The 576,716-nt window shown below is 45.3% G+C and overlaps 1 protein-coding gene across 3 annotated transcripts; it reads left to right on the top strand.

Annotated features, from left to right (window-relative positions):
• The first annotated feature begins 194,826 nt into the window (after positions 1-194,826).
• On the top strand, positions 194,827-498,916 carry SH3RF1 (SH3 domain containing ring finger 1). Of its 3 annotated transcripts, none has more exons than XM_085641812.1 (12): positions 194,827-195,043; positions 205,862-206,347; positions 365,057-365,332; positions 387,614-387,709; positions 437,671-437,973; positions 450,872-450,982; positions 472,558-472,709; positions 476,418-476,588; positions 478,027-478,298; positions 479,462-479,790; positions 484,413-484,747; positions 494,275-494,776. In XM_085641812.1, exons 2-12 carry the CDS (start codon positions 205,934-205,936, stop codon positions 494,441-494,443), a joined length of 2,628 nt encoding a protein of 875 aa, XP_085497938.1. In that variant the 5' UTR covers positions 194,827-195,043; positions 205,862-205,933; the 3' UTR covers positions 494,444-494,776. The 3 variants fall into 3 exon arrangements, with proteins under 3 accessions (XP_085497938.1, XP_085497937.1, XP_085497939.1); XM_085641811.1 differs by having other exon boundaries at positions 479,459-479,790; XM_085641813.1 differs by lacking the exon at positions 450,872-450,982 and having other exon boundaries at positions 479,459-479,790; positions 494,275-498,916.
• The last annotated feature ends 77,800 nt before the right edge of the window (positions 498,917-576,716 follow it).

The following is a 576,716-nucleotide window of genomic DNA, read 5'->3' as shown; positions in this document are numbered from 1 at the left end:
CCTGAACCCTTCAGGGGGTCCCCTTCATCCCAAGGCCAGTGAGTAGCTGTGAGATATGGGTGGCTCAAAGCCCCGTCATCACATTCTGCAGGGGGACCCCATCATTTAATGTTATGCCACTGGGAATGATATGGCTCCATCTGGGTCTAGGGGATCCCACGACAAAAGTCTGCTGACCCTATTCCAGTCCTGAGATAGGTGCACTGTTGTTGCATTCTCTGTTTATTAGGACGACTGTGTCCCTTTAAGTTTCTTGTATTCTGTCACATGCCTTTACATGCGACATGTTTTGTTTCCAAAGGAGTTCTACATTCCACAACTGGAAGGCTGTTGGGTTAGGAAAAGTTGTTGGGCTTTATTACTGTTGGACCTGGAAGATGCTTGTACAAATTGAACGTGTTGCCAAATAAACTCTTCAACTTGATTTATGAATGGACATTACTATTTAATATTGGCGACGAGCGGAAACAACCCCTCGGCAACACGGAGTAAGAGTGGTGTGTTGAATCCACCCATATGGGACATTTGCAACCTGCGGAAATTATACATCCTAGGTATGTTGAAAATTCTCAGCTTTTAAACTAATGTACTTTGATAGTACCAGCGGCTGTTTGCGCTACCAGTGCCCTGATTGCACCTGCGGCTGTTCGTTTCGTAAGATTGTGCGGGCAGACTACTCGGATAATTCCGTAATCACATACAAATATTTTGTTGATTCGGGATGAGTATTTTTTTTTTGTGTGCAACTTTGTTTGATCGTATACTATCAGCGGTGTGATGTTGACCGGCATCAAGGTGGAGTTTGAACTGGTGTTTCAACCGCGACTTAACAAGTTGCCTCAGCTTTGCGAAGGAAGCTTTATTTCTTATCCGGTGTTCTGGACAACGGATGGTTGTCGTACTTTGCTACAAGTGTGTATGTAACAGTACCCATTTCAAACGTGTGTATGGAGATCAGTTTATGGAACAATATTTAAAAAAAAATACCTTTCAATAATTCCACTCAGCATTCGGGAATCCTTCTCCGACAATCTCCATTATGCAGTCATCGGATATACGCAACCACGTTTCTACGCGTGACCTCACACGCAGCACCGCCATCTTGTGTTGCCATGGTTTGTAGTATGCCGAACGAAAACTCAGAATCGGCAAAGCTGTCAATCGGCATTGTATAACATTATTCAGTATGTTTCAATACCAGGCAACCATTACAAGAAATAGAGTTAATATTCTTTAACAAACTTTATTTGTTTTGCAACCAAATACCTGATTTAAAAAGAAATATATAACAACAACGTTTCATCATATGTGAATACTCTAAGGATTGGAGAATTAAAAACTTTCAATACAATTGAATCTCATCAGCACAAAATAAAAAAATAAAAGGAGGAAATACATAAAAATAATTATTCACGACAAATTTTATTGCATATTGTCACTACTTAAATCTTAATTTAACATTCAACATGCAATTTGACCCACCTGCAAAATTCCTGCAAGTAAAAGGTGATCCACCAATGCCATGGCCCAGATGGAAGAAAGAATTCTTAAATTATATGAAGGCTATTGATGGCGAAAGAATGGGTTCGGAAAGAAAAAAAAGTATTTTATTACATTGTCTTGGCTCAGAGGGACAAGTTATTTTTAGATCCCTTCCCCAAATTACCACACCAAGCGCAGGAAGAAGCAGTGACTCAATGAATGTTTATACTGAAGCTTTAGCAAGGTCAGAGAAGAGATTCAAACCTAATGTTAGCATTGCTCTTAATCGTTTCAAATTCTACACCAGAAAACAAAAGGATGATGAATCTTTTGACGGTTTTTTAACTTCTTTAAGATCGTTAAGCGTTCATTGTAATTTTGGCACCATGTCAGATGAAATGATACGTGATCAAATAATTGTCCATGTCAAATGTAAAAAAATCCAAGATAAACTATGGGTCATGGGTGATCCAAATTTAAGTGAAACCATTGCCACAGCTAAAGCTCAAGAACAATCGGATTTATGGATGGACGCAATCAAGAAGTACATGGAAAAAAAATCTTCGGATGAAGAAATCTGTACTATCGGACACAAGTATACACCAAAACAAGAGTTTACACAATCGGTGGGAAGATCAAATTTTAATAGGTCAAAGCAATTTCTCCACCAAAAGTCAAATGAAGGATTCAATAACCAGGGAATGTGTTACAGATGTGGAAATAAGTCTCATTATGCTTCCTTTCCAGGTTGTCCAGCTTTGAAGAGGGTGTGTAACATATGCAACAGAATTGGACATTTTAGCAATATGTGCAGAGATAATCGCACACAGCTTCAGAAGCGTGGTGCTGTTTCATATTTGTTAGAAGAAAACTCAAGCACTATCAGTAATGTTAATTGTGAAATGGACAAGGGTTTTGTGGTATCTATAGTAGATAATTTTACTCAAGTACATCTTAAATCGCCAAAATGCACTTTTCAAGTATGTGGAATTGATTTGTTGCTTATGGTTGACTCGGGGTCTCCATGGACCATTATCTCACATGAATATTTTGTTGACACCTTAGCGGATTGTATTTCATTAGACAGCTTGGAAAAACCTGATATTGTGGCTGAAAGTTTTTGTGGTACTAGAATTGACATGATAGGATTCATTCCCGTACAATTGCAGTTCAAATACTGAGAGGCAGATATCAAACTGTATATTTCTCAGAAGGGAGTTAATGTTTTAGGCTGGTTGGATCATTGGAAGTTGGGCATCATCTTAAACTCCCGATCCAAGGAACCAGTATCCTTATGTGAGGATTTTCTTATGAACACTGTCTCTGTCGTAAACATGCCTTTTATTAATGAATCTATAGATACCGAAAAAGCAGACAAACTTATTAAAAGTTTTAGTACTGTCTTTAGTGACAATTTAGGTAAACTCAAAAATTTCTCACACAGGATTTTATTGAAAACTAACCATACGCCAGTTGTGCAGAAACTCAGAAGTGTCCCTATCAACATTAGAGATGAACTTAAAACTATGTTAGAGGATCTATTAAAAGAGGGCATTATTGAACCAATAGAGTCCTCAGAATGGGTATCTCCCATAGTTTTAGTAAGAAAACCGGATAAAAAATTGAGAGTGTGTGTTGACTTAAGAGCGTTAAACTCTAATATAATCATTGATTGTCATCCCTTGCCGAACATAAACGAGCTAGTGTCACTTTTTGATGGGGCACAAATATTTTCTACTCTCGACCTCAGATCAGCATACCACCAAATTGAACTCACCAAAGATTCTAGACAATACACAGCATTTATCACGCCACAAGGTTTATTTCAGTACACTCGCATGCCATTCGGACTTGCATCTGCCGCATCGGTGTTCCAAAGAATAATGTTTCACATCTTTAGGGATGTTGATAATTATGTAAAATGCTTTCAAGGTGATATTTTAGGTTTTTCCAAAAATACTGCTGAACATGAAAAACATCTGCAAGATGTATGTAGAAGGTTAGAACAAAATGGCTTAACCCTCAAAGCACACAAATGCAATTTGTTCAAAAAATCTGTTGAGTATTTGGGACATACTCTTTCTGGTAGTGGTGTTGTTCCGAAAAGATCTAATATAGAAGCTATTTCCAAGGCTCCTGCGCCAGAGAACAAAGACCAACTGCTATCATTCGCTGGCATGTGTGAATATTACAGCAAGTTTGTTGTTAATTTTGCCACAAAAATGGAACCTTTAAGGAAACTTCTAAGAAAAGATGTTAAATACGAATGGAGTGATGCACAACAAAGTTCTTTTGAAGCAATTAAACATGATATCATAAATGCTCCCACTCTTAAACCTTTCCGCATTAACAGAGAGTGTATCATCACGGTTGACGCCAGCCTGTATGGGCTGGGTGGCGTTCTCTCACAAAAAGAGGTTAATATTGAATGGAACGTTGCTTTCGCTTCAAGAACCCTTAATGAATCTGAACGCAAATATGCTGTTATAGAAAAGGAACTATTAGCATGTGTTTGGGCTATAGAACATTTCAGATTATAGGTGTGGGGTTCTAAGTTTACTCTTAGGACAGACCCCAAGCCTTGGGTCAACATTTTATCGGTGGGAGGAGGTTGGAATTCTACGGCCAGAATTTCTAGACTGACGTCAAAATTACAAGAATACAACTTTATCACTGTATATGTACCTGGTAAGAAAAATGTGACAGCTGATTGTTTATCACGGTTACCCTGCGATCAGAACACAGTTAGTGTTATTAATGAATATGACATTGTGCTGACCATTGAAGATGTTCTTCAAGAAAAATTTCAAGAGGTAACCGAGAGCCTTTGGCATGAATGTGAGGTAAAAGATAGTAAGTAGTTAGTACTAAAAGATTACATACAAAATATGGCTGGTCTAAAAAAGACAGGATAAAGTCAGAACTGTTACCATTTTACAATGTTTTAGAAGAGCTAGAGTTAGAAAGTGACTTCATTTTTAAATCAGGAAAGTGTATTCCCCCAGAAGGCATGCATTAAGTCATTTTACGTATTGCACATAGAACCCATCCAAGCATATCCTCTATGAAACGCTTAGTAAGAACATATTTTTGGTGGCCAGGAATTGACAAATTTATTGACAAAACTGTTAGAGACTGTCCTGAGTGTGTCTCAAGTGAGAGGATGCTTAAAGTGCACACTCCACCACTTAAGATAGTTAAATGGCCATCCGAACTATGGGAAAAGATTGCATTTGATATTTCTGGCCCTTTTCACATGCTACCAGAATCCTCAAGGTATGCGTTAGTGATCATTGACTATCACTCTAAATGGCCTGAAGTTAAGTTTGTCCCAAAAGCTACCACTAATGCAGTCATTAATTTCTTTAAAGACATTTTTACCAGAGAAGGTTGCCCATCATATTTAGTCACAGATAATGGAGTTCAATTGACTTCTTCAGAAATGGCTGATTTCCTCAAAGGATGTAATATCGTACACAGGTTCACTTCATTGTATGAACCACACGAAAATGGTCAGGTAGAACGTTTCAATCGAGTACTAAAGAATTTTGTTGTTGACTCTGTAAAATTTGGTGCAAATTGGGTAAGTGCGTTAAGAGAACGTTTGTGGACTTACCACATAACACCTCATACCACCACTGAAGTGAGTCCTTTTAGACTCTTCAAAGGAAGAAATCCTGCATCACAAGTGTTACTGTGGTGGTTGAGAGAAAAGTCCCATCATTTTATATCTAATAACGAGAATATAAGTGATGTTGCTAAACGTGTGGAAGGCAAACAAGTCAAAACCAAAAATTGGTATGATAATAAATGGAAAACAAGATCACAATTTTTTCAAGTAGGAGATTGGATTAAGATTCTTAAACCAGGCTTGATAAGTAAAGGTGCCAACAAGTTCAGTGAGCCAATTCAAATCAAAAGAGTTTTTTTTTACCAATAGTGTAATGACACAAGATGGAAAAAAATTGGAATATGAAAAGGTTGCCTAAGTGTCCCATACTTAACCCTACAAAAGAAAATCAATATGTTATTGATGCCAATGTTCACAAACATGATTCTGATACCAATCTTAACAAATATGATTCGGTTGCTCACAGAGTTAAAGATTCTAGACGTATTATTAACATACACAAAAGATATGCAAATTTCATGTAACAATATTATTATGATTATATGCTGTATATCTTTCTTGTTGTACTTTTCTATTTCTGCTTCTTTATTTGTATTTCTTTTGTTTAATAAGGGAGATGTGTTGCATTCTCTGTTTATTAGGACGACTGTGTCCCTTTAAGTTTCTTGTATTCTGTCACATGCCTTTGCATCCAACATGTTTTGTTTCCAAAGGAGTTCTACATTCCACAACTGGAAGGCTGTTGGGTTAGGAAAAGTTGTTGGGCTTTATTTCTGTTGGACCTGGAAGATGCTTGTGCTGATTGCTATTCTTAGGACAGGCAAGATGGCGGCCGCTTGAGACCGCAGTGCAGTGAGCTCCGGCCGGTGCTCGTAGCAAAGCTTTCACAGGCTGCTATGTGAAGAATTCAAGTCTAGGCTGCGATTACGTTAAGGACGTGAAGAATGCTGCATGAGGAATCAGCTGACAGGAACGGAATACCGAGTACGAGCCGGGTCTCGATATTGGCTTCAGCAATTGGCCTATCTATAGTCCGGTATCTATGCAGCATTAGTGAGAATTATAAGATCTATTACCAACCTTACCAGAGTGACGCGGGAGCTCAGCAGCGGCAGCGTAGCAGGATGGCTCCGAAAAATGCCTCAAAGAATACAGCTACTGCAACCATGAAGCAAAAAGAGGCGAGAGCGACCAGGCTGGCCACTCGAGATACAGTAGAGGCACCAGTCACGGGAGCATCAGAGAGGATTCCACCTAAGGCTTTGAGTGCGAGCGGCACCACCCGGAACAGCGGTCAGACTGCCTCCTCTGTGATTGAGCTCCTGCGCGGGACCCCGGCTCGTCCTCTTCCGGGTCGAGGTGAGCAGTGTAAGCCTCATACTCGGTACGCGCTGGAGGCTGTCACAGCAAGCGCTGCAGTTACGGAAACTGACAACAGTGCTAATGGAATTTCTTCTGCTGAAGTTAGACGGAGCCACACACATATACAGACGGTGAGAGGAGGGGAAGATCCCAGGGGCCCTGCGGGGGGGGTCAATGACGAGACACAAGCTCCCGCTAAGACTGTAATGAACGGGAAAACTGACAGTAGTCTTCATTCAGCACTAACCTCTGAGCCCGGGAGCAATGTTGGTCTAACACCCCTCCCCACTCAAACAAATAGCCTAGGAGGCCGGCAATTGAACCAGGCTCTATTATCCTTATCGAGGGATCTACAATCTGTGCAGCTCGGGGCTGAAAATCCGAGTGAAAATCCGAGCGAGGCTGATACAGATACAGATAAAGATAGAGACAAGGACAAGGACAAGGATAAGGAGCCTAGCAATTTTTACTCTTTCTCTGATGAGTTGGGATGGTCAACCGATACTGCCTCTAATCTATCTGAGTCCAGTGATGAAGGGATTAATATTAATAAGGTTAGAACTGCTCAGAAACTGGGACTTAAACACAGGAAAAGCCACCACGATTCGATAGACTTGGCTTGGGATTATACCCCTATTAGTAATCTTCCCCCCCCCCAGGGACAACTTCGATACAATCGCAGGGACCTATCTCGGACCTCAATCAGCAACAGGAGCAAGGTACCACTCAGGACACAACTGCACCAACGTTAGAAACGATTTTGTTAGCTATAGCTGCGCATAGGGAAGAGACCTCTCATGATGGTCGTAGGGCCCAAGCAGAGCTACGTAAGGTGCAGGGCGTGGTCCGTAAGCTATCAAAGAAAATTGGCTCCTTCAATGATCGTATGACTGAGATGGAGTCAAGATTACTGGTTAACGAAACGGAAACTGCGCTAAATCACGAGAAGACTGAGGCGCACGATAATGAACTCTCAGATATGATGTGGAAACTCGAGGACATGGAAAATCGCCAACGGCAAAGCAACCTACGAGTCCTGGAAATTCCGGAAGGAGTTGAAAGGGGGGACATCCGTTCTTTCATGGTAAAATTGTTTCAGGATTCCCTCCCAGAATTGTCAGCCTGGAAGTGGGATATTGAGGTACAACGTGCCCATCGGGTACCCCTTACTATGAGAAGTATGCCCAAACCTGGAGCATATCCAAGGGCAGTATTGGTATACTTTGGTAATTTTCTGCTAAGACAGGCGATATGGGAGAAAGCTAGACCTGAGGCAAAAAAAACTAACGGCGACATAACTTATTTTGTACATCCAGATTTCTGTCTTTTCCTGGGGACAGCGGTCTATAGGATAATTTTAACAACCCGCTGGAAGGACACAGATCCCCCCAACTTCCAGGTCTGGCTAGCTAGGCTGCTGGCTATGTATAACCAGGAGAAGGCTATTTTTGCATGTAAAGGTAAAAAGGCAAGAGCCCTAGGCAATATGATTTGGAAACCGATTAAAACTTGGAGGAATAATAATAGAAATGTATGACTGCAATATGCCTAGTTATAGTTTCAGTGGTCCTTCGGATTGTTTGTTTGTTTTTCTTTTCAACTGTAGTTATTGTACATTTAACCTGCTATATATGACCAATGTCTAACTCAAATTTCCACTTCTGCAATTAACTTCAATCTTTATTCATATAACAGGAAAGTATACGGAATGTAATTTTTGTAACGGCTGCAATAAAAAAAATATATAAAAAAAAAAAGGAAGATGCTTGTGCAAATTGAACGTGTTGCCAAATAAACTCTTCAACTTGATATATGAATGGACATTACTATTTAATAACTGTGTTCTCATGTCACAAGACCTCCTATAGTTGAAGAAGTTACAGTGTCCAGCTATAATATTATTAATATTTTTTTTAAATGTAAAAAGCTTCACTTCCAAGAGTATTTATCTCTGGCAGCTGTCATTTGGGTAGGTAGTGGCCCTAGTGCAAGAAAGAAAATGGTTTCCCTATTTGAACTTCTCAAATACCGCAATGATCAGAGTTCAGAGGCCGCCTCTGGCCTCCATGCCTAGGTGCCACTGGACCTGCTGCACCTTGGCATCTCTTGTCTTCTACTTACCAGGGTACCTGTGCTACCCACATCCTAACATCGCTAGCCTCCTCCCAAATATCCAATCTCTCTAAAATAGATCACTGCTTTAGTCTATATCCTACAGGTCAATATTCAAACATTTGGGGGGTGTTACAACCCACACATAGTGTTGCCATATAGCCGATTTCATACAGGCCTAACTGAAATATGAATGTCCCTGCCAGCACAAAAATGTGTAAAATCACCTAAGGCCAGTATTTTTTTGCCTTTCATAATTAAAACAGTAAATATGAGATAAATGAGTTTACAGTTACACATATGACCTGATTGATAATTAAAGTAAACAAAATCAGAAAGTGAATGTTTTAAATGAAAACAAACAATTGTACATTAAGTTCTATTTATAGATCAGGTCCAAACCTTTTGCAGTATTTCAAAAAATGAACAAATTTTCAGTATTCTTGTGCGGGAAAAGTGTCAGCATGTCCCACACACCCCCACGCATCTATGCCCCCACAACATGTTCTTACCTTCTTTGAACTATACAATCAGACTTTGACTCACAGCACAATCCAATAAAACAGTAACTGCAGGACTCAGGAAAGGTGCAAGGCTGTGGCAGGCTTAACTTCTGTCCACAGGGTCTGGTGAGCAAGGATGAGACCCAGACAGCAACAGGCAGGACTGGCTTTTGGCATGTGGGAGCTGGGCCCAGGGCCAGGGTGCCAATCTTCAGAGAGGCAAAAAGAACTGTGCATAAAGGTCCTACAAACAGCAACGCAGCCAACCTTGGCTCCTATAATTACATTTGAATTGCTTTAAATCAGTCATAACATGCTGCAATCAATGCTTTTTCATAACCTATCAACCCGCTTACCTTGTACTCCCATCTACCTCTCACCTCCTGCCGCCACACATCAACACCCCTCTCCTCTTCCCAACAAACAACTTGGAACACATCTGAGGGAGTTAAGTTGTGAGGGATTAAGGTGAGCTGGGGAGGTGGGAAAATGTGTGTTCTGAGGCAAGTTGCTGCTTTACTGTAGTCGGCCAAGGATTGACCTGCTACCTCAATTTATTTATCAGCAGCAGCGAGGGCGGCACATTTCTTTTTGCTCAGGGTGCTATTGGAGCAAGGTCCGGACCTGGTAGAAGGCACAGCAGTATGGTGTCCCCCCAACAGCAGTAAAAGTTGCTCTGGAGTAAGAAAAAAGACCCGCTGGAAATCCAAATCCTACGCGAAGAGAGGTAAGAGATTGTTCCCCTCGCCATACTCCTAATGTACCTGCAATAGTAGGTGCAGACTAAGCCAACTTCTCTAAAAGGAGATGTGATGGGGTGTCCTTCGAGACACGCAATCAGATCACGCATCACGAATCACGCATCTCAGGTTCCAGTAAACAGGAATTGGGACAACACTACAATGCTTGGCTGACAACACAGAGAAAGCTAGAGGAATTTAACAGACTGCTTTTGCCTTGGCTTTAGGCTGTGACTGAGAGGGCCAACGGTCATATTTGGGTGGGCCTAGCTCACCCTGCCCACCCGCTAGAACCAGGCCTGGTTCTAGGTTGAGTTACTTAGGATTTGCATAGTGCAGTGTTCGCCCTTGACCCTGGTCTTTTGCGCTGCTCCCACCTGACCCGGCCTGAGTTGCTGATAGTTCAGTCAACTTGGTGACGACTTACTAGTCCCCAGGCTCCAAGGCACTCCTAGGCTCAAGCCCTGCTGCCGCTGATTACTATTGTTGACAGTTGGTGTCTGCCCTCGCATTTTGTGTTTGCCTGGGTCCTTTTAAATTTTTACTTATTCTGTGCCAATTTCTTGTTTTTTTGTGTTTGCCTTATTCCTATTTTATTTTGCCTCTTATTCTGGGCCATTTTGTTCTTTTTTTGCTTGTTCTGGTTTCTGGTTGCTAGTTGAAGGTTTTGTGTTGGCACCCACCCTGCTCACTATCACCGTGTTTCCCACTCCTGATTCCCACTGCCTTTCTGCCTTCTCGCCTCTCTGCTACCTCCTCCCACCTCCGATGACTACTTATGGAGGCAACCGCTCATTTAAAATCTCTGCACTGGCTCTCAGTGAAAAATAGGGTTGATTTTAAGTCCCTTGTGCTGGCCTTTAAGGCGCTCCATAACAGCGGGGCTCAGTACATCAGAAATAAAATTATACCCTATACACCAGCCAGGACTTTGAGGTCATCTACCCAACATTTGCTGTCGGTGCCTAAATTCTTGCGGGCTAGGAAGGGGGGACGTTCTTTCCAGGTAGCTGGAAGACTGTGGATTGGTCTGCCTCCTTCTCTCAGACAAGAACAAGAGCTTCTTAGTTTTAGGTGCCAACTTAAGACCTGGCTGTTCCATCAGTAATGGGGACTTTGCAGGATGAGGTTGCACACTGTTTTCTGTCAAGGGGGACCTTTTAGCACCGGGACACTCCATGGAGTAGCCGTGCGCTTTATAAATACCCCATAAAATTAACATTAACATTAACTGCGCAGCTGCAGAGCTGGCTAGCCAAAGGTGCCCCAAAGGCAAGCCCGTCTGTGCCCATCCGTACCTGGGCCGTGTCATGCCAGAACCCCAGGCTCTCCTGCCACCCATCGTAAACCCCCTCCCAGCTCTGGCCCCCAAAAACAACAACAACAATTGCTGCATTACCTCGCCAAGACACACTGAAGGACCCTTTGCCTGCCATCACTGCCGGTTCACCTGCAACCTCAAAACCCCCACAGCGCCTACACAGCTGAGCTCCAACCCTTCGGATCAGCTCCAGGATTGCTGCTCAGCGCTCGATCCCTCGGCTAGAACACTACCGAGATTTGGGCCACCATCAATGCCTCTAGCCCCGATGTGATGTTGTGACACCGTCCTCAGCACCCAAACTCGCTACCGCAAAAAGCTATGGCTTCAAAACGATATACAGAGACTGCTTCAACAAACACGGTGGAGGCCTCGCCATCATCCCCAAGGAGACCCTAAAATGCACCAACACCGAAGACAAAATCTTGTCAATCATGGAACACCTCAACTTTCAAATCTGATTTGACGCAAATAGTACAGTCAGAGGAACCCTTGCCTACAGACCCCTGGGCTCCCTCCCCGGCTTCTGCGGCACCATCCCAGAACTCGTTTCTCCCCTGGCCATCAACATCAAGCACTACATCTTCCTCGCAGCCTAAACTTCCACCTTGACGGCACCCACTCCGCCAACCTCCTGGAAAGCATGAGCAACATCAGACTCATGCCACTGGTTACCAGTCCCACACAATGCGCAGCACACACCCTGCACCCAATCTTTACAGCCAGCGAAAGAATAAAATTCAGCCAAACCACCGAACTCCCCTGGACTGACCACAGCAACGTCCACTTCACCATCGCAGTCTCACCACGACCTAACCCCCACCCCTGCCCACCACAGATAGAACAAAATCACACCACCAGACCCCACCTCACCAACAACATTGAGCTAGCGGTCCAAAACGTCTCCGACTGCATAACCAACTGTGCCAAAACAATAGCACCAATGAAAACGGCCAGCACCAGCACATCCAGCAAACATGCTAGCTGGTTCACTCCCAAACTCCAGGCCTTCAAATGTGATTGCAAGCGACTGGAGCATCGGTGGTGCACCAACAGGAACCCCTCAGACCTCACCACGTTCAAACCTGTCCTCCATAAATAACACCACTGTCTCAAGGAAATCAAAAAGGACGCCCTAACCACCCGCATCGAGGCCAGCGCCAACCACACAAAAGAACTCTTCAGCATCGTCAGAGAATTCTTCTGCCCGTCACCGAGACCACAATTCGTCTTACCAAGCCCTCTGTGACTGCTTAGTGGACTTCTTCCACAACAAAATAGCAGACATCTACAACAACTTCAGCCCACAACCAACTGGCCTCGGGCCCCTCCTAACAAACACTGACAACTCCTGCAACCACCTCACCGATTTGACACCACTCCAATCACCTCAACGATCATGACCTCCATCCACTCTGGAGCACTAACTGACCCCTGTCCCACCAAGTCTTCAACCTAGGACAGAAGGAAATCATCAGAGCACTCACCAACATCCTCAACTCATCCATCTCCACAGCTACCTTCCCTTACACCTGGAAAAACACAGAAGTAAAACCCTCCTGAAGAAATCCTCTCCCTACCCCAGCATGCTCAAGGACTACCGCCCCATCTCGCTACTCCCCTTTCCTGCCAAAGCCATCAATCGCCAGCTCACTGATCACGTGGAAGTAAACAACCTACTCGACACCACCCAGTCCGGCTCCTGCTCCAACCACAGCACGGAGGCTGCCTTGATTGCTGCAACCGACAACATCAGATACATCCTTGGCCATGACGAGACAACAGCCCTGATCCTCCTCGACTTCTCAGTGGCCTTCGACTCCATATCCCACCACACCCTCATCACCAGACTCCACCACATCGGCATTAGGGGAAACGCCCTCAAGTGGATTAACTCCTTCCTCACAGGACGCACGCAGAATATCTGCCTACCGCCCTTCACCTCTGAACCCAAGAGCATCATCTGCATTGTCCACCAATGATCCTCCAGCAGCCCCACCCTCTTCAGCGCTTACATGACTCCATTGGCTGACATTGCCCACACCCACGGATTCACCATTATCTCATACGATGACGACATCCAATTCCTCTTCTCTCTCATGGAAGACACTGCCACCACCTGATTCAACTTTTAGAACACCGTGACCAACATCACCAACTGGATGATATCCAACTGCCTGAAGCTGAACACAGACAAGACGGAAGTGCTCATCTTCGGAAAGAACACCTCCCCATGGGACTACATATGGTGTCCTACTGCACCTGGACCCTAGGCTACCCCCACCGACCACGCCCACCACCTAGGCATCATTCTGGACAGCGATCTCTCGATAAAGCACCAAGTTAATGCAATGGCCTCCTCCTGTTTCCACACCCTCCGCATGCTTCAGAAGATTTTCAGGTGGATCCCCGTCAGCACCAGGAATACAGTGACTCAAGCCCTCATCACCAGCCGACTAGAATATGGTAATGCACTCTACACCAGAGCCACCACTCACCTCCTTAAGCGACTACAGACCATACAGTATGCCTCGTGCTCAACTTCCCCAAAGGGACCAGCATCACCCCCACCTCAAAAGCCTCCTCTGGCTCCCCATCCAGAAGAGATGCAAGTTCAAGCTACTGTCTCACGCCTACAGGGCCCTGAACAACGCCAGATCCTCCTACATAAGCCACTGCCTAACCTTCCCCTAGCCGACCAGAAAACTCGGATCCACAGTCCTCTCCCTCGCACACACCCCCTGCATTCAGAGTAGCTGCACTGGAGGTTGTACTTTCTCCTACCTCACTGCGAAGTCCTGGAACAACCTTCCACTCCACCTCCAAACATTCCCTTCGCTCTCCAACTTCAGGAAGGGGCTCAAGACCTGGTTCTCCGACTAAGGCTCATCACTCCTCAGCGCCTGGATACCCTCTGGGGTGTTAAGCTGTGCTTTATAAATACCGATTGATTGATTGATTGCCAATTATTTTGCCCTACTGACAGTTTGTGCAGACATCATGCTGCACTTGTAATTAATTCAGGAAGTTCTCCATGGGTGGATTTTGTTCATGATCTACATTGGTGTAGGTGGCTGTTTTGTAAGATTTAGGTTGTACCCCACTGAGATTTTCCGTAAGAGTTGGGTGGGTCTTGTGACCTTCCAACTTAACCCGTGGAAATGTAGACAATGTAGTGAGTTGCCTGTGCTTGATGATTTGTAGTAGGTGGTTTCGGACCGGTTCGCCACCTAACCTGTGTCAGATAGTGCAGTGTTGTGCGGAAGGGGCAATTAATCTTATGCCCTTCCATTTGTCCTTGTTTTTGTGTGTCAGAGTCTCTCTTGTGCACTGTTTGTGGACCTTCTGTTTATTATCCGGTGGGTGTTGTTCCTAACGTAGTTTCAATATGCAGACAGTCTTGACAGCACATAGCGGCTGAAGAGTAAATATACAGGTACAATCTAAGAAATCGGTGAAAACTCATGCTATATGTACATTAATGAGTCTATAGTAATGTCAACATTATTCAATAACATGCACTCAATATTACCTTATTTCCAATATTCCTCAATGTACAGAAAGCACACCATTCAAAAGGTTTTGAAAGATCTCTATGTACTGATATCACAAGTTGTCTTCAGCCTCTGTGCTTCAGGCTCTTTTTCCATGTGTGCACATCTAAGAGTGCAGAGATGATTATCTCATTCATAGGGAGAAAGTCTGCAATAGACAATCTTCTTTTTTTCCGCAACATACCATGAAGGTGTCAACTACTCTGCCGAGCTTACCACTAATAACACACTCATTCTGCCTTTTGTAGATTTTTGCTGTGCTTGGAAATTGAGGCAAAGTATAACATTTGCATGAAATTTCACTCATTTCCACAAATCTGCAATAAATATCCCAAGATTTTAGAAATCTGATGGGGATATCCAAAATTTACAAAGTCTGCAAAAAGTGAAGAAATAAGCCTTCTTCACAAAAAATGCCAGGGCACAGGTTCGGACACACCGAAACACTCATTGAGGAACCAAGCAACATAGAAAAATCCACCGCCAGCAGCTGCACAAAGGAATTGTTGCTACTTCCGCTATCTTCCTCTTCAGTCTTTACTTTAACAGGAGACATTACTCCAGTGCTTGATTTGAGTTGGAGTTTGCACGTGGGGCCTACCAGCACTCACTTATGGGGACTGACACTTTGTTGGGCTTAACAGATTTTGATCCAGAGCAAGATAGAGAAATACAAAAAAGGGGTGAAGGAGGAAATAAAGAAAGAAAAACAGTCACAACGAAAAAGCAGTGAATGAAAAAAACCTGTAAGATTGAGATAAAGATGCAGGGGGTGTCTAGTGGTGGATTAAAGAGACCAGGTATTCGGTTCCTGACCTTCGAAAGTGCCAGCTGCGAGCTTTTGAGAGAAACTTTGGGCCCTGACACTTATTCTTTTACAAAGTAGGCACTGAATCACTCTCAGGTAAAAGTCTACTTCTTTATGCTTTTAAAGGTAACACAAATTCCCAGTCGCTCCCTTTGACATGAAAACAGTTAGAGCACAGACACTCAGCGATGTACGATAAATAACCAGACAATCCGTTCAAACCCTTGCGACGGTGGATCTGAGCACCGGCATGAGGGTATTTTTAACCTCATCTAATATCCCATTACATAGAATGTTAATACAATGAGTGGGTGTGGTTAGCCTTGAGGTCCTTAGAGCTCCAATTAACCTACATATGTACATCTTAATCTACATATGCACAGTAACTTTGCTGTTTCTGATATAATGTCAATCTGACAGCGAAGCTCTGCAGCACTATAGGATATCTCGGCCATCGGAAAGGACTTGCACATATGTTTTTAAGAAAACATGTTAATAGACATGGTAAAGAGCTGAGTTTGAAGGCTCCGTGGACTTCATTTCAATAGAACTTCATTTCAATAGAACTGTTTGAGATGGTGGGGAAAAATACCAACATTGAATAGATTATTCGATGATCAGCAAATAAATTGATATGTTTCTTGAGTGAGTGCAAATATTAGATTGGCTGTTAAAATGTTGACAATAAAGAAGCAACAAAAAGGACACCTATTTGCAGGCATTTCTTTACGCCCGAAGCATGTTCTCCTATAAATGTTATTTTCATGGGTGGTAGGAGAACGGGTACCTCCCTGTTAGACCAGGGCTTTGTTGTCGTTGTCTCCCCTGACCTTTATGACTGCTGACCTCATGTTTTGACCTTGTTTTGCTAGCCTTAGTACTTAGGCGCGTTTGGCACTGCGGTACAGTGTCAAAGCGCTGTGCTTATCATGTACATACTGCGGAGCAGTGTAAATATGACTGGCTGATTTGAGTTAACTGTAAGTCCCTTGTCATAGGGTAAGACCTATTGCAGGGGCATATATCTCCGAATGTGATTCCGTGAGACTGCCGTACTGGTTGGCCATCCACAGAGGTTGCTTATTGATGGTGCCACAATTTTGCCCTGGTGGGGCCTGTGTGCACTGGTTACTGTCACGCAAGTTGAAATTTACAAAGCTGTGTGCCAATGTTCTATATGTCTCCTGCTATGTTGGAGTTCTCCCTGGTGAGGGGGGTGCAGTGTTGGGCAGAGGTTGGGCAGGTGTGTGTGTTAGCTGCAAGAGTCGTGAATGACACTGGGTCGTGTGTTAGGTACAATGGGGCCTGCTTTTCACCTTGGATTAGCATGAGGGGATGTAGGGAAAGGCTGTCTAGCGTTATTTCCAATAGGCAGAATAGGTGTTTGGTATTGATGAGTTTGTAATGGCGAATCCTCTCCGGTATTGGAAGTGGGTCCGACATTAAGGTGATGGAAATGCCACTTTTGGAAAAGTGGGCATTTTGATGTGCGTGGCCCTATGTGCCTGGTGCCTGTCTCCTAATTCACAACTGGGTATTAGGGGGATAGCCACATCTGTGCATTCCTAATAGAGGGCGATAAACTAGGGGTTCACAGGAAACTGCAGACCTCTGACTCTGAGGGGCCTCTCTGGGATGGTTATGTGGGGATGGAATTGGGACCTGCATTCCAAGGAGCAGGATCTTGGTCCCACTAAAAGTTGTTATCAAACTTCACGGGGTAGGATGGCAAACAGAACAACATTTAGAGAGGGCCTGTGAATTTCAGAGGTGGCCTTCTGAACTGATCATATCTTCAAACCCATATTGGGCATAGCTACCTGGGCTTCGGCCTCTGAAAGTAGAGGTTCTTTGGGATTTGGAGCCATACTACGCTGGTTCGATACTGGGATATTGACATGAGAATCAATAGAAACTTTATTTTTTTAAAACCATCAAAGCATACAAGATTGACATGAGGAATCATTAGGGCAGGAGGGACTGCAACTGGACTATCTGCAGACTTGTGGTGGCTTGGAACTTGCAGTGCTCCAAGAAGAGGACTATCCCTTGGTGGATTTTGTCTGGACGTGGCTGGCCTGTCACTAGCGCCAACTGTTGTCGGCCTGGGTCTCGAAGTACTCTCCAAGGGCCAGTGAGCTGGCCTCCTGTCTACGAGATCCCAGGGACGCAAAGGATCTCACTGTCTTCATGAGATCAAAAGGACCGCACTGGGTGCGGCAGACATAGGTGGAAGTGATCATGGTTGGGACAAGGACCGTCCTGACATATGCCATCACCTCACCATGCAAGAGGAGTGTGTGTGCAAAGATCAGCAACCATCTGGGGTGCCAGAACGTGAGGAGTTCAAGGAGTGCGGGGGAAGCTTGCAGAGTCCAAGAGACCCATGCTTGCAACAAAGGGGACTTGTGCTCGCTTGCATTCCGCACGCCACAGGGTGCTTTGGTTTGGAAAACATTGTGACGAGACTGTAGGGGTTTCGTAGGCACCTGCAGCTGACTGCCAGGATTCTACGGCAGGTTACACCTTCGCTTAAGTGGATACATTTCTCTAGACGGGGAGAGCGCCGGCTTCCTGGGTCACAACCTTTTCTCTATGGGGGATAGCGATCCCGCCCTCGGGCAGAGGCCGTCGGGCGCCTGAAGGTCTAATCCGGATGGGCGAAAATTAGTAACAGTTTCTTTCCATACTAAGTGGTTCCGACTGTCTAGTCAACAGGGTGCCTGCAGGGGCAAGGTGTATTTTTGGCTGGTAGAGTTGAAAGACTGAGGGGCTGGGTCACGAGGCATAGTCAGAGACTAGTGAATGTTTGACCTTCCTGCAATGGGAAGTCCAACAATTGTATATAAATGTAAAGTGTATATACAATGTATGTTTCGTTGTGATTCCAATATAGAAGTTTGACAATTGCGTGTAACTGTAAAGTGTATAAACAATGTGGGGCTTATTTCAAAGCCCCTTGCGCCACCGGTGCGTCACTTTTTGTGACACACCGGTGGCGCAACCTGCTGCACCATTATTATAATCACACGTAAAGCCACCCTGCATGGCTTTTCGAGTCCTTGTAAATATGGCCCCTTTACATGCAACACTTTGCGTGAAAGGGGTGTGCCATGGGTGTTACTGTGGGTGTTCCCACGCAACACCGATGGTTTCTGCCACATTTCCAGATTTATGAGAACCTGGAAATGCATCAGGATGCTACGCCTCCACAGGGGAGGTGTAGGGAGAATCAACGAGGAGAAATGTTTTCATTTCTCCTCGTTTTTTTCCTCTTTCTATGGGTGCTGCATTCTGCAGCACACATAAAATGAGGAAATCACCTCTTGTGAATGTTTATGTGCATGAAGGTTTCCCTTCCTGCGCATAAACAATCATTAAAAGAAAATTATGTTTCTTCAACTTCTATGTTTGCTGCATTAAGCAGCACAAATAGAAGTTTCAAAACGCCAAGGTATCCCTTCCTGCACATAAACAATCATTCCCCTCAACGCAGGCACCCATGCACTATGGTGCAAGGGTGCCTGTGTCGGCACATGGCAGCAAATTGTGCGCCAGCACAGAGGAAAGCAAAGGGATCCGTCATATCGTTGTAAATATTAGGCATCCCTGTGATTTGGAATTAACGCAATGTGGCGAAGCCAAATGGCTTGCGTCACCGTGCTGCGTTAATTCTTTGTAAATGATTGCCTGTGTAAATGGGGCCCTATATCTAGTTTTGATTTCAGTGCAAGTGTGTAATACAAAGGCAAGTGTTTTTATACATATGGTGTGTAGTCTTTTTGTGGTGAACGGAGTGTGTTGCGAGGGGGGGGTGTTGTACCAACGTTTTACACCTGAGCCCTGACGATAAGCCTGACTGCTCTGTGCCAAGCTACCAGAGGGTGAGTGCAGGCTGTCGGTCAAGTGTATTGTACTCTTCCTATTTGGAAAGGTGTGTTCTGACTTCCTTCGATACGTCTTAGCTAGCCCCAAACTGCTGGGTCTAACATTTTCTATGTCTATTTTGTAGCTTAGATTTTTTTTGCGGCTCTTCTATACGCATATGCTTGCAATATTAATATTCTCCACATATTGTTGCTGGGGTCGCCATATCCAGAATAACAATAACACGCCCTACATGTATTTGACCTGACGCAAGCTGTCCTTTCTTGGAAGGCCCGAACCCAGCCCCAGTTCCCATCGCCTGGTATTCTTCACAGAGCACGTCGTTTTTTGAGCTTCTCGTGCATAAACATGTTGCTCATTCCTCTTCTCCCAAACGTGCATTTTTCAGCAGACGGCATTCTGCATTCCCACTGAACCAGAACCCCTTTGTTTTCTCTGAACAGACCATTGCATCTGAATTCAAAGCACCGCCGCGGATGCATTTTGTGGTGGCTCCAAAGGAAATGAGTCACTCCATAGACACGGCTCAGCCTCAGTGCCAAGGTAAGAGGCTCGGCCTTCAAGGGTGAATGTCATTCGGCCATTTTGAATGCCGGCCCTGATTCGAACCCATGATTGACCTTCTACATCCCAGGTGTCAATGGCTATAGCATGAATTATGCACCAGTCTGCGGGCTAGTAGCAGGCAGTGTTAATGCAGCAACCTGCCCATTATGTGATTGTGTGTTTTCGTATAACATGGTTGTTGCTTACCGCCCGCAGGGGGTTTCTGGCCAAAGGAGGTGATTTATGTTGCTGGAGTCGGTGTTGGTGGACCCAAGGCGGCAGCTGGAAGACCCGAGCCATGTTTTCAGTAGTTTTTAAAGGGTTTCACTTTCTTTGGCGTTTGCACAGTTGCCCTAAGGCAACAAAAGGATTGCAGACATCTATAAAAAGGGGAACATGCTGCAAAGAGGACAGTTGTGTTTCTTAAGAATTATTTTTGTCAAGGATCAGATGCTACAACAAAGTATGTAGCGCACCCACATAACACTAGGTAAGTGGCATACATTGCAGATGCATTCGAGCACACAGATGCATGCCTGGCACTTACAAAACACATACAGTGCACGCCCCAAAGAAGGGCCCTTATTAGAAGGCGCTAGTATTATTATAATATTGTACTCACTTTATCAACCTTGGAAATGTGAAAGCTGAGTCGGTCTGGAGTCAAACCCGCTGCCTTAAGGTTGTAGCTACAGCTCCTACCTTTAGCAAATGAACCATATACTAACGAGGTTAATCAGACCCCCCAGAATATTGCGGCAATGATTAGAACATTTTGCGACACAAATATGGAAATTTAGCGGCACAAATATGGAAATTTAGTGGCATTTTGCGGTACTTTATTGTACTCATAATCATTCATTTTCAGCCTGAAATCAATGGAAACTGTTTTAGCAGAGTATTCCACTTTGAAATAGGCATGTTTAAAGTTTCTGCAGCTCTACGGAAGCACAGCTCCAGTCCTAACCTTGGGAGCTGTAGTTCTCCCTGGGATGTTCTAACACCCATGTATGCACCCCTGCCGGGGCACTGCTGCCTCCCGGTTCCGTGAGGCAGGGCACCTATTCCTCAGGCACCCTAGGGCACAGGATTGTAGTGACTGATCTAAATTATGTAGAAAGACTGCATAGGGAGGCCTACTCCTGCTTACCTGGTCCAGTCCTCAGAAGTTGACTTGAGCATACACCTAACACCCTGGTACTTTTCCTTGTGCATAATACACAGAGGCATCCTAAAACCTAAGAGGAAGTTGTCAGCGTGAAGCAGAATACCAAGTTGCAATCAATTGCACCTGCTGGGTCTTTTACAGTAATCCTAAAGGAACACACCAGCTATCACTCAGGACTGGCTGTATTCATCAAGATATGAGAATATTGTGACACCATACAATTGAAGATGAGCAACAACAGGAGCTAGTACCTTGCTGAAGATCCTGGGAGATGTTGCCAGACCAAAGGCAGGACTTGAAATTGGAAATGTTGGTTCCTTACAGCAAACCACAGAAATTGTTGATTGGAAGGTTGAATCCAGATGAGACAGTATGCGTCTTGAAGCTCAAATGTCACCAGGAAATCGTTCTCACCATTAAGGGGGTGATTTCCTAGAGAAAAATAAGCTTGAATATGTCCACTGAGATTTAATTGGTCAGGGTCCTCAGGTTCAAAATAGGCAAAATAGGATAGAATAGAATCCTTTTCCTCTCTGAAGCAAAGGCACAGGTATGAGTTGCTTCTTCTCTAGAAGAGCTTGAACCCCTATCCTTCCTAAAATCATGGAACACAATTCTCCCACTTCTGCCCCAAAATCTCCCACCTAAATGTGCACCCATCCATCCTTTAGTCCCACAGCTTCATCTCTAGCCGACCTGCATTGGCAAATAGTTTATTCTGAATGAAAAAGACATTTTCAACAACTGTGAAAGTGAGGTAGGACCCTAGAGATCAAATTGTCAGTAATAAGAGCAATGAATCAGGTAGCGCAGGTGCTGCACTTGCGAACACAGTGGAGTTACAAGCGAGTCACACTTTGCACAGAAGGGAGAGCCGCCTGCCGCTGAGATGTGTGCGGGCTGCTGCAGTCGATCTTTGGCTATGACTCTGCCTTTCATTATTTCAATTGTTAAATGCAGCTCCACAAAGATGAATGACTGACGTGAGCACTATACTGAAAGCACACTGTTAGTTGTGATGATTTCTGTAAGGCAGCGATACAAAAGCACATGGGGTGAGCCCAGGGCCTCTACTCACTAGGTTGGTGTTTAGTCCCACCCAGGTCACAACAGCCGAACGGGTTTGCACTCTCAGGTCCTGTGTCAGGAGCCCCCCTTTATCAATGCCCCCACTCACAGGTGAAAGTCTTGCCGGGGCCATAAACTGCCCTGACACCTCTAATCCATAAGGCTTGTTCAATTACTCACCACCTAAAATTAACTAGTACGGCAGTTCAGCATCACGTAGTGACGTGTGCGCCGACAGCTAATCGCGTCACCATTTGGTTTGCTGTTGAGACCTTTTTGTTTAGGCCAAAAACATAAATATTGCTGTCAACGGGCTCCTCGGCTGATTTTGTGATTATTTAGCAAATAGCGAAAGGCTCGAGGGTCTGACTGCCACTCTCCAACAGCGCACATCATCTCTCCATAGCCTCTCTCTGACATACATTTTTTTAAAGTGCAACTTATAGTTCACTCACACTCAGTTCTGTGATTAGATTAGTACAAGTTCTTTGCAGCAGGCACACCAACCTTCCACGCTACCTTATGATGAGTCAAAACTGCCACTAGATAAAATGCTGATCTCTCATCAGTAGGAACATTAATCAGCAGAATTATCTTGACATTTTTATTGCTGCCTGAAAAACTGCTGAACGCACAAGGAAGTTCACGCGCTTTTAAACCATTAGTTATTTGAAAACACAGTGCCCCCCATCAAAGTCACTGCAAGTGCCTGCAGCACCAGTCGCACTGCCCTAAAGCCACTCTGCGGACGCAGCCTATATATCTATTTTAGGACCACCAGTCACACTACACAAGGTCACGTTCAGGTTTTTTTCGGCACTGGGAGAGTGATTTACACAAAAACACAGATGTTGAGCCCAAGCTGCGACTCAAACCTGGTTCCCCGGTTTCAAACTCGGCAGCTCTGGCTGTTAGGCCACAGCCTTTTGCATATTGGATAAGACAGGGATGTCGAGGGAGTAAAACACAGCTCAAGCAAATTGGGATTGCAGGCTATACTATATGTGGAAAATCTATTATGTCGACAACACTTTCTCCAAGTCTTGAACTAACCCAGCTCAAAGCTAAATCAAGAAATGTACTGAATAAAGAAAAGCGCACTGTTAGTCAAATATCTCCATTGTATCTATCAGATTTAATCGACCCTTACACGCTATCTGAAAACAAATGTGAGCCCTGTCTTTATCCTTGGACACTATAAACATAAAAAGCCCATAACCAGTACTCATCTATAATGTCTGCGCCAGAGAAAAGGCTTATATTTCAACTCAAGGAAAACTGAATGTTCAGTTTACCACTCTAGATCTATGCCCAATGTCGGAGGAGTCCCAAAAAACTGAGGACAGTTACGTATTGCCATTCAGTAATGAGCTCAGTCGCTATAATGTTTGTGACTTGCCCAACATGCATCACAAATTTTCATCTATGAATGAAGATGTAGGCGTGAAGCAGAACGGAGAGTCGATTATAGCCAATCATCGGAGTGATGCACTCAGATATAATGTCATACATTTAGACACAAACATAAGCAAAATTAAAGACTTTGACTTAACAATGGTAATTACCACAGATGTGTCTACAACCAATACAAATAAAGATGTGATTAATCTGGTTACAATAACAAACAAGATGCTTACAGGACAACTAACAAAATGGATGGCAATGCATCACCAGCCTGGTGGCCTATCAAGGGAGCCCAAAAAGTAATAAGTAAGCCAGACCCTGAATTAGAATCAGTTAAAATATCTAAAAAGAACAAGTAACGTTGGAAAAAACGAAACAAAAAAGAATATTAAAAGCCGAAGCTTACAGCTGCCAGAGGGACAAAAAGTATATTAAATATTTGAAAAGACCAGTACAGTTAAGCCACCAAATTTTCCAACTAATGAGAGGCCAAGTCTGAAACAGAATGACTTACAAGTGTCCCCCTAGACATTACATAAAACGTTGACTGAAAACTCTGATTCGAAAACATCGCACACTCAAAAAAAAAAGGTAGAAGTTCTACCTGTGGAGTTAATTCAAGACTTGTCAAATATGCAATTTAAGAGTTAAAGCCTCGTTAATTTTGCAGAGAAAGATAAACCCTCATTTACATTATGCTCATCCAGTAGCCTGTTTACTTCATGCGACAAAAAACACATGACCTTTGACTTCTTCTGATTACTGTTAATTTGAGGGTCAGGAAGCAAGTTTCTTTAGTTGGCAAATTGCCATGCGGCGAATGTGAGAGAATAAAAAATGAGCTAGCATTCGCGCCAAGAATTTTCAATTCTATTAAGGACAGTACCGGAGGCTTCGTATTATGCTAGTTTAACGCTGATCAAAACCTACAGAGGATATATCATCCACCGGTTTATAATAAAACTGCTTAAATGTAGACTCAGAAGACCAATCTGCAGTAGAACCCAACATGAACGTCTTAGAGGCCATGGCGCCTCGAAAAGAGTGCGCCCCAAACACCTGAGTATTAATACCTGCTTCCTGCATAACAGATTTTAACCATCTGGCTATAGTAGCCGCAGTAACAGGTCTGTAAGGTTTCTGTAAGGCAATTATTAATTGCACCACACCGGCAGGCCAAATAGACCTGGTACATTCTTCGTAAGCCTTGAGACATTGAACTACACAGAGCTTGGTATTACCAGGAAAAGCATGATATTCCACATTAAGTGACATAGTTTTAGTCCTGAAAGTGATGTTAAAAGAAACTCCTTCAGCAGTAAATACTCTACCTGTAATATCTAGAGCTTTAACATCCGACGAATGTCTACATGCCGACAGACATAACAGCATGGCCAATTTGGATGAGAGTTGTTTCCTTGTCAACATATCATTGCTTGGCCATTGATTGAACAAGGAAAGACATCCCACAAGGAAGAATACTTCGGCTTGGGCGGATTAGCTACTCTAATACCTTTCAAGAGTTTACAAATTAGTGGATGCATCCCTATTGGTTTGCCCTCAAGCTGAGAATGACCTGCTGAAATGGCTGAACGGAAATTGTTGATGGAACGATATGCCAAACCCTCAGGAGCCTTTTTGGACAAAAAATGTAAAACATAGGGTAAGTCTGCCCCCACGTGATCCACGTGTTGTTCCATGCACCAACGAACCCAACACCTCCAGGCTGAAAAATACCTTTTCTTGGTTGAGGGGGCCCAAGCTTGGTTGATAAAATCTGAAAATCCTGGCATTTGCCAACGTTGTCGGAAAGTCTCTAGGCCATCAGGGACAACTGCCCCGATATTACCATCGGGTGCATCTCTACATGAGGGCACTGGAGCATCGTTGAGGACCACGGAATAATCCTGGGGCAGTCGCAGCTCGCCTCCAATAGTATCGTGAACCAAGATTGCGACTTCCACAGGGGAGTCACCGGGGTCACCTCCGCCCTCTGGCGCATTATCTGTGTGAACACTCGGGGAACCAGAATGATGGGGGGGAAGCATAATTCAGTTTCTGGGTCCAATCCTGTGAGAAAGCATCCGTCTCCAGCGCCAACGGATCAGGCCTCCAGCTGAAAAACGTGGTCATTTGACGGTTCAGTCTGGAGGCAAACAAGTCGATCTCGCAATGTCCCCAGATCGCCTGCAGCCACTGCACTATCTGGGGTTGGAGTTGCCAATCGCTGTAATCCTTGAGATGTCGGGAGTTCCAGTCTGCCACTACATTTGACTGGCCTGGGATGTACTCGGCCATGACCGAGATCTGATGACTCAGGCAATAATGCCAAAAGTCCTTCGCAATTTCTATTAGCATGGAGGACCTCGTGCCTCCCAGCTTGTTGATGTATTGAACCGCTGAGATGTTGTCCATCCGCAGAAGGATGCAACATGAGACTTGTTTGGGTGACAGAGTCCTGATCGCAAACGACCCTGCAAGTAGTTCTAGGCAATTGATATGGAGATCTAGTTCGCGTAGGGACCAACGCCCTCCTGTGGAAATATTTCCGCAGCGAGCTCCCAGCCCCAACAGATGCCGAAAATGGCCCTGCCGTTCCATGCCTCTACGTGGGCAAGCCACCACTGTATCTCCTCCCATACCTCCTGGGAAAGAGGTACTAGATCTGTGTAAGAGAGGCCTTTCTGCAGGTGCTGAATTTTTAGCCTCTGAAGGGCACGATAATGGAGGGGCCCTGGAAAAATCGCTTGAATGGAGGACGCCAGAAGGCCCACTATCCTGGCAATCACTCTGTGGGAGACCATCTGTTTGAATAACAGGGAGCACAACTCCTTTTTGATATTCCGAAGTTTGGAACGAGGAAGACTCAACTGGGCCGTATGAGAATTTATGACGAAGCCCAGGAAATCGTTCGTTTGGGTAGGACACAGAACCGACTTGGGCTCGTTGATCACGAACCCCAGGTTTTGTAAGGTAGCAATGGTCATGCGTAAATGCTGAACTGCCAAAATTGGAGCTTGCACCATGATAAGAATGTCGTCTAGGTAAACTATCATGCAAACCCCCTGTTCCCTGAGATACGCTATCACTGGCTTCATCACCTTGGTGAAGCATCACGGTGCCGAGGAAAGTCCGAAAGGAAGGACCAAATATTAGTACCATCGGTTCCGCCATTGGAATTGGAGGAATCGGCGATGGGGAGGATAGATGGGAATAGACAGATATGCGTCTTTCAGGTCCAGACGGACCAGCCAGTCCCCTTGTTTTAGGAGATCCGCCAAAAGATGGATGCCCTCCATCTTGAAGTGCTTGTAGGTTATGAAATGATTAAAATCCTTTAAATTGAGTACCAACCTGTAACCTCTGCCTTTCTTCTGCACCAGAAACATATTGCTGCAGAAACGCGAGGGCCCTCCTCGCAATACGCTATCACGTGTTTCTGCAGCAATTTTTAGAGTTCGGAATCTATAAAATCGCACTCTAGTTGGGAATAAGAAATCTGTCTGGGTTGCCTGTCCTGATAAGGAGTCTGAAAGAAATCGAGATGAAAACCCTGAATTGTCTGCAATATCCAAGCATCCTGAAATATTTGAACCCAATTGTGATAGAAAAACTGAGTACGCCCCCCCCAGAGGTAGTATGGATTTGTCTGGAGCACTTACCGGAAGAATCAGGGTTTTGGAAGCCTCCACGATACGATCTTCTGTTGAAGCGCCTCTTGTTGAAGCTCTGTCTGGTGGGGTAAAACGTTCCTCCGCGGGTGGAGTCCCACTCTCCTCTGCCTTGACCGAAGTCTCCTCTCTGAGGACCTTGGGCAAACTGGCAGCCAAACGAGCATCCTCGGCCTCGTCCGGCCCTGTTGAACACACCAGCCTGAAAGACTCTTTTAATGCCTGATTGCACCTTGTCAAGAGTCGTGAAGGTGCCCACATACTTGGCTACGTCTTTGACGAACCGGTCCCCGAACAGGTTCCCGTCAGCCAGAGGACCAGGTTCTGCTGCAGCCAACTCCGTGAGATTGGAGTCCATGCGCATGAGGATTGATTTGCGCCGCTCAGTGGAGATGGCACAGTTAGCATTACCTAAGAGACATATGGCCCGCTATGTTCATCCCGCCAGGACATGTGGATCCACTGCAGTCCCAGATTCCTGTGCTTCTAAAGCCATTTCCAGGATCTTAGCAAGAGGGCCGACCACATCTAAGAGCTTATCCTGGCACCCACGCCAGGCGCGATCGATACCCTTCTTGGGGTCTTTTGCGAACTTTGTTGAGAAGGTCAAGAGGCTGGAGTCTATATCTGGGGTTTCGGCCACCTTATCAGAGATATCTGGTCTAGAACACTCCAAGCGGAGTCTATTGCGCACCTCTTTGTCGAAACTTTTACGAAGGTTTTCGTGCAAATATACCGCAACCTCAGGGGCAGGTAACCAATCTGACGACCTGGGGTGAACTATATCAGTTGGGTTATATGTAAAGGTAGTGGGAATAGCTTGAGGTGTTTCTACATTCTTTGATTTCTTCGTTCTCTTCTTAGGAGGGCACTCGTCCGGGGCGTCAGTTCCCGTAGTATCCGGGTCTGTGTCAGTGTCTGGAGCCTTAGATTTGTTGGTGTCGGGGGGGGGAGTGAAGAGTATGTGGAAGAATGAGGCCAGGGTTTAGGCTGGGGAACCTCCGAGGGAGGAAGTGCCAGAGCAGTGAAACCATGACGTTTCATGAATTTCTCAATCTGTTTTGTTATCGGTTTCAATGCAGGAGCTAGCGCCTGCTGCACAGTTCCCGGAACTGGTTTCTCAAGGGCCTTGTTGACCGACTCCTGGACAAAGGCGTTCAGGGCCTCAACAATGTTGTCCTCAATGGAAGGGTTTGCCACTTCCTCTTCATATAAGGTATGATCCTCTTCATAATGGACCCAATCCTCCATCGTGGGACCAAATTTGTATATATATTTGCTCATAAGGCAAAAGGACAGAGAGGAGTAAAGAGGGGAGCCAACCCACAGCACAGAAATCAGAATAAAAAGGTACCTAGCTCCTCAGCATAAGCTATAGCACAGTTCTTGCAGCCCCCAGGGCATAAATGGAGCCAAAAGAGCAATATTCTATACAGGAGGTGTGCTCCCTCCAGGCCCAGATCGTTTTTGCAGCCAGCCAGGTGTAGAGTTGTTGCTCAGTAGAAGATCAGGTTAGAATGAGCAAAAAACGAAAGAAAAACGGGCAGTAGCGACGTGCGTAGCCCAAATCCCACTAAAAGTAGCCCAATTGGGCTACGCACTTCGAAACCTAAAAGAAATCGAAAGAGGAAGGCTCCTAGCGCACTCGGCTGATGTGGGGAGCCTCCGCTCCTGTAAATAAATAAATAAACTCACTGCCGTAGGCGGAGCGGTACCGATATGCAGCAGGGAAATGAGAAATCTGTCAAAGCGCCCGCAGCACTAAATATCGTCCCGCTAAGCAGGAAACTCAAACCTGCTGCTCCCTGTGCCAGGAACACACCGGCATGAGCGCGCACTTCCCGATGACAGCGGGAGCGCCGCGGCTCATCGGGAGACCGAGCGCGAGGCTCGCGCTGCCAAAGGCAACGAAAATCACTACGCACACAATGCAGTTAAAGCAAACAAAGCATACCAAGCGCGATAGTCGCGCACAAGCAATATTAAAGCGGCACGAGCTTAATCAGAATAATATTTGCATATCGTAATCATTAGATATAAAAGAACATATAGTACACTTAACTGCCTGCGTGAGCAGCAAAGAAAGAGGATGATTGATGGTGGCTCTTATGAGGCATTACAGGATGTGATGTGTTACATGTGCATCATGGGAAATGTAGTTTATTTACATAATACAAAGTTTTTCATTGGCTGCTGTGAGTGGCAATAAATGGAAAGAGAAGCATAATACGAAGCCTCCAGTCCTGTAATAGAATTACTGAAGCAATTTAAAAAAGATGTTCGGAATGTGAAACTCCGGGTCTGACAAAACCAGCTTAAGGATGTAACAGATGTATTACAAATTTTTGTTTGAGACAGACAGTCTCTCGGGCTCGATGTCAGGAGCCCCCCCTTTATGCACCCACTCACAGGTGAAAGTCTCACCAGAGCCAGGAGCTCTCCTGAGTCCCGACCCCTCGAATCCACAAGGCTTCTTGATTTACTCACCACCTGTAAATTAGAAAGTACTGCTGTACGGCATCATGTAGTGACGTGTGCTCGGACAGCCAATCAGATGCCACCATTTTGCGAAGGCCTATATTCTGTGGCCAAAAACTGAAATATCACGATGATAGAGCTCCTCAGCTGAATTCGCGATTATTTTGCGAATCGCGAAATCACGAAGTGCTGGAGGGTCTGCTTAATACTGCCCTCTGTGCCTTTTTTTTTTTTTTTTACAAAAATGCAGATTTTTCGTGGAACATTATCAGGAAAACGTACATTTTATCACAAGACGGAGTTTTCACTTTCTTGTCAGTTTTGAGCTTGATTATCCTAGAAAGGGAAGATAGAGTAACATGGTGTGAAGAAGCCATGCAGAAAAGAGGGGAAAAACTGTTCTCTTTAGCCAGTCCTGCATGACTAACACTCACCAACAATAAGCATTATGGAATAACCCAATGATCTCTGCTTGGGTTTTGGTACATATTGTGGCATCATTCACTCGATTGCCCCATTAAAATATAATGTGGTCCCTACTGTAGGTTCTCTGGACTAGGCAACTGATTTTATGATATCCGAGAGCCTGCCTCCAACTAAACAGACATTGCAACTTCGTCTGATAAACCCCATCTGCCACAACTTTGCACAATAGCCGTGGAGACTAAATGTCACAGATGTACTGGTGATTTATCACTGTAATTAACTACCATAATGAATTTAGGTTTGTGTGAAAAGCCAGGTTAAAATAGAGGGAGACGTGGTTATGATATTTATCATAATTGGAGCATTTCAGTGCTTATTAGGGGACTCCACAGTTTTTTTTATAACAAATGTATTTTGTTCTCCTTAGCACAGACCCATAGTATCCTCTTTACAAATATTTTTCATCTAATTTATTTTTTTAATGATGGCATATGCCCAGCACCATGCCTGCTCTACTTGCCGCACATAGCCTTTGGCCATGTTGAGCCAAAGTACATTTAAAAAACAAAACACAGCCTTTGACCATACACATCAGGCTCAGGTATAGAGTTTGACCTTCAGCCATGCCCTGTGCCCAGCCATTATACCCCCAGAACCCACTGTGCACGGTCATTGCTGTGTGTAGTGAGGTTTTTGTGCAGAGTGTGGTTGTGCCCATGCCATGCGCCCAGCTCCGATGCCTCAAGACTAGCCGTGCTTCAAGCTCAGGATGCAAGGTGTGGCCTGTGCAACAAAGTACGACCAGGCCACATGCCCACAAAAAACACTGGTCTAACAGGTCATAAACAGATGCCGAACTTCATACTCAGTGGGCTTTGGGCACAGAATGTGTCCTCTGCCACCCCTGCTAGTGGACCTTTGGTCCATACGTCTTGCCCCTAGATCCCAATAATGATAGTCTCTGGGAGCAAATACCAGCTGCACGACCTTTAACTGAATAGTCCTTGTGGGTAGTAATTCAATAGTGAGTTTTTCCATAATTCGAAAACAGCTTTTTGGATCTTGAACCATCTGAGTCAAATTAATTTGTTTCCCCTTTGGAATAAAATATATTTTCCCTCTTGGGACATGTCCTGAAACACCTCCCCACACCCGCTCCACCCACCACCATCTTGCCTCTACAATGGCCCTCGAGATTTGTTTCCACCGCGGGAACTGTTCTTGATTTGCTCACATTTAAAATCAGAGATTCTCAAACTGTTCTTAAGGGGTTCATTTTAGAGACAGTTTAACCTATGTTTGTGAACACGGTCCATGAAACTAAATATGAATTTGATAGAACGGCTTGGAAATTTTGTCTGGCCACCATTCCTCAATGTGAAGGGTTTGTGCATTATGAGCAGAGGTTGCAGGACAACGCATAGCAGAAAATGTCAACTCTAAAGACTACTGGTGAAACCCTGGGGGGAAATGAGGGACTTCTAGGCAGGTGGACCCAGAATTACTGATTTCCCTGTTAAGTTTTCATTTTTTATGGAACGTTAAGGTACAATTTGTAATCTCTGATAATTCCTCATCACCTGAGGTACCAGCGCCCTAGCATCGGTTTCTCTTGGATGTGGAAAAACCACCACCAAATCCTGGGCATTCGTCGTCAGTCCTACGCTTCCTCCTGAAATAACTGCTACTTTGTGAACACTGTCTATGATGTAACCCAGCACTTGTGTGAGTAGTTATAACATTTTCATGATAAAAAGGATTTTTTCTTTCTGTTCAGTAAATTGCATTTAAGTACTTCCAAATGTACTTCCTTCAGACCATTGTTTGGATATTTACACAATCTGAGCCAGATTGTCTATTTTGCAGCACTGTACAGCTGAGGGGTGACTACTTAACTTTTGCTAAGTGTAGGGTATGTGTTACCCATCTTGTCTGGGGGTTTGATTGCTTCATCCCTTTTCAACTTGAAACAATAATACTTTGCTAAAATATGATAGTAAATATATGGCATGTGCGGCAAATTCATTTTACTGTAGAAAAAGGTGCGGCCGTGGAATAAACTTTTATAATGGCCATGTGTTGTGGCTTCTTGCTATCTCATGCATTTGCCCCACAGTCTTGATTTTCCCTGCTGCTCAGCCAGTGAGTGAGGTTATTGGATGGTTAGATTAGATTAGATTAGGAGTTTATAAAGGGCCTGGTTACTCCAGATGGAGTGTCCCACGCAAAGAATTGTTCCTCATCTTCAGTAGACAAAGACGACACCACCGCAACATGAAGTGGTCAAGGATTGCCTGAAAAAACAAGTTTTTAGCTTCCTACGGAACAGCACTTCTGAGGTCTGCATCCTAAGATCAAGCGGCAGCCGATTCCGCATTTTTGCTGCAAGAAAACTAAAAGATCTTCCTACCAAACGTGCTCTTTGAACTTTCGGGATGGTCAACCTTGCAGTTCCAGAAGACCTAAGACTCCTATTAGGCCTATAACGTTTAATCAAAGGGAACAGGTATCTAGGGCCTTTCTCCTTTAAGATTCTATGGCAGAAACATAGAGCTTTAAAAGTCACTCTGTCCTGTACAGGGAGCCAGTGAAGTTCTACAAGAGCCGCCCCTAAAGGGGAACGTCTTGGAATTTTAAGTAACAGACGGGCTGCGGTATGCTGTACCCTCTGCAGCATTCTCATTCTGCCTTTGGTAGCTCCAAGATACAGAACAGTGCAGTAATCCAAGCGGGAAACAATCACTGCCTGGATGATGTTTTTTCTAGCTGCCTGTGGTAACAAATCTAGGATTTTACGCAGCATCTTCAAGATGCCGAAACATTGCACTTAGAGGCATACCCTGCCCCAAAACTGAGTTGGGACCTGCACTCAAAACCAATGTATGCAGGTGTAGAGAAACAATGTGTTATGTGTGGTTTCTCTTGGAATCGAAATCTTGTTATTCACTGCCATGACTTAACAGTGAGAATCAAATGTTCCACTGTTGTGACGTCACTAGGAGAAGCACTTGCTCCTTGGTGTTCCTTTGTCTCGCTCAGGTCGCCAGAGACCCGAGCGAGATAGCAAAATGGTGAGTTGTGGGTACCTGCCTTTCACCACCTCTCCCAGTGGCGTAACGAATGTTGAAGGGCCCCCCCTGAAGGTACACAGAGGGGCCCCCACTCCGGATTTAATCCAGAGCTCTCAGGCCTAAGTACAGTGGTGAGGGGGCCCCCTGCAGTTCGGGGCCTCCCCCCACACTGCGTGGGCTGTGGAGGCCTCTGTTACGCCCCTGACCTCTCCTGCTTCTCCACAGATCAGAGGGAGGCAGGTGAATGCAAACAGCATGCTGTTCATGCCAATGGCCATCATTTCTTCTCAGTGTGGGTTTCTGCAGACCTGTGCTGGTAGAAGGAAAGAAGCTGTGCTTTCCGGTGGCTTTCAGAGACCCGCAGGCAGCACAGTGCCGGCTCTTTGCCCTCAGTGTGAGAGCAGGGAGCATGGCTTTGCCTCCTAACCCAAAGATATGAAAATACCTAGCCTCTCTGGTGGTGGGGTGGGTGGCAGGAGGCCAAGTATTTGTTTTTTAGACGTAGGTGGGAGGAGGCTAAATGTTGAGGGTCGTGCGAGTAAGTAGCAGGAGGTCAGATATTTCTTTCATTTTGGGTGAGGAGATAAATGTAGAAGGTGGTGGGGTCTGTAGGCCAGATATCTTTTTACTATTTGGCAGAGGCGGGTAATATCCAGGTTGCTAGTACGGGTGGGAGACAGAAGGCCAGGCATTGTTTTTCAATTTGGGTGGGGAAGGTGTTATGGTTGTACTCGGGTGTCCCTGCGAGGACACCGTATGTTGCAAGTTCCTTCTTGTGTTCCTGCGAGGACACCGTACCGCCACCGACTGTCCTCAGCTGTCAGTTGGGACTTGACAGTTGATGACTCGCGGAGCGGCTGCCTTCCTTGCGCTCCGCCTCATGCGGAGCCTGTGTTGGTGAATATAATAAAGGACACATGTTCTCTTTATCTCCGCGTCATGGAGAGTTCTTTACAGAAGGACTCAATGTAGAGGGAGGCATAAGGGGGGCAGGGGTAGGGAAACCCATGATCTATGGTTCCCTCATTACTCCTCTGGTCGCGCATTGACTTGGAAAGCAGGGAGCAGAAGGTTTTGTTGGCATACATGATATACAATTATAGATGGGTAAGAAGTGAATAATACAGATGTTTCTCACCACAGGGTTCTGAGTGACACTATAGACAACTGTAGTTTCACTCTCATTGTCTATTTGATGTCACTCAGAACCCAGCGCTGAAAAGCTTCCCTGTGATTCACTGGCACCTATCTAATATTATTGGTCACGGAGAATGCAAACAAATGACCTGAGGGCTCTCCTGGTTGAGAACTGATGATGGAAGAACGCCTTGTGGCTAGTGGCCAGATGCTGCTGGAGTGCGGAAACTGGATGTAGGGCAAGGGAGAACTGAAACACAACATTTATCTGTTTGAGCAAATTGAATTCAAATGATAGTTCATGTTAGATGCTACATTTCTACGGTGAGCTTCAAAGGTGTTCATACAAACTGTGAGTCTGCAATCAATCACATGGAAATTGTGTATTTTGCACTTCGGAAAATCAAGGCCACTAATGTTGTGACTCTTTTGAGCTGTGCTTCTCAAAACACCGGCACACTTTTTCATAATGTGTCATGCACATGGCAAGAAAAAGACAGACAAGGCTCACTCCCTTTAAAATATAGAGGCTGTGATTCACTAACATTGCTGTCATTTATGCTTCAAGGAGTAAGCCAGGAGTATTCCTCGCTTCCTTCTGAAATTCATGAGACAGATAGGAGTGCTACACGAGTTAGTTGCACTTACTCATACATTAATCTTTGAGAATTGGACCCTGAATCATGTAGAGTTGCCCGTTTGCCCTTCACATGATAAAACACCTCTGCAGAAAATCTTAGAACCCCACGCATAACTTTAAAATGGTAACACAAATTCCAATTTACTAATAAACGGGTCTCTTAGGCAAAATCTCAAAGTCCAGTTCAAACAGGTGATCAGGGCTGAATGTTACTTGTGCCAAGGCTCACCACCTCAACCTGCTACTACATCCACAATTAAAGTATGCATTTTATTTAACCCCTACTTCAACACCATTATATTGATTGTATATGTTTATTGACTCTAATCCTAAAAATATCCCTTATTAATCATGATCCAAAACTTAAACCTACTCCTAAATCTGCCTCCTACTCTAAATCTTGTCAAGCCAAACTCTGAAACTAACGCTATCCTTATCTTTAAGGTTAATCCTAACTCTATGACCAAGTCTAAAATTAGTCGAAAGCCTAACTACTGCTTACACTAACCTCTAAATGTACACTTCTATGTATGTTATTCATTGAAGTGGTATTCTCGGGTGGGGGTATTTTCAATGAAGTGCTGGCCTGACGTAGAGTAATCCTGGTGATGATGGTAAAAATCAACGGAAATTTATAAGGCACACCTGTTGTTCAAAAAGGTGTCCTGGCGCGATTATGGCCAGCAGATTTTCAACGTTCACCTCCCTACAAAGTTAGAACAACGTTTTTAGTTGCTTACAAAAATGAAAATAAGGCAGATAATTCAGACTGAACACAAAGAGTGCAGTGTAGAGCAGTGTTCCAGTGCTTAGAAGCCAGACACACACCTTAACAATGTAGCTTAGATTTCTATGGACATTATTCAAGAAATCAACTGGACTCCTGTTACACTTTATAGCAGTATAACAACAGACACATTACAGCCTAAACTATAGAGCAGAGAAAAATGTAGATTTATAATAATAATAATATTCAAAAGTCTGTCTCTGAAATCAGATTTGTAGAATGAACAAAAGTGAGCTGGAAAAAAAATGAAACCGTGTTTTGTATCGCTGCTACACACCTAAAAAAAAGCAAAAACCTTAAAGGTGGGCCTTTCTTTAGGTAAATGTTTACACTGGACAGGAATGTGAGTGCAGGGGTTGAAATAAACATGGCGGCAGGAAGCAGTCTCGCGATGGTTCCACACACAGAAGCCTCTGTTTGGAAAGAGGTTTCATGGGGATGTATTTAATAGCACTCCAGGTGCAGCCTCGCCCGGGTTCATGCGGCTGTGGTGGAGCCATAGGCCCCACAACATCATTCAGTTAAATGGTGCATTTACGGTTATAGCAGACAGAGTTGTGTGCGGGAGGTCAGGAATATCGGACAGCAGAGGTCTGACTAAAGCACAGATGCAGCCTCTGCACCCGGGAGTCAAGTTGCACCGGACTTCCACTCCTAAATCACATGGCAACATGCATTACCTTCCACCACGACCACCTAACCCGAGCATCGAGCTCTGTGTTTCTTGAAGACCTCAGCGTGTGTACACAATATCCCTCTCAGATTAAATAAAATTGGATGGTAATGAAAGAAACGGTATTTAAATCACTGCAAACAGGATATAAGCAGGCACAGCAGGTAATGTTACCGTTTCATGGACCCCTGGCCCTGGGGTAACACGCGGGGAGCTCTGGCATAGCCGACAGGGCTCGTGAGAGAGCTGTGGATTCCGCTATATATGGGGTCTATCTCCAGAAAAGAGGAGGTTGTCCAGACTGGATGCGCCTTCACTGTTTTCAATGTTCATCATTTTAATCTGGCAAGAGGGTGGAATTTCACTTGAACATGACCTTAAAGTGAGAGCTCAGCCTGAGTTGCTATAAGGTGATAAGTGGGGCAGTGTCTACTGTGTTCACCTTGGTAGGGGTTGCTCTTCTCCTTTTACCCACACTATCATTCTTTCTCTGGCTCCTATTTGTGGAATCCAGTGCCAAGAGCTAGGCAATGGAATAGTGGTTGATCAATCTTCCAAGATTAATAGCCACAGGTCAGCACCATCTTGATGGAAGGGGAGTGGACCCATGGTTTTGTAACGTATGATATACCACTATTTCCTTGTTCTGTCTCCTTACAAGTGCTATTCTTGATTCTTATTCAAAGCTCTCATAAACGTCTCCACTTCCCCCAATAACTCAGGGTCAACATGGCACTATGTTCATGTGCCTGCCTGGCTGCTTGAAAAGATACTCACTGAACGCCTTTCTTCAAAAACGTACTGGATTGTTTTGCAGAACGTGATAGTGCTCACCAGCCTATTTGAGAGCTTGTTATCCATTTGCAGGTCTTTCTATTCCGTGACCAGGTATCATCTCACACTCGTGGATGACCACCTTAGCTCTCACCAATTCTATTAGTGGATATGTGGGAAAATATGTCCTCTACCTAAAAGGTACTAAACATCAGGTAACGAGGAGAAATCAACCCTCATCATTTGTCATGGTTTTTAACCACACAAGAATTCAGATGGCGTAAGGCCTTTCGTTCACACTGGCAGCCTGACAGAAAACGTATGACTCCTTCATAGATTGGGCCAAGCTCTCAATCCCTGGAAACCTTACTTCCTGCGAGGGCACAGGGTAAAAAAAATAGTGACACAGACTCAGCCCAACAGTCACAGAACACAGAGCCGGCCTTGTGTATCAAGGCGTAAGCAGGGCCATGAGCTAAGTGCCTGCATTTTACTGGGTTTGACTGTTGGAATACAATTACGAATTGTATAGAACCATAAACAGAGTTCGCAAAAATCCCAATTTAATTTAGTTTTCTACCTAAATGAACATGTCCCCACCTTTCGTAACATTTAGCAGCCTTCTTAGTTTTCAGCTTCACCCTAGCTATTGTGGGGGTACCCCGAAATTCTAAACACCCAAAATTCTATCTCAACCAAAATGCCCCTAATCACCTGCTCGGAGACAGTGTTAACCCTCAATTTCATGAGGAAAAGTGACCCCATGTTATGTCATCTCCCAATGCATCAAAAATCAGAAATACAATATATTACATAAATGGGCCCACTCAATAACTGGATTCTAGATCAACAGGAAAGTAAAAGGGTTTTATTAGAAAATTTAAATGTAGTACAGAGTCAAAGCAATGAAGGCTCTCAATGGCAGGGCAAAACAAAGAAATGCAAAAATCAGAAATTATTTTAATTCCCAAGCGGCCTGCAAAATCAGAAGAATAACAGCAAGCATCCCTACCAACACTGGAAGTCTTCTGGATGAAGGGTTTTTCTACATCATTTTCAAATATGAAATTACAAAAGCTGCAGAATCACTGTGGTGTGAGCAAGTGTATCATTTCATTAGCAAAACAGAGCACATGAAAAATAAACATCATATTGCCTTATCATCCAAGCCCTATCCCATTCATGAGTAATTATTCAGACCCTCTATGTTAATGTTGCCTGGAGATACTAGAACAAACTAGATACATGAACAATAATCTGTCACATGAATGAATAGGGCATAGTGAACCCACAGATGGACATTGAAACTATAGTTTCAGGTAGTGACTGAGCCGGGAAGGTTAATCGAGAGCAGAATAAACAATGACAGTGGAAATAAAGCAGTACTTCTCAGCTTGACTGTGCATTCAGAATTTGCGAGGAGAGACATAGGAAAAGGGGGAAGAGCATGAGAGACAGGGGTGACTTTTCATCTTGGAAAATATGTTATTTATACCTAATTGTGCTGTAGTTAACAATTGGAGCAGCATAATGTTACCTCCACCCTTACACGTCATACATGTGGAATATATATGTACACTTAGCACCCTACATTCTGTGTATTTAACTTTATTTTAATGACAAGTGAAGAATTCAAATGCATTACTGAATTTCATTCACTGAGGAACTAAAGATTCATAAATGTGAGCACATTAATGTTTAGCCTAAGCATGAAGAAGTGTAGTTCTTATACATATTTACACCTATGTTTCAAGTTATGTTGCATTTATTTTGAAGTGCATTACATAATGTAAGCATGAACCTATTTACATTTATATTGCTGAATTTATTTTGAAGTTATACATTCACATATAACCATGTAATCAAAGTGCACATTTTAGTGTTTAACAAAGCTAATTTAACTACTTCTGAATTTGAAATGCATTTGGTTGCCTTGCATGTTCTCCCCTCTGCAGATGTGGTTCCAAGGCTTCATTGGCTAGAGAAAGGAGTACTATGTATTAGTGATAGTGAGGCCTGAGAAGAAAATCTTGGCAGAGACATGAAGGGTTAATAAGCTAAAGAAGGTTTCTATTTACTGCATATTAGTGATGGTGTACTACCCAAGTACGTGTGAATGTCCAGGTTTCGTGTTATGAGAAAATCTGGAGAAGTTGCCTCTGCACACGTGAAGTGCAATTCTATTGGCTCCTGAAAAAGTGGTGTCAGGATCGAATGAAGAGAATGTATCTGTGTGTTTAATTAGTCTATACACTGTTAGAGTTTAGTGCAGATCTCTTTAGACTTTGAGAGTTACAGACCTCTTTGCTTGCCCTATTCTTGAATGTGTATAGCTATATTACGAAACACTTGTCCCCTTCTAGAGGTTTTCTACTGGAATCCTCACTATGCTGACACTTACCTGCTTATCCGTCCTATTTCTTAACTTTCTTTGAGATTTTCCAATTGAACCATTCCCAATCTAACTTAGAACCCTGTTTAGATGACTTTAAGACTTTTGCCATTTGTACTTATGTGGCTGTGCGTTTCACATATTGATGCTATTGCACTGGACTTACTTTGTCGACTAACGCCTCCTTTTGAGTTATGTATCTAAATGATGCTTCATTTGCATTGATTTGAATTGACTACTAATTTGTAATAAAACTACTTGACTTTTGTTACTGATTCTTGGTCCTTATTGAGTGGCCAAATGGCTTATACCAATTTGAATTGTTTTGTTGAATGCTAACTCTCTTTACTCCTCAGTCAACCACAAAGGTCTGCCGAATGAAATTTGTAACCGCGTGTCAATGCACCATCATGGTGGTAGCAGAGGATGGTTAGTTGTAAAGAGAGTTAGAATATCCCATTCTGAATTGGCCTAAACCCAGTCCGAGTTCCTAAAGCTCATGTCTTCTGTCAGCCGATTCGTGGCTCTCCAGCAGTTCAGGGGACACTTGTAACCGCAGAGGAGGGAGTATTAATAGGGTTGTGTGTTGCTATTGCTTATCTCTAGCTTGCCGTGTTATGTGGAGATTGTGTTGCATGATACGGTAATGTTTTGAGTTGTCATGTGAGTGTAGCGCTTGGTGTAAAGAAGTTAAAGTTGTTATCAGGCTTGATATAGCCTGAGATCCTGGAATGATATTAAAAAGTGTAGAAGACTCTATATTGTAATTGTCTGCTAAGTTTTGTGGTGCTTGTTGTGAGACGTTGCCAACAGCACAACTGAGATTTATAAATATTTATCTTTGTGTGAGAGTCAGGTGGGGTGGATCCTAGTGCACAAGGAGAACCTGTATCAGTCCGGGTGATTCTCACTAGTTGAGGTGAATCTGAGCATGTCAGAAAGTGTTGCTCTGAACCATTTCTTGTATGATTGAATACTATAAAGTTCTTTAGTGGAGCAGACAAAGTTGTTTGTTGAAGCTGCTTTGTGCTTTGTTTTGCATGCTTAGTGCTGGAAAAGTGCGTTTGTGAAAATTGTAAAGGAAGGTGAACTGCTGGGAGGAGTGAGGTTGACATCACTGTGTGTCACGCTGGGATTGGTTGGTTACTGTTGAGCCGCGCTGATAATGGTTGTCTATGTCATAGAGTGACGCGCTGTTATTGGTTGTTGACGCTGAGAGAGAACTGTGGGTAGAGAAATGTATTTCCCAGTTTGAGGCAAAAATGTTTATACAATTGTTGATCTTTTTGTTGAAAAATGAAATTCTTTAAGGTCGTGCGAGATCTGTTCAGAGGAGATGTGAGAGTACCTATTCGAGAAGGGGGAGGAAGCACCACCTGAAGGTACGCCGGGTCATTATATGACTATAAATGTGGGCCTTCACGAATGTATGGGGCTTAACCAATGGCATAAGATCATTGGGAAACAAGGTGCATTGCTGTTTCCACAATGCGGCACATTTAATTTGTGAATCATTGAAAATATGAGAAGGATACTATATGAAATGAAGCAACCTACTAAATCCGCACAGTACGAAGCACTTAGGGAGTTAGACTGTACTCTATATTGACAAGTGAAGAAACAGAGAAAGGAAAGGAAGAGAAGAAGAAAAAAAAGGGTAAAAAGACAGAAAATGTGCAGAGTGAGGACGAAGCCTGTAACAGCAATTCTTGTGACGATCTTTTGAGCACGTTTTTGTCAGAGCATCCACCTCCATACAATGAGGCCGAATTAGAGGGAATGAGTGGTTCAGGTACCAGTGGAAACTCAGGAGTAGCTACCACACCACTGAACACAAATCCTAATTAGATTGGAGAGAGGTAAGGTAGTAATACTCCCATTAGCCCTAATGTTTTGAATGCCCCAGACGCATTTACTGTCCCAGTTACTATTGGGCCGATAGTTTATCTGTATAAGCCTGGATCCACAGGACACACAACACATAATTTGGGAGTTCCTACTGGAATGGGTGCCACAGGCTCCTATGGACCCGAGAGTGGGAGGATATACTCTAGTTCCTTTAGTCCTGACTCAAGTGAGTACCCCTTTATATTTAAATATCTTTATTTGCATTTTCTGTTATACTCAAGTACATTAGCCACAGGATACTTTGTACATCTTGAAGTTCAAAATTTGGTTGTATCTGTTACATTTTACAGCATATGACATATTACTAGGCAACTCTCAATTATTTGAGGCACTGGAACCAGATGTAAAGGGAGGATGAAAAAACAATGATATAGTAGTATATGACATTGGCACATCATCTCCTGACATATGGAAGGTGCCTAGCAGCTAATTCGCTGCAGGGTTCACAAATCTTTTTTTGCTATTATTATGAGGATATTGACGATGCATTGCTAACAGACAAGAAAAATTCAAATCAACAACTCAACACATCAGGACAGATCATTGCAAGTCTGACAAGCCCGTCATAAAAATCCCAACCACTCCCATCAGTAGCCCCCCAGCTAGAGCCAACATGTTGATGATGTTTACATGTCTGTACCTTGGGCCCTGCCCTGACTGCACCACCGGGTCAACAGTGCTGGGCTCTTGGTTTTTGGTGCCTAGGAAATGTATTACTCATGACTCATCCTCATCCCGTATCATAGGATACCTGCCCATATGCGTGCAGTAGTAGTGACAAAGACAGAGGTATACATTAATTGCAAGATTTAAGTAGTTAGGTTGTCAACAAACACATTGTGTCCTATTATACTTGCGTGAACGTGGCTGTTGTTCATGTGTTTAGGGTAACCAAAGATTCAGTGTCCAACTATATGATGTCATCTGCCGTGTGAGGTGTGACCCTCGGCAGATCACCAGAGTCCTTCGAGTAGGAAGCCACATCAACTGACTCCACATTGCTCACTCGGTCCGGCAAGCTTTCCTCCGACATCGAGTCGCTGAGGTGACTCCTGATTTCAGTTGCTGCCTGCAGCGCACTGCGCCGATCCTGTATCATTTGTTCCAGGTTGAGTCCGCAGCATATAGATGGCACTTGCTGCTTGCGTCATTTTCCCTTGCGTGACCCTGATCCAGTACATAGATGTGATCTCCCAGGCGCGCCCCTGTCTTGGTTTGTGTTCCCTGCGTTCGTAGAATCCAGCCAGTCCCTCGCAGCAATGGGGGTGTCAAAGAAATGTGTCTTGTCTTTCACCACTACTCGCAGGCATGCAGGGAACAATAGTGAATATTTAATGTCAAGGTTAAGGAGTCGCCATTATACTTCCAGAAAAGAATGTCGCTGTTTTGTACCGTTGCTGTATAGAAGAGCATTACATGACTATTTGCCACCTGTATTGCTTGCAGGTTCCTTGTCTCTTGTAAGATCATGTCTTAGTCTTTGTATTGTAGTACTTGGTACAGTAGAGGTCTGGGCTCTTTCCCGGAGTGGGGGGTCATGCTGAGACCCTGTGTGCTCTTTCTAGCGCACCTTCTGGTAACAATCCTTGTATCCAGCTTTGGTCATAGGTGGCAGCGTTCCTCACCCTCTGGCAGACCTATTACATGCACATTATTTAGTCTGGACTGACCTTCGGAGTCCTCCGCCCTGTGCTCAAGGACTTTCACCCAGGCAAACAGCTCTTTCAGGAACTTTACGGCTTCCTGCGCCTTGGGAGATAACTCATCTATGGCAACCTCCAGTTTATGAGTTTTGTCTGCCTGCTTCTGGTCGTCTGCGTGCAAGAGGTTCAGGTCACTGACTACTTTGTCGATCTTATTCTCAAGTGAGGTGCAGGTTTGCTCCATAGTGTTCCCCATTTTTCTACTGCGGCCAAGACTGCGTCTAATTTGCTCGACATGGGGTCTGCGGACATCTCCATGCGTTTTGTCCGGCTGGGATCGAGGCGGAAACGATTTGCCAGCACTCTCTCCAGCACCGGAGCAAAGTCGGCCCATGTCTGACATGGGCTATTTGGGAGTAGGGTGATGAATTAGTGTATCTGCAAGCGTTTCTGTGGCCCTGTAATGCACAGCCCTGCATTGCCACTACAAAGGCGTTGTGCGTTCTCATTAGTTGTAAATCACAGTGGCAAACTCTGCACTATAGGGTGGCAGGGCCTGTCCGATCAACAGTTCTTTATCCTTCGCCACTCCAGATATGTCCCTTCATGCCGTAGTTCGTGAGATCGACCAGTGGCTCTTTCTTTCGTAGCGCTGTTTCTGCGTTCCCCCTTTTATTTGGTTGTCGAGGGGTGCTGCTCGTGTGTGCTGCCACGTTACAGTAGAGAGGGTGGTTTACCGCTGTGCCACAGCCCTTCTTGGCAATCTGCTTCGATCGGCTCGGCCCTTGCAGCGTGTCTGTAGTAAGGGCGTGGCACAGCTCTAATCCGTGGCTCCCCTACGTGATATGCTGGCATAAGTCTCCAGCTACCCCCGGCCCGTCCGTTCTGGCCTTTTAGTGACTCCCGCTATTCAAGGTGATTCTGATCGTCTGTGGTCAGCGAGATTACGTCACACAGCTCTCGTCAGCTTCTTCCTGCCGCCTCGGCAAGGAGAAGCTGTTGAGAGCTGTGTGTATTTGCTGTGTTGTCTTGCTGTGGTGGGGGCCAGCCAGATGGACACCTGCGCGGGTGGTGGTACTTTTCGCAGCGTGGCCTACTATGCCTCAAGCGGGGCTTTGGACTTGCCTGATCTGAACGGGACTCTCCTCCCTGTGTCAAATAATCTCGCCGCTCAGGGGTGGGTCTAGTCCATTTCGTCCAGCGGGGTTACGCCATGCTGCATGCTACAGCTCTCCTCCATTGTCCCCAATTCGGTTGCTCCTTACCTCCACAACCATGCTCGTCCTCATTTGGGTGCTGCGGATGTACCGGGGGGTTACCGGGCCATTGGTTCTTCTGTTCCTCCGCTGCTCAACTGGGCCTGCCGTGTGTCGTGTGAAGCCCCGGACTCGCATAGTCCGCAAGCCACGCCTCCTGACCTAGCGGCCCACCGCGGGCTGATCTGGGCCGATTATGTTCGTTGCATGCAGGATTTCAGTTTTCTTCGTGTTGCAGGATACTCCCTGCCTCTTTGAGGCCACTTCTACGCCTCTGGTTCCACTATAAACAGGATAAATTTGCAGATCATGGGGGTTCGATGGCAGTGCTCTAACAAGTCATGTCCGCCATCTTCGCCCGCGTAGCCACGCCCGCCCTCAAGTGAGTACTCCTTTTGGTGCAAATGCAGATCCCATCATGAACCTAACAGGATGCACCCCTACTGGCAGCTTTGCTCAAAGGTCACCAAATTCTGACATGTCTATTTGGACTTCACCTCCGAGTGTTAACCACAGTACTCCCAGAGAAGGGATAACGTTGAATGCCCGTGTAGCGCAGATGGGTGGTAGAGCTCTATCATTTGATAATTGGCTTATGGGTTTAGTTGAAACCTCAAGAGAAAATGCAAGTTCAGGACCAAGCAAAGAGGTCATTCAATCCCTAGTGAGGGAAAGTGTAGTGGATGTGGCGAAGTTTAAGCTAGAACTAGACAAAATGATAATTGGAAGCCTTGATTTGTCCAAATTAGATAGTTACGAAGAGAGTGAACTTGTGCAGTACATGTGTAAAGATGTTACCAGATGTGCAGGACAGGCCCATGAAAGGTTATCAGAATTAGCTCAGAAGTATGAGGTCAATTTGACTAGGACGAGTATTTTTTTCAGAAGAGTTACTGTGTGTGCTTTGATGAGGATGACATAACTAGCATGACAACTTCAGCAATTAGACTGCAGATTAAGCAACTAATTAGTAGCATACAAAAATGGAGTGAGCTAGATAAATGGGAAGGTAGATGCGTGAAAAGGAAGGAAGAAAAGAAACCTAGAGGAGAGCTACCTCTGTCCACAGTGGAGGGAGAAGGCGTTACTGCATTTCCGTTAAGGGAAGTGCCTGGTAGAAGTGATATCCATGTACCTTGGAGTAGAAGTGATCTTGTGCCTTTTAGAAATGATGGTCCCAAATTGAGAGAGAAGCCAGTGGAATGGTATACCAAAGTTGTACGATTTGTGAAGATTTCAAAGGTCCTGTGGGTGAATTTGAATATCTTCTTTGATATTGTGGTACCAAGTGATTTGTGGACAGAATATGAGGTGGCTACAGAATGGCCAGCGAAAGAGACTGCAGAAAATGAAGAGACAGGTGATCCGTCACCGTTGGTGATGAAAAAGTACCAACAAAGGATGAATATTTTGAAAGTGAAAATACCAGCTAAAGAGAATCCTGGAAAATGCTTGTTATTGTCTGCAATCCATAGTGTATGTCTCTAAATGCTAATTCCTGCAGCCCTCAAAATTTACAGGATGGCCTAAGTGCCCAAGGAATCAGTGCATGCTTATTATGAGAGATTGTTACAGGTGTTTAAACAGTACAGTATGATGGAAACTCTAGAGCCGAAGGATATGGGAAACTTTGTGTTTCAGCTTGTGACAGAATTGAGACATGAGGTTGGCTCAATGATTTAACAGCATTTGATTTGTTGGCAGGATGAAACAGTAGATTACTTTTGAGTTACGCAAAATGCTGTAGTGATGAAATAGAGAGGAAGCAGAAGCAGTTGAAATAGAAAATGACAGTGGCACAGATGAGAACCACATAAAGGGGAAACCCAAGCCAACCTTTTGTATGAAAGGTTGATTCTATGCATGGAGTGTATCAGCAGGGAGATCTTATGAGTCAATGTGGAAATGGGTTACCTCAACAGGGTAGAGGTCGTCTTGTTCCAATTTACCCGAGTACTGGGATTGATTTTTTTTTAAAACAGATTTTATTGAGTTTTCCATAATTGCCCTTGTACATCAACAATGCAGTGCATAATGTTAGTGACTGTATTCGTACACGTCCGGTTCTATAATACCAAAATGTATAACTATTACTACCTCCCTCCCTCCCTCCCCCCTTTGAGTCGCAGCCACTTCTTAGATCTAGTCTCAATGGTGTATGTTTATGTAATGGAGCACTTCCATGGTCGTCCTCTCTATTGCTTAGTAGTCTATGCTGGGGGGGTGTGTTCGGAGGCACTTTTGGTCTTTACAATGTCTGGGCCGGTGCGCCTCTTCCTGCTTCCGGAGAGGGGACCCGCAAGGGGTTGACCCCCTCCGTTTCTCAGTCGTCCCCCCGTAGCATGTCAACCAGTCACCCCCATGCCCTTGCCTTGTCAAGTGTGCCTATACCTCGTCTTGCTTCTAGTAGGAGGGTTCTCCCTTCTGAGCTGGCCCATTTTTCAAATTCCTTTTTCCATGCCCCTATCCTTGGCCCTCTAGGTGACTTCCAATTTCTAATGATCTCTTGCTTAGCCAGAACATAGATAAGATCCTGGAATTTCCCCGTCACTTTTGTCTTGGCTGTGTGCGGGAACCAACCCAGCAAGCAGTGTCCGGGGTTTTGTGGGATCTCCTTCTCTGTGATGGTTGCTAATTTATTTATGACCTCCTTCCAGAATGCATTCAGGGTGGGGCAGTCCCACAACATGTGCATTATATGTGCTTCTCTTTCCCCACATCTGCGGCAGGCTGCCGCTTCATTCTGAAAATATCTTTTAATTTGCGCCGGGGTACGGTATGCCCTGTACAGAACATAGTAATTTATTTGTTTAAACCGTGCATTTCTGGAGACCTTTGGGGTCCTCTCCACTATGATCCCCCAGTCTACTTCAGGGATTGATTTTCCCAGGTCCTCCACCCATTGTAGGTGCAGTCACTCCAGAGGTTTTTGAACATCACATCGTATCGCCCCATAGAGGCAAGAGACCATTTTAAGCCTGCCTGCCGATAGCCCTACATAACGACAACAGTCCAATGCTCGTGGTTCTGCACGCCCACGCTCCAGTGCTTTCTCACTGCAATGGTGAGTGCTCTGTATAGTAGGAAATGCCAGCGGTGGAGGTCAAATCCAGTCTGGAGATCATTAAAAGGAAGCATTTCAGCATCTCGGAAGAGGTCCCCCATTTCTTTCACTCCTGCCTCTGTGGTAAATATTTCTCCTTTACCGGGACTGAATTTGGTACAGAAACATTATAAAATAGCTCAGTAAAATGAGAGGCAGAATCCGTGATATTAGAGTTTCGGAATGGGCTTTATTCCAATAAGCGATTATAATCGGATGCCTCAAGTTCCATCACCACGGGGGTTCAGGAAGTGAAGTACATACTTTATTGACAAGCAGTAACTTTTATAATACATACATTATAATGAAGTGAATACAGTAGGCGTAACAATTGATAAGGACATTGACGTTTGGTTTGCGTAGCCGAAAATGGGTGTAATAATGAGTAAAAAGGAACATGATTGGTTGTGATGTCATGTATAGGTGGATCTATAAGATAATACTTGGCATGGATGCGCGCGCAGCAGTATGACGTGTAATTTGACGTGTAACTAGGGGGTGACGGGGACTTGACATTTAGCTCTATATGTGGAGACGAGAAGTCTGGGAGGTCAAGTCAACCTAATCCCAAATCATATCTAACATCCTATGTTTAAAGAACTATGTTATCCAAAAAGGAGGACTCTCGGACAGAATCTATTCTATACTGACTGTGCGTGTACAAGCGTCTAAGTGTCTACACTGAATGCGAGGGGGTAGGAATATTCCATGGTAACAAGGCTATGAATTACTTGCATGAGGACAGAGAAGATGGGTCTTTTTGCTTGGTAACTGGAAGAATGTTTACTTAAACTACTAGGCAGGAATGCATCGGCTGAGGGGGAAGCAGATAATTCGAAGGTGAAATACAGTTCTTGGCAGAGAGTAAGCTGATGTCAGGCTTCGCGAGCCGCGCAGAGAATGAGACAAAGTTCATGGTCACAGATGCAGGCTCGGGCTGGAGTTTTTAGAGGCAGAAGGCAAGAAGAGTTTGATGACAGAATCAGGGCCTACTTGCCTGGACTGAAAAGTGGCATAAGTGAACCATATAAAGCCGGTGGCCTTTCATATTTAAGAATGGAATATCCGGCCTATTCATGGCAGATCTGGCAGAGGACATGTTGACGGTGGACACGCATGTGTTTGCGTCATCAATACTGGAACTGGAGGGACCATACATGTACTTGCGACATGCACATAGAACCGTTGGGGTCCAAGATAGGGGACATAACTGACCAGGAAAATCCATATTTCCACATTCCCTCCTTGTCCCCTACTTGCCCTTCAAGAGATATCAATCTTCATCAATCCATTGATCTGTTCATATAGCATCATTTGTTCTTCTTTCTTCTTCCGGGATCTCGAATGAAAATCTTGATGTGGGATACACGATGTGGCACACAGACCACAAATCGCTGGTCCACATTGTAGACATAGACAGCAACTGAATAGTATGAGAAGGCCAATACCTAGGAAGGATAGAACTCTCCATCCCCAGGCTGATACCGCATTCCAAAACCAACTGGACCAAGTCCAAGTGCCTGGGTTCTGGTGTATCTGGCTTACAATCTTATGAAGGCGAGTGATGGCTTTATATACAGATGGCGAATTTTCTGGTATGAATACGCAACAGCTTGATCCGATGACCCTACAAGCTCCGCCCCTATCAGCCAGGATGACGTCAAGGACAAGACGATTTTGAAGCACAACAATCCGCATAGCAGACTGCTCTTCCGTTAAATTGCCTAAGGCGGAAATAGTCTCATTCACTACTGCTTCAAGGGTTCTAGTTAATCTACGTATCAGCTTACTATTAGTAACAGTACCTATATAGGGAAAGACGCCTTTATTAAAATCTACATACTTGTCCCATGCCGTCTCAGTGTAATCGACAATGGGGAGATCTCTCCGTTTTCTGTTGTGTACTAAATGAATATTTCTGTAATAATCAGGAGGAGCTAGGAAAACAGGTGGCAAAAGGAATGCAATGTAGCAGGTACCATCCCAATCTAGGGGTAGACGCATATATGCAGTCTGACCATATAGGAAGTAGGAGTGGCGAGAAGCTCTGAATGAAGATTTGCCTTGGTCACTGAATTCTACGGTAGTAGTGCATTGACTGTGGCCCATATGTATGGAACCAACCTTTCTTACACATAATTCACCTTTTGCTGGGAATACTGACATGGTGGGTAAGACAAGCTCAACTTCGGATACGACATTTAGAATCATGAGATTAGGTGTAAAATTACCTAATCCATATACTTCATTTTCTAGATCAGTTCCTGTTCTTTTGGGGCGACCCTCCTTGTCAGGGTAACAGACTTTGAATAAAACTAGGTTCAGGTTTCCCCATATCCAATGGTCTTGGTAAACTGCTGTGTCTGAGTCTATGGAATTAATTAAACTAAACCATGCTCCACAGGAGCCATTATGTGTAAATGGATGTGGAAAAAAAGGCAGGACTCCTTCATAATTCTGGTAGGGAGGGAGTCGGCCACACACCCAACAATTGGTGGCGTTACTAGTCTGATGGGAATGATGTAACATACTAATGAAAGTGTTATTGCGCAGCGCAAGTCTATAAGACAATTCATGCGGAGGTAAGTCACTAAAAGAATGTTCAGCAGCAACATTATAAACATGTCTAGAAATAGGGTAATATATGTGCAACAACATACTTGTAATAATTATTAAAAGACTCAATAAAAACAAAATTAATAATGTCACTATGCAGTGGCTACGCAGTGATTTACAATACGCCTGTCGTTTCAACATTTTTCGGGTATTTTCTCTACTCAGGTCCAAGGGATACATGTCAGAGACAATTCAACCGCTTCACCTTGGAGAGGACTTAAACAATCAAATTGCTCGACTTGGTGGGCCTAAGCTTTAGTTTGTAATTTTCAGATTTGCTCGGTTCAACAAAAGGAAGCTTTGTATCAGTCTGTGAGGGAGTGCAGGGCACAATGTCTATATCCGAAGATAGTCCATGAAATTTCTTGATGTGGCTTGAATGAATCCAGCCCTTGCGGCCCTCGATCTTCACGGCTGTTCTTGTGGTCAACAGGACCAACTTGGGTGCTTTCCACCTGGGCTCCAGTTGAGTCTTTCGGTCGAAATTTCTCACAAAGACAAGATCCCCCGGAACCACGTCATGGGGTTTCACCTCAGTGTTGTCGGGAAAGGCTGCAGCTACCTGTGAACGAGAAGATTGTAGTGCAGACATCAAGGAAGCCAAGTAATCTGTCAGCATATTACAGTCAATATCAGTTATTTTGCGTGGTATAGGCGTCCCCCACATATTCGGTGGTCTACCGAAGATCACCTCATACGGGGATAGCCCTGTTCTAGAGTGTGCTACCATTCTCATGTAAAAAAGTGCAACTGGTAATGCTACTATCCAGTCGACCCCTTTCTCTCTGCATATTTTGGACAGTCTGATTTTCAGTGTCTGATTATTTCTTTCTACAAGACCTGCTGCCTCGGGATGTCGGACACAGTGGAATTTCCACTGATATCCTAACAGAAGTGAAACGTGTTTCATTAATTCGGATGAGAACGGCTGGCCGTTATCTGAGTAGACAACACGTGGTAAACCGTATCGTGGGAAGAATTCTCGAACCAACTGTTTGGCAGTAGTCGGGGCAGTGTAATCTGAAACCGGGTACGCCTCTGTCCAACGGGACAGAGCGCAGACAACTACGAGAACATATTTGAATCCTCGACATCGTTCCATCTGGATATAATCCATCTGTAGGACTTCAAAAGGGTGATCAGGAGGATGAAATCCACCCTGTTCTACGGGAACACTTTTTCCTGGGTTGAACTGGCAACAGATCATACAGGTACGGACCTTTTGTTTTGCTGCTGCTCGTAAATGTTTATTGAACCAAATGTGTTGAATGCTGTCTAGCATAGCTTTTTCTCCTAGATGTGCCGGACTATGTATAGTGTTAATTACGACTTGGACCATTGAATCAGGAAGGAACCATACAGACCTTTCCTTCATCATCCATCCTTGGTCCGTTTGGATCCCTCCTAACTCGGTCCATTTCTTTATTTCGTCTGGTGTAGCATGTGTCTGTATGTCAATTACGTCAAGAGTAGGATCTTTAACGGTCATACAATGTGTCGGTGTCGGGACTATTGTCTTTGTCATGTCGGGGGTCTGAGTTTGAGCAGTCAGTTTAGCTGTTCTGTCGGCTAGATCATTGCCCTGGGAAATGATATCAGTAACCTTCGTATGGGCCTTACATTTCATAATTGATATTTCAGTGGGTAGATGTATTGCATCTAATAATGCGTGAATGAGGGGTCCGTGCTGAATGTGGGCACCGTGGGAAGTTAAATAACCTCTCTCTCGCCACAGCACGCCGAAGTCATGTACAACTCCGAATGCATAACGTGAATCAGTGTATATGTTGACTTTTTTATTCGTGGCTTGAATACAGGCTTGCGTCAGAGCGATGAGCTCTGCGGCTTGAGCTGACAAAGTATTTATACGATTAGTTTCAATGACTTCAGTATCTGTTGTGACTGCATAAGCGGCTACTAACTCTCCTGTACTTGTTCTCATGCATGAACCATCGACATAAAATGTCAAGTCTGGATCTGACAATGGAACATCGGTCAAGTCTTGTCTGGGTTTTGTCGTTACAGTAATAACTTCAATACAGTCATGGGCTAGTGGGTCTGTTCCGGTTACTGGCAAAAGTGTGGCCGGATTCAATGTGTTACAGCGTCTTATTTCTATATGTGGCTGAAACAATGTAAGTTCATATCCTGTAAGTCGCGCTATAGTCAAGTGTTGTGTTTGCGTTCTATTTACAAGAACCTCTACTGCGTGGGGTACTTGAACTGTCAATGGATGTCCTAACACTATGGCATCGCTTTGTCTGATTGCTAAAGCTGTCGCTGCTACTGATTTCAGGCACGCAGGCAGAGCCTGAGCTACGGGATCTAATGTACTAGAGAAATAGGCACATGGTTTGTGTGCTCCTGCTTGTTCCTGTGTGAGTACTGACAAGGCAGTACCTTCGCGTTCTGTAACAAAGAGTGTAAACTGTTTTTTGTAACATGGCGTTGCTAAAACGGGTGCTTGACATAAAGCTTTCTTTAGGCTTTCAAAAGCTTGTGTGTGTTCCTGAGTCCAAGGGAGAACAGTCGATGTGGCTGCCTCCTGTGTTGTCAATTGAATGAGTGGTTTTGCTAGAAATGCATACTGAGGGATCCACTGCCTACAATATGAAGTGAGGCCTATGAAAGCCCGTACCTCCTTTTGTGTCTTGGGTATTGGCATGTTAGCTATTAACTGAATACGGTCGGGTGTAAGCTGCCTTCCCTCCTTGTCCAGCGAGTGTCCAAGATAAACAACTTGCTGGACACAGAATTGCAGCTTAGAAGGGGACACCTTGTGCCCTTTTTCGGCCAGAAATTGTAAAACTGTCAGTGATGCTTTCTCACATTCAGGTTCGCTTCTTGCGGTAATCAGCAGATCATCGACATATTGAAGCAAAGCAGTGTTGACTGGCATGTGGATACTGTCAAGTTCTCGTTTCAGTGCTTGGCTATAGATGCTGGGGCTTTCTGTAAATCCTTGAGGTGCGCGTGTGAATTTAAAGCTGCGCCCATTTAAACTAAATCCGAACAAATATTGGCTTTCCTGATCTATTGGGACGCTGAAAAAGGCGTTTTTGAGATCAATTACAGTAAAGAATGTCGCTTCGGAATCAATGGCTGTCAGTAATGACGAGATATCTGGGACCACAGGAAATTGTGGCACAATGCATTTGTTTAATTCGCGCAGATCAATAACCAATCGATATACTGGCGGCGCTGTAGGATCTGTTCATTTAAGAATCGGTATTATCGGTGAATTACATATATTGGAGTCTGTTTCCACAACTACTCCTTGGGCAATGAGCTCGTCAATGATTTGTAGTAAAGCCACTACAGCATCTGGTGGTAACTTGTATTGTCGCATTCGTGGTAGCACCACTCCTGCCTTTAATGTGACTCGATATGGTGTAATATTCATGCAACCAACATCAGTAGGGCCTTGTGCCCATAGACGTGTAGGTAAAGTCTGCAGTCGGGGATCCATGTCTCTAGATACATAGTGACCTTTAAAATCACGTAAAAACAATCTTACTCCTTCCGGAGAACAACATATTATAGCTCCTAGAGCTTTCAACGTTTTTATTCCTAACAAGTTTTCTGGACATGATTTAGTAAGCAGTAAATCTGTAGTTCGGGTCAGAGGTCCTATCGTAAGTGGCAAAGGCTGTGACACTTCATTAACAATAGGTTTTCCTGAAAAACCAAGGGAAATATTCTGTGAGCCTGAGAGGGGTGCCCCTGGAACTTCACTACGTTTTATAGTTGTTCGACTTGCCCCTGTATCGAGTAAAAATTTTCTATCTTGACCTAATAATTTACTATGTACATAAGGTCCTTCTTGATCTACAGGAATCTCGATAAGGGGTAAGTCAACTTCCCTCTCTAGGCTTGTTCATGCGTAACGCTGATACTCGGGATATTCATACTGTGCGGTCTGATACATTTGTCGAGTTGTTGTCTGTGTGGCAGCAGCAGGCAACGGTGGTGCAGCTGGCACAAACTGTATTGGCTGTTGTGAGGCTGGCATGGCCTGGGCATGCTGCATAGCTCCTTGTTCATTCTGATCTTGTCTTAGTGGCCGTGATCTTTCTTGTGTTTTACCTATGGCGATATTATGTTTTAAAACTGGACAATCGTGTACGTAATGGCCTGGCTTTTTACAATAATTGCATGTCCCCTTTACAGGTCCTGCTGAATCGGAATGTGTCATACCCTTTTTATGTCCTTCAGCTGGAACTGTCTGGGAAACTAGCATTTTCATTTTTGTGTCTTTCATGCGTCTGTGTTCATGTTCTTGTTCCTCTTTAATTCTATTGTGGTGGTACTGTAACATTTGTAACATTTGTGTTGGAGTGTTACCTTGCCAGGTACTCTCGAATTTTAATACTCTATTCTTTACTGGGGGCAGAGCATTTTCTACTAATTTTGTTACAAACAGATGTGGGTATGATTCGCTACTTGCTTTTATGCCACTATTTATACCAAAACATTTTTCAAAACGGGCATAGTAATCACTAGTGTCTTCGTCTTGCTTCTGTTTACAGGCTGAAATTGTACCCCAATCTTCCTTATGTGGTAAATAAAATATCACGCTGTCATAATTTTTCAGATATCAATAAGATCATGCATAAAGCAAGAGGCTGAGTCTGTGGTATCAGATTCATAAAGGGCTTTATTCCAATAACTCGAGTCAAAGGGAGAATATTTCCATCACCAAAAAAGGATCTGGACGGGGCTGAAAAGTATTCTCAATATTCTCTTTTTCGTAGTTAATAAACGTGGCAGTACCTGTACTAGTAGTCCTGGTAATGCCTTAGTTTTGTCCCCAAGCCCCGAACCTGGACCTCGGGCCCTTTCTTCTGCTTCTAATGCTGACCATTCTATCTTTTGATCACCTACCTCCCACTCTTTTTCCTTGAGTTTCTCATAAATGCCAGCAGGCATCAACACCTTTAATATTGTCATAATGTCGGGGTAGGTATATTCTCCCATGAGTAACATGTCTTTAATTTCTCGGTGAAACCCCGCTGGGTCCTTGTCATGACTGGGTACTACTTTCTTCATTTCTAACAATTCTATTTTCGATATAGGCGTATATACAAATACGCGTTTAAACTCGTTGTCCTCACCCTTTATTGGGTGCACTTCTCGTAAGGGATTCTGTCTATCTATGTGATACGTAGTCCTTTCCTTGACAGACAATGGAACATGTTCTGAACATACAAAAAGAATATACTGCTTTCTTGATTCTAGAATTTCTTTAATTAATTCAGTACCTGGACCTCTCCATTTATTCATAAGTAATTCAGTCAGTATGTCAGGCAAGGGACCAGGGTCCGAATGCTGACTCCGATATAGTATAATGAGTTGTTGAATCATATAAATCCCAGCTAACCTTTGTTCATCTGGGGTAAGATTCAAAAATGTGCGTACTACTGTATCATCACTATATTTTCCGGGACTGTCCACCCAATGGACAGCTGCCCTGGCTAAATCTTGTTCATCCATAGAATCGAGGAAATGATAACCCCTTCGTTCTTGTAGTAGTTTGTCGGCGGTTTGGAACGAATGCTCGTTAGACCTTATGTTAATTATAGGTATTTGAAAATTTCTGTTATTATCTGGACATATCGGATGTATTGAGTCAGTGTGATATCTAGTCTTACTCCTATTACAAGATCTTCCTCTACCTACATAGGCTATGGTGTCCGACTGTCCTGTGGGCAGTCCTGACCCTTCTTCCTCGTTTTGTTCGAACTCGTCTACCTCTAATCGCTCTTCGTGTAGGCGTTCTATTTCTTTACGGATCTTTCGGCACATGGCTATTATACAGTTTTGTTTATCATGTCTCCCTTCCGATATATTCTGGCTCCATCTTGTAAGAATTTTCATGGCTTCCGGGTCTACCCCCGGTCGGTCTTGATTTCTGATCACACAGTTTATGAGGAAACGTAACAGTTCCCCCTGTATCTCTACTTTCTGGTATTCCATAGCTCTGTAAATACATTCTGGATCTCGCCCTGTTTGGACAAAATGATATATATTATCTAGATGCGCAGTCATTCCTGGTAACTTTGCTAAATACACTGCGGCTCGTCTGATACGCAATGATGCTAGGGTCATTTCGTCCTCCTTTCCAGGCACCGGGTCATATCTACAGTCTATAAGAAGTTCCTTAAGCGTACGGGTACTAAGGAGTTTGGGTGTACGTGAATGCGCTGACTCTTGAAAAGTAAGTTTATTTATTCTGGGTGGCGTAGAAAAGACATTGGTAGCTCCTCCCGCGGCCCCATCTGGGGCGTCGGGTGTAAAAGGACTCGTCGAACGTGACACAGCAACTACAGGTGTGGACACAGCCATAGAAGTAGCTGTAGGAGCGGATACAGAAACAGATGTGCTTGCCGGAACTTGTGACTCGATTTGTTGCTGTAGGGATACGGGTACTGGATCTTGGCGTTGAACCTCCCTGGTATGCGGTCTATGTAGGGCAGAGTTAGCATACTCGGGAGCTGCGTCATCTAAATATGAGGAAAGAAAAACATCTTCTGCGGTTCTAGGATGCCCCTTAGGATGTACCTTTATTGGGAACAATGGGGTTGGCAAGTCTTTTGGTGTCTCTGGAGTAGCCTTAGGTAATCCTTCGGCCAGGAGAGGATACATACCATTCATAAGGGCATTTCTTTGTCTGTCTACTTGTTCTGATTTTACTCGGATACCTTCCTCAATTAATAGATTCTCTCGAACTTTATTGGAATTCTCTTTACTCTTCTCCTCCTGTCTACGTGCTTTTTCTGTTCGTCTATGTGATTCTTTACGCCATAATTCAACGGCGTCTTTCTGTGACTGTCTGACTTTTCTTTTCCATAACTCTTCCTCGACTTTCACGATGCACTCTGCATCCCAGGTCCCCGCTGTGGGCCACCTTTGACTTTCTGGTAATCCCTTGGTATAGTCTACCCATAAATCAAGAAATAATATAGCGTCTAAGCCATGTTTGTGATACATAAAGTGCCCCGGAGTGTCCCTAGGAGGAATAGGGACGGCTTCTTCGAGAACCCCTTTTCTGGTAGTGATCTGTCTTAATTTCGAAAAGAGCGGCATATTGAGAACTGACCTTATACTTGATTTTGACCTGATACTTGAATTTGAACAGACTTAATACAATAAACACGATAATGAACAGTCATTCATACCACGATATTCAGAACATACTTAAACACTTTAAACATTTAACATTAAACCATTAACTGAAACAACAATGATGATCGTCTGCATAACTAATCACCAAGCTTAATTCTCGACAATAACTAGACAATAACTAGACACTTCGGAATACTTCGGAATACTTGATATACTGCTAAACAGTACAGATACACTGCTAAAACAGTGCAGACCGGATTTGTGTACCCAAACCCGTCTTGACCGGCACAACCTATGTGCACGTCAGAAATGCCTCCCCAGCAATGGTACTCACCGGGTAGCTTCGGAAACGGAAGGCCTCAGTAACTTGAACTTGAACCGGACCGGACTCGACTCGACTCGACTCGTCGGACACTGGGCTTGACTTCGGACTGGTGGGTCTCTGTATACCTCGGATCTTGCTCTCTCAGCTAGGCTCTGGTCGGGATACTTCGCACTTCTCACCGCCTCGTCTGGGTGTTGATTGCAGTCTCAGTCGCCCCCGCTTGACCGGAGGGAGATACAGGAAATCCTGCTGGTACGCGTTATTGTCCGTCCAGCTGTGGCAGGAGACCGGGCCTGCAACACACCGCCGGCGCGTGAGATGAGAAAGTGTCCCTGTTCGGGCGCCATCATGTGGTAAATATTTCTCCTTTACCGGGACTGAATTTGGTACAGAAACATTATAAAATAGCTCAGTAAAATGAGAGGCAGAATCCGTGATATTAGAGTTTCGGAATGGGCTTTATTCCAATAAGCGATTATAATCGGATGCCTCAAGTTCCATCACCACGGGGGTTCAGGAAGTGAAGTACATACTTTATTGACAAGCAGTAACTTTTATAATACATACATTATAATGAAGTGAATACAGTAGGCGTAACAATTGATAAGGACATTGACGTTTGGTTTGCGTAGCCGAAAATGGGTGTAATAATGAGTAAAAAGGAACATGATTGGTTGTGATGTCATGTATAGGTGGATCTATAAGATAATACTTGGCATGGATGCGCGCGCAGCAGTATGACGTGTAATTTGACGTGTAACTAGGGGGTGACGGGGACTTGACATTTAGCTCTATATGTGGAGACGAGAAGTCTGGGAGGTCAAGTCAACCTAATCCCAAATCATATCTAACATCCTATGTTTAAAGAACTATGTTATCCAAAAAGGAGGACTCTCGGACAGAATCTATTCTATACTGACTGTGCGTGTACAAGCGTCTAAGTGTCTACACTGAATGCGAGGGGGTAGGAATATTCCATGGTAACAAGGCTATGAATTACTTGCATGAGGACAGAGAAGATGGGTCTTTTTGCTTGGTAACTGGAAGAATATTTACTTAAACTACTAGGCAGGAATGCATCGGCTGAGGGGGAAGCAGATAATTCGAAGGTGAAATACAGTTCTTGGCAGAGAGTAAGCTGATGTCAGGCTTCGCGAGCCGCGCAGAGAATGAGACAAAGTTCATGGTCACAGATGCAGGCTCGGGCTGGAGTTTTTAGAGGCAGAAGGCAAGAAGAGTTTGATGACAGAATCAGGGCCTACTTGCCTGGACTGAAAAGTGGCATAAGTGAACCATATAAAGCCGGTGGCCTTTCATATTTAAGAATGGAATATCCGGCCTATTCATGGCGGATCTGGCAGAGGACATGTTGACGGTGGACACGCATGTGTTTGCGTCATCAATACTGGAACTGGAGGGACCATACATGTACTTGCGACATGCACATAGAACCGTTGGGGTCCAAGATAGGGGACATAACTGACCAGGAAAATCCATATTTCCACACCTCCTCCCAATCCTCTAGGCCCGTTCAGTTCCCCCATGTGGCAGTTGCCGGAGCAGAGCCATAGGCAGGTCGGGAGAATATGGGGCTTTGCAGTTAATTTGTTTCAAGTATCTGGTCCAGCATCTAATCACTACCTTGGTTTCTTTTGTGTCACACTCCGACATCTTCTGTATGCGCAGCAGTATTTTCGTAAGATCCGAGTACGTCAGGTGAATGGGGGTAGCGTTTTATCGGAGTTTCTCCTGGCCGCCAGCCATTGGATCAGCCAGTTAAGCTGCCCCACTATGTAATATGCTTCAAAGTCCAACACTGCTAGGCCGCCCGTCACTGTGGAGCACTGCATCACGGCCAATGCCACTCGCCTGTGGCCTGTTCCCCATACAAACGTTATAATCAGCGAGTTCAAGTCCCTGAACATCACACAGGGGATCCATACCGGGAGTGTCCCGAAAAAATATAGCAGGCGTCACAGTGCAACCATCTTCAGAAGGGCCACTCTGCCAGCAACTGAGAGTGGTAAAGTGTTCCAAAACTCCAAAGCAGAGTGAAGGGAGCGTATTGCTCTACCTACATTGCCCTCCAGGAGCTCTGCAGATCCATGGTATATTTTCACCCCTAAGTATGCCCGAGTACTGGGATTGATGTGGCCACTTTTAAGAGAACGAATCCTTGTCATTATTGCAATAAGTTAGGGCATTGAAAGCAAGAATGTTGTCTTAATCCCAATAACATAGCCAATGACCAGTAGGTTCACAATTCAGGAATAACCGAGCCCCAGAATAATAACCCTGTATAGTCGCAGAATGTGCAGAGGCCAAGAATGCAAAGCTTTTATGTGCCACAAGTTCCAATAATTGAGGTTCCACAAGCCCTGATGACGCAGCAGAATGTGAATGGTCCCTGATTTAACTCAAATCCAGTCCCAAATTTGAATTTAAATTCTTTCCAGAATCAGGGCGCACTCCAACAATTTTATTTGTTTTAAGTGTTAAAGAACTAGGACTAGTCGGAATGTCAGTGCCTGAGGGGGAGCAGGATTGCATGCTTGGCGCAGTCTTAGAGGTACACTAAAGTGGTCCATTCGTAGATGGTGAAGTGAATGGCTACCAGTATCATTCCTGATTGTTACATGTGCTACCCACTCTACTGTTAGAACAGTGGATGTTTCAAACCTACCCCTCTCGGAAAAATCATTCAAGTTGTAGGAGTTGCAAACCAGCAGATGACAAGCTGTTGTAATCTGCTTGTTAAGTAATGCATCCTCCCTGCCCTTGTTCTATGCCTTGCTGCTCAGCCAATTTGATATCATTAGAATGTTATGAATGTTTGTACTTGAAGGGAATTCAGTTGGAGATGATGGGCTAAGCAGCAAGGAGGCTGCTCCTGGTGGGGCGTATATTGGAACATACGTTACAACTTACTAAGCTGTAACTTGATGAATAAACCACCAACTACAAGAGCTGTCTACGAGACTTCTTTGATTGCTACACAAGCCCAGTGACAAAGGAAGTACCTGTTAAGATAGGGTCCTTTGAGGAGAATCACCGGTTTGTGGTGTGTAATTCGAGTCCCCTAAGACTACTAAGTCGAGACCTGTTGTGACAAACTGAATTTCACCATTTATTGCACCCCAAAGGGTGTGGAGTTTCAAACCCATGATGAAGATGTTGCCTTTAAATTGGCAAAGCATGGTCCAGATATTGGATTGTTCCCCTTGATGACAAATGATGATTTGCCCTCAGATTTAAAAGACTCTGTGAAGCTAGAGGTCTGGGACTTTCCAGGAAAGAACATAGATCTGATCAAAGGAGTTGAACCTGTAAGTATGAATGTAAAGCCAAACATTGAGTACCCAAGAACCCCACAGTATAATCTGACCCCTGAAACAATTGCTGGCATTTTTCCACTCATTGACTCAATGATACAGTAAGGCATTTTGAAGGCGATAATGGCAAGTCTATGTAACTCACCCATTATGGTGTTGCAGAAGCCTAGCGGTAAGTACTGCATTGTCCAAGACCTGAGAAATATTTATACCATTGTTGTTCAATGTTGTCCCATGGTACTGCATCCAGCTGTGATTTCAATCCAAATTCCATGTGAGGCTGAGTGGTTCGCTGTCATCGATTTGTGCCACGCTTTCTTTTCCATACCGTTGCATGAGAACAGCCAGTTCCACTTCGCCTTTCAGTTTCAGAAACGTGTTTTAGCTAACCCTGGGCGTAGTGGGCGTAGTGGGGCTACGCGGAGGGCCACGGAGTTGCGAACAAATTCCGTGGCCCCCCGTGTAGCCCACTACGCCTCCAGGCCCCATTATTAACAAGTTATTATACTACTTAAAACAAGTAAATTAAACCACTTACCTATCCTGCGGCACCCCCGGGCTGCCCTCCTCCTCTTCCTCGCCGTCTCTCCAAATCCATGGGGAAACGGCACATGTGCGCGCGCGCATACGCATTTCTCACACAAATTTTAGTCCAGTATATCAATGACCTATTGGACGCACACGAATACACAGGAGGCTTGTACACAAGACACTATTGCCCTGTTGAACCACTTAGCTGAGAATGGTAAAAAGGGTCGTCTCCAAGTAAGTTACAGTATTGTCTTAAGCGGTGGTACTCATAGTACTTCCCGCGGGCCGCCAGCGGCCCAATAGGCCTTCATTAGCGGCCCGGTGACCTTGCCATGCCATTTTTACATTACCAGTGAGGCCGACAGTAAACACAGAAGATGACCGCAGCAGCATACGAAGTGAATACGTATTAAATACGTATTCACTATGTATGCTACTGCAGCCATCTTCTGTGTTTACTACCGGCCCCTACAACCTCACACATGGCACAGTCGGAAAGCTTCCTAAAAGGCCCTTTAAAAGTGAGCTCTAAGCGTTTTTACAGCTGACTTTTAAAGGGCATTTTAGGAAGCTTCCTCTGTTTCGTGTTGCCAAAGACGTCCTCTTCCACGTCCTCTTGCCTCGCAGCTTTTATTCCACCCACAGAGACAGAAACACACATAGAGACACACACACAGACCCAGAGACACACACACAGGCACAGACACACAAGCACACACAGGCACACAGAGACAGACACACACACACAGACACAGAGAGACACACACACACAGAGATACACACACACACATACACACAAAGACAGAGACTGAAACAGAGAGACACAGAGACAGAGAGACACATAGACAGAGAGACACACAGAGGCAGAGAGACACAAAGACAGAGAGACACACAGAGGCAGAGAGACACAAAGAGAGAGAGAGAGAGAGAGAGACACAGAGACACACACACACAGAGACACACACACAGAGTACACACAGACAGAGATACAGAGACAGAGACACACAGACAGACACACAGAGACAGACACACAAAGACAGACACACAGAGACACACAGAGAGACAGAGACAGACACACAGAGACAGAGACACACATAGACAGACACAGGGACAGAGAGACACACACACAGAGATACACACACAGAGACAGACACACACACAGACGCACACACAGAGACAGACATGCAGTGAGTTCTTAAGGATTTTGCGCTCTCGTTTCAGTTTTGTGCTAGTCCTGTGTCCCGTTTTACAAGACTGCTTACCCGAAAATAATTCATTTTATTTAGTGGAGTGAACAGAATTAATACCAAGTACCAAATGATATGTAAAACTAAGAACTAATGTGAGAATAACTGTGACCAGTTTGAAACTTTCTTCATAATATTTTACTTGCTCATTTTGTAAAAGGGTGCACTTTTTCCTGCAGAAAATGTACTGCTTCCCATTCATTGTCATACTGGGTCAGTGTTTTTTTCCCCAGTTCTGGACCATGCCTCTGTATCTTTGCTGTGTAATTGTTTTAATTCCATCCCATACCTATGCCAGATGAAGACATAAAATGCATATATCTTGCCTGCAAGAGAGTAACTCTAGCATTGGTCCATTAAGAGGTTTGACCCAGTATGTGATATGTGCTGAGGGGAGACATGTTCCACCTCGTACCCAGATTAAAGGCTATCCACAATAGAAAGAGTGTATCAAGACTGGGAACTTCTGTTTCATTACACTACTCAGAGAAAACAAACATATTAGATCCTCTCATCTCAAAGAGTTCAACACCCATCTGTCAATAAGGAATCTGCAATGAAACACTGCTGAATAACAACTGCATGTTTAGCATTTTGTGTGAGGGGCATGTTGTAGATTACTTGCTAGCTTTTCTCTACTGCTCAGCTCTGTTGGGGTTGGAATGTTGTATGACATCATGGAATGCCTGGGTGTCTCTCCAGAGGAGTTTGGCAGTTGGTGTACTCAGGCTGAGCTGAATGGAGCTTGCTCCTGGTGGGGCTATCCTTGTACCATCTATCTTCCTTCTGTAACCCTGACCACCTGTGATAGAACTAAGCTACCATTAAAGAAGTATCTTACATGAACTGATGGACTCCCGTACTTCTTTATAACATTTTGGCGACGATCTTAAGGACTGACGTGTGCACTAAGGAGTAAGGACTTCTAGGAACTAAGGAATCGAAAGAAAGAACTAAGGAGTTTAAGGACTTTCAAGATGTCAATTGAAACGCAAAGGTAACGCCCTGGTCAGCCCCACCAGTGTCCTGTACCACCTGGACAGCCTGCAGCCTGGGCGTTTGTATTCACATCACTCTGGAACCTGCTGTCATCAGTGAACAGTCTCTCTCAACAAGCCTGCTGTGTTTTCTGCCCTTCCCACTAACGTCTTACCTCATCAGCTGAGAGCGGGGGTGTATTTTAGGGAAGAGAAGCACTGTGGTGACTACCTTCATTGTGATTCGATTTAAATCTAGCCCATCTATGCTGGACTGCCTTAAACGCTTGGACTGATCGTTTCTTGTGAGGAAGTTGGTGTGTGAGGCGATGGTGTAACAAGCGCTTTAGTCAGTGGAAGTAAGCTGATAAAATGAGCACGTCATACGAAGAGCGCGACTCAAGCAACTCATTCACTTCTGCTTACCGGGTGTGCTGTCTTGCCGTGGCAGTTATTTCGATTGGAGCTCTGCTGTCTTCGACCTCCAATCCTATTCTGGTGACATCATCGAATGTTCACTGGTAGTAGCAGAACTCCTTGCCACTCCGTAAGTTCTGCATTTGACTGTCCTACGTGTTTCTGTGTCGTCAGACGTGTGGGCGTTACTTACGCATTCACGCCTACTACGTCTTCTGCGGCCATTTTGACGTTGCCATGGCTACATTCCTGTAACTGCGCGTTACTCTATGATCGTAACAACGATCTCATCACTTCATGCTGTCGCGTCTTGCTTGTGGATCCCGGTGCTCGTTGGAAGCACGTATTAAGCAATTCTGTGTTCGTTGCGCTGGTTTTTCCTGGCGATTGCAGCAACGGTTTGTGACTTGCGGTGGTGAACGTCCTGTACAGCAAGCGGATGACGAAGCACATCGAGTCAACATGGAATGGAACTCTTGGCTCTGTATGGAACTGTCTATCTGTCGAGGTGTCGGGTGAGAGATCGCTCACCAGAGTATATGGTTTTTCCGTTTATTGGAATACTTGTCACATTAATGCATGTCAGTGTTTTTACAGTCTTGTTTTTTTGGGGGTATATAACAGTTGTATGGCGCTCTCTGTTCAGTTTACATGTGCTGTGTGTACCCATTTTTGGGGAGGTCTTGGGGGCGTTGTACTCAGTCATGAGCAGTTTGAGGGAGCAGTCCGTGCTCAAATTCAAGTGTTGTTTTTGGTGATGTATACTCTGCGATGTACCCTGGTACAAGGGTATTGTACCTGGCAATGGGGAGGTCAGTTGGTATGCTGTTGTACCAAATGTAGGGGAGGTGGTAGTTTTCCTTTAACTGGGTGTCTACCTTGTGGTGTCAGTTCCCAGGGTGATTGTCCTGTGGTGTACCCTACCTAAGGGATATTGTGTGTTCTGAAGTGTTTGTTTTGTAGTGTTCCTGTCTCTGTGTCTCTGTGGGCAGGTCGTGGGGGTAATCTATGCCTCTAATTTAGTTTTCAGTGTCCCAGGGTGAGTACCTTGCGTACCCTTCTAGGTGTAAACTAGTTAGGGGATGTGGTTTAGGTTGCGTTCGTAGGTAGTCAATGCCTTTAAGTTGTTGTCTTTGTACTTAGAGTGTACCCATTCCTTTGGGGAGGTTGTGGGGGCAATTTTTGGCCTCTGATTGTGTTTTCGGTGTTCCAGGGTTAGTACCCTGCGTTCCCTTCTAGGTGTAAACTAGTTAGGGGATGTGGTTTAGGTTGCGTTCGTAGGTAGTCAATGCCTTTAAGTTGTTGTCTTTGTACTTCGAGTGTACCCATTCCTTTGGGGAGGTTGTGGGGGTAGGCAATGCCTCTATTTTGTTTTTGTGTTTTTGTGTTTAACTCATTGTGTACCCATTATTTGGGGAGGTTTTGGGGGTAGTCAATGCCTCTATTTTAGTTTTCTAGTTTTCTTTGGTCTGTGTACCCTATGGTGTACCCTATTTAGGGGAGGTTGTTTTTTTTCAAGGGTTAGTACTCTGTGTTTTTGGCGTGCTTGACTAATTTTCAGCGCTATCAATGGGTCTTCTTTTCTAGTTGACACTGTGTTCCAGTCGAAGTCCGCCTCCATGGAACTCGTGGCCAAGGGTTTCATGTTTGGAGGACTTTGAGTGTGTAGTTTTGTGTTTAGGTCTCTTTGTTACTACTGGTGGATCTTAAGAGTCAGCATGCCTTCTGGTCTAATTCTTGTTGTTGTTTTTGGAGATGTTGTTTTCTTCCAAGGGTATTTACATCCACCTGGTTACAGGGTGTTTTCCCTGGGTGTACCCACTTTTGGGGAGATTGGGTGGGTGTTCGTTTTTTCTAGTTGCATTGTCTTTCATCTGTGCTTTGCATTATTTTCCCTAAGGGAGGGGGATGGGGCGTGTAGTGATGTTGTTTGAGATCTTTAACATATGTCTGTTCATGCTCTCGTTTTGTGATACCTCGTGCATTACTCCCAAGGTTAGGTGCACTTTATTGCTGCATCTTCTTGCCTAGGTTTATGGGGTATCTTACTTTACTTCTTTTGTTCCCTAAGGGAAGAGGATGTGTTGTAGATTACTTGCTAGCTTTTCTCTACTGCTCAGCTCTGTTGGGGTTGGAATGTTGTATGACATCATGGAATGCCTGGGTGTCTCTCCAGAGGAGTTTGGCAGTTGGTGTACTCAGGCTGAGCTGAATGGAGCTTGCTCCTGGTGGGGCTATCCTTGTACCATCTATCTTCCTTCTGTTACCCTGACCACCTGTGATGGAACTAAGCTACCATTAAAGAAGTATCTTACATGAACTGATGGACTCCCGTACTTCTTTATAACAGGGCACATAGCTGTCAAGTTCATCACACTAAAGCTTAAGGCTAGAGAGGCATAATGGAACATCTCTGTGTCAAACTGAACACTCTTACAATGACAGTGTGATGGATTCTATATTTAATATCCTTTCACATGTCTCCTGTCAACAGGCATGTTTTCACCTCCCAGTAAACACAAGGAAAGGAAATAATGGATCAATGGCTTCTAGAACTTGTAATATAAGTTTTTGCAGTGTGAATCTTTTCTGGATTCACATGCTGTGGATTATTCCACCATTAGGTGGCTGGGTCCGGAATTCTCCAATATAGTAGTAATCCTTCTTCTCTTCTCCTCAACATATTCTAAGAAGGAAGAAATACTGACTATCACTGTCAAAATTATAAACTTAGATGAGCAAACATCTAAAATGCAATCTTCAATACAGTCATCCACTTCATCATAGAAGCTGCTGGCATGTGACGTTCTTTGGCGTGACGTGGCGGCGACAAGATGGCTGCATGCTGGGGCGGCTCTGCCATCCAAGTCCACTCATCCGCGTGCAATCCCATCCACAGCGGCCCACCCATGGATATATGCCGCGGAATTGGACTGAGAACACTGTTGTGATCATCCTGGTCCCAGGAGCAGAGTGCGGGCAGCCCCCCTGAGCCTGTGGATCACGACCGACACCGTAGACCTGGAGGCGCATCACAACTTCAAGATGGCGGCTGGCATAGTTGACAAAGCTGCTGAGGACCTGTGAGAGCACGGGCAGTCCCCAGCCAGTGGTGAGGACAGACCGTGACCCCCCCCTGACGGTACCGGTAGCAGTTGGTGCTGAATAGTGAAGGCACCTGGCGAGAGCTCCGTTGCTGCAGCCAACGTGGGCCAGGATTGCAGGAGCCTCCGTCCGCTTGTGGGGCCCGGTCCCAAAAAGGAGCCATGGCGGAGCTGCCGGACCTGTTCATGAAAGCGTAGGGGAGCAGTGAGCCCCCCCCCCTCCTCCTAACCGGAGTTGTGCGTGTGATCCTGGCTGTGGGCGTAGCTACAGCTGAGGGCACTAGAGGAGCTGTGGCTGGGGCAGGCAAACTCTGCGAGGAGCTTGGACTGCCTGGGGGCCTTCACCTGCTGTGCGGCGTAGAGTGTGGTGGCCTAGCACTATTTGTGGCCCGCTGTACGTGCTGGTGATAAATTGCTGCAAGGGCTGCTATCTGTCGTGACGCAGCTGACTGGGCCTGTGGGTGCTGAAGACTGCCTCCGCCCCCCGTCGGTCATAACTGGGTGATAGCTGGGTGTGCGACCTGGTGGGGAGAGGGCATCAACACTGTTCCTAGGGGCCACGTGAACGTGGTGAAGATGGTGCACATAACAGACTACACGGAATGCTCTTGGTGATGGGGGAGTTTGGAGCTGTTCTTTGGTTTGCATTTTCTGTTGTCTGTTGATCTGGGGGCCGCCATTTTGTGCCAAGGTTGTTGTGACTGTTACTCTGGGCCCACCATCTTGTTGGCCTCGACTGATTCCTGGATCACTACTTGCCGCCAGTCCAGGCCTTTGGTCGCCTGCCTGTCCATTGCCCCTGGATGGCCCCCTCTGGGATGCTCTCTCCCCCTCAGACATTAATGGCCACTAACGAGGCTCCCTTATTTTCACCCCCACCTTGAGGTCACCCAAATTACCGAGATGACCCAACGCGGTGATTGAATTTGGAACTGGACTTAGTAACTATTGTGACCCCACCTGGGTTTGGGTCCGCTTACTCTAATCTTTTTTGGGCTCCTAAGAGGTACTTGTCTTTCACTGCCGATCTAGCAGAACTGATCTGCTTCCCATTCCCCTGTTTCTACTCCCCTCCCCATTTCCATCCATCCTCTATTGGGGACTTGTCCTTATATGTTTGTCTTTGCAACTGTAACTAAATATAACTATGCAAAACTGTTATTCTTGTTATCCCTGATCTCGTAGACCTGAGCAACATGGCTGATGCCCGGTGGAGCTGCTACACAGCGATAGAGGAGATCGGCCCTGGTTTTCCCCTTCAGCCGTCACCTACCCAGCCGGTCATTGGGCATGGTTCTCCTTGTCTCCCCGCTGTGTGTCCTTACTACTGTAACATTGTTTTTGTCTGTGTTTTTACTATGCTCTTGTAACGAATGTAATTTGTATTATGTAACTCAATGTTCCTCATGTAAAGCGCTCTGATACCTCCGGCTCTAGCCAGCGCTATATAAACTCAAATAAATTTAAAAAAAACAATAAAAATGCACACAGAGACAGAGACGCACACTCAGACAGACGTACAGAGACCCACACACAGAGACAGACGCACACACAGAGACACACACACACAGACAGAGACGCACACACAGAGACGCACACACAGACACGCACACACACAGAGACACACACACACAGAGACAGAGGCACACACAGAGACAGAGACACACAGACAGAGAGACAGAGACAGAGATACACAGATAGAGACACAGAGACAGAGACACATAGGCAGAGACACACAGACAGAGAAAGACAGAGACACACAGACAGAGACACACAGAAAGAGATAGACGAAGACACACAGACAGACAGAGACAGACACACACAGACAGACAGACAGACATGTGTGTATATGTTGTGTCTGGTGGCTCAGTGGACTAATGCATCCGCTGCAGGGGCTTTTGTTCAACCTCATGGTCACAGTTTTTGTTTACTCTAGCCCTGCCCCCCACTGGCCCCGCCCCCACAGGTGCAGCCCTCGGCCACAAACACACAGAGACAGAGACGCACACAGAGATACACACACAGACAGAGACGGACACAGACAGAGACGGACACACACACAGACAGACACACACACAGAGTACACACAGGCAGAGATACAGTGACAGAGACATACAGACAGACACACAGAGACTCTCAGAGAGACAGAGACAGACACACAGAGACAGAGATACACATAGACAGACACAGAGACAGAGAGTCTCACACACACAGAGATACACACACACATATAGACACACACACAGACGAACACACAGAGACAGACATGCACACAGAGACAGAGACGCACACACAGACAGATGCACAGAGACCCACACACAGAGACTGACGCACACACAGAGACAGAGATGCACACACAGAGATAGAGACACGCACACAGAAACACGCACACACTCAGAGACACGCACGCACACACACACACACACACAGAGCCACAGAGAGAGACGCACACACAGAGACAGACGCACACACAGAGACAGAGACACACAGAGACAGAGACAGACAGACAGAGACACACAGACAGAGATACACAGCTAGAGACACACAGACAGAGACACACAGGCAGAGACACACAGACAGAGAGAGACAGAGACACACAGACAGAGACACACAGACAAAGATAGATGAAGACACACAGACAGAGACACACAGACAGACAGAGACACACAGACAGACAGAGACAGACACACACACACACAGAGACAGACAGACAGACATGTGTGTGTATGTTGTGTCTAGTGGCTCAGTGGACTAATGCATCCGCTGCATGGGCTTGTGTTCAACCTCATGGTCACATTTTTTTTACTCTAGCCCCGCCCCCACTGACCTCGCCCCCACAGGTGTGGCCCTCGGCCACAAACCACACTCTAAGGGGCAAATTTACAAGCCTCATGCGCCACATTTACGCCTCTGTTGCATAACTTCTGTGACGCAGGGGCGGCATAAACCATGCGCCACATTTCGCCTTATTTACAACGTGACACATCTAGGGAGATGCGTCACGTTGTAAAGCCCTGCGCCACATGAAACCTGCGTTAGGTTTCATGTGGGCGTTCCGGCGCAGGGTGGGCGTCCTGTCGCAGGAACGCCTCGTAAAAGTGACGCAGTGAAATCTACAAGATTTCACTGAGTCACTTTTACGTCCATGCTACGTCAAAACACTGTGCCTACTTGAAGCAGGCGTAAGGAGTGATGCAGCATGTTAGGCATAGGGCGACCCTGAGCATTGCTGGAGCTGTGTTGTGCTTGCGACACTTCTCCAGCAATACACCGCCCTTAGGCCACAGGATGCGACACGCATCGCCCTATCCTTGCGCCACGGTGAGCCGCATTGTAAATGTGACGTACTTGTGAAGGTGCAGGGAGGGAATTGCGTGTCGCATCTTTTCTGGCGCATCCCTGCTGATTTGCAGAGATGCGCCAGAACTCGTAAATCTGCCCCTAAATTTGGCCCCCCGAGAGAAAGTTTGTGAGTACCCATGGTCTAGAGGAAGTCTTGTAACTAGGACATCACATTGAGAAGGGAACGAGGAAGGTGTCACAAGAAAGAATCTCGGCAATTCTGAAAATTAATCTGCCAACTACTCAGAAAGAAGCCAGGATGTCAACAGTGGATTCCCAATTTTTCCCTAGTGGACAAGCCTTTACAGAGGCTGACACACAAGGATGTGTCTGATCCAGTACCTTGGGATAACAACTGTTTGTTTGCCTTCCTAGAGCTGAGAGATAATCTCTATCGTGCCCCGGCACTGGGAACGCCTGATTACAATGAAGTGTTTTTGCTTTTTTGCAGTGAGAGGAAGGGCTACCCAGTTACATGGCAATAGTCGAAGACCCATTGCCTACTTTTCTGCTAACCTTGATCCCTTAGCTGCAGCGCTGCCTGGATGCCTTAAAGCTGTGGCAGCCACCATTGTCAGCATTGAACGGTATAAAAGTATTGTAATGGGTCATCCCTTGACTGTCTTCGTGCCCCACTCATCAGAAATATTGTTGACCCATACCTGCTCCCAATACCTTACCAACAGCCGCTTGGTAATGTGACATTAAAGTGTTGTGCCACTTTAAATCCTGCAACCTTGCTGCCCTTGCCTGAGAATGAAAATGATTATAGCGAAGTAGAGCACGACTGTCTCAATGTTACTGAACTGTGCACCAAGCCGAGACCAGACATCCAAGATAAGCTACTGCCTGATTCCTATTTTGTGCTATTTGTTGATGGGTCTTGTCTACGAGACAATGCAGGAAATTTGAGAGCTGCTTACGCAGTTTGCAGTTTGCGCCCTTTCATGCGTAATTGAAGCTTCCTGGCTTCAAGGAGTAACATCCACAAAAGTGGCTGAACTGATCGTTCTTACTAGGGTGTGCTGTGTTTCTGTACAGTTGAAAGTGACGAATTTTACAGATAGTACGGCTTTGGTGTTGTTCACGATATCAGACAGTTATGGTCTCGGAGGGTTTCATGACCTGTTAAGGTTGCCCCATCTTAGATGCTGAAGATGTAAAAAGGCTGCTTGAAGAACTACAGCTGCCTGCCCAGATTGTGGTTGTGCAATGCTCTGCACACCGTAGTGGAGATGATTATGTGACAGTCGGTAACAGATACGCTGATGAAGTTGTATGTTACTACGCCCATCGTGCTTGTACAGTTAACGAACAGTACTGCAATTAATCAGCAGATGAGATCAATTACAACCTTTTATTAATCACAGCTCATACATGGGAGGAGGTTAAGAGATTAAAGGAAAAAGTGGCAGAGGCAGAACAGAAAAGTTGGGGCAGAGATATTTGGGTTTGTGCACTTGGAAGACCTGCATTGCCAGATAGTCTGTTGCCCCCAATGACTAGACATTACCATGGTCCTGCTCACATAGGGAGTGTTGCCATGACAGCTTGTTTCAGCAAATATGGTTTAATGCCAGTAACAAAAGGAGATCAGGAGGTCCATTCAACAGGATGCAGTTGGACTTTATCGAGGGGCCAGTGTGCAATAGGCTGAGATACTTCCTGGTGACTGTGTGCATCTTTTCACATTGGGTTGAAGCTTACCCGACCAGAAGAAATGACAGTCTCACAGTAACAAAGTTGTTGACGAAGTTAACACCTATGGTCAGGTTCCAACCTTTTCTAGAGTCAGCACGGGGAACTCATTTTAATAATGAGGTCCTGAGAAAGTTGAGCGCAGCGTTGCAAGTGGAGCAAAGACTACATTGCAGTTATCGTCCTGAGGCTTCAGGAATTGTTGAACAAGTGAATGGCACTCTGAAATCCAGACTATCCAAAGTGTGTTTATTCAACGTTTTTGAAATGGCCTGCTGCTTTGCCCCTTGTATTGATGAGACTTTACTGTATTCCTGATTGGCGGACATGATTGTCTCCTCATGAGATAATCATGGGCAGAGCGATGAGATTGCCAGCTGTACCTGCAAATGAGCTAGTGAACATTACAGATGACATGATTCTTGATTACTGCCAAGGACTGTCTGACGTGGTGTGTTCTGTGTCTCATCAGGTTGGAGTCGCCACCGCCTGCCACATCAGGAGCAGTGCCATGACGTCAGTTCCTGAGACTGTGTTCTGGTGAAGAAATATGTTAGGAAAACATGCTTGGAACCCCGTTGGATGGTCCCTGCCAAGTCACTACTGTCAAGTGCGGAGGTCTCCCCAACTGGGTGCATGCCGCCTCAACACTAGTCGTACCCACTTAATGATGTGACAGCACCTCTCCCAGAAGTATCTGTTGTAACTGAGAGATATCAGGTGAAGGTTAGATAAGCTGTGATGGACCAACAAGAGCTTGAAACAGCACGTGTTTGGTCTGAGGGGGGTCTTGATGAGTCAACAGTCGAAGCTGAGGCAGGAGGGTCTCATCCTGTGGTGCTGACTGAGCCAGGTTCAGACCTTGACGAAGGACCTAGTGCCGAGGTAACGTGAGTGAGAACTAAAGAACGTTGGCAAGCAGGCAAGAGAGAGAAAGAGTGAATTTGTCTGAGGAGCGTGTGCTGCCAACAATTCCAGAGGATAATGAGGACTCTGACCTGAGTGACTTTGAAGGCAAATGGCTTGCACTCAGGAGATCAAAGAGAGCTATAGTACCCTGTTGAAGGAACTCTTCAGATGAATGAACATACGTTGCAACAGGTGACTGAGAGAAAGAGTTTTGGGACATGAGAATCAAAGTGTGAATCCAGCTGAACCTTTGTGAATATATACTTGTGGCTGAACTATGTTTTGACTTTACATTGCCACGCTTGATTTCTAGACTGAATTTCGAAATGTGCTTTTGAATAGAAATAATTTAAATAGACTTTGTTAAAAGAACTAAGAAAAGTACTGAGGCTCGAGTCTGCTGAAGGAGCGTAAGGTTGTCACTTAGAAGAACACAGAGTAGGATTAAGGAAGATTCACAAAGACTTGGTAAATATTTGATTACACAAAATTTGAACTTTGTTTTGCGTTTGAAAAGGTGGAAACTGACAGAGAAGATTCTGTTGCTGTTATTTTTCACCCAACTGTGATTTTAGAAAAGTTATGGAACCTAATAACAACAATAATAGGTGTAGGTACATAATAGCAGGTGTGTTAATAGCTGTAGTTTTAGTACTGACTATGTGGCTTGTTGGGTTATACTTACCCATGTGCCCAAGTTTTACAGAGATTAGATCTAGAGTCACCGCTAATACCCTGAGATCGACTGACGGTAGTTTGCATTCACTGAATGAGAGGGATTTTCATCCAGATTTATCTACATGAGATCTTTCTTCAAATGTGTATTGTAAATTGCTTTATTAGTACATTTATACTATGGATGGCAGGGATTGCTATGTGTGCACGTAATTACCTGCATCATCGGAAGAGGGTGTCATTTACCATCATATTCATTTGACTTATGTTTTTACTTGTGGCCTGTTAATGAGTCGTTTGTATGGACAAGGTCATTTTTAGTATTACTTTTCTAATTATGATTTAATATTTTCAGAAGTTCCCATACTTGAGCATTTGAATGAAATGAATGAAATCAAAGATAGATTTGTAGAGCACTCTACTATCCGAAGGTGTCTAGGCGCTGTGATCCAGAAGGTGTAACACAGAAGGAGCAACACATAAGACCTAAGAGAAGGAGGAGTAATACAGAAGACCCAAAAGAAAAATGCAAGAACAGATTAGGCAGAGCCCATTTGGTGAATAGCCAGGTTTTTAAAGCTCTACGAAAAGCAAGTAAGTTGGATTTTTTCCTCAGCTCCAGCAGCATGGAGTTCTACAGTCTGGCAGTTTCAACTGCGAAACTTCTGCCACCCCAGGTTGCTTTTTTAGTTTTAACTCTTTTTTATTATTATTATTAGCAGTTTCATTGTACATACATTTATAGCTCTGCCATCTAATGCACTGCAGACAAGTACGCCTAAGAAGAATTACGGTACATACAGCCCTAGCATGACCCGCTTTATCCATCTACTGATGCTGTGGCGTGTGAGTCCGTGCATATGCTTCGATGGGCTTCAAACTAACTTGAGGAGGTTGAAACTTATCCCCATAACATTTGAACAATGAAACCTCCCCCTTCCCTCCCCAACCCCTCACCCCCACTGGCATGCAGAATTCCTCTGTCCCCTGTGGCGCACTTGGGCAGAGAGTGAGCACGAAACTTTTACTGTGTCTCAGAAGCGCTTTCCGTGGCTGTTAGACGTAGGAGGTGAAGGCACCTTGGACATGTGATCTCATTGAATTCGGTGGACAGCAGGGTCAGCAGTGGCTTCCAGACCTCCCCAAAAACGAGCCCGGAACCAGTGAGTGTGGCCTGTATGCGTTCCATCCCTAAAGTGTACCACAATTTATGGAGCCAACCCATATGAGTGGGTACTATTTGTGTGCCTCAATGCGTTCAAATGTTTTGGAGCGCTGCCCCCAGTGCCAGGCCCATCTGCTTTCCTTTGTGGAACTTCAATGGGAGTGTGAGGGGGTTGGGCAACCCCAGTACCACATAAGCTGGGAATCTTGGAATCTATGTCTCAAATTGCCCATCGATCTCGTCCAGGATTTGAGGCCAATAATTAGAAAGGGCATACCCACAACAGGTGTAGCAGTATACCCTCCCCCCCGCATCCCCGCCAACAAGTAGGGCTACGGTCCGGATTCCCTTGATTGAGGCGCACTGGCGTCAGGTATCAATACGTTGCTATTTTGAAGGCGTTTTCCTTACCAGCGGTGTTTCTTGCTGTGTGTTTGGCCCTGTAATAAATGCCTTTTTTGAGAGGTGCCTCCCTAGCTCCTTCGCCCATCACCTCTGACTGGGGGTAAACTCATCAGGGGCCGGCGTGCTTAGCATATCGTAGAGCTCTGAAATACATTTTTTGTCCGATGTCTTTGTGATCAGCCATTTTCGTACTTTGTTATCCTTCTGCTTACATGGGGGAGTATGTCAGGGTGTAGCAGCCAGTGTCCCATCTGCATGTAGTGATATCTTTCTGCCTCGGGTAATGCGTATTCCTGCCTCAATAGCGTAAAGAAAAGGATCCCATCTAAGTCAAACAGCTGCCCCACAGCCTTGCATGGCGTATCCCGCCAAGCTTTAAATTCTGTGACCGCCATTCCCAGGGAGAACTCCCTATTCTCCAACAGAGGCATCAGCGGAGAGGGAAATGATGTGAGTTTTTTTCGTCCTGGCCACCGCCTCCCATGCATCCATCACCGCCCTCGTAATCAGGGATCCCTGCAATCTTGGGGCCTATCTGCTTTTTTCAGAAAGGGTACCTTCCACATAGATATTTGGCCCAGTGCCCTATCCTGGAATAGCCACCGCTTCTCTGATTCCTCCCGGCTCCATTCCACTAGGTACTGCATTTGAGTAGCTCTATGGTACTCCTCCACATTGCTTTTTTGACCTTTGGAATAACAAGTTTGGCAGAGGAAGCTGATCTTAAAGATCTTTTCGGCACATACCATTGGAAGTACTGCCTAAGGAATTCAGAGCTGTCATAGTGTAATTCTTTAAAAGCAATGCATAAAGATGTGAACTCCACCCGTTTTTTGACCGGGAGCCACCAGAGTGCTGGAAGAACATGAGAAACCAATTGGTGCTTGGGGATCTCCAGAAGCAACTGTGCCACCACATTTTGAATAATCTGCAGTTTATGTAAAGATTTGTTCTGATGATTGACCAATAGCGCACTGCAGTAATCAATTTTAGAGAAGATGAGTGCTGTGATTACTGATTTACGTACATCTGAAGGTATAAATGGAAAGATTTTTCTGAGAGTCTTGAACATCAGGAAGCAGGTGGAGTAAATGGAATGTACATTCCCTTCGAAGGAGAGTTTGTTGTCAAATTGGACTCCCACATTTTTTACTTTGGTGACCGAGGTCGGGAGTACCCCTAGTTCCTGAAGCCACCACTTGGGGAACCAGAAAGATGTTTGCCTACCACATAACAAGGCCTCGGTTTTATCGGAGTTAAGTTTTAAACACTTGCTTGTCATTCACCTTCCTACCTTTTGTATGTAGTCATGGAGGCACGAGCAGTCTTATCAGGCTTCTCTGTCACCGACACCACAATTTGAGTGTCGTCAGCATATGAAACCACTGCAAATCCGATGGTTCTGATCAATTTAGTCAGGGGTGGGTAACTTACAAATTGAAGAGTGTAGGACTCAGGGTCGAGCCCAGAGGGACCCCACATGGCAAGGAGAAAGAGGAGGATTTGCTCCCTATCAGAAAGAAAAGACTGGAGGAGCTCAAGAGCCTTGCCCCTAATGCTTAATTAAAAAAATGTGATCGATAAGAAGGTTGTGATTTACCATGTCGAATGCTGCTGAAAGGTCTAATAAAATCAAGGCAGCGTTTCCTCCAGGGTCAAGAGTTTTTCAAATTTGTTCTGAGGCAGACATCAAGGCTTGCTCTGTGCTAGCCAAATTGTGTGTAATCCAACAGCTCATTTTTCTGAATAAAAAATAAGAGCTCTTCGTTCATGGCCTTTTCAACCATTTTTGCGGGAAAGAGAAGACGAGAGATGGGCCTGTAGCTGTAGAGGCAGAATTGAGGCCATCTTCCACTATTTTTGAGAATAGCCCGAGGAGAACATTCTGTTAAAAATTGCCATGAGATGTTCTGGAACAATGTCAGGGGCTAAGTGGAGAACTCTGGGGGGACAATGGTCCAGGGGAGAGCCAGATTTAATTTGGCTAAATAGTGTAACAGCCTGCTCCTCTGAAGAGAGGTAAAAGACAGAAGTAGATGAGCTCCATCTGGAGAGTTCTCCTGGGATGCAGCGGCACTATTTGTCCATTCCTGGCATCAGTAAGAGTCACGGTGTTCCCAACCACGTCCACTCACGTGGATGTGAGCTTAGATATAGCACCACAAGGTGATTATTTTGAAATTTATTATAGATGGCTTCAACCTTATTTTGAAAAAAAGTAGCTAGCCTATCCCAAAAAGGTTGGTCGGCCATAATATGTTTTGCTTCCAGAAGCATGCTGAGTTTCACCACTGTGATAAAGAGCTCTTTATGAATGTTTAGGGAGGATTTTATTTTATTAATAAAGTAGCTACACTTAGCATTGCGCAACATATCCTTATATGTCTGACTGACCGTCTTGAGGATATTTTGTCACACAGATTGTATTTAGAGCACCATTTTCTTTCAAGCCTTCTACATAATTGTTTGTAAGTTCTCAGGTTCTCATCAAACCATGGTTCAGAGGGAGATAATCTGTTATTGTTATGATTTTTTAGAGGGGCGAGAACCTTAATTCTAGAGACGATCCATTGATGGTAGGATTCAGTTTCAGCATCTAGGTCAGCATTTATCTCAGGCAAAGATCGAGCGAGATGTGTGGAGCAGTGGTGGCTACTATTTACTTGGGGTGGCAGAGCGAGGGGATGGGGGGAGTTCTACATGAAAAAAAACCTTACCTATAGACTGGCCGCCCGGCCGGCCAGAGCCGCTTGGTCTGCTTGCCGCCTCCCACTCCTGGAAGCAGGAGCTGGAAGCACCCAGACTCCTGACTCCCCTTGCCAATCACAGTGCTGCAATGCACTGAAATGTGTTACATTGAAGGTAATATTGGGTGCAATATTTTAACTACTAGCATCCATGTTATGTAGTGTTCTAGGGCAGTGGTTCTCAACCTTTTGACTACTAGGAACCCCCACGTAATCATTATTGGAATCCAATGACCTACCCACTGAGTCATTCTGAAAGCCGGGGAACCTGGCTTAAGTAATTTGAACTGCAAAACAATACACAAAAAATACAGACAAATGCAGTCCTAACACAAATACACAAATGATGACACATTTTATTTTATTTACAAACACATATAAACAAAATAAAACAATTATTTTATTTCAATAGGAAGTTTGGAGTTTTTCTAAATTCAATCATGGTCACTCATCGTCCATACTATATTCTGGTGGATGCACCTGCACCGATCCCACAAATCAATCTGAGGATACTAATTTAATTTTTAGCCTCCAATTTAACATTTCATCACATTTACAGTAGGTTTTAAAATGCTCAACTGTACATTTTGCTACTTTATTTATATACCCTTTATTAATTTGTTAGTATTATTTAATTTTCTAAGTAGTTGCGGACCACAGGTTTGGAACTACTGTTCAAGGGCAAGGCGTGATTATTCCTGTTTGCATGTCACCGCCCTAAGATGCTGCCCACTACTCCTGTTTCTGCATGGGCCGGAGATCCTTAGTTGCCCAAACTCCACTGGACTGGCCCATTACATTTATTAGGTGGAACTGGCGGACCAAAGATGCGTCAGGGTTGACTCAAGGAAAGGCAAATTACGTGGGTATTCTCCAAGACTTGTTTCCATTAAAAACAGCTATGCATACAAGTACAGTACATTTCATAATGTGTATGTGTCTCTCGAAGAAGTATTTCCGAAACCCTGGAAAGAGATGCAACATAGTTGTGATTCTTTCAAAGCCATAATGCCATGTTGAAATAGCTACAGCTATGAGGAACGTGTCCGTCATGTGAACCTGAAAATGTGATAGAAACAATGATGCCAAAGACGAATCAATACTTTTCACCCGTTTTGAGTAACATTTAAGTAGTTAAGGTTTTATTGCAATCTACTTTAAACAAAAGCCCTTCCACCTGTCTGTAAAGTAGAGATGAATGCACTGTCTGGGCAACACTGTTGTTACAGCAATTAACAGCTGGAGGCGACCAGCCAACTTCCACAAAGTGTCAAGTGTATTATTACCACCATGTTGAGGAATTGTAATAACTTTTGATTCGCTTGAGCTGGAAATATTTTTTTGTTAAAATTCGCAGCAGGTGATGGACTATGTTGCAAGTGTGGCAATTTCTTATATGCATGGATAAGCCCGCAGTTGCATAACTGTGGCTTTCCATTGGCCCTGCCTTGGAGGCACCTTGTCAAACTCATGCAGCTCCATCAGTAATCCGGGGGACACACAGCCCTCCTTAGACTGACTGTCCCTAGGGAAGGCCAGTTACGCAAGGCTCCTGATATCTCTCAAGGCACCTACCTGTGCAAACCCCCTGATATCCTACCGACTTCTTACTACACATGGCACATTTACAGAATGCAATATTTTTGCTTATCACACCACCACTATCTAAAGCAGAATCATAAAGTATGAGAGTCAATACATGGAGGGAGGCTGACAGATAGGAGGTATTTGAACGACAAGAACCCTAATGACGAGTCTCAAAACCAGAGTAACATTTATAAGTGCCTGTCCTGTCAATATTGCAACAAAACCAAGGCATAGTTCAACTTAAGAACAATTTGCTGACCTGTGAAAACACCACAGATGCATGATGGAAAAATCTTAATATGTAATAGTGAAAGTGCAAAACATTTGTATATGATTTACAGGAAAGGCAGATGATTAACAAATAACGAAGAGCAGTAAGAGTCACTAGAGGTTAGTGTTAGTGATTTTTATGTGTTATATTTTTGTGTATCATTAACAACATGCAAATGTATTTTTTACACTTCATAACACATGTATACACTGATGCGGTACTGTTGCTTTCAAAACAAATTCTCTTTGATGTGGAGAAGAGTGTTTTCCTGATATGTGGCATGGCGCGTTGACACGCGGTTACAATTTTCATTCGACAGACCTTTGTGGTTGAGTGAGGAGTAAAGGGAGTTAACATTCAACAAAACAATTCAAATTCGTGTAACCCATTTGGCCACACAATAAGGACCAAGAATCGGTAAGAAAGTCAAGTAGGTTTATTTCAAATTAGTAGTCAATTCAAATCAATGCAAATTAAGCATTGTTTAGATAAAGAACTCAAAAGGAGGAGTTAGTTGACAAAGTAAATAAAGTTCAATAGCATCAATATGTGACACGCACAGCCACATAAGTGCAAATGGCAAAAGTCTTAAACTCATCTAAACAGGGCTCTAAGTTGGATTGGGGATGTTTCAATTGGAAAAAGTCAAAACAAATTAAGAAATAGTACTGTGAAGTAGGAAGATGTCAGCATTGTGAGGATTTCAGTACAAAACCTCTAAAAAGGAGATAGGTGTTTAGCATATAGCTTTGCACTTTCAAGAATAGGGAAAGCAGAGAGGTCTATAACTCTCAAAGTCTAAAGGGATGTGCTCCAAACTCTAACAGGATATACATTCATTAAAAATCACAGATACATTCTCGTCATTCCATCCTAACACCACCCTTCCAGGAACTAATAGAATTGCACTTCACAAGCACAGTGACAACATCCCCAGATTTTCCTATCCCACGAAACCTGGACATTCACACAACCTTGGGTAATACAATATAATAGAAATCTTCTTTAGCTTAATAGCTCTTCATGTGTCTGCCAAGATTTTCTTCTCAGGCCTTGCTATCGCTGATACATAGTACTCCTTTATCTAGCTAATGAAGCCTTGGAACCGCATCTGCAGAGGAGAAAACATGCAAGGCAATCAAATGCATTTAAAATTCAGGCCTAGTTAAATTAGCTTTATTAAACACTAATATGAGCACTTCGATTACATGAATATATGTGCATATACAACTTTAAAATAATTGCAGAAATATAAACGTAAATAAGTTAATGCTTACATTATGTAATACACTTCCAAATAAATGCAACATAACTTGAAACAGGAGTAAATCACGCCTGCAACCTCGGCATCATCCTGGACAGCGAACTCTCCATGAAACGTCAGTTAAACAATGTCTCCTCAGCCTGCTTCCACACTCTCTGCATGCTCTGCAAAGTCTTCAAGTGGCTCCCCATCAGCACTAGAAAAACGGTGCCGCAGGCCCTCATCACAAGCCGGCTGAGATACAGCTACAGCAACACACTCTACGTAGGCGCCACCACCAAACTCATGAAAAGACTCCAGATGATCCAGAAAGCAGCAGCCAACCTGATCCTCAACCTACCCAAGAGGACCCACATCACCCAACACCTAAAGTACATCCACTGGCTCCCTATCCACAAGAGATGCCAACTCAAGCTTCTGGCCCACACCTACAAGATCCTTCATGACCAATGACCCGCTTACATGAACCACTGCCTGAATTTCCAGTGTCCTCCTAGGAACCTCCATTCCGTTAATTTCTCCCTTGCACAGATACCAAGCATCCGCCATTGCCGCTCCGGAGAACGCTCCTTCTCCCACCTCCCTTCCAAGTACCGAAATGCCCTCACCTCCGCATTCCACCCTCGCTGGCCCACTTCAAGAAGGGACTCAAGACCTGGCTCTTTGACTGATACCGACAGCACAGCACCTGGATACTCTCTCAAGTGATAAGACACGCTATATAAATACCGCTTGATTGATTGATTAATGAACATGTATAAGAAACACATTTGTGTTTTGGCTAAAGATTGATGTGCACACATTTATAAATCTCTAGTTTCTACGATGAATGCAAGTCAGTAATACATTTGAATACTTCACTTGTCATTAATAAAGTTAAGCACACAGAATATATGGTGCTAAGTGCACGTATATATATTGCACTTCTGTGACATGTAAAGGTGGAGCTAAAATTACGCTTCTCCAATCCCTCCTCTCACGGCGAATCTAGCTATCACAATCAAGAAACAAATCCCATCTGATGGACCAATCAAAAGCTCATAGGTTTCATACATTTTCGTCTGAACTTCTCCAGATGTTTCATGCCATCAAGGTATCTCACTGACTCTCCTCTAACTCTACATCTGCTGCCTTTCTTTTCACTCCTTTGTTTGTTTGTATTCTCTTGTATCCCTTAAAGGTCAACCAGTAATATTGCATAAAGAGCAATTATCACAAGGGGCTTTGAGATGGATTCCACTAATCCACTTCCACAGATTTCGAAACCATCTACCTTTTGAGGCAAATCCATTTCCAATTGCTTTCCAAGCATCTGTTGCTTCTAACTCCTTCAAATCTCCCTTCAGATCAGTGTTTTCAGCAAACGTTTTCAAATCTTTACCCTCGTCAGGGATTTAAGTACAACATTGTTGGATTTTTAGCATCCGACAATCTCCGCCCTCTTTCGCAAGAAGATGTGTAAAGCAAGATGGTTCTGCAAAACCATGGACCTTACAGCAACCTATTCGATATCCACAACTAATAAAACTCCTGCTGTACTGGTGGACAGTTTATCCACTATGGTGGACAACATTCTAATCTTGTTGTCATTAAAAATCACACCCACAGATGGAATCATTGCATCAAAAATATCTCCTACTATTTCTCCAGCACTACCTCCTCTTTTGGGTCCAGGCTTTTGTCCCCACACAGGATCGTCAACTTGGTCCACATGATAAATTTTGGGAAACCTATACCTAAATAACAGTTAACATACCATCCTTTGAGCAACCTAAAATATTCATGTGCTCACAAACATATTAAACTCCAGGAATAACAGGATCTTTACCTGCCAATAATGACTCCCAATGATCTTTAGCTTCGAAGATGTGTTCACATTCACTCCTTTCCACAAATGTTGTCAGCTGTAGACTTTTCTCTAAATATGCAAAATTTCCCTTTGTAATTCCAATCTAAACTCAATGCTGCTCGATTTCCTGCTACCCGATGCTCAATTTATTCTCTAGTCCACTGATATCCAATTTTAACTGTCTTTGATTGAGATTCCATCCCTCTCCTTCTGTCCTCAACTGAATTTATAAAATTCTTCTCTACATCTGTTTAGATACAAGTCAAATTGTTTCAATGTGCATAAACAGAGTCTAGTGTTGTGGTACGGTTAAAAAATCCTTTAGTTCTCTTTAAATTTTTTGCCTTTTGGGAGGTGCCTGGCTCTCGTAGGACCATATTGAAATGATGGCTATACTTGGCTCTGTTCCTATCTTTCGGACAGACGGCAGGCAGTATCTCTGCCTCCGTATCAACCAGATTTTCTGTCTAATAATCATGGTGTCCCTCAGGGCTCTTCAATCAGCCCGGTACTGTTTAATGTTTACATGCGACCGTTAGTTAAAATCATCAAATCTAGTAACATTATGGCAGTTAACTATGCTGATGATACGCAATTGATCATCTACCTGGAAGGTGACCAGGCGGACTCTCTAACTACCTTCCACAACTGTATGTTGGAAATGACGTCTTGGCTAAAAAACAATGCCCTGCAGTTTAACAGTGCCAAAACTGAGATCCTTCATTGCTCAGTGGGCAAAGTGCCTCTAGCCTTACCCCCTAATTTCTGGCCTCTTCCCTTGGACTCTCCCCCGATCCGGTGAAGACTGTGCGTAATTTGGGGGTTTGTTTCAATGAGAAGTTGAGTCTAGAATCGCATGTCAACAAAGTGGCCTCGAACTGCCACATGATTATGAGAGGCTTATGTAGAATCCTACCATTGCTTCCTCTTTATGTTAGAGGAACAGTGGTTCGTTGTACTATTCTTAGCCGCTTAGATTATTGTAATGCTCTGCTGCTCGAGTCCCCAGGGTATTTGATCCGGCGACTTCAACGTATCCAGGCAGCCGCCGCAAAGCTTGCCCTTCTGAAACCGCGCCGATCCTCTAGCACTAAGGCACTGTCCGAGCTTCACTGGCTCCCTGTGCAACAGAGAATTTTGTTTAAATCTTTGTGCGTAGTTTTTAAAGCTCTTCATGGCTTTGGCCCTAGACCGCTGCAAAATCTATTTAGCTGGTATGTTCCTGCGCGCTGCTTGGGCTCTTCTTCAGCTTGGCTGGCTAAGATTCCTAAGACGAAGAGGTCCACTTTGGGGGGTCGTGCTTTTGGCACTGCGGCTGCCCGTTTGTGGAACAGTTCCCTAGAGTATAACCCCCTAGCCTCTTTTTCTTCACTTTGTCACTAGCGCCAGGATGCCCGTAGGGTTGCAGCGCGCTTTATAAATACTTATACATTACATTACATTAAATGATTTTATGGGTTTATATTTCACATATTTGAGTTTGTATTAGCTTGTGTTACCAGTAGCTGACTCTGCACAAGAGAGCTTGAGCAGGTCAGCGGGGGTTGCTGATCCTTGTTGAAATTTTATTTTGCCCTCACTTTAAACTACAAAACTCTTCTGAACGCAATGAAAAGTGCTTCCAGCATACCCCCATCATGCCTTCTGTTGCTGTTGCCGGGGTACAAATCAGGATCTACAGCATGTCTGTGCAGCACACATATGCACTGGGCATGCCACTGGTGGGTCGAAGGAGCCCCAAAGGCAAGCCCAACATGCCCCCAGATGCCGTGGTACAAAACAGGATGAACATCTTGTCCGCCCAGATCCCAGTAGAAGCCTTCTCCTTACAGCATTTCCGTCAACTTGATTTCCTTGTATTGCACTAGTGTACTGTTTTGGTTGGTGCCTGGCTCCAATAGCGCCATGTTGGAATGGTGGCTACACTTGGTTTTTAATTGATTTTATGGGTTTATATTTCACATATTTGAGTTCATATTAACTTGCGTTACCAGTAGCTGACTCTGTACAAGGGAGCTTGTGCAGGTCAGCAGGGGTTGCTGGACTCTTGTTGAAATTTTATTTTGCCCTCACTTTAAAGTACAAAAATCTTCCGAACGCACTGAACAGTGCTTCCGGCATACCACCATCATGCCTTCTGTTGCCAGGGTACAAATCAGGATCAACAGCATGTCCGTGCAGTAGACGTATGCACTGGGCATGCCGCTGGTGTGCCAAAGGAGCCCCAAAGGCAAGCCCGTCTGCACCCGGACACACTCAGTGCCTGCCCCTCTGCCGGTTTTGTTTCCGAGCAGGCGGTCCACCGTAAGTACTCTGGGGAGGAAATACTCCCTCTGATTTTTTGGACTCTTTGACACACTTGAGACTTACCTTACCTTACTTAGCTAGTGAAGGCTCCACGCATTCGGGTGGCCACCCACTAGACGAGGTCTTCTCAGACAACCCTTATATTCAGGTTACCACTGTTCTCCCACTCACTTGGTCAGACCATAGTGCAGTGATGTTCCAATCAAACTTGGAATAAAACCTCCCAAAAGATCCCCCTTTGATTGCCAATTCCAAGGGCTGACTCTGGCACAGAATCACCCCAGACCTATTCTCCGCACCAGTGGTGGCTCCTCTGCTAAGGCGGAGGAGCGTCACCCCACTGCTCTGTGAGCAGTAGTTAAAGAAAACTAAAATGATAATAACTAGAGTTATTATCATTTCAGTTTCCATTTCCTGGGGCGGGCGGGGCTGCCAGAGCAGGGCAGGGGAGGAGGGGTTTGCCCACTCCAAGGTGCGCAATGGTGCTTTGACCGCCCCTCTCCTGATTGGTGTGAGCACCGTGGATCGGCACTCAGGCAGGGAATGGGAGCCTGGGCCATGTTCTGCCCTGAGGGCTTCAATCCACTCCATATTTACTATGGATGCCAGCAAATACCAGTATAATGCCATTTTTCTGGGTTCGGGTGAGCTTCCTAGTTTTGCAAGTGGACCCGTAAAATATTCCCGTGTAATGCCACACAGTTTTTGGAGTGTTTTACAATGACCGGGATAGTTCCGTAATGTACCACATTACGATACATAAACTTTTTTCTGCCAATTTAAAACCCCAATGAGCCTCACAAGAATTATTGTGGCAACGCCGCGTTGTCAACACCCCAAGGCCAGCATTAATTGATTCTCTAGACCATGGGTACTCACAAACTTTTTCTACGGAACCAAAATTACAGTCTGGCTTGTGGCCGAGGGCCACACAGATTGGCCTGTCTACTCTTTTCAGCATTATTTCTCTCACTCTCCTCATAAGCTATCAAACTGCCTACCCTCTAATTGTGCCCTAATACTTCATCCTATGGCTAACCTTGCATTGCAATGCACCACTCTGCGCCTACCCTCCCATTGTGCCCTATTGCGTCACTCACCGCCTACCCACTCATTGTGCCTGTGTACGTTCACTCTATTGATATGACAGTCCTGTGTCCTTCCTGCAGCTCTATTCTACACCTTCACGCCACTGCTTCCCTTCACTCTGCTGCTAGCTCATAGCTGTTGCTTCCCTTATTGTGTCTTATCCCTAACTATTTCCTTGCCCATGTCCCTGACTTAGCACTCACCTTCCATATATATCGCTCAATGTAGTCCTTATATGTAAAGCAGCCCATTCTGCCTGTCCTTATCTGCTCCTGCCCCCTCACACCCCTCATAACCAGCAATACCCTTACTCTGCGCTCATATTTCACATTGCTCCTATTCACTTGCTCTCTTCTGTTAACCCCTAACCCTCTCCATACCTCCTCACTGCGCTTCTCATTCTGCTTTTATGCTTTACTTATATGGAGTCTGACATTACCTACGTTTTCCTTTCTCTCCCCCTTACCTCCACCATCTCATTCTGCTTCTGCCCATTCATCTCTTTGTACACACTGTCCCCTGTCCCCTCAGCTCTGACTCTACCTAATGAGTGCCAAAACCAATAACTATTTGCTGTTCAATTCCACCTGTAAACTTTTCCGAGCACCACTTTTGTCAACAGTGAGGCTCACGTAGGTACCTCATGTAAAGCCATAAAACAAAAGGCTAGTCGCAGCCCAGGGATTGACATTAGGATGCTGCTGGATCCTCGATTTATTTATTTTGTTTACACTACGTGCGGGCGTTGAGAGCCTGAGCAAGGAAAGGTCGGGCTTGGCTGAAACCTAACCCGGGGGCCATAAAAACATACATTTAATTACAGAGAGCACCAATTGAGACATTAAAGAGGCCACACTGTGAGCAGCATGCACAGGCAGCACAGAAAATGCTCTCAAAGGCAGTGTGAGCAAGTGACGTCAGAGAGGCAGGTGAGGGTGGGGGGCTCCGGGTGAGAAAATGGTGTTGAGTCCGTGCCTGCTGTTATTCATGGGGGCCGCATGGAGTGACCTGGCGGGCCGCAAGTGGCCCGCGGGCCGTACTTTGAGTACCGCCTCTCTAGACTCAGCAGGGCCCCCCTGCTGGGTCAGATGACGGACCTGCTGTCTTCATCAGAGCGAGGACAGCATCTAGCGGCTGTTCGCTTAACGTAGCGCGTGCACGTTTCAGGCCACAGAGTCAGTATTTAACGTGTACGCGTTCAGTGCTGCATTTGCAAGTCAGTCAATCTTTTCAGCACTTCTCCAGGAGCCCAGGGGCCCATCATCGTCAGCTTTTCCACCGCGTGCACTGGTAGACTAAGGGTACAATTCTATGCCCATTAATTCTGCTCTCATTTTTGGTTCCAAACACCTGAATTACTAAAAGTCACTTTTAAATTACCCGTAGGTGCCCCCCGGTCCTGATGAAGACCCTACTGAAAGGACCACGATTTCCTACATACAACCTTGGGGTTGAAACTTCGACGGTTTTATTTTGTTTGCCATATATTGATGAAAGTGATAGATTCACTGTATCTTTTTTAAATATCATGGTTTTGTAAAAAGGTTAGCCTTGGATAAGGCTGGATAGGCCATTTATGATTTGGATGTACATATTGCTCACTGCCCTCCCTCTCGCACCAACCTTCACTTTCGCACATTGCTGCACTTTTCCTCCCCCTTCCTTCCTGAAGCACCTCTTCACGATTTTACAGACAAATGTGCTGTTTTTGAACATGAAAAATACATGTTCAACATGAATAAATGTGTTTAACATCATAAGACATTGATTGTAATTTATTTAAAGGTGATGTTGATTTTTATGTTATAGTTTGTTCTCACTGGGACCACTCCCTTCTTGTACCTCATGAAAACGAGAGCACCTTTGCCATTGTGCCTGCGCCGCATTACAGTTGTGGGTGCAAGGGCAAAGCAGCGATCAGGAGGCAAACTGATTGTTCGCCACATAGAGGTGGCACACAGTTTGTACACCCCCGAAGGCATCACTTGGGATGAGTGTATGGGGTTTCAAGGACACCCCTAGCATCCTCCTGCAGTCTGGTGCAGTCACTCACTACAGTCCCCTGCGGGGGGGATCCCTGCTACCCCTTTTAAACGAGGCTCAGTGCTACCTGCAGTGAAAGGAAGACCATCAGCTTCAAACAGCCAGTCCACCTTTCACTGTCCCCAGTGCAGGCCAGAGTTCATGCCAGCGTTGGGAAAAGCACACTTAATATAAGATGGCGCAGCATCCTGGTCTGCACCAGGTGCACCCAGTCAAGATTGCACCGTGGCGCGTGCATGGAAAAAGCATCCAACCTGCATTACGAGCACTGGTACACAGAGATATCATGAACATTATTCAATATTATGTGGAGGTCTGAGTTCCAGTAGTCCCTTATTTTATTTTTTCCTTTGTATTTCGAGCTGAGGAATCAGTCTCCTCGCAAACATTCCTGTTTTCTACTCACGGGTCCTAGCAAGCCTTATTCCATAAGGAATTCTCAGCTACTAGTTGAAAGGGAAGTTCAGATGCCACCTCCAGATGCTCCTTCGGGTCTCTTATACTGTGCAAATATATCTTTCAATCACTGCCATGGCTGGTTACTCGAAGGTTGATGGCCCCTGTTAGTCTGGCCTTCCTCCAGAACATCAAGTATTATGAAGCGATACCTGTCGCATTAGTTCGGGTACAGCTTTAAGTAAACTCTGAGACGGCTACACACTGGCTCCACTTTGGCTACTGGTTACCCAATAAGGTTCTGTTGAAACACTCTATCTGTTTATCATCCTAAGGATGGTAAGACGGCGCACCTATTTTCCTTAATCTCTATCAAACCGAATAATTTCTTGATCAGTTTACTTTCAATATCTGTACTGACCCCAGTTCAGCCTTGCTGGCAAATATTGAAGGCCTTTGCAGGGTTCATGTTTGCTCCACACCTGGAGACAATGTGCCTACAATATTTTATATTGGAGAAGTAGAACCGCGATAGTCGTTCTAATGCTTCATCGAGTAGTTGAGAACTATCAGTAACCTCTCCTAACGGTCTTTGAGGGTTTTTCTGGAGAAGGTGAGGACGTCACTGAGATACATTTATTTATTTAAAAAGTCTTATAGAGCGCGAACATGACCCTTGCGGGTATCAGAGCGCTGTACATAGAATCAAAGTACAAAAGACAATGGTCCTAGACCTATGATTAACAACCATGGCAATAGGCCCTTACTCAGTTATATCATTCACTTAGATAAGAGCTAAAAGAGAGGTAAATTGGGTAGCTCACAATATCAAATCCAATATTTCAACATAAGAAGACAACATCCAAATTCAAAATCACCATACATTTATTTTACACATTCTTAACAGTTGACCTTTATAGTATATCAAGGTTGCTCCAGAGGGAACGTGCATGTAGCAAGGGTGCTGAAGGGTGAGTGAGTGAAAGAAAGGGTACAGAACGTAGTGACATAAAGAATTTAAATAAATACACATGGGGACCGGTTGTCAATCACCGTCCAATGGAGCCTGGTCACGTTACAAAGTATGCAAAATCAATTATGCATTTAGAAATAAGACTAGAAACCAATTCATAGTGTAGCACGCGAGGGAATTGCGTGTCCCAGGCGAATAAACTGGGGGCGTCGACGTTTCGACCCGTCTGGGTGGCCTTAAGGGTAGTTTAAGCCTTGGCTGTGCGGGTCTTCATCAGGACAGGAGGGGCAACCTGGATGAGTGCTAGACTTAATCGTGTGCCCGTTATTAATCAGGGAGCAGGATTCCTTTAATGGAAAGCATGAATAAGCTCAGTACATTCGAGGTCAGTAAAGTAATACCACACGTAGTAAACAATCCGGACCAGGTAGTGGGCCCCGATGTTCAATTTCACAAAAGATTTTCAGTAACTTTCAGCAACACAATCATAAAGTGAGTAGTCACAACACAGTAAAAACAATGACAAGTCTGAAATCGGCCCTGCCAGTATAAATCCGGAAAGGCCCTGGTGTAAAATAGCAATTTACCCACCAATCATAATAAAAATATACCACAATAAGTTGGGATAAATGTCAAATCAGTCAACACAGGCACTTGGGACAAAAAAAAAAAGGACAGGTGCTGAAGTTAATGTTCACTCAGGAAAAGCCAATTGGCCTGTTTCTTGAAGGCAGCAGCGGAAGGATTGACTCTAATCTCAGTAGGAAGCGCGTTCCAAATTCTAGTAGCAAGGTCGGCGAAAGGACGTTTGTACTACTTTTCTTTTTGAATTTGGGATGTTTCAAGAGTAGAGTGAACGTACTTCTTAAGTTCAGACCTGAACCCGAAAGAACAAGCTTGTTCGCCAGATAGGCCAGAGTGTTGTAGTGCAAGACTTTAAGCGTGAGGCAAGCTATTTTAAAATGAATTCTCGCTTCAAAAGACAGCCAGTTAAGCTGAAACAGGTCAAGTGTAATGCGATCGTGTTTTTTTGAGCCAGTGATGAGCCTGGTCGATGCGTCAAGCGTGGTTCTGAGAGGGGCCAAGCTCGCTTTAGGAAGCCCCGCAAGGGTCACCAGACCATATTCAAGTTGTGAGATCACCAGGGATTGTACTGCAGGCTATATGTCTTCAGGCAGAAGGAAAGTCTTAACTTTCTTAAGGATGTTAAGATGAAAGTTGGCACCCCTAATAGTGGCACTGGTGTGAGCTTGCATATTCAGGAATTTGTCCAAGTTAATGCCTAACGATTTAGCTGAATCAACTGCGTGAGGGGTGGAGTTAAGGGCTGTGAGTTGTTTTAGCCAGTCAAGAGTAGGAGCAGAGTGCTTGTGGGGGGCAATCAGCAGGAATTCCGTTTTGAGGGTGTTCAACAAAAGATGGTTCTGTGCTAGCCATTGTTGAGTTTACGAGAGAGCGTCATTTAGAATTTTTATGTCATCTAGAGAGGAGATCTTCAAGTAAAGTTGTGTGTCATCCGCGTACATGTGGTAGTGGATGTTAGCATGGTTCAGAATGACAATAAGAGGTTCCATAAAAAGGTTGAAGAGCGTAGGATAGAGTGCGGATGCTTGCGGAACTCCAATCCTGACCGAGGTACTGGATGCAAGGGACTGGTTGAGGTTAATCCTTTGTGTGCGGTTATGTAAGAAAGAGGTAAACCACTTTAGGACCGGTCCTGTGAGATCCATTCTAAGTTGAAGAAGATTAATCAAGTTTTCATGTTTGATGGTGTCGAATGCAGAAGAGAGGTCCAGAAGGATCAAAAGATAAGAGACATTTTGATCAAGGGATTTCAGAGCGTCCTCCACAATGTGAGTTAATGCAGTTTCAGTACTATGCCCTGCTCTGAAACCAGATTGAAAGAGGTCAAGTAGTTGAAATTTCTCTATATGGTTGCAGAGCTGCTTGTGGACGCATTTCTCGAGCAGTTTGGCAAGGGTCATGATGCTGGTGAAAGGTCGGAAATTGTTGAGATCAGATTAATCTGAGTTGGGCTTCTTAGGGATGCGAGTGACTTGCCCCATTTTGAGGCAGTCAGGGATGCTCCCCTGCAGGAGAGATTCATTAATGATCTTCGACCAAAGAGGTAGAATGGCTGAGTTAAGATCTTTAAAGAATTTAGCAGGTACTGGATCACTGAAGTGGTTGGCCGGTTTTAGAGTTGCCATAACATGTAGTAGTTCTGTGAGATCTGGCAGGATGAAGGAATTCCAAGAAGCGTCATTTTTGGGAGAGCAACCAAGAAGTAAAGAGACTGCCGAGGGCACCACAAGCTCAGCTGATGATGTGGGTAGATTAGAGGCAGCACCATGGGAGTGACAGGTTGCAGCTCCAGTTCAATTTTCCTAGTTTAATCAGAGAAGTGCACTGTGAAGTCCTTCCCGCTAGGAAACGGAGTCGAGAAAGACAGATTGAGGTTGGAAGAGTGATTTGCTTGACTTTTGATAATTTCAAATAGCATCTTGGGTTTGTTTTTAGCGCCATCCAAATGCGCTCTGAAATGGTCAGATTTAGCAATGCAGATTTTTTTGTTGTAGGCGCTTCTCATTTTCCTTAGCTGAAAAAGTCTAGTGGTGGAAAGCTCGTTTCTCCAGAGCCTCTTTGATAGCCTAAGTTTACGGCGCTCGTCATAAAGGGATCAATTAAACCAAGGTTTGGATGGTTTGAGAGGAATCTTTTAAGTTGTTTTGGTGCAATGGTGTCAAAGATATTAGCCACAGTGCTAATGTGGTGATCAGAGAGATCATCAAGGTTGCTCATGTTCGGGGGAGGCTGAAGTCTATTCAAAGTGATGGAAGTAAGAGCATGTATGTTGACGTCTCTCATGTCACGAGACCATTGTTTAGCTTTAATAGGTTGTCCCTTTCTGCGAGTGGTCTTTTCCAGTATGTGGAAGGCAATTTGGTGATGATCCGACCAGTCACAAGGTAGGATGTCAACCGGTTGAATAATATTATCTCTAGTAATAATGAGGTCGAGGGTGCCCCCTTTGTTGTGGGTAGGTCTCTCACAACTCTGCGAGAAGTTGAGATCGGAGAGGAAAGTCTTAAAGGCGCTGACTAAAGGATCATTGGCGTTATTCCAATGGAGGTTGAAGTCTACAAGGAAGATATGGTATGGTTGATCCAAACACGAGCTAATGACCTCCATGATTTGTTCTATGAAGGGCAAATTGTCACCTTGAGGATGGTAAATCATGTGAAGCACACAAACTATCTTGCCTTTATTCCAGATTTCTGTCACTAGAAGCTCACAAGAAGATAGCGAAGCATCCAGAGATTGTTTTATAGTTAGGCTGGAGCGATGAATGTAAGCAATGCCACTTCCTAATATCCCCCGACGATCACCTCGGATAATGGCATAATCAGGCGGAACTAAGATATCGAGAACAGGGGAGGAGGTATCATTGAGTCAGGTTTCTGTGAGAATCAATAAGTCCAAATCTTGTGCTAGGATGAGTGCAGAAATGTCAGCAGCATGTTTCACTGTCGATCTGCAGTTGAGCAGCATCGCATTAATGTGAGGTGAGGTGTTAATCTCTTCACGATGAGCGGTAGTCATTTGGAGTAGGTTTTTATTAACCGATCTGAAGTTGACCCTGGGTTCCCTGTCAGGGTCCGGGGAAATAGCGGGGATGTCAATAGCGGAGTTAGAGAAGGCAGCAAACCCCATGCCCCTGTACGAGTGTGCAAGGGTATCCTCCGCCGACAGCTAAGGCTGAAACCTACAAGGTCTGGAGTGATGGTTAGGAAGAGGCTTAGAAGTCCAACTGGAAGTAAGTGTGGATCGAGAGAAGGATTGATTGTCCCCCGTCTCTGCAGACTCCAGATGGTTTGCGTTGCACGTTCCCATGAGGAGGGTGTATATTCCATACCCTCTCAATCTTCCTTGAGAACTGTAGTAGAGACTGCATGATTTTTTTGACAGCCAGGAGATCAAGCTTGAGGTTAGCGAACTTCTCTTCAAGGTAAGGCCCATTGAAGCACTTCTCAGCCTCCCCAGAAAAAGACGAAGGGAAGGATCCCGAAGTGCGTAGGGAATTGAAGGGTAGCTTAAGTCCCTTACCACAATTACAAGGGGAGATAGAGTTCCGCTTGCATGTTGTTTTGTCATCAGCCAAGGCTAGATTATCAACAGGAATTGGAGTAAGATATGATGCGAGAGGGAGCTGCGCCAGCCCCAGGGAGGGCATGGGGGCAGGTACGTTGGTTTCACAACAGGCAATAGTGCAGGAGGCAGATGCGGGTGTGAAAGGGTTCCTCTGAGAAGGACTAGGGCCAGCCTCTAGGTCCAGCGCCCTTGAGGTGGGAGTGACTGAAACTGGGGGTAGATTAACAGGGATATGAAAGTTGGACGTGTCAGGGTGCGATGCACCACCCTCATATTGATGGAGCGGACAGATGGGACAGAGGGTAAGGCAGGTGACGCGAAATTGGACATCAGGATGGGGGGAGGAGCCGAGATCCTGGGAGCGGTCCATAGGTTGGAGGCCCTTGGAACGGTGCTACCAGCGCCACAGGAAGGAATAGCTGGTATGTCAGAGATGCATGCTAAGTGTATCCTCTGAGTTGTTGGAGAGAGCAGAGCTGTACACAGGTAGAAGAGTGAGCTCGGAACGGGGGAAGAAGAGGCATAAGGTACAGAAGGTGCCAATATAGTGGGTAGACCAATAGGTAGGGCTCGGGATAAAGAAGTGAAGGGAGTAGAGGCATGCGGTGCAGGGGGTGAAGATATAGGGGGAAATTGTTATGTTGGCTAGAAGCCGAAGTCAAGTTGTTAAGTGTGCTTTTGATCCTTATAAAGATGCTGTCAAAGCATTTGAGATTCCTGTCAGTAGCTTGAAAAAGGATGTTCCCATTATTGTTTAAGGAGATGGTCAAATCTGCCTTAAGGGCAGGGGAGGGTAGTGTGGTTAAGCGAAAACCATGCAGAGTTTTGGTAAGTAGCTTGGTTCTCAGCATAGACGTACATACATCAACAGTTCCAGAATTTTTTAATAGTAGACTTTGTTCTCCATGTGTATCGGAAATGTTGCCAGTACTCCGTATATGCTTAGGGGAATACAGTAGGCCAATTGGCAGCTGAAAGCTTTTTCAACCGAGTTTCTTTGTCCATGGGGATCTGGTATCAGCTGCTCAGCAGACCTGGTATTGAAAACTAGCTGCCTCCAGGCAGCCTGCCATGTAAGGAAACCACATGAGGCATAGTTGGCTGGTCAAGATTGTCCTGCTGTTCAAGATGCAATAGTGAATACACAGTCTGGCCTCCTTGTTTTTCTTTTGGGCTACTATAATCAGTGAAGCATATTGGGACTCCAAAATGACCCGCACTGTATTGAAATCTTCCAGGTGCTCTTTCCGATCCTCCAGGCCTGATGTGACCAACAGTCTCCGCAGATGTGGATCAAACTTTTTTCATAAGTCAGATGTAATGATGGTGCCGGGACCTCTCTGAAGTGCCATACACTAGTTGATAAATTAGCCTTCTGCGCAATCTTGCAACACAGGCTTTCCTTTGCAGAGTCTGGCAATAGGAAATTATCAAATGTAATTTGCTCCTGAAAGATAGCTGTTGCTGAGCCACTATGGATACCGGTGCATTAGGCAGCATTAAAAGGTACCTGGTAAGGATGAGGTTGGTTCTAGTACAGTGATGGACTGCTGCCTACTGTCTCCGGTGAACAGGGGGTCTCTGTACCAGGACACCTCCCGGAAGTGTATCCAATTCTAGGGCTTCCATCAAAAAGGTCCACTTGCATCACAGAATCTTGTCCCTTGATCATCTTGCACACCCCAGGAGGAATGGCGGCACGCTGTCCATCAGGTGGGATGATTTGGCCAAATGCAGTACGTCTTCGCCGACTTCAAGTGAAAGTGAATTCTGAAAGTGAGCTCTGGAAAGTACAGACCTTGACAAAAAGTTGCCATGCTTCTCATTAAGACCTACAGTTTTGAACTGTCATGACCTGATAGCACCAGGATCTCTCGGAAAACGGATATACCAACATGCTAGGATTCCGTGTACCCAGTGGTCACCAGGAAACGGTGTCGACAGAATCTGCTCCTCTTTAATCTCAGGTAATAGTCTGGTCTCACTCAGTCCATCGTACATTACATTGTACGTTTTAAAGGATGTAACTGCTGTGTCTGTCCTTCCACTCAGCCTAGAATGTTGGCTGACAGTGGGCACTGCATGACTAAAAAGGTGTACATGAGAAATACCCCTTTTCTGCTAACACCAAGCCATGTGCTAGGGCCCATGTATCCACAAAAATATGTTAACAGCTGCGTGGTGTATGTCATTGGTGCTGTTAGCTCTAGTGGGCTGTAGTGGCTGTCAGGCACTTGGTAATTTTCCCTGAAACCAGGAAATGACTGGAATGGATTGTATTAAACCTTAAACATGACACGGAATTGCAATAACTGCTTGCAGAAGCAGAATGGGCAACAGACTCTTGCCCGATTTGTGTGCAACATAGAGAAAACAAAATAATAAGGGACAACTCAAGGTCATAATCTTATTTTTAAAATAGGTAAACGTGCAAATGAGATCTATGCGTAAGTACTTAATTTATACATTAGTTTAAAAAATTGAGTTTTGTTGCATTTGATCCCGTCTGCATTCATAGATCGTGAATACAGACAGCTTTTAGCTGGCTATTGTCTTAAGAGCTACTGAGGGCAATAGCAATACAAGGAGCTTCTTCTTCCTTTCTTCTTTAGCACTTCATTGGAGCGCATATGTTTAGTTGCTCTCTGTGTGCTGCGCCCCCCTTCACACTCACACTTCTGGGCTATCTGTGGTCTTTGTCTGTTGCTTTCCTATCCACTTTAATGTTTGTTTGTTTTTGTTGCTCCCCCTCACCTGTTTACTCACCGCTGCCACCCATCTGTGTCTTGGTGGCTCTCCCATTCCCTGCTCCTCCATTGCTCGTCTGCCCCTCCCTGACCTGCTCGGTTTTGATTTAATATTTTCCCTTACTTGTTCACTGCACCTCACCCCTGCATGCTTGGCGTCCCCTTGCTATTCTTCCCTACACTGTCTCGCTCCATGGTGACTTCTGCAAATGGCCTCACAGATGCCGGCACAGACATGGCCAGCATTGGCATAGCACTACACGCAGTCACCTTGAGAGCGCAGAACTGTAAAAAACAACTGCCTCTATATTTTATATATGGCTGCTGAATGGTACCATCACATTGCACCATTGTAACTCTTGGAACTACAGAAAATAATGTTTTCTCATTTTATTCTCTTCCTTTAGCATTGCTGGCCACTGGTATTGGCTTTGCCCATGCTGGAGCACTATACAACCATCCAGCCTCGGGAAAGCCAATAGCAGAGGCCATAATTCATTAGCAAAGGGAGGTCTTTAGACTTTGCCAACGCTTGTGAATTCAGTCGCCAAGACGTGTGCCGGTGTTTTTAATAGTCGTCAAAGAAACTCGACATCCTAGGGCAGAGCTTAGAGCTGCCCAACCCTTTCTGTTAATCTTCCTTCACTGATGCGTCTCTCCTTTGTGGGGTCATTTCCAATTCTCATTAGCCAAGAAGGGAAACTATTTTGCAAGATAGCCTCTTTCAGAAATACCATAGAAGTCCTACGACACCGACAATTTGATGGTATTTAGACAAAATTTCAGAAACACGAACATTGTGGGAAGGATTATCATGTCAAAAATATCAAGGACAAGAATATCCTGTAGGTCACTTTCTATTGGTAAGTAAAGTTTTACTCTGTATAACTCCACATATATGTACATTGATGATATATGTATCATAAAGGTACGTAGAGCTGGAGTCAAGAATAGCAAAGGTATACTTTTCTATTTGCACTTACCATCTCAATATTCTTGTCCTAATATTTTTGACACAATGTTCTATCCACACGATATTTGTGTTTCTGATATTCTGTCACTGATCCCAATTTGATCATATGAACAACAGGGAGGTCTCTTGTCCAGGAAGGATCAGAGCAGACATTCTTGCTGAGCAGACAACTCATCAGTTTGATTGTAAGAGTCGCACAGAAACTCTCCAGATTTGAAGTCATGTCACTTTGCCTCAGACACGTTAGTCAGGATAAATTCCATAATAGTGAGAACGCTACAGCAATCAAGTAGCCAGTTTTTCCAATCATTTTTAAAGCCTGTGTACTCTTCACTTTGAAACAATGAGGAGCTCTCTTGCACCACAGCATTAAAATGTGCACAGACTGCTTTCTAAAAGAAGATTATTGATAGGTATGCCCCTGTAGGCTGTGTACTCAGGTTCAGGAGGAAAGCTGCCAGAAGTCTTATGAGCAGCTCGTAAACAATTCTGCTCTGCTATTGCACGACTTGTGTCCTACCCTGTGCCCTAGCATCTAGAGGCCCCTGTGTACAGCTTTTAAGAGTTGATAGCCACAGTGAGCAGACCCTGAACAGATCTCAAGCCAAGTGCTGAGTGAAAAAGCCTACCAGCACCTTGAAGCTTAGTTTCCAGGCACAGTCGTTGATTGTATTGCATTGTAAGTGCATTTATATATCGCTTACTACCCCTGACGAGGCGTCAAAGCACTTTTTTGGCGAGTAGCACGCTACTCCGGAACCCATAAAGGATTAGTGGTGAATTAGCATAGTGAAATATGAAAGTGATTTGAGTGATGGATATGTTAGTCAGTTATTTGGATTGAGAAGGACAGTGGAGGGATAGAAGAGGGAAAAAGGTTTGCATTTATATAGTGCTTGCTACCCTTGACGAGGCGACAAAGCGCTTTTTCGGCGAGTAGCACGCTACTTCAGAACCCATAAAGGATTAGCGGTGAATTAGTTTAGTGAAAATATGAAAGCAATTTGAGTGGTGGACATGTTAGTCAGTTATTTGGATTGCGAAGGATAGTGGAAGGATAGAGAAGGGAAAAAGGTTTGCATTTATATAGTGTTTGCTACCCCTGATGGGGTGTTGAAGTGCTTTTTAGGAAAGTAGCACGCTACTCTGGAACCCATACTGTGTTAGTGGTACATTAGTAAAGTGAAATATGATGGGTACAGGAGGAGCTGATCCAGTGTGTGATGTGGGACTTGGTCCTCGATCTACGAGTTCTGAAGATTCTGCTCTAAGTAAATGGATTTCCAAGACTGAAACACCGCGTTACCCAAGCTTTGGTGAGAAAACACCACCAGAAAAACGATGGCACCGTTACGTACAGACAGAAGAAACGGGGCAGGCAGGTCCTTTGAGTATGTTTATGTAGTCTCAAGTAGACAGGCAGACCAAGGCCATAAAGCACACTCGTCCAGCATTGAGATGTTGTTGTGTTTGGTTCCTTGTTAACCCTGAGCTTCCTTCAACAGACGCAGGGCTAAAGCACAGAACACTGGCAACGTCACAGTATCGACAGGAGCACGAGGTCTAGACCAGCACTAGAGCAACCACAGGAAACTACACACCCTCCCTCTTTTCAACAGACTAAAGGACCTCCGTTCACAAACCAATCAGGACAGGATAACAAAATAGGCACGCTCTACAGACACCCCGAAACATATCACCCACCCCAAATGGCAGTTTAAGTATACTCACCGTCCACAAATAGAATCGGAAATGCAAACTGTGAAAATGGACCAATGTGACACAGTCTGCAACAAAACACAATGTGGTCGCTGAGTAGCAGCTCCCTGTCCATGGAATAAATAACATGTATCCTTGGGAAGCTGACCATATTCCACTAAACAGCCTGGTGAAAGGCGCACGACTTCCGTAAAATGGCCAGGTCTGACGTCACGGTCACAACAAATGAATCACCATCCTGAGATTGTAAATCGACCACCTTTCCCACCACTCAGGCCTCATGGTAGACGCTGCCCTTTGCCGTTGCGAGTTCGCACACCATGACCCCTACGCAGCATGGAACATATAGAATTGTGCCCTGTGGTGACAACACATCGCACTACCTGAGCAGAGTGGAAACCCAGCATTACCAAGTGGCACACAAACTCAGGGGCAAGGATCTCACGCTTTAAAATCAACAGGCATACACTAGTAAAAACACCTGCCCCTCAAAGTGCCACCAAACACACACTGACATAACATCACAGAGTGACACAACATTTCATCCACTGCCAAAGCCTGCACTGCAGATAATACCCCGCACTCCTCGAGGGAATAAACCAGCAGGTATGAGGCACAACACAAGAGAATACATGTTACATATAATAGGAACCAAGTCACAAAATATAGAGCTACACGAACCTACACGACTGGCGCTGCTGTAGGCATAAGGTGAATTATTTTCCAAACTCGAGCTCTCAGACTGCCACGCAGAAATCTCAGTAAAAGACTTAGAAGCACAGATACCTTAAAGCAGGAAAACATATGTAACACAAGGTGCTCAGAACAGAACACAGCTAGTTCCCTTCTGATGCGCTCTTCCAAGAACAATAATGTATACCAAGAAAGCTTGCAACGTCTGTATTTTGTTCTTTGAACAACACGAACAGAATACGTCAGCAGAATAAACAATTTACTTTTTAAATCCCTACAGTAGAAGAGTGCGTGTAATCCGCGTAAAAGGCTCGTCTATTTTCCTACAGGTCTGCCCACGCAGAGCAAGGTGGGCCACCTTGAACTCAGCCATGAAGATCTCTCCGTTGTCAGGCACCAGTGGAGTCCCACACCATCTGGGCTAAAAATAGAGCAAGGCATTGCGAATCAATCAATCAATCAATCAATCAATCAATCAATCAAAGTAAGCTTTATTCGATTGTAAAAAAACATTCATAAAAGCACCAGTGGAGTCCCACACCATCTGGGCTAAAAATAGAGCAAGGCATTGCGAATCAATCAATCAATCAATCAATCAATCAATCAATCAAAGTAAGCTTTATTCGATTGTAAGAAAACAATCATAAAAGCACCAGTGGAGTCCCACACCCTCTGGGCTAAAAATAGAGCAAGGCATTGCGAATCAAAATGCATCCAGCCGGTTCATCGCCCTTTTCTGCCTGCCAACCAGCATAGCGCCAGCAGGAGGCAAAAATCCCCCCCCCCCCCCCACAATAGCATGCATGTTCTTACGCATAAATAAAACACACCACACAAATGTTTGTTTGGGTAAGAAACTGCTGCAGGTTTATTACATACACCGTTATGTAATATGGTGGGTTATCTTACGGGCGATCCAAGGGCACGCAACCAACTGGGCCGCCTGCCCGCCTGATAAGCCAAGCAGCACTGGGGCGAACCCCGTCTGTGCTGCCCCTTCGATGATCCTCTTCCCGGATCACGGTCCATTATTACTCACGCCCCTTTCAGGGCGGAGCGTAGCAAGGCATGCCCCCGGTTGTTCAGGCCCACAACCGCCCGAAGGACTAACGGGGCGCCGACACGGTTTTCCAGGAACCTCCCATGAGGCTCCTGTGCTCTGGTTCTGGCACCCCCTATGGTGCCGCGCAGAGGTATCCTTCGGCACCCATTTGCTTCCAGATCGCCCTGTAACTCCGCCTACAACGAAAAAAGAACAACATTACAACATTTTAAGCCTCCCCGCTGCTTCCACGCCGGGTGAGCGGTAGGGTGGGAGACGGCATGTACAGGGCGCGAAAGAGGAAGGTAAGGGGGAGTGGGAGGCCTATATACCCCCCCGTTCCTCGCGCCCCGGAAGTAACGCGCCCTGCGAGCCGCAGCCACTGGCTGCAGAGAGGGGGGACTCCTCCCCGAGGGGTCCCCTAGTAGAAGGGGGTGGTCTGGTGCCTGGCTGGCACTAGAGGCCCGCCCTTCTAGGGCACCCTGCGGGCGCCAGGGCAGCTGCATAGCGCCAGCAGGAAGCAACAGTCCTCACCCCCCCACAATAGTATGCATGTTCTTACGCATAAATAAAACACACCACACAAATGTTTGTTTGGGTGAGAAACTGCTGCAGGTTTATTACATACACCGTTATGTAATATGGTGGGTTATCTGACAGGCGATCCAAGGGCAGGCAACCAACTGGGCCGCCTGCCCGCCTGATGAGTCAAGCAGCACTGAGGCGAACCCCGTCTGTGCTGCCCCTTCGGGGATCCTCTTCCCGGATCACGGTCCATTATTACTCACGCCCCTTTCAGGGCGGAGCGTAGCAAGGCAAGCTCCCGTTTGTTCAGGCACACAACCGCCCGAAGGACTAACGGGGCGCCAACAAGGTTTTCCAGGAACCTCCCATGAGGCTCCTGGGCTGTGGCACCCCCTATGGTGCCGCGCAGAGGTACCCTTCGGTACCCATTTGCTTCCAGATCGCCCTGTAACTCCGCCACAGCTCTGGAGGCGGCCACCGTCGCCGCCAGGGCCCCCACCAAAATAGCTATAGTCTTGCCCGCTAGATCATCTGTCTAGGGCCTCCTGCAAATCTAGATGGAAGAACATCCCTACAGGATATCAATGCCCCATCTATCTCCCAATAGCCCTAGCTGTTCGCTTGGGTCAGCTAGTGTCTGATGAAACAAACGCCCTATGCCTGTAAAGTTGTGCCAAGCACTAAACCTTCACACCGCAAAGTTCCACTGCGTCACCTGACTCAGCCCCATCCAACAAAGGGCAGGACAGTTTCAGGCACCCTGGCTCACGATGCCCACCTATTTGCTGATCACACTGGATGCCGCCCTTCTGGCACCATGTGTGACTGGACATATGTGTCTCCGATCTCTGGGGCAGCACTCACTTGTTAGAGGACCGTTCCTACCGCAGTAGCCAGCTAGGCTATTAGGGCGGGAAGGATTATACTTAACCTAGGCACCGTCCCTTTACTCACTATATCAATGCGCACATGGGGTCCCTAACAGCGTATGAACATTGCGCACGGCTGCACCTCAGCGCAGCCCTGCATCCCCTATTCTTTATGGGAATTTCGACCGCTCAGTTCCCTCTGGGAAGTCCACTAGGCATTCCTGCTTAGAGAATCTGCTGCTTCGATACTGGGCGTACTGTCTGTAATCCAGTGCCTAACCTTAGATGAGGTAGATGCCACCCACCGCCTAGGTCATGGGGATCTAAAGGAGCACACCATATCCCCCGGGCGTACCTCTAAGTGGGACTGGCTCCACCCAGCTGTAACGCCAGAGACACGCCTCTTAAACCTCTTTACTCGTTATGCACTTGGCACCCTTGTTGTTGCAGCTTTGTGTATTAGTAAAGCGCGCATGCCCATGGAGCACGATGACTCTGCTAGCCAGTGTATGGACCCACTCGCTGATACTTATCTATCCTAACTGGCCTTACTTGGATTGAAGAGATGCTGGATGCTACCCCAGGACTGAAGACTTAATGCGCCAACCCACTTTGACCCCAGAACTTGGGGACAACCCCAGCGGTAACCCTGTCTTACATGGTACATCTACCCCAGCGCTCGACTATCAATGAGATAGGGACTCCAATCCCAAGAGATGCCCCTTCTATTGTCTGGCTCCAGCCCGCAGACTAACCCAGGGGGGCAGACAAGTCTGCGGAACCAGGGTGGATGTATAGGCTGTTGGGTTGTCATACAAAGCCTGTATAGCTCGTAAGAATTGCCCCCCGAAGCCCAGCTTAGATAGGACACACCAGAGGTAGTCCCAGCCCACTTAAAAGCCTTCTCGGCATCTAATAGGATCATGCCGAGTGGGGTGGATTCTGTCTCTGCTACATCAAATGCCGTGATAGCCATATTTACGTGAGCTGTTGTGTCCCTCCCTATTATAAACCCGTGTTGTTGGGGGTTAACGATTAAAGGCAGGAAGGGAGACAGTCTTATAGCTAGTATTTTAGCGAATATTTTAGCATCGGTATTGATCAATGATATAGGTCGATATGACCCTCTCTCCTCTTTTGGTTTATTCTTCTTTGGAAAAAATATTATTTTTGCCCTATTCCATGATTTTGGTGCCTTTCCATTGCGCCCAACTGATTGTATAACCTCCAGTAGCAAAGGCCCCAATTCGACTATGCAAATTTTGTAAATCTCCAAAGGGATTGTATCCTCCCCTGCAGCCTTCCCTGCTGGTAATAGTTCTATTGCCTGATGTAGTTCGGCTCCTGTGATAATGTCTGACATCGATTCTTGCATAGTGTTAGACTCTGGATTGGTTAGAAATTTATCAACATAATCCTGGATTGCTTCCAGTTTGGGAGTGTTTTCTGGAGTATATAATGTGCTATAGTAGTCCGCGAATTGTTCTACTATTTCTATCTGTTGGTTGAAAATTTTACCATCACTGCCCCGGATGCTTGTGATCCGTGTATGGGCTCTATCCTCAGCAACCTTATAAGCGAGAATTTTGCCAATCTTATCTCCGCTTTCATATTGTGAGAACTTGTATTTATGAATGTTTGCGCTGCTCTTTTGGATGAATTTCTTTTTAGCCTCATTTTTGAGTGAGCAAAGTTTGAGGCTGATCTCTGTAGTCCTATACATCTTATGGGGGTCTGTCATCCAAAGAGTTTTCAATTCTAAGAGGCACTCGCCAGGGCTGCCCTCTCTCGCCTCTTCTATTTGCCCTCTCACTGGAACCATTCCTGCACGCTCTCCAGTTACAAACCCAAATCGTTCCTTTCAGGTCTGGCAACCAAACACTAAAAATAACTGCATATGCCGACGATATCGCGGTCTACTCACAGGACATTGTGGCAGCACTCCAAGGCATAGTTACTGAGGCCGAAAAATTTGGGATTGTTTCCGGCTATAGGCTCAACTTACAGAAGACCCAAATCATAACCAACTATACTCCCGCTGTCCCAGTTCCGGAGATCTGCAAAAATGCCACTTACTTAGGTGTTAAGTTAACGGCCAAAATCCAAGAAATTAACAACATTAATTACAATGAACTAGTTAAATCTACCATCTCACTATTAAAAAAATGGCACAGACTACCACTGAATATCATCGGCAGAATCAACCTAATCAAGATGAAGGTATTACCCAAATTCATGTACCTATTTCGCTCTATTCCGTTGGCCCTAAACAATCTGTTTTTTAAACAACTAGACGGAGCATTCAGTAGCTTTATATGGGGCTATAAAAAATCGAGGAGGTCACTGAATTCTTTGAAAAACAACATAAACGTGGGAGGGCTTAATTTTCCCGATTTTAAATTATATTTTTGGTCTGCTTTTGTTTTCCGCTTTCGTTCGTTATTAAACCAAGGTGGAACACTCTTTTTTCACTCCTTTATGCTAAAGCAAGACGCTAACCAGTTCTTATTACGAGTGAACGACCCCAACTACTTTAAAAGAGTAAAATTCAAGACCGCAAGAGATATTGCAAAGATATGGGCTAACATTCTTATTTTTTGTAAAACTACTTTCTACCACTCAAAACTATTGTTGTGGGGGAACCCGGGTCTCCCGGCAATTTTCAATGAACATAGTGCTCAAAGCTGGTCAAGACGGGGCATTAGGCTTTTAGGGGACCTATATGGCACGCAAGGCTTTCTGGACTTTAACACACTTAAACTGCTTTATGGCCTCTAGGAATCTATGAGATATAAGCACAGACAGATACACGACTACCTGGTGAACAAAAAACGAATATCCGAGACTACAGACTCCGATATCTGGACCCACTTCCACTCCTCAACAATCAAATCAGCAATAAGTAATACTTATAGCTTTCTAACCAACTTCAAACAAAATGATTGCTCTAAATTAGCCGCCAAATGGAGCAGGGTCTTAGACACAAATGTCACTTCGAAAGATATAGAACGCTCCCTATCTAATATTAACAGCAGTGTTCACTCTTCCAGCCTGAGGCTACAGCAATTTAGAACGACTTGCATGCTATATTATACACCAGAAATCATCTCCAGGTGGTCCCCCAACAACGCTACGAACGACCATACCAAATGCCCTAAATGTTCGGCCCACGCAGCTGACTTGGCACACATGCTGTTCTCTTGTCCCACTCTTAAGGATTACTGGTCAGACATCCGTAAAGTTCTTGAAATTAGGTCAATCCAGCTCCCCTCATTCTCTGCCTCCTTCGTCTTATTAGATATCAATCCCACCCCTTTCTCTCAGGGTGCTCTGGCTTCAATCCTCATGTCTTGTGCTAAACTAACTCTTGCCAGAGCCTGGATCTGCCCTGACCCACCATCGGTGTGGGATTGGTGGACATTAGTAATCGAGATCTACTCAATGGAGGCCTCATTAGCTAATCTTAGGGGGACTCGCTCCTTGATGAAATTTGAAAAGAATTGGGGTGAATTCATGGAATAGTGTTGCTCTTTCTCTGAGTTTAATCTCGCTTACTTGTCTGGACTTTTTTATTTATTTATTTTTTTTTTATTTTTTTTTTTTCTCATACTTTCTTATATTTTCTTTTTCCTCCCTCTTTGTGAACAAACATATGTATTATTGTACGTTTTACTCACCAGCCTGTTCAATAAAAAATTTAAAAAAAAAAAAAAAAGGAACCAGGGTGGAAAGGTGAGTGCAATTACCTGCCCTTTCCTGAATTTTGGGACACCAAAATGTTGAAAAAACCCTGTCGCCAATTGGCACTAACGCAGAGTTTACCAAACCTTTCCGCGCCACAGCACACTTGTTAGCTGACAACTACCACCACCCGCCTGCTGCCCTGGTTGACGCGCGGGTGAATATGTCTACTGGAGCTACCAGATACCGGCCCTTGGCTTGCAGGGGACTGCCCACCCAGTGTACATGGTACCTGATTCTATATGGTACTTGCAGGTGTACCCCATGAAGGCCCTCGTAGCCAATTGCACAATGCAGTCATTATTTTGTAAGTGCCTCTCTCTGAGTTGAAATTTCCTGAGTAAGTGTAAAATTATAATTTCCCACCATTGGGCAGGAAACCGGTGGCAAAGGCAGACTGTTAATTTGTGGCTTCTGACATTGCCGCTGTGTAACTACTATAAAACCACAGTACACCTACAACACGCCAGTACCATTGGCTTTAACAATGCTTGTTAGTTGCATGAGGTAACTGAAGCCACAATTCCGGCTTTGCTGCGTAGCATATTGAACATACCTCCATTCAGAACTGGTGGGACTGTCACCTTAACGTGTTGAACAAGCATGAATAGTCTCCCTACGATGAGTAGTGAGCTTACCCGCATTTGGGACCATTCCGCTAATCAACTTCCGCAACAGCCAGACAGGTCACCAGCCTGTGAGCCAGGTACCGAAAGCGGGAGCCCTATGTAAACGGAAAAGCGGCGCACAATCCCAGAGTTGGAGACAAAATTAGCCTCGTTGTACTGCGAAAGGGGCACATGTGGAGACAAAATAACTATTCTTAGCAAAACAGAGCTTGTTCGAATCTATTGGCTAAATAGGGGCAAAAGATGCACCATGATATTATCACTGACCAAGTCTGTGATGTCCTCTTCGCTACCTCTTGCATATTTCTCATAATTCACCATATATGACTGACACCGCACTCTCAGCCTGTGCTTTGTGTGATCTAGGCCCACTTTGGTGTGACCAGAGCCCCGTGAAGTCTGCATCATGCATGGACTGGCCCGAGGGCCACTTCCCCAAAATTCGGCCACAAACCAGTGACCCCCATGATATCGCAATCCTGACATACACCCAGGAAGGCAAACAGGCGACTCTTTTAAAGGTGAAAGAATGTGCAAATGCCATCCTTGCCACCCGCCATAATACTACGTTAGAACACCACCTTGATATAATTCCAACAAACGGACAGCCGGACACAGCCGTGCCACATCCAAGAAGAGCCCGCTGCGGTGCAAAGCCCCCTGAGGGGAGAAGTACAGTTCCTGCCTACTTCAAAACCAACAAAACTAAAGAGAAGGTGGACCTCACTGGAGCGCCTCACCTTGTCCACACTGACATGCACGAGCGCTAGTATAGGGCAGGGAAACAATGACCAGCTGGGTGGACACTCGCTACACCGGTTGGGTCGATTGCCCAGACAAAACTGATATTGAAACAATTGAAACCTACATGGTCCACGATTAGCTCGGGTGACATGAGACGGTCTTGAACAAGGACCAGTGGACAGCGAGTCACTCGATAGTCAGTTAAGTATTGATGGATTTGAGACAAAGGCACCATCCAAAACTGAAACAAAGTTGGCGAGAATCATTCTATCGAGAAAAGCATTGAAAGAATCGCTCCTCAAAGTCAAAGGACATAACTAACCGCTTAGGTCTACCTTGCTGGGAAGGAAGGAACGATGCCCGTTATCGGAATTGGTGAATGAAGACATTATTCATTCATGTACAGCCAAATTGTGAGAGACTGCCCCCCAGTAGTCGTCCCGCTTAGTGGCATCCTGGCAGTACAAATTGGTTTAGAGCACCAATAATTAACCCCAAACTAATATACTGATTTGCCCCACTCAGGGCACCCTGTCCGGTAACCACCAAGGCAGACGTACCGCAATGTCAACTGAAGGCAGAGCAAAACACATTTTCTGACCTTGGGCTGATCGCGGCGACACATACATAGTGACGCCCGGTGTTGCGCAAAACTAGAATCTGCATACGCGCGTGCGCTACATAACGCAAGGCAGTTCTAAGGAACAGTTCTAAGGAACACCTAACAATTGTGCCAATTGACTCCTGTCAGGCGGCTGCTTCCTTTTGCACCACACCGTGCTCCTGCCGTGCTGCCAATCATAGTAACACCACAACTACTAACCTGGGTACTCGCGCAAACGTGAACATCCCGCCTATTTCAAGCCCTCAAAACTAAAAGGATGGCTTGGGCAGCTGGCAACAGATATTTTATGCCAATTGCGTTAATCCATGCCTATAGGGTCATCTCTACAATAGACGGACATCGCCAACTCATTGCAGACTGTCCCAAGCGCCAGTGACCAATTAAGTCACCTGCAGTGCACCAGTACCCACTTGGTCAAATTACACAGTGTTAGCTTCAATCGCGTACCCTAAACCTGTGTCTCCTCGAGGAGTTTCTACTCGCAAAGCTGAAGACATGAGACAATCGACACCTTTAGGGGTACCAGAGCATGTTGTAAATGATCCCTTAATAACCTTCTTGAATGCTTTAAACCTATGATGCATAAGGATGCTTTGACCACCTTTTGAATTGCCCACATTTCTGAATGGTTCCTTGATTATGTGTTATCCACCCACCGGTTAGCCAACTCTGTGTTCTTGCAAGGAACACAGTCCCTTATCAAATTGGCGCCAACTAAGAACTAGTTTCTTTTTATTCTTCTCAACCTGTGGGAGCAAAACTAATATCAATGGTCGCACTACCGACCCTCAGCGCTCCGATTAACGACCCCGGTATGCCTATCTGCAAAGCTTCACCATGCGCTGCTTGGGCCAAGAGGGTAGGCGTCAAGGTAAATGGGTCTGTGTCACAGTGTAACATTCAAAAGACTATGAGACCCCTGTCCCTTGCTGTGTGTAACACCCACTTAAACAATCTTCCTCCTGGCTTGGCTTCATGCAGGCACTAGGGTGCACCTACTCGAGCACCTTGTTGCCCTTTCGCTGGTAATCCTCTGCGTGGTCGAAAGTAAAGCAAGCCACGGAGGAACTGGCAAGGGGGTTGGGCATAAGAGGACGATGTCTTACAAGAACCCATCCCTCCGTCTAGCATCGCAACCCCAAAATGCGCGGAAGTCTTTAAGATTAACGGACTGCGTGCAGACCTAGACATAACGGCACATTGTTTATAACAGACATACACCTATGGATGGTTATCGTCACCCAGCTCAAAGGTACCCATTCCCGACCTGGAGGATGAACGGCTGCGTGGCTCGGCGGGGATCCAACCCTGCACAAGGCCTGGGACGCACACGTGCAATTGTTCTTGCTCCGCAGACCACCCCCCTCTTCATGGATGCTGTGGACGCCACCATACGCCCGATACAGACATCTTGCCGGCAGCACAGGCGGTGAGTGTCCAGTACAGCGCAGCACAAAGCAGCGGTGATTAACTTCCCAACACAAATATTGGCTTCCGGTCATGTTACACCTTTATGACAATGAGCAGGCCTATTCACCAGTTACTAGGGGATACCTGCAATGTGCAAATTCTCCCAGGCTCACCGCGGAAACACCGACACTGCTCATTCAACCGGACAGCGAGGGACCGGTATATAGACCAAGCCGCATATATTGGAGCACTCTACATGGGCAACGGTTGCTGGTAGGCAGCAATGCACTACTACCCTGAAATACGCTGGGAGCAGAAAAAGTGTGACTAAAAACACCCCTGCACAGTGCTGGGATATGATAACTAAACGTCAAAAGCCCCTCGGATGCCAGTAACCGCAAAACCTACACTCCTCTGTACGAGGGATGGGGGGGTGGCTTAACCCGTGCCAGCAAAGTTCTTTGCATAGCATGGTGTGTCGCCCCTGACTAGTATGTTGCTGTTTCCGCACCTGCCTTCCAGGTATATGACACAGTCAGAACATCATACCAGCAACATGTCAGGGTTCTTGGCTTTGTACAGGTTGTTAGCCTAAGGTAAATAGGCAGCACTATGTTTTGTATATAATGTTGAAATGCTTTCAATTAAAGCCGCTGACACCATAACAATGTTGCTACTCCTGAGTTTTAAACAGAGAGGGGATATCCACAGACTGGCCTTACATTGGCTATGGAAGATTACTCTGCGGGGGGGAATAGATCCCTCCCTGCTCTGGGACACCAGATAAAATGCTCTCTCTCGATGTATATATTATGTGCAGCCCCGGGTTAAGTGGGATGAAGACGCGGGGGGGGGGTTCATGAGGGGGCATGGCCAATGTACTTGATGGCGTGACATAAAACATGTAAGATAAGAATCTGTGCTTAGCTGTAGTGTGCCGCCCGACTTGTATATGGCTGTTTCTTACACTGCGTCCCGCTATATGATATCACAAGGAACATCATACCTACAACAAGTCAGGACCGTTGGCTTTGTCAATGGTCACTAGTTGCATGAGATAAATTAGCACGTATCTTCGCTTGTGCCAAAACCTTTGTTCACACCATAACCCTGTGTGTGTGATTCTTTTCCTGATAAGTAGCAGTGGGAGCTTCGCAGGAAGAGATGAGAACAGTCGATCCCACCGCAGCTGTGAGTGACCCTGATACGCCCTCCGTGACTCCTCCCGACGTCAGACACTCCGCAGAGCGCACACCCTTTGATGTCTAGTCCTCCGAGTAAGAGGGACACCGCCCGAGGCCGCCTCCACTCTATGCTGATGCAAGGCTTCCTGGAAACAGGGTAGCCCTTTCCCAACGCGGGCCCCACCAGGAGGTAGGAGCACAGGTTCCGGGGAGGCCCACGTCCGGCTCACCCGAAATACCGCAACGGAGAGCAGGGCGAGCCACTGATGCGACAGTGTCTACTCGCCCTCCCCAAAGTGCATTTGCTATGTGCGTGACATGGTGCCCCACACGTAACATGTCTAACATATGGCCCAAGACCCTGCACCGCAGCCTCTTGGAAATGAACAGCCTAAATAGACTTCCTTGCCGTACCTGAAAATCTGACAATGGGGCCCTTGACGCTTTAACCTAGAGCACCGCAAGCGGCCACCAAACAGTGTTACCAGGGGCGAACCCGGGCCGCAGTAATGTGGGAAGAGGCTCTACCCGAGTTACCCTGTAACTGCGCATCATAGACACTCCGTTGCTGTGCCCTGTGTCCGCCTAATGCAGGCCCTGTTTTTCCCAAAATTAACACCCATCTGCCGTGACATTGCCTCACCGCAACACTTTGAGGCCTGCCGGGGTCAAACCCGCAACCCTGGTGATGTCACCTGAAACCGGCACCCTTTCTAAAAAAGCTGAGCTGCCCCTGGGCGGAATTCTGGATTTCAGCAGTGAAGTATCCCAATGAGCTTCTGCTTTGACTTCACCCGAACATGGCCCGGCGACGGGCAGGGGGTAGCGCTCCCCGGGGGGGGGGGGGCGAGGGGGGAAGGGTGGGCTGCAGAGGCTGGATGCGTGGGGATTGAGCGATTAGCCCCAGGGTGTGGACGCGACCCCGAGTGTTGAAATCGGGGCCTCAGCCAAGCGACGCGTGCGCTCTACCACGGAGTTACATTCCCGCTGGAAACGCATTCTGGCTGACGGACCGCATCCTATTAAACAGCTGAAGGGGGGGGTGGTGACACTCGCTGCTTATCCCCCCCTACCCCTGCATCACCGAGCTGAGCGGCGCCTCGCTGCCCTCGCTGGCTCCCCTTCAGGCACACACCGGGGCCGGGCCAGGCCAGCGCCGAGCGGCGTGGCGGGGACCTGGTCAAGGATGAAAATGCTTGCAATCATTAATGCGCTTTAAAAGTATTTACATAAGTACCGACTTCAGAACCGCCGCCGGGATATGAACCTGTGTGAAACAGGGGCCCCTACACTTGACGCATCAGTGCACTAAGCCACTGGACCCGACGAACTGCCGATCTCCTGTTTACTAAACAGGCACTTTCCAACTAAGCCACAGCGCCTCCTGCGAAGACTGCCTGTGCCCCCCAGGAGCTGATCGACCCCCCCTATGACGGGCCGCCGCCTAGGCAATGGCCGGGCTAAGCAGCCCTGCCTAAGGGATTGGGGGGAGGGGTGCTAACACACTCACCGGGTATAGCTCCTGGAGGTCTGGGGCACACCTAACAGCAAGACGGCGTGTCCCGCGGGGCACCTATCACGGCGTGTCCAGGGTGCGAAAGAGGAAGGTACGGGGAGGCATATATACCCCCCCATTCCTCGCGCCCCGGAAGTGACGCGCCCTGTGCGCCACAGCCACTGGCTGCAGAGAGGGGGGACTCCTCCCCGAGGGGTCCCCTAGTAGAAGGGGGTGGGCTGGTGCCTAGCTGGCACTAGAGGCCCGCCCTTCTAGGGCGCCCTGCGGGCGCCAGGGCAGCCGCAGGACTGCGAGAGTCCAGACCTGCAAACCAAACTGAGGCTTGGAACACAGGCTCAGGCCGGAAACAGCAGTCCCGTTTCAAATCCTGCAGCAACGTGACTGGGGCGAATCTTGGTCCCTCTGCACGATCAACCCAAGAGGACCAGGAGAAGAAGGTCAAAGAGATCACACTCAAGGGCACGGAGTAATCGCTTTAATTCACACACTTCCAATGAGTGAAACAATGCCGCCGCAGTTTGCACGTCACTGGCTACTTGCACGTTGGAAAGCACAAAGATCACTCAGCTGAACAGTGAAGAGGCCACAGGACATCCATCTCCTCACCTAGCACATGACCTCCCAAAGCACATGAACCCAGTTAAACACAGTGGAATTTTCACGAAATTGCGAAACACAATGCCACAGAATCCCTGTGTGCTCTCACTGCCCCCCTCAGCAGACTAGCTCACTGCCCAGCTGTACCAGATGAAGGATTCGGGGCAGTGGCTGATCTAATGTCCACAAGTTCAGCTGCTGTTAGGGTGCACCCGGGTCAGAACTAGCCACTACCTTGTTTGCTAGCCTTTTCTTCTCGTGCTGGTATTTGTACCTCGTATTCCCCCTTCACCTCATTCAGGGCACAAGTCCTAAAAAAGAAGTGGGGGGTGGCTAACCTAATTAATCAGTATGCAAGTGGCATCATGACGCGTGACATCACGGTCCGTGACATTGCGGCTCGTGAGGCTCATGACATCACAGCGCGTGACATCACATGAAGTGGCATCACAAGAAGTGACATCAGATTTTAAGTCCTTACATATACGTTTAGCAGGTCTATCATGAGTACATTTGAGCACATTTTGAGTATACTTGCAAACCCTCCTGATTTAGGCAGAAGATTCACACTTTTGTAAGCTTCACATAAACCAATGTTGCCTTTTGTCAGCGTAAAGCTTCCTCTACCTATAGTGCTTTAAAAGAAAAATATAGTGATATTTAAATTATTGCAATGTCTCCTCAGGGGTAGTATGTGCTATATAAATGATATTTATTTTGTGAAAATACTAGGAAAGATCAACACATCTGACGTTCTTACAGTGCATGCATATCTCCTAAACGGAGCCTGAACAAAGTGAAAAGCTGCCTCTCTTAATTATGTGTGAAGTGCTAACAAGGTGTGAGCCTTTGTTTCCCCATCAGCTGCATTTGCTTCTAGGTGTAAGGCTCCTGACTGCTGCCAGCCAGGAGACTCCAACAAAAGGAGGCCTGATGACCCCTCAAACTCGGCCTTTGTTATGGGCCCAGCAGGAGCAAGAAATAAGAGAGAACCCTCCCCACCTGCATGCGCTGCTGAATGTGTCCCGGTGTTTGAAAATTACACTGGGGCAAATTCAGCATCTTTTTCAGTGGGGCCCAACTTCTTGGCAGGGTGGACGGAGTCCACTCTGTGATAAAAGTGGGTGGACGCCGTCCACCCGCGTGTATCCTGACTCATGCCCTGACCTTCTTCAGCTACATCTCTGTTAGGCCGACCCACTTTCAGTTCACTTATGTACCAAACCATGGCAAAACCAATATGACTCGCCTTTGGGACCTATTGGCTTTGCAAATGCTTTTAGCCACACTGCACCAAGGCTAATAGGAAGGAAAAAATGCCTACAAAGCCAGTTGTGTCATTTTGCAGGCGTGCTCACCAAGCCTATGCGTGCCTACAAAATGACCGTTTTTTTCTTTTTGTTTACCGATGTGATGGGTGACAGAAGCAACGCGTAGGGAAAAGGTGGTGGGAAGCAAAGGGGACAAAGCAACGCGGAGAGGCGTGGAACAAAAGAAAGAGAACAATCTGGAGTTAAAGAACACAGGCAAACAGCTCGAATGTATAAAAGTGAAAGCGTGCAAGAGGTCATGGTTGTGAAAAATTAAATATTTCTAATGTTATGAAAAGAAATATGGTGACAGAAGTGAGAAAACACAGAGAATGGAGGAAAAGCATGCACTCTTATAGAGTGCTTTTAGAAAATAAAAATAACGTTCCCAAAAAGGCAGACCCTTGTGGAAGGATAAAAGGAGCCAATCAGAGAGATGGTAAGCAGGCAGTTCTCAATGGGAGGGACAAAGGCAAGATGGACGGGCTAAAACAAAATAAAACTAGTGAAAAGAAGGCAATAAAGTAAGAGTGACAAAACAAAACACCAAATTGCTTTCCATGTCAGCTATTGTCATGTTCCCAATAAGTCTTTCGCAAACATGCAACATCTGACAGACTTCAACCTAAAAGTAAATCCAGATACAGGTAGGCAGAAGACTGGAGTAAGCCAGTACATGTGAAACTTTACAAAAACTCTCAAACTTTTCAAGCTCAATCTGAGGAGTGAGACAAATCCAGACTAACAGACCTAGGAAAGCGCAATCTTTTGTTATACCTGCTGTTCAGCCAGTGTGACTGCGGTGTGGAATGTTGGTGTGGGATGATGCTGTGTAATGTTGGATGAGTGAGGGAGTCAGTTGGAGGATGGGCTGTGAAAAATAGATGAAAACATTGCAAGCATTATGCATAACTGAATAAGCAACATAATTATTGCAACGAACCATGAATGCAACAACAGCAAATAATCATAATACAAACGCCTTCTCCCTTTCTACCCAGAACAGAACAAACACACTCTACCACACCACTAATCCTCAAACAGACCCCAAAGTGCCACAAACATGCCAGCTGGCCAGGCTGACATAAAGACAGCAAGAAGGGAAATGACCACAAGAGCGCGATGGTGAATCACCTATAGCAAAGGAACAAAAACAACAGGAAAGATGAAATACCTAAACTGGTAAACCACCTTGGCTTAAATAACGCTCCTCTCCCTAATCCGTAGTAGGGTGGAACAACACTTCACACACATATATTTTGGCTTCAACCCTGCCCTTCACCCTAACCTATAGTAAGGGTGGAACAACACAATCCAAAAGTTATTTGGCTTCAACCTTGCCCTTCACCATAACCCGTAGAAAGGTTGCAAAGAAATACTTAGCATACGTCCTTTGGCTTCAACCCTGCCATTTACCCTAACCTGTAGTAAGGGTGGAACAACACTTACTAACAACACTTACATAAGTCATTTGGCTTCAACCCTGCCTTTCACCCTTACCCCGTAGGTAGGGTGGAACAACAACATCAACTTTGCCCTCCTACCCATAGTAAGGGTGGAACAAAAAAAAAATAAACACCACGCACCTGCACAATTCAACACAAGTCATTTGGCTTAGCTATGCCCTTCACCCTTAACCATAGTAAGGGTGGAACTAAACCTCAACCACACGCACTCTTAAAGAGCAAAAGAAACTAACCCTAAAAAGCGAGAAACTTATCCACTGCCACAACACCAGCCGTAAAACAGGGCACAGTCACACACCCACTCTGCAAAACCATACACAAGAAAGGATGGCACAAAACCCCTATGGCAATTGAAAACCCTTGGACACAGAAGAAACTCTCATGCCAACACCATGGCACACTAAAGCACAATGTTGTTGCGATTCTCATTATTTTTTTTACCCACTCATGCCCCTTGAAATTGAAGAATAGAGGTTTGTTGAATACAACATATTTTAGCGACAATTTTAAAGAAGAACCTACGTGTGCAAATGGATTCAAAGAAGCAACCATGGAAACAAAGGGCCCGATTCACAGAACTAACTTAAGACAAAATCCTAAACTTACTACCATTTTCGTATTCACAGAAGGCACTAACTCATTTTGGTATTCACAGAAGACATTTACTCACTTCGGTATTCACAGAAGTTAGGAGTCCTAACTTTAGGACTCCTAAATGCCTTCTGTGAATACCGAAATCTTAAAATTAGGATTTTTCTCAGTTTAGGATTCCTAAAATTAGGACTCCTAACTTTACTACTACTAAACTGAGAAAAATCCTAATTTTAAGGCTTTCGGTATTCACAGAAGGCATTTAGGAGTCCTAAAGTTAGGAGTCCTAACTTTACTACTACTAAATTGAGAAAAATCCAAATTTTAAGACTTTCGGTATTCACAGAAGGCATTTAGGAGTCCTAAAGTTAGGAGTCCTAACTATACTACTACTAAACTGAGAAAAATCCTAATTTTAAGACTTTCGGTATTCACAGAAGGCATTTAGGAGTCCTAAAGTTAGGACTCCTAACTTCTGTGAATACCGAAATGAGTAAGTGCCTTCTGTGAATACCAAAATGGTAGTAAGTTTAGGATTTTGTCTTAAGTTAGTTCTGTGAATCGGGCCCAAAATCTTTAAGAAATTAGAGCCTGATGAAATGATTGAATGAAGAACTTTAAAAAGGAAACTTAAAAAGACTAAAGGTACAGAGAAACACAGAAAGCCCTGAAGCTCCACCAGTGACCTTTAGACCGGTCGACACAGCCAGAGCTTCTTCATTTGATTACTCTGAACTTTTCTAGCTACTGGTTCCTTTGAATGCCATCAGAGTTTAATGGATGGACATTCCCTCTGATTTCAAGTAGAATTCTCTCCCGGAGTATTGGCTTGTGGAGGGGCCTACAGAGACAAATCAGCAGTTAATTTGCCAGCAGTGAGGTGACTTGTTCTACTTACGGTGCTGACATGCAGTTTAAGATTATTCTGTCAGCGCTCTGTTTGAGGAGAGCGGCAGCTGACAAGAGGATTGTGCCCTAGACAGGGGACCATCAAAAGGGAAGGAGACACAGTGGCCCATTATGTCTTGCATGAGGTATGCGCCAGGCTTACCATTTTCAAAATGCTCACGAGGATGCTGTGGTTGCTGTGGAGTCACCACGAGGGAAGCAAGTGGAGGTCCAGCGAGGCGCAAGCCTATGTTTGCCAATGGAATGAACATCCTCACCTGGTCATTGGCGTCACGCGGACTTCCTGCGAGGAGTTCGGCGGCGTCAAAGCTGGCATCCTGGAGCCACCCGGCTCTCCTAGCATACCTGTGCTGCCTTTACGTCTTCCATCTGCAGCGTTTGCTCCGAGAGTGTATTTTCGGCTGCAGCGTTTGCTCCGTGTTGTGGGGCAGCAACGAACAATTGATAACAGAAAAAGTTGTCGACAATATACTGATTTTGCAATCCATGCGTGGTGAAGGTAGAATTTCAGCTATCTGTTCTTGTGCACGAGAGAAACTGCGTCAGTGTCTATTTTGGGTGTGAGATCTAGAAATAATCCCGGAATGGATCGGAGTAGCTCTGTAGCAATAATCATAAGGAGAGCACAACTTTGCGAGAAACTGTTTATGGCAAAAATTACGGTGACAACTGTTTTTATTTATTTATTGTTTTCTGGCGAGGCAGAGATATTTTCCAAGTTGTGAGCTTCACTTTCCCTTGGAATAATTAAAGTACGGGGACTATGCTGTGCTTCGGGTGAGAGGTCGCTCACCAATGTTTTGTGATTTTTATTTTTGTGCCGCATATGGTCATTTTGGTGTGCTTTCTAATGTTTTCCCATATTGAGAACTTTTTTTTAAAAACATCTATTTATTAACAAAATAAAGCTTTCCATTTAAAGAGATAATACACATGACAGTGGGTCAGCCGAGCAGTGATAGTACAGCATATAGCAGAGGTTATACCCTTAGGCCAGTAATAGTCCGAGACTCTTCCAGTGGACCCCCAACCCCTCCCCGTGCCCCTACAACCATATCCCTCAATCAGTCAATCAGTCAATAAATCCCCCTGGAAAGCCATCCATGCCTTCCAGATCTTTTCCCATTTGCGTGGGCATCCTCTGCCCTGGTACACCACATGTTCAGCTCGTTGACACCAATCAAGATCCCTTTCCCATCCTTCAATTGAGGGAACCTCTGCGGCCCCCCACAGTCTAGCTACATTTTGTTTGGCCACCACTCCCGCCAGCGCTAGCCAAATAGTAGGCCATTTGGGCCACACTACCTTCCCTGTCACTCCCAGGAGAAACCATCTGGCGTCCAACGGGACCTCGAGCCCACCACTTCAGACATAACCCACGAGATGGCTTCCCAATATCTCTGTATCAATGGGCACGCCCACAGGATGTGAAAGAACATCCCTGTCTCATTGCAACCCCTCATGTATTTGTCCGATCCACAAAACCCAATTCGATACTGCACAGTTCTGGGGGCATAGGAACAATGCAGAATCCGGAGCTGAACCAGGCAAAACTGTGCCCCGACTGCTATCTCTCTGGGGCTCTGCAGGGCCTCCGCCCAGTCGTCATCTTCAAGGAGCCCGATATCAGATTCCCAGACCTCTCGTAACGGTCCTAATGGATTGGGCGTGTTATTAATTAACTTTTTATATGTAAGTAAGATGGCCTTGTCCACCATGGGATGAAGTAGGAGTCTATATTCTAGTGGAGAGTACTCCGGCACTCGCTCCCCCTCCTTTAGATGGCAATGTAGGGCATGCCTGACCTGCAAATATTTCAAAAATTCCCCCGCGCCCATCTACTATTCCGTTTGCATGGTAGAGAAGTCAAGCATCTTCCCCTGCTTCCAAACATCCCCCAGCAGATCTATACCAATGGAACTCCACCCACGAAAGCCCTTCAGGCGTGCAGTCTCCAACAAAAAATCCCATTCCCACAGTGGGGTTTGTTCCGTGAGCCTAGCTTCCCACCCCATCATCTTCGTTGCCTTCCGCCATGCCGCCAACACTGTTTCCGTGTGATTTGGGAGAACCGAGTTGCCCCTCCTCTTCCTGTACAGGGCCGCAAGATAGGTGCCCTTCCCCATGGCCATACGATCTACCCGATATGCAGGTTCTTCAGTGGGGGAGAAGACCCATCCATTAATATTAACCAGTTGCGTTGCCCAGTAATATTTCCTGCGGTCCGGCCATATTGAACATTTTTACGTGCATTTATAACTTCATGATGCGATGTGTTTGTTATAGTCTTTTGACAGGGTTTTCTATGTTAGTGCTTAGTGTGCTGTTATGAATGATGTGCGGTACTTCATTATGTGCTGTGTTATGTATGATGTAAGGATGTATGGATGAATTGAGCGTGACAGGGGCATGGGAGATACAGATTATATGTGCTCCTCTGGGTTTGTCATTTTATTTGTTTTGTTCTCCTCTTAAAATAAGAACATTAAGATTATTAGTGATGTGTCCTTGGGATCACAATGAGGTGTTAGTCACTCGTTTTGTTTTGGTGTTTGTTGCTGTATTTTGATGACTGTAAGAGGAGAAGTCATTCAGGTCTACCACTATTACGTGGGTGTGGGATGGTGTAGAAATATCACCAACTGTTGGAGTTTGTTCGCGATTACTTTATTAGTAGAAGTCATTTAGGTTTACCACGCTTATGTGGTTGTGGGATTGTACAGTAATATTACCCACCATTAGAGTTTGTTTGAGATGACTTTGAGATTTTAGTGTTTTTCCACCCCTACTATGGGTTAGGGTGAAGGGCAGGGTTGAAGCCAAATGACTTATGTGAAGTGATGTTCCACCCTTACTACAGGTTAGGGAGAAGGGCAGAGTTGAAGCCAAAATATATGTGTGTGAAGTGTTGTTCCACCATACTGCGGGTTAGGGTGAGGGGTGTTATTTAAGTCAAGGTGGTTCACCAGTTTAGGTGGGTAATCTTTCCTGTTCTTTTTGTTCTTTTGCTATAGGCGATCCACTACTGCACCCAGTGGTTGGTTCCCTGTTTCGCTGTTTTTTTATGTCAGCCTGGCCAGCTGGCATGTTTTTGGCATTTTTGGGGTCTCTTCGAGGATGAGTGGGATGTGGTAGAGTGTGTATGTTGAGTTCTAAGTAGAAAGGGAGAAGGGTTATTATCATTTTTTACATTTGTTACATTCATGATCCGTTGCAATTATTGTGTTGCTTATTCAGTTATGCATAATTCTTGCAATGTTTTCACCTGTTTTTCACATACACTTTTATAGTGTGTTTCGTGTCCTCTTGAGCATAATGCATGCAATGTTTTCCATCAGTTATCTTCATGCATCTGTATTGCTTCTCATTGTTTTTTGGTAAACACCATGCAAGATTCTAATGTTATTCTGTGAAAAGCAGGGAGATGTGTTATACCTGCTGCCCAGCCAGTGTGACTGTGGTGTGGAGTGTTGGTGTCTGATGATGCTGTGGAATGTTGGATTAGTGAGGGAGTCAGTTGGGGGATGGGCTGAGCAGTAGGAAGGCTGCTACTGGTGGGGCTCTTCATAACATCTTTCTTAAATGAACCTATTCATCTAATCTACCTCGAACTGGACATCTTCTTTGTACACCTTCTTCCCAACATTTCTAGATGCTTCTGGCACCTCAAGTGTTGTCACCTGGTTCATGATCTACAACTAATGCTCCCACAAATTAGTCAGCATTGTGGAGCCCTTGTTTAGTTGACTGCTTGGGCAAACACTGATGTCAGCGCAATGAGGGTAACATCTGAGGGGTGGATTTAATAAAAAGAAGTGCAATGTAGTGCAGCACTCAAAGTTCTGCACTGCACTGGCTAGGGAGGGAGGAAAGCCCAGAACAAATCTACTAAGATAAGGTGCTCTTGCTTTCAGTCCCTGTGCTGGTGAACAAACAGACAAACTTTTTCACCACAGAACAAAAGTGTCTGTGTGATGTCTAGCATTAAATGGAAGAGTAATAACCTACCAGTACAAAATAACATGCTTAGATATACATTAAAACTTTTCACACACTAAATGTGTGCTGTACAGTATGGCACCCATGCAATGTGTGGAAAGTGAGCAGAAACAAAAGCATGTCTCCTTGTTAGTGCCTACGTCGAGGTGGTGATATTTTTTGGTACAAAGCCCTGTCTACTATTATTGGTAGATAAAGCTTTGAGTCAAAAACCTTCAGTGGCAGAGTGAGAACGCCCATGTACAAATCACGGGCCACCCCCTTGACACAAAGAAGCGCAAATAACTATACTTTCCGGTGCAAAAACGTTTCAAACTTGAAAACTTAGTTCTTTATCAACACTTTGCACCAGTTTGCATCACTTTTTGTGACTTTTTTGCACCACTAGAGCGTTAATAAATCTGCCCGAGTCTTAAATCGTGCGTTGACTATACATCTAGCAGTCACATTTTAAATTACATGCAGCCTTTGGGCTGGACATTTTATAATGCTGGAGAAAAGGGCATTCTTGTAGTCTGGGTTCACTTCCATGCTTTGCTGCACAGAAGTAGCAAGATGTTTTTGACATATAAAGGGAGCCATTTGTTCCAACAGCTTAGGATAGAAGTGTGATGCCAGAGAGAAGGATATTCAGGTAGTGAACTCAGGAATGCAGGAGAAATATAGGTGAATATATTCTACACCCTCCAACAGAGAGCTCAAGCTCTCATAATTAACTTGTGTGTTATCGACACAGCTGTGCAATTTTAAATCAAACTGATACACATTTTCAAACAAAGTTTGGACAAACACATTAAACATGTCTTGCCATGTTTTTAGTAACTTTTGATTCGTTTGAGATAGAAAAGCTTTTTTTTTTTTTTTAATCAGCCAATGATGGACTATGTGCCCAGTGCAGTACATCCAGAAATATGCAGAAAAACATTGGCCGCAGACTCACATACTTTCAGTGGGCTTGACTAGAAATGACCTCTTCACCACAATCCAATCACAGTAAGAGATTGCTAAAGCAGATTTTTCAGAGGACGTATGGCTGCCACACATATGCAAACACACAAAAGCTGATAGCAGGAATGTTTGCAAATTGTTTAACCACTGCCATCATTCTACGAAGCATTCCAACCCACTGTTCTTTTGCCAACCATGCCACCTCAGTTTGGACTGAGCTATATGCAAATCAGTCTTGAGCCTCCTCCAATATTTCCATCTGGCACTGGTAACTGATTAGGAAACTTAAAAAATAGCATGCGTTCCTTTGGTGTTAGTATATGTAGATTACAAGGTTTTTGGAAAAGGCCATTGTCAGATTGGACACCCAGGCACCTAGGAATTCACCCGGGAGGTCATACCTGTAAGTACCTCTTGCTACAGCCGCTGCCCATGACTAGGGCAAACACTGAGACACGCCCATTCACGTTCTCCAGGCAGGTTCCACAGGAAATGGGCATACTGTGCACGTGTTTAGAGGCCTCTCTATGAGCAGCTGGGAAATGCAGGTAGCAAAGCACAGGAGCTGTGCTGCTCAGTCCTGGTCCAAGAAACTACATGGTCAGAGAGCTTGTAATGTCCCTGGGGTTTGATCTCTGATTCAGTGTGTCCCCTGCAATGTCTCCAAGCCCTGGGTTTCAGCAGCTTGCACTCTGCCTGTCAGCCTCAGTGGTGTAACGCAAAATGATGGGGGCCCCCTGTAGAATATGAAGATATGCCCCTGAGCCTCTCATATCTCACAGATGTTTATTGGCCTGGGGCTGGGGGCCCTCAAAAGGTGGGGGCTGAATGGTTGGAGGTCCTCTTGCACTGCAGGGGCCTGCGCTCACCTCTGCCTCAGTGTATACAGATATGATAGTGTCTGTTAAGTTCAACACTGGAGAAGAGCAGGGGAAAGAGAGAGTGGCATAACGGTATGGGATGCATTCATATAGACTTGCTTACTATTGTATCATACAGCAATTCTTATCACTATTGTTACAGCAATAATTATGCCTTGCATACTGAGTCAGGTTACCACATTCTCTACCAATATGTCAAACACTTTTGCCAAGCCAGTTACCACATTTCCCCTAATACAGTGCCATACAGTGGTTATGTCAGTTTAATGGGGTCAGCCAGTGTAAAGGAAACAAGCATTGTCAAAGCCAATGATATTGACTTTGGAAATGTGTTTTAGCCCTGTGGATGCTATTCAGCAAGGCTAAAAGTTAGTGCCATGGAATGGAGTGGGGTGGGGTGGAGTAGGGTGGGGTGGTGGTGGGTAGATTAGAGTGGGGTAAATTGGGTAGCTTGGAATGGAGTAGATTGGGGTGGATTGGGGTAGAGTGGACTTTGGTTAATTGTACTAAAGTGGAGTAGATTGGGGTAGAGTGGGGTAGATTGGGGTAGAGTGTAGTGGAGTGGAGAAGGCAAGATTGAAGCAGGGTAGAGTGAGGCAGATTGGAGTGGGTGGGGCAGATTAGGGTAGAGTGGGGTAGTTTGGAGTGGGGTGGAGCAGAGAGTGGTAGATGATTGTAGTGGGGAAGATTGTAGTGAGGAAGTGGGTAGATTGGGGTGGAGTGGGGGTAGATTCGAATGGATGGGGTAGACTGGAGTGGAGTGGGGTACGCTGAAGTGGAGTGGGAAAGACTGGAGGGGAGAGGGGTGGAACGGAATGGGGTAGATTGGAGTGGGGTAGACTGGGGTGGGGTGGAGTAGGGTAGATTGGAGAGAGATAGAGTGGGGTAGAGTGGGTCGAAGTGGGGTTGATTGGGGCAGAGTGGGTTGGAATGGTGTGGAATGGGGTAAAGTGGAGTGGAGTGGGGTAGAATGGAGTGGGAAAGATTGTAGTGGGGGAGTGGGGTAGATTGGGGTAGAGTGGAGTGGGGGTAGATTGGAATGGAGTGGGGCAGCCTGTAGTGGAGTGGGGTAGGCTGAAGTGAAGTGGGGTAGACTGGAGGGGAGTCGGGTGGAACGGAGTGGGGTAGATTGGAGTGGAGTGTGGTAGACTGGGTTAGGGTGGAGTAGGGTAGATTGGAGAGGGGTAGAGTGGGGCAGAGTGGGTTGGAATGGTGTGGAATGAGGTAGAATAGGGTAAACTGGGGTGGAGTGGAGTGGGGTAGACTGGAGTATGGTAGCATGGGGTAGATTGGTGTGGAGGGAGGTAGACTCCGGTGGGGATTTCCAATAAAGAACATGTATTGGTGTCTACACGGCTTTGACTTTGAGGAGACAAACCGCTTTGTAAAAAAATAAATGGCCGCATGAATTGAACGGTCTGGGCCATAGCGTGTAGGAGGATTACATTCCCTCGAAGGCCTGATTGGACTGGAATGAAGTTAAGTTGACCGGCCATCTTGTACAGTGTGAAAACTGTGGCTAAGAGAGCTCATTGGACCATTTGTGGACCTCTGGCAGATATAAATATTGAGGATGCATATGATTGGGGTCTTTAACAGTTTGAAAGATGCCTTAGCAAGGGATTTAGAAATATACGCATTGGTGTTATGTATTTTATGAACTTTTTTGTAGGAGATTATATAGTTTGTCCTGAAGAACGTGGCTTAAAACTGCGAAAGTTACACGTCAACGTATTTGACTTACTGAATCGGTTAAAATCCTCTGCTATAATATATGGTGACTTCTACAGCATGTCAAGTATCATGGATAATGCTCTGAACAGAATGGTTTAATGTATTTAATGAAATTTGTTGTTGGAGATTATATGTTTTGTCCTGAAGAAAGTGGCTACAAACTGCAAAAGTCCACCGAAACACGTTAACGTATTTGACTTACTGAATCTGTTAAAATACCCCGATAAAATAGATGATGACTTCTACAGCATATCATGTATAGCGGGTAATGCTCTGAACATATTGGTATTATTGTAATAGACAATTGCTTGTTGTCTTATGTGTCTCTCCGTTTGTTCATTTATATTAATTCTTATTGTTTGCCTTTTTGCATATATATTCTGTTGTTAACGTTTTTTATGTTTTAATAAGCTTTAGTCAACATTTAGGTCATAAAAGCCCATAAAAGAAGAAAGCATACACATAAAATGCATACCCATCATAGTTTTAAAAATACAATCTCGTATGAGAGCTGAAGCATCGCAGCATACGAGAATGGGCTAGCGTGAGAGTAATAAACACAGTCAAAATCATAGTCCCCATGTGAATTCGAAGCAAATTGAATAAACAATAACACCTAAAACCTATCAAAGGGCAGGGAAAAAACTCTAGAACATGGTACATTGCTTTGGAGATGAATCACACCAGATTAAACATTAAATTAAAATACAATTCGTCAGTGTACAACATTTTAGAAAATCAGTACTGTTTTGTAAAAACATGATATGTGAGTAGACTTATTCATGCAGACCTGGCTTTAATAACCAATCTTGACCCCAAAAACGTCACAATAGCACAAGCATAAGTAGTGCTTGGGTCAGATCTGAGGATCCTCAATGTAGGCCAGCTACTGTTGGTCCCCAGTAGCCTACAGAGATGTTTCATCCTTTCTGACGAGGTGTAGTATATCCTGGATAAGCAAAGAACACATGGCCAGTTATTTCTATACAGGTCTTGCAGGTCAGACACAAAAGACCACAATTGGGACCCATTTGCTGGTGAATGTTTTTAGAGGAAGGGTGCCAACCCGGAGTTGGAAATATATAATTTACTGTCCAGGGGGATAGTGATGACATCCCAGTAGAACTCCAAGAAACTACAGAATTTAAAATTTAAAAACATTCCAGTTAGAGATGAATTAACAACTGATAGAGCCTCCGATTGTCTAACCCAAAGCCAATAATGTTCTTTTAAGATCTCTGCTGTCAGGGATGAAGCAGATAAAGGATTAGCCCATAAAGATCTTAGACTGATCAATATAAAAAAAAAAGGGATTTAATGAAGCTATGGGATATTATGAAATGTGTCCGCCTCTAGAAAATCCATTAATACCAGTCTGTATTGAACCAGTTCAGGTTGGGACCAAAGCCTTCTCCAGAACAACAATGGACGACTTCTGGATTTATCTGTAACTGAGTTCCTACCCATATCAAGCATTAATGGAAGCAGTGGAGTACTAACTGGAAGACGAGCCAGACTTCACAGAAATTTGTTTTCAGAGCTTGTGAGGGAGAATATATTAGCAAAACCCCACAGTTCAGAATCATACAACTCAGAACCTACTGCTTTGGCATCAAAGATATGTAAAGCTAGGGCGATGGGTTTGCTCTTTGATTATGGCACCAGCAATCTTTTTATGTTTGAGGGTCGACAGGTCCACCTGGGATTTCCATGCAAAGGTTGAGGATAGAGTCACCCCCAGAAAGGCAAAACATCTACCCTGTCTAAAAGAGTGCCCCCCCAACTCTAGTCTGCCCTTGAACAACTTGTATTTCTGGAAATCATAAACTTAGTCTTTGCCGAGTTGATCTCAATTCCCCAGGTATTACAAAAGTCTTCAAAGCAGAATAACGCTCCGGTAGCCCACTGGGTGTCTTGGAAATCAGCAAAGTGTTGTCCACAAACAACAGAATAGGTATTTTGTTGCCAGCCAAGATTGGGGCGTTAGTGCGAAGATGGGGACCAGTTCGCAGCCTTGACAGACTCCTTTAAAGATGGTGAACCGTTCAGTCCATTCTCCCTTTTTCCCCCAGTGAACCTGTGCATAATTGTCTTCATGCATACGAATAAGAACGATCAAAAGGTCTATAGGCATGCCCATATCAGAAAGGACCTACCACGGTTTCTTGAGAGGGACTAGGTCAAAGGCCGATTTGAGCTTCGCAAAGGCAATGTACAAGCTGCCTTTGCCGATCTCAAAAGTCTTCCAATACAGTAGAAGAAACCGAAAGACCTGGTCCATGGTGCTTACCCTCCTGCGGTATACAGCCTGAAAAGGTGACAAAACATTGTTGTCATTGATCCAGTCCTAAATTCTGCCCAAAAGGAGACACACAAATGTACACAGTCAATTAAACTGATTGGCCTGTAATTGCATGGTGAAAATGTATCTCCTTTCTTATGTATCAGGATAACTTCAGCTCCCTTCCAGGATTCTGGAATGGGAGCACCACTTGGTACCCGGACCAGTTCTCCATGTCCTGTAAGAAGACATCTGCTGGTATACAGTGCGTGTCTGGGGCCCTGCCTCTGGTTGCCATTTCCAAGGCAAAAGTAACATCTGCCAATTTGAAAGAGAGCTCTGATGGAGCAATAGGCTCATCTATACAAAGGCCAGTCGTTGCATCTTCTGCTAAAGGAGTAAGATTAGATGGAGAGTATAAAGCTGTAATGTATTCAACCCAAGCAGAAGGAGCTACAAAGGTATGTGGAGTGAGTGAGTGGCCCTCTCTTTTCCATTTAACTAGGGCACAGAATTTGGCTGAATCTGTGGTGAAAGAAGCCAATCTCAGGTCCTGCCACCTCCCCATTCCCTTTTGCGCAGAGCTGGGCCAGTTTGTAAGTCTTGACTAGATGAATTTAGGAGGTGTCCATAGAACTCAGTGCTTAGCCCAGCTGCCGATGAAAGCGCCTGCACTCGCTTTTATATCAAGTTTTTAACTCCGCTTCGGCGTTTCCGTGGGTTGCTAATTGGGATGGTAAAGTAAGTTAGAATTTTCTTGAAGAATTTGTTGTGAATATCAACTATTGCTTTGGTCCCCTGCACTAAGGGTACTTACGTACATCTCTGCTAAGCATGATTACAAGTCAGAATTGATTGCGGTCAGATGGTCGAGGATCTCGATTAACTGCAACCATTTAATACGAAGTGTGTTGTTAGAGGGATTAATATCCCTGGTACAAGCTGCAGTTCGGTACTGATTTGCCATCTTGGGACAGAGCAGTTTCATAGTGAGGCACAACGAATTGTGATCGCTTTCGACCCTAGTCTTGACAACCATGCCACTAAGGCATGGCCATAGATGGAGATTGATTATGATATATTCAATTTGGCTTGAGTGAAACGAGTTATTGGAAGTACTGACCCCCTTCCTAGCAGATTCAGTTCTTCCATTTGCGGATCTCACCCTGTATTCTAATGAAAGTGATTTTAGCTAAAGGGCAGCTTCAGTCCATTTGTGTATCGGGGGTAGATCAAGCTGCGGTATACCTCAAATCTCGTCCTCATCCACACCCAGGGGAACATCATCAATGTCCAGGGGCTCAAAAGTAGTACTGAAATCCGCTGCTTTAATTAAATATGATTCCCCTCGATATTTCTCCATGGATTCCTCCAGGATGGAAATAGTTTCCTCCCTCAAACCTCGCTTGACCCCTCTGGCATACACATTGTAGATATCAATACAGTTTGAGTTACCTGACTTAATTCGAATCGCTAGTATGTCAGGGCAATCAATTTGAAGTTGTGTGATATTAAGGTCCAGATCTAATCGGATCCATAAAGTTAGACCTCCCGCTGGTCACCCTGCAGAGCCACATATGGCGGGAGTCGAAAAATTAAGATGCCCTACTTTAAAAACTGGTTCCAGGGCCAAGGTTTCCTGTAACAGACAGATGTCATTCAGCTCCATGAAATCGTTCCAGTCTGGGAACATGACTTTCGAATTTATGCTGGCCACGTTCCGCAAGATAATGGAGACCAAATCCATAGTCTGAGGAGCAGAGGAAAGAGGATAAGTAACCCCTATTGTACTAGCCTCACAATTCGACAATGACAGAGATGGAAGTCCATCAAGATGGCCAGTAGGGCAAATGAGAGGGAAAAAATCCTGTGGAGAAAGGGAAGGGTTAAGCAATAGATTGATTAGTCATTCTCTGCTCGCTTTTATCCAATTGGTGGGGTCCAGCTAATGAGGGAAAGTTTATAGCAGGCATTAGCTGTCAATCCACTTCCTGCATAGGAGATTCTCTTACATAGTGAGTGGAGATAATGTGCCAATCTTTAAAATAATTCTGCTCCTTTCGCCTATACTTAAAGCTAATATTTGTGTCAAACAGGGTATATGCCCATAAGTCGAATGCCACTAGTTCGTCCACTAGGTGTCTTGTGGGGATGATCAACTCAATAGTATCCTAGTTGGAGCCAATTTGCGGCTGACTGATGGCGCCCAGAATATCCTCTTTTATTAACGAGCGACAGCCTCTCACAATTCCGAATCCACTGAGGATTTATTTATAAAGCGAGTCCTCACCTTGGTTATTTTGAATTTGCCTACGTTTGGGAAGTTAGTCATGAAGATTCAACATCTACCGTATGGAGCTGGAGTGCCCATCTTCAAGCTAATATTTGGAAGCTAAGCTAGGGGGTTGGATTTATGGCCAACCATGTGCCTAGGTTCAGATAAAGTGTAGATAGGTCATGTGGGCCATTCTTTCAAAGCCAACTTGGAAGTGCCCCGCTCCCCAGTCCTTTTTGCCATCTCCTGAGGTTTGGGTACCGGCCTATGTTTATTTATATAAAATGGGTGGCCAGGCTCAAGAGATTTAGTGTCCTTATTCCGAGGCACCCTCTCTGGGCTGGATTTGGTGCACGTATCTTTAGCAGTAGTGATGTATTTATCAGTGATTAGTTGATTTAGAAAAGTAAATAGATGAGATTCCAGGAATTTAATACCCCCCACCTCATTTTTGAGTTCTATAATTTGCAGTACTAGGGGAGCTAGATCACCCACAGCAGCTGGAATAGTCGGTTTGACTTGGCTTAGCCCTCCATGTGGCGGGTGCTGTGGGGCAATCTGTGTCTGCACGTCAAGTGGGGAAATCTGTTACTACACGGGATCGAGTATGTATGTGTATGTGTGACCGTTTTCAGCATACTCAAACCATGGTTAATTCTGTTTTGGGATATCTTGGGTTGTGCGAGTTTCCTTAACTTGTGTTTCCATAGGTTGACCCTTTTTTGTTTATGTTGCATCGAATTTTCTAGGAACTATTGTATTACAGTGTTTTTAACCTGTATGGTGGTCCTTTGATCACCAGAGTATTGTGTATATTGATATTGATATCATATGAAATTTTAACTAGTGTTTGCGAAACACATTATTAAAAGCTTGGAGCCCTCTTTATGTCGTTGGTGTACTGGTTTATCTGAAGACGGTTAGGTGTGTATGATTTGCCTATTGAGGGTGTTAACACTGTTTGGAAAGTATAGATGTGGAATACGCTGTTTTCCCAAGGGGAGATTGGATTTTTTTGTAGAATAACAATGCTCCTTCCCCTTGTAGTGTGGTGCCCTCTCTCTTTTTCTATTGGCTAAGCCAGTTACCACATTGCCCCTACTACGTACAGTGCCATGCAGTGGCTAAGCCAGTTTAATAGGGCCCTCTAGTGTAAAGGAAATTAGCACTGGCAAAGTCAATAGCTCGCACCTATGCGAAAGCTATTGGCTTTGGAAATGTGTTTTAGCCATGTTGTACACCAGTGTGGCTGCTATTCAGCAAGGCTAAAAGTTAGTGGCCTGGAATGGAGTGGAGAGGGGTGGAGTGGAGTAGGGTTTGGAGCAGGTGGGTAGTTTGCAGTGGGGTAAATTGAGTAGACTGGTGTGGAGTAGATTGGGGTAAACTGGAGTGGGGTAGGTTGGGGTAGAGTGGACTTGGGTAGATTCTACTAGAGTGGAGTGGGATAGATTTGGGTACAGTGGGGTAGATTGGGATGGACTGGAGTGGAATGGGGAAGATTGGAGCAGGGTAGAGTGAGGCAGATTGGAATTGATTGGGGCAAGTTAGGGTAGAGTGGGGTAGATTGGAGTGGGAAAGACTGGAGTGGGAGAGTGGGGTAGACTGGGGTGGAGTTGGGTACTTTGGGATAGAGTAGAGTGGGGTAGATTGGAGTGGAGTGGGGTAGATTGGCGTGGAGTGGGGTAAAGTGTGGTAGATTAGAGTGCAGTAGATTGGAGTGGGGTAGAGTAGAGTGGGGCAGAATGGAGTGGAGTGGGGTATATTGGGGTAGAGCGGAGTGGGGTAGGTTGTAGTTGTGTGGGGTAGATCGGGGTGGAGTGAGGTAGATTGGGGTAGAATGGAGTGGAGTGGGATAGTTTGGAGTGAGGAAGATTGAAGTGGAGAGGATAGATTGGGGTGGAGTGGGGTAGATTGTGTGGAATGGAGTAGAGTGGGTGAGGAAGATTGGAGTGGAGTGTTGTAGATTGGAGTGGAGTGGGGTAGAGTGTGGTAGAGTGGAGTGTAGTAGATTTGAGTGGGATAGAGTGGAGTAAGGCAGAATGGAGTGGGGTGGATTGGGATAGAGTGGAGTGGGGTAGGTTGTAGTTGTGTGGGCTAGAGTGTGGTAGATTGGAGTGGAGTCTGGTAGATTGGAGTGGGGTGGGGTGGAGTGGAGTGGGGTAGACTGGAATAGAGTGGAGGTGGGTAGAGTGGAGTGGGTAAGACTGGGGTAGATTGGAGTGGAGTAGGGTAGACTGGAGTGGAGTGGGGTAGATTGGAATGGAGTAGAGGGGGGGCATGGCTTAAGCACTGATGAGGACGGTTGCATGAGCTGAGAGCTCCGCGCCGACCCCGTGATTTCTCCTGTGCAGACGCCGGTTCATTGACCCGGCAGCCTCGGAGGGGGCCCCCCCTTGGCAGCGGGGACCCACAGGGTGTGTGGACCGAGAGCTGGCTGTCCCATGCCGAGATCGGCGACGGCGGAGGAGACGGCCGCGGACTCGGAGAGCACCCAAAATGGCGGCGGGGCAGCTGCGTAGCGGAGGACGCGATGCTCGGAGACGGTTGCCGAGGGGTCCCACTTGCAGCGCAGCCCGCTGATGACCGACAGCGGAGCCTGGAGTCACTAGCGGCGGTGAGAGGCGGGGCTGCGGCGACAAAAGAAATCACCGGGGAAGTTGTTTGCAGCGCCCCTGAGCCTGAAGATGAGGCGGCCGCCCCCCGCCGGTGGAGTTCTTGGAGGAGGTAGCAGGAGAAGAGAGCGGCCGGCCGGTGGAGGCCGAATCAGGGTCTATGCTGGGAGCGGCCCGGATCGTTGAAGTAAATGCGGGAAGTCACTTGTTGTCTTGGCACAGTAGAGAACATCTCAGGGGATACAGCAGAGAAGTTCCGGGGAAACATACGGAAATACATTGATGCATGGCCTGATGAGATGCGCTACTGGAAAGGTGGACAACTGTGGCCAATAGTTCAGTGCATCAGGATTTATGTTCCCACTGCTGAAGTCCTGAAGACCAGAGCGGTGCTGGCTGATCGTTGCGCCGATTAAATATGTGAAAGACAAACTTGGTGACTGGAGGAAGCAGCCGAACTGCCAGAGCGCGAGCGGACGCAGCAACATTGGCGGCATAAGGAGGCGACCCTGGCAGGGCTGCTGCTTGGTGCGGGGGTGCCTAGCTGACTGAGACACTTGGCTCCCGAGTGCCCCCCTGGGAGGTGGCTTTCTCGGATGGGTGTTTTCTGAGGTCCGTGACGTACACAGTAAGACCTGGAATATTTGCTGGGTGACCGGACTGGGGGCCCATGGGGTGTCGGCTGAGCGGTGAAGTGCACTCGGGGCCCCATAACTGCACGTAAAGTGAGTGCGTGGATGCAGCTGGTGGACGCTGCTCCAGCGCCGGGACGAGCTTGCTGCCATTGAAGGGGCCCCCCGGCGGCCCACGCACATTGGAGAGGAATGGGGATATCGCCACGCAGTGGTGATATCGGAGACCGCACTTGGGAGCGGTGCCGGCCCGGTGTATAGTTTCCACGGGGAGAGGAGTGGATGCGGCCACCTGCGTCGATGGATGGGCATAGGTGAGTAGCCCCGACAGCGAAATTTACTGACGAAGAGAACTAACCTGGGTGGAGCTGACGGACAGGAGGTGCGGCTTTTCCCCATTGACAGCGGAATAGCTGCAATTGAGGGCCCGAACGTTGCCTGTGAGAGGCCCATGTACTTTGCTGTGCCCTGGGGATGGCGGGGAGGCCTGGGGCGGCACTGTGGTGCCTTGATGATGGGACTGGTGGGACTGGTTGCCTGTCTGGAGGTGTAACCGCCGCTCTACAACCAAGGAAAACCGGGACATCATAGTGTAGACCTGAAGCAGTACGGGCTGTTTTGGACATCAAGGTATCCACGACATCGACAGCCACACGACCATGGGGAAACCACGTAGCAGGCAAGGAGGAACGCAACCGGAACCAAACAGCGACGGGGGAGCAGAGAGTGCAGGGAACGGCAGAGTCGTCCTCAGAGGGGATGATGCAGCAACAGGTGGATCAGATTCTCAGAGCGATCACTGACACGAAGGAGGGTCTGCAGCAGGACATTGCTCAAGTGTCGCTGGGGTTGGGACTCCTGCGGGCGGATCATGCGAAGTTGGTGGATAGGGTGAAGCAGACTGAGACTACCTTGGAAGCTCTGGAGCCATCGCAGAAAGCACTAGATGTTCAAATGGGGGATGTTATGTGTCGGATCCAAGCACTAGAGAAGAGGGCCGAGGATGCCGAAGGACGCAATAGACGGAACAACGTACGAGTGGTGGGCCTGCCGGAGGGTATCGAAGTTGAAAGCATGCTGGATTATCTGGAGAACTGGTTCCGTAGCGAAGTAGCCCCAGAGGGCTTAACTCCGTTCTACACGTTGGAACGGGCACACAGAGTGCCTGCCCGCCCGTTGGCGCCTGGGAGGCCCCCCAGGCCTGTAGTGGCCCGCCTGCTCCACTATAAAGATAGAGACTTATTGCTGAACAAGGCGCGTACATCGGGCCCCTATAGGGTGGACAATAGCAATGTCACGCTATTTCCGGATTATACCCTTGAGGTACAGCGACATCGGGCCTCGTTCCTGGCAGTTAAGAAGGACCTCCGAGAGGAGGGCATCCAATACTCTCAGATGTTCCCGGCGCGGCTGCGCATATCGTTGGAAGGCAAAACAATCTTTCATAATGATCCCGGCGATGCATGGAGTTGGCTGGAGTCCTACCGGGCAGGAGCGGGTACGGCAGGACGCACTGGAGGACGGGGGGGCGGTTCCGCCCCGACCGCGTCGCTAGCGGCGCCCTGGGAGATGGCGCGGCGGAGCGCAGGGGCCCAATACCACTCAAACGGAGAAAGAAAGACTGGCGGTTCTGCAAGCTGTGACGGAGCTGTCCCAGGCGAGTGACACTGCAATGCTGAGACCGACAGACTCTGAGAGGGGATCGGATGGTTCGGACACTGATGGAACTGATGTGGGGAGTGTGACTATGCCGCATATAACTCCCGGAACGGCGGATGAGATCGTGGACGCTTGATTTGTTGTTCTATGTCATAAGAGGGGCCAGTTGACATGGGTGGGGTTCGCTTTGTGAGGGGGCGTGGGGGAGGGCGAGCTGGGTTGTGGGGCCTGCAGGGCTGTCTGCGATAGTGTGGGTCCTCGTCTGTTGGGGGGGGGCGTGTCTGAGGGGGAGGAATGTCCTTATAATGGGATTAGGTGCAGGGGGTTCGATGAAGCACCAAGTCTGATCTTCTTGGTGTTGGGCCTCTCCCCCTAGGCTCGCTATTAGAGAGACACTCTGGTAGTTACCATAGGGCTGTTGGGGAGACTGTTTGGATGGGTACTAGTTGTTTGGAGCCTGTCCTGAGATGGGAAAGTTGGGGGTTGTGGGGTTTGTTGGGGGATTGGTTGGGGGGGTTTACATCACCGGTGCACCAAACTGAAGGAGGTAATCGCAACACAAGTACAAATTACATTATGGTGTCTGCACCTGAACTGAAATGTATAACGTGGAACGTACGGGGGATGCACACGATGACAAGACGCCATAAAATTCACGCCTATTTGGTACGTAGAGGGGCGCAAATAGCTTTTCTCCAAGAAACCCATATAGACAGAGTTGAGGGCCGGCCCCTGCAGCGTCGTTGGAGAGGGCAGCTTTTCTTTACAACATATTCTGCTTATGCCAGGGGAGCACTGATTTGGGTGAGAGCCGGGGTTCCTTTTCAGCCAACCCAGCAGCTGGTGGACCCGTACGGGAGATATGTGGCGGTCATGGGTAGATTGGATGGGAGGGATGTGACACTGTGCAGTGTGTATGCCCCCAACGTGGAACAGAAGTCCTTTTTTGCTACATTAGCGGGGAAACTGGCACCTTATTTAACAAGTTCGGTGCTATTAGGGGGTGATTTTAACTCCGTCCTGGATGCTGAGCTGGACAGATCGCACCCCCCATTGCCCCAAGCACCTGCCCATAAGCTATCAAAACTTAGGTGGGATTGGCAAGCTGTATGGGGATTGATAGATACATGGCGGGCTCAACACGTGGGTGAACGGGATTATTCTTATTATTCTCCCCTCCATGACTTGCACGTACGGTTGGATGCGGTGTTGTGCTCTCTGGATGTGCACGTATTGGTGCGAAGTAGTGAGTATCTGGCGAAGACGATTTCAGATCATAACCCCCTGTTATTGACGGTGGGCTGGTCTCGAGAGCGGCCTGTTGTCCCCACCTGGCGGTTGCGTCCTCAGGCCTTGGAGGACCCAGTGTTTCGAGCTGAGATTCAGGAGGGAATAGAGCGTTACTTTATTGAGAATGGGGGGACAGCTTCGACTCTGGGACTGGAATGGGATGCATTCAAAGTGGTAATACGGGGAATATGCATTGCTAAAAGAACAGGGATATGGAAAGCGCTGTTGCATGATCTAGAAAAGGGGGAACAACGGTTGCGACGGGCAGAGAAAGCTTGCCCGGAGAACCCTGGATTGCAGGACGAGGTTATGGCGGCAAGGGAGGAGGTGGCTTCGCAGGTGGAACGCTTACGCTGCTTTGATTATAAGGAATACCTGGTACGGGCACATGTGGAGAGGGATAGGATGGGCTCCCTCCTGGCGTGGTTGGCGAACCCGGCCCCGCGGGGTACACCGATTCTAGCGTTGACTACCTAGGCGGGGAGGATGGAGTATACTCAGCGAGGGATTAATGGGATGTTCCTAGCATATTATGCAGAGCTTTATGAAAGCAAAATACAGGGCATGACTGATGGGCTGACTGAGTTTTTAGCTGACGTACGATTGCCACGCCTTGAGGAAGACCAAGCGGTGCAGCTAGGGCAGGAGATCACGGAAGGTGAAATACGCAGCGTAATAAAACATATGGCGCGCAGGAAAACCCCGGGGTCAGATGGGTTACCCATAGAATTCTACTCGGTTTATGCAGATGCGTTGATCCCTAAACTCCGGGCGGTATATCGCGAAGCCAAGGAAGTGGCCACTTACCGGGTTCTGCTCGGGAGGCTATTATTATCCCGCTGTTAAAACCAGGGAAAGACTCTCTGTCTCTATCGGGGTATCGCCCGTTATCAATGCTGACGGCAAATTATAAGATTCTAAGTAGGATCCTAGCATCCCGGCTGCTTCCTCATATGACGTACTTGGTCCATGGAGACCAGGATGGCTTTATCCCGAAGAGAACCACTGCCACCAATGTGCGGAGGTTGTTACGAATCCTGGGAGAGCGTCACGCTAATACACCGGACGCGGCGGTTCTCTCCGTAGATATTGAAAAGGCGTTTGACAGTTTGGAGTGGCCGTACTTGTCTCGCGTCCTTCACGCATATGGTCTAGGGGAATCTTTTGTTGAATGGACGGAGTTGTTATATAGGTCTGCGACGGCGCGTGTGCGCACGGGCGTGACGATCTCAGCGACTTGCCCGATTGGACGGGGCACGAGGCAAGGATGTCCGCTCTCCCCATTGTTATTTGCTCTGGCTATCGAGCCTTTAGCGTCCCACGCCCGATTGGGGACTTACTATACGGGCTTATGTCTGCGGGGGGACATACAGTTCATCTCCCTGTATGCAGATGATTTATTGTTGTTCTTAGGGAATGTGACAACGGACTTGGATGGCGCGAGACGCTTGCTCCGTGTGTTTGGTCGCTTTTCGGGCTTGAGGGTGAACTGGGCGAAGACATGCTTATTCCCAGTGACCCAGACTGCAACGGAACCTACCCAGCTGCAGGAGGCTGTGGTTCCGTAAATTCTGAACCCGTGTGTTTATATCATGGTTCCGTTACAATTTTGGTATCTGCATATCGTAAATAGCGAGTTTGGTATGTACGAGTGTTTTCATCACGCTTCCCCGATGAATTTGCTGCATATTAGTAAACCTCGTCAATAAACACACGGGTTCCATCTTGTGCACGGCATCCATTTTGTTTGCATCGCCCTCACTGTAGGCAGCCTGACTCTGTAGGACACGTCCACCCCCCCCAGTTTGGCCTTGCGCTGACTCATGACCTGGCGAAAGCTGACGCTATTGCCTGAGGCGAAAACTTGCCAAACCAGTACCTGCCCTCGAGTTAAGCGAGGTTTTGATCAAAGGCCAGTGTTGTATAAACTTATATGACCCGCACCCACCTGCCCAACCTTACTTTCTATCTCTTTCCTCCGTTTCTGTTCCTTCCTTTATGACCTGTTTATGGTGGGGAGGTGACCATTTGTTTGTTATGAGTGGACGGTCTCTTCAAAGGAGGATGTTAGGCTGGTCCGGTTTCAACCCCAGAAGAACGTACGTTTTAGCCAGAGGCCGGACACATGGGATTGTCATCAATAATAAAGTATTGTTTTGGGTACATGGGGTGCGACCAACTGCACTTTAAAGAATGTTTGCCTGAAGCATGATTTTGGGTATAAAAAGGAGCGACCTGCTTTGTATTATTGAGCAGTCTCCTCGCAACCTACTTGTGTGGTACTTGTTGGACCTCTGCTACTGGCTGCAGCCAATAAACCGATCTTTGATGCCATCTAGAAGAATCCCGTGTTTCTGTTATATTGGTAATCCAGGCAGGAGAACCCGAGAGCTTAGAGCGTTGTTCCCTGGCGCTGCCGGACTATAAAAAGTTTGGTCTCTCAGTTGGCGCCCGAACGTGCGGCGATATCAGCGGTACCGGTCCAAGCTTGAAGATCGTGTGGGGCTTCGTAAGAAAATTCCGGAGGAAGAGATCTCCCACTTCATCGATCCCTGTATGTCGCAAAAGTGGTCCGAAGGTCTTTTTCTGCGAGGTTCCCTCTTCCAGACGGCTACGAAGGACTGCTGCCCTGACTGTCGCCCTGCCTTGGACCCATTCATAATTCTTTGGACGGCGAAACACTAGACGGGTGATCTTCAGATGACGTCATCGATCATAAATAAATTGAGTTAAGTATAAAGTGGGTCGCACCCAGTCCTTAGTTCTTTGGTCCCTTGGTTTAAATACCTTGGTTTGTATTTGGTCTGGTTCTTTGGTACCTTGGTTTAAACACCTTGGTTTGCCTGGTTTGCATTGGTCCTTTGCATATTGGTTTGGTCTTTGGTAACTTGGTCTTTGGTAACTTAGTTTGGGTCCTTAGTTTTATTTGGCAATTGCAATTTCCAAAAACCGAGGGTCTCGTACATTTACGAGTATATCGGTAAAGATAAGCCTTCGAAGTTTGAAACTGGGTTAGTGAGCACGATGCCTAGCCGCAGTATTTTTGGTAATTTGGTCTTTTGTTGCAACAGGGATTCCCGGTTGGAGGACTCGTGTCCGATACCTCCAGTTGGAACTCCAACGTATGAGCTCTACTCGAAGCATGGCGTGGGTCCAATCACGTATAATGAAATATGGGTCCGCTACACCAAGAAAGATGGTGTTTTGCGATGGCCCCAAAATGGAAGCTTTGAAACAGAAGTCTTAGATAATTTAGAAGTAAAGTTATTTAAGAAAAAGGCTAGACCCGCAATGTTTGACTCTTTCCGCCTATGGCGTAAAGAAGCCCGACAACGCGAGATTAAACAAGCGAAGAAAGATAGAAAAGTAAATGGCATATCTATTATGCAAGCTGCTAGGCAATTTAAAAATGATGTAGAGGATAAGGCTCTTGAGGTGTCTGAACGACAGCATAATATGGCAACCGATAGATGCTATCCAGTATTAACACCTCTGTTGGAAAAAGTAGCGGAAGATTCTGAAAAGGATCCATTAATGTCTTATTTGTTAAAGTCTCCTCCCCCTTACGCACATGGTGCTACTGCACCAATGTTGCCACAGGTTGCTCCTCCGCAATTGCATGTTCCCGTTCCTGCTCCCCAGTTTGTCCAAGTTCCTCCGGCACCTCCTCAGCCCGGATTACCTATTGCACCTGTACCTACTTTACCTGTGCCTGTCCTGCCTCCCACTACTTTGCCGAACTTTTTCTCTCCTGTCCTTATGACTGACTCTCCTTCTGTTCGTCGGCGAGTAGCTGACACTGTCGCTAATTTTCTGACTCCTTTGTTTAGTTCGTTAACTACGAACGCCGTTTCTGACAGTCGACAGAGACGTAGTCAGCTCCCTAATTTTCAGGAGCGAGAAGTGTTGGATTTGTTAGCTCGTAGGTGGATTTCTAAACCGGCCAAATATAGTCCGCAGGTGGTATTGGATACGTTTCTGCAGTGGGACGAGCCTACGCAAAGATATGTGTTTGAAATTATGTGTGCTTTCCTTAAAGAAGATTGGGATAGTGATGAGTTAGATACAGTCCCCGAGGAGTTGTCTGAGCTACGGAGCAAGTTTTCTAAAGGTGTGATTGTGGGTTCTGAAGTTAAAAATGCGGTAGTAATACTTCTTTCGTATAGGTCTGCTCTGCCGCCGAGAACTTTGTTTAAACCTGATCATTCAGTTGGGATGAAAGCTAGGCAGTATCCTATGAGAGAGGTTCCTCCAGTTTGGCGAGAGGGAGATGCAAATGCTAATCCTCCTGTTTTACCACACTTCCAGCGCGTATGGATACATGTCCCATGGAAACGATCGGAAGTATTGACTCTTAAGCAGACTTTACCTGATCCCCGCAAGAATCCTGCAGGGTATTATAAAGAGCTATCGCAGACAGTAGAAGCCTGCGTACTGAACTTGGCTGATGTTGATATGCTGTTTGGCAATGTAGTACCACAGCCTATTTGGGCAAAAATTCGGCATGAAAATCATGTAGCAGAACTGGGTGATACGTGGGACAACATTGCTTTAGCGGATGGTAGACAAGTGGGCGGTGCGAAGCCAGAACAGTTAGTGACGGATTTGCCAGGTAGGATAATTACTCTCATGAAAACTCTAATGCCCGCGCTGAAGGTTAATTGGGATAAGTTAGCTGCCTGCAAACAGAAGAAGGATGAAAGTGTCTCTGATTTCTTCACGAGGTTTGAAGAAACTTTCATAGACCATAGTGGTCAAGATATGAGCTCTGAGGGTGGTCAACGGTTATTTGTAGACAAATTCGTTTTCAACTTACTTCCTGAATTGAGCCATAAGTTAAAAGATTCCGAGAGTTCTTGGGCAGTTTCATCTACAGCTCAAATATTGGCTACAGCTCAATATTATGAGAATAGAGACAAGGAGGAGAAAGATAAGGTAGAGAAAAAGACGAAAGATCTGAAAACTAAAGTCCTGTTACAACAAGCGTATCCACCCCGTTCAAACCAGCCTGAAGTACAGCAACGCCCTGCGTATCAACAGCAGCCCCAGTATCAGCGAATGCCACCCAGGTTTGATTATTACCATCAAACACAGCCCTTAGGTTTGAATCAGTGTGCGTATTGCAGAGAAGAGGGCCATTATAAAGGTGAGTGCCCTGCTTTACGGCAACGTATGAATGGTGCTTTTGTTCCAAGGGGACGTGGTAATTCTCAGCAGATAGCTAGGGGTAGAGGACGTGGTGCCCCTGTTCAGAATGAGCGCTCTTCTCAACCACAACAGTCACAGAACTATTTTGATCGACAGAATGTGCAAGATGGTAGATCTCAGCAGTACTATGCTGACGATTATCATGTCGATAATGAGAAAGTAGAATATGCAGATTGTTAGGACAGCCATAGACAAAGAGAGGGAGTAGTGTCGGTTCCAGTAGACCAAAAAGGGCCCTATGTCTCTGTAGTTACATTAGGTGTGACAGAGCCCTTTCTTCTGGATACTGGTGCGGCTAAGAGTTCTATCATGCACTCTAAACTTCCTGGCGCACCTTTGTCTGGCTTAACTAATGTCTCGGTGGGATTTTCTGGCGCCCCGGTTCATAATCCAGTGTCTAGTCCTTTGTCTCTTTCCATTGGGCCTTATGAATTGGAAGCTCCTCTGATCTTAACGACAGGTTGCGGCGAAAATTTGTTGGGTCTAGACTTGTTGAAAAGATTATATGCGACCCTGCATTGTTCTCCCTCAGGAGTACATCTTACCTTGGGACGGAGAGTGGTTTCTCCAATGTATGTGTCAAAAGATAAGCTTCCACTGGAATTGCGCTGTCTCCCTGATTCTCTTTGGGCTGATGGTCCTAATGATGTGGGTCTCCTTGAGATCCCACCATATGTTGTGACTTTGAAAACAAATGTTAAACTACCACGCATTCCTCAGTATAAGATTTCGAGTGATGGTGAGCGAGCACTTTTGGCGATCATTTATGATCTGATCGAGAAGGGTGTGATTGAGGAAACTAGGGGTAATGTATGCAACAGTCCAGTTTTACCGATTATGAAACGTACAGATTCTTCTCAGCCACCCGTGTACCGCTTTGTGATAGATCTTCGCGAAGTCAACAAAATTGTCATCCCACAGTTTCCTGTGGTACCGGACATAACTGCCTTACTGACGTTGATTCCTGCCTCAGCATCCTGGTTTTCGGTTATTGACTTAAAGAATGCCTTCTTTAGCATCCCGATCGCTGAAGAAAGCAGAGATATCTTTGGCTTCTCATTAGGTGGGCGTAGTTTCAGATTTCGACGCGCTCCCCAAGGTTATTGTGAGAGTCCCTCAATCTATAGTCAGGCTCTAAAAATGCAGCTTGATACTCTTGTGTTGCCGGCTGGTGCTGCTCTCATTCAGTACGTAGATGATCTTCTTGTGGCAGCTGAAAATGAGGAAATATGTAAAACAGCTACGATTTCTTTGCTCCGCCATTTATCTGACTACAACCATAAAGTATCACCTTCGAAACTACAGTATTGTTGTCAAGAGGTGACCTACTTAGGTCATCTCTTATCAAAGGAGGGAAGGAAGTTGACCCCAGAAAGAATTAGAGCGATTGCACAAATGACTGTACCAAGTACACAGAGAGAAGTGCGTGCGTTTTTAGGTATTACGTCATACTGTCGCCAGTGGATCCCCAATTTTTCTTTGTTAGCAAAACCTTTGTTGGCTCTGACATGCAAAAATACACCCAATACTCTTCCTTGGTCTGACGAGTGTCAGAAAAGTTTTTCGGAGTTACGTACTGCACTCTGTTCGGCTCCTGTGTTGGGTACACCCGACTACAGTAAGCCCTTCACATTGTTCGTTCACGAGAGAGAAGGTTGTGCATTGTCGGTTTTGACACAGTTATTTGGTGACAAACAACGTCCATGTGCGTATTTCTCGTCAACTTTAGATCCGGTAGCTAGAGCATTGCCGAGTTGTTTGAGAGCTACAGCAGCAGCTGCAGTCTCTATTCGACAATCTGCTGGTTTGGTGATGGACAATGACCTGCTGGTATTGGTTCCACATGCAGTGGATACCTTGATGAACAGAACTAAAACACAACACCTCACGAGTGCGAGATTGTCAGGGTATGAGTTGACACTATTAGCTAGTCACATACACATAAAAAGGTGCAATGTGCTGAATCCCGCAACACTGTTGCCGGTTTCCATGAATGCGAATGAGGTAGAGCATGATTGTTTTCTGAGGACGGAAGAAGAAACAAAAGGAAGAGTGGATTTACAGAATACCGCTTTTTCAGATCCGGATGGTACATTATGGGTGGATGGATCTTGCTATAAGTTGCCGAATGGTGATACGACTGCTGCGTATGCGGTGACGACGTTGAGCACGATTGTTGAAACAGCACGAGTGAATCACAACTCCGCACAAGCTGCAGAACTGATTGCATTGACAAGAGCGTGTGTTTTGTCTGAGGGAAAGAGAGTGAATGTGTATACTGATAGTCAGTATGCATTTGGTGTGGCGCACAGTTTTGGACGTCTGTGGAGAGAAAGGGGATTCCTGACGTCCCATGGCACAAAGATTCAGCATGGACAGTTGGTGAATGAGCTTCTGGAAGCACTTACATTGCCGAAGCAAGTTGCGATTGTGAAATGCAGCGCGCACCAAAAGATTACAGATGACGTTGGTCGTGGGAATGCGTTCGCGGATGAAGTTGCGAAAGAAACAGCGAGAAACATGATGAGTCGAATGTATGTTGCGAGTAATGCGAGATGGATGAGTGAAGCCGGAATGTGTGAAGATACGATTGAAAGTGTGAAACAGATTCAAGCTGAAGCTACTGAGAGTGAGAAGAACGTATGGAAAGAAAGCACGGGTAAATTGGATTCGACTGGATGTTGGATTGATTTGTCCGAGCATCAGAGATGGATGTTGCCAAACGCGTATGTACATGCAGTAGTAACGATGGCACACGGTTTGTCGCACATCAGTGTAAAAGGGATTTGCAAGGTGCTAGCTCCAGTGTGGAAGAATTCTGGAATTTCTAAGTGTGCAGAGAATGTGGTGAAGAATTGTATGGTGTGCTTGATGCACAATCCTGGTAAGGGAACTCCGACTCCTGCAGGTCACTTTGCTCCCCCTACATGCCCCTTTGAGGTCCTACAGCTAGACTTCATTCACATGGAAAGACGCAACAACTTGAAATACGTCCTTGTCGTAGTTTGCGCCTTTTCAAAATGGGTAGAAGCTTATCCGTTAAAGGATAACACTGCTTTGTCCACTGCCAAAATCCTGCTCAAAGAATTTTTTCCCAGGTATGGGTTGCCAAAGATTGTGTGGAGTGATAATGGAAGTGAGTTCGTGGGTGAGGTAATGAAGAAAGTGTGTGCTGGTCTGGGGATCAGGCAGAAATTCCATAGTGCAAATCACCCCCAATCAGCGGGGCTTGTTGAGTGCTATAATGGCACTCTGAAGCTAAAACTGGCTAAAATTCAAGCGAGTACTGGATTATCATGGCCAGACGCGCTGCCCTTGGCGCTTTTGTCCATAAGGACGACCGCACATTCAAGAGTTGGGCTTAGCCCATACGAGGTAGTTTTTGGTCGTCCTGCCAATATTTGGGGTGTCCCGAGACCTAAACAATTCAGTAGCATAGAACATCCAATGTTGATTGACTATTTATTTGATTTGACTACTAAATTGCGAATCATTCATCAGCAGGTTGTTGAGAGCTTACCTAAGGCATCCGAAGATCCCGGCCACAAGTTGCAGCCAGGCGACCTAGTCTTGGTCAAAAATTTTCAGAGGACCGAAAATCTACAACCTCGCTGGCTTGGCCCGTATATGGTCCTTTTGTCCACCCGCACTGCAGTCCGGCTCAAGGAGAAAAAAAACTGGGTACACGCTGCCCATACAAAGCGAGTACCACTCCCTTTACCTTTTGATTCCTGGGTTCGAGAGGGTGTGGGGAATTCCGAATCCGAAACCATCCCTCAGTTTATTCCTTTTTCTGATGCCCAATTTGAAGGACATGAATCTGTGACCATTTCAGACACTACTGAACAATCTGGAACATTGCCGTCACCTACGGACTCTGGAACATTGCCAATACTCACAGACCCGAACACTCCTGCTACTGAACTTTTTCCGGACCATACTCGACCTGGAAGAAGCAGATATAACCTACGTCCCCGAACTCTCATGAACTGATTTTTTTAATGATTTTTGTGTACATTTCTCCCAACCAAGAAACTTGCTTGTTTTTTGTTTTCCCTTTTTCCGAACCGCCACCCGGGTTCAGCCGGAGGGTCGCGGTGCAAAGACTCAGGAGTACAGGCTCCTTGACACAAGGTCAGGGGTTCTATTGGTCTTAAGGGCGTTCCTTGAGCTAGTAGGCGTAGTCCTGAGCACAGAAGACCCAACCGCCGCGGACGGCTCGTTAGAGGGTGGAGTTTCTTGGTTTGATGGGATTAGCTGATAAAATGTTTTTAGTAAGAGTTTTCTAGTTAAAAGTACCCTATTGACACTCAGTATTTCGATAATTTTGGTGGGTGGGATTGTCCTCCTTTTTCAGCTCCTATCCACACCTACCCCACAACCTACGTCTACTCCTTTGTTTTCCACTGTTTCTATACACTCTTTTCACCCCTTGCCTGAACATGAACAAACTAGAAGACTGGAATTCACAAACAACTCGTTCATCCAATTGCTTCACCAACACCAATTAATAGTCAACACCACTAATTGTTGGGTGTGTGGGTTGATGCCACATACAATGGGAAAGGGTATCCCCTACTTAGTCCTACCTTTTAGTCAGAACGGGTCATCATGGGCTTTTCAGACGATGTTCCTTTTTGCTTTGGAAGTCTATCCCCCGCGTCCCCCGCGTTCGGTGAAACATAACTCGAATCTAGCCTTGGTGAAGGGAATTGCGAACATGAGCAGAGATGTGAATGCCTATATGTCTATTCCCAGGGACGAGTTATCAGCTTACACTGGGTGGAACGCAACTGGATACCGCATTAGTCTGGGTGGGAAACAGCGTAAGAGATCGTCTCCGATTTGGGTCGTACCCCACCGAGGTCATTTTTGTCTGCAAGGAAATGGTACGAATCCGAGGGCTCAGCTAGGGAAGAGTGTTTGCACTCAGACGTACATTTTTCCGTCGCAGTCTTCCCCATCATTTTTGGCCACTAAGGGTACGTACTTTGTATGCCATAATCAGGCTTATACATGGCTGCCCCCAGATTTTTCGGGCATTTGCTTTGTTGCCTATCTGTTGCCCCCTACGTATACCGCTTCCGCTGACTATCACAAGACGAGAGTTGTGAGAGGTGTCTTCAATAAGGAGGACACCGCGGGTCAAGAAGCAGGGGATTTCTTTAAGGGATTCCTGCCGTACTGGGGACCCATGGTAAATAGTAGGCATTTGAGACAACTAACCCGAGTGGTTGAGTCCACCGTGAACGAAACTGCTGGTGCCCTTAGTAATTTGACAGCTGAGCTTCAAGCGGATCGCCTCATGACATTACAAAACCGTATGGTTTTAGATGTTCTACTTGCTGACCGAGGGGGAGTATGTAAAGTGATCCAATCGAGCTGCTGTGTCTTCATACCCGACAATGCTCCAACAGTGTACAAGGCCATTTCCAGGTTACATAAGATCTCCGAGTCTATACATATGGCCGAAGGAGATTGGTCGTTAACTGATTGGTTCTGGGGACTGTTGTCCACGTGGGGATGGAGAATTCTGACGATCAGTGGTATGGCTCTAGCAATCCTTTTCACTTGTTGCCTCTGTGTGCAGTGTGGTCCTGCCTTGTGTAGCCTTTGCGCTACGGTATGCGTGCGCAGTCCGCCTGTTTCACGGGAGGAACAGAGAGGTAGGATGATGCTTCCGCAACATACTGATGATCTGATGAAGATTGATATTGACTCAGATTCAGAATGGGTTATTGCCTAAGTGAGGGCAAAAGGAGGGTCTGTGGTTCCGTAAATTCTGAACCCGTGTGTTTATATCATGGTTCCGTTACAATTTTGGTATCTGCATATCGTAAATAGCGAGTTTGGTATGTACGAGTGTTTTCATCACGCTTCCCCGATGAATTTGCTGCATATTAGTAAACCTCGTCAATAAACACACGGGTTCCATCTTGTGCACGGCATCCATTTTGTTTGCATCGCCCTCACTGTAGGCAGCCTGACTCTGTAGGACACGTCCACCCCCCCCAGTTTGGCCTTGCGCTGACTCATGACCTGGCGAAAGCTGACGCTATTGCCTGAGGCGAAAACTTGCCAAACCAGTACCTGCCCTCGAGTTAAGCGAGGTTTTGATCAAAGGCCAGTGTTGTATAAACTTATATGACCCGCACCCACCTGCCCAACCTTACTTTCTATCTCTTTCCTCCGTTTCTGTTCCTTCCTTTATGACCTGTTTATGGTGGGGAGGTGACCATTTGTTTGTTATGAGTGGACGGTCTCTTCAAAGGAGGATGTTAGGCTGGTCCGGTTTCAACCCCAGAAGAACGTACGTTTTAGCCAGAGGCCGGACACATGGGATTGTCATCAATAATAAAGTATTGTTTTGGGTACATGGGGTGCGACCAACTGCACTTTAAAGAATGTTTGCCTGAAGCATGATTTTGGGTATAAAAAGGAGCGACCTGCTTTGTATTATTGAGCAGTCTCCTCGCAACCTACTTGTGTGGTACTTGTTGGACCTCTGCTACTGGCTGCAGCCAATAAACCGATCTTTGATGCCATCTAGAAGAATCCCGTGTTTCTGTTATATTGGTAATCCAGGCAGGAGAACCCGAGAGCTTAGAGCGTTGTTCCCTGGCGCTGCCGGACTATAAAAAGTTTGGTCTCTCAAGGCCCGTTGGGAGCCTAGATGCCTATCTTATCTTGGTACCAATATATATCACACCCCGACGATATATTGGAGGGAAATATTGGTCGGGCTATCCGTGGCCTCAGGAGTAGCATGGCATTTTGGAGTACGCTGTCTGTGGCAGGGCGGGTAGCGCTCCTAAAGATGGTTGCACTGCCGCATTTATTATACTATTTTCGGACTTTGCCGATCTGGATCCCAGGCTCTGTGTTTAAGCAGCTCCGCTCTCTGACATGCGGGTTCCTTTGGGGGACAGGTAGGAGAGGAGTGGCAATGGCCACACTGATTAGGCCACGAGCGGATGGGGGCATGGCAGTGCCAGATTTTGAGTGGTATTACTTAGCAGCACAGCTGCAGTGGCTCACGCAGGCTGTGGCAAGGGAGTTCCGAGGTCCGGAGGGCCCGGTGGGTCGTTGGGTCCCACGCTATATATTGTCTTTCATAGTGCTACAACAGAAGATGCGACTGGAACCGCTTACAACCGAGGAACGGACAATGAGGCTATGCTGGAACCGGAGCCAGCGCAGGGCTGGGTTTGATCGCCCGTATGCCCCGGAGATACCACTGGGGATGTGCACAGCCTTCCCGCACGGAGGGGACTGGACAGCACTGGCATATTGGGAGGATCTGGGGACACAGGTGCTGGGGGACCTGTACGAGAACGAGACTCTGTTGTCTTTCCAAGACCTGCGAAATAGGTATGATCTTCCGAGAGGGGACTACTTGTTACATTCGGCGCTGGTTGCCGCAATCCAACGCTATTGGAAGACGGGATTATCGGAACCCCAAACCTCAATGGCATGCCAATACGTGGTAATGGCTGCGGGGACTTTTAAGACCATAACGTGCCTTTACCGATGAATGCTGACTGAGAACTTGGACCCGTTGGGAACGCTGCAGGGGAAATGGGAGGTGGATCTAGGTAAGGAAATCCCTGAGAAAACGTGGGCTCAATTAATTAAGAGGGCATGGAAGTGTATGAGAAATGCCCGGTTTCAATTAATTCAGTTTTATGTCTAGCATAGAGCGTATCTAACACCTGCAAAAGATTAATCAGTATTTCGCGGAGACGGCGGCTCAGTGTCCGTGATGTGCTCTGGAGGGAGCGGATTTCCTACATATGCTGTAGGGATGCACAATGCTGGGAACTTATTGGGAGGAGGTTTTGGACATTTTGAATACGGCTACGGATAGATCAGTGGCATTGGAGCCGGCCGCTTGTCTAATACATTGATTCCCACATAACGCCAGAACGAAAGTGACTAGCAAGTTTAGAGGCCTGGGGCTGGTATTGGCCAAACGAGAGATCACAAGGCGTTGGAAAGCGCGACAGGGGCCTAAGGTGGGGAGATGGCGGGTGGAAATGATTAAATGGGCGCAGAGTGAGGGAATCCTCCGATTACAGTAAGCCTCACGTATGAATAAAGACACAGTGTATGAGACAGCAAGGGCATGGAAAGCATTGGTTGCAGCACTACAGGCACCAGATATAGATTCAGAAGAGGGCTCACTAGAAGGTGAATGAAGGAGCCCAACTCCCACACTTACATAGAGTGTCCAACTAGCCGCAGGTTACTAGCGACCGTTATTGTGGGGGGGATCAAAGTGTCTGAAACAGCACTGCTTCTATACATTGATGCTGTTGAGATGCCCCAAGGAGGATGTGTAAATGCTTATGCAGTATATATTTGAAGGTGCACCGGTGACCGGGGTAGATGGGAGGGGTGTGGGGATAGGGAGAGACGCAGCAGACATCATAATGTGTTGCATATAACAATATGTTCTGAATAATGTCCCTGTTGTTCGAACCTGAAAAGCTAATAAACAGATTTGAAAAAAAAAAATAGAAAAAAAAATTGGAATGGAGTAGAGTTTAGCTGGGGCCAATAGGCTACATCTCCTGTACCTAAGTGCATATAAATATAGGGGGCCTGAAAGTGCTTTTGGGGGAAACATATGAGAATGAGTACTTAGGCATAGGTTTTAAGAAAAAATGCAGTAGTTGCTGCGCTGCAGAAAACTGAAACACTTTATAGAGGCACATGCTTTGTATGTGCAGAGAAGAGGTGAAATACATATGAGACTGAAGACACTGGATTTAAGGAGAAATGGGTTGACTGCAGCGCTGACCAAAACTGAGGCACTTTAAAAAGCCACATACTTTGGGGTATATTCACAAGAACGTGTGATAACTACCGCAAGAGTAGCATAGCGCAACTCTCAACATCATAGCCCATTGTGGGAAAATAACCCTGTGTCAACGTGGAATTCACAACAAGGCGGTACCATGCGATAGTCTGCCTAAACTGCGGACAATGTCCGAGATACAACCACCTCGATGGAGATAAAAACACAAACCACAACACAAACAAACCTGTAATGGGCTAAAGCGCGATGAGGAAATCAGCGATAAGCAGCGCCAGGCCTGCAACACACACCTGGCAGGCGGGAAAAATGACCATAAAAGTATAAAAAACACCCAAACACAAACTGACCAACACCCAAGCACCATAGAGGCAGCCAGAGCAGGCACAGAGGACGAGCGCATCCCCACAAGCACCCCGGACGACCAGCCCAGGACCTCGGGGACAGGGTAGGACAAGGACAAGAAGAAGAGGAAGACGAAGTTCAGTCCGCAGACGAACAGGATCATAGTCACGGAGGTGATGGAACACCATCAACAACTGTTCGCCACCTCCAACGTGTCATTGGGCACCAAAACTGGAATATGGCGGGAAATCGTGGACAAGGTGAATGCCGTCGGAGAGCACAAGAGGACAATGGACGAGGTCAAGAGGCGATGGAATGACATCAAGTGGAAGACCAAGGAGAAACTAGCAGCCAACCAGAAGGCAGCAATGCAGACTGGAGGTGGGGGCCCAGCGCCACAGCTCGTGCTGGATGACATGGAGGAGCTGGTGTCGACAGTCATCAATGTGGATACTGTGGCCGGAGTCGGGGGACCGGACACTGCTTGACAGGACACAACACAACTGAAACAGGGTGAGTGACCACCAGGTACTAGGGGGACGGGTGGAGATGGCCACGATGGCACACATGCACAATCAAGCAGAGCACAGTGCACACCCTCAATGACTCTGGGTCATTGCCCAGATCTATAGACTGTCACAATGTACAATGCCATGCTGTCTGAATGTCAACATGTACCATGTGGCTACATACATGTGGACACATTGCAATACACCATGTCCCCTTCACATTGCAGGGACACCATCAACACCCCCTGCAGAGCAGTCCCAACCACTCTTCACTGATGACGAGGAGGACAACCCCAGCATCGACGCACAAGCCATCCTAGACATCATTGACATCCTCCGTGACTCACCTCCAGGATCAGGGCTGACCAGCTGCATCGAGGAGACCTCACCCACCACCCAAACCACCCAGCAGGAGGCACCCACGGCCCCGGCAGTCTCCCAAGACCCCCAGGGACAACACACGGCCTTCCAACGCCATGTGCTGGAGGCCTAGAGGGAGACGGCTGAGCAGGTGCGGGTGGGGTTCGACCACATGGCCACCAAACTGGACGCCATCCATGGGTGTCTAGGCCCGCTCCATGGTCTCCAACGAGCCCTGACTGACATCGCTGGAGTCCTTACGTGGAGAGAAGAACACCTGTTCGCTCAGAGGGGCACCAGAGATACCAGCCGTGAGCTGGCACACATGCGGAGGCTCATGGAGGACATGGTGCGGATGGAGGCGGAAAGGATGGCAGCCACCGCACATCGTGAAATGGAGCTGGGATCTACCATGCTCTGCAGATCATCATCATGGCATTGCTGCCACAAGGCGTGGCGCAGATGAATGCTGCTGCCCCCACACCATCCACATCTCCGCCCCCTTGTGTGCCATTGCCTCACAGTGCGGCAGACGTATCCACTCCGGCACCTGATGTGTAAGTGGCACATAGTGCCTCAGCCGGTACTGCAACACCCACAGGTGGGGCAGAGCACACATCTGGGGACAAGGACGTGGATGGGTTTGTGCTCAGGAGGCACTAGCATTAATTTCCGCCACCTGGCCTGTTTCGGCTTGGTGCCGCACATGGCCTCATGACCTTCCACTGACCCTCAATGCACTCCGATGCACTCACCTTGGACAGCGACATGATCTGCCATATCCTGTTTGATGACCAATGACACGGCGACCAGGCTGCGGACTGTACCCTTCCTCTTCCGCAGTACTTGTCATCCCTCGGATGGACTCTGGCTGGCCCTCCACGGGCCCATATTGTGTAGTGTGCTCGGCATTGCCCTGTACCGCTCCAGCTGTAGAACTGCACTGGATGTGCAATAAACATCCAGTGACACACAGCTGTGTCATGTCTTTCATCATTCATGTATGAATGTGTGGATGAATGTAGGGACAGTGACTTGCCTTTCGTCAATGATGCTCATCCTGTGGGATGCCAGTCAGAGGGTGCAACATTGCATATTGTGTACCGGGTCCCGTGAACACTACAACAGGGACACACGCATCAGTGACTTCCATGTCCGGACATGGACTGAACCTCGCCAAGAGCCCACGAGTCATTGTTGCAAGCCCTGTGCTCGTCCGGCATACGGCAGGCCAGACCACTCCACTTACGCTCCGAGGGGGGGACCTCATTGCTACCCGTCGCAGGCGTACTCGCTGGTGGTGTGCAGGTCACTGGTCTAGTTGTCAGCATGTCACAGCCACTCCCTGAGGGCAGATTTTCACACACACCGCACCCATCTGGCACAGGTGTCACAGGCCATGTGACTCCGCCAACATAAGGGGCCGACGACGTCACATTTCCCTCTGCCAGTGGTGGCTGGGTGATGGACACTCCACGGTTCTCAATCATAAAGGGCCCATGAGTTATTGCGCACAGGGTTAAAGGCACCCGAGGCCTTGCAGCCGTCACGGGCCTACCACTACGTGGTGCTGACTGGGGTTGCACAGAGTTAGTGGCACCCGGGGCATTGCGGCCGGCACTGGCACCCCACCACGGGACGGTGACTTTGGGTGCACTGAGTTAGTGGCACCTTAAGCTGCTGAGCGTGTGTGCAGCCTGCGATGATGCCCTGTCCCAGCAGTCTGGACAGCTCAGGTTTTGTGTGCCCTGGTGGACCGCAGTGTAGGCCAGAGCCAGCGGGCAGCGTGAGCCTACCGCCACGTGGTGTCGCTTCTGGGATCCCAGAGTTAGTGGCACCCATTGGGCTGAGCGGGTGTGCAGCCTGTGATGATGCCGGGTGCATTGGTATGTCCTATGCCATGGAGTAATCAAGACCCAGCACCAAACATGAGACCTGGTGGCCTGCGGAGCGGGGCTGCATGGTGTGGAGGGTGCCATGTCCGCGGGCCCCGGGCTTGTGGCTTGCAGCGGCACGTGGTGGGACCTCCTGTCTGCACGCCGGTGGTGGAAGGTGAGCAGTGAGGCCTAGGTGTGCATGGGCGGGCATGCTCCGATGGGCGGCGGGAGGGGCTGGGGTGCCTCTGCCTGGGTGTGCATGGGCGGGCATGCTCCGATGGGCGGTGGGAGGAGCTGGGGTGCCTCTGCCTGGGTGTGCATGGGCAGGCAGGCGATGTTGTCTTGTGCAATTGTGTGTACTGTGCCAATCATGTATCTTGACTCTGTTTCAGATGACGGCTTTGTCTCAGATGTGTGACCTGGTGTACTGCTATACATACCGGCAAGTGGTTGGAGACACACCGGTGGCAGCAGGTGAGCAGTGTGGCCTGGGTGCGCAGGGGCGACACTCTCTCTCTCTCTCCCCCTCTCTTCTTCTCTCTCTCTCTCTCCCCCTCTCTTCTTCGCTCTCTCTCTCGCGCAGGACACAACTTCTCATCATGATTTTTGTCTTGCAGGCTGTGACCTACGGATTGTCCTAAGGGGAGCCGCCATGTGTCTTCATTTCATTTCAGTGTTTCATTTGTTGCTTCGAAAGTGAATGTGTGATGCTCATTTTTGTGACGACACATGCATGTCACCAGTTGTGATTGTGCGACATCAAGCGGATTATTTTGTACACGTTTAGGTGTAGCTGATGTGGCATGTCTTTGGTTGGGGGTGGTGCTGGGGAGGGGGTTCCTGGGGGTGGTAGCGCGGGTGTTGTTGCCCTTTCTGCCCTCTGGGCTGCATGTTCAGTTGCCCGGGTGCATCTGTAGTTCTTCAGGTGTAGCTCTGGGCTGTGCTCCCTTTTGTGGTGCAGGGTGTGGTCCAACTTTGCACCAGGTCAGAGAAGGTGTTATTTTTTTGCTGCTAACGCGCCTTATCCCGTTTTGTGTTCTTATCGCAGTTCTGGCTGGTCGTTGTGAATGTTGTGGAGTGGTCACGGCTTTTGGCACGGGTACGCCTACTCTGCATCTCATTAGCAATAATTCCGGGGGTCATTTGTGGCGATTTTTTTTTGCGGCTGCTTTTGCGTGTAAACTGTTGCTATGGGCTGTTAACACCAGCATGTGATTGGGGCAATAAGTTTATCGCAACTTTGGCTGTGATAAAGTGCGGTTAACTCTGCGATAGATTCTTGTGAATATCTCCCTTTGACTTGTCTGGTAGAACTATGGGAGTACGGTTTCAGATTAGAGTATGCTTCAAACTGACACATACTATGAATGTGCAGAGAAGAGGAGCAGCCTACAAACGCATTCCGTCACACAGACCGTGCCATTTGTTTGCTGCTATTAAAGCAAGTGCCAAACTGTAAAACAAAGTCAAATACTGCTTAAATAGCCCTGTGCCATTTGTTTAGTGCTGTAAAAGTAAGTGCTGAATTCCAAAACAATTTAACAAGAAACAAAACTGTAGGACAGAAGTTAAAAGCAACCCATGGTGTAGCATGGAAGTAGAAATGATAGAAAGAAAAATGAAAAAAAGTATCCTGTATCACAGCGTGAGCAGAGGAAGAACAGCAGGACACTAATCAAATTAAACCAATTAGTACATGGTCCATGCTCCGGAAAAATTAAAGGAGGTGACGTGAGGCATATGGTGGCCAATTAAGAGGCAGCTAAAAAGCATCACAATTAAGTCAGCAAATGGTAAGTAGTGGGTGGGCTCAAAGCCCTTCGATGTGTACAATACCCCTTGCAGCAACAGGCCAAGTGTGCTGTTAGGCAAGACCTAAAAATAAAATCAGGTCTCTTTGCTGAGTCCTGCACCTCTAAAAACCAGCAACAATATGCATTCTAGAATGTTACTTTATTTGATTAATGCAGCTGGGGTTTTAAGGCCCTTTGTGACATAACTCACCACATGAAGCCTTTAACTGACCTGGCGCTGGGTCTTTACATATTGAGGAAAAAAACTGAAAATTGTTTCTGCATTGTTGGAGTATTAGGGGAAGACATTAAAACTGGCTTAGCAGTGGCATATTCCAAAATTGGTAGAATGGAGAGCCTGGTTTAGCAACATTGATGTATGTACTGTCGAAAATCTGGATACAACCACATTTTTCCCTAATATGAAACACGCCATTATTAAGCTATTTTACACATTTCCATCCATTGTGGAAATCACCATTGCTAAGACAGCTTTACTGACCTGGCATTTGTGCTTCATATTTTGCGGCAACGTTTATACACTGACTTTGCAAGGTGGGCTATTCATACTGGGGTCATGTATCGTGTCTGCATCTGTGAATTAATAGATATTTGCACATTGTGAGGTCTGTTAGAGCAGTGGTTCTTCACCTGTGCTTCGGGGACCCCTAGGTTCCCGTGAAGGCTACTCAGGGAGCCTACGACTGCTTAGAAAATGTACTAATATCACAGAATAATAAAGTGTGTATAAAAATTGAATTGAAGGCTCAAATCAAGTTAGTATCCTGTGATTGATTTGTGGGAGCAGAGCAAGTGCATCAAACAGGTACAGTATGGACGATGAGCAGCCTCAATTGAATTTAGAGAAGCTCCAACCTTCCCATTAAATTTTGGACATTTTTTAATATTTCTCATTCCCAGCTGCGGTAATATTTTACCCAGAACCGCATCGTAGCGTTTACCGATATTTTGAAACATTGTTTCATAATCAAGAAGAATACATCTGTTAAGAACTTTTAAAACAATATAAAAACACACATAAAAACAATAATGTCATTAAAAATCCATAAATCCAATCAAGAGGCTGGAATCACAAGGGGGCATTCGCAATCTGAATGTGTGTGGATGTTAACGCTTTGCTTCTAATTATTCATGGTGCATACAAGAATTTGGAGACAGCCACCGCCACAATCGAGGTTGTATCACTTTTGCATAGTCTGTATGCCTCCCTCCCCTTTCGTAATTTCCAGTAATTACCATGCTCTGTAGTCTGTAGGATTGGTAATCCCGGGCGTGGTACTCCCTATTCGGTATTATCACCAGGTCCAGCAGCCGGAAGAGAGTGGGCTCCCTCGCTAAGTGTGGGTCTTGTAAACAAACATTTTTGGCCAGCGCTGTTTTTGGTTCCCAGTCGGTCCGGCCCTCGGCGGGGGTGGAAGCGGGGCGAGCACACAAAGCCCATTTGTATTAATGTGAATTTTCAGACAGACACAACGGGCATTGTTTGAGCTTTGAATTAAAGGCGACTTTCTTCCCACAGTTATTGTTGTGCAGCAGCCAGCATGTTTTTGCTGTGGACTTTATGTATCTGGTTTCGTGTGGTTCGAAATAACATGCTTCACTCAAGCAGCCCGTAAAGCCGATGTTTTTCTGCCCTGTCGCTCATTACAAGGCTGTGCTTGTAAGAGCACGCACGGTGCAGCACACCAACACGTTATCACTTTGGAAATATGTGAAAGGACGCCTAGGGCGAGCCTCCGTGATGTCTCTCGTCTCATCAAGCTCGTGTTTATTTTCATTGCTCACAGTGGTGGGAGCATGGATGTTCTTTCGGAGCAGGGGCATGTCTGGATCGGACGGCGTGCCTCCCTCCCGTTCTTCTGTCTCGAGACATAAAGCCAACGCGTGTGTCTTTCCTATAATACATATTTTCGTTTACTGTTACCTTAAAAGAGTTTCTTCAAAGCAGACGAGGAAAAATGCCATTTCAATTGCTACCCGCTAAAAGTGCAAGAAATCCTGAGTTTTGAAACAGTGACTTGGTAACATCACAACACATTAACTTAATGATGGCATGGACTTGGCTCAGCCGATAACCCAATGTGGCCTCCAACAGGAAGACATACTTTTGGCATTTCCTACCTTTACAGAAATATTTGCAACGCCATTTTGATAAGTCAATCTACTGCATAATAAAATGTGAATTTATTTGCATTTATTCTTATAGTGCCTACACAATCACAGAGGTAGCCAAGATCTTCACATAGTAGCTTGACTAAAAATATTTTTGAGAAATGAGCTTTAATAGGAGAGTTTATACGTTTTACCGTAAAGTCTGTAATAAGCAAGCCCTGTAGATGTGCAAGAGGAGGAAGCTCTACATTCCTATGAAGAGGAAGGCTTGCTTCTCAGTTTGTGCTTTCCATTCCAATATCCATTCTTCTTAGGTCTTTTACTACTTGTGTTCATGAACCTTTTGCTAATATGAGGTTCTCTGATAACCTATAGAGAAAACGTTCCAATGCTCCCCCTTCTTTGAGATTCGAGGTACGCCATATGTCGTGAAGGCAGAAAGCATATTTGAAATAATGTGCATTTGAAAGGTGACATGGCAGAGAGCGGGAGGCTGAAAAGGAATGTGCTACCTCCATCCATATTAGGAAACATTATGGCTTGTACCAGCGGTTGAAGTGCATTGAAAAAAAGTATGGGAACAGTGATTCTGCATGCAATGGGGCGTCAGTGAGCGTGGGGGTGCAGACAAAGGTGTGGCAGAAAAACAAAATATTCTGTATTATTTTTGGTCTTTCACCGTCAGTTAGCTATATATAAAATAAAGCAAAGCTTAAATGAAAAACATAAAAAAAGATGCAATTCTGTGGGAAATGCACTACAGTACATTATGAAACCACTTTTAGTTAATGCACTGAAGAGGTCTGTGTGTAACCAGAGAGCCACAGAATTACATTTTGGTTGGTGCAGTGGAGAATAGTGACTTGTGTATTTTTAGTGCTATGAGGTCACAACCTGTGACAGATAGCACTGTGAATATGAGTCATTATTTTAAACATGATTTGCACACGGTATAAGATAAACTGCTATAAATTGCGGAAAAAGGTTTAAAATAAAAAGGTGTTTCCAAAATATAGATTTTATTAAAACCAAGACTGTACGTAAATATTTTTTTTTTACAAAACCTATCCCTTCAACACCTTGTCAGGGGTAGTAAGCGCTAGATAAATACAATTAAAAGCATGTACTTGAAAGCTCAGTTAACTCTTTGTACTACCACTCAAAAATAAAACTTTGTCATCACAAAGCCAGTACCGGCTCCCAAGCATCCTTTAAATCTGCATATTACCCTCTACATCTGCAGAATTCACTTGCTGCACTCATTTGCATTTCTTCCAGGCAAGCAGAACCCGTGACAAGTAGGCTTGTTTCTTGTTTAGCTCTCTCCCTGGCTTCGGTTTCACAGCACAGGAGACTCCTTAAATGACACTTCATCTGAAGCATTTAAAATATTGGAAATCACCATCCCGGGAGGGTTCTCTTTTAACAAAAAGCAAGGGAATGATTTTTCATAAATCAAAAAAGTAAGGGCACTTTTGCCAATACGAGGTTCTACTCTGATAACCTATAGAGAAAACGTTTCAAGGCTCCCCCTTCTTTGAGATTCGGGATATGGAGTTACAACAGCTCGTAAGTACAAGCTAGATCATTTGTTGCACCAAGGCAAATGACGCACACGTGCTCATGTGCAGGGGTGGGGTTGAATTCCACCACAATGCGAAAACAGTTACATTTCTCTTATGACGTCCAGGAAACAAATCACATGGGGTGCTATTTTTCAACCAACTCCTAATCAACGGGTACAGTCTTCCTTTTTACAAGTGAGAACCTCATTTTTTGCTAGGTTTGTGTAAACAATTTAAAAAAAGAACACCAGTTTGAAACAATGAACATCCTGTGAGTACAAAGGGAGACTACACGCAATTAAATAAAAGTCTGGTATGGTATCAAAAATGCAAATCCAGAAAGTTGGACCTGTAGACCACGTATGCATGAAGAGATTAGAAGAAATGGACAGAAAAGATGGGTCGAGAAATTCTTACCTGACCTCATATTCTTTGTTTCTACAATTTTTTTATGAGCATCTGCATCCCAGTAGAGTAGCTTCAGGGCACTGAGACCAGATGGACCAACATGAGACCTTACGAGTCAACTGACAAAGCATACCTGTAACAAAACATCTTGGAAGTGTATGTAATGGCAAGCAAAGAAATACAAAAGAATAAAAATTAGAGACCAGAGTCACAAGCACTTGAGCATAAGACTTTACAATTGAAGGATTGTATCCGAAAAAGGAAACGTTACAGGAGTATACACATGCATTAAACCTCAGATACAGTTATATTAAAGGTTGATGATGACTGTCGGACCAATCAAATCTGCTGATAGCCACCTTAAGTATAAACAATTACATTATATTTTTCCACATTTACCCTTGCTTCACCCAATTATTTTTGAAGCGGTGAAGGTGTCTAGGAACATGCCGATCTGGCATCATGAAGGAGCACAATTTATACACTCTCTCGTTATGGACAAGCCTGCTTGTCATTCTGACTCTTCTGTAAGGTATTGTAAATTACAAATAAATCATGTATTTCTGGCAGCTTTCATTCCCATCTACTCAACTCTAAAGGATGATTCATGTGGACTTACTTTTAATTTTATGTATTTATTAATATGGCACACGCAACAAACGTAGAGCGGCGGAATTATCACGGACTGAGCACAGCAAGGAGAGTTAATCAGATAAACGAAAAACATTGTCTGGACTTTTTGGTCCTCAACTAGCATTAGGAATGTGCAGATATCCATGAGAGATCATTCCTGAAACGTGGATTAGTACTTACCATTCACCGTTCTCTCAACCCTTACATCACGTTTTGAGAACCATGTGCAGGCAGTGATCAGCTGACCAATGTGTATGTGCATGACCATCTTTTCAAGTAGACCAAAGCTATATTCTTGTTAGGATTCAGGCATCATATGCAGTAATCAAGACTACCTGTCCCAGAATACTAAGTCAGAGAGGCGGGTTGTGTGCTGACCCATACTACCCTGGGGCTGGTCAGGTGATTAGGGAGGGTATTTAGCTCCCCGTGACCTGACCTCAGGTGCTTGGCTTTGCTCGAGGGAACCCTGCCTTGTAACTTTGGATTCCTGCTTTTCGTGTCCCTTTTGGTACAGTGGATCGTTCCATACGCTGTCTGTACCTTGGTATTGGACGAACGCTAGGAAGCGCTGTTTTTGACAGTATTTTTTGCCTCCCTTTCTGATGTCTTGGACGATCGGCGGATTTCACAGCTGAAGTATATTCAGCAGCGCGAGGTCGCGCTACGCTTTGTACGGCTTGGCTTCATCGCTGGCTCCGCTCCCTGCACGCATCGCGTGAAGCCGTTCCTGCTGCACGGAGACGTTCCTGGATTGCTCCTTGTTGCTTCACCTCCTAACCCGCTGCAGAGAGTCGTGAGGAAGCGTTGCTGACTCGTTATTCTGCCCCTCAGCTCTTCCCAAAGCCCCCAACCTTCGTAAATCTAATTCTTCCGACCTGACACCTGGTGCGCATAATTTAGTTCGCACTGTATGTTCGAGCTTTGACTGGCTGCAACCGTCCTTCCTCCTCCTTTTTTCCGTGGAGAGAAAGTGACTTCACAAGAACCAATCTACAAAAGTCAGTAAGGAACTTGTTTTTCTTTTTTATGAGTGGAGATAGAAACCAATTGTTACGTTTTGGATATTTGGAACCAGTGTGCTCTTTGGAAACTACAGACTGATAAAAGAGACTTTCCTTGTAAAACTATAAAACTCTCAAATGTTGTATTGACCAGCAGCTTAAGACTTATTAAGCTCACCTTTATTTTCAACCACTCGTTTTGCTTTGAGATCGCAGAAGAGACGGGCCAGTGCCACAGGGTCCCGAATAATTTTATAAGCCTACTACCTGTAATAAGAACAGGTGGGTATGGAACAACACACAACTTATAGGGTATAAGAGGGAGGTGGATGTAGTTGAACTAGACTGATTATATAGCTATCATTTGGTCTAACTGATTTCTTGTCCTTTTGCAGAAGAATTGCTGTTCCCTCTTCTATCTGGACTACCTCCTGTTGACTGCCTTGTGGGGCTTGTAGCTGCTCCTCTCTGGTCTCTTCAGAATATTTGCCTTGCTCAAGTGTGTTCTCTGATGACACTGAGTAGGTGGTATTCTTGAGAAAGGGAGAGGTTTTCTCTGCGCTCCCGGGGAAAGGTCATTTCTGCTTGGGAAGCCAACCCGCACCCGACAATTCTTCAGTTATTTATAGATTACGCAAAGAGGTTGAGCTCTACATCTTGTGCAGTGGAGTTTGCCTCACAGAGGTTTTGGTGAAGGGCTTGGATGTGGACCAGGCTCTGTGGCCAGCCAGTTTTGGATGAGAACCCTCCCCTCTCTTTAAAAAAAAAAACGGAAAACGGTTGGGACTTAGTACACCTAATTCCAAAACGCCCCATTAAACAAACTAACAAAAACCAAAGGATTCAAAATACAGGAATCAAAGCAGCGGTAGTCTCTACAAGGGCCACATAGCAATAAAAGAACAATTGAAGAAGGCCCCTCTTGTTAAAACTACACCTTCATTGCGTTCTTTTTTCAAGATACAAGATAATCCAACATCAGTATCAGAAATTTTGTCCTCTACAGAAACTTCCCTAGCCATATCATCTTCCCTTCTGTCCTCAATGGAGTCTCCTAACAAGTATCAAATACTTTTGTTAAATGAGCAAGAGGCAGACAGAGCTTGCCCTACAGTAACGCAGGTAGCTCAGCCTCCCCAGACAGAGAGTCATACATCCTCGCCAATCTCAGACTCTGGTAACCCCTCACCAGTACTAGATAAAGATTATTCTACGAGCCATGGTATGGGGGGTGATATTGGAGGTTTGGTGGCAACACTACTAAATGAGATGAAAATAGGCTTTGCTAAGTCAGAAAAGAACCAACAGAAAATTCAGGCTACTTGTGAAACACTAGAGGGCAAATTTAATGCACTTCTGGAAAGGGTAGAGACTGTAGAGACGGCCCTGGAACAAATTAAGGAGGAAGTGAGACTCTGCCAAAGTAGCAACGAAAAAGCCTCGGTCTCCGAGAAAGAGCTACGTGACAAAATTGAGATCCTGGAAAACAACTCGAGGAGGAACAACCTTCGAATAATGAATGTTCCAGAAGCTCAAGAAGGGCAAGATATAAGGTCCTTTGTAATAGACCTCTTGAAGCAATTTGTTCCCGAAATGGATGGAAAAGATCTAGATAGCGACATCCAGAGGGCCCATAGAGAACCATTTAGATTGAATAAGGATAGAAAAAACCCACTAAGGATTTTAGTTAACTTTAAATCCTACACACTAAAAGAACGTATTCTGAATAAAGCTCTTATCCCTGGAGTCCTGGCCAAGGATGGTTATAGCTATAAAATTCGCTCTGATATCTCCAAGGCTACGTCCGATAGGCAATGGGCTTTAGGGAAATTTATGCAAGATATAAGGGCAGAAGGTGCCACGGTGCAAATGAAATTTCCAGCACTTCTCCGCATAATGTGGCGTAATAAAACATATAACATACGAGATCCACAGGAGGTGGAATTGTTTCTGGAACGCATGAGATCCAATAGAAACACATAGCTTAATGAGCCAAATTGTAAATAAGGCCTCGGTTGCGGTTCTCAAACAGGGCAACTAGGATTGCCCATGACAATGGGAAGGGTTCTCCAGGGAGGGCACAGATTTTTTTTTTTTTTTTTCACTTAAATTATTCTTTGGTGGGGAGCATAGGGGAGAAAAGAAAAAAAAATACTTGTCCGATATGTAAAATGTACTGCAATCAGGATTAAAATGAATCTAGTAGAAAGGTAATCTAATGTTTGAGTTAAAGATATTAACATGGAATGTGAATGGTCTAAGAACGAAGGGTCGGAGACAAAAGATTTTTGAGTATCTTAAGTAGGCACCCCTAGATATAATTATTTTACAGGAAACCCACCTTCTCAGGGAAGAATGGCTCGAGTGCACAAAGAATGAAAATTGGATTGGAGAAACAGTCTGCACAACCCAGTCGTGTAATATTAAGGGTGTTTCAATTATTTTATGTAAATCTCCACATTGCACACTGGTTACGCAGAAGGCAGACACAAAAGGTAGATGGGCCATAGCCAATATTAAATTTCAAGACTGCGCACTTTCTATAGTGGGTTACTATGGCCCTAACACGGACGACCCCGAGCCTTTGTCCTCCTTGTATGCTCAGATGATAATGCTACGCACACCTATTGTTTTGGGAGGAGACTTCAACATCCTTTTAGACCCAAAAATGGATAGACACCCCCCTAGTAAAATTTATAACTTACCTAAGATGCGGCAATGTTTGTCCACACTTATGGAAGATCTGAGCTTAATCGACATATGGAGAACCAGGGGTCATGAAACAAATAAATATACTTATAAGAACTATAAATATGGACATACCTCCAGAATAGATTTTTTTCTGGTCGATAAAGCATTAAGCAACAGAATTAACCTAGTGCGACATAATCCGGCACATCTATCAGATCACTCTTCAGTTCAAATAAACATAGGTTGTGGGCTACTTAAGAGTGAAAAGAGGTGGTCACTAGACCGATCTCTTTTACTTGATCCAAAGGTTATTGACAGCTTGAAAATAACAACAGAAAATTATTTTAAGGATAATAGTGGGGGAGAAGTCTCAGATATAACAGTGTGGGAGGCTTATAAAGCTGTTATTAGAGGGACAATAGTCAGCATAGCAGCGGGTAAAAACAAAATTAAGAACTCTGAAATCAGGAGGTTGGAATCAGACTTATTAGAACTACAAATACAAATAGACGGCTCCACATCGGAAGAAGTTAAAAAAAAACTAATAAATGAGAGTTTGGCAAAGAAACAAGAACTGTCACTTTTTTTTAGAGACAAGGATAAGAGAAAGATGGCAAGCTAGCTCTCTAGCTAATTATGAATGGGGAGAGAACTGTGGGAGGCTCTTAGCTTGGAAGCTCAAGTCTGATTCCAATAGGAATAAGATAAGCGCCATCCGCAAAGAAATAGCACTCAGCTGATGGAGGATAAAATAGGCATAGAAGAGGCTTTTGAGTCCTTTTTCCAGTCACTGTATGGGGAGGACTTGATTCCTCGGCAGATATCAATTGAAGCTTATCTGAATAAATCTCTAACCCCCAAACTTGATAGTGTTTCCTGTTGTACTCTGAACGATCAGATCACTCAGAAAGAGGTACTAGATATATTGAATAATCTTAAAAGAAATAAAGCGGCAGGCCCAGACGCTCTTCCAAATGAATTCTATATCGTTTTAAAAGATCTATTAGCCCTGTATTGACAAATCTATTCAATACCATCTTTCTCGAGGAGTATCCAATTCCTAAATCTTGGAACGAAGCCACGATTAGCTTGATCTTAAAACCAGGAAAAGATCCTACTTATTGTGAGTCGTATAGGCCAATCTCGCTTCTGAACTCCGACTATAAAGTGTACAGTCAGATACTGGCCAAAAGACTTGGTTCCCTCTCTAACAAATTAATACATGAAGACCAAAAGGGGTTTATTAGAGGAAGACACTTACATGACCTAACGCACCAGCTGATAGGAGCAATTGATACAGCAACCCACGAGAAGGTATCTTTAGCAATATTTACCTATGATGCAGCTAAGGCCTTTGACCGAGTTAACTGGTTGTCTCTACACCAAGTTATCACATACTACAATCTAGGTCAACACTTTGCTAAGGCGATTGTAAACATCTATACTGCCCCGTCTGGGAAAATATTGGTAAATGGTGCCACAGCTAACAGTGTTCAAATTAGGAGGGGCACTAGACAGGGGTGTCCCCTTTCCCCTTTACTCTTTACTCTTTAACTTATATATAGAGCCCCTGACCAACATGATTCGAGCCTCTAACGATCTTTCCTCCTTTAGTTTTAACAATTGGGAGAAGAAAGTGGCACTATTTGCCGATGACCTGATGGTCTATTCAAATAAGTTAACAGAGACATCTATCATCATTAACGATATGTTGACAAAATTTGGGGAGATCTCTGGGTACCAAATAAACCAACACAAAACAGAGATCATGCAGTGGAATCTACCTCCTTCCCAATACGATTCTAAGAGGGAAATCCGATATCTAGGGATACAAATTCGAGAAAATATTGATGAAATTGCTCAAGGGAACTTGCTGCTAAAAATCAGAGAAATGAGGAGACTTTTTAAATCATGGTCATGTTTATCTTTATCCTTCATAGGGAGAGTCAATATAATAAAAATGACTATCTTGCCCAAGTTTACTTTTGTTTTCAATGCGATCCCCCTGGAGTTCAACACACTTCAAATAAAGAAGGTCCAAAGCGAGCTAAACTCCTTTATTTGGGCATCAAACACATCTAGGATAGCCTGGAGAAACCTGAGCCAAAAAAAATATCGAGGTGGGATAGCTAGTCCAGACCTCTTAATGTATTATAGGTCCTTCCACTTTAAAAACATAAGACATCTCTTTTTAGATTATGCCTCATACCCTCTCTATTGGAAAGCAATAACCAACCATACTAACTGCTTGTACAAATTCGGTCATCCTAGATTCTTCAAAAAAATAAAATTAAAGGTATTGCGAGCAGCATGCAAACTTTGGTCCGACATAAGGAAAATTTGGAACTACCCATATTATAGTTCACAAGCCCCGATATGGAATTCACCCGGTACTCCGGAATGTTTGCAAGACTCTTTAGCTCTTCCCTTGAAAAGATCTGGAATAATAGTATGGGGGGATCTCTTAGAAAATGGTATTCTAAAACCATGGGAAGATTTGGTGATGCTAACTATGAATGGAATCTCGAGGTTCAAATTTTACCAATTGACTAACTGGGTTAAATCGCAAGTCATCGGACCAGAGGACTCTATAATTGTAGGGGATGATCTTCATAAAGCCCCGGGAAAGAAAGAAGTCGCGAAGTGGTATTGGTCCCTGGTAGAGAAGAAAAAATCAGATTACGATTTACCGGATTATAAATGGAAGAAGATCTTTCCGGCTGAAGACCTACAACAGGCCTGGCAAGTATCTTATACGTACTTGTGGTATACTACTATTTCTGCACCATTGAGGAAAAATCATTTGTTCACCCTACATAGGTCGTACTGGACCCCAGGGAAGCTTTCCAAAATGAGTATCCAGACAGAGAAAAAATGTCCAAAATGCGGTGAGAAAGAAGCAAATGATATCCATATGTTTTACTCTTGCCCTCAACTTGGTCAGTTCTGGAATGAAGTAGGCAAGCTTATTGGTAAATGCTTAAACCTGGCCTTTAAGGTAAGACCTTTCTCTGTTATATTTGGTATTTTGGGTATCCTAGACTGTGGTGAAATTAATTTGACAAAAAATCTGAAACATCTTTTATTTGTACTTATATTGATAGCAAGACGTGAAATTTGTTTAAAGTGGATACTTCCTGTTCCTCCACTGATTCACGCATGGGTGGGGTCGGTACACAAATATAGGTCTTTGGATAAATCTAGAGGAGTATGCAAACGTACCAAACATTGGGGTCTATGGGACAGTTTTACATGGTAGGGTAGGAAGGGCTGTCCAATGATTTAACACCGCGATCAAAACCGTTGGCTCATAGATGCAGGAATCAAAATCTTTGATCTATGGAATCGGTGGTATTGAAGCATGGCCTCTAACTCTACTCCAAGGGCGCCTAAACTTAAGAGGACCTGATTGCACTTCATTTAGCAAGATCGCATAACTGAGGACAAAAAAGAAAAAAAGCAAAGCCACTACATATATCTACATATCCACTAAGTACTGTATACACACTATCTTATATGCCTTTAGGCTGTTGGTACATGGGGTCAGGGAGACACATTCTACATAAGGAACTTTTGCCCCATTGTTAAAGAAACTCGGCTGGTCAATCTTGGAGCCTTAATCCCAATATATTGAATATGTCTTAAAAACATTTGTCTAAAAAACGAAAGCTTGCATTAGAGACTCAATGGGCTGTATAGCTACATTTTAAAGTATGCAGTTTGAGTCCGACAATAACATCCATGTGAGTTTCGAAACAGAATCTCTTTGTACAAATATTCTCCAAGAATAAGCCCTAGCAGTAGTGGAAGACATTTTAAATAGAAGAGAGGCCCCGGATGAGGTACCCTCTGATTTCAACATTCTATTAAGACACCCTGTGCTTAAAGAAAAAAAACTTTTTGTTCAAGTCTGATTTCTATTTTCAAATTAAAGGGGTGGCAATGGGGTGTCGTTTTGTCTCAGAAATAGTGAACATTTTAATGTTCTATTTTGAGGATAGGTGGATTGATAACCAAGACAACCCATACAAGAATTACATCAAACATAGATATATCTATGATGTGGTAGCCATTGAGAAAGGCTCATATGAATCCCTGAGCAGTTCCCATGTATGGTTGAACCATCGCTCCCCTAATAAGCACAAAATCAATGTTTTAGACCTAAAGATCAAAAACAACAAAGGCTACTTGTCGGTAGGTCTGTATACAAAACCAACTGACAAAACACACTTTGTTACACTTTTTAAGTACTCACATTCGTACCCTGAAGGAGAATTTGCCATATGGCAAATTCCTTCACATAAGAAGAACTTGTACTCAAAAGGAGGAATTCTTAGAGAAGCAGAGACTTAGTGTGACAAACTTATGCAAAGAGGGTACCTGAGAAAAGTGTTGAAGGCTACGCTAAAACGGGCATGGTACACTTCCAGTGAGACCTTACTGGAGCCAAAGAAAAAAGACAATACCACCCCACTAACGTGTAATGACTTACAGCCTGTGAGCCAATAAAACAAAAAAAACATCAAATACAAATGGATATTACTACACAAACTCAACCTACCTGAACCCCTCTTTGCTTTCAGAAAATGAAAAAACATTCACCAATTGTTGGTAAGAGAAGCCAGGTGCCCTAACACACAACAATCTTCTATGTTAGATCTACCCCCTGTACAAGGCACTTTAAATGTGGCATTTGTAGTGTCTGTAAACAGACAAAAAACATGAAAGAAATGTCAGTTAATGGGAATGTGATAATACCAGTGTTTAATTTGAGCCAGAGGTTGACATGGAGGGCAGGGCACTTATTTTTGGGGACCAGCATTTAATTTTTCCGTATCAGATATTTACCGAGTGCGAGAGAGGGAAAACTTATAGATCGAAAAGACGGAGGAAGAATAAGATGGCAAAATTGTCACAAACACAAAGAAGGAACCTGAAAGTCTGAGAGAAAGGGGCTTGGAGTGTCTGGTAGTGGATTTAAGAATGCCAGCCTTGGTATCTGATGCACCGACGTTTATTTGCACCTGCTACCTGCTTCTGCGAAGAACTTCCGATACTTTCATTCACAAATTAAGCACTGGATGAAATACACAACATTTACAAACAGTAACATGAGAAATGATGTCTTCTGTATTACCTGTCTGTATAGTTTACATTATATAGGTCTCACGACACAAGAAGTGAAAAAGAGGATTGCGTAACATAAATCTGGAATACGGTGAAGAACAGATGGGACAACACTTGTAGCACACTACAGAGAAAAACAGGAACACAGTGTGGAGGATATCTTTTGAACTGTTTTTGCTGCAATCACTCTAGACACTAGAGGAGTCTTGGTTGAATCTTGTCTTTCACGATGTGAAGCTAAATTCATTGAAAGATTTGGTACTGTGGACATGGCCTTAATGATCATGATGAACTATTCATACTAATGAATAGATGACCTAAGAGCAAGTACCTCCTTACAGCCCTGCTAGACTTATGTTAATAGAACGTTTAAGGCCAAACTTGGATGACTGACAAATTAGATGAGGGGTAGCAATACTTCAGTTTGAGATAGCAGCTCTGTGGGAATATATTGTCTCTGCTTTAACAAAGTTTTGAAAGCTATTTTCTAACAATGGGCTGGAAAAGACTTCGTAATAAATGCACTGAAGAAATCCGAGCTTTTAAATATATACTCTTACACCACATGCTTCTAGGTCCAAATTGAATTATTTTGTTCTTAAATGGTTTCAAGTTTGATGACCAAACATCACTGGCCACGCTGTTCGTAAGGATATGTTCTGTATGCAATATATGTTTAGATGTGTTAATATGTTAAGAGTTCGACTTACTGTATATACACACACGTGCCCAAATGACGCTGTCTACGGTACTGAGAGTCCAAGCTCCCATGGTATGAGAACCTTTCCAAGATGGCGCAATAATCTGCCCAGGTAGCTGGGCATCTACTAAATCCTGTCTTTGAACTCCTTTGACCTGTCACGTAATGACGTAGACAGTGTTCTATTCTAATTAAAATGGCACCGCATTCACTGAGTAGCACACACCACGGACACAGTGGCAACCATACGCACCGGCTACAAAGTTTTTGGTGAGAGAGTTATGTTTGCTTTGCCTTATCCCTGCAGACCAGTGTACCACTTTTTAAATTATGCGGGAACTCTTACTCAATTCTATGTCAGGACCAGACGCTCCGACTATGCTTCTCTCTCTTTACTGTACAAATTAACAGCAGCCAATAACAATATAAAGAAAACACGACACATCCCATGAACCTCTCGTCCATTGATAGTCACATGCTCCAATCACCGACAACCCAGTCCTTTAAGTACAGGCACCTCCATTTTGTTATCCTCTTTCTTTGCAGTTTCACAGCCAGTTAACAGCCCTTTATATCTGTTTCTATTATATTGCTAATGTATATACTGTTCTATGTGATGCAGCTTCTTAGCGAACTCCGTTTGTTCTGTTGTATGCTGGGCGCACGCCTCCCTTGTTGCTAGGGATGCGCCTCCCATTCCTGATATTGCGCATTACTGTTGCGCTTTATTACTTGAATTGACTGACTTTTTCTCCTCGGGGCAGCGCTTCTGTCTCCTGAGCTGACGATTTCCTTAGTAGGCTCTTATTTAGTGTAGCAGGTCGCAGCCGTCGCTTTCCGTCAGTTGGAGTCCCATTTCCAGCACTCCCCGGCTGTGGGAACACAGGGTATGTGTGAGGCCGCCGCGCTTCATTCAAACACGGTGGCAAGGTTTTTTCAACAGTTTCTAGCCAGCGCATCTTCCTGCAAGTGGGCTACAACTGTTTTTGGCCTTCCTTTGTGCTGGTATCTGCTACCTTCATGCCCTGGTGCATCTGAGTGTGCCCAGGGTCGTAAACTTTGTATTGGCCTTGCCTAGAGTGCTCTGCAGGCGTCTCCCTCCACACCTTATCATTATTGCTATTTCGCCTGCTGGGGTTTATGCACTCCCCCTTACTGTATCCCCGGATACCCTGATTTATGGTGCTTATGCTGTTGTTTGGCCTCTTATGGGTCAATAAGAGCCTTTTGATGAAGTGTAGGGCTGTCTCCAACTTTAAAGACTCTCGAAGAAGATGACGTCTGTCCTGTGGCCAGCGACTTCAGAATCCTGAGGAAGCCTGCCTGCTCTTCAACAAGGACGAGATCTTCCAAGGACAGCGGCCCTGTCTAGAAGAATCCAACTCCAAGGACTCTGGATCCAACTGGAACCATGACTCCTGCCCACTCTGCAACAAACGCCCACGGCCCGAGTCTGAGTGGCTCACCTGTCCAGTGAAATCTTCCCAGCGATCCTGACCTCAAATCCAGTGTTGGCTGACCTCTCCTGAGCTCCACAATGACACCAGCAGCCTGAATCCAGAGGTTGCCCCTGACCGTGACTAGCTCAAGTAAGAAGACTACGGCGTCTAAAGGCACCACTGCACCTGAAGCCCCTGTGCCTGGGTGAGCTGAATTGATGGTGCCCCTATGACCCCCTACATCTCTAATTACCTCTGCTGTCATTGTTTTCCGTCCTGCAACCTCCGGTGCGACGCCCGCAGCCTGTTTGTCGAAAGCAGAATCCTCATTGAAAAGCATTTGGCGCCTGATGCCGAATTTGCACCCTGCACCCGGCCGCCCCTGTGCAGCTGGTGGTGTATATTTGGTACTGCTTTGGGACCCCCAGTGCTTGTCCTAACCCCCAAAGCTTGGCCCCTGCAACCGATTATACTTACCTACAAGCAGAGTGGTTTTGAGCACCCCCAGTCTTCATTGAAACGTGTTGGGCCGAACTCCGATTTTGAACTCTGCATCCAGCCTCTCCTGTGCCGCTGGTGGTGCAGTTTTTATACTCACCTGACCCTTGCCCCTTGCTGACCTTTGGTCACGAAGACTGAAACTGTAAGTGTGATACTTACCTATATAACCAAAAGCTTATTTTTCTAAAATTGGTGTTGATCTCCTTTTTGAGTCATGTCCATTATTGGCCAATGTTGTGCAATAAAAGACCTACGCTCACCTGTGTTAGGCCTAAGGCTGCTCGCCCACACTACCACTAATAGAGCACTCTGGGTTTTACATTGAGCCCTGTACACTTTTGAGGAATCCCTGAACTCTATGCACTGTATAACCACCTAGTGGCATACCATAAACAGAGCCAGCTTCCTACATTGGTGGTGCAGCAGTGGGGTACAAGACTTTGACATTTATTGTACCACTTGATTAATAATTGATTCCACAAGAGGCAATCAAAATTGTCTTTAGTTAAAAAAAATTATCAATTTTGAACTTTTTTTCCAAATGTATTAAAAATAGTGTTAGGGACTTAGCTGTTGTTTACAGAATTGTAAATAAATACCTACTGTAAATGTAAAGTAGTAAGGTTTTGAAACCCTTAGAGTTTTTGCTAATCCCTAAAAAACCCGAACTATATTAAAAACCATCAGCCTGGCCCCGTACGAACTTCTGAAAGTTACCCAACTTAAGAATTTGTGCAAAGCATGGAACATTGCCATAGACCCCAGACCCACAAAAAAACATCTTCGGCAGATGCTCGCAAAAAATGACAAGGCCATGGAAAATAAAACTTCCCCCAGCACGAAAGATCAGGATAAGGCCCAAGAAGTAAAGGAAGGGGACTCTGAGTCCATCACTACCCCCTCATATAGTAACATCACTGGGAGTGGCCCCAGTAGTATCACAGATGCGGTAGAAACTGAAGATAAAGATCTTCAGAAACTGGAGAAGATCCTTAGCGGCTAAACTCCTGGCCATAGAAAAAGAAAGCGCTGAGTTGGGCCTAGGACCCATCTCTGGTGGCAGCAAAATAATAACTAGAGAGGTAGACTTTGTTGACTCCAAATCCCCCAAGGGATTGTCCTTAAATTCTTCGAGGGTGATGATATCACTAAGTCGTTCATTGCATTCGAGAGAGCCTGCTGTGGTAGACAGGGCTACTGGAAGCTGTGGAGCGCTATCCTGTGGGAAATGTTCTCTGGGAAGTGCAGGGATAGACTCCTGACACTCTATGAGAAAGATGCTACATCCTATTACCTTATGAAGGGTTCCCTGATTGAGGACTTTAGATTCAGCACTGAGGAGCATATGATCAGATCCAGGGGGGCTAAGAAAACCCAAAGCCAAACCTGAGTGGATGTTGTAGATATCTCAGTGAAAACACTAGGAGGTTGGTTAGATGGTAACAATGTAAATGATTTTGAAGGGTTGTATAATTTGATTATGAAGGAGCACCTTTTGAGTATGAATGAAATTACTTTACTCGGCTTCTATCATTATAAAAAGCCATAAAAGCAGTCATATAAAAATACATCACATATTTATACAGATATATACTAATATAGCAACTATTTCATAAAAAACATTTAAAAAGATAAAATTAAGTTAAAAGAAAGGAACTGCTATGAAACTGAAAGGGGATCTGTAATATTTACTTTCTGTAGGGTAAGAAGAGGTCAAGTCCCCCAATCTATAGTCGTGTAGTTTTTATAGATTCAATCGATGACGAAAGATACATTTCAGGAACTCCACTATTGACCTTGCTATCCATTCCTCATCCAGTTGCTGTAAAGCCAATAATACTGGACAACACCTTCTAATTCCCATGAGTCTTAAAAACGGTATTAGCCATTTTTTCCTATATACCCTATAGAATTGGCAAAAGAAAACTGTATGAATTGTTGCCTGTTTGGAGATATTATCACAAGGACAACAAGGCAAGACCTTATCCCAGTTGTTATTTGTTGGGAAGGCTACCAAACGATGGAACAAATTCAGCCTAAATCTAACCAAAAGAAATCTTTCAAAGGTGGTAAAATCATAGGTTAGATATGGCTGAATATTAGAAGTGGTTTGGAGGGCCATACTTTGTTGTACAGTTAATTTTGACCCTTCATTAGCAATCCGTAGTTCTTCAAGATGGCTAAGAGACTCCTTTTTCAGTGTTTTTCTGGATATCGCTATAATTGAGGTTGGAACTAGGTAGTTCTTTTCCATACCTAGATCAGTTAAAAAGGATCTTATGTAAGTTAACCATCGAATCTTAGTTACAGAATCCAGCTCCATGCAGTCTCGGATTATTAATTGTGTAAAGGTATTCTTATCCGATGACCATATACGGTGCCAGAGTAAAAGAGGTTGGATTCTGGCTAAATCTGAAATGTAGGGGATGCCCAATTCCAAGTGGCATACGAAAGTCGATGCACTCGTAGGGAGGGATAGAAGGCATTTCAGGAAGGCATTCTCAATCACTTGGAGTGAATTTGTTTCTACATAACCCCACAGTCCAGCCCCATATGTGCTACAGATTGACATTTAGCTATATATATTTTTAAAAGTTCCACAGGAGGTCTCTTACCCAATTTTTGGGCAAAATTAACAATGGCCTTTGTAGTTCGTACGAGCTGAAGCTTTCTAGATTCAATTGCTGGTTTCCATTGTAATTTGCGATCAATAATAATTCCCAAATAGGGATATTGGGCTGTAGTGGCAAGTTTCTCTTGATTCATATACATTTCCTTCTTCATTTTTTTACTGGGACCAGAAGACATAACAAAGGTTTTTTTAATATTTATTCGTAAATCTAAAGTGCCCATAAAATCAGAGTATCTATTCAGTGCCCTTTGTAACTCGATCGGGGTTCTGGCCAATATCACCGCTTCATCAGTGTAGAGTAAGGCCGGAATCTGACGATCTTTTACACGTGGGAGGTCCTGACTCCCCTTCAACATAGCTCTCTCCAAGCCGTTAGTATAGAGCGTAAAAAGAAAGGGGGCCAGGACACACCCCTGTCTCACTCCTCTCTCCACACTGAATGAGGCGGTTAGTTCTCCATTAACCCCAAACCTTACCCTAGCTGAGGCATTAGAATACAGTTCACGTAAAAAGTTTAATAGTGCTGTGACTACTCCCATGTCCCGTAATGTGGACCATAATTTCGAGTGACTGAAGCAATCGAAGGCCGCAGACAAGTCCACGTACACCATGTAGACATTGCCTCCTTTAGCAGATATGTATTTTTCCAGCAATAATGACAGGTTTAAGGCCTGATCAACTGTCCCTAGCCCCTCCCGGAACCCGAACTGAATATCCGATAGAATTTGGGCATCCTCGGCCCAGTCCTGGAGGCGTTCTAGGATAATCCTCCCCGCCATTTTGCCCACCGAATCTAATAATGAAATTGGTCGGTAGCATGTGACATCTTGACGATCTCCTTTCTTAAAGATGGGGATCATGATTGATTTAGACCATGAACCTAATAATCCCACCCCACATGCCGCATTAAGGACTCTTGTCAGGATTGGGGCCCAGAGTTCTAAATTTGATTTAAATAAGTCTATAGGTACCCCATCCGGGCCCGGGGCCTTTCCATTTTTGCTAGCTTTTAGTGCTAATATCACTTCTTCCATGGTTATATCAATATTTAGGGGATAAGATGTTCCTTAAGGTGTTAAGACTGCAAGATCTTGAGTATCCCCTTCCTTGGAGTTATTTGCAAAGATCTTTGAAAAGTGCTCTACCCAGGCCCCCGCATCAATTGCCACCTCAATAGTTGGAGAGTCCTTAGAGTTGCAGAAAAAAGGAGATTTGACTATGGTCCAGAAAGCAGAACTATTATTATTTTTAATGCTTTTCTGGAGCTGCACCCATAGATCCGACTTAAGTTCAGTTTTTCTATCTTTTAAGGCTGAATTATATTCTCTCCTCAAAATTATTATTTCCTGGGGGGCCCTGTCTGTTTTTTGCAAAGCTTTTTTAAGTTTGGAATGCGCAACCGTGCATCTGTGGTTGAACCAACCTAGTTTTTTCGAATGAGTTATTTTTTTTTATTTCACAAACAGAGTGTTGTTAGTTGCTTTCAGGATCTCCCCAAAGTGGGCCAAAAGTTCAAGTTCCGTGGTGTGCAAATCTAACCACTTTACAATGTCATAAGAGACCTCTTTCATTATTCTACTTCGAATTTCTACCGGATCCACCTTTTCCCATTTCAGGGAATATCCGTTAAGCTTATCCAAGTAAAGAGAGTTTTGTCTCAATGTGCTAGATAAAGTTTGGATTCGGTATTCATATAGTGGGAAAAATTTTATGGTCAGGGCACAGTGGTCACTTATTACGGTGATATGCGTATCAAATTCCTTCGCCCGATTACCCACCGAATTCGAAATTAAAAGAAAGTCAATAATAGAGTGACTTTCTCTACCTATAAAAGTCGGATCCGGCCAATCGGTTTCAGGATTCCTTCTGTTGGTAATTACGAGATCCATATCGATTAGTATTTCATTTAAGATAGGACCTACGCCAGTATGCGAGAAATGGAGGATTGGCTCCTCTTGTTCGTCTCTTAACCCACACAATAACCCTTTATTTATTTTACACAGATGTAAATTAAAATCACCTCCCCAGATGATGGTTGCACCCATATAGGATGCTTTGGTCAACGTTGTTAAATGAAAGGAGATCTGTCGGAGAACTACCCGTAATTCATGCTCCTTTAAGTTGTTATAAAAATTAGCCAGGAGAACCAGTTCCCCTTTAGCAAAACGAATGCTCAATATTTGAAAATGGACATCAAGAATGACCGGAGTAATTTGAACATTTCCTAGCAAGTTGGTAATATAGATGATTAAACCGCCCTTTGCTCTGCCGGAGGACGTAGAGACGGCGGATGAAAAGTAGGTTTTATAACCTACAAGATGTATTACGTCGGTAGTCCATGTCTCCTGTAGGCAGATAATATTTGAATGTTCAAAAAGTGTTGGACCCTGACCATTTTCAATTTTAGGGGATAAACCTGCTATGTTCCAAAAAAGCAATGTTATTGGTGATCCTAGTTTGTGCAAAATTGTCTCCGACTGAGTTTTAAACTGTTTTGATGTTAAAGCTTCCATTGGTCTAGATGAGATGGAATTATTTCCTAGGATATTAGGTGTTATCAATTCTATTAAATCTAGACTTTTGTGGGGGAATTCAGGACAGACTATCAAGTCTTTCAAAGGTGTTAATAATAATATTGGGTGATTGCTGCCCAACTGAACTATAGAACTTTTATCGTTATTATGTAAGCATGTTCCTATTTTTTGCGATAGTAGTTTTTCGTCCTGAATTTCCCCGTGGACCTGGGTGGAACGTCAATCCACAGCTTCCAGTCCCGAAAGCGCGGAGTATCGATTCGAGATAGGCAGACTATAGCTAGGTAGTTCTCTGCTGCTGCCAAGTCGGGGACAGACTCTATGGAAATTGGACAGCATGGATTGAGGATAAAAATAAGTTAAATCAAAGTGAAAATTACATCTCCTCCATTCTCCCTCGGCCAATCACCCATGTGTCTAACCACATTTCTATCTCCAAAATTAATAATAATGAGATCGCCTCTTATATCTTTGGGTCTGTGTCCCAACCACCATAGTCTCCTAACATTAAGAATTTCGCCATCAATATGGGCCGGCAAGGGTCTATTACAGCCTAACCAATGGATCACTTTGTTCTTAAGTTCCTGCTGTCCCTCAATCCTTGATCCATTTAATTCCGGTACCCCTGTAAGTACTACCACGTAAGGAGCCGCTTCCGGGGGGAGATCTATTATTTGTTGTTTACCCCTTATCATGTCGTTAGTTGGAAGAGGTCTACTCATAAGTTTATATTGTTTCTCCTGTTCAATGAGAATCTTATCTTTACCCGTCTCTCGATCTTCACTAGGTCTAATACTAGGCTCATTATGAATCCGGGGAGTCGTTGGGAGAGCTTCGCTCCCTACTAGAGAATGTTGAATTGGTAATTTGTCGCCCGATCGTTCTTGGGGAGGTTTAGGGTCTGTTGTTTTTGGGTCTGTGACTTGAGTAAAAGCCCTGGTCACTTCTGTGTTGGTTTTAATAATTTGTTCCATGGACTCAAGTTGAACAGACATTCTTTTTACTCTCTCTAAAAGGGGCAGTATCAATGATTTCACTAGTAATTCCATCGAGCCTATTAGTTCTTTCAAAGATTTAGGCGATGTTAGGGAACTATCTATAGTGATATTCTCTGTTCTTTGTTTAGAGGTAGCTAAAGAGGTATTTTTCCTCTTAGGTACTTTAACGGGCCGCCCAACCTGAGTGATCCCATTTTTATTCTTTTTGTTTTTCTGTACAGAAAGCACCCGGGTTTTATGGGACATTGGACCATTAGGGTCATCTATAGATATGATTGAAACCGGATCAACACTAATAGCTTCAAGTGATGAACTAGAATGCAAATCTTCTACGTTCCCTTTGTTTGGAGTGATTGGATCTTGTGACTCCATAGGAGTACTGAAGTCATGTATTTGGTCTATTTTATTTCTTTTATTGGGGGGTGGTGTAATGGCCCTTTGAATATTACCCAGTGAGGAGTGTTTCTTATAAAGAGGTTCGGAAGACAGACGTTGTTCTGTAATGGCTATTTCGTGCTCCAGAGCTGATGCTGCTCTAGTTATAAAAAGATCCAAGGTCCCCCTCACTGAACCGCCCACCGTTGATTTTCTGGACTTAGTAATACGTGCGGTCATGATCCCCGATCACAATGATAGTAGTAACACAGAAGTAAAGTCAGAGTTTTAGTATATTGCAGTACAAGATGATGATAACAATAGCTATACATGAACAAAGTGTCCAGTCATATGTAGATCACCTGTGAACAGGGACAACGGAAACACTCACGGAGGGTCAGGTTCACGTACAGCCTCCCAACGAGATAGGTAGGGGGATGATTTAGTGGAGTGGCCCAGCCCAGCGATGGCCCGCCCTTTGCCCGGGGGATAGAGTTGTTTTTAAAGCGCCTCCAGGCGCGGGTGGTGGTATGACAGCTTCCGGTACTGGGGAGCCAGGGAGCCTGGGAGTTGTAGTCTCCCTCCACACAGCGGCCGCGGGGATACCAGACGCGGCGGCGGGAGGGAGAGACGGGCAGCGACAGGGATGTCACGATGAAGGGATTCAACAGGTAGGCACAAGGTTCACGCTTTAGGCGAAGAGACTTGCCCGCGCCCGCTCCACCGGGGATAGAGTTGCTTTTAAAGCGCCTCCAGGCGCGGGTGGTGGTATGACAGCTTCCGGTACTGGGGAGCCAGGGAGCCTGGGAGTTGTAGTCTCCCTCCACACAGCGGCCGCGGGGATACCAGATGCGGCGGCGGGAGGGAGAGACGGGCAGCGACAGGGACGTTACGATGAAGGGATTCAACAGGTAGGCACAAGGTTCACGCTTTAGGCCAAGAGGCTTGCCACCTTTTGAGTAATTGTCACCAAGAGAACATACATCAATTCCTGGTAGACCTAGGTCCACTTTCTCCTCAAGAATTGGGAAAGAAGGCAGACAACTGGGTCAAGCCAAGGGAGACAAAGACTACCACTGGTGGGAAGACCAAAAGAAAGATGGTAAAAAGCCCACACCCTCAAGGGAAACAGGGTAACCCTAAAAATAACAGAGTCTTCTACAGGCCCCCTCAAAACCTTCTCTGTTGGTGGGCTCAAAGTCTCTTCACAGTCTAAGGGTGGGTACCAGGGAAAGAACTGGGATCCAATGATGGCTTTGTGTCACAACTGTCAGGCACTAGGACACCAAACTGGAGACCCTAGCTATAAAAATAAGAAAAATCTTCTTCGGCCTCAAACGCAGATGGAGACCATGTTCAGAAGATCTGTTTGCCTCCCGTCTCAATTGGCATATTCCTCAGTTTTTCAGTTGGTGCCCAAAATCCAGAGCGGACAGTGATGGATGCTTTTCTACAGGACTGGTCACTCCATCTAGGTTATGCATTTCCTCGTTCAGTATGAACCCCAGAGTATTGTCTCAGGTGGGTCAGAAAGCGGAGATCATACGGGTAACTTCACTCTGAGAGCACAGACATGGTTCCCTTTGGCTCTGGAGTTGTCTTGCGACCTGCCACTCTTTATTCTGTTTCGCCGGAACCTGTTGCTGGACCCAGTGGGGAATTACCATTCGCTGATTCTCTCGAAACAACTCAGGTTGGTAGCCTGGAAAGTTTCCTGGGTAGATGGCAGGTGATAGGCATTTCTCAGCAAGCTGATTAATCAGGCATGGGCTTCAGGCACCCACAAATGTAAGGCTTCAGCATGGCATCGATGGGTTCATTGGTGTGACAAACAGAATACCAATCCCAATGGTATAGATGTCTGACTAGTGATTAACTTCCTGTCTTCCTTGGCGCTTTCAGGCCTAGCTTATAGGATCATTAATAATTATAGGTCTACCATTTCCACAAGGCATCTCCAAGTAGAAGGTAAACCTGTCGGGGAGCATCTAGTAGTGTGCAAGCTCATAAGAGCTATATGCCTGTGTAAGCCCCCTCAAGCCAGATATTCATCACTATGGGATGTTAATGTTTTCAATTTCCTAGACAGATGGCCAAAGAACAAGTATCTTTCACACAAACAGATGTCCACCCAACTTACTATGTTGCTGTGTTTGATATCTTACAAGAGAGGGTCTGATTTCTGATCTCTTAATCTCTCTGGCAGGGTTTTCCCCCTGTAAGGGTTTATCATTTCCATTTTCAGAATGACTAAATCGAATACTAAGATGTTATTATATCCGGCATTTCCCAATAATGCTAAGTTGTGTGTTGTACAATGCCTTAGAGCTTACGAAGCTGCAACCAGTAAATTTCGGTGGATCCGGGTGGGCAAGTGCTTATTGCCTTGCAAAAACCTTTCAACCCCAAGTCGGCTGCTAGTTTAGGCAGATGGATGCACTGGCTTTTATTTGAGGCTGGTATTGACATTTCCATTTTTGGTACTCATTCAGCCCGAGAGGCTATGGCCACTAAGTCATTTGCATTAGGTTTACGCTTAGAAGATATTCTGAAGCCAGTGGATTGGTCCTCGGAGTCAACCTTTAAGTCTTTCTATTTTAAGCCTATTGTGGATATAGCATCAGTGGTGGTGTCACAGCTTTAATCAAGTATAATCGGAGCATCGGTCCTGACAGAGAATAAAAATATTCTAGCTGACGTGATAAGAATTGTCAATTCTATTAAGGACATGGAGGAGAGGATTATCCCATCCTGATTTCTTGTGAACTATTCTTGTGTATTATTCAGACATGTATGGTATAAGTACTTTTCTAATATAGTTCTTGAGTTTATACATCTGAGATTATATTTGGATTTTCCCGCCCTGTATGTGATGTTTCTAAGCTTCTATTATTTCATGGGATGGATTGTATGGCTTTACTTTTCTGATATTACGGGAAACTATTAAAAAGGCACCTGAAGTGGAATGATTGCTACGAGAGGTAAATCGACAAGGCGTTTCCGGGCCTGTGTGAAGACTGCCTCGCTCCTCGTCGAGAGTGAAGAAGACTTCCTTAGAGTTGTTGCAGTTTCAATCTCTCCAGTTGAGTGGGTTAGAGTATTCCTCCTCGTGGCTTAGATGTAATTTGGCTCCATGATTTTTTTCTTGCCCATACAATTTCAGTTTCATTTGCAAAGAAAGAGGATTACAAAATGGAGGTGCATGTCCTTAAAGCACTGGGTTGTTGGTGATTGGAGCATGTGACTACTAATAGACTAGAGGTTCATGGGAGGTGTAGTTTTTTCTTTATATTTTTGTTATTGGCTGCTGTTAATTCATGCAGTAAAGAGAGAGAAGCATAATCCTCGCCTCCACGTCCTTAATAGAATTGAAAATTCTTATTGCGTAAGCTAGAAAAAATGTATCCTCCTACTTTTAAACATTCCGGCTGATTGTGACTACTGTGGATGTTTTTGACAAACCACTGATGGAAGACTTGTGCTTCTTCTGTTTTTCCAGTAAAGGTAATACACGCTCTATCAATATATTTTCAAAAGACTTTCATGGTTAGTGACCAAGGGGCATATTATCAAGCCAGGCGATAAAATGATCGCCGCATTAGCGGCAGAAAACTGCCGCTAAAACGGCGATAATGGGCTTGATAAAATGCTCTATGGAATTCCAATTGAAGCCCATGTTAGACGTCCTTCACATGTAACATGGGCTTCAATTGGAATTCCATAGAGCATATTATTAAGCCCATTATCGCCGTTTTAGCGGCAGTTTTCTGCTGCTAAAGCGGCGATAATTTTATCGCCTGGCTTGATAATATGCCCCCAAATGTACAATGAAGTGCTCTCTCTTACTCCATTGTGTAGACAAAAGACTGACAATATGCTCCCCTGAAAAACTCATCCAGCAAGTTCTTTCCCGATCAGTGTGTTGATCTTTTACTGTGTAGCTGTAGCAATTTCACTGCAATGATAGCAGTATTGCAATTATATTGCCTATGAAAAATTCTTTACCTACTGGCCCGACAGTTAAAATGCTAGAAACCAGTGCAATGGGGTCGGCAGAGTGGCTTTAACAATGGGACAAAAGTTCCTTAAGTAGAATTTGTTTCCCTGACCCGACTGCCCAACAGCCTAAAGATATATGAGACAGGGTGTATACAGTACTATGGCTGGTGGATCTGTAGATATATGTAATGACATGCTTTGCTGTTCCCCTTGAACGACAAACACACATTTCTGCAATATATTTGAAAGCCTATATGAGAGTTCATTAAGTGTAATTGTATATGTATAGGTTTGTTTTAAGGTAATTTTCCTCTGTCCGCAATAAGTCATTGGGATACGTCCTGAGGAGGCCCCACCGAATGGGGTAAAACGCATCGACCAATATGCAGTGAGGAGATCCCTATTCCATAGACTTCTGGAACTTTCGGATCAATTCCATTTGAGCATTTGGGACTGAGAAGTGACAGAATGCCCCCTGCCTCTGTTTTTGGCCAACCTTTTGGACTCAATGAACTTCGTCAGGGTGACCGTCGAACTTTGAAACCGACAAGGAGACACCCCAATTGTGAAATCTGTTACAGGGATCGATAATGAATTATATATAATGCAAGGTGGAATGAAGGAAAAACACATTTTTTTTTTTTTTTTTTTTTTTTTTTTTTTTTATTCCTCATACTGCAATGTAGTGTATCTGGAGTTATCAGGGACCCAATTCTCTATTTTCTGAGACAGCCCAGTTGTTCGAATTTCGGGGAGATTCATTCTGTGGGTTCTGCAGAGTAGGGTCCCCTTTCGTCCGTACCACTTTAATTACGCACTGGGGGAGCTGACCATTCAAGTCATTCACACAAGCATTATGCTTGTGGTTTTATTGCCATTGCATAATCATTGGAATTAGGTGTATCCATACTTAATAACGTAGAAACATACGATTAGTTTGCGAATTGGGAATCTTCCCATATTTCCCAATACTCATACCTTTTATTGGGTTTCCCTTTCCTATCCCATTTATTTATTCTGTTAATTGAGGCCACCCATTCCAAGTGTGTAGGGGGGACTGGTCTTATCCATTTTAAGCAGAGTTCCCTTCGTGCAAGCAAAATCATAATAAACAAAAGATTCTCTTCCTTCTTATTTAATGTTATTTCCATATCATGTCTACTGACCCCAAAAATAACAAGATCTATACTTACTTTAACTGGTCTTCTTAGTACCAAATCTATGGTTTTACTCACTTCCTGCCAGACTCGTTCGATGTGAGGACATAACCAGAACATGTGCACATCATCTGCTCTTGGTAGAGCACATTTGGGGCATAACTTCGTAGCAGATCCTCCAAAACTAGAAAGACGCTTCGGGGTCCAGTATGCTCTGTGAGAAGTAAAGAGATGATTTCTCCTTAAGGTAGCAGACTTCACAATGGACCAGCAAATGCTCATTGATACTTGCCACAAGTTTTGGAGATCCAGCGCCGGCAGATCTTTCCCCCAGATCACATCAGGAATCAGAAAATCCTCCTCTCCTGCTTTTACGAATGCCCAGTACCATGTTGCTATTTCTTTTTTCTTCGGGGGATTCTTTATCATGATTGTTTCCATAGTCCTATTTCTGGTAGATTTCTCCTTCAGTGTTTTTGCCCAGCTGGTAAGTTGATAGTATTTGAATTTTGAAAGGGCTACACTCGGATTCGTGAGCAAGGTTCCCCAGTCTATTATGCTATTACCAACCAATAACTGGCCCCAGACTTTAAATCCTAAGGATTTAAGAGGTATAGCCAAGCTGTCTTTAAGGCATTCAGGTGTTCCTGGGGAGTCCCATATGGGCGCGAACTCACTGTAATATGGAATATTTAGAGTGCACCTGATTTGATACCATAACTTGGCTGCTGCTCTCAGAGTCTTCAGTTTCAACTTTTTGAAGTATTTTGGGTGACCAAATTTGAATAGAAAGTGGCCAGTGTTTCTAGTCATCACTTTAAGGTGTTCTGGATACAAATCATAGTTGTTTAGTAGGACCCTAATGTGTTTGAATGGGAAGGCTCTGTAATATTCCACTAAGTCTGGACTGGCAATTCCACCTTCTGCTTTTCTTCTTTGTAGTTTGCTCCAGGCTATACGTGTACTTTTAGCCATCCAGATGAAGCTCGCTATTTCTCCTTGTATTTTTTTTTAATGTTTCCCTCTTAAATTCCAGTGGTATTGCGCTAAATAAGAATGTGTATTTTGGGAGAATAGACATCTTGATTATGTTGGATCTACCTCAAAAAGTTAAGGGAAGACATCCCCATGCTTTCAGTAGTTTTTTCACGTCGGCTGTTACTCTGTCCATATTTATTTCAGGTATTTTGTCTAGATTCTTAATCAGGTCTATCCCCAAGTACCTGATTTTCTCCCTGGTGTAGATATTAACTACCTGGGAATTCCAACTCATTATTTCCGTTTTTAGTTGGTTAGTTTGGTAACCTGAAACCCTGCCAAAATTTCTTAAGGTGTCCTCAATAGCTTGGGCAGAACTTGCATAGTCACTCGTAAAAATCATGACATCATCTGCATATAGGGCTATTTTTTTTTTCCAGGTCTGGAATATAAATGGTATTATTTCCGTGTGATCTCTGAGCCTGTTTGCCAGGGGCTCAATATATAAGTTAAAAAGGAGGGGAGACAGGGGGCATCCCTGGCGGGTCCCTCTACATATGTGGATATTTTCTGTTAACTTCCCATTAATTAGGACCTTAGCTTTTGGTTCTCGATACATTTCTTTAATAGCACCCTGAAAATTTTCTCCCAAATTATATTTTGTTAAAGTTGCGTTCAAGAAGGCCCAGTTTACTCTATCGAATGCCTTGGCCGCATCTAGTGTTATTATTGTCAGAGGTATTTTTTCAGTTATTGCTATATCTATTGTCCCGATAAGCTCCTGCGTAAGATCTTGTAAGTGCCTACCCCTTATAAAGCCTTTCTGATCTTCTTTTATCAATTTTCCTACTATATTTCCAAGCCTCTTAGCTAAACTTTGTGTATAGATCTTGTAATCACAATTTAATAAGCTTATGGGGCGGTAAGATTCGCATTTAACTGGATTTTTACCAGGTTTTAACAGGATACTTATCGTAGCATCATTCCAGGAATCAGGGAGTCTCGCCTTCTCAAGATAAATTGTATTTAATACATTTGTAAGTGGGGGTACTATAATCTCACTAAGTCTGCTATATAATTCATTGGGGAGAGCGTCTGGGCCTGCTGCTTTACCTCTCTTCAAGCCTTTCATTACTACTTCAACCTCCTCTATAGTAATTGGGGCGTTCAAATCGTCTTTTTCCGGGTTTGTTAACTCAGGAAGTTCCAAGTTAATTAGGTATTCTTCTAAGGCCTCTTTCGTTGGAGCGGTGTCTTCAGAATATAAGGAGGAGAAGAATTCTACAAATTCTTTCATTATTACCCCTTCTTCTGAACAGGGGTCAGTGCCGTCTTGAGGTAAAATATTGAGTATTTTATTTCTACTGATGTCGGTCTTCGTTTGCCAAGCTAACAGCTTACTACAGCCCTCCCCATATTCGTAGTGAGCGAGCTTACTTACTTCCCATCTCTCTCTAACCTTGCTTTCTAAGATTCCTGTTAGACTTTCCTCGTATACCGCTTTGTCTGCTTGCAGCTTCTTTTTCTTTTCCGGGTTTACCTCGGCTTCTATTAATAACTCTAAATCTCTAATATTAGTTTCCAATCTACTGATATCTTGTTTTGATGATTTTGTTTTGTAAGCAGCCAGACTGAGTATTACCCCCCTAATAACCGCCTTGTATGCATCCCATGTGGTTTGAGGAGATACTCCTTCTTTATTATTCTCAAAAAAAACCTATGACTCTTTTTTTAGAGTTTCAACGATATGCGCATCATTAAAAATGGTCCGATCTACCGTCCATCTAGTGGTAGTTTGTCCCCTCCCCAAGTAAGTTTTGAGTAGGACGGCAGAGTGATCTGAAAGTAAAGCCGGTAAGTGCTCGGCCTTAATAATTTTGCACACTATCGTTTTTTCCACCAAGAAGAAGTCAATTCTGGACTGAAGACCCAATCTTTTGTTTTTGAGGGTGAAGGGGTAGTTTTTGTCTCCTTTCTCCCTCCAAATATCCACCAATCCCAGGTCCTTTCTATAGATTCCCAACCATTCCCTCATTTTTGGAAGATTAATATATTTCATTGGGGGTAGGCGATCTATTTTGGGGTCCGGAATTAAATTGAAGTCTCCTCCTAAGACCACTGGAGATACAGACGATAATAAAAAAGTGTATACATTTTGTAACGAAGTAGGATCATCTAGATTCGGCCCATAATACCCGGCTATCGTGTACGGAAAGTTGTTGATTCTGACCATAGCAATTGCCCATCTGCCTTTTTTATCTACTTCAAATCTCTCTATTCTAGCTTTTACTGACTTTTTAAAGAGTATAGCCACCCCTTTTACAACACACTCCTGATCTGTGCAAACATAACAGTCTACCCAACTCGTTTTTTTTATTATATCCTCCCATTCCTTCTTTAATAGGTGTGTTTCTTGTAATATTATAATCTCACTGTCAGTCATCCTTAAATATTCCAAAATTCGACGCCTTCTGCTTGGTATCCTTAACCCATTTACATTCCAAGATAGAATATTAATATTTCTTCCAGACATTTCTTCTTCTCTCTCCTAATCTTGCAAGCTGCTTAGCCCTGTCTTCTCTTAGCTGGCCTTGATAGGTCTTAATAACTCCCATTGCTTTTTCTGTTGTTTTTTTCGCATTCTGAGGATATTTTTTCAATTGTTTCCCTAATTTGCTCCCCACCTTTGTACATTTTTTTTTACTTTTATATTTTTTGAAAAATAAAAAACCCACCCTGGGGAAGCCTCCCTCTTTATTTCTTTGGGGTATATTGATAGCCCCTTCTGAGCTCCATGACTGCTCATTTTCCCTTTTTTTTTTCCTTTTTCCCAGTTTAGTTTATGTGGACTCTTCTTATATATATATATTTTTTTTTTTTGAATTGTGTGGATTGTGTTGATTGTGTAGATTGTGTAAGTTTCGCTTTTATATTTTAAATTGACTATTCAGAAACACAAACTCTAAACAAAATCACCAAGAGCTAAGTCAACAGTCCTACTCTCCTACTGCTTTAGACTCCAGTAGAAAGCCCTATTAACTCCTTGCTTGATCTTTCATTTGCTCAAGGAAAAGTGCAACTTCTGCGGGATCTCTTATGTTATGCATTTTATTTCGCCACATTATTCTGAGACTGGCCGGGAATTTCATCTGTACTGAGGCTCCTAAACTTTTTAGTTCCTGCATATACTGCCCGAGTTCCCATTGTCTATCTTGAGTTGATTTCGCGATGTCCGATCTAATCCTGAAGGACCATTCATCTTTGTTGTGGGAACCTTTTTTTAATGCTTCACTCAGGATTCTTTCTTTAATATTATATGTTTTAAAATTTACTAAGATTTTTCTTGGGCTTTTCCTCTCTTTGTTTCTGCCAAAGGGGTCGCGGTGAACTCTTTGAATGTCCTCATCTAGTCCTAATTCTTTTGTCCATGGAAATTGTTCCTCGAGCAACTGGATTATGAATTTCTTGACGTCTACCCCTTCTTTTCCACATTTAATATACGTAAGTTGTTTTTCCTTGCCTGATTTTCCAAGGATTCCAATTTTTCATTTGTACTTCTTTTACTCTCTTTTAGCGCTCTTAAGTCTTTTTCATTTTGTTCAACTTTTTTAGAGAGCCCTTCAACAGTTGCTTCGACTTCAGTAACCCGATCATTCAATGCGATCATCTTAGTGTCTAAGGCCTCACATACCTCCCGGATTTTGCTCTGATTCATCTCTGATATTGCAAATTTTGCTCTCATTTCCTCCAGCATTTTTTCCAGGAACTGATCCGTTGGACTTAAACCTGAGGTTGAGGTTTGTATATGGTCCCCCGGAACTCTATCCTCACCAGGGTGTGGGTTCGGTTGATCGTCTGCTGGGGTCAAATGGTGGCCCACCAGCTCATCTACCGTTGACTTAGGCTGAGCTGGCTGAGCTGGCTGAGCTGACATGACTGAAATAGGGAGGGCAGTCGCTACTTTAGACAACGATAAGAAAGAATCGGGTGTCAATGAAGCAATGGTTTTGGGATGAGACCCGGTTGATACAGAAGCAGAAGGAGCAGAAGCCAAGGGAGTTTTCTCAGCAGAAGAGGAAGTCGAGAGGGAGATAGTTTTCATAGAGCTGGTCCCTTTTACTAAGTTCTTTTGACTTTGTTCTTGGATATTAAAGAAGGATCTGAGAGAGGGGGTCACTCGAGGGGGGGTACAATGCTTCCACACCTCCCTGATTCTTTTCGGGTTCTTCCTTTCGTATAGAGACTATTTGAGTCCAGCTTACCCTGTTTTTTTGAGCTTCTCTTTGTACTACAAGGGGCAATACGTAGTTTGGGGCCTACTGGGTCTACTGGGATTGCATTTTGAAAGAACTCCCTATTCCTTAAACAGTAAGTGGACCTACCTTTCTCCTGCTCAGTGTTTGTTATTTCTCCATTAGCTTGTGTTTTAGATTGAGCCTCTTCTATTTGAGTCAAAACGCTCGGACCTCCAGTACTCGTTAATTTTGGACAGCTTATCCCCCCACCCTCACTTCCTGTGCTTTCAATAGCGCTGGACCTTGACATCCAGAGTGGGACTCTAACGATTCTCAAAGAATTGGCAGTACTTTTCTTCCCACGCTCATTCAAAATCAAGAAAGTCCCTTCTGGAACTTCAGTTTGAGGATAATCCTCTCTGTTTTCTAATGTTTCTCGTTCCAGTGTATTCTGTACAGTGTCCTAACTCCCCTGAACACCACTCTGCCCAAGGATCAGCTTTCCCTGATGTACACAGACCATATGTCGCCTTGTCCACGTTTCCAGGTGCTGTCTGCACTCAGGAGGAAAGCTTTGCAGCTGCAGCTGTCCCCTGGCTATACTCAGCGTCCCGCACCCTGCCTTACCTTCCGCTGTTTCAACTGTTCTGTCTCTTCCCCCGCTGCCCCGGAACAGAAAGGACACTCTGCTCGCGGCTCGCCGAACAGCTTTGCGAGCTTTACGAGCAGCGCCCCACACCCCTGTGAACGGGGAAACCAATGCCTCTCCTACCTTACTCGTCGGAGTACAGGGTACTGAACATTCGGAGTTGAGCATAAACATTGAAGTCTTCCAACTTCCGAGTTTTCCGGAGAGGTGCGGGAGTCCTCTGAAGGCTCGCTATGCTTGCGGGAAAATCTCCGTATGTATGTCGGGCGTCTACTGCCTCCGGTGAGTTCTATACGATTTTAAGCGGTAGCCATGGTCTCCTATGCTCGGAATCCTATTTCCGCAACTTCTAATACGGGAAAAGAAAAAATAGCCGTTTTGCTGGTATTATACCAGAGCAGTCACTTGGAGCTCCCGACCTGGCGTCCTAGCCGGCCGCCATCTTCCCCCTACCTCCCAGGAAAAACACATTATGTGAAATAAATATGTCATTAATGTATATTGGGTTTGTTTGCATACTCGTATTCATCTTTGAATGTGTGAAGCTGTTATTCCTGTAAATGATCTCTGTAGCGAACCTCTTTTTCTTTTGTGATTCTGAAGCCCAGGTCTGTATAGGGCAATTAGCCCCCTCCCTTTCTTTAACCTTGCCACTTTTGTTCACAGCAGGCAATAGACCAGAACATTGCCTCTAGAGCAAAACCGGTAGTGTTTGGGAGGTTAGGGGATGAGCATAGCCCTCAGAACACTTACACAGCAGGTCATTACAAGTTCAAAACTGCCACAATTTTCAAATTCAGGCCCCATCTGATTTGCTAATGGGGCAGTGGCGTAGCCAGTGTGCTGAGGACCATAGTGCATGAAAGGAAATAGCACCCTGGCAGCTGTTTGAACTATGAAAAAGAGCAATAATCAAGGTCCCCAGCTCTCACTGCACCAATGAAAGCTATGCTCCTGTAATGGGGGCTGTAATGTCATGTAAATAAAGAATGACTGAAGTCATTTGCTTCCTGATGGACTCCGTAGACCTGTGACGTAGGTGTTGGAGTGTAATGAAATGAATGCAGGTTTAGAACGTGGAGTTCTTGTTCACACGCTGAAGAATAAAGACGTGCATACCAACTCTCTGTGTGGCGTAGTCATTGGTGAGTGCATAGGATGCTACAACTTGCGAAGAGTAGGGGATAAGTAACCTGTAGATCAACAATGCTTTTCCAGAGAGTTTGCCGAGGTCCAACAAACTGCTTGTGCGTGCCATGTGTGCCACAGTCGAAGTGTAGCATCAAAGCGGGCACTAGTGGAGTCTCAGGGCAATGCCAGCCTTTGCAAATCTTTCAAGGATAAAAAAAGCATTGTTGGAAAATGGATACATTTATTTATTTATTTATTTATTTTGAAAGTTTTATAGAGCGCGAACAAGATCCTTGCAGATTTCAGAGCTCTTTACAAAACAACCAGCTGAAAGTAGAACAAACAAAAGTATGCAAGTAACAATCATATAAAACCATAATTTGTGCAAATATAGTAGGAGGATTAAAGCATGGTGAGGTATATTGTAACATTATCTAAAGAAATCAGGTCTGAGTAGATTTTTCCATGAGAAACGCTTTAACTTCTTTTTTTAAAGAGGCGGTGGAGGCATTCAGTCTGGTTTCAGGGGGAAGAGTGTTCCATATTTTGGGCGCCATCCCTGAGAAGGATCGTTTATAAGTTTTCTTTTTGTTGAACCCTTGTGGTTTCAGTAAAAGGTTTTGAGTAAAAGGTTTTTAGCACTCATAGAAGACCTTAGACCACCAGAGATTGTCAGTTTCTGCGCGAGGTAGCTGGGAGAGCTGTGATGTAAGGCTTTATGAGTCATGCACGCAACTTTTAGGTGGATTCTAGCTTCAAATGGTAGCCAATTCAAGGTTTTTAAGTCTGGGGTAATGTGTGCGCTTCTTTTCGAGCCAGTGATGAGTCTTGCTGCATCGTTGATAGACGCTCTTAAGGGCGCTGTTGCAGCTTTTGGGAGGCCACATAAGGAGACGCTTCCGTAATCCACACAAGGGATAACTAGAGCTTAAACTGCCGACTTGAAGTCCTCGACTAAAAACTAAGGCATATACATGGGCGGCGTCTACACCTTTAAAAAGTCAAGGTTCCTTTGTAGCCACGATGAAACACAAGAAAACTGTGGTACGCATGCGTATTCTTGTAATTTCTGGCATGGTTTCAAGTGACTGTTTGCTCAGTTTCAATACCGCTGTTGAAATGGGACTGATATCAGTGAACTACAATATGAATGCTCATCATGAAATAGTAAGTAATTTTCATTCATTATTTCATGGGTCAGGAAAGCTCAAGATTATGAAAGTACAGTTACATATAAATGAGAATGTCCATCCTGTTGACCAAAGACATAGACAAATTGCATTTCACTTGCAACAAGCTGTTGAAAGGGAACTTAATTCATTGCTCAAACACAATATCATTGAATGCTTCAATGGTTCAACACCATGGGTTTCTCCCATCGTAGTAGTACCTAAAAGGGACAGTGAAGGAACTGTACGCCTTTGCGTTGACATGTGTCAGGCCAACAAGGCAACTGAGAGAGAACGACAACCAGATCCGCACATTGTGGATATGATAACTCAATTGAATGGTGAAAAGTTTTTCTCTCGACTCGACTTAAACAAAGGATATCACCAGTAATGAAACTTGAAGAAAATTGCAAGTACATAACCTTTTCCTCACACATTTGTCTGCTTCACTATAAATGACTACGTTTTGGTATATCCTCTGCTGCAGAACTTTTCCAAGATGTCATTCGACATATCATACAACCTGTTGTGAATGCATTCAACTATAGTAAAGACATACTGGTTGTCTGAGCTACTCAGAAAGAGCATGGCAAAGCTCTCATTCAGGTATGTTGTTTGCTAAATGATGCTGGATTAACTTTGAATGCAGACAAATATGAGTTTCATAAGACCAGTTTGAAATTCTTAGGCCTCATCTGTTATGATCTGGGTGTGAAACCTGATCCAGCTAAAGTGTAAGTGCTATCTACTGCTAACCTGCCACAGGACATTTCCATTTTACGTTTATTCATTGGGATGGCCACTTACTGTTCTTGATACATACAAGACTTTACCACAGTCAGTGCGCCATTTCGAGAACTGATGAAAAAGAATGTTGTGGTTCACTGGTCATGCGAGTGCAAGGAGAGTTTCAAGAGAATCAAGCAAGCCATCAAAAATGCCACTGAAATTGCCTACTTTGATCTCAAACTTCCTACTGAGAATGTAGTTGAAGCTAGCCCTGTTGGGTTAGGTGCAATCCTTGCACAGCACAATGGACAGCCGAATGCTTGGAGGCATATTGTGGCATATGCCAGTAAAAGCTTGTCACAAACTTAACATGCTTTTTCACAACCTGAGCCAGAAAGCTTGGCAGTGGTGTGGGCTTGTGAATATTTCCATGTGTTCTTATGTGGGAAACCTTTCACAGTAGTGACCGATCATAAAGCACAACTGACATTTGGCAATTCGAAAGCCAGGATGCCTCCTTGTTTTGAAAGTTGGGGTTTGAGATTACAGGAATACAACTACACCATCGCTCACCGTCCAGAGAAGGATCAAAATCCTGCTGATTATTTTTCAAGAGTGTCCAATACTATGTCCTGGTACCCCACCTAGGACAGCTAAAGCCTTCATAAATTTCAGTGTAAAATTGAGCACACCAGCTGCCATGTCATTAGAACAAATTGTCACTGCCACAAGCCAAGACAGTGACATGCTGAGGTTGAAAGACATTATTGTTCACCAATCGTGTAACCAGCACTCTCGACCTCTCAGCAGTGACAGGGAATTCTTAAAATTCAGAAATGTCAGAGATGAACTGTCTGTGACTCAGGAAGGCTTCATCTTGCGAGGTACCCGGATTGTCATTCTGGAGAGTTTATGACAACAAATTATTGAAGAGGCCCATGAGGGACATAGAGGAATAATTGCCACAAAGAGAGCTCTTCGAGACAGAGTCTGGTTTCCTCATCTTGATGAAAGGGTTGAAAGAGAGTTGAAGGGCAGTCACTTAGCAACTGTCTCTCACCTCACGTTACTCAGCACCCTTAAAACATGTTAGAAATGCCTAACCAAGCTTGGGAGAGAATTGCTGTTGATTTATTTGGCCCTCTTGAGAATGGACATCATCTAATGGTCGTAGTTGAGGAGTACTGACATTTTCCATTGGTAGAAGGTCTTTCATCCATCACTCATGAAAATGTTACTGAAAGATTAGATGGCATCTTTGTGACATGGATCGTCCCTGGGATCTTGAAATCTGACAATGGCCCACCCTTCAATGGTCGAGAGTTCAGAGACTTTCTTAGTCATCTCAATGTAAACCATCAGAAAACTACTCCTATTTGGCCCCAGGGCAATAGCCTGGTAGAAAGATTCATGAGTACTCTAAAGAAAGCTGTGCACCGTGCTGCATTAGAGAAGCTCGTCCTTTTGAATACCACTTTTCAAGCTTACCGATCAGCCACTCACTCAACTACAGGGGAAAGCCCTGCAGCTTTAAATTTCGGGTAAGCCTTGACGACTAAGTTACCCCCAATGGTCCTATCTCAGATCAACGACTGAGAAAGATATTTACACAGAGGATTCTGGTCGCAAAGGAAAAATGAAAAACTATGCTGACAAGCGATGTCATGTGAAAGATGTCACTTTCAAGAAAGAGGATTGAGTTCTAGAGCGACAATCCAGAGTGTGAAAATCTGATGCCCCTTTCGAGGCTGAGCACTTTACTTTCATAACCACCAAAGGACACATGGTGACTGCACAACGTCCTGGGAAGTCCCTTATTGGAGAGTCTTCTCACTTTAGACATGTGGCTCTTCACTCACCAAACATCAATGTCACTGTAGAGACTGGGTCTGAACAGACAGTGGATGATCCTTTGACTACTATTGTCTCCACCTCCCCTTTACAAATCACTGAAACTTCGACTGCCAACTCCCGGTTTCCGATTACCCGATCAGGCCATGTGATTCAAGCAGTGGTGGCCCCGCATTATTCGCGGGTGGGTGTAGCCCTGCAGTGGGGTGGTGTGGGGGGTGCGTGGGAAGGCTGGGGGCGGCTAAAAAATTATAATAAAAGCAACACTTACCTTGCTGCTCTGGTCCTGCGTCTCTGCTCCGCTGTCCTGGTCAGACTGAGGCACAGGAAGCACAGAAAAGGCTCCCCTGATCAATCACAAAACTGTAATGCAACATTGTGATTGGTAAGCAACCAGGCTCCCCTGACCAATCATTGTGATTCGTTTGGAGCGTCCTGGTTCGACCCTCAACCAGGGAATTGGGGCCTGGGCTTGTTCTTCACGCAGGCTATATGCAGCCTGCATGGAGAACGGGGAAAGTGCACATCACCGGTTTGGGCGGCCCAAGAGGGCTGACCAGTCATTGCGCACTTAAAAGTGGGCAAACCACTCCTCCCCTGCCCTGCTCCGAGAGCAGAGCAGCCCCGCCCGCCCACCCATGCGCAAAGCAGCAGGAAACATAAAATAATAACTCAAAGTTATCATTTTATGTTTCCTTTACTTTGCAGTGCACTGCTTAAAAGCAGGGGGGCGACGCTCCTGTATCCAAGCGCCACGAAGGCTCATTGAAGAAAAGTGTATATGTATTTGTAATTATTTATTCATCTATTTACTTATCTAGTTATTTATTTTTTAAGTTGTAACTTTGTATTTAACAAAGGGGGATGCAGTGTTGTGTAAATAAAGAATGACGGAACTCTTTTGGTTCTGTAGACCTGAGACATATGCATTGGAGGGTAATAAAGTGAATGCAGGTTTAGAACGTTGAGTTCTTGCTTACACACTGAAGAGTAAAGACGTGTTTATAGCTACTTTCCCTGTGTGGTGTAGTCATTGGCGAATGCCGGGCTGGGTAGGACGCTACAGGGTCCGCTTTTATTTCGGGTTCCCAGGCTTATTTTCTGTCCGACTTCTGCTGCCTGGTTCTGTAGGTGTCTGCTACCAAAAGACATAATCTTAAAATAAAACGATGGGCGTAATGTGGTGGAAAGGGGGGCTCACAGTTAGAAACACTGGAGCGCTCCGATCATTGTTCCTTTTCGTCTCCAGAGTGATTGGTATATAGCGTTTTTATATTAAAATGATGTCGAAAAATATTAAATTTTATTTGGGGATAGGCTGAAGAACTACTTACAAGTTAGGAAAGAAAATGCGCGGCTAATGTGATGCGAAACGAAGGTGTATGTCTGTCCAGACCCCAGCTCCACGCACCGCACAGCAGTGCAGTGTGTACGTGCGGAGCACCGGCTACGCGCGCGGACTGCGGACCGGCCTGTTTGTGTTGCATCTTCAGAAAGGCACAGCAGCGGGCGCAGCCCCTCCCCCTGCCCGGGCTGCCAGGGGCCCGCCCCCGTGACGTCACGGCTGCCTGCCCGGGCTGTCCCTGCACTGGGAAGAGAGCAGAGGCTGAGAGTGGGGATCCCGGTGCCCGCAGCACTGGCCGTGCTGGGAGATACCCCGTGCTGTGGTTGTTGTAGAAGCAACACACAGCCCGCAGATAGGAGAGAGAGGGCCCTCCAGCGGAGTGGCGACACTTTCAGAGTCGGGCTGGACATACCGCCGGCTCTCCCTGCAGCAGGACACGGGGGAGCCGCAGATGCCGGTAAGTGCTGCGCTTGCTTCCTGTCTCGGAGGCCCTGGGCTCACTGCGTTGTGTGATAGGGTGAGACTCCCTGCATGGCTCCGGAGTGGGAGAGGAGCAGGGGCCACATCTGAAAGGAAGGGCGGGCAATTCCTGCTGGGGAGAATTAGGGACCCCCGGTGGATAGTGTGGATCCGCACCACTCCCCCTGCCTCCTCGGGGACTCTTGCTCGGGAAGAATGGAGCCCTCTTCTGGGGGTTACTATGGAAACCCATTTATTAATGCACGTCCTCGCCTCCCATGCCATCAGTGTCCAGTGTGTGGCATGGATTGCAAGGCTGTCTGCTTTGTGAATGTGCTCTGTTCGCGGATATGAAAGGGACAGGGGTGCGGTGTCTCTTACACGTGATGTGCCTTACAGCAGCTTCTGGCGTAACACCACACGGACGTGTGTACTAGGGACCCTAAATGTGTCTGTGCACCCATTCAAAATATACCATCTTGAAGGAGAGAAGGGGGGGGGGGGGTGAGCAGAGGGTGCTTCTGATCTGGAGTTTGTTTCCTGTGCAGGGAAATCAAAATAAATATTTTAATTGACCAGGAAATCATTCACTGTTGCCACCTTGTGTATTGTATCAATGGCAATCACTGTTTGTTGTAAGTAAGCATATCATCCATATGTATTATACGCCGTTATTCGTGGTATATAATATAACGATAGCAAATGATGAGACATTTATTGCTCGCGTGTTAAAGCCAGTCCCTCATCGTCTACATGCCACCTCCCTGTGTCCGCTACCCCCCCACCCTCAACCAGGAGCGGGGTGTGCACACCGTAAACCTTGCCTACGGCAGTGAAGTTATTCAACTTTCCAAGGTAGCGGTTCTGGAAGCTGGAGGCTTGTATGCGTTCACGGACAAACGAACATTGATAAATATATATTTTAGCTTTCTTCCTTACTGGATGAGCAGTGTATTATGTCATAATACAGCATCTCTTGCCATACAACTCTCAAAGGGCATCTAAGCGCTAAACAGCGGTCCAGCTACACTGGCTGATGCCCAGCTACATTTTGCAGATGGTGATGGACTGATGGTCAGCGAACACCTTACCTTCATGGCGCATCCTATTGACACGGCTCACTGTATACAGAGCAGAAATGCACCACCAGACAGTCGATCGTGCTGGGGGTGAACCATCTCTGCGCGGACCCCTTTCCTCCGATACCCCTCGCTATCAGAACCCCGATATCTAGCAGAGATCCAGCTCTTGGTGCTTTTAACCGCTGTTTCTTGCCCCCCAGCGTTCGCCGTTTGCTTTTTCTGAGTGCTTACATTCATAAAGCCGCCGAGAGTATCTGCACACCACATCATTAGCCGTGATTGGCTGCAGTGTGTTTACAGCGCGAGGTGAATGGGATCTCTGATTCTCGACAGCTCATTCAGTGAAGTCCTTCTTCTGTGCAGACTGTTGAGGTGTGAGAGGGAGCTTCTCTTCCACTGCTTACTTTTGTGGCACTGCTTTACATCCATGGGGCACTTCACCCTGGATAAGCTACTTTCCGAATTGTTAGGATCTCTGTATGTTAATGATGGTTTTATCTGCTTGGTGTATACTGACCGTTTTATATGCAGGGTTAGCAATATGTCTCTGCTAATTGAATGCACCAGTGTTGGCTTTTAAAATGCTAATATGTTCTGTAATCACAAAGAGGTTTTACTGTATTAGCACCTACATACTTATCAAGCACACGTGCACTGTGATTATCGCCATGCTTTCTTGGGTTATGCCCATCCTCCTAAGTCTCTGTTTATTGTGCCTGCTTGTGAGGCTTGGTCCTGCCAACTGCACGCTCTCCTTTCCTGGTGCCCACTCAGCACTTTCCCTTGTAGAAGCCCACGCCATGCTATCCCTTACTGTCACTCTCCCTTGGCGGTGCCAACCCAAGCTCATACTTCCAACGTGCCTACCCCATGGCCTCCTGTGCCGGTCATCCTCTCTCTGTGTTTTGGCTACCCTATGATCTCGGATGGTCATGGGCGAGCCATGTTCTTTTGCTCCTGGCTGCTCGATTCTTTCCCTTGGTTTGCTTCTACCAACCTTTCCTTCACCTATAGTGGTTGATAAGCACATGCTTCCATTGTTGTGCACATATCGCTCTCCTCTGAGGTCATGTAAGAGTTAGAAGTATTGCAGCTAATTTGAAGTCGCCTCAGCAGAAGAGCAGAACAGACTTGGCTACTTTCTGCACACAAAAATCACTGGAAGGTGGTTTATGATACCAGGTGTGCCGTAAGGACCTGGCGGGCTCCGTAGTTTTGTGGTGTAACGAAGGTACGCATGTGCCCTGCAAGGCGTGTAGGATAGCATCAATACAAATACCTTTGGAGAGAATGCTTCTTTGGGATATAGACCTGGATGGTTGCATCTCTGACAGGAGCTGGAAGGTGGTATTGTTGAGGGCTTGGATCTGATGAGAAGAATAAAGGGGTGTGTAGTTCACGAGAATTAACGTCAGTCTTGCTGTATAATCCCTGCAAGCCGTGAGGAGTGGTTGGTCCTTTTCCCAGAAAGTGTTTCTTTTCCTTTAATCAGGGCTCTGTTCATGCTCCTTATGCAATTAACTTCTGCGTGTGTTTCATGGTAAAGCATTGAGCTGGATCCTGGAGTGGTCAGCTAAGTTGTGGGGCTTGTCACTGTCTACATCATGCACATATGGGTCCGTGAAGGCTAAAATAATAACAAAAAGTTCTAAGTATCGGGAACACCATTCTCAATAGTAGAAGTAGGCCCATGCAGGAACACTAGGTGAATGGTGCACGCTCCTGGTGGTCTGCTTTCCCACACTCTCCAAGACTCATGCTTATCCGGTGAGCATGCGTACCCCACACAGTCTCAAATGGTCATTATTACCATCCCTCTTTTTAGGTCATGCTTAACTGAAGACAACTTGTGCCCTGTGGTGCACACTCCTGGTGTTACGCTTTTCCGCTCTCTCCCACAGGCTCTCAAGGCCACCTGTACCACATGCTCTTCTTTGGACTAGGTTAGCGTGTTGAAGATAACAGCTTGTGGTTTCAGATAATGTCTCTCAACCTCCTCCACATTTTACCAGATAGTATAGTTCTTCCTGGCTCATTGAAGCACACCGTGGCTTAGTCACTGCACATCTTAGTTTTGCGTAGTGCAAGACAGGTTGCCTTGTGGTCACATCAAAGCACAACCTGTTCGCTCCCAGCAGTACTGCTGAAGGCATACTTCCTTGCGTTCCCTCCACCATCTGAGCTATCTAACCCTGAACAGCCCATTGTAATTTTGTGGAAGCTTGAATTTTGGAAAGAGGTTCACACAAGTTTTTGTATAACTTCTTTTCCACGGGGTTACCCCCACAGTTCCATATATTACTCCTTTGCATATTACTTGGTTATCTGTGTACTGTTTAAAGAACCTTTGTTTGTGTCAGGATCTTGGATTTGAACCAGTTTAAAGATGATAGCTCCCCTTCACTTATTTTCTGTTTTCTGACTTTCCATGGGTATGTCTTGAACGTTTTTTAGGTGTAAAAGTAGATCACATTCTTTTACCCTCAGATCTGAAGATCCCACCTCCTCTTCTAGAACCATTCTAAATCATTAAAGCATTAATTTTGTGATAATTTCCGAAACCAGATAGAATTTAAAAAAAAGTACATTTTAAATGCTCGGTTGTTGTATTGAAGTTAAAGTTCGCTGAGCTTTTCTCGCCGAAGCCATGAGGCTTCAGCTCTACAGCAGGCTGAAAATTAGACGCCAGTAAATCTTAAAAATAGAGTGAGCTGTGGTTAAAATAAAGTTAATTACTACGGTTAAGTACCGTCTTCGAGCTGAGTAGTTCATTAAATCAGAACAATGTGGTAACTGATGACTAGCTCTGTGTTTCTCCCCCAGTCTGTGTTCAGCAGATGAAACATTTGAAATACCCAGTTGTTAGTTACAGGTTCTTCAAATTGATGGTTATTACAACCAACAGAAATAGGTTTGTGCCATGCAGGTGCACACACGGTGGGGTTTCCCCTCGCACGTGTGTGCCTGGCCACTTCAACTAGTGTCATTCAACAAAGTAGCTACCGTTCTTTAGGGGCGTAGCTAACATTACTTCCGCTGGCACACTGTGAGAGAGAGAAAACGTTGTTTATTTTAGACCATAGTATTTAAACAATACATAAAACACATTTAGGGATCCGAATATTGGTGACAGTATGAATTCAATGATAAATAAATCAACATGCATTTTAAAAAAGTAACACCCTCAGGCAATCATAGTTCATTTAACACAATTTAGTCTAAATCCATAAAATTCTCATTAGTGGAAGGTCACTAAAAACATTTAAGATCAATGCCCCTCCTTTAATTTCTCCCTTACAAAGTCTTTTGTTGCTTTCAAAAATGTTCCCAATGCGATTGTGATGTCTAGAGATGGCATATCCGTAAGTAGACAAACTGCTTGGGTGCGTGAACTAACCTTGTATTTAAAAAATATTGGACGTAAAATCAGTTTCCGTATGGCTAAAATCAATGTGCAATCAAGCAATATGTGCAAAATGTCATTTCTTATTCCTAGCCCACATTTACAAATACCAACCGATTGGATCAATGCTGCCTTTATTTTTTTCTTCCGTCTTCCAAGGATTAATACCAACACGGACCCTTAGAATTTCGTATCTTAACCCTTTATTGGGCAGAGTATCCAAATATGGGAACCAAGCTTCATTTTCCCATGAGCTTTTTAACCACTGGACCGATTTTTTTTGCACTCATATAATCTAGGTCCTGCGATCTTGAGTATGACAGCCCTTGGTCTCTGGCACACTGGCACCAGGGTTATCTAAATGCAAGGGATACCAATGACCCTGGTAAGGAGAGGTAATGATGACCGTGCCAGATGAAGATAAAATCTTGGGCAGCGTTAATTTGCTGGCAGCAAAAGGACAATACTCGATTTGTTTCCCAATCAGTGAATAAAACCTCTTTAGTACAAAATAAATTACTGTATTACAGAAAACCATTATCGACATAAAATTAATCAAACATTTCATCAATAATTTATCAGAAAGAGATAACCCTATACTTCTCATTAATATACACACAGACACACTCCAAAATGATTAGAATGCTTTTAAGTCTGTACTCTGAAGATTCCCAACTTCTAAATCCCCTTATACATATATCAAGTTAAAACGTGGCAACACACATTTTGATGGGTTTCAAAAGCCTTGTACCGCCTTCATGAGGGCACAAGCACAACATAACTGCAATTGGTACAGGAAAAAGGCTCCAAATCTTTAGGTGAAGTTTGAAAAAAAAAATCTATTTAGTACACTTAATCTCTTCCATAGACGTAAATTATATTGTGCTCAGTCACCCCAACGTGTACTATATTATCGTTGTATCCTTGAATATTAAGACATGGGTAGCTTTTCTTAGATACATACACAAATGTCTTCGAAGAGGTCCCCCAGCTATTTATGATGTATTACTGTTCCGGATATTGAATCAATCATTTTGTGCTGTAGTGTGATTGTGGGGAGGAAGTGTCCTACCGATACAGGAAAGAACGTATGTTGTATATGCCGAATTTAGTGGTGACCCCGGAGAGCCTACCTAGTGGCACTATGGCTGTTGGGGGGGTCCTAGTCTGAACCCCAGATATGGTGGTCTTCCACTATCTGACAAGGAGATGGGCCATTTTCTTTACTTACATTAAGACCGATGGCACCCTTGATGCATCACTGACCAAGGCAATAGGGAGTTTAGTGCGCCCACTGTTGCCTACTGGCTCTCAGGTGCACCCACTGCTGCTTGATGTCTTTCCGGTGCACCCATTGCTCCCTGCCGGCTCTCTGATGCACCCATTGCTCCCTGCCGGCTCTCTGATGCACCCATTGCTCCCTGCCGGCTCTCTGATGCACCCATTGCTCCCTGCCGGCTCTCTGATGCACCCATTGCTCCCTGCCGGCTCTCTGATGCACCCATTGCTCCCTGCCGGCTCTCTGGTGCACCCATTGCTCCCTGCCGGCTCTCTGGTGCACCCATTGCTCCCTGCCAGCTCTCTGGTGCACCCACTGCTATCTGTCGGCTCTCGGGTGTACCCGTTGCTGTCTGCCAGCTCTCGTGTGTACCCGCTGCTATCTGTCGGCTCTCGGGTGTACCCGTTGCTGTCTGCCAGCTCTCGTGTGTACCCGCTGCTCTCTGCCGGCTCTCGGGTGCACCCACTGCTGTCTGCCGGCTCAAGGGTGGACCCACTGCTGCCTGCTGGCTCTCCGGTGCGTCCACTGTCGCCTGCCGGCTCTCAGTTGTGCCCACTGCTGCCTGACGGCTCTCAGTTGTGCCCACTGCTGCCTGACGGCTCTCAGTTGAGCCCACTGCTGCCTGTCGGCTCTCAGTTGCGCCCACTGCTGCCTGCCGACTCTTAAGTTGCGCCCACTGCTGCCTTCCGACTCTTAAGTTGCACCCACTGCTGCTTGCCGGCTCTCAGTTGCGCCCACTGCTGCCTGCCGGCTCTCATGGTGCAGCTGTGGCTTATGGAGCCTGTAACAGAGGCATTTGGCACTTAGATGCAGTTGCTGCCATGAATATGTATGGAACTGCACGTATTTTGCTTTGCAGTCTGAGTAAATCTCCATGTGGACTCAATACTTTATAAGGTGCTTGTTCTTTTTTCATGTCAGCGAGGGCACGATGGCTACTTTCCTTAGTAAAAACACCAAGGGCAACCGCTCCAGATTCTAATGCCAGCCTCATAAAGCGCAGACAGTGCTTCAGAAGCATGGGCCAGTTGTGACTTAGTATTTATTCTGTGTGAACATTGAAATATCACAAAGGCAATTCAGTTTAGAGTAAGCATGCATTTGGTAAAGCCCAGCTATTGAAAAAAGCTTTTGTCTTGAATGTCTGCCTTGTTCTTGTTCATTTACTACTATCTTCAAAATGTATCAGGCACGCAGGTGGTGTAAGAGGCAACAGTGCGTATGAGGTACTGTTCAAAACTGCCACAGATGCAGAAACAGTGTGTACCTGCTAATGTATCCAATTTTTAGTGGACTGTTATGTGCTCGTTTTAAGTTTAATACTGAATCGATCGCATAAACTGCGTGGTGCAATAACACATTTTCTCTGTTTGTTTTGCACCAGTAAACAGGACAAAATAGGCCAGAATATATTTAAATGATTTTAGGTCTATTTTCTAGAATGTTTGCATTGTTTTTGCGGTCCGTTTCACCGACAGCAAAGTTTAATCGTAAAATCAATTTGCGATAGAGCTTTGTGTGCTAGCCTTGCAATCAATATGCACAGCCCTAAAATCAGGTGCAATAAAGACTAGGTCCCGTTTTTAGGCATTGTCTGCGACAGCACATGCACTGCTTCCTCGTGTGCTCTCGCTTGTGAGATTATTGTGTACTTGGGGCATGCAGCCCGCCCATTGCTTACCATTCGTTCACTTCTTTGTCACTCTTCTTTGGTGACTTCTAAATGGCCAGCGCTGGCATAGCATCACTTCCTCTTCGTTTTCTGTAGCATGAACCAAGCACAGATTGACTCGACTTAATTAGTGGCCGTCTGCTGTTGCCTTGAGATTCAGGTACCATTTTTTCTCCCCCCCTCTGACCCCTCCTTGTTTTTCCATGTTTGCACCCCCATGCACTCCCTCCTTCTCTGTTGCCCCCTTTTCCTCCAGCCAGCGGTAAAAAAAAAAAAAAAACACTGCCCAAGTCATAGCGCTTTTTGTTTCAGCCATTTTGTGCAGCTGCTGCTGTGCAACATGGCTGAAGGTTACAATAAAAACGCTGTGAGGATGGGCGTTGCTGCATCATAGTGCTTTTAAAAAAATAACTTCAAGGCATGTTGCACAACAGCTGCTGTACAACATGGCTGAAAGGTAAAAACAAAAACCCAATGACCAGGCCAGCATTGATTGCATCATAATTCTTTTAATTTTCTTTACTTTCACCCATGTTGGACAGAGGCTGCGCTGCCATGCGTTATGGCTAAGAAAACACTAGGAAAACCAATAGGTCTCCCTTTCGGGAGACCTATTGGCTTTGCCAGTGCTTATTAAGCCTGCAACAGGGTCTAAAGGAGGTCCAAAATATTGTATCATTTTGTTTTTTTCATTTTACGTGTTAGCCAGTTCCATTTGCATTAATTTTGCTCCACCCGTTTAGGTACATTGATCTCCTGTTCTTAGAGAGTACTTTATTTTGTCCTTTAAATCGGAGCAGTCTGTCTGCGAAGCACAATTACCACCGTTGCACGTTTTATGCACTCTTTAGGCAGTTTCTATTTGGGAAGGGTCATGTAAATGGTTTTTCAAAAATCCACTGCCTCTGTGCTTGACCTTTGTATAGATTAGGCTTTTTATCATGCATGGAGAATGTTAACCCCTCCTTCAGGCTTTTCCTGACCACTTCCCGACCCGAGTGAGAGCTGGAGGTCGCCCAGAAGCTGTGGGTCGAACAGAAACTTTAGTGTCTTATCTGGATGATGTATGTGGTCTGGTTGAGGTCATTGAACATTACGCTTCCTCTTAGAGAATGTAAAATTGAATTCAAAGTTAGCAAAAACCTAATATTTTCACGGCCAGTTCCTAAATCACATGATTCAACATGACTTATTTTTACCAAGGACCTGTTTCATTATCTGCAAAATGTATGTCTCGTATTCTGGTAAATGTGTCCTTTAAATATAGACAAGTACATTAGCAGTTTTGCCCTTCTCGTGATATGATCCTGTCTCGGAGTGAATGGATCTGTAAATATTTCAGTGAGTTTTCCCATAAAAGGTCCAAGGAAGACTTCAGCGCTTGTCAGAGAAAATGCTCTTCTAGTAGCTGATAAGGCACGCCGTTGAGGCCTAACCTCAAGCATTGATACCATGGAAGACTAGTAACAAAGGAAAGACCTTAAATATCATGCCCTTGGATCAGCCAATTGCTCACCGTTTGGCCTAAAAGACAGGGTGCCATATGTTTTGATGTGCAAGTAGGGAAGGTCTCCAGAATCTGCCACTGGTATAGGGTGCGCCTATAGAGGATCCTTGTAATTCCAGGATCAGTGCTATATACGCTGTGCTAGGGCTGCTCTTTTGCCATGATGGAGCACTAAAAAAAAACTCCATAAACGAACATTTGCACTTTCAATGGCAACAAATGCATACATTTAGAATGCCGTTTTGTTGATGACCCATGGCAGACTCTTGCAAAGCACCATAATTGTCATCTTCAAATTAGAACAGGCTCTGATTACAAAGGTAGTAGTTGAAGGCCATCAGCAGCACACTTAAGAAATTGCACCATGCCAACCCTCATCGCTAAGAAATATTACTTGTATCAAATAGTAAACAGTGGTGTCGTGGTGATAAAGATCATCATATCGCACAGTAGAGGCCATGTCTGTCTACGTCACTTTCTGCCTCTGAAAAGAAGGGACAATATACTCTAATTTGATTGTGTACCATGCATTCTGCTACTTTGTTCACATGCTTAACATATGGTCAATTGTTGACTCCTTACCAAAGATATCATTAGGTTTGTCGCTCTACATCAAAGGATCTGCTTTAAAGTCCATGGAGATGCACTTGCACTCTACCAAATGTTTGGGAGTACCTTGGGTTCCCTTTGCAGTTTATGGTGGCAGTGCTGTAGTGGCCCATGATGTGCAGTGGACGCTCATATCTATAGCACCACTGAAGGGGTTGCTACTTTACTATGTGAGGTGCAGCTTGACTCTTCGGTCTTCGTTGGGGTGAGGTTTTACAAACCGTACATGGGTAAAGTTGTACATTAGACTGGCAAAGCTATTTAACCTTCAGAACTTGGCACATGTAATCTGGGCCCTGGTCGCCCTAAATCACAGTGGCTTGCAAAAGAAGAAGGACACAATCTCCCGCCTTCTGCATCTGGGACCAGGAGTGGGCCTCTGTCATCCGGACTCCATACATCCACCCTGGACTCCTCGTCTTGTGCTGGATGGTCAGACAACTACGCAAAGGAGCACGAGTTGATAGAGAACAGAAATGTAGAACAGCAAGGAGTGCCACCGGCCTTTTTGTTGTGTATGCTAACAGAGAATTGTATATCACTGCATTGCCGTTAGTACGGCAGGGGTGCCTTTGTGCCCAGATCTCGAGGATCATGTCACAGTTTGAAGTCTGTCTTCTATTTCAGAATGTGCGTCAGCTCCTGGAAATGTGTACATTGCATATCTACCACTGGAATGTCCTCTAGGGAATAGTGACAACTTCGCAGAAGAAAATGTTGACCCAGAAGCACTAACGTTCATTACTCTGGTGGAGAAATAACTGGGCGTTGACCTGGTTTCCTAATGCCCGTTCGCTTCTGAAAGCAAGACACTTTTTCGTTTCGTTTCTCCTAATAAACTGACGATCCAGCTTGAGTACAAAAGCGTGGCAGTGCACGTCATCATTCTAGTTTGCAATGTTTTTATTACTTGGTTGCACTGCTATAGGAATGTTGTACATTACTGTCTGATAAGAAGAACATTCCAGCCTTCCTCTAGCTTCGAAATGATTATTTTAAAAATTAGTAAAGGCGAATATTGCTGAAGTATACAGCCTTGGTTAGGCATGTTCCAGCCACTGTTTGTCCCTTATATCAGGCGTCTTTTGGGCAATAGGATATAAGAGTTAATGTGAGACACATATATTGGTTATGTAGATATGAAATCAGCTATTGATGTTTGGTAAATGTTTTTGACAATAAAACTCAATGATAGTGGCACCAACAAGTTTGAAATGCAAGAATTGCTAATCGTCTCCTTTTTCCTTTGTTTTCTGACACTTAGCACCAAAGCCAATGAGGCATGGACATAACCTGATCACTTTCATCCAATAAGAACTGCTGCGATTGTTCACAAATGCTTATTTCTGCGCAAAACTCCCTCGAGAGGAAGATGGACGAGTCCGCGTTGTTGGATCTCTTGGAGTGCCCAGTTTGCCTGGAGCGCCTCGACGCAGCCGCCAAAGTCCTGCCCTGCCAGCACACATTTTGCAAGCGATGCTTGCTGGGCATCGTGAGCTCGCGCAATGAGCTACGCTGCCCTGAGTGCAGAACCTTAGTTGATTGTGGCGTGGATGATCTTCCCAGCAACATCCTGCTGGTCCGGCTGCTGGACGGCATCAAGCAGAGGCCGAGGAAGGCTGGCAACGGAGGTAATGGCACCAACTCACTAAGGACCCTTGGTGGTACCGCAGCAAGCTGTGGCGGAAAAGATCTCCAGTGTCCTCAAGGAGGACAGCCAAGAGTGCAAGCATGGAGTCCTCCCGTCAGGGTATGTACCTAGTAGAGTTAATTTGCATATTTTGAGGTATAAGTACCCAGTAAAGCCTATTTGCATGTTTTGAGGTACAAGCAGGCGATTTTAAAGTGGGGGAGGATATTGTTTCCAGGGTTTTATAGGGTGTGGGCGGCCTACCGTTCTAGGGCATATGCTCTTTTATCATGCAGTGCCTTTTTTGCTCCCTTTCCCTGATGTTTTGTTGTGCTGCTACTGTCCGTGTGCTCAAGCTGTTGGCACTCCATTAACACATGTGAGCAAACCGCTTTCTAATTGAACGCCTGTGTCTCAGCTGCCCGCTGCCCACATGGGTTTCATTTTGCTTTTCTTGACTTTGCAAAATGTGCCTCACAAGTTAATTAAACAGTTTCCATCTCAGCAAAGATGAAATCGTGGACCTTTTTAGCTGCTTGTTGTGATCTGGTGCTTCATGCGGCTGCAGTATTATGTGCACAGTGGTGACCTAGCAGATCACTGTGATTGTTGATTGAGTGGGGCTAGGGTTGTTGGGTTGCTGTGCTATTAGTTTTAGTGGCACACTTAGGATGTGCCAGTAGTTGTGGTGAACACAAATTTACATCATAGTCCTGTTTTCCTTTGTTTGAGGTTAGTAATAACGTTGTTCCGCATCTGGACGAATACCGCTGTATATGAAAGGAATCTCTGAGGTTTCTGCTCTGTAGTATTCTGGTTTCTTCTTGTTAGTTAATAGACCATGCGGTCCAAAATCCGAGTCCCCTACTCTCAATACTGTCCCTCCAATGGGACCTTTGTTGTTCAAGTCACTTTAAAACACTCATGAACATCGAGTTAGATTAAGGGAGTGCAGCATGACAAACTGAAATCTAGAACCCTTTTCAGTTTCTCACCACCTCTGTCTGGTGATTTCTGACAAGGGGCTGGGAGGGGGACACACAAAAATGCCATTCCTGGGAACCAGGCCACACTTTATGAAACCTGAAGAGGATAAGCATTGGCTGACAAAAAGCAGAATTTGGTTGGAAATTGAGTGACCGAAGACCTTGGTATGACTAGACGGGCTGAGCGCCTGGGTGAGGGTGGTTCTCACTGAGATGGAGTGGTAACATCTAAGATTAACTAGACTAGTTTGATTAAGTTGGAGTTAAACTCATAATTCATAGACAGGAGGGAGGTGAGGCGGCGTAAGAGACCAAAACAGGTTGTAGAAAATGGTCCTGAAGCACTTGGATGACACAATGTATTTTCCACTGGGACAAAAAGCACAACGCGGTTGGTATTTACACTGCTTTCCACGCTCTTTTAAGAATAAATCGAGCCCATGGATGTCAGTCCTCTATCAGAAATAGAAGATTGGACAGTATGCTTTCACAATTGGCTAATTTGTAGATGGCAGACATGGTGCAATCTGCGTCCCTTATTTTTAACGTGCATGAAAGGCCTTGTCCTGTAAGGGCATAGTCAAGTTGATGAGGCCAACCTGCCGCATCAGTACATGGTGCTGTTCTTGCCGCCGTTTGGTGGGTTTGGAGCACTGCTGTTGGCAGTTACTGCCCCCCGCAAACCCCACCACACCCCTGACTTGTGCTAGACCACGACAGTAAATAAGGAGGTAAGCAAGCGTGTGTACTGTGAGTGTAGGTGTTGACTTTTAGCACAAGAGGGAAACGGGAAAGCATGAATACAGAACAGGAGTAGTGGGTAGAGTTGTACTGTAAACTTCTCTTGGGGAGGGGTGAGCTATGGGAGTTTTAGGAGCAGTGCTGTTTGGGTCAGAGTAGATTGACTAGGCTACGTGATTACTACAGTACATCATTTTATGGTGGCCAGAAACATAATGTAGCGCAGTTGGTGTCAAAGTCTCAAGCTGATTATCTGTGTATGTGTTCACTGAGTCTAAGCTGCTTTCAACGTACCACTCATCCTTGAAACGGTAGAAATACATTGATTTGTTTGTTTGTGTAGAATTATCAATTGGATTCAATGCTTACATTTTATTATGTGTGCGACCAAATACTATATGAAGATATCGGGATTGCAGTGCAATCATCATTTCAGCTAAAAATCCGTACACACATGAACAAGATGAGATATTTATAACTAGAAGTGTTATAAAAATAAATCGGCGTTGTAAATAAAGACCAACTTTCTTGCTGTGGAGTACCTTCCTAGACAGAAAATTCTTTTTTAGAATTATAAACCTTTTTTCTTCTTTCATGTGCGAAGGACTTTGTTAGTAACTTGTACAGTGCTGCTATTAATATAGAAAATGTCAGCGGGGGGTTGGATTAAAAGACTATGGAGGTTGTGAATGAATGAAGTCCGCTTTTGTCCGGTTTGGGTGGTGATGCAGCTTCAGCTGTGTTAGATTTCACTGCCCCGCTTACCTTTAGCATCAAGACAATTCATTAGCTGGACCCGCGTTAATCCTTCAGTCTGCCTGTTTTTTGTGGCTGATAGATCTGCCCGCGTCACACTGCCATTGTTCCGGAAGGCTGTGCGCGAGTCACGGGAGGCAGGTATTGTATTGTTACTGTGGTGACTAGACGCTGTAAGTAAACACTATGCCAACAAATACCGTTGAATACTTTGTTGTGCATACTGCGCAGAGTGAATATTTATACTACCAGGCTTGGGGTTCAGAATGCTTTTGGCTGGAGACTGTTTTTGCGGTGGAATTGTAATTGTCTACCTGCAATTATTTCTTATAGGTCCCATGGCATTCGCGAAACCCACGTCCAGTTCTTGTTATCAAGTAGACTCCACACCACAGATCTGTTACAGTACTGATATATGAATCTGTGCAGTTGTGCTGTAACCACAGCTAAATCTCCAGTTTACATATTTACAATAAATCATCTTAATTTTGTTCAATGGTTTGTTATCGTATGTATGGTAATGATAATATTATTCCTTTATGGGTTCCTTGAGTGTCTGTGTCTTCCTGCGGAATTCAGAGCACTTTACAGCGCTGTTGACACAACCCGCGTACATAGTGAGCTACCCTTAAGAAATTTCAACCAGTGTGGTGTTGTTTTGACATTAGTAAACTTCGCCATTTGGCTTTCAACGCCTGTTTTTTGGCATTCAACCCATTACCCATGTTTAAGAATTCTCTTGATTGATATCTTGTAAACAACTTTTTTTTCTCCTTTTTATTTTTTCAGAAAGGGTTTTGGGTCTGAACATTTTTTTGAGCTCTGCACAAGACAATGTAGAATCAGGTGCACATACTATTTGCACCCAGTTTTGCATATCACACTTATTACTTTAACTGATCCAAATTCTCCGAGTACTTGCATTTTGCAACCCCAATTCTTCCGGTTTCATAGCTGTGCATTACTGGTGAGTTGGTGCTCAAAATTGGACAAAAAATAGTTGCACGCGTTATTCCCCATTGCACTGGGGGAAACAACGCGTAATATGGTACAAACGCCTACTGATAAAATGCGTACATATCCTTCAGGCATTTCAGCACTGAGAATGGGGCCGTAGGCTTTTAAAAAAAAATATTTTTTTTTTTACTTGAACAGTGCTTGTATCCCGCCCCATCTCCATGTATCTCCCTGTACAACGTTTTTTGTTGAAATGCTTTGAGATGTGCGACTAAGTTGTTTTCCCTTCACTGGATGTCCATCTTTCCTCAGCAGACGTGATGGGGCGGTTTCTGCTTTGCTGTGCACCCATAGGCCCCAGTCTTGAGTGGGTCCCAGTGAACGCTGCTACTCACCCGTCCCCTTCTTATGACTGTAGGACAGTACCCTCAAGGCCGCCTTTATTTAGAGTGCAGGTTCGCCCGTACTAACGGAGCCCCTGACGACACCGGAAAATGTATTCTGAGATGTGGCGATGCACCCGGACCTCTTCCGGGTCACCGGGTGCCCAATATCAACGCCCTGAGTACATGCCGAAAGCAAACAAACGTAGCCCTCCGTATGCCTTTTAAAAACCGTTTAAGACTTGAAAAACCAGAGCGAAAGAGCTTGCTTAGCAGAGGGGATTGATTTATCGAAATAAAGCAGAAAGTCCTGCGTTATCTTCTGATCCTGCCTGCGGGCCAGATTAGATTTTACTTCGAGATTTCAGGTGCGCCTTTAATGAAGCCGGCGCAGACATAGCTGCTGGCTACGTGGAGCAATTGCCTTCGTCTTCTGGATGACACTGTGAAATTACCTGCGGAAGGAATGCATTGTGTCCGGAGACAGCAGCTCCCGTTTTAAGCGCCCCCCACCACCCCCAACAAATCACTTTTGTGCCTTTTCAGTAAATCGTCTGCAGTTTTAATTTCCTCTGAGACTGTCGGTGACTCACGCCTGCTACTTTAAACCCCTACTGTTTGTAGGAAGCCACAATGCTGGACGCAGCCGGGGCAGGAAGCTGTAGTTCACCAGTTTCGGTGAGACTCATCGATCCCTACGCGTCTCGATCAGAATCATTCAGATTATTTTTAAAACATGGCCTGATCTGGCAGAATCAAGACACCCCTCTTGAATTTGTGTCTTTAGGCAGCGTGCGTGTGTTGCGTAGTTTCAGCAGATCAACTTTGCCACTGCTTTTTAAAGTCACTGCTACCACAAAGTATCCTCATGCTTTGCAGCAAGATGTGCCCGTCTCTTGGTTTAGGTCGACTCCTATTTGGTTTACTTACTGGACCCCTGTGCTGATCTACAAATCAGTTTCTGGTGGATAGAGAGAGCGTAGTCGCCTCAGCTAGACACAAACCAACTGGTTATGTTCGAAGGGTAACTAACTTAAGGCCATCATATGCAGAATTGGCACGCCCTTCTTTATATACGTCCTTAAATAGCCTTCTTGGCAAGTTTAGCTCCTCCCGCCCTGACTGTGGCTTGTCTGACTAGGCTACCTGCATGGTGCAAAGAATACAGACAGCAGTGTTGGCCGGTGGAACAAAGAGGACATTCTCAAGCTCTCTGATCCTGGCACCTATTCATCAGCCGCTGGTTGATGTGCATAAGTGTACAAAGTCTACTAACTTCCTTAATTTAACTAGTAACTCAGTGCCATCCTTTGGGGGCCGAGGAGCCACACTTAGTGGCAAAGACTGCTTAGTAGAGCTCTCTACTTTAAGCTCTGTGGGAAACGAAGCACCACTTATTCTTTTGGGCTAAGTTTAAGACTTCACTGTTTCCCATGCTCACTAAGATGCTTCTAAGCACTTTAGACTATATCGTATCTCACACAGCCTGACCAGTGGTCCAAGCACCCTATGCACAATATTAACCTAACACTTACCAACAACTACTAGCCCAGCGTCACAACTGGCATGAACTGTACACTGTAAGCATTTTCTCTCATCCAATTGTACTTGGTAGCCTTATGCTTAATTGTAGTAAATTGCTGTGAAGTGATCAGAGTTGCCTGTTTAGCGCTACATAACACAACAGAAATAAAGAAATAAAACTTACATTTGAGCCAATGCAAATCAGCAGAAAATTGCATTTGTTTTCAGTTCCGACCCCCCCCCCCCTCCCCCCCCAAAAAGAATGGCAGACTTTGTTCTAATACGATTGTGCTGCAAATTAAGGTATAGCTGTGTGACATCAAAAGCTGCTGCCAAAGAACACACATTTTGCTTCTGTGAGCAGATTCCAAGTCTTCACAAAGATTTAGTCCCAATATCTTATAAGTACTAGATAGATGACATGTGACCAGGGCCGGACTGGGAACCAAAGCCGGCCCTGGCAAACTGCTCCGCTGGACCCCCCTGGAAGGGAGGGGGGGTGCAGCCGAGCTGTTTGCTAGGGCCGGTTTCGGCCGATTTTGTTACAGTGGGCCGAGATTGCCGACCCCCGGTAACAAAAACGGCCCCTGGGGTCCAAAACCAGCCCCCACCCTGGCGGCCCACTGGGGAAACGCCCGGTGCCCGCTACGGCCAATCTGGCTCTGCATGTGACGTCACATTGTTTATCAGCCTCTGTCAATGTTTTGAGCAGTTGTCAATGTGTAAGCTTCTTGCATGCCATTGACTAATTTTCAGTCATCACTATCACATCCTCCCTGCTCTTGAAACCCACTCCTTATGTTGTTTGCTCATTTCCCCTCACCTTCTCTGTAGCATCGTTCTTCAGTGATGTTCTCTGTTCAGCATCTTCTGGTAGGGTCTTCCATCCTTTTTTGAGGTATATTTTATGAATGCTAGTGACGCCTTACTAATAGCAGTGTATAAAACATATGAGCCTCTTTGCTTGATGGTCACCCGTCGCTCTAGTGCTGTTCCTCTGAATGCTCACGTGCTCGGTTTGATTCGTGAGGAAGTGTGACAGGCTCTATTGCAATCCCTCCTATTCCCTGTTTACATTTGTAAGGCTTTTCCCCATGTACTAGTGGGCTAAACCATGTACCATTTTGTTTGCCTGTTCTGGTTTGTCTGCCTTCTGTCTATATCCTGCCAGACATTTGGCATCTTGTCCCAGGTGTGGCTGTTACGGTGAGACATTACTGACATTGTCGGGTGTAGCGCAGTAAACCTATCTTCCATTTCTGCTGGCAGTAATCCAGTGCACCTACCCCCATCCTCTTTTATGTACTAACAGTGCTTAATTTGTGTCCGTAGGTGTAGGTAGAGGGACCGGCTCTCATTTTTTAGCTCTGGTCCTTATTGTTTACCACTAGACTTTGACTCGGAGAAAGAGTTAACGTTCAGAAGCGACTGAATGATAGGAAATCTGTAGCAGAGGAAGAAAGCAGGAAGAAAATCATCATGCAAGATTGAGATAAAGACACTGTATAAGCTGGAGCTCAAAAAGAGCCTTCGCATTGGACATCCCTAGCTTTTGGCAGCACACTCCAGTAATATAACTTTGGGCCCGTGCACTTAAAAAAACATTTTAAGTATTATATGTCGACAAAATCATAGCAATGCCATGTTTCCATTTGATTGGCCTTCAAAATCCCAATGTCCTCGTAAATATGTCACCCATTGTGTACTGTTCATTTTATTGACTATACCATAATGAAATGGCTCTTCACTTAGACGATTTCGTTTAGGTTGCTGCATCCCAGACCACTCTTTTGCTTTTTTGCAGTTATTCATTTTTTCAACCCCTCCGATGTGTCAGTTCTGTGACAGATGTTCATTACATCTGTGAATGGCCACGCTTTAGCTACCAGCTCCTTCCACATTGACATGAATGCATCGAAAAGCGTTGATCTGTGCACTAGGGTCTGTAGCACATTATGTGTCACCTTGATTTCCTCAAATTAAGCTCTTTAATCATTTCTACTATCAATTGGGCAGTTCTTAGGCTGCTGGCGAAGATTTCTTACAACCTAATTGCTGCTACGCCTGTCTGCAGTATGGGCTAGCTTCAAAGGCCTCACTGAAATCTCACGAGCTGGATGTATTGCTAAGCCATGATCTGGTCCCACTTGCGGTAATCGGTCACTTTGGTTTTATGCTTTGTTGGGGTCCGTCAACGATAAAAGAAATAAGGCCTTCTGTCAGAATTCTTATGTAAGTCGTTGGAAGTTTCTGCCTCCTAATTGTTAGTTTTATCTGTGATCTTCTTTTTATTGGGGTGAACAGAATCCTTTTGACAAATATGCCTTGAAGTTTAGCTTGGTCCTCAGCTACATACGTATCTGAGGAAATTACCTTAACGAAGATGCTTTAAACAATCTAAGATTGTTCTGGCAGCCTAAACACATCTCCTTCATGAGACCCTCTGTAGCCATTGATTCCCAATACGCAGACATCTGTCCTAATTCAGGATCACAGAAAGAATGGGCCGAGATGGGAATGTTAGCATTTGTTTCATCCTTTTTGCACGTTTTGTGTTGAGAAGCATTTTATATTGTTGTAGAAAAATGCATTCTTCCCTGTCATCAATCAATCAATCAATCAAAGACATTTATAGAGCGCACTACCTACCCGTAGGGTCTCAAGGCGCTGGGGGGGGGGGGGGGGGGTGCTGCTACTGCTCGAACAGCCAGGTCTTGAGCTTCTTCCTGAAGGAGAGGTGGTCTTGGGTCAGGCGCAGGTCGGCCGGGAGGGAGTTCCAGGTCTTGGCGGCCAGGTAGGAGAAGGACCTTCCTCCTGTAGTGGCTCTGCGGATGCGTGGGACGGCGGCGAGGGCGTGGCTGGCAGATCGGAGGTGGCGTTTGGGAGCGTAGAAGTTGATGCGGTTGTTGAGGTAGCTCGGGCCTTGATCGTGGAGAGCTTTGTGTGCGTGGGTAAGGAGGCGGAAGGTGATTCTCTTGTTGACCGGGAGCCAGTGCAGGTCTCTTAGGTGTCCGGAGATGTGGCTGTGTCGTGGGATGTCGAGGATGAGTCTGGCTGAGGCGTTCTGGATGCGCTGGAGTCTCTTCTGGATCTTGGCGGTGGTTCCGGCGTAGAGTGCGTTGCCATAGTCCACAGTCGGCTGGTGACGAGGGCCTGGGTGACGGTCTTCCTGGTCTCTGTGGGGATCCACCAGAATGTCATGTATATGTGCCGGGGTGGCTGACTTATGTGTGTACCTGGCTCCAGCTGCTTGGTTTCGATTGCATGGTGTGCGTTGCGCTGGCGGCTTGTCTTGCATTATCTGTGGCAAGCGCTTTATTGGGTGCGTGCAGTCAGTGGCCTCCTGAGGCCCTCAGTGCAGCATTGCAAACACACTGTTGTTAGGGTGTGTGCTGAGGAAACCTATCAAATCCAGTGAAATCGAGAAGTGGAAGGGAGGCCTGAGATCAAAAGCTTGCAATCAATCTGTTGAGCGAGTGATAGAGAAAATTGATTTGCACACCCTTTAAGGGAACAGAATGCAGGCTGCACTTAATAAGCCATTTATCAAACTCAATGGCTTCTGCAGACATCCATACATTCATCAGGGCAGCACAAGCGCGACTGGTGAGATTTTCCATCACCTGCCTGCGCAGAAGCTTCAAGAAAGCTCCTCGAAGCCGAATGTTGGACATTTAAAAAAAAATGGCTAAGATATACGTAAATGGAATTTTATTTTTTTGATGACCTGCCCCTTGTTCTAAAAACCAATCACAGGTCCTAATCCACTAGCTGCGCATAAAGCGAGACCGTCGAGCAGTTGTTTTTCATTGTTCTGTCAGTTGTTCCTCACCACAGTGAGGAGATTGCTGCCCATGTGACTGCCTCATGTTGCTGCGGGAGGCTCTGCGAACATTTTATGCAGGCCTTCAATACGACGCGCTTCTCACGTATGACATCACTTAGGGATGCAAGACGCATACTTTTCATTTCCAGAGTTAGAAAATTCGTTGGAAGGGATGCTGTGGGGAGGAGGACATACCACCTGGCTTGCCGAAGATGAAAGCTTTGAGCACTTCCTCTTAAATCTGTAACTAATGCCCGGATCTTCTGAAGACCTGGGCTGTGTTTTAGATCAGGGCTCCAGCTTCGTTCCCAGATTGTGCTGCGTAAAACAGGAAGATCAAAAAGTTTTGGAATGATGCAAAGCAGAGCACCTTCGCGTTCACCCTCCTTTAATTCTCTCCTTGCACTTCCTTCTTGGGATGCAGTGCATGGCCTTCAAAGGGACGAGGTGGTGAAGGCTGGGGCAATGCAACAATAAAGGAAACGGGGGAGCTTGAGGCTTAACACACAGTGCTACAGAATGTTGTGAAAGCCACTGGGTTTGGAGCACAACCTCCTACAAATTCCCCGGCCCTGGGTGAACCCTGAAAGGAGGGGTGTGCTAGGACCTGTGTCGCTCCTCTGAGGAAATGATGAATTACAAATGCACTAATCAGTTTATTGTTCTTTCTGGGGGTTTTTTTATAATAGGAAAGTGGAAAATGTATTGAGCCAGAGCATTATTGTAAATAAGGTACCCTTACAGGGAGTGTTTTAAAGAGTAAGTGTGAACCGGATTCTAGTTGACCCATTCTTTCCCCTCGCAGCTAAACCTCTTAGACCCTTTGATGTCATGTCTGTCATTAACTCGCCTCAGCATAATATACATCGGAAGTGCCATGAGCTTTCTTTCCTTCATGCCATAGGTTTATGTTGAGCTTCATAGCCACATGCAGGTGATTAATTTCAGTCATTACTCTGCTTTCTGATCTAATCTGGATGAACAGCCGAAAGGAACCCACTGGATAATGCACATTGTTAGGCTCCGGTATCATGAGGTATACATGTGTGCGCCACCAACCACTGACCTGCCTTCTTGCCTTTTGCATGGTCTGATCCTCTGCTACATATCAGGATTGCGAGCCCTGCAGACAGATCCAGATTTGGGTCCCTGGAACATACTTTAACATGAAGATCTTTGCAAACCTGACAAACATTGCTGCATTAAAGGATCTGGCACTAAATGTTTAGCTTCCAGGCACTACAGCTTTACATCTGGTGTCGTCTGGCTCATATGGAATGGATGGAGCCTCCTTGTTATAGGATACCTGCATTTGCATAGTTGTGAAATACTGTAGAATGCGTCCATGCAGGAGAGTTTTTAATTCTTCTCTGCTCTTGCCATTCTTGAGAGACTGTCCATGTTTGAGGGGATTCAAACAGCAGGCCCAGCAAGAAGGACTCCAGGCATTCACTCTCCATTGCAGGATTACCCGTGAGATTAGCTTCCTAGCAAGTCCCTGCTTGATGTACGGTGTAGCTTACCTCTTATGTGATTCCTTCCTTAGCTAGTCCCGGATTTGTGGGGCCAGCCTCACAGTTTAGGTTCAGGCACCTGACCATACATCTGACCTTTTGATTGGATATGGGGCCTGCATTAGCCCAACAGGTTTCAGCACCTCTAAGTGACTGACACATTTTAAGGACTGGTCCCACCGTGATGGAAATGAGGCACCATCTAAAAATGTTAGCATCCTTGATTAAACCGCGGAGAAGAGCGCAGTAATAAATGTCACTAAACTGTACATTTAATTAAGCCACAAACCGAGGTGTATCCATATTTCACTTACTCTGTTTTGTTTTCAGAATAGGAAGGAAATTGTAGGACCGAAGAGCAATAAAGAAACAACTCAATTGACCGTCGGTGTCCAACGGCGCCAGCCCTGGGCCTGAATTGTAGTCTATCCAAGGGACATGTAAATGAGGCTTGTTTGTAATCATTGTATGTAGATTTTTCCATTTGTATATCCTGAAAATCTGGCATGGGCAATCCCTCGAGGATTCCCCTGCAGTAGATTGATTGAGTGAGGGATAATTAAGTCCATCAGTCACAGATGTCGGAGCAGTTCAGATGTGGTCCAGTCCCACAGGGGTGATTGTGGACGCCTCTCAATCTGTAGATAGGTCCATACATCAGTGTCGTGATTAAAAGTCACCATCGTCCAGCTGATGCTGCTCAGAACAGGCACACGTTGAGTGTCGCCTCTTTGGAGCAGGTGTTTAGAGTTTTGCTGTTGCCTGTAGCAGTGAATATTTGAATCTTTTATGAAATATAATGGCTCCCAAGAAAGTGTGTGTGTTGAAAATCTCACCGCACAGCCATCTTCCTGGAAGCCCCACTAAAGCTGGGGAAAAGATGCGAGATTTGGATTGTGGTCCTTGGTGCGTTGGAGTGTATGGAACAGCAGACCTTCCAAAATCTTACAATGTTAACAGGGTGGGGTGGTTGAGTGCATGCGTTGTGGTCCACCAACACCTGAGGGGCCTGCTCTCCGCTCCCCTTCCAGGTAAAGGCGCCCTCTGCTAACTACTGGCCCATTTCCATTATAACTGTGAAAGAAACATGCATATTCTTTTTCCATAGCAGTTTAATTCTTTTAACAATATTCTAGTTTCTAATGTTTAATTCCTAGTTGTAGGAAAGTGGGTTAATATGTAGTGAGGCTGGTTAGGCTTCGCAGTGCAATAATCTCACGTTACCCCAAGTAGGTCCTTGGAGTTACACTAACAAATTCCTAGCTCAGTCCTGGTAGTGTGGCAGAAAGCTGTCAGGCTTTACTAGAGGAACATGTGTTAAGCATTTCAGAATACCAACATCGAGGATAAGTAATTGACATGACTCAAGAGAAATCCGACACCAAGTTATAAAAATAAAGCAGATTTTTATATAGTTTTAGGCTCCAAAAACGAACACAATTTGATACTGATATAACCAGAATGGTGGATTTTTAAAGAAAAAATAATCTGGGCATTTCACTCCTGGAAAACATTTATGTTGCGGTCAATAAAAAAATGTATAGTGACAAATGGTCACTTGCAGGTCGAGTTACGTGGAAATCACTGGAGGATAAGGTGAGGCGGGGACCAAGACCAGGGTCGGGCAGTCAGTTGAATTTTACTTGGCTGACAGGGCCCGGTGCAGAGTTGTACTGGCTATCCTTGGTGTTGAAGACGGGAGCCGCGGGTGCTGATTTTACTGCTTAGAAGGTGCTGGTGAGGAAGGGGGTGCAAACTCTCGATAACGGAGCCACAAAGGCGTCGGGTTGAAGATGCTGCTGGGTGCCCTTGAGGCACAGCGTCGAATAAAGGTAGTGGTAATCTGGCTGGCCACCAAGTCTTGGTAACAGCAAGTTCACCCCTTGATCGCTTCGATGTCCTGGAGTCCGGGTGAAAACGGTAGTCACCTGAAACTTGCTGGAGGTCAGGTTCCCCACAATGCACTAGACCATTTACTTTTGGGTGATTTTCCTCAGCGGACTCGATGGCCAGTGATCCTTTGGATCCGGGTGGGGTTCTTGCCTGCAGCCTGCATGGGACTTAGTACCTCTAGTCCGCAGGGACATGTTAAGGATTTTCAGGGCCTCCTGTTCAGAACAGCTGAATTTATGTTCCAATTTCAGCTCTTTCATGTCCTCTTTGGACAGCTTACTGACCGTGTTCAGGCACACTTGTCCAAATTCAAACTGTGTTTACATCTCATATTCAGGAATAGTGATGTGTGTTTTTAATATTGTATTTGTAACAGCAGTAGCTCAGTAATATTTCTGCAAATAATCGCTGTGACACCCATGTATAAGGCTCCTGTTTTGATCTAAAAGAAACTTTTTTTTTATGTACGTGGCATAACACTAACACACATTTCTCTGCAAAATGTCTGTTACAGACTCTCACATATCATCCACATTAAAAATAAATTAAAGGAAAATGGCACTTCAAACAATCTAAGAATTATTAAAGGTCATCACAGCAGAACAGAGCTGGCTCTACCTGCCCCCTCCCCCCCCTCCTGAAAGGCTGGGGCCCTGGGCTAGAGCCCACTTTGCCCATGCCCTAAAATGTCTCTGCTAGTCCAAGAGAGTTCTTGGTTGCCTTTAACTTGCAGAGGGGCTCCTCTTTATTTTGGAACCAGTCTCTGGTCCAGGATGAGTCTTGGTCGTGCAATTACAGGTTGTTTGCCACATTTGCAGTATTTTGTGCCTTTTCTGTGTGCAGGTCCTGAGGTGGCAGACTCTTGTCTTTTGTTTATCCTTTTGTTGCAAGTTGATCAAATCTGAAGTTCTGGTGCCAGAGAAACCCTTTAAATCCTATATTTAGGGGGTCCAGGAGTGAGGGAGCTAGTAGCAATGGGCTACTAGCTACCGTGGCTAGTGCGTCCCTGAGGTTCTTTGGGGGGGAGGGGGGCATGTGACACCTTTACGCAGATAACTCTTTTATGCCACTTTAAAAAAAAATGGCAGACCACTGCTTCTGCTGTCCAGAACAGTTAGCTCACCCTAACGAGTGTAGTTAGCCTTCCAGGGGTTATACGCCTTCTGGCTACCTAATTGACCCACCCGCCTGGGTTGCAAAGGTGCCTGGGGTAGGGTTATGGCATTTTCTTCTTTTGGGAGGAAACCTAGAGATGGTGGGAGCATTGAAGCTCACTCCCTTGATATGCCATTTTACTAGCCATCCTGTCAGGGTGGGGGGTGATACCTCCTACCCAGGCAGGTCTTGTTTCTGACTCCTGGGAACATTCACACCTCCTGACAGCTGAGGTGCCCGCCCAAGTTATCCTGTGGCCCCCTTGAGCATTTCTAGTATCCCCTACTATACTACTCTACTATACTACTATAGGGGCATATAGGCTTGCACTTATATGTCCACACCTTTTAATATATTGCACCCTGCCTTCTTGGCTCAGGAGGCCTACCTTAGGGATGATTGGCACTTCCCACTCACAGAGAGGGCAAAGTCGAGTTGGAGCAGTTTGCACTGCTCATTCAGTCTGCAATGGCAGGACTGCTGTCATCTTTTAACTTGGCTCACTCAGGGTGGCACAATCAGTGCTGCAGGCCCCGGTAACCCCTTTAATTCCCATGCCCTGGGTACCACTGGTACCACTTAACAGGGACTAATAAGTGGCTTAATTTCCTTGCTAATTGGGGTTACCAATTCACATGCATCATATTTTAGGACGTGAGCACTGGCACTTGTGCCTGGTTAGCAGGTTCCAGTGCACTCTTCCGAGTAAAAAATCCTCAGCATTGGAGAAAAACGTATGGGGGTGATCATACAAAAAGGGCACTTTCCTACACTAGTCAGCAAGAAGGATGCTATCTTTAGCGTGTGAAGTCGGCCTCCTTGACTTGACCTGGCCTTGGAGCTTACATGTGCAAGTGTCTGCAGAATTATGGTTAAGAAAACAGTGATATCTCAGTTTGTATGTAGGTGTTGAGAGCTGTGGGAACTTTGACTTGCCCAAGTCATTTCAGTATATCCACGTAACCTTACTCATGCTCCCATGTTTGTAATTATACATCTTGGATGTCCTTGAATTGGCCTCTGGAGCTAATTCCTGTGTGTCTATAGTTCCAACTTAGTCAATTGTGTGACATCTAATTATTTTTAATATTGTGCAAGATTTAAAGTCAAGCTAATCAAAGGTTTGTGAGTGGCACATGTCCACAGACTGGTAATGGCTGCATCACAGTGTGAGTGCAAAATAGGAGTCTCCCTACCCAAGGCCTCAAACAGCCAAAAATGACAACTCAAGCATCACATTCTGTCCTTTTCACATAGAACACTGATTCCCCAGGGCACGAGTTGGCTATTGTTGAACATATTCTAAAATATCATAGCACAATACTGTATGCTTTTTTAGGTATATTTGTGCATGCGCAAGCAGGTTTAACCCCCGGTGCTCCTTGATGCTTGCTTCAGTGTGAAATATACTTTTTTGCACGCAGAGATTTTTTTACACTTCATTGTAAAATGCCCTTTCAAAATAGAATGTATTCTCGTTCTGAGCTGCCCAAGTCATTCAATGCAAGGGTTTAATATTATTTGAAAACAAGTGTTGCTTCTGCTGTTTTTGTGCTCGTTGAATCCCCGGACCATGAATGTAGACAAAGAGCACCTATAAGTGCCTGATACAAACAATTGACAAAGTTTATTTTCAGTGCAGTCATTAAGAGAGTTTGGAACAGTAGTGGCCGGCAGGTTGACTGGGTGGCGAGGAGGAAGTGGGGAGACACACATAAAAAAACACTTTTCTGCTCACCGCACTGCGCTTCTCCAGTCACAGGCTCTGAGTGCCCTGCGGCCAATCCTGACGCTGCTTTCATGCTGCTAAAAGCAGCATCGGCATTGGCCTGAGTGCTGATGATTTACGCCCCCACACAGACTGGGGGCCTGTGCCTGCCCTCTCCGACTCCGCAGTGCAGCTGGGGCTGTAGAGCGCTGTGAAGGGAGTGCCCTACACTCCTCCTGCAGCCTGGCTGCGCCCCCAAGCCCTGGCTCGGAGAGAACAATAAAACGATAATAAATCAAGAGTTTATTATCCTTGTATTTTCCGATGGTTTGGAAGGTGGCGGGACGTCATTGCAGCATGGGACAATGCCCAAAGCCACTTCACTGGTTCACAGATCGTTCCAAACAATGCAAAACAATTTCCGTAACTGCTTGACCAAAAACCTCTTTTGTTTTGTGGGTCTTTTATGTTCAAGTCTGCAGTGGCCCACTGGTGCATCTGGCGTTGTCTGTAGTGATTTATTTGAGGTGAACGCTGCTCGCCCATCTTCGTTTCACACCCCTTGTAAAGTTATTCTGTTTTTTAGTGACTGTAGCCTGGATGTATAAAAGTTGTCTTTAATCAAAAAAGGTTTTATGTGTGGTATTATGAAAAGTACCTATCATTACGATGCAAATTTACAGATTAGGTGAATTGTAATCGGCCATTGATAGATCTATTTATTGATTTTTGCTATCCATAACATCACTGAAAGATAGTTTTTTTTGTCCATGTCTCTGTGGCTAGTGTGGAGCATGATCGTCCCTTGTGCATGTTAATGATTTCGGATCAGAGGTTGTTTTGTGCACACCAATGCACGACACAGGTCTAACAAACTTTGTACAAAGAGATGATCCAAGTGAAGTATAGATGGAGCACAAGCCGTAGAAAAAACGGTTCTTTGCGCAGAAGATGGGGAAATTTTACAGATAAAGCCAAGAGTGAGCATAAAGTTTCATAACTGGATTTGGCCTGGGACTACCATAATCCTTCAGTCTATGACATCGCTTTATTACGAACAGGCCATTTCTGGTTTGCCTGTCACAACTTGGGGACAAGGGACTGTGCTCTCTGTTTTATAAGGTGTCCCATGCTTATAAGCCCACTTACGTCAATACTTTCCCTTTGCTTCTCGTTCCAGCTTTCCCTAACTCTATTTCTTTCTGACACGCCCTCACTGCCCTATTTCTCTAGTTTGTGGTTTCGTTCTTTCTGCCCAATGCCTGACCCCATTCATCTAGCTTCTTATTCTCTTTCCCACTAGCCTTCCCTTTGTTAGTTTCCCACTTCAACCCACTTGCTCTAGTTTCTCCACCATTAGGTGTGCTCCTACTTCTGTCTCTCAATAGCCTCCCATATTATCGATTTAGTCTCTCTTCCTCTAATTCTCTAGATTCAGCTACTTTCTCTCTCTAATGTCCCCATGGTACTCTCTAGCTTCCTCCCCTCCCCGTCTAGATTCTACTCTCCTAGCTCCTTAGCTGCCCTTACTAATAACTTTATTTTCTTCTCCTCGTGTCCTCCTTCGTCCCCATCTTTCTGCTACGTTCTCCTATGTCTTTAAAGTTTCCTGCTCCTTTCCTTACTAGCTTCGCATCATCATTTTTCCTCTTCTGTTCCGTATTCTCCTATGGGCCTTTTCCATTCCCATTTCGTTATTTTCAGGTTCGCTGTCTTTCCCTCTAGCTCCTCTCTTGATTTGTTACCCATCTTTTTTTTTCCTCTTTACCCATCCCTCCTCTCTTAAGCAACTTTTCCTTTTTCCCTTCGTATTTCTTCTCCTTCTTTCTTGGGTCTGTTATCTTCCTCCGTTTCTGGCACCCGCTAAGCTCTGCAGATGCAGTTTCTGGCTTCCACAGGCAGCACTTACCAGAGGCCCTGTCCCTCGAGACCCTGCAGAGCACAGGCCCCAGCATGGGCAGCAGCCGTACATCTAGGCCAGGCTTCAGATTCGGATTTCATTAATGTGGCACCATTTCCAGAGGTGTGAGGATTTCCCCTCTTAGCGGCACAGGCGTTTTTCGGTGTATCCTGGTCCTAGAGTGGGGCACAGAGGGGCGATGGAAGGCTCCGGAAGTAAATTTAATAATCCAGGGAGTGACCATTCTTAGCATCCTTGTTCCTGCAGCTGCCCCATGTGTATGGCTTCTGTGCGCATGTACTACGTCACTGCAGTGTTTGTCAGAGGTGCCCATCACATCTTTTGTTGAAGGCGGTCTCTTGCTCATGGCGGGGAGTTCTCTTGGTTGGGATACTTCAAGCTTATTTATTCAGTAAAACACAAGGTCTTGGCTATAGCCAGACCGAAAAATGGCACATTAAATGGGAGACTTCGACTGCCAGAGGCTTGAAAAGCCTTTGAGATGACCATGGCTCTATTCCTTGCTGCCAACTAAAAACAGGCGAGTTGTTTGGCAGAGCTAATTTGTGTGGAGATGGCTAACGTGTCATCCTTCATGTTTTTCTTGTTTCAATGAAGGGAGAATATGTAAAAACCATGTTGTTCCATTAGTGCCCTTTTCAGGATAGCAGTCCGCCTTGGGTTCAGTGTGTTATTGTGGTATATATGCATATAGGGGAGAGGAGTTGGCCTTACAGCTAGAGCGGTCGACCTCCACGCTGGGGAACCGGGTTCGAGTCTCGGCAGGGACGCTCCACATCCTGTGGTTCTGGGAAAATCTCCCTGTGCCTAACAAAAAATGAATGTGTCTGTCTGTAACACAACTGGTGCTCATGTAAAGCGCTCCTATTTCTTCGGGTCAAGTTCGATATATACAGCTCCGGGGAAAAAAGATGTGCGTCCTCTGTGTTTGTTAATTTAATGCTGGGCCACGGCGATGTTTTGGAGCAACTTCCTCATTAAACCACATCATGCACCAATGACTAACGCACAAACTCGACATCTTATATGTCTTTAACATGAAATATTAATCATTTGAAGTGCTTGACTGGTGTGACTAAGTCTTTTTGGGATTCAACCTTGTTAATACGGGTGTATTTCGGCGGTGTGTTTTGTTACAGTGTCACACTCACCAGAGGCGTCTCCACTGCCGTGCACCGCGGCTGTGGGGAGCTGTGTTATGAGGTGCTCATGATAAACCAGGGGCGAACTGGTTAAGCGCCTTGCTCTCTGTCCCCACCAGGGACATCTTCAAGGATATTGGGGGCCCTGGGCCAAACGTGTTTTGGAGGGCCCCTGTTTGGAATAGCTTAGAATTTATGATCCACTTTTATCTTTTTCATACCCTCTTTGGCCAGGTCATTGATGGTGCACATACACACTCGTCCAGCTTCCTAATGTGTTTACAGCTAATATTCAGGGATTGTGACGTTTGTTTTCAATATTGTAACACAGCATCATCTCACTAACATTACTGCAAATAATCTGTGTGACACCCTCCCATTTTTCATATGTGAGGTCCTGTTTTTATCTAAAAGAAACCTTTTTTTTAATGGAGGTTGCATGAAAAATAAACACAATTGTCTGCAAACTGTCTGTAATAGATTCTCACACATCACCCACATAAAAAAACAGGAAAACGGTATTTAAAAGCACCTGTTTAAGAATTATTCAAGTCCATCAGGGCAAGACTCTCCACAGAACCGAGCTGGCTCCATCAGTGGCCCCATGAAGGCTAGGGGCCTGGGCCAAAGCCCACTTTGCCCATGCCTTAAAACGTCTCTGTTCCGCACAGTAACCAATCTCTCGTGCTGAACTTGTGCTTGTGGTCTTTTAATGAGCGTTAGCGCCCTACTCTGAGAGGAAACCTTAGAGGTGGGCTCCACTGACACCTTTAAGCAACACAAGGTGAGGGTGTGAGTGTCTGAGTCCCGAGATGCCCTGTTGACCCCTGCGTGCATGGCTCCCTCGGTGCCTCTGACAGGGCCTGACTCATGCCGTGCAGCGCATTACTGACTGGACAAAGCACTACTTTAGTTGGAGAACTCCACTGCCTGCCAAAATCAGCCACACACGAATCTATTTTTATTCATGGGAGTCACTAGTTTCTTTTCTAATGTCGATACTACTAAAGGAAAAGTACCCTGCAGGCGAAGAACTGGTATGATTTTCGTGCACTGACACCACACGCCATTTCTCGTTGTATAAAAAAAGGCCACTTTATTAAGACTGGTTTGTAAAATCATTTAATCATGAATTACATAGTGCATTGTAAAAACCAACACTTCGCTAATGCATTACATTTCAGTTGATCCCCCTGCACCTAAAAAATTCTCCCAATTTGATGAACATTGCATCAACAAACCCCCCCCCCCCCCCATAGTGCTCCACCTCTTTCCTTTCTTTCTCCACTCACTGCCTTGTCCTTGCATTCCCCAATCTCTATCCATCAGACCAGTGGCGGCTCCTCGAGGGAGAGCTGCGGGTCGGTGAGGCGGGGCAGGGCATGGGAGGGGGCAGGGTGTGGGGTAGTAAACTCTGGAATGTGGCCCACCGGAGATGTGTATATAAATAAACAAATAAAACAAATTACATTGTGTGCAGCATCACCGATTTGACACTTTTGGGGAAAATAATCTGTTTTCACAGGTTTTCTGAACCACATGAAAGTTTGGTTTGGCCCTTCAGTGTGGGTTCAAAGTGTTCCAAGTATTTGCGTCTGTGGTTCTGCCATTTGAAGGTGTGTTGGATGAGGAGATGGCTACTTGTGGAGCAATACTTCCTGGTTGTTTAATGGTGGGCGGTGGTGCTAAATATTGCAAATACTTTGAGATTTTCGCCCTCTCAGCTTGTTGACAATGCAGAGCACCTTAAGCTTTAACCCTGTCTTTATCAGGAGCTAGTGAAGTGTTTACAGAGCTGGTTTTATGTGGTCACGCTTACAAAAGTTCATGCCCACAGTAGTTAAGACGCCTCTTACCTGTACGCAGTGGTCTGTCAGGTGACAAGACAGAGCTGTGTAAATGCAAAAGTGTTGCATTGTAACTGCTTTGACTAGCACATTAACTTTAGCGATAAATAAGAGCTTGGTATCAAAAATATCTGTCACTGTCCTTAATTTGGTGAATTATTTGTGTGTTCCAAGGAGCATGGGATGGGGGTGAATTTTAAAGCAGTGAAGTCATTAGTAGCGGCCATCACCAGGATTTCTTCGCTGGCTTCATTCATGCAGCTCTCTAGCCTCAAGTTGAAGGCGCGGTCCATGAATACTCTGATAATGTTCTAATCCTCTGGGTTGCGCTCCAGCTTGAAGTGGATTTGGTTATTCTACACATGCATTTGAAACTTCACTTGACATTGCTCAATTAGCTACTCCTGTGGACGTACATTGAAGAATGAATTTAAGAAAGGTCACCCCCTCGAGTACTATTTGTGACGATGGTTCTATTGAGACGATTCTTATTTTCTGAGTGTGACAAAAAATAAAGGATTGGAATCCCGCCAAGACATTTCTAGACATTTCTTCATCCTTCAGGAGGATTCTGTGGTCCAAGGTGATCCAGGCTTCAGAGAAGTTGAGGGAAATTAAAACACTTTTTTGTTTCTGCCTTTAGAGCGCTTATCTGCTTTTAGGTAAGGCAGACTTTTCACCACTTATGGGTCTGAATCCCTACTGTTGAACATGAAGCAGGTGGTTGTGTTCCTTCTGTCCTTGGAGTTGTCTCATAATTTCAATTCCCATGATTTTGATGGTGCATGGTATGCTAGAGATAGGGCGATAGTTTGCAAAAATCTTTGGGTTTTTTAAATTGTTTTGTCAGGAGTTTGGCGTTGATTGCATCTTTAAGATGGTGAGCAACAACTCTCTTTGGATGAGAAATGTTAATTTACCATGTCAATGTTCTCTCTGATAAGCAGAGGGAGGAAGGGTTTGATGCAAAGAGCAGTGACGTGTCTGTTGGAAAGGTGTCTTACAAGTCAATATAAGCAAATACTTCAACAGCAGACTAAGGAACTTGTTTTCATACAAAATTGACTTGCACCCTTTGTGCTTCAGAGTGTGGGTAGTTCGTTTCAACTCTTCTAGCTCCTCATTGAATATCCTGGAGGATTTGAAGTCAGTCTTTTGTTTTCTTGATTAGGGTCAGTGGCTTAATGTACCTCCATCAGAGATCTCTCTGTAATACATTTCACAGGATCAATATCTGCGTCTGAGTTAGATAAAACTGAATGCTCCTTTAGATGAGTAAATGTAAAGCAGTGCTTAGGCGTCTAAACGCTGAAGGTATGCTGCATTAAAAAACGCCCTGCTAACTTCAGTGGCTTGTTTTAGGATTTTTTTGATTTGCTGGGGCCACAAGGCTGCGTAGAGTTTTATGTGTGTGTATATGTATATATATACATATTAATTTTTTTCTGACATGTAATCTCTATATAGGAGTGCAGAGAAAAGAATGCTTATGCATGCATTGTGAGGATGGCCAACTAGCCACATGTTTACTAACCAGCGTTTTCAGATTACTGTGCCTACATCTGAAGCTTTCAAAGGAATCGCTCAACGTGGTGACCCTTTTTCCTCCCTTTGTAAAGGAAATCACCTGTGTTCTGGATCACTAAATTAATTTCTCACGGGTGAGGTCACCTTGCTCTGCAAAGGCATGAGTGTTCCTTTGTTCCCCATAAATTTGGTGTTTCTGAACCGTTCCCTGCTCGCGTCTCTCCCCAGCGCGTGGAGAGAGAGACTCAAAGAGCTACCTGCCCATTTAAAAGGTTCTGAAGGACTGAAGCCAAATACGCAGGCTTTGTGAGGCATGGATTGACAAACAGTGCCCTTATGTCCCTCAGACGGTGTCTGGCGGACAAAGGCGCCATTCTCCCCTACAGGACTTTCAAGTCGTGCAGTGATGGGAGTGCGGCCTGCAGTAGTGTCTGCCGAGCTCTGTAGGAAATATTTTGCTCGAGGACAGCTTTTACTGTCGACATAATGTTTTATGTAGCGCTTCATATCACTTTTCCTAGCGCTGTAAATATAGGACATTATTATAAAAGGTTATCTATCTCGGAAGGGTTTGAAATGGTCACCTGCAGACTAGCATGTTTCGCCAGTGAGTGTTCAACCAGCTGAGCCATTCAGCCGATTCACTGTGCTTTCTTTTATTTTGGTATTTAATGTACCGCTGCCACTCTGCCTTGCTGCTGCTTCAGAGCGCACAAAAACACTTTTTGCATAAAGGCCAAATGCACCAGTGTCCAGATCATGTTCTGAGGCCATGAGGAGCAGACAGTCGCTAAAAATGAGAGAGACAGACAATGATACCATACCACTAAGGAAAACAAGCTATGTTTAGCTACGGATTAGTGTGTCCAATCACTAAAGTTGGCAAATTCATTCAGAGCAAACAGGAAAATAGAGCAGTCCCAGGATGATATTTTATTTCTTACCAAAATGGTTTGACAACAAGACACAGCCTTCTTAGGTTATCATCACTCTGTCTGTTCTGGCGTGTCAGAGGCATGTCTAATCTTGGGAAAAGAGACCAGGCGTGGTCCCAGGAAGTGTGAGCTTAGACCAGTCATCCCCAAGCCTCGACATCTGTGCAGGCTCTGAGACACAGATTTCGGCCCAGCTTTCCACACTTCAAAAGGGAAGCCAGACCAGCATGGTAAGAGATGACAGCCCTGTGCAAAACCCTGGCTCCTGGCACATGCAGCGGGTAACAAAAATGCTCCAAAAAACAAGCATAGTCGCAAAGGTTCTTATCACCGACAGTAGGAATTACAGACTGGTCCAGCACACAGTCCATTAACCTTGCATCATGTGCCACTACCTTTTACAAACGTCTTCCGTAACCAGTTCGGGTACAAGAAGAACCTATGGCATTAGACGGTTTCTTACATGTCCATCAGCATGCATTATTTATGTGATTCAGTGCCAATACCTAAGCTGTAGGTCAAACCAAGAATAACCTTCCTACACGATTCAGTAATCACAAATCGGCAATAATTAATAAGAAACTTGACCAGCATGTAGACATTCATTTTAACCATTTGCTATCGAAATTGGTGATCTTCCTTCTGGAACATGTTTTAAAGAAGAACTACTGGACTTTAGATAAAAACATTCGGATGATGTGTTTAAAATCATTTTTCCCAGATGGGCTGAACATCAGTGACCGTACCACCTAAATACTACCTATCTCGAGATATCTCACTGCTTTGATTCCACGTTCCAAATAAAATCTTCACTGATGATGCGTTTTGAAAATCGTGCAATGTTGGCTGTCCAAACAATCCGGGCAATTAATCACAGAGCGAATAATCTTTTACTACCTGAGGAAAGCAGAAGCAGAAAGGATGTAGTGGAAATATATTTTAGGTCGTTGGTGGGTCCATTTGTTTAAGTCACTTCTTTCTTGGATATTTAATTTCCTTTGACTCACTGCATGGTTTTGCTGAACTGATCTTTTTTTTTTTTTTTTTTTTTGAAACCGTTTATTACAAAGTTCAAAGAATATACAAAGATGGGCCTACAACCTTCAGGCCGGCCGCTAGCAAACAAGAGGAGCATATGATACACACAGTAGAACGCATGCTGCGGCAAAGGGAAACGTACAGGAGTTAGCAGCGTTGATGGCCACACCATCCGGACCCCACATAACGGTTTCTTTTTAACATAAATAACAACAAAAAATCAAACCACAAGGCAACCCACAATCGAAAACAGCAGCATGTGCTCCCCTAGAAGGGGGACCCTACCAATCCATAGGAGTATCAAGGGGGGGAGAAGGTCAGGACAGGGACTGGGTGGACTCAGTGCCCGGTACCGGAGAGCTAAACCGGCTAAGGGGACGGGGCAGGCGATGGATCGGGCAATAACGGCGGGGCACAGATTCCCCCGCGGTAGGCGTTCCAGGGGCCCCATACTTTCACCCATGTCCCAGGCTTACCTCTCGCTACATACACCACCTTTTCCCGAAACATGCACCAGTCCATATTTTCCTTCCAGGCCGAAACAGTCGGGGACCTCTGGGAACCCCACAGTTGAGCAATATCTCGCTTGGCCACCATATATCCCAGAGTCACCCACCACGTCTGTGGCGCCGAGTAGTCGGTTGGTTCCCACACGTGCAACAGGCATCTCCTCGCTTCGGTCAGTAGCGACACACGCGTAACCACCCGCAGGACCTCATGCACACCACGCCAGAATCGCTCCACTTCTGGGCATTCCCACAAAATATGAAGAAAGGTCCCCAAAGAACCACACCCACGCTTACACAACCCGTCCACAGCATAGCCCATACGCAATAGCCTTGGCCCCGTTATGTAGACCCTATGGAGTATCTTGAGCTGGACGAAGCGAAGGCGGGCCGGTATGGCCACCTCTTTCGGGGAGGCCACCGCAGAGACCCAGTCCTCGTCGTCCAGCTCCAATCCATCGGCAACCCAAGCCTCACGAAGATTAGTCGGCAATCCCGAGCGGTCATTAATCAGTTTTTTATAGATTAATGAGATCGTGCTTTCCGGTACATGTCCATCCAGCACTCTATCCTCCAGAGGGGAGTACTCCGGCTGAACTGATCTTTTGATCAGAACATTCTGCATATAGTTAAAGAGGAACACATCTTGTGAAAGAAGCAAGGGATGAACAATCAATATCTGTGCCATTTATTAAAATATATATATATATTTTTAAAGTGGCCCGCTGCGCAATTTTGTCAAGGGCCCTGATGAAAGCTCTTCACTGGGTGGGGCCTAGATTAACTTCTGTAGGCAGAGATGATGAAAAGGGGAGAGAGTTTGTTACGAAGGCAAGCCATTACATCTTTGAACAAAAAGCATCTACATAATTTCATGCATGGTACATTTACATTAGTATATTGTTCCAAAGAGGAAAACGCGCACCTAGGACCAAATTCTAATCATTCTAAGTTATGTCTAATATGCTGTTAAAATGCTGTAGATGTGTTAGTATGCATAATTGTCTGCTTTTCATATGTAGCTGGCCTTTTTTTTGTGTGATGAGCTGTGTGACAATTCCACACAGAATCTGCTTTAAAGTGCCTAATTCCTGCACCAGGACCAAGTGTAGCTGCTGTAGAAGAAGTGAGATGTACAACCTGACAGCATATTTTTAACTTTTACTGAAATGAGTTTGCACATCACCTACAACAAAAACATTGACCCATGTGCAGATTGAGCGTAATACTTGGTACCAAACATTAACCATTGCAATACACACATAGTGCTCCTACAACTTTGCACCTTTTCTGGTTCTCAATGCTTCACTTGCATGCCCAACGATTGACAAGGCTCTGGTTCACAGTATGGTGACATTCACTCTGTCTCACCTCACTTCTCCAAGCAGTTTTGCACTTTTATAGATTCACGTTAGAGGCTTGCTCAGTGACCCTAAATAGTAGGCTGACTGATTGTGCTCACAGTGCAACTGCAAAGCAATTCTTCACCAGTCTCACACAGCAGCAATACCTCTCGGGTGTTGCAGACAGTAGGGCTACCCTGCTTTGGTTACAGGCAGCAGAGCCTTGCCACATACAGCTTAGCTAGCCCTGATGATCACTCCTGTTTGAGTATCTGCATTCCTATATGTTCTGTTTGTGTTCCTATCCGCCTGTCTCCATTCATCCAATCAATTCTGGGGAGCCTGGCCTTTCGAACCTCAAGGAGAAGGACTATGATGGGAGAGGTGAACCGGGAACAGGAGTCCTTGTAGAAAAATAACTTAAAAGTCGACACTTGGTGAATACAAACAACATAAAAAAGCGTTGTTGGGATTTGGAGAACACAGTGCTAGGGAGACAGAGTTACAAGGGACATAGGCCCTTCACACAATGGAGTGACATTGGACTGGGAAACATCTTGTACTGCAACACAGGGTTATTACACCCAAGAACAACAGAAACAGTGCAGTCTACTGATAAACCTATTTGAGCTAGAAGTCGACAGCAAAATAAGAACATATGGCACTATTTGTCCATTAAAACTTCGATCAGTAACAGTGCACCCCAGATGGAGAAATAGAAAATTCACAAACATTTCAATGTATAGACTCTGACACGCAACTAACTAGGCCTTTTGGAAGGACACAAGATGCATGGATATAGGTTAGGTGTAGTGTCTCAAGACCCCCGAACTTCGGGGCCAGACACTATGCAGTGACAGTCCTCTACACACTCATCAGTCACACAGGTTGGATCGGAAGGTTACTGATTACAGATTACCTCAATTAAGAAAACACACACCCACCAAACCAGCCGCCCACTTCACTGTGGTTGTGGAATATGACTCCTCAATGGGCAACCTCTGCTAGATGAGTCACAACTGCAGGTTGATGTTTGCAAAAAGCACCAAGAGGCCAAGTAATTGGTAAGATACTGTGCTTTACATATCCCCAGTAATATACGGATGATGATACGGAAACAGAATGACAACACTCTTTCAGCAAGGTCAGTGGACAGGATTTAAACTCTTTACTATAGGGGGTGTGCTCCACTCTGTTCCTATTTAACCTCTGTTCATTTGCTGCCCCTGGTCCCTTTTGAGCACCGCATGTGTTGTCCTTATTCCTATGTCTTCCGTAGCAGTTTCTAGCAACCCGTTTATGTAAGTACTGCTAGCTGTAGCTTTGCCAATATGCAGTGGGTTGTACCATATTTCTACTTGTAAAGTTGTACAACTGCAATAGTTTCACTGATCTAGATATATCTGAGAATTTGTTTTGTAAAACCAGTATATCTGTTCTTTTTATTGCAAAGCTATGGTGTTCATTGATTTTAGTCCATGCGATAAGCTGCTTCCATTCAGAATGGCCTAATTTCCCATCTATAGGGGTTTCGTTTTATCCTTCTGTTTTCAACAAATGTGCTGTGAGAAGTTGGCCTGGTATATGCTGTTCACTAGTTCTAGTGACCACCTTGTACCATGCCAAGCAACCCTTATGGTGTGGTTGTAAGTCAACCTTTTTGGACTAGCTGCCCTAGTGGTAGCGTAGGCTAAGCAGTCTTTGAGGCTAAACTCGTGAAGCGTGTTAAGCAAGCTGTTTTACCAATAGTAACCCCCTTTTATACCAATGAAAGGACACCACACAGATATATATTCAAAATATATATGTATTTATTTATCAAAGTAACCCCTAGTCTCTTTATGAGCACAGGAGCACAAATCGTCAAACAAGATTATCACAGAATACACAGAAGTTGCACTTTATATGGATAGGCCCTGGTGGCCACTCAAACCATATACTAAAATAGTGGTATAAGTACCACGAACAGAAAAGGGAAAAGGCCTAGGGCCTCTAGAATCGCTGGGCCTACAAGGAGCTAACGTCAGTTAGTGACCAGGAGGTCCACGGGTGGCGTGTGCAGAGCAAATAGTCACACGCGGGCTCCCATAGGTTTCAATGGGTGCGTAAAAAGTACAAAGTTACTGCAAAAGGAATCTTCCGGATGACCTAGGAACTTAAGACTTGGAACACAGGCACTAGAGATGTATTACTACACTTGGGCACAGGTGTGCCAGCTTTACCTCACCCACGGGAAGCGGGTGCATAGGCCTCGAAGTGCGTCGGGTTTCTTCTATCTGTTCCGTGGAGCTTGAAGACAAAGATGCTGCAGGCGGTCGGTCCGGGAGAGATGCAGTGGATCCAAGGGTGGATCGGAGATGTTGAAGACCTGTAAGCAGAGGGGACAGTGTTCACAGTCACTAGCCAGTGACCAGCGTGGCACCAGGTGGGTACCAGGCGATGTCGGGTGCAAACAGGAAGGAAGGTGTAGCTTGACTCTGCAGCCACGTGGTCCCTGAAGGTCGACGACGTCCAGGAGTCGAGTCACGAGCTGTCCCACGCAGGCTCTCGCTGTCGGCGGTGTCGGCGACTTGATCGAAGCAAACAAGCCTTGGCAAAAGCAATTGTTGTAGGCAAGGAGTTTAAGCTGATGGTTCTGACCAGCAAGGTCAGAGGAACTGCTCCTTTGGAGGGGAGCAAGGGCCAGTCTGGAGCAACCAGACCAGCGGTGTTTGTCGTAGATTTCGTCGCCAAGATGGCCACTAGCCAGCGGGCCAGCAACCGGTTAGGCGCGTCGAGTGGCAAAATGCAGAAGGGCCCCACGCAGATCGTGGAGATGCTGGAGGGTTCACCTTTGGTGCAGATGCTGCTCGAGGGTTGGGCTTCTCAGGACCCAAAGCACAACTTGGAGGGAGCCTCGGTTGTTGCACTGGTCAGCTTGTCGTGGTCGTTTCAAGATGGCTGGCTCCACGTGTCTCGGTGCCTCCACGGGTCTCCTCTTTGCAGGGACTGTGGATCGGGCGGTGAGAGGTCTGGAGGTCCAGGTCTTGTCAGTCTCTGGGCTCGGGCTCCGGCGGGAGGCGGCGGCAAAGCAGACGTTGATTCGCTGGATGGTGCTTGCGTTAGCAAGGTGGTCACTCCCTGACCACAGGGGAGATTGGCTTCAGTCCTCTGTGCGGCAGAGCGTCGAAGTTCCCGTCTTCTTCTTAGTTTCAAGTTGATTCCAGGATGTCTGAAGTCTTAGGACACAGCTCCTACCTTTATTCGGATTCTAGGGGCCGGACTACCTGCTAGGTCCCTCCCTATGGGTGGGACCAGGAAGGGGGGTGGTTACACCCCCAATCCTTTGTCCAGCTCGCCCCAGGCCCGGGACTGGTGTGCCCCAGGACCGGTTTGAACTGGCATATGCACCGAGGCTCCTTGTGAGCCACAGGCATGTCTGGTTTCTTTCAAGCCCTACCTGACCAATACACAAAATCCTGTCTGGGGTGGTGCTCGCACCTCCCCTGGCAGGAAACCCTTTGTCCACACCTCCCAAGCTGGAAGGACTCCCAGCAGCAGGAGGGCAGACTTGTGTCTGTGGTGGCAGCATCCATTTTGTGGAGCTGAGGCTATGTCTGATTTTACCCGGGTTTCAGGTACTGTACATGTCGTGTCCCTCTAGAAGGGTGGAATGCTAACCCCGTCGCCAGAATTGGCGAGGGGTTAGTATTCCAATTCGTATGACACCTTACTCGACATGTTTTGATAAAGCCAAACCAAAGATAGCATTTAACCGCGAGGTTCATAATGCACTTAAGAGTATATGGTATGACGATATCTGGAAACAGTAGAAGGAAGTTGTTCCGACCACTGCAGACAGGCTCAGCTCATGCCAGAGCACCATCTCACATGGAACCAAGCACTCTGCCTTCAGGATTGTTAAGGCCTGCTATAGGAGTGACTTATAGGTTACCAGGTGTCCCATTTAAGGTTAGGTATAGGTATACTACACCTAAGTAAGAGGTGATTACACCAACTTACCCCAGCTGAGTGATCAGCCAGTTGTGTCAGATTGTTAGGCCAAGCCTGGGGTGGCATAATACATGCTTCAGCCCCTGGCAGGCCTTGGGTACACCAATGCCCTGGGTACCTAGTGTACACTGGTACAGGGGCTGACAGGGTGATCCAACCAATTGGGTATGTACCTAGGGTACATGGAGTCCATTTTACAGAGAGAGCAGATAGCCTGAGAGCCTGAATGGCAGGATCTCAGGCCAACTAAGTCGAAAAACCAGCTAGACACTAGGCAAAAATTTGGGGGTAACCATAGTCAGATATCCACCTTCCTACACAACCCCCCCCCAAACGAAGGGAGATAAGGCTGACCTTGACCAGGTAAGCCTATATTGCCCAAGTGGCCATATAAGGAGGAACCAGCACTGGCATGGTTACCCCCTGTCTCATGGTCCACTAAGCAATCCCTCACCCTAAGGGTATCAGAGGGTCTCCACCATAGGGAATCTCTACCTGTGGTGTGTCTTGGCAAAGTAAAAGGCTGGTGTTGAGATGGAGTACTGAAGTGAGTGTCCTCAAAGTGAGGCCTCAGCTTCCTCCAATCATCCTCCACCATGGATGCCTTTCTTTCTTTAACTGAGTTGCACTGTGCTCTCAGGGTCAGCCTCTGGCTACCTAAAGCTGGAGGCTGGGTCCCTTTTGTGGGCTTACTGGAGGGACAGGTCAGGTTTGGGGCCCTAAGGTCCCATGTTTGCCTGTGCCCAACAGAATCCCCCTGGGGGAGGTCCCTAACTACCTGTAAAGGAGATCCCTCAGGAATGTTTTTACCCATCACCTGACTAGGGCTACTAGCCAGGCAATCCTCATTCTTTTGATGGGGGGGTTCTTGTGGACAGGGGCCCTCTGGGGGTCCACTGGCCTCCCTGACCTCTGCAGCCCTGGGCTGACTGAGGCAGGGTAGAGAGAGGCAGGCTACCTGCACCAGACTGGATCCCACCTTGGAAGGGGCCACTGACATCAGAGGCTCTGCCAGGCCAGGCCTGGCTACCTCTGGGGCAGTTCCTTCACAAGGGGTGAGGTCAGATCCCTGAGGAGGCTGACCTTTTCCTAATGTCTGGGGAGAGGGAGACTTTTCTTCCTCCCCACTACTCTCAGTTTGTGTGGAGTGATCCATTGTTTCAGGCTTCACTACACCTATGTCAGTCTGAGTATAGGCTGAGACCATTACAGCCTTGCCAACCTTTTCAGGGGGGCACTCAGTTTGTGTTTGAGCTGTGACTGTCACAGCTCTGCCAGTCCCTACAGGGAAGTCTGTCTGTGCCTGGGCTGTGGCTACCACTGCCCTTCCAACCTTTTCAGGGAGGAAATCTATTTGGACAGGGGTTGTGAATGGCACAACCCCCCTACCCTTTTGTGAAAGGCCTACCATTTTAGAATGGGTGTCTTGTTCAACTCCAGCCCAAGCTGAGAGTTCTAAGTCATTCCCCAGTAAGCAGTCTACAGGCAAGGTTGGGGACACTGCTACCCTTTTAGGGCCAGTGACCCCTCCCCAGCTGAGACATACCTCTGCCATGGGATGACTGTTCTGTTTGCCATCAATGTTAGTCACCTGGTAGGAGAAACCGGGCAAAAGCTGCTCAGAGGGAACTAGCCAATGGGCCACCATTGTGATGCTAGCCCCAGTGTCTCTGTAGGCCTCAGCTTTTGTACCATTGATGTAGGGCTCCTGTCTGTACCTACCCAAAGTGTTGGGACAGGCAGTGAAGTTGGCAAACCCCATGCCACCATCACAGACAAGAGTGGTTGCTGTAGGGGAATTGGCTAAGCCAGGGTCCCCCTGTGTTCCCCAAGTAAACCCACCCAGATTTCTGGGGGCACTCCCACCACCTGGGGGATTACTGCTGACAGTAATAGGTGGTGTGACAGGAGTAATTGGAGGAACAGTTTTGTTTTTAGCCCTTGGGCAACCGCTGTCAGTTTTCCAATGCCCAGGAGTTTTACACTCATGGCAGTAGGGCTTTTTAGCTGTGGTAGAGGAGGGAGCTTGGGACCCACCACCCTGTGTGGAGTTTTGGGGCCCTGAGGAAGGTTTCTCTTTTTCTTTATCCCCACCCTTCTCTTGAGGCTTGGTGGTATCTTTCTTTTGGTCACCACCCTGGTTTTTAGGCCTGATCCTGGTCCTGACCCATTTATCTGCCCTCTTTCCCAATTCTTGGGGAGAGGTCAAATCTGAGTCTACCAGGTGTTGATGGAGAAGCTGGTTTTGACAATTACTTAAAATCTGCTCTCTCATCATCAAATTGTACAATCCTGTATAATCAGACACCTTACTTCCCAGCAACCAACCCTCCAAAGCCTTAGTGGCACATTCCACATATTCAGACCAGTCCTGAGTCTGTGTCTTCTGGGTGTCTCTGAACATTAACCTGTACTGTTCAGTGGTTAAGCCTAACCCATCAACTAGGACACTCTTCAGGACTCTGTAATTTCTGACATCCTCTTCTCTAACAGTGAGGAGTCTATCTCTGCCTCTCCCCTCAAAGGAGAGCCATAAGATTGCTGCCCACTGGTCTTCAGGAACCTGCTGCACTTTGCAGGCTCTCTCAAGAGCAGTCATCCATTTGTGGATGTCATCCCCACTTTTGTAGGGGGGCACAATCTTGGACAGGTTCCTATTGTCAAAGACCCTATCTTTGTCCCTAGGGACATTGCTGCCACCAGTGGGTATAGACCCACTCTCTCTATGCTGCCTAGCCTTGCTCAGTTTTTCTTCCATCAGGGCTACTTCTAGCTCCTGCTTCCTGATCCTCAGCTGGGCTTCCTGCATTCTGGCCTCATGTTCCCTCCTCTGAGGGGTGGTCAGTCTCCTTCTGGAGTGACCTTGAGAGCCTCTAGAGCCATGGGAAGCATTGGAGTCACCTGAGCGATTCCTTTGCCTTCCAAGCCCTGTGTTAAGTCCACTGGGGAGATCCAATGGGGTGAACCCACTGTCAGTCCCCAATAGCCTTAGTTTAGCTGGGCCAAGTATAACACTTGGCACTGGGCTAGTTCTCCCTTCATCCCCACTCACATCTGTATCCCCATCACTTTCTTCCTCTGTGGTAGGCATCCCATCTAAGGGGTGACTATTGAAAGGGGGTACCTCTGTGGCATCTTCAGAAGGGGGGCCTCCTGTTCCTGACCCTAAGGGGGCTAACTGGGAAGCTTTCCTGAGTTCTCTCTGATTCTCATCATTTTGTAAGAGTTCTCTGAGCTCAGCAGAGGTAGGGTTCTTGGGCTGTTTAAGGCCTCTAAGAGTTGCCAAATGCCTGAGCTCATTCTGGTTAAGGGTAGCAAAGCTGGATGGTGCCCTCTGGGGGTCACTCTCAACAGAGATGGGTACAGTGGACCCCTCTGCCCCGGCCATTGCTCTTAAGTGTGGGTGGATGTGTTGCAATCTACCTACACTTGGGTTTACCTACTAAACCTATCTAGTAGTTGTAGTCAGGGTGTGCTACTCCCTTTGCTCCACAACAACTAAGTTCAGTAGAACTTATGTATATCTAATCTTGTTTTATATGTACCTACAGGTACCTATGTGATCTTTCAATTGGTAACCAAGAGATTACAATGGTAAAACACAGCAAGCTCAAATCCCACCGCTGCTCACCAATGTGAGAAGTTGGCCTGGTATATGCTGTTCACTAGTTCTAGTGACCACCTTGTACCATGCCAAGCAACCCTTATGGTGTGGTTGTAAGTCAACCTTTTTGGACTAGCTGCCCTAGTGGTAGCGTAGGCTAAGCAGTCTTTGAGGCTAAACTCGTGAAGCGTGTTAAGCAAGCTGTTTTACCAATAGTAACCCCCTTTTATACCAATGAAAGGACACCACACAGATATATATTCAAAATATATATGTATTTATTTATCAAAGTAACCCCTAGTCTCTTTATGAGCACAGGAGCACAAATCGTCAAACAAGATTATCACAGAATACACAGAAGTTGCACTTTATATGGATAGGCCCTGGTGGCCACTCAAACCATATACTAAAATAGTGGTATAAGTACCACGAACAGAAAAGGGAAAAGGCCTAGGGCCTCTAGAATCGCTGGGCCTACAAGGAGCTAACGTCAGTTAGTGACCAGGAGGTCCACGGGTGGCGTGTGCAGAGCAAATAGTCACACGCGGGCTCCCATAGGTTTCAATGGGTGCGTAAAAAGTACAAAGTTACTGCAAAAGGAATCTTCCGGATGACCTAGGAACTTAAGACTTGGAACACAGGCACTAGAGATGTATTACTACACTTGGGCACAGGTGTGCCAGCTTTACCTCACCCACGGGAAGCGGGTGCATAGGCCTCGAAGTGCGTCGGGTTTCTTCTATCTGTTCCGTGGAGCTTGAAGACAAAGATGCTGCAGGCGGTCGGTCCGGGAGAGATGCAGTGGATCCAAGGGTGGATCGGAGATGTTGAAGACCTGTAAGCAGAGGGGACAGTGTTCACAGTCACTAGCCAGTGACCAGCGTGGCACCAGGTGGGTACCAGGCGATGTCGGGTGCAAACAGGAAGGAAGGTGTAGCTTGACTCTGCAGCCACGTGGTCCCTGAAGGTCGACGACGTCCAGGAGTCGAGTCACGAGCTGTCCCACGCAGGCTCTCGCTGTCGGCGGTGTCGGCGACTTGATCGAAGCAAACAAGCCTTGGCAAAAGCAATTGTTGTAGGCAAGGAGTTTAAGCTGATGGTTCTGACCAGCAAGGTCAGAGGAACTGCTCCTTTGGAGGGGAGCAAGGGCCAGTCTGGAGCAACCAGACCAGCGGTGTTTGTCGTAGATTTCGTCGCCAAGATGGCCACTAGCCAGCGGGCCAGCAACCGGTTAGGCGCGTCGAGTGGCAAAATGCAGAAGGGCCCCACGCAGATCGTGGAGATGCTGGAGGGTTCACCTTTGGTGCAGATGCTGCTCGAGGGTTGGGCTTCTCAGGACCCAAAGCACAACTTGGAGGGAGCCTCGGTTGTTGCACTGGTCAGCTTGTCGTGGTCGTTTCAAGATGGCTGGCTCCACGTGTCTCGGTGCCTCCACGGGTCTCCTCTTTGCAGGGACTGTGGATCGGGCGGTGAGAGGTCTGGAGGTCCAGGTCTTGTCAGTCTCTGGGCTCGGGCTCCGGCGGGAGGCGGCGGCAAAGCAGACGTTGATTCGCTGGATGGTGCTTGCGTTAGCAAGGTGGTCACTCCCTGACCACAGGGGAGATTGGCTTCAGTCCTCTGTGCGGCAGAGCGTCGAAGTTCCCGTCTTCTTCTTAGTTTCAAGTTGATTCCAGGATGTCTGAAGTCTTAGGACACAGCTCCTACCTTTATTCGGATTCTAGGGGCCGGACTACCTGCTAGGTCCCTCCCTATGGGTGGGACCAGGAAGGGGGGTGGTTACACCCCCAATCCTTTGTCCAGCTCGCCCCAGGCCCGGGACTGGTGTGCCCCAGGACCGGTTTGAACTGGCATATGCACCGAGGCTCCTTGTGAGCCACAGGCATGTCTGGTTTCTTTCAAGCCCTACCTGACCAATACACAAAATCCTGTCTGGGGTGGTGCTCGCACCTCCCCTGGCAGGAAACCCTTTGTCCACACCTCCCAAGCTGGAAGGACTCCCAGCAGCAGGAGGGCAGACTTGTGTCTGTGGTGGCAGCATCCATTTTGTGGAGCTGAGGCTATGTCTGATTTTACCCGGGTTTCAGGTACTGTACATGTCGTGTCCCTCTAGAAGGGTGGAATGCTAACCCCGTCGCCAGAATTGGCGAGGGGTTAGTATTCCAATTCGTATGACACCTTACTCGACATGTTTTGATAAAGCCAAACCAAAGATAGCATTTAACCGCGAGGTTCATAATGCACTTAAGAGTATATGGTATGACGATATCTGGAAACAGTAGAAGGAAGTTGTTCCGACCACTGCAGACAGGCTCAGCTCATGCCAGAGCACCATCTCACATGGAACCAAGCACTCTGCCTTCAGGATTGTTAAGGCCTGCTATAGGAGTGACTTATAGGTTACCAGGTGTCCCATTTAAGGTTAGGTATAGGTATACTACACCTAAGTAAGAGGTGATTACACCAACTTACCCCAGCTGAGTGATCAGCCAGTTGTGTCAGATTGTTAGGCCAAGCCTGGGGTGGCATAATACATGCTTCAGCCCCTGGCAGGCCTTGGGTACACCAATGCCCTGGGTACCTAGTGTACACTGGTACAGGGGCTGACAGGGTGATCCAACCAATTGGGTATGTACCTAGGGTACATGGAGTCCATTTTACAGAGAGAGCAGATAGCCTGAGAGCCTGAATGGCAGGATCTCAGGCCAACTAAGTCGAAAAACCAGCTAGACACTAGGCAAAAATTTGGGGGTAACCATAGTCAGATATCCACCTTCCTACATGTGCAGTTCTTTAGCAGTCTGCATCATGAAGGGCAAACACCGTTCATCTTCAATGTTCAACTCCCTAAGGTTCCTGTAATGAACATTTCATTTTGTGGGAATATTTAACTGTGAGATGTGTCTAGGTCCTTGGATCAGAGCCTGGATAAGCTTTATGCCAGACCTCTCAACTCACATGGTGACACCATGTGTCATGATAACATAACGTGTATTTGTAAAGCACACGTTCACCCGTGGGCATCTTGATGCTAAATAACAGATGTTTATTGTTACCCAACTCAATGGTACTCATTTTATCAACCTCAGAATGATGGAAGCCTGGGTGGCCCCCCTGGGATATGAATCTGTGACCGTGAGATCAAACACAGACCCCTACAGTGGACGCTTTAGTCCACTAAGCCACCAGACGATATCAGCTCCTATCACACAGCCACCCGGTGAGAGACCGTATCACATGGTGTACACACAATTATCTGGGAAAACCCTGCAGAGAGTAGGTTTCCACCTAATCGTTTAGAGGTTCTGCTCAGCAAATGCCCTTTATGGGTTGGGAAACTTCCCCAGGACATCAGTGGCAGCCTCAGAAGCTTTGTTTTTGGGTGTTAGGGGTCCCTTTAAGGTCCCACCCCCTCCTCTCTCAGTGAATATGTTTGGTAAGTTGTCAGGTCTGCCATATGAACATGGAGCCTTGGGCAACGCCCATAGGAGAACCAGTGCCGTAAACTCGAGCGTCAGGTGCATGTGTGTTCAGAACTCACAAAACCCATCGATGCCTGTAACTGTTTAACATTACACTGTATTTCCTAAACTTTTTGCATGACTTGAGCAAGCATACCTGTTCCTTGTCGGAGTTGTTCCGGCTGCGATGCAACAACAAAGACCAACAGCCGTTAGAAACATCAAGTGAGACCAACTAAACAGCACAGCCAAAGAAACCGAACTAGCTCAGGAACGAAATTTACTAACTTCAGTAAATGCTCTCAGAAAGTTGCTTTGTTTTTTCGAGTGAAAATGGAAAAAACCTAAGGACAGTGGACATGGTCGTAGCAGTCACTGTTTTTTTAGTTTTATATAGCGTGAACTAGACCCAGGACATCGGGTATCAGAGCGCTTTACATGAGCACCAGTTTTGTTACAGATGTACACATTTATTTTTGTTAGGCACAGGGAGATTAGGTGATATGTCCAGAATCACAAGATGTTGAGCGTCATTGCCGAGACTCGAACCCCATTCCCCAGCTTCGAGGTCGACCACTGTAGCCGTAAGGCTACATCCTCTTCCCTTGGATTGCTTATTCAGGACGTTGAGTGTTTTGCCATATCCCTGCCAAAGGTAACTGTGCAGGTCTATCTACTTTTGGGCCTGTGTTTCCTCAAAACTGGCTCTTTCTCCCGTCCAAACGTATTTAACCCACAGGAGGTGGCAAGAATTTAGATTTTTATCACAATTTACTTACGTGCCAGCAATCATGGCAGGATGTTCAGGCAGAGCTTAATAAATTTGCACTTTTTTTTTTTTTTTTTTTTGAAAATTTTATTGAACAATAAATCAATTACAAGAATGGGCCTACAACCACCGGGGCCGGCCGCTAGATTCGGGAAGGATCATACAGAGGTTAAGGCAGTAGTCGACTCCCGGGGTCCAGCCCCGTACATGACTCCGGAAAGTCCTAGGGAAGCAGGATACATAGGTTTAACATAATAAATTTGCACTTTTATTTTAATTTAGTGTGCATGTTTTTTTTTTTTTTTTAAGAGTCTGGCTGATAACCTGCACAGTACAGTGACCAGTTGATGTGTTTTGGCTTCTCTACTCACGTTAACTTTGGAGATGAATCCAGAACACACATTTTTTGGGCTTTTGTTTAAAAATGTGGACCACAATTCTGCAAAAATATGAAAAATGGCACTTCTCTGTCCAGTTTCACACCTTGGGTTGACACGCTGTTTTAAATTCCAAATTAAGCGAGCCCGCTCGTTATAGGGCATACAGTTAACTAAGAAGCTGCAATCTAGTATTTTCAGGAATAGCTGTTTCTCTTTGGCAGACCACTTGGGTACCCCAAAATAACTTGCTGAACTAGAGTGAGGCCGGTTCCACTCTGCATCCCTGCCTTCTTAAAGAGACGCCCTGGAATAATTTAACCAAAAGGACGTGCCCATAGGCCTATCCATGTTGAATCCTTCAGGCGAGATTGGCCATGTGGCACTGACTAGGTGGGATGTTGTGTTGCTAATTAACGCCCTTGTTCCTCCACGTGATTGCGATCAAAAAACTATTTATTTTTGCTTTTGGGCCTAATTGTATTGGGTCTGTGTGAAGCGTCAGTCATACTTTAAGTAACCAATCTGTACCCCGTTTAGTATTTCTCCAAGACCTGCAGAGTGCAGATGCCAATATAAAGAGGGGGCTTCAGTGCAGGAGAGACACGAGCCATGGAAGCTATGATGTGACTTGTGGATTAACCTAATTTCTGATTAGTTCAGCCGAGGGCCTTCTTAGAATGATATCAGCCTTCAGATCAGGGCAGATACTATCAGGTACTCAGTATCTGCACTTCTGTAACTTGTAAGTGATAGTACTGTAACCTGTCAGCACTGCTCCAATGCTTTTAATGGGACTGTACCGGCACTTCTCAGCAAGAAGCAGATACCCTGGGTCAAGGAATACCTGCACTTGTACATTTCCTTTTCAAGCACGCTCCCAGGCACAGTTTCATGCGTTTTACCTAATGCAATAGTTATTGGCATTGGTGGGTATAATCTCTCCGTTGTAAAACCCTTGATTGAATTTAATGTTTGTTTTATTATTTGGTGATCCTGCCTGGCGCTGTGGGAAGGCAGTACCGAGAACTAATAATAAAAAAGGTAATAGGTAGAATGCTTGAATCAAATGCAGCCACTGGCAATATCTGTGAGCTGCAGTCCAGCCCACCATGGGTTTACTCACTTAACCATATATGCAAATCGGCTTTGACCTTGCCCAGTAGTAAGCCCCCAGGCTGAATTTCTGGACAACGAGTTACCCCCTAATAGTTCAAATAAAACACCCCTCCGAGTACCAGCGTCTCAAACGCGAGAAGTTGCGTCGGATGCGTTGACGTAAAATGGCTCCCGCTGGCCATGTGTAAAGAAATGATTTACAGGTATGCAGGAGACTAGACTGGCTCGGGAAGTGCGAATGGTTAATGTACAGCTGATAAGACGGGGCCCCTCAACACAACTGCGAGCTCACAACGTCCGAGTGGAGTTGTCATCGCCAGCATTCCCGCGCGCAATCTTGGCGCGCTCCATCTTCTGAGGTGTATTACCTCTGAGGTCTAACCTGCTGGTTCTCAAGCCCTCCCCCTCCCCCACCGAGTGAGTGAAGTCTCGTTTGAATATGAATGTCTTTCCTTTGAGCCACGATTAATAACGAGCCTGGCGCTCCGGCGCCCTTCCTTCCATCTGATTTGTTTTACCTCGTCCCGATCAAGCCCCTGTTTGAAGGAGACACCCGAGGCGCTCTCGTGCAGAATAAATAATTCCATTTTCCCTTTTCTCTCCAAGCCTTTACCTTTTGAACCTCAAAAGTCATTTGTAATTCAGCTACAGAATGCCTCCTTGATTTCACAGCGACGGCCGTGAATGTTTAATACGCTTCTGATTGAAGCTGCTGCTGGCTGGCCCTTCCATTTTTCTCAAGCTTGACCCAGCCCCACCTTGCAGGGCACCTTAAAAAAAAAAATCTGTGAAAAATCATTGTTTTATTCTTCCCTGAACTTGTAATGTCCAACATCTACTTTAAGGAGTCTATACAATCTAATACATTGTTGCAGGATTCTTTTTTTTGTAGAACACAGAATGTTAGTTGCATTATTTCCCCCCCCCCCCCATAGTGTTTTTACCCTGGTGTGGATCTTCCAGTGTGGCGTTCTGTTGTTCATCCGTGTGTCTGTTGAGCCTCATATTCCATTTTCCCTCGCTGTGGCTCCTTTCCCTGGAGGACCTTCCTAAGTTTTATTTTTAAGAGTTGAAATGAAATTAAATGAAAAATTATATTTATATAGCGCATAGACTACCCGGAGGCCTCGCAGCGCTTTAATTGATCACTGTGGCGGGCCGCAGGGTGAGACTAGCACGTTTTTGCGAACAGGTGGGTTTTCAAAGCTTTCCTAAAAGCCAGCCGGTTATTATTTTCTCTGAGGGCTAAGGGGAGGGAGTTCCAAAGTCTCGCAGCAGTATGGGAGAAGGAACGGCCGCCCCAACGGGCTTTGTTGATTTTAGAAGTGGTAACTAGGTGCAGTGATCCGGAGCGAAGGGCTCTGGATGGAGCGTAGGGCACAACTAAGGGGGACAGGATGGCAGGGCCTGTTCGATGGAAAGATTTGTGCACAATGCACATAGCCTTAAACTGTGCTCTAGCAGCCATAGGGAGCCAGTGCAATTCTTTTAGAGCTTTCTTGGCTGACTGCCAGCGGGGGATGTTGAATAATAATCGGGCGGCGCAGTTTTGCGTGACTTGGAGCCTGTTGGTCACTGAAGCCGGGGCACCTAGGTATAGTGTGTTTCCATAGTCCAGGCGGGAGAGTATCAGGGCCTGAACCATGATTCTCCTCGCCTGGAAAGGAAGCAGAGGGAGGACTTTGCGGAGCATTTTCATTAGCCCGACACACGTGGAGGCAGTTTTGGTAGCCTGGACCGAGAAGTCCAGCACTTTATCGAGCCAGATTCCCAGACTCTTTATCTGCGGTTTGGGAGCGAGGCAGGTGGGCCAAATTGATGTCAAAATGGTCGGAGGAGGGTTGCCCAGTAGCATAATCTCTGTCTTCTCCCCGTTAAGTTTGAGACAGGAAGATTGCATCCACTTAGCAACGGCCTCTAGACAGAGGCCCAGGGTATTGGACGACTCCTCAGTGTGGTCCAGAGAGACCACCAACTGGGTGTCGTCCGCGTAGGTGACAATACGCACGCCAAAGGGCTGGACTATCTCCGCTAGAGGTCGCATATAGACATTAAAAAGTGTTGGGCTCAGGGAGGAGCCCTGGGGAACCCCACATCTAAGTGGTTGCTTAGGAGAGACTGCTTTGCCCTCAAACACCTGAAAGAAGCGCTCGTCCAGGAAGGAGGTCAGCCATTCCAGGGCCGCGCCCGACACGCCCATGCCTTTCAGGCGATGTAGTAGTGTGGCATGGTTGACACTGTCGAACGCGGCACTGAGGTCGAGTAATATGATGGCTGCTTTTCCTCCCCGGTCCAGCACCAATCTAGTTTCTTCCGTCACTGCTAGGAGAGCAGTTTCAGTTCCATGCTGCGGGCGGAAACCCGTCTGAGAGGCACATAGCAGACTATTTGATTCTAAGTAGTCCACTAAGATATTATTGATGTGCCTTTCGAGCAGTTTGCTCATCCAGGGAAGTAGGGAAATGGGGCGGAAATTGGCCAAGTTGTTCTGGTCCAAGGTGGGCTTTTTCAAAAGGGCCCTAACCATCGCACATTTCCATGGTACTGGGACGGAGTTAGAGGAGATGGAAGCATTAAGGACATCCAGGATGACAGGGCGGATGATATCCATCACCTTATTGAGAGTTTGCGGGGGTGCTGGGTCATTGGGGGATCCCGAGGTGACTTTAAGAAGCATTCTGTCTAGAGTGTCGGAATCTAGGAGGGGGAATTTATCCAGTGAGCTGGGGGCTAAGAAGTCGGAATCTGTGGTGGTGGTGTGGTCCATGTCACCACTGCCAGTGGAAAATGAAGAGTAAATGGCCTGGATCTTCTGGGAGAAGAAAGTGGCTAAATTATTACAACGGGTTTGCGCGCCGTCAGGTGACAGACGCTCGGGGGGAGGGGGAGAAATTAAAGATTTGGCTATTTTAAAGATTTCTTTGGGGGAGTTTGCAGCTAGGTTGATTTTGGCTTCATAGAAATGGGCTTGTGCAGATTGTGCTTCATAGTCCTGAGAGCCGGGGAGTACCAGGGGGCAACTTTGGCTCTGTTTATTAAGTGCAAAGATTGCTCTGGTAGTACTAGGTCAAGTTGTTAATGCAGTTTTTGTATGGGATTCAAGGCAAAGTAACACCATTTCCTTCTTTGATATCCGTTTTTGGCATATATCTTTGCAAATCGTATTTTCTTTGTAAAACTAATTCTAAGTGTTTCTAAGTGATTTCGTTTTATTAACTGTGCTATAGTGTTTTGCAGTCTGTATTTCTAAGCTCTTGTCCCTGTTATCTATGTTCAGTCTGCGCGTTCCTGTGCGCGTTCATTTTTGTCTTTTGTATCTTCTAATCCTATTCCTTTATCTTTCTTTCATCTTACCAGGTTTCTTTCCCCTTTGTTGATCGTCCCCCTTCTCCATTCTCATAGATGACTGGGAAGCTGATGTCATACGTGACACGTTGAATCAGTACTGGCTTTTTAGGCACTAGTTCATGGTATGCTGAGACTTAAAGGCCCATACTTAATAAAGGCAAAAGTGAAATCTATAGTCGTGGAATGCAAAGTGCTTCTTGTCTTAAATCTTACCGCGACTGAAGGTGCTATGCACCACAAAGGGTCCATTTAGAAGCTGTATATTGCTTTTTCCTCTTGATCTGCTGTTCGCTCCTGGACCCAAAATCATTCATTGTGATCTGCTCTGTAGTACATTGGATTTAGTTGCATCTGAATCTGCAGGCAAGTGTTTATTTTAGATCATGCACTAGCAACCTACATTAGAGCTACTACCAATTGGTGGATGAAGCTCTTCACGAGTGCTCTTAAAGAACTGGTATTTCATTATCGAAGCGAAAACGCGTTGCTTATCAATCGTGATACTGCAGGTTTAATAAAAGTGGAGTATTGGCTTTGTAGGAACAAAGAAGTTGTTATGAACCCAGAAATTTCTCTTAGACCTGTAGTTGTCTTATGACAATGTCCTCGGTCTTTAAGCGTTCTGAGATTTGGTGCAGCCTGAAATCTGGAGCACATTGTCCCCAGTACCACAACTTTAGACTTGAAACTCTACTAAGAGAGCCTGCAAAGCCATATGGGATTTGATAAAAGACAATGGTGGGCTTTAAAATACAAGTGCGAAAGGTTTGGAATCCATTTTGCACTTTATGCTTCTTTGCACTAAGCTATTATGTCCCTACTAGCTCCACTTGCACATGTTATAGGATCACCAAGCATCAGTCTATTTCTTGGCTTCATATATTTGGCTGGCATGGTTTGAGTGGAAGAGCAGCAATTGATACCTTACAAATAACTGCCCTACATTAGAATGACTTGTTTTATGAAACTCGCACTTTGCAATGGCAGTTTTTTGAGACATTTGGTGCATGATCTATCTATCTATCTATCTATCTATCTATCTATCTATCTATCTATCTATCTATCTATCTATCTATCTATCTATCTACACACATGTATATATGTGCATATATATATATGTGTGTGTGTGTGTTTTATATGTATACATATATGTATACATATACTGAATTATAGCAAGGGTATTGTATTTGTTGCCATGTTTATTTTGATCAGAAAGCTAACTTTTTGATGTTAACCAATTTTTATTTGCTAAAGTGTTGATCTAAACTTTTAGTGATTTAACGGTGAATATTCATTGTTATTGCTATTCTGAGAAAATTAAGATATTAGGATTATGATTATTATGATCAATATTACTAGCATTTGTGCTTGCACTTGATCACAGTACCTGTCATGAGCACTTTGATGGCTTCCTTGTCTGCAGTCTTATGCAGCTCATAATAGACATCATTATTGTCCATGATTTTGCTCTCTTTTCTTCGTGCACTTCCGGCTGGAAAATATGCCAATTCAAACTTTTGACCAACGCCTACAAAGCCCTCCATGACCTAGGACCCGCCTACATGAACCACCACCTGAATTACCATCTACCTCCCAGGAACCTCTGCTCCGCTCACCTCCCCTTGCACAGATATCACTCATCCGCCGCTGCCGCACCAGAGGAGGCTCCTTCTCCCAAATCGCCGTCATGTCCTAGAACACCCTTCACCTCCGTACTTCATCCTCATTGACTTCTGGAAGGGAAGACTTGGCTCTTCGACTGATACCCGCAGCACAATGCCTGGATACCCCCTCGGGTGATAAGCTGCGCTCTATAAGTATTGCTTGCTTGATTGATTCTTTAGCTGTCCCTTGGTCACAGGATGTTTTTCCTCCTTCTGTGGCCTTCCTGTGTCTCCTTTTAGTGCACAGTTCTTAATGGCTGCTCTGAATTGAAAAATCCTCTTTGGTAGGAAGAAAGACGCAGTATTTACATTTTGTTGTTTTTGTTGCACACATCCTTCGTTGACACAAATCCTTATGAGAGAGATGACAGGCTACCCTCATTTCTTCTGCTTCTTCAACCATTAAACAAAACCGCGGCAAATTCTAGTCTGAGAAAATTGCTGGCAAATATTTAGCTTGTGTTACAAAATTGCCCATTACTAGAGACCGAAATAATCCAAGCACGAAGGAAGGTATGTGAATCTAGATGGAATAAAACACCCCTTCCTGCTTGTAATCTTCTAGCATTCTCTACACTTCAGTGGTATTCCCTTGTGTTTGAAGTCTCTTCAACTCTATCCAATTCACTTTCGCCTGGGAGAATGAAATGGTCAAAACAAATGTGGTTCTTAGTTGCCGTTGTTTGTGTTAATAAAAAAGCTTTGTTATTTTGTGCCTAAACATCAAAACCTAAGGTGGTTTTACCTTTGTTTTTGAGCGAATCAAGTTTCAGCTTTAACACATGAGGTGGTTCGTATAGCGTAGAATCGTATTCCTGTTTCACTGTGTGTATTTTCCTGGAGTCTGGTTGTGACCACTCTTCCTGAGTGGTCAGAAAGCTAATTTGAACGCTTGTTCCTCTTGTAAGACCTACCGACTGGTGGGCTCAACCCAACCATGAGCCATGAACTTCCCTTTCATGTACAGATACCACTCATCCGCCGCTGCCGCACCGGAGCTTCTGAACAAGAGGCAACCCTTCCAAGCACTTGTGGAAAACAGCATTCCCTATCTATGGGATGATGTAGTGATCATGTTGTTGTAGGTTGTGCATCAGGGTTATTGAACTAGCAAGTGGGAGTAGTAAAGGTGGAAACCTTCTGTTCCCTCGAGAATATAGGTAGGCCAGGGCATTTTTTCTGTCTATGAAGTATTTCTCTACTAGAGAATTCTTATAAGTAAAGTAATGCAAAACATTGCCAAAACTGCTGCATAATGTGTTCTGGTGCCCCTGAGATTCCTCCACCCTGCCTCTGAACCTGAGCTCTATCAAGTGCTGAGACCAACGTTATAGCTTTAAAGACCTGTGAGGTGAGCTGTTGTCCTCCAGCTAAGTTCTGTAAGGCACAACTAATGTGTCCACAAACAGCATCTCAGAAAATGTCAATACGGGCTGTGATTAACAAGGGTAGCAATAGTAGGCAAATCCCAAAGGAGGTTAAATAAGCCTGGCCTTATGGAGCACACAACATTGGGCCCGCCGAGGGTAAGGACACTCAGTGACAATGCAATTTAAAAAAATCTCGGCTGGGCTGGGTGGTTGGAAAGCCCACAAAACATTCTTTACTCTTTGATTGGTTGGGGGTGGCTGCGAGGCTAGTGAGTGAGATGCAGGGGTGGTAGGTGACAAGTTTTTAAGCTGGTCTGGTTGAGAGAATTTCCCTTTGCTTTCCTGCCTGACACTCTACAGCTGACCTCTCGATCCCTCATTGCTGTTGTTTGTTTCTCCTGCCCTCCATTCTCCATCGTCTATTTCTGACAAAGTGGTGAAATGTTTTCTTAAGAAGTTATCATTTTCAGCTCTTATTTGAGAGATTTTATTAACGTGTTTTGGTTTTTGTTGTACTTTGAGGGGGTAGACTCATGGTTCTCCCCAAAGCTGGTAGACCGCATGTCATCAGACGTCAAAGTCTGGTGAATTCTGAATTTAGCTTACATTTCACCCCATGGAAGGGCATTGATACTGCAGTGATCAGGGGATCGGTGTGGGTGGTTGCTACAGCAACAGTGCCTTGTGCTTTTACGGTGAGTTTTGGCATTGGTCTTGGCAAGTGGTGGATGGTTCTCGCGGGAGGGGAGTATGTGATGTCCTTTTTGTTCAGTGCTATCTCCCTAAGGGTGCCATGGGGTGGGGTGGGGTGGAGGTCCCAGGATAGAATACCAGTAGGGATTCCTAAACATTTGTTGATTTTCAAAGGCCGGCTAGGTGGTCAACCTTAACTCAAGGAAACTTTTTTTCTGGTAAGGTGACCAGATGTCTAGTTCTCGTCTAATATTTGATGTATGAATATGTAGCACTTGTGGGATTTTTGTTTTTAACTGTGTTTTATTAATCTGATATGCAAATAAATATGGCCTGACACTTTGACTCTAATATCCAAGAGCAGTGAGTCTGGGCTCGGTTTTTGGGATAATGGTAAAAATCTGACTGATCGGTCCTGTTTTGGGGTTTTCCCCACACGGTCTTGGTGAGGGTCCCCCGCCTGATGCATGTCACAACAGAGGTTTACCGAGTGGGCCACAAGACCTAATGCCCAAAGTCTTCAGTTTTTTCCCGCTTTCTCAAACACCACTGGGAAATTATTTATAGTTAGGCACTTAAGAAGACAGCAAGAATCATTTGACTTTGTGACAGTGTATTGCCTGTGATACATTCAGGATTGCAAACCAGGACGAGAGGTCAAGCACGTCTTTTCCTTAAGAGAGGGAGCGTGAAGCATTGAGATTCGCCCTTTGGAACTGGACTTTGAGCCAAGTGGCATTTTGCTGCAGGCTAGATTTTTTTGCTGACTGTAGTCCTGGCAAACACCAACTTTTGCTTCGTGTTTGGTTTCCCTACTTAATTTTTTTTCTAAATGGGAAAGAGTAAGAAATATAACTTTTAAAACTTTTGGCCATCTAGGCTCACTCCATTTTAAGGGGAGTGGAAAGGTATTTTGGGGTTTATTTGCGATGGAGGTTTAATAATGGTTGACAAGGGTCTTTTTCAGGCCAATATGAGTCCTGTGAGAAACCAGGCTCCACAAGGAGGTCAGTGGAGTTGGTTGTGATTGAAGACAGACCGCCCATGCAGCAGGAATGTAAATGTAAATGTAAAGATATTTATATAGCGCAAATCACCAACCGGTCTCTAAGCGCTTGCTTAGGGAACCCGTCCTGGTATCCCCCTGTGAGATAACCCAGCAGGGCATCCACAAGGTGAAAGCCAGGCATCCCGCCGCGAGGGGCCATTGTGGAGATTAAGCAAGCTATTGCCCAGAGTCGCAGAGTGTGAACCCATGAATCGAGTATGCACTGAAGCGAGAATTATCGAGTCCATGAACAATTTATGGACTCAAGACCCAGCCGAGCCGGGAATTGAACCCTGGTCCCGGGCTGACCTCTGCTTCCAGGTCTGCCTACTCTAACCAGTGAGCCACACTTCTCCACCAAGGTAAAGTAAGCGGAATACCTCCCAATGTAGTGGAGGAAGAACTCACTGAATCCACACAAGCTTTCTTAGAGGGGCACATTTTTGATTAAGTTCCCGAAAAGCTGCAGTAATGACTTCCCATTAATTTATAATGAAGGTAAATTGATCCATGGCTGGCTTGTGAGTCGTGCTGTGTGTTTGAAGGCACACTTGCACAGACAAGATAAGCATCCGCTCACTGATAACCATTATAAAATATTAATATAATATTTTTTGTCAGAGCTCTTTAGTTGTAGCTGTATTTACATGGGCTGTTCTGTAATAGATAGCCTAGTCGCTTTATTGTAGCTTGAAATTTTTACCAAACCACCTGAAAAATTCACTCATCCAGAGGTTTATTTTCCTGAGAGTTTAAGCAAGATTCATTTAATCAAATCGGAAAAATAGCAAGATCTTATTTTTTGAGAAAAAATATCCGTATTCAGTTACATGCCCAGGATGATGTGACGTGAGTGGTTGAAACTACCATTCGAGGTTGACTACTTTTCACATCCATTATGGTCTTCTTTTTTTCTGGAAAATTATGTTGTAGTTATTTAACAGACCAGGAATGTCCAGCATTTGTCCATGAAGGATGGAAATGAGCAGAATTTTCTGCTCCTTGCCCGGGGTACTTTTGCATTTAATGAGTCCAAATGGTGATCAGGTAAATTGTTCATAGTTATTCGAAAGCTGGACTCATCCCACCAAAACTAGAACTGTTAATTATAATTAAGGCTCCCAGTTTTCTGTTTTTACTGATTTTTACAGATAAATACAGACAGAAAAAGTATGTTTTCTCTCTGTATTTATTTTTTAAATGGAAAAATAGAGAAAATTGGGCTTTGTGTGAGTGACTTCCATACTGTCTTTCATCAATTGCAGGGCAACAGCTGAGCAGATAGATGACACCAGGAGTTAAAAAACAGGATGAGATTTCCATAAATAACAGCATATGTCGACATTTGTTTGTAGTATAATGCTTATATTTACCTGTGGGTGTAATGTCATGTAATATTTGGCTGCTTAATTTGCTGAAACATGACAGGTGTCAAAGAATAAGTGCACGTTTATTAGTTAAATAAATGTGGAAATATGCCATTTTACAACTTCATTTATTGACAGAACACAAAATAAATATGGATAAATACAGGCAGAAATGTTACAAAAATAAATATCATAAAACCAGAAGCCCTAATTATAATTGCTCTTCTAGGCACAGTGTTACTACCTATGTTATATGAAGATGTTAGAATTCCCCTCAATGACTTTACAGGATCCTGGCTTTGAATCTTTCATGCAAGTGTGCCATCATCAAAGAGTGCCGTCATAGGATATTGATATTGGTATGTGATATTCACTCAAGAGCTTGACTTTTTTCAAGCTTGACTTGGGCATACTTAGCGACTGTGCATGCCATGTTGCCAAACTGAATTAATAGCCCTGTGGTATGTCATCAAAGATTAGAAGGTTTGTCGGTGAAAGGTACCTACCCCATATTATACAAGATGTGCGTATGCTGACATATCTCACAGAAGCTCTATTGACTGAGGTCCTGACAGTTCATGATAAATCTGGAGGAATTCACTCAAAAACAATTACAATTATTTGAACGGTACTCAGATTTACTACATTGGGAGGTATTCCGCTTACTTTACCTTAATTATCCTGCTGAATATTAGAGTCGATAGTGCGTTTTCTGTTAATTTATCTAGGAGACTATAGTAACTAGCGAGTACTTTACAATGTCACTAGCAGGCGTTTGTAATTTATTTTCTTTATCTGGTGCTTAATAATAAAAGGTTACTGAAAATATCTAGTTTTTATGGCAGATGTTATTCCATGTTCTGGTTTTGCGCTAAGCTTTCCTTGGCTTTTGTAACTTTAATATTATATCATAATATACTATTCTTTTGATGTGTGTGTTTGTATTAAGATGCACCCTGTCTGATTTCGAAAGGATGTTTGGACAGTGAATTAAATGCTACGATTTCAATACAAATTTAAACGGATTTAAGCATATCCATGGCATGCGCTTACCTAGAATCAACAGGCTTTTTAGGTATCATAAATTAGGTAGTGTGCGAAGACAAGGAGTTACATGTTTGTGCTTTGAGTTGGCTCAAATATAAACATGAAATGATTTAAATTGAACATGCTGATGCCATGAGTTAGCTTTAATTTATTTGCATATTCTATATTAGCTAATATGCTTTATGCATTTAATGAATTATACACATTTTATATTGATGACAATGTAGGCCGTTCATGCAGTACAAGAGGTGATTTCAATGTTCAACCGGAGCTTAAATCATATGTGTTATTCCCAGCTCTGTTACTAACTTTCTTGACATCAGATGAAAGTGTGAGTTGACTATGTTGGCCCCTTAGCAATGTCTCATGCTACATGCTGTTCCAAACCTTTGCATGGCACTTGGTCCTAAGCATTCTTTGTTGTTGCTGTAGTTAGCAGGACTGAGTTCAGGGAGATGAGCAGGACAGAGAGGATCTTGGAACAAAGAATGTCAGAAGCCTTACCTGCCCCTGAGATGCAGAATGATATGGTCCCTTCATTCATCTCATGACCTCTCCATCCGCAGCAAGGCGGAAGACAGTCACTAACAAATCTTTATTCAACCTAAAATGTTCACCTCAAGGAGGGAGGATCATTCAACTTCAAGCAGAGATTGAGGAGTTTTTTTCTTACATGGAAGTTCTTTCAGTGTTGTGAGCCAACATCGCTGCCTAAATTACACGATGCGTGGTAAGAAGATTCTCACTTTTAATTACAATGCTGAGCGGTATCCATTGGAAAGGGGGAGAACCAAGGCGAACTACTTATGAGACAAAGTGCTTCTGAACCCGAGGTTGAACAAACTGTACTTCACACGGAAATAGATTTCAATTGCTGGAAGAAGACCAAATTGCTTTCTGCCGTTCTCCCCCAAAGGGAGGTGGCGTAAAATTTCATTTGCGAATCGCCTGGGTTTAAACAGAATCATAAGTGATGAGCAGCTAAGGCTGCTGGAAAAGCTAGAACCCACACTAACTAAAGCCGAATAGCTTTTGAGGACGATCATCATTCAAAAGTCCACTTCAGTGAACAGGACCGAGCAGCAGTAACTCCACAGTTGTTGCCCTCCCTCTCGTGGTATGGTGTCCAATGGGAGCAGCCGGGTTTCCTTTCCCCATTTATGTTGTGTGGAAAATTGTTTGATTTAGGCAACAGACCACAAATAGTGTACCTGAGGAGGCTATACAAGAAATATGGTGTATCTGCACCTCACCTGAAGTCTCAGAAACATTAGTACACACATGATCCAGTTTTAGGTCGATCAGACTGAATATTTATTAGCAAAATATTATTTTTAAATTAGCATTCTAAGCCTTGCCTAATTTGTAAAGGAATAAGTGCCAGGGCCCAAAGCTTTACTCGGAAGCCGCGGCCGGTGCTATTAAATGTCAGTAAGTGGCACTGAATACCAAGGCTGTGTAGTCTTGATTTCACTTAATGCCTCATTAATCCACCACCAGGCCCTCCATGTCTCTTTGTATCATCCCTGTTTCCTACTGTTTTTCTGTCATTTTCTTCCGCCTTATTTTCCCCAGTCTGTCTTCCTTTTTTTTCTCCCTTACTGTGGGCCAAAGTCTTATGAGAGAAAAATAAGCGCTGGTCCCTAGGAATAAGTGCTGGCTGGCCCCACCTGCATCCACCTGCTAAAGTTAAACACCGCTTCAGACATCCTTTGATCTTGGAAGGGCGAGTTATTATATTACGGTCTAGTGAGCCCAAAGAAAAGGGCGCAAATCGTGCTTTGAGGTACTTGGGCAGTGAGGAGGGAGAGGAAGATGAAGGGTGAACCAGACAACTCTTCTGCAGACTGCCATACTCCATTGTGAACATAAAACACATTGGGACATTGTGACTGGCGCTGCTTAAACACCCTTTTTCATCTTCACAGCGGCTTCCACTCCGGTAAATGAAATCTGTGAGTCAAGAGAGTCCCCTGCCAGGCACGTGGGCTCCAGTGCTTTGTCTCCTCAAATATTATAGAGTCACAAAGTGCTGCATGCGTTTAGTCGGTGAATCTTCCTCCACATTTCCCTGGACTTGCACAAAGTTAGATTTCTCGAAATATGCCCAGCACGTCAATTTAATATGTATCTTGAATCATCTTGTCCCAGGAATGCGTGGGTATCAGGGTGTGTGCTGGCATAACATGATAGTGAATTTTTTAAAAATATAAATACAATTTTTTTGTACTCATTTTTTTTATTAGTAATGAAAAACATACACCATGTGCGAATGTTCTAATTTGATAATAAGACCTACTTATTTATATCAAAATATAAAAGTTTTAAAACTATTTGTTGAGCAGAATTGCATCGGGCGGTCTCCTGCATCTGTATGTGATTCATATTAATATTATGGCAGACTGAACACAAATATAGTCCACCAATGCCGAAGCGCAGGTCTAAATTCCACCCTAAATCTTGTTTTTGTTGCACAGTACTATAATGTGGCCTCAAGGAGAAAGGCTTGAGAAAATATAAAACATTACTTTCACAAACAGAAAATCCTCTTTTTTCCCCTTCCCTCCACCATAATGCTTCAAGATGTGCGCCATCTCTTGTTGGTAAAAACTGCCTGAAACGTTTATTTGCTGCTGTGAGTGTAACTGTTGTGTTACAGCAAGTGTAGGTAGGCTGTGCAGTACATGGCCAACAATCCACTACCTGGGTGACCAAGACAGGTGTTCTGGAGAAGCACACCAGTAACCCTGCAGAAGAACCACTTTCCAGTATTGAAACAGTGGGTGAGATCTGTGAAAATATTGATTATATTTTTGTGCACATTAATGGGCAGGTGTACAAAGGATACAGATGTACTGGTTCACCGACTTGGGCACAACCATTCTGCTTTCGGTACTCGGAGGGAGGGTAGAGCGGGTGTCTTGTAAGAAGAAAAAAGCTAATATGCGGCTGACATGGCATATTTTACTAAGAGCTCAGTCCCTTCTTCAGACCTGCTTCCTGAACAGGAATGTTAATATGATTGGAAAGTTCCACAACTCTCTATCCGCTCGGCTGGATTTCTGCAACCCCCTGGGATGCTGTCTAAAAATATGAAAGCCATAGACTGAATGAGCCGTGTCTTCTCACAAATCCTCGGTTTGGGTGATGGGAGACTTTCGTAAAGGGAATCAAGGAGCGACTAGCTGCCAGGATCTTGAGCTTGCTGAAGCCACAGGGCAAGGTAAAAAGACAGCGGCTTCGATTTTCATGGCTAACTATTACTCGTGGGCATCAGCTGCAGCCAGTGTGCCTTTCACTTGGTGATTTAGTCGACCAAGTGGGCGGAGTGCCTTGATGTTTAGGATTAGGAATCTATAGGTGGCGAATGTTAATGTATATTGTGTAAAGTAGCTTTTCTTTCCCTATAGGTTATAAGGTATTCCCCCACATGTCCAGCGCATCGTTCCCCCTCCTGTGTGCAGACCTGTGAAAGAGAACGTGCGAGTGTTGGTGTTATGGGCCCCACTAATGAATGAGTTAGTGTGACGGTGGGTCTGCGACGCAGGGAGGATAACTGTGCTCTTTCTTTCTTTTATTTCCCCCGGCTTTTGCGCTGGATCAACACAATGACAGTTCTTGACTGGTTGTACCAGGTGAAGGAAGCATGCGTCAAGAAGAGGTTACTGGTTTTCTTCTTCCACGTAGCAAAAGTTTTCCCTTTTTCAACGGTCTTGTCCGATTGAGAAAGAAACACTTGTCGAATCGATCCATTTAGGCCCCTCCTGCTCTCCTCTCAAACCGTCCCGCTTCATTAATTCTTGGGATTCCCTTGCACTTGGGATGTGAGGTTTGATTTTAAAGGTTCAATCAAACGATTTGCTTTACTCTTCTATCACTAGGTCTTAACGACAAGTTCACACACACTGAGCTCTGCACTGATGTCCACGCTCACTCAGCCTAGCTGGATCCTCTGCCTTTCTTGTGTTCACTCTTTCATGAAGCGCCCTTGATCTACTGTTGGCTGGATTGGCCACGCCTCCTCATATGCTAACAGTGCCTCTGTCGCTTTGCAGAATGGCTCGCTGAGCGTCCCCATTGCGTTTAGTGTAAAGCTTGCCTGTGCGGTTGGACCAGCGTGACCAGCAGCTAAGGAAAGTATCTCAAACAAGTTGCTTTCCATTTTTCACTTGGCTACAGTTTCGGAACTGTCTACTGAATGTGTGCTTTTTGTACTCTTAAAGCGAGCACATTGTTTATCTCTAATTTCAGAGGCCATGGGTCAGCCGGACATAATTGTGGTGGGCAGGAAACAATAAGACTGCCAAGACTAGTGAACAGATCTTGTGTCTGTAAGAAATATCCTTCTGAAAAAATGCTGTACATCAGCAGGAACTCCTCCTGCACCCAACCTTTGGGCTGGGAGAATTGTGGAGACTGGAGTTCACAAGTGTCACATATCCCTTATTTACTCAGTCTTAGCACACAATGAGTGGGTATGAGGAGCATCCCAGAGATACTGAGTTGTGAAAGAGTGCGTCCTTGTTGGGGAGTGTAACATCCCTGTAAGTATTTCTTCTCCTTTTAGTGGTGGCTAGCAACATCGATGTGAATATCAATGCACTTGTTTTCACATCTATCAGCATTATATTGCTAGTGGAATGAAAATACGAGTCCTTCAAGCGGAAGATCCCCCTCGGAAAAAGACCCTCGGCGATCTCCCAAAGCCAGTATCAAAAGTAAGGACTTCAAGTATCATTTTTGATTCCAAACTGACTTTCATAGATCAGACCAACCAACTGTCGTCTTTGTGCTTATCCATTTTAAAAACATTGAAGAAGATCTTTGTGCTTATTCCCTATGTCCTGCAGAAAACAGTTACAACCTCTCTGTTTCTATCGAGGCTGGGCTACTGCAATGCCTTTTACATCGGGACGCAACAAGGCATTTTTAAAAAACTGCTGAGACTTCAGAACGCAGCAGTCTACCTCTTTAGTAACATCGGGAAGCATGAACCAGTTTCGAAAGCTTTGGAGGAGCTACACTGGCTCCCTGTCAACAAGAGAGTAGATTTAAAAGCGCTTTGTGCAGCACACAAAGCCCTTAATCATACAGGCCCTGACTCTGTCAAGAAACAATTCACCAGGTAACACCCTAATAGATATCTTCGATCAGCACTCTCAAAGAAAGTATTGGTCCCTAAAATATCCAAAGCTTCCTGGGGAGGCAGAAGTTTTGTTCACGCTACCTCCCAGCTCTGGAACCAAATGCCGTTGCATTTGAGAAGTCAATCCAATCTACTGATATGTAGAAAGCATCTAAAAACGTTTTTTTCAGTCTTTCTCTCTAGGTTTTAGTCATGGGTCATCTCCGCTTTTAGGCAGAAGCACATCGTCAAGACACCCCTTGGCATGCATTGCACTTTATAAAAAAAAAGGTAATCAAATCAATGATTGTCACTTTCAGAATTCAGAAACTGGTGCATTGATAACACAAGCTTTAATTACCCTGGCCAAAACCGATCCTAGACCCAAGGTGACCTGGAGGTGGACGTAAACTATGATTAATGCTTTCATTTGGAGACCCGGAGCCGGCACTTATTTTTTCTGCTTATCTTTGTTTGGTAGGAGGTCTATGTGAGAGGTAATTTCTGACCAGTTAGAGTGAAGGTAGTAGGTCAAATAGACCTCAAAAGCAGCTTGTGTTGGGCAAAACTCAAGGATACCGACCTTCCTGTGCGCCGCATTTACATCCCTGTTCTGTTAGAACCTAACTTAACAGTTCGAGCTCAACTGCCCCTTTCACTGCTGGTTTAAAACCTATGTATTTATGGTGGACCTTGGCTTCGAAGTTGCACAGAACAAATAGGTGATATATAATGGAATGCACCGAAAGTAATAAAGTGGTTAAGATTGATTGATTAAAGTATTTCTACCCATCACATTTGCACCGTCTTCCACATCCAAGGCCTAGAAATTCTTAACTGTCTAAAAGCAGTGTTTTTGTCCCAGCATGTCCCGCATTGTTGAATGCCTTCACAGAGTAAAAATCTCATCCTTTAGCTAGAACCTTTCCTATCCCAATTTGTAAAAGTAAGCACTGGTAAAGTGTTTGCATCCATTGAGATGTATGATACTGGCAAGACGGTGGAGGAGAATTATATAAACTATTGTAATAATATTACCCTGGTATTAGGACATGATTCTACATGGAAACGCGGGAGTGTTCTTGGATGGAGACTGTAAGAATGTTTTACTCTCTAACCACTCTCAACTAGAAAAAAAAATACAGGGGGCATGGTATTGCATGTCTTTGGCTTCTGATACCCCAAAATGCACCGACATTTCTTATCCCCCTGTGTGTGGTGAAGCACAATGGTAAGTTTGCTAAAAAGACGCTACTGTAAAAATCAACAACATTTCAGCTAATTTTCATGGTGAGCTGGGTGAACAAATATTTATGTGGTAAATAGGGCATTCTGGACTCAGTTGTTGTTTGATGGTCATTTTGTTAACTTCGTCCTCCTTGTATCATGTTTCTTTTAATATTTTTAGTACTGGTTACCCTTGCTGACTATGTTCATATCATCACTAGACCGCCCTCTTCCGTAATCGCTGTGATTCGCTCACCATATGCCGTTTCAAAGGAAATCTCCCTTTCAACTTCTAGCCTTCACCACAAACATCTTAAAGGTCTTCATATTCTTCACTGGTCTTACCCCTAAATGGATCCTAAAATCAGGCCATAGTTTATCAACAGAAGTAAATATCTGTTTTCGAGGCAAGATGTGGAAGAAAACTCTACATAGCTGTATCGTGCAGAGCCAAATGCGAAAAGAACATAGATTTTAGGTGATATTTTGGTGGGTAGCAGCTTATTTCTTGTTTATGCATGTTCCTCATTTTATGAATTACTACTTAATATGTTAACAAAACAGATTTCTTCATCCCGCAGTGATACGGCTATGTCATAAATTGTCTATTTTTTGCAGACCCAAGATTATTGCTGACATCCATTTTTTTAATACATTAGTTTTTAGTACACCACAAACCAATTTTTTCTATATTGTTATGAGATATTTTTAAACTGCAATTTGTTTTTTTGCTTCGCTAAACCGATGTATTTACATACTTAACACCAAAGTTTTGAAAGAACTGCTTGGTACTTTTCGCTGTGTCAATTTGTTTAGTTTTGTCAATGGCAGTGACTCGTTTTTTTGGAGCCCGACAGTTTCTCTTGGTGGCTGTGCCCCTCTAGGTGAACTAGACTGTTTAATATAAACGTGTTTTTCCATTGTTCACAAGCATTGTTTTATATAAACAAAATTAGAGCCTCATTTGTTAGTCAGTTAATCTTTTCTTTGCACAAGGTCAAGGCTAGAGTTACAGCTCAAAGGTCCCTAGGATCGATCAGTGTTTTCCTATTGATTATGTTGTACGCTAGTTTTTTCTTCACTCGAACGAGTCGCGACTTCAAAGGGTAGGATATCCGTACGCAGTTTCCGTATTCTGAAAAGGTGACTAATGAAATGAGGCTGTTTCTGTCATTTGCGACCCATCTTGCACCACTGTGCGTGAAGAATGTGCGAGGGAGTCTTAAGATGCTCAAGGCAATCTGTGCTAAGCTGGCTGAGGCTGCGGGCAAAGCTACAAATCTATCTGGGTAAGAAGCAGATCATGGAGCTGTTAAGAGCTTTATCCAACAGCACGGGAGCAAATAAGGTTTTACGCAGAGCAGCACAGCTGCAATAGTAGGGGATTATAAGGTCAATTTGTGAGGAGCCGTGGGCTAAGGGATCAGACCCTTGTCGTTACTCATGATTCAGAGCACGTGGTCATATCTCTTTAGTTTGTGACTGACACTAGTTCTGCGCTCTTGTGTACCGCTTTGTCCAGTGGCCATACTTGTGTGCAGGTGTGTCTAGCGTGTACTGGCGGTGCTTGTGTATGTACGCTCTAACCACAAAAGACTGCGCAGATTGGACTGCTAGGCCATGATTCATCTAAATTGAACACAGGCAAGCTTAGATGTGCCCCATGCCTTCTTGGCAGGACACCCCCCCCCCCCTCCCCCACCTGGGAATACATGTGGTACCTAGTGATGCTGGAATGCTTCAGTTAGTGCTCCCAATTACCAAACATCGCTGCCAAAGTTGGTTTCAATCCTGACTTCTTGGCATCACCAAATTGTGCGCTGTTGCCTTTAGGCAGGATTTACCAAACTTGTTTTGCACGGCTGCAGTCACCTAGGTGCATGAAAAGTATCATCCGTGGGTGCAAATAGCAGATTCTAATTTACGGGAGAAGCAGGCGGCGATCATCGGGAGGTTGGTGCAGACTCAAAGTCATAACATTGTGGCCATTTGTTGACTGTTGTTTTTCAGGCTGGAAATATAGGGAAGGGATTCCTCCGCGTGGAAAAAAGTATTTTCCAGGATGATAATAGAAAGAGCCCTACTATTATACAAGTGTATTTTCCTCCTATGAAAAATCCTCAAGGTTCCAGTTAGGCATGCACACAGAAATGTAGATTTAGGTCGTACACCTTTGCATAGTATTTAATCTCTAAAAAGTAAAATCTACAGAAAATGTGGTTGCAAGTGAGGCGGTGACTAGTAAATATAGTCTTTCTTTATGAATCGGCTCCAGTATGCCTCCGATTCCTTATGTGCCAAAAATGATAGCGCCCAGAGACAGTGCAAGTTTTCAGTGTGCTATCTGGACGATTGAATGAATTCATTCGTGATGAAAGCTCGGTGGGTTAAGACAATCCTTGCAGATCTCTGTCCCGCACGTTTTGTATCGCAGCAGGTTGAGTTAACACGTCTGAAAGTTCAGTCTATCCTATCATTGTGTCTTGTGTTTTTTTTCTGCAGCACTTAAGCCACCTTTAATGTTTCGAAACTTTTGAAAGAAATTGTTTTATTCAGTCTACTGCCAGGGCTCGGATCTCTGCAGGAGCCAATCTCTGAAAGGTCAGGGGGTGGGGGACGTGTTCAGATGCTCTTAGTGCCTCCTGCGGTGGGCTAATGCATGCTTTCACTAGAAAGGACTACTTTAAAGACATGCAGCTTGCTGAAACTGACAGTACAACCACAACATGCCAATGATCGTGGCCTGAGGCGGGTTTCTTTAACTTGACGTGCCCTTTTTCCTGATGTCTAAGTCGTAGCACGTGTGCGGTGTGCCGTATGTAGAACACTGCAGATCGGGCTGCAATGTGTTCACCCATACTACTGCAAGCCAGTATTCTAACGCTAGAATAATCTGATGGGGGATCCGCGTAAATTGATTGGCGTGCAATCCAATGTAAGTGTATGCCAGAATCTAAGTCGCGCCATTGGAAATGAAGTCTGTAGTTTACAACATGATTTAGTTGAACGTGACATAATTGGGAACGATTATGTTGTAGACTGTAGAATTTGTTTCCAGCGATACTCCTACTGTACTTTAGAGCATTAGAATGTTGTGAGCTCCATTGAAGACAATGGAGTGACTCGAGGCTAGTAATGGCTGGTATATGGATGGAAATGTACTGGTCAGATGTCTTGGCGCACAACTTATGCCAAAACCATAAGTCAAGAGTCTTGGCTTCTGGCTCGATGATGAGCTTTCCTTGACAATCCTAGCAAAAAAAATAGCAGCAACTTGCTTTGGTCTACTTAGAACATTGACAAAGCTTTTGAGATGGGTACCTGAACCATCACGCAGAATTGTGATGGAAGGTCTAGTCGTTTCGTGCCTGGACTATGGAAACTCCCCTTATTTAGGAAGTTCCAAGATTGTCGCCAAAAGATTACAGGTGATCCAAAATGCTCCTGCCTGCATACCTTTTATAATCCCCAAATTTCACTCTGTCACTGCGGCTCTGGCAAGCCTACACTGGTTACCTGTGACTAAAAGAATACAGTTCAAGGCTCTATGCCTAGCCCACCGAGCCCTGTATAAAAAGGGCCCAGTGTTAATCCAGGGGCTTCTCACTCCTTACAACACCACAAGAACACTGGGCTGCACCAACCAGCAGTTAGTTGCTGTGTTCAGAATAACAGCCAGAAGTGGGGGAAGTTATTTTGCGTTAATGACCCCCAAGCTTTGGAACACACTCCCCTAGCATATTAGGAAAACAGAGTCTGAACTCAAATTCAGGAAATTGCTAAAAACTTGTCTTTTCAATTAACTATTCATTCAGCCTTATCTGTTGCTGACTTAGCACTGGGAGGCACTTTTGGGTAGCTATGCTCTTTGCAAAACCTTATGAATGGAATGGAAGCCCTCTGCTACAGCATTCCAATGTTTGTCTTTCTGTTTCTCCTCTTTTAATTTAGAACATTCTACCCTCAGTGGGTGGAATGCTCTAAAACCTTATAGCCCTTCTGCCTTTGGCTACACCGGTTGTTGAAGGCCCTCTATTTCATTTTGGTCTCTAACAAGCAGTATAGACCTCCGCAGCGGGCTGCAAGGCTATATGACACTGTAGTGCCTCTCATTGTCCTTTCATTAAAATGTCACTGTGAATCATAAACAGCTAGCATCATAGGCAACTTGCATTCTGACATAAACTTGCATTGGACAGAATGCCAATCAATTTCTGGCCGACCCCCCCATCAGATTATTGATGTGTAGGGAATGACTGTTTCGACAGCTATTCCAACTGCATTTTTAGGTAGCAAGAGCTAATGGTGGTAGAGCACTGCACACTTCTTTGATGCTCAGTGTTTACATAGACAACCCACAGCTTTTGGTCAATCTGATCCTTTAAACTTAATAAGGAAGAGGTTGGACTAGAGGACCTTTCTCTGCCCATCAGAATTTCCCATCGCTCCCAAACAGTGCTAGGAATGGTTAGGACCATCCTGTCTGAGGGGTCGGCACCTAAGATACCCCGACCCCCTGTACCTCAGTTCAGAGCCCCCTCTTGCGCAGTTACAGCTGGGTATGCGCCAGGCAAGCCTGGCTTCTTTAGTCATTACAAAAAAAATTGCAAAATTGCCTAAACCTGCGTACTACTGTTATCCTCTGTTTCAGTCCTGACTCTAATGCTGTGACTGCTTGACAACTCTCCTTGAACTGTGTCTGTGTGGTGCCTGCAACCCTAAACCTGCTCTGACACAGCGATCCTGTGCAGGGAACGATTATGTGGCATTCAAAATCTGCAAGAAACGCTGCCTTCCAATCAGGGCTGTGAGCTGTTCTCCAGTTTTTGAGCATATGTGAGCTGTAATTGTTCCCAGCTGTCTCACTTGCATAGGAGTCGATAAAAAGCCACGGCTCTTGGTGTTTGCTGCGCCAACGTTCTGCTGAAGTCATTTGTTCTGGGGTGTTGGAGGCTTCTGTTAGTGTCACCTGTGTAACCTCCGCAGTTAATACATTACTGAACGACGACTGGTCTTTGTTTGCTGATGATTTCATTAGAGTAATTTATAGGCCGGCCAGGAGTTCCCAGGGAGGGAGGGTGTTTTAGCCATCCAAGGCTGCAGGAGCGCGCGGTTCACCTCCGAATGTGTGAGGGTTTCATTCTCGGCTTTCTTGAATGAATTACCTCGTTATTGAGTTTAAATGAAGGCGCTTCCATAAACGCCTTTTTTAACGAACCCAAATATTTCAACCTAATCGTTTGAAACTGTTTATATTAGCGAACTGATTCTAATAGTCAGCTTGGAGAAAGAGAAAAACTCGTTCTGGCATAAACAAAAATTCTCCTCCCACCTATCCATCCGCTCACTTGATCTTCAGGTAACATTTTCTTAAGTTGCCTGTGGTCCAGGGAAGGAGAAACTGCTGAGCCTCTTCTGAGGAGCATGGCTGCCAAGTGATTCTTGTTGCTGATTAGGAGGAACCCCTCAAGATCACTAGATATCGCCCCAGAGCTTGGTTGACACCTAAAGATGCCGGGGGCTTCTGGTGCGGGGCTGGGGAGAGCGCATCGCTTGGAATCTCACCTGTGAAGGCGCTTTGTCCTCTAGTGCCATTAAGGAACACCCTCGAGCTAGGCTACATCTGGCAAACCAGACGGATGTCTCTGTAACTGTCATACATGTCTGCTGGTTAGCCAGGCTATCCTGGATATATGCAAATAGGTTTGCAGGTTTTTTTTAGGGTGCACACTCCCCATCCGGAGTGTGAAAACACGTGTCCTCTCACGTCGTGCCTTTGTCTCTACTTTTAAAGTGCATTTGAAAATCCTCAAAACCATATTTACTTTCCAGTGTTGAACATATGCTCGCTTAGAAAACCCTCAAACCATACTTACTTTCTGGTGTAAAACCTCTAAAAGGATTACACAGTTGGGTACTCTTTGTAGGAATTTCTAGTGCACATGGGTGCTTCCGTCATACCCGCATTTGCATGAACTGGTGGTTATTCTGAGCAGGGCGAGCTTGAGCCCGCTACTCTTGAAGGGCACTCTCTGGTCCCCCTAGAGACCAATCATGGGCCATCTCAATATCTGCTCACCGTCCTTCCATTAGATGATGACCAACTGTCTGGGATAAACCCTCATGATTGGAGCACTAAGACCGCGATAGCGTTGCATGAAGCGTTATAGAAGAGCCTTTTAAATAATTCACTGTCGGTGGTTCAGTCTCCCAGATTGAAGGACAACGAGGCAGTATTCAACCGGCCCATATGCACCTGCTAATGATTGAATAGGTGGGTTGTGTCATCTGTGTTGATGAACCTTGGGCTCACTTTTGGTGCAACATGTCTTCCAGTTCCTGTACCTTTTTTGTGCATTTAGTAATGTTTGATAATTAAATCAAACTGATAAGAATACCACCTTTTACTTTCAATACGTAGTGTGTGCAGATCTTGTGCAAAGGAAGCTTTATATGCACCTGATTTTCAAGAGAACTTTGAAAACAGAGGCTACAGATGTAATTTGTCTCTGCCCATGAAAAATACATTTTTATAAAAAGAAACCGACATTGCATTAAACTTAGTAACTGGAGCAGTTAATCACTAAACGTGTAGCAATTAGTTGAATTGATGTTGCTGATCAGTCTTCTTTACACATGGTATCTCCTATGTTTTTAATTCCACTGAAATTGCTTTATTTGCACGCTTCATAGCTATCTGCCCATCGTGTTGTAGTGAACACATTAAGTGTCTGAATAGAATTATTATTTGTTCTCTGATAGTGAGGGTGGCATATTTTGCAAAGGCTGTGTGGAATATTTAAGGCAATCTCTAATAAATGTACTTGTTTCATTGCTTTGTGTCATCAAACCTGGCTCTACAAAAGTCAACCTGAAACAACAATTAATTTGCATTGAGATGCAAGAAGGCATCAATATAGGAACATTACACCATGTGTCGACAGACAATAATTTAGGCACAACTGATGCAGTGCCCATCACAGGAGCACCGCCACGCCCGCACGCGAACCACTAGCGGCATATTTACTAAGCCCAATCAAGTGATGCTTGGCATATTTACATTGGGTTTAATTTACCATTACAGATAAAGATCAGTTGCAGATTATACACCCCCAGCCCTCCCTCTGCTCCCTGCCCGCAGTTACATTAAGTCAATTGAATCAAGATTTGACTTGTGTAACTAACATGTCCGCATAATGTCAACAAACGGTTAGTTCATTTGCCAAAATGTGAACTTGTATTTTTCCAATGAGGTTTTTAACTCGTGAAGCCTATTCATTTCTTTTGAGTCACATTTGCCCTTGATGTAGACTCTTCCTTTGGTAAGTAGAGATCTCACCAGCAATCATGACATTTTCTGGTCCAGTTGCGGAGAGAACTGGGTCTTGAGAATGCTTGCAAATCTTACGCCGCTCTGAGAGGAAACAGCTGTTGGATCCCCAGTGCAGCCCATCTGGAAGGCATGATGTTTTGTTCCTCGCATTCAATTATTTTATGTTAAGTGAGTTTACGCAGACGGAAATCTCTCTGGTTGGGGTGAAAGGGTGCTTGGTGTTCAAAGTCATCTCGGAGAGTCTGATGCTAAAATCTGCAAAAAATAAATATCTTGGAAGAAGAACACAGGGTCCCGGATCAAAGAAAGCCCCTGTATAACGTCTCTCCTGATGCCATGCCCGCTTGTAAATTGTGTAATGTGCAGGTCCACCTAATGTGGTTTTACTTGTTCGATGGATAGTCCAAAGTCTCCGGTATTGGTGCGCGGTCCCTTCCTCCAATCCACTGGCGCAAAGTTATTTTTTCATTGAGGCGAGTTGGACATTAGAAAGGAAGGTCTCACTTACAAAGTCATTAACTGTTCCAACCTCCTTGTGGTTTAGCTGGAAATGACGGCCATTAATACGTGTTTGAAAGATATTTTCACCACAAAGTTGCACCTACCTACCTCTCCTTGTTTGTGGCACGGCATGCTTTTATTCCCGCTGCAGAAACAAACCGCATCCCACAATCGCAACAATGTGATAGTTTTGTACTTATGACTAGTGTGCTACTAACAGCGGTGCTTCCAGTATCACCTCAGTGTAATCACATTATCACCTAGCGCCTGCTGGAAGCTGCTCACTTCACTCCTGTTAATAGCGAGAAAACTGCTGTGGAAAAAGCTGTCGCTGTAAATGATTTGATAGGCTGTCAGACATACTGTAGTGCATGGTGCCAACTCGGTACTGCCCTCGTTCCCCCGCCCTTAGAGGTTGAAAAGGATGAGGATCACGACTACACCCACAGACCCGTCAGATGTTCCTGGAACTTGCATCTCTATTCTGTGTCAAGCAGCAGCATCTTCATCACCCACTGGCATACCTGGACAGGCTTGCCTTGGGCCAAGTAATAAGTGTTCTAGCACCATCAGTAGAAAATACCCACAAACTTCAAGACATGTTTCCGACACTTTGTATTCTGAACGATCACCACAATTTTATCCGTTTAGCTTGCAGAGGATATGAGTGTGCCGTTCTTCTGGAACTCTGTTATTTGAAAGAACTCCAGACATTTCAGTATGAAAGATCACAAGAACGCAATAAGCGTGGTTCCCCAGAACCTCTAGCAAGAAAGATCTCAAAATGATTGCCAGTTTGACAGAACCTTTATGTGCTGAACAGGCCTCTGTAGCATATTCCATGAGAACGGCTCTCAAAACTTTGTCGCATTAAAGTTTCTCCAGATTTTTAATCTGTGGGGAAAAAGCAATACTATTTTATGTTGCTTTTTCCGGACCTCAGTTGTTTACCCAAAGTGACAGTCACCCAATTCCATTTACTCAATGTGACTAAGTATTAGAACTGTATTAATTTTTTTGGTTTGTATGTGTAAGAGGCAGGTCTCTAACATTAAATATTTCCTACTCTGCTTCCTCCAGTGCTTTAAATGGGCCGGTACTCACCGGTACTGAGTACCGGCACTTCTGAATTTTCTGGCCCTCAGTACCGGCACTTCTCATTAGCCAGGGAGAGTACCGGTACCCTAATAGATGGCAATGCAGGCTCCGGTTGTTTATCTCCTCTAGCACAGGGTAGATACCGCTCTGCTTCTCATAAGCTTGTAAGCGCGCCAAGCCGCTGGCAGAGTTCCTGCTGCAGATTCCAGCAGCGCCCATATGAATGGCCTGAGGCTGCAGGGGTCTAAGAGGGCTTGCCTTGAGTCACGCTGTGATTAACAGTGCAGGGTCTAGACATACCCTCAGGTGCCCAACGACTATTCGGCTGAAAGTGCTTTAGCCTCACACCCCCGCCCCTCTCCATCAGGTGTGTAAATGGGTTGGGACAGTCAGTAAGTAATCCAGTCTTATTTAGGATATTGATTGCACTGGCCGTTCTAAAGCGAGTGACAGCCCAACAAAATCCTCTGTCTTCGCCAAAGCCGTTTATTTCTTCATCTTTTTGTTCAGGACAGGAACTGCTTCTCTTTGTGGAAGGAAGGAGTAGGGATGCCTGTAAAGAAGTGAGGTGGCAGGTTAAGTTAGGATTGCCACTTATTTTCAGATAAAAATACTAGATATTTGAGTTTTGAAATCTTGAATCATCTTAGAAATGGTATTTTAACACACATTTCTTAAAAGTCATAAATCTAGTGCATTTCTTAACTTTAATTTTCCAGACGGCAAATTTAGGGGACGAGTACAGCATAGAGGGGAGCATTTTGGGATGGGAGTCTGTTGCTGCAGCTTTTCGATACTTGACCGCTGGTGCTGAGTCAAGACATGAAAGAAAGACTTAACCATCGCTCCTGGGACCCCTTCCAGGCAATTGTGAATGAGGGCCGTATGGGGGGGCATGCCCTCCTTCCCCACAGCCACAAAGTGACAAACATGTTACTTTACCAACTTGTCCAAGAAAATCAGGAAGTGCCAAACGCTTAAGTAATGTTGGCAATGAACTTTGTGGTTCAGCGGGAGCCGAGCCTACTATTCACCCCACTTCTCCAGCCATGGGTTTTTAACAGTGCATCCCACATACTCTACCAAAGGTTGGGTGCAATCTTCCATCACATAAATAGGCTTGAAATTTTGAAGGTAATCACCACATCTCATGCTTGAACCTGCGATGAGGCGGGACTACATCCATGCAGGTTACATTAATCGATTCTAGACAAAACCTGAAAATCTTAGGATCTCCTCCCTAGGCGTCTAATGCACAGTTTGATAGTCAAGGCTACCCACAAGCAGGCTACAATTCATCTTTCGAGGACAGAATCTGAGAATATTAGGCTAACCATCACATCACATGATATGACCAGAAGTGCAAACTGAGGATGTCTTGAGGAACAGCTAGCCAAAACTACTTACATGCAGGTTACACTAATAATTTCCAAAACAAATCCTGCAAATGTTAGATTCTCGCCTGGTGAAAGAGTGCACAGTTGGCAAAATAAACATGCACACAGGTTGCATTGATCTTTTTCTAGAACAAAACTCCCCCCTTTCATGCCCCTAGGTTCAAACTCAAGGAGTGAAGAAGAGCTACCCAAAGCGACATACTTACAGTTACACTAATGTTTTCTAGTCTAATCATGACAATTTTGGATTAAAATCCTATCCCTAGCCCAGGCTTCAATGACGCACAGCTAACAAAGTTGAGGGTTGTATGCTGTGCTTGCAACAAATCTGTTCATGTAGCTTCAGAACATAGTTACTTAATAATAACTTGTGTGTGTGTGTGCCTGTTTTTCTGTGAGAGAAAACGGAGAGAATCAGGACACTCGGTAGATTTTAGAGGGAATGTGCAGTGTGTGTGTGTGTGTACGCTTTGAGAGTATATAATATTGTGCCCAACAAATAACAGAATGGCATTAAGAACAGCAAATATTACAAAACGAGGAACTGTTCACAAATCATCCTTTTTGAGTTTCATTTTGTGTAATGAGTTAACCTGTTTCGTTTACATAAACATATTTTTCATGTGTTTTTCATAGTTGCTGCAACTGATATAGAAGTAATTATGTATGATAATATGTTGCCCTAAGCGCTAAGCCCCGCCCCTAGCCACGCCTCTAGCTCATATTAATGAGTACCTGCACTTATTTTTTCTCATTTAAAGCACTGGCTTCCTCCATATGCAAAATGCGAAGGACAGAACTAACAGAAGGAGGTTATCTCGGATGTCTTTCAGGGAGTTAGGCTGGCACAGATACCGCTTTCTGCTAAAACAAGACATGCTTCTCTGCAGGCAGTCCAACCTCAACGCAAGTTAGAACAAAAAACACACAAGCTGTCATTCGCTGTCCCACGGAGCCCATATGTTAGACTTGCTGGTTAAAGAAGCATCTTTCTTCTCGGATGCCTCTGCCCCAATGCTTTTGAAAAAATGTTCTTGCCAGCAGACTACAATGTAGAGCACCACCAGAGACCCAAGACGTCACTAACCTGCAACCAGTCTAATGCTAAGATATCTTTTTTAGGATCTCAATTGAGGCACGTCTCTGGTGAAATATTAAATAAATCCCTTGGCCAGCAAGAAAATTTCAGGGATTTGCCCAAATTCCAAAACAAATAAATACGAACGAGGAGTGAATTTTAGACTTTTTATTGTTTGAAATGATCTAACTGCAGAACTTAGGTTGACCATTGTTTTGCTCAATTAAATGTTTAGAATGTATGCAAATGTGTACTAATTGCAAGACAGTGATGCGGGGCACACATCCTAGCTTGTCTTTAGCAGAAGCACATGAAATAAGGACACTACATACTGCCCGAGCATCTATCTTTTTCCAGCTATTGTGCCATCATCTCATGTAAGAAACCACTGAGATCTAGGTATAGCCAAAATTATTTCTCTACCTCTTAAACGTGCGTGCGACTCTTTTATTTGCCTTCTTCCCCAGCATGGATTCTAATTGAAAGCAGGTTATCTCCTCTATTTTGATTGTTGTCTTCCCTTCCACCCACAATTCAAGTAAAGTAAAAAATAAATAAAACTTGAAGTGAGGTCCATTTTGAATCTGATTTCACTTTTTACTAAGCTTTTCATTCTTTCTTTTGAATTATACAGCCAAAGCTCATATGTTAGATATGGGGGTCTCTAGTTGGCAAGGGTTTGCACCTCTGTACAAATAGGGACCCTTCTTCCTAGTCAGGATAAGGGAGTTACACTCCTTAAAAAAAAAAAAACCCTGCTCACCCCCTTTGTAGCTTGGCACGAGCAGTCGGGCTTATCTTAGAGGCAGTGTGTAAAGCATTTGCACATAACCAACAGTAATACAGTGTAAGCACTACAAAAGGATACCACACCAGTTTAGAAAAATATCCAATATTTTTATATACTTAAGACAAGACAAAAAACGATAAAAAAATGCACAATACAGAACTTAAAAATCTTTAGTTATCACAATATGCTTGAAAAACAGTCCCTTGATGTCAATAGCTCTGTCCGGGGCTATCACTGCGTCGTGAGCAAACAAATCCAAACAGTTCTGGCTGACCGCGGCGTCGCGGGCCAGCTACGGTGTTGGGAAGACTCGCAAACAGTACCTTTTAGAAATGCAGGGCGTTGGCGACCTGTCGATGAGCTCCTGAAAGCACGACGTCCGCAGGCGTCGGTTCCGGGGGTCAGTGAAGGAGTCGTCGAGGCCCTCGAAGTCACACACGTTGCAGATTGAACTCCTCTCTGTTGAAGTCAGGAGCGATGGCGTCAGCAGGTGCGAAGTGCAGCGGTGCGACGTGCAGTGCCCTCAGGTCGCGGTGCGAGCAGCGGCATCAGATGGCATCGTCAGTGAGACCAGTGTCGCGGTACGAAGTGAGTGCGGTGCTCGTTGCGGTGCTAGCAGCATCGTCGTCGTTGCTGAAGCGCTGTCGTCTGACGAACTGGAGTCGATGGCGCCAGCGTCAGTAGGCCAAGGCTGTGTGCGGGATGAGGGTCGTGCGTCGTTTAACTTTACGAGCGGTGCCCTTTAACCACGGTGCAAGCAGCGGCGTAGATATCTGGGATACCAAGGCGTCGTCGTGAATCGAGGCGGTGTGGAGTGCGGTGTCCGCAGTTCACGGTGCGAGCAGCAGCTCTATTGCGGCATCAGCAGACGTCGTCAGTGAGACCAGGGTCGCGTTGCGGCGTTGCAGCAGTGCCCTCTGCGGTGCCGTCAGGATGCGGAGTCGGCAGCATCGTCGCCGATGTCGTCGGGTTGCTTTTTCTTCTGTTGCAGCACAAAACACACAGTTCCCAGTGCTGAGGGCAGAATAGCTTGAAGTCTTTGCTGTTCCTGAGACTTCTTGAACAGGGGGCAAGCTCTACCTCAAGCTCTTGGAGAAACTCACAAAAGTAGATTGCAGAAAGTTCAGTCCAGTCCTTTCACTTCCCAAGAAAGAAGCAGGCACTGCCGGCCAACACAACAAAGCACACAGCAAAGTGGTAGTTCCTCCTCACAGCTTCTCCAGCACTTCTTGTCAGTGTTCTTGGTCCAAAAGAGTTCTAAAGTTCATGGGTCTGGGCCCCAATATTTATATCCCAAATTCCTTTGATCTTTTAGGTAGAGAGTGTCTGGGTCAGCCAGAACTAGCTCTGCCTTCTCTGGGGTGGCTTCCTGGCAGGAGGTGGAGACAGCATTGTTAGAGGCAGACCAGGCCCATTCAGGTGCAAGGAAATATCCTCCCCTACTCTAAATGCAGCCCAGGTCTATTCAGCCCTTTCCTGACCCACCTATACTATCCTGAGCTACTCCTGCTCCCCAGCCCTTGTCATCCGAAACCCAGACAGTCAATCCACAAACGCAATAAAGGCACACTAGATGGTTAGGCAAGAAAATACCTACTTTCTAAAAGTGGTATTTTCAAACACAGAATGTAAAAATCACCTTCACTAAAATATGCATCTTTAGATTCTAAGTTCAGGCATACTAAACTTTATTTTCCTACCTAGTTCCCATGGCCAGTTATGTTTATAAGATCTTATAAACAAACTCCCCATTCTGCCCTATGGGGAACAAGTAGCCTTGCAATAGTGAAAAACGAAATTGGCAGTAGTTCACTATCAGGACATGCCACACACACCAGGGCATGTCCTACTTTTCACATACACTGCACCCTGCCCACAGGGGTACCTTGGGCCTAGCTTAGGGGTGACTGACATGTAAGAAAAGGGAAGGTTAGGGCCTGGCAAGGGGGTGCACTTGCCAAGTCGACATGACAGTACTAGACTGCACACAGGCTCTGCAATGGCAGGTCGGAGTTGCATTTATGGGCTGTTTGGGTGGGTGGCACAATCCAGTGCTGCAGCCCACCAACAGCATTTGATTTACAGGCCTTGGCACACACAGTGCACTTTACTAGGGACTGACACATAAATCATGGAAACACTAATCCACAACACATTTTACCACAGGAGCACTTGCACTTTACTACTGATCAGCAGTGAGAAAAGTGCGCAGAAACACTAACCCTGCACAAACAGTGTCAAAACCGGGAGGTCGGAAAGCAAAAACTCAGGGGAAACACGCCAAAAGATGCCAAATCTAACACAATAATAGCCAGAAGGTTGTTTACTGCTATCCTAAATCACTGTTGTCAGATCAGTAAATTCATTAGCACTAAAAAACGATGTCACTCTATTTCTACCAAAAATCTTTCTTCCCAGACAGGAAAACAGCTAAATGGACTTTGACAACTGTTAATGGACCTTAAAAAACATACGGGTGACATAGTTATGAGGCAAATGTTAGTTGCTAGGCAGCAGTGTGGCAAACCATCTGAAACAACTTTACCCAAATGCTCCCCTGCTTTCTCCTCCTAAGCAGTTGCCCAGAGTGCCACCTAGGGCCGTTATACACTAAATCCGCATTTTCATTGTTTGCACCAGGCGCACCTTTTAAAAAGTGCACCCGGCGCAAACAATGAAAATGCGGTGGCCCCAAGGCAGCCGTGAACTCGCATTGCCCTGGGGGCAGCGCACTCCTGTGAAAAACAGAGCGGCTGCTTTGAAGTTGCTCCGTGTTTTTACAGTGCAAGCGGCAACCCGCCTGCACTTTGAAAAGGGATTAGAGATCCCCTTGCAGGCGGGTGCAGTCGCTGACTGCACCTGCCTGCAAGGAGATGTGTGTGGGGGGGTCCATTGGACCCCTTTTTACCCTTTCAGAGGGCTGCTCTCAGAATCTGCACTGAAAAGGTGGTGCACTGTCAGTCTGCCTCCTGAGAACTTATTTGCCTCTGTGCTCACATCTGTAATACGGTACGGGCGCGGAGGCTAAGGGATTCCATCATTTGCATGGGGCACGCCCCCATGCAAATGAGAGAACACCCCCTGAAGATATCGCTGGTGCTTTACGTGCACCATCGGTATTACAGAAGGGGCCGGACAAGTGTCTGCGCCCCCTTCTGTAATACCAAAGTGCCCCTAGGTCATGCAGAGTGGCGCAAACACCCGTTGCACCCCAGGGGTACTTTGTGTAATACGCCCCCGTAAGACTAACATGTATACTATAAGCTTTTGGTCGCCAATCCATTCCCACTTTAATACCTTCACATAAAGGACGATTAGTTGAATGTAGATCAGTCTTGCATCATCGTTTCATTGTTAGCAGATGGTTGTGATCCAGCTATGGTTGCAGGAAGCGATGATTGTTCCCACTTGATCTAACCCCCTCTCTTTCCCGAGGCATGTGTAAAGAATGAGCTAATGTGAAGCCATACAGCAGCTCCAGACACTGCTTGATGCAGATGGTGCCCTGGACTCTTTTCAAGTGGACTCGCTGTCCAACTCACTGACCTGGTTAGACCGTGTGCTGTGTGTTGGTGTTAGCCGCCGAGATGTAGGGGATATTGGCCTCCAGGAAAAGTTAGTGTTATGTGACAGAATGTGCAACATACATTCATTTTGATTTGCTAACTATTGCAGTAAAAGGTTGAGGAACATATGTGTGACTTGTCACCCGGATGAGGTTGAGCTGGCTAGTCGAGAGTCCTAAAGTTGAAAACTAAGCGTGGACACGAAGTTGGGTATGACAAATTGTATACTACACTTTAGTTCTCAGCCAAAGTTCGTTATGTATTTAAAATGTATACACATGGCGTACATTCAGTTTTTGGCTTTAGTTGGAGAACCATGAAGGGCAGCGTTCGTGTGAGTCAACTCTTAGATTACCAAGATTTCCTTGCCTCCTCAACTCTCAATTAACGAAGACGTTCTGCTTTTCATTGAAGTATGGTAACATTGCCACGAGAACCTTGGCACATTTTTGTCTCAGTAAAGACTTGGTTTGCAGATGCATTCGTGAATGGCATGCATGTAGGGCCTTTATTCTCATTCTTGTTGATATGCTTTGTGCTGAAGTTGATTCTGCTTGTATTGTTTTAATTTTCTCACTCGTTCTTTCTTGTGGTCTTACTCCCCTCCCTCAGGACTAGTCAGTGGTGAGGAGTTCTGCTTTTGGGTCGGAGCCAACTGTTTGAGAACCAGAGCAGCATATTTGTACCCCCAGTGGCCGAATAAGATGTTTGTTGTGGGATTTTCTTGCATCTTAAGTGCAAACAGCTGGCGCGCCTGTGTGTACAGTTTTGGATGCATGTATCTGTTTGCTTAGGTTTTATCAAGTGAAACATATGGAGGTCGGTTGTCTTCCATGGGAAAGTTTATCACAATCGTGGGCTAGTTTTTCAAAATGTGAACCAAGTTGCTGGGAACTCTGGCGTGACTTAAATTTGGTGCATGCAAAGTACAGGCAATGGCAGTCTCTGTACTGCACCTCCAAGACCATCGACCGTAAATTACATGATCTGCAAAATAATAATGTAGTATTCTTAAAACAGTAACTACACCAGGCTTTCACATTGAAAGCACTGCCAAAACAGTCTTTTTTGGTTCTAATTCAACTTAGTGGTACTTATTTTATTAAAGGATGAAAAGCCAAGAGGAGACTCCAGATTTATGCTTGTGACTTATGGTTTGTACACATCTCAACAGCTGGTGCTTGATCCACTAAGTTCATATTCAGACGTTAGTAGGTTGCAGATAAAATAACACTGAGCTATCGCATGTACGACGTGAGAGCTTTTGAAGTGATCTTACCTTTTTGTGGTGGATCTTCAGCGTGTGATTCCCCATCAGTGTCCTTTTTTTAACTGAGTCAGCCCTGGAGATCCTGCCACCTTGAGCTTTTATCTAAAGCCTGTCATTTATGCCGGCACTTGCTACGAGTCGGCAGCGTTGAACCAGGACTCATGCCTGGCTTCGCATAATAGATTGAAACTACCCAGCACACCGAGGAAATCACTTAATGCCAACAGATCTCCCACGCCAGCAGCAAGACCACGGCTGATTGCAGCACTTCGGATTGGTTGCTCCCCGTGAATTTCGATGACCGTCTAAATCACGATTGACTCAGTGATTTATTTAGGGCTGTCATCTTCTACTCCCCCACACTTGTCCTGATGAAGACCCACCTTGACTTCTTAACTAAGCATTGATTGGGTTGAAACGTCGACGCTCTTGTATGGTCCAGATTTATCAAGTCTCTGGGTACAAATGATTGAATAACTTGTACAAGCAGTCATTGTATCTGTCGTATTATTCTGGCCCTACTCATTTTCTTTCCTTGTATATACTATATTTGTAACCACCCTGTACATATTATATGCACTATGTTCTGCCACTGAGCACAAATGTCACTTTAGTACACATCACTGTAGACTTCACCTTGTCTTGACAGCCTTGTTTACAAACTTGCGAGTATATATAAATGCATTAATTTATATAAAAATACCAGAATACTCACCAATTTGCGTCAGTGTTCTTTGCTATGTGTTCCATTGTTTCTAAATATTGCGGATAACATTAATGAATTTTGTATAGTAATACTCAAAGAAATAGTTCTTCTAAAAGAAATAGTGCGTACACCCGACAGAACCATTGTTTTTGTTTGTATATCTATACCCAGGTTCTGAGGGACACAGGGCCACCCCATTGTTGTTTAACTTTACCTTGACAGTGGCGGCTGGCACAGATTGGGGGTGGCAGGCGTAGGGCTGGGGGGGTAAGAGAGATGGGGTAAAGATTTTTTTTTTTCCTCCTCGCCACGTCTCTCCCGGCACAGGAACAGAGCACCCAGGCTCCCCTAAGGCAATCACAATGCTGCAATGCAGTGTTGTGATTGGTCTGAGTGCTGTGGTTCAGTGCTCAGGCAGGGACTGGGAGCCTGGGAATGTTCTCCACCCAGGCTGTAATGCAGCCTGGGTGGAGAACATGCAAACATGCAAAGTGCGCATGACTATTTGGCCGGCCTAAGACAGCTGGCCAAACATTCATGCGCCCTTATATAGTGCTACCACTCCTTCCCCTGCTCTGAGAGCAGAGCGGCCCCGTCTGCAAAGCTGCCGCAGCAGGAACAGATAGAAATTATAATAACGGGTTATTAGCATTTTTTCCCCTTTATTCACACGGCTGCAAAGCCGTGGGGTGACACTCCACTGCTTTAGTGGAAGAGCCGCCACTGCACCTTGGACTCAATAGGCTAGCTATATACCATCTTTGCACCTTGAAGTAATGACCTGTTTAAGGTATGCAATAAGACAATGGGGTCTTGTTTGTACGTTACATTATGGGCCTATTACGATGCCACCATCTTGGAAACCGGACTGACCGACCGACCTCCGGTTGGCGGTCCTGACCGCTTTATTATTATGCGACTGCACATGGTGCGGTCTTATCTGACATTTCCCTACAGAAGAATGTGTTACAGCACTAAACCGGCCATAGTACATGCTCGCATAGCGAAATGTGAGGTGCTGGTAATCCCTTTGCCCCGTGGCAGGCAACTCAACCAGAGGCTGCAAAGGAAAGGGGGGCCTTCTAGGGGCCCCCAAACACTCTTTCCGACAGAGTTTCCATGTTGGAAAGGCTGGCATGGAAACCCTGCCGGAAACCGTGCATTGTAATCCGGATGACGTAAACCGCCGCCCATTTGGATTACGGACCAGTTCCGACTGGCGAACGGGCTCCTTGAGCCCGTCTGAAGCAGCTGTAATGACCCAGCCGGTTTCAATTCTGTCTGGCTCAATCAAAATCAGCCGGTTGGAATTGAACCGACGATGTCGGTCATAAGGCCTCTGACTTCAGGTCGGAGGCGGCGGCCTTATGACTGACATTGTAATAAGCCCCTAAATATTTTAGAATGTCATCTTTGCGGCTTGATTACTCGTCACTTGAATAGCACTTTCTAAACCCCAGAAGGCAGCCAACCAGCGCCTTTTCTTTTAGTACACTTCTGTGCTTTAAATTCTCTATGTAAATTAGTTCTCCCCTCCCTTGTCATTGCAAACAGTTGTCTGTGACCATCTCCTGATCAAGCTGTCCGTTCTCTAGACTGACCACTGATAATGCATCACAACCATCTTTTCCCAAAACTGTTACATAGCCTCATTGTGCCCTCTGTAAATACTGTTTTTTCTGCTAGGGAGTTCCCAGGTGAGGCATACATTTCTTCAAACTAGATTTCAAACATTTTTTCTTCTTTCTGTGACCTCTGGGCGATACAAGGTCCTGCTGGACTGGCAGAGTTTCAAAGTCCTGATCCGATTTTGTACAGGACTAGAACTCCTGTGTCAGCTACTTATACGCACCTGCCTCAACAGCGTAGTATTTTCACTCACTGGAATGTGCACGATTGAAAAGAGAAAGTTGTCGGGCCAAACATATTAGCTTTCCTGCTATTCACCCCACAAAGTTAGAAGATCCCGAGTATAGCTCATCCTTAAATATGTCAGCTGATGTGGTTGTGCGCCCATTAAAGCCACCAAGGGAAGGATCATTTCTCAGGTTTAAAATGTTCTATGCACCTGCTCCACAAGTGAAAAAACAAGGTTGAAAAACGAAGCGCGCATATATTCACATGATACCTAAATGCAATTTATCGGCCTTTCTATTCAGGGAACAAAAAAACCTCACTTAAACCCATGTTTAAAACTACAAATAACCCAAAGACAAAATGTCATCACCGTAACACGTGCTCCTCAGATCCGGAATTTCTTTCAGTGACCCAACAATGCAACGACACTTACATGGTTGCATCCATCGCTAGTGGTGCTGTACTTTCACACTTTTTATTAGCAGTATCCACAGTTCCTTACTTTAGATTAAAGAAATGTAGCCATTTTGGAGGGAAACAGTAGGAAATGTAATGCATTAGATTTTATGACCTAGTTCATAAAGAAAAAAAGTGTTGCTGATCTTTCACCTCTTGAGCGCCTATATTTTTGGCCTTCATGATTTGGTCAAAAGCACTACGAACAGTATTAGGAAGGGCCAGCCGAAACATCTGCTCTACCATTGATTCGAGAGAGGTGAAAGCGCAAACCAGAGAGTGATGGGAAAAGAGTGAAACAAAAAAACCCTATAAGAATGAACATAAATAGACTTACGATGGCCAATGTAGGGCACAGCCCAGGATTTTTGTGTTAACGCAATAATGCTGAACATTCAGGGAAGGTGAGATATTTGTACACCAATTATACAAGCTGCAAGAGTACAATTCAGAAACCTCTATGAGGAGGTCGCATGATCCACAGCCACAGGATGGGGGAGCAGTAGATGCTGGACAGTGCAGCTTACGCCACATCCTGGCAGGTCGGGGAAATGGACATCGGCAGACTTATCTTCTCTCAAGACATTAAATGTCACAAGAACGTTTGTCCAACCATCCCAACTGTGATCAATCTAATAACGCTTGGATGATTACCCTCCAATGACTTGATTAAACATGAACCTCTTCTCATGCGTGTGCTTCGTTGATCAGATCATTATGTGATGGAAACCCTGTGGAAACAGAACCATTTCTGAAGGTCCTGGGGTTCTTTCCATGCGAGTAACTGAGTTTCAGTTGCTCTGTGAGTAATCTAAAATAGCTGGTGGAACTCTAAACTGCAATCAGGTGTGCAGGTCACAAGCACCTGGAAAACTATGAGCCAGAAAAGAAAGGAACCTTATCAAACTTTCTATTAGCATTACAGCCAGAGACCACATCGAACTAAAACTGGCTCTGAGGGCGTCTGTTCTCTTGTAATGTGAAAGAAGAAAAAATCCTAGTCAATCACAAACATTCTCCCACAGAGGCCATGGGTGGCTTTACTTCTCCAGGACTCCTATGCTTGCCCACTCGAGGTTCTTCTGTGGTTTACCTCAGTTTGTATCCACCACTGTTTATCAAATTAGCTTTCCTATGTAATCTAATATAAAATCAGGATTTCTGCTTGATCCCTTCCCTAATTAGATTCTTCAGTGACTGGACCCAAAGGTGGCTCATGTTCTGTCTTTCCCGATTAATCCTTGCTTGCCCTCAGGAGCAGTACCATTGGACCATAAAGGGGTGGTACCTGTCTTTTATGGAAGGAGCATGACTAGGACCCACTCATGACACTCATTTTTGTTTAGTATCTCTTCTGCGGACTATGGTTAAGGAGTCGATTTGGATGTTGCCACCATCAAATTCTTCTTCTGCAATGGTGCTCTGGGACTGGATATGCTTGTGGTCTAGGCTCAGTGCTAAGCAGACTGAAATCAGTCAGGATGTGCAGTACAGACCTCTGGGGGGGGACTGGTGGGTGGGTGGAGGGGCGGTCTTCCAGGCCTTCGATTTCATCGCTTAAGTATGGGAAAACATTCTATATTGTAGACTTCAAAGCTAATGATGACCTTTGCGTACCCAGGTTAAATTGAGCCCCAATCCTGTTTTGCCACTTTTGATGCCTTAGGAAAATCCTAGATGTAATTTTGATACTAAATATATATTTGCTCTTTTAGCTATCCTAGTTTCTCGCCTTGTGGCTTTCAAAGTATGGGGTGGTAATTTTCAGCTTATTCAGAATGCAGCTGCCTACTTTACTGTGTTTTTCAATGATGTCATCAATTATGTTATTTGAGATGTCATCAGTGATGTCATAAATGATGTCATAGAATATGTCATGAGTGATGTAATATGTGAGGTCATAAACGGTGCATGGCGGGGGCACAAGTTATAGTTGGCTATGCTAACTGCAACTGATGAATTTTTCGTTTTTTTTTTTTTTTTTTTAGTTCAAAATGTTAATGTCACTCAATCTTTATTTTTTCCTGCGGATGTTTTTTTTTTTTAACAAAAGTAATATTTTATTACTATACGTAAAGTTCCCCCCCCCCCCACACCGCTGCCAGGCCCTGCAGTAACCACCCCCCCACAGGTAGCCAACCCCACACTACATACAGCCTTTGGCAGGGCACAGCAGGACACTGGCCTGTGGCCAGGCCCTGTGGCCAACCCACCCAGAGCCAGCACCGTTGCTTACTACTAACATACAGGGGGCAGGGCCAAACAGGTGGGGTTTGTAGGTGATTGGCACCTTTGCATACACAGCAATAATTAAAAGGGAGAAACGTGGACTCCGCTCTCGGGCTAGGAGACGTCAAGAAAGAACCAACTCATCTTGGACAGTCACTACAGAAGAAATTGCATTCCAATAAATCAAATATGCATTCACTTTAATCAAGGATTTCAGATCATTTTTTAATATGCAATTGTATAGAGAACACACTGTCCATCAGCTTGGAAAATGTTGGGAGCACCTTTGTATACTACTAACTTGGAAGGGGTGGGGCCTAACCGGCGGAGCTTATATGTGATTTGGCGCCTTTGTATACTCTGCAGCAATTAAAAGGGAGAAACGTGGACTGTTTTAAAAAAAGGAAACAATTTTATATAAAGGGGGAGGGACCCCCCCCCCCCCCGAGCCTCATAAGGCCCTGGGGACCCCAGGGCCATAAGTATTTTAAAGGAGCCTATTGTGGCCCCGGGGACCAAATCCCCTGGGACCTTAGGGGCTGTAGGGTGAGCCCCAGTAGCCCCAGCCGGCTGCCCACATCCTGCAGGAGCCGGCATTGCTCCTGCCCGCAAGGAGCAGATATTAATGCTGCTCCCACCATCTGAGACCAATATCAGATCAAAAGTTTGCTCCCAGCTGGTAGGAGCATTTTTAAAGTTCTGGTCAGCTGGGAGCAGATTTTGCATTTGCTCTGGTTTGGCAGGAGCTTCAAAAATGCTCCCACCAGGCCTTAACAAATGGAAGCTTCCATGCCCATCCCAGTGTGGCAGGGAAACTGCTGTGTCCAACGGTCCCTGGAGCCAATAAAGGCTGTGCGCCGCCCACCCCATATTTGATGAATCTGGCCATGGGAGATGGGGTCCCCAGGGACTGAAAACGGTTCGGGGTAGGGGAGGAGTCGTCGATTGCTCCCCTCCCCACATTAATGAATTGGGCCCCGGGGGATGGGGTGCCTGGGCCAAATATGGCTCGGAGAGGAGGGACCACACACCTCCTTCCCTATGCCACTGCAGGCTGCCATCTTTTTTTCCTGATCCCAGAGAAATCCCATCGGATCGCGGCAAAAATGATAGATTTTTTTTGTGTGGGGGGGGTATTTGGTCCCAGGGGGGCAGGGTGTCCCTACACTGCCCACTTATTTCACTTTTTATTTTTAACTTCAGGACAAGGGACTAACTCCTTGAGTCCTGCAATGGCTGCCAGCAACAATTTTCAAATCTTGCTGTCAGCCAATCAGAGCTCTTGCTCCGGTGGGAGCGAGATGGGCCAAGAGGATAAAAGCTCCCTGGGACAATCGGAGCGCTCTAATTTTAAACTGCCACTCCCTCCAGCCTCTCTCTCGAGCCTCTCCGGACCCAACAGTCTAGATAAACAATTATATTTTAACCTTAATTTCTGTTAAACTATGGAACGGTTTTAACACCAAATCACAACAAGGACCATCTGTGGTGGACCGAGATCTAGCTTCCTGACAATCTTGGTGTAATTCCATTCACCAGTTTTTGCTGTAACCCTATTGAAATAAGTCTGTTGAAAATGCATGGAGAGTTTGCATTTTGGCACCCCCTTTTTTTTTCTTGCCCCCCGCTTCACAGAATACCCCAAAAGTTTTCATGCACAAACTAGGAAAAAAAGAGCATTTTTTTGAAAAGTTTTATGGCGATTCGTCAAACGGTGTCAAAGTTATTAGCAACACAAAAAACAAATTTCCTATGGAAACACTGACCTAACTATTACTACACAGTGGTGACTGCCACTGGGTAATATGTATCTGGATCTGTGTATGTGTTCAGAATAATCGCTTCCGTGTTTGCAAGTAGATTAAATCCTTACTCTTTTGGGATATATTTACTGACTCAGCTGCCTTTGTACTGGTTAAACAGAGGTACTAAATTAAAACAGACTGCAAGACTCTATTAACTAGTTCCAAGATTCAATTCGAATCAAAGGGGATTTTTTCCCATTACAGTTCAATTAATGTTCAAAGCCCATTTGGCAGCGACCAGACTCAGTAGAAATAATTTACACTTGGTCAACGGTAATTTGCATAAGGCAAATTTTAGGTTCTAGCTCAACCAGTTTGATTGCTTTCTGTATTTGTCAAAACCATTCTCTGCCCCAGGACCCATCTTAATGTGATAGATTGGAGTACCAGGTTGCTGTCCTTGGGTGCCAGACTGTAGAAATGATTGGCCAGTGCTCCTGATGAACTCTTACACTTGTAGAAGGATTTTAAGACTATCTGACTCCCTAGCGCATGGGTAATCGCAAACATTTTCCCAAGGGCCAAAAAGTTTGGTCTTTGGTGTGACTGAGGGCTGCATTCATGCCATCAAGGTGGATGTCCGGAGAGAGGTGGGGCTCTTGGGTTAGGGAGGTGGTAAGGTGGGTGTACAGGAAGCAAAGCATATACATCTAATGGTTGAATTGCACAATGTGAAACCAGAAAACCTGAGATTAATCCTCACTTTACCAAATTGTGTGATGCTAGACAATTGTTTTATTTAACTTTCCCTCCTTTTTCTACAGTATCAAATATGAGAGGATCCCGAAATACATGACTTTATGATGTGCACTATACAAAATCATCTCCTGTGTTTGATTTAAGACACTATATTTGTGTTCATGTATAATAGAAACCCAGGCCACCCAAAGTGTGCACGTAACAACTGACCTGCCTCTTAGTTCACTATTGGCATTGCTGTCAGGGTGGGGGTTAAGAATGAATGTTTCTAAATTCATGTTTAAAAACTATCTCCCCCCAAAAAATCTCAATGCACTGACATCCTCTGACATACTAAGGTGAAACAGTTCTGCATGTCAATGAAATACACTTTTAGAATTTTGAAGGCACTTTATCATATTTTTACATTTTTTCTGCAACATGTCTTTAAAAATGAAGGTGTTTCAAAAGTTGAGCGGTGCTGGGCACCCTACAGTCTTCCTTTCTTTAACTTCAATTAACGTTTAAATGAAAGTTTACCTGTCGATTTAACATATTTTTAATGTTAGTACTGAGTCGAGTAAACAGCAGACCAGTGCTGCTGTTGACCATGGGGCCGCATGTAAAGGTTAGGACGGCCGCATGTGGCTCCAGGGCCGTAGTTTAAGTATCACTACCCTAGTGTAACTTTTAGTGAGAACCCTATCATTCATTTTCCTCCAATTGTTTCACTGCTTTGCTCATTGACGAGCACAAGCGGACTTGTAGGTTTCTCCTTTGGTCACCTGTTCTATCTGCACATCCTGGCCATCGTAACAATTGCATGTCAATAGATCTGCTCATTATGTCTGAACTGACTTGCATGCTCATATCAGAGTAGTTGAACAGTTTTTTCTACTCGAAAATAAAAAAATATTGTACCAGTGACCATGCCATGTATAGACGGACTTTGATATATTACCTTAGTAACTCTATTGTTATGATTACTTTTATATCCAGGATGGTTTATTGTAAGTCAGACATATTATATCCAGTCACAGTTGTGAAGTGTCTGATAGCTACTGTTTGTAAAGGTTTACATGCCTGTGGAAAATCCCATTACAAACCCATCTCAATGCATTTAGACCGCTACCCTCTCAAACAAAAGATTTGTGCTGCTGTATTCCGGGAGATGCCTAACTGGAAGTTCCCTTTGATGCAGAGGGAGGTGAAGAGGAGAGCCACCCCAACACCTTTGGCATCAGTGTAATTTAACAATGGTGTCCCCAGCAGCTCCTCTTCCTTGTTGTACCCTGAGCGAATGTGTGCTGGCTGAGGCTACCCTTTGTTTGGATGAACAAGGACAGTTGTGTAAGGATGGGCTGCCATGATTTCTGTGGAAGGTAATTTAATTTGCTGGGCCACCGAATGATTGATGTGGTGGTAGAGGAACATTTTTCAAAACCCTGTCCTCATATGATGGTGACCATGGTATGACTTCTTGTCCGTTTGGTCTTATGTTTATGGAAGCTTTGTGTGTCCTAAATTAGACTTCGGTGAAAACATGGTGATTTGGGTAATCTGGAACCCAAGCGACCTTCAGTAGCCGGCTCCTTGGCACCTCCACCAGTAATAGTGACACGCTTGCAACAATTGGACTCTTTCTTCTGGTTGAACAGCCCAGCCCCCATATTCTCCAGAAAAGCTTTCCCTCTAGATTGAAAATGTAACACTACTACACATTTTCTGCAGTGTGCCTGACACCCATGCGTCATAAGTTGCACGTTGTTAATGTTTTAGATATGGTGTTGGCATTGCCTAATAGGAAATGTCCAATGCCAATAGTGTCTAGCTTAGTCAAGGTATAGGAAAGTTAGTCTCTGTCTGTGAAAATAGGAACTTTTGTTATTTTTTTTCAATCTGAAGATCCCCATTTTTACCATCTGTTAGTGAGTATACATGATCTTGCATATCTTTATGTTGTAGTTACCTATGTCCAGTTTCTGTAAGTTGACCAGACGTTTCTGCTCAAACCAACTCCCACGAGACACTGACCATGTTGACCTAAGAAAACAGGAAATTATGCAAGTTACAGGTAGTCCAATATTTTGGGTCTATGTGAGGTTATTTATGCCTATGTAATAAAAACTACACGCAAGCCTAGTAATATCCTGCCTTTTGTGTGCTTGTGATGAGCAATGTTTTTTTTTAAATAATGAGGATATTGTGCTGGCACGCATGTTCAAAATGATTGAGTAATGGTGACTGATGTCTCGTAACGTGGATGCTTCCCGATACATCCCAACATTTAGATACAGCTAAGAGAGAGAATTTTAGAGGAAAAAAAAACAATGGACTTCAATTTTCCTTTTGATTGGAATTGGACTGGCTGTCGTTTTAAGAGGGGAAATCTTAAATAGCAACACCGTGCAAAGTGGAACTGGAGCCTCCTGCACGAATTGTGAGCTTTTGCATATATGTTCCCTGGGCCCATCCCCTGAAACCTTTTTTAGCCCTACAATAAAACTCCACCTCAAAAGAAGACTGGTGCTTTAATCCAAAAGTCATCTTTATAGGAACACACTTCTTAGTAATTCAAGTTATGTGTATTTGTAAAGCTCCCTATCTCCCGTGAGGGTATCCTGGCGCTGAGGGGTGTGCCTGCATTGCCCTACCTGTGGTAGGTTGGTAAATTGAAAAGCCAGGTCCTCGGCTTCTTGCAGAGTTCAGGAATAGCGGAGGCTCTGCTGTGGAGTGGGATGTCTTTCCACGCTTTAGGAGCGCTGTAAGAGAATGTCCGCCCTCCTTATCTTATCTGGTTCTGTATATTGCTTCTTGAAACAATTTTACAAGTACCAATAAATAAGTATTAAAGGGAAAAAAAGACTCACACAGCCAAATTGGCGTATCTGATTAGGACCAGAACAGACATACTTAATTGTTACCCTGAATATTGTACTTAAATATATTGTTGCGTAATAGTCCAAAGAAGGAAGTTGGCATTCAGACTTCCAATTCTTCTCTGACGTATTCGAACGCGGCCTGGCGCAGTGCATGGCGGCTTATGTTCTGCGCTTGGCCTGTTGGCTTTCGAATGAAGTGTTAACACAAGTTTCTGTTGTGATCGCCAGTTTCTGTTTAAGTGGCAGGGTACTCGTCGCGTGATCCCTCAGATGTCACCTTCCTTTATCTTTTTACACTCTCCCTGTCGCCCTGCCCTCTCCCTGTGGAAATTACCTTTCCCCTGTAATGAACCCATCTGCTCATCTCCGCCTGTGGCGAGAATGTAACACCTTAGGTGATTGTTGCTGAGGGGCGAGCACCTGCTGCCGCTGCTGACATCCCTTCCTTGCCCAGGGGTCACTCTTGCTTTATTGACTTTATTTCCAACTCCCCCATACTCCGGAGAGCCTTTCTGTGCAGTGCGTTTGTCACATTCTGCCATATCTTTCCCGCAGGCCGTCTTGTCATCATTCTCGAGACATGGCGCGCGGGGCAGAGCACGTCAGCAGCCCGCCGCTCCTGTCAGTGCCCGCAGCGGTGCTGCGCGCGAGGCCGGTGTTTTATTCATGGCGCACAGCAGTCTGGTGCGGAGCGAGCCTTGTTTTGTTTTCCAGTGCTCAACTGTTGAGGGGGCAACGTGTTGCTGTGATGTAAACAAATCTGTGCCTGGGCTGCTCATATTCTTTTGTTTGAAGCAATTTATGGATTATCAGATTTCATGTACTCTTGCTTCCTCCCTGGAATCAAGGTGGTTAGGCGGGAAGATGGGGACAGTTTGGTGCCCAGAAGACACTATTATCTTTTTTTCTATATTTATGCCAATTTACATCACATGGGTTTCTAGATAATGGAATATATATGCCCAGCGGAGCATACCTGGACTGGAATATAAAACCATTCCTGGCCAAAAGGCTCAAACCAGCCCCACCCTGAAGGAGAATGGGACTGGAATAGGGCCATGGCCCAGGGTCTGGTTGGGCTGCCCTGCTCTTGAAGCAGCCCCCAACTCTAAGCCTACAGGGGAACTAAGCCTACGGGGGAGCCAGTCTGGCCACGCAGGGTAGAGCACAAGGCAAATAGTACTGATTAAAAAAAATATATATATCCTATTGTCAGGGGTAGACCCCATCTTTTACCAATAACCAGTTCCAAAATGTAACTGAAATCAAGTAAAATCCTAAAGCACACCTAATTAGGGGCAAGTCTCGGCCTCTACAAAAGTTGACTAGAAATGATTTAAGTCTGTTTATTAAAATATCCGTCGGAGAAAGGAGGGGCCAGGAGCTAACTTCATGATTTAGCCATGGGTAAAAGAAACTGGAACTTTGATTATTGGTGGCAGATGGGTACTCCATGAACAGAGCTGCTCTAGTCTCTTTTCTGTATCGATGTGAGGAGAAATGTTCCTTATTTTGGGTGCATAGTTTGAGAAGGCTTATCTTCTGGTCTTCATGGTTTTTCGTTTCTTTATTTTTGACAATGTCATGGCTGTGTGTTTTACACTCCTCTCCAGAGAGGATTAGTGTTTGTCCTTGGTAGGTTAGTGTGTTGGTTGTTTCTGCCTTGTAGTTAAGGCAGAAGGTCGTGTTAATTATTCGGGCCTGCAGGAGCAGCTGTCAGTTAGAGTTAGGGTCATAGTGTAGTTGTGTTTTGGAAGCCTTTTCAGTCAAGTAGTGGCATGTAGGAAGCTTCAATGATGCCGCTGAATAGTCAGGCATGCTGACTTGTTGACACAATCCAGGTGTTGTATGACGTTTCTGTAGAAGAATATATATCCGAACCCTCTCCCAAATTCTACTTTCTGGGTCCAGTAGGAGCCATTGGTAACTGGTCAACTGGCCTAAAGCGTGTTTTTTTTTTAAATTGAAATATGTGTTCTACTGGTTTCTTTCCCACTGTTAGCCATCATTTGTTTAGCCTCCTTGCTCACATATGTATTGAGCTAGTGAACTTGTGTCCCCTGACGATCTTCTAGCTTTCAGAGTTTGGTTGCTGCTGTCTGGTCCCTGAGACATCCTTGGGTACCTTGTGTAACTGGTGCAGCGGTGGGTGTAGAAGTGGTACCCAGGGTGACTGACAAGGTGAGCAAGAAGAGAAGAAAACAACGTGCTGTCGAATTTTATCTAAATAGGGTACATCTTGGGTATTACAGGATGCAACATGAGATATCATACAAGAACTATTTTTAATTCTAAAAGAGGGAAACTTGGCTGTAAAAATCCGTTCACTCAGAGTTAGAGTAGGACTCACTAACTGTGGGAGAACAACTTCAGCCTTAGGCTAGATCTCGCCCTACACCCGCTCTTTGCAGTGCTTCTTCTTATAGAAAATGCCCGCATGTTTGTGATCACTCGAGTTGAGATGTCACCAGAGATTACTGAATAGTAGATGAAGAATTAGAGCTCAGAGAATTATGAAGGCGAGAGGTTCTACAACACAAGGGTTTCTTTTCAAATGTAATGATTGACATAGAGTCTCGGGTTGACAGGAGTATTTTTGGCAATAAAGAAAGGTTTGTGCACATAATAGATGCATTTTAACACCGTTGACCATCTTTCTTTAAATCCAGTGCAACATTCTTCTCTTTGCCCTGAACTTTTGGTTTTCATTACCCTATACCCATATAATGCTTTTTACATTATTGCAACGTCATGGCCCACCAAACGGCCTCTCACGGGATGCCTTTTGCCAGCCACTCCTGGATGCTGGGTCTTTTTAGGCCTTGCCTAAGCAGAGCATGAGCTGTCTGTTGCAAGATATTTTGTTACCTTATAATGGGCTTGGACTGTGTCCATTGTTTACCATTGCTTGGCCTCACTGTCACTCTCGATTATTGCTTCTTATTTGATGGTTTCTGAGGACTTTACTTCCCCGCTGTGAGTTTGTCTTCCCCTCGAGCATGGACATATTACTGTGTCCTTACATTGCTCATTTGTATTGAAGCTGCCTTTTTGTTTTAGTTAAGCTCTCGATGAGAGTGGTGTGTGTTTCCACCTGTCTCCCATGTCTTCCACCACAATGTCTGTGCTTTTATACCCCCATGCCTCTGCGTTGCTCTATTTTGCTTTGTTCTTTGTCTTCCTATGCTCACCCCACCCCCGCCCACAGTCTTCTAAGTTGCTCTATACTGCGTGCGACATGGATAAAACACGTTGGCAAAACCAATGGGTCCCAAAGGCTTTGACTTTGCAAGTGCTTGTTTTGCATAATGATATGACATGGTGTGAAGAGCAGTCTGGATCCCCATTGCAGCACTGCTTCCCCTCAAATAATATGCTTAATGCTAATGCAAACACTATACCCACATGGCAATGTTTGCTACATTTACCCCCAGGTACCAATAGAAGAGATGCAAATCAGCTATGAATTTAGCTTAAAAAGTAACAAAGGGTAAAACAATTTAAAAATATAAAGAAAAAAAAAACATATTACTTTTGCGACTAACTTCCTCGTTCCTCTGCATGTTTTCCTGTAGCTGCCTTTGGCAAGCAGCACTCATAACCAGCCCCCCAATCTTGCAGGCACGTTGAGATGCTAATGCTGCATGTTTGGTGTTAGATCTTTCTTTAAGTGTTCCACTGTATTTGATAGTAGTCCGGGTTAATGCTGCGGTGAATAAAAAAAAAATGGATGAAAGCGCTCACTGCACTATTCAGTCGGTCAAGTGAACATCGTTGTGGGAGTTTCGATCTGAAGTGGAAAATGCAAAGGACTGTGGGAGGAGGGATGTAAAAGATAACGTGAAATGTTTATCCAACTGCTCTGTACCTCATTTAGCAAACCTGGATGTCAATCAGTACTGTCGTATTGAAAACTGCAGTGTGATCTTTTCTCGTTGGACCCATTCACGAGTGCAATGCAGCCTTTTTACCAGATCAGTTTGATGTCCAATTCAGTCAGAACTCTACTCCAGTCTACGCAGTGGCGGCTGCTAATTAACATGGGTGGCGGGGGGGTAAAATAAAAACACTTACTTGCAGACTGGCACCTCTCGGTCCACTTCGGTTCCTCATTCGACTCCAAGAGCAGGAACCAGGAATCACACAGACTCCCAGACTCTCCTAGCCAATCACGATGCTGCCTTACAGCAGCCTTGTGATTGGTCTGATGGCCGTAGTTTGGCGCTCGGAGAGGCCATGGGAGGCTGTGCATGTTCTCCACCCTGTGTGTGCATTATAGCCAGTGGAGAACATGCAAAGTGCGCATGACTGTTTGGCCGGCCCAAGACTTCAGGCAAAACTGTAATGCGCACTTATAGTGTGCCCGCCACTCCTCCCTGCTATGGCCAGCCTAGCCCCGCCCCAAAGTATAAAATGATAACATTGCGTTATAATGGTCTTATTTTTCCATTTTAAACTTCTCATAGAGCAGTGGTGCGACGCTTCTCCTCCTAAGCAGAGGGGCCGCACAGAGTCTACGTCACAGACGAGCCGGGGAAAAGCCTCCCTCACAGCATGGATCACTGCCTGGCACTGCTGCTGCTTCTGAAGAAGCCTGGTGCTGCATTTAAGCTGGTTACATACAGATAAGTTGTGCCTTGCTAGCGGGCATGTGACTAGCACAATTGTCACACAGCTCCATCAGATGACAAACCTAAGTTAACTAGATCGCTTAGGAAAAACGAGGACTGGTCTTGAATGCAACCAGAAAACAAACACCGTAGTGCTTTCAGGCTGGCCAACACATCTGCAAACAGTCACTATTTAAACCCATTATATGTACATTTGTCACATACATATTTAATGTGGCTGTCATGAAAACAGTGAATTCGACTATCTAATCGAGGAAAGCTGCCATTAGATGTATATTCAGCACTGGAAATTCTAATCCTTTTGAATGAATTAACTACTAAAGCACTCACACGTCACAGTTCCTGAACTTGAATCTTTTAGAGCTGGTCATTGTGTCAAAAATCTGTCTCCCCCCCGCCCCCCCATTCCCCCTTTAGGTGAAAGTCTGAGAGGGAGCCTCCATCCCGTTTCAGACATCTCATGCTTCAAAAAAAGTAGGCACACTCTTACCAGGATCCCCACTCCGAACCCCCGCAAAAACCCATCCTCCAAAACCTAAGCAAGTCATGTGGAAGGGTGAGCAGCTGAGCTGCATGGAGTGACTCACCTCCCTCTAGTCCCACTCAGGTGGTTGCTGTTTTTGCAGCCAGTTTGCCAATTAGCAGTGGAGTTAACTGTGGATAATACGAAAGAGGTGTCTGGCGGAGGAGAGTGATAAGAAGCACACAGAAAATATTGTTGTCCAGAAGCGAAGAGAACATGAACTTGTGAAGTCATGACTTGTTAGCTTTGCTACTACTGTTACCACAGCTACTAATGCTACTGCTGACATTACTACTGCTCTGCTTGCAACCACTGCTCTTGAACTGTTACTGCTGCTACAATCGGTACTCCTTTGAGTACTGCTTCTGCAGCAACTATTACTTTTACTACAACTATTACTTCTCTGGTGGTTACTACTAATACTGTATTTGCAACGGCTGCTCCTGCAACTAGTCCTACTACTACAACTGTTACCCCTTTGGTTACTGCTATCCTGCAACTATTACTTTTATTACTTTACCTGCTACTACTGCTGCTATCAGTAGTGTGTTTGCAAGAACTACTCCTGCAACTATTACGACTACCACTACTATAGCTTTTATTTTTACTTCTGCTTCTACTACAACTATTACTTTTGCTTCAACGTTTACTTCTCCTGCTACTACAACTGATATATAACTGCCTTTAGTATTACTGTTATTACTACTAGAGGTCTCCGGGCACCGTGGCATGCAGGGAGCTGATTAGGATCACATGGTCAGAGGTTCAAATCGTGGTGGGTCCACTCAGCCTTTCATCCTTCAGAAGTCAACAAAATAATCACGGTGGCATTGGGTAACGATAAACATCTGTTATCTGTCAATTGTACAAGACATCCCCTTAGGGTGAACGTGCACTCTATTAATACATATGTTATATGGCTGTAATTACTGGATATATGACTGCTGTTACGGAAACTGCTAGTTTTGCTGCCACCACTACGACCCCAACTTCTTCTGCTAAAACTGCTGCCAGTATAATACTTCACTCTGGGATCACAGGCATGGGAGGCAATGTTTACACGCAACCCTAAAATAATGACATGGTAGCAGGTTCCCTATGTTACCTACACTATGCTACTGCAAATGAAAAATGTTTAAAAAGACATGCTAACTTAGTGTGCAATTGCACCTTCTGCATCTTCTGCTAAAGAGAAAACATGTTCTTAAATTGTGTTGTTTATTGTTCTAAATTATTCCAGATAGTTCTTCATTATATGTTTGGCAGATGTTGGTGCAGTCGTAGCAAGGGGGCTGGAATCTCAGATTCCAACTGGTATCCTTGTTTAAAAATGTGGGCGTCACCAGATTTGCCTTGGAGATGGGGAATAACCACTTAAACACCTGGTAATACCGGATTCTCGCCCAGCAGCGCATTTGTGGGGTGGGGGAGTGGTCGTAGGTGGTGGACTCTGGGCCACAGCCAGTGGCTAGTCTCTGTCTCATACAAATATGTGCTTCTTGGGCGGGGGTGGGGTTTATGGGAAAGGCCTGGGCCTGATTGGTGGAGCGATGTATGCTTCCTCTGTGGTGCCTCAGGGTTCGAGCTACCCGCAGCCCCTCCCCCCCGACCATAAAAATGGTTTGCCGAGTGTGCATCCATATGTAGTGAAACTGGGCTAATTGTTTCTGGGCCTGATATTTGTGGACCTGTTAATTACAGCAGTAGAAACAACTGACTACTCAAAAAGACCCAGACCAGTATCCACCCCTCATTATGAAGTCAAAGTGTCTGTGCAAAAAGCATTTGTTTCACTGGAATGGCAGGCTTATTTAACTTTTTGAATCACAAAAACACCATACTTGAGATTTTGCGTGGCATTAATCTCACTGTGTACACTTGTCCTGACTTCTCACTGAATGGATAGCTATTTCCTTTGCCCAGTCAGCCAAGAACAGAGCAGAAGTGGCAGGGGAAAGAGAGGCAGTAATGGCCTGGAATGTGCTCTAGCAGGATGAATGAGATTCCTAGAGGAAGCAAGTAGGTGGCGGGTCAAAGGTCATTCAAACTCTGGACAGGGGCAGCTATTGTCTGTGGAGCACGAAAGGGGGCCCAGTGCAAATGCTTATTTTACTTCTCAGTCGCACATGCTACAAGGTTTCAGGATTGCAGTTTAATGTTTTACGGCTTTTTCAATCGAATCCATCACTGTAGTGTACGTACGTGTTCCCACGAGAGCTACGTGCGTGTAGGTAACGTCCGTCAAGATGGCCGCGGCTCCTGTTCTCTTGTTTGTATTTTACAGTGTTCCCTACTGATACATGTCTTTTAAGAAAGCTCTGCTACAGCCTTGTACGGTGCAGACGCGAAGAAATACCACTAAAGGAGTAGGACTGTGCGGTCGGAGCTTTAGAATTTATTTTTTAGGTCTGGCTTGACAGTGCACACTTCTTTTTTTTCAATTTTTAAAATACACAAACAGTGGGCTTTGGCTCCATCAAGTGGAGTCCTCTCTCGCATCATGCATTTGGATACTTTGTGTATCTTTCTTCCTTTTTGCAATGCATGAGGGACTCTTAAGTCTTACTCCGGCAGGTTTTTTTTTGTTGTGCATATTTTTCTTTTCTTCGCCAATGCTTATTTTTATGTTCTACCTTTTACAGTAGTGCTGAACGACTCCAGTATGGCTTGATGTGAGATGAATTGTTGTTTCTATGTTAGATGTCTGAATTCATTGTCTTTGGTCTAGACGGAATACTCCTCAAGAAGCACAAAGTGAAAGAGCGGCATCGTTGAGGTCAGAGAGCTACAAAGTAGTGGTGGGATATTTGTAAGGTAATCGGCCTTCCTTACCTCCCTACTCTGTTTTTCCGACTAAGAATGATTGACGGCACTTGGTGAGATAGACACTGTGTTTGACTGATTGTGGTGATGGCTGTTGATTCGAATTTCAAATATTCACAGCATGGCGTCACTTGTAAGTGAGCAGTACCTGCTGGTACAATGATTTTAGCCATCAGTACTGTACCTTCCTACTTGTTTCCGTTTTTTAGTAGTAGCTGATTTATTGTGAGGTTTGCCTCGGTCTGAGATAAATCGTTACTCACTGTGCTTCTTTCACTTACTATTGGTGGGTCAGTTTCTCTTGATACTTGCCCCCAACATTGTTTTGTGGGGTCATTTCCACTCTTTACTTTCAGCCCTGTTTTTTGGTTTCTGGTGGAAATCTTCGCTGTCGCAACACTGTAGAACAGCACTAGTTCTCATGATGTACGGCGATATCTATGGTTGTTGTTTATTGGCAGGATTGTGTGACTAATGTAGTCAGTCTTTTTTTATTTGATGTTATTTGGAGAAACCTAAATTGTATTTTTGAAACTTATGACTATGACCTGTGATTTTAGTAAAAGAATGGTTCCCTGCCTAAATACACCCTGCGGTCCTACATGCAAATATGTATCAACAGCATGCCAGACCGATGCAGCCACTGTGCTGGACCACAACTCCTGGGTTCCAAGGCGTCTAACTTACTTTATTAATGACATTTTATTTTTGCTTTAGGTTATAAATAGAAAAACATATCCTCTTTGAAAATTGATAATGATTATCTATGAGGTACATGTCAGCCCATTTGTAATTTCTTAAAGATTTCGCTTCAGCATCAAGGCACATACTAAAGGTGTAGTTACACAAATCCTGAGTGAAGAATGCCCCCTGATTGGCTTCATCTTCATGATCGGGATTTTGACACAATCCAGCCAGTGTGGCTTGTAATGCAACCTTGCTTGCCAATGGTGGCCTTGGCTCAAGGATATTGGTCCATCGTGGCCATGTTTCTCCGTGTTTGGTGAATTGTTAGCCACCTACAAATGCTATGACCTGAAGTTCACGAGATTGGCAGACATTTTCTGCTATCCTCTAGAGTTTGGTAAAGTGAGTACCATAAATTGGACAAGAGTAGCATCTGTTATGCATATAATGCAGAGAAAAATCTGAAGTTGACCATGAAACACTATATAGAAAACAAACTTGTGCAAGTTGACATGGATTCGCAGTCATGACAATAGAAAGATTACTCACTACTTGCATGTTTCCTTTGTGTGGTATGGAACACACATGGAAAATCTTAAGTGCAATGCACTTTAGTCTTCCCTATATTCATCTGTGCACCATACTGGAATCCAGGGTGAACATCCCCGATAAAGGGGAGCACAAGGGAGAATGAGGTGTCCGATCACCCTGGGAATGTATCTTTCTTGCTGCAACATCAGCCCTACTGAAGCAAATGTCACTGAGACTGAGCAAGTTCACGCAGTCACTTACCTTTGTTGTCTGGCTCCAACACAAATGTTTCCAGTGATGGTTTACATCCAGCTGGATCTCATCCAATCAGATGTGGGCCGTGTGTGCACAACGTGTTCTTATAATTCATCATATGGTGAACTTGGCTTCAGTCCCCAAAAGACTGGAGACGGAACAGATAAAAAGCAAAAATGTATGGAAACACCTGCAAGAAGGTAAATGGATTGAACAGGCTCCAGCATGGTGCTACTATAAATAAAACCTGCCCGGCAATGGAAGGGCCAGGTTTGAGAAATGTTGGTGTACCTCATTTAACGCAGAGGACTTGCAGCTGCTTATCAAGTTGAACTTTCTGTACCATGCCACGTTGCAGGTGCATAAGCTTCTGATGGAGTGCAGTGTGTCTCCGAGGCATACTTGCAGGCTGCATGCGATTTCTTCTTACTTGGTGTGTGACAAAAAATGTGAAAATAGATTTGCTCATGATTGAAACCTTTTAAGGGCTGTGGACACCTGAGCAAAGTAGAGTAAGACTCGACCCAGACTAGCCAGGAAAGGCTAGCATTGTGTGATTGATCTCTGTGAAATGTGGGGCATGGGCACCCAGATCAACTGTACCACGTTCATGGCACTGTCGCTCTCTCTCTCTCTCTCGCATGTTTGACCTGAGAAGGATTATGGGTAGCGACGAATGATAAAGTGGGTGTGATTAAGCACTGCTATGCAGTAGCATCAACCATAAATGCAAAGCTACTTTATATGAACCAGTGGCAAAGCTCCGTGCATAAATTCGTAGAACAGAACAAGAATTCTTTAAACTAATGCTAAAATGTATTCCATAAGAGGAATTTTCAGTGAGAAAAGAGAAATAAACTTTCTGCATGGTATGTTAGTATGACTAAAAGGTCAGAAATCCCTTGTTGTTTCTACTAGCTGTCCCATTCTTCTATTCTGGTTTTTCCTTTGGAGTCCATCTATATTTTTGTTTTTGTTTTGCTGGGTGGGTTCTAACTTAAGGTGTCATTTGTACACAAATCCAGTGCTTCAAGTTTAGAGCCATAGGTGGCTACTGGGAATAGAGGACCGTTAACCTATTCATATGCCATTTGTTCTTGACTGAATGCCAAGCTATCCTCCTTCCAGCCTCATTGGTGAAGGTTACTGTCAGGTCACTGTGAGTTCCAATTTGAGGGTATTACGTGACTTTGTTAAAGGATTAAAGGCCACATGTATGACCATTTCATTTTGCAACTCGCAAGTTGCGATTTCTTGCAACTCACAATTAACACGTCACAAAATGAAATGTACAATAGTGAATCAGACACCGTTTGCAATTCCCGAATTTGTCACAAGGGACATGCCTTATTAGTATTCATGAGGCAGGTCGCACTTTGTGAGCCATTGGGAATGGCCGGCACTCACAGGGATGGTGGCATGCTGGGGTCAGCTGACTACCATGTTTGTGACTGGTTTTTCAATAAAGCAATTTTTTAAATGTAGCTTGTTTTCCTTGCAGGAAAACGAGATTTAAAAAAGAAAAATGAAACGTTTCAGTAACATTTTTTAAAAACGTTTTTGCTGCCAATCACAAAGGGGAAAGGGTCCCCTTCCCATTTGCGGCTGCCTTACTACCTACAATTGTTTTGTGACCGCATTTTGGTTGCAAAACAATTGTGTTTTTCCCTGCAACTCGTTATTCGGAATGGACGCCCTGGGCCTATCCTTTCCAATGAGCGACTTGCAACCCCTATTTTGTGAGTAAGTAACAGGTTACTGACTCGCAAAATAGGTGTGATACATGCTACAGGCCGTTTTAGCAGTCACAAACAGCCGGATTCACTGTTTACGACTGCAAAAAATGGTCGTACACGTGGCCCTAAATACAGGGAGTCCCCTTGTAAATGCCCAATACCCATTGTTGTAAGAGTCCTAACAACGTGGAAAAGAGATGTGCAGAATATGGACAATGTGTGTGCATTCATTGGGAGGCGCTATGAATACTACTGAAAGAAGGGACTTGAAGTAGTAGTAGATATTTGGTGAAAACAGGAGTATGTAAATTGGAATACTAGTAAAGAAGAGGTGTGTATTCTGGTAATAGGAAAATGGAATGGAGTTGGAACCAGTAGTCCATGAACTGAAGGGATAGAAAAGCAGATCACTGGATGTTTAATAGAGTTAATGGAGGTTCAAAAGTAAATCACTGAAGTAGAATTAAAACCATAGGTGGGTAGGTCAATGGTTTAGGTAGGGGTGGAGGGTAAGAAGCTACTAGTCAGAAACTGTTAACAGATAGATGCTAGTCTTTTACTGAACAGGAGTAAGAACGAAGTTCAGGTTTTGGTGATGTGTCTTTATCGTTGTTTTCGTTGACCACTCCATGTTGCTGCAGTCAGGTGGACATTTTCCGAAACAACTGCTCTACCAAATGATGACTACGCTAACTTTGTGCACACAAATGTAACAGAACATAAGGAGTGCCCTTGTACTCATCCTAACACATGCTTGGAGGCCCTATCGAACCCTGCTACTGCTCTTAACAAAGGACAATGTGGTGCAGGGGGTCCCATTGGACCTGCGTTTTCAGAAATGGAGTATGCCTGTCTGGTGGTGATCTAGTTTTCGGGAAACTAAATTAATCACGTACATCACCCCTATTATGATCCAACATAACTTCTAAAATTAGAATTAGTACCAAGGTGTTCCTGTGATTGGTCATTTCTATCTGCTCTCGATCAAAATGAACTGGATTTTGGTGCTGGCGTCTGCTAGGCTGAGCTTCCATAAATCTTTGGAGTGACCCATTTGCAATGCACGGGAGGCCCAGTTGCATCGGCATATCTAGTGCATTTAATATCCCGAGCTCTGATGAAGGAATTAGGACCGAATAGCATCCCAGTACGGCTTTGGAAACATGCTTTGTGCTGCTGACATGCCATGACTGCCCAGACTTGCACAGAGGCTGTATTTTATTTTGTGATGAAAATGTAGTTTTGTAAGAAGGTGTTCGATTCCTGAAAAAAAATAACTTGGATTTGCTGGGAGTGCGTTGTTCAACCTGAGCTGATTTTTTTGGGTTGCATTCAAAAATGTAATTAAGAATTTGCATGTTATTCTCTTTGGTTACCTTCAAATTGATTCTGTGGAATTGTGGGTCTGCTCTGTGTACCTCTTGCCTATGGATCCAGTTGACTCAAATAGATATTCCACTTGCGGCCTGTTTCAACTTAGTTTAGACATGTGTGAATCTTCTGAATAAGTCCACTGTGAGAGAGTAGCCTTGAAATGGTAGACTATGCACCATGGGTTGTCCGCTTTAGATCGGCTGATCGTGAGGATGGAGATGAGCGCCCCCTTGCATGTCTAAGTGGAAGGCACCCTGTATCTACCGGAGCCATCATCCTAGGCAACAACAGCAGTAAAGAGTTCCTGGTCACAGTTGTGGTTTGGAGCTCTCTGTGTACAAGGTTGAAGTCCACTTCTCATGAGGCGTCCCCTCTTACTCTTGTTCTGAATATACCTATGGCATGTAAATGATTGTTACTGGAGAGGTTTAAATCTAAGCGTGGAAGACAAAGCGGATCAGAGATCGAGAGACCTGTTGTGCTGTCCTTACCTCTATGCAGCGCCATTATTATTTTTTGAGGTCCCGGCCTGGCGGAAGTAGTGCATGCGGTGCTCTGCCATGCAGAGGCCTTTTGGAATCGATATGATTCCAGCGCGCACGCGGGAAGACAAACGAGACAGAAGATGTGCACGCGGGGATTTGATGCTTTACTGGTGGCGTGATACACTGGGGACTTTTTTTTTCCCCCGCCACTAAAGGCAGTCCCCGCATGTACATCTTCTGTCCGCTGTGTTTTAAACTGAAGCCCGGTATACCCCCTTTTGTTGGCGCTCTGAAAGCGCCTCCTCACCGCCTGAGTGTTACATGAAAGCAAAACATATTACACGTTATTTTCACCCATTGTGAGCCGGGTGTCTCTCTCGATCTTGAACGAGTAACTGAGCAAAAACATTTTTAAACAAATGGCAAGTTAATGAGCTTAGCATTTTCTCTGCCACTGAGTAAATAAAATGTGCAAAAGGTCATTCATATTCATGTTTTTCTAGGCACGGGGAGATTAGTGATATGCCCAGAATCACAGGGTGTTGAACTGACGCCGAGACACGGCCACGATTTATGTACCACAAGTCATGGCCCATTAACCGTGGTAGTACAACTTGGTTTGTTTAGTTTGCAGCAGTTAATTTATTATGAAAATAACAAGTAAACCTACTCATTAATAGAAAAGTACAGCAGTAAGTGTGAAGTAATTGTAATTATTATTAAATGCGTCTACAACTACCCAAATAATTTTTTTAAAAGACCACAAAGTGGCAGCATCGTGTATAAAATTGAACATTGTTTTTTGTGGTTGATGTATTATTGCCTTGACAATGAGAAGAAAAAAAACAATTCCGCGGTTTCAAAATGTTAGAGCTGCTGGCGCTGTGATTAGGTTTTTTGGTAATGTAAGCTTTCCCATGGTCGCAACCCACGGGTTTAAATGCTGTACAATGAGGCAAACAAATAGCTTCATCTTACCGTGCATAATAAATGTAACCACGTGGTGCCCGTGTAAAGTGCCCTGCGGCGCTTGGCCAAGTTTGCGCTGTATAAAAACGAAATTTTTTTTTACAAATTAAACAATTTGGTAGGAGCAGCGCCATCCGTGTTTACGAGTTCCAGCAGTTGTCTTAACCTTTGGTAAAACTCCAGCAAGCCAGAGGAAACCAGCAGACACCTGGAGGACGGAGAGGGCAGGTCCTAAGGAGGGGGCACGAAACAGAGCGTTGTAGAAAAAAGACAAACTTCGCGTCCGGGGAGGGGCATAACGCGGGGCGCTGCAGCCCCTGTGGTGCGGGTGTACCTTCCAGGAACCTCCGTTCAGCCTAAAATCTACATATTTATCAACGGTCTGTGACCGAAAACGGGTACGTTTTTTGGGAGGTTTCAAAAAGAGTAATTACGATAATAGTGATGCTGGAACTCGCCTTTGACCTTTGTGCAACTGACCTCTGACCTATGTGCTTTTCAGTGTTGTGTAACCATCAGTGCTTTAAATGGGCATGTACTGAGTACCTGCGCGTTTTCCATCTGAAAGGAAGAGTATCTGCACTACCCTGCAGGAGTGCCGTACTTTTTTTTTTTTTTATAATTCTTTGTATTGAACATCAAAGAAAAAAAGGTCATGTAATACAAGTGATCATTTTCAAATTCCATGGCACAGTAGTATTATGTATTATATTAGCATACATTACTACGATGTCACATTCCGTTGGCTTCAGGGCATTAATGGTTCGTCAAGGGGGGGGACCAACGGGGGCTCACACACATTTCCACGATACACATTCCATTTAGTCCAGAGCATTATCCATTTTCGGGGACAGCCACGGGCCACAAACACTGTTTTCTCCCGTGACATACACCAATCCAAGTCCTCTCTCCAGGCATTGAATGTCGGTGGCGGTGCTGCTCCCCAGAGTCTAGCTATAGTTCGCTTGGCTACCATCTGCCCAAGTGTCACCCAGATTTTGCCCTTTGCATTCAAGTCTGTGGGCTCCCAGATATTTAGGAGACATCTTTTAGCCTCAAGTCGAAGAGCAACCCCCCAAACTGGGCTCATACACTCATGTACTTTTTTCCAGTAGTTTTGGATTAGTGGACATTCCCAGAGTATGTGTAGGAAGGTCCTCTCCAGGCCACATTGCCTCTTACACATCCCATCTTCACTCCTGTCCATTAGTACTAGTTGCCGTCCAGAGAGGTAAACCCGGTGTAGAATCTTTAATTGGATCAATCTTAGTTTCGCTGAGATGGCGACTTCCTTAGGGGAAGAGAGTGCTTCTTGCCATTCCTCATCGTCTATTTCTAGACCGTCCCTCCCCCATTTCTCCCACAGTGCCAGTAAAGGATCTGTAGTGTGATGTATACGTTTTTTATATGAAAGGGATATGCCTCATTCTGGCAGGTATCCGTCAAGTAGCTTATCCTCAAGAGGGGAGGACTCTGGAAGCGATGACCCAGCTGGGATGTTTGCCAGAAGGGAGTGTCTGACTTGTGCGTATCTAAAGTTTTCAGAGTCTGCCAGCTCGTGTGTCTGCTGTAGTGAAGTAAAGGATACCACTCCATGCGGTCCCCAGAGGTCTCCTATACGGGAGATACCTATGAGGTCCCACTTGTCGAATCCCTTAGTCCGCCCCAATATGCCCAGACGCTCAGAGTCCCAGAGTGGAGTTGCGAGTGTGAGTCTGTTGGCCCAACCCAAGCTACGGCTGACCACATGCCAAAGTTGTACCGAGTGTCTGGTAGGCCCTGTGAGGGGAAATTTGGTTGGTTTAGAGTAAAGGGCCCTCGTAAAGTCTCCACCCGGGAGAATCCACTTATCCATACAATAGGTGGGGTCATCCCCATTGCTGTGCGTACATTGGTTTATAGCGGATAGGTGTGCTTCCCAGTAGTACTTTCTAATATCGGGAGGGCAATACCCCCACCGTACCAACCAAGAGTTCGTTTTTTGAGCGCCATGCGTGGTTTCCCGTCCCATAAAAGGGCCCTTTGTGTGGCTTCAATGTCTTTAAAAAATGCATGTGGGACTGGGTCAGGGTAGTTCTGGAGGGCATAGAGGAAACGTGGCAGTGCCATCATTTAAAAAAGTGCTGCCCGTCCTAGGAGGGACGGAGGAGTGTTTTCCAGGTGTTAGTGTCACGTCTGAACCTCTACAAGGGCGGGAGGAGGTTCCGCTCATAGCGGGTCTTGGTATCTGTGGTAATAAATATACCAAGGTAGTTAAATCCTTCTGTGACTATCTGAATGGGGCAGTCCTTTGGCATGGAAGGGGGACTTCCATGTAGGACATATAACAACGATTTGCTCCAGTTAATTTTATAGCCAGAGTTCCTTCCGAAACTGGTGAATATGTCTAGAACCACCCTTAGTGACTTTTGAGGGGAAGCCAGGTAAAGAAGGATGTCGTCTGCGTATAAGGAGATCCGGTCCTCCCACCCTTCTGCCCATTTAAGTCCCAGGATAGAAGGATCCCTTCATATCCAGGCCGCAAGCGGCTCAAGGGATAGCGTGAAGAGCAGTGGCGAGAGTGGAGGGTGCAGTACTTTTAACAGGAGAGTACTTGCACTTCTCAGTAGGGACCAGGCATCTGAGGACGAGTACCTGCACTTCTCTACTTCCACTTAAGGCATTGGTAGCCATGACAATAGAACGCACACCTCTCTCCAAACGGGGCGGATGGACGTGGCTAAATAATTCTCAGTAAGATTAAGCTCAGTGGGCTAACGTTCCTGCTGCCAGTCTAATGAATTCAGATGAACGGAGTCAAGTCACAGAGTGGGGCTATTTGGTGAGTAGGAGGCCTGGAGTTATCTGTGTAGCATGCAGTCACCCAGAACCATACTTTTTGCTTCTACCCCTCCTCACACTGGCCGGGATCGGATCACCCCATTCCTTAAAAATGCAATAGGTCTCGCCTTTTATTAAGTTAAGGCCATTAACTTTGCTATACAATACCATTAGCAAAGCAAATGGCTTTAACTTAATAAAAGGCGAGACCTATTGCATTTTCAATACTTGTTCTTTTTTCAGCCTGTTATCCCGGAGTGTAGGGTGAGCTGAACCACTGGAAGAAGTCCTCACTTGACTCAGTTTGCATGTGGCTTTTAGGCAGCCACTATCAGCTGATTCTTGGACAGATTTTCTTCTGGGTGTGTTTGAATCTGAGTGAATGTGCTGTGAAGCTGCTCTAACCTGGTGATGCCAAGCCTGACCGGCAGGTACATGTGATGTCATATTTAGGATGCTTGTCAGAGTCTGCCGTGGGAGTGTAATTCTGACAGCTGAACGAGACATGTGAAGTGGGTGCAGGGGTGCTACACCCCTGCCGGACACAAAGAATAGGCCCAGACTGTAGCCTTTGTTTAAAATCCGATCCAACGCAAAGTGGTGGAAGCTAAAAAAGCAAAGACTGGCTCAAGCTAGATACTTTTTCTAATAAAACAAGCCTTTTCCAAAGTCGAAAGGTACTACAAACCTGCATCTTCACAAAGTCGACTCCTGTGGAAGTACTATTGTTGTGCTGCTACTACTGATGTGGGTTTTAATTACATTTTACAGTGTAACAAATTGATTTTTACCAACTCTTGTTGCATGTAAACCAATATATATTTCAGTACAAGTCTTTTTTACCCCCCTAATTCTGATGGCATGAGTTCTCTTTTTGGGGTGACTGCCGGTTGTTCTACGCCTCACTTGTTGATTTCTAGCTCGCGGACACGGGATGCATGACTTACATGAGAGCCAGGAGTAAAGTTATAGCTTTGTTACCCAGCGAGCTTACTCCTACAAGACCCAAGAACTCCGCTATCGGTTACAGTGAAATGTAAAGATAGATTATTTTTCTTTTTGTTTGCAAAAGGTCTAGTTTATTAGTGGTAACATCAATGTATTTGAGGTCACTGGAATGTAAGGCAGTGGTCAGTTGTGTGAGCTTCCTCACCATTGTGGGTTGCGCCGTTGTTCTGCTCTAATGCCGCTTCCCCAGCCTTTCATCTCTAATGAACAACCCACACATTTGCAGAAAATGTGTACTGCTTGAATACGCTTGGACATGGGTGTTAAGAGCCTAAAACGTGACCTTGTGTTGACCTTTGAAATAGGACTGCTCTGCCGTAAGCATGCCAGGTCTAGCGACTGCCCCCATTGTTGCCAGTTTGCATAAGCAGGCACATTTAACCTTTAGAGTGAAAGGGGCCTGCGCCGCCTTATAAATGTGAATCTGATGGGAATCATTGTGTGGGGTCGTGCTCCAGGAAGTGTTTGATGCGTTTATGTATGCAGCTAAAGAACATCTTCTCACTCAGGCCTAGCTAGGGAGATTTCTGACAGTAAGAAACTTTGATGCAACTGGACCTGTGGTTGGCTTTGATTTTGGCCTGATGACGACGTTGACTAGAGTCGACCATCTTCATATGATTGAACCGAACAGTGGCTCTAATTTTATTACACAGTCAACACAGAAAGGGAATAAATATCAATGTCATAATATACAGCTTTGACTGCGAGTTATTACACTGATTGTTTAATATTCGGTGATCATCTATTCATTCCACAGTTACCCAATTTTAAACCTTGTTATAATGTGCGCGAGTGCTTACTCTACAAGCTTGTCTAGCCTTTGGCACTGATTGGGGGGCGTCTTCCGCAAATTGAAAACTTTGTCTCTATTTGGCAACCACCCCATCCCCATGTACAAGGAGGCCAGTGAACGAGACCAAGAGTAAACAAGCATTGGCAAAGCCAATCAATCTGACCATTGGGGCCTATTGGCTTTTTCAGTGGATTTTTAGCAAAGCTGCACAGCATTCCCAATGCACCATGGCTAACGAATGAGGAAAAAAAGCCTTTGACGTAGCCGACCACGTTTTTTTATTGTTGCACACACCACGTATGTGCATGCATATAAAATAACACAGCTGATTTTTTAGGTCTCGCCTGAGCCAGCGCATGCGCTGCACGGCGAGACATTTAGTAAACGGGGGTTTTAACCTCATGGATGCTCAGGCCGGCACCCGGCTGTCATGAGTCACGTCCGATCGTTGCCGCTCCGCCCACGCGCGGCTACTTCCCCCACCTGTGTGGGCGAATTAATTGGTGGGCGGAGTTCGGACGGCTCCCGGCCGTCATGAGCACACGCCCACCGTGATTTATGACGGCCGGGAGCCGTTCTGGGTACCTGAGCACCACGCCCAGCCCTGCCCCCCTCGCACCGCGGCTGAATTTGCTGCGCGGCGAAGGGGTTAAAAGTGTGACCGCACGCTTTTTGTTGGCTTTCTACCTGTGTTCACGTGCACAGGCACGAGCAGAGGTGCCATATGGCTTTCCTCTCACTCGGCCAAGCGCGCGTGCCTCGCTTCAATGCCCCTTCCCCACCACAGAGCGCGTCTCGCAGCTTGTTTTTTTTTTTTTTTTTAACTTTGAGGCGTGCGTGCGGCCAATGCTTGTTTCTGTTTCTAATGTGTGAAAACGTCTTGCCTTTTACGTTTTGGTTGAGCTTTATTGTATGGTAACCTGGTGATTTACTAATGTCTCTTATGTGGCTAGTGAATAAAATACCTTCAGGAAGCATTGCTTTGCTGAGCGCTAACAGAACTTCCCTGTGTTTTTGTGGCTCCCCAACTTTGAACCTTGGCAGCAGCTGGCAGGCAACTGACAATAAAATCTAAATCACGTGGAACTAAAACAGTGCTGTTTGGAAAGCCTACAATAACGCACCGTTCATGGGCTTATTCGCCTGTGCCCAAGTCAAAGCTGCTCGCCTGCTCTTTGGAGCAGCAGCAAATTATTGAAGTATTGCTTAATTGCTCTAACTTCAAAGCTGTGAGCTCGCGGATTGTTTTGACCTGGCTATGTTCTATCCACCAGTATCCTAATTTAGGGGGGGGGAGGGTGTTTTTTGAAATAAAATATATTTTAGGATTGCCCGCAAAAAAGGCAGGTATACATTTGTGCTGGCTTTTTTGAAGAACGTTGTTTAATGCAGACTGACTTTGTCTGAAGAAATGTTAATATTAGCCAATCAAAATAGTTCTCCCTCTTGCATATTATTTCTTATCAGTGTTCACTGTTTTGATATATTGGGAACTGTATTTTAATTTTGGAGCTCCAACCCTCTAAGCACTTCAATTTCTTTCTTTCATTGCTACACAGTTTGCTATTATACTTGATTCATACACGTGGTGGCACATTATCATCTGTTCACTCTCAAGCATATCCTTCAGTCATTACTACACAAGTGGAACGCGGGACAATGCTTCAGCTTTTTTCCTCACTCATGATCTCGATCTCTCACCCTGGATTGACCTTTCTTTATTTTTTAATTTCCTTATCCGCTTGGCATCACCGAGGTTTATAGGATCTTTTGCTACTATTTCTGTCTTAGATATACAGTCAATCACGGTGGCGGGTTCACTTCACTTTTCATCAGTCAGAAAATTCTATTTAGTGAAGATGGAGAAAAGGAAATTTTGCCTGTCCAAAATACTTTTAAAAAATCAATTGATTTTGATAGGTGGTTTTTTTCAGCATAATAATTAGCCCAATTTAGCAGGCAAGTGTAAATAAATACCCAAGAGCAGAGTGAAATCAGGTCAGAAAGATAGTGGAAAAGTGGAGTAGCATATTGACATGTTCTAAATGCACACAGTAACAAGCATTGGCAATGCCAATAGGTCTCGCCTTTGGGACCTTATAAGTATTTAGACATGCAACAGTTTATGTTGTTGCACTAAGGATATTATGCTGCATAACTAAATACTTATAAGGTCCCAAAAGCAAGACCTATTGGCTATGCCAATGCTTGTTACTTTTATTTACAGATCAGAGTTGGATAAGAAACTTAAAAGGAAAAAAAATGCTAAATAGTTTTTTTAAGTGGGTGGGGAAAGAAACTGGGCAGAAGCAACACAGAGAGCATAGTGAGTGGCAGCATCAACATGGCGAGCATAAATGGGGGAAAAGCAACTTGATGAGAGAGCAACATGGAGTTGGTGAGGAGAAGGATGCGGGGGCTAGAAGCAGTGGGAGACCAGTACTTAATGGAGTCAGCTCGAAAATACATGCACTCTCGAATGCCTAAACAAAAAGAAAAAATAGTGCTTGGAAAGCGAGCAGTGGAAGGACCCAAGTAATGCGCTCATGCATTCAGGGGGATAAACACAAGAAGAGGAAAGAAAGCTCCCACATTCTGAAATATAAGAAACCAGCAAATAAGGGTGACAAGCCAACAAATGGTAAGCAATGTGTGGGACTTTAGAGCACTATAGTCTAAGAATACGTTTGCAGCAGACAGTGCATGCAATGTCTAGTAAGTGAGACCTAAAAACGACCTTGCCCCACAACAGTAACCCCTGGTTCAGGCGACAATGTACATGAAATTATGAGCACTACTTTCATTTCACAGTTGAGTAAATTGAACAATGATATAACTCAATAGCAAGCTTTCTGTCAAATTAAAACTCTGCGGCGTCATGCAAGAGTAAACATTGCTTTGCAATTGTACATGGCCTCCAACTGCCCACTTGCCTGGAAGGTCACCTTCAACCCGCCCTGGCGTTCTAGCCTACAGTACGTTGCAAGCAGGGTCTTATAGCTTTACATCTTCAGTTCTTTCTCTTTCTCGCTTTTGCTCTAAAAATGTATACTCTCGGTTTCTGTGACGTGAGCAGCATAGCAACCACTTGGAGGGGAGTTGGTAAGTTCTTGGGGTTTAGAAATGCAGTAAGACAGATAAAGTATTTTGGACAAAGAAGTCTGTGGATGTCCGATGGTAGGTTGAAGGAGTGTTAGGATCAGCCGTGTGCTAAGCAAATGTACACCACAGCAGATTTAAAGCATAAGGAGTAGAAACCATGCTTGAGTGAATGGTTAAAAAGGCAGGGTAAGCAGAGAGATTTATAAATGAAAGCAAAGTTTGATGGTTTGAGGGCTGAAGGACTCAGCATGATGGGTTGTCAGGTTGGAGATTTATGAGGGATGCAGAAATTAATACAGAGAGTGCGGCTGGAGGGGAGGCAGTCACAGCTGTTAGAGGTGGACCGTGGGGGAGTCAGTAGTGTATTAAGGGTTTGTCTGTTATGAATTTTGGAAGAGAGGTAAGAAGCAAAGTCTGCTGCAGAGAGTGAGGAAGGATTGGTTCCATGTGGTGGAGAAACTAAGCTGTTTGTATTCTGTGACAGTTTTTTAGGGTGTAGTAGAGTGAGACGACAAAAATATGGATCTCCTGGTCACTGCATGCACATTGCTGTTGGCTACATAGGAAGGCCTGGAGAAGTGGACCCTCTTGACTTGTGCCTAGTTGGTATTACAGAAAATGTCGAAGTGGAGAGGTGAGACAATCGGTGGAAGGAGATATTAACTGATTGTGCCCCAAGAAAGCAAAATAACCAACTTTATTTTCTTTAAGTTGGTGCTATGCAGCTTTCAACCAAAATACCTCCACATAAAAAACAGAAGAAAATTGGATTTACTTCCCCTCATACATCACGGATAATATTACTTATCTAGTTGTGGAGTAGTTTGGCTCACTGGTTAGAGGCAGCAGACCCGGAAGCAGAGGACGGCCCGGGACCAGGGTTCAATTCCCAACTTGATAATTCTCGCCTCGGTGCCTACTCTAACCAGGGATCACACTCGGCAACTCTGGGCATTAGCTTGCCTCATCTCCACAACGGCCCCCCACATTCGCCGGGATGCCTGGTTTCACCTTGGAGATACCCATGAGGGACCATCTCACAGGGATAGCCAGGACGGGTTCCCCAGCTGTCTACAGCGCCACGACGCCTCGGCAGCAGTGCGCTTTACAAAAAACACATACATACATATAATATAGGCCTTCTATCCAAAGTACTTAAAGTAGAGGTTTTTAAATCCAATTACTATTACTCAATCAAAATTGATGCACGTTTTATTGGCCTCAGAAGGATAAAAAGCTAAGTCGCCCATGCTACGGTTCAAACCTAATGTCTGCAGGTCGCAACCAGTGTTTAGACTTTTCACAGCTGTCAGCTGGCCAGGACCTGTGACTTCTCAGCCGGTCCTGTTTTTGCACTCTACACTCGGGCTCGTATTTTCAATTAGAGTTATAAGCCTAAGAAGTCCAGCATGCATAGAACTTTGCCTGAAAGGCTGAGTGTGTTTTTTTTAAATGTCACCAGAATCCAGAGACCATATTGCAAATGTTACTTGGTCTGTATTTTTCATAATACATAGTATCCTAATACATGCTTATTTCTGGAGCAGTTAGCTTGAAAATCTAATTTTTTCAGCAATGGGAACGTTTATTGAAACAATAAATGTAACAACTGTCTTCTCTCTTTTCCTGCCTCTATTTAAAAGAAATGAAGAATGTAGAGATTTAGAGAAAAAATGCTCCGTGAAAAGAAAAAATTCTTTGTAGAAGCGAGACATTGTTCTCTGATAGACGCATCTAATGATCAAAACTGATTGCAATGTTCAGATAGAACATACAGGTGTTTAACATCCATGAACAGAATGTTAATCAAGTAACGGAAAAGTTCTGTAAAGTTGGTTTGGGGCCGCCATTATGATATCCTCTATTAAAGCGGAAATCTTTTGAAAAATAAATCTATTTGAATGTAGACCTTTCTTCTGGTCCCTTAGGGGTTAATTCATGGTCTCAGTCACTCAAAAGTTCTGCACTATATTCCTGGTGGCATAGCAATTGTTTTGGGACTATGGGAGTGTTGACATCAGCCACTCAAAAATACCCATACAACATCAGCATTAGCACCACAACACCATTATAGTACAACTCAACAACATGCAAATACAACACAACTTCAAAACAGTACACAAAATAAAACCACACACCGCTGCACACTGAACAACACCTTAGCGGAACATATAGACAGAGCAGTACAACATAGCAAAATAGCACACCACACCACACCATCACATCAATACAAATGCAAAACCACAAAAAAAGCACCAACACCCACGCCAGCTTAACAATGCAACAATATAATAACTAGACAACACAAACAATATATCAAACCAACACAATTACACAAAATGCAAACACAACAAAATAACACATCTCAACACAAATCACATAACCTCACAACTGCTGAGCAGCAGCAACATAACATCAACACAACAAATCTAACACTACCACAGTATTACTTAACAAAAACAGTAGAAGGAAAAATACAAGACTACTACACATTAGCACAATAACAACAGAACGACACAACCACATCTAACGAAAAAATACAACAGGAGAACACATTTGTACACCACAGCACAAGAGACACCACATAACACAAAAGATTTCACAACAGCAAAACAGCGCAGTAGCTAAAAGCAGAAATACATCAAAACCACAACACAACAAAAAGCCATCCACCTTCACCACCTCTTGACTTGCTTACAGTGTGCGTTTACTATTCTATACTACTGTACACATTCTCTAGAGTATAAGCCTTTTGATATGAAAAATGTACATTGTGGGGCTTCATATATGACACATATGCAGTTTTGGATTCATAGTGTACACCTGTGGACCCCCGTGGAGGTCACAGTGCTCACATAGCTGTGGGCGCACCCTATACAAAGGCTGTGTGACCTCGCGGAGGGTCTGTAAATGTACACTGCGTCCCTCTCCTGCAGTCACTATGCCCTGTATATATGAGATGCCCCATGTGTCGCGTGTGCAGTGCACCCCTTTGCAGGACTTGGAAAATGTTGGCCTCAGAAACCACTCCGGTTTCTATAGGGGTGCTAGGATTGTGCTGATAATAGGGTGCACTGGTCCGTGAAATGGGGGCATGATTGTAGCTTGGTGGGGGCGCATAGCCAGGGACCCCGCAGACTCACGGGCGTCTGCGGTCTGGACGGATTTTTGCTCATCAGCAGCACCGTTAAAACAGACCTGCTGCTAAAAGAACCTTTATAAACCCGGTAAATAAAGCTCGTTTTTGAAACGCTGTCATAAACACGTTCCTGCGGGGATCCGGAATCAGTGAAATATTTACGTCTTTGAAATTAGCCCTATAAATATTGCCTGGAGCCAGCACGGAGCTGATTCCAGGGGAAGTGCTAGAATGCATTTCCTTACCAAAAACCTCATTTTATAGCACACAGATGATGCAAGCACGGCCCTGCGGGACAGAGGAGTATTCTGAATGCAAGATGCTGAATAATAATTCTAAAACAAGGGTTCGCGGCCTGGTGTGTGCGGAACACGTCGCTGCCCCCAGCCCCCATCCTCAGCGTACGCTGTAGGCTTGCAAGGCCTCGAACAGGCCCTTCTCATGCCTGTGCTGGGCCTGCAGCCTGACAGCCCCATTGCCTGGTTAGCCTGGCCGCCTCCTTTCAGGAGGCATAGAGGTCCATTTAGGAGGAGCAGCATTCAACTGAAGCCTGAGTGTTTTCAAGAATGGAGGCTGTATCCCTCGCAGGCTGAAAACATGAGCATCTTTAGAAGATGAAGCTGCTGGTGGCAGTCTTACTTATTAGCTGTTACACGCCTCACCTCTTTCAGAGCATCTGGTTTCGGCATAAAAAGAACATCATTCAGAGTTCCATATTTTCCTGATTGCCCTAAAATGTTATTTGAATCTCGAAACATGTTGCGCTTGTATCCCCTGATCATTCCTGAATGGTGGAAAAATATTTTGGTCCTAAGCTGAACCATTTGCAGCAGTTAGTGGAGCAGGGCGGAAGAAGTTTCACAGAAATGCCTGTGACTACATTGTTAAGCTTTAAGATTTGACAAGTAGGTGCCCGGTGTGTTAGCTTCCATGTGACATGAGAAGAAATCCTTAAATCTATGTTTCCCTTCCACCGGGAACTGTACTTTTATTTATTGCCCTCTGGATTTGCATCCTCCAGTTGTAAGACAATTTATTCTTCATAAAAGGTATTAGAAAAATAAAGGCACTGCGCATGCCCGCTGCAGCTTGAGTGGGAGTGTCCGGATTTTGATTTTGCCACTCTGCAGTCTTCTCTTTTCCAGCCATCAATGAAGTAGAACGTCTCCTGGACACCCCGGCTCCTTGATGGTTGCTGTGGCCCAGTAATTCAGAAAAATAGGCTTCTATACCCACTTACCCCATAATAGCACTCTATCCCATCCTCAGCGCTGTGAGTAAACGCATCCTCGCTGGGTCTCTGGAGATGAACAACTTGATCCTCACGAGGCATATTGAGGCCAGAAAGTGACTTGACGCAGCGCTTTAAAACTGTTCAGTACATTGTCACTGTTGTTGCCTTCCCGTCTGTTTCTGGTCTGAATCTGTCTTTGTTTTCTAGGCGTGTCGCTTATGAGTTGAAGCTATTGGCTGTAAGTCCTGTGCTGATTGAACTACACGCAAGCATTTCTGAATCAACCATTTCCCAGCCCATTTATGAGCTCACTGCATTTTAAGGTTATGTAAATGGAGGTTACTGCTCGTTCTGGGGACTGAGCCGAATCCATGTGCTGTGCAGATAGGTTTTAGGGAAATTACGGCTGCCACGGCGGCAGCGAATCAGGTCTGCCCTTAATGTTGGACTTTCTTAAGATGGTTGCCTATGAAGATGCCTCTGTCCTGATGCTATGGAATTTCTGCGGCTTTCAACACCTTCATTCATTGCATCTTAGTAAGCAACCTCATAAAAGCGGTATCACGGCATAGCATTGTCTGAGTCATTATTTTCTGACTGACTGAGAGCAGGCCATGCTCTTGTTCCTGTCACTTCTAGCTTCTGTCCCATTGGTGGCTTTATGCTGAAGTCCTCGCTGTTGCTCACTTACTTATGTGAAGCATTACCTGATCCCACGGGCTTCGCATTAAGTTGTGCGTCAGTTACGTCCAGATCTTCTTGGTATTTAAGGAAGACATGGGGTGCTCTCACACACATCCCTGAGAAGACAAATAAGTATAACACAAAAATGTATAAAAACAAATAGATGGCGAAATGGTTAAATTAAATTAAGCTCAGCCCCTGGTAATTCTGGGCCTCACACACACATTCTAATAGTGCGTGGTGGAAATAAGCTATTGGTTGGGGATTCGTTGGCTGAAGCTGAAAACGAACACGATGGAGATCACAACGGTGTGGATGTATTGCCTTCCATCGATCACCGACTTTCAGTGAGAGAGGTCTAGGCTATTGTACTACCTACTCACGGCATTTAAAAATGCAGTTGTTAAGAGACCTACGACTAGCCCTTTCTTAAGCTAGCCTGTTAGAATGGGATCCTCTGCTCCATTCTTTCACCTTCGATGTTGTATAGGATTATTCCATGTTCTAGGCTTACAGCCCAGGTACAGCAGTAATAGCAACAAGCATTTGCAATGCAATAGGTCTTGCTTTTGTGAGATTTTGAGCTATTGGCATTGTAAATGACAATGCCTTTTATGTATGTGTTTAAAAACCTGCAATAATAATAAGTCATTGTCATTTACAATACCAATAGGTCAAAGTTTCTAAAATGTGAGACCTTTTGCATTGCAAATGCTTGCTAGTTTTATAACTTGTCTAGTTTCTGACACCTTTTGATTTTATCATAGTGAGACTGCCCAATGAAACTAATGGTAGTACTTCCATCTTAAATGAGAATTGTTGCTCAGACAAACTTTTCAAGTCAAGGGCATGTGCTTAAGGGCTTGTGTCCCTAAACTTAAAAAAAGAGACACCCACTGGTATTTGTCTGCTGATATGTGGTTGCGGCATGTCATTGTGCAAATGTAAGTACTGTCCTGTTTGTCACTTGTACTGATCATGAGAATGCGTCAAAGAGCCGAGGTATTTGTCCGGTTGGAGGGGGTTTGCCCTTCGCAGCCTTGTAAACATCGCAACAAATATTTAAAAAAGGCGGCCACCCTCTTCACTGTATCATTATAGTGCGCTAAAATGACATGTCAAATTCGGTGTGCTGTTGGAGATGTATTTTGCATAAACAACAGCCTTTATTAAAGGTCTTCCTGATCGACGACTCTCCAGCAAAAGCACCTATTGCAGTTTATTAATTACCGTTTTCAAGCCAGTTCCTTATGCATACATGTACACTGACCGCTGTGCATGCATTCAAGTACGGAGTTAGCTGTGCAGCTGAGACAATGGCAAGACAACTAACCAGATGCAACTATTTCCAAACATCTTCTAACATACGTTGCTTAAAGGAAGCTTTATTTGACCTGTGTTGCACATTTAAAGAGTGCTCACGAAAAAAATTGTTTTTGAAGTATGGTGAAAGTGTAACGCGCCTTTGTCTATGACAGTACTACGAAAACACAAGGAGATGATGAAACTTTTCACACACTCACCCCCAGTCACAGATCTGGATTGAATCCATCATCATTCTGTAGCTCACTTCGCCACCCCAGTTAAGACACAGCTATATGCAAATCAGTCTTGACCATGTGCCTCATGTGAACAGTCCAGCCTGAACTGCCAAGCCATGTCTTCCCTGGACTGGAAACAAGCATCCAGGGACTTGTTTCGGGTAACACCCCTCATTAGCCAGGCTAGCTTGAATCTAGTGGCAAAGCAAGCAAGGGACCCTCGTCTGGGCATTATTTGCATATGGGTGAGTCCAAACTGGGGGGGTGGTGTGCGCAAAAGAATTGTGGATTTAACCCCGATCCTTGTGACTGGGGGTGAATGTTTGCATTGTCCAGCATTCCATCCATCAATTGTTTCTTTTACATATGTCTCCCTAAGTGGGAAGGGTATGCCCAGACGTGGGTTCACTGCTCACCACACCACTGGATTCAAACTAGTCTAGCTGATGAAGGGTGATGCCCTGAAACTGGTCCCAGGATGCTTGTTTCCTGTCCAGGGACTACCTGGCTTGGTAGTTCGGGCTGGACTGTTCCCACAAGGAACAGGGTCAAGAGTGATTTACATATGACTGGGTCCAAACTGGGGTGGTGTGGTGAGCAAAAGAATGATGGATTTAACCCAGATCCTTGTGACAGGGGGTGAGTGTTTGCATTGTCCAGCATTCCATCCATCAATTGTTTCTTTTGCATATGACCGAACTACACCTAGCAGTGCAGAAGGGCCGTTTGTTAAAGTAATATACAGTTTCCTAAAAAGCAACTGTCTTGAGAGAAGAAACAGCGAGAAACTTAAACATACCCTCGCTGTTCTTCAAGTTGCAAATAGGAAACTGCTGGAGTCCTTGGTCTCGGGCGGTGGTGCAGACGCTCTGAGGGGCAATAGACCAAGTTGGACCAGCCTCCAGTAACAGTTCACATGCAGAGTCCCCCGTGCCCCATGGAGAAGAAAACAAAAGCGGGCGGCAGCCATAGTAAAGTGAAAGTGCACCGTGCATAAATAAACATGCGTCATGCATGTATGGAAAGATGAATCTCTGCACCGGCTTGCACGAGTGCCATGGTAAAATAAAGCATGGCACCCGTCTTCATAAAACGTATGCGTGACAGCCCATGAAGCAGGTGGTATGGTATTAAAATAAACAAGAAAGGCATGCTACCATTGTGATAGTATAAGCGGGCACTGAGCTGAAACATTGAGCACTGCGCCCGGGGGCAGGACGGGGGTGACGGGTTGTGAACCATGGGCGCCATTGTTAAAAGTGTGCACCAGTGTTATTGATAAAGTGTGGTATGTGTTTTGGGTTTAACCCCTTCAGTGCGGCACGGATTACCGCGCTGTGCTGAAGAGTTCTTGCGCGGGTGGGGCCGTGACGGAGCGGTTCAGTCATGGGCACAGCGCGACCGACGCGCATGACGGAACTGCTCCGTCACAAGCATCGAAAGGGTTAAAAAAAAAAAAATTCTTAAAAGGCAGGCGCCGTGTTAAATATAAAGCACTTTATGAAAGAAAAAAAAATGTTTTAGCTTCACCGTTATGTTTTAGCCCTCCAATTATGTCGCTTCTTTTACATGTTAGAAGCTGTAAAACATAAGGTGTGTCCGCTGGTATAATAATAAACAAGCGGTTGCGGGAAACACTGTCCTGCCTACAACAGCTGGTAGGAGAAATTAGTTTAAGCAAATAGTGCTCACCAACTAGATAAAGCAGACCGTGTAACAACACCAGTAAAAAGTCCAGTCCTCGTGGGAGGTTACAATTGCAGACAAAGCGGTACTAAGGATGGACTACTTAGCCTATTTACAAATGAAAAGCAACAATTTTGCAAAGACAGTAACAGGAGCCAATTGAATAGATAGGGCAGATGAGTTGGCCTAATGGCTAGGGCGGTCGACCTCGAATCTGGGGAACTGGGTTCGAGTCTCGGCAATGACGCTGAACATCCTGTGATTCTGGGCAAATCACTTAATCTCCCAGTGCCTAACAAAAATGAATGTGTCCTAATGTAACGCAACTGGTGCTATGTAAAGCGCTCCGATACCCGATTCGGTCTAGTTCGTGCTATATAAAACTCTATAGATTAAAAAATAAATAAATGCATAAATAAAATAAAATGGGTGTGAAATGGGCGGAGCTTCTATGCCTAACCCTAATACAGCATGCTTTGCAACAGTGCATGCGCTGCCCAGGCTTGACCTAAAAATGAGCCCCCACTTCAAGGAACTCGTGTTTGGTCTTGGCACCTGTTCTTTAAAGCAGCCTATTTTATTTTGGTCTAAAGAGAATCTGTTGATATTCCTCAAAGTACTTTAATCCAGGATTCAGGGCCTTAATCTGATTCATAGTCCCTAGATACGTGTTAGGACAGTTGACTTTGATCTCTAGCACCAATAGCTGCTGTTGTTGTGAAGTAAGGGACTTAGTCGCAGCTCCTTACTTATACTTGGTGGAGGGTGGGGGGCACAGTCAATTTGCATTTTGATACGTGACTGCGTCTCTGCATTAATCTTGCAACACTAGTGTCTCAAGTATCTGGTCTTTGGGGGGTGGGGTAAAGGGGGAGCTGGTGCAGTAATTCAGTTATTTCTCTGCCCCAGAACCATGGCATGGTCTTTTTCGAAGCAACCAGCAACTGAACCATCGGCTGCACCAGCTCAAAAAGCACAAATATGTAGAAATGCACTCTTGCAGTTAGCATCTGCCTGGTTGAGCTGAGGGATATATAACATATTAATGTGCATTTTCATTTTTGTAAACAGATTTTTATTGGTTTTTCAAGGAGACAACATAGGAAAAAGAGCCCAGAGGGCAGAATAGATGAGCAAGCGGTGCAATTAAAGTCCAGTGCAGGTATCCCCCCGCACATTTAAGGTCCTTTTTCCCCCCTCTCTTTATGTGCATATTCATGTATTTAACAGATTTTCAGATGTGTAGGCACCAAAATGGCAGCAGCGAGGGGGGAGTGGTCTCCTACAGGTAAACTGCGGTCAATGTGCCCTGTTCTCCCTCTGATGGAAAGTCTGTGTGATCCACTCAAATCCTAAAGATGCATAAAGCCTTCTCGAGTTAGCTGGTTTTGCCTCAGTTTCATACTCAATCTTAGGTAAGGAAAGCAACACTTATATAATTAAGAGATGATAATTTTGCAGTTATTTCCCCAATTGTTTATGCAATGAGATATGTTATCACTGTGCTTTGCACCTTTTAAGTATTCTGCACACAAGTAAGATAGCATTGAGCAGGAGTAACCTGCGCAACAGGACAAAAATGCTGTTCCATCTCAAATGCAAACTATTGTGTATGTATACATTGTGCTGTGTACTGAGATCAAAGGCAGTGTTACTCTTCAAAGTTGCACAGTTCAAAAGGGGACTGTAGCCAGGAGCCCAAGAAGTTGAGTACTGACTTTCTTAAGCGCTGCCCTTCGATGTTAGTTATTTCATACTGCTTCTTACCCTTATTGCAAGTACCCTTTGTAACCCACAGTGCAAATAGTGGTTTTAGACATCCGTGTCATTGCCCATAATCGTAGATAAATCTCGAATCTCTTGTAGTCCGAGTGACACCAGTGCCAACCCTTCAGTATGCAGTAGCGCCAGTGTCAATCAGTGGTGGCGCCTTATGGCCCATCAGTACTCTTACCTGCAGTATACTTGATTGATGGTAACTCCAGTACCCATAAGCGCCAGTACCCCAGAAAACATTAATTTCAGTATTCACATGGACAATGAGGGCACCAGAGTGCACAAGTGCCCTGACTGCATATACCTGCAGTAGCTCTTGTGAGCCTAAGTTCCAATCCCACAGTGACGATCAGTGCCAACACTGCCACGTGACAAGCAGCCTCCCGGTAGACATGGTGGAGCACTGAATAGCCGCAGGCAGGAACGAAGGTAACACTCAGCACTGTGTAAAGAGGAGATGGGAAATGGGCAAACTGGATGAGTCCAGTGTAACTCGCCACAGCCTGTCTGTCTTTGTTTTCTGGGTTTATGTCTAAGTTTATATTGGCGCCAGTACCACCGCTGACCATCCACGCCAGTTCCAAGGAGTCCAGGTGCCACAGTTGCTGTTAATCGATGTTTGGTGTTGAGAAGCCGTTACGGCAGAAAACATTTAAGTCAGTGGAAGAGTACATGTTGCTGTGGTATGGTGTTGATTTACTTTGGGCTTTTGAATGGCAAATGCCACCTAAAATGTCTGTTTTTGTCAAACCACGCTTATGACTACATGAAACGGTAGGATTAATAAGTGGGGTATTTTATGCGAGTGCCACGTAATGTGACCGAAGGCAGTTTAAAGTTGAGCTGGTATTTTATTCTTTTTATCTTGGCCTTCAGGCGGTAGTAAATCAACGTATGTCCAACTTTGCACTGTCTCCCTTTCTTTCCAGGACCTAACAGGCATCTTAAAAATAAACACACCCCTCAGATGCATGAAATCACCCTCGGTCTTACTGACGTGCGCCTGTCAGTTCCACCCCTGACCTGTAAACGGGAGCACAAGAGGATGCTCAGCACAGACCACTGACACCGGCTTTTTGTGAAAAAGGGCGCTTTATTGAAACAGGTGCACATTACATATAAACTCTTTGAAAACTTGTTTTTGTTCTACTTGCATAGATCCAGTTTGTGGTCTACAAAAGGTGTGGGCCTTGTGGTAAAATATGAATACTTATGCGACTCAAACCTCAGGCATTCTACACAGTTAGGAAATCTGAATACTGTCCTTGTAGAGAAACAGCTGTTAAAGGATACCTTCTGGAGCGTTCTGTCCCAGGTGGCATTGATGACCGCATGGCTGGTCTGGCTTGGATTCTGTACCCTGGCACTGGAGTGAGGAGTTGTGCCTTCCAGGAATCTTGCCGTTTCCTGGACCACCGGAGTGAGTGGTTATGGGACCACTGGAGTGAGCATCTATACCTTCCATGGATCTCTTTATTCCCTGGATCACCGGGTGAGCAGTTATGCCATCCTTTGATTCCAGCGTTAACTAAACAACCAGAGTGAATGGTTATGCCTTCCTGGGATCCTTCTGTTCCTTGGACCACTGGAGTGAGCAGTTATGCCTTCCTTGGATCCCGGCGTTAACTGGACCACCACAGTGAGCGGTTATGCCCTCCTAGGATCCTTCTGTTCCTTGGACCACTGGAGGGAGCAGTTATGCCTTCCTTGGATCCCGGCGTTAACTGGACCACCAGAGTGAGCGGTTATGCCTTCCTAGGATCCTTCTGTTCCTTGGACCACTGGAGGGAGCAGTTATGCCTTCCTTGGATCCCGGTGTTAACTGGACCACCAGAGTGAATGGTTATGCCTTCCTGGGATCCTTCTGTTCCTTGGACCACTGGAGTGAGCAGTTATGCCTTCCTTGGATCCCGGCGTTAACTGGACCACCAGAGTGAGCGGTTATGCCTTCCTGGGATCCTTCTGTTCCTTGGACCACTGGAAGGAGCAGTTATGCCTTCCTGGGATCCTGCTGATCTTTGGACCACCGGAGTGAGCGAATATGACTTCCAGGATTCCTGCCATTCCCTGACCCAACAGAATGGGCAGATATGCCTTCCTGGGAAATCCCTTGTTTCCCTGGATTTTTACTTATTATCTATGAACGGAGAGAGTAGGGTGAGAGAGCGTGGGCTTTCTGGTTATGCTTCCGATTGCTCCTGATGCTATCTCGTCCAAGCACACTCAAAGTAAAGTAAGGACAGAATCGTATTTGTTATAATTACCGCACCATGTCGGTGGAGATTTGCCAAGTCCAGGATGCCACGGGCAAAAGCTTTACTGTGCAGCAGAGCAGCGGGGGCTCTGTGAGCTGACGGCTGTCGGGTCAGGGTGAAGAAAGGCAAGGGAAAAACGCTGTTTCTGAAGCTGCTTTTACTGTTCCTCTGTTCTAGTTCACCGCAGTCCAGTAGGACCAGGCTTCTGAGGCTCTTTGATGGCAGCAGGTCCCTGTTCACCACCTGTCTGTCAAGCGGCTTCAGTGAAATGGAAGAGGTATTGAACCACAGAAGACTTTGAGCAAGGGAGCAGCGACATAAAACAATTTAGTAAGCTAGCATGAGCATATTTTTACTGAGAAATGTTCATTTCCCTGGTGACTTTTTCCACTTTAGCTCGTTTAACGTTATTTTATTTTATTCGGCTTAGTTCTCAATCTTGAATGTGTTCCTGCTCCGAGTACACATACATGGAGTGTACTTTGACCTCTCTGGTGGCCAGGAACACTGTCCGTTGACATAGGGCAGGTTCCCTGGGCAGAGAGGCAAGACTGCGACAGCTACGAGGCAGTGGCTACATTTTTGGCTGTTCTGGAGGCCAGATTAGAACCTTGACCGTGGCATCTTGCACCAGTCCGTTTATTGCTCTTATACCATGGAAGCCTTATTTGTCGAAAGCGAGATTACCTGGACGCAGCCAAAAGTGTTTTTTTAAGAACTGAACTAAAACTCGATATTTACATTACAGGGGCCACAGAAGTATGTCATCTGGGCAGGCTGCGGTTCAGGAGGGAATCTGTCCAATATTGCAAATGTTTTATCAGTGCAAACAGAGCGCACGAGTTTTAATGATGCCAGCTTACAAAATAATCAGCAAGAGAGATACTGGAAAAGTGTCTTTTAAAATGCAATGGGGGCTCAAGCTCAACCTTAAAGTAGTGGATCACATTGATCAACCTGAGAAAAAATGAATAAACAAGGCTCTTTACTAGACTCCTGGACCGTTATGTCCATCAGTTGGGCCAGTTGTCTCTGAAAGATTTCAACAAGACCGACACGGGGCTACATGATTCCTGTGTGGTATTTTTTAAATAGCCACTTCTTTGAGTTGATCCACCTGCCCGTGAACCTCAAACTGAATTTATTAAAAAAAGAAATAAATTCAATTAAAAAACTATTTATTTCGGCCTTTAAGGCCATAAAAGCACAAAGAAAAGAATACAGCACAGTTTATACATATAAATCTTACAAAGATAAAGTGCGCTTGCATTGCAGTATTTCAAAAAGAATTCTGAATATGGATATAAAAGAGATACTACTTAGAAATAGACATTTTATAACATTTAAAAAGGGAGTTAAAAATTATTAATAGGTTTTATTTACAATAAAAAGCTTAAATTATCCGATGGATCCAGTTTTTAATATGGAGAAACGTACACACCACATAGAGAAGAGAATAGAAAAGAAAGAAATAAAGTAGGCACCGCAGATGGTTGTGTCAATACAAAACTTACCTGTTCATCGGAAAAGGGAAGTAACGATGAGTAAGGCTACAAGTGGCATGGTACACAGGACCATAATATGACCTTTGGCCTGGCCACTCACCTTCCCTAATTGGTAGTTGGCATGTCCAGGGTCTAGAGAACTCTTTGAACTGCCACCACCTCTCTGTATCATGCTCCTTCATCCCTGCTGACCAAATGTGAATCTGTACTACTGATAAGCCACAAGCGGCCTTCTGAACTTTTCGATTTGCCAGTTTTTTTCATAAAAGGGCTTCTGGCGGCTCTACCGCTAAGCGCTTTCTCTGGCGTGTTGGGATCAGCTTGCCTGCCAGCCCAATGCATTTCAATTAACAGGACAAATTAGTGTGTGCTCCGAAGCTAATGCTTTCGCCAAGTTCCCGATCGTTAATTAGCAAGACCGCTTTGAGTCGTTTACGCCAGATTGTCAATATGTGTTCCAATCGGAAAAACCTGTGGCTACCAGTCTTCATGCCAAGAGACAACTCCTGATTAATCCAGCAATGACCATTAACTATCGCTTGGTTCGATATATTTTTCTTCTTTAGATGGAAGATTATTACTTAAATCATGCATGAACCGGTCATTTTGAAATCCGTGCTTCTGCTTTGCTGTCTCTTGCTCTATGCTACTTTTGTTGATGTTCTCTTTGTCTCCAAAAATGCATTACACATCTTGGATCTGCCTAAGAATAGGGAAGATGGGATGTTCTTCCGCGTTTCCACTTCCAGTTAGAAGATCAGTCTTTTTCAATGTTAATGCACGGATCTCTGCTGATGAATGATCACTTGATCACTGCCTAAAAATCCCCATTCCACCAGTTTACTGGAAGTTCCTGTGTCCAGTGATGTGTGACTGTGTATAAAGAGCATGGTCAAGGGGCGGGGGGTGCAAGGAGGGTGATCCAGAGTAAAGGGGTGAGCTTGTTTGAGCTCTTGAGCATAACTGTGCCTCAGATTTCCTGGCTCAATCCCCCAGCAGTTATCAGTGGAAACAAGAAGGGATGAAGGGAGAAGGAACTGATGGTAACTGTGTCCCACTACTTTTCTGTTCGTACTCCTGACGAGCTCTTGGTTTGTACAACTGTGCTCAAAGATCTGATTCTTTTTTGGAAAGGCAAAATGTGTATTCTTTGTATAATTGTATGTGATATCTGCTAAGGGCCTAATTGTTAACCTTGGGCTTTCATCACTGTTAAATGTTATATGTTTCAATCAAAGAAGACTAATGTTGAACAAACCAGGTGACTCTGTTCCTCTTCCTCCTCCACCCTTCTATCACTACCTCACCCTTTGGCAGCTGCAGGCTCATTCCTGCTCTTCCTCACATGCGCCTCTACCGCCTCTCCAGCAGATGATTACTGCCCCCTCCATCGCCACTCTCAATACCGCTGCAGATTTGGTTGTGCTTTGACCTCTGGTCAACTGAATGCAGTTCATAAGTTTTTGGTTGTTTGCACTCTTGCTGTTTTGAATAAAGTTTGTTTGCTTGCACTCCTGGGGCTGTATTACACATTATCATTGTTTGCGCCTGGCGCACCTTTCAAAAACTGCGCCGGGCACAAACAATGATAACGCACCCCATTATGGTGTATGCACTGCCTCCAGGGCAGCTGCGACCTCACGCTGCCCTGGGGGCAGCACATTCATGTGAAAACATGGAGCAGCTGCTCCGTGTTTTCGCAGTGCAGTCGGCGCCCGCTGCACTTTCAAAGGTGATTAGAGATCCCCTTGCAGGTGGGTGCAGTCCATGAGACTCCCTTTACCCCTGCAGAGGGCTGCTCCCAGGGGGCGCACTGAAAGTGCGCCACTTTTTAAATGGCACACTGTCAGTGCACCTCCTGAGGGCTTCTTTGACTCTGCGCCCGCATCTGTAATATGGCGCGAGTGCAGAGTCAAAGGAATCCCCTCATTGGCATAGGGCACGCCCCTACGCAAATGAGGGAACACCTCCTGAAGGTAGCCCTGGCGCTTTAAATGCGCCAGCACTATTGGTATTATAGAAGTGGACGCGCAAGCGTCTGCACCCCCTTCTACAATACCAAAGTGCCCCGGGGACGCGCAAAGCGGGTGCAAATGCCCCTTGCGCCCCCGGTGCACCTTCTGTAATACGGCCCCTAGTGTTTTAGATTATGTTTGGTGGTTTGCACTCCTGGGGCTTTGGATACGGTTTGGTTGCTTGAACCCCTGGTGTTTTAGATTCGGTTTGGGTGCCTGCACCCCTGGTGTTTTAGATTTGGTCTGGTTGCTTTCACTCCTGGTGTTTTGAATAAGGTTTCGTGGTTTGCACTCCTGGTGTTATGAAAAGCTAAGCGTGCAAGTTTGTAGGGTGTGCAGGGGAACATCAGTCCATTTCGTTGCAGCACTGATTCTAGGCCTACACTAGGGCTTTTACAATGTGCAGGCTTCATTATGAAAGCCACGGGGGGGGGGGGGTGGGGGGGAGCAAAAGCAAGCCATCCAGTCGTGAATTCCACAGTGTGTCTCAACCGAAGTGTGACCAGGGCAAGTCTGAGCGTGCTCACTCAATAAATATGCCCGCAGACTTGAGCACTCTATCGTGAGCCTCCCCGCAATCTTTGATGTATGTTTTATGGGGCATTTTTCCACCAAAAAATAAAGAGTCTTGGATCAGAATCACAAGCGGTAAAGTGTATCCACGTATCTGAACATAAATAAATAGCTTTCGCAGGCACTGCAACTACCCGTGAAACCCTCCTTTCACAGATGTACTTGAATGTTTTATCTACTGGGACAATTATAAAATCTGAAAAGCCCGCTTCATCATACACATCTGCAAGGCTTTTTTCCTGTACATTACTAGCAAGAGAGGCCTCGTTTTTCCTCTCTTCAAGTGCCGGCTAAAACGAGCATATATTTATGAAAAAGATGGATCGCATGTATAGAATTTGTCCCTCTGGTGTTTGTGTTGGCTGTCTGGCCGTATTGCAGTTGCTAAAATGTGGGTTGCCTGCGTAATTCCATTCAGAAAAAAAACCGGCCTACAAGCCCTACTTTGATGGACTGTTTCCTTAGCGACACGGTTGCCAAAAAAAATGCAAGAAAAGAGCATGTGTTCAACACTGCCTGCTGAAAGCTTGAAGCTCAGAGGAAATATTGATAGAGAGAGCTCTGAAAACGATTGCCTTGCCACTCGAAGGCAGCGCGGCACAACGCTTTGTGGAACGGGTTATGGCATGCCTTTGCGCTTTACAGTGAAAGTACAGGCCTCAGGTTTGGGTAGGATGACCACTTCCGGTGCGCTCTTATTTATTAAAATGTCATTGGTGGCTCAAATTCCTGACCTGGACATACATACGTGCATAAATGCATACAGACAGACAGAATCGATATATCGAACGATCGATCGATCTATCTATCAGACTCACATGTACTCCTCGCCAATTAACAACTTAGATTTTCCTATCCAGTAACGTGCTATTTCTTCACCAAAAAGTGTTTTAGGGCCTCGTCGGAGATAGCAAGCACTTTGTAAATACAATTAGAATATATATATATATTCACTGAAAAAACCATGGGTTTCACACATGTTATAGTTAGCTGGACATTTCACTCGTAAAAAAACATTGAAATTCCCCCGTTATATAGTTCAGCTAAATATAACTCGCGCGACCGCAATCCACTGCTGATGACATCACATATTACATCACTCATGACCTGGTCAGTGACACCACTCATGACATCACTGATGACATCTCAAATGACATCACTGATGACATCATCCAGTGAATGTGTCTTTCTGAAAAATTAATATTTTTTATATATGTATATCTAAAGGTTAATGGAAGAATTAATGGGTAAATAAGTGTCTAAATGGATGTTTTTTTTTGTAAAATTAATTGTATAACTGACTTATTAACAGTATCTTAGTGAATACAGTTTTGTAATATGTGACATCATCAGCAGTGGATTGCGGTCGCGCGAGTTATATTTAGCTGAACTAACTATAACGGGGGAATTTCAATGGTTTTTTACGAGTGAAATGTCCAGCTAAATATAACATGTGTGAAACCTATGGTTTTTTCAGTGAATTTGCAAGGTTTTTAAAATGCTAATTCCTAACTATAACGTGTGCGAAACCTATGGATTTTTAAGTGAATTTGCAAGGTTTTTTAAATGCTAATTTCTAACTGTAACGTGTGTCAAACCTATGTTTTTTTTAGTGAATTTGTAAGGTTTTTTTAATGCTAATTTATGTATGTATTATTATATTTTTTATATATTTATTTTACAATAAACTACCTATGTATATAGTTATAGATTGACTGTATCCTGTAATATGGAATGGCTCGTTGAAAATGTTTTTTTTTTTTTTTTAAGGGTTTTTCACCGTGCGCGCACCCCGCGATTTTTTTTGAAAAAAAAAATAAAATGTTTTTTTCACACTTCGGGGTCCTTCAGGGACCGGGTAGGGGGTCAGGAACTCTCTACCCTGCCCCCTTTTTACGTTCTCCACCTTTGTTTTTCACTGCTACACACAAAATGGCGTCCGACACTTCCTGATTTCGACCGATTCGAATGTTGACTGACATCTAACCACCAATCAGAATTACGCTCGCGCACGGCACCGTGCGCGCACGGTGCGCGCATATAGATATTTATGTACTTTTAACTGCAATTTTCTCAGAAACTACTGAACAGATTGACACCATATATGCAAAAGGCACATCCCTGACCTGAGGACTACCTCTTTGCCAAATTTCAAGTAATTCTGTTCAGCCGTACCTTCGACTAAAGGTCCTATGGGAAAATGCATGGGGAAAACGCGTTTTGGGACCCCCCTTTTTTCTCAGCCCCCGCTTGACGAATCACCCCGAGACTTTCAGGGTAGGAGCTGAGCGGAGCGCCCCATTAGTTTTGAAAATTTCGCGAGGATTTGTAAACTGGCACCAAAGTTATTCAAAATAGAATTTTCAGATTTCCTATGGGAACTCGGTCCTAACTATAACTATCTACTGGCGAACGCCAGTAGATAATCTAGTATGGAATTGTGGTATTGAGTTGGACTTTGCAACAGAGAGGCCTTCCCCACATCTTCTTAGGAACATCTTGTTGATGTGTTTAATTGGGATGACATAAATATAATCTGTTCTCTTGAGTTTTCTTCAACTGAACAGGTGTGTAAACACTTCTAAAGTAATGTTAATGCAGACGGTGGGATATGGGCTGACATGAATGACTGGAGAGGTTACAGTTGCCATTTTCTTAACAGCTGGAGCTTTTCTTGAACCAGCAACAAACCCCCAGGTTACCAGTGTTTCTCTGCCCTCCTGGCTGCAAATGATACTGCCCCTCAGGCTCTGGTGTTTCTCTGCCCTCCTGGCTGCAAATGATACGGCCCCTCAGGCTCTGGTGTTTCTCTGCCCCCCACAGGCTGCAGAAGATTCTGCCTATCAGGCTTCAGTGTTTCTCTGCCCCACAGGCTTCAAATGATTCTGCCCCTCAGGCTCCAGTGTTTCCCTCCCTGCAAGCTGCAAATGATTCTGCCCCTCAGGCTCCGGTGTTTCCCTACCTGCAAGCGATTCTGCCCCTCAGGCTCCGGTGTTTCTCCGCCTCCCACAGGCTTCAAATGATTCTGCCCCTCAGGCTCCAGTGTTTCCCTGCCCCCACAGGCTGCAAATTATTCTGCCCCTCAGGCTCCAGTGTTTCCCTCCCTGCAAGCTGCAAATGATTCTGCCCCTCAGGCTCTGGTGTTTCTCCGCCTCCCACAGGCTGTAAATGATTCTGCCACTCCGGCTCCAGTGTTTCTCTGCCCCACAGGCTTCAAATGATTCTGCCCCTCAGGCTCCAGTGTTTCCCTGCCCCCACAGGCTGCAAATGATTCTGCCCCACAGGCTCCAGTGTTTCCCTGCCTCCCACAGGCTGCAAATGATCCTGCCCCTCAGGCTCCAGTGTTTCTCTGCCCCACAGGCTTCAAATGATTCTGCCCCTCAGGCTTCAGTGTTTCCCTCCCTGCAAGGTGCAAATGATTCTGCCCATCAGGCTCCAGTGTTTCTCTGCCCCCCGCCCCCCGGCTTCAAATGATTCTGCCCCTCAGGCTCCAGTGTTTCTCTGCCCCCCCCCCCCCGGCTGTAAATGATTCTGCCCATCAGGCTCCAGTGTTTCTCTGCCCCCCTGACTGCAAATGATTCTGCCCCTCAGACTCCGGTGTTTCTCCGCCTCCCACAGGCTGCAGATGATTCTGCCCATCAGGCTCCAGTGTTTCTCTACCCCCCCCTGGCTGCAAATGATTCTGCCCCTCAGACTCCAGTGTTTCTCTGCACCCCCGGCTGCAAATGATTCTGCTCATCAGGCTCCAGTGTTTCTCTGCCCCCCCCAGCTGCAAATCAATCAATCAATCAATCAAGACATTTGTAAAGCGCGCTACTCACCCAGAGGGTCTCAAGGCGCTAGGGGGAGGGGGTCCGCTACTGCTCGAACAGCCAGGTCTGGAGTTACTTCCTGAAGGAGAGGTGGTCTTGGCTCAGGCGGAGGAGGATGGGGAGGGAGTTCCAAGTCTTGGCTGCCAGGTAGGAGAAGGATCTTCCTTTCATGGTCGCTCTTCGGATGCGTGGAACGGCGGCGAGGGCGTGGCTGGTCGATCGTAGCTGGCGGGTGGGAGTGTAGAAGGTCAGGCGGTTGTTGAGGTACCTGGGGCCCAGGTCGTGGAGGGCCTTGTGGGTGAGGAGTCGGAACGTGATTCTCTTGCTGACGGGGAGCCAGTGCAGGTCTCTCAGGTGTCCGGAGATGTGGCTGTGTCGGGGGATGTCAAGGATGAGTCGTGCGGAGGCGTTCTGGATGCGTTGGAGTCTTTTCTGTAGTTTGGCTGTAGTTCCGGTGTAGAGGGTGTTTCCGTAGTCCGGTCGGCTGGTGACGAGAGCCTGGGTGACCGTCTTTCTGGTTTCGGTGGGGATCCATCGGAAGATCTTTCGGAGCATGCGTAGGATGTTGAAACATGATGATGAGACGGCGTTGACTTGTCTGGTCATCGAGAGGGAGGAGTCCAGGATGAAGCCCAGGTTGCGTGCGTGGTCCGTAGGTTTGGGTGCGCTGCCCAGGGCGGGGGGCCACCGGGAGTCGTCCCAGGCGGAGGGTGATGATCCCAGGATGAGGACTTCTGTCTTGTCTGAGTTCAGTTTCAGGCGGCTGTTCATCATCCACTCGGCTACGTCTTTCATCCCTTCGTGTAGGTTGGTTCTGGCGGTGGCTGGGTCGTTGGTGAGGGAGAGGATCAGCTGAGTGTCGTCGGCGTAGGAGATGATGTTGAGGTTGTGTTGGCGTGAGATGGCTGCGAGGGGGCTCATGTAGACGTTGAAGAGGGTGGGGCTGAGTGAGGATCCTTGCGGAACGCTGCAGATGACTTCGGTGGCCTCGGATCTGAACGGGGGGAGGCGGACTCTCTGGGTTCTTCCGGCGAGGAACGAGATGATCCAATCTAGTGCCTTCTCTTGGATTCCGATGTTTCTGAGGCGCTGTACTAGGGTGCGGTGGCAGACAGTATCGAACGCTGCGGAGAGGTCCAGGAGGATGAGGGCCGCTGTTTCCCCGTTGTCGAGCAGGGCTCGGATGTCGTCAGTGGCTGCGATGAGGGCGGTCTCGGTGCTGTGGTTGGCTCGGAAGCCGGACTGCGAGTGGTCGAGGGATCCGTTTATCTCGAGGAAGGCGGCAAGCTGTCTGTTGACGGTCTTCTCGATGACTTTGGCAGGAAAAGGGCGGAGCGAGATGGGGCGGTAGTTCTTGAGGTGGGAGGGGTCTGCTGATGGCTTCTTCAGGAGGGCGCTGAGTTCGGCCGGCTTCCAGCTCTCCGGGAAGGTGGCGGTGTTGAAGGAGCAGTTGATGGTGTCCCGGAGTTGGGGTGCGATGACGGAGTCGGCCTTGTTGAAGACTTGGTGGGGGCATGGGTCGGTTGGTGATCCGGAGTGGATGGTGTTCATCGTGTGGATGGTGTCTTTGGTGCTGACCGGGGTCCAGGCGCGGAGTGTGGTGGTGGGGGTCGTCGGTTCGGTGGTTGGGTGCGTGGTCTGTGCGCCGAAGCTGTTGTGTATCTCGGCGATCTTGCGGTGAAAGAACGAGGCGAGTAAGTCGCAGAGGTCTTGTGAGGGAGTGATGTCGTTGTTTCCGGCGCTGGGGTTGGAGAGCTCTTTGACGATGCTGAAGAGTTCCTTGCTGTTGTGTGCGTTGTTGTCTAGTCATTCCTTGAATGCTGTCCTCTTGGTGGTGTGGATCAGCTGGTGGTGTTTGTGGGAGGCGTGCTTGAGGGCGGTCATGTTGTCTGTAGTCGGGTTTTTTCGCCAGGCTTTCTCGAAGCCACTGCAGTTCTTCTTGGAGTTCTTGAGGTCGTCGTTGAACCAGGTGGCTTTCTTGCTGCCGGGCCTGCTGGGATGGATTTTCAGAGGTGCGAGGTAGTCAGCGCAGTTGGTGATCCACTGTGTGAGGTTGTTGGCTGCTTGGTTGGGGTCCGTTGAGCTGGCGGGGGGGTTCTGGCTCAGTGATGTGGTGAGCTGGTCGGTGGTGATCTTATTCCAGCTCCTTCGGGGAGCCTGTTGCGGGTGGTGGTGAGTCGTGGTTCTTCTGAAGCTGAAGTGGACGCAGCTGTGGTCTGTCCAGTGGAGTCCGGTGGCATGGCTGAAGGAGATGTACTTGCTGGAGGAGAAGACTGGATCAAGCGTGTGTCCGGCGTAGTGGGTGGGGGAGTTCACCAGTTGCTTGAGTCCGAGGTTGGCGAGGTTGTCCAGCAGGGTGGTGGTGGTGTTGTCGTTGTTGTTCTCCAGGTGGAAGTTGAGGTCCCCTAGGAGGATGTAGTCAGGGGAGGGCGTGAGGGCGGATGATTCTGCCCCTCAGACTCCGGTGTTTCTCCACCTCCCACAGGCTGCAGATGATTCTGCCAATCAGGCTCCAGTGTTTCTCTGCCCCCACAGGCTGCAAATGATTCTGCCCCACAGGCTCCAGTGTTTCTCCGCCTCCCACAGGCTGCAGATGATTCTGCCCCTCAGGCTCCAAATGATTCTGCCCCTCAGGCTCTAAATGATTCTTCCCCTCAGGCTCTAAATGATTCTGCCCCTCAGGCTCCAGTGTTTCTCTGCCCCCCACAGGCTGCCAGTGCTTGTTTGCTCTACAGGCGGCGCTGTTTCTCTGCTCCCTCTAGATGAGTATGTTTCTGCCGCTTAGGTTCCAATTGTTTTGTGATCCCACATGCTCCTAGTCTCTCTTGGCCCCCCACAGACAGCAAATGTTTCTGACCCTCTGTCTGTTGCTCCCCATGGACTGGATTTCTTTAAACCCTCACTGGGATGTGACCTGCCAGGTTTTAAGTATAAAAGGTGCCACACAGGGTGCGCATGCGTGTACCCACTCCCGCGGTTACACAGCTACGCTTCTGTAGCTTTCGAGGCTTTTTAAACATAGAAGTATTTCATCACAGTTCAGGCAACCTAGACCATTTATTGTTGATGCCCAGTATTTTTTTTACGAATGTAGCGTGAGCGAAACCTAGTAGGGATTTAGCTATCCCTACTACAGAAAAAGAGCAATTTATTATTTTGAGACGACCTTTTTTTTCCTCTTTTGAAAATGAGGAATGAGGCTGTAAAAAACCCGTTGTAACAACGAACAAAGGTTTTCAGGTTCTCTAGTTTACCATGAAATCCCAACCCAGTACGTCGCAGGCGCCGCTCTCCGTTTGCTATGAAGATTAATGCGCGTGCAGCGCGGGCTCGAAGGCGGGCTCCGGAGGGCGCGAGCGCGCAGCCCCTAGCCCTGCTGGGGTAATGAGGCCTTTGCCCAGAAGCTTTATTGCTGCCGAGTGAGATGAGTGTGCTACTTGGCAGATCAAAGCCCCGGAGAAATGCTCCCATCATGACTTGTACGAAGATTTACATTTTAATCGCTACTGCTACCCCGGTCTGGCCTCCTAATATATTCGATTTAACAGCTAGAAGTGCCTTTTGCATTTGTTTCTTTTTTTGTCAGCGTTTATCATTTGGCTTTATGGAAAATTATTGTTTGTTTTTTCTGTGATGCAAAGGCGATCCTGAGGAATGGCAGAGCAGCACAGTAACCAGCATATGAACCAAACTTTTCACTAAAACTAGCACAGCAATTATGATGTACAGATTAGGACATTGGAACTTTAGGGTGTAACTGAAGTTTTTAGGTAAGAGGAAGAGGTATGATGCTTATAATACAGTGAGGAAGGAAGGAAGAAGGGGCGGGGTGTAGTGCATTGGAGGGAGGCTTTGAGGTAAATATAGCAAAAAGAATATTAAATATTTCTAAATATGGCAGGTTTGTTTCTGAAATTGGCCATCTGATTACACTGGAACTCTCCAGCGTGCGAGTGTTGACTTTGTTTGGGTGCGTAATCTGCATACTCAAATTCATCTCATTTGCATAAAGAGCAGCATGATGAGTTGGCCAAGAGCACATCATGCACCAGTAGGTGCTTAGAGTTGGTGCTGGGAGTGAGCCACTGTTAATGGCTATATGAACAACTTCTTATGCGCAGGAACTTCTAGGCAAATGTTAGGCCGCAGGTGAATGAATAGAAGAGCCTATTGGTTATTAATGGTTATTTAGGCAATTAATTAGATAAATAGCCAAATAAGAGGTTTTTAAACACATTCGAGGGAGGCAGTGACATTACACGGCTTTCCAAGGTGAATTGTTCCAGCACAACCTTCATTAACAGCGTTGCTCTTACCACGCAGATGATGGTGTAGTTTTGTCATTCTTAACACTATTGACGTCCAAGGTATCTAATTAATAATTTTCCACTATTTGCCCAGTGGTCTGACAAGGGACTCCTGTAAGGCTTTTAAATGAGGCTTGAGTTTCTGGTATCCCTACACCATATGTTCTTTCTTTTTCACACCTTGATATTTGAGCCCATTGACATTTTCCGCTTGCATGAACTTGGTAAGTAAATATCAACCAATATCGGCATGGCTTCCTTCCTGCCTGTGCTGTGTGTGGTAAATTGAGATCTTTTGAATTTCATTTTCATAAGTAAGTAGAAATTTGCAGATATTTATTTGGATGTAATTGGAAACCCTAATATTTTGGACATTACAATAACCGGTATCTCAGACAGGCTTCAGTGTAAATGTATGCAATTTAACTAAAACTCTACTAGGACAAACAGCCCAAGAATTCACTTGTGCCTCAAAATATGTCCTTGATGGAGACCTCTGTGGCACCTGAAAGTCTTGTCACCAGTTTCACAGAGTCTCAGCTCACCTCTGATATGTTAAGTTCTTGGGTCATACCATGCAGTCACTGGCTGCAACAGAGTTGGTGACGGGCTCTTGTGCCCGCCCCCAAGCAATGGACCTGCATGGGAGCAGTAAGGGGCAGGGTGATGAATGAATGCACAAGATTATTGGAAATTCTTAATAGAGGGACGGGCCTAGGAGCTGGTAGAATAATAGGGGATTCTGAGCACAGGTAATTGCTTAATGGGCTGACCAAACGTTACATTACAACCACACTAATCACAACCATCTTAATCATCAACCGGCTTAGTAGGGGATGGAGAAATGGAACCACTCCCATTGATCACTCCGATTCTTCAGCCACAGGCTTCCTATCCATGACAGGTCTGCTAATGCAAACAGTAGGAAAGTCCATCTCTGGGCCCATCCTTCGCCTCCCAATTGACACGACCTAATCCCACATACCATGTGGCAACATCCGTGGCTAAAAATCTAATAGCCAGTGTCACAGTAAGACCGTGAGAAGAGGAGATGCAAGGCAGACTCGAGAAAGTGGGTTGGAGTTTTGCAACAATACAACCTGTGCAGTTCTTTAGTACAGAAACTTAAGAATTTTTTGTTTTTCACTCGAAAGCATTATTGGTGCCATGATAAGCAGGGGCGAGCAGGTGGCTGGGCTCAGCATTGTTGCAGCGGAAACAAAAGCTTGGTGGTTATAAAGTTTTCTGAGTTGGCACAGTTGTAATTAAGAAATGGGACAAGGGTTGAAAAAGGTAGTTTAAAACGAGTGTTTATTTGAATCCCACTCAAGATGGTAGCTTTGGCCAACAAGCTAAAATGTCCGGTAAATAATTCACGTTTGATTTCCACAATACTTGGAAAAAAACACTTTAATACAGAAGTTTAGCAGAGCTAACACTCCTATTTGCACGCACCATACCCCTGCTCTCTCATACTTGTCTTCTCTCTCGCCCTATTTTTCTTTCAACTCTCTCTTGTGTTATCACTTCTCCAAAGTCTTTCTATACGTCCAGTTTGCTTAAAAAAAATTGATATAATATCTCTCACCGTTCTCCTTCCCAGAGTGAACTTGAATGTAGTATAGAGTTAGGGCTATTAATAGGTGCTCCTCTTTCTCGCCAGGTTGGCAATGTTAAATCATAAAATTGCTCAATATACGTTTTGTACAGGACTGTGTTTTATGGTGGCGTAGATCAATGAGCCAATTCAAGTCTTTGCCGCAGGTAAGAAAGAGCTTGATGGAGGGCTGAAGTACAATAGTCGCAGCCGGCACAATGTTGTATTATTTAATAGGGGGGTTAACAAGATCTCCGGAAGGGGACATCAGTACTGTGCTTCTAGATACATATGTGAGCACAGACGTTGACCAAAGTCTTTTTCACTACTGCAGACAATTATGTTTTAAGTTCTTATTAATTCATGAGCACTTGCAGTCTCTCCACGACTCACAGTTGTGCAATGCAGTTTTTACTTTTTCACATAAGGAAGCTGTGGAGGGAGGGTGCAACGAGGGGATAGTCCAATCAATTTAATTCAGGACTCTGCGTATTCATGCAGGCTGCAACGTCATCTAGTTTTTCTTTCTTTCTGCTGTTTGTGATCACCCTAGTTCTGATTGATGTGGGTTTCATTATTACCAGGTTAGCACTAACTGTTGAGATGGGCAACAGACTCGAGACCCTTTCTTAAACATGCCAATCATAGTTATTAGAATAGCTTGGAATTTGAAAATGTTTCAATGACCTGATCTTTAAAATGCACATCTAAAAACTTTGATCTCTCAAATCTGAATACCATTTGTCAAAAATTGGTTCTTCATTTTCCTTTGAACAAGAGCAGCCCAACCTATTTTTACAAAATAAAACTAGTTCTATATGCTGACCTGCATGCTTCAAAAAACCCTTGACCAAGATGTGCCATTTGGCGGGTGTTCCATTATTACCTAAGCTCACAGTTAGTTATTTAACAATTTAGGATGCCTTTTCTACATTTGAAGTAGTGTCTCACCTTTGCAGAATCTCACACAGGCCAATGTAGTAATAAAACAATATTCACATTTTTTAAACTCATTTTAAAGGATTTTGTGTAACTAGCAAGCAAGACTACCTTTGATAGAATTACTATAGTTCAGCAGTTTAGTAAATAATAAATTGACATTTAAACTGAATGTGCAGTTTAAGGATACAGTACAAAAACACCGCCTGGTACCCTACTTTAGGGTCCTATAGACACACAACTCAACAAAATGGTTCCTTGTCAATTCACGAGGATCTTGAGGTACAGATGCCAATGTGGATAAAACCCTGAGTATCTGGATATATTCTTTGCATGCAAACTAGATAATTGGCAGTATTTCTGCTAGTTTGGAGATGCTCATCCGACCACTGAGGTATTTGCAAGCCTATTGGTTTGAAATTGATCTAATTTTTTGTCAGGGAAGCTCAGCAAACACTTGGTGTATTCAGAGGATAGGGTGGCATGGCTTCCATTATTCCCAATTTTGCTTGTGGAAGACCGATTCTGTGTCTGTGCTACCACATGACCAAGCAGCAGACCAGTGCCATATGGATGGCATTGTTCAGCCTAGTTCTCTGCTGATGGTTGAATCGGAACATCAAGGAGGCCTGTATTTGTCCCCAACTGCACAGGTTTAGGTTACAAACTAGAACATTTGTTTTGGTGGCTCTCAGGATCACATTCAGCCAGTATCCTTTCATATCCCAATGACCGTGGTTGCTATCAAAATGCTCAAACTTAGGTTATCCTTTTGACCTGTAATATGACATTCTTGTTCCTGGGGAATGAGATGGTACTTATGAGGATGAGTAATCCCACTGTGTAATAAAGATATTACGGAGCAGATGTCAGGTCTCAGACCTCATATAGGTGGCGGGGACTCGCAGGACCTTTCTTCTACCTTCTTGCTTACCTTGTACGGTTAAGAAGCATTTAGTTGAGACACTCATTATGCAAACTCCTGGCTATTAAGGGGGCCATCAGGCAAATGATGTCAAAATAGATCTCAAAACCCAAACAGACGTCACCAAGCAAAGCAACATTCTACAGTGTATATTATTAGGGATTGTTATGCAGAACCAAATAAAGAGAACTGGTTTGTCTCTCTTCACTGAACGGACCCTTTATGTCTGGATGATAAACCTTGTCTAGTGTGGCTATATTGTTTCTCTAAGTAGGGAACAAGCAAACAAATGAGCTTCTAGTGAGTGCTACAGCAGTGAAGTCCAAAATGCGATGAGGTTCCAGTATGCCTGATCCTAGCAGATGCCGGTCACCATTTCTTTGGTGTAGGACAAATGACATACCTAAATGTATGCAAAAGTGTTCAACGTCTTACGGCCTGAGATTGTGTCTCCTAAAGTGTTAAGTTTCCTTCCATGTGCAATAAAATAGCTTGAGTGAACATTAGGATGCATGAAAACATCATATACTACCTGTTGTTTTACAAAGGCAAGTGTTTGTAGCCTAGTGGCCCTCTCTTTAACCACAAAGTGGATTAATAATCATAGGTTTCACATATTTCAATATTTACGTGTCCACTAGCCATATATTTTACCAAAAGAATATCTGGGAAACTGCAAAATCCCAAACGCACAAATCCAATGTGTTCATTCATAGATGCAATACTGTTGTGCTTTTTTTGTCATTTTGTTATAAACTTTACTCTTTATTTGGTCACCAAAAAGATCCGAATATAATATATAATTCAGTTGATATTGATCATACAGTAATGCTGGTAAATTAATTTCAGCCCGACAGTCTATTTTCCAGGTTTGGATACATTTAATTTTTTGACAATTTGTATTCATTTTGAAAAAACTATTTCGTAATACCATTTGGGATACTAACTAAAGCATGTGCTGTTAACATGAGAGGATCAGTTGCCCTCACTGCACTCTACCCCCAATCCACATTACAAGAGCCAGTATATATGCTGTGCTGTTTTTGATTGTAAACAGGTATTTTTAAATATCAAGCCGTAAGTGGCCCATCTGGTACTCTCCAATTCCAATACGTTCTTTTGCAGGCTCCGTGGTTAGCAGTTTTTAAGGTGGCCATTTGTCTGGGGTATATGTTAATTCTTCTGTTGCTTCATTCAAGTAGATTATCAAATAATCTGTGGTGACTTGTGTTAGAATTGGGGGTCTCTAGTTGGCAGGTTGTACCCTGTCCAAGTAGGGACCCTTCTTCCTAGTCAGGCTAAGGGGATACACTATTGAAGTAACCCTTGCTCACCCCCTAGGTAGCTTGGCACAGGCTGTTGGGCTTATCTCAGAGGCAGTGTGTAAAGCTTTACCTTAAGCTCCTGTAGAAATTCAAACAAAGAAGTTGCAGAAAGTTCAGTCCAGTCCTTTCTCTGCCCAAGACAGAAGCAGCCACTGCAGGCCAACACAGCAAAGCACGCAGCAAAGTGGTAGTTCCTCTTCACAGCCTCCCTAGCTCTTTTTCTTGGTTGGTTTCTGAGTCCAATACAGTACTAAAATCCTGGGATCTGGGCCCCAATATTTTTACCACATTTTCCTTGTTCTCTTGTGGCAGAGAGTGTCTGTGCTCAGTCCAAACCAGCTCTGTCCTCTCTGGCCCAGCTTCCTGGCAGAAGGTGGAGACAGCATTGTCCTAGGCAGACCAGGCCTATTCAGGTGCAAGGATATCTCCTCCCACTACCAAAAATGCAGCCCAGGTCTATTCAGCCTAGCCCTGACTCATCCATGAGAGGCAGGACACTCCTCAATCCCCCCCCAGTAGCTGTCTGAAGTGAATGCACATCCCCAGACTCTGTCACTCCAAAGCCAGACAGTCAATCCACAACCCAGCAGAGGCACACAGGATGGCTAAGCAAAAAAATACCCACTTTATAAAAGTGGTATTTTCAAAAACACAACATAAAAACCATCTTTACTAAAAGATACACTTTTACATTTGAATTCAGGCATACTGAACCCCATTTCTCCATCTTGTCCGAATGGGAAGTTATAATTGTAAGATGTTACAAAGTGGCTCTCATCCTTTCCTATGGTACAAATAGCCTTTCAAATAGTGAAAAATGAAGTACACTGTATTTCACTATCAGGACATGTCACACACCAGTACATGTCCTACCTGTCACCTACACTATACCCTACCCATGGTGGTACCTTGGGACTACCTGAGTGGTGCTTTACATGTAAGAAAAGGGAAATTTAGGGCCTGGCGGGTGGGTGAAATTGCCAGGTCGACATGGCAGTCACAACTGCATCCAGGCAGGCCTGAGAACCCTTTGAAGGGCTGCTTGTGTGGGTGGCACAACCAATATTGCAGGCCCACTAGCAGCATTTGATTTACAGGCCCTGGGCACACACAGTGCCCTGTACTATGGACTTAAAAGCAAATCAAAGAAGCCAGTCATGGAAACACTAATCCATAAACACAACTTACATGGAGAGCATATGCACTTTAGCACTGAATAGCAGTGATAAAGTGCCCATAGCTCTAAAACCAACAAAAGAGGGTCAAAAACTGGAGGCCAAAACGCAAAAAGTATGGGGCTAACCCCACTAAAAGAGTAAAGTCTAACCACTTCTCTTCTCGTTTTAATCAGTGCTGTCCACTCAGGTTGGACCCCTTTGTTAGGTCAAGCCTGTTAGACAGTACATGGGCGGTCTGTTGCGAGACATATTGTTGGTTCATCAAGAACTTACAGAGGCTTGAAGCCCGCCCATTGCTTATAATTGGTTCACTTTCCTGTCACTACTTTGCCTGCTTCTTTTTTGAGTCCCAGCTTGCCAATTTTATGTTTGTCACTCCATTTGAGCATAGCTTTTTTAACATCTCTTTTGATTGGCTGGCTTTTGTGCTTCCACTGCTTGCTTTTGAAACACTGTTTTTAGGTCTTGCCTGCGTGCAGCGCATGCTCTGCTCGCCTTGGCGAGATCTATTGTCGTTGATTTTCTGTCCGGTTTCTTTGGATGTGGGGTTGGTGACCGCCCTGTCTCCCTTAGACCCCGCCCACTCGCCTAGCGTTGCAGCGCATGCTACGTCTGTTGTGTATTTGCCTCACGCTCGAGCCCACATTCTCTGAGAGGCTTGCTGTCTCTTCCTCGCCCGCTTTTACTTTCACAAAGGCAGCACTTCGCACGTTAACATTAGCGGCCGCGCACCATGTTCTGATCAGCTAAAAATGTGCCTGATAACATCGTGTTTGGGCCCAACCGATGCCTGCTTGTCCAGCTGCGGCCTTTATCGACCTGGGCATTTCTCACATATCTGTCGCACATTCTTGGCTGCAGGTCAAGAGGAAAAGGCAGCGTGAAATAAAAGAGGGGGTGCCTTTTTAGGGGCAATCGAGGGGGTTGTTTCTAGTGCGAGAAATGACTGGAGGAAGTACGGAGAACGCTTACATGTAAAATGTTTATGAATGTAGTCTGCTATGAAGTAACCAGAACACCACACCCCGTATAAATACTTTACATGTTTTCTTGTTGTGGAAATGCATTGTATAACTCAAGAAAGTAGTCTGTTCCATAAATCGACGCAAAACTGAGTTTCCAAATTTGGAAATTCGACAATCAACTGCCACTCTACACTAGGAACGCACAAACTGTGTATATAAAGACACACACATACCTCTTTCTGTGTGTGTATATATATTATATTATGTGGACTTAATTTGTGTCCCCTAGTTTGCCTAAATATGCGTTCACGGCTGTGACACAAAGTGGACGTATAAAGTAACTCGCCTCCCGTGGCAATATTCAACCCAATAACACTGGCAGTAATGAATTAGTGCCAAGCCGCCACTCTCCGCACTTCTAATGTGCCAACGTCACACAGGCCTCGGAGTTCCTGCCACTGGGGGGAGGGGGATGGGGGGGCAGCTAGCTCGTTACGAGAAAGGTTCCAAAGCGCCTAGCAGCAGGCATCTGTTCACTGGCACGTCACTGCACGCATGCAGTATGCTCGTGGTGTGCCCTGATCTGACAAAATGAATTAATTGAGGCCCAGTGAATTATTTCTACCCCCTTTGTTCACCCCTTACCTCCCCCCCCCAACGATAAAAGATATCAGAACAGATGCAATGTAGTCACTGCAGTGCATGCTCTGGTGGAAGCTTCGGGAGACAGCATGATGATAGAGAGCCGAGCAAAAAACCATGGGGTCTGACTTGACTCGAAGAGCCGTATAACACGAGCCGAGCCATCGACATCTCTGGGAAGTAGTTGGTTCAACAATTGGCATGTAAAAAATGAGAAATACTCTTCACACTCCAAAAGGTGCATTTCTGAAATATGGAAATGCTTCAGTGCATTATATTGTACCACTCCATTAACTGGCATTTATTCAAAGTGAAATTTCTAAACACGAAATTAAACATTCATCCAACTAAGTCAGCTGCCATTTGCAGCCTGTGTCTGGCGAGGCTGCTATTCGCGATGGTGCCACAGTGTAAGCTACAGTCCATGTGCCAGAGAGGTTTTTGTACAGCACACATTCTGATGTGAGGTATTTCAATGATGAAGCAAAAGGGGTCAGTGAAATAAAGGAACTGCCTAGGAGCACACATTTTGGTCGAGCAGGGAGGCCGGGATCATCCCACGTTTCCTTGTTTTTCATTGAGCAGTTCAACTACCAGATAAGCATCCCTTCCATTTTAGATCAAAGATTCTTCGAAGACGTGGCACTGCCATAAACAAAAAGACATATTACCTGTTGAATCAAGTCGCGTAAGGAGTATGTCTAGAAAAAAACACGTTTACCTTTCCTCAATAAAGAGCCTCCTTTCAGGAAAAGCCCAACACCCTTCGTGATATACATTAACAGAGGCCCTGGAGAGGCCACAAGTTACAGGTCTTCATATGGAACAAGTGTAGTGCAGAGCTCTGAGAGCCCACACCAACGCAGCATTTGCATTTTTCATTAGTTGTGGAGCCACGTTTCCCACGGGCTGAATATCAAGGCTCAGTAGAGTGTTGTGAAGTGCTCTAGTGGGAAATATTCATGATTTTTCACATTATCGTTTCTTGGAATAAAAAGCCCCCCCCTCTTGGGGTCAGAATGTTAAAAAAAATCGCTGCCATAACACCCCTCTCCCACTTGCACGATCTTAACTATCAGCGGACCTACAAAACGGTTAAAGGGGCAGCTCTGAGCCGCACATGTTCAGTTGCAGTAAAAGGCAGTGAGGGAGCTTGGCGACTGAAGCCTCGTGAAAGCTCGACTTGTTTTGACTCGAGGTTCCAATTAGACCTCGAGCTGAGTCAGAGCCAGGCACGTGTCAGTGGTTCAGTGGCCCGCCCACATCTACATCGGAGTGAAAGTGAATCGACAAGGTTGTAGCATCTCCACTTGAAAGAGTGAAGAGTAAAGTTCTTACTAGAAAGAGCTCTAACGTCTAGAGACCTTTGGGTGCTTTATAAATATACAAACACTAAAATCTGTGTGCAAAGTGCATACCACAGCTGTCAATCATGGTTCGATCACTTGAGTAGAGAGCAAGTTGTAGGAATACGAGTAACTTGCAGGTTATACAAGCTATTCACAGCAGCACAGATCAGAAGGTTAGAGCACCTGCCGCAGTTCTGTATGTAGCCTACTGGTCACAGATTTGAAGCGGGTACACCACAGTAAGCCCCTCTGTCCTCTTGCAGGTTTCAAAACACATAAATAAAAGTCATTGTCATTTACAATACCAATAGCTCTGACTCTCGCAAATGTGAGACCATTTGCATTGCAAATGCATTTTTCTTTTGGGTTGAATACTCCATGGGAGGCATGTTTTTCCAGCTGTCTCCCTTGAGTACTTCTTTCCTCCTGCACTCCTTGTTGCTGTCTCTTGCCTGTGTGCTTCTCTCCACCCCGATGTTTTGCACACCCTCTTTTACATTCCCCTGTTGCTTTCTCACCTGTGTGCTTCTCCTCTGCCCACTCCACATGGCTCTTTTGCTTGTTGCTTCTCCTCCCAAACCCCACACTCTGCCATGCACCCACCTCTCGCGCGCCTGTTGTTTCTACTCTGTGTGGTTTGTGGTACTTCCCCTCACTCTCCTTCTCTCTCACCCGGGGCTGCATCTTCCCACTCCTGCCCTCCGTGTTGCTTCCATTCCCCCCTTGCTGTCTACCCCGGCCCTTCTGGCCCTCGACCTCCATGTTGCTCCCCCAGCCCCCAACCAAAAAAACGTTTTTTTGCTACAATTTTTTTTCTATTTGCTGATCCAAATCATTAAACTTTAAGTAATTGCTTGTGCTATTTTGTAGGTGCGCATATGCGTGGTGAAAGTGCGTAGAAACTTTTGTGATATATTGATAGAGTTCTTCTTCAGTCATGGTTCACGCCGCGTGCCGGTTGCCAGGTTCTACAACTGCAGATGTGTCTGCAGCGTTTGTCTCAGCACCATCTGATCATGCATTCCCTGGCCTGATGGGTTGTGTGGCTCTCAACCCGAGGTATGTTTCTGCAGATGCACAGAAGGAAACTAGATGTTTCTGCATATTGAGGCCTAGACTCACCACCCGTTGGTCCAGTGTTCATAGGAGCTAGGGGCGTCTCAGAGAATGTATCTACACCCCTACCTCGCCACCGAAGACATAGATACAGCCATTATCATCTGACTTTGGCTACCTTCCTGCTAGATCATATTTTATTATTAGCTGGAGCTTTGATGTTTTCAGTTTGTGTTTTATGGCAAAATGGAATATCCAAATTAAGACATTGTCTGTTTGTCATATTTCCAACTACTGGTTGTTGTCGTGCGAGCTACAATCACTGTTAAGATTGAAGTGCTTTCTTTTTTATTTTAGTTATTCCTTGTTTGTTTGCTAAAATGACAAATGGGCGCTTTGTTCCGACTGTCATGCCAAGTTGTTTTCCATTTCAGTTTTGTTCCAGCCTGCTACGAGTCCCAGACATATGTGTATGGTCCGGCTGTGCGGAGTAACAGCTGGTTCCTCTGTGATTTATGTTATTTATTAATTCATGTTGGCGTGTAATATAGCCTTCTCATAGTATAATAATGTTGTCTTTTATACTTTGCAGATTTTAGAGGAGTCATTATTATTTTATTGATGCTCCCCAGATGTCTTTTTTGGACCGCTTACTATTTATGATTTCATCCCCTTTGGTAGTAGTAATTAATTATGCAAGTGCGAGATCATTTTCGTGACCTGCCTAAAATATCTCCCAGTGCCTTCAACAAAGGATTTGCTGCATGAAGTAAAGCTCGAGCCCTTCTGTTATTAAAATTAAGATGCACCTGGAAATATTAATTGAAATGGATCCTGGCATTTGTGCCTTGCAGTGATCTTTCTTGTTTCACAGACAGCCCTCCTCTGTTGGAGAGGATTCTACTTATAGATATTTGTGTTAGGATGGAATATTTCTAATTCATATTATGGAATTCTTGTGCCAACAGGTGCTTATTCCAAAGAGGGGTGTGAGAATTCAAAATAGATCATACCGTTGCAAGATATTTGCAATGCCAGATAAATCATTTGTTTCCCTTTTCTTTTCGTTCATTTTATATTCTGAATTGGTCTGGAAGTATTTAATAGCTGTCAGCAGGGCTGGAAATGTATTTCAGAGGGTATCTGTTGAAATCATCAGTTCATAAACTTGTATGTTTTTGTGAGTCTGCAGCTGAGGAATATATTGTAAAAGTCTTCCTTCTCCTGACATAAGACGTTTACCAGTGGGCCTGTGTATGGACGGTGTGCTTGTAGCAGGCATCCTTGTCGAGTCCGCTTCACATCAGCGCTGCCTCTCCTGAAGAGTGCAAGAAGATCACATCTTGACTTGTCCTTGCTCACATAGCGAGTCAATACTTTTCAGAGGTCCAGTGGGTAAATATGTATTGTTTTGCGAGTATTGTAGATTGTTTGGTACCTCCTTTTGGTGAATCCAGAGCATCTAAGTCTTGAGGAAAAAGTCAAGTGGGGTGTTAGTGTCCGATCGCAGAGAAGACACGTTGTTGAATGTTCTTTAGTTGCGACTCCTTTCCAGTTTGGACATCAGTTTTCAATAAGTTTGAAATATTATATGTTTTTTTCTGAACTCCTCATGACTTGCTTTGGGTCTCAGGTTTGGGTTCAGGACATTCTGCAACCTTCAACCTAGGGTCCTGGACTCGAGCATCTGCTTTGGTGTATCTGCTGTTTGGAGGCGATGGTGTGCAGTCATTAAGCACACAATTCCTGATGGCTGTATGTGCAGGGCTAGAGAGTGTTAACATGTTGGGCCTTTCTCCCTGCAGGCTTTGTAGACACTGCTTGGGACCATGAACTTGATCTTGTGCCTTCCAGGAGCCAGTGGAACACCTATAGAGCTGGTTTTATGTCATTACCTTTTCGAAGTTTTAGGCACATTCTGGATACCTTGGTTTGCAAGCTACAGAACCTGTCCGTAAATGTCCTTGGTAGTCTGTGTACATGACATTGCAGAACTTTAAGTGTGCAGTTCCTATCAAGAGAAGAAGGATGAGACACCAGATCACGGAATCTGATTGCTCAGGAGCAATGGCCCTCACACACCCAAATGGGTAGGTGTCATGCTTCATCATAGGGCACCTCCTCATCGGTCCGGCTATCTTTGCTTGAGACCTTTTTGATTATGATACTGTATGTGAAGTGTGAATGGCGATGCCCTGGATGTGAATCAGTTTAGATTGGTGTAATATGTGAGTTAAAATTACCTTAGGGGTACCAAGACTTAATTTTAATATACCACCCCCCACCGTTAAGGTTAAAAGCAACAATTAACTGGATCTAAAAATAATGGTCTAGTCCAGTTTATAAAACCTTTTTGTAAGGAGGTCATTTACAGTCACTATTGATCTAGTCAATTCTTCTGGATCCGGACCCTAATCTACACATTATTGGGTGGGGAATTCTTATGTGGGAATGTTACTTTAGGCTTTAGACCCTTAATATATTAATATATTAAGAATAAGCTATTATAACAAAAGCTGTATAATCTTTTGCAGTTTCATACTGACGAATAATTCTGCGGTACTTCTATGCACTGCACTGTGAAGGACATCCATGTAACCCTCTCCTCTTACCCTCAGGGCCTCATTGAGTTCATGGTTGCCAGGTTATACCTGTTTCCAGTATGCCAGCTGTTGGTTGGCGTTCCTCTGAGGATGTTGGCTGCTTTCAATGTCAGGCCAGGAGCCAAGGTGTAAATGAGCACACATTTGTGTGCAGTTTGCAGTGCGCTTCTTTCCGACCCATCAGCTGTGTTCATCATCTGCTGAAAGTGGGAACAATGACCATTCCGAGGCCTTGAGAAAAGAGAGGCAGGTTGCTGCATGGTGGTAGATAGCTTTGCTAAGAGCCAAAGATGTGCTAAAGAAACAATTGCTGGTGCATTGCAAGTCAGAGCAGTTTCTTTTCCAAGTCCCTTCGATGATGGCCGAATGTGTAGTACAAGGTGGGTGAGATGGTGCACATAACTGCCAAATTGTTCGTGGGTAAAGCAAGGAGCGCTTCTATGGAAGTAAATACTCGGGTATGCGCATTTGAAATATCTGGCAACAACACTTATTTATTTTACTATAACTTCAAAGAGGGAGAAAGACAGGTGAGCCTAGTTTATATGTGAATTAAAAATTGAGTGCATCTGCACACGCTTTGTGTGCCCTGGTGTGCTGGCCCTGAAACGAGGGAACAGCTGTGGACTGCTTAAAATGGATGGGAAGCGGGCACCAACATGAAAGTGCAGTACTAGATTACAGCTGTCCATGTGTGTGCACCCCCTTACCTCCTCTGTTGCTACTAAGGCACAGTCGTACAACCATGCATCCAATGCGGAAAAACCTAAATTACGTTCTGTTCCTCACCAAGCCCTGTAATCCCTCGCTCCTCAAACCCTGTAATCTCTCACTCCTCAATCCCCGTAATCCCTTGCTCCTCAAGCCCCATAATCCCACCCTTCTCAGCCCCGTAATTGTCAATCTACCTAAGGCCGCAAGAGGAAAGGATACTAAATAAACCAGCATTGACAAAGCCATTATGTCTTGCCTTTTCTGTTTACTGGCTCTGTGAATGTTTTTGGCAGTAAAGGAATTTACTCCATGCCGACTAACCATCCCATGTCCTGGTTGTCCAGTGCTACATTAGCCTGTCACACATGCTCTGCCCCCCGCCCCCACCCTTGCCAGAGCTCCAGGAACTAGTTGGCCTTGCAGTTCACTCAGGAGAGCACACCTCAGTTACCAGATAGTTCTTCAGACAAGTCCTTACAGAAGTAGTAATAAGTTTTATTTTCAAGCATGCCTTAATAGTCTTCACAGTATTTCTATGACGCAGCCCCAGGCAGCATTAACATCTCGCCCTTAACTAAGAGCGTCTTTTGTAGTTACCCACTTGTCATTGGAAACACAGAAAGCCTTATGCTTCCACAACAAAGGATGTCACATTCACCACCTTTGAAGAAATAAATTCATAGCAGCATTCTTTTTTCCCTTTGAATGTGTATGGGGAGCTTCAATTATTTGGAACAGGGGCCAGTACTACACCATCTTTAGAGATTCAGGCAACTGGACTTCTTGCCCAGTTCTATATATGCTTCCCACCTGACTCACTGGACACATCTTGAGATCCCCTGAATTGATACAGGCAAATGCTAATTAGCCGGCTCACACATATTGAAGAGCCAGCTGATCACTATGGCCCCCAACACACTTCTCAAGACATTTTTGTCTGCACTGCAATTCAATGAGCACATGGACAATAGACGGCTGTGCCTCTGGTCCTTGTAACCTCACTGGATAAAATCCATACTCGAACTTGCTAGGCGTATTCCAAAAATGTGCCTAACATCTTCCCAAATCTCGTCTTCTGGATGCTTCTCTTGAAGAGTCTGTGGCCTCTAAGAATGTGCTCTCCAGCTAGGAGCGGAGGTGCAATACTGAAGCACAGATAAGTAGGTAAGTGCTGTATCATCACCCTTCTGCACTTTGAGGGCCTCACACCACCACCGCCGCCCTCCCCCATTAGAATGATAAGACATTCAAGGGAGGCAAATGGAATGAAGGTTACATTGGGAAACTCAGGACAGAAAGATGAACAGAAACGTGAGAATTGATGATGTGCAGAAATCACAAATGTAAGATGTCTGTAATGATGACAAGGTCATAACGTGTTGAAATATAGAAAATTCACGAGGCCTTAGGAATGAGAAATTAATGAAGTGCGGGACATTGACAAATTCATGATGAGCAGAAAAATGACACGTTCGTGATAACAAAATATGATAGATGTTTGATGGACATGAACATGGTAAGTGCATATCGTGCACAGCTATAGAATTTCTGATGTGCTGAAATGTAGGGTGCTTGGCGTTTATACAATTTCATTGAGCACTGCTTATGCGTATGCATATCTTTAATTTTGTCTTTTGTTGGGTTTGGGAACATTGATGCAACAAAGATGTACAGACAAACCCACCAAACCAATGGTGTGCTACACTCTGCTTCATTTATTGTGATTCACACCTGTCTTGTATGATACCATGTAGATGTAAAACAGTGGACCGATTGAGTCATATCTTGTGGCTTATGTATGTGTTAAGACGTTGCTACAACACCCCTGTGATATTGAGTGCCCTCCAACATATATTGCCATCTTCTGATGCAGTCCTGCTTTCTCCAGATAGTCAATGCATTGATGTACAACCTCTGTCCTAACCAAAGGTAACCTTCCAGAAGAGATGACCTGACATGGTCATGCGATACCAAAGGGGATGATGGACGGAGCGTTTGAGCTAATCAAACACTCCCCCCCCAGTCAACTGATCTGGGTTTAATCCATCATCATTCTTTAGCTCACTCCACCACCCCAGTTCAGACATGGCCATATGCAAATCAGTCTGACCCTGTGCCTCATGGGAACAGTCCAGCCCGAACTGCCTAGCCATATCTTCCCTGGACCGGAAACAAGCATCCTGGGACCGGTTTCAGGTTCATAACCCTCATCAGCCAGGCTATCTTGAATCCAGTGGCAAAGTGAGCAAGGGACCCACGTCTGGGCATACCCTGCCAACTTAGGGCGAACAAAGCGATACCAAAGGGGATGATGGACGGAGCGTTTGAGCAAATCAAAACAATGGATTTAGGCCCAGATCTCTGTACAGGGGTGAATGTATCATGACATTGTTCTGCATTCTGTCCATCAATAGTTCTTTTTGCATTTGTCACCCCGAGTGCGACGGGTATGCTCAGACGTGAGTCCCGTGCTCTCCATGCCACTGGAATCAAGCTATCCTGGCTAAAGAGGGGTGAAACCCTGAAACCGGTCCTAGGATCCTTGTTTCCAGTCCAGGGAGGACCTGGCCTGGATGTTCGAGCTGGATTGTTCCCATTGGGCACAGGGTCAAGACTGATTTGCATATGGCTTGGTCCAAACTGGAATGGCATGGTGAGCAAAAAAACAATGGATTTAGGCCCAGATCTCTGTACTGGGGTGAATGTATGACATTGTTCTGCATTCTGTCCATCAATAGTTCTTTTTGCAGCTGACATGGTCATGGGTCGCTTCTTGTTCCCACATACCATGTTACACCTACATTATTCAGAACTGAGATCTGAGTTTAGGCTCCATCATGTTACCTGTGGAACCTTGTATTAACTTTGTTTAAAAATCTGCATTGTTCTCCAGTTTGCTTTTAAAGCTCTACAAATCCAAGTGCATCATTTGAGCAGCTTTTGATCACACTGTGGTGGCCTCTCTGAAATAGACAGCAGAATGTTGTACTATGTCAAAGAGCTGTGAGACTCAATCAATCAATCGTAGGCATTTGTATAGCGCACTGCTCACCCGGAGGGTCTCAAGGCGCTGGGGGGGGGGGGAACGCTACTGCTCGAACAGCCAGGTCTTGAGTTGCTTCCTGAAGGCGAGATGGTCTTGCGTTGTCCGGAGGTGGATGGGGAGGGAGTTCCATGTCTTGGCTGCCAGGTAGGAGAAGGATCTTCCTCCGGCGGTGGCTCTGCGGATGCGGGGGACGGTGGCGAGAGCGAGGCTGGCGGAGCGGAGCTGGCGGGTGGGCTTGTGGAAGGTCAGGCGGCTGTTGAGGAACTTGGGGCCCAGGTCGTGGAGGGCCTTGTGTGCGTGGGTGAGGAGTCGGAACGTGATTCTTTTGTTGACGGGGAGCCAGTGCAGGTCTCTCAGGTGTCCGGAGATGTGGCTGTGTCGGGGGATGTCCAGGATGCGTCGTGCTGAGGCGTTCTGGATCCGTTGGAGTTTCTTCTGGAGTTTGGCGGCGGTGCCGGCATAGAGGGCGTTCCCGTAGTCCAGACTCAGGGCCTGATTTTGAGTTTGTCGGTCTTGAATCGGGCTGCCAAGCCAGCGCCCTGCTCCAAGACCGACAAACTCGACCGCCTGTCAGATTATGATCCATTTTTGTTGTCTTGTAGGCGGTCGGATTGTGGTCCTGCGGCGGTGCAGTTCATATGTGAGCCTTTGAACAGTGTTGTGGGAGTACCAAAGCAAGTTCCTGCACAGCATGGACTTTGCAGTCTATGCTGTGCAGTAACTGCGGAGCATGCACATAGGGCGGCAAAAAATTTGCCCCCCTGCATCCACTTTCATGCACAGGGGACCCTGTATAGCCCCGTTACTTTCCTGACTGCCACACGTTTCATGGTGGGATCACCGTCATGAAAAAGTGTGGAGGTCAGGAAAGTCATAATATGCTTGGTGGTGTCGCAGCGGCACCGCCAGCATATTGCCGACCCAGACTGCCACGCCAGCGCCAAGGGATGACGGTTCCCCGGTGGTTGCGGCGGTCCCATGACAGTCTGAAAGCCAAAGTTGTAATATGACAGTCGGACCACCGGTGCGATGGTAGCCATCATGACTCTGCGGGTTTGGCAGTCTGAGAGATCTCCAAACTCATGATTAGGTCCTCAGTGTGTTGAGCGATGGGAGTGCACAGTACCGCGGTAATGTGATTTGTAGCGAATTCACACTGACCCTCTCCTCAAGAGTCGAAGCTGTGTGATTATGTAGCCTCTTTTATCAATGTTAATCGGGTACTTCTAAGACCTCTGTAGGCTAAGGGAACACTGATATTTTAGACTCCCCAAAATGTTACCTTAACCAGAATGCCCACATTCACTGGATTAGAGGCGGTGTTGAACCACAGTTTCACGAGGCATGTATCGACATTTTAAAGCGCATCAAAATCAGGAAAAAATGTAATTGAGTTAATAACAGTTCTAGAGCAATGCAAAGCTAAAAGGTTTCCAAGGGAATGATATTGGTAATGTATCATCAAGATGTGACTTAAGTTCATAGACAACAAAACCACAATAAATGTGAAATTAATCGAATACATCTAAATTTGACTGCGTGCTGCCGAGTTTGCAAGGAGGGAAATAGGAAGGGGTATTGGTAAGAATAATGAGCGGCAGGGGTGGCTTCCATCTTCGACAAGATGGCGTTCATGTCTAATCTAGGTCCTTGTTAATACACGTCTGCACATCATAGAGAATTCGATTTAAAAGCAACATTAATATTTCAGTGTATACCTGCATAGTACAGTGTGAAAACACTTTCTGCTCATTGTTAATGATGCGCAAAAATATAAGTGCAGAACAATCCCCCACACCACTTGGATTCCTTAAAGCAGGGTTTGGTCAGAAGTTACTTTTAATGCGAGTCATGTTTTTTTCGAATCTTAATTTCTAGTTAGAGACCAGTTTTTCAAAGGTGCCCCTTCCCTCGTTTTTAATCTAATTTCCCTAGCAGATGAACGCGTCTCTTGCCTTCTGGAATGAGTTTGAGAGCCGGCGGTTCAAAGGCCAGCTTTATAGAGTGACAATTTAAGCATTTTGTCCCTTTTATTGCGAGTCTCTTTGGAGACAGCCCATCTGGCTCGGAGCTCCATTCGGTTTGACAGAGATCTGGATCAGGGCGCCATTACAGGAACCTTAATCCATATTTAATGTCTGGTGTGGAATGTCTTCCAGCTCCTGAGCCCCGAATTTGTCAGCGTATTGTCCTCGTTTTCGGCGGCTTTGATTGGGATAAGCCTGCTCAGACATTACTATGATAAATTGGCCTGCTGAAATAATAAGAGTGCTTAATTAAAATATATATGTATGCGGCTCTTTTTAGGGTTTCCAAGTGCCGAAAAGATCATTTCACAATAGCAGGTGAAAACTCCTGGGGCCGGATTTCTGCGATGTGAAGGCTCCTATTCATATTTCGAGCCGAGTCGTGAAAAGGCTGACTTTTTCATGCAGAGCTGGCAGGGGGCACGCGGCAGCTGCGAACCTGAGGGGAAACTGCTGTTTTTTTCCCCCTTCTCTTCGTGGAAGGAGCCTTTTATGTGTAGCCAAGTGAAAGGCTGCGAGCGAAATGTAAACTCCGGCGCAGCGGCTCTTGGGGGCCCGCTGCATATCTACGCACCTCCGGGAGCTGCGCGTGAGGCGGCCCGTCGAAGGCAGCTGCGAGGAGCGCGAGCTCCCGGGACTCCTTGGCTTGTGCCTCGACGCTCTCCGTAGACGTACAGCGAAATGGAGCCCCTGTAGGCCCCGAGAGGAGAGCTCACCCGGAGATCAGAACCAGGCCTCTTCGGGTCACCAGCTGACTGTGTCACCTGGGACCCCCAGGTTTCCTTTCTTGGCCTTCATCAGGCCAGAGGCGCGTTTACAGGATGCTGCTGCCAGATTGTCCATGCAAGCATCAACTGTGGCCCTATTCCCAAGGTCAGGGAGGGAGGAGGCAAAATGTAACGCTGCATAGGTCTGCGAAATTATTCTACGCACTCCACCATAAAAACATTTTGAAACTCCGGGGCTTATTATCGTGCTTCTCCGCATTTCATCGTCTGTTCATGGGTGAGTTAATCAGTGTTCCTTTAAAACTGTTAATTGTTTTTCTCCTTTCACCGGGGCTTGAAGTGGACCGGGTCTCACCTGTGCCGAGCACCGACAGTTTTTTTAATGGAGTCCTCAAAACGGTTCGCTTTCCGCCTCTGTTTTGTGCCCTGGCACAGGCGTCCGTGTTTTTTTCCAGACTGTAGGGGAAGAGGGAAATCATTTAAAGAGAGTCATTTTCTCTCTGGATTTCCCTTCTCTTTTTGAAACTAGGAAGCAGCAACATTGTTGTACTGTCTAACAACCATTGACAAAGCCAAAATGTCCTAACTTGTTGTAGGTATGATCTTACTTGTTGTAGGTATGATCTTACTTGTTGTATCATATACCTAGATGTAATGACAGAAACAACAAAATACAAGACGGGCTAAGCACAGACTTTGAACTTATGTGTTTTAAGCCACGCCCTTAATTACATTGTCCACGCCCCTTTGAGAGACACCCCCGTTTTTTCATCCCACTTAAAGCCCTGCCTTTCACCAACCACCCCTGGGTGATGTAGTCATTGCCCCTTTAGCAGTATTATTGCCTATTCGAGACACAGGAGCCCATTGTGGCGGTCTAGAGGATATTTTCAATTTCCACCTAGATTTCAACTTATTTGACATGATTTATTTTTGTAACAATTTGAATTGGATCCAACAGCAGTGCCAAGCTTTTTCAAAGTAGGTTATACAAAGGGAGTTTCGACTTTCTATGGCTTGTAAAAATAGATTTCTAGTCACAGGCTTCTTTTTCTGACATTCTGTGTAATTAGCTCTCACTGTTCACAAGTTGCTAATCGCACAGCAGCAGACCGTCTTCCACCTCGTGCATCAATCTGTCAGGTTATTTCTGAATTCATGGTATTCAGCTCACGAGGGATCAGCGAAGGGTTGCGGAGCCCTTCAGCTGGGGGTCGCTGATTCGAAACTAACTCGGGGTTTGCCATCCTTGGAAGGCTGAGCATGTCTTGCCAAGACTGGAACTCGTAATAATAAAAATCCACATTTGTAAAGCGCGAACAATCACCCGTAAGGGTCTCTAGGCACTGGAGGCCGTCGGGAAGATTAGGCAAGCTATTGCCCAGAGTCACATGGTGCTGGGCTAATCTGCCACCGGGGATCGAACCGTGATCCCCAGATTCCGGAGTCAGTCGCCCTGGCTGCGGCGCCACACCATTTCCCTCGTGAACTCGTGATACGCCGATGCCAGCAGTGAGCGTTTAACTCCTTGGATTAACTGGCTGTCAGCTGCAGAACACTTTGTTTTAACAAGTTGTTTGGTAACACATCTGAACTTAGACCATGATCTCTATTTCTAAGTTGCAAAGAGATACTGCTAGAGCAATTTGCATACCGTCCTAATAGGTGGAATTCCCATCACTGGGGCCAAAGACTGGAGGAGTGCAGTGCAGTGTATGAGCTACCTCTTCAAACAACCAATCCGATTAATGTCCAAAGAGAGATCCTGTGTCAAACCCTACACTCCCTACTTTGAAAGATACGTTGGTTCCCATGCCGTCAAGGAAGGTGCATCTCACTCCCAGAATGCATTGCTTTATTCGGTAAAGGCCCCTGACATTGAATGATCTGGTGACGCTGCCTTTTTAATTACTTGTGACGATTTGATTTACACACTACTGACTATTGTGAGAAAACTCGAATTCACTTTGCACTCTTGTGCAGTGTTCTAATTGTAAACGATTTACCTGCGTAAGTAGTAAAATATATTTCACATTTTCAAAACAAAGAGAGGCAGCAAGGTTGATTTCACACTGCACTACCTGAACTTGTCACAAATATATATTCAAACACGTATTCCCCACCTCAACTGACCAGCTGCCACATGGCCATAAATAAAAAACAATTAAGAAGGAGTGATAAGAGGCAATACAAAAAGTGCAGAATTGAGTCGACAAAATACAAATAATTCTTTCTCAAATCCTCTTGGTTGTGCGTTGTAATTCTTTTATCCTTTGTACAAATGCGTACAGCCAACGCTCCCAATTAACTGGCAGCAGACTCGTTCCGTACATGGGATACGTTTTGGACTCGGATGGACTTGCCTGCTTGAACTTGAATGATGCATTTGCATCTACTTACCTGCGGTTGACCTTTGTTATTGACGTGAAGGATGCCATTAAATTGGAAGTGGTACATCCTTGTTGAGTAAGGGATACTATTTGAATAACTGGAAGTGGCACTTCTTTGTTTGAGAAGAGACACTAATGAAATAACTCACCATTGGCTTCTTGATCTGTGGAAATCGGAATTGTGCCTACCATTCTTTTTTTGTATGCCAGTTAATTGGAAGTGGCGTGTACTTGGTTGAGAGAAGAGAAATTATTGAACACAACACGCCACTGGCTTTGTGCTGTGTGAAAATTTGAATTGTGCTTTGCCCTGAAGAAACCCTGTTTGGGGTGAAACGCGTTGTCTATACGCATTTGTACAAAGAATAAAAGAATTGCAACGCACAACCAAGAGGATTTGAGAAATATTTATTTTTGTTTTGTCGACATAATTCTGCAGTTTTTTTATTGCCTCTCAACACTCTGTCTTAATTATATTTCACATTTGTATTCCCTTTTCTCTTCATAGAATACTCTTTTATTTAAATGTTGTCCCTTCCTGCTGCCCCCCTGTGGCAGTGTGGAATATTATTACTCTTTCCTGGATTGTTCGTGTATACCCGTAGATGTGCAGGTAAGTGCTGGAAAAGCAGGGCGGGTGTTTGTGAATAGCCACAAATGTGGCTCACTCACCCTGTTTCCACTGCATTGTCTTTAACTCGGTGTTGGCATTACCCTGAGAAGGCTCGTCTACTCATCTTAGTGCCACGTACAAATGTAAAGGTTGCACGTACATTGTGTGACTTCTTTTTGCCCGAGTCATCCGATTACGAATTTTTGTAATGTAGAAATTACACAAGAGCGTCAACCATCTTTGTGAATTATTCCCCCAAAGTGCACGCTTCTTGGAAATGGTGACAAACTCATCTCTTGCCTTTGCACCAGGCGAGATGGATGCATTTTCAAAGCACCGCCCATTGGCTCTAGTGAGAGGCCACCAGTGTGCAAGGCACGACACCAGCAGGGAGCGCGCGAGAGCCCTCGGCTAGGAAACTCGCCGCTCACTAAATGAGCCATGTTTTTGTGCTCCTGGTGTGAGCAGACCTGAAAGCGCTATTCACCCACGGCAGGATGCAAATGCGCATCTCAATGCATCCATTCATGCTGCCACTTGGACAGAATAGGGACATTCTAAAACAGGATTTAGGCTAGAAAATTAGCTGAAAATCTTCTGTGGAATGAAGTGGAAAAAAACTCTGGATGTGCAAGATGCATGACTGACCCGCACGTCTCCTTGAATCAAGCACATCTCTCTGAGGAGCGTGCTAGCCTGGCCTACATCATTTTTCTAAAAAAAAATAATGTGCGGCATTTGGCATTTATCTGTCCAGGCAGAAGGACTGCTCAGTGTGGGGTCGCGGATCGGATATTCGGGTCTTCAGTTGGAGAATTATATATTTGTTCATCTGATGGCCCGTTGTTTATAAGTAAGTTTGGTTGCAAAGTGGGCTGTCACAAGAGGAGAACGACCCTCTGAAATACTTAGACCTGTTCTACTATAGGGTGACGCAGTGGAGCTGCATTACAGCGTGACTGACAGGCGGCAACAGGGCATGACTCGTAAGAGCAATCACGGAGGATAAAAACAATTCAAGCTGGGAGCTGCATATATGGCCCTCTTTTGGGTTGTGTGGGGTGCGAAATAGGCACATTTTTAATTTCCCTGTGTCACTGAAAATCCTTTCACACTTTATGGAGGCATGCATAGGGAAACTCACCAATCCACGAGTTACAGCTGTTTGGTCTGCTTAGATGCTTGTATTATGACAAAATCATTAAGCTTTTGAGTAGTGTAAAATTATGCACACTGAGCCAGAAAATAGTTCAGCATTTAATACTCCAGGCTCTTTTATGATTCATTTCCACCTGGAATAGACTTAAAGCAACTCCTGGCTCTTGCTTCGCTCGAGATGAGCCTCTTTGAGCAGGGTCTCCAAGTGAAGTAGGCTTTGGGAAAGGCTTCCTGTGAGTGTTGTGCAGTTGTGTGGCTCATGAGCTGAGATAACCATCTTCTGCCAACGCCGTAGTGTGCGGAGTATGGAAATATGATGCTTTGTGCCACCATACTGTGAGCAAACAGTAGCAGGATTCTCCCAAATTCAAAACCACCAATTAGCATTATTGTGAGGAGAATGTCCCCTGCTCCGTATACAGCCATGTATCCCTGCCATAAGTGCCTGGCTGCATGTGAAACTGGTATCCTTTTGGCTTGGCCCCGGTGTCACACTGTTCTAGAATGTGTGCAGAGGCCTAGGCCTGCCCCTGTTCATGTGGGGTCCAGAACCTGCACTGTGACCTGGAGGGGCACACACAGCCTGCGGGTAGGGGCCTACTGTCCATGTCTTGGGTAAGTCATATAAAGTCGTGGTGGCAATTTGCCAAGTTTTTGTGAATCCATAGTGTGACCAAACCTTTTTGTCTGATCAAACGAGAGGGTGTCCCGCTGACCCCTCATATAAAGTTCTGCAGTTATGTATGAACCCCAGAACTTTGCTCTTGATAATCTGTGTGCATGTTAAGTGCGTATATGTACAGGGAATGTGTAGCACATGTTTCTTGAGTACTGGGGGCTAGTGGGATCCATTTTGGATACTCCTGGTTTAAGATAGTAGAAGATGGAGGGCGGCTACACCATCTCCAGACAGTGCAGGTGTATTGACTGCATCCCTCTGGCTGGAGTCCCAGACACTGGAGTAAAAGCGAATGGAGACAGGTCTCCCCGTAGAAATTAATTAAGGACCTTGGTGGCAAGCGACTGATTTTCACTTCTTCCTGAGCACTGTCATTTGATAGATGGTAGGGGTGAGGGATAGGTCTGCAGTTTCTGTTCTAGATGGCGAAGTTTCTAGGCCGAGGATATCTTTTTGTCTGTTCATGATTACTGCTCCAGGAAGGTTGATGGCAGCCAGCTACAAAGATTTCACACTTTATTTTGTGCCATTGCACCCACATGGATTGCAGCGTTCGAACACAGGCAACTGTGGGCCTTGAGAACTTTGCAAGAATGAGACTGGATAGGAGGCCAAAGTCTGCTGCACAACCTAAGCCTGGGTACGAATAGTTTCAGGTAGCAAAAAGTGAGCTGAACTGTTCGTCACAGCGATCCCTTCGGGTGATTGATGGAACTGCACCTTTTCCTGATCAGCACTGTCTCCCAGATTAGATGCCAGGAAGTACAGATGCTGGGGGACTCTTAAGCAGAGAGTGTGTATCAAAGGGTGTAGGACCTCAATATCGTAAACGTAGTTTTAAAACTGTATCGCAATTCCCCGATTGCGCTGTGTAGTTTTTATGAAACATTGCATGATTGTCGTCCTTTATTTTCTTCAAAGTATACGCATTGAGCTGAACAATACCTTATTGTGTCTGTTGGAAGATTGTGGAGTTTTTGTCACCACACTATCTCCCTGAGAATGCTTTGACTGTTCCTTCCATTTCTCTTGCCTTCAGCGGCAGCTCAATTTCTCTGCTGAATAATTCCGCCCCTTTCCATCTTCTTTGTTACAGCTGCCATTCGTTGCCAAATCTGGTGACAAGTGTGCGCTGTCTAAAACGTCTTCTGTGGAGTTTGCGCTTCGCAGTGGAGCATAGCAGGGGCATATACAAAGCTAGGGCACGCCACATAAATCCATTCGAGCACCAGCGAGAAATGCATCTATTGAATAGAGTTGGAGCCTGTTCAGTGTACACTTTCTCAGGGCACTGGAATCTCTGGGCTAGGTGTTGAGTCCTCTGATGTGGCTTTACTGTGGCGCCTACAAAATGTCAGCAAAGATGCATTTTCATGGTCGAGCTGACGATGCTGCTGCTGCATATTTTATTTTTATCCAAGGTGGCCACGGTGAAGGTGCTTAATCACCTATGTTGTTTTAGGAGTGGACGGCCGGCACTCACCATTATTTTAATTATTTCCCTCTGCACACTCTCTGGGATGTGTGTTGACCTTACGACCGGTGAAGAAAACCTGCCCTCAAAATTTTCCTAGTTCCACCATCATAAAAATACCATAAGAATAAAACTCAGAATCGATATTTGTCGGACAGTACTCTGCAAAGCATTTTGTATGGTTGAGTTTGTTTAAAAAAAAAAAAGTGTCCAAATATATCAATGGCTGTTCACTAAAGTCAAAATAATACTCAAGAGTGGCGGTCCTTACGATGCCAGAGGGAGGGGTGGCAGAAACATGTAGACTAGATAAAGGAAGGAAGTTAAGACCACTGAATCCCTTGCAGACTTACCATTTTCTTTCCTAGATTTTAACCTTACCGTCTGGGGCGCGTATTGAATTAATAACAGGCACCGGACAGGTGTTTTTAACTCCCAAACAAAACCCCTCCAGCTCCTAATCTCTTGTAACATCGGTTTGGTACCATTCCTTGCTCAGCTGTAATTCACAGGTAGCAGCACGCCCCGTTTCATAGCGGAGCGGGAAGAACCCAGTGATGAAGAATGCCACCAAAGGGTAATCGTGGTGGGTAAGGGTCTTTCCTACAAGCATTGTTGCTTTTCCAGTAAATACAAATCTGGTTAGTCCATTTGATAGGGTAGGGCTCTTCGGTCTGATTGCAGCTTCAAGACTGAGGAGGACAAACCTTCCTCTGTATCACCTCTTCTCCCCATTTTATTGCTAATATGTTCCCTAAAGTCTTCAACTTGGGAGTATGACCGACCCTACCGATGATCCTAGAGTGTGAACATTAGCCTGTATATTCTTCTCTGTAGCAAGGGGGATGATGGACACAGCACTCTTCCGGCTCCGTCAAGCCCCTTTTTCCTGCTTTAGATGCTAATGACCGAAGGGGCCCCTCCTGGTTTAATGTAGAAGATTCTACCCTCAGGGGATGCAATGTTCCAATAAGATTACAGCGCTTCTGCCTCAGGCTCGTCTTTCTCGTTATTGGCCCTCCTCTTCGGCTATGGTTATAACTCAGAGAGAGGGCCTTTAACAGCTGGTGTGTCCTGAGCCAGCGGGCTGTGGTACTATATTAACCATGCAAGGTTTTCAATTACAGCAATTCTTGCATGAAAGTCAGCAGATGGAGGGTTCATGTATTGTGTTTCCAAATATGTACGACTGTAACATTTATCAAAGTTAACTCACCATGGCTTCCAACTGGTTTAGAGGGAACGGCGAAGCCTCTTTCCCTACGAAGCGTAGTTCGATATTTAAAATTGGAAATGACAAAAGAGCAATAAAACATTGAAGTGATAGGAAAACATCGCAGTTGCAAAAAATTAACTGTCTAATTTTTATATGCAGTTTTTAGTGATCCGTCGTGGCTCAAGGGTATTCTAGCACTTAACAGTTTTTCCCATATAATAACAAACAAAAGCAATAAGCAACTACAGCAAGGAAACACTGAACAAATCCAGTAAACTGAGATGCAAATGGTAACCCACAGTATAGCAATGACAATGGGAAAATAAGAAGGGGACAGTGCTTCTAGTCAAAACATTAATGCTCACTCAGTGAAATTGTCAAATTCCCATTAAAACAAGCATTGGCAAAGTCAATAAGTCTCGACTGCACGAAGTATTGGCTTAAGCAATTTTTTTTTAGCCATGTTGTTCTGGCCATGTAGTAGCGCTTTTTTTTATTGGATGAGGAATGGTGGAGAGGTAGGCAACATGGAAGAAAGGGGGAAGCAACGCGGAGATTGTGAGGGGGGAAACTGATGCAACCAGTGGTGTCTGCATCATAGCACTTTTATTTTTGTTATGACCGTTATGGAGGTCAACACAAACAACGGAGGCAAGGGGAGGTGAGGGCAACATGGACAACAGAAGGAGGGAGTGAGTGGGGGCAGAGCAAGCCAGGATTGACAACTTAGTGAAGGAGGGGGAAGAGGGGCACACCAAAACGGAAAATTAACGTTGGAGGCCTGCCAACACAGACAACTAATGGAGGGAGGGAGAGGGCAAGCAGATGAACATCGGAGGAATACTGATGGGGATGAAGTACACAAGGTAGCCAGCTGAAAAAGACCCACTTGCGTGGAGTGGTTAAGTCCATAAAAGAAGTCTCACCTACAGAAATGAGTAGTGGCAGGAGACAAGTAATGCATCCATGCCCCAGGCGAGTAAACACACCAAGAGGAAGGCAGCCTATGGCAGCTGACCAAAAAGAAGCAAGCAAATGAGGGTGATAGTGAAGCCACCCAGTGGTAAGCAATGGGCGGCCTCCAAGCCTACTGACAGAAAGGAAAAGGTCTCAGAGACAGCGCATGCACTGCCCAGATGAGATCTAAAGATAAGTCTTGGTATCCAGCCACTCGATCAGCTGATCTGAGATGAGGCTAGATAGTTACGAAGGTTCCTTTTAGGCACTAAGACTCTTGGAATACAGACCGTGCACAAAAAGCAGACAAACCAGAAGGCATAGACTGGTTCATGCAGAACGCCCTCACAAAAACACTGAAGTGGATAGTCACCAACAGTATGGTAGTGCTGGGAGTTGTGCGCATGTTGTAGGGATACGTGCTCTTTCATCCTTCCAAGCTTGTGAAATGATCACTCTGAGTTTGGTACACCCGCGTGTCTTACCTCTTTAACCTTCGAAGCGTGATGGGGGTGATTGGTTATGGGGCTATATACATATTAGTCTTAATGTATGCACTAGTTCTACTATCATTATCACAGGTTATTGTTGGGCTGCAAAGAGCAGCAGTGCGCTTTACAGATGGCATTTTTATTGCAACAGGAATATCTAAAACCTTTGAGCGGTGTGGTCCAGTTGAAACCAGATTACTGAAAACAGGATATGTGGGGGACCCTGTGGAGGCATATAACTAGGACAGTATCATATATGTTATTTACATTGTATACATGTATACATACATGCAGTACAAATGATTGCAATCTCAGGCATTGTGGATTAAGTAATTTAAACAGAATCACAATATATAGTAAGTCCAGAGTCTGTGTACTCCTGTCCTATCGTGATAGTGTCTATGGGTGTACTCGCTATCTCTGTGCAGGTCACTGGGCTAGTCACCGGCTCTCTGCCTCTGTTGTCTCATGGCCCTGGTACCTGTGGATAGCCCCTCCCTTTGGTAACATGGACAACAATAAGGTGTAATTGCAGCCTAACAATAACCCAATGAAGGGGGTTCAATTAACTTTCCACAGAAGGCCTTCTGTGTAGGTCGTACGATTTTGTGTACAGTAACGACACCTCGGAAATATAACGTTATAAATTTGTCAATCATTAAACAATTCGTCAATATGTTTATAATGCTTCTTAAATCGTTGTTTACCTCCCTATCACAAAAACCTAGATCTTTACATTCGTAATCTGCGGGTATGTGTTCTGTTTGTGTGATGTTTTGAAACCTGTCATCATGAGAAGTTGCTCCAATTAGCGGACGGTGTCACTTTGAGGATGCTGTTGGCGCCACACTTTCTACCTTCACTAATCTTATGCATAGGTGGTACAAAGGGTGCAGCTTCTTTATTTAACAAATGTTCTCTGCTTCTTTTTAGGGTGTACCTCAGTTGCCATGTGCCAAAGCATTGTACAACTACGAGGGCAAAGAGCCCGGGGATCTCAAGTTCGCCAAAGGTGACATCATCATCCTGCGCCGCCAAGTGGATGAGAATTGGTACCACGGCGAGATCAACAGTGTCCACGGCTTCTTCCCCACCAACTTTGTCCAGATCATCAAGCCTTTACCTCAGCCCCCACCTCAATGCAAAGCACTTTATGACTTCGAAGTGAAAGACAAGGAAGCCGACAAGGACTGCTTACCGTTTTCAAAGGTAAGAATCAGGTTGTAGCGCGGCTCCGCGCCTGTGCAGGTCTCAACAGTAATTACAGAGACCAGCATTAGAAGAAGGCGCGCTTGCAGCATTTTCAGAAATGATTTGTGATGTTTGCTGTCCAGGGCTTTCTGACATATTTTCTCAGGCTCCCTGAGCTCACTGGAGATGAACGTCCTTGTGATAGCCCCCAAAATCAGAATATGGCGTTGTACCTCTGATGACCTGCCACAGCAGAGCCCCTTGACAGTAGGGCCTGTGCTAGTGCATGGCCACTTGAATTATGGGGTGCCACCAAATTATGTGGCTGGCTTGCTAAATTACCTGGCAGGAAAAGCCAAATTAGCTGCACATTTTTTGATAGTAGGACTTAACTATTTTGTAATTTTTATACATTGCACTACGTTCTGGGCAAAGATTTTGCCTCATTAGTACCATTTTAACAACCAAATACAGAAATAATCTACGGAAATATGACTAGTTACCCTTTGCGATGGACCTTCCACTGTTCACAAACACTTGTAGTCATGTTTTAGTAACTTTTGATCAGTTTGAGTGTGAAACAATTGTTTTTTGTTAAAATCTTTAGATTACATAGCAGAGGGTGAATTATGTTGCAAATGCCGCAAATTCATAATTATGCAAAGAAAGCCGTGGCTGCAGAATCGCAGAATTCCAGTGGCCATGTACTAGTGTAATGCTACCTTATGTTGTGACGGAGTACCTGGCGGTCAGACATGCAGTTGGTATTCCTTGTAGTATTGCATCGGCACTGTGATGCTTTTGGAATTCTGGGAAAACTTGGAGGCAGGAAGTCCTAGTATAGTTTGTCTTGAGTTGAGAAGCTGTCCTTTGGTGAGGTGGGCCACTAGCTCTAGTAGGGGAAATGGTTGTATTGGTGTTATAGGAGTTGATCGAGTGACAGGAAGTGACATTGTTTCACATTTTCTTCAACTGTAAACAAGTGCGTCCGTTGCATCTATGGTGCAGATTGGTCTAGGCATGGGCCATTGATTCTGTTTAATTTAAATCGATGCTTAAAAACAGAGAAAAGCGTTTCTCTGTCATTGTTGCAAGATACATGCTCTTTCAGTACCAGGGCAAATTAACTGCATGTACCAATCGTTTTCTGCAACATACAGAAGTGACGATCAAGCTGCATTTGTGATTGTAAAATAAAAAAATATAAACACAAAATCAAATTCAGGTGCCCCATTATAAAGATACAGGAATCTATAAGGAATGGCCTATTGTCCCCAGCATAGGAATTCATAGGTCTAATGGTATTACACTCAAGCCCTGTGTTAGTCACTTGCGCTCTTGTTCTCGCGTATCTCTTTCTTAAGCCTCTCCATCTGCATGCCTGACACTTAATATCCTTCATAGTAATCGCTAGCTTTTCGCTCTCTCCTTTTGCATGTACTTTCTTTTGTCCTCCCACTTCACAGGCACTCTTGCACACCCTTCCCACCTATAAGCACTGCATTTCATTTCCTTTGCCCTGTCAGTATTTAGACAAATGTGTGCCACCACACACCATCGCTATGTGCACTCTTTGAATGGACATAGAATGTACTTGAGCTTTCTTAGACTTACACCAGTGATTACCATCTTGTTGCTTGCCACCTGGTTCGCTTGTTCTGCCGTCACTATTGTGATAACAGTTACAAATCATCTCTGTGCTTTCTGGGTTTATCTCTTGCGATTATATATTTATATGGCGATGTGTTTTACAGAAGAATTTCCTTACCTGTGCATGATCGGCAGCCATCTTGAAATGGGGAAGATCTGTCGTTTCTATTTGTATTTTATCTTTGTCCATGTCTTTCCAGTGTGGTTAAAAAGTTATTGCTGTAGCAGTGCTTCTGGTGGTAAAAGTGTGCACATCAGCGCAGGTGGGAAGAGAGCGTCTTTCAAGCACCATTTTGTCGAAATCTCCCTCATGCCTAATTTATCATGTGTGCAGCGGAGGTAGGGATGCTCTAATTGAACCCGCTGCATTACGACCCACTGTCATTTTACATTTGCCGTCCCTCAACCCCCTCCCGCTTCCCTTCTTGACCTGCCCTCGCCACCTCCTTCATCGCTGTTTGCTCCCTCCTTGTTCTTTATGTATCTACTCTAAGCCACTCCCCTCATCGTGCCTGCCCCTTCTATTTGACTATCTTATTGTCTTTATTGATTTGGCTAAAAATATTCCAGGATCACTTGAGCTGAATGGGAAATGCTGCTTTTTTATTGTTGTTTCATAATAAGAGGATGTGACTTTGACTGACGCACATGGGGACGTATAAACATACGCCGATACAGTGGCATTGCTCACCAAGATCATCCGATGCCAGCACAAGCTCAGCAGCCTTCTCCTGGTTACTTGACGCAATGGACACACTGCATTACAGACCGTTGTTATTTTACATTAAGTCAATATTTTGTTTCTGTACCAATCAATTAAAAAAATGTATTTTCTATGGACTGGTGCATGCTACAGGAAAAAGCGGTATATACGGCGCGAGGATGCCCGCGGAAGTGGGGGGAGGTGTGGTCACTGTGGAACACCTTCCGAGGGGACATAGTTGAGCCTCCGCAGGCCCGGCTGTCTGGCCTCGAGATTCCGGTATAATCAATGGCTGGTGCCCGACGTCAAGCATATTGGTTTAGTCCTCCTGCTGTCTCTGTAGGTTCCCGGTGCTGCGACACCCCGGATGTGAATGCACTTTTAAGACCTGTCTTTTGTGACCTGCTTTTGTTATGTTCTGTCATAAAATCAATAAAAAAGATTTTACAAAAAAAAAAAATGTATTTTCAACAAATTGGGAAAACAGTTATTTCAAGCGCTCAGCAGATGTAGGTCAAACAGTCAACAATGTCCAAGTCCAAAAATGGTGCTCAGGAGGAAGGGATTGGTTCCCACAACCCCAATAGGACAACCAAGGTGGTCCAGAATACCTCCGAGCACTCAAAAATCCATGTTGAAAAAGTTCCAAAAATTAGAATCATCAGTTGATAAGATTCATCCACTGTTTATTCATCAGGACAGCAGTTCAATACAAGCGCAGCCGACACGTGTTTCGTAAAATCATATCAGACTCACAACTTCTTCAGGGCTGCAATTCAAAGGCCAAATAATACATATAAGTACTCCACTCTAGGAGTATAGCATTCTAACAACACAGTTCAATTACAGTGGAAACACCTTCAACACTCCCAAGTCCCAGAAATGTGGTGTAAAGTAAAGATGACATAGACCCCTCCAAGGACATGAATGAGTCACCCAAAAGAGTGTAATATGTCCAAATGGCTGGCAAAATATCTGCATGCCAAATGTATTCTCATTTCGTACCAAATTAACATAACATTTATTGCCCATATTGATGTCAAATAGGCCCCAAGTAAAGAAACCAGAAATTAAAAGTGATGTGACTCAAGTGGATTCCACGTCATACCTGAAATAGCAATTCTTAGCGCTCCTTCAAGTCCACAAAAAGAAGAAATATTATCCATCCAATCCGGTCTCCAGTAAATGAACCCTTATACACTCTATAATAACACAATGAACGTAGTAAATGTCACCCTAATAATTCCATATTAGTGTCTTCAAAAACGATTTATCCATAATGGCAACTCACCCTCATTTGCTTAAGGAGTTCCCAAGTTACTTCCTTCTTATTTCATTCCACTTAAGTAAATCAGCAAATAATTCTCAAGAAAAATCAAAAACATAACTCAGTTTCCACGTGGATTTCCTCCGGTCCGGTCTTAACATAGGCCAACTGTACTACTCCTCACCGTAATAAAAGCTCTCCAAATTTCCATGCAAAATCGGAACACGAGTACGTGCCCTGTAAGAAGAGTCAAAAGCGCACCATAAGTCACCAAATCCACTATTCAATACTGTTAATTATACTCGCAGCTTCCAGCCTACTCACTCACCCACGGTAACTCCAATCTTCGTTCAAACTGGTGGCGTCCACACCGGGCGCCATCTTAGAGTGAACGGGGGTTATAACAAGCATATAATTGAGTTAGCGGCACGAAAAACAAGGAATATGAAACGTGAGACTACTTTGATTAGACGGAGCAAAATGGAGAAAAAACTGGAAAGGGATAACCAGATTAGACTAATTACCAATTTTGGTACAGATAGTGCTGAGTTATACAATATTTTGCGTAAACATTGGCATTTATTAATGTTAGATTGTGACCTACAATTTATTTATTTATGGATTTATATCGCACTAGAATCGACTCTTGCGTAAGAGTATCTCTGCGCACAGAAAAGAAAAAGAGAGAGAAAAGTTGGCAGCTACAGGAGACGGGAAGAAATAGCTCAGCACAATGCAGCGTTTAGAACTAAAATGGTAGAAGAATTACTAAAATAGAAACGTTTTGAGTTTTTTCCTGAACCAAGAATTCAGAACATTGCCTCAGCTCAAAAGGAAGTTTATTCCATAGGGTTAGGCCTGCCACAGATAAGGCTTTCCCACCTTGTCTGCTCCTCTTGATGGTCGGTACCTTAAGGCGAAGTTGGCTACTGGACCTAAGAAGCCGAGTGGGATTATAGGGAGTGAATTTATCTTTCCAATAGGGAGGTCCAGAGCCATGTATGGTTCTGTGGATAAGACAGCATGTCTTAAACGTAATCCTTTTATAAACTGGGAGCCAGTGTAATTTGTCAAGGAGTGGTTTAGAAGGAGTTCTTGGGGGGGCATTCATCACAAGTCTTGCCGCGGTGTTTTGTATCACTTGGAGTTTTGCTAGGACTCCCTGGTTAGCTGACAACAGGAGTCCATTGCAGTAATCCAAGCGACTCAACACTAGTGCCTGAACCAATGTTTTTCTAGTGGAATCAGGCAATAGTGGAAACACTTTGCGTAAGAGTCCAATAACATGAATGCATTGGCCGAAAACCCAATTGCCATGTTGCTTATACGTGAGCTCTCGATCAAGACAAGACGGACCCCCAGGTTTTTACGACCACTTTGGGTTCAGGTACTTGGCCCAGTTCACATGGCCACCACTCTGAAGTCCACAGATTTCTGACCTCCCCAAAAAGCATTACTTCGGTCTTACTTGCGTTGCATTGGAGGTAGTTAGATTTCATCCAATTTGCAACAGCTTTCATGCCATCTGAGAAGGCCTCCCTCACTTCGTCGGTCAGATGTTTAAAAGGGAATAGGAGCTGCGTATCGTCCGCATAGGAGACAGGGACAAACCCAAAGTCTCTCAATATATTGGCCAGGGGTGCCACATAGATGTTAAACAAGGTAGGGCTTAGACAAGAGCCCTGTGGCACCCCCTTGGTGATATGAGTTTCTGTCGAATCCTTTTTGACGTCAAAACCTAGCTTGACATTTAGGAAGGGCCTGACATTGGCAAACATGGTTAGTCCGAGCTACCCTAAAAAAGTGGACAAACGAGACTTTTCACTAAAATACAAAGGGTTTTACAAATGTGGAAGGTGTAGTTCTTAGATGGGCGAAACCAAAGGTGCTGCAATTCAACTACAATGCAACTGGTGACTTTGTGATCGAAGACTTTATAAACTGTGACACCACTTTTGTGGTGTACATTATTGTTTGCTCCTGTGGCAAGATTTATGTGGGGAGCACTATTAGGAGACTAAAAGACAGGATGGTGGAACACTATAGGGCCTTGAAGAATGGCGACACAAGATACCCGATTGCATCCCATATGGTACAGAATTTTGATAAAAAAGATGAACATACCTTTACATACCATGGTATCGATCATGTACCGCGGTGTCCCCGTGGGGGTAATAGACTGCTTGCACTGAGAAGGAGGGAGGTACTATGGTTGATCAAATTAAGGGCGGTAGAGTGCGGCCTTAATCGTGATCACGAATATGAATTCTTTCTAGGACAGGAATAAGGTAGATGAATTAAATGAGAGTGTCAATTTTCACTGATTGAAATTTTGGTACATGCTATATTCTTGATTATCCGTATAGGAATGCAGTACTACTAATAGCTGACTTTTGAATGGGATGGAAAATTTTCGGTGTTAATAATTTTTTAAAAAACTGAACTGTCTTTAATTTTTTGCAGGATGATGAATATGTAAAGTTGCGTTATGAATTTTGACATATATGGGCAGATGTTTAGTTCAATGCCCGTGTAAGGAATGTGATGTTGTATGATTTTAAATAGTTCTGAAAAAATTGTCACTAGTTACAGATATTATACTTTAACTTGGACAAATTGAATTAAGAACTGTGAACTCCTACCTCTATATCATCTCTCTCATGGACTGGTGGAGGGGACTAGATATACTTTTGTTCAGAGATGTGGTCTTGGGGTGGGGACCGCGTCATACCATTTATAGCAAACTAATTATTTTGTATTCCAAAGGTGCGGTGGCATATGGACTTTGTGTAGCATCTTGAAGGATAGTTACGTGATCTCCAGCCATCTCAACATCGCGGTATTGCGGAAATATGGACATTCATATTGAAGATAAGTTATGAAGCGGGGTACTGAGCAAGATTATCATTAGCGATTGTGTGGTCAGAGATGACTTTCTGGATAACAAGACCACTGCGCGCGATATCTGATTTAAAATTGAATCGTGTACGATTGGAATCCTGCGCGAAGTGTAGGACTTTTGGCATTAATTGAGATAAGAACGGGGGTAGGTGAATATTGCCCGTTCCAAGATGGCGTATACTTTTGTTGCACATAAAAAGCCACTCTAAGATGGCGCCCGGTGTGGACGCCACCAGTTTGAACGAAGATTGGAGTTACCGTGGGTGAGTGAGTAGGCTGGAAGCTGCGAGTATAATTAACAGTATTGAATAGTGGATTTGGTGACTTATGGTGCGCTTTTGACTCTTCTTACAGGGCACGTACTCGTGTTCCGATTTTGCATGGAAATTTGGAGAGCTTTTATTACGGTGAGGAGTAGTACAGTTGGCCTATGTTAAGACCGGACCGGAGGGAATCCTCGTGGAAACTGAGTTATGTTTTTGATTTTTCTTGAGAATTATTTGCTGATTTACTTAAGTGGAATGAAATAAGAAGGAAGTAACTTGGGAACTCCTTAAGCAAATGAGGGTGAGTTGCCATTATGGATAAATCGTTTTTGAAGACATCAATATGGAATTATTAGGGTGACATTTACTACGTTCATTGTGTTATTATAGAGTGTATAAGGGTTCAATTACTGGAGACCGGATTGGATGGATAATATTTCTTCTTTTTGTGGACTTGAAGGAGCGCTAAGAATTGCTATTTCAGGTATGACGTGGAATCCACTTGAGTCACATCACTTTTAATTTCTGGTTTCTTTACTTGGGGGCCTATTTGACATCAATATGGGCAATAAATGTTATGTTAATTTGGTACGAAATGAGAATACATTTGGCATGCGGATATTTTGCCTGCCATTTGGACATATTACACTCTTTTGAGTGACTCATTCATGTCCTTGGAGGGGTCTATGTCATCTTTACTTTACACCACATTTCTGGGACTTGGGAGTGTTGAAGGTGTTTCCACTGTAATTGAACTGTGTTGTTAGAATGCTATACTCCTAGAGTGGAGTACTTATATGTATTATTTGGCCTTTGAATTGCAGCCCTGAAGAAGTTGTGAGTCTGATATGACTTTACGAAACACGTGTCGGCTGCGCTTGTATTGAACTGCTGTCCTGATGAATAAACAGTGGATGAATCTTATCAACTGATGATTCTAATTTTTCGAACTTTTTCAACATGGATTTTTGAGTGCTCGGAGGTGTTTGAGTATAATTTAAAAAAATTTACTTGTGTGTGCCATTAAGTACAATTGTCTAAAGTCGAAATCCTCCTCCTTTCTGTGTATATTTCTGTTGTTAAACGGCTATTAGCAAGGCTCTGAAATTTTGCAATAGCAGATCCATTAAACCATTCTTCACTGGTCTTTTATCAGATATGCAGGTGTAGCTGATTGGAGGAAGATTAATGGGCAGATCTAAACTCTTGGGGGTGGGGGTTTCCGGAGTGGGGGAGTACTGTATTTGGAGGCCTCCTGGTAATGTAATGTGTTGTATTCTATTGTAATTGCATTTCTATAATAGTTGCTAAATCAAACATTTCACAGCTATTAAGCCAATCTATATTAAGTGAATACTATAAAAGTTACTTATATTCCAGGCTGCTAGACAACATGGCTAAAAGACATGGACATTGACAAAGCCAATATCTCTTGCATTGCTGAGACTGATTGTCTTTGCCAATGCTTGTTTTTACTTTCTGTGCCGAGGACTGGCAGGATGAAGGCCATTTAAAGCCTTACTCTTTCCTCTTTTAGCTCTTACATTTCACCAGTTGTTTTCCACCCTTTTCTTCACACCCGCTCTTCTCCATTGTTTCTGTCTTCTTTTCCAAGATCACTCTTATTGCTTACCTCTTCCGCTGTTTCGAATTTCCCCTTTAAAAAAAAAAAAAATGTTCCTACTTGCTCATTCTACTATTCCCACTCTTCCTTGCTCTCTCCCTCATTCTATAACCGTTCCCTCACTCCCCAGTCGTTTATCTCCTCGCACTGTCATCGCATTTCAATGTTTACCTCTTCTCTGCCACATCCCACCAGATCTGTTCCTCCCTCTTCTGATCTCTTCCTCTTCTGCCATCTCTCCTGCTCGTCCTTTTCCTGCCAACAGCTTCCTCTCCAGACATTCTGCCTATCGTCCACCTCTCACTAGCTTCAGGGCTGCCATCGGCTAACTAATGAGTTCTCTACCAAGCTCTCACCTCACTAGCTGCAAGACTATTGCCTGCTCCTATCTGGAGTCCTCCTCCCCTCACACTAGCCCCAAGACTGTCACCATCTCCTTAGCCATCGTTTTCTGCCCTTCTCCCATCTCTCACTAGCCACCAGACTGTCTGCACCACCGCCAGCCAGGGCGGTGTCTGTGTTGTGGGATGAGGATAATGAGCAACGCAGGGCCATGGCATGTCCGCCTGCCCCTAGTCCAAGTGCCTGTGCGGGAGAAACTCGCTTCGGAGGGACCTTTGCAGCTCCGCCACGCAGTGCATTCCTCGCCTCCCTGTATGTACTCCCTCCGTGACTTGTTAACATCAGGAGTGGGATGCACGAATGAGCTGCTAATCCTCCGCTTTTGTTTCAAGTCTGGGCGGTACAAGAACCGAGGGTGGACACAAACTCACTTGACTTTAACATTAGCAAAGTGGAGGTGATAAGCGCTACTCAAACAAACTTTCAGAACATTATTTCCAGAGTATGTTTGATTTTTTATATGAAAGGTTCCCACTCTGCCCAAAAATATTCAGCAGGATCAGAATTTCGGTTGGTGTTGGACCCCTCACCACTGATGAAACAGCAGATAGATAATGTCAACCAAAAACTCTGTTAAAAACTAATTGCAAAATTGCAAGCCCTGGTGGATGAAAAAGATAGACCAACCAATGTTGGTACAGGAGCCAAAGACTGTGAGGTACAGGAGCCAAAGAAGCTTGTGATTGGCTTCTGAAGATACCTTATCATAATCCTATCTTGGCAGCCACCCCCTTGAGATTTAGTATAGTTCTCCATACCACACTTATGTCATTTCTGACCACCGTAAATAACTGGTTATTCAGTAACAGTGCTTGTTTTGTTTAGTTGGACCACTTTGATACATAAGTGTTTGTGGACTTTGACCCATTTCCACTGAAGAAGGCTTGTCCAATCCTACCTTCCTGAAAAAATGATTCTTCAGCGGTCTAAAGCCTCCTGATTGTACCTCGCTTTAAGAGAAGTACCAGAGGACGCGGATCCTTTGACATACCGGCTAGTAAGCCTGGGACTAAAATGCCCTTTGAAACGTGACGGGTACCACATATTTTGATGTTCACGAAGAGATATAAAAAAATAAATATTTACTAACACTGGTCAGTCATGTTAAGTACTATCTTTGGTTGTGCTGTGAAACTCGGATATTTTAAGTTTCACGGTTCTAAAATTCATAACTTTTAACTCGCCCTCATTTACCTTCCAACGCCACTTTATCCAGAGTTTGAAAGATCAAGAGGTAATGTTGCCAACAATGCTGGGTCTGGCATTAGATTGTTTACCAAGTATTAACGTAAGGCACTCCCAGTGTGACCTAAAACATGTTTCACTATACAAAAGCCACTGTTTGCAACATTGCGCTTTGAGCGGCAGAGGAGTCCATATTCCCCAGGCCCAGTGCTTTTTTCGAGGGCCCTGTGCTTTTTCAGGGTCTTTCTCCTTTTCAGGGTCTTGCGCTTTTTCAGGGTCCTGTGCTTTTTCAGGGTCCTGTGCTTTTTCAGGGTCCTGTGCTTTTTCAGGGTCCTCTGCGCTTTTTCAGGGTCTTGCATTTTTCAGGGTCTTGCATTTTTCAGGGTCTTGCACTTTTTCAGGGTCTTGCTCTTTTTCAGGGTCTTGCTCTTTTTCATGGTCTTGCTCTTTTTCAGGGTCCCGTGCTTTTTCAGGGTCCTGCTCTTTTTCAGGGTCCTGCTCTTTTTCAGGGTCCTGCTCCTTTTCAGGGTCTTGCTCTTTTTCAGGGTCCTGTGCTTTTTCAGGGTCCTGTGCTTTTTCAGGGTCCTGTGCGCTTTTTCAGGGTCCTGTGCGCTTTTTCAGGGTCTTGTATTTTTCAGGGTCTTGCACTTTTTCAGGGTCTTGCACTTTTTCAGGGTCTTGCTCTTTTTTAAGGTCTTGCACTTTTTTAGGGTCTTGCTCTTTTTCAGGGTCCCATGCTTTTTGAGGGTCTTGCTCCTTTTCAGGGTCTTGCTCTTTTTCAGGGTCTTGCTCTTTTTCAGGACCCGCGCTTTTTCAGGGCCCGCACTGGTTCTCCACCATTGACTTCAGTAAGTAGAATCTGGTCTCTTTATTGGTGACGAGGCTGCTGATACAAGTAGATGGCGCCAGATTTGGGATCTACTGTTTTATTTTATTTTCCTACTGATCATTTCTTTTAAACTTAAAAACAGGTCCTCGTCCAATTAGGGCCCCGCTTGCGTTTGTTTATCAGGACCCCGCAAAAGCTTATGCCATGCCTTTGTTATAATGAGGAAAAGAGTAGGTGCACCAATGTGGAAAGAAAAATAGGTCCCTCCTGGCCTGGATGACTTCTGACCTCTGTCACTACTTGAGTAAGTTGAAATTGAATTCAATTGAAATTGAAATTAGATTTCTATAGCGCGTAGCTACCCAGAGGCCTCCTAGCGCTTATGGACCGGACAAACAAGAAGTGGTACAGTTACCAGGCATTTTGTTATTAATGGTACTTGGGACAGCAGACATGTCGACCCTGGGATCGCGGAAATGGCAGATTTGGTTGAAATGTAGTTCTTTTGATCAGATTCATGAAACATTGAAACATTTCCGCACAGTGAAAGCAGCTCCCCCACATCAAATCTGTTTTTCCCAGTAAAAGGACTAGTGTTGTGCAGGGAGCACAGGGCTTCTGGGCAGCATCTTAAATCTTTTTATCAGTAAAAAGATAAATTATAAATGGCAGAATGTATTTGTTGTTTTCTGCCCGCTCCTGAGTCGGAGGCCGTTGCGTGAGGTCCCTTTCTTGCACATCATTCACGCCCGGTCCTCGCGCACACTCAACAGGAGCGGCTCTAGGCTCATGGTGGCCCTGTGCAGGGAGCGTAGGTAGGGGGCCCCCGGAAGAGGGGGTCCGGGCGGAGGCCGCCAAATCCCTGCCAGGGGTCGCCATGAATATGTATTGTATCCGATTCCTCGTGGCGGCCCCTGGGGTTTGGCGGCCCTGTGCAGGTGCACAGCTTGCACATGCCTAAGGCCGCCCCTGCGCACAGCTGGCCACAGCAGCACCAAGTAAACGACGGCTCTTTTTCAAGCCCTCTGTTTTTACATATTGTGATATTCTTGTCAAAGGCCTCAAAGACATGCTTCAAGCTGTGTAAACCTGATGAAGTCACTTATGGGTTTTAAATATTTAATGGACAAATTACACAGAAGTTATTCACGGAGACCGTAAGGAGCAGACGCGATTTTCGGCGCATCAGTCTGGCCTCGTTTGCTGGAAGGCAGCTGGCGTTACTGACCCCTCAAGGGTGGCGGCTTGGGGAAACCGAACACGAGGAAAAGCAAAGCCAAGCAACACTGGCACAGGGACGGCATGTAGAGCGCAGCCTCATACATGGAAATCCGCAGCAGAACCCTTTAACATTCCTCCTTTTCTTGAGTTGTCCTTTGACTGCCTTGACCCACAGCCGCACACAATTGGCATGGGAGCGGATCCCTGGAGCACCCTGCATGAGGTTGTGGTATACTTGCCAACATTGTATGCCCAAAAGGATCGTAGGTGCAGCTTGACTATTATATTAAATTAACGAGGTGCCCTGTCCTGAAAGGTGGGGGTCATGGGCCAGAGCCCACCGTGCCCATGCCTTGCCTCTGCCACCACACTGCTACAAGCGTGACAATTCAGAGTGTTCAAGGCCCCCAAAGCAATAGGAATGACTTGGCAGCCGGTATTCGTTGTTTTAAATGCACATTGAAATAATCAACTGTTGTTCTGCTCATCTTTAAATTAAACAAACAGCGCCACCATGTGGCTGTTGTCAGAAGTGCCGGTGCCGAGCACCGGAAAACAGCAGCTCAAATTAAGCACTGCATACCCACCTACGTGTATTTAACTACATGGTTGAAACGGAAATCAATTGTCAAATAGATCGTAAAAAAAGGCAGGTTTCTTAAATTGAAACATTTCTCTCCGATCTGTCATGAGTCTGCTCTGTAGCATTGACGCCCACAGGAAGAAAGCCTCCCAACCCCTAAGCACTGGCACTTGCCGGCTGGGTTATACCTGGGACTTGACGACAGAGTGAGGGAGGAATCCTTGAATTCACCTCAGCCACTGGGGATCTCTTGGGCCATCTTGCAGTCCATCGGTTTTCACCCACTGAGCCTCTATAAACAGTCCTGCCTGGGATTGAGCCATACAGACAACAAAGCTAGTAACTGAACATTCCTGGAGTGTGTTGAAACTGTATATTGTATAAAGCAAACAATCACACTTCTGCAAATGTCCCCCAAGTAAAGTACTAAAAAATGTTTACGCTAGCATCAATGGAGGCAAAACCTAGTATGAAAACGCACTTGGATTAAAGACCTTTACAGCCCTACAAGCGGAAGCATTGTTGGTAGATTCTCATGACCGGACAACACCACCAACCCCGTCCTGGATGGATCATTTAGCTTCAGTTGTTTGTGCCTCCTCCTGACACTAGAACAACAACACAGAAGGCTGGTCAGGGCCGCATAAGGGCCGGGCAGCCAGGGCCCTGCTCTCCTGTTACAGCATGTTTTTAATTAGTAAATCAGAAGGCCTTTCCTGTTCCTTCTTGGTGGGGCTAACGGTGCACCAGCACAAGGTGGCACCTACCACTGTGCTCTCTTGCCCCAGAGCTGATGACTTCTCAATTACAAACTGCTCCTTGGTTCATCAGCTGAAGAGGGGCCCCGCACAAGGTTTACCCCTCTGGCTCCGCAAAAACTACTGACATGTCTGAGACTGATGAATGCCAATGACCACTATGCGAGAGGTAGCAGGAGTGCCATTATGCACCCTTTGACCACCAGTTACCTAATGGTTTTGAACCTCGTCTCACAGTTGCCTCCTATGTGTTGCCAAAGGGCTTGGTGGAGGCATGAAGCGGAAACTACAGACGGTAAAGAGAGTTCTCGAACCTCATTAACTTTTTTTGTTCTTGCTTTTGCTTATATGATCCCTGAGACCAGAGAGAGAAAAGGCAGCGCCATGGGTACCAAAAGGCCTAATTGACCTAGAGGAAGAGGCTGTAGAGGTCCTCCAGCAGCTTTTGAGTGGCTGCCTAAGCAGATGAACCCCTGTGCATAAGGCCACTTCCCTTTTCCTGGTGGGATCTTATGGTAAAGGCAGGTAAAGCTAAGACAGGACAATAGGAGAAAATCCCTCACCTGCGCAGACTCTGTTCAGGGCTCAGGGGGAAGGAAATGGCGACCAGCATCTGTACACAGTGCATGTGGTGAGGCCATGTTGGGTTAGTGTTGCCTATATTCACCTGCCCAGTATCGCACCCTGTCCTGAGCGAGTTCACATTTCACCAGAGGGCTGCAGCAAACAAGATCTCTCTCACAATGGAAGAAGAATCGGCCCCTTTCTCTAAGGCTGTTAGATACCAAGATTGTCTTTGTTTTTAAATAAAGTGCCTCAAGTGTGTGTGTCTCAGGAAATGACCTGTGGCTTACAAGGGCCAAAAACAGCTCTGGCCTCGGTGTGCCTCCTCCGTGAGGTGCCTGTAAGCCTCTACGCAGGTGCATGCACCCTACCGTTCGGCGGCCATTATTCGCGCTTCAAAGCCTTTCTAGGTTGGCGCATCGCCTGACTGGCATGTTTCATTTTCTGAGGTTGCGTGCTTTTTGTTGTGATCCTGAATGGAACAGCGCTATGACGACATCCGAACAGCACAGTTTTAAAATAGATCTTCTGTGTGCCAGATTCGGAGTTGGATTAGCTGAGTGTACACACGGAGGGTTGGTTGGCCTTGCTCTGCCTTCGGCTAAGAGGCGCACAGAGACATGCAGCGGGGAGTCTGCCATGGGAACATTAGGAATATGGACAAACAGCGTTTCTAGAGTGGTTATTTTTAGCAGAGGCTCGAAGCGTTTTCCTTCCCAGTTGTCTCTTGCTCTGCATCTTAACGTGATTGGCGTGCCTGAGTGCACAGAGAATGCTGCGAGATCTAACCTGTTTAGCTCCTGAGCCTTCCTATTGGCCGCCAGCTATAGGGTATGGAGTCACTGTCTGAGACTGCAACCATGGGAGGTAATGGTGTCTAAAATCTGGCTTCCGCTCTTTGATTGTCTCCTAATGACCGTTGTAGCATTGACGATGCTTCTGTCTGCCCATGACAGACTCTTCATGACGGTGAAGAAGGAAGGGGCTCTCGCTCACACACCAGGCCCACCCATGGGTGTAGTCAATGCATCATCCTCGACCATTCATGTCGTATGCCAACCTCTGATGTCAGTTCCTGTTCCAGACTGCAGCAGTGGGCAGAAACACAATTTGTAAATAAACCACAAAGTGATTCACTGTATCATAAAAAAAATAATACGTAGAACAGGAGAAAAATGCTAATTACTGCTCCTTATCGTTAGGGTGGGGGAGGATTATGTATGTATGTATGTGTGTGTGTTTGTGTGTGCGCTCGTGTGTATTTGAGATATAATTACCCAGCGTCTCTGACATAAGTGCTGTGGAGCCAGTAAATTTCCTAATTAAAAGTTTATGGCCAGAAGTGGCCACACACAGGGATACCTGGACACATGCATGAACTGGCATCCACGTATATTAAGGACTGCCCTCCTCCCATCTGTGCTGCTGCCAGTGAAAAGTAACATTTTAATTCCATTCCAGTGTTATGTGCATGCCCCTGAAAGTTCAAACTTAAGCAGCTGGATGAATACACAAAAGGATCACAGCTGTGTGGAGGGCAAGCACTTTTTGTGGAAGTTCACCATTTCTTCCAATCAAAACATGTACTTCTGACTCCTAACATGTGGGAGGAGCCAAAGCCCCTCTCTAGCGATGCTCACATAATTGCAGTGGCGGCTGACATGGCTAAGAGGGGTGGGAGCAGAGCAGGGCATGGTGGAGGGGAAGTTGACAGATGATGAGATAGGTAAAAGTAACTAAAAAATGTAATAGAACCACTTACCTTGTGCTCCCCTCATTGCGGTGAGCGCAAGGTACGTTTTTTTTTTCGTTTTTTTTTTTTAACATTTGTACCTATGCTGTAGTCTGTCAACTTCCGGCCTCGCCTCGCCTCACCTCACCGTTCTTACCTCTGCCGGCCGCCACTGCATAATTGCCTGGCGACAGCTGTGCTGGCAAATCAGGCCATAAAAAAATCTTTTTAGTAAAAAAGAATGCTATTTTATGGGGACACAAGTACCTGTGTTTTAAGGTTGACCGCTGTTTCCAGGCTGTTGATTTATTGGGAACATGTATTTAAAACCTATTTAACCGCAACTGTGTACTAGTTAGGCATAACACTAGTTTTCAGTTGGGTGTTGTGGATTCTTGTACGCTAGGGTTGCTCAGCACCGATCTCGGTGCTCTCGATGAAGGGCATGATCTAGTCGTCTCCCAAAAGCAAAGGCTCCCTCACAGTGTCCATCGAATGAACGCCACATCCGGGCAGCCATTTTGAAGGTATGCGGAAGGGGCAGCATGAAAGCCAATGTGCAGAAGATTGTCTCTAGCTGTGCTTTTAGTTTACATTATGATTTTAAAACCAGCATGTAGCCCAAGGCGAGTGCACCTGGTGGGCTGCTGTTCCCTGGCCCAGCATTTTCTACTTTAGTCTTTGTTTTTCAATGTCTGTGAGGAGACATTCCCTTTCGGTCTGCTGGTATCAGCGCCTCCGCCCCTTTCTCTTTCCAGTGATCTAAATGCCCACATTTGACTTGTCAGCTTTTATAATGATGGCGCCGCACTACAAGAGGCTGTGCGTGCGCAACGCCGTCCTGCCATCTGGGCATAGCGACAATTTACATCTTCCTGTAAATAATTCTCAGGCGTTTACTGACACCTCTTAAGCTGTCAGAGGTGCTACTATATTCTCACAATTTATTGCAGCGTAGAATTCTTGCTATACGCCTGTGAATCTGTGGCGCTAGAGGTAAACGTCATTCCTTTCTCAGTTTTTGTGTGTTTTCTACAGCAGCTCAGTGGTGGAGCTCTGCGTAAGGCTCAGTGCGTCTATGCTCCCTCAGGTGTATTGTGAGGCGATAAGAGTAGGCCCAATCAGGTATTTTTTAATGTCTTGTTTTTAATGAGATGGGCTCTCAAAATTATTGGTGGGGCCCAAGTTATGTAAGGAGTGGCGGCTGATACTCTTTGAAAGTTCTGCGGAGTAATTGTTGCCCTGAAGGCCTGTCAGCCCTCCAGCGCAGCGATTGATCAAGACTTATTGCTGGAAGGTTTGGGGAAAGGGTGCGGGATTCTCGGAGAACATTTTGAAAAAGATGGGCCTAATTACTGGATTTTAAAGCACGTTTCACAAAATTGGCTGAAAAGGGGTCTTCCAGTATTTTTGCGATGTGCCAAGGAAGCCTGAGCCTCTTCAGGAGATAACCCCATTTCAAAAAAAGAAATGACCAATGACCATGAGTTCACCCTGTATGTCTAAAACTATCCCCTGTACCCCAGTGCCAGTGTGTTGTCATGGATGTCCCTGCCCCCATATGTAGTTTTGGTGGCTCCATAAGTCAAAAATTAACTTGGGTATGACAGGGCCTAGTTTCTGCCGGAGGTGCCCCCTACCACAGCTTCCCCGTCTTCTACCAAGAATGAACTCCAGTGCACCAGCATCTTGACATGGGTAAGACTCCTACCTATATGCCAGTGTTGCATTCGCATAAATAAGCCAAGAATTGACTCTATTGTGCCATGAACCAGCATGTACACTAGCTAGTTGTGTGAGTTACTCTTGCTAGTTGTGTGTGTGTGTGTGTGTGTGCTACACTTGCAAGTGTAACACACACACACAACTAGCAAGTGTAAGACACACAAATACACACACGCTTAAGTACACTCATTTATACCTACATTGTAACTCTTCTATACACACACTCATACCTACATTGTAACACTTCTATACAACACACTCATACCTACATTGTAACACTTCTACACACACACTCATATCTACATTGTAACACTTCTATACACACACTCATACCTACATTGTAACACTTCTACACAAACACTCATACCTACATTGTAACACACACACACACACACACACACACACACTCACTCACTCATATCCTTCCTTTGTCACTCACACTCCCATTTTTCCAACCCGGATACTGTGTTACTGCCGACCCTGTCTTGCCTGCAAGTAAAGTTCGGTAAAATCATTTTCTGTATTTACATTTCAAAATTTAAACCCACCCGCTGTGTCAATGCTCCTTCATGTGGGACAGGAAGTGAAATCGTGCGCTTCCATAAAATAGAAGTGGGTTTGTTTGGGTTTGCTTGTTTGATCATCGAGCAGGCACGTGCCCCACAATTCCAAACAGTAAGCCTTACCTGTCTGGTAATATAGATGCAAGGAAGAAAAGAGAGATGTAGGGATTGACCCCTAAAGATGTAGAGGTCAAAGCACGGATGACTTGGCAGTGACGGTGCTGGGCGTCCAGAGGGGCCCACATCTGGATGCTGCACTAGATCCTCCACACACCACTGCGGGCGCGGTGTTGGGGTTGGAAAACCTCAGTTTGAAGAATGTTACGTTTCTTAGGTAGCAGATAAGGAAGAGACCTAGTTGGAGTTTCCACTTTGATGCTGAATGAACAGATGTAATATGGGCATGAATATTGGCATCGCAGCATCGGGCCTCTCCTCCCAATCCAAGGCGATCGGAGGGTGAAATATCTCGAATTCTTTGTAAAACTCACCTGATCGATGTGAAACCTTGAATTAAAAATGTTACCTTGAAGGCCTTGACAGTTTAAATATTTATACTATTAAATAAACTGCTTGATTTATATTTTAAAGTAAAAGTTGCACGCTAAGCGTGTATATGTTTACTGTTTTACATGGCTACTGTTACCAGAAATCTAAATTGTGTTTTTAGGAAATGATGTGGCATCCTCATCCTCTCAAAAAATGTATCATGGAAGAAAATATGAACTCTTTGTACTGAAACAGGAGCAATTTTTCCAGCATTTCCTGAGAGGTGAATGTCTGAGTATGAAACTGAATGGAATGGAATGTTACAAAATATCACCTCACATGGTGACTCCTCCCAGCACGCTCCCTGAGCTCTTGCTTATGCAGTGTAAACAGCAAAGAGCAAGCAACTAGAGATCAAGCAATGATGCAGGAGGGGGCACAGGGTGACCAAAAACTATAGGCAAGCAGCAACGCGACAGGGGGAGGGGGAAGCAGCAACAACGAAGCAAGGAACAATGGCCATGCAGTGATGCAGGAGGGGGAAAAAGCAACAACAATGGGCAAGAAAAAAACTAAAGGACCTCAATCCCAACGCGAGCTGCGGAAGGACACTAATCAAAAAGAAGCAATCGGTATTTGGTCCATGCTCCATGGAAGGGGGAAACAAATGAAGAGAAATGGAAACCAGTACGTGCTGCCCAACCAGGAGCCAGCAAATAAAAGTGACAATGAAGCCAACAAATGATAAATTAATGGCAAACTCCAAGCTGCCCTTTCAGTTAAAAAAAAAATAAAAAAAGTCTAAAAAATGAAAGCATATGCGGTGTCTTGGATGAGACCTAAAATGAATGGTGTTAAACATAACCCATCAAGAGAAACCAAAACCACCTACAGGTGGGAGAAGGACCAGCACACAATCTCTGTACATTACAGTTCTTATTGCTCGAGTGGAGGTCAGCAGCTAAGGCAGGGTAGAGCACACACCATTTACTGTCCCAGTCTGGTAAAGAGAGTCTACATGTGGGTGAGAGAAGCAGCAGTTGCAGTATCCTGGTTGAACCAATATCTTGTCACCTTCTCCATTGGCTTCAGAATCACATTTATTTAGCTAGGAGTGTTACAGAGTGTAGTGTACCACTTTGACTTTCTGGGCATTTGACGTTCCTGCTTCCATCTTCAAAGAAGAGCTAAATGCCTTTCTGTGATTACAGATTCGCCGCTTGCAGACGGAATGAACTGAGGTATGTGTATGTGTACCAAATATGGCTGCATGAAGTATAAGGGTCAGCGCTGCATATTTAGAAAGTCCAAGGAGTGTCCATGTATTAGATTGTTTAAGTTCACAGCCACCTTAGCCTTGCTTTGAAGCCTTTCAGGAGAGCAGTGTAGGAAGTGTCTCGGAGCTGCGACTCTTAACTATTCAGAAGCAAGCATTGGCAAAGCCAGGCGGTCTGGTGTTGGTTGCCAGCCATTTATTTGCTTTGTCAATGCTTGGTATGCTTTGTCATGGTTTTTGTAAAACGTTATTGTTGGGGGAGCTGGCGGCCCTCACTGTTATTAAAAAGAAAAAAGAAAATATTGGCTACGAACGAAAATATTTTTTTGGTCTCAAAAAAGCACACATTGCTATTGTAGTCCCTGGCACAGAAGGGAACTACTTTGTGTGCAGGTTTGCTTTTTGTGAAAGAGCCGAAAACTGCCGCTCACAGTGAAGTTAGCCAATGGTTGAAGTGGACTGACCCATTGCCCCAGGGTGTATACAGGAGTCTCCAATGACGTTCGGTCCTGGAGTGCCAGATCCATGCCAGATTTTCATGATCACTACATTTATCTAAATGTGGATATGCTAAAAAAAATGGCATGGATTCGGCCCCACAGGACCCTGCAGTATACACACCTTAAGGATTTTGGGGCCCTGGACCAAACGTATTTTGGGAGCCCCTGTCCGGATCAGCTTTGAATTTATGATCCAGTTGCAGCTCTTTCATGCCCTCTTTGGCCAGGTCACTAACAGTGCACGGTCACAATGGTCCAAATTCTAAATGTGTTTATATCTAATATTCAGGGACCCTCTTCCTCATTGTAGCTGCTTGTCAGTAGTGTTTATTTGCGCCCTCCGGCCACTCCTCTATTGCTCCCCGCCTCTCCCCATCTCAATCACTGCTCCCTCACCCCTCCTTGCGTGGCACACCCTTTCCACTATCTTCACTTCCTCCTCAGCCACCTTTTTGGCAAAGGGAGTCCTATTGGCCGTGCAATTGTTAGTTCAACATTTAAGTCTGTGAAAACGATTCACACATTGCTTAGCAGAGGTTTCAGTGTTCAGAAGCTAAAATCTTTATGGAATATTTCTAGTGATCGCCATTTCCGTCTTCAGTCATTGCGGTCTTCAGTCATTGCCATGCCTCTCCGATATCAAGCAGGAGTGCGCACCCTCTCATACACTATTAAAATGATATAAAATTACTGTTCAAACATCGGGTAGAACCCCCCCCCCCTGTAATTATCACGTTTGTATTAAATTATCGCACCATAGGTCTTCTAGCAGTGAGAAATGAGAGGCACTTCAGTTTCTTAAAGAAAAAAAATCCTAAAAGCATCAATCGAGGATACAACTACACGTGATTGTAATTGGTCATACTACGGTCTGATTACGTAATCCCACTGAGAGCTTTGGAAGCCACGTGCCTGTGCGGGTCTTCAAAGGAATTGGAAGACTCTGGGAAACTGAGGTTTGTCTGTAGAAGCTAGATGGCCCCCAGCAGGGATGGCTTTAGGGGTGTGTGTGTGTGGGACGGGGGTGACCTTGAACTTTGCTTTAAATTATCTCATGGGGTAAAAAGCATGCTGCAGAGTTCCTTGAGTGTCCACCCGTTTTCAATCAACAATAAAAATGTCAAGATAACTGTGGTGATTAAAATTCTTGCTGGAGAGAGATCTAGTTGTCTAGTGCCAGTTTTGACTCATCATAAACTAGCAAAGAGGGTTACTGTGCCTGCTGCAAAGAACGTGTACCATGCAGATCAGAACTGAGGGTGAGTGAACTGAGAGTAGCGCTGTAAAAAAAAAAAAATAAAATGTATGTCAGAGAGGTGCTTTGGAGAGATGAGCGGCACTGTTGGAGGGGGTGCTGAGGGAATTCGTGGAGAAGGTGGTCATTAGGGGGGTGCAAAAAAACACTGTTGCACCAGGCGTCGCTTGTTGGAAATATTCATAATCTTCCTTTCGTAATATTTGAGCCATACCCTTTATGGCCTCTAGTGATGCGACCTGGCAGTTCGAATAGGCCTCCAGGGCCTGCAAGTGCCTGGATACCCTTTCGGGTGATTAGCGCACTTTATAAATCCTGATTGATTGATTCTGCATCCTTCTGATTTCTACTATATTAATATTATCAATCTCTTTTTCTCCTTCCCCTTGTATGGACAGTGCCATCTGGCGGGTGTGGTAGATAAGACGAATGGGCGCCCCTTCTCTTTCAGGCGTACATCCTATGACTAGGGCGTCTCGCAGTTGTGTCACCCGTTGGCTGAGAGCAATCACTGAAGTTGAGTTCTGCTGTAAACGGTGCACAGTGAGGATAGGTTCAGCTAGGAACTACTAGATTGTACTGTGAATGTATTTTAAGGGAGCCCTTAATTTATTGCATTATTTTTTAAAGGGTGAGACAGAGAATTTGGCCATTATTTTTGCTCCCACCACAAGGTGGTTCTTACTACAATTGAAGAGAGAAGGCTTTGTTTGCCAGCATGTATAACAATGATCACTTGTTCTTTGACATAGCGCTTCATGCATCCCATCTTCCTGCATTGTAACTATTTGGTGTTGTTTCTGCAGGATGATATTCTGACAGTAATTCGCCGGGTGGATGAAAACTGGGCCGAAGGCATGCTGGGCGATAAAATTGGAATATTCCCCATTTCCTACGTGGAGGTAAGCATGACTGCGGTTTGAAGATGGGACATGAGACCCAGGTGATTAGAGGTTTTAATTACTAAGCACTATCTCACACAGAGTTACTGGAATATTAATGAGGATCTGCACATTCTATTGAATATAAGTGGTTGTGGGCCGTGCTTTACTGGTGGGCATTGTTTCTTTGTTTTAAAAAAAATGTTTTGTGTAGTCCGATTGCCAGCGACTATATAACTAGAGAAAAAATTTGGGCATAGGCAGGCTGCATGTTAACAGCAAGCATTGACGAAGCCAGTAGCTTTAGTCTTAGAGACCTATTGGCTGTACCAATGGCATTTGCTCATGCTGTGCAGCATGGCCAAAAGGAAAGAGAAAAAGCTCTATGTGGCCGCATCATGAAATGCGTATAAGGCACACGCAATATTTTTTATTAACCAATCGGAAATGGATCAATACATTTAAAAAAAAAGGTAGTGCAAAAGTGCTTTTTTAGCACAATAAAGGTAAAAAATTAAATTAAAAAGCAGGACTGCCGGAGTAGGGGCAGCTGAGTAGCTGATGGGGCGGCAATCAAGGCAATGGGGTGGAAAAGCAACACGGCCAGACACAAAGCTCAGAAGCGAAAGAGAACAACATAGAGCATGATGGGGGTGCAAACGGATAAGAGAGAAAAACACGGAGCCCGTGGGGGACAGAAACACAAGAGGGAGAACTCCAGGAAACACATGCTTTCTCATGGAGCGCTTAAGCAAAAAGAAAAAATTAGTCTCCTAAATGGGAGCTGTGGAGGACACAAGTAAAGAGGCAATGTTGAAGGGGTGGAACAAACACAAGATGGACAAGGCAAGCCATAGAATAAGAAGCAAGCAAATGAGACTTGACAATAAAGCCAACTAACGGCACGCAATGATTGGACTTTAAGATCTTGGTAAGCTGACAATAGGTTTTTTCATCCAGACCAAAACGAATCAGTGAACAGGTGGGGGGGTGGTGGAGTGATGTTAAAGAATCCATATTGTATATTGAAAATGCAGTTCTGATGTGATTTTAGCAGTGCTGCTGGTATGTGACCTCGGTAGGGTTATCCAAACCCTTCACCCTTAGGAGATCGATAAAAAGAGTATCACTAATGTGGATATTTGTAGGACCTGCCACCTGCCACGAAATGGCAAAAGCTGCATTAGCACGTTTCAAATCAAATACATTATCAGCGTTATTATTCTCATTAACATAGTGAAAAAGTGAACAAAGTGCATTTAGATATCAGTAGACCAACCTTTGCTTCCGATCTGCTGATGGTTCCATTAGGACCAGAGAACAGGTAAAAACTCGCCCTCGCTCCTAGCTGATGTGTTTGTGTCTTCAGGGCATCTGGTGTATTTTGTTCTTTATTTCACATCCGTTCACGGTTGAACTCTTTACTTGCTCTTTCTTCGTCTCCTGACTCATGGAGAAAGCTTAGGCTAATGCACCTAGAACTGTCCCACTTAGCTGTGTGGGGGCGCTTGGCACCGCCTTGTTGTTTCACCCTGGCTGAAATATCCCAATGAGATCGACATTTCATCGAGTCGGTCCTGCTGCAGGTGCCGGTGGGAGCTCTGAATTCCGTCCTGCGCCTTTGGATCCGAGACCAGTGCCAGAGGCAGTGGCTCTTTGAAGATAAGACATGTGTGCTTTTGTTGGCGGTGAGGGCTGGCTGGAGGTGGTGGTTTCAGCAGGTAATGTTCAGCGGACGATTCCTCCTCACCTGTGGCATTTCGTTGACACGTACATCGCGAATGTTTCCCAGTAAAGCGTATAATCCGTTCTTTATCTTCAGGCTAGTATTTTGACAGACTTCCCAACCTCTTGCCTGTCTCCGTTAATCCTTTCTTCTCTCCAGGCCATGAACCGTGGTGAGCAAAGCCGCATTTAAAGAAGTAATGAAATGGAAATGTGCATTTCTTACTCCCTGTCGTTCTTTCGATCCCTTTTTTTTTTTTTTTTTTTTTTTTTTTTTTTACAGTTTTCTACTTTTACACCTTTATCATTTACCTTATATCTTCAGTTTTCTATTCCTTCTTTTCTGTGTTCCTTCATTTCAATATTATTACATGTTTTCTTCTACTGCTCCCCCCTCACTTTCCCTTTATTCTGCTTTCTCCAATCTCTTCCCTTCCTTCATTCCTTTCTCCGGTTCATATCTCCCTTTGTTTGCTTCTTCCCCCTCCGTTTCATTATTTCTTCTTTCCTCTGTACATGCTTATCTATTTCCTTCCCTCCTTCCTACCTGCAGTGATCTTTCTTTCCTCGTATAAATAAAGTAACATGTGAACCCTCTCGTTTTTATGTCTGTCGTTAGAGAAGACCTTTTGATTATTGTTATGTTATTACAACTTATATAGCGCACTTATACCCATGGGTGTCTTGGCGCTTCAGGTTCAACATACTATGCCAAGGAAGCTTGTTTCTAAAAAGCCACGTCTTAAGTTGTTTTCTAAAATCAAGGAGTTTGGGAATCGTCCTGAGGTGTAATGGGAGGGAGTTCCACTGCTTGATGGTATTGAAGCTGAAACACCTACCACCCCAGTTCGTCTTTTTGATTCTAGCAGTGGTCATCAAACTGATGATAGCCGATCGCAGGGGTCTATTAGGAGAGTACAAGCTGAAAATATTCCAGAGAAATTTGGGAACTTCTATATGAAGTGCCTTGTGGGCAATGCAGAGTGCCTTAAATTTAACACGCTGGCAGACAGGAAGCCAATGCAGGTCCTGGATACCTGTCCGAATAGACTGATATTTAGGAATGTCCAGGACTAATCTAGCGGCGGCATTTTGTACCGCCTGCAGCCTCCTAAGTAGTCTGGCTTGGAGGTTCATATATAGACCATTGCAATAGTCTAATTTAGATAAAACTAGCGAGGTCACAACCGTCTATCTGTTGTTTTTTGGAATATAATATAAGCACTCCTAAATTTCTTGCTTTGGTGACCGGGATGGGTGCTGCTCCCAATTCATCCGGCCACCAGATCTGCGGCCAGTTAGGGGAGAAATTACCAAACAGAATCACCTCTGTCTTTCTGAAATTAAGCTTGAGGCAGTGTGGACTCATCCATGTGTTGACTGCCAGCATACACTCTCTAAATGTAACTACTGGTGAGATGACATCTTTGCAGATAGACAGGACAATTTGAGTGTCGTCCGCGTAGGAAGTTAATACCATCCCAAAAGATCTGATTAATGCGGCCAGTTCGGATACATATACATTGAAGAGTGTAGGGCTCATTGATGAGCCCTGAGGAACCCCGCATGGGAAAGTGAAAGACGGGGAAACGTAGGTAGCCAAGGCCACTAGTTGTGTCCTATCAGACAGAAAAGAAGAAATCAAAGCTAAAGCATTGTCCAAAATGCCCAACACATTTAGACGGGTGAGTAATAGTTTATGGTCGACCGTGTCGAACGCTGCCGACTGGTCGAGCAAGACAAGAGCCGCAGCCCCACCTGAATCCAAGACCATGAGGGGGGGCACATGTTATGCCCCCCTGCAATTGCACCCCCATTCCTGCACAGTGCGGCATGCATGACATGGTGCTTGCCTATCCATGTAGGAACGTGCTGCAGGCGCATGGCATCCACATGCTGTTAAGGCTCACAGGAGTCTAACATAGCTGCTGCCGTGAGACCACCCACCTGTCCCAGATTCAAGTCTGAATTCAGCAGGCAGGTGCACCACGGGCTTGGTGGTGCTACTGGCAGCGCAGCAGTGTGGTGCTGCAAGAGGACCGCTAAACTCGTAATAAGGCCCTAAGATACTGCAAAAGTTAAATTACTATACTTTGTGTACTACTGACTGAAACTAGTTCTAACATATAATATGTGAGTGACTGTGTGTATCCATGTGTGAGTAGGTGCCTCAGTGGCTCTGTGAGTGGTTGTATGGGTGAGTGAGTGGCTGTGTGAGTGGCTGCAGGGTTGGGTAAGTGATAGTGTGGCTGTGTTTGGCAGTAGCAGTGTCAGTGGTGTATGGTGAGTGAGTCTGTATGTGAGAGGCTGTATAGGCAAGTGATGGGGTGTGTGAGTGGATGCTTAAGTAGTGTATGGGTGAGTGCGTGGTTGTGCGAGTGACTGTATGAGTGAGTGAGTGAATGGGAGAGTGGCTGTATGAGTGAGTGGGTGCTTGTGTCAGTGACTGTATAGGTGAGTGAGAACATGTATTAGTATCTGTATGAGTAAGTGAGTGGATGTGTGAGTATTTATGGGTGAGTGAGTGGCTATATGATTGACTGTATGGGTGAGTGAGTAGGTGTGTGAGTAGCTGTATGACTGACTGACTCGGTGTGTAAGTGGCTGTATGGGTGTGTGTTAGTGTCTGTATATATGTTTGACTGGATGTGTGAGTGGCTGTATTTGTGAGTGAGTGGGTGCATGAGTGGCTGTATGGGTGAGTTAGTGGTAGTGGTAGTGGCTGTATGAGCGATGTGATGTGTTTGTCTCTTAATCAGTGTTTGTGTGTGTGAGTAGTTGTACAGGGTTGTGGATGTATGTGAGGTTGTGTAATGGTGTGAGTGGGTGTATAAGTGGTTAGGTGGATGATGGCATCAGTGATGTCATGAGTGATGTCACTGACCATGTCATGAATGATGTAAAATGTGAGGTCAGAAACAGTGTATTGCGGGGCGTACGTTATAGTCAGCTCAGGTAACTATAACTGATGAATTTCTATGGTTTTTGTACAAGTGAAATCTGAGCTTAACCATAACTTTCCTGTAACCTTTGGTTTTTTCCAGTGAATTTTGGAGGTTTTTGAAAATTCTTTTTCCTAACTATAACATCCCTATAACCTTTGTAATGAATTTCTAAGGCTTTTTAAATTGTATTCCCTAAATGTTACCACTAAACTTAACAGTGAGTGAGTGTCTCAGTAAGTCAGTGAGTGGGTGTGTGAGACTCTGAGTGGGTCTGTGAGTCAGTGTGAGAGTGTCTGAGTAGGTCTGTGAGTCTTTGTAAGTGTCGGAGTGTTCTCTGTTTTGACCTCTTCTGCTCGTTTTCTGCCTTTTGTGCTCACTTCTGACATTTATTTTGCCTCTTTATGCTTGTTTCTCACATTTTTCAGATCTTCATCAGCCCTTGATCAGCCCTTTATTTGGCCTCTTTCTGCTTGTTGCTGACCTTTATTTTGCCCTTTCTCCTAGTTGCTGACCTTTATTTTGCCCCTTCCTGCTCTTTTCAACCCTTGAAATTCCACGAAAAACCAAAGGTTAGGGATAAGTTATAGTTAGGAAACCTTTATTTCAATTTTTTATTAAAGATTTGGAATTCCTAGGAGGGCCACATAAAAGTACATGCATATTATTACAAGTAATAAAACATAACAGAACTCATTTCACGAACCAACATAAAACTATCAGGGACCTGCGTTAGCAAGGCTAGAATTCCTTTAAGTAAGAGCAGTCAATATTGTCAGTTACCCCAGTACGCAAAATACTTAAGATTTTAAACATTTAAACCATTTTAGCTCATGGCAAAAACAGAGGCCCAAGACCTCTACTGTAGAAATTAACGTTATTTAGGACCGTATTAGACAATAGCTGGTACATTTAAGTAAAAATAATATGCAAAACCTCAGTGCTAGAAAAGATTTTTCAATGATTTGGGCAGCAGCACATAGCCATTTTGACAGAAAATAGCATTTAGAATTAGCAGCATAAGGATTGAAGTAACAGGGGCTATCCTAGAATGTGCAAAGGACGTTAAGTAGCTGCCAGTTGGTATACGTAATAAAGTCCAAAATTCAGTTTCGGCTAAAAGATCAATTTAGAATTAGAAGCAAGAAGAAAGGACTAACAGAGCGTCTCCTAAAATGTGCAAAGGACAGTAAGTATCAGCCAGTTCATATGCAAAACGGAGTCCAAAGTTCAATTTCAGCTAAAAAGTTCAATTTGGAATTAGCAGCAAGAAAAGGAATAACTAAGCATATCCAAACCTGTGCAAAAAGCAATTCAGTAGCAGCAAGTTCATGTGCAAAATACATCCAAAAACCCGCTTCAATTAAGTTTTGAAGTTAATAGTGGGAAAACAAACGCAACATAACCCTATTGTGCAAAAAAGCAGTAAATAGCAACCAATCAATGTGCAAAATACAATTTGAGAAAGGACGAAATACTAATACTTCGTACGAAGATGACTAACAAGGGGGTTAGCCACCCAATTAAAAGAATATGTAAGAGATTTAAAATATATACATAAACTCCTTAAAATAATTAAATAATTACTCTGCTTTGTTTTTTGGACAAAAGAGATCGTCTCGGCCTGTTGCTACATTTTAAACGCAATTTTGCAAAAGCATCGGCCGAAGCCAACGATGACAACTCAAAGCCAGTACTGGACAAACAAACAAGACATGGTCCAGGGTCTGAATGCTCAGCTTGCACAAATTACAAGTTTTTCAATTTTTCGAATTCTGGGACCAGTTTGCTGTTAAGTCGTTTAGAGGTAAGAGATTCATACAACATTAAATGAGCAAACTTCGAGTTCCGTGTTCTAAATTCCAAAATAAGATTTTTGTGCAGTTCTCGGTGAGTTTGTCCTGGCTATTAACTTTAATCTTTCTTTAGAATTGCAAAATGTAGTATCTATTAAAGCTGATTTTGCCACTTAAGGTTTTTAAGAGAGATTTAAATCCTAATGGTGGAAGTGTGAACACTGATGATTCTTGTATACCAAAGATTTTTAGTGGCAATGAGAAATCATGATAAAAAGAGTAATTACCTCCCTTAACATCGAAAATTTCATGACACATGAGACCTCCTAATGAATCTGGCTCGCTATTTTTTAGTTGATATCCCCAGCGTAAAACCCTGGATAAACCTTGGATATAAGAGCTTATCAAGCCGAATTCTAGTCTAATTGCTGCCGTTGGAACTAACGTGTTAAAATTACATATTTTATGTAGTATCTGACCTTCAATCCTATTTAAAAAAACTCGAGTCCTTAACAGGGATTGAATCAATCGCATAGAGCAGGGTTGGAGGAATATTTGCCTTAAAAACCATCAGTAGATGTAAAAAAATGTCTTCTGCCCATAGCACTGTAAAAAATACGGAAACCATTGGCATGGGATGTGGCTGTACAAGTGCTATGTTCAATATGAGGTTTGTTCTTCGTACTACCTGTTAAGTTTCCCTAAATAAAGGTAAGAGTCTACCACCTCCAGCTTTTCAGGAAACCTTTATTTATTCTTTCCATACAAACCCAACATAAACAAAACAGACATTACAAATTCTGAAGTTATAATTATAACTTACATTTTTAACTTATGCACCACATTCAAGGTGCTAGAAGTCACACACCTCCTCACAGTGTTGCTTATATTACACTTTAATTTACGCATCTCCTTCAAATTACTGTAAATCGCGTACCTCCATACACAGTGTTTACATAGTATTACCTCACTCGCCACACTACATTAACTATAACTCAAACCTTCTCTACGCCCTGGTTATACCCTTGCACATGACATCACTTATAGCATGTGAAATCATAGCTTTCATAATAACACTTATGTCATCTCAAGTGAGATGATTTGTCAAAACACAGTGCATGGTAGAGTGGTAAATTATAGTTAATGTAGTGTGACGAGTGAGGTGACAACACTGTACAGAGATGCACGACTTCTAGTAATTTGAAGGAGGTGCGTAAAGGAAAGTTTTAAGTTATAAGTAACACTCAGTACAGAGGTGCGTGACTTATAGTACCTTAAATCCGCGGTGTAAATTATCAATGTACGTTAGAACTGTTGTGTCCAAATTTGTAAGGTTTGTGTTGTTTAAGCTGGGTTTGTATGGAAAGAATAAATAAACGTTTCCTCACTATAACTTATACCGAACCTTTGATTTTTTTTCATGATATATGTATATGTCCTTGGGCTCTTTCATGCAGCTGTCTTCTTCCATTTGTCAGCATAGCACAGTTGATCAGCCCATTTCAGCTACTGGCTAACTTCACTAAGACTGACGACATTCTGCTCTTTCATGAGAGACTACTGCAATCTAGGTGCTTTTGCTTTTAGCCTGTATTTCTTTATATTGTTGAGAGTTCAGTAACTCCCTCAACAATAAAGTTTTAGAACAAACCTGAGCCAAAACAAGAATTGATAAGGCCAAAAGGCTGGCATCCAGTGCCTGATGTAGTGGATTTGCCAGTGCTTGTTTCTCATTAGTTCTTTTATGTGCAGGAGGAGATGGGGTTTCTTTCTTTCAACAGTGGACTGAGGCTACTGTGACCTGGGCTGTTGCAAAACTTCATAGTGACATAAATGTGTAATGATGCCCATGGGGGCAGTCCTCAAAATTGTTATTCTCAAATCTAGTGCCGCCACTTTGCCTGGCTTGTTTTTGTTTGTTTGTTTAGTCTTTTATTCAATATTGCACAAGCATCACATGGTAGCCCACCGGCTCACGAAGCAATGAAAAAAGAATCATATGTTACCTTACATATCAGTTAGGTAGTGCAGGATATCACAGCCGCCCCAATGTTCGCCCATGTGCTCGGCTCCCAAGTGTCATTGATGGGCATACATCTTAATATGACACACAGGACAACTCCCATAGAAATTAGTTGTATGTCGAAAAACAAAAGTAACAATTAAAAACCACAGTAATAAACTTGGCAGAAACAAGCTATGGGGCAGTATTCCCCAAAACATCCTCGAGCAGAGGACAGGAATCAATTATGCACGTATGTGAAGCCCCCAGTCTCCTAGGGGCATTGCACCATCTCATCTGAGCGAGGGGGCACATGGAATGCTTGCGTGGTGTAGCAATCAAGGGCTACTCAATCTGCTAAGATAAGTATACAATTAAACTATTCCTTAGTAAAAGTTAGTGGAGTTAGTGTAGGGAACCGGCCAACGTCTATGCCCCTGGGCTCACACTCTAGACTGGCCTCACCTGCAGTCTTCTCAGTCTCTAGTACTCTTTCTAGAACTTAACCATAGATTGTACAACAGCTCAGTCATCCAGTGAAGAGTCACCTACCAAGCCCAGCACGAGAGTTGTGGGAGTCATAGTTGGCGGAAAAGCCACAACCTCCTCGCCGGGTCCTCTATCCGCCAACAGGCCCTCCAACATGTCCTCCCACATTTCCAGGTCACGCTCTGCATTCTCATCAGTGCTAACTGAGCGCAGTCGGCTCTCCTCAGCCACACTTTACTCATGCAGGTCTGCCCTCTACTTTTCTAGCCAGGGAGGGGGTATAGGGTGGGACCAGTATATGGCAATGCAGCGTTTAGCCATTACAAGTTCCAGGAGAGTAAATTCATGTCTCATACGGGCCCCCAATTTGGGGATCAGGAGTACACCCAGGAGACAATGCTTGACCGACACCTCTATGCATACAGCTGTGACCTCTTATAGAACACACAGCGCCTACAAACAATATGCCTGAAGACGGACGCAATCCCAGGTCATATGCATAAATGTTGCAGGTCCCACACTATTTTATTTGTATTTATTTGAAAAGTTTTATATAGCGCTGGCTAAACCCAGAGGTATCAGAGCGCTTTACATGAGGAGGTACACCAGGTAAATTTCAACATTATAAATAATACACATATATTTTAACATATGCCTGTATTTAGGGAAATCTCTACCTGTTTTTAACTTCCCGTGCTCGCTATCTGCTCAGTTGTTGTCCTGTAAATTACGAGGATAGTATGGAGAGTCACCAACATGAAGCACAATTTTCCACATTTTTTCCGCTTTTAAAAATCTATACAGACAGTAAACACACTGGTTTCTATCTGCATTTATCTGTAAAAATCTGTAAAAACGTAAAACTGTGAGCCTTAAATTTAATACATGTTTCAGCTGTTTCTTTATTTCTACGCCTGACAGGCAAACACGTCATGGTGGCCATACCAAATACAGTGCTGGAAAATTAAACCCATTTTCCCCACCATTTCCTTGACTACAAAGCGTTTGTTTGTTAATTACGAACTTAAAATCGGGCAACAGAATTATACTGGCCACCGGCTTTGCTGGGTACAAACACTATTTCTTTTTTCTTATCCTCCTTCTATGTGAGGCCATGACACGGTATCCCTGATTGCCTTAACTATACATCTGATATTGTGATAACTCGATTTGAGTATGTAATGGAACGCTTCGTTACTTCAGAACATGCTTTTAAATACCAGCTTCTCGTGATTTAAGATGTCTGGATACCCTCATTGGTGATTAGCTGCGCAATGCAAACCGACTGATTGATTGAGTTGCCTGATTATAGAAGTTTTTACTTCCCAGATGACTTTGGTGATGATGAATGTATCCTGCGCCATTCTCTCTCGCGCCTGGCCTTTCCCTGTGCATATTCCAGGCAAACGAAGGAATGACTGTGTTGCATCCGTGCTGATTAATGGTTGGAATTGTGGCAGCTCACCTGAAATACGGTTTCTTTCTGGGCCTTGCTCTCATCTGCAGCTGTCCTGCTAAGGAAGGGAGATTGGTTCACCGAAGCACACCTAGGGTTTCAGGAACGCAGGACTTCTCTCTTGATAGCCTAAGAAAGGCCCTGGATAACTCAGCTGCGTCACCACACGCTCAATCTGTACCTATGCATCTGTCTGGGTTACCTGTTGGATTCTGTTGCTCTAGGTCTCTTCCCCCTTCCTCCTCACATTTCAGCCCCCTACTCTAAACCTCTGCCAGTGGCAGCCGGCACAGGTAAGAGCGATGGTGTGGGCGATGGTGTGGGCAGGGCGGGGTGGGCTTCTTTTTGTAAGTTGACAGACGACGGGGTAGGTAAAATTAAATAAATTAGTAAAACCACTTACCTTGCGCTCGCCGCATCACCGACACGGTGATGCGGCGACCGCAAGGTAAGTGGTTTTATTAATTTTTGTATTTAATTTTACCTTCCCCGTCGTCTGTCGACTCCCTGCCCTACTGCCTTACCGCTCTTACCTGTGCCGGCTGCCACTGACCTCTGCATTGAATTAATGATATCAAAGGCGCGTCAGCACTGGCTGATTCTAGACTCTTGTGCACAAAAGCATTCACAGCGACATCTGGGATCTAGTTAATATACACAAATACATTTCTGGACTAAAATGTTCGATTTGTGTCTTACTTTTGTTTTCAGTTGAGTTATACAAGGTTTTGCAATCCAAATGAAAAAGAAGTAAAATAATAAAACGCATATAAGAACCCCTGAAATATGAAACTCCTATCTGGCCAACAACCATATGCTGCTATAAAGCCCCCTCAGATTAAATTACAGTGAAACACTGCCACTGTACAAGCATTACACCAGATGTGGTATTTGCTGCTTACAAACCATAGAATTGTTGCCCTCTCGCGTATTACATACCCACCTTCCAATCTTCTAGCTTGCCTTATTGACTTTCTACACACTTTTAACTTCTTCTTAAACTGCTCTCCATCTTTTGTCCTTTTTATTTCCTTTTCTCAAATTTTTTTTAGCTTTTGTACTGTCTGTTTTTTTGTGTGTTGACTTTTTATTTGTAAAAACATGAAAATCCTGAATTAACAAAATATGACGCAAGAGGATAAACCTAATAATTTCAACATAAGTATGGATTTAAAACTAAAGGGGTTGGAGACGATCTCTTGTGAAAAGCAGCATTAACGACAACGAATTGGCAAAGCCAGCAGGTCAGTCTTCTGGCTTTGTCAACGTGTGTTTTATGTTATGGTTTTTACAAAACTTTGTTGTTGTGGAAGCTGCTAGGCCCTTGTTAGTCGGAAAAAAACATTTGCTAAAAGCAAATATATTTTTGGGTCTCAACAAGCATACATCCTCATAAATAGTCCCTTGCACTGACCCCGCTGGGAGGTAGATACCCCCACCCGCCCCCCAAGAGGATGGCAGGCACCCCACGAGATAGGGGGGAGGGAGAGGCAAAGGCTAATCGCCGATACATGGCCCCCTGCATGTGGCCAATACTGCCTTTAATAGATGGTGTAAATGATTAGTGGACTACAAACAACTGCTAAATACACAGAATAGTCTCTTGCACTGAAGGGAAATACTTTGGTGCCGATTAGGATCCTGGAAAAAATTTCCCCAACCGAATTGAATCTGGACTTTTTTCCATACAAATGGTAAAAGCGCCGTACAAACTGCCAAGTACGATTCGTATGGGAAAAAGTCCATACAAATCGCATTGGGAAAATTCCCCCACACGTCCTCGGGTCGGGAAAAGTCTCCGACACGTCCCCGGACATTTTTAAGTACAAATGGGAAAACTGAAGTCCAAATGCGCAAGTACGATCCGTCCCATCCGTCCGATTGTACAACTGTATGGAAAAAAGACCGTCCGGAGCGAACTCCCATAGCAATCATGGAGATGTCCAAACAAGTGCCCGGTAAGCGCCGTACCCCCCACCCTGCCCCCCGTATGTTCGCGCCGTACCCCCAGCCCCCCCGCGGATGGGCGCGCCGTACCCTCCATCCCCCCGTATGTACGGAGCGTACCCTCGTACCCCCCAGCCCCCGTATGTATGGAGCGTACCCCCGTACCCCCCAGCCCCCGTATGTATGGAGCGTACCCCCACCCCCGTATGTACGGTGCGGACCCCCAGCACGTAGCGCTGGGGGTCCGCACCGTACATACGGGGGTGGGGGTACGCTCCGTACATACGCGGGACTGGGGGGTACGGGGGTACGCTCCGTACATACGGGGGTGAGGGTACGCTCCGTACATACGGGGGACTGGGGGTACGGGGGTCCGCACCGTACATACGGGGGTGGGGGTACGCTCTGTACATACGGGGGACTGGGGGGTACGGGGGTACGCTCCGTACATACGGGGGTGGGGGTACGCTCCGTACATACGGGGGGCTGGGGGGTACGGGGGTACGCTCCGTACATACGGGGGTGGGGGTACACTCCGTACATACGGGAGACTGGGGGGTACGGGGGTACGCTCCGTACATACGGGGGTGGGGGTACGCTCCGTACATACGGGGGACTGGGGGGTACGGGGGTCCGCACCGTACATACGGGGGTGGGGGTACGCTCCGTACATACGGGGGACTGGGGGGTACGGGGGTACGCTCCGTACATACGGGGGACTGGGGGGTACGGGGGTACGCTCCGTACATACGGGGGTGGGGGTACGCTCCGTACATACGGGGGACTGGGTTGTACGGGGGTACGCTCCGTACATACGGGGGTGGGGGGTACGCTCCGTACATACGGGGGGCTGGGGGGTACGCTCCGTACATACGGGGGGCTGGGGGGTACGGCGCACCCATCCGCGGGGGGGCTGGGGGTACTGCGCGAACATACGGGGGGCGGGGGGGGGTACGGCATGTACCGGGCCCCCTAATCAGCTCGCATCGCTGCGTACTTAGCTTTTCCGGCACTTTTTAGGTGCCGTAAAAATTTTCCCATCCGGACTGCAGTCGGTGCGAATCGTAATTGCTGGTACGTAAAAACATGCCTAACTCCGTCCGGACGTCACGTCCGCGGTGTCCCGGATCACATTTGTATGTATTTTTCTGTCGGTTGGTCTTTTTTCCGATTCGTACGGAAATGGTGTTTCCGTACGAATCGTAATTGCATGTTTGTAAAGTTTTACAACCCGGTACGAGTCGGACGGAGAAAAAGCTCCGACCCACGGTTTTTTCCAGGATCGTAATCGGCCCCTTTGTGTGTAGATGTGCTCAGTGTGAAAGGGCAGTATGCTGACACTCAGTGAAGTTACCGAGTGGCTGAAGTGGGCTGACCCATTGCTGTGGGCTGTAGTAGGGTGGGAGGCGAAATGTGAATGACACAAAAACAGACCAGTGAATGAAGAGACAAGTAATTATATTATACATATAATTTTAGTAAAGTCAAAAGGTTTTAGATAATACCAGGTCTATAAAGATCAGAGGTTCTGCTTTACTTTCTAAAGTCTGTTTCCCAACAGGGTAGCAAATCAGGAGAGTAATGTTATTAAATTGATGTGCTTGTTATAGTATTTCGTTACGCCTCCTCGCCTGGGGTTTAAAGTTTTTGGATGAAAGGATTAGAGAAAATCAAAAGATGTAGACCTGGGGCTTTGACTTATTTGTGTCTGAGTCTTTTCAAACAAATGTTTTTGTGAGATCCTCACAGCACAGTCTAGATTTGTTGCCGTTAGAATTTTATATATTCTTAGCCCTTCGCTCTTGGTCAAGAGTTCTTGCATACCTTTTCGGGGCACTTAAAGGCCAGACAGGCAGTTGATCACGGACTGTTGACATGAGGCAAAATTTCGTAGATGTGACAATGAATTTGCAAAGTTTAAATAAATTTGCATTTAAAAAAATGTATGGCAATTAAACCGAACAATGGTAGGATACAGTCTGCTTGGCAGGTGTGATGACTTATTTACCCAAGGATTTAGCTTGTCAATTAGTAGGTGAGTTGGTGCATTTTTTTTGTCTTTTTATTTTTTGAAAGGGGAACCAGAGGGGATGTCTTCTCGTACACAGCGTGGAGCCTACAACCCTGTGAAGGGCCGGCCGTGTAGTTTTAAATAAATATGCAAAGCGCAGGTTGTTGGTATCGGTGCAGATGTTACACAGCAAGTCGCCTACAACCCATGATGGGCCGGCTGCGTATTACGAGAAGCACTGCTTAGAAGCTCAATTATGAGGAGCCTTTAGTCAAGAAGAACAAGTAAACCCAAAAGTAGCAAGTATAGAGATGCAGGGAAAAGAGGCCGAAGTGATTATCAGGTTCATGAGTTGTGACCAGGGACAATAGCGAGGAGGGATGGGATTGCAGGGTGGTGGGGGGTGAGCAAAGGCGTAAAGTAGTCAGATCGCCCTTCGGAGCACGCAGTGATTGTTGAAGGATGGGACCAGACGGGTTATGCAGATAATCTGTCAGGGTCAGAAGGATACACAGTGTCTTCAAAGAGGCGTAGGGCCCGGAGCTTCGGGGGTTGAAGACGCTCATGTTCCATTTTACAAAGGTAGGTGACCAGTGGCTGCCATCATTTGGTGAAGTGGGTGTCGCGAGACTGCAAGCTCGGGGTAAGCAATTCCATAGTCACAGTATGCCACAAACGCGTGAACCATATATTAATTGGAGGGGTCTCTGCTTTTTTCCAGTACAAGGCAATGAGTTGTTTAGCAGCGCCTAGCATGTGGAGGGTGATATGCCAATCGCTGTGGGTCAGTGCGCGCAGATTATCAGGTTTAAGGTCTAGGAGTACTGTAACTAGAGTTTCAGGCAGGGGGAAGCCATGCACCATTTTGATATGACTGGGAACCTCTTTCCAATATAGGGTCAAAAGCGGACATGCCCACCATATATGAATAAAATCACCCGGAGAGCTCGAGCATCTCCAGCACAAAGGAGAGGAGGAGGGAAACATCCTGTGCAGCTGAAGGGGGTGTAGTACCAGTGCGTCATAATCTTATATGCAGTTTCCCATTGAGAGATGCTGCGGTAGACTTTCGGGATATCCCGCCACAGGCGGTTCCATTGAGCGGGGGTGATTTCAAAAGAGGCGGTTGAGTGCCATTGGCACTGAAATGGTTGAAGATCCACAACCGGGGGATGTTGTAAAACATGATATGTCCGGGAGGTGAGCCCCTTAGAGTCATCAAAGGAGCGTAGTAAGCGTTCAAAAGGGGTGAGCGCTCGAGTGGCGGCCTGTGTTAAGGAAGACGTGTATACCCAGTGACGGAGCTGTATGTATTGTAGTCTGGCTCTGACAGGGGTGGGCTTGCATGTCCCAACTTACTAGAATACTACTGGGCTTCCCACCTTCGCTTCATCTCTGAATGGATGGTGTGGGAGAGTGAAAAGGTCTGGTTTCATATGGACAGGGCGGTGACTGGAGATCAATTTGGGACCTCCCCTGGCTACCCCGGACCTCACGTTCCTTTAGTGCCTACATTGCCCTTCCTACCAGGACAGTACTGGACATTTGGGACAAAGTGCCCGCCTCTAAGGGGCTTACTACTTTTCCGTCCCCCCACACCACATCGCTGGAAACTCTCACTACCCGCCGGCTGTTAACCCCCAGGTGTTCTCTGACTGGCTGGAGGGTGGGTGCAGAACGATTCGGGATCTGTTCCTAGGCGATACTTTCAAAACCTTTGCAAGGAAGAGTTGGTGTATTTTAAAGTCACAGTAGTCACAACTTGACTGTCACCTTTGTATGTATGTAGGAGATTTGTGTAGCAAGCACCTAGATACAAAGAAGAAACACTGTTCATAAAAATGGAAAAATACAGGCAGAGGGCAGAGAGAAAGCAAAGTAGGAGTGGTTGCTGATCACCACTGAAGTCAATAAATGATGAGACAATGTAGAGAAAAGTGCCATGCGAAGTGGAGGAGGGCGACAAAACTAAACAATCATTGGCAAAGCCAGTAGGTCTCGCCATTGGGACCTATTGGCTTTGGCAATTGCTTTTTGCAGGACTGTACAGCATCAGAAGACACACTGGGCAGTATCTTTAAAATAAAAAAAATAAAAACGTTGACAAAGTCAATAGTTCTCACATTGGTGAGACTTTATTGGCTTTATCAATGCTTGTTGTAAATAGCAAGGTTGGACCTCATTTTATTGGCGTAGAAGGGTGAAAATACCTGCCAGACATGCCATATTCAAAGCTAGGTCTTGTAGGCTGAATGCAGATTTCAGCAACAGATGCATTCAACCACTGAGTTATCTCCCAGTTGCGCTACCTGTAGAGAATAAAGAAATATGTGCCTCCTCCCTCAGTTGTGTGTCCTCCAGTGATCCATCTAACTGGCAAACCTGTGTAATAAAATGCACATTTGGCATAGCAATATATTTGTATCTTCTGTGGCAAATCTGAAGTAGCAAAAAACACGATGAAGCCCCTAAAACTGCACATTGGTCAAAAGAATGCATGTATGTTTTTGTACATGTGGTGCTTAATATCCATTGTTTTGTCGCGAGCTGTAATTCTTATAGTGCTTTGCATGTACCCAAGCTCAGTGCAGGGTAAAGTGAATCGTTCAAACTCTGGTGTACTGCATAGAGTGCGTGTATACATGGTTTTCCTAATATGAGTGGTGCAGACCAGCCTATACCATCAGCCCTAGGGTGTTCCCCATGTTTTTGTAGGAAGCGAGGCGTGTACACTCTAATGTACATTGCGTTTTATTTGTATAACCGCACAGCAGATGCCATCAGTATGCATGGTGCTGTGCAGTGATTCGTGCCATTGACAGCTTTAAGAGTGCTTGGATGTAAAACACATCGTATTTTCATGAAGTTGCTGGAACAGTTTGTGGTATGTGCTAAATGTACTAAAAATTAGACAGCGCTGTGGACAGCTCAATACCATGTGTGGCAAGCATACAACAAATCCTCTGATGTTCATAAAACACATCTCTTGTTTGTGTAAAGCGCTTAGAGTACATTCTGTGATGGAATACACACTATGCCCAGCTGTGCATGCACTTGGTATCGCAGGATGCGCTGCAGCATGAGGCATAGGGTGCTTTATGGGCACTCTGATACACAGCACAGCACTACTGTTGAGAGTCTATTGAGCACAGAATAGAGATGGTTATTGATGGTATGTCTTGTGTGTGCCGTGTACCTCTACATTCTGTTCTGCACAGCATTCCCCTGCATGTACAACACATCAGTCCGGGTGATCATCAGTGGCCTATCAGACGCATGCAGCTTACTCGCGCTGCACAGTGGGCGGCGGATCTTATAAAGTGCCCGACCTGTGCTCGGCTCTGCAGTTCATCACGACATGCCACAGGTTCAGTCTGGTAGCAGTGTTTAGACATAGATCCATTATCAATAAATATATGTACACATGGATTGTTAGACTGTGTGAGTGAACGGCCACCCGTGTCATTTGTTCCACATACATTGCCGCATGAACTCTAAAAGTGCAACAGGATATGTACAGGGGTGTACAATCACACAGACCAAACTGCTGAAAGGAAACATAAAAAGCACTTCACAGAATGGTGCTGTGCAAAACCTCCTTGTACTCTCTTCCACGCTACTGGTACTTTGAACCTGAGTCGAGTGTGCACATGAATAAAAGTCACTGCAGTTTAATAATGACGACTGACAAAGTCTGGTTTGCTTTGAAAGTGTCATGTGCAGTGAGTGGTGCATTAAGAAAGACATAAATGTTTTTCTCTGCTTTGCATTTTATTAAGAGGATAAAATACAGCAAAGAACAATACACATTCTGTTTCGTTAACGCATTCAGAGTGACGCGAGCTCTGAAGCACTTAAAGGATGCGGTAAACACTAGACTGTCTGCCACACAGAAGACTACGGCCTGGGCGGGAGAATAGGGTGCCAGAAGAAGGGCGAGTAACTATAGGTGGCAGGAGTTTGAAAAAAACAGCACCTGTCAGGACATAAATAAACCTGAACAAGAAAGGCGAGTAAGAGATCCCTTGTTAAATCTGCTTGGGCCCCAATTACTCCTAGTACAGTAATTACTGCCCCTAAATACTGTGGTCATGCACATTGCATCAGGAACAGTAAGTAAACTGGGCCAAAATCTGGTCCTAGCCTATCCGTAGGACATCAAAGGCTGTCTGGGATTTAGGGCAGGCAAAAAGGTAAAACACAGTTATGTAAATATAGGAGGGGGCAAACGGTACAGGACGTCACTCGCTGCAACCCATGTTGTTTAGGTGAACCAATGCCCTTGATTATAAATTAATAATCAGAAATGAGGGGCATCCATTTTTATGAAAAGAGAAAAGGCTTGCTATATGCCTATCCTGTTCAGGTTTTAAATACAATGCAACAATACAACTATTCTTCCCTTCATGCCTTAGGAAGAGTTTTAACCAATGATAATATTGTCGTAAACACCAGTTATCAGTCAATAGAGCCCATATGAACCCTGTTGGTGTGTAGCAAGACATATTTTATTGCTGCGTTCTATATGTAGCCTTCGCTGTTTACGAGACTACGGCCTCCATAAGGATATCAACCTTTAAAACAAGCCACAATGGGGGACGGGGTGCAGGCAGAGATATGGGGGGAATTGGGATGGGCAAGCAGCGAGCTGGGAGGGGTGGTGAGGGCAGGCAAGCGTTGGTGTGGGAAGGGGTTGCGGAGACGATTGGAAGGAAGCAACAAACAAGCTTCCAGAAACACGAGCAGTAAACCAAGAAGAAGATAGTGCTGAAAACAACCAGATAAGCAGCAAAGTTATAAGCAGTTGGTCACTGCTCCCTGTGAGGAAACAAATCACAAAGATGAGGGCCAAAGAGGAAGGATTAACCACTAGCAAGCAAAATATTTTGAACGACAATCGAAGGGACGAATAAAAAGGCAGTGGGCTGTCTGAAAGCCCACAGAGTGAATACAGCATGTCTTGAAGAGACAGCGCATGCGCTGTCTGGGCTTGACGTAAAAAGGGCAGAAATGAGGCGACGCCCTATAAATTAAAACTAATGATCACAGATGATGCATATTTAAAGCATATTGGGTCATTCACACTATTGAGAACTGAGTTTTAAAGGCAACTCTAAGTGGGGGCTTTATTCAAAAGTAAAATTTACAATTGGAGCATTATTTTGCTTTTATTAAATAGGAGTTTGCAATGACAAGTCATTTCACTTTGTTGAAAAACAGTGAGATGATATTGAAAATTATTTGAGAACAAATATATTTTTAGGCAGACACCATTACAGAAAATAATGACAAAGATGAAGAAAAAGAGATAAACATGTCATATTTGCTGCTTCGAATGCACAATACTGGTAGGTAATATTGTTTAGATAATTATAACTGGGATGCAGAAAATGGCAGAAAAATATGGGGGTGTTAATAATGGACGAATGGAGGTGTACTTTGAATACAGAGAAAGCGGTGAGTTGGAAAGCGGCAGAAATACAAAAAGGAATATATTCCTTTCATGTAGAAATCAAATTTGACGACATAATTGGAAATTGAAACTCCCGTCTAGCTTGTGGAAATTTGTCACTTCAAGAAGCCACAATTTTGTGTCTGTCGTATATGGTAACAATCTAGATGTTCGCGTGGCCTAAAATGTATTGTGGGCCACATGATCGCCTTCTTCACATTCGTCATCTAAAACCTCTCGTGATATTATTCATTTGGTGATCTCAAGATCCCTTACCCAAATCTTGTGGTGACGCAATGGAGGATGTTGAATCTGTCCATGTACTATGTGGATTTAGATACACATCTTAAAGTTCAATTGTAGTGGCCAAGGTAGGAAGCATCATCATTCACTTATTTGTCAATCCTTGAAAATGAGGGAGAACTCACAGGTGAAATGTTGGTGGAGGTTGGAGAGAGGACCAGGTGTACATAATCTATTCCATGGAGCAATGGTCAGGCCAGAGAAAGGTGTCAGATGGCCGTAGTTTGCCAAGCCTCAGTGCTAAATGTGTGCCAGTGGTCGCATGTGGTGGGCAAATGCTCTTCTGTTTCGGGACCCTTTTTCCTCATCATGGTTTGCCTTCGCGTAGGAACAAATAAAAAGGAAGAAAAATAAGAGAGGGAGAGAGGTCGACAGATGGGAAAAGGTATCAAAGAGAAAAGCAGGTATGAAAAATAACCTACAGGAGTGAGATAGAGAGAAGAAGCATAGAGGTATCTAAATAAGAGATGCGGTGCAATCAAGACTAAGCACCATTGGTACTCGCTGTTTGTTACTACCGATGGAGGCTAGTAAGAAAAACTTTCGACTCCGCTAGTTATTATTGTTTTTATTTGTCTTGACACATAGAGCACCTTTGAGTCTCCTTTGCCCAAGGACAGCCGAAAGCTCAGTGGTTTGGCCTTCACGTCAGATGACAAATGACCTATGTCTCAGTTGAGAAAGAAGGGTTGGGGTGTGGGACCAGCGCGAGGCAGCCCGGTGAACATTCCCCGATTCAATTTTGTGGTGCAGAGACCCTCGTAATTATGTGGTAACATTTTACAGACTTGTGTATCTTGAAAAAGTGAACCAGTTTCGATTTGTTTGTACACCTTAATAAACAGTACAGGATACTTTTTTTTTATTTTTTTTTATTGAGGATAGATATTGGGAAAATACTTTCGTTATCTGCAAATTATACTGCATCACACTGAAGTTTTCAAAATGTGGTGATTGCAAATCCACAAAAGAAAATAATTGCTTTAATACTTTAATGCCTCACTGTGTGTGTTGCATTTTCTGACCCCAGCAGAGCAGCCCGTAGCCAGAGCTGTGACACCCCATGAGTGGCAGAATAGAGCTGTGAACCTCGTAGCATCATCTAAAAAGGATGTTTAGCTGGGCTGATGGCAGGAGAGGCAGACATAGCAATCATTCTCTGGCCAGCAAACAGAGCAATCAGTGCAGTAAGACACAGGAACTGCCATGATGCATGGAACAACTGTGTCTTCCATGTAGTTCGCTGGGCGGACTGAAGCTTCCTGTTCGCTTCAGGTACCTGGTTCTTCCCAGTATCAATGGCCACCAGTGTTGGGACGATGGATGACCTATTGGACAGGGCAGAGCTTGCGTCCTGTGCTGTAGCGGGTTTCATCCTGCTTATCATAGGGGCGTTCGGGATCATCAATGTGAGAAGTTGGCCTGATGTATGATGTCACTAGTTATAGTGTACACCTTATATCAGTCCAAATACCCTTATGGTGATTGGTTGTAAAGTCAACCTTATAGACCAGCTATCCTAGTGGTAGCATGGACAAGAGCAGTCTTAGGCTAAACTCTGAATGGCATGTGAAGCCAGCTGTGATACCATATATAATCCCTTGAATACCAAATGAAAGGACACCACAACAGATATATATATATAAAATAAAGTGTATTTATTCTAAGCAAACCCTCAGCACTCTTTATGAGTTTAGAGGTAAGTACAACACAGTCTTATTAATGCATACAGTAAGTCACACAGGTAAGTAATACAGTTAGGCCCTAGGGGCCACGCAAACCATATACTAAATAAGTGGTATAAGAACCACTGTCACGGAAATAGAATAGGCCTAGGCCTAGGGAATCGCTGGGGCTACACTACACTAGCGTTAGTTAGGGAGTGGGAGGCCCACGGGATTCGTGTGCAGAGTGGAAACACTCACGCGTAATGCGTAACAGTCAATAGCAATGTTACAGTTTAGAAATAGATAGATTTAGGACACTTCCGGAGTAGCTAGGAAGTTGAGACTTGAAAACTAGACACTAGGATAGTCACTATCCTGATGAGCACCGGAGTACCCAAGTTACCTAGCCCACAGGCTGCGGGTGCATAGGGGTGAAGATGCGTCGTTTTCGTCGTCGACTCCTATGGATGCCTGAAGAAAGATGCTGACAGGCAGTCAGGGGAGAGTGTCCGGTGGATCCCCAGCCTGGGATCAAGAAGAGAAGAAACCTGCAAGCAGAGGGGACAGAGTCAAGGTCACTAGCCAGTGACCACGTGGAACCAGGAAGGAACCAGGCGATGTCGTGAAGAGTTGCAGGGGAAGGTGAAGCTTGTCGCTGGAGCCAGGAGGACCAGGAAGCGTCGAGGACGACCAGGACCAGGAGGCGAGCTGTCCCACGAAGGCTCTTGCTGTCGGCGGCGTCGAAGTTGGACTAGGACTCACCAAGCCTTGGCAAGCGGAACCCACGAAGAACAAGGGACTTGCTTCTGGTGCAGACCAGGAAGGTCTGGGGTGCTTCTTCTTTGCAGAGAAGCGGGAGCCAGTCTGGAGGAGCCAAACCAGCGCAGAAGATTTTAGGGAGCGTCGTCACAAAGGCCACTAGCCAGCGGGCAAGCAACCGGACAGACGCGGCAAGCAGGAAAATGCTGAAGGGCCCCACGCAGGACTCGTGGAGTGTGGGGGGCTGGTCTTCGGTGCAGATGGTGCTTGGGGTTGGGGCTTCTCAATCCCCGGTGCACAACTTCGAGGGTACCTCAGAAGCTGCGCTGTAAGTTACTAGCCACTTTTCCCAGGTAGCCGGTCCCACGTCGCTCGTCGCCTCCACGGATCTCAGCTCTGCTGCAGATGTGGATGAGGGTCGGAGAAGTCTGGAAATCAAGGCTCTGGTCGGGCTCTGCAGTCGGTTCCTCGTCGAACGTTTCACAAAGCAAAGGGTAGTCACTTGATGGTGCCTGTTTGCACAGGGTAGCCACTCCTTGGCTACAAGGGAGATTCTTCAGTCTTCTTCTTTCGTCGAATGTCGAAGGTCCAGAGTTTCTGTTCAGTTTTGCAGGTTCAGGATAATCTAGAGTCTTGAGGCCCAACTCCCACTCTTATACTAATCTGGGGGGCTGGGATACCTGCTAGGTCACGCCTTATGGGTGGGACCTGGGAGGGGGTGGTTACACCCACTTCCCTTTGTCCAGTTTCGCGCCAGAGCTGGGGCTGGAGTGCCCCAGCGCCGGTTTGAACTGGACTATGCAAGGAACACCTTGTGTGCCCCAGGCATGTCTCATTCCTTTCAGCCCACCCTGCCCCAATACACTAAAGGCTGTCTGGGGAGGTGCTAGCACCTCCCCAAGCAGGAAACCTATTGTCCAGGCCTCCCTGGCTGGGATCACTCCCAGCTGCAGGAGGTCAGACTTGTGTCGTGGCAGCAGCATCCATTTTGTGATGCTGAGGCTTTGGTCAGAGGTTACACAGCAAAGTATGATTTTAACATGTCTCTCCCTCTAGAAGGGAGGAATAATATCCTCATCACCAGAAATGGTATGGGGGTATTATTCCAAAGTGTTAGACACCTTACACGACATGTTTTGATACAGCCCAACCATAGTTACCATAACCGTTTAAGATTATAAGGCACTTTAAGAGTATATGGTAGGCTATATCATAGAACAGCTATAAGGACATGGTTCCGAAAGCTGCAGACAGGCTCAGCTCATGCTAGAGCACCATCTCACATGTTACCAAGCACTCTGCCTCCAGGATTGTTAAGGCCTGCCATAGGAGTGACTGATAGGTACACATGTGTCTATATATAAGGTAGGTATAGGAATACTACACCTAAGCAAGGGGTGATTACACGACCTTGCCCCAGCTGAGTGATCAGCCAGTTGTGTCTGATTGGAAGGCCAGACCAGGGGTGGCATAATACATGCTGCAGCCCCTGGGAGGCCTAGGGTACACCTATGCCCTGGGTACCTAGGGTACACTGTACAGGGTCCAATAAGGTGATCCTTACCAATTGGGAATGTACCTAGGGTACATGGAATCCATTTTAAAGAGAGAGCAGACAGCCTGAGACCCTGAATGGCAGGATCTCAGGCCAACTAAGTCGAAAAACCAGCTAGACACTAGGCAAAAAGTTGGGGGTAACCATAGTCAGATATCCACCTTCCTACACAACCCCCCCCCAAACGAAAGGAGATAAGGCTGGCCTTTACAAGGTAAGCCTCTATTGCCTGAGTGGCCATATAAGGAAGAACCAGCACTGGCATGGTTACCCCCTGTCTCATGGTCCACTAAGCAATCCCTCATCCTAAAGATATCATAGGGTCTCCACCATAGGGAATCTCTACCTTTGGTGTGTCTTTGCAAAGAAAAAGGCTGGTGTTGAGATGGAGTACTGAAGTGAGTGTCCTCAAAGTGAGGCCTCAGCTTCCTCCAATCATCCTCCACCATGGATGCCTTTCTTTCTCTAACTGAGTTGCACTGTGCTCTCAGGGTCAGCCTCTGGCTACCTAAAGCTGGAGGCTGGGTCCCTTTTGTGGGCTTACTGGAGGGACAGGTCAGGTTTGGGGCCCTAAGGTCCCAGGTTTGCCTGTGCCCAACAGAATCCCTCTGGGGGAGGTCCCTAACTACCTGTGAAGGGGATCCCTCAGGAATGTTTTTACCCATCACCTGGCTAGGGCAACTAACCAGGCAATCCTCATTCTTTTGAAGGGGGGGTTCTTGTGGACAGGGGCCCTCTTGGGGTCCACTGGCCTCCCTGACCTCTGCAGCCCTGGGCTGACTGAGGCAGGGTAGAGAGAGGCAGGCTACCTGCACCAGACTGGGTCCCACCTTGGAAGGGGCCACTGACATCAGAGGCTCTGCCAGGCCAGGCCTGGCTACCTCTGGGGCAGTTCCTTCACAAGGGGTGAGGTCAGATCCCTGAGGAGGCTGACCTTTTCCTAATGTCTGGGGAGAGGGAGACTTTTCTTCCTCCCCACTACTCTCTGTTTGTGTGGAGTGATCCATAGTTTCAGGCTTCACTACACCTATATCAGTCTGAGTATGGGCTGAGACCATTACAGCCTTGCCAACCTTTTCAGGAAGGCACTCAGTTTGTGTTTGAGCTGTGACTGTCACAGCTCTGCCAATTGCTACAGGGGAGTCTGTCTGTGCCTGGGCTGTGGCTACCACTGCCCTTCCAACCTTTTCAGGGAGGAAAGCTACTTGGACAGGGGTTGTGACTGGCACAACCCCACTACCCTTTTTGGGAAGGCCTACCATTTTAGAATGGGTGTCTTGTTCAACTCCAGCCCAAGCTGAGAGTTCTAAGTCATTCCCCAGTAAGCAGTCCACAGGCAAGGTTGGAGACACTGCCACCCTTTTAGGGCCAGTGACACCTCCCCAGCTGAGACATACCTCTGCCATGGGATGACTGTTCTGCTTGCCATCAATGTTAGTTACCTGGTATGAGAAACCAGGCAAAAGCTGCTCAGAGGGAACTAGCCTATGGGCCACCATAGTGATGCTAGCTCCAGTGTCTCTGTAGGCCTCAGCTTTTCTACCATTGATGTAGGGTTCCTGTCTGTACCTACCCAAAGTGTTGGGACAGGCAGTGAAGTTGGCAAACCCCATGCCACCATCACAGACAAGAGTAGCTGCTGTAGGGGAATTGGCTAAGCCAGGATCCCCCTGTGTTCCCCAAGAAAACCCAACCAAATTTTTGGGGGCACTCCCACCACCTGGGGGATTACTGCTGACAGTAATAGGTGGTGTGACAGGAGTAGTTGGAGGAACAGTTTTGTTTTTAGCCTGTGGACAACTGCTGTCAGTTTTCCAATGCCCAGGTGTTTTACACACATGGCAGTAAGGCTTTTTAACTGTGGTAGAGGAGGGAGCTTGGGACCCACCACCCTGTGTGGAGTTTTGGGGCCCTGAGGAAGATTTCTCTTTTGCTTTATCCCCACCCTTCTCTTGAGGCTTGGTGGTATCTTTCTTTTGGTCACCACCCTGATTTTTAGGCCTAATCCTGGTCCTGACCCATTTATCTGCCCTCTTTCCCAATTCTTGGGGAGAGGTCAAATCTGAGTCTACCAGGTGTTGATGGAGAAGCTGGTTCTGACAATTACTAAGGATCTGCTCCCTCATAATCAAGTTGTACAATCCTGTATAGTCCTGCACCTTGCTGCCATTTAACCAACCTTCCAAAGCCTTAGTGGCACAATCCACAAAATCAGACCAGTCCTGTGTCTGTGTCTTCTGGGTGTCTCTGAACAACAACCTATATTGCTCAGTGGTTAAGCCAAACCCATCTATCAGAGCACTCTTCAGGACTTTGTAATTGTTTGCATCCTCATCACTGACTGTGAGGAGCTTGTCTCTACCTTTGTCAGAAAAGGAGAGCCACAAGATAGCTGCCCACTGACTTTGGGGTACCTGCTGTACTTTGCAGGCCCTCTCCAAAGCAGTCATCCATTTGTGGATGTCATCCCCATTCTGATATGGGGGGACTATCTTGCTTAGGTTTCTATGGTCATAAGACCTATCCCTATCTCTAGGAATGTTGCTGCCACCAGTGGGTTCTGACCCACACAATTTTTGCTCTCTAGCCAGAGCAAGCTTCTCTTTGGCAAGGGCAATTTCTTCCCTCTGAATCCTCAGATTAGCTTCCCTCATTCTGGCTTTATGCTCCTTTCTCTCAGGTGAAGTCATTCCTCTGTGAGAGGAAGCATTAGAGATGCTAGAAACATGGGAGTGGATGGATTCCCTTGAAGGGGATCTGTCCCTCCTGCTTCTCTGTGAATGCCTACTTGTGGGTCTGTATGGGGGGACCCCATGCAAACTCCCATGTAAACTTAAGTTAGCCTGGCTAAGTCTTCCTACTTGGCCCTGGCTGTCTACCTCTTCCTCTGAAGTCCCATCTGACTCATCTGTGGTGGGTAGACCCTTATCTACAGCTATGGCACCATCCCTGGCAGCTCTTTCAGCATCATAGGCCTCCAGAAGCTCCACTAGCTGTCTAAGGGTAGGGTTTGCACCCTGTTTTATTCCTCTGGAGGTACACAATTGTCTCATCTCCTGGAATGTGAATGCATCATACCTAGAGGGAACCTGTCTAGGATTCTCCTCTCCTGAGGGAGCATCAGTGTGATCTCCATCCAGGGGCATGATTCTAGTGAGGGTGTGGTGTGTGCACCTACCTACACTAGTTGTATCTACTAAACCTCTCTAGTAGTTGTAGTCAGGGTGTGTTACTCCCTTCAACCTACAACTACTAAGTCCAGTAGGACTTAAGTATTATAAACTATGTACTATGTACCTAGACAATATCTGTGTGATCTTTCAATTTAGTATCTCAAGATTACAATGGTATTACAACAGCAAGCTCAGATCCCAACCGCTGCTCACCAATGTGAGAAGTTGGCCTGATGTATGATGTCACTAGTTATAGTGTACACCTTATATCAGTCCAAATACCCTTATGGTGATTGGTTGTAAAGTCAACCTTATAGACCAGCTATCCTAGTGGTAGCATGGACAAGAGCAGTCTTAGGCTAAACTCTGAATGGCATGTGAAGCCAGCTGTGATACCATATATAATCCCTTGAATACCAAATGAAAGGACACCACAACAGATATATATATATAAAATAAAGTGTATTTATTCTAAGCAAACCCTCAGCACTCTTTATGAGTTTAGAGGTAAGTACAACACAGTCTTATTAATGCATACAGTAAGTCACACAGGTAAGTAATACAGTTAGGCCCTAGGGGCCACGCAAACCATATACTAAATAAGTGGTATAAGAACCACTGTCACGGAAATAGAATAGGCCTAGGCCTAGGGAATCGCTGGGGCTACACTACACTAGCGTTAGTTAGGGAGTGGGAGGCCCACGGGATTCGTGTGCAGAGTGGAAACACTCACGCGTAATGCGTAACAGTCAATAGCAATGTTACAGTTTAGAAATAGATAGATTTAGGACACTTCCGGAGTAGCTAGGAAGTTGAGACTTGAAAACTAGACACTAGGATAGTCACTATCCTGATGAGCACCGGAGTACCCAAGTTACCTAGCCCACAGGCTGCGGGTGCATAGGGGTGAAGATGCGTCGTTTTCGTCGTCGACTCCTATGGATGCCTGAAGAAAGATGCTGACAGGCAGTCAGGGGAGAGTGTCCGGTGGATCCCCAGCCTGGGATCAAGAAGAGAAGAAACCTGCAAGCAGAGGGGACAGAGTCAAGGTCACTAGCCAGTGACCACGTGGAACCAGGAAGGAACCAGGCGATGTCGTGAAGAGTTGCAGGGGAAGGTGAAGCTTGTCGCTGGAGCCAGGAGGACCAGGAAGCGTCGAGGACGACCAGGACCAGGAGGCGAGCTGTCCCACGAAGGCTCTTGCTGTCGGCGGCGTCGAAGTTGGACTAGGACTCACCAAGCCTTGGCAAGCGGAACCCACGAAGAACAAGGGACTTGCTTCTGGTGCAGACCAGGAAGGTCTGGGGTGCTTCTTCTTTGCAGAGAAGCGGGAGCCAGTCTGGAGGAGCCAAACCAGCGCAGAAGATTTTAGGGAGCGTCGTCACAAAGGCCACTAGCCAGCGGGCAAGCAACCGGACAGACGCGGCAAGCAGGAAAATGCTGAAGGGCCCCACGCAGGACTCGTGGAGTGTGGGGGGCTGGTCTTCGGTGCAGATGGTGCTTGGGGTTGGGGCTTCTCAATCCCCGGTGCACAACTTCGAGGGTACCTCAGAAGCTGCGCTGTAAGTTACTAGCCACTTTTCCCAGGTAGCCGGTCCCACGTCGCTCGTCGCCTCCACGGATCTCAGCTCTGCTGCAGATGTGGATGAGGGTCGGAGAAGTCTGGAAATCAAGGCTCTGGTCGGGCTCTGCAGTCGGTTCCTCGTCGAACGTTTCACAAAGCAAAGGGTAGTCACTTGATGGTGCCTGTTTGCACAGGGTAGCCACTCCTTGGCTACAAGGGAGATTCTTCAGTCTTCTTCTTTCGTCGAATGTCGAAGGTCCAGAGTTTCTGTTCAGTTTTGCAGGTTCAGGATAATCTAGAGTCTTGAGGCCCAACTCCCACTCTTATACTAATCTGGGGGGCTGGGATACCTGCTAGGTCACGCCTTATGGGTGGGACCTGGGAGGGGGTGGTTACACCCACTTCCCTTTGTCCAGTTTCGCGCCAGAGCTGGGGCTGGAGTGCCCCAGCGCCGGTTTGAACTGGACTATGCAAGGAACACCTTGTGTGCCCCAGGCATGTCTCATTCCTTTCAGCCCACCCTGCCCCAATACACTAAAGGCTGTCTGGGGAGGTGCTAGCACCTCCCCAAGCAGGAAACCTATTGTCCAGGCCTCCCTGGCTGGGATCACTCCCAGCTGCAGGAGGTCAGACTTGTGTCGTGGCAGCAGCATCCATTTTGTGATGCTGAGGCTTTGGTCAGAGGTTACACAGCAAAGTATGATTTTAACATGTCTCTCCCTCTAGAAGGGAGGAATAATATCCTCATCACCAGAAATGGTATGGGGGTATTATTCCAAAGTGTTAGACACCTTACACGACATGTTTTGATACAGCCCAACCATAGTTACCATAACCGTTTAAGATTATAAGGCACTTTAAGAGTATATGGTAGGCTATATCATAGAACAGCTATAAGGACATGGTTCCGAAAGCTGCAGACAGGCTCAGCTCATGCTAGAGCACCATCTCACATGTTACCAAGCACTCTGCCTCCAGGATTGTTAAGGCCTGCCATAGGAGTGACTGATAGGTACACATGTGTCTATATATAAGGTAGGTATAGGAATACTACACCTAAGCAAGGGGTGATTACACGACCTTGCCCCAGCTGAGTGATCAGCCAGTTGTGTCTGATTGGAAGGCCAGACCAGGGGTGGCATAATACATGCTGCAGCCCCTGGGAGGCCTAGGGTACACCTATGCCCTGGGTACCTAGGGTACACTGTACAGGGTCCAATAAGGTGATCCTTACCAATTGGGAATGTACCTAGGGTACATGGAATCCATTTTAAAGAGAGAGCAGACAGCCTGAGACCCTGAATGGCAGGATCTCAGGCCAACTAAGTCGAAAAACCAGCTAGACACTAGGCAAAAAGTTGGGGGTAACCATAGTCAGATATCCACCTTCCTACAATCAAGACCGAGGGTGGTGAATTTTGGACACGTTTTTGAAGTCTTATTTATGTATTTAGATAGTCGTTGAAAATGCTGTTTTATGTAGAAGATTGTGTGTTTATACAGAACCCTGACTCTTTGAGTTGCAAACTCACTGAGTCAATTTCAACTAATACTGGCTAATCAACTCCACCGCTTGAAATGGGATTTACATTCCCAGTGGAAGATTTAGACTACTTAAAATTTGTTTTTAAATACACACTTAAAATTGGGCTTCATTCACAAAGTTTTTCTATCAGTAGTTGTCTTACTCTTTCCTGTCTCAGGTGTGAATGATTTGAATGAAGTTCCAGGAGTAATGATGCGTAACTCATCGAAAAACAAACGTTGTGAATCGGGCTTCATTAGGATGCCACACCAAAATCTGCAGATTAAGACACAACAGGAAATGGTCTGTTAATGGTATTATTATTATGCATTTGTATGCTAATTAATTTTTTCTAGATGAGTTATTGGATTCTACTTGATGAATTTACTTATTGTGCTGTGAGCTGTAAGTCACTGTATAGAGTTATCGTACAAAACTGGGCCACACCATCAATCAGTGGCCTTCATCTGGCTGAAGTGTGTTCCAAGCTCTTGTTTAACTTGTGATCTAGACACTGAGTCAAGTTAAAGCTTCCTTTCTGGGGCTGCACTTAAAATGGATGGGGACTGAGGGATGGCCTCACCTTTAGGGTTGTTAGGATTTAGAGATCACCAAGGAGAAAGTATTAGCAGTTTATACAATATATGCCCTACTACAGCACTACTACACTGCCATGAGCATCCACTATCAGGGTAGGTAGGGGAGGGTCCTAGCTTTTCTCTTTTCTCTAACATAAGTTGTAGCCATTGCCACTGGCAAGCAGTAGCCTTAGCCTGAGTGACTGTGGCAGTTCAGCTAACTCACATGGTGCAACTGTTGTTACACAATATTGGCTCTTGTCACATAGTCACCTGATGAGGAGTCCAAATCACATGGCGAGCACACGATCAGCTAGAAGCCACTGCATAGAATAGGTTTCCAGCTTGTGCGTGGAGGCACCATAGTGTGCACAGCCATCATGGATTTTACAGCCTCCCCAGGATGCATCTTCAAAAGCTTTGTTTGTGCTTTTGGGCAGTGTTTTGGGAAGGCTGCTGTAGCACAAAGCTACCCCCTATCCAAGCCCTGTCTCTCCCCTGTAGAGTGGGTGGGGCTTTTAGGCCATGGCCACTTGGGCAGCTTTCCATTTCAGCACCTCCTATTCAGTACTCGAACCAACTCTCCACAAGCTTATGAGGGAAAAATCTACCTGGGCCTACCTCACAACCACCTCATGGATTCCTTCTACCCCACCTCCTCAGAGCAGACACACCATTATTTGTTATCCTTAAACAGGATATGATGAAATCATATGCTCATTGTGTGATGTTTGATTTGAGTCGCATGGAGTGGTGCACATTTGTTTTTCTGGACGGGCTGCTGGTGCATCGCCTTAGAGAGGGTGAATGTTTCTGAAATCCTCCTGTTCCATGCGGTTTGGCCTTCTGTCAGGAAGCCTCCTTGGCAGTGTAAATATCCCGCAGTGGAAGCCCGCCTCATGCGCTCTGCGCCTTATTGAACCTTCAGTCAAAGCCCTGGACTTGCGGCCTTCTTACAGTAAGCAAGGCTGGCGCTGGCAGAGCCTTCAGGCAGTACTACTTTCAGGAGATAAACAAACACCATAATTAAGCAGGAGAAGCAGCTGCTGGCTACTGTGTCTGTGTTTCCCACAGTCCCTTGATTAATCCCTTCAATCTTACTAATTGCACAGCTACAGGTTTTTACCTCCTGTTTTCTAGCTAGCTATGTATTTTTGTTGTTGCTCCAGGTCGTTTTAGAAGAAAAGGCTTTTTTATGTCAGTTATTTCCCAAAAAACTGTTTATAATACAGTTGCTGTAGCCTCCAATTTAATAGTTGTTTTCTTCTGCATGTGGCTGACACCTGTGTTCAGCTGTGGGAAGCCGACAGCAGAGGACATTTCAGTTTTGCTTTTCTGTCTCCGTCAGCGATATATTACCTACTGGCGGTCGCCAGTAGGTAGTTATAGTTAGGACCACGTTTCCATAGGAAATCCGCAACATTCTATTTTGAATAACTTTTGCGCCGGTCGACGAATCCTCGCGAATTTTTCAAAATAGGTGGGGCGCTACGCTCCGCTCCTACCCTGAAAGTCTCGGGGGGATTCGTCAAGCGGGGGCTGAGATAAAAGGGGGGTCCCAAAACGCGTTTTTCCCATGCATTTTTCCATAGGACCTTTAGACACAGCTACAGCCCGAACGGCTGAACAGAATTACTTGAAATTTGGCAGAGAGGTGGTCCTCAGGTCAAGGAAGTGCCTTTTGTAGGTTTGGTGTAAATCTGTTCAGTAGATTCTGAGAAAATAGCCTTTAAATCAATATATATATCTGAGCCAGCTTACGGTGCGCTTACGGTGCGCTTACCGTACGCGTACGGTGACGTGCGCGAGCGCGATTCTGATTGGCTCTTAGATCTTAGTAAACATTCGAATCGGCCGAAACCAGGAAGCGGCGGCCGCCATTTTCTCTCTCGCACTCTGAGTGGGGCAGCATAAATGAAGCCCAAAAATGTGTAAAGGGGCAGTATATTGAGATAATAATCACCCAGCAATGATATACGGGCCCCCAAACAACCCACAAGGCCCAAAAAAAAATTTGGGTTTTTTTCGAAAAATCGCCGATTACGCTTACCGTACGCGTACGGTAAAAATTTTTTACAAAAAAAAAAAGTATCCACACTCTCCCCACCCCATGTGCAAATGGTGCCCGAAGGGCACCATTTGTGCATGGCTCATCAATCAAATGAAAACAATAAACAAAACATTTCACAACGATGCGCATAATATGTCCCCCATGTGCGCACGGTGCGCGAAGCGCATCGTGTGTACATGGCCCATCTCGCATAATGTGGGCACGCGGTGCGCGCAGCGCACCGCGTGACCACCGTGCGTGCATGGCACTAACTGCGTAAAGTGGGCGCGCGGTGCGCAAAGCGCACCGTGCGTGCACGGAACGAACTGCGTTAACTGGGCGCGCACGCCACGAATGGCGTAAAGTAAGTTAGCATTTAAAAAACCGTACAAATTCACTGAAAAAACCATAGGTTTCACACACGTTATAGTTAGGAATTAGCATTTAAAAAACCTTGCAAATTCACTGAAAAAACCATAGGTTTCACACATGTTAAAAACCAATGAAATTCCCCCGTTATAGTTACTGTAGGCAACTATAACTCACACGACCGTAATCCTCTGCTGATGACATATGTGTCTTTATGAAAAAAAAATATTTGTAATATATGTATAGCTAAAATTTAATGGAAGAAGACATGGGCAAATAAGTGTCTAAATACAGTATTAGCATCAGCAGAGGATTGCGGTCGCGTGATTTATAGTTGCCTACAGTAACTATAACGGGGGAATTTCATTGGTTTTTTATCAGTAAAATCTACAGCTAACTATAATATGTGTGAAACCTATGGTTTTTTCAGTGAATATATATATATATTTATATATATATATATTTCACTGAAAAAACCATAGGTTTCACACATGTTATAGTTAGCGGAAATTTTACTGATAAAAAACCAATGAAATTGCCCCGTTATAGTTAGTGCTGGCAACTATAACTCACGCGACCGCAATCCTCTGCTGATGCTAATACTGTATTTAGACACTTATTTGCCCATGTCTTCTTCCATACATTTTTAGCTATACATATATTACAAATATTTTTTTTTATAAAGACACATATGTCATCAGCAGAAGATTGCGGTCGCGTGAGTTATAGTTGCCAGCACTAACTATAACGGGGCAATTTCATTGGTTTTTTATCAGTAAAATTTCCGCTAACTATAACATGTGTGAAACCTATGGTTTTTTCAGTGAATTTGCAAGGTTTTTTAAATGCTAATTCCTAACTATAACGTGTGTGAAACCTATGGTTTTTTCAGTGAATTTGTACGGTTTTTTAAATGCTAAGTTACTTTACGCCATTCGAGGCGTGCGCGCCCACTTAACGCAGTGCGTTCCGTGCACGGTTTTTATCAACTTTAATAAGCCCTGTACATTTGGTGGCCTTCGGCCACCAAAAGCACAGGGGGTGGGGTCAATGTGGATAGTGTTTTTTTTATTTCGATTTTATAATTTCATGTTGCCAAAATATAGTTTTTTTACTGATGTAATAAGCCCTGTACATTTGGTGGCCTACGGCCACCAAAAGCACAGGGGGTGGGGTAAGTGTGGATAGTGTTTTTTTTATTTCTATTTTTTACTGTACGCTTACGGTAAGCGTACGGTAAGCGTACTCGGCGAAATTGCCGAAAAAAAAATAAAACCGTTTTTGCTCTTGGGGGATGTTTGGGGACTCCCTCAACATGACTATGTGGGAGGGAGTTGTCAAAACAGCCCCGTAACATGTTTTTGGGCATCATGTTTGATAAATAACACTCAGTGCGAGAGACAAAATGGCGGACGCCGCTTCCTGGTTTCGGCCGATTCGAATGTTTACTAAGATCTAAGAGCCAATCAGAATCGCGCTCGCGCACGCCACCGTACGCGTACGGTAAGCGTACGGTAACCGTACCGTAAGCGGGCTCAGATATATATATTGATTTAAAGGCTATTTTCTCAGAATCTACTGAACAGATTTACACCAAACCTACAAAAGGCACTTCCTTGACATAGGGACTACCTCTCTGCCAAATTTCTAGTAATTCTGTTCAGCCGTTCGGGCTGTAGCTCGTTCTAAAGGTCCTATGGAAAAATGCATGGGAAAAACGCGTTTTGGGACCCCCCTTTTATCTCAGCCCCCGCTTGACGAATCCCCCCGAGACTTTCAGGGTAGGAGCGGAGCGTAGCGCCCCACCTATTTTGAGAAATTCGCGAGGATTCATCGACCGGCGCCAAAGTTATTCAAAATAGAATGTTGCGGATTTCCTATGGAAAAGGGGTCCTAACTATAACTACCTACTGGCGACCGCCAGTAGGTAATATATATATATATATACATATACATATATACACACACATACACCCTACTGGCGGTCGCACAGTAGATAGTTATAGTTAGGTCTGCTTTTCCATAGGCAGAGCGTTTTTTTGTTTGCTAATAACTTTGGCCCCGTTTGATGTATCTTCAAAGACTCATCCACCTCACCTCCTTCCTTACAGGGTGATCCAGCAAGTGGGGGCCGAGAAAAAAGGGTGGTCCCAAAACGTAAGATTTCCTTGCATTTTCCATAGACTTATGACCGGTTTTAGCAAAAACCTACGGAATGGTATTACACCTAATTCGGCAGGAAGCTAGACCTTTGTCCGCAGATTGTGCTTTTTGTGATTTGGTGTAAATCTATTCAGCAGTTTCTGAGATAATAAGTTTAAAAAATAATTGTATATTTTGGCAGTTGGTTTCGCAAGAGTCCTGCGGGCGTCCCTTGAGATTGCGGAGGAAAAAATGGAGCCTTGTGACTGATCAACAGGCCGGTTTTTAGGTCTCGCTGAGTCAGCGCGCATGCGCTGCTCGGAGAGACTTTAGTAGGTGAGTTTTCAAAGTGCTGCTGGCTGGCGACAAGCTTGCGTTCACGCGAGCGTGCACGCGAGAACCACCAGCCTTCAACGCCATCCATCTTTCCTCTTGCTTGCTCCTTGCCTCCGCCCCTCCCCCCGCCTTCGCGCTTACAGATTATTCTGAGCAATAATTTAGCAAACCAGCAGTCGTATCTCAACAGCTGAGTCACTCTTCAATGAACCTGCATTGGCACAATTTAATGTCATTCTTCTCAATGGTGCAGCGCTGGAACTTATTACCAATAACGTCAGTTTTTAATACACCATTTTGACGACCTTTTAACAATCGTTCTTTAAAGACCAGGTACATAGGCATGGCGATTATGTCTTTAATCGACCAGTGCGGCCATTTCTCAAAAATAAACACTATAATTGTACAGTAATGGCACTTAAAAGATCCATATATCCTTGACTAGTGAGTACACACATTTCCGGCGCTGTAGATCACGATAATCGGTATTCATGGCTTAAACCAACCCGCTTTACATAAAAAATGTGTTTGTTATAGCAATCCAGGAAAATGTAGTTCAGACCGAAGGTCTCTGTCGCTGTACCCACATGGAAAATGCTGCTGCATGTACGGAATATTAGGAATGTGTGATATGCCGCTAGTGAGAGGCCGCTACATAACATGGTAATTCCGTTTCAAGCACAGTCAGTAAATTAGAGAAATGCTCACAAAAAGGTTGGTACCACCGAATCAAAATACGTACGTTTTACATGCATCAAATGAAAATGAAAAAATCACATAGCATTGGTCTGTAACAGTCCGTTTCACAACATAGCTCTATCTCTATGAACAATGATCCAAATAAAAGATAAAGGTTGTGTACAAAATCCTAATACTGTATGTGCACTGCCTCCCTGTGAGGAATCAAATCCTGACCGCCAGCCCCCCCCCATCATGACCCAGGGTCAGGCTCTTATCGGCATCATTTTGGGACCACCCCAACCACACAACCCCACACACACAAACACACACACAACCACACATACAACCACACACCCAACCACACACACACACACAACCACACACAACCACACACACACACAACCACACACACACAACCACACACACAACCACAAACACAACCACACACACAACCACACACACAACCACACACATAACCACACACATAACCACATACACACACAACCACACACACACAATCACAAGCACACACAACCACACACACACAATCACAAGCACACACAACCACACTCACACAACCACACTCACACAACCACACACACAACCACACACACACACTCACAACCTCACACACTCACAACCACACACAACCACACACAACCACACACACAAAACCACACGCACAACCACACAACCACACACACAACCACACGCACAACCACACGCACAACCACACACACAACCACACACACAAGGTCAGGCTCTTATCGGCATCATTTTGGGACCACCTCAACCACACAACCCCACACACACAAACACCCACACAACCACACATACAACCACACACCCAACCACACACACACACACACAACCACACCCAACCACACACACACAACCACACACACACACAACCACACACACATACAACCACAAACACAACCACACACACAACCACACACACAACCACACACACAACCACACACACAACCACACACATAACCACACACATAACCACACACACAACCACATACACACACAACCACATACACACACAACCACACACACACACAACCACACACACACAATCACAAGCACACACAACCACACTCACACAACCACACTCACACAACCACACACACAACCACACACACACACTCACAACCTCACACACTCACAACCACACACACAACCACACACAACCACACACACAAAACCACACGCACAACCACACAACCACACGCACAACCACACACACAACCACACACACAACCACACACACAACCACACACACAACCACAAACAACCACACACAACTACGCACACAACTACACACACACACAACCAACCACACACACACAACCACCCACACCCACAGCCACACCCACAGCCACACCCACAGCCACACCCACAACCACACACCACAACCACACACCACAACCACACACCACAACCACACACCACAACCACACACCACAACCACACACACAAAGGGAGGAGACAACTGCAGCAGAACCGTCAGCTCGATCAGGACAGCAGAACCACCAGAAAAGGAACCCCTCGGCATGACCTGGGCAGCAAGAAGTTGTCACTGGAGACATCATGATCCTATGAACAATAGTGTCATCAATGATCTAATCCAAACTGTAAACTGTGACAAATAACATCCCTATATATTGCAGTACCACAAAAACAGCAACAAGCATTGGCATAGCCAATAGGTCTCGCCTTTGGGACCTTTATAAGTGTTTTGCCATGCAACAGTTGTTGTTGCACCAAGGATATTGTGCTGCATAACTAAATACTTATAAGGTCCCAAAAGCGAGACCTATTGGCTATGCCAATGCTTGTTCCAGTGAGCCTTCATGCTCTTGCGGGAGCGAGCGCTCTGATTGGCTGGCTACTGGAATGTTAGAAATAAAATGGCGGCCATTAGTATTTACTGTGAAAAATTGGAGGTGTTGTGGAAATGAAGTAAAAAAGCTATACAAGGGCAGCAAAAACGCATGCTGTCCCCCTCGATTTAGGGAAGAAATGTCTAAGGGATAACTACTGTGAAGATAATGAATGTATGTTGTCTTTAACTCATTTATTCGATGTCGCCGGACTTGAACGGGCTTGTGTATAGTAAAAAGGAGTAGATGAGTTCTCAAAACACTATTAGTAGGAATGCATATTGTGGGCCTTGTTTTTGAGAGAAAGTGTGTGGGAGATAAGTACTATGATATTTAGAAGCTTAAATCTTTTAAAAAAATTTTAATATTATGCTCTCGAGAGACTCTCGCGGGATCGTGAAAAGTAGGAAGGAGTAGGTGATGTTTGAATACATCCTGCTATGCACACTTGTTACTGTATTTAGGAGTCTTACTGGAGAGTGTGTTTATCAGACTCTACTATTTATGCTCATTGGTTTGATAAAAGTTGTGAGGAGAGTTAAGGCTTATTCAAACACCCTACTAGGCACATCCATCTTCTGAAATAGAGGTCTGAAAGGAGAGGCCAGCCCCTCCCCACACCCTACAACGCACACCTATCATTACAGAAAGGTCTCAGCAGAGAGGCCAGTCCCTCTTCACACCCTGCTGTACTCAACCATCACTTGATAGAGAGGTCAAAAAGGAGAAGACAGGCCCTCCCCACACCGTACTATGCACACCCGTCATCTGTGAGAAAAGTCTGAAAGGAGACACCCTACTGCACACACCCGTCATTACAGAGTGAGGTCTCAGCAGAGAGGCCTGTCGCTCTACACACCCTACTACACACTCCTGTCCTCTGAAAGAGAGGTCTCAAAGGAGAGCCCAGTCTATCTCCAAACCCTACTATGCACTTCTATCATTACAGAGAGAGGTCTCAGCAGTGAAGCCAGTCCCTCCACACACCCTACTAGACAAACCTGTTATCTGAGAGAGAGGTCTAAAAGGAGAGGTCAGTCCTTCCGCACATCCCACTGTGCACACCCGTCATCTGAGAGAGGTATAAAAGAAGAGGGCACTCCCTCCCCACACCCTACTATGCCCACCTGTCATATGAGAGAACGGTCTAAAAGGAGAGGGCAGTCCCTCCCACACAATACTTAGCACACCCGTCAACAGAAAGAGAGGTCTGAAAGGAAGGGCCTGTCCGTTTCCACACCCTACTATGTATACCCATCATTACAGAGAGGTCTCAGCAGAGATGCCAGTCCCTCTACACACCCTACTGCACATATCTGTCTTTGCAAGAGTAATGACACCTCAATAAAACATTGCTGGTGACATGTCTTGATGTCAGAGTTACAATAACTGAGCAAATAAACAATTTATAGTGAATATTTATCTGTTTAATACTCATGTTTTACAAATATTTTGCAAACTGTGAATCATATCTTGTTTTCTTACAATAAAAAAAAATATTTTACTAAAATAATGTTAGAACACAATATATATTATAAAGTCATTCTACCATGCATACACTCACAAAAACAATTAATTTACTTTGAAAAAAAATCCTAGCAATTCACTGAAAAAAAACACAAAGGTTAAAGTACTGTTATAGTATGGTGTGATAAAAAAAATATCTGTTTTTGTTTAAAAACAGTGGAAATTCACTGGAAAAACAAAGGTTTAAGTAATGTTCTATATATGTGAAGTTGTCAGTGTGAACATTAATGTTTTGAACAACATAAAAACAAAAATAGAAATTCACCAGTAATAGCAGCGCTAACTATAATTTGCCCCCCCCACCCCCTCCATGCACTGCTTAGGACAAATGAGTGATGTCATGTGAGGTTATAAGCAATGCATGGTGGGGGACCAAGTTATAGTTAACCAACAAACAAATTCACCTATCTATAACGTTACTGTAAGCTCTTTTTTCCAATTCTGTTCTATATATGTGTGCGTGTGTGCATATATATATTTATATAGATATGAATGGGAAAAAAGGTTAAAGAAATACATATATGTTTTTTTCCTTCTTCACTGAGAAAACCCAAAATTTAAGCTGATGTTATAGTTAAGTGAAATTGTCAATTTAAATGTAACGTTTTAAAGTAAAAAAAAAAACACTGAAAATTCAAGAGTTATAGTTTGTTCAAGCAACTATAACTCGCCCCCCAACCATGCACAGTGTTGTCGTCAATGATGCATGTTCAGTTCTCATCAGTAATGTTATCAATGGTGTCACAAAACATCTCATTAATGTTGAAATATGTGAGGTCATAAGCAGTGCATGGCAAGAGCTACTTGAAGTAAATAGGACTGTTGATTTTCTTTTTTTTCTTACTTTAAAATGTTACGTTTAAACTGACATTTTCACCTCACTACAACTTCAGTTTGGGCTGCAGCCAGGCTCTGCTTCTAACCTCCTGCGACCAGCCAACCCCCTGGAAAGCAGGGCTTTTGCCTGTTCACGGCAACCTACAGTAGACACTCGGGCCGACCCCCTTTTTTTTTTTTCTTTAATCTTTTCCTGATCCTGTAAGATTCATGCAGGGGCCAACACAGCCCCTGCGGTCCCGTTGGAGACCAGGGGGTCGCAATTACTTCTGCAGGACATCATCAGGATTGCAGAAACACTCCTTAAGTTTGTTTTTAAAATTTGGTCCTGGGTATGGGTCCCTCTGCCCCCCACTTCCAAGTACTGAGGGTAGGGGGGGGACTCCTATCTTGCCTAATTATAGATTTTTTTCCTCAAATGACAGCTGCAACATGTTTCCTCATGTTGCAGCCATCGAATCAGAGAGCGAGCTCCTGCGGGAGTTCAAGGGAGTGAGGCAGTAAATGGGGGGGGGGGGGGGGAGAGCCCCCTCGGCCAATCAGATCGCTCTGTTATTTGAAGAATTGTGATCATGGGATGCTCGCGAGCCTACTGCAAACCTAACCGCCCAGAAATGCACATTTTTTAACCTTAATTTCTCAAAAACGTCCTTAACGGATTTACACCAAATCCCAAAAAGCACACTTTCTGGACCAAGATCTAGCTTTCTGCTAAAGTTGGTGTATTTCCGTTGAACCTTTTCGCGGTATCGCTGTGTCATTTTCCTATGGAAAATTGCATGGGGAAATTGTGTTTTGAGGACCTCCTTTGTCCTCCACCACCTCTTAACAAATTACTCCAAAACTTTCCAGGAAGGAGCTAAGGTGGATGAACTGTTTTTTGGGGAATGTTTTGTGAAGATTCGTCAAAGGGCATTTAGGTTACTAGCAAACCAAGAAAACGCTCTTCCTATGGTAACTTGGTACTAACTATAACTACACAGTTGCGGTTGCCACTATGTAGTGTGTGTGGGTGATGTATAGTGCAGGCAGGGGGATGGGTTTCGCGAACCTGCACATGTGCTCTTCAAACTCTGACGTATATCACATCAGATTGTATGCAGTTGCTCTAACAATAGTGTTTTTCTATCTTTTCCGCAGTCTGTCTTCTAGATAATTCTGAGCGTCATGTACAGTAAGGTCATTGTGGAGATACTTTTATGCCAAAAAACATACAGGCCACTTCAGTATCAACAGGTTACGATCATAAGGCAAAACCAATAATCAGCAATAATGAAGCTGTAGGAAGAAAACGAGGCATGTGCTCCAGCAGGTACGTTAACGCCCTCAAGACCTTACTGCGCTTGCAATGCAGAGGGACCCACCTTCAAAAGCCCCCATTCAACCAAAATTATCTGAATATCTGTAATTTTTGCAGTATAAGGAGCCGTCACCACTTTCTGCAGGGGCACACACCATCTTGCATTAAGCCTCTGCGTTGCAGGCATGCAATGTCCTGGTTGTTAGAACTGGACTCTCAAGGGGATGTGAGTCAGGCTAAGCTGGTAAACAGAAAGTTAGATAGGTGGATCGATTGGTGATCGATTGGCAGGAGGCAAGTGATTGTTCTGATAATGGTTACTTTATGCAGCTGTTCAGTTAGTCTTACACTCCACAGAAACAAGAAATCTAGCTGCCTTGTAACTGTCTGCTCAGTGGGCGCATGCTGGTTTGATTTTCAAGAAAAAGGGCTGTGGTAGCAGGGATATGCCAATAATTAATGCCTGTGAAAATTGGAACCAGTTTCCTAATAATGCCTCATGATTTTGGGGCCAACAAAGACCACATTGAAGTGGGGTAACTGTGCGCCCTGCCCTTTTTGTGTAGCAGTGATATCCCCATTGACGTGGCAGGTATTAAAGTACATGGATTTAACCTTGTTCAGCGCCCAACGCTCACAGCATGACCCACAACTTGAAAATCTGATGCTTATGTCCCTACTTAAAGAACGATCCAGATTAGGGCTAATTTGTTAGGAGCAAACAATGTACTGTATGAACATGTTTGATGAAGCAGTTGGTCCAATTCAGATAGTTTGTTAGCTTTTATAAAGTAGATGATACTTTTGATATATAGTGATGAGGCAAGGACTTCCATATTGTCAAGCATAGGACAATAGAAACAATATTTAAATCTTTATGTATTCAGTTTGAGGAAACTTCTTCCCAACTGCTTCAAAGCACAGCGGTGGTTTATGTCAGTACCTGCAACAGGCTGTGCCTGCCTAGATGATGTAGACCCCCATCAGGTAGATTTGTGAATATTCACCGGGGTTCACTGCCATAACATCGATGCACAAAATATAGATGTAAAAGATATTGATAAAAAAATATAGACAACAAAAATATCGACTCCTATACTTAAAAAGGTAGGTACAAAAATATTGAATACAAAATATTGATGTAAAAAATATCGATTTAAAATGTGTGTGTATGTGTATATATATATATATATATATATATATATATATATATATATATATATAAAGAATAATATATACTTAATATATTAAATATTAATTTTACCAAAATTATATTTAATATACATATTGACAAATTAAAAGAAATAAACTTAATCAAAAAAATAAACACAAACATAATAATTTATACATTTATTTACTTTGAAATAATTAATACATTATCTGTAATTTATTTTAAAACTTTAACATTATATAAAACTAATATATATATATATATATTTTAAAATCAAAATTATACAATAAATTAAACAAACTATGAAAAAATATTGATCTTAAATTGCCCAATACAATGAGTGAAACAGTAGGGAAAGTGTTGGATAGTAAAATAATTAAATTTACTATTCCAACTCCAGAGAGTGCAACAGTAGGGAAGGGGTTGGATAGCGGAGGGGTAAAAATTACTATTCACATTCCACTGAGAAAAATAATAAGAAAAGTGTTGTATAGCGAAGAGGAGAAAATGACTATTCCCACTCCAGTGAGTGCAACAGTAGGGAAAGTGTTTGATAGCCAAGGGGTAGAAATTACTATTCCCACTCCAGTAACAGCACCAGTAAGGAAACGTTTGGACAGTGAAGGGGTGGAACTTACTATTCCCTCTCTACGGAGTGCAAAAGTAGGATATGTGTTAGATAGCGGAAAGGTAAAAATGACTATTCCCACTCCAGTGAGTGCAACAGTAGGGAAAGTGTTGGATAGCAGAGGGGCAAAAATTACTATTCCCACTCGAGAGTGCAACAGTAGGGAAAGTGTTGGATAGCGGAAAGTTATAAATGACTGTTCCAACTCCAGTGAGTGCAACAGTAGGGAAAGTGTTGGAGAGTGAAGGGGTAAAATGTACTACTCTCACTCCAGTGAGAGCAACAGTAGGGAAAGTGTTGGATAGCGGATGGGCAAAAATTTCTATTCCCACTCCAAAAACTGCAACTGTAGGGAAAATGTTGGATAGCGCAGGGGTAAAAATGTTGTATTCCCACTCCACTGAATGCAACAGTAGTATAAGCGAGGGGTAAAAATTATTATTCCCATTCCAGAGAGTGCAACAGTAGGGAAAGTGTTGGAAAGTGGAGAGGTAAAAATTACTATTCCCAATCCAGTGAGTGCAACAGTAGGGAAAGTGTTGGATAGGGACTATTCCCACTCAAACACTTAAAACAAATTATTAAAAATTAAATAAAATAGTAAAATAAAACAACATTTCAAAAATAAAAAATAAAAATAATAAACAAATAAAAAGAACACATATAATACTAATTAACATATAACAAATATAAAAAATAAAAAAATAAAAATTTACAAATTGTTTTATTTTAAACTACAAAGTATTTACAAACAAAAACATTCAATAAAACATAAATGTATTTATTTTATTTCCTACCCTATAACACCACACCAATAACAAAACACTTCAACATTTTTTATTACAATTATTTACATATTTAACATAATTAATAATTGAAAGTATTATTCATATTCAACATTGACTACACAAACTTTAACACTATAATATCCACAACATTCACCTAAATTAAACTATAAAATAATAAAACACAATTAAAACATGTTTAAAATTAAAAACTATTACCATTAACTAATTACATAATTAAAATGTAATACCCACCCTTTACCCTTTTAAAAGTAAAAACACACTCAAAAATAAACAATTACTCAAATTGAATATCAAATAATTACCATTAATTAACAACTATATATTCATTAAACACAAATTACTTCCCACCGTTCACTCTTATAAACACAACGCACACCTAAAATAACTTACACAATTGCCATTATTAATTACCAATTAATTAATTAAAATAAACATCCAAATAAACATCCAATTATTAATTAATCAATTAAAAATAAATTACTCCCACCCTTTACACCTATAAACACCACAACACACACAAGATTAATTACAAAATTACCAAAATTAAAAACGATATTTTTAACTACTATATTTTTTCAAACGATATTAAACACTTCGATATTTTTAAAAACGATATTACTTACCTTAAATCAATATCCTTGGCCACGATATTCTTGCTGTTGATATTTCTTACCCACGATATTAATGACTCAATATTTGTGCAACTCAATATTTTGTACTCGATATTCTGTCTCTGCACCATTCACCGGCACCCCTGGAGCATGCTTATTCAAGATCGTATGATTATGTTGAATAACATGTCATTTCTCTTTAGACTTCAATTTAGCTCTTCTGTTCTGCATATTACTAGGTGTTGCCCTTGCCTTTCATTGCTTTTCGTTCTCTGCTTTAACTTGATGTTGTGCCTGGTTGGTTCTTCCATCCCAATCAACATCACAAAGTGCTTACTTCTGGACGCCATGCCATCCCTCTTCCTGCGGGGCATTCACTTAAGATCAGTGCCTGCTCTCATCATGCAGCGGGCACCCTATGATTGTTTTACTGCTAAAGCTTCAGCATCCCTATGTGTCAATCAGGTTACACTGAAAATGAGCCCGCAAGCCATCTATACATTTGCTTTGTTCTTCACCATAAATGTTCTGCAGCAGCTTGTCAATGGCCATTAGGACTATAAAAACCCTAAATGAAAAAAAAAACCTCAGATGCCACTTTGTCCTGGGTAATACCGTAGACAAGGTTCCAAGGCATGGGAGGATGTGGTTCTGTGTTCCCTGCCCGTTGCTGATCCACACCAGGGCAGTCTATTGGTTCTGAGCAGCTTTAACCAGTGCCCCCTCATAATCAGATACTGGTGGGTAGGGATCTAGGTGTATTTCACCATAGAACAAAGTGTGTTCTAAGGGAGAAGACACAGCATGTGGACAACAAAGAGACGCATGTTTCCTGAGAGAAGATCATGGCTGTATCTGAGATTTAGAACGTCCAACTGTGAATGCTAAGGAACAGGGTCCGCTACTAAGCCCAGAGATATTTGCTTTATAATCAGTTTGCTTCTGTAGAAGGGGAGAGGAATTAGGCTAGTCTGTTTTATAATATGACAGTGCTTATCATAATCTACGGTTTATTGACAATGCTGATGGTATTTTTGCTAGGCAGTTTTTTTCGGATTGTGGCACGTATACTGCATTCAGGAGCACGATAGTTTAAATAAACATTTCAAACTTCCTTCGGGTCGCTGTCATATCTTATTGTGGGCGAGTGTGTGAGCGAAAGGGGGTGTCCTGTAACAGCTATCCCTGAAAAGGTTGGGAGGGTTTAGTTCTGGGGTGTCAATTCACTTGTCTCTCTGGATATGAGTAGGAGGGCAAGTCAGACACTAAAGCAAGTCGGGCTCATGGTACTGAGGTGGTATGGTGACTCAGTCCCTATCTACTGATGTTCTCTGGTCCCAAGCATAGTTCTGTTCCTGAGTAGAGAAGCCCTGCAACAGGAATTGCTGGGGAGTTTACACCACCACGGGCAGTTTCGTATATGAGCTAATTACACTTGAAGATTCTCAGGGGCCTATTAGGATGGCGGGCGGACTTTAGTCCACCTGCCACCCTAGCGGTGCAGGGACCGGCCGCCAGTGGTGCGGCGGTCCCCCACCGGCAATTAGGATCCACCGCCGCCGTGGCGGTGGCATCCTCTATTCCCAGCATTGTGGCCGGCGGTCCTCACAGCACCGCCCACCACAATGCTGGGAATGCACATTGTGCATTGTCATGCACAAGGTGACAGGCACCGCACAGTGCCTGCCACCCTGTCCATGACAATATAGGAGGGTACCATAGGTACCCCCCCATGTGCACCCCCACCCCCTCTCCCTCCCAATACCCTGGGGGCCCGCAACAGGCCCCCGTGAGTAAACCCCGCACTGCTGCCCATGCTAATATGGATGGCGGTGTCTAGCAGACACCGCCACCATATCCAGCCCCTTTTCCGCCTGGTCGACCGGCGGACGGTCTTTCCGTCCGCGGGGGTCCCCCCTGCTATACTAATATGGCGGGGAGGAAATGGGTGGCAGGCAGGGTGTGTTGTAGGGCGGATCCGCCCTACATCCTAATAGACCCCTCACTATTTATAACTTTAAAACATGCTCTTTTCACGTTCAACACATTGACACAAACCTAAGTGAAAGCGTATATTTAAAAAAAATCATTAAAAGTAGTTACAAATACTGTGCTGTTGCCTGGATGTGGATGTAGGAGGTGAGCTTCATTAGGAGGCTTCTAATATCTTATTAGGGATAGCAAAGTGACATTTCAGCAAGTCATATCACACAGCCTTGACCCCGATAACAAATTAGTTGTAATTTTTTTTTAAACCATGAGTATTAAAAAATTGAGGCTGGAGATGTTATTAACAAATGTTTCTGACAACCAGACTCTAATATCAGCAACTTTAGGGTGCTGGTACTCCTTTCTTTTCCCTAGCCCTGCCTTTCATTTCCTAATCTATAAACCTGGTCTACCATAATCTCCAAATTATTTGAGGAGTAATCTATTTCATGGGCAACCATCTTGTTTCGTGCCATAATGTTGTTTCTTGCCCACCTGCATGCCACGATGAAATGAAAATACACTACTTGTTAGCCTGCCTAGAATCTAGTTTCTGACGCCATCTAAAAAACAAGTACGCCTTCCAGAAGAATGTCTTTGATAGGCTCTTTCACATACCCTGAGACAAAATAGATGTATATGTTCATGTGTTCTGCAGTACTTCATGGCAGACATTTTGCTAATGTCTAAGCACTTTATTAGATGATCACATCTCCTAGATAGGGCATGCCACTATCTTTCACAGCAGTGTGTTGTGGTGTTCTTCGCTTGCATATAATGTTTGATAGAAAAATGCTAATTTTGATTCCTGCTACTTGGAATCTTAGTTTATTTGTGGAACTGTAGCTGTTGTGCTCAAGGGACAATGCCCCGGGTCGTATCATTGATGACTAGGCTGTTGCTGTTCACCTGGATTGTTTGTCATCTTACTGAAGTTTCTAGATTTGAAGGGAGGCTGCAGGTGCTCCCAGTACATCTTGCAGAAGAGGATCTTCTAATTATATCTTCACAGAATGATTAATGAGTTTGGCCTTCTTTTCCATAAGGTTGTAATTAAAACGACACCATTTTCCGGTTTGTGTCACAAGCCAGAATCCCTGTGAAAAAAGCATTGGGATTGCTGACACCTATCAAGAGACGTACTTTGGGTATCATCAGACTGTACTATATACTTTTTTTCTTTTAGTTAAATAGTTTTTATTGATCTAAAAAGAAAGTACCAGGGTAATACAGATCATAAGGTAAGGAAGTAACATAATAAGAGACAGCATATATATCAATAAAACATTAGTAATAAATACATATTTAACAAAAGGGGCAATAATAAATGATGACCTTATGCAATAGGAGAAATAGAAGAGTTATAGGTACATGTTAAAACAATAGTAATATGTATATGATTTTTTCTATAAAAAAAGAAAAAGGATAGCGAGAGGAAAAAAAAAGGAAGGGAAAAAAGAAATGGGGGAGGATGGTAAAACCAATTAGTGTACAGAAGGGTTAGAAGATAAGAAAGAGGTAAAAGGGAGCCATAATAGGTCAATTTTCATTTTTTGAGATAGCGTTAGCGCAGCAACAGTAGAAATTCTATGTTCATTACAGATAAGGTTCCACCATAATAATGTACACAGTTTAGAATTATCTTTCCAACAAGTTAAAATAACTTTAAAAGCAAGAGCAATAAAAAGATCAAATAGTTTCGGTTTTAAGGAGACATCACAAAAATCATCAGCACAGGAACCAAGAAAAACAGTTTGAATAGATAATGGTATAGAGCATTCAAACACCTTAGATAATGTAGACGAAATGGAGTTCCAGAATTTAAGAACATTAGGGCAAGAATAAATTAAATGAACCAATGTGCCTTCTAAGGAGGAGCAGGACCAGCAAAGGGGAGATGATGTGGGATTAATTTTATGAACAAAGATGGGAGTACGGACTGCTCTATTATACAGGAAAAATAGGGATTGAGTGATGTTAGCAGCTCTAGACGTGGTAGAAATTTTATACGATAGTTTGTCCCATCTGTGAGTTGAGAGAGGTAATATGAGATCCTGTTCCCAAGCTAACTCTACTGATGTTTTCTGTTTATCAGTTATGGGGGTAGATAAAATTTTGTAAATAGAAGAAGCTTTGGGACAAAGATCAGAGGAGATATTGTATAAAAGAGTCAGGGGAATGAATGGAGAGGAGTCATCAGGAAAATCATTAAGTGAGATAAACAATGTAAGTTCCATTGCTAATTTTGAGTATTTGGAAATATATGATGAGGGTAAGTTATAACGTTATAATTATATCATACTGCTTTGCTTAATTAGACAATTTTATGTCCTAAATAAACAATATGATGATTTACCGTTACCCCTCGGGATTACTTTTGAGCGCTCTTTGTTTCAAGAGTTTTCTTTTAAGGACATTTGCTTTATGTCTACTTGTACTTTTATTTCCAAGAATCCAATTTTAAAATATTCTCAACACTTGTTACACTCTCTATTTACTGATGGTGCTAACTTTCATCAAGCTTTCCTTACCTCTTCCATCCGGTACAACAAATTCATTAAGTTTCGCCACCAATCTTTTTACTTCAAACATTGGAAAGAAAAAGGTATTTTGTATGTTCATCAAAAGTTACTCCATAATTCTGTCATACCCTTTACTATACTATATACTTAATGTGTGATTGTTTTTATTTGCAGTTTAACTCCGCGGCCAGGCTGCTGATAGAGCTCGACAAACCTTCAGGGTCAGGGATGGACTCTGGAGAAGGAACCTCAGGAGCCATCCATGCCAGTTCTACTCAAAAGCACACTGACACCAAGAAAAACACCAAAAAAAGGCACTCATTTACTTCTCTTACCATGTCCAACAAGTCCTCGCAGTCCACTCAGAACCGACATTCAATGGAAATCAGCCCGCCTGTCCTCATCAGCTCCAGCAATCCCACTGCTGCTGCTCGTATCAACGAACTGACTGGCCTCTCCTGCAGTGCCCCATCTCAGGTAATGAGTGAACGATGCAACTTATCTAAGAGGTTTGCAAAAACGTGCTTTCTGTAGCCAGTACTTGCAGCACAATATAGATTCAAGCTTCTCGTAAAAGGGAAATACAAAATGGGAATCTGTCTGGATTCACTTAGCTGTGCATTATTCCGCCATCTAGTGGTTGGGTCCGGAATTGTTGTATTTCTTCTCTTTTTATTTTTTTTAAGAAGATTTTCCTAGTTATACAACTACGGCATCAATGAGATCTTTAGCTAGAAGGTTATCACCAATTGACCATCAGTCATTTATTTTGTATGACACCAGCTTGCCACGTTTCAGCCTCTTCACAGTGCTGGAGCGATTGATGTGATCCATCCCTAAAACCTTTAGTTGTGTAGAGTGTACGATTCTTACTATTCACCCAGAGGAATCTGTGGCAAAGAGATGCATCTGTCTTCGCAGGTTTCTGCTAATGCCTTGTTGTGAAGGAGTGGTCCCTTTTGGAAGGAGGGGTAGTGGTCCCTTGAAGTAGTCATGGGAGGTAAAGCTTTCTTTGAAGCGGTTCGTCTTGAGATTTCTGTTGAAGACTGCCACTAGTTGTCGATTCCTCTATTCTGAAAACGGAATCGTTTTGACCGCTTGCCTCTTCTGTGTAAATATACTTTTGGAGACGATCAGAATTGCAGTCTGATTGCAGTTGGGTACATGGTGGGGTGTTCCTTTCTGAAGACAACTTGGAAAGGATGCAGAAAGTTTTGAATTGTTTACTATGTGCCGCTGGATGCAAGTGCAATTTTTTCAGGACCGGGGCGATGCGGGCTTACTTTATTTGGTTTAAGCGATCTCTATCAGAACTTTAATGTCACATGTTCTAATTGCTTTCTTTGAGCCTGGGGTAGATTGTTTTTCACTAATTGAGTTGGAAAAGGACAATGTTCGTACTTTGTTTGATATGGTGGTTAATCTGAAGAAGAGAGAGCAACCTTCTCAACATAATCAGTTTTTAGTTTTAATGAAAGTTAACACATCCTCACTCTGTTCAGAGACTGGGGTGGGCTTCAGTTCCACTGAGCTTTTTACTGGCTTCACTACAAGTTAGAGAATCAATGTTTATGCCCATGTAGAAGCTTTAGAAAACGGGTATAGAATCAGCTTTAATATGATCTTTTGATTTTCATCCCTTTAGCGCCAGATAGTGAGGTATTAACAAGTTGCTGAACACCAACTTACACCTCGATATATTAGAGCCATTACAGGCCATTCTCCAAGGTCGTCTACACCGTTTCCCATTCAGTTGATTTTATAAACTAGACACTTTTTGTTTTGTTCTGGCAACATAAATGTATGCGGACATAATGTGGAGCTCATATATTTTTTTCTCCTGTTCAATTTTACCAGGCTTTAACTTGTGGTTCTAAACATGGAAAAATGCCATCCCCCTCAGCCAGGTGGATGGTGTGACATTGTTTAACCTATGGCCCATTGTCCATCAGCCGTCAGTCAAAGGGTCCCGCCAGGGAAGTCAGTGAAGGTACTGCCAACCGAAACAAAGCAGTTTCTTGATTCTAAGTAGCGCAGGGGAACTGCAAGTTTGACTGACCGGGTACTTTGCCACATTTGTAGTGGTGTAACTTATTTGCCAAACTCTAAAAAAATGTTTTTTAAAAATTCTGATCCACCAGGTCAAAGGCAACCAGCAGGTCCCTTAAGTACACAGCTGATAATTTTACACTAACACATATCAAAATCCTGATAGTCGTATTTCCTTGAGGATAATGCCTTTAGGTTGTTAGTATAGCTGTAACTCCATCATACTGCTGTTTTGATTTCCTGTGAGCAAAACCAAATGGGTCTAGAATAATGCAAATAGAGTGGTTGGATATGTGCTTTTAAATTGGAGACATTATCATGACGTTTTTAAAATGTACAGAACCACGTTCTGGGCAAGATTGCAGTTTGAGAAGTGGTAGAGGGCATCATTTCAATATTGACTCAAGTGTTTGGTATTTAAAAAATGAATGTCTTGACATGTGCATGATTTTCTGGACGTCTTGTTAGGTCACTAACTGTCCTGGTGCCTTGTATGTCATGTAAAGGAGGTCTGTAAAGACACAGAAGGCCAGAGGAGGTTTAATGACTAGAAGGGGGTGACTCCCTATCAACACAAAAAGGCAACCCTGGGTCAAGACAAAAGAATAAAAAGTGAGGGTGGGGGGGGGGGTTCCCCTTTTATAGGACGAATTCCCTCACCCACCCGTAGGTGGCATGCTTCATCATTGGGAACCTCCTCGCACTGCGAACCTGGTCGCAGTGCTGGTCACTGAGAGGGAGGAGCTCTGGGATGTTTTAGTTGTCAGTGACAAGGGGTATACTAAAACCTAAAGATGAGCCTGGTGAACCTAGTATGGTTGCCTGTGAGCATATGGACCTTATGATCACATACAACCATGCTAGGTTGAATTCTCAAGGCATGGGACTTAAACTATTTTTAACCCTGACCCCTGGATGTACTATTAAAATTGTTTTTTAACATACCAGGTACTTAGTTTTAACTTCACTAGCACTCACTTTCTCACTCTCCCACTACACCCGGCTCATCTTTAGGTTTTAGTTTTCGTCCTATAAAAGTGAACCCCCCACACTTCCCTTACTTTTTCTTCTTTTGTCTTGACCCAGGGTGGCCTTTTTGTGTTGTAATGTAAAGGAGGTTTGCCAGATAATGGCTTCCAATATTTAGCCTGTAAATGTTTGTAATTGGTGTGGTCCAAATGCCTCAAGCTAGACTCTAATCTTACAGCTGAAGTCTATAGCAATGGGCAGCTGTACAAAAAGGGCAAAACAAAATCAAAGGACCTGGAATCAAAGGAGGATATGCGATAATGGAACTTGATTTAATCGATACAATGGAAAGCTTTTGCTTAGAAACCGAAGAGAGAAAACTGATGTTCCGTTTTTGTTTTCTGAAGTAAATAGATCTGTTTAGCTCTGCTTGGGGCACCAAGAAATTGATGCATCCACACAAGACACTGTGTGCAGTATAGAGTTCTGCTTGCAGTCCTGTGAAAAAAACATTGATGATGGTAATTTCTTCTAGTAGTGTTTCCGTTTTTAAATAGGTCAGTACTTCAAGACACCGTACTCTCCAGCAGTTCTTTTTGTGCTCTGCAGCTGGCTCCCAGGTCCATATCTAATGCATTTTTTACTTACCAGTCGCTTTTCTGTTGTCGTTCCTCAAAATAAAAAGGAAGCTTGTGCTTCAGAGCCAGGCATCAGACGTGAAAATGCCTGCAATGGTGAGTTACTGATTTAACATAATAGGTCACACGTGCTCTACTCTTTCCTCTACAAGCATCCAGCTGAAGAACATCCAGTAAGGCTGGTCATTCATTGTACATGAAAAAATGTGTTGAATGTAGATACAAATGTTCTGCATATTCCTGCCATCTAGTGTCGAGTTTGGACTTTTGCAAGTTGTGTTTCTTTGTAGAAGTCTTTCGAGTCATGAGATGTGCTACGACTGTACCCTTGGTCCACAATGCGCATGACTCCATCTCAGATTGTTGTTTTTTTTGCCATCAGGTTCGAGCGTACACCTAGAGGGCTGCAAATTTGTAGTCTTCCTTGTATTTTTTTTCAGGCCCACATGATTCCTTTCGCGCTTCGTCGCTCTACTCCACTGGACACCTTTGGTGAACCATTGATGCCCCAGAGACCGAAAGGGGGTGATAGACACCCTTTCAAAGTTGCCCCTGGTGCAGTTTAGGTGGTTGGATCACCATGACGTCTGCAATTTGTGCTCTTCTTGACCACAACAATATCTTCTGTGAGTCCCGAATCTCCTTAAGGTACACAGAAAGAGGCCCTAGGCACACCATAAAATGCACCAACAAATATCCTCCCAAACTCCAGACACATTCAGAGAATTAGTTTGCTTCGTTGCCAAGAAGGCAATGACACAGGTTCATCCGAATCCCGGTAGCCCAGCCCAGAGACGGTACCCTTGAGCTAGTCAGACCACGAGGAAGAAAAAGAAGTCAAACCAATGCCAAAAATCTGGCCCTTGAACTAAGAAGACACCCAGGGTTGTAAGCACTACACCTGAGACACCCAAGGTTGTAAGGGCTACACCTGTTTCAGAGAGCCTGGCAACCAAAACAGGGTTGCATAAAACATCCCACACCGAGTAAAGCAACACTCCCACAGGAGTTGGACATTTATCCCCAAGCACAGACAAGAGATTGCTACCTCCAAGGCCTCTGTCACCTTCGGAATCTGGTCTGCACTGAGAGAAAGCTTTGAACAAAGCCTCCCCGTGTGGTGTTGAGATTCACCATCTGTCGAGCCCTACTCAATCCAGGGGCATTGAGCATCCCTGCTGATACCCAAAGTCGATGCCAAAGACACCACCCAACCTAGCACTGAAGATCCTGTCAATGCTGAAAGCTTTGTCGACCACTGGATCCAATGAGTCAGGGGCACTGATACTGTAGTGACTTCAAGGAGAGCTCTATGCCAGGCAGAAGCATTTTCTTAGCCGTCAGGGAAGATCTTGGTGAAGCTACCTCCATCGAAGCCCTCTAAGATGCTTCCTCGCAGGAGAAGGCTTGCATTCAAAGAACAACCCCATTGGATGCCCCTTTGGAGCCACACAGAAGACACACAGGGACAGGGCCCTCCCCCACCTCTGTCACCAACTCCATCACACTCACACCACCTCATCCGTCTCCGTCAGTCACCTGAGGGGTTCCTACACATCTTTTATGATCCAGACAGTCCATATGACCAGCCCTTAGACACATAAGTAATCACCTCTTGGAGGTCTACAGTGTGGACCTTCCAGGTGATCCTATCCTGGACTACTATCCCATTAGGGCATCCAAGGGTGATCATACCACAGCATACCATGAGGTCATTCAGAGGGCTGCTGCACATCATGAAGTGAGCATGTATGCCCTTCAGGAGATAGATAACTTCCCAGTGGAGTCTTTCCTAAGTCGAAAAGCACAGTCCATTTTTACCCTTGCTTAAAGGCATACTTCAATCCATCCCTAAAAATTATAAAGAGCCAGTAAAGACTAGTGTTATAACACCTAGGGTAGAGAAAGAATATAAGTCCTCACCTAGCCACCCTACCTACATCACTGATCAGGTCCCCTGACTCCTTGTTGGTTTACACTGCCGGCAGGAGAGCTCCTGTCCAATTCTCAGACAATGTCCCTCTACCTGATAAGGAGAGCAGAACACTTCGGGCAAGAAGATAACAGTAGAAGCTCCGCACGCTGGCGCAAAGCCAGTTCTGTCAGACTTCTCTCCAGGTACACACGATCACAGTGGAGGAGATGCAGGAACTCATCAAATAGATTTTAGATGAGTACCAAAAGAGGGAGGAATAGATAGTGTCCGAGGGCAAGACCATCTTAAACGACATCTTTCATTGTGTGGTCATCGCCATGGACACAGCCTCCAGGTACTCCTCAGATGGCACTCCTGGCTTAGCAATTCCGAATTCAAACCCTAAGTCCAGCAGCATCTCAACCTCCCGTTTAATGGGGAACATCACTTTGGCCCCTGGGTTGACAAGATACTATAAAAAATAAAGGACATGGAGAATGCCAAGTCTATAGTGTGGTGCAAACTAGCTGCAAAAGGCACCTCTTGGAAGCAAGTACCCAGGGGAGAAACCAAAGCTACATCACTAGACTAGCCACAGTCTCATTTAAGACATCAGCACACCTTACACCAGCTGGCCAGCAGTAAGTACATCAGGGGTCTATATAGGGGACATACCAGGGGGAAAGGGCAGAGGTGGCTCCGATAATGGAGCTTCCACCTCTAACCCGTGACTCGCCACCAAACCTCAACCTGATCACACGTGACCTGTAGGGAGGAGAATACAAGATTTTCTCTCTCATTGGGAGGAAAACATATCAGCCCAGTGGGTTTTAGCAGTGGTTCACTTTGGCTACTGCATAGAACTTTTCACAGTTCCTCCCAACATTCCACCCCACAGATAATTCCTCACCAAAGGCCAGCTCTGCCTTCTCAATGTAGAAGTACAACTGCTCCTGCAGAAAGGAGTAATAAAGAGAGAGAGAGAGATTACCTCCACACCATCGGGAAAAAAGTGTCTTCTCTCTCTACTTCCTCCTTCCCGAAAAAGGATGGCACCCTCAGTCTCATTATGAGCCTCAGTCCTATTTCTCAGCAGATTTGGCATAGTGTGATTCGCCACAACATATAACTCCTAGCGGACCATATATGGATGGCCAACAACTCTGTAGGCCTGCTCTACAGAACACATAAACAAGTCCACTGCAGTAATGCGCCTACTAGCCCAACAATATGGCCAGCACCCAGCCCCCATTCCTTCCTGCCTTCACTGTCTGTATAGACTCTACCAATCTTCACATCCAAGGTAACCTTGGAAGAAGAGAGAGGCAAGCCCTACAGGGCCTCTCCATATAGTGCCTCGCCTTCACTCAGTCCTGGAAATCGATAAGTCATACCTGAAGTTCAACCCCCCTGAATACAAAGCACTGGAATGCCTTTTTGCAGTGGACTTGGATGGCTTTCCTCAGCTGTGTCAAATGTATAGGATTCTGCTGCACACTACCTTCAACTTATAAACACAAATTACTAAAAAGACACAAACTTCCATAACATTTGCTTGTCACGCTCCAGACAATTAAAGCTTTTCTCTTTGAACCAGTCTTCAGAAAAGATGTTATCATGTTCCTATCTCTTCTCTCTGCCCTGCTTGCCAGCGTCACAGAATCACATCTGACAAGCTTTCCTGCTGCTGCCTGACTACTTGGATGTTTCAATTTTGTCACAATCTCAGGAACCGTCAAAGAGCCTCCACTTACATCCACCACCTTCAAAGTCTGTAGCATTGCCTACAAAGAGGAAAAACCAAGCACGTCACCATATCTGACAAGCAAGGCTGAGGCCTCCACGGTGCTGTTTAACACTTTCTGAAGCAACCTCATAAGGATCAAGGCAAAACATACAGCATGGAGAAGAAAAGGCACCATCCCTTCTCACTCCTGCTCTTTAGGAAGGAAATGAACACCCTCTTCTTCAAGTAACGCTTCATCCTCGTGTGACCCTATGGAGGATAATCCCCAGCCAGTAATACCCTGGTCTTGCCCGTATTCCCTTTCCAAGCACATTATTTCTCTCTTCTTCTCTCCTTTTGTTTCCTCACCCATGTACAGCACTTAGTTGCTTAGTAGCTAGGAGTGTGCGGTATAATTTCCCATAGATACAGAGCAGCATCACTTATGGCTAAATGCAAATGAAAGACCACCGAACAGTAGGTACCCTGCAGTATTCTACATCATCAAGTGGCCTTTTTTTTAAAAGCGGGTACCCACTACCCCCACTTCATAATCCTGCTGCACGCCCAACATCCTTCGACAGTGCGCTGAGCACTGTGGTGTGTGCCTAGGAGCACTAATAAGGTACCTGTCAGGAGCGTAGCTACCATTGGTGCAGCAGATGCAATGGCACCGAAGACCAGAGCCCTGAGAGGCTCATTGAAACCTGATAAATGTTGTATTTTACTACCCCAACAGTAGCCAAACGTGCCATTGTCCGTGCTTGTTTTTGCATGCACCAGGGCCCATGGCATCCTTGCTACGCTATTGGTACCTGTGCAACACCAAGTGTACTGTGACCATGTTTAAGCCATGCAAGGATGGATCAAACTGTGCACCGGGTGCTCGATGGCCAGAACTCACTGATTTCTTTCCACCTGGTCCATTTGGGGATCTTTGCTTATTTGAACAGGGACTAGTACTATTTAGTCCATGGTTGGAAGTACTTAACCATTAATTTCATAAACTTGAGATGTTTGACCCTAGTTGGCTTACACCTTTGAGGCATGAGTACAACCTCACAAAGTCCAAACCCTTACATTCCTTAACATGGAATTAAAGGACTGCAATGCACCATTGTCACACACATTAGGGCATTTTCTTTCAACTGTGGTCAGCAGGTGAAAAGAATTGGGTATTTTTTGTTTAGGACCAATTTTTAAGCCTGCTTGGTAACTAAGTAATGGGACTATTTCATCTGATGCCATAAGATATCGTCCTAGTGGCCTACTTGTGAGTCGTGGTCCATGAGGTACGAAAGGTAACCACGCCAACTCAAATATTTTAACCGTATCTAGTTGATTCTGGAAAGGATTATTCGCAAAAGTGTATCAACAGACCCTGTAATCCTGTCCCTTAACATTGTGACCTAAAGCAAAACGATGCCTAAGAGGTTTTTTTTTTTAATCAGAGGTGGAGTAGTATCGATTTGTTGTAGCTGAATATGACCTTTAAATCAGATACAGCTTTTGGCAGAAATACGGCATGTGTTTTAAAAACCACCAGTTAGTGGAAGGAATATTATAAACTTGCCTCTTTAGGTGGCGATAGTTACCAAAAACAGCCAATTTTAAAGACAAAAGTGTAATCATGTATTAGCATAAATGCTACTAAAGAGCGCAATTCTTACCCTCTCTCGCTGCCAGATATCACCGGGCTGGGACAGTTCTGCCCAGTACATCCATGTGAAGAGTGGTCTGATTCCATGACCAGAATACCTGGGTCTGAGAGCGTCAAAGTGTGAAACTGCCAAAGAATGCACGAGCCAGGGCTGGGCCCAATCAATCTTCACTGAAAAGGACCCTCTAGTGGCAGTGCCCGCCGCTGATGTAATGACGCGCACCGGGCTTCACGAAGGCGCGCAGCATTTCACCCATTCGACTGCAATAATACAGCAGCGGCTAAAGTACACTGTGACGACTCAACACACATGCACACACTCGCATGCAGCCATAAGCACTTCAGCACCCACGTAGAGTTTATAAGCAATGTATGAAAATGCTATTCTAGAGTGCATTTTCAAGTCACCAGACGTTCATCAGCCCTGCAGTTGTATTCCGCGGCCTCGTTTCGCAGAGGAGGGCTCGTGCCTTCACTGCTCCCGTGCTCCTCTCCACGCGCAGCCGTTCATTTGTGTCGGCTCATGTGTGATTGGGTCTCAAGCATGAGTTGTGTGCGAGAAGTTCATGGATTCCCTGATGCAAGCGATGGGAGCAATGAGGTGCAATGCCCCCTGCTTGTTTATAAATAAGTCTGTTGGCGCGGTTGATGGAACAAGGTGTAAAGAGCGACTAGGTCGTATGCTCTCTCCTGACACCTTTTTGTATAGGTGTTTCAGCGCAGGCCTCCAAATGGGCAATGAGGTGAGAGATGGCACCGCCTGCCCCCCCCCTCCGTTATCCCATTTTCTTTGTTCTCCATTCTTACTGCGCTCTTCCTGCACGTGCTGCTGTTGTCATGGGGACCAGCGCTATCTGCTGCTGTCCCTGTGGCTGGCTAGCAGCAGCTCCGCGCGTACTGCTTTGGGCTCAGGGCCTGTGCGCGAGCCTCGTAAGCTTTTGTTTATGTTGAGAAGGTTAATTCCAGCCCCACAGAATGGACCCACTTTACATTTACAAAGATCTTAGAACCTTTACCTCTCGTTTAGAAACAGCTTTATTTGTATGGCTTTTGTCACGTAATAAAAAAAAAATCTAAATGCACACACAAAGCATTTTGCATTCCGAGTTCCACAGTCATTCACATCTTTCTTACACCCACCACAGCATGCAGTATGGGATGGAGGGTCAGCCCACTTCAGCCAGTGGCTCTCTTGCACTTTGAGGGACAGCATGCTTTCTGATCAATTGGGCACATCTGCCTCAAAACAAGTGCACTTCTGTGCCAGGGCTGGTGGGCCAGTAGTTTATTTGAAAACGTTGTTTTTCTTTTCAGTCTTCATCGTTTTCGAAGTCATCCTTGTGTGTTAAATGACTTCTTCAGATTACAGTATTTCAAAGCCAGTAGCAGGTTTTCTTTGAGCCAGCATCATTGCTTGTGGTAGACTTACCCTGAAGAATTGGCATGCAGCTAAAGATCCGCTCTCTTCCTGTGATAATTTCATTGCCTACAGTTCTCCATTTGAGGCCCAACTCACAAAACAATGACAGAATCTGCTGGTCACAGGATTATTACGGAGATATACATACGTCCACTGTTTTTGCATTCAGGTCATACTCATAAAAAATGCACGAAATTCACAGAACACCTTATGCCTGTTTCCCCTAATACTGCTCCTGCAGATTGTCCTTAGTGGACAATCCACAGGTTTTTGAGACATGTGCAGTTCCACATTTTCCTCTTCTTTAGTCATGTGGAAAAGATTTTTCACTTGGAGAAATCCCTTCAATGTAACCCTTTAAAAAATGGGGTGGTTTAAGGGAAGCTTTCACACCCGAACTCCACTTTCACCCTGACTATCTAGGACCATCTCTAAAAATATCTAAGGAGGTAAAAAAAACTTGCCATTACCATGGAGACCAAACTGTCAATGAACCCACAAGTGGATAAGGTAGCCAAATCAAGCTTTCTCTCAATAAAAACACTGACACGTCTTCCAGCTCCTACCATTCCCACTCAAGTTTCAAGCTCCCTGCTCACTTGTCCTATCAAAACTTGTGTATGCTAATGATCTGTATCACGTCTCACCTTGTCCGCTAAGAGAAGACTACCAAGAATTCAAAACACTGCTGCTACACACCTCCTACTTGTAAAGCCACAGGCACACATCTCTCCTGCCTGAGGGCACTACACAGGTTACCAGCTGCCAAAAGAGCCTTTTCCAAGCTACCTTGTATCACACACAAGGCAGTAGATGGCAAAGGACCACTCTCTATCAGAAAGAATCAGCAAATACATCAAACAAAGGAACATACGCTCAAAAACGGCCCCCTGCCTCATAATTCCTACATACTAGAAAAAAACATGGGTGGAACATCTTTTTCTGTTCAAGGATCCAAACTATAGAATTCCTACCTGCCAACCCAGGATTGACAGACAAGCATCTCCACTTTAGAAGACTATTCAAAAAGCTGGCTCTTCCCCACATGACAACTATACTCAACTCAAGAATGTACCACAATAGTATACTCAGACATGACTAACTATACTTCTCACTGTATAGGAGAGCGCTCTTGTTATACAATTACACATCCTGCTATAAACAGATACATTTATATACGGGTAAAATTATGTATTCCACCACAGGATGCATGTGTATATTAAACCATGTCAAAATTGCTGCTTCTCTGTACATATAGGTAGATATATAAAGGGTTACGACTGCTACTAATCACTACAATAGGTGCCATGTGTGTATTTATGTATATATGTTAATTACAGTTATTTCAAACCATAAAATGTACTGTGTAATAAATGTGGACTGCAGACCACTTCAATGTACATATGGGTATTTATATAGAGGGGTTTAATGAAGCAAACAAAACTTTACCAAACATTGTGTGTGTGTGTATATGTTTAAATTATTTACATTTTGCCATTATAAAAAAGAAACTTCCGTCCTTCCCCGACTGACTCCCTCTGGCTCAACCCAGACTTTGTGACTGCCAAACATCCTTCTCAATCTTTCACCCCTTCCTTAGCAAATCCACCCAACTAACAAGCACACGCGGCCACTATTTACAAAACAACTCACTACTCACTCTTTTCAAACCCACTCCTATCATTTTATCCCTACCCCAAACTCTACTAACACTCAAGAGCACAATCCAAACAAAGCAAAGAAGTGTACTAACCTGCTAATTACTAATCTTGGGTTCCAGAGTAGTGTACTAGTCAACGCAAAAAGCACTTCAATGCCACGTCGGGTATCGTAAGCGCTATATAAATATGTTTCCAGTTCGCTCCAACCTTTTTGAAATAACTTTGATCACATTTAAAGTGGGGAATACCACTGAGAATATTTGCTGACACTTTTAACGGCTAAATGTGTCCATTAGTCCATATAGCTGAGACACTTCTGTGACCCTCCCCTGGGGACACCAGTGTTCTCACCCCCTAACAATACTATGACTGGAAGTTCCACCTGTGCCCACAGTCATCTGCAGTTCCTGATTCTGCGACGCAGAATAAGCGATTGCGGGGAAACTGTGTACCCTCAAGCTCTGAGTGGTGTTTAAAACAAAGGTGACCTCCACCTTTAAATGTTGATTCTCGAGACCCACAGTACAACACTGTGCAGCTTTCATCTTGTTAAGGGGCAGTGATGGCAGCAGGGCACCTTTGAGATGGTTTGTTAAATGCGTGTGCCTGTTGTTCTTCTGTCTAAATTTCACTTTACTCAGTGACCGTCTGTCTAAATGTTCCAATGATCAAAATTCAGGCACAAACGAGATTTTGAACGTGATTCAAGACTTCAACTTGTGCGGCAGTACCTCACTTGATCTCAGGTCAACTTTTGTTAGGTAAACCCTGGGAGAGCTTGTATAAGAAAAATGCTGAAAATTCTGAGTTTTGCTGCTGTGAATGGGAGAATACATGCATGATTAATGTGTTATTCCCCATTGTGAGGTGCAAAACTGAAAATGGGGAGGCAATAACACCCCATGCAGTACTCGTGGTATTTAGCAGTTGTGGTACTATCACTAAAAAAAGGGGGTAGTCTTAATGTGGCCAGTGGTGTTTTCCACTAAGTGTGGTTTGTGGTATTTTTGTAGATTGGGTTGTATTGTAATTGCATTAATATAGTGTTTGCTACACCTGAAGAGGTGTTTTTTTTGGTGGGTAGAAAAGCCCAGGGATATTTAGAAGTTTGAAGTTTACTTCCATGTACTCAATTCTCTCAGTGTGGCTGGGCAGTCTCTCCCAAAAATGTGTACAGATTGTGCAAATCAAGGCATGATGATGCTCCACATGGTCGGGCACATGCTTTGCAGTGGCTGGTGGTGCATTGGTTGTGTCTCTGTGAATGGTGGTAATCTCCATTCGTGCTTGTAAATTTAATATTGACGTATTCCTTTCTTTGTGTTTTTTCTCGTCAGGTTCATATCAGTACCACGGGGCTCATTGTGACCCCGCCCCCTAGCAGCCCTGTTATAACCGGGCCATCCTTCACCTTCCCTCCAGAGGTCACCTACCAAGCTGCTCTTGGAGTAAGTAGCATTTCAAAGACCATGGCTCCTCTTGATTCCACACACCTACCACAAATCTTCAGAACATGTATTCTACACTCTTGACGATAGTGATGGCAGTTAACTATATTCAGGGCCACTGGAATTATGCTGCAGAAGAGGTTGAAATTATGCGGCACAGTTGAATAGCTTTTGCAGCAAGAAAAGTCAAATTATGCGGCATAATGCAGCACTTTTTGTAATATTTAATTTTTTTGTCATTTTTAACCTTGGTAGCACTGTATGGGTATTGATTGAACCTCATTAGTATCAGTTTAACCCCCAAATATAGCTTTAAGCAACAGAAAGAGGATTAGTCCAGCATTGCAAAGAGACTTCCACTGCGCTGCAACACGTGTTGCTGCATTTTTATTAACTTTTGAACCGACCTAGAAACACATTTTTTGTTGTTAAAATCTGCCGATTGATGCAGATAATGGATTATGTGGCAAATGCAGCAAATTCATGATAATGCAAAAATTACAACGGCCGCTAAATCGCGTAATTCCAGTGGCCCTGACTATATTCACAAAGTTCAGAAGGTGGTGCTCTGTAAAATGGCCCTGATTCCTGAACTGCAAAAAGCACTGGTACATTCACCTGCATTAGGTCTGAGTTGATGCAGTGAAACACTTGGTCAAAGGGATGCCCAATGCCAGTGCAACCCTCCATGCACCGAGGAAACACTGATGCAGCACCTTAGGAGCACCAGTCTACAAGCAACTGCACGTGCGCACCTGTGAGTGCACATCTACAGATTTGCACCAACAAGCCTTTTTTTCACATGGCCTTATGTGCATTTTGTGCTTATATTTTGTAATAATGCTTGTATTTATAAGCAGCAGAAATGTCTTTTCTGCATGAAAAAAAGAATTAATCAACCATCCGACCTTGAGTGCATACACCAAAAGTCATCAAACTATTGTTATTATGTTTTTAAACCCTCTTCCTTTTTACCAGAGCAAAAAATCATGTGGGTTTCACCATGCCGCACACTAGATTATCCCTATAAATGTTTCTATTTAGAGTACAGTTCTGATCTCTCGACGTCTGAATTAAAGTCAGGTGGTGAGCACCTTTTAGCTCTGCTCACTGTTGATTGGTCGGCTTTGCACTCGTTGGGAATCCCAGAACACCCACGTCTTGTGAGGTGTGATTCTCCTTACAACATGGGCAGTGCCAGCCTCTTGGGCCGGCATAAGACCCAATTCCTAGCCAGATGTGAACACACGCTCTTGAGGCACAAACCTGCTTCTATCAAACAGCTTTCTATTCATTTTTTTATGAAACACTGTTCCCTTTTGACAAGATTTACCCTATAAACCGAGTGCATTTACAAAATAGCCGCTCTTTTGAAAATAGGCATGCTCTGCATGAAGATAATAACTAAATAATGTGCTTTTAAAGTTAGTAATGTAAAAATAGTGATAATTTGAACACATTATGGAAAGTAATCATGTATCATGGCTAATAGATACATGGAAATTGTGATGTAAAAATAAAAACAAAATGGCACAAGTTATCACTAGGACAGTCTTGGGATAGCCCTAGAAACATGTCAACTGTTTGATTTCTACTTACTCTGAATTGTTTCGTGAGAGCGGGTGGGGTGACCAGTGATTCGTGTTGGATTGCCCTACCCGTCTGGGGGCTTCCTCCGACTGGCTGGTCTCGACTATCCACTTCAGTGGTGGAAGCCTCAGTTTCTCTGTTCTTATAAAACATGGGTTTGATAAAGATGATCTTTGTACACCTTCTCCCATAGTTAAAGATCCCATTTTCCCTTTTACTGACTCGCACGTAAAGGCAGAAAACTTTTGTTCCCTTTCTGTATTTATTTTTAAATATGCAAACACTAGACATTCGGTCTTCTCTTGAGTGATTGCAATTGCTGTCATTCATGGCTGGCAGGTGAGATCTGTGCAAAATAATGCACTCCAAACTTTAACTTTAGTGTAAAGATGAGAGTTTGGATGAATATAAATGGGGCGCACATCCATGGCAGTCTCTTCTCAGTGGTTTTATTGTGGTACGTCACAACGATGGCTGTTCTTCATGGGCCCAGCCAGATTGTCTTGGCCAGTGTGAGTATGCAAATAAAAGTAAACTCTCGCATTTTGTTTTCTTCCAAATAATGTTGAGTCACTGAGAGATGGTGGTCGTATCTCCAGTTTGCAGAATAAGCAGTAGGCGAGCTACCAACGGTTTAGTGATCCAACTTAAGGTTTCCAATATATATGGCATGACACTATTTGTTAAAAGGTCCAATGCCCGAGTGGCCTCGTTTAGAAGCCCGTGAATCGTAATGTACTTTAATGCAACACTCAGTATGTGATCAAATACGTTCTAAATATACATTTGGTGTCGCCACAGGTTGTGAAAAAGTGAGTTAGTGACATGCCAAACTGCATCAAAAATTTAAAAGGAAGTAATGATTTTAGAGAAAACTGCAATATAGATTCTAGGGAAGTGTCATCGAATAAAATACAAAAAAAAATGAATGCTCGACGAGAGACCTGCGCCGCAGGGCACAGATTTCGAAGCAAACTGTTTGTGTGGTGTAAACCCTGCCATGCATTGGAACCCACGGCGCTGATTTTATCACACGCGCGCACAGTCCCGCCCTGGGAAATCAATTCCACGAATTCCATTGCAAATAAAGTGTTCGCTTCAGAGCGGTTTCTCCTTCTCAGTGGTTAGTTTCCGTTTATAGAGGTTCGGGGAATTTCTGGCCCTTTCAGGGAGGTTTGCGCGATCCTAATCCTTTTCTGCGAGTTTCTGTTCAGTTATATTAGTTTCCGAGATGTCTTGGTGAATGGGCATGGCCTGGTTGTAGGTCTTTGCCTGGTCTTAGGTTTTTGCCTGGTCGTAAGAGGCGCCTTGGAAGGGGGTGCAGTGCGGCTCCTGTGCTGCTGTCAGGGGGTTTAGTGCCTGTGGGGCAGTGCAGTCTCGGAGAAGTCCCTCGAGGGAGGGCGGGGCCGGCTTTAGAGCTGTCAGCACCCGGTGCGACAATCATTTTTGATGTCCAGCCCCTCTGCATGACCCCCTCCTCTTAGTCTCTCACAGGCAAACATGCCCCTCATCTCTCCGAAGCCCCTCTCCCATACACATTTCATTTGTTTTAAAACACTGGCAAAGGCTGACGTTACTAATAAGAATGTATATCTACCCAAACAAACCCTTTTCAGCAACATTAGGACTAGATAATGAAAGACTGGGGGGGAAAACAGAATGCCCCAACCTATTTTATGCAGTTTGCATGCAGCTCTTTGATGACCGTCACTGTTCTATTTTAGGATTGTATTTTATGAACTGCGTTAACAGAAGGCTCTCTGCGACAAAAACGGAAATCCACTCAGCTATCCACATAAAATGCAGATCTGTGATCTGCACTGTAAGCATTCTTTGCAGCAGGAATATTAACCCTACTTCAAAACTGACAAAACTCTGATCTCTCTCTCTAGCAGGAACATTAATCACAAGAGTTATTTTGACATTTGTAATGCTGCCTGAAAACTGGATGCACAAAGAACTCTACGGAAGGTGTTTTTAAATCCTAAGTTATTACTAAACACAGCAACCCCCCCCCCCCCCCCGGAGATAAGCGCCCCCTCCCCAGGTCAGCGCCCAAAGTGGCCGCACCAGTCGTACTGCCCTAAAGCCGGCCCTGAGGGAGGGTGCTTTCAGGACAGAGTTGGCCCTGCAGAGCGGTGCTCCGTCAAGCTGTTCCCTGTCCGTGAGATGGACTGTAGGAACTGGCTTGGTGATGCTTCGACTTTGGGTGGGTGGAAATGCATCTTTCTGTAGTGAGTGTTGGAACAAAAGTCCCTGCCCTCTGTGAACGCCTGTGCCGTCCCGCCCTTCTTCACTTTATTTCTGTCTGACTCTGGGTTTTCCCTTAGTGGGCTGAAAATCTTCATGACCACTGGAGGGGTTCGACGTGCCTTGGAACGCACAAGACGGCTGGACGGGGGATTCACTCACTAAAAACCTCCTGGCTCGTTGTGTAATGCAGTAGCACAGGTCTTTTTAACGTTATCCTTCATGGAAAATAACTGCGCTCCCCAATATCCCAGGGCATTCACTTTCCCTTTAATATGTTTAATTGAAAGCGTGCATGCATGTTTTGGGAGTCTGTGTGCTGTGTACAGGGGGGTCATTTTTGAGAACACAATTATTACATTCCAAGATGGAGGCTCTCCTTCAGGTTATCCATGATTCAGTGGAACTGACAACTTCCCCGCAGCTGTTCCTGGGGAAAAGCTGTCGGCCACCTCGAAGGGTGGCATGCTGGCTTTCCTCCACATTGCCCCACATTGTTAATATTGAAAGACCACCAGGAAGTGTAGTAATAGTTAGTGGTACACCTTTATGTACAAATTAAGATAGTGGGACAGAGAGCAGCTTCATCCATCCTACACCATACTTGTCATCCTCCAGCTGCCAAGCATTCTTCAAGCACCCCCTCACCATTCCACATACTACCTTCCACTCGTTCCAGTCCACACATTCACATGCTTAACACTTCCCAGTCAAGGGCAAGACACCACACACCTTCCCACCTTACACTACTGCACACTAAACATTCAACCCAGGCACCCGTCCAATACTACTTTCACTCAGAAATACTACTTGCACAGACTCGTAGGAACAAAAACAACCTATCTGAGTGCAAATTCCTCTAACCATTTTGGAGCACACTGTTTCCCAGGACCATACTAAACAATATTCTGTGATCCCCATTGACATCTGCACTGCCGACATCCAGTGCCATATTCAGAGAACCAGAATCCAATGAATCTCACATTGACACCATGCACCGATGTCTGAGATCATGAGATGCACCACCTACGCAATGCAGCACAGCACCTCCATCACCATCTCCACCAACACTTCGAGGAAAGAAAGTAGTTTCCTCTTACTACCGCGCTCAACCTTCACTCCCCTACACACTGATACACTACACAAGTTCCGAACCTTTCTATCATCTAACATCGCAGTACCCCGAAACACCTCCTTCTGTCTTTGAGCTTTTGATCAACAAGGTAACCATTCGTCCACAAACCCAAGTGTGTTAACTCTTCCGTATACCGCTGCACACATATTGGAAATCCCAGTGCAACCACTCCTATCCAGAGGCTTCATTATCTTCTTCTGGTATTCTTTAACTCTGCCTCTCATCATCCCCAGAACAACCGTCTCCTAATCAGCCACTGTGGCACACGTTTTGTGGTAGGCCTGGGCCCTCCTAACAACTCATAACAGCATTTTCTCGGTCACCGTATTGGGACGTACTCTGTACAACAACGAAGTAGCTTACGAAGATTTTTTTCACAAGATCCTAGACCTCAACGCCAGTTGGATGGATTCTTTTACCACTAGGCTGTAACTTTCAATCTAACCATTCCCTTCCAGATGATGCGGTGCCACTCTTGCATGTCTGATATCACAAGTTTTCAAGAAATCCTGCACCGTTTTCAAAGTAAACTGCATGGCTTTGTCAGACACTATGATGTCCAGTATGCCATCCCTTCAGAAGACTTCCTCTGGAACTCAGTCACTACTATGCTACCAACCATTTGTACCTCTGACCACTTAAAATAGTAATCCACCAAGATGATGGCATAAGGCTCTTTCTGAAGAAGCACAGGAAATGGCCCCAGTAAGTCAATAGCCAGCGTACTCCATTGTCAACCTCGCCACTCCACTGGTTTTATGGGCATCTTGCAAGCCTTGTCAGACGTATTGCTATAACAGCATACCACACACTTACCCATTTAACTTTGCTATGACAGCATACCACACACTTACCCATTTAACTTTGCTATGACAGCATACCACACACTTACCCATTTAACTATCATAACATCAATAATTGGCTCAGGTTTTTCTCTTCACATTTGAAATTCAACTGTGTCTCATGACTCCGCTTAACCACCTCCTTAAACAACCCAATAGGAGGTTCTATCGTGTCACCCCTCCGGAAAACCTCATTACACACAGTCATCTCATCCTTGACCTTCCAACAAGTAGCAAACTTTACCTTCTGTTCCTTTTCCTTAGGCCACCTCTTCTTGCTGTACTCTGTGACTAGCCCCAATCCTTTTCCATTTCCTGCATCTCCTCTTCCTCTGCCGTAACGCTCAATCAATCAGCATTTGTAGAGTGCAGCACTGTCACCCCTGGGGGTATCTGGGGTGAGAGGTCTCCATCAAAAAGTCAGGTCTTGATAAAATGTCAGGAAGAGGGAGGTAACGATCAGAAAAAGGCAAAACAGAGGGCAGAAAAATAAACGAGCCCAAAAATGAAAAACAAAGGGCAGAAAGACGAACAGGAAAGGCAAAATAGAGGGTTGGAAACCGAGTAGAAAAGGCAAAACGGAGCAGAAGAGGGCAAAACAGAGGACAGAAAAGGCAAAACGGAGCAGTAGAGGGCAAAACCGAGGACAGAAAAGGCCAAACTGGGTAGAAAAACGAGCAGAAATGGCAAAACATAGGGCAAAAAAATTAGCAGAAAAGGCAAAACCAAGCAGAAGAGGGCAGTAAACAAAGCAGAAAAGGCAAAATAGAGCAAGAAACGAGCAGAGGAGGCACAAACCGAGGGCAGCAGGTACACAGGCAGCAGAGGGTAGTGGACTGCGGACAAGCTGGACAGGAGAACTGTTGCAGGGGGAGCTGGCACAAGGACGCTATCACCAGAGTCCGCCTCAAACCTGCAACATCCCTACTCATGAGCAGTACTTCACATTCTTGAGCCTTATATCCACAACACTTACTTCCGCTTGCAAGAGGTAGACATTGCAGGCCTTCAGCCACTCTCATTTAGCTTTCAAGGAACATGCTCCATTTCATAATGGTATGTTTGCAGCTTTGAAGCCAACCTAGCCAACAGGGGGAGTTAAATTCTGTACCCCAACAGATTTACCAATGGGTATTAGGGTCAGTCTTTATTTTGAATTTCGTTCCCCATATATACAGTCTGAAATGATCTGTCGCCCATGTTCACACGAAGAACCTACTCCCAATTATGGAGTAATTAATCTCAGTGGGACGTAATGTTCGGAAAGTATACCGTACCACCCGCTCATTCTTTCCCTTGTTCTTTGACAAAAGAGCTCTAAGGCCATAAATACTGCTGTTAATAGCAATCCCACAATTCTAACCACTGAAAATGGTATTAAACACAGAACATTTAAAATCTTCTTTTTGATTCATTCAAAACATTCACTCGGCTCCTGAAGCCAATTGAATTTCACGTTTTTTTTTTTTTTTTTTTTTTACAATTCCCATTGTTGCATAACTTAAAAAAAAAACATGAGATGAACTCAATAAGACCAAAAGTGACTCCAATTGGTCCTCGGATTCTGGCTTGGGAGTGTTCAAAATGGCATTCACATGTCCGTCTTTTGGCTGCACAGCTTGTTCTGAAATTTTGTTTTACAAATATTCCACCTTATGCTGACCAACCTTGCCTTTAATTCTGTAAGGCACACTCTTTCTAGGGCTTCTGACACTCTTCTTAAATTTCCATCATGGTCTTCTCAGCCCTTGCGAAACGCAAGATTCTCATGGTGGAACCCTAAGGCACCTTGAAGCCCCTCGAGAACCTTGGTCATTACCCTTTGAAAGACAACTCAAGCACTCGCTGGACCAAATGCCATTCTTTTGTATCGGAACACTCCTTCAGATGTTTTAAATGCACTACAATGTTTTAATTTGCTTGATGAAATGCATTGGTTAGATCAATAGTTGAACAGATAGCTGCTCCCGATACTGTGGCCAGAATCTACTGGTTATTTAGGGAGTGTAAAGGTATCTAAAGCTTGTTTAAATATGTTAAGGCCACACATAACCCTGGGTTCCAACTGCTCTTAAGGAGATAAGAGCCAATACACTGAGTTGCTTTTATTATATTCCTCGTATACAAATCTTTCAAAATCTCCTTCAATTTCCCCCAGTAGTTAAAAGGCACTCAGTCTTTGTCCTATTGATACCCTATTGTTTAGTATTATTCTGTGTTTAAATCCTTGTAGCTTCCCTAACTTGTCAGAAATACCTGTGAGAAACCTTGTGCCACCTATCCATACTGACTCTTTTCTCCTTCACTGGTGGCATTGATAGGCTCCCTACTTACAACATAAACTGGCAGGTCATCCCTGGGATCCAATCCGATTCCCAATTTGTCTTAGTGTGGCCATCACAATATGATCTCACTTTTTACTGCAACATACACTCTCCCATGTTGTCTCCTCCAATTGAATTCCGAATTAGCCCATACATAGCCCACCATTTGAATTCTGTGTGCGGTTTACCCACTTGGCTGTACATCAGTAGGTAACACTTTCTTTGTTTGCTGCAGTTTCTCGAACGATCCCATGCCAACTGTTGTACACCAAGTGCATGAATCAGCCTTAGCTATAACACTCACGCCATCAATTAACACATTTTTGGGCAAACGCATTATTTTATTCCTCATGCAGCTCTTGTCATTCATACATAAGACCACATCATCTCTTGTAGATTCCCCCTTTAATTCCTCCACAGTACACGTTTACTGACATTTTTGCTCTGAGAAGACGCCCCATACCGATAACAAATATATTCTTATTTTTTTCTTTTCTTGGGAATTTCCATTACTACTATTTTTTGTCCGCTTTACTCAATTCATCTTTTGCACACTTTAGTGCTTTACTACCGCATTCACCTCACTCTCAACACACACATCCTGCCTCACTTCCTGGTCATATTTTTCAGAGATCTCAGTGCTTATGGCTGCTTCCAATGCTGCCTTGAGAGTTCTCATTCCCCGACAACAACTTTGTGATACTAGCAGATTTCAAACAGACAAAAGTAAAATATATCTATAAATTGAGCATCTGGAATTTCAAATGTCTGCTTTTTTCAATAGTTTCCTATTGGTTATGAGTTGTGTGACTCCCAATCACAGATTATCTGGATTAGTATAAATGATTTTAGGAGTCACATTTGATGCTGCTCTGTCTTTTCAACCTCGAGTTCTAGCAGTGCCTGAAGCTTGTTTTTCTTTGATTAAATCTCTCAAAGCGTTTTTTTAATTTCTTCCATTTGCACCAAGGAAAACACTATTACTTGCGCCTATTACCTCACATTTTGACTACTACAAAGGCCTTTATTTAGGATTCCTGTGCATTTACTGTAGAATCTTCAAGTGCTCCAGATTAATTCTTAAACTTCTCCGCAAAAGCACAATTTTTTATGGGCCAAGGGACCTGCACTGGCTACCAGCACAAAAGCGGATTCTGCTTAAATCTCTGACTTTGGTGTCCAGAGCCTTCTACTCAACTGGACCGAAGTACCTCTCCGATCGCTTTACGCATTACAGGACCCAAAGGACTCTCAGCTCTTCTAACACCAATCTATTACACAAACCCTAATTTCAGGCGTAAAACACGAAGGGAAAAATATTTTACCTTATTAGGTACCAAGGCCTGAAATCAGCTCTCCTGCTCTGAGATTCGTGGAAAATGTATCTGTTTTTAAGAAACGTTTAAAAACAGGACTCGTTTCAGCATCTGACGAGTTCTCTAGATGGTTAGTTTAATCATCTCTAACTTTGGTCTCTTATTACTTTTGAGGCTTTTCCACAAGTTGTTGCTGCTGTTAGTGAGTGGTTATGTGTCTGAAATAACGCCATGATGCTGTATTTTGAGAGACAGTGTGCTTTACAAGAAACATATCCTTCATTCATTCATGAGCTCTGTCTTTATTAAGTGAAAGGGGCCTGTTCTTCACTGCTTTTGAGAAAGAGAAGGAGCCTGGCGCATCAAAACCGCGCCAAACAAAATTGCTTTGATTTGCTTGTCTCACTGGCTGGCAGGCCCAAGGTATTCATGTTTGTGGCTGGAAGCAGAGGGTGGTTTGTCTGTCAATCTCCCCACGGCTTGGGTCAGTTCCAGGGCTTTTGCGCACTTGCCAAAACCCTCTGGAGTTGGTGTATCAGGTTGTGAGAGAGGCGAGCATGAAGGAGCCGACAGCCTGCGGCTTTGATGTGGAATCCCAGCAGGTCTTTTTCTTAGGTTTCAAGCCTTGATGACTCATGGGGAATTTGCATTTTACTGTAGATTGGAATCAATTTTTGAAGAACACTTTCTTGTTGGACACATAGGGAGCAAAACTGTGTAAATAGTGTTTTTTGTCTGAAAGCTCTGTATTTACGTATCCTTGCCTGTGTTACACAATTGAAAGGGTAACATTTACCTTTTTGAGATTGCTTATTGAAATCTGATGAAGAACTATCTTTACAGGTGACTTTAGGCTTACTTGGAAAACATTGAGCTTGGGATAAGACCATTTTAATAACTGTTGTATAGTTTTTTTTTATAATCCGTTCAAATGTTTGTGTTTTCATTTACCAGGTGGTGAATTTGATATGAAACACAAGGCACAAATAAATCCTCCAGCAAAGAGCTTGTTTTTTAAAATAAGAATGAGAATTGGAAACTGTAATATTAAAGGAAACTTTAATGTACGCGTGCATGAAAATAAGAGTTTTTCATTTCTAATTACAAATAATTTGGTGGTTTTGGGATTTTTCCAAGTATTAGTGGTCTTTTACCCACACCAGTTCCATCCATCTCCTATATTCTTTATATGCCAGTCTGACCTCTGCCCCCATAGCCTCCTGAGTTCCTGCACAAAAAGTGATGATTCATGTTTGTCAATCTTCCAAAACCATCCTGGTAACATTCATACGCATAATAGGCTATGGTATTGCTCATTTGAATACAAGCTCCCACCAGGAGCTTCCAAAAGGTGCATGGTAAACAGCAGTAATGTGGCCCCACGTCCAGTCATTCGTAGTCCGTGGTCATTAGAGATGCATACTGGTACCATATTAGTGATACTCAAGACCGATACTCTTAGATTTCCCAATGTTTTTGGGTCCACCCTAAAGGCTCCCAAAGTATGAAGGCAGCAGGAAGATGGCAAGTCACAGTTATTTCAAACACACAAATGGAAAACCAAAACAATAAGTGATGAGCAATTGCCCTGAGCTGCTGGTCCCAATGATTCCGACTCATGCACTTGTTTGACATCTGTCCAATGAGCCAGTATTGCCTGCTCAAGCCCGACAACCAACCATGTCGCGATCACGCCTGCCAGATCATCATCACCACACACTACTCCAGAAGCTTTCAACAGTCAAAATGCAAGCAGTGCAAAGCTCACTGTCTAAAACCTCTACAGAACAACTGGGGTAAGGATGAAAGACAAACACCAGCCTTCTACCATGCCCTTGCCCTGTGGGCCTCCTGACCAGAACAGTGACACAAGGAAAACGTACCAAGTGAGCAACACTGATTGGCCACTGTTCAAGTGCTGGTGTTCTTCCCTTGTAATATCATTCCATGCCACCTACTAAAGGAAAAATATCTGGAAGTTCCAAGGTGGCAGATGAAAGTTGCCCATTTACACAGGATGCCGTGAGGGATTCTGGGAGCTAACAACTTGAGTTTGCAGTTTTTTCAAGTCATTGATGAAGAAGAATGAACTGATGATTAGAGCTCTGCCCAGTGAATCGTTTTGAGTCTCAGCTTGGCACGCGGGATATCAGTCTGCCTGAAGCATGGGGCAATACCCGGATGAAACTTGCCCGGGTGATGATTGCGTGCTGCTGTGAAGCATGAGACCGCGTGGGGGGATAGCCCCTGCCAGTAACTTGCCTACCACTCTAGAGTGACGAGAGTTCCACCAGAATCACAGTTATCTTAGTATTTCCTGTAACCTGATCCTCTCTAAAGCGCCAAGTTTGGTTCAAATGTTTTATTGTTTAAACGCTGTGGTAGCACATACTCTTTCTTGCCCACAACCAAAGCCTGAGGTGATTATTGAAAAACTGTAAGTAAACTCTCCCTCACCCCCCAACCCACACCGACACCTATCCCTCACATCTAAAGAGAAAGGAACGATGATAAATTCTCGTTGTGCGTCACTCGGTGTGATAGCTGTCATGGTTATAATTCTCAGGACTGCAGATAGCGCAGGCAGGTATCTCATTTCCGTGAACTGGAACTATATTAATGGGGCATGTTTGATATTTTTCCCGGCCAGTGGTATGCCATGTGTTAAGTAGCCAGACCCTAGCGTCTGGGGATCTGTCTTTGTTCTGAAACGCAGTTGTTTGTTTAGACGCGCAGAGCAGAGGCATCATCTTCCCCTTTTTAGCGCGTAGCAGGTACGTTTGGGGTTGGACACACCCAGCATGCTCTATGCTGGTGGCCTAGGTATTTAATTTTACAGCATGCAGTCCATGGCATCTCTCACCAGTAATATTGTATTTTCGGGCATTCCCACAGAATATGTACTAGTGTGCCCTCAGTGTCGCAGCTCCTCCAACATTTCCTGCTGTGTCCTTTATCCCATTTCCATCTCTTCTGCATGGTGTGGTACTAGTGAGTAGTTTTTTTGTACGTTGTTTTTTGTGTAATGGCAGTGCTAGCTGTATTACGCTTCCTAGTGAACACCTCCTTCTACTCTTGTACGATAGCTCCCTAACCAGTTCTTTTTCCCAAACATTTTTTGTCGCACCATTGTATCATTCTAGGATAGTTATGTGGACAGATCTGACACACGTGTTCAGTTGCTTTTACTGTGATAGTAGCCACTGTTTAAGGTTAGTTAGGGCAAGCTTAAGGTTTAATGTTGGAGATCGTGGTCCAATGTCTAATTCGGGTGTAGCGTAATCTTTCAGATTCTGGTATTCAATGTAGCTTGTGATGATCTAGGAAGGATCTCATTTCTGCATCTACAAATTTATCACCTAGCTGTTTACAGCCACTTGCCTACAGATTTCAAAGCATCCTTCTTTCTAGGGTCAAACTCGGAATTCCCAGGATCTGTGTCAATGGGGAAGGAAATGACTAGCGCTTCTTTATCGCCTGTTACTTTCCCCACACTAATAGGGTCTTCCTTATCATGGAGAAGTCATATAGGCTGTTGTCTTTTGTAAGCATCCAGGAGACCTGACCTATCTAAACTCTCTGATAGACTGATCAAAGCACCAGGGCTGCTCTGATTGAGATTGTGTCCATCTTGTATCTTAGTTGTGAGGCCTGGTAATATCTTTTAATGTTGGTTAGTGCTACTCCGCCTTCCCTATGCACTTTTCGTTGAATGCTTGAGGCAATCCTATGTTTTTTCCGTTCCCAGATGGGGTTGTCTGTGATAGTCCCTATGTTGTGCAGGAGAGATCTTCGGATTGTCACTGGTACAGCAGAGAACAAGTAGGGAGTGCACGGCATAGACAACATTTTAACAACAGCTATGTGTCCTGTCTACGACACCCCTCCCACGTGCCAGATCTAACATTCCTTATGCAGTATTTCGATTATGCAGTCCTAAGTTAAATAGGCTGCCCACTCTCACATCTGAGCATTTGTCATCCCTAGATATGGGATGGAGGCAGTGGACCATTGAAATGGGAATTGCTGTCTGCATCGGGTCACCTGAACCTCGAGGTTTGATCAGTGGTAATTTGGCTACTGTGCCATATTCATCCACTTTTGGCATCAAGGTGGGAATGGAAGATTCAGGATTTGTCCCGATGGCCATAATTTTATTGGCATACGTGACTATTTTGTGGATTCCTTGTCCCAGTCAGACCCTATGGATATTATTGTTTGCCCAGTTCTTAAATTGAGCTGGCAGTTTCTTGTGCTCGACACCGGCACTTAATTTGCAACACCGGCCCTTGTGACAATCTGCCGCTAGGTGGTGCTGTCTGGCTAATTGAAAGATGACCAGAACAACAGTCAATTACTAATCGAGTATACATTAAAAATTACTAATACCTTCCGCCCAAGCCATTCTTATTGCTTTGGGGGCCTGCAATAGTCCGAATTGTCTCACTTGTAGGTGTGTGATAGGTAGAAGTTGTGTTGTTACTATCATTGGCAGCATGACAGGGGCAATGTGGGGTGCAAGTTGCAGTGGCCTCTTGACGAGAGCCCTGGCACTTATTTTTCTACAAATTAAGCACTGTGTTTGCCCCAAAACTATTGGCCAGGCGTCCCACTGTTAAATTGAACATTAAAGAAGAGAGAAGACAACCTTGTGTTGTGCCCACGCCTATTTTTTTTTTATTTTTTTTAAATATTTTTTTATTTAAGAAGCTTGGAACAATCAACAATGAATAAGAAGAAACAAAAGCAAAAACATAAGCTCTTTACAGTGCATAATACATTCCCACACAGCTTCAAATGCAGATACAAGGAATTATAGAGTCAAATAAAAAAAAAAGGAAAAAAGATATGCAGCATAATATAATGAGTAAGTTCGTGTTTAGCTGATCCACTTTTAACTATTCCTTAATCCATTTTTCCAAAGGGTCTCAGATGCGTTGCCCCATCTCACGCCTTCTTCTACCCCATCTTGAAAAAATAGCTGATTCTAAATTATATAAAGGCAAAATCCTTGCTCTCCAATTTAAAAAAGTAGGGGCATCAGGACTTATCCACTCCGAAGTTATCGACAGTCTTACGACAGACATAACTATGAACAGGAAAGCAGTCTCATACCTAGTTCTCTGCTTCAGACGGCCACTCTCACAACCAAATATAACAAGCTCTGCCGAAAGAACAACTGAAATATTGAGTTTAGAATTTTAAAAAACTTCTACGTCGTGGAAAAGTATATGCAATTTGGGACAAGAGAAAAACATGTGTAAATCATTAGCAGCTACCAGCCCACATCTCGAGCACTGATGACCTCCTATACCTCCCCATTTAGCGATTTTAGCCGGGGTGTAGTACAGGTCAAACAGTGCCATATAGCTCTGAGACCGTAAGCTTCCTGACATAAAAACATTGTTTGACAATTCTAAAGCCTGAGAAATATCTAAGTCTGTTTTGCCTAATTTTGTTTCCCATTTAGCATTCTGTAAGAGTATATCGTCTGGAAGGTGCCCCCGCCTATAGTGAATTGTTTTGCCTTGCTCCCATTAGCCCCCACTCTAGCCCGAAGGGTTTATATTGGAGCTCTCCACCCATCCCCTAAAGCGAGGACCTAGGCCCATTGCTTCCAGTGTTCCTTTCAAGAACAGCAATAGGGCACGATTGAATGCCTTCTCGGCATCAAGTGACAGAATAAACTCTTCCTTAGCTGCCCCATACTAAAGTGCCAAGTTTAACCCGCGCGACAAGAGAGTGCTTAAAATGAAAGGAGCATCATGGAAGAAGAAGTTTAACTTATTGACAGTTCAACAAGAATATTTCAATATTTTTTCTGAATGGACCTTAGAACACACTCTTTTTAGTGTCTTGGGGCAGTCTAGTAGCGAGGTGTTCATATGGAGGCTCATAGGAAGTGTTTTGTGTCACGTGACAGGCAGTAGCGGTTGGCATGGCTCTTGAGGAGGAGCGGGAGGGGGTGTGATTGCAGGGAAGGGTCGCGCGGGGAGAAGGGGGATCATATTTGTTTTTTTTTTTTTTTTTCTTTAAACCTACCTTTCCCGCGGGTCCAGCGTCATCACTGCTCCTGCTCTCCTGCTTTCCTGCCTCCGACAGGAACAAGAAGCAGGCTGCCAGGCTCCCTCTCCTAAGCCAATGACAGCGCTGCAAGCAGCGTTAATTGGTCGGGACGGCGCCCACCCAGGGGCTAATGGGGTGGCCATGTTCTGCATGCAGGCTGCATGGAGAAAGGCAGAGTGCGCATGACTGGTTTCCACCGAACATTCTTTGCGCACTCAGGAGTGGGCAAACCACTCCTCCCCTGCCCTGCTGAAAGAGCAGAGCAGCCCCGCCCACCCGCAATGCAAAGCAAACATTAAATGGTAATAACCACGAGTTTTTACCATTTTGGTGGGGCGACTCTCCTCCACCCTAGTGGAGGAGCCGCCCCTGGTGACAGGAGGTGCTGGGAGGCAGCGCTTCACATCAAGAACTTCCTGGAAGCACTTCATCCAATCTGTACGCTTTCCTGGCAGCTCTGATCCCATGAAACAAATGGTGTCCTATTTACAGTCTCTCTGATGCTGGTTACCTTGAGCACATGATACAGAAATAGAAAATGTGTATTTATATCGAAGACATTTTTTTAAAAGTTAGATTTAACATTTGTATGGGAAATGATTCTATTTTGTAGCTTTCACTTCATATGAATAGAAGAATTTATGAAGGCAAAGCTCGACCAGCTGGCTTTGGCAGTGCTTGTGTAAAAGGGGAAGGTCTAACGAATATGCGTCAGGAAAGTTCATCCGTTTATGCGTAAAGTTCGTGAGTTTCCCCGTGTATTGCATGTGCCATGGAAGAGCTATCGATTCCCGTTCGCGTGCTGCCCCCACAACCTTCGAAGGCGGCAGCTAGACCGCGCACTCCAGGACTTTTTCTTAGAACTCTTGTAATTCTCGTTAACCCTGGGGTGGTAATCAATGCTCTGGAGCTCAGATTACCCGCTGGTGATAATTGCTACTTTATCATTTCAAAGCGGATGTTCAATAGCTTTGAGGTGTACATAGAACGGGGTATTGTGTGCACCTTGTTGAACTGAGGGTGCTCTCCTTAAATGTGTAATGATAAGTTAAAGTAAAGGTTTTTAACTGACGTTCCTTTTCCTCGGTTTATTTGTGACTGGAACACCTGGGCACTGGTCTGTAAATATTTACTGCCGTAGGGTATGCTTGTTGTGTTGGGAAATCTGTAAAACCGCTTTATAAACCTTTTTTACAGGTGCTCGTTAAAATAAATGTTAACATTTTTTAATTTGCTCCCCCATTTTTATTTTCTCCTGTACACGGGTAATGTTGCTGGAGAAAAATAGTATTTTAGGTAATTTACTGCTATGTGTTTTACACTTCAAAATTGTCACTGCGATAACCGTACTCATTGATTCCTTGTTCAGACTTGGCATTATTAGCAAAGAACTTCTGTTTTTACTGAAATTATATAAATATTATATTTACTTACAGGGACTTGGAGCCAGCCCTCTTCATCCATTGGTCTGTTGTTGTGTCATTCATATTTTCCTTTCACCCACTTCAGTATACACTTTGGGGCAGTGGGTCATTTCAGCCATTGGCCAACTTCACTGTGAGTGAAAGAATGTTGCTCTTTCACAAAACAAAGAGCACATCAACAGACTTTTGTTGATATTGGTGAATACCTTTGAGCTTCCCCAGTAATAAAGTTTTACAAAACCTATAACTAAACAAGCATTGACAAAGCCAAAGTCTACCAGCCACTGCAGACCTATTGGCATTTGCCATTGCTTGCTTCAGCCATAGCTACTAGTACAGCATGTTAAAACAAGCATTGGCATAGCCAATACGTCTCGCCTTTGGGACCTTATAAGTGTTTAGCCATGCAACAGTTGCATGACTAAATACTTATAAGGTCCCAAAAGCGAGACCTATTGGCTATACCGTGCGGCCGCGAAAGTGAAAGTAATTGCGGTAAGCGCGGCGCGCGCGCCCGTGCACATGCACTGTAGCTCTAGGCTGGCCTGGTAGCACTTTTTGGAGCCCTCTCAATAAGTCTCGCCAGACCAGCGCATGTGCTGGGTCAGGCGAGACCTAAAAAATCTACTTATCATTGTTTAAATATAAAAGGGCCTGTGAATGAGGATAACCCGCTTCACTCAGTAACAGAGTCCTATTATGAAAAACTGCATGCGATGATTTTCTTACCATGTGACCAAAATTTTACCTCTGAGTTGCATGCAGATCACCCATCGAACAGCAGAAAGTTCTACGGTGTAGTAATATTGCTTTAGCTTTGGGAGCGGGGCGGTCCAGTAAGCATTGGCAAGGGGTTTAACTCCTCACCAAAGACTCCCTTTCGCCCCTGTTCAAATTTTAAGATCACCTAAATTCTGGCATTCCAAGGGCGAGATGCGCCAGATGCCATGCATTGTACCCTTGATTGGAATATAACCTCATTAGAATGACCGCTATGGACACATAATATGCAGCACTCACAAACGCCCTCCATGTATTCTGGGTCTCCTGCCACTGTCATGTGGAGTTGAGGAGAGGAGAGGAGTTTGCCTAACTGCTAGGGCGGTCGACCCCGAATCTGGGGAACCGGGTCCCAGTCTCGGCAATGATGCTGAACATCCTGTGATTCTGGGCAAATCACTTAATCTCCCCGTGCCTAACAAAAATGAATGTGTCCTCATGTAACCGGGTCAAGTTTGCGCTATATAAAACTCCGTAAATAAAAAAATAAAAGTGCCTAGATAGATTTATTGGTGCTAGACAGAATAATTTTATTAAAAGTATGACTATTAGTCAAAAAGAAAGGTTTTCAAGGTCTATCTGAATGTGTCATGGTGAGGCTGTTTGTTGTGGTAGCACAATGTGCCTTGTACTTTTCCAAAATGCACCCTGTGTCTATTGCAGCACAAATAGAGAGTAGTGCCAGTGGTAGCTCTCACAGCAAGATCTTTTTTGTTCAGAGTAAAGCAACTGGGAGGCAGTTCACTAAGTGGACACATAAGTAACAAGCATTGACAAGACCAATAGATGTGCATTATATCTGGAAATGGAAGCTAGACCTATTGACTTTGCCAGCAACTGTTCCACGAACAGTAGTGGGAGCTGCATCTGATCCCTTGTTGGTCTGGTAAGGGAAGTCACACATGGACAGCAGGCTGTGGGACGAACGGCAGATGCGGCACAGGGAGCTAGCAGTTTGGGGTGGTGGATGCCACACATTGGCGTTCAGTGGGGAGTGAGCTAGAGGCACAAATGGGCAGCCAGCAGATTAAAGGGCCAAACACAGGCAGTCCTCTGTGTGTGGGGGCTGATGTGCTGGAAGCATGATTGACGTGATGCCAATATCGATGTTGGTGTAGGAGGGGTGCAATGCTGACTCCGCACATGGGCAGTCAGCAAAGTTGGGGGCGAAACACAGGCAGTCCACACTGTGTGAGGTCGTGTGGTTCAATGTAGTCACTGGGTGAAGCCCGATAGGCTTGGAAGCAGGCTGGGTACAATGTCAATTCTGCACATGGGCAGTCAGCAGTTTGGGGCAGCATGAGGGCCCACGGGGTGCTCAGAATTGGTGAATAGAGGCCCTGTGGTGGCAGAAAGCCGACTGCGGACAGTGGTGACTGACTGAAACCCAATGGACTTGAAACAAAACGTGTGCAATGTCAACACCAACATGGGAGTGGGAAGGCAGCAAAGCTGATACTGCACATGGAGCGCTAGTCATAGGGGCAGTGGCATGTAGATCCTGCGGGGGGCTCTGGATTAGTCAGAAGCGGCCTGGTGAAAGCATCATGGAAGCATGAGGGGACCTGCTAGGTGCGCTGAAGTAGTCCGGAGTGACCTGGTGAGAGCAAAAGGTGGCTGCTTGGTGGAAAACTGCTGCCATTGCTATTGTGAGCATATGGCATTCTTCAGAGCAATGAGGAGCTGGCAATGACACAGACAACGTTCTGACTCCTCGCCAGTGCCTCAGTGGAATATGTAATGGCAGGATGTAAACATCCTCAAAGTGCTGAGGGCAGCTCCAACACTTGGTAGCCAGCCATCCAATCAATGACTACCAGAGCAAAAAGCATGCAACTGAATAGTTGAAGTAGGCGGACCCAAACCCCCACTCACTTGCTATTTATGTTAATCTGTTTTTTGCAATAATGATGAAACATGGTCTGTCAATAAAGTGAAAGCTGTTTTTGGACAGACCTAAAAAAACATTATTTTTCTGCCTTGCGAGCCTGTAGGCATGACTTATAAGCAGTGTCCTGCAGATTATTTATTATGAGGCCAACATTTGTTGGACAGGATTGAGCACAAACGTCTTCTACCCAGAGGTAATGCCCCACTTTTTGACACATAGGAGATCCACCCTTTGTTCTAGAAATGGCACTTGGGACCAACAGGATGGTAGTGCATGTGCAGGGCTTTTAATAAGCAAGATCCACTGCGCTCCCAATTTCTTTTTTTTTTTTGTTAAAGAAAGAGTTATTTGAGTAGACCTCTTTGGCACAGCTAGGTTACTGCTGCAATGTTACAGATGTGTGCAGAGGTTTTCAACAGAGGACCAGTGGAGCAGCTGGACGATCTGTTTTGTGGTGCCCTGGTTATTGCCTCAAAGCAATGCTGGACATCCCTGAGAAATGGCAAAGATTAGGCTGCGTGTCGACACACACTGATGAGTCGAGATGTCCATCTACCAGAACTCCCAGCATCTCCTCAGACATGTTAAAAGCAAGAATGGGACCAGAGCTGCCAAGTGAACTGAAGCATGCGTGAAAAGCAAGAATGCGGTCCACAGAGGCAGCTAGAACTAGTTAATAAAACAAATGCCACAACAAATGTAATTGCTAAAAATGGAAGAATCAAACAACCCAAAAGAGTTAAAATACAATTTCGCTGTTTTACATGTTAAATACATTTGGTGTTGGCCTTTGTGAGCTTAAGACTCTGCAGAACATAAAGGTTTGCGAGTTTAAACATTAAAATGGGTGTTTCTGACTTTGGCCAGCAGTTAACATCTGGAAGCCTGCTTCAAATCCCTGTGCACAGACCACCTGGGCATAGTAAATCTGAAACAATTTAGTTTTCATTACATAGCCTATAAAACAACATATAATTCTGAGGTCAACTATGTAAGAATAAATATATTTTAATTGAAATTTCCTCCTGCGAGTTAATATTTAACTTTTATGACCCAAGTCTGGGACTGCCTCAGACTTCTCCCACAATAAGCATATTATATTTTAAGGTCGTGTTGATGTGTAAAACCCATGCCTTTTTTTCTGCATCACATGGCTTTTTTATTTTGTGATCATTCTTACTTTTAACCGCAAATGGCCCTATTTCAAACCAAAGATGTTGTTTTTGTGCAATGCATGATCTTGTGTGCACGCTTTTCCCAGGGTTGTCAGTCTCGAGCTCCCTTCCCCCCCCAAAAAGAAGTCGCTGAGGTTTTATGGATCGGAAAGTAACAATTGCTCCATTGATAATCAAAGGGAACAGGATCTCTGAGAGAGACCCCCCCATTAGGGCCTGCCCTCTGGAGCAGGACCGCATCCTTTCACTGGGGGCTCGCAGGAGATGGCTCGTTTTGATATGGCTGACTTTCAAAGGGCGCTAATGCGACGGAGAAGAAGGAGGGGAAGTGGCCACAATAGCGCGAGGCTGTGGTTTGACCTTGCACTTGCCCTGCCTACGCCACACTTCAAAGGCCGGGGCCATTGGTGGGAATAGCAGTTCCTTGATGCTCAGTTTTAGGTTACGAAAGCAGCCGCTGAGTTCAGACCTGCCGAGCAGGTGAGCTAGTTAAGGACCTAGATACTTGAGCCGGTTTCTTGCATAGGAAATTGATGATAAAATCAGCATGAATGGATTCATCTTCAGTTGATTGCTGGAGCATCATATTTTGTTGCAGGTTGGCCCTGCGACCCCAGGCGGGAAGAACACATCTCTGTTTTTTCAAATGAAAGTGTGATAAGAAAGGAAAACCCACAAGGAAGCAGGGCTAGGTTTTCTCCTTAGAAAGTAGAAGAAAATCAAGTCTACCAGTGTAACATTAAGCACACATTTACCCACCTCTCTCTTTTTCTTTTTCTTAGGATCTAAACCCGCCTCTCCTGCCTCCGCCTCCTTTGGCTGCTGTCATAGCTTCCACGTCTGCTGCTGCTTCCTCTTCGGGAGCGGGACAAAGGCCGGCGCCCCCGTCCGTCGACCCAATTGCAACCTTAAGATCGCAGAACCGCCCAAGTGTGTAAGTAGCCTTCAAGCGAGTCATTGTACTTTTTATGCCATATCTGCAGGACTCATTTACTCTTTCGTACTATGCAATTGATACAACAAAAATCATTAAAAGGGAATAGTTCAGAAAATGATGTCCAACCTTCATGGAGCTGTCACAACTTTTCCCATTTGTTGTCATGCCAAAAGTAAACACGTGGAGAGTATGGGACACACGGTGGATCTAGACTACTCCCTAAATGCACTTTTGCACAGCAAACTAGTCAGCATGTACTGAGCCATGTAGCTCTGTATTATTGAATGTTCTAGGTTATGGCTTTATTAAAAGGGAATGATGCATGCTGTACAATATTATGGCTTGGTACAGTGCCCGACATCCCTGGCAGAAAAAGCTGTTGTAACTGTGTGATAACACAATCGCGCTGCACCCATGCTAGCCAGACATGGGAGCATTTTTGCTAAATGTGAACCTGGCTTGTAAACATCTATGGCTTGTATCGGTGGCAGGCTGGGATTGGCTGATGTTGGGTGAGAGGACGGGCCAGCAGGGCTCGGGCAGCTCAGCTTCACCTGCCTCTTATGTTACCCTCGTGTGTTTGCTAGGTGAGTTGGTGTGAGATGGGGGTACTCACACTGCCTGGTGAATATGGGTGCTGGCCACCATGCCGGCGGTGGATACTTTGCTTTCTCCACAGGCCGTTGCCAGTGAAACAGCTGATCCTAGTCAGGGTGAGTAGAATGGGCATAAGGAACCGGAGAATTTTTATTTTGTACGCTTGTGTGTCAGCTTGCTATGAACTTTAATTTTGTTGATTTGATTTCAATTCAAGAAACATGCAATATGGATCTTGGGCTGGTGTTTCCAAGCTGTACCAAGCAGTGGTTGATGCCGCCTTTTGGATACGTTTTTCTATGTTACGCTTCACCTTTTATTGTAGTTTTGAGCAGTAGTGGGCCTTATACACTGTGCTAGTAGTTTAACAAGCAGCAACTGCTTAGTATCACTTTTACTTAGTCACACTTTCGGATCCAGTTCAAGGGTATGACCTCATCTGAATTGGCTACAGTTTCATTTGTCAGAAATAGCAGCACCGCGCCAAAGACAACTCCGATTGGCCCTTTAAAGAAGAAGAAAAGGCACTTGTATCAAATTGTGAGCAGAATCTAAAATCTTATTCCTTTGTATGACAACGATTTGAACCAGAACTGATGATTGGTAGAACGAGTGGTGATGTAAGCATCCTTGCACCACAGCAAAGATGTCAGCCGAGATTGGAATAATCACTTGAAGTGAATGTATTAACCTAAGGTTCATAGTCTATGAATGTTTTAACATCTTTCCAACTTCCTCCTGATGTACGCATAACAATATAACTAATTACGAGACAAGGATACAGTAGGGGGGGGCTTGCTTCCTTGCAGTGAGTGCAGAATGTAAAAATAAAACCTACATCAGAGCTGGGACACGAAGGTTTTTTTTCGACCTTTGCTGAATGCCAAAGCTAGTCTTGATTCAACCTCAAGTGTGTCTTCCGCAACCAAGTCCGCCTGACTCGTCATCTCACTCTGGCGGAGTCGATTACATCCTTGCGTTCTCATTTTGTCACTGTTTTCCTATTTCCTCATTTCTACCTTTCTATGTCCTGGGTCAAAGTCTGATGATGACAAATTAAATTCAAGATCCCAAATGAAGTGCCCGAGCCCACCACTTACAACCACACCGTTTGCACTCAGTTTTCTTTAACCTCTTCAGTGCCCCGCCCTTTCCACGCCCTGTGCCGGGCGTTTCATTAGCGGGCGGGGTTCATGACGAGATAGTCTCGTCATGGGCACAGCGCAACCGCGCTCCATGACGAGACTATCTCGTCATGGGCACTGAAGGGGTTAAAGGTAGTACAGGGCAGTAAAGCGTCAAGACCTCACTGCCCATTTGCATTGCTGCCCTTGTCATTTAAGGTATCTCCAGCCAATGTTTTATGTTTGTTTCATGCAGTAAATGTAAAGCAAATCCCGTTGGTGGGCACTGTGCATTTCCTGCTTGTTTTATGTACCCATTCATAGCACAGTGCTGTCTCCACTGCCTAAGTAACCCAGCCGCACAAAAACCAGGAAAGTATTTCAGCTTTGAGAGGGACTGGGCACAATTTTTATCATGGAAATATATTTGACATTACCTGAAACCAGTTTTGCTCTCTCTTCGCAACAGTTAAAAAAAATAATACGATAACCATTGATGTGTAAATAGTTTTAAAGATTTTATCTTTCCCACTGCAAACGTTTCTCTGTCTGCCATAACACTGGAATTTGTTAAATAGCTGTGTAATTTCTAGTTTTGTTTTTTATGGCACAAGTTGATGATTTCCAACTCCAGTTTGGATTCTGTCTAATTAGTAAAGCTACATAAAGTGTATTGTATAGGTGGTAACTTGTCGTAGCGAACACCGTATGTTTCAGGTCTTGCCTACTGTAAAGACTTATTGTGGACAGTACGAAGACGTATAGTGGGCTTTGGCCAGCCCATTGCTTCTCATTGGTTGATTTCTTGTAAATCACATTTGCTTGTTTCTTATTAAATGACTTGGCCTGGAATAAGTTTCTTTGCCGTTCTTTTGATTGGGCGACTTCTATCCTTTGTCTAATTACATTCAGGGAGCCATTTGTTTCTTTGTCTTTCAGCACTCTGTGCATGTGTTTTCTTGCTCTCTTTCCCGTTTGCGCCATCCCCACTGCAACCCCTCTTCACCTGCACTCTGTGTTACTCCTCCCTTCCCAGCTGTCCTTCCTGCTCAGTTATTTTGAACTTTTTTAATTTTCGTTTTTTTCATCAAAGCCCTTCACTGCTCAGTGGTTAATTTATAAAGCGATAAGTGCCAGGGCCATTGTCAGGAGGACACAACAGCTTGCACCATCCATTACCCCTGCCAATGACGGTACCAACACAACTAATAACCATCACACTCCTACAAGTGTGACAGTTCATACTATTCCAGGCCCCCAAAGCTATAAGCATGGCTTGGATGGCATGCATTAGTGATTGGTAATGTATATTCATTTAATAAACAGCTGTTGTGCTCATACCCAAATTTGGAAAACAGCACCACCATGGGGTAGACTATCACAAGCGCCAATGCTAAGAATTAAGTTCTGGCGCCGAGCACCAGAAACTACTGGTTCAAATTAGGCACTGGCACTGCTCCTTTCTTGCCGCCACCTCTGCTCACTTGACCAAACTCCATCACCCACCACTCCCCCAATTGGTTGCTAGACCACTCCTTTGTACAAACAAATCACTTCAGTGCACTTTCTATTATTCTTTTTTACCGTTCCAAGATCGGCGTCCATCATCTTGGGATGACGAATAAGTACAAAACAACATGGCTGGCAGGCCATGAGGCACGCATGGTGAAACTCGGGCTGCTAAATGTTATGACTCGTACGTGCACATGCATGATGATTCATATGCGTCACCATGCTTTTTAAAATACTTTAACATTTCATGGGGGTGGGGAGGGGCAGAGCTGGACACTATCAGCAAAATTATCATTGGCAAAGCCAATAGGTCTGTAAAGGCCTTAAGACCCTTACAGGTGAGTAGTTGCGCTTTATAAAAAATTGATTGATTGAAGGCAAGATGTATTGGCTTTGTCAATGTTTGTTTTATTTCTTTTCAGCAGGGAGGCTGTTTGCTTCTGATACACAATTATTTTTATTTCTCTTACAGGTACGTTGCGATCTACCCATACGCCCCTCGGAAGGAGGACGAACTGGAGCTTCGGAAGGGCGAGATGTTTTTAGTGTTTGAACGCTGTCAGGACGGATGGTTCAAAGGAACCTCGATGCACACAAACAAGATTGGTGTGTTCCCTGGCAACTATGTTGCAGCAGTCACCAGGTAGGTCCTTAGGAAATGCACAGAAGTGTGCTTGTTTCACATTTATTAAAATACATTTTTCCGTTAATACCTAAGCCTATTGTGCAAACAGATGGCTGCTTTAAAAGATGAAAGAGACAGTGTGAGAAATGGACACCATGCAAGCCAGTGTCTCAATGAAGAATTCTTCCGCAGCCACGTTAGTTGCATCTATCCCATAACCAAGCAGTAGTCCGCGGTGGACCCGGCACAGGCCGGGCTCCACCACAGTCATGAAATGCCACCTCTCCCTGAAGTGGACAGTTCTAACTCTCTATAACTGTCCACTGCAGGGAGAGGTGGCTAAACGAAGTGGGGGTTAAGCTACCCAGCTTATGGTCCTTGCTCTTGGTCCCCAAATGGCCTGGTTCTTCTTTTGTACCTAGTTTCAAGGATGCCTAAAACTCTAAACTTAATGCACTGTCTCCAAAGAGACCTGTAACTAGACATAAGAAGGAACACTTGTTTCTTCTTGAAGTATTTGATTCCTTTTTGGCTCAAAACCAAGCTGGCAAGATTCCCTTGAGACAATTCAAGTTACATGTTTTGCTGGGTTATTGGTTCACTCATACATTGAGTCCCTGGGCCTCATTTTAACTATGAGGAGTGAAAGGCTTCATCGGCCAAATTCCAGCATATGTCTATGCCTTGCAGTATGTACAGCATTTATACAAAACAGTATCTTTCACATATACCCAGGTATGTTCGGGAGCCTGCAGGCTTTCTTCCATAAGAAGTGATAGTCTGTATATTAAGCAAAGCAGGAGAGAAAAATGAAGTATTGGCAAACTGTAGACAAGGAATGAGGCCAAAGTACCGGGCTAAAGCAGGTTGTAGAGGAAGGATAAAATGGAAGGAAGTGCAAAGAACTGACAAGCCAACGACATACCAAAGAAACAGGAGACATGCTTACCAAGAGGGAATGTGTTGATCAGAATTGTTAGAAACATTATGAGGAGGGCTCCAGCCCATGCAGTGTGATACCATTGAACACAGAACAGCACACACACTTTGAGCCTAAGAAGGGCCTAAGCCACAAACTCAGAGCTACTATTTTAATCCACCTCTAAAGGATGGAAGGGTAAACTTCTCCCTTGACTTGCAAGTTGCTCTCTGATCCCTGCCACAGGTATTCTCTCCACTGAGCTATCTTAGGGGCAGCATTGATAAGTGCTGCTCCTTCTCTTTTGCTTCTGCAGGCGCAGGCTATGCTGCAGTAGACGCGAAAACAGTTATTGCCACTATCATTCCAATAAAAATGGATTGAGTTATAGGTCTGAATCAAAGTTACTCTGATATGTTAATTTAAACGAGGTGTATATGTTAAGCTTATTGTCTTAAAAAACGACAGCATGCCACATGTATTGCATGTTCTGCAATGCATCCATCAGCAGCCTAAACATGTTCTTCCCTTCTCAAGGGCAGTGACCAGTGCCAGCCAAGCAAAGGCCGCCATGGCTACCACTGGACAGACAGGGCAGGTGGTGACCATGGTCAGTCCTTCCACGGCAGCGGGACCGTCTCAAAAAGTCCAGGGGAACGGTGTGGACTTCAGCAAGGTGGCGAACTCGAATGGCGTGCCGACAGCAGTCATTCCAGCCACACACATCCAGACCAGTCCGCAGGCCAAAGTCCTGATGCACATGACTGGCCAAATGACAGTCAACCAGGCACGAAATGCAGTGAGAACAGGTAAGCGCCACACATATTTACTGAAAGTCTGGATTGGATTATAAACCAGGCCACATCCCGCTTAATATAGTGTTCATATCCCGCCTCCTGTTATTAATTATTTACAAGCCACCTGCTGCTCGGTTTTCACATCCCATCCCCTCCTCACGGTGTTTAGATCTGCTCAACAAAATATGTATATTTCCACCCTTCCCTAGGGGGTTTTTATTTTTCCATATTGCATATTTACATCTTACATACCTTCAGACATGTATATATTTCTAACTATAAAACCTTATGTGGCCATAATGCTTGCATACTAGGCGTTTACACTCCACAGCCTTGGTCCTGATTAAGAGTTTCCTCCTAATGCAGATTTCGGCTGTAACGCGTTCTTTTTCAAGTAATACAGTAATTATCCATGTGGTATTACTATGCCGCAGTTTCCTGAGGATACATTTCACCTGGTAAAACCTGTGGAATTCGATCCTGGAAACTGCTCGGTCTTACCTTGGAAATAAGTGTCCCCATTTTCCCCAGTAGTAGCCCATTTCATAGGGGAAGGTTCTAATACTGTGGTATCGATATGGGGATTCCGCTCCCGCGAGAGAGTGAGGGATATAGTGCTGAGTCCGGGTTCCGCATTTGTGCTCACATTCCACCGGAGGCTAGTCAACACAAGTGTGTGTTCTCGAGTTCCACCGAACGCTCTAGGAGTGTCACTCCGAGCTCGCCTCGTCTGAGAGGGCAATCTGACAGTGAAGTGATACCACTTGTTTCAAGTACTCGAGGGAGTCGGGCTGTTGGTTGAAGCAGGTAAAGATCGCCTTTTCAAGCTGAAGTTTAAAGGGGCTGATGTGGAAGTAGAGGACGTAGATTGTTATGATTTGTCTTCTCAGAATTTGACAGTGACATTCACTCATCTGTTTCTTCCTCTTAACGAGTGCCTGAAGAGCACTTCATACTCAATTTAACATTTGTGGTCTTGGAGATGTAAATCTATTTAGTATTTGTGAGGCAATATTGTTCATCTCTTTCTTTGAGATTCAGTGTAGTAGTATCTTAAATTACATTCTCCAGCTCTTTCTCGATTTCTCTTAGTTAAGCACAGTGACTTTCCAGAGCTCCTGGGCATAACTGAATCTTTCTGTGCTTCCTTCCCTCCCTAACTTCCTGTGCAGCAGCCATACACAGCCAGGAGCGGCCAACTGCGGCGGTGACACCAATCCAGGCTCAGACCTCCACTTGCCTCATTCCTTCAGCCTCTGCCGCTCCCCATCACTCAGCCTCTTCCCAGCAACTACAACCTCAGCTCTCTACATCTGCTGCCTACTTGGCTGCCTCAGCGAATATCAACAGAGGGGGCATTCCGCTGGCCTGTGCGACATCGCCCTTGAACTCTTCCAGCGTTTCTTCATCGTCTTTTGATGGAGAGACAAGTTGGAGAGGGTCACCAGCCTCTCCGGAAAATGCTTTATCTGCTGCGAATTCAACAATCGGCAAACAGGACAAGGTGGGCTCGAACTCTTTTAAGAATGGTATACAATGAATTGCTGTTTGTGTCCTTAGGGTCGGCACATTGTCTGAGGCTGCGAGAGGTAAGTATAGCATGTGGTATTTTGATCCTTAAAGGAATGGGGGATGTGTGTAGTTGCAAGGCTTGTTTTTATTGTAGCTGCTGCAAAGTTCTGTAAAAAATGTTACAAATGTTGATTTTTTTTCTTCAACTTATGAGTTAATCGACAATTTCTCACAAAAGTTGAGCTCCAAGAGAAAAACTCTGCAATAGGATTAGATCTTCCAAAGTGGCGGCTGTGTTAATTGGCCTTTATGTGTCAAAACCTAAGTGCATTGAGCGTAGTCCGTTTTATTCTAGTGTAGTCAGGTAGCCCTTTTGACCCACTCTAAAATAATAAATGTGCATATTTTTCAAAGTTATGGAACAAAACTCTATCACGTTGATCAGTTGACATTGTAACTGTGGTCGATGCTGTCCCACCAGTGACACCTAGTCCTCAAATTTGCACTCTCTGCCAATGAGACAATGTAGATGGGTGGGTGGTATATTAGGCCTTTGAACGTTTTCATAGTTAAGAGGGAAACAAATTGCATTTGATAAGAGGATATTGAATGTGGATTCAATCCCTTTACCGTATTGTGCACTTTAGGCAGTATATTAGTTTCAGATGGTAAATATCTCTGCAAAAAAAACTATCATCCGCTTATAATGGACTCAGAGCTTACCTTTTGCGCACCATTGGTTGCCGTAATTGTCACTCTCGTTTGCTTGATTTTCATTTGCTAGCGTGGATGGACTTTCCTTCTTCCTGTGTTGGTCCCTTCCCTGGAGCACAGCCATTTTACTTGTGTCTTTCCACTGTTGTCCTCTTTAGCCATGCTGCGGCAGTGCTGCGCAGCATCGAGGATGCTGTACAACATTGCTAAATACCGTTGGGAAGGCCAGTAGGTCACAGAGGTGATACGTATTGGCTTTGCCAGTGCTTGTTTTTATGATATTAGCGACTACAGTTTGTGATTTGCCAGTTATATAGTGTATCGCTTCAAATACTAGAGTTCCTTCGTTGGTTTTACTTGAGCTTAAGGCATTCCAGTCCGGATATTACTGACAGCCTGAAAAAAGAGGAAGGCATTTGTTGTTTTCTTGCCCAGGCTGTATCAACAACTAAGAGATTGTAATCTGTTTTTTCAAGCCATTAACATCAAAGTAGCTTTTTAAAACCACAAGTGTGCTTTCTGGGAATGTGTTTCGGATTCTATCTGTGGCACTTTTGAGAGCAAGTAATAATGGGCGGGGATTGCAGGTTAACAAACGAACAGTGCCCTGTGATCTTCCAGGGCGGAGCGGATCTTTCTATAAAGAAGGCAAATAACCCTCAAACTGGGTGAAGCCTGATCCTCGCCCACGTCCGGCCACAGATGCCACTGGACAGGCAGAGTTGGACACTTGTGTTGTGCAATGTTATGTATCTGCCGCTGCTGGGTGGTGTATGAATGGATTAGTACGTTTGTCTCTTCTCTCGTCTAACTGAAGGGTCCTTGGAAGCATCATTGTAATGTTACATTTGCATCATGATTAGACCATATGACGTTTGCATCTAGCTGGCCTGTGTGGACGAGGAAAGGAGTGTAGTGCGCATTCACACTCTCCGATATGAGCGGAGTACAGTATCACAGTTATGTACAATCATCAACGGGACACAGTCACTGACGCATCGCACCCAATATTCTGAGGAACTAATCGTGCACTTTAGTCAAAGGTTGGTATTGGATGATTGCAACCCGCGATCTCCCGAAAAAGAGACGATCCTCTTTGTGGTTTCAGCCGATAGTCAGCCCTGCTCATGGTTTTAAGACACGAGTCGGAGGAAATTCTAAGGAACTCCGTTCACACGATTTACCCATCGCCGACTTTGACTCTGATTTATTATTTCATTTCCAGGCGTTTGTCACACCTCATGCAGGACACGTTTTGTGAATCGGCCCCAGTGTCACAAAAAGCCATAGACCGGAAATGATGTTCTCAATTGCGAGCACAATACATTATCCTAGCATGTAGCGATTCCAGAATATTGCAAATAAATACCCACATTGAAGAGCCGAATTTGATTGAAATTCAGTCATTCTTTCGCAAAAAGGAAGTTTAAGTTTATGATAATGTGTTCGAACATGCCTTTTGCTTTTAGGCACTTGTTGAATTTTGTGTGCACCTTTCGTGTGTGTTTGTGTCCGTCTGTCGGTCGGTCGGTCGTAAATGTGTGTCTCAGGCAAATTTACCCAAGAAGCATTAAACTTTTACATGGATGTGTTAAAATAGATCTCCCTTATTCTGGTGACATCTATCGGATCCATGCCAAACATTTTACTGGAGTTGATGATACAGTACATTCTTATTTAATGCAGGTATCTAATCTATTTTATTGTAGCATTTCTGTATCGCATTCATAGCCTTCACAAGACCCCAGGGCTCCTCTGGGAGGACAAGTAAGCTACCACTCAGTTTGTTGTCTGGTTAGCAGAGTGTTCATTTATAGTTTGGTTTAGGAGTAATGTTTATTTTGTGTGTGAGACTAGGAGGTTTGTTTAAATCTTGTTTCAGTGTACTTGTGGCTGCACTTAAGCCTGAGGTGAAGCAAAGAGATCTGGGACAGGTTGGACCGCTTTTACATACACTTTGCAAACTTACTTTACTATACGTACCATCTTTCGTCGAACACAAGTTTGAATTTTAAAATGATATACTGTGCACGCAAAGCCCATTGATTTCGCTTTCAGCCCTTTGTGTGCCACTCTAATACTGGCATTGCATTACCCACAAAAGAAGTACAAGGAACTCAATAGAAAACTGACCTCCCAGACTTGGCTTTATGCTCCCTGCGCTACTCCAGACTGGAGGAAACCATATGCAAAGCAGTCTGGGTCCTGCTCCATTATTCAACAGGGCGTCCAGACTGGCATGAGCCAAACAGCTAGGGCACATCCCCTCTCAACAGGAACACACACAAACCCTGACCAGTTTATCGTGGCCTTGCTGGTCTGTGACTTCCTGCTGTCGCACATGGCTCCAGGGTACCTTAGGATTTTGGCGCCCTACATATGTGACTGTACTTGACTTGACCTCGCACATCTGTGCCAACAACCACTTCACTGAAAATAACGACTAGGCCTAAGGGGTTCATTAAAAACTGTCCACAAACACCCAAGGCTTCTAAATTATTGTAGCGTGCATATGACTTCTCCTTCTCATGACCTCACTTTCTACCTTCTTCCTACCCTCCTAGTAGCCTCTAGTGTTTATTAAGAAAACACTGACCTAGTACAAGCTAATATAATCCATGAAAGATTGGGGGGTATATATATATGTGTGTGTGGGGGGCTTGTCTATTCTCCCTTCTATCTCAGTTCTCATCACGCAGTTAAGGAAATTCTTTATTTAATCACTTAATGCTCAATAAATGTTTTCTGTGCTTTGGAAAATCTCTGCACTGTTCATTTGGAAAAGCAACTTTTGAGCAACAACACACTGATAATGTGTCAGCTCTGAAACATTTATTTTCACAGTGGATAAAAAACATCAAACGTTTGCCACATTGCGAACAGCATAAAAGGGTATCTTGGAATTTGTTCCTTCAGAAACATCTTGCGGGCTTTGCTGTGTCCCCAGCGCCCCACCGTCTCTCTTTATTACTTTCTTCTGTCAGGTTTGCTGTTGGAGTCACGAGAACGGATCGCATGCATTATAGATGGTGAGCGGTGGCTGGACGGCGAGTGGGGTCCTGTGAAGTTTTGCTCCTTTCCCTTTTAATTAGATCATCCCTGGTCTGGTGTCTTCTCTGCTGTTTCAGCAGAGGCCGCCGAGAGCAGTCCGCCCCGGTGGTGCCTTCCATTCAGAGAGGCTCATTTCCCGCTTGTGCAGCGTATATTTGGTTTAACGAATATTGACTGAGGTGGTATACTAAGTAAATTATTTGTCTTTGAATTTAATCCACACAGTTTAATAAAGTTTCAAGGACAAATTTTAAATCTACAAGAAAGTAAGTTTAAAGCCAGTTATGCTTTTGCAGACAAGTGCAGCGGTGAAGGACTTGAGCATGCTTGCTTGGAGCAATCCCTTTCATGATGTCAAGATGGCCACCTTGCTCTAGATCTTTGGGGCACTGTTTAGAGACCTAGGCCCTTCTCCTGAAAAATAATTTTAGCAATTGTATTCTTCCATTGGGGAAAGCCACCCAAAACTACCACTTCTGGAATGTCATATTTGAAGGTTTTAGTCAAGAGGTAGACGCGTGGTGTCCAGGTGACATAGAGGGAAGTGAGAACCGTGCATGATGCAGAAGTATCAAGTGGCCCAATCAGAGGCAGCCTGGACTTTTATACTCAACACATCCTTGGCACAGCCTTCTGAGTATTGACTTCCTTTCTGTGGAGGTACTCGTCTGCCTCTCACCAGGGGACCCCGTGTGCAACCCCACAACATTTTGTGGCTCCCAGTTGGTCTTATGAGCTTTGCTTGTGTCTCTTAAGAATTGGGAAATTGGTCTGTTAGAGAGAAGGCTACTTTTTTATGATGTAATTTCATGTATATTTTCCTAACTTTTGATTTATTTCCCTTTCCAGAAAGAGAAAAAGGGTCTGCTAAAGTTACTTTCTGGAGCCTCTACCAAGCGCAAGCCTCGAGGTTCGCCGCCACAGTCGCCGACCCTGGAAGTGGAGCAAGGGGCGGTGGAACTGGCTCTTCAGGGCGCCGTAGGACCTGAGGTGCCAGCTGGAGTCAGCCATGGCCGAGCAGGATCCTGCCCCGTGGACAGTGACACTTCTGCAGCAGCTCAGGAGACTCTCCATCGAAAGACAAGTTCCTTGGACACAAGTGTACCAATTGCTCCACCGCCGAGGCAGCCATGTTCATCTCTGGTCCCAGGTCTGAACGATCCTAGGCCGGTTGTTTGTGAAAGGTAAGTTTACTTAAGAGTCAACCCATAAAGTAAATAGGTTCCTACTTTGTTCCTAATGTAGTACATTCAGTGCTTATACTGCAACCTAGTTCAGTGGTACTCACTTTAGTGACCTCAAGAGGATGAAAAACAGAGTCAGTACTGCTGATGTTTGAACCTGTGAATTTAGAGGTCAGAAGCCAATCGAAGCAGTGGGCTACCAATTCGATGAGCTATTTTACTAGACTGAGTTCTGAGGTGGCCTAAACTATTAACTAGAAAGAGCCTGGAGCAATGTTAGCATTTCCTAGGGCACTCGTGTGATTCCTTGATAATAATTAGACCGCTCACATACTCCTGAAAAACATTTTGTTCTGTTTTAAACGGTATTACTCTTGTCTCTATTGAACCAATGAGACAAAACTCTGAAAAGAAACAATTGGAAAAACTGGTTACAATAATAATTATGTCCATAATTATTCTAATGCGAGGGAGTGCCAAAAGAAGGAGTTCTATACAACTTGGTGAACTGATCCACCATTGAGTCACACCCCGGCTTCAGTATAAGGCAGCAGTACACTCCGGGCACCCAATAACAAGCTATTGCACATAGACACAGGCTGCTAGAATGCCAGAAGAGCAACAGTGCATAAAGTCAGTCGGTCTGAAATTTCCATATCTTCCTTTCTTTTAACATTTCATGGGCCATACAGAAAACCCGATGTTAGACTCACCTAGCGGACCGCTTTTATTTGTCTGCAAAAAACATTTTGTGGGCCATACCAAAAAGTTTGTGTGCTTAGTGCCCACACACTGCTTACCTTTCGTTGGCTTGAAAAAATACTACGCCGTCTAAAGGTAACATTCATATGTTTCCAGAATTATTGGTAATCAAACGACACTGCGAAAATAAATTTAAACAAGCATAAAATGAAAGTAGAACTAAAAGCTGTACTTGCCATGAATTGGCCTACTTTTTATGTGGATGTGTCCAAGTAAAATGCCATCACTCACTGTGAAGAGAATCAGTACTGAACTGGGCTGACCCATTGCCCCACGTTGTATGCTGTGGTGGGTGGAAACATGTCAATGACACTTGAACAGACCAGTGGAAGAAAAGGGTTGACAAAAAATGTATATATGTATTTATGCATAAACGTATAAATTTCAATTCACTTTTTTGGAACAAGACAATTTAAAGCCTCCTCTAGACCAGTCCTCAAAATAGTTTCTGCAGCCATTTTGTGACCTGTGTACATCTTTCGTGGTTACATCTAGTAACGCTGGATTGCATAATCAAAATATGAGAGCTGATCCTAACCACCTTTTCATAGTGAAATATTTTTAATTGCCTAATGTTGCAGGATCCACATGTGCCACAAGTGAGAATTATGTTTCTGTTTTTAGATTTCTGTTGGCGTTGGACTGAAATTGTTTTCTTAATCAACTTTGTTTAACCCGTACACCACCAACCTCAGTAATGCTTTATTTAATTCGGTATAGCATTTCTTGCTAATTTGTACATAGCCTTCATTTTGTAGAGGAAACATCAGTCATGGGATGGGCTCAGAATGCACTCCAAAGACTAAGTATTGCATCTGCATGTTCTCTTAGTGGGATGTAAACTACCACCACAGTGTAAGCCAAAGTTATAGCAGTAGGGAAGCCAGCCTTATTCTTTTTTGGTGTGTTAATAGGAAAAGGTTGCAAGCAGCGGGGGTTGTAGATCATGAAAAATAGTTTAATATTCATGCAAATGTGAAAATATGATATGCATTAAATTTAGGGCTCCCTGTATTATGGTATTTATTTTTTTGCCATTTCCGTCTGTATCCTTATTTATTTTTTGCTAATTTTATCTGTATTTATCCATATTTATTTTGGGTTTTGAGGAAAAATTAAGCTGAAATTAGTATAGTTCCACATTTATTTAACCGAGAAATATGCTCTTATGCTTGAATGTCTGACAGGTTTCAGTGCTGTGAACACCCGCAGAAGATAAATCAGTGCACTTACATGAAAATATGCAAATTTCAGTATCAAACCTTATGCATATCTGCTGCTGTTAAAGCCTCTTTACTAAAATTCCTTTCTTTTTTAACCCCCTTAACTATCAATCCACACATCTATTGGCCTGGTAGACAGTATTTAGAATTACTCCAAAAGCAACTCAATTTCCGTTTTTACCCACACTTAAAAATAAATACAGACAAGAAAATGAATGTTTTCTGTCTGTATTTATCTGGAAAAATCAGTACAAACGGAAAACAGGGAGCCTTAATTAAAATGAACTTTGTGGTTCAATCCAGAGATGTAATTTCACTGTTCGAGAATCAAGTAAGTATTTAATTTAGTTCCATAGAGAACCATGCTATATTCTAGCCTTAGAGCCCACCGTAGCGGCCTCTACAGGCCAATAAATACCCGCTTCAGCGTTAATGGCCTGAGCCGAAGGTGAAGGCCTTTAACAAACCAGCAAGCCTTTATTGGCCAGTTGAGCCCGCTAGAACATTCCCCTCCTAGAGGGCTTTGTGGTTCAGTACAGAGATGTCATTTCACTGTTCGAGTCAAGTACTTAATTTTGTTCCATAGAGAACCATGGTATATTCTAGCCTAGAGCCCACCATAGCGGCCTCTACCGGCCAATAAAGACCCGCTTCAGCGTTAATGGCCTGAGCCGAAGGTGAGGGCCTTTAACAAAGCAGCAAGCCTGGCCAGTTGAGCTCGTTAGAACATTCCTCCCCTAGAGGGCCGAATGTTCTAATTTGTAAAACACAGGCCTCACAGAGCCCGTGGGGATTTAAATGAAATCCCCTCAGGCTTCGCGAGGCCTTTCGTTCACAGTAACAGCTGTGAACAAACATTGGAATGTTGGAGCTCCGTGCTTCTACCGGCCGTTAGAAGCTCAGAGCACTCCATTATCTTTAGTGGAGCTCCCAACATTCCAGTGTTCTAAACTTGCTTAGTCTGCAGGTGGGGTAACTTGTTGACAATTGTTTCGGTCTTCTCTGGGTGCAAATTAGGCCTTCTTCTTTCAGGATTTAAGATTAGCCGTTACAGCTGATTTCAGAATAGCTGTTAAATGAATTACTTTTGACCAGTTTGTGTGGACCGTCTTGCTATTAATTAATTTATAGTCACGGTTCTTTTTTGTAACTGGAGAATTTTGGATATGATGTCTAGCAGATTACTAAATGGTGCCTTGATTAGGATGGTGGGCCACCTAGAGCACTGAAGGGGCTAGAATAAGGACAGGTTGGTAGCGTTCCACAGTTCTTTCCTAATGCCTTTGTTGATTAAATGAGAATTAGTATCACAGTAGAGGAGAATTACTTTTAGACCTTGTGTGGAGGGTATTTTAATAAAATTGAGTTGCCCGTTAGGTGACAGTTTTTGTAGTAGATTTCAGACTCACCGTGGAGATAAGTTAGTCAAAGTTCAGGCGCACACATGTAGTTGATTATTGCTTCCATAAGCTTGGCATCAAAATATCATAAACTGGTGAATCAGAGCCATTGCAACCATTCGGTGATCTCATCTTGTGGTTCGACTTGCATGGTAACAATTTACTTCCAGCCTTGCCCTTTTATGGTATATTTGTATATGTCTGTGGGACTCCCCATGATTCATCTTTTAATTCACCACTGTTGGGGTGTGTGCGGTCACAATTTATCCCCACACAAGAAAACAAAAGATTATTCATAATCCCTTAATGTAGTTGTTTAAATATTTCTGGGCCGAATCATGATTGCTAAGGGAAACACTTTCTGCCAAGATAGTTGCTGATAAATGTTTTTCATAAAAATGGGATTATGGGTGTTGTGGCTATAAGATGGCCCACTGGGTGTGGTGTTTGAAGGCATGTGTCTTGATTGCACTTACAGTGTGCACACTACCTCTCTAGCGGTCTCTTGGTGGGGTGGTAATAAGCCCCACGCAACCTAGAATAGAGTGTTCAAAGCCCATCCATCCTTACGCATTGAACTGAGAGCGGCGTACTCCGAAAGGTAAGTAATTCCAGATGTGAAATCCCTAAATGAAGAAAGCTCGACCAGCCTTGGAGGCGAGCTTGAGTCAATGAATATACAGGACGTAAAGGCCAGTACTTCTTAAGTATGAACGTATTTTACATACCAGTTAGTGCTGGGTTTTTGAGGCACATGGAAATTATATGCCACAGTTTGACGTTATTTAGCATGGGAGCCAGTATAGTCACCTTTTAACTGAAGTGAACAGTATCTCTTTTAATGAGATCCTAGCTTCTAATGGTGACTGTACTCTGTTTTCTGCTGTTCCCATGAATTAGCTTCCTTATGATGGATTCCCTTTGCTTGGCTGGAGAACATGTGAATAAGGAGAAACCTTAGTATTCTAAGCTAGCGAGTTGAATTACCACCGCTGTGCACGCTGCCCACCTTGAAGGGCTCTTTATCAGCCTGCTACATGTAACCCTGGCAGTGGTCCTGTGATGTGCACTGTGTGTGATTCTCTTCCCTTTAGCATTTTTGTGTTGCTTAATCAGGCTTCTCATCACTAACTTACTGTAGAATTTAAGGGATCATTGACTTTACAAACATAGCTGCATCCTTAAGAAAAGACAGTGGATCCTTTAGAAAACACAGCACTTATGGGGTCAGTTTCTTGGCATGTAAATTTGATTGCAGCAAACTGCTTTACCAGTAGTGTCTGCTATCACGGGGCAGGAGGGGCGACATTTTTTCTGATTGGTCTGAGCACCGTGGATCGGCGCTCAGCCAGGGATTGGGGGCCTGGGCATGTTCTCCGTGCAGGCTGCATGCCGCCCGCATTGGGAAGATGCGAAGTGTGCATGAATGTCGGGCCGGCCCACAGTCATGTGCACTTAAGAGTGGGCCAACCACTCCTTCCCTGCTCCTCTGTCGTCAGAGCAGCCCGCCCTGCCACACTGCAGCAGAAGGAAACATAAAATAATGATAACATGAGTTATTATCATTTTATGTTTCCTTTACATTACTAATGTAAAGGAATGGGGAGACGCTCCTCCTCCTTAGAGGAGGAGCCGCCACTGTGCTTTTCACTCCATAGCAGAGAGGACTGACGATGATTTGGCTTTATAATGTTCCGAATTACACCACAGAGGTAGACTCCTAGGGCAGCAGAACTACATTTGAAGCAACAATCCTCACTTTGCTCCTTAGTGACCACTAGGCAATGTGACGTGTTTGGTGTCTTACAGTCACAGAAATTCCAGAATAAGTTCATAAACTATTAAACAAGGTGCCTTACTTTGCGCAGTTCATGAAATCTTCATCTTTCAAATTAAACATCTCACATGGTGGCACGCCCTGCAGCGAGTGAACAATTCTGAGTCTCTAAACAAAGTACTTGTAGAAGATGCTGCTGTGTGGAGTGAAGTGCCTTGCCAGGAGGATAGTGAGGAAATCTATCTATGATCAAACAAGACCCATAAATGGACGACGTGTGAGCCTTGTGCAGTCTTGTCCAGCTCAGGGCAAAGCGCATTATGGCACTTAGCAGTTCGTCTACAAATACTTTACTCCATGACCTTCTTATTAGTTTGCCAACCTCCGGTATAGACTGTTGTGCAGATGTCCTGAAATGATGTTGTTCAGATCATTTGTCATCTTGTAGCAAGAGAATAGCAAGCCCTGAGAGAAGCCCTTAAAACTAGAGTGGCATCGCGATCCAGGATACTACTTGAGTAAGTAGCCTTTGCTACCAGTAGAGGGCAGAGCCTCGTTGGTTTTGGTTGGCCATAGTGTAAACTCATGGGTAAGAACCGTTATCTCTGCTTACGCGGCTTGAAAAATCTCCTAATTTGCATGTATCCTACAAACCACATCCTGAAGGATGTTGGCAGAAGGAGAATTTGTACCTCATCGAAATGTAACAGATGTGTGAATAGATCTGTATAAAAAGGGAAAACCTGTTTGCAAATGAAAAACCCAAGAGAGTTATGCCTGAGGGCCCCACTGCCTGTTGCCCCAGCTCCTCAGCCAAAGTTAGAAAAAAACAAGACATGCCTAGCATTTGACTTCTTTCTGACAAGGATAAAGATGGAAATCTGGGGATTGTGCGAGTCACCGCCCAAAGTATTTCCAGAAGCAGGGTAAGGTTAGCCGTGTCAAAAATGGCTGAAAGATGAAAACGAATGGTGGTTGTTTTTTGCCTCGCTTTCAGCCACCAACTGAACTAATGACGCACCCCAAGAAGGGTTGGCTTCTTTTTGAATGGACATTGATTTTGGTTATTTTGTCCCTTATGGACAAGTAGATAACGGTTGGCAAGGCAAGTCAAATGGTTAGATTGCTTCACTAACTTTGAAGGTCCAAATAACATTGCAAATAGTGATTTTTAAAGGTGTGTTCTTCTACTTTTTGTTTGTTTGTTCTCCTTTTTGATAATTAGAACTGGCTTCTGAATAGTTTGAATTCAATTAAACAGGTGCAACGCACATTTAATTTTCAATTATTTATTAGCTACAAACGGCATTTATTGGCATACATTTATCCCCATTATTTTACAAATAAATGTATATCTAGAAATAAATAAAAGTGGTTGTTTTGTGGTGTATTTACGTTATGACCGTGAAACACGGTTCTAATTCAGTATTAAGAGGTGGGTGTGAAAGAAATAGTGTGTTTTAATGAGGGCGTATAAGGGGTAATGAGACCTCCAAACATTTGGTTGTTTGTCTAGTGCTCAGAAGCCCTTCACCTTCTGTAATTCTTCCATCCATCAGGCTTTTTCAGACCATTGGAATTTTCCGAATAATTAACAGCAATCTTATTCTGTGTCACAATCTTCCTAGTTACTTATTTTTTTAATGTACAGCGCATTCATATCGCAATTCTGCCATTTCTAAGAGCACTGCACATTTCATAATCTTGTGACCGATTGTAATATTACATAATTTACTGAAATAGTTTACCAGATTCCGTACTATACAAGAATGAGCCCGTCATAGGACAGGAACCGTGACTAAAAGAGGGCTGGTGTGGTATCCTCTGAAGTCTTCTGGCCTTGGTGTAGTGGTATTTCCGTCCGCTAGCGCTGGGAAGCCTCCGGGTCGCCATGTGCTTTATAAATCCCATAGCATAGCATAGTCTGTCAAACTCAGTAAGGTGGCTGGTTGGTCTTGCACCCGCCCTGGTGCCTTTCCTCATCAAACAAGATGTCCCTCTTTAACATGTGTCACCTTTCAGACGGATTTCCCCCTTCCCTCTTTAGCCCCTTCCCTCTTTTCCTCTGTTCCTTCAAACCTTTTTTTTCCCCTCCTCCTTTACACGCTACATTCTTTCCTCCTGCTTCCCCCTTCTATTTTCCCAGCCTTTTCTCATTAGACCTGCTACACCCGCATAGTCTCTCTTTCAAGAGGTGCAGTAACAGTGTGGGAAATGAAGCTGACTTCTCCTGGGCACTTTAGCCGTTTTATGCAAAGAAGGGAAATTGCTTCTAACATAAAATCATATCCCTTTAATATTCTGACAGCATCAGGCCTAGGGGTGAACTTAATGGAGACAGGGCTTAGATTAAATGAGTTTCTGAGTGCTTGAGGCAGACGTTTTAAAGCAGAAATGGTTGTGCGCCCCTTTCTCCTGCTGCTGTAAACAGCGGTTCCCATCAAATACCTAATATTAATTCATTTTATAGCAATCTTCTTGAAACCTGTTCCGAGGGTGACGTGGTGAGCGTTACTAGAGACAGACCCGACAGAAAGCGGCGGTGGCACATAGAACGTCAGGCTTGATGGAGGGGGAGCTTTATTTTACGAGGTGATATTTGGAGATTGCGCCTATAAATCGATGGTGCGGGGTCGAATGAGAGTGGATAGAGGTGTGAGCGGCCGGTACGGTTCTGTACCAGTTTATTTCATGAAATAGGCAATAAATAAGACCACGGAAAGAATGAGGGAACGTTAGCCCTGTGCCGTAGCATAGTCTGTGTACAATTTGGCCCTTTTATAGTTCCAAAGTAGATGGGGCAGAAGCCGGGTAGCAAGGATACCGTGGGACCTGGTGCAAAGGAGGAAAATGGCGCCTTGGTTGCGGCTGGGGTAGTGATATACGCCAATTCTGAAGTTTCTGTGGGCCCCGGTGCCACTGCACCTGCTGCCAATGATAGCTACACCCTTGAGGAGGGGTCGGCATGTGCCATCTTTAAATCCAGCCAATCCTAGAAAAGTCTGAATATTGCACGCCTATTGCTGGCCAGGCTTGTCGTGCTGCACTCCCATCCATCAAGTAGTGGTTGGGTTGGATAAAGAATCTCGTTTTTATGAATAACGTTTTAGGGGGCGTCGACCATAGGCAGAACAGGGTGATGCACAGGTGATGCGTTTAATCAGTATCACCAGTTGCTCACAGCCGCAATCATCTGATTGTGTGGATGAAAACTTCCAGACACCGGTGCATAAGAGGTTCCCCCTGACCCAAAGATGGGCGCAAGAACTGACGATCCCAGGCTGTGGGACTCTTCGGATCGTTGGCGCTGCGGCTGCCCCAATGAGCGGTGGAAAGGTTATAGAATGGCTCACATACAGCATATTCTGTACTCTTTTTCTGGGTTTGTGATGGACAACATGCCTTTTAAGTTCTGCCTGCAGTGCAGGGGTCGGGTAGACTTACTGTCAGTGTGTTATTTGTGTGACTTTTAGGACCACGACGAACCCAGATATCAACCTTGTTCTTCTTGCCAACTGAAAGATCTGGAACAACAAGCATTGGCAAAGCCAATGGGTTTCGTAAATACGAAACTTATCGGCATTGTTATGTTTTTTGAAGTTGTTGCACAGCAGCTCGGGCTGCAGTACAATATGGTTTTAACGTAAATAAAAACAAAGCGGTATGGTGCGGCCAGCGTTCACTGCTCAAGCCCGCTTTTGTTTTTGTTTATTTTAAGCTGTGCCACATGTTTAGAAAACATTAGCAAAGCTTTTCCGCTCTCATTAGTTATCCTTCCACTGTGTGCTATTCAACATGGCACAATCAGGGTCAAACACAGTTTCCTCCGCAGCATGCGCCTTATAAATGAGCATATCTCTGTTAGTCTGTGGCTGCTTTGATGAGCCTCTCGCATCCTTGCTTGTGTGAGGATAGACAGTTTTGTTGCTATGGTGCTGGTTAGCAGAGCTGGTGGGGATCTGAGCTTAGGGTGGTAGGGTCCCTGTTGCTGGTGGGGCTTCATATTGCCTTCTACTTATCCATCCACTACTAGAAGTGTTACCTCTTTATCTAGCAAAGAACCTACAGAGAATCTGCTGTCTCTACAGTGTGCAGCTTCTGATATGGACTACAACACTCTACATTCAGTCATAACTCATGTAGGTCCCTTGATCCTCCTACAGAAGTTACTGCAATCTGTAAGATATGAGCTATTTATTTTACGCAAGTGTGCACTCTTTTATTATTTTAAGGGCCTGTCCAATGCCCACAAATTGTGTGCATTTATGCAAGCTCCATCTTATACATCTGTTGTTCGCACACTGGGTGTAAAGACTGCTGTATCTGGTTGGAGTTCAGTGCAACTAAGATGTCTTTCTTTTTCAGGTGCAGAGTTGTGGTTTCTTATCCTCCCCAGAGTGAAGCAGAACTTGAACTTAAAGAAGGCGACATTGTCTTTGTGCACAAGAAGCGGGAAGACGGCTGGTTCAAAGGCACCCTGCAGCGCAATGGAAAAACTGGTCTGTTCCCTGGAAGCTTTGTAGAGAATATCTGATGAGTAGTCGCGGCTTGTCCTCGGCCACCTCAGTTGGTCTTCTAGGATGCACCGCGTGTGTGCATCTATAATGTGAGCACTATGTTTCCTACAGCGGAAACTGCAGTCTTAACACATGCTCAAGCGATGACTGTAACAAAGGCGAACATGACATTGATCAGAGGCGTGTCCTCAAGCACAATTAAACCAGCGAACAAAGATGGCACCCCTGGCTGGTCTATCACTCCGGATTCTAAAGTGTGATTCGTGCCTTGTACTGTTTCATTTGCTTTTTATTATACTGGAATTTTTTTTTTAAAGATTATCTAACAAATAAAAATTGTTTACAAGGTTGTAACTAATAATTTATTTGTTTTTTAAAGCTTGAAGTTTTCTATGTAAAATGCCAATCCTTGGAAATATGATTTTTAACAGTTGATTTAATTTATGACATGGTTCGTAAGGAGAAGCTGGATTCTTTCCTTACAAGCCCTTACCTCTGGCACGGAGTTCCCCTTGTCTTAATTGTAATTACTCCCCTCCGTTCCACATGTCGTTCATGCCCCCAGATTGTCTTATGCATTTTGTAGTTGTTTTGAAAGGATTAGTATTGTCGACCTGTGTTGGTGGAACAAATAATGTGTATGAACAGAGAACTACATTAGAAACCGTTAATGTTTTTTTTCTTGTGTATGGGTCTCATCTAGCCATGTTCTTCACTGGAAAATATAGATCTGGCCCAACTAAGATAAGCCTCAAATGTCTGACCGGGAATGGAAATTGGCAATGCACTTCATATTTACTGTATGTCTGTAAATATTTCGACCATGTCAGAAAATGGATGTCTGATTCCGCTTGTCCTGTTTCTATTACAGCTCTGTGTTCACCCAGTTAGAGAGTTGACTTGAGTCGTGCTCTCGATTTAACGCAGAAGGTGTAGCTGGCATCTATCAGGATTTGGCAGGAGATGGATGGGCGCCTCTGCCTCTCCCTAGATTGGCTTCTGCCCATGAAGCAAAGAGGCACATGTCTGAAAGCAGGTGACATCCGGCTGACCTGAAAGTAATACATATTAGGAAGGTCCAGCATGTATGTGTTCTACAGAAGCAACCGAGATAGACGGCTCAACGCTAGGCGGAGCTTCAACTGAACGTGCACAGGTTATAGAGGTTTTGAAAGTGGTCTTCCAGATAGGAAACCTCGGCCATGTGGGCCTCATGGGCTTTAAATGGAGATCTGTTGGATAAGAACAGGTCCCTTGACAAGGGCACTGTTTTGAGATTATTATTTGTTGGATTCCTTCTAAACTTTATACACACATTGGGAAAGCTACTCCATCGCCTTAATGACATTGACTGTGACTGGCTTGGGAAGGCTGCGTTGCCTAGAAATACTGCAGTGGATGATCTTTTGTTAAATCTGAGAAACTGATTTTCTCATGAGCACAAATGCAACTGTGGGTATGCCACACCTAGGCATGTCAACATTGCTCTAAACCGGCCTGACCGGTTTAGAGAATGACCGTTTTTTTCTGAGCTACCCCTCATTCATTCCCTGGTTCGAAGATTAAAAGGGTTGCAGGACACCGCATGCTGCACTAAGGAAAGGGCATGCCACCAGCCTGTATGTAATAATCTTGGAACAACCTCAAATATTTTGGTTGTACTATGTGACTGCCAGTGTTCAATTATTTGATGGTTTTTGCAGTTCATTTTATTACCCTTAAATTCGCCATCCAGGAATGAAGTAATTAGCTTACAGAAATGAAACCATTACCCTTGGCATTTATGATACATTAAGGTATGAGTAGTCAATGCTACCATTTAGAAATCATTACATTGTATTTAATGGAAATTGGCAATTGCAAAACATCCTGCTCTGTGTCGTCAACCAAAAACACCTGCCGGCAGCAGAAGCCAAATGCATGGCAGTGCAAATTAACGAACCAAACTTAAAAACAAATAATAGTGCAAGAGAGGTGTGCATTGAAGAGATGTGTGTCAGCTTATGGCACATGTTCTAGCACAGGAGACTTTCTAAGGCCTGATGGATGCGTCCTGGGGTACATGTGTAAATGACCTGTCCAATGTTAGCATTTTTCAGATCCTTCAACATTCCTGCAATAAAAGTAGCTTCATTGCAGCAAATGATCAAATGTTGTTTTTCAGTAGTTCTTTACATTCCCTGGAATCACTTTTCTTAATAAATGCCTATGAACCTGTCAGGGGTGCACTAGTGCTCAAGCAAAATGTCTGTAATGAGTCACTGTGAATCCACCAGTACCGTTCACACACTAGTGTGTTCTTGTCAATTTCCCTGCTCTTGCCTGGGGGCTGATGGCCTCCTGGAAACGGTTTACAATTGTGTATGATGTGTATTCAGTACTTCATTCCATTGCCTTGTGATTATTTTGCATTCACAATAAGTTCATTTTTAGTGATATGGATTTGGCAATATTCCGAATTGCTTCCTCCCACCCCCCACACAAGCTGAATGAACCCAGAAACTGCTCTTACAAACTGATTATGGGGTCTACTAACTCAGTGGAAAGTATATCAGTTCATCCTAAATGAATATGTCCCAGGGAGCAAGAGTGCATGCTCAAAGGTCCTTACGAGGAAAGATCCCATAAAAATATTAGTGTGGCTTCTTTTTTGTACGTGTTGCAGAGGAGACAGCCTAGTGTGAAATAGCCATGCACAAATTCCTGCCTCTGTTTAAAATCAGACCTTTGGAATGACACCTTTTTACCAAAAATATTGTCAGTAGTGTGATCCCTGGCTGAGATTGGTGTTTAGTTGGTGGGGTGGCTTGGACCTTTCTGCAGTCCTGGTGGTGCAGATAGTAAGGTTGCTAGTGCAGGCGGTGTTGCTGGTGGCATAAATGGTCGCGAGGCGTCGGATGTGACATGTAGGGCATGAGATTGAATTCTGACCAGGCCAAATCAGTCTTCCGCATTTCTCAGTTAGGTAAATTGAATAACAGTAATGTGTTGTTTACAGCTTTTAGAGAAGCCAAAACGACGGTACGAAGCACAATGCGAAAAACATGTTTTTTTATTACTATTATTACCAAGGCATGTCACAGGAAGCAACTTACAAAGCATGCATAGCTTGTGGTTATTCCATTGGGGTTGATGATTGTATTTTGAATTACATTTTTTTTGTCCATACAAGGATAAATAAAAAATGTACAAAACGGTAAAAATTAAACAAAAGTTAACAGACAAGAAGAAGAAATTACATTTGTCTGCTCTTTCTGTTGCCAGGGAGCATTGACTCATGCATCATTTTGATCACATGCAGGGTATTGTGTTTGTTGTAGTCTGAAATGAACCACCCCAGAGGTGGACTTGAGGTCGGTGTAATATACAGCAGTGGTATGTTTCAGAGCAGAGGCAAATTCTTGGCTTTACCCTGGACTCTCTTATAAGGCTTTTGTCTCATCGTGACGGACCAGGAAGTGAGCAGAGGGTTGGGTTGGGAGTCAGAAGATGTCTCCATGAGATATCTGGTATTGTAGGTTGCATTTCCTGACCTAAAACCTGATGCCTTGTGAACTCAGGCACATGATGTGATCTCCCTGTTTTAAACTATTCCGCTTGTTAGCAAATGGAAGGTACATTATACATCCAGTGATTGTCTGAACTGCTGTTTTAGATTCGGGGGCCAATGATTGGGAGAGATTAAATAAATGGCTGAGCTCCAGCTGTGTTAAATGTATTCCTGATGACAACTAGCAGAGCTGTGGTTTGAAAAACACATTGTGCTACAGCTGATTAAAGTAGCATCCTTGCAAAGGCTCTTTAAACAGTTCCAAATGTAAAGGAGGTACGAATGGCAAATTGTACTCCAGCATTGTTAGGGTTAATGCAGGAGCCTAGGTGTTTCATCTAAAGCAACTGTAAAACCAATCAAAAAAAACTTCTGAAATGATGTTCATTAAAATCCTGCATTTCATTACCTTTAAATGGGATTCTTGAACTTTCATGTCTAAAATAATGCTTCTCTTTAAAAGGAAACTCGATTAAGAAGATACACTCGTAAATTATTCTACTTTGGGGGGGGAAAAGTTGTGTATTTTATTACTAAGGACTGTTTGCTACAGGTTTAGACAAAAATAACACAGCCTTTTATATTGGCTAAGCAGCATGGATAAGGTACCCTGTTAATACTGTTTCCTCGTGTAAAGTCCGTTAAAATATCAGCTGTCGATGGTTATCTTAGGCAAGGTGGTGCATACATTTTGTAATGAATGATTGTAGATACGAGATCAATGTTTTGTAACAAGGGCTCGTTACACAATTGTGCAACATTTATATATGTAAATATATGTGTATGTATATATAAAGAAAACCCGTTCATGTGAATATTATTTTTTTTTTTTGTCCTTGATTAAATTTAGATGTTCTAAACACATTGCATTTAAGAAACCATCTTTTTTGGTGTAAGGAAAATTGAAATAAAAATAATCCTGTCACGGGGATGAGATGAATAATAATTTGTTATTCCTCTTTATACGGGTTGTGTAAATTACAAAGTGCACTTGCCACAAGATTTAAGGCTCAAAGACCATATTGTGTTGCATTTGGATACTGAAGTTGTGTTAATTTCTTAATTGCTTGATTCGTTTTTTGTTATGCTTTGAACAAATGTAACTACCATGCTACACTTTGCCTTGCTTTCTGTTGTGGGCAAACTTGTTCTAAAGTACATAGCAGGGGTGTACAATATAATGTCTGTGTGTCAGTTAACCTCCCTCCCCGCTCTCATTTCTGAACCCCTGTATACTCGTATAATCTTTTTGCTTTTAGCAGTGGCCACTCCTTATACTAAACCTCCCCTCTTCCCACTTGTCCAAGCATGTTTGCTACTGCTCACACAGGCATTGGTTCTCCCCATCTTCTGAGTCCATTCACCAGGACATTCTCCTCCGACCCGGCCAAGTTTATCTGCTTTCTGCAATGTAGATGTCCTCCAGTGGAGATTGTGCATCATCGCTTGCCCATCTATTGCTCTCTACTTGACCTCTTGATTTTACAGGTATTACGGGTGGTATTAGTTCAATTCCTCTGCAAGCCTCCTTGAAACTAATCATGCACCGAGGCAGTCATCGGGGGAAGATGATTTTAATACTCTGTTCCCTAATCAAAAACAGTTGGGAAAAACAGGCCACCAGCATTGTGTTCTTTGGAGCACAGCACAGCACTGCAATTATGTCTACATTGACAATTCACTCTCCTGGGTCTGTAAGGCTTGGCTGTGAATGTGGAAAGCAACAGACTGCATGGAATCAATAGAGGGGTTTGCAGCCAGACTAAAGGGTCAAAGTTTCGCTTAGCACAAGGAATCCCATCACACTAAACAGCCCAGGAGTTTACTCGAATTTTATTTTGAGTTCTAACTAAATGTTTCCTCAGAACCTGAGCATATTTTCAACCCCATGTTCTGTTTGCAGTGCATAATTCTCCCTGAAAAGAAAATAGTTGACTGGAAAACTACTTACCAACCACTCACATAACCACACAGCCACTCACACCCACACACCCACACAGCCACTCACACCCACTCCTAGACCCACAAAACCACTCACACCCACTCCTAGACCCACAAAATCACTCACACCCATTCACACACTCGCGCACACACACCCACGCACAGACCCACACACCTTACTCAGACCCACCCACCCACATACACACCAACTTATACACCAACACAACCACTCACAAACCCATAGAGCTACTCACACAGCCACTCACACAGATATAGCCCCTCACACACCCACAGTCATTCACACACCCAGGCAGTGATACACTAATAAAATTTGCAATAGTATATGTTTCTATTAAATAGTTGTTTTAGTATTGAATATGTGCTTTTAGTTGGGAACAGATCCATAAAATCAATTTTTAAAAAACCTGGTGCATTGCAGTTATAGAAATACTACATAAGTTACCGTACCTTAATTTTTTTTAAAAAAAATTTAAATATACAAAGAATGGATGTGTGAATAAAATGTATTTAATAACTTGTGAACAATGTAATTAGTAAATTGAACGTATGGGTCAAATTGTATACAAGTTATGTAAAAAAAAAAGTGAATTTCACAAAAAAAAGGTTACAGGGATTTTATAGTTAGGAAATAGCATAAAAAAAGATAGCATTTCACTGAAAAAAAACAGAGGTTACAGGGACGTAATAGTTAGGAAATATAATTTTGAAAAACTTTGCTGAAAAGCCAAAGGTTACTTGGACGTTATATATAAGTTTAGATTTTACTCACACAAAGCCATAGAAATTCAGCAGTTATAGTTATCTCAAGTAACTATAAATCGTGCCCTAAGCTAACTATAACTTACACCACCCGCAATGCACTCCTCAAATACTTCTTCACTGATGACATGGCCAGTGATTTCACTGATGACATCTCAAATAACATTACTGATGACAAAATCCAGAAAAGTAAACTCCAATATACTTAATAAAATACCATTTAAATGTTTTTTAATAAGAAAAGGATAGAGGTGAGAGACGTACAGCAGAGAGCTCACAGTAACCTTATCAACTACTACACTCACTTATCACCCAGGAGAGAGTTCTTAGTGGTTAGTCCTGTCTCTTCTGAAAGACTACTCTAAACACTAATGTCCAAAGAAAGACGTCTAACCATACAGGATAGTCTATCACAAACCACAACACCATTCGTCAACCTTAAAAGAGGTTTTAGTGTAGATGTCTGTTTTACACAGACCTCTCAACAAACACCTACTAGAGAGGTCTTAGCGTACAGGCAACTGTGTCACAAACCACTAGTAAAATTATTCTTCATCCTGGGGAAAGTTATCAGCAGAGAGGTCAGTCTGTTGTAAACCACTACTACACTGAGCCATCACCCTAGAGACAGGTCTTCGTGAACAGATGTATTTATTGCAAACTTCTACTACACTCAATCATCGGATAAGGAGAGAGGCCTAAGCAAAGTGGTCAGTATGTCGTAAAACACAAGTATACTCTGCCATCACTGTGGAGTGAAGTCTCAATGAACAGCTTAGACTGTTGCAAACCACTACCATATGCCTACATCAACAGGAGACATGTGTCAACGTAGAAGCTTGTTCACTTATAAATAGTACACCAGCTTTAAAAATGGGTTTATAGTTCAGATGATATATGTTACAAATAATAACGGTCAGTAGTAGTACAGAAAGAATAGAGATTTGACGTATGTAGTAGCTCAGTATATATCTTTCAGGGTCAGAAATGTTTATGAAGCACTCTATGATGCATCAGTGACATCACTGACCATGTCATCAGTGATGTAAACTATTTGATTTTGATTTGAAGAGTTTAATATAGCGCTGGCTAGACCCGTAGGTATCAGAGCGCTTTATATGAGGATCGTTGTGTTACAAGTTACAAATTACATCAGTTCCCAGAGCATAGTAAAACATAGGCAAAAAATAATGTTACAATAATTTGTCGAAGGGAGGGGGAGGATGAAGACACGGTGGGGAGATGTGGAGAACTGTGCACAATGTCCGGCTGGGTAGGTGACTACCGAAGGGGGAAAACCAGGGCGGATCTCCTCTTTAGCTGTCTAGCAGCTCCACCGGGCATCAGGCATGTTGCTCAGGTCTCAGCGGATAACAAGAAAAACAGTTTTTCATTGTTACATTAGTTACAGTTGCATAGTCAAGCACAAAGGAACAAGTCCCCAATAGAGGAATGGGGGAGGGGTATGGAAACTATGAGGTCATAAAAAGTGCATTGTGGGGAGTGTAAGTTATAGTTAACTCAGGTAACTATATTTGCTGAATTTCTATGGTTGGGAGTTTAAAATCTGAACCTAACTAGAACACCCCCTAAAACTTTTGTTTTTTTATCAGCGAATATATATATATATATATATATATATATATATATATATAAGTTTCACATCTCTGCCACAGAGAAATGTAGACGCACTCTCACTCAAGTGTCTTTATTCAGGCAGCAAGCAGGAATAAAATTACGGGCCAATGCGTTTCTGACTTCTCAAGTCTTTGATCACAGGCAGCCGGTTGAACAAATCATATTGCAGTTACTGGTTTATTAATCACATGATCTTCCACATCTCACTCTTCGTGGGTCTCAACATGATAAACACAATGCATTCTGTGATCAGTAGTTTGCAATAATATATTACTGCCGCGCTACAAAGTTCCATATTGAGATCCAATGTCACGGGTCTCTTGGCCCGCATATCACGGTGGTGCAGTCTCCCGGCAGTATGTATGTATGTGTATATATATATATATTCACTGAAAAAACCATAGGTTTCACACACGTTATAGTTAGGAATTAGCATTTAAAAAACCTTGCAAAATCACTGAAACAACCATAGGTTTCACACATGTTATAGTTAGCGGAAATTTTACTGATAAAAAACCAATGAAATTCCCCCGTTATAGTTAGTGCAGGCAACTATAACTCACGCGACCGCAATCCTCTGCTGATGCTAATACTGTATTTAGACACTTATTTGCCCATGTCTTCTTCCATAAATTTTTAGCTATACATATATTACAAATATTTTTTTTTCATAAAGACATATATGTCATCAGCAGAAGATTGCGGTCGCGTGAGTTATAGTTGCCTGCACTAACTATAACGGGGGAATTTCATTGGTTTTTTATCAGTAAAATTTCCGCTAACTATAACATGTGTGAAACCTATGGTTGTTTCAGTGATTTTGCAAGGTTTTTTAAATGCTAATTCCTAACTATAACGTGTGTGAAACCTATGGTTTTTTCAGTGAATTTGTACGGTTTTTTAAATGCTAAGTTACTTTACCCCATTCGTGGCGTGCGCGCCCACTTAACGCAGTTCGTTCCGTGCGCGCACGGTGCGCTTTGCGCACCGTGCGCGCACAGTGAGCACGCGGTGCGCTTCGCGCACCGCGCGCCCACTTTACGCAGTTAGTGCCGTGCACGCACGGTGGGCACGCGGTGCGCTACGCGCACCGCGTGCCCACGTTACGCTAGATGGGCCATGTACGCACGATGCGCTTCGCGCACCGTGCGCACATGGAGGACATATGATGCACTTCGTTTTGAAAGGTGATATTTTAATTTTTTAAACCTGTTATAAGCCTTGCACAAATGGTGCCCTTCGGGCACAATTTGCACACGGGGTGGGGAGAGTGTGGATAATTTTTTTTTTTTTATATTTTTTTACCGTACGCGTACGGTAAGCGTAATCGGCGAAATTAGCGAAAAAATAAAAATTTAGTTTTTGGCCTTGGGGGATCTTTGGGGACTCCCTCAACATGGCTAGGTGCTTTGGAGCTGTCCAAACAGCCCCTTTACATGTTTTTGTGCTTTGTATTTTAATCCACACTCTCAGTGCGAGAGAGAAAATGGCGGCCGCCGCTTCCTGGTTTCGGCCGATTCGAATGTTTACTAAGATCTAAGAGCCAATCAGAATCGCGCTCGCGCACGCCACCGTACGCGTACGGTAAGCGCACCGTAAGCGCAACGTAAGCTGGCTCAGATATATATATTGATTTAAAGGCTATTTTCTCAGAATCTACTGAACAGATTTACACCAAACCTACAAAAGGCACTTCCTTGACCTGAGGACTACCTCTCTGCCAAATTTCAAGTAATTCTGTTCAGCCGTTCGGGCTGTAGCTGTGTCTAAAGGTCCTATGGAAAAATGCATGGGAAAAACGCGTTTTGGGACCCCCCTTTTATCTCAGCCCCCGCTTGACGAATCCCCCCGAGACTTTCAGGGTAGGAGCGGAGCGTAGCGCCCCACCTATTTTGAAAAATTTGCGAGGATTCGTCGACCGGCGCAAAAGTTATTCAAAATAGAATGTTGCGGATTTCCTATGGAAACGTGGTCCTAACTATAACTACCTACTGGCGACCGCCAGTAGGTAATATATATATATATATATTGCACTCCACACTTAAGCACTTTTTTCAATCAACAATTGTTTTTTTATTGTTATTGATTTTAAATCTGATCGTGACGTACTAACCAGACGATAAGACAACGTTGACGTTTGACAACAGCATACAAAGCTTCAAAACATGTGGCAATACCTGTCAATAATTTTATAAGAGTATTATTTAGTCATTCAGGTTGATATGAAATTTTATGTATCCTTACCTGTTTTGTCAATAACGAATGTGATGTCTGTTGTTCATGTCTATGACGGGATTAGCGGAGTATGCTGATCACGTGGTCACGATCTCATTGGCACTGTCACTTTAAAAAGGTGTTCTTTCTCTCAGTCCACTGTCATGTGATCAAGGCTCAGGCGAGCCGAAACGCGTTATGGCGACAGAGAAATAAAGACTATATGCACTACAAGTTGGGTCCGTGCCTCTCTCTTCTGGAGAATCGTAAGCGGGGAAAAGCTACGGAGGATTAAGCGGGATATATATTTATATATATATATTTATATTTTAGAGGGGAATTTAACTTAACTTATTTATACTTGCTTGCTTGTTAAAGGCATGCGTTGTAAAAAACACATCGTAAAGGCATACGTTGTAAAGTCGTACAACATCCACATCTTATTGGCAAATCGTCTCACATGGTACATAAACCTTCAGACTTTTCAGGGATCATATCTCCGGTGGAAACAGCAATACAGTCCCTGAAAAAAAATATGCGGTGCTGATGGAGTACTCTTCAATAGATTGTGACTACTAGATATAAGAGAACCGATGTCGGATTTGCTTTGATTATACACTGCTTGCCCTGATGAAGTCTGAAGGTTTATGTACCATATGAGAGACGAAACATGTGTTGCAAGGATTTCAGAAAACTGAATATGCAGGAACGTCTTTATTGATTATTTGTGAGAGTGCTTGGGATTTGTCTATACATTGTGGACTTTGTTCCTAAAGAAGATGATTTGGTGGCTCCTCTTCCTCCTTGAGCACCTGGAATATTACTGCTACTATCATTATTTTACCTACTTTGTCTACTAATTATGTGTATGGGCCATATCACCAAGCCGCCTTGATTGTTTACAATCTTCACTGGTTACCTTTCGGCAAAGAGTTTATTTAAGGCTTGGTGCCCCGTTCTTATGACTATTCTTCAACCGATGGAAGCTGTATGCCTTCTCTGTTTTCTTGGTATTCCCCTATACGGGTTCTTCATTGCTTTACTCTTAAACTCATTTTTGTTCGCAGACATAGAAAGGTAAATCCTCGAAGACATGCTCTTTCTATTGTGACAGCAAAGGCCTGAAATTTCGTGGCTGTTAGCCGACGTGCTAACGCTAACCTAAAATTCCCAAAACTGCTGAGAACACATCTATTTTCAACCTGATTTAACGGTGTTGCCATTCTTTCCTTTTACCATTTTTAACACCTTTTCTGGGTTATTTATGTGCTTTACAAATTAATAAATCAAATAAGGTCTAAGTGTTCGGCCCCTGTTAGGACAGGAAGATCCCCTGTATCATTTTGTGAGCAGGCACACCTTCCATGAGTTACCCAGCTGCAACCAAACATGGTGTTTTTGGTTTTTAGTGCTCAGAGGTTGCAACACCCATACATATACACGGATGCCTCCTATGTGTACAGGTACTTAAGACCCACATTGGGGCTGTGTAGTTTGGAGGGGCACACACACTAAGCATTCCTTCTTTTTTTACATGGGTCTTCTATCCATATCCTGGTTCACAGATGTTTAGCAGTGGTGGCAGCATACTGTTATTGAACATCTAGTACCAGCAAGGCCTTTTCCATGTCTCGGATAGTGAGCGAGTAGCCTATCGGTCTCACTCGCTAAAGCTCAGCTAATGTACCCTGACCGGGTAATTGGTTGACACCCTACTTGTATGGTATTGGTGCAAGGAGTATCATGTGACTGGTATTATGAATCCTTATACCATGCAAGGTATACTCATCCTGGGACATTTTGACTCAAGAAGGAGGTTGGGTCACCGCTTCAGAGATGAGGAACACATTTTGCTAACATTCCTAAAGCACTTGACGTTACTGTGTAAGAGTATAGAGAGTGTGTCAGGCAAAACTTTGTGATCTTGGCTAGTGTTGCTGCTAGTCTCCCACAGGTGAGGGGACATCACCTTAAAGGCCTGCAACTACTTGCTGAAGGACAGCTGTAGCTCTGCCTTTAAAAGGAATCTACCTGGCATGCTCGCGAGGTAGGAGAAAGTCTGCCCAGAGGAGAAGGCCAGTTGCAGTGACCTGGAAGAAGGAACTGCCTAAAGAAGAATATTGTTTGGAGTCCACCTGAGTGCTGTAGTATGTGTCCCTGCCTTCCTCCTGGGTATGCGTTACACTCCACCAAGGAAGGGAAGCCAGACTGCCTTCCGTGAAGATCTTCCTTGTGCCGTACCCCCAAAAACTGTGTTGCATGTTGGTGTTAATCATAACCTTTGAATTCCTATCCCCCCAATGGACTCACAAGTCAACAGTGGGAGGGCCCCACCACTTTTTTAGGTCTCACCTATGCAGCGCGCAAGCGTTGCTTTGGAGTGACCTTTTGGAATCGCTCCAGGCTTTTCTTGAAACTCGTGCATGTTTTGCAGTGTTTCCTATTAGTCCTCGTGCATGTCTAGCATTTACCTTGCGGGAGCGAGCAGCGGCGCCATCTGTTAGTAATTATCGTGCCTGCTGCTGCTCGCTTCCGCAAGGTAAACGCCAGACATGCCCTCAGCGTCATCCAGTATTCTGTTACTAATGACTTTACTGCCCTCTTCCCTTGGGATGTGTTTACAGTTACATTTTTGATGTTGAACACATGTCCCTAGTCTGCAGACTTCAGATTTGTTATAACAACAAATGGGTTCTATCGTGTACTGTTTCTCTGAGAAAAGACTTGCTTTTAATAAAAAAAAGTCTCCCCTGTTCATAGTTTTTTTATTTTACTTTTTGAACATATATCCTTATATGCTCCAACAACTGCATGCAAGTAAAGCCGCAGAAGGAAAGCTGAAATTTACTGTCGCTTTCTGTGAACTGATTTTCCTCTTGTTTTAATTTATACTATAAAAACTCATCTCATATGTGCTCTATGACAACGCTCTGTTTCGCATCCATCAGAAATATGATCTGCAACCGCTCAGCTGCAAGCTGCTTACCCAAGAATAAAGGCAGCGGCCTCATGTATAGTTATTTGTGCGTCGGCTGAAAGCTCGTGTACTTGAGGCCTGAGGGTCGTTTGCATACTCGGTTGCTTTTGTCCGGGCCGAGTGCCTGCTAAAACAACTTGATCCAGCAGCTGAGAAGGTCATAACTTAGAATCCAGTGTCTAGTTTAAAAATAATTCACACTGTTCCCTGGTCCTTCAAGGCCAGGCGGCATTACAGCAGTCAGTCCCCACGACCAAGCGGTGCACATGTTTGGAAGGACAGTCTTCGAGGGCTGGCCGCACTTATCATGGGACTGAAACGAGCAGCCTTAAAAAGGCAGAGCTGAATAGAATCGCACGCAGTTACATTGAACTCCATCTAAGTCAGACATGTTAAAGCACTGAGTGCCCTGGTATCTGCTACAAATGTAGGAGTGCCATTTGTGGAAGTTATGCCTTTTTTAAACCCCACACTTCTGTTTCACTTATTTATTTCGTAGGTTATTTTAGAGTGTTGGTCATTCACTGCTGCTTTTCGGAACGCTGCTACAGCAAGTGTAATTTTTCCAATTTAGTGTAAAAAGTGCAAACTGCAATTTCCAGGAGATAGTAAAAAAGCAGAATACTCTGGGGGGAAAAAGCCACTTTTATGTATACCATTTCAAAACTATGTATATCAAATTATGGTGATTGAAACTAATAAATAGGCAATGTAACAGTAAGTCTATCTTCAACCTACCACACGAACTAAAAAGCATTCGCTCTGTTAGCCTCAGAATGATCGGCGGGTATACCACTCTGCGGCCTGCATATCACTCACAAATTACAGCAGTGAGCACTGAACTCGTTGAGCTATTCTACCAGTTGTAATAATGCATTAACTTATTAGGCATCACAATATGTTTGCTCAACAAGAGTTTAGGAAGTATTGCCGTGGTGATAATACGTGGCTAGTTTTTTGTAAACACGTTTTTGCGCTCGCGAATGATAGGGCACCAATTTAAAACTGCAACACTTGCTTTCCGGTGTTGTGTGCCATTGCACAAACCCATCCAGACTTGCAGCTTGACCTGTCCCCCTCTCACCCCCCCTCCCTGCTTAAAGTGACAAAGGACAAATGTTTCCCAGTTTTTATTTCGCTGCAGCTTTGGAGCATGAGCATAATCTGACCTACAGATTTCTCTCAATCAATCAGCATTTTGGGCATCGCAACTCATTCATGCAACAGGAGTTTAGGAAGTATTGCTGTAGTGCTAATACGCAGCTACTTGTTTTTAAACATGGTTTTGCACTCACAAATGATAGGGCACACATTTTAAACTGAAAACTTGCTTTCTGTTGTTGCGTGCCCTTGCCCAACCTCCTCCCAATTCACTGCTTCACCCATCCCCTACATCCTCCCTAATCACTGCTTAAAGTGAAAACAGAAAACCTGGATGCATTCTGGCTTTCTTGCTTAAATTGAGTTATTGGGCACATTTTTTATTTCACTAAAACACTTTTTGTCTTCATTATCACGTTTAAAAGCACTTCCAGATATGTGAGTTCAAGCTACCAATTGTTCAAAAATAACACTTTAAATAAGTACTTCTCAATGCAGTGCTATAATTTGCCTATTAATGTAGAAGCTCCCACGTTAAACAACAGTAGATGTTATAGCACATAGGATAATGTGCTGCATGACTAAATACTTACAAGGTCCCAAAAGCTAGACCTATTGGCTATGCCAATGCTTGTTTTGGTGGAGTGGTTTGCTTTTGGGCTTGAATAGCACCATGTGAGATTGCAGCTACCCTCACTGAAAGTCTGTGGCACCTGTTGCCCCACCAGTAGCACCTAGAGAAAAGACAGGGTCACACACTGAGCATCCAGCGAGCAACCAGTTTAGACTGGTTTATGAAGGTAAGTCTAGACATTTTGGCAGAAATTAGGTGAAGGAAGCAGGATCCTCACCTTCAATACCTTCAGAAAGACCATATAAACTTAGGTTGTTGTGCCTATTTCTGTTTTCTAAGTCTTCTGCGTGCTTTTTCCACAATAAGACATCCTTTTCCAGAACTGCTATTTTAGAAGATCCATCCTCCATGTCACTGACACGTTGCTCAACCAATGTTATTCTAGACTCCATATTTGCCCATTTACTATCAAGGGTTTGAATGCGACTATTAGTTTCTTCACTAAATGATCTTAAGGCTCGAATTTCCTCTAATACCATTTCTAAAGATACAGTGGATGTTAACTTTTGTGAAGGAGGAGGATCTTGTTTGAGCCTTTTATTGAAAGAGGAGGGCGAGTGTGGTTTCAATGAGGTAAGAGCTCAAACTGTCGAGCAATAAGTGTCACCTGAGCCATGTCGAAAGAGGCACACGAACCATCCATTAAGTGTACTGTAGAAGAAAGGCTAGAATAAGCTATGGCTCGAGGATGAGCTCTACTTGAATGTATTGATTTCCTAATTCTGCCCAAATATAACTTGACAGTTATATAACAATGGGGTAAACCCGAATGGCCACTGAACCCGGGTGCAATAAGGTACAGAAAATGTGTGTCACAGTGGCAGTTACACAACATAAGTACATAAGCAAAGACTCAATCTTAATTATTTAAACACACTAAAGCATCACCATGTAGGCTTTCAAGAAATGGATATGATTTTATTTAATCACAAAAAGCATAAATGAATTAAGTCAAGAGACATAATACATGTCACATTTAACCATTAAAAATGGTGCACAAGGGGAACGGTGACAAGTGCATGGGAAGGTCTTGTGATAGTGATGTGGGAAGGTAGTGCAAGTTATACACATCAGCATTAAATTATTTCAACCTATCCAGCCAAATGTCTGGCAGAAGCACATATGGAAAATCATAACCTACACAAATTGATGCAGATATACATTCTCTGTCATCTATGCTTGACACGCTAATAAACATATCAACGTTTTGACACCTATGAACAGCAGGGAGCTTGCGCCTTAACGTGGGGTCTTCATCAGGACCGACGTGATGGAAGGGGTAGGAGTGAGTGATGGCACCTGAGAACAATAATAAGAATCAATCAGGTGATGCAAAAAATGGGAAAAGAAGTTCTGTTACCATGACCATACAATGATTTGAATGTCCACCCTAACTGTAATACGCCTGATGCAATCTAAGCAATCCTTTGCCCGTGCGATCAAATCTACATTGGCCAAACCACGCAGAAGGTCAAGGCACGGATACTGCAACATTGCAGCAGAATAAGATGCGGCACGGCAGGGGCACCCTTAGTTGAACATTTCCAAACACTGAGTCGAAATCTGTAAAGTTTAGCCGGAGTGTGGTATAACCGGTGTAAAAACTTAAAATGAATAAGGCGTAGCCTGCTGTTGCTAGTAATGGCCTATGTCTGTGTACAGCTAAGTTCCCATTGGTCATCTGTCAATGGGGCGTCCAAATCCCTATCCCATTCGTGTCTGGCCCGAACAGGGTGGGATGGCAGTGCTTTCTGTGTGTGCTTAAATAGGAGGGATATCGCGTGTCGGGGGGGGCTCTGCCTGTAAGAAGGCGTGTAGAGGAGCTAGTGTAGTTGGCTCTTCAGGAAAACCAGGGGTAACATCCTTAATACTTTGTCGGAGTCGAGTGTACATAAAGGTGTCCATTATCGTTGGCGTACGTGTTCCAAAGAACTGTTCCTTGGAGCGGAACTGCCCCGCTATATAAAGGTCCCCCAGGTGTAATACTTGAGGCCATCTAGCATCTTTCGACATATCCCCTCACATGTAACCCGTAACAAGGGATTGCGCGACAGGGACATTTTGGGAGAGTATAACACAGAGTTCTCCAGCTTGCGAGCTATCCGATGCCATGCCAGTATGGTACAGTCCACAGTGGACGGATCTCGTACGCGCTCCCTCACTGCTGTGAAAAGGTAGCCTGATGGGGGGGTCGGGCCATGTAGCCATCTTCAACTGCCAGATGAGGCATGAAAGGTGGCGGGTGGAACCAGTATGTTGCAAAATGGGCCTGTGCACAATAATAATAAAATTCTAAATTTGGGACATCATACCCCCCCTGGTGATATGGCAGCATCAGCGTGTTTAGATTAAGTCGTGCCTGCTTCCCGCCCCATATGAGCCTCGTAAGTTGAGATCTGAGTGTACTAAAGAAGAAACTCCCTGGGTGGTATGGTATATTAATGAAAAGATATAAAAGCTTCGGCAGTAACACCATCTTGATTAATGAGATCCTTCCCGCCATGGAGAGGGGAAGTCGCAGCCACTTGGTGACAGTGTCAGTTATCTTATCTATAGCCGTGCCATAATTGTTTCTCATTAGCGCGTTTCTGTCTCTAGTGACATGGATGCCCAGGTATTTCAATTTGTCAGATTCCCATATTAGGGGGTAGTCCAGCTGGTGTGACGGGGTGCTATCTGTTAGGGGGATAATCGCAGATTTTGACCAATTTATTTGTACTCCGGATATAGCACCAAATTTAGTTATCTCCCGTAATATGGGGTTAAGATTGTCTTGTGGTTTCTTAACATACAATGTCATGTCATCTGCATATAGAGAAATAAGCAGCTGTCTAGTAGGGTAAATCAGTGCTTTATTGTAATGGTGTTGTCGGAGCTTCGCTGCTAAGGGTTCAATGGCAAGGGCAAATAAAATAGGGGATAAAGGGCAACCCTGGCGCGTACCTCTGGAGATAGTAAAGGGGGTGGACTTGGCACCGTTTAAAAGCACTGAAGCCACCGGCTGGCTGTAAAGCAGTTGTACCCATTGGAGGAAGGTAGAGGGCATCCCATGCGTCCCAAAATACCTAGCAAGTAGTCCCACTCCAGGGAATCAAACGCATTGGTAGCGTCAAGGAATACCGCCACCGCTGAGCAGTTAGGGTCGATAACTTGTAGAACTGCAGCAAGGCTTCTAAGATTATGCGACGTAGCTCGGCTAGGGATGAACCTCGCCTGGTCCGGAAGTACCTGCCACTGCATCAGCAGACTAAGTCTGGTCGCCAAGACTTTAGCAAGTATTTTAGTATTGCAAGTTAATAGAGATAGGGGCCGATACGAATCACAATGGAGAGGGGTCTTCCCAGGTTTTAATAACAAGGTTATTAGGGCCTCGCGCATAGTTCCAGGTAAGCAGCCCTCCTCCAATGCCACATAGAACACCTCTTTCAGAATGGGAGCTAAGATCGGGGCATAAGTTTTGTAGAATTCTATGGGCAGACAATCTGACCCCGGGGCCCGTCCAGACTTCATCTGCATGATAGCATCTGTGATTTTGTCTAACTCCAATTCCAAGCTCAGGAATTTCCGCTGGGTATCCCCCAACCAGGCTAGTGCTGTATCCTCAAAATATTCAGACAAGTTAAGCGGGGTGCTTCTTTGGGAAGAGTACAGAGTACTATAGAAATCTCTGAATGTGGACAGTTGATCAGGAAGATTCCTGTGTGTGTTACCCTGCGCATCTTGAATCTCCGTTATATAGTTGGAGAATTTAGGGGGCCTGGTTGCAGCTGCCAGAACCTTTCCCGGCCTGTCACCCTCCCCATATTTCCTCGCCATGTGTGGTTTCCCCCGAAATTTGCATTCCCTGTCAGCAATCTCACCATATTCTGTCAGCTTGCTGCGTATGGTGGCTCTAAGAGCGTGACCGTCTGTACTGGTGCTAATGTCATTTTCTAATTTTTTAAGATCCCCTTCAAATTTGGAGAGGTCATTGCGCAACGTTTTAAGGATGCCCCCACATTTAGATATACAGCAGCCTCGAGCCGTAACTTTGAAAGCCTCCCATACTGTGGTGATGCTGGGAACAGATTTGACATTGCGCTAAAAAAAATCATGGATATCTTGTTCCAGTTCTGCCTTAAACACTGTGTCCTGCAAGTGTAAGGGGTTGAGGCGCCAACTACTGTACGGGGAGTACTGCAAGGGGGTGGGGAGTTTCGCAATAACTGGGGAACGGTCTGAGTACGTTCGGGCTAGATGGGTTGCACTACTCAGCCAGTGCGCCATTCCAACAGATATGAACATGTAGTCTATCCTGGCCCAAGATGAGTGGACTGCAGAGTAGTGTGTACCCTCCTGCAGCGTAGGGTGTATATGCCTCCAAGAGTCAAGTAAGCGATTATCGGCAACATATCTTTCAGAGTTCTTTGCGTGATTGTATAGTGTGCTGGGGAAGCTCGAGACCTATCCAGTCGTGGTTGTAGCGTCGTATTAAAGTCCCCACCCCCCATATGACATAGGTAGTGCCAATCTCCTGGATTTTACTCCATAACTGGAGAAGAACCTGAGGGTCATCGGTGTTGGGGCCATAATAATTAGCAAACGTCACATCATAGGAATGAAGTCTCGCCCCAGATGAGGCAGAACCTACCGCCCACATCCGTGTCTGTCCCACTGGGCACAAACGACACCCCCCTTTTGAATAAGATAGCAACTCCGCGGGAATAACTAGAGTAAGATGCAAAGCAGCGGTGCGAGGCCCACCTCGAGGCAAACAGGAGCACTTTTCCAGGGCTCAGGTGTGTTTCCTGTAACATAGCAACTGTGATGTGATGCCTATCTAAATACCCAAGTATCTGCCTTTTGTTCCTGGGGTTGTTCAGGCCCGCACATTCCATGATGCAACCTTAAATCTATTGATATCGCGTGTGTTGTCTGCCATTGTCGCTACTATAAGAAGCTGTACTCAACCATACATCGATAACCAGAGATAGTTGTATAGACTGGGATATTGCAATCATACACCCCCCTCCCTCCACCCACACCGTCTTCCCCAACTTGCCGGGCACATTAACCTTTCCCACCCAAAAAACCTTCAGTATACATCAATTACTGTCCCTCCTTAACGTAGATTTAGGGGTATGCCCTCATGGGGAAACACCAGGGGCTCACGACCCGCCCTCTCCCTCCTTACTCGCACCCACCAACTGCTTTGAGGCGGGCAGTTACTGCGGGACGGAGGTAAGCTACCGAGCAGGACATTTTACAAAAGGCATAAAGAATGATAATACATCACCAGCTTCGAGCAGTACGTCAAGAGTAGAGTATCAATAAGAGTCACAGGAGAACCAATGTCTATTACGTGTCTCAGACTGGGTCCGACAAAGGAGAGTGGGATCTGGAGCGCCCTCGTGCCCCCGACTCCATGGACGCTGCCTGGCGGTTTCGCTTAAGGTAGTCTTCAGCCTGCTGCGGGTTCTGGAAGTAGTGCTGTTTACCATGATGAGTTATCTTCTATTTCGCCGGATACAACATAGCATAAGGGATTTCTTGCGATTTAAGCTTTTTCTTGACCGCAGAGAATTTACGTCTGGCATCTTGTACTGATTGCGTGAAGTCCGGAAAGAACGCCAGCGTGGTGTTTTCGTAGTGAACCTGTTTCTTTTCGCGGGCCATGCGCAGGACCGCATCTCTTTCGCGATAGTTCAGAAAACGGGCTATCACCGGTCTTGGCGGTGCCCCCAGGGGTGGGCTGGCCACCAGGGATCTGTGCGCCGTTTCCACCGTGAGGTGCGCAGAGAAGGATTCTCTGCCAAATAGGTCCACAACCAACTTTTCGATGAAGTCCTCCATACAACTCACATTGGTTGATTCCGCCAGGCCAAGGATGTGGACATTATTTCTTCTGGAGCGAACCTCCAAGTCCACATTTTTATCGGCGATAATCTTGAGCAGCTTGTCCATCTGCGATATCTGCCCCCTGCTTGTGGTGGTTCGAGATCCGAAACCCTGGTCTCGGCCTCCTTTAGGCGTAGTTCATGTTGATCCAACTTGTTGACCATGGCTTCCATCCGCATGTTCATCGTGTCTATTTTAGCATCTATGGATGTGAGGCTTTGCTTCATGCCCAGCAAGTGTGCCTTCCAGACGTACTCAGGCGCGTCGGTGGCATCAGAGTCCGCATGTTCTAACGAGTTTGATCTAGGTGCTTTGCGCGTTTAAAATGGGAGTTTAGTTTGTTTGGTGTCGTTGCGCCCCATCTCGTAGGCCGCTAAACAGAGCAGAGGCGTAAAGCAGGATCTCCAGGGGCGCTGTCAGCGCTCCAGCGTAACCCAGTGATAAGATATATCCAGTAGTGGTAACTTCCACGTGTAGACTTAGGCGTTCAGTGCTGGCAATTTTGTGCCCAGAAGCCATTCTCACGCCTTCAAAATAAACAATATCTGGCCAATCTTCGCCTCAGGCTGCTTCGCCTGCGTTGGCGCAATGTCTATAAGATATGCGGGTGAGCGCCCGCACCCGGGCAATTGCAATGCAATGGTGATATGGGGACATCAAGCGTCAAAGGCTCTCCGGAGGGGCCCCGAATGCCGCCTGGTGGCTCAGGGGGATAGTGAAGTATTGAGTCTCTCCGCCACATCCAAGGGAGAATAACTGCCCATCTCCGCTCAGGCCGAGCGCCACGGATGAATCCCTACGTCCAACCACCAGAAAATGGCCGCCGGTAACAGTATCTCCAGCAAGTGTAGGGCGAGGTGCAGAACCTATGCATAGCACCGGCTACAGTTCATGCGCGCATGAAGCAACTGAGTGGGAGTCCCGTCCGGCAACCAATGGCCTTGTTCAGTCCCCAGGGTCTGTGTCTCTACCTCGGGCAGCGGCTTTGCGGCAGGGCAAAATGGCGGCTGTGCCCTTTAACGTCTGTGGCAAGATAATGTCGCCGGCTCTGAACAAAGTCTATAGAGGCCAGGTATGTGCAGGGAGTAAGTAAATGCACCGCGTTGAGCGCCTCCGGGCCCCCCAGAACGCTAGTTCTCCGCCACCTCCTGCGGCCAAGTCGCGCTGTAAGTCGCCCACTCTGTAGCGCTGCATGCCCCCGAGCCGTGGCGCCAGTTCCAGCAACTCTGTCTGCGGCCCCAGGTAGTCCGTCACAGCACAAATGTCTTCCCACGCACCGGAGCAGGCACCCACCTCAGAGTCAGATATCTGGGAGAAAAAGGCGGCGGAGGCAAATCGCTGATACCCGCCTTCTGAATCTGTGACTCCCACGCCTCTGCGGCCTCGGACTTTCCCAGCAACGGCACCTGCACCTCAGGCTCCGGTCCGGGGCATGGCAGTCCGCATATAATTACGGCGATCGTATTCTCAGCTGCACTCCAGACTGGGCACACAAAATTGGTATCTACGGTATCCGCATCGATTCAGGCGTCTCACGGTGAGGTCGGGTATTCACATTTTCAATGCAGAATGAGGTTAAAGTATATTTCCCTGCTCGGCAGGGCTAGAGCCTCTCAGGAGTGCGGCCATCATGGTCGTGCGCCACCTAGCGCCCAAGGTTTATAAAAACTTGTGTGGCAGAGAAGAAAGGCATTAAAGCACCACTTGTGAGGTAAAAATTGCAGAAAAATCAGAGGAAACCACAGAAGCTCATACAATCAGAGTACCTCGGAGCCAGTTGAAGTGCTGAAGAGAAATTGCCAGAAGCAGAACAATTCAAAATGGCAGCCGCAACAATCCAGGCCACGCCATCTGCTCTTAAATAGGGTAAACTGCAACGAACAAAGGTTGGACGGGGATATTGCGGGCCAGGAGATATTCTACTGCTTGAGGAATGCGGTTTCTTTAGGGAAGCATAGCCGGTACTGCGTTTGTGTTGGCGGTTTCAGCGCGACGCAGAGCTCTGAAACTAGGCGGCCGTCTTGATGGGCCTCTTAGCCACGTCTCCCGGATGTATTGATTCTTAAAACACATGAAACCGTAAATGTACATTTGTAGGTTTACCCCCACGTATGTAGTAAATTAATAATTTTGGGTATGCACAAACGGTCCAGCCATATACCTGGAAGCTGTGACTGTTACAGATTTTCCAGGCGAGTGCTCCAACCATATATGTTTATAAAAACATAAATGTATTAGATGTAAAGTTGCGCGTGAATAAATGCTGAGTAAAAGTGCATTTAAAATTCCTTTGTTCTACCAACAGGCAGTGTTTTCCTCTAGTATTTCGCCCACCAGTGTTGAGCTTATTTCCTCTCCGTTCGCTGTTTTTGAATGCCCACAGAACCAACTGTGAAGCTATTTCCTCACACTGGAAATTACATCAAAGTGCTATAATTTTACTTGTGAGGCAATACATTGTGGTGTAAATTCATGTTTTGTGACTAGAGAACATGAATTTACAATTGCAACAATTCTCTCTTGGAAATCCCCACTTTTGGTTTTTCACAGTTGTTTTTTTCTTATTTGTAACATTTAATGTGTAGGACCAGCGTAGGGTAAACATGATAAATCGATTAGTTACTAATGAAATGATATAGGCATATCTTTAATCCCAGATTGGAAATGGTACAGAGAATAGATCCTAGATAGAGATCTATATCGAAAAGAAAAGTAGGCAGTTAATGGAGGTTGAAAATTATGAGAATAAATGTGTATATGCTTATCACTCCGCAGCTGTGCCTGTGACTTTGAATTATTACTGTCATTTTTTAAAAATCTTTTCTTATGAGTATCTGCCCTTCTGTAACTGAAAAAATAGTTTCCATCTACAGTTATTCATGTGGTGTTAATTCACATGTATTCTTTAGGGTTGTTACTGCAATATTTGTTTTGTTTCACACTGAGAGACACTGGGGGTTACGGATATGAACACCATATTTTTTGTGACTTCGAACATGTCAGTGCCCCAGTAAATATTCCAAATAGACAACACATCTGTTTCAAAATATCATTCACAAAGGCAGCGATGCCAAAGTGCAGCATGCAGAGTTTACTTTTATGCGAGTGGATGTCACACACGTTTTGTGTGACTTCCATGGATGAGTAGATGTGCGTCTTTTCCAAGAATGTGTCTGAAGAGTGATCATGGAAGTTCAATGCAAATGAACACTCAGACATATTTATGAAACATTTCTTCAAACACTCCTCTGCACTTTTGCAATAACATCTGAATGATCCACGAGACAGTGGCCAGAATATGTGAAAAAAGCACAAGTGTTCCCCATTTCCATTGGAGACCTGTAGAAAGGAAAGAAGTGTCTTGAGGAATTTTATTTTCAGAATTTTACAAATCTTTGAACCCAGAGCGTGCAGAATCGCCATGCAGACGAGACTAGGGGCATATTTACTAAAATGTCATGCAACGCAGCGGAGCGCAGCAAGAGAAGTTTCTGCACTGCATGACCTAGAGAGTACGGAACAGTGCCATACTTTCGCAGTTCTGCTATCTCTAGCCCAAAAACTATTCTTTGAGGCTATTTCCTAATTTTTTATGAGCTACAGAATGCAGCACACATGTAAAGAGGAAATGAGGAGAAATACACATACTGTACACCAGCCTCAGGTAGGCACACCATTTTAGTGCAAACTCCTTGTTTACAAGTCTTTCTAAATATGGGTTTTTGTCAAAATACATGGGTGGATGCGTGGGAACGCCCATGCACCACCAATGTAGCGCCTACCTAAAGCAACCTATGCCAAGGCAGCACCATGCGCAGCATTGCATTCTTTTGGTTTTTAAAATCACACAAGTCAGGATTTGTGTGTGTCTTTGTAAATCCTAAAATTGATTTTGCATTGAGCTGCACCAAATAAGCGACGCAACTCTCACCCCAAAACATAGCAAATTTGGGCCTACGTACCTAGGTTTAGGTGAAACAGGAGTGATCCAGAGACATATGTGAGACACATACACTTACATGTATTTATTTTGTGAATCACAGATTCTGTTCATCTATGCGTGCTAGTTTTGTGACGCATTTAATCAGTCCTAAATCTCCACCGTACATACAAAAACACCACAATTTCAGGGATTCACCAATCTGCGAACGGGGAGATTAAGTGATTTGCCCAAAATTACATGATGCTCAGACGAGGCCAGGACTCAAACCTGGTTACCCAGGCCCAAAGTTGGCAGCTCTGGTAGTTAGGCAACCTCTCCTCCTTAGGTTGATAGACTGTTACTACTGCATCTGTACGGTTTATACCTTTCTGAGGTACATTTGTTTCCGGACAAGCAGATAAGATACCCTGGAGTGGAACCAGGCTCAACGTTAAGGACAATGATACTTTAACCACTGATTAGTGGCTTTTTTCCTGCCACTAGGCATTAGAGTGGAATGTACTGCAGGGGAAAATTTGTCTCTGCTAGAAGGAATAGCCCATATTGTTTCAGACTAGGTCACTAATGACAGGGTCGGGGCTTTATAATGTTGAGCCTGGGCCCAGTTCATTCCCTAGGGCACCTTGTGTATATGTAATATACAATATACTGATCACATGCCAATTAGAAATTCTTTAAATAATGGCGACAATTGTCAGAAGAAAGAAGTTGATAAAAACCTAATCCATGACCCAGTTTTGAAAAAGGTTGCAGGGAGAACTGAGCATGAGATAAAAATGTATTTCCATATGATTAACAATGCAGAAGACTGACCTCTCCATATAGGAACCAAGGTTAAAGAAGCTGAAAATCGAGTGCAGTCATTAAGGCAGAAACAAAAACCCTAATAAAGCAAGTTGAAGAACTACATGCAAGTATTGAACTGGTGGAAGCCAGGCTAGATGACGTTAAGGGCCCCTCAAGGAGAAATAGTATCTGGGTTGTGGGAGTGCCAGAACGAGCGGAGGGCCCAAGTGCGTATCTCTTCCTGGAGGACCTAATTCTCAATGTACTCAAGCCAAAGGACCTGTTGAATTGTTTCTCCATTGAGCACGCACACAGGGTCCCAGGTGCTCCTCCGAGACCAAATGTGGTACCGCACACCAACATAGCCTGCATCTTTAATCACAGGTACCCGGATGGGACCCTGCAGGCCGTGCAATGGGCTTCCACACTTAATTACGAAACCATGACCATTAGTTTTTACCCAGACTTCACACTCAAAGTTCAAAGACTCTGCCTCAACTGTGTGGATGTAAAGAAAATAATGAGAGGTCAGAAACTTCAGTACTCAATGATATTCCCAGCCCAATTACGTGTGGTGGTGGTGAAGAAAACCTGGCTCTTTGGCTTTCCAAAGGAGGCGTAGGGTTGGCTTGAGGGCTAGCGACTTGTCTGGGGAACGAGAAACCACAACTACCTTTCCCAGACACGACCGGACAAGGCTGGTCCTAGGCGAGGCATTGGCACCATGGGAGAGAAACGAACCCTGAGATTCCCACAATCTCAGGTCATACGTGACAGCATATCGGGAGACCTGCCGAGGAACAGATCCGAGGATACGGGCTGAGGCCAAGACTCACCGTCAAACTGATCATTTTGGGCCAGATGCAGGCTGGCTGGCACTACCGACTCAACTGCACCAGCGATACCTGCTGGGCGGCTACCCCGGGACTACCAAGGGCTTGCAGGGCATGATAATATATAGTAAGACATTTTGCGGTTGAGGCACGGGCGGGCCTCTGGTGCTAGCCCCCGCTACACATGGTTGTAGATGTTTACTTGGGCGACAGGTGCTCTTCAAAGTTAGGTGTGTGGGTAGTTCAATGTCCGCCATGTAGGCTGCAGGGAGGAAGGGCAGACAAACAGGGGTTTTTGTTTTGAGTTGGTTATCTGTTATGTTGCTTGTTGATTTGTATGCACGGGAAAGCACTATATAGACTACAAATGTCCCCACTGGGGCAACTCACCCCCAACACCCAACAGTGACATGCCTAACGCTTTAAGGACCCAAGCCTGGGGGAAATATCCCAATACAATGGCAGGAAGAGCCTCCGTGAAACAAATCTCCTGGAACGTGAATGGACTAGGAGACTAAATTAAGAGAGGGGTGGTCCTACAGAATCTTAAGTTCCATGCACCAGAAGTGGTCCTCCCACAGGAGATCCTATTGATGGCAAACAACTACTGTGAACAAGATAGATGAGGTTACAGAATGGTGGCACACGCAGGTTATACATCGGGCTCATAGGGGGTGGATATCCTACTTAAACAATCTCTCCAACTAACAATAAAAAGTTCCTAAACAGATCCACAAGGGAGATTTGTGGAAATATTGGGGTTATGGGAGGGTCTAGCTCTCAACATCTGCTCAGAATTATTATTATTATAACATTATTGTTATTATACATCCCACCATGCCTGAACACCACCACCTTCCCAGACCTGGACGCTCTGTTGCTCCAGTTCCCAGAAGGAACACTCCTCATGGGAGGGGACTTCAACTTAACATTGAGTAAGAGACAAGACCACTGGCCTTCCAGACATTTAGAGATGGCCCAGAACACACTGTCTGACTTCCTTACGCCCCTGGGGCTGATAGACGTATTGTAGAAATCAAAACCTTCTCAGGGGCTTCACTGATACACCTGGTCCTTTTAAACCAACAAAGAAGAGATTGGCACAGAAGCTGTAATATAAAAGACAGCTTTTTATTTAACCTCTAAAGAGGGAAAAAATGTGTCCTACAGTATTCTCAAATCACTGCATGAGACATTTTCTAAGGAGTACAGAGAACAGGGGCCTTATATACCCACACAGGGGCTGAAACGAAGGCGGTACAAGTACACATGAGAAGAGTTATGCACATAGATGGTCATACAGAAACTGCACAGTCAACAAGTAGGAGGAGTAATAAGTAGCTGACATCAGTTAGAACAGCCTGACAGTTCTATACTAGGAACAGGTGCACTCTACTAGCTAAACACATCTGAGCATGTGCAAGACTCTGGGAGAGGGAAACAGCAAATGGCCAGCACATAGCTAACTAAAATGGCTGCCAAGTACAAAATGACTTTCAGCTCATGCTAAGAGATTAATGCAATCTTCAACAGAATGGAGAAAACATAACCCCAGGGACCAATAGTACACTTCAACTCAGATACCCACAGAGCCTCTCACGCATGGACTACCTCATAACACACTACCAACAGATACTATACTACTCAGAGGTCTGCCACCTGGTGAGAAGAATATCAGACCAATCCCCGGTGTGGGCCGTATTCAGCTCACACCCTAGACCCAGAAAGGGGATAGGGTAAATCAACCTGTGGTACCCTCAATAACATATGATGCGGGAGTGAATACGAAACAGGACTGAAAACTACTTTACTTAAAACATAGCCTCAGTGACTTCAGCACACACCCTCTGGGAAGCCTGCAAAACTGTAATCAGGGGCCAGGCAATCGCCTTCATTTCAGGATATAAAAAGGACAAAAGGACTTGGCTAGATACATTAGAACAGGAAGTTCTAGCCCATGAGCGCCCTCCACACAATGACTGGAGGACTGGAGACGAGACACGCCTTCACCCTGTAACAGAGAGAATACAGAGACCTGGCAACTGATGCCACTAGAGCAGCTCACCGTGCCACCCAACCCCGTCTCTATGAAGTTGGGAACAAGGCGAGCAAACTATTAGCATGGCTCAACAAATGAGAACAAACTTAGAGATTGGTACTAGAAATCAAGACAAGTGAGGGTAAATTTGTTAGGGAGAAGACCCATATAGCTGAGGTATTTGCAGATTACTATTCATAGCTATACTCCCTAGCCATGCCGACGATGGCTCCGGATGCCTAAGCGTTTTTATGAGACATCAGGTTGCTGTGGCTACTGGAGACAGACCATAAATACTTGGAGTCGGATATATCAGAGGACAAATTGACAAGGACTATCAGAGAGCTACACTACAGTAAATCCCTGTGCCTCAAGGAGATTCCAATTGAACTCTACAAAATGATGTCCTCCAAGCTGGCCCCTCATCTCCTGAATATGTACAGAGAAAGAAGGCAACAGGGGTACTACCATAAGACCAGCAACTTGCCACATTAGTGGTCATTCATTAGGAAGGGAAATCACCCGAAGACTGCACTGCTTACAGGTCGATCTCACTCCTAAATGCTCAGGTGGAAATTCCACCTAAAGTCCGAGCCCTGCAGCTCCTTATGGTGATCCCCTCCCTGGTCTACCCTGACCAATCAGAATTCATGCCCAACCGGAGCACGACTCTTCATCTCTGATGCCCTCACAGGGTAATGTACAAAATGGCCAGTCTGCAAGAGCGAGCCCTACTCCTGTCTCTAGACACCAAAATGGCCTTCGATACAGTAGAATGGGACAACATATTCACAATCCTGGCCAGGCTGGGCATCAACCCGCAGTTTCTCAGAACCCTTTGCGCAGGTCACGGTCAACATTGTACAATCCAGGCAATGTATGCTCCATGGCAGCACTAGGTAAGAACAGGAGAAAACCCATGGACCTGGGAACTTGGGATCTTGAGTGAAGATCGCTGGTGTATTGCGAATTTGCAGGCCTAGTGGAATAATATTTGATTTAAGATACTCTGTTAGCATGCGTGCATGGAGATTGGTTCTGATCTGTTTCTTTTTGAGTTTTTCAAGTCTGTCCAAAAGGGTCTTGGAAGAGTAGGTAGCCGGAGTAGAGGTGGAAATTCGAAGGAGCAGCGGAGAGTAAAGAGGGGCCACTAAGTATTTGTTGGATCTAATCATCCGAGTATGAAGGAGTCTCTCTAGACATAGTGTCCACAATGGATATAGACAGTATGTGTCAATTAATTGACAGGAGAATAAGGTTCAACAGGGGACCTACTCTTGCAGCCCAACAGCTGCTCACCTTATAGGTAATAACAGGAGTAAACCCATATACCTGGTTGAAGAAGTATAAACAATGTCTCAACCGGTATTATTAGAAGGACAAGTAATTCAGCATGCACAAAACATTGCAAGAAAAGAAGGTAGAGAGACTCATAATTCATTTGAATGTGCCCAAGGCATTTTGTATTTGGATGAATATAAACAGTTTGTAGAGCAAGGTGAGCAAAGGGTGTGGGAAAATTGGGAACAGTTGTAGCAGCAATGTACGCAATTGATATGTTAGTAACCCAAAAGAACTTTGTGCACACACGTGCTCGTGACACTCAAAGGTGAACGGCGCAGGTGATAAGTGAGAAACAGCGGCGGCACAGAGTGAGAACATGATAATTCTATACAAAAATGGCTTTATGGTTCACAGGTAATTATTCACAAGGATTTATACAGATTTATGGCTTTTTTTGTTAACCACAGTAAGGGGCGCCGGGAGTTGCGCTGGTATGTCGATGGCGTTTTGATCCTAGCGTAAAGGATCATCTTCAGGACCAGGTTACTGAATGGAGGTCCTGTACAAAAAGGGATAAGGAGAATGAGGTCTGGGAAGGGAAAGGAGAAACAAAGCAGGCAGTGGGACGGTATGGATTTACCTGAAAGTAGTGAGACTCAGAAGGAGCAGAAGGTGATTTGGAACGGCAGATCAGCGAGCTTGAATCCACCTCAAGGGAGCCAATCATGCAAGGAAGGGATCTACGAGTACAAAGCGCCAGTTAAGGGGAACTCAGCATTAACACAGGTGTGCTAGGTTTAAGATGGGGAGTCGTACCCAGAGGGAAAGAAGAAGAAACAGGGATGGCAGACAGTGTCCTGTCGTTGCATCCTAGGTCGGGTGCCGATCCACAGGAATCGTCATGAGGCGTGGGCGATAGTCAGGGCTGAAAGAAAGAATGGACCGGTAACAAGAGAGCCGTGTCGGTGAGGGGCCCTAGGGCGGCAGAAAAGGGCTGTGAGATTGAAAGGCAGGACAGACTTACCGATGACAGGTGAGGCCTGGCAGTGAGTGGAGGCCTGTTGTGGTAACCTGGGTCTGAACACCGATCCACAGGAAGCCATGGGAGGGAGTGGCTCGTAAGGGGTGGCCAAGCGTCCAAAACTGTAAAAGAAAGGCCAAAGTCAGTGTAGTTGGGTAGCCTCGGTTCACCCTGGAGCAAAGCAACGAGCCAGCAAGGCACCAGATCAAGAGGCGGGACTTACCAGAGGCGGATGGGTATCGCGGGGGTCTGTGGCAAGGCAAGCGTCCTTGGGAGTGAATCCAGGGTCGGAGCACCGATTCTCATGAGGCCGTCGCGAAGTGATCGGCAAAGTTCAATCGCTGATTACTTGGCGGCGCCGGGGAGTTAAAAGGAAGGTGGCACACGCTGAGAGCAGCGTGTCGACGTCATGACGGACAGGAAAGGGGCGGGACAGGGGGTGGATGCCCCGCTGGCAAGGGGCCAGGTTAAATGTGCAAACGGTGAGTAGCCGGGCAGGGACAGAATGGCATTGCGACAGGGCAAAAGAGCAAAGGAGGCGAAAACAGAGGGAGATGTAGGATACATACATCTGTATGATTATTTTCACAGACGCTTAAGGCTGCTCCCGAGCGGTCGCTCCTTTTAAAATTTAAAACTTTTAAAAATTTTAATATTGCTACTGCTCTATAGAATTTCCCTTTGTGTCCGTCCCCCCCCCCCCCTCGAGCCAGATTAGCACACCTTATGGGCTGATATTATTTACAAGTCACGCTAGCACCTTTATTATTCCTCCTCGCTTCCCAGGGGGGCTTGGCCGTCCTCGAGGCTAAGCTTACCGGGTCCCGGGTTGCTGCAGTTGGCGGACATCTTGGGTTGGGCGCGATTGGACGAGCGCTCTAGTCGCTCTACTTAAACGGTTAGGCATGCCTCCGCGCAGCGGACGCGGGCAGCGGACGCGCCGGACCTGCGCCGGAGTCGTGCCTGAGTCCAGCCCGTCTGCGCCCGTCCGCGCTCAGCCGGGCTCAGGGCATGGCAATCTGCTCATTCCTGTACAACACATGGGTCCTAGGATCAGGTACACTAGGAATGATCTGATGTCACTACATGCCCCTAGATGTTTGGGTTGTAGCTATCGATGGGTAGAGGGTACCCCCTATTTGAACTGTGCTCTCTGTGGTGCGGCCCGTGTAACCAGGGACCAAACACTGTTATCCATGGCGCTGCTTAACTGTAGGTCCATACCCTGTCATGCCACTGAAATCCACTCTTTGATCATTGACCATAAGCTGGATGTGTTGTTTCTCACAGAAACTTGGTTAACCTCTAGCTCTGGTCCGGATATTGTAAAAGCCCTTCCATCTGGATACCTCATATTTCATCAGGACAGGCCAGATGGAAGGGGGGGAGGGGTAGCCATCCTATACAGAGACAATTTCATGTGCAAGGCTGTGGATTGCGGCATTAATAATTCAGAAAGCTGCCAATTCGTGTTGCGACTATCCCCCACTTTCTCTATATCAGGCCTCCTTCTTTACCGGCCTCCTGCTATTATGGGCAACTTTGTAGACTCTTTTATCGAAGCAGTCATACCTTTAGCCGCGGCATCATCCAATTTTTTAGTTATCGGAGACCTGAACGTGCACTTTGATGACCCTCATGATAGATGGGCGAAAGACTTACAAGGCATGTTGGGTGCACTTGACCTTCACCTTGTTAACGTCGGCGCCACCCATGAGAGAGGCCATCAGCTGGATGTTATTTTTGCGAATTCAAAAAATTTGCTTGCCCTACATCCCTTGGCTCTTCCCTGGACTGACCACCATATGGTTCCTTTCAATTGGCAGTGGGTGAAAGGGAGAGACCCGGTACCTCAACGGCATACTGTGGAACGTATCTGGTCGAGGCTGCCAGTGGGAAGTTGGGCAGCCGAGTTAGCAAGAACCTGTCCTCCCCCTGCTACTGACCCCACTATGGCGGACCAGCAGGTGGGTAATTGGATCACTAACACCTTGGATTCCCTGATCCCGAAAAAGAGGAGACCTCTCAGAGAAAGAAGAGTTGGCTCTGCCCCTTGGTATACGCCCGAACTTAGGGTTCTCAGAACTTCATGCAAAAGATTAGAACGCGCTTGGAGAAGAGAGCGGACCGACGAAAATCGGAATGATTACAAGGTAGGGATGAGGAAGTACAAGGTGGCGCTGAAGGAGGCTAAAAAGAACTTTTTTAGTGTTCGGATCAAGAAGGCAAGCAATTCCCCAGGGGAATCTTTTAAGATCTTTAAAGAGCTGCTGAAGGCCCCGGTTCCCCCAGTTGTCCATGACAACCCGCAGGAGAAATGTGAGGAGCTCGCCAACTTCTTTCATTTGAAAATCGAAAAGATTCTGTCCTCACTGCCAGCGATGTTGCAGAGCGTGGAAATGGACATCAGCTCAACAATAAGTCCCGCTGAGCTGCTATCGCTCGGCCCCTTCTCAGAGGAGGAGGTCGAAAAGGTCCTGAAAAAGATGAAGAGTGGGTCTCCAAGTGACCCGGCGCCTATGAAATCCCTTAAACAGGTGGCAAATGTTCTTTCCACTCCGCTTGCGGATCTTATTAATCTTTCGCTTGCACAAGGAATAGTGCCTCAAAGGTGGAAATCCGCTGTTGTCAAAGCACTTTTGAAGAAACCGGGACTAGATCCGTCTAATCTGGCCAATTTTAGGCCCATTTCACTCTTGCCCGGTTTCTCTAAAGTCGCAGAGAAGCTGGTCAATTACCAACTTTCTCGCCATCTTGAAGACCACCATTTGCTAGGGGATTCCCAGACGGGTTTTCGCCCTGGTCAGGGGACAGATACAGCCTTACTGGCAGTGGTGGAGGAAGCAAGGAGCATTCTCGATTCAGGGGGGTCAGTGGCAGTGATCCTCCTGGACTTGAGTGCGGCCTTTGACACCGTTAACCATCAGGTGCTCCTCCAACGGCTGGCAGAGGTGGGTGTTAAAGGGATGGCCCTTAAATGGTTGAAATCCTTCCTCTCAGACCGGTCCTATCAAGTCTGGGAAGGGGGAGAACAGTCCACCTTGTTCCCTCTTCAATGTGGAGTCCCGCAGGGCTCATCTTTGAGCCCTACCTTATTTAACACCTATATGGCTCCCCTTGAAAGAGTGGTCTCCCCTTCAGGAGTGAAGATCATCAGCTATGCTGATGATACGCAGCTGGTTGTGGGCCTCACCCAGCTGGAAGAACAACCCGAAGTCCTTCATGACTGTCTCTCCAATGTTCATCGTTGGATGTCTCAGTCCGCGTTGAAGCTCAACGGTGACAAGACTGAGCTGATGGTGCTGGGCAAGGCCTGTCCCTCTCTCATCACCAGTTGCTGGCCGCGGTCCCTGGGTGATCCACCATCCCCCAAGAAGGAAATCAAGAGCTTGGGGGTTTGGTTGGAGGAAGATCTATCCTTCAGGACCCATGCTAGGAAAACCGCGGGGGTATGCTTTGGCTTGCTGCGTTCTGCTCGCAAAGTGCTACCTCTGCTCCCTAACTCTTCCAGGAAGCTTTTGATTCGCGGCCTAATTTTGTCGCGGCTTGACTTCGGGAACGCACTATTTTTGGGCGCCCCAGAAGCAACTTTCAAAACCCTTCAGCAGGTGCAGAATGCAGCAGCGAGGGTGTTAATGGAAGTGCCGCGTAGACAATCAGCTGCCCCCGCCCTGAAAGCGCTCCACTGGCTCCCTGTTGAGGAGCGGGTGAAATTTAAGGCGCTATGTACGGCCCATAAAATCTTGTACGGCAGGGGCCCTTCTATTCTGTCTTCTATGGCACGCCCCTACAAGCCCACACGCCCACTGCGCTCGGATCAAAGACATCTGATGCAGACCACAAGAGTAAAAAGAGCTCGCTCCGGGGGCCGACGCTTCTCGGTGCAAGTAGCGTCACACTGGAATTCCTTGCCCCTTAAGATCCGCGCTGAGCCCAATATCCTGCACTTCAGGAAACTACTTAAAACACACTTATTTCCAGTGTAGGATTGAGTAAGAACCTTTCGTGTCTGTGTTCACAGCGCCGGGATGCCCCTGGGTAACTGCGCGCGTTATAAATTTTATATAATAGTAACATACAGTGCCCAAGGAGGGTCAATGAGAAAAGGACATGAAAGTGAGCATTATAACAGAGATATGAAGTGCAAGACACTTCAGCTGCTACTTCATGTGATTGAAATGGCTTGGTTACTTGCAGTAAATCTGGAGCAAACCAGGTTTCAAAACTAAAGTTGTGTGCAGGTGGGCAAAACAAACCCACAGGGCCATATCTATAGCCTCAGGGGCGGCAAACTCATCCACATAATACACTTTTTTCATATTCCCAGAGCCCATACACTGTTAATTCATATGGTAGTCAACATCACAACAAATTGGGCACATGGGGTACATTTAAGTGTGTTGTAGATGTGTATGTACAGTAGACAGAGGGTACAAGTATGTGTGGTATAGTTGTATGGTGTTATTCCATTCATCAATGGTATTTAACCCTTGATTGACAGAGTTGCATCTGGTGATCCATTTGCATTCACTTCTATTGAGTAGAAGTTGAAGGTTGCCCCCCGGTCGGTAGAGTAGGTTGATCTATGACCTGCCATGTCATATCTAGTTCACTGTGTTGCTTCTCTACAAAATGGGACCCCAGCGGGGCGGTCATGACCTTGCAGTGGGTGCGGCTTCTATGCTGGATTATGCGCTGTTTAATCATTTGTGTTGTTTGGCCAATGTAGACCAGGCCGCAAGGACAATGTATGGCATAAATCACGTTAGATGATAGGCAGTTAGTGAAAGTCTTCAGTTTGAGGGTCATGTTGTTGGTAGTAAATTCTTTTGTGTTTACTGTGAGGCAGTAGACGACACAATTTTGGCATCTGTAATGTCCAATCATAGGTGGGAGCCCCCACGCAAAGGTTATGGATTCCTGGGGGTTGAGTTTCGTGGGCCATGTGATGGCATGGATTAGATGGTTAGAGAGATTGTCGCCTCTTTTGTAAGAAAATAAGGATGGTTCCTGGAAGGGGTCAAGAGTGAGAAGTATGGGCCAGTTCTTCTTGATGATCTTGCTAACCCGGTTGCTACAGGGACTAAATGTGGTGACAAAGGGAATCCGGGTGTTTGCACGTTTGTCCTTAGGAGTAAAGAGGTGTTCGCGGTGGCAATACCAAGCTCTCTTGCGTGCTCGGGACTCCAAACGTGGTGGGTAACCTCTCTGAATGAGTTTATTGGCAAGGATGGCTGCTTCACGGAAGTAGTCTTTGCGTCACTTGAAATTCCTTCTGATGCAGAGAAAATGTCCCAGACTGCACAGTTACAGTCACAACTGTAGATATCCGATATTTGGGGATCTATATTACACCAGACGCAGACCTCTTCTTTCAAAATAATCTGGATCCACTACTAGACAGGCTGAGACGAGACGTGTGGCACTGGAGAACACTCCCCCTCTCCCTGCTATGGAAAGTGACACTATTTAAAATGATATAATTACCCTGCTTTCTATGTAACCTTCAAAACGCCAGCAGATAGTACCAACCTCATAAGACCATTGACGGCGAAGTTAGAACGCTTCTGTGGGATGGAGGGCAAGCATGTATTGCACTATCCAAAGTCACAAGGGGGTGTTATGATGAAGTCATCGTGCTACAGGGCATCAAAAAATATTACTGGGCATCACAATTGGTGACCATTAACAGTTGGGTCCACCTCCCACCTACGGAATTGGTGTTCCACATGAACAGACTGGGACTGCGCCCAAGGAGATACCCCCCACACAATAAATGGAAAGGCTCATCATGGTGACAAACTGGGACTATGCAGATAGTAGTGTGCCTACAGCAGATAGCCTTGTCCACCTTCAGATGGAAAAACTTGCTAACGGAAGTCATCCCTCTATGGGACACTGAGTGCTTAGGTACCCCTGTTGAAAGTAGTGAGGTTCAGTAGGTGGGCCTTCCAAAAAGGGTAAAGTGTGGACACAAGGAGATATTATTCCCTGGCCTGAACTGTAGCAAGAATACCAACTGGTGCCCACAGGTACTGATACCTCCAACTCAGACACACACTCAGGGCCGTGGTGCCCAAAGGAACCGACTATCCGGAATCCTCGCCTTTATAGGACAGGCCTCTAGATGATTACTTGCCCAGAAAGCCCACATTATTGAGCTATAAAAAGCTATTAAATATATGCCAGGTGTTTTGGGGAAGATCATAGTGCAGTGTGAGCAAGAGCTGGAGGGACTGGAGGACAGTGAGAGGGAGGAAGCCTGCGGGTCCCCCAGGGAAGTTGCCATATGTGCGGGATTCAAGCTGCTAAGCACAGATTTTTATCTTATGTGTTTTTAAGCCATGCCCTTAATTATACTGTCCACCCCCCTTTGACAGACCCCCCCCCCCAGTTTTTTCATTCTACTTATTCCACTGAAAGCCCTGACTAATAGACCACGAGCTTGCAGACTGTGGAGAACAGGTCTTTGGTGTGGGTGGCAAACCAGAGACCATGTGAAGAGACCATCTGAATCGGCAGGTTTACTTCTGCAGCAGACTGGTCAGAGTGAGCACCAAAAGGCAGTTCACACAATACCTCTCTTTCTAGCAATGCTTCATGAGTTGCATTTGGCATTTCGGTCCCACATAGCTCGTCTTTTGCCCCTGCGTACCTGCACCTTTATCATTTTCTTCACTTTCAGCCCCTTCGGTTCTATTTTCCTCGTCATTCATTGTGTACGTGTTCTTGTACCTTGTTTAGTGTACTCCGCTGCCTCCTCATAACAGTCGCCTTGAGTCTCTTTGGCATCATGGGTCCCAAGCCTGTTTGTTTTGGAGCTTCATACTGCACACTACCACCCAGGATCTGGGAGACATCCCTCCTTGTTATTTGCAACCACACTGCAGAATAATCAATATGAAGCACATTGTAAACATATTGTTTGTGTGTATACCAGTGGTGTAGCTAGACCTGCTGTCACCCGGGGTGGACCCTAAGTTTTCCACCAGGTGCAGGTTAGAGAGGGGGGAGAAGCTCGGCGGCGGCCGGTGGACGAGTTGTTCCAGGGGAGGGGGGAGTATGGTGGAAGTCGTCTGACACAACTTGCTCACCTCTGCCGTCGCCAAAAACAGTGCCACCCTGGGCAGACCACCCCGCCCCCACTAGCTACGCCACTGGTGTATAAGTTATGTTTGTCTAGTGCCCTATATTCCATCTAACCGACAAGGCGCTGTGAATACAGAATGCCAAGTCAGCTCCAGCTCTCTCCATTCCTTCCCTCTGTTTTCCCCCCAATTCTGGGCTGGAGAGTTCCTACATCACTCTAACAGGGTCATGGCGGGACTAACTTAACTTTTAAGATGGGATGCACGATTTTTAAGGCTCATTATGGGAATAGCCCAGCCTTTATTTCATCTAAGATTCTACGTCACGTCCCCACTCGTAACTTACGATCTATTCACTTGAATCTGCTAGTCACCCCCACCTTCAAACGCAAGAAACTCTGAGGTTCTCGATTTGGAGTCTTAGCGCCTCAGTTCTGGAACTCGCTCCCGTTGGAGTTGAGGACTGCCACCTCTTATGCTCTGTTCAGGAAAGAGCTGAAGACGTGGCTGTTCTCTCAGGCATACAATAACTAGCTCCTTTTCCTCTAGTGCTGCATCACGTCTCCCTTAGCGCCAAGAAGCCGTTGGTGAACGAGCGCTGTATAAGTCTCTTATAACATAACAACTATGGGTCCACTCAGTGGATAAGCGAGACTAGCAGATGAGATAACCAACGTGGGGGTGACAATGGCACCAGCAACCACACAATACTTTCTGCAGAGAAGGAAAAGCAAGGTTTTGAAGAGTTTCATTTGGCTGGGCAAAAATGTCAGTATTAATTAGACACAGTAGTCACCAAATGTTTGTTACAGAGCCACTAAATTCAGCGGTGCAAAACACGTTATTAGAAAAGTACACATTCACCGGCCGCATCTTTTCTGCAGGAATGTGCATCTTCAAGTGGACATAGAGATTGGCGTGCATCCGGTTCTCTTACCTACCCAGGAAGTAATGGAATACAGGAAGAGAAAAAACACCCTGGCCTGCAAGAACGTGGTATTAATTGACTGGCGTTACTGTGCTAAGAAAACGGCGTTCTCTGGGTGCGCCTCATTTCTGAGAAGCTTCTCCCCCTGGAGCGTGGGCCTCGCTGAGGATGCAATTACTGTACAGCATGACGGCTATATTGTAGGCTATTTACGCTGTCACTGGTGAACATCCAAACACCAGGCCGTGTTTACAGCAGACTTCCTGTGCTTCCCTGCAACAGCTGCATGCATAAAAGACAAGCCGCCCTATTAAGTGCTGATGCCTGCTAAATGCGAGTTTTGGAACGTTAATGAAAAAACAAACAGAGGAAGTCAGGCAGGCTTCTTGCACATCTAGGTTATCCTTAGACTGTACGTATGTATATGATTTACATGTTCTATGCAACCACCAGCCAGACTGCTGCAGTCACGGATGGGTATTTAGCTGGTATTGAGACCAGAGCTCGCATTTAGTAGTGAGGGCAAGGAGTGCACAGTCTTTGCATGATTGCTTATTTCTGGGAAATTAGCCCCTGTAATGTATGCATCACGTTTTTGCCTGGTTGCTACTTATCGAGCGAGCTGATTAGGCTACCCGCCATGGCAAACGTCAGTTGGCGTTCTTTCAGTTACGTGGGCAGGGTCATAGGTCGCAGTAACATGACAGCTGCGAAATAGTAACATTTCACATTTGCCTCTGCTCCAAATTGGATGCCGCCACCAAGGATATTAATCCTACCACAAGTGACTATCCGGTCAGAGCCATTCCTACCACTCAGACCACGTATGGGAAGTTGAAACAGTATTCCTGAAGTGTAATAGGAAACTGCTTTTTTAAACAGATTTTATTGATCTTTTTCAATAACATTATAGCATTTCAACAGTTCAGGTTAGAACATGTGTTAGAAGCTCTTCCGCAATAAATACTTCTTGTTACTTGTCAGAGCGATCTGAGAAGTTAACTAAAGTTAGAACTATAACAGTGATTATCCTCCCTTCCCTCCCCACGAGTCTTCGATGAAGTAGTTCACATATGGAGTACGGAAACAGTGCAATCAGCCTGAGTTTATTTGTAGTGCTACGCACACAAATGATGGACGGAATGCTGAATAAATCATACATTCACCCCGAGTGAAGAGATCTGAGTTAAATCCATCGTTCTTTTGCTCCCCATGCCACCGCAGTTTAGACCCAGTCATATGCAAATCAGTCTTGACCCTGTGCCTCATGGGAACCGTCCAGACCAACTGCCAAGCCAGGTCCTCCCTGGACCGGAAGCAAGCATCCTGGGACCGGTTTCTGGGTATTACACTTCATCAGCCAGGATAGCTTGATTCCAGTGGCACAGTGAGCAAGGGACCCACGTCTGGGCATACCCATCTGGGGTGGTGTGGTGAGAAAAAGAATGATGGATTAAACCCAGATCCTTGTGACTGGGGGTGAATGTTTGCATTGTCCATCAATTGTTTCTTTTGCAGAGTGCATTTGTAGGGCAGCACAATGTAAGATCAGTATGTTAGTCTGGGGGGTCCAGTTTATATAGTAACTATATGGGTAGTCTGACCGATGTTCGCGTGACTGTGTCGGAGTGCGCTCCTTACTGGTCTTCCCTCTCTCCCTCTGGGGTTTCCAATTCCGGGTGTGCTAGGTCATAGATGAGGGCCTCCCAGGATCTGGCCACCTCTGTTTCTCAACCCTCTTCTAGCGTCTCTCATCAGTATTCATCCCTCGCACCCTGCCCACTTCAGGATTTCTCTTTCCCAAGTGGTAAGTCTGGGACGCCCGTTGATTTCCAGTTTCTGGTTATTTTGCGCTTTGCTAGTACAAATGCCAGGTCTTGAAATTTACTGGTGACTTTGGTTTTTGCTGTGTGGGGGAACCACCCTAACAGATAATGGACTGAAGAGTAAGGGAGCTCCCTAGCAATGACCTCACATACTGTATGTAGCACCCCCTTCCAGTATTTGCGCAGCTGGGGGCAGGCACAGAATATGTGCAGGATATGTGCCCGCGTTTCACCGCAGCGTGGGAAAGCCTCCCTTTCTATCTGAATGTATCCGCTTATGCGTTCGGGGGTCAGGTAAGCTCTATGAAAGACGTAGTAATTTATCAATTTGAAGGGTGCGTTTCTAGACACTCTAGGTATCCTAGCTAGTATATTGTCCCAGTCCTTTGCCGGGATCGGGGTGTTCAAGTCCCATTTCCATTGGAGGCGTAATGCCTCCAGTGGACCCAGTCACCTGTCCGTGTAGAGCGCTCTGCACAGGCTGGACACTGCCTTAATGGTGCCCGCCAACAGGGCTAAATAGTAACAGCTCTGTTGTGACGGGGGCTCTGCAGAATCTACCCGCCTGTGCTTACGGAATGCTGTTGTAATTGCTCTATGCTATAAGAAATGTCCCCGGGGCAGTCTGAACTCTGTTCGGACCTTCTCAAATGGCAGTAGCTCAGTGTCCCTATAGAAGTCACCCATTTTGTAACCCCAATTTCCATCCAAGCCTCCGAGTCCCGCCAGTTGCTCCCATGCGGAAGTGCATTTAGCATGTCTAGCGGGATGTCCGGTGAGTACGGAATCCTCTACAATCCCTGATGCCAGCATTTGGCCTGTACTATAAGTTCTAGAGGGTCTTTCCCTGCTGATTTGTGCACCATGAGGAACACTCGCAATAGGTTATGCAGCGGTGGTTTAGTTATTCCCGGGGCCTCCGTCTGTCGTCGCCCTAGAGCTATACTTCATACTAGCCACTGCAACTGTGCTGCTATGTAGTAGGTCTCGAAGTAGGGGGCCACTAGACCGCCCGCAGCTGTTGGTTGTTGCATTGTTGTGAGAGCAACCCTATGTCACCCAGGTCCTTGAAAAAGACCACAGGAATCCATAGTGGGAGTGCGTTAAAAGAATACAACAGACGGTTGACTGTCACCATTTTGAGGATTGCGATACTGCCAGCCACCGAGAGCAGCAGAGTGCGCCAGAAGTCTATAGACACCCTCAGACCCCGCAAGGCCCTCACTTTATTACCCTCAAATGGATACACCCATTTATGGTTGATGTGGACACCCAGATACAGCAGACAACTAGGTTCCCATTGCAGATGTTCAAGGTCCCTCGGGGGCATCCCATCTGCATCACTGGGAAGAGTCGAGACTTTCGCCGGCTCACATTGAGCCCCGAAATTGAGCTGAATCTGTCCCCTGGAGTGCAGGCTCCCACCAAGTCTCCATCTCCCCCTTCCAGAAACAACAGCAGATCGTCAGCATAAAGTGCTATGTGATGACGGTTTTGTCAGATGTTCAGTCCTCTATTGGAGTTCCATGTTCTAGCTGTGATTGCGAGGGGCTCCATAGCAAGTGCAAATAATAAGGGGGTGTTAGATTTGGGGGTCTCTGGTTGGCATAGGTAGGTACCTGGTACAAATAGGGACCCTTGCACCTAGTCAAAGTAAGGGGGTACACTCCTAAAATAACCCCTGCTCACCCCCTTGGTAGCTTGGCACGAGCAGACAGGCTTATCTCAGAGGCAGTGTGTGAAGCATTTGTGAACACATACAGTAATCAAGTAACAACACTACAGATGGACACCACACAAGTTTTATATCAAAAATAAGAATTCTTTATATAGATTTATCATAAGACCATAAATGACAAAAATCCACAATACTGTTACTTTAAAATGGTAGAATTTAGCTTAGTTCTCTTAAGATGGTAAATGCGACACTCAGAGTTCAATGTACCTTAAGATGCGACACGCAGGGAAACAAAAGTGTTGCAAGGATGGTGATGCGTTGAAGATCCTGTGCAAATAAACAAATATGGCGCGTTCTTCTTAATGCGACACGCTTCCCAGTGATGCGGCAGCGCCTGATGCGACGTCGGTCCTCTTCTCCGGTGATGCGAGATGCTTTACACGATGCGAGCCGCGACTGGCCCTGCGACACGCTACCCAGTGATGCGGCGGCCTCTGTTGCAACGTCGATCCTCTCCCCTGGTGATGTGAGTTGTTTCCACAATGATGCGAGCTGCGACAGGCCCTGCGACACTCTTCCCAGTGATTCGGCGGCGTCTGCTGCGACGTCGATCCTCTTCTCCGGCGTTGAGCCGCGACAGGCCCTGCGACACGCTTCTCGGAGATGCGGCGGCATCTGATGTGACATCGATCCTCGTCTCCTGCGAGGAGCCGCGACAGGCCCTGCGACACGCTACCCAGGGATGCGGCTGCGTCTGCTGCGACGTCGATCCTCTTCTCCTGGCGATGCGAGGCGCTTCGGTGGACCTGCGATGACTCAACGATTCTTCTGCGACACGCTTCCCGGTGATGTGGCGGCGTCTGATACGACGTCGATCCTCTTCTCTGGCGATGCGAGGCGCTTCCTGTTGTGAAGCGGCAGCGGCAGTTCGGCGACACGCTTCTTGTTCTTGAGTCGTGCTTCTAGCTCCTTGCTAAACGCAAGTCCTCAAAAAGTACAGCACAACTGCAGGCACTTCAAGAGAACTCTTGGGGAGCTGGTGGGTGAAGTCTGTTGGCCCTGAGACTTCAGCAGGATGCAAGCTCTTTTCCAAGCCCTTGGAGATCCTTCACAAGTTGAATAAAAGTGCACACAAAGTCCTTTCTCCTTTCTTTGTCAGGCAACCACTGCAGGCCAATCCCCAAAGTAGCATTTCAGCTTAGGGATAGTCTCTCCTCAGTTTCTTCTGGTTCCACTCCTCAGCAAAGGTTTCTTCTTGTTTCCCAAAGTGATCTAAAGTTCTTGGGTTTGGGTCCCAATATTTATACTAAGTTTCTCTTTGTTCTCTGAGGGCAGAGGGGACTTTGCCTAGTCCAACCCAGTTCTGGTCAGTCCTGGAGCACTTTGTTGACAAGACTCCTTCTTTCTTTTCAGAGTGCAGGGCAGAGACATCAGACGCACCACAGGAGGTGGAGCCAACATTGTGGAGTGAAGGCACATCCCTATCCAGGTCCCAGGTGCAACTCCTCCCACCCATCTAGGTGCAGATCTCTCTATTCAGCCCTGTGCTGACTCACCCTTTCTCCTGGAAATCCCCCAGCCCCTGTCACTCAAACTCCAGACAAGGAATACACAGCCTAGCAGAGGCAGGTTTGGATGGTTAGACAAGAAAATACCTACTTTCTAAAAGTGGGATTTTCAACCACAGAATGTTAAAACCAACTTTACTAAACTATGTATTTTATCATTCTGAGTTCAGGCATACTAAGTTCGAATTTCTACCATGTTCCCTGAGTCAGTTAGGATTATAGGATGTAATAATCAAACTGACCATTCTGGCCTATGGAGAACAGGTAGCCTTGCAATAGTGAAAAACGAAAATGGCTGTAATTCGCTATTAGAACATGCCACACACACCAGGGCATGTCCTACCTTATCCTTACAATGCACCCTGCTCTTGGGCCTACCATCGGGGTGTCTGATATGAAGAAAAGGGAAGGTTTAGGGACTGGCAAGTGGGTGCACTTGCCCAGTCAGCATGACAGTACCAGACTGCACGCAGGCTCTGCAATGACAGGCCTTAATCACACTTTTACAGGCTGCTTCTGTGGGTGGTACAACCAGGGCTGCAAGCCCACCAGCAGCTTTTGGATTTACAAGCCCTGGGCACTCCTGGTGCACTGTACTAGGTTCTGACAAGTAAACCAAATCAGCCAATCATGGAATCACCAATCCATACATCAATTTACAATAGGGAGCACTTGCACTGTGGCACTGGACAGCAGTGGCACAGTGCCCAAAGCATCTAACACCAGCAAAAACACATGAGGCAACAGCAAAAAATGGAAGGGGGACCCACACCAAGGTGCCAGGTCTAACAGGGGGAAAGTGGGCATCCCTGTCTGGTGCCATGCTCCACCGGCCAGCTCCGCGATATGGTACCTCCTGTGTGTACTCTGGCCGTGTTTCTGGTGTATAGGAGTCTAGTCCAGTTGATAATCCTCTCCTCCAGCTCCATATTTGCCATTACATAATACAAGTAGGACCATTTTAGACTGTCAAATGCTTTTCCTATGTCTACCGCTAAAATCGCTGCATTTTCTCTGTCCCTCCCATTTGGCTCCAGGATAGTTAACAGGCATCTGATACTCCCTGCTGTGCTGTGAGATGGGATTAAGCCAGTCTGGTCCTCGTGCACTACTGTAGTCATAAAGGACAGTAGGCAGGTGGCGAGGATCCGGCTTAGAATTTTGTAATCGATGTTTAGCATTGATAACGGGTGGTAAGCTAATTTTTCAATGGGGGGTTTATTTGGTTTCAAAAAGGGGACTATGACAACCTCTGTTGTGGTGTCTGGAAGGAAACCTGTGTCGTTAGCTGTCTTGTAGAGCTTCAGAATGTGAGGAGTTAACGTAGCAGAATATGTGGAGTAAAAGTCTACTGGAAACCCCTCAGTACCCGGGGTTTTATTGAGTGCCATGTGTTTAATAGTGTAAAACTGTATAGGGTTGGGCCCTTAATCAGTATGGCTAGGCCCTGTATAATATCTAACAACACTTCAAATGCCAATACTGATGTCAGTTCATACTTTCATTCATACACCATGATCACACAATTCAATCTTCATGATCATATCAATATTTATTCATAGTGACTTTTTTGTGTTCCTTCAATTTTAAACCAATATTTTATCAAAATGTACATCCAAATTTTCCAATACACACTACATGATTTTAGGGTGGACAAATCACATATAACACATTACAAAGGGTGGACAAATCACATATAACACATTACAGAAAATATACAAACACATACTCAAGCTCTGGTTCTGTTCCAGTCTGATCTTTTTTCAAAAATTATTTCCCTTGTGACTAGCAATGTCATATATTAATATAATTGTCTACAAGGGTACCACCAAACAGTGGCCCTACCGAGCCCCTAGACCACAGTAGCAGATCAAATCAATGAGTTGTGAGCACAGTGGTGCTGCATAGGTACAATACTTGTTTGGTGAAAAAAAATGTTGACGCGTTTCAAACCCATATAGATCTCTTTCCGGGTTCTCCTCAGGACTCAGAACAAAAATGAGCTGAAAAACAATAAAATGCAATAAAATTACCATATTCATTTATAACCATTCAACTCTCTTTCGTAACAATGCACACACACTCATTTACCTCAACTCCTCAAAATGCCTTAAGTCTGGATCTAAATTCAATTTTTAAATCCACCTCCATCTGAAAACGCAAAAGAGGAACAAACAGTAGTTGATATTATATCCACTATCAAATTAACCAATATGCTAAGAATAAACCAAAAGAGGAACTCACTTTTGCTAAGGATGTTCTTCACAAGGAAACCTGTCATTTTTATTGGCAACCCCTATAAACCAACAAAGGTACCAATCGTTACGAAGTGAACTATATTCATATCATCGCCATCATCTTGTGTCTAATCCACCTTCAGAGCATGCAAAACGTTAACTAAATATGTATACACCTCATAAATGCGAGAGCCAATGCCCCGCAGCATGACTACAAAAGCATAAGAATAACTCCCCCGGATTGTTGCAACCCGGCCGTACCTCATTTGGTTCACAGTCCATGTGCCAAAGGTCTAATCCATTCTGGCGTTGCTGCTAGCCAGCGATGTCTCTAAAGAAAAAGCTTCAGAATATTGTTACTTGGGATTAATTGAAGTGCTTTCGGGGTTTCTGTTCCGGTTCGACCGAGCGGAATTATGCAAAAGATGATCTTTGATAAATGCAAAATCCTTGTCTGCATATGGGCTGTACTGGCTGTAAGGTGTTATATCTACATGATCAAGCGTGTGTCATCAGAAAAAATAATAGATTGATCCCAAAACATTGAATCTAATTATATACGCCCGTAAGGATGATGGGAATTGTAGTTTAAAAGCGTTGCGATGTCACAAAAAACTGCAATATCTACAGTGCTTGATAAGTGATAGAGTTTAGCTTTAACCCGGTTACCTATTTTGAACAATGTAAACCATTACAAAAAGGATGGTGGCTTCTCCCAAACATAATCCTAAAGATTTTGATTAAAAATTGCAAATTGGTATAATAAAAATGGCCCATCTCTAAATTCTCTAAAGTAAAGACAGAAAACATTCTGTTATGGCCCTCGGAGTTGTTATAAATTGTGGAGTTCTGACATTTCCTTATGTCCATCAAAAGCTCTGTTAAATTTCACTATCAACAAAGCTTCTCTCTGGCTCAGGCATCTTTCTAAATGATATGAATATAGTTCACTTCGTAACGATCGGTACCTTTGCTGGTTTATAGGGGTTGCCAATAAAAATGACGGAAGGTTTCCTTGTGAAGAACATCCTTTGCAAAAGTGAGTGCCTCTTTTGGTTTATTATTAGCATATTGGTTAATTTGGTAGTGGATATAATATCAATTACTGATTGTTCCTGTTTTTTGGGTTTTCAGATGGAGTTGGATTTAAAGTTTGAATTTAGATCCAGACTTAAAGCTTTTTGAGGAATTTAGGTAAATGGGTGTGTGTGCATTATTACGAAAGATAGTTGAATGGTTATGAATGAATATGGTAATTTTTATTGCATTTTATTGTTTTCCAGCTCATTTGTGTTCTGAGTCCTGAGGAGAACCAGGAAAGTGATGTATATGGGTTCGAAACACGTCAACAGTTTTTTTTTTACCAAACAAGCGCATATATGCAGTACCATGTGCTCACAACTATTTGACTTTATCTGCTACTGTGGTCTAGAAGCTCAGTAAGGCCACTGTTTGGTGGTACCCTTGTAGACAATTTTATTATTATATGACATTGCCAGTCACAAGGTAAATGTTTTTTTAAAAACGATCAGATTGGAACAGAACCAGAGCTTGAGTATGTGTTTGTATATTTATCTGTAATGTGTTATATGTTTTTGCCATTGAAAGACTGAACACAGTAGTAATAATTACTTACAATTAAAGTAGTCACATTAGGATCTGCAAACTCCAGAGCAAGTACCAGAGGGCGCAGCTCTGCCAATTGGGCCATACAGTCACCTAGTGCCTGTGTGTGCACAACACTGGACTTGAACTCTCCGTTCACTATGGCACCTACCACAATCGCGCATGCTGCCGAATAAGAATGCTTTGACCGGAGGGAGGAGCCTAGCGCTTGACCAAGATGGCCGCGTGAGCTTTGAGCTCCAGAGACCCTCGTGCCCTCCGTCGTCTATCCTGTATATAATCCTGTTTGTATGCATGGCATCGTGTAGATGACTTGTCAGGGAGGCGATCGATGCCACCCGAGGTCGAATCGCCCACCGGGAACCGGAGTTATGCATGGCGGAAGATTGAGGCCCATCTCCGAGGGATGCCAGGGGCTCGAGTTGGCAGGATGCCCGACCTCTAATTGAACAACAGCGGCCAGGCGAGGTGTGAACTGCCGGACGGAGGTCCCTATCCTTTCACTTTCACTTTCTCGCCCTTTGTCTGCCCAGCCCAGGGAGTGCTCGCGTCTGCTTTATTATCATTTGGACGCTCTGCATGCCACACTGGCGACCCATCGTAAGACGGAGCACTCTTGCTTTCTCTCGCTGAGAGGGGGCAGTCCTGTTTGACCCGACCTGCTCGAGCCCACCATGTCGGGCAATAGTATCAAAACAACAATGTCTCAACCAGTAATTATAGGAACAATTTTAAACAAAGTCGGCAAAGCAGAGGTGGATCGTTCGAAGCCCAAGGCCACCAGGCGGGGAGCCTACACTCAAGCCAATAACATGGACCGCTATGCCCAGCAGAAGGGGTCACCGGGTGCACCGAGCCAGTCCCCGGATACACAGAAGACTGCTTCACCCTTGGCCCCGGAGCTCTCACTGCAGAATGTCATGGGTGCACTTGATGGGCTGCAGACCTCGATTGGGAGACAGTTTGATGCCCTGGCGCACAAAGTGGATACCATCTTGGTGGATGTTAATCTGATCCGCGCGGACTTGGGCAAAACAAATGAACGGGTCAAATCCCTGGACATCAAGACCACGGGCCTCGCCGATGATGTCTCGGACCTGCAGACCGAGGTCCGTAAGTTGCGGACCGAGCATGATCTCGCAGCCCATCGGCTGGAGGATTTCGAGAGCCGGGCCAGGCGCAACAACGTGCGCATTATCGGGGTCCCGGAGTCCTCGGACGAGATCTCAGTGGACCTGCTCGTGGAGGACTTGGTGCTCAATCATCTGCAGCCTAAGGGTCTAGGGAAGTTCTTCGCAGTTGAGCGGGCCCATAGAGTGCCTGGTGGGCGGCCCAAGGTGGGAGCCACACCGAGGCCGATCGTCGCCCGGCTCTTTCATTTTCGAGACCGGGACGCCATCCTGCAGGCCTCGAGGGTAACGGGCCCGGTCCCCTTCCAGAACGCGTCGGTGAATTTCTATCCTGACTTCACCCAGCAGGTACAGAGGCAGCGGCAGGGCTTCCTGGGGGTGCAGAGGAGGCTTCGGGAGAGGGACCTGAAATACGCCATGCTCTTCCCTGCCAGACTACGTGTGGTGTTTGAAGACCGAACATTCTTCTTTGAGTCACCTGCCATGGCGGATGAATGGCTGGACGCTCTGCCTCGACGACGCACGGAAGAGGACACTGCCGTAGACTGGGACAGTGGCCGGGATGAACAAGGTTGATGTATTCGGAACCGGACTGACTCGGACTGACTTTAGATAATTACTTGCAGTAAACACGGAGGTTGTGGGAGGACGAGGGGAGCTCTTTCCTCCCTTAGGGTACTTTTTGTAGATTTTGGGTTTGGTAGGGCGACAGGCACACTGCAAGTTGGGGGGGCTTTGTAAGCTGCAGCAGGGGTGCAGGGTGGGGGGGGTTTTCGGGATTTTGGGGTTGTTGTTGGGGGGTTTGTTTCAGCAAGGCATAGTGATTATTTCCAGGACTGTTCCATGGGGGCTCTTCAGGTGTGGGGTGGGCCTCTTTACGTTTGGGGATGGGGGGTAGGGGTTTAAGTGTTATAAGCTGGAATGTGAATGGTTTGGGGGATCGCATTAAGCGTGGGATTGTTTTGCAATTCTTGAAACGGTCATTGCCGGATGTCGCCCTGCTGCAGGAGACGCATCTTATAGGTAATACGTGCTATGCCCTGAATAGGAAGGGTTATAAATTCATAGCTCATTCGGGATTCTCCTCTGGGTCCAGGGGTGTGGGCATCCTAGTCAGAGCCTCGCTACCATTTGAGGTGGACTCCACCATTGTTGATGATAGGGGGAGGTTTGTGGCGGTGGCGGGGCGGTGGGAAGGAAGAACTTTGGTTTTAGTTTCGGTTTATGTCCCGCCGGCCCTGCAGGCCTCCACTTTCACAGATCTGGGTAGGGCCCTGCTGGATCTCCCGGGAGGTATGCTTGTAGTGGGAGGGGATTTCAACGCTGTTGGCTCCGGCCTGCTGGATAGATACCCGCCCAGAGACACGGGGGGGGCTCAGAAGTGGCTTCCAGACTTTCTAGATACGCTTGGCCTGATAGACTGCTGGAGGCTCCGGCACCCCACTCAGAGCCAATACACTTTCCACTCCGGGGCGCATGGTAGCCTTTCTAGGATTGACTACTTACTCACTCTGGCTGCGCATGCCTCATTGGTGTCTGAGGCCAGGCACATGGCGCGTGGCATATCTGACCATTCGCCGGTGTGGGTCAGGCTGGATCTGGGTCGAGAGGGAGGGGGAAGGGTGGCCCCTATCAACCCTTGGTATTTCCGAGACCCCAAGACGCGCAGCGCGCTGGTAAAGACAGTAGATAATTTTTTCAAGGACAATCAGGGATCCGTGGACTCGGCAGTGTCGCTGTGGGAAGCATTTAAGACCGTGCTGCGAGGGGAAGCCCTCTCCCTTGTAGTGGCTGCCAAGCGGCGGAGAGATGGCGAGGTTTTGCAGGTTGAGGAGGAGATCGCGGCTTTGGAGGGAGTGCTGGAGGAGGAGGTTACAGAGGCCTCACTGCATGAGCTGTGCTTGAAGCAATCCGAGTATAAGGACCTGGTGACGAATGCCGCTAAGACCCTCGGTAGGGAACAGCAGGGCCGTCTGTATGATGTTGGTGACAAGGCCGGGAAACTCCTGGCTTGGCTGGACAAAAAAGAACGGGTCAATAGAGTAGTGCCGGAGTTGACGGGAGAGGTGGGAGAGGTGATTGTGGAACCTGAGAGGATTGTGCAGTGTTTCTCGGACTATTTCCGTATGGTTTATGCCTCAGTGTCGGACAGGCCGCCCGAGGACTCGCATGACCTCCTGCGTGATATTGCATTGCCCTGTCTCTCTGATATAGATAGGGACGATCTAGATGGTGACATAACGGTCGATGAGGTGGCGGGGGCTATCCGCGCGTTGAACTCGGGCAAGGCCTCGGGTCCGAACGGCTTGCCGGTCGACCTGTACAAGCTATTTCCGGATAGGGTTGCCCCTCACCTGCGCGCCATGTTCGTGGAGGCGCGGGGGAGGGGGGCCCTCCCGTTGGATCAGCGACTGGCGACGATTGTGGTTATACACAAAGAGGGCAAACCCCGAGATAAGTGCGCTTCATATAGGCCTATCTCACTCCTTAACGCAGAGCCGAAAATTCTGGCTAAAATCCTGGCGGCCCGGTTGATCAGGGTAATCGGTGACTTGGTCCATCCGGATCAATCCGGATTCATCCCGCACCGTAACACAGCGTTAAATCTTCGGCGCCTTCATGGTGTAATCGCCAGGGCGGGCACGCTGCGTGAATCAGCTATTGTGGCGTCTCTCGATGCCACGATGGCCTTTGACACGGTGGAATGGGCATATTTGTGGGCCGTGTTGACCAAGTTCGGCTTTGGCCACGGTTTTGTGAGCTGGGTGAGGTTGCTGTATGAGGGCCCTCTTGCGAGTGTGGTGGTAAATGGCCGGGCATCGACTCCGTTTCAGCTTGGGAGGGGTACTCGGCAAGGTTGTCCCCTGTCGCCATTGCTGTTCGCCCTCGCCCTTGAGCCGCTGGCTGCGTGGATACGCTGGCACCCGGATATACGGGGACTTAGATGGTCACCTGAGCACGAGGACCGTATATCGCTCTATGCTGATGACATCCTGTTGTATCTTGCCTCACCCAAGAAATCACTTATAGTGGTCTGTGACGTACTCACATCTTTCGGTAGGAACTCGGGTCTCGTTATCAACTGGAGTAAATCGTATTTATATGTTCTTAGTGGCGAGGTTCCACCGATCCCTCGAACTTGTTCGATCCAGGTTGCTCAGCAGGGCTTCGTGTATCTGGGGATCTTTATCTCCATGGAATCTGCCGTGCGATATGAGAGGAACCTGCTCCCCCCCCTAGCGCGCCTGAGGCGGGATGTGGAGGGCTGGCGAAGGCTGCCGCTCTCCCTCGTTGGGCGTGCGGCCCTGTTCAAAATGATGTCCCTTCCCCGGTTCCTCTACGCGCTGCAGAATACTTTGGATTGGGTACCGGCCAACTACTTTCGGGAGGTCGAAGGCCTCCAACGAGCGTTGCTGTGGGACGGGCGGCCGCGAATAGCTATTGCAAAGTTGACGCTCCCATGGTACGACGGGGGTATTGCGCTTCCAGACATCCGACGGTACTATTGGGCCACCCAGCTGAGTGCGATTAATCATGGGTTTTATGGCCCGGCCCTCAGCCCTGGGTATGCCATGGACAGGTGGTTGCTGCGTGGTGGTAACTATTACAGGGCGTTGTATTCGCGGTCCCTGGACTCGTCCCTCACGGGGCCCACTGGTGTGGCGGTGCGTGTGTGGAAGATGGCAACTGACTCGCTGGGCTGGAAGGATAGGCTCACCCTCGCTACCCCGCTGTTTGAATCTGAGAGATTGGGTAGGCTTTGGCACACAAAAGGCTTTGACAAATGGGACTTGATCGGCATCTCCAGGGTCGGAGAAGTCCTGATTAAGGGGAGGGTGAAGTCCTTTGAAGAGTTGCAGAAGGAGTATGAGCTGGGACCATCTGAGTTTTTCCGCTATATTCAGGTGCGCCACGCCCTCCGATCAGTCCTCATAGAGGGTGAGAAGGTGCCTGAGTCCTCTCCTTTGGAGGACCGGGTCCTTGATGGTCATATGCCCGAGAGCACGATCTCGCTCATCTATAAGAAACTGATAAACGTCCGGGCGGATATGCTTCTGGGGTTGAGGGATCAGTGGTCTAGGGATGGCCTCGAGTTGGATGACGAGGATTGGCAGTCTGCTGTTTCCTCTCCTAAGGAGGTTGCGATCCCGTCGCGTCTGAGGCTGGTGCAGCTTAAAATACTGCATCGAGTGTACGTGACGGGGCCAAGGCTGGTTCACATGGGATTCTCGGAGGACGGCCTATGCAGGAGGGGATGTGGTATGGTGGGTACTTTCCTGCATATCATTTGGGAATGTGGTGTCATCACGGAATTCTGGCGGAGAGTCCATGCAGTGATGGGGGAGGTGACGGGCATTGCTATGCAGCCGGAAGCGCGGTGTTGCCTCCTGAATGTCTGGGGGCCCACGGATCACAATGCGGCGCAGACCCAATGGGTGACTCTGGGCAACATGGTCGCTAAGAGAGATATAGCGCGATTGTGGGGATCCGTGGGCCCCCCCACATTGACCGCGTGGAAAGAAAATATGGACTGGAGTATGCTAAGGGAGAAGACGGTATACTGCGCTAGAGGCCGCCCTCGGAAGTGGCACGCCATCTGGGGGCGGTGGAACCAATACAGGGGGGGAATTTGTCTTGCCCCTGATCTGGATCCCCCCGAGGAACAGCTTTCCTCCTAACCTTCTTTCCAGCTCAGTATGGTTAATGGACTTCTTTGGCCTCTGCTGTCCCCCTTCTTCCTCTTTTCACGGTACTGTAAATGGTAGATGATTGGGGTCCTGCCTCCCCTGGGGGGCTATCACCATGGGCATTCAGTGTTCTTGCCTTGCTGGGGGTTGTTGTGTGTTTTGTGTTTATTTAAAAAATGGAATCTTTGCACTCCTCCTTCACTGTACTGTGGACGCATCTCTGTTCCTCTTTATCGAAGCTGCCGAACCTCCGGGTTGTCGGCTGAATAGCTGTGTCCAGACTTTTGAAAATAAAGGTTTAAAAAAAAAAAAAAAAAAGAATGCTTTGACCCTGTTGCCGGTTGCGCAGAACCATCGGTGTAAATGATACAATGGTACTCCGCATTGACATAGGAGCAGGATGAACAAATTCATACTGTAAAAACTCCTGTGTTTGCAGGGAGGAGTCAAAAATAAATGTGACATCCAGAGATGTCAACGAAGTAGCCCATTTTATCCAACGCGGATGTAAAGCCTTTGAGTTTGGTACACTTGTCTTCGTCACTGCTTCAAGAGCAGGATATGGTGTCACTACCAAAATACGCTTCCCCTGCGCCAGTGCACATTCCTTTAGGATCGCCATCTGGACAGCTGTCAAGACTTTTTCAACAGTGGAAAAGCGTAGTTCATGTGATTTGTAAGCAATAGGCTCTGTGTCACCTTCATTAAACACCAAGTAAGTGAAACCCACCGCGCCTGGCACGATAAGTATCACCAGGTTTGAGTGGTTATCACGTGTCAACAAGTATTTAGATTTAATAAAATCAGACTGCAAGGATTGCAGCATAGTGGAATGTCCAGGAAGCCAGCACGCTTTTGAAAAGGAAGGTTGTATCAAATCATACAGCGGCTTGATACGCTGGGCATATTCGGGAATATATGTCTGACTGAAATAAAAAAAAAAATCCCAGGAAAGACTATAGTTTTTTCAGGGTTGTAGGAGGATGCAAACGTGCGCACTTATCCAGGAAGTGAGGGGCCAAGCCTCTTCCTTCATTATTGAGCTCGTAGCCCAAGAACAACACTGTGAAATCTGCAATGTGTGATTTGCAAAGTTAAATTTATAGCCGTAGTCCGCAAACAAAACTATGATGCGGTCCACGCGACAAAGGTGTGGCCATAATTTGTCGTCCGTGAGATAAATATCATAAACTTACGAGTACGCATCTGGGTCTATGCCGTCTAACAAAGAGACGACTCGGGCGGTGAATACACCCGGGCTGTTTTTGTAGCCCATGGCCAAACGCCAAAATAGTTTTTGTTTACCGCCAGCGGTAAAGGCGGTCGATTTACTGCTTTCAGGGGACAGATTGTGACTGAAGAAGCCATTGGAAATGTCAAGCGTAGTTTAATATTTTTTACGAACAAGACTATCTACTAGAGTAGAACTATGGGTATTCTGCACTGCACAGGTGCTACAATGAGAGTTCAAATGCCAGTAATCCAAAACTAAGCGGAACAACCCATCAGGTTTAGCTACGGTAAAAAGAGGGTTATTTATTGGTGACACACATGTCTCAATCACTCCTTTAAACTCTTATTGTTCTAGAATCTCAGAAACGGGAGCTTTTGCCTCTCGCCGGAGGGGATACTGGGGTTGTGGCTGTGGCATAGACCATAATGGTATCTCATGCAGGGGAGAATCTTTATCTCAGCCCACCTGAGTACGGTACAGAGCCGGTGCAAGCACCAATGCCCACTCTTCTGCAAAAGCCTTTGCTTGCTCCTTGGATACGTTATGTGAAAAACTTGGGAGTATAACCTCCTCTCCCCGCGGAGCGGCTAGTAAAAAAAGGCGGGGGCCAATCTGCCTCTGCCAATAAAATGTCATAAGAGGAAGTAAGATTTTCCCAAAATATCCCTTTAATTACACATTTTATGTCACCTTCGATCAGTAGAACTATATCATATAATCTGTCAGGGGGAGCCACTCGAGTGTCGGCCGTTTCAACTGTGATGAACGTTTCGGTTGCTGTCGCCTCCAGAAATGGACGCAGTGCTTGCCGCACTATGGTAACCTCTTCTGCGCTGCCTAGCAGCATTACTGCCCATGATAGGTTCCGGAGCCGGGTCCTCACCGTCTGTGGCATATCTTGCTGTTAAAGCAGCAACTTTCTTTGTTTGAAACTGTGGGCGCTGACGAGGAAAATCGTCTTGCTTCCCTTTTTCATCAGAATGACGAGATTGCTCACGTCCTTGTGGGGCACCTCGACCTCTGCCAAGCTCTAGTCGTTCCCCACCACCGGCCTGTGAGCCCGATGTTCCCTGTGAAGAACGAGGAGAACGTTGATCAGGAACCTGAAACCTGTCAGGAGACCTAATTCTCACGCGGTCGCACAAATCATAAGTGCACTCAGAAGACTTGGATACCGGTGATGCTGCACGCGACTCTTGTTTCTGTTGTTGCTTCCCCTGTTTTTTATTCTTCCAATTTTTTGGGGGAAAGATAGGACGTTCGTCTTTAGTAGACTGTGCCGTCTGTGTTTGCTGTTGTGCTGGTATTCTAACAAAAGGCTTAACACCCAAACTATTGCGTCCAATGGTCTTATAAGCATCTGCAATAATTTTCGGTAATTCGCGCTGTTTCTCTTCCTCTGGGACAAGGCGCAAAGCACTTAACACTCGAAAGTTAACTGCATCTCCCTTGACGTTAGCAAGGATTAGATCAGCAACTATGTCGAACACTCCAACCAACCTCATCCCCAACTCCACAGCCACCTCCGGTCCGTGCTCATTCTGAACACGCTTAATCAGGGAGGGGAGCACAGTCATAGAGGGTGTGCCAAAACACTTTGCATACAATACCACAAACACTTTGCCCCAATTTTCACAATCGGTTACTTCTGGAATCATGTCTTTCTGCAAACTAATAGTTAAAATTCTGTGTTTTTCCACAGGAGTGGTGTTTGGAAACACCGCTTCCAGCTGGTCAAATTTCTCAGCAAGCCAGTAAGGAAAATCATCCTTATTCTGTGGACGCTTACCCATAACTGAATTTACCATGACTGGACTAATAGTCAGTCCGCCAGGTTCAGCTGGTTGTGCTGCAACCCCAGGTGCTCCGACCTGGAGATTGCACAAGACTTACTGTACTAGAGCCCTATGCACCTCGATTAAGGAGGAGCGCAAGATACGCAGTTTGTGAACCAGGAATGCTAGATAACGTGGATGTGGTGTGTACCCGGCCAAAACTGGCCAAGTGGCCCCTGGAATTGATAAAGGGCCTAAACGCACCGGAGTCACTGAGTGGGGTAGGGTGCCATTAAACCAAATACGGTGTTGCCATGCCAAAATCGGAACTTCAAGAGTGCTATATGGCCGATATGTTACAGGTGTTGCAGTGTGAGTGTACACATGGAACAAATTATAATCTCCATTCACTGCAGGGAAAGTTACCCAAGAATAAAACACCTCAAAGTGGTAAGCCGGGTCAGCTCCAACCACAAAAATAAGTGCGATACCCACGTCAGGCACGCCATATGCGTTCAAATGACGACGGAGTGGAGCGCAGCTATGTGCCGCAATATCGACATCAGCCATAAGGACTAAGAAAGAAGAACAACTTAAATTCGTGGCAGCGCAATATAGGGCAGTAATTCAAAAGAATAATAAAACCATTTAATTGTATCAAGCTTGAAAAAACCTATAAAAACATCAATATAGGTCACAGCTATTTTCCGGAAAACAGAAGCGAGGGTATTGTGGACAAGCAGAAGTACTACTAAAGTGCCTCCTAAATAAGAACCAGACCAAACGTTAGGTGCGCCATGTTGCAGGGATTCTGCACATTCACAGAACTATGCGCAGGAAACCAGGACCTCGGTGTGTAGTGGTGTACCAAAGATCCACCCCGGTGCCCAGAACCCCAATCCGACTAGCTATAGTGTCTCATTCGTTTTCCGTACTACAGCAAAGCTGCCAATGATTAGACATCCTAGAACATGTCACTTCGACCCTCTCAGGAATCGTGGGAATAAGAACACTCTTTCATTCAAACACTCATGCTTGTCCACAATGAGAATAAACAGAGACATGGTATAGTTTAAAATGTTTATTTTAACTAACATGCTGTGTTGGACAGGCCACATGAGGGGCTTGCTCCCCCCCCGCATGACAAGGCCCGAGCCCCGGACTCCCAGGTGTTACCCACAAGGGCAACCCACACCCCGTCTCCCAACGGAACTCCTGCCCCCGGACATCCATGTATCATGGGGCCGAACCACTACCGGCTCCCCCGGCCGGATCAGCCGCCATCTTGGACACTGCGCCACGAGGCCGCGTGGCCTCAGCCCGACCCTAACCCTGGGCCTGGCCCGGCCCCGACATCCCGGCACCACCATCCACCCAGGAGGTGAACGGACCACTTGGCAGGTCAATGGGAGAAAGAAGTGTAGATGGCTCTCCCCCGCCAGGTGCCGATCGCCCTCCAGCTCCCCCAGGCGCTGGCTCCACCCCCTGCTGGGTGTCTGGACTCCCTCATCCCGGACCCCCCGACCTCCAAGTGCGAGGGTCCGGACATCAAAGGGCGCCAGACCTATAACTAGGGCGGCTCCAGAGCAGGAAGGCAGTTGTATCCTGGAGTCGAGAGACACCAAGAAGAACTCAGCCTTGACGGACTACCGGCGCTGCCGTAGCCCTACCTTGTGAACTATCGTCCTGCCTGCTGGCGCTGCCGCGGCCTTCTGCATCCTCCTTCCTCGTCGGGACCTGCTGGCGCTGCCGTGGACCGTTGCAACAACACCTTCATCGGGACCTGCTGGCGCTGCCGCGGACCGTGTAACGACCACCTTCACCGGGACCTGCTGGCGCTGCCGCGGACCGTGTAACGACCACCTTCACCGGGACCTGCTGGCGCTGCCGCGGCCCGTCCAAGCTAGAACATCGAGCTCGAGGATTGTGAGCTATCCACCATTCCATCTCAGCTACCAGATTGGTAATCAGACTGTCCCGCTACCCCCTTTCCCCAACCAAGAGACTAGAATCGAGGGGACCCCTGAGTCCAGACCTCCTTGTACCATTCCATCGTACCTTAAGAAATCGCTAATAAAGAACGTTAAATCCTATCCTTGTGTGGTGTATATCTGTGGGGGGGAAGTTACTCCTCTGTACGATCGCTGGAGACGGCTCTCCCCGGAGACCTCTCCCCTTGTCCTCGGCCGACCCTCCCGGTCCGTCTAACATTGGTGGCCAGCGGCGCGATCCGAATCAACGCGTAATCGTACAGAGAGTAGCTCACCCCACGACAAAACCACGATGTCAACCAAAGAGAGCGGATCCACCGAGAAATTCCAGATGGATAAATTGGAAGAGTATAGCCATCGCGAACTGAAACAATTCTGCATGGAACTAGGCATTGCTACCACCGGCCTGAGTACCAAAGACGATCTTAAGCACGCCATTGAGTCGTGGGCGGAAACCGGGGTCGCCGGATCCCCAGACCAAAACGGTGCAGCATCGGAGAGGAACGCCACGGCTCCCGAAGAGCGAGGAACGGGCCTCTCGCAGGAAGAGATCCAAGAAAGAGAAAAAAACAGATTACATGAATTGGAAATGGCACGACTCAAAATGGACGGTGAACTAAAATTAGCCGAGCAAAAACTGAACCTAGAACATCTGCGGCTCCGAGAAGAACGGGAAGAAAAACAGAGGCAGAGAGAGCTCGAAGAAAAAAGACTAACATTCGAACACGAGCGCAAACTGGCAGAAATAGAACTACGGAAGCAGAACAAAGAACCGGAGGTGCCCGAGCGACCGCGCACCCCGGGAGCAACCGAAAAGAAAGTCCACATCCCCAAGGATGTTGTCCGAGAGTATGTCCGAGAGGACGACATACAACAGTGGTTCAAAGCCTACGAGATCGCCATGACCTCCCACCGGATCGATCGGACTGACTGGGGAGCCGGCCTATGGGGGAGGTTCGTCAACGAAGGCCGCGATGCCCTACTGCAGCTCCCAGACCATCAGATGTCATCCTATGACCACATGAAGGCTGCCCTCCTCACCCGATATGGGCTCACACCCGAAATGTACCGCCAGAGGTTTCGGGACTGCACCCGGATCCCGGGTACAACGTGGGTGGAATATGTCAACTATTTCAGCCGAGCCTTCGAGGGTTGGATCAAGGGAAGCCACGTAACGACCTACGAGCAACTTTTTAACCTCATGGTGTGGGAGCACCTGTCTAACAACTGCTTCGTCGAGCTCCGGCAGCACCTCCTCGACAGTAAATTGACTGACCCACGGCAACTCGCCGCCGAAGCTGACCGGTGGGAAAGCACCCGAGTGGGCCGGAGAGGGCCACACGAGCAAAACCGGAACAACCAAGGTCAGCACCGTCCCCGAGGAGGAGGAGGAGGCCAGGGGCGAGGGAGAGACACCGTCCCGGCCACTCCCGCGGCCAGCACCCCGCCCCCGGCCGGCCGGGGCAACCCCCCGATGCGCCCGGGGTTCCGAGCCAACGTCACGTGTCACCGATGCCAGCGAGTCGGCCACTACGCCAATGACCCGAACTGCCCGCAGAACCAAACGCCAAAACCCCGCCAGGTAGCTGCCGCCGCCCTGGGGGGAGAACAAATCTCCGAGGAACAAGAAGAATATGAGCAGGCACAACAGGAGTGGGAACCGGCCGCCATGGTTCTAGCGTGCCTAGGGGGAAAAGACATGGTCCCGCGGGCTCCCCTACCCGCCAACACCAGAAAATATAGCCAGTGGGTGAACATTAATGGGCGCCGGGCCGAAGCCCTACGTGACACAGGGGCCAGTGTGACGGCCGTCCGCTGTCACCTGGTAAAACCAGAGCAGATCCTGCCGAACATTCTCTGCCCCGTCCGCTCAGCCGACAATTCCGAGAGTCTATGTCGGATGGCCTGCGTCCCCTTCGAATGGGGAGGGGTCTCCGGCATGTTGAAGGTGACGGTCCGGGATGATGCCCCCGTGGACTGTCTCCTGGGGAATGATCTTGAGAGTTCCCCGTGGGCCGCCGTCGAAAGAAGAGAGCACCTGGGGATGCTGGGCCTCCCGGACTGGGCGTGCGTAACCACCCGGTCCATGGCCGCCCGTGCCATCCCCCGACCAGAAGAACCAGAATGGCCTGCACCCCCTCACCGATCGCTCCAGTAGAGGACACCGACGATACCGACCCCCCAGAGCCAACCCCCGAAGGGGTCGCCCAGCCCCAGGACCTTCCCGACCTGGCTCAGTGGCGTCAAGAAGAGGGGCCCACCCAGGAACAGTTCCGCCAGGAGCAGAAGACCTGTCCCTCCCTCGAGGGACTCCGCCAGCAAGCCATCGCCCAGAGCGCAGGGGACTCCACCGGAGCCCATTGGGTCTATTGGGATAACGACCTGTTATACAGTGAACAAAGAATCGCGGAGTTAGGGGCCAGTCGAGTGCTGGTGGTGCCCCTCCGTTTCAGAGACTTCCTGCTAAATCTGGCCCATGATGTCCCCCTGGCTGGACACCTGGGCCAGGACAAAACCTACAGTCGCCTGGTGACCCACTTTTTCTGGCCGAGGATGCGAAACGACGTCCTCAACCACTGCCGGTCCTGCCCCACGTGCCAGGCCAGCGGGAAGAGCGGCCGCAAGCTCAAAGCACCTCTGCAACCCTTCCCAGTGGTCACCACCCCGTTCGAGAGGGTAGGAATAGACATTGTGGGGCCCCTGGACCCCCGCACAGCACAAGGACATCGGTTCATCCTGGTACTGGTGGACCACGCCACCCGCTACCCCGAGGCTGTGCCCCTGCGAACTGTAACAGCTCCGGTGGTCGGCCGGGCCTTAATGGGGATCTTCTCCCGGGTGGGCTTCCCCCGAGAAGTCGTCAGCGACCGAGGCACAAACTTTATCTCGAAATATATGAAGTCCCTCTGGCAACAGTGCGGGGTCACCTACCGATTCACGACCCCCTATCATCCTCAAGGGAACGGACTAGTGGAGCGATTCAACCGCACCCTCAAGGGAATGATTGGGGGATTGGAAGAGCCCCTCCGTCGCCAGTGGGAGGTACTACTTCCGTGCCTCCTCTTCGCCTATCGGGAAGTTCCCCAGAAGTCCCTCGGATTTAGCCCTTTCGAACTCCTGTACGGGCACCCTGTGCGAGGGCCCCTCAGCCTAGTCAAAGAAGGGTGGGAGATGCCCCCCCTAAAGACCCCTCCAGACGTCTTCAAGTACCTCCTGGCCCTACGCAATCAGACCCGGCGATTCAGGGAAATGGCAAAAGCGAATCTTGAGGCCAGTCAGGAGGACATGAAAAAATGGTACGATCAGAATGCCTCCTCCGTCGAATTTGAACCTGGTCAACAAGTGTGGGTGATGTCCCCCACCGAACCATGTGCCTTGCAAGACAAGTGGACGGGGCCCTTCAAAGTGGTCGAACGCAAGAGCCCCGTCACCTATCTCATCGATATGGAGTCTCCCCGGAACCCCCTCCGGGTCCTCCACACCAACAGACTCAAACCCCACTTTGTGCGCTCGGAACTCAGCCTCCTGATGGCTACCGACAGTGGGGCGGAAGAAGACTCCGAGCCGCTCCCTGATCTCCTGAAGACTCAGGAGAAAGACGGTTCCGTGGACGGAGTCCGGCTCTCCGATGCCCTCACCCCAGAGCAACGCCAGGGCTGCCGGGACCTCCTGCTGCAGTTTGCTCCTCTGTTTTCCCTCACCCCAGGGGTCACCCCCTGGTGCTTGCACGACGTGGACACTGGGGACAGTCCCCCTATCCGACACCGGGCCTACCGCGTACCAGATCGGGTGCGGGCCTGCATCCAAGCGGAAGTGTCCAAGATGCTCACGCTCTGGGTCATCGAGCCCTCGGACAGCCCCTGGGCCAGCCCAGTCGTGCTGGTCCCCAAAGCCGCTGCCCCTGGCACCACTCCTGAACTCCGATTCTGCGTCGACTATCGGGGCTTGAACGCTGTCACCAGGACCGACGCTCATCCCATCCCCCGAGCGGATGAATTGATCGACCGCATGGGGGCTGCCCGCTACCTCAGCATCTTCGACCTGACAGCGGGCTACTGGCAGATCGGTCTCACACCCCGAGCCCAAGAACGGTCCGCCTTTTCTACCCCCGATGGCCACTACCACTTCAAGGTCATGCCCTTCGGCATGAAGAATGCCCCAGCTACTTTTCAGCGACTTGTGAACCAGGTCTTGGCGGGGCTCGAAGAGTTCAGCGCCGCCTACCTGGACGATATCGCAGTGTACAGCCGCCACTGGTCCGACCACCTCCACCACCTCCGAGAGGTCCTGCAAGCCCTCCAGCGGGCCGACCTCACAATCAAGGCCGGCAAGTGCCAAATTGGTCAAGGGTCCGTGACCTACCTCGGACACCAGGTGGGAAGCGGTCTGGTGACCCCTCTGCAACTCAAAATTGCTGCCATCCAGTCCTGGCAACCCCCAGTCACGCAGACCGAGGTCCGAGCCTTCTTGGGACTCACCGGCTACTACCGGCGGTTCGTGAAGGATTATGGCAGCATTGTGGGGCCCCTCACGGGTCTCACGTCCAAAAACCACCCGAAGAAGATTAACTGGACCCCCGACTGTCAAGCGGCCTTCGAGAAGCTGAAAGCCGCCCTGTGCACCGCCCCAGTGCTCCAGGCCCCCGATTACAGTCGGGAATTCATTGTGCAAACGGACGCCTCCGACCACGGCATCGGGGCGGTTCTCTCCCAGCTGAACCCCGAGGGTCTTGACCAGCCGGTGGCCTTCATCAGCAGACGCCTCCTGGCCCGAGAGCAGCGCTGGAGCACAATCGAGAGGGAGGCCTTCGCAGTAGTGTGGGCCCTCAAAAAGCTCCGGCCCGATCTCTTCGGTACCCACTTCCGGGTGCAAACCGATCATCGACCCCTGCAGTGGCTAATGCAGATGCGGGGGTAAAACCCCAAACTATTGCGCTGGTCCATCTCCCTGCAGGGGATGGACTTCACTGTGGAACATCGACCGGGCCAAGACCACGCCAACGCAGATGGCCTGTCACGCTTTTTCCGCCTCGACGAGGAGAGTCCCCAAGAGGATGGGTGACTCTCCCCGCCTTCAGCTGGGGGGGACGCATGTTGGACAGGCCACATGAGGGGCTTGCTCCCCCCCCGCATGACAAGGCCCGAGCCCCGGACTCCCAGGTGTTACCCACAAGGGCAACCCACACCCCGTATCCCAACGGAACTCCTGCCCCCGGACATCCATGTATCATGGGGCCGAACCACTACCGGCTCCCCCGGCCGGATCAGCCGCCATCTTGGACACTGCGCCACGAGGCCGCGTGGCCTCAGCCCGACCCTAACCCTGGGCCTGGCCCGGCCCCGACATCCCGGCACCACCATCCACCCAGGAGGTGAACGGACCACTTGGCGGGTCAATGGGAGAAAGAAGTGTCGATGGCTCTCCCCCGCCAGGTGCCGATCGCCCTCCAGCTCCCCCAGGCGCTGGCTCCACCCCCTGCTGGGTGTCTGGACTCCCTCATCCCGGACCCCCCGACCTCCAAGTGCGAGGGTCCGGACATCAAAGGGCGCCAGACCTATAACTAGGGCGGCTCCAGAGCAGGAAGGCAGTTGTATCCTGGAGTCGAGAGACACCGAGAAGAACTCAGCCTTGACGGACTACCGGCGCTGCCGTAGCCCTACCTTGTGAACTATCGTCCTGCCTGCTGGTGCTGCCGCGGCCTTCTGCATCCTCCTTCCTCGTCGGGACCTGCTGGCGCTGCCGCGGACCGTTGCAACAACACCTTCATCGGGACCTGCTGGCGCTGCCGCGGACCGTGTAACGACCACCTTCACCGGGACCTGCTGGCGCTGCCGCGGACCGTGTAACGACCACCTTCACCGGGACCTGCTGGCGCTGCCGCGGCCCGTCCAAGCTAGAACATCGAGCTCGAGGATTGTGAGCTATCCACCATTCCATCTCAGCTACCAGATTGGTAATCAGACTGTCCCGCTACCCCCTTTCCCCAACCAAGAGACTAGAATCGAGGGGACCCCTGAGTCCAGACCTCCTTGTACCATTCCATCGTACCTTAAGAAATCGCTTATAAAGAACGTTAAATCCTATCCTTGTGTGGTGTATATCTGTGGGGGGGAAGTTACTCCTCTGTACGATCGCTGGAGACGGCTCTCCCCGGAGACCTCTCCCCTTGTCCTCGGCCGACCCTCCCGGTCCGTCTAACATGCTGCATAAAAACAATATAATCCGCATTGTTACAATTCCATAAAGCACAAAGGGGGAAACCATACTATAAAGATAGTGGAAACAGGACTACAGCGCCTTCCCACCCTCCCCGTGCTATGAGCTAGTTAATTATAATAATAGAAGACCTCTAGGCTTTGTCAGGGGGACCCCATACCTCCAAGTTAGCTGCAAGGATTTTACATCTCCGGAGAAGCACAGCACTTCTTAGTTGGAATGATTTTCTCCAAGTGCCTTTTCATGCATGTAATGCCATATTAAAAGCACCCGAGTTTCAGTAGTGCAGCTGTGTTCCATGTTATGTCTATGGGCGTGGCACTGACCAAAGTGAATCAACAGCATACATTGTTTTTTGACCTTGAACACGATGTGCAGACGAGGAGCACAGTGTACAGCTAGATGTGTGAAAGGCAGACAGTTCTCATGTGAAAAAGCGCAAGCAGAGTATTTACGAGAACTGAGCCATGTAGGAACGCGTGCAAAAGTGGCAAAATGGCAGCCAAGCATATGCTAACTTAGCAATGTCCGCAGTCAATCCCATGTCCACACTACACTAGTGTATAGGGCTGAGAGGTAACCCTCGAATATCTCACTGATCCCTTCATGTGTATGTACTCTGGAACCCTCTTTGTTCTCTAGTTCTAGGATGAGTGAACTTCTTGTGTCTGGGTTAGCTAGCCATGCCAGCAAAGAGCCCGATTTATCCCTCTCAGCATGTGTCCTGTCCACATAGTTCCTATAGTCAAGACCTAAGTCTCTCCACCTGCGTCGCTACCTCTTCTTTTGCTGCTAGACGTTCCTGGAGCTCGGGACATCCCAGCCGTCTAGTTTCTATGGCCCTCAGGCGAACCTCCACTTTTTCTACATCTATCAGTAGAGTTCATCTAACCCCCTTTGATTCAGCAATACAATATCTTCGCATCACTGCCTTATGGCATCCCATTCTATTTGGGGAGTAGACACCATACCAGCATTTTCGGCAAAATATTGGGTGATTCTGGTCCTGATTGTTTCGCGGAAAACCTGGTCCTCCAACGATTTAGGATTAAGCCTCCATGCAGGTATTGAGGATTTGGGATGTGCTCACCGCAGCTGCAGCAGTACTGGGTTGTGATCGAAATAGTGTGGGACTGATATTCAATTGTACCAATCAGGCTATGCATGTCGGGTGGAAAGGAACTGATCCAGGCAAACATGAACTTCATGGAGGCCCGAAAAAAAAGAGTGATCTCAACCCTGTGAGTTCTGGCATCTCCAGGAGTCTATCAGGACCCATTGCCAGTCCTTGAACATTTTGGCCATGCGAAACGTCTGGGAGTCTCGCTGGGGAGGGTATGAGCAATCTAACAGGGTTTCGGAGACACAGTTAAAATCTCCCCCAATTAGTGTCGCTGCTGTCAGCAATGGAGCTAGGTGTAGTGACAAATTCGCAAAAAATGTAACTTGATCAGTTTTTTGGGCATATATGTTTATCATAGTTAACTCCTTGCCTTCTAGTCAACCTGCACTGCTACATATTTACCCTCTGTATCAATTATGGTATCTGTAAGTTGGAATGGGATGCCTGCACAAATCCATATAAGTACTCCTCTGGCATAAGCAGAGTATGTAGTAAAGTATGCCTGACCCTTCCATCGGCTTCTTAGTGCCTGGCCTTCTTTGACAGGGAGGTGTGTTTCCTGTAATAGCGCAATATGTGCCCCACTCCTGTGTAGGTAAGAAACCACCTTGTACCTTTTCGCCATGGTATTCATACCCCTGACATTCCAGGCTCTTATAAACCGGGCTACCAGTAATGTGTATTCTCGGTGTGGAGAAAGGGTTCTCCCCCCGTTCTTAGTGTGTGTGGTCTCCCTCGCCCCTCTCGATGTGTCCCAGAAAGGATCCTGTATGTTGCTTGTGTGACTCGCTAAGTCCCAACCCTAAAATCAAGAGCCAACAACCTCACCTCCCCCTCCCCAGGACACGCAGTAATGTGCTACTCGCCCAAACCGTTATTGTTCGTTAAAGTTCGTGGAAGAGTTGCCACAATGCTCTGCAACATGGAGGGGTGCCTCGTGCAGTCCCCAGGTGGCCAGGCCCTCATCCGGCATGCTTATCCATTAACGTGAAGCACTGCCCAGGGTAGGTGCTCAGGGTGCCTCTTAAGTCCTGTGAGCTAGCAGTATATCAACATATAGAGTTGTGGTTTGTCATTGCTCGCTGGTGGTATATCAATTGCCTCATGATGTCGTCCGCTGTGCCCAGTGTGACCTTGGGCATCTCTAGGCTTTAATTCTCAGAGGCATTGGACTCCGGCTCTGATTCAGAATCCGGGGGAAGGGACCCCTGTTCCAGTGTCGCCTGGTCCGTCTGACGTCCACTTTTTGAGCTACAACCTCCATCACTCTCCGGCGTCCCAGCCTGGCCTCAGCCTGGAAAGGCACAGTCATACTCCGTTGCGATCATGTTCTTCTGGGGTTCTTGTGCTGTCATTTCCACTCTCCACCTTCTGCATCAGATTTAGGCTTGTTGCGGATCTCTAGCCAGTCCCATGCCTCTTGTGGAGATTGAAAGAACTGCGCTTCATTCGAAGTTACCAGCCTTGGTTTTGCCGGGAACATCATTGTGTATTGGAGGTCCAGCTCTCTGTTTCTTTTTGACCTCTTGGTAAGACACTCTCTGTCACTGGACCTCCCTGGAGAAGTCTGAGAAGATGCGCACAGTCACATTGTTAACTTTCAGCTCCCCTTTCTTACGTGTTAGTATGGAGTCACGGTCCTTGTAGTGAAGGAGTTGCGCTATTATTGGTAGTGGGGAAGTGTCAGGAAGCAGGCATCGCGCACCTGCATTGACTACGCTTCCCAGACTAACTTGGGATAGAGTGGGAGGAGCCGCGTGAATAAATACGCCATGATGCACACCCGGCACCGTGCGTAATTCAGGATTAGCGAGTTCCGCTTCCCGAACCAGCTCCCAGGTGTTTTTTGGGGAGCCGTGTTGTTGGATTGCTCACCAGCCTTCGTGTGGGGATTTTCGTTCATGTGCAGGGGGCCTGCACACTTCCGCCTTTCTGGAGTATTGCCGAGGCCGAGGTTCTGCTGAGGACCCCGGCGGTTGACGCGCATGCGAGTATCAGCGTGCACGCCGGTCATCGGACCCGGTACAACACCCACAGGTATTCGCGTCGGAGCTTACTTCCCCGCGGGGGGAGTAAGCCTTCTTTGGGACAATCACTGCTGGTCGCCTAGGTCTATGGCGAGGCAGGAAGCGCTACCACCTGGGAAACAAGAGTAAAGCCTGCTTGTTTGCTACTGTGCCCTCGCCTCCCTAAGCGGGGGTACCTTGGTTGAGTTGGATTTAGGTTATAGGAGCTGGAATCCAAGGAGTGGTGAAGCATCCGTTGTGGACTTCCTAGCACTCACTATCGTGAAACTCCAAGAGGTGCTCAAGAGACAGCCGGTCATGTCTTTCTGCCAGTAAAACTATGTGTAGTTACCAATTCCCTAGAATCCATACCTTCTTTTCTCTTAGGCCATAACGAGACGATTCAGGTTACTCTGTGTGGGACTCATGAGGCAATAGGGAGTTTGCTTTCGCTCTTTTTCACCACTCTCACACCGAAGGGCACCATCACATGGGGAGGATAGAAGGTCGCTATGTTCCTGTATGTTTGTGCGGTGCCTGGGTTTGGGTCTGATTTATGTGTTGGCCTGATTATGGCGCTCTATGGGTGCTAATGGAGAGCTGATAGCAACCGCCGTTTGGCTAACAGTTTAAGATGTATTTGAGCTCTTAGCAAGAATTAATGAGTGTAGCATTTCATGCATGTTCAAGTAGTGTGTTGTTTTTGTGTTATTGTTTTTTCTTTACAGGTTCTACTCCCCGCTGTTCCCTTCCTTCCCTTCCCTCGCTTGATTGCTCCAACCTTCCGTGCCATTAGTGCAGGAGTTGGGGACGTCGAGAGGTGGACCCCCTATAGCATCACTCGAATCCTGAGGAGTATCGGACCTGGGACGGAATCGTTACAGGAAGCGCAAGGTGGATGAGGCCTGGTCGGGACTCGATGTGCTCTCTCAAGGGCTAAGAATGCAGATAGGCCCTTGGGGACTAAAGTGGTTCACAGCCATTGTTCCATATATTGTACTGCATTTGCACCTTTGATTTTCTCCGGCATGCCTATAACTCGGATGTTGTTGTGGCATGAGCGATTTTCAGCATCTTCAGCTCTATTCTCCAACGTCCGCACTTTAGAATCCATGGTTCGCAGATGTTTCTGCATTGTAGTCATAGCCGGGGGGAGGTCAGCTAGCGTATGTTCATTGTTGGTTATCTTCTCCGCTAGCTTCCTATGATCATCTTTGAGCAAATTAAGGTCAGTGCCATTGGTATCAATTTTAAGTTCCAAGGCTTCCCTAAAGGCAGTGATAGCTTGCAGTATGTCCTGCAGTGTAGGATAATTGTTTGGCTTCGTTGTTGTCAGCGTGGCCATCTCAGCATTCACGGTCGCTCTCGGCTCCTCCTGATCCGATTCCTTCCATCTAGAGGATTTGCCCATTGTCTCTGGAGGCCTGATTATGGGCGGGTGTGTGTTTGTCATATAGTGCTGGACTCGCTATGCTCCATCTTCGGTCTCCGCCAGGAGAACCCAGGGTCCTGTCTTGTGTGGTGCACTAGAAGCTGTGAGTCAGGCACTAGCAGCACTCCTATGGGTGAGTCAAGGGTTCCAGATGCCCAGGGCCAGGGCTCACTGCACCTCGTTTACTTAATCCCTGTAGGCAGGGAGCCCTCCTTTCTCAGCCTTGCAGCAGGTGAGCTCAAGTTCCCAGTTCCTTCTCCTGTAGGGTGTTAAGGCAAGCAGGTGAGTTCAAGGGCAGTGTGGGACAGGTCTCCCCACCCAGTGATGCCCCCACTTAGCTGACGGGCAGGTACGGCTTTGTGAGTCCTCTCCTAGCGTTGGGGGCCTCCACTCTCAGCTTCGCAATGGGCAGGGGCCCCTTCAATCCCAGCCCTCAGCTGGCTCTCCCCGCTCCTACCTACATAGAGGCCGGGAACAGGGCAGAGGGTTGGCGCATTCAGGCTACCACGATTAATCCAGCTGGGGTTTTCAGCTCCTGTCTTCCTCCGGTGCTACGGGCCACCTCCCAGTGTGCTCTCTGGGCCTCGGGTTTCACCCATAGCTGCAAGCCATCCCCCAGCCAGATCGCAGCGCTCGGGAGCAGGGCAGCAGCCGCCCGCCGTCCGGTTCAGTCGGGTTCTCTCCAGCCCGCAGTCATCCTCAGTTCGCAGGGTCTTACCTCCCCAACCACGGAGGCTCTCCGTTCAGGCCGCTGTTGTCTGCTAGGCCAGGCCAGGTCCCTCTCGCCGGTTGCCGCAGTCTCCCTCCGGTCGTTGCTCCGCAATCTCTGCAGGGCTGCGGCCGCCCTGATCGATTGTAGCCATCTTGGTTCTGGGGCCACCGCCCAGGTCAGATTTCAGCAGTAATTCGGGGCCATGCAAGCAGGAAGGCAACATGTAGTAAAGTATTCTCCTCTCGACAGTGTTTGGTTAGAGATCAGGGCCCTCACAAGCATGTAAAGGGTCAGAATGGCGCCAGATTAGGCCCGGCCGAGATGAGCAATGAGTAGAGCTGCTCACTCCATCGACGTCAGGCCACACTCCAGGACACTGTGCTGATCTGGATTAGAAAAAAAGAGTATTTCGTTGGCTCTGCCGGCAAGATGGGGGATTGTTAAACCAATTATTGTGGTTTTACGTTAGGGTCTAGGACTACTGGCCTCAGAAATTTGACCTCATTGGCTAGGCTCTTGCTGATAACACCACAAGATTACCCGGGCTAGCTATGTTAAAGTTGTTGCCCTTGACTACTGTTCTCGAATCAATACTAATAGCTGTACAGAGATTTAATTTTGACAGAAATGGATTACTGATTTTAGTGCTAAAGTACAACTGAGCAACGCATTCAAGGCAATTTAGGATTAAACCTATTGGCAATTTACTTTTTTTGTTGGTTATTCGCACACATATCCATGAGTTGCATGTTTAAATTACACCTAAGGCCAGATTCCATGGATCTGCAGAAGTGCTGTTGCCATTTTGCACCAATATCTGCACCCACAGATTTGTACAGATATATGCTCCTCAACTGCATTCTTCTCCTTGTTGCTGTCGAGGTGTTTGTGCTGTTCAACCATATGCACAGCACAAGGTTGCACTGGGGCTGGGAGGGGCTTGGTCAGGTCACATGCTGCTTGCGTCGCTATTTTTCGCATCTTCTAGGCCGCGAGCTCCAGATCCTTTACTATTAACACTCCAGGCCAGGGTTTTCTGTGGGGAGAAGTAACTTTTCTTTTCAGGTTTCTTTAAGCCCGTGGTACTCATAGTACGACCCGTGGGCTGCGAGCGGCCCGGCAGGCCTTCCTTGGCCACCCGCGGACCTTGCAGGTAATGTACCCATGGCCTCCCAAAGAGAGAGAGAAAGTAGAGAGAGAGAATGAGAGAGAGTGTAGAGAGAGAGAGAGAAAGAAAGAAGAGAGAGACTGACTGACTGATAGACTAAAATACTGACTGACAGACTAACTGACTGAGAGAGAGAGACTGGCTGACTGAGAGAGAGACTGACTGACTGAGAGAGAGAATGACTGACTGAGAGAGAGAATGACTGACAGAGAGAGAGAGCGAGAGCGAGACTGACAGAGAGAGAGAGACTGACTGACAGAGAGAGAGAGACTGAGAGAGAGAGAGAGAGAGAGAGAGACTAACTGTTTAACAGAGAGAGAGAGACTGACTGACCGACTGAGAGAGAGAGACTGACTGACGAAGAGAGAGTGAAGACTGACTGAGAGAGAGACTGACTGACAGAGAGACTGACTGTCTGACAGAGAGAGAGACTGACTGACTGAGGGAGAGACTGACTGACTGAGAGAGAGACTGACTGACAACGAGAGACTGACTGACAACGAGAGACTGACTGACAGAGAGAGAGACTGAGTGACAGAGAGAGAGAGACTAACTGACTGACTGAGAGAGAGACTGACTGACTACGAGAGAGACTGACTGACTGAGAGAGAGAGAGAGAGAGAGACTGACTGACTAAGAGAGAGACTGACTTAGAGAGAGAGAGACTGACTGACAGAGAGAGAGACTGACTAACAGAGAAAGAGACTGGCTGAGAGAGAGAGAGACTTACTGACTAAAAGCCTGACTGACTGAGAGACAGACTGAGAGAGAGAGAAAGAGACAGACTGACTGAGAGAGAGACTGACTGACTTAAAGAGAGACTGACTGACAGAAAGAGAGAGACTAACTGACTGAGAGAGAGAGAGACTGACTGATAGACTGACTGACTGAGAGAGAGAGACTGACTGGCTGAATGAGAGAGAGACTGACTGACTGAGAAAGAGACTGACTGACTGACTAAGAGAGAGAGAGAGACTGACTGAGAGACTGACTGACTGAGAGAGAGACTGACTGACTGACAAAGAGACTGACTGACTGAGAAAGAGACGGACAGAGAGAGAGACTGACTGACTGAACGACTGAGAGAGAGACTGACTGACGTAGAGAGAGACTGACTGACTGAGAGAGAGACTGACTGAGAGACTGACTGACAGAGAGAGACTGGCTGACTGACAGAGAGAGACTGACTGACAGAGAGAGAGAGAGAGAGAGAGAGAGACAGACAGTGATGAAATTGGGGTCAAAGTGTGTATGAAGCTATTCAATGCCTCTTAAGATTGCTATTGTCTGCTAATAAAATTGCATTATCAAAATGTGATCTTTGTAGTTACATATGCTTTCAAAATACAGCATTGTTGCATTGCCTAATGTTTTGAAACTGGTATGATTTGCTTTACTCTAGTCCTGCCCCCCCACTGACCCCACCCCTACGGGTGCAGTCCTCGGCAACAAAGCACCCTGTAACTTTGGCCCCGACAGAATGTTTGTGAGTACCCATGCTTTAAGCTAATCCAGCATGGCAGAGATACCTCTGGGGCATTTCATGACTTCTGGCTATAAATGATTGCCTGAACCTTGGATTAGCGTGTCCCAACATTGCTTGTGTTGCTTGCACTGTTCCAGTTTAGGCTGGTATTTTTCGCTGATTTAGAAGTAATTTTTGCACCCGTTTGCCTTTGGCTTGCCTGTGCCCACGTCAGTTTTATTTCCTGCTTCTGCAGCTTTTTTCTGTGGGTCATTTTGTTGCTCTTTTCATCTTGCCTGAGTACCAGTTATTTATAAACCAGAGCCCAGAGTAAGTGGGTGAGCACTGCAGGCCATTTCTGGGAGCAAAGAAAGAAAAGCCAGATTCTTATAGCGCAAACATCTCTAGCGCATTAATACCGCTTTTACCCAGAATGGCTCTAACATTAGAAATGCCCCACCCGCAAGAGGCCAGGCATTCCATACTGTTAATAACAAACACCCCAGCTCACATTTGGGGGCTGTGCAGGGTTACTAAGGAGCTGAAGAGCCAGGCAGTAGAGGTGCTCCATTCCCTCCTACTTGGCCTCAGACTAAATTGGCCAGTTTCTGCAAAGAACAGTCTGAAGAGTTCAACAGGCTTAGGCAATTCAATTGTGATACAGGTGCTAAAATCTCCGGGGTCCACATGGTCCCTTTTCACAGGAGGTAGGGTGAGGGACACCATGGGTTAAACCAATATCTAGCATAGTGGGACTGGGCAGCCTGAAAATATTTCTATTAATGAAGATCTGCAGAACGCCCTCTTTAGAATGGCAATGTAAGAGTCTCCCAGATTAATCTGCGACTTTTACCACCCCAAACACATTTGGTCAATAAGACCTCAGTTTAATACAGAAATGTTCGCTGAATGGGATGGGAATATTATAAAATAAATATAAAAGTCTGGGTAATCCAATCATTCTAATCAGTGCAATTGGCAAGTATAGCCATCTTTCAGTTTTACCAATGAGCTTTTCCATGGCCAGGCCATAGTTGTGGCAGATCAGCAAATGCCTGTAACTATTGATATCGACTCCCAGATATCGAACAAAGACTTCGCACCATCGGAGTGGCTATTCAATAGTTGGTCTGTGTGCCACGTCCTTCAGAGGGACCATCTCTGGCTTTCCCCAGTTGATACATATTCCCAGTAGTCCCTCAAATCTGTCTCTCTCTCTATTGGCAGCTGCAAGATTGTACTCAGGATTCCGCACGAAAAGCATGTCCCCAGCAAATCCCTGTAATACAGCCTCATTATCCTCAATTGTCCCTTCCCCTGCAGTAGCAATATGCAAAGAATTAACACTTGTTTGTTTATAGCTCTGTTGTAAGAACCAGGCAATCATCCCACTAGGCCTCTCACCCTCACCATACCCATGTGGCCTAGCCTCCTTTCCAAGTAAATTAGTTTCCTTGTCAGTCATCTGTTTCTGTAGGAGACTAAGGTTCCATTTAATCTTTTCAGTTTCTTGAGCAGTAGTGGCGGCTACCCGACAGGAGTGGTGATGCGGGGACGGCCAAATAAAAAACACCCCACTCACTTGGGTCGGCTGGACACCGTCTCTCCTTACTTCTCTTCCTTCAGCCGGGCTCCTAAGTTTCCCCTAAGCCAATCACAACGCTGCAATGCAGTGTTGTGATTGGTCTGAGCACTGTAGTTCGGCGCTCAGATGGGGACTGGGAGGCTTTGCATGTTTCTCACCTGGCTGTGTAATGCAGCCTGGTGGGGAACATGCAAAGTGCGCATGGCCGCTACGTTACTTCCTGGACCTAGTGAAGTTACAGAAGCTTTTTGCTGTTCTTACCGCTGCCATGGCTTGTTAGTCACCAATCTGGTAACCCACCCCCACACTCGACTCTGCATCTACAGGGAACACCGTGCAACCATCAGCCAATGTCAGTGGCTGTGAATTGGTTGTTTTTTTGCATTTTGTTTCTTGCAGTACCGTGTAAGCGGTAAATACAGCACCAGCCATGGCTCCCGTTCAGCACCAAGGACAGCAGAACAACTCTGCACCCGGGCTAGGTAAAATTGATCTGACTGTTGTGGCCTGGTCCTGGGGCCCACAAGACTTGAACCTGATGGAGCAGGTAGTGCAAAATTTTGTATACCTCCTCTATTCTGCACAAAAGTATTAATTGAATAATCTACTCATTATAATACTAATTGTGTGCTGTAATATATTAAAAATAACCAACCTGCATACACAAATTACACGTGGGAACTTGCTATTGCATGGCAAAATATCTCAAATAATTAAAATACGTACGCATATTAACAGTAGTATATGTGATAATTAGATATCGCATGCTTTATGTTGCTTTTGTGACGTTTGCACCTTCGTGGAGGACCGTAAAGGTGAATATACTGCTTTAAATGTTGCTATATGCAAGGAAAATACTAATACGTAAAGGGATTAGTGAGGGTATAACATTAGCAGCATCATTTCTTGTTATTAATTATTCTTTTGTGTTTGTTTTGCTTAAGTTGACATCTTGGCCTAACAAAAGATGGTGGCAGAGTACGGATTCAGAAGAGGCCTCCATCTCGTGATGCGCGAAGCCTAGTGCGTAGAATCGGATGGTACCGTGAACTTCCTAACGACCTCTGTAGACGCCGTTCCTGTCAAGGATAGGTTATTGGTGGACTGCCAACGACCCCAGAAGATAGAAAGTGGTATAAATGAACAATGGTCTCATTAAACTAGAAGTCGAAATATTGCAACAATCGGGATTTGGTCACAACCGGAAATATATCAGCAACATCCATGTGAACCTGGACTCTACAAATTGGACGTTTTTCCCCTGACCAATCACAGACTCTCTCCGCCCAAAAATGTTTCATGTTATCCCGAAATGTATTATAAAAGAGTAGTAGAATAGGCAGGGGTTAAGATGAGAGGGAGATGATCGCTGCGCTATTCGAGACCTTTTCGATGACAGATGCTGGCATGATTTCTGGTCCTTTGATGATCTTTGGGACTGTAACGTGCTGAGCAAAGGACTTTCGGACTCTGAGATCTGGCCTGATCCTTGGACAATTTAACGACAAAATTCGGTTATGCTGAGCCAATGAATTAGAGAAAAACCCAGATAGACAGAATAGTTAAATGTGGTGTTCTGTGATTTAAATAAATTGATCTAGAAATTCTAAAATTTGAAGAGACAAATGCTAATTTAATGATAATTTAGATAAACAAATATTGATTAACAGAATTATGAGTTTGTGGTTCTTTGAAAAGAGAATAGAGGATTCTGAGTCTTAAATGTGTTTTAGCTGGTTCTAAATCACCATCAACCAAACCAACTATTTGGTCCGATCGACCAAGTGGGCGGAGTGCCTCGATGTTTAGGATTAAGAATCTATAGGTGGTGAATGTTAATGTATATGATGTAAGATAACTTTTCTTACCCTATGGGTTATAAGGTACTCCCACCCACATGTCCGGCGCATCATCCCCCCTCCTGTGTGCAGACCTGTGAAAGAGAAACGTATGAGTGTTGGTGTTTTGGGCCCCACCAATGAATGCGTGATTGAATGAGTTAGTGTGACGGCGGGTCTGCGACGCAGGGAGGATAGTTGTGCTCTCACTTTTTCCCCGAATTGTTGTTTGCGCTGGATCAGTTTTTCTGGTAGCAAGATGATGGTTTTATTGCATTGGTTTGGTGATTATTGCTTGTAAATTGCTTATTGATTATTGATTGTGGATAAGTATTGGTTTATGTGTTAGCACTCTATGTTGAGTCGCGTTGCGTTCCATGTTGTTTGACGACTTCTGTGATGTAGGAAGTCGGAAGTTTGTAACGATTCCGTAGTAGAGCAGAGGTAAGCGCTGCTCTCGGGATAGACGGGATTGTTGTTACCCTGTAGGTACACGGGGAAAACATGTGACGATTGAAGTTGCACGACGCATTGTCTGGGTTCGATTGGTAACATCGTCGTGTGTTGCCATTAGGGACATTTTCTGTTTGAAAGAAATGTATGGTAGCGAAAGGTCATCTGTGAAATTTTGGTCTTAAGTACCAGGAATCCAAAAGGAGCTCTGATTACACTTATCACTGGAAAGGTAATAAGTGTTCCCTAAGCTTGTTAGAAGGATAAAGTAGAGGGAAGTGCTACTTTATTAACATATGAAATAATTCTGTAGTAGGGCAGAGGTAAGCGCTGCTCTCGGGATATATAGGATTCTGTGTGAATGAACTACATTTTCCGTATGAATGTGTGTAAATGAAATAGCATTCAGGTTAATTGTGAAACTCTGGTTTTAATTCTCAGGAGCATTGGGTCTCCAACAGGTGTTTTATTTCTGGAGAAACGGTTAGCTAATGCTTGCAAGAAGGGTGAAGTTGAGGAGCCTAGCGCGCAACCAAGATGGCCGCATAGGCTTAAGGCTCTCGAGGGCCTCCGCAACCTCCCACGTCTATCCTGACTAAATCCTGGTAAATTTGACGGGATTTTGCTGATGCATTCGTGCTGAGGTGCCACCCGTTTTCCGAATTCTGATCGGACGCCGGGAACCCGAATGGTTGCCCTCCGAAGTTTGCGGCCTGCTGGTGCCTAGGTCCCGGTCTCGAGTTGGTGAGGTGCCCGGGTACGAAGTGAACAACAGCGGCATGCAGGGCTTGACCTGCCCCGTACCCCGCACTTTCACTTTCGTTTTCAAGTCTGCTGTTTGAGATCGGCTGAGGGACCCTGGTGTTTCAGAGGAGCGCGGACAACGGAGTGTCTGGCCCGATCTTCGGACTATCCACGGACGTCCTGCCTGCGATCGCAGTGTTGGCTTAACTTAGCCAACGGGTCCCTGTCCCTGGCGCTGGCGGGTGCCAACCTTGGTGGCCTCCGGACGATGGCGGCGAGACTCGAAGGGGACAAGTCGAAATCTAAGTCAACCCGGAGGGGATCCTATGCTCAGGCCAACAACATGGACCGTTACGCGCAGCTAAAGGGATCCCCCGCTGGCCTGCATAAATCGCCTGAGCGGTCTAAAGAGCTGGCGGGCCCGGCGTCGGAGTTTACCCTGCAGGACGTTATGGGCGCCATTGAGGAGATGAAGGCTGCTGTGGGTCAGCGATTTGATACCCTGGCACATAAGTTGGACGCGGTACTGATCGATGTGAATTTGGTCAGGGCAGATCTGTCTAAAACCAACGAGCGGGTCGACTCCTTGTCACAAGCGGCGTCGAGCCTAACTGTGGACGTGGCCGCCCTGCAGACGGAGGTCCGTCGGTTGCGGCTTGCCAGTGACCAGACTGATCGTCGACTTGAGGATTCGGAAAGCAGGGCTAGACGGAACAATGTCCGTATCATCGGAGTGCCGGAAAGATCGGAGGAATCTGCTGCTGATCTTTTTGTGGAGGATCTGGTGATCAACCGTCTTGCGCCCAAGGGATTGAGCAAGTTCTTTGCGGTGGAGCGGGCCCACAGGATTCCGGGTGGTGCGCCCAAAGTGGGTGCTCCCCCGCGGCCTATAATCGCTCGACTTTTTAACTTTCGGGATAGAGATGCTATCCTTCAGGCGTCGCGGGTGGCTGGGCCGCTGAAGTTTGAGAACTCCAATGTTAGCTTTTATCCGGACTTCACGCAAGCGGTCCAGAAACAGCGGCTGGGATTTTTGGGTGTCAAGCGGCGCCTGAGGGACATGGAGCTGAAATACGCGATGTTATTCCCGGCGAGGTTGCGGGTTGAGTTTCAGGGCCGTTCCCACTTTTTTGACCGACCGGAGGCGGTGGGTGACTGGCTGGATGCCCTACCGCGGGGACAGGATCGAGACGATCTGGCGGAGGAGAGCGGACGGGATGTGGTGGAGCAGGACTAGAACTTGGTTCCTGGCGATGGACTAGATTGACTATTCATTGCACCTTGGCTCAGTTGCACTCTAATCCGGCACATCATGCCCTTCAAATGTCTGGGGGTTGCGGGGAGCTTTTTGGGGTCCTTTCCTCCTTCTGGGGTTCTTTTGTGGTAAATGTTAGGGCGACAGGCACACTGCAAGTTGGGGGGGCTGTTCGGGCTCAAGCAGGGGTGCAGGGAGGGGGGAGTTGTGGTTTTGGGTCTGTGGGGGAGGGGGGTTGTTGGGGATGGTTGTTGTTTTTTCGTTTCGCAGGGCAATGTGAAGTTGTTGGCTGATTTCTCCGGGTTGTGCTCTCCGGGATGTGGGTTTCATGTGCGGGAGTGGGATGGGGGATAGGGGATTGCGAATCCTTTCGTGGAATGTGAATGGTCTGGGGGACAGGATCAAGCGCGGGGTGGTGTTACAGTTCTTGAAGCGGCTCTCGCCCGACATCGTTTTCCTGCAGGAGACACATTTGGTTGGGAACTCCTTCCAGGCCCTAAATAGGAGGGGCTATCGCCTTGCCGCTCACTCTGGCTTTACTTCTAGCTCTAGGGGAGTGGGCATCTTAGTTAGGACCTCCCTCCCACTGGCAGTGGACGAGGTGCTTCACGATGATAGGGGGCGATATGTGGCACTGGTGGGGAGATGGGAGGGTAGAACCATCTCACTGGTGGCTGTGTATGTGCCCCCGGGGTTGCAGACGACTACATTTGCTGACTTGGGGCGTTTGGTTCTGGGGCTCCCTGGGGGGGTTTTGGTGTTGGGTGGAGACTTTAATGCCGTGGTCTCTGGATTGGAGGACCGTCACCCCCCCAGGGATCTCCCTAGGGCTCAGGCCTGGTTGGGGAGTTTTTTGGACACTTTGGGACTGGTAGATTGCTGGAGAATGATGCACCCGGTACAAGCGCAGTATACCTTTCACTCGGGGGCCCATGGGAGTCTCTCGAGACTCGACTATATGCTCATGCCGGCGACCCAGGCGGGGATGATTGGGGAGGTGCGTCACGTAGCCAGAGGTATTTCTGACCATTCCCCTATGTGGTTGCAACTGAGGGTTGACCCTGGCACAGAGGGAAGAGTGGCACCTATTGGCCCCTGGTATCTTCGTAACCCTAAGATCCGCGCGGAGTTGGTCAAGTCCACTGATCACTACTTCACTGATAATGTGGGGTCGGTATCGTCGGCCGTCTCCCTATGGGAGGCTTATAAGGTGGTGGTCAGGGGGCAGGCCTTGTCTCTTATCTCCCATACTAAGAGGTGCGAGAGAGCTGAGGTGGTTCGCCTGGAGACTGAAATAGCTGAAATGGAGGAGGACTTGGAGCGTGGAGTTACTGATGAGAAATTGCATGTTCTCAGCCTCAAACAGTCAGATTATAGAGCGCTAGTCACGGAAGCTGCTAAAGGGATGTATAGAGAACAGCAAGGGCGTCTGTATGACGTGGGGGATAAGGCCGGGAAGTTGATTGCTTGGTTGGATAAGAAGGAGAGAGCGAGCAGGGTGGTGCCCGTTGTGGAGAGAATGGATGGAGTGCGTGTGACTGACCCTGTTGAGATTGTTGACTGCTTCGCGGATCACTTCCGCGGGGTATACTCTCCGGTTTCCGTGCGTTCGGAGGAGGATGCTCATCTGTTGCTTCGAGACATCGCACTGCCAACCTTATCGGAGGCGGATGAAACATTGATGGAGCCGAAGTTGTCGTCAGATGAGATTGCTTTGGCCATTCGCTCGATCGCGTCTGGTAAGGCGGTGGGTCCTAATGGTCTTCCCATTGAACTATATAAGTTACGTCCTGATAAGATAGCGCCGTATCTTCGTGACATGTTTTCGGCGGCACGTGCGGCGGGCTTCCTTCCCCCTGACCAACGCCTCGCCACCATAGTGGTGATACACAAAGATGGGAAGCCGCGAGACCGCTGCGCCTCCTATAGGCCCATTTCGCTGTTGAACGCAGAACCCAAAATTCTGGCTAAGGTGTTGGCTAACCGACTGGTTCGGGTCGCGGGCGACTTGATTCATCAGGATCAGTCCGGTTTTATACCCCATCGGAATACCGCCCTAAATTTGAGGCGGTTGCACGGTGTGCTGGCTAGAGCCGAGTTTATACGGGAGCCGGCCATCTTGGCATCTTTAGATGCTACTATGGCGTTCGACACTTTGGAGTGGCCATATATTTGGGCCGTTTTGGCGAAATTTGGATTCGGCCCTGAGTTTATTGGTTGGGTAAAATTGTTATACGCTGACCCACTGGCTCAGGTGGTGGTGAATGGTAGGGTGTCGGCTCCCTTCGCACTGGGGAGGGGTACGCGACAGGGATGTCCGCTATCACCCCTTCTCTTTGCGCTTTCTTTGGAGCCTCTCGCCGCCTAGTTGCGTTGGGAGCCGTCGTTGCGAGGCATTAGATGGACGCCGGAGTTCGAAGACCGTGTCTCCCTTTACGCGGACGACATCCTTCTATATCTCACTTCCCCCCGACAGTCACTAATGGTATTGGTGGATGTGTTGACTTCCTTTGGCCGCAACTCCGGCCTGGTTATCAACTGGGCCAAATCGTGCGTCTACGTCCTCTCCGGGGAAGCCCCCCTCCTGCCGCAAGACTGCCCTGTTCAGGTTGCTACCCTGGGGTTCAAATATTTGGGAATCTTTATCTCACTGGATCCCGCGGACCGCTATGAGCGAAACCTTCTCCCTCCCCTCCAGCGGCTGAAGGCCGACGTCGCAAGATGGCGACGACTTCCGCTTTCACCGCTTGGACGGGCGGCATTGTTCAAACTGATGTCGCTGCCTCGCTTTTTGTACGCTTTGCAAAATACTCTGGATGTCGTACCGGCCCGCTATTTCCGGGAGGTTGAGGGTCTTCAGCGTCAACTGTTTTGGGACGGGCGGCCGCGGATTGCTCTTGCTAAGTTAATGCTTCCTTGGTACGATGGGGGGGTTGCACTCCCTGATATCAAACGATACTATTGGGCGTCTCAGTTGGCGGCTGTGAACCACGGGATATATGGTCCTGCCTTAAACCCGGCGTTCGAGATGGATAAATTCCTGCTTCCGGGTGGGGATTATAATAGGGCGCTGTACTCGGTGACCCCGGACACGCGGCTGACGGGACCCACGCGGGTGGCGGTGCGTGTGTGGCACGCGGCGAATGCTGCGATGGGGTGGAGGGATCGCTTGACTCGGGCGACGCCGCTGTATGCCTCTGGGCGGTTGGGCTGTTTTTGGAGATCGAAAGGCTTTGAAAAATGGGACATGATTGGTATATGTAAGGTGGGTGATCTTTGGGTGAAGGGAGCTTTCAAAACGTTTGAAATGCTTAAAAAGGAATATAAATTGAACGATAGAGAGTATTTCCGATATGCTCAAGTCCACCATGCGCTGTGTTCGGTTTTTCCGGACGCTGCTGCCATCCCCGAGTATTCCTGTCAAGAATTCCTGTCATGCGAGGGGAGGAAAACGGTAACCAGCGAAAACGGACTACATCTCCCAGGATGCTTAGCGGTTGAGAGGTTATGTAAACAGGAGAGCTGTTACATAACTCAAGGAAAACACGCCCTTATGTAAACAGGAGAGCTGTTACATAACTCAAGGAAAACACGCCCTTATGTAAACAGGAGAGCTGTTACATAACTCAAGGAAAACACGCCCTATAAAGGGAGGAACCGGGAGGTACAACGCTGTCGGATATTGTGTTTACACCGACGTACCTGCTTAGTGAAGAGCAGTGTTCCGGAGTGGTGCTCCAGTAAGGCAAGAACGGTGGTAGGTCAAGTCGTTACTCCCTGGGCCGTGTCTTGCCCCATCGTCACCTGTGAAGGACCCGGAAGCTCTACCGGATAACCATTGAGCTTCGCTTTTTGACTCGGCTGAGTCAAAGCGCAGTGGCGCTTTTGCTGGTTGGAGTCGTAACTC

The sequence above is a fragment of the Triturus cristatus genome, chromosome 2_2, assembly GCF_964204655.1.
Source record: "Triturus cristatus chromosome 2_2, aTriCri1.1, whole genome shotgun sequence".
NCBI lineage: Eukaryota > Metazoa > Chordata > Amphibia > Caudata > Salamandridae > Triturus > Triturus cristatus.
The sequence above is the reverse complement of the archived record's forward strand: the minus strand, read 5'-3'. Positions and strand labels throughout refer to the sequence as shown.

Coding starts and splice junctions, on each gene's coding strand:
- SH3RF1 (XM_085641811.1), top strand. CDS start 205,934: ATGCTTATTTCTGCGCAAAACTCCCTCGAGAGGAAGATGGACGAGTCC. Junction 387,710..437,670: donor TCCCCATTTCCTACGTGGAG/GTAAGCATGACT, acceptor TTTTATTTGCAG/TTTAACTCCGCGGCCAGGCT. Junction 479,791..484,412: donor CAATCGGCAAACAGGACAAG/GTGGGCTCGAAC, acceptor TTCCCTTTCCAG/AAAGAGAAAAAGGGTCTGCT.